At 38.2% G+C, this 576,716-nt stretch overlaps 2 protein-coding genes and 6 long non-coding RNA genes across 29 annotated transcripts; 4 read left to right on the top strand and 4 right to left on the bottom strand.

Annotated features, from left to right (window-relative positions):
* Positions 1–31,121: 31,121 nt before the first annotated feature.
* LOC111941547 (uncharacterized) lies at positions 31,122–139,885 on the bottom strand. Of its 4 annotated transcripts, XM_086868760.1 has the most exons (5): positions 107,408–107,462; positions 106,936–107,011; positions 88,706–88,805; positions 71,266–71,305; positions 31,122–31,969 (listed from the first exon to the last, which is right to left on the bottom strand). In XM_086868760.1, exons 3-5 carry the CDS (start codon positions 88,771–88,773, stop codon positions 31,199–31,201), a joined length of 879 nt encoding a protein of 292 aa, XP_086724886.1. In that variant the 5' UTR covers positions 88,774–88,805; positions 106,936–107,011; positions 107,408–107,462; the 3' UTR covers positions 31,122–31,198. The 4 variants fall into 4 exon arrangements, 3 of the variants coding, with proteins under 3 accessions (XP_086724886.1, XP_086724885.1, XP_086724884.1); XM_086868759.1 differs by lacking the exons at positions 106,936–107,011; positions 107,408–107,462 and adding an exon at positions 139,796–139,885; XM_086868758.1 differs by lacking the exons at positions 106,936–107,011; positions 107,408–107,462 and adding an exon at positions 130,448–130,538.
* Positions 58,848–64,740, top strand: LOC111941549 (uncharacterized). Of its 2 annotated transcripts, none has more exons than XR_002870103.2 (4): positions 58,848–58,889; positions 59,006–59,077; positions 61,474–61,532; positions 62,998–64,740. It is a non-coding gene; the product is annotated as an uncharacterized LOC111941549 (long non-coding RNA). The 2 variants fall into 2 exon arrangements; XR_002870102.2 differs by having other exon boundaries at positions 58,886–58,929.
* LOC111941548 (uncharacterized) lies at positions 73,359–80,323 on the top strand. Its single transcript, XR_002870101.2, has 3 exons — positions 73,359–73,703; positions 74,166–74,302; positions 79,100–80,323. It is a non-coding gene; the product is annotated as an uncharacterized LOC111941548 (long non-coding RNA).
* Positions 139,886–166,512: 26,627 nt separating the features above from the next.
* MEF2C (myocyte enhancer factor 2C) lies at positions 166,513–294,216 on the bottom strand. Of its 14 annotated transcripts, none has more exons than XM_086868740.1 (11): positions 294,051–294,216; positions 293,571–293,669; positions 241,475–241,672; positions 228,939–229,142; positions 202,478–202,621; positions 195,710–195,896; positions 194,565–194,612; positions 181,503–181,675; positions 179,193–179,322; positions 178,134–178,269; positions 166,513–171,262 (listed from the first exon to the last, which is right to left on the bottom strand). In XM_086868740.1, the coding sequence occupies exons 3-11, from the start codon at positions 241,526–241,528 to the stop codon at positions 170,941–170,943; spliced, it is 1,398 nt and encodes a 465-aa protein (XP_086724866.1). In that variant the 5' UTR covers positions 241,529–241,672; positions 293,571–293,669; positions 294,051–294,216; the 3' UTR covers positions 166,513–170,940. The 14 variants fall into 14 exon arrangements, with proteins under 14 accessions (XP_086724866.1, XP_086724869.1, XP_023800476.1 ...); XM_086868743.1 differs by having other exon boundaries at positions 166,513–171,166; positions 294,051–294,201; XM_023944708.2 differs by lacking the exons at positions 293,571–293,669; positions 294,051–294,216 and adding exons at positions 180,261–180,284; positions 289,482–290,003 and having other exon boundaries at positions 166,513–171,166.
* LOC111941566 (uncharacterized) lies at positions 294,176–316,165 on the top strand. 5 transcript variants are annotated; one of them, XR_015280805.1, is made up of 7 exons: positions 294,577–294,755; positions 299,451–299,497; positions 301,993–302,087; positions 302,315–302,377; positions 303,371–303,422; positions 304,642–304,767; positions 311,267–314,637. It is a non-coding gene; the product is annotated as an uncharacterized LOC111941566 (long non-coding RNA). The 5 variants fall into 5 exon arrangements; XR_015280806.1 differs by lacking the exon at positions 294,577–294,755 and adding an exon at positions 296,038–298,547; XR_015280803.1 differs by lacking the exons at positions 294,577–294,755; positions 302,315–302,377 and adding an exon at positions 294,176–294,235 and having other exon boundaries at positions 311,267–316,165.
* Positions 316,166–329,156: 12,991 nt separating this feature from the next.
* LOC147648176 (uncharacterized) lies at positions 329,157–332,630 on the bottom strand. The gene is made up of 3 exons (XR_015280813.1): positions 332,317–332,630; positions 329,515–331,261; positions 329,157–329,398 (listed from the first exon to the last, which is right to left on the bottom strand). It is a non-coding gene; the product is annotated as an uncharacterized LOC147648176 (long non-coding RNA).
* A 50,251-nt stretch (positions 332,631–382,881) lies between these two features.
* Positions 382,882–398,803, top strand: LOC147648177 (uncharacterized). Its single transcript, XR_015280817.1, has 3 exons — positions 382,882–383,132; positions 383,529–383,696; positions 398,710–398,803. It is a non-coding gene; the product is annotated as an uncharacterized LOC147648177 (long non-coding RNA).
* An 11,332-nt stretch (positions 398,804–410,135) lies between these two features.
* Positions 410,136–429,121, bottom strand: LOC111941675 (uncharacterized). The gene is made up of 4 exons (XR_002870194.2): positions 428,936–429,121; positions 413,784–413,930; positions 412,505–412,566; positions 410,136–410,761 (listed from the first exon to the last, which is right to left on the bottom strand). It is a non-coding gene; the product is annotated as an uncharacterized LOC111941675 (long non-coding RNA).
* Between the last annotated feature and the right edge of the window lie 147,595 nt (positions 429,122–576,716).

The raw sequence follows: 576,716 nt of genomic DNA on the forward strand, positions 1-576,716 counted from the left end.
ATAAGACAAAGAATGTAAATCTCTGTGTATTAGCCAATAGTAACTTGCTTAGCCCATGGACCCTGTAGAACCCTATAAAAGGTGTGCTAAAGATAGAAATATACGGCATTCATGTTTACTTCGGTGAAGGGTGGTGAATAGCTGGAGGTCTCTCAATAATTTTCATCTGAAGTGAAAAATCAACGAAGTTTGGTATACAAAAATCAGTGAGTAACCTCCTCGCCTATTACAAAACAGGACCAGCTAACACCTGATCGGTTTTAAGTTTAATTCCATGGCAAAGTGACAACAGTTTTGACTTTCTAACACTGGTCTCTAAAATAACAGTTCCCATTCTTACACAGACTTATACTTACTTGCAAGCATTACTTTTACCAGGCTATGGAAAATAAGCATTTACTTCCCAGCAATTGTTAGAATGCTATTACAGGTTGTATCTTGATTTATATATTATATAAAGAGTAATTACATTCAGACAAAGCAATGATGATGATGATGATGATGATGATGATGATGATGATGATGATGATGATGATGATGGTGATAAGATAAAGAAGAAGATGTGTGGAAATAAATGCTTGCTCCTTTAATTTATATATTAGATGAGCTAAATTGAAGCTCTATTATTTTGAGGGATAATTTTGTTAACTCAAGATATGTAATTCTTTACAATTTATTCTATGTTTGAAGGTAAAGTATATTACAGTCAAGGGTTCTTCACAAGATCGATACATTAGCAGTACTGATACTATCACTTTATAGGTAACTAATTTAGAACACATCAGGTATGATATTTTTTAAAATGAGAAAAAGAGGGAACATTTAAAATTTGGTGGGTCTCATCAAGCCTTGTAGTACTTACCTTGTCTCTCTCTTGTCTGTTCTCAACAGACTCTACTCTGCTGCAGCACAGTAGACGTTAATGTTTAATACTTAAAGAGGTCTTAAATGTGTGGACAGACCTTTTAGTGGGACCTGTAGTGATAGGATGGGGAAATGGTTTTAAGCTATAAAAAGGTAAGTTTTGGACTGGACATAATGAAGACTTTTTTTTTTTTTATGAAGTGGGTGGTGAAGTCCTGACACAGATTGTCCAGAGAGCTGCTAGGTGCCCCATCCCTGAAAATATTCAAGGTCAGTTTGGGTAGGACTTTAAACAACCTGATCAACTTGAAGATGGTCCTGCTCATTTCTGAGGAGCTTTACTAGATGATCTTTAAAGGTCTCTTCCAAAACATTCTATGGTCTGCAGTCCCTGGGGCTTTCTCAGCTTTTCCCATCTCATGAGATCTTTAGGAAAGCATAGGATGGACAGGACAGAGTATGGACATGACACAAAAAACAGAGTAGTCAGAGGTTTCTCCCACCTGTTCTTTACTGTGTTGTCTTTGGTAATTCAGTGGGAGCATAAGAAACACAGCTGTATGTCACACCTTTACCCCTCTGAATTTTATTCCTTCCTGCAGCCATTCAGGACATGGCTTAGCCACCTGATGCCCCAGGGTATGAAACCCCTCTCAGCCCACAACATCTATATTCTGTGTAAAGTATTTCAGATTTGCTGGGCTGGGAAGGGAGTGGCTGCAGGTTGGGCAATAGGTGAGGAAGAAGGAAGAGACAGTGGTCTCAAAGGTCAGGTTAAACCTCAGTTGCTGTGACTCCTTCATATGAAACACCTAAAATGTGTGAGAGCAGGGAAGAGGTAGAGTACCACCAGGGCCTCTCCATATAATGTATAGGAAGACAATTCACATTGTTTGGCACCAGCTCTGGTGCACAGCTGAAGGTCAAGCTTTGCATGCTGCGACCCAAAAGCACTTTGGAGCCGTGGATTGATAGAATTGCTGCATCCCAGCGTATATCAGAGCAAGAAATGGTACCAGTTGTTTCAGTAAAGATAAAAAAGAGTTTGTAGACAATGGCAGGAACAGGCTCTTGAATGGAGTCTATAGGTCTTTGTTATCCTTTGTCCTTTGTCACAAGCCTTCTTCACATTTTGGCTCTGTAATATTCAGGAAGAGCAGTTTCTCCATCCCAGCTGTGATGGACAGACATAGTTGAAAGAAGCTACAAAAGCTATAAAATATTATAAAATAATCTAAATTTTTTAAGAAGAAAAGATCAAGGATTTTGTTCCACTGCTCTTAACCAATTTCTTGATATTAAATCACATAAAGTCACTGTTATTTTTTTGTATATGGTGTTTTATTCTAGATGTTGATGTTGATCTGTTTTGGCATCCTGCAAAATGTGCTTTGTTAATTCTATACTTCATCTCCCCTATAAAAAAAATGAAGTGAGATAATTATAGTTAAGAGCATTGTGTAGAAAAGACATAGATGTAGCTTCCTCCTATGTTCAAGTGTAGAGCAAAGCCACAGCTTTAAAAAGACATATCATGTGAGGTGTTTGACCAGAACATGTATAAATAATATTTTCATACATGCTTCACACATATGGGACATAAAGACACTTCACAGGTCTCAGTAACCTTCAAGTTGTGAGCCTGAGTGACAAATTTGTATACATTTCATATTTTACTAAATATTTTAAAATTTAAATTAGTTTAAAGACTAATGCAAATAACATCTTCATGTTATGTAACTATGAAGCCTTGTCTCAGAGGGAAATAGATCAAGGAAAACTCCACTGAACTTAGACCAAGTTCTAAGAATAGAAGTGTGCTTGTTTATATACACCAACATCATTAATTACTCCACTGAGTTTCTCCTAGGAGTAACATTGTGTCTCGTAGTCCCCAGGTGATGTACTGACTCTTCGGAAGTTAATCAGCAAGTTGGATGTATTCTGCAGGATTTATAATTCACTGTACTTTTAACTTACTATTGTAAAAAAGTGTGACTTGCTCTAGTATTTGGAATACACTCAGAAAACATAGATAAAACAATCAGAGTTTTAAAGTTTGCTTCTTGGTGAAAATATGCATATTAATTAAGCTGATTAAGAACACATTGAATCTCATAAGAAGGCCAGGTCAACTTAATTTTTTACATGAGAATATAGTAAATAAGTTACACAGTCAGACAACATCAATATTACTTGATCAATATGTTCTGCATCTGCACCGGGAATGTCAGGAACCTGCTCACTTTCAAATTAGATTGGTGAAAAATTATCTAAAACAGTTTAAGCTGCCTATTTTTAGGCACTTAAATCAAAACACTTTGTCCCATCACTTTCAAGTAATATAGTTAATAAACTATAATTAACTAAATTATCAAATTAACTAAAAACTTCTATATCCTAATTGTCTTAGTCATATCCTTACCTGTTTGCACCAGATGGTTCTGTAAAACCATCAGACCAATTAAAAACAACAAAACACTTTAAAATTTTTCTTGTATCTATCCCTACAAAATGTAATCTTAGTGTAACAAAAATGTGTGTTGAAAAAAAAGCCAAAAATTACTTATGAATTTAAAAATTTATTTTCTTGAAACTCTGTGTATTGCATAATCAAAATGAGAATATGAACAGAACAGAAATTCTGGGGAAAACTGTAAGAAAAAAAAAAATTAAAATTCCATTTGATTTACATTTAAGAGTTTGAAAAAGGAAAAATAGCATTCTGAACTTAAATACAGATCCTTTTAGTTCTTATGAAACTTTTTGAAAGACTGAAACCTAGTTTTTTGTGGTTTTTTTGCTTTGCTTAGGTTTCACTTCTTTAGTATGAAATTTACATAGATATCCTGCATTTTTGAAAATGGATCACTAGCTCTGTCTAGCAGATTGTTACATCATTCCACAAAAAATAATAAGCTGAAAAATCACCAGTTGACATTTTTCCTTGTTAACATCAGATTATATAATTGCTCTAGATCTGCAACCGCATATTACAACTATTAAGCCAAGTTTTAAAATTCTTTGTTATTTTCTTGCCATGTAGATGTTATAGATGTACCTACAACAATTAGCTAAATTAACTTCTAGACACAGGTAAAAAAATGTGCTCTGTTCTCTTGCCTTTTGAATACATAACATCAGCTGAGACATTTATCTAATGGAATGTTATCAAACAAAATCTTATGCACCATTTAGCACATTTTGTTTATTAACTGTATTTTTCAGTGAGTAACAAATGCTCACACTGAACCTTGTCATTAGGGTGTATATATATAAATCTTTCTTAAATTGTCCTAACATTGTTGGTAAGTGTGAGAAATTCCAATATTTACTATTTCCATGCTTTATTATGGCTCTAATCACTATCAGGAACGTAAGTACTGGCTTCCTCGATCCTTCTGGTAAAAAGAAACAACATTGATAGCAATAGACAGATACATGAAGTCAATGTGTGGCTCAGAGGTAGGTATAATGGGAAAAATTTGGGGTTTTTTTACCATGAGAGGATCTACTCAACTGACATCTGACAGGATGCACCTGTCTCAGAGGGGAAAAAGATCTCTAGCACAGGAGGTAGTGAGGCTCATTGACAGAGCTTTTAACTAGATTTGCAGAAGGAAAGGGACAAAACCACACTCACCAGTGAAGAGCAATGGAATGCTGTGCCAAAATTTGAGAAAATGAGCACTAATGGGATCCCTCAGTCAGCTCCAGGAGGTGTTGGCTACAATGTACCACACCTGAAATGTTTGTACACTAATGCAGAGCATGAGAAACACACAAGAGGAGCTCAAGGCTTTCTCTGTATCCCAGAGATCTGACATCACTGGCATGAGTGAAACCTGTTGGAATGAGTCCTGTGGCTGGAGTGCCGTGTTGGGCAGTTCCAGCTCTGCAGGAGGGACAGGCAGGGCAGAAGAGTCTGGGGGGTGGCACTGTATGAAATAGAAGGGTGAGCACATATGGAGCTCACAGTTGGCAGCACAGTTGAGAACCTCTGGGTTAGGACCAAGGAGCAAATCCATACTGTGGATGTCCCTGTCAGAGTCTACTATAGACATCCTAGCCAGGATTGTGATGCAAATGAATTATCCTTTGTGGAAGTAAGGGACACTTCCAAGTCAACTGCCCTTGTCCTTATGGAGAACTTCAACTTGACAGAAATTACCTGAGAGCATCACACAAGTGGTACAAACCAGGACAGAAGATTCCTAACACAGCTGGATGACAATTTTATGGAACAGATCCTAAGGGAGACAATTTGGAAAGATGCCCTCCTTGATATGCTGAACATCAAAGGATCTTGTGAACAAAGTGAAGATTGGCAGCTGTCTTGGCCACAGCAACCATGAAGTGCTCACGTTTAAAATCTCTGTTGACAGGAAGAAAAGTGCCAGTAAAACTTCAACCCTGGACATGAGGGAAGCAGGCTTCAGGCTCCTGAGGAACCCAGTAAGTACCCTGGGAAATGTTTTTGCAGCGCTGCACATTTTTTAAACATCGCCTCTTAAGGGCAGAGCAGCAGGAAATTCCAAAGTATCAGAAGTCAAGCAGAGGAGGCAGAAGACCAATTTGGCTGAACAGGAATCTTCTTTTGCAGATAGGCAAAACCAGAATGTCTATGCACAGTGGAAGCAAAGTTAGGTTGTCACTGAAAGCCACTCAACAAACTCTCCAATCAATTAGGTTAGAAAGCCGATACTTCTTTATTAGCAGTGGCATAGGCACGCAGAATTCTCCTAACAGCATGATGCTCAGTAACCTAAATGACCAGGCTATGTTCCTGAAACTAATACATATTTTTCAAACTTCCAGAATACATGCATATATGTTATTTTTTTCTAAGGACTTGTTTGGGTATAGTTCCAGATATTCTGATGTATCTTTTCTCCTTGAGAGTATTTCAAATATATTGTCAAGTCATAATGTACTTCCCTTATCATTCTTTGCTCTGACACACAATTCTTGTTCTCAAAACTAAGATGTCAGCTAGTGTATATTAAACACGGATAGAGTTAAACAAAGAAGAATTAGCTACAACAAGACTTAATAGTCACAGATGTAGGGAGTTAACACAAAGCCAGATTAATCTCTTGCATTTGTACTAAGTACTCTATGGTACAGAACTAAGAATTAACCGTGAATGTAGGGACTATACAGTATCATGCTAAAGTTTAAAGGGTTTTCCAACATCTTCCCTCACTGCTGTATAGACTTCTTACAGAAATATAAACTTTTCAGTAACAAGGTGGAATGGGAAGAATACAGAAATGCTGCTGCCACTGTATGGAGAAAATGAGTGTAGTCAATGCCAAATTGAACTTAGACAGTAGTGTGGGGAACAATAAACAGAGTTTTTTTCAAATATGTCAGTTACAGAAGGCAGTGCAAAAATAACATCAGTCCATTGCAAGATGAGGATAGTCACCTCACTAACAGGAACAACACAGAGGCGTTTAATGCATTCTTTGCCTCTGTTGTGGTTTTAAACCAGTAACTAAAAAAAAATTACTTATTTCTTGCTGTGAGATATGGATTAGAACAAGAGCAAAACAGGCATAAAACTTAAAAGGAATAAAGAAAGTTTATTAACAAACTACAATAATAAGAACACCAGAATAAACTTCCAGAAAAACCCTTCTTATCTCCCACTACCCACCATTCCCTTGTTCACATGACGACAGAGACAAAAACTTTGGAACTTTGATGGTTAAAACAGCCCCAATTCCTGCTACAGTCTTATCACCAGTTTTTGTAGAGAAACAAAAGTCTCTTTCTGTTAATTTATGGAGTTTCTCACAAGAAAACTGCATCTGTTATAGTTTTCTATTGCCCTGATGTCAGCTGCCCAGAACTGCTGTTATCAGAGCTCACTCCTCCCATTTCACATCACTCTGAGGTGTGTGTGGGCCATGAGTCTAGGGATGGCATTTTAAGGATGAGTTATTCAAAGGCAAAAGTCTTCTTCCTCTGTCTCTGTGAGCTTCACTAGAAAACAGTTTTCTCATTGCCCCCCAAGGCTTCAAATTTTTGCTTCACTGTTTCCAGCACTTCACTATATCACAATCACTCTACTTTTTACTCAAAATTTATACTTTGAACACTCTATTCCTCCCTATATACTATCATGAATTAAAGGAGTTCTTTCAGGACTTTATTGTCCATCTCCATAGCTTTAACAGAAAAATATTTCATCTTAATTAAAGCATCTTCTTATTCTGTACCTTTTCTGAAGCTTCTTTTCTTTCCTGTCACTGGTAGTTTATAAAGTCTCTTTTCATGTTGATCACTCACTTTTTCTCCCTCTGGATAAAAAAATTAATCTGCAAGTCTCATCTGGGTAATGAAAGAGTTAAAATCTTGCCCGAGCTTTTGTAGGTAGTTCTGTGATCTCTGCCGGAACAGGAGCTGGAGCTGTCTTCGATAGAAGATTCCTCATGGCTGTTCTGGAAAGCGTAGTCACGGCTTTAGCCCACCACAGGTTCAGAGCCTCTTTCTTTCTTCACTCGGCAATCTCTAGTAAATTTAGTCACAGCAAAACCTGCAGCCAAGCCAGAGATCAGCTTGGCCCGGCCAGAGCCCGGGGCAAGCCCCGCAGGCCCCATCTCCCAGCCGGGAGCCGCTGGGCCCAGCCCAGCCCCCGCCCGGGCTGCATGGCCTGGGCATGGAACGGGAGGCCTGGAGCTCTGTCACCTTTCACAGCCAGGAAACAAAGAGCCCAAGAGTGCTCTGACTTTACATCTTAAGGTAGGGTTCACAAGTTGATCTCCCTTTTCAATGGTTAAAACTGCTGTCAATTCTCAGTAATGACCAATAATTGGTCAGGAGAAGAGACTCCTTTCAGTCCCCAGCAACTTCAACTTCCTTAGCTCTCACAACCACCTTAAAGGTAAAGTCACCCCATGACAGCATCTGTGTTCAACATTGTTGATGAACCAAGGGGGTCTCAGTGCCCTGAGCTGGAGTATCATGAATTTTAACAAGGAAAAGTGCCAGATTCTGCACCTGGGATGGGGCAACCCTGCATGTATGGACAGTCTGGGGAATGAGATGCTGGAAAGCAGCTCCATGGAAAGGGACCTGGGGGTCCTGGTCAGTGACAAGCTGAACAGGAGCCAGCAGTGCCCTGGCAGCCAGGAGGGCCAAGCGTGTCCTGGGGGACATCAGGGCCAGCATCTCCAGCTGGGCAAGGGAGGGGATTGTCCTGCTCTGCTCTGCTCTGGGGCAGCCTCAGCTTGAGTGAGAGGGGCAGTTTTGGGTGCTACAGTATAAGATGTTAAGCCATTAGGGAGCATCCAAAGGATGCATCCATGAGGATGATGAAGGGTCTGGAGGGCAAGACAAATGAAGAGCTTGTCAGACTGAAGGGAGACCTCCTTGGGACCTTCAGCATCCTCATAAGAGGAAATGGAGTGGCCAGTACTGATCTCTGCAACCTCTTGACCCATGACAGGACTCAAGAAAATGGCATGAAGCTGAGTCATGAAAGTTTAGATTGGATATTACGAGAAGGTTTTTCACCCAGTGGGTGGTTGGGCACTGGAGCAGAATCCCCAGGGAAGTGGTCACATCACCAAGCCTGATAGATTCAGGAAGTGTTTGGACAATGCTCTCAGGCCCGTGGTGTGATTCTTGGGGTGTCCTATGCAGGCCCAGGAAGTGAACTTGATGATCCTTCAAACTCAGCATATTCTATGATTCTATCATTTTTATCTATGAAACACCCTGGTGGCTGGCATCCTGTGAGGAAACAAGCAGTTAAAAATATTTTGATGAGAACTGTAGGCCATGCCTACACTTTTTCTATATTTATTATTTTCTAAACTTGGTTCACATCACTAATCAAAAAATGAAGGTTTATTACCCACTTGTTTATTTTTGTTGCTCACACTACCCTACCTCACTTTTAGACAATACAAAGAAAATTTACAATAGTTTATGTCAGATCAACTGACCTTTCCCTATTCCTGTACTTGTATAGTAATTCCTAAAACTGCTATATGTTTATGTGTCTCTATTGAAAATAAGGATATCTTCTTAATTTTTTTCTTAAAATACATTTAATTTTTAAAAATTGTTTTTGAAACATCACTTTTAAATTTTAGTTGGTAACTTTTTCACTTCTTCCTAATTTACTGCCTACTTTCTGATGGGTTTCTTGCCTGCGTTTCAATCTATTCTTAAAGAAGTATTTACAAACTATCATTTGCTATCATTGTGCAAGCACACTAGAGATACCTGATTTCAGAATACATAAATACAGCTGAAAGAATCACCAAATCTTGCAGGAGTTGTTGCTAAACCATTAAGTATTTTTAGAAAAACATTACAGGAAATATATCTGTAGCTGCACAAAAGAATTCTGTTTACTATGTCAATTTATTCATGACATAACAGATTTTAAAATAAGCCAGCTCAGCTGTAGGAAAGAAACAATTCTCCAAAATGCTAACCATGGAGTCGCAGAATAGTTTGGGTTGAAACAAGCCTGAGAGATCACCTGGTTCCACCCCTGCTGCCATGGGCAAGGACATCATCCACAGGACCATGTCACTCAAAGCACCCTCAAACCTGGCCTCGAACATTTCCAGATGTTCCATGCATTGGGACTGCACAATATACCAAATAACAAAATATAACCATGTCTATTAAAGTGAAAACAAAACTAGGAAAGCAGATGTCAACATAGCCACTTCTTGGGAACCTGCTAGTTTACTAGTTAACTAGTTCTCTAGTTAACAAATTCTGTCTGGTTCAGATGTCTTATCCACAACTTGAAAAGTAATCCTATAATCTTTTTTAACTAGAATCTCAAACCCACTGCATCCAAAAGACACATTTTTTAAGATTAGATGAAAAAATATCTGGAAGCAAACCCTCCAAGGGTTGATGATCCCCATGGCCAAACTATTTCTGGCCATTCCTGAATGTTTTAAATAATTTCCATATGCAGTGCTAGGAAATCCAAAATTATATGTGTGCTCAGAGGATTATTTTTTACATGCATTTTACACAGTCTGAACAAATTCCAGTAGGGGATCTTACTAAAGTGTTGAGTGAGACAAATTGTTATCTACATCCCTCACAGGCTGTAATATTCTTTAGCTGCCTCTAAGTGGCAATAAGTAAAGTATTCTTCCATCTGAAAGGGAAACCTCTCTAAAACCATAAAATTTGCATAAATCCCTGAGTCTCTTCCATCTGGCTAAGTTCTGATCAATCAGCATAAAGGAGGGAAAAATCCTGACAGGATTGTCAGGTTGCCCCTAAACCAAGTCAGGTTGGATCACCAGAAATGAATGACCAATGAAATTACTTGTGTGGGAAATTTGTGCTGTTGTATAAATATTTATATGCTGAATGACCAACACTGTCCAAAGGGGACTAATCCCACTGTTCACTCTTTGTCTTGTGGCGACAACAGAGCTCTCTGCTTTCACCAGGTCTTAATTTTTTTACATTTTTAAGGAGTTTTCTCTGACATTTCTGAACAATAGCATCTCAGAATTATTTGAAGGTACCAGACAAGTAATTGTTTGCGAAGTCTAACCTGAAAAAAGAGAAGGATATTGCAAAGAGAAGTCTGTACATTAGATAGATGGCAATTTGGCACCAATATCAAAGATGGAATCCTGAAAAATAGTTTTTCTAATAACAAAGATGTCACATTGTTAAGTTAGCCTGAAAAAGCTGTCCAGTCTTCTACTTCTTTTTGAGCTGAAAATGCAAAGCATTGTCACTTAGATGGGTGCCATTATCACAAGGCTCCTTCTGATCTCACAGACTGAGTAAATGCTAACCCATAGAGCAATAAGCCCCTAACCAAATTCACAGCTTCAAACAGCAGTAAGCAATCTCTTGTCATCCTAAAGCATGATGTTCAAAAATCACGCAACAGAAGATGAAAACCTGTTTTCTAGCTAAAGCAACTGCTGCTTTGTTTATTCAAGAGATGGTCAATGACTGTGTGCTCAGTATGGGATAGTAAATGAGAAAAAACCACATTGTCATTATCAACTTCAAAAAAACCCTATTTCTTGTAGTTTTTTTGAAAGTCAAATATTCGTTGCAGTTCAATTGGCATTTTCTGTACAATTTTCAGAGCTGTCACACCCTGATTGTCATTTTTTAACACATAGTTATGGGCTGCTGTGAGGAGACAATTTAGTTTTGATTCTGTCTGAACACTGACTGTCCAAGGCCTGTGAGGGAGGAGATGCACATGTGCCACTGCAGGAGGCATCAGGAGAAGGTGGAGGAAAGCCTTTTCTCTGGGGAGCCTTTGCCCAGCAGCCAGTTCATGTCTCAGCAGGGTCAGGCAGGCGGCAGCAGACACTGAACCCTCCGGAGGGGCTCTCCAGCCAGATGGAAAAAGGTCTGCACCCATGGGCTGCGGTGGAAGGTTGGACTGGGCCAGCGCTCTCCTGTCCACAGGCAGGCCTTGGGAGGAGCCAGGGCATAGAAAAGCAACTGAGTCACAGCTCTGGGCCTTTTTGGTCTGCCTCTAGCCAGCTGTCTGCTTCTCGCCCTGGCCCTAGCCTGTTTTTGTCCTTTTTGCCCCAGCTCCAGACAGCTTTATGGCCTTTTTCCCCCCTCGGCCCTCTCTGTCCCTCACGTCCTCGCCCCGCTCCCGCCAGGGCCTCGGCCGGACCCCGACTGACCCCGAGCCCCGCCTGCGGCCCGCGTCCTGCCCTGCCCCTCGCCCGTCCCAGCCGCCGCCTGGGCCGCCTCCCCGCCTGACGCCCTGAGCGCTCCATTCCTGCCTTGCCGGCCGCCTCCGGCCCCGCCTGGCCGAGCCGGCCGGCCGTCGGGACGGCAGCGCGGCGCCGTGCGGTGTTGGGGCCCGCCGGGCGAGCGCCGCTCCGGGCCCGTGTCCGGCTGCCCGCGGCCCGGGACCGCTGCCCGTGGAGCCTCTCCGAGAGCTGCGCGGGCTCCGCGGCGGGAGCAGCGCTCACCGCGACACTCGGACCGCGACCGCACTGCCCGGCTGCTGGTGGTAGCGCCCGCTCCTTCCCGCTGCCCGCCCGCCCTCGTTCTCTCTCCCCTGTTCTCCTTTTCCACTTCTCTTCCTCCCGCTCTGTCTTTTCTAGCCCTTTTTAGTAGAGGGCTTTCCTTTTTTTTTCTTGTTTCGTTTTTTGTTATCAATAAATGGTTCTCAAATACAAGATTAGTCTCAGTTGACTCAGTTTTCAAAGTAATTCCTCACAGTTCCCCCCACATTTAAATTGGTGGCAGGTGTAGGATAGTCTTGAACAAAAACCTTGCATATGTTTTAATAATTAGTTTGTACTTCGGAGAGAGATTTCATTAGGGCATTAAAAAAAAAAAAAAAAAAAAAAAAAGAAGAGGGTGTGAGCCTCCCCTGAAACCTAGAGCCCGCAACTGATGTGTCCTCCCAGAAGGTGTTTTTTCACTCTGGCAATTAGGAAGGCATTATCGTGTGGCCCGTTGTGAGGGGCATTTCACCCTTTTATGTGTAACTGCTGTGGTATTTCAAGGTGTGTCCTCTCAGAAAGTGTTTTCCTCGGGACAGTTTGGGACTTTTATCGTGCAGCACTTTCTGAGAAGCATTCCCTCCCGCCCCCCACCCCTTCTGTAACTGTGTGCAGCTGCGTTTGTGATTTTAAGTGTGTTCCCTCAGGAAGCATATGGGGTATTTTTTGGGATTTTTATGGTGGTGGCCCATCCTGGGAAGCATAATGCCCCATCTCTGCAGCCAGTAGCCTTGTTGTTGTGTGTCCTCCTGGGGAGTGCTATTCAGGGAGCCTGGAAGTTTTCATGGTATGACCCTCTTCAGGAAGCGTTTTGCCCCTTCTCTCACAGTGTGTGCTTTTTTAAAAAACAAAACCCAAAAAAACATTTTGTGCGCTTTAGGGGAGTGTTTAGTTTGGCCACTCAGAAGTTATAAGGTGTGACCTTTCCTGAAAGTTGCCTGAGGAAACAGTAGCAATAAATGTAAATGCTGTAACAGGAGAGGCGGGCAGAGACCCATCCGCCCCCTTACTGGATTTCTCAGAAGGTTTCAGGGCAAGACCCTCTCTGTGTCTGGATTATAGTGGGCTAGGGACCAGTGGGACAGCGTCCAAAATTTTTTAGATCACGTCTTGGCTTTGCGGGCACAAGCAAAACCCAGGCCTGGAAGGGGAAAGCAGCCGTGTGGCATTGGGGGCGGTTCTGACAGCCGCTGTATAGGAGAGCGCTGCCCGGCGTTGCCAGGAGACGACAGCGCCTGCATCACTAAAAATGCTAGTGCAAATCCGGATAGTGGACGTGCAGGGATATTTGGAGGAGAAGGAAATGCAGAACAACAGCTTGTGGCAGGTTTTGGGTGACGTTTTAGCAAGGGACGCCGCCGGTCCATGCACTGCTGGTCCACGCACCCTCGGTCTGGGCGCTGCTAGTCCCAGAGCCTCCGGTCCCGCAGCTGCCCATCCCACGGCTGCCGGTCCCGGAGCCACCGCAGCTCGCCCAAATGATGTGGTGGCCAGAGCTGTCACTGCCTCAGAACCTAAGAGAGCCCGCAGCAGCGGTCTGAGCTGATGCCACGATCTGTGCTCTCCTCTTAATAAAAACGGAATACAGATATGAAAACAGTCAGAATCAGTCCCCCCTCCTAATAACTACAGAGCTGCCTTTCATAGCTCTGGGGCTGGCTAAACTGAAGAGGGAATTTGCCTGCCACCCTGGCAAAGCTGAAACTGAGTCTTTTCCTTAAGCAGGGAAGACCAAATCCTGCTTAGTGAGAAGGATGCAGAAGTTTACTGGTCCAGGTGTTTTACTCACCGCTGGAGGCTGCCGGGCGCTGTGGTCTTTGACTTGGAGGGCTGCATATTAGGCTGGTGGTCTAGATCCCTTGGAGGAAAGTGATCCCCTCACTACAGAAAGGACCGATTACTGGTGACTGCCCATAAGGCAGCCTGTCTACAAATGATGTACAGTTGGAAACTACTTCCTTTCCAAGAATCCCCTATCTTGCTCTCAGTAGATGCTGAGAGAATGACTTCTCTAATTTGGGGGCTTTCTGACTCACTAAAGCTGGTAGCAATTCGGTTGCAGGGAATGTTACAGGTTTTGGCCTCCTTAAAGTGAGTAACGGTTTCTCTGACCTCCTTGCCTGCAGGGGATACCCTGGCCCAGGAGGGCAAGGTGTGAGCCTGGGGAGATGTTGCCCAGGAATGAATCAATTTTGGTCAAAAATATGGTCCTGTAAAAACAACAGTAATTCTAGCTAACTAGAGACTTGTGTGGTGAGACATACCTGGCATAGCCTCAGACTATCCAGGATTCCTCCCCACTCCAGTCTAAGTGGAAGAGAGCAGTCACGGCCATGACAAGCTATATGGGCACAAGGTTGGTGGAAAGGAATCCCAAAAAGAGTGATGGATGGTCTCCCCACAGACAATGGAACAATGGAAAAGGTGGTGCCATATGAGCGCCCAGTGGTGTGGGCAACTTTCCTGTTCTTGGAAAGCACTTGGCACACAGGAATGTTCAAGGAAGTAAAGAATTATAACAATTAGTGCTATCTTTTCTCTTTACAGTAACTCTTGAATATGAGAGAAGTCACAGGATGAGAGCAGTTACACCTGTAAGAATTATCAGTGCAAGTAAAATGAATGAATGAGTAAAATGAATGGCCAGACAAGACACCCAAAAAGACCAGGTATAGGGAAGTGTAAAAAGAGCCTTAGCACACTCCCCTCTAATCAATCTATGTGGGAGAGGAGGTCTGCTAAAGCAGGTAGACTAAAATCCCCTTCTCCTTCTGCTGGATGGGGGAACAGAGGCTGGTTTAGAAAATGTAGAATCCAGTAAGACATCTCAGGGTGGACTAGGGAACTGTACTACTCAAAGTATGGTATGAGACCACTTTGGTGGTGTAAATGTGTCTGCTTAGTTAAGATGTTGGTTTAGCAGAAGAAGCTTGATTTCACATGCTGATTTGATCCAGAATAAGGACTTTAATAAGTTTAGGAGACAATGGCAAAATCATGAAGTTCTAAAGCAGAAGAAAACTTGGGAACTTTGAGTGTGAAATTCACTAAGATATCTTGATGCTTACTGGTTTTCAAATAGTGAAATATCACCATGAGTGCCTGCATTATCAGTCCATGGATGTTTGTGATCTGTGTTTCAAACATAAGTAAAAGGTATATCTTTTTGCCATTGTAAATTAAGGTCCCAGACAACTATTTATTGATGAAACTGAAAAACAATAATTTAAATTAAAAAAAAAATACTGGAGGGAAAGAATATTTTGTACTCCTCTTTTCCTTGATACTTGCAGTTTATGAAATTATTGCTTGTGTAATTTCTGTACCACCTCTTAAGTGTGATTAAATGAAAATCAGAAAAAAGCAAATATAGGTGTTCAGAAAAAAAGTGAAAAACATGTACATTTTTCTCTCCAAAAATTTAAGAACAAAAAAAAAAGAGGCATTGTTGAGTATGAAGGTGTTGAATAACATCGATTGTTGTTGTTGTTGTTATTTTTGTGTTCTGAGGATTGAACAGCATGCTGGACTGCAGTGTGAAGCCAAAATCTCTTCCTTTTACAAATTAATGGGATTAAAGTCACCTACGGTATCACTAAAGATCAACTAAAGTCCAGCAGACTTCCACAATGACCCTATACTTCAACATGACAGTAACCAGCATGAGATTCCTGAGAGGAGATATAGTGTGGATCTGTATGTTGTGTGGTTCTCATGTCATATGTAAGAAATACAAATTGTTTAGACCCTTTTTATTGCTCTCTCTCTCTTTCTCCCTCCCCCTCTCTTTCCTTTTCCATTTTTCTTTCTCCTGCTCTGTCATTTTTAGCCCTCTTGAGTAAGGTAACTCCTTTTTTTCTTGTTTTGTTTTTCTTTATCAATAAACAGTTCTCAGAAACAATGTTTGTCTCAGTTGACTTATAAGCATTCCTGACCATATATTTTTAAAAGAACTTGCAGTTCCCCACAATGGAACATGACAGCTGATCTCAGCTAAGGTTTACAAATTTTTTCAGGAAATCACCTCTAATTTTAGTGAATCAACCGACAGATTCAAGTAGCACGCTTCACATTAAACCAGAAAACTTTATCCTGTGAACAGTATAGGTAACGTGTTAATCTTGTGTGGGGAGATAGGATAGAATAGAGTTACAGGCTGTGGGACACACCTGCAGAATGCCATGGCAGCACAGAGAGGCTTGTCTCTGCCTGGCCTTGGGCGGAGGAGATGCCATGTGACAGATACCCCACAGAGAGGAGCCTGCTGGAAGCTGCCAGACACCTGAGCAGCACCTGGTCACCCCATGGAAGGACATTAGGAAAGGGTGTTGCTGACACCTGTGATAGGTGAAAATTACCATATAAGGAAATACTGTGTCTTAACTGTATAAAACCAGATTGTTTCTTTGAATAAAGGATTCAGATTCTCTGCTGGTCTGAGTCCACGCCTCAGTCATTCACAGTCTTGTACTTTGAGTTTTAACCTAACTTCTAGTGTTTCTGGAAAATACAATATACTTGGAGGTCATCTGATGTATTAAATCAAAATCTTTCTTCACTTGTATCTATGAATACTGAGAAACCTATGGTAGAATTTGGCCATGTTATTTATCAAGATGCTAGAGGGAGATAAATTTACTTCTGAACCCTGTTGCTATCTAGGAAACTCCTCCTTTATTGTATAGATTTTCTTGCACAGAATTATTTTTATTTAACTTTTCAAAGTCCATTTCTAAGCCTTTAAAGTGAACAACCTCTCTCAAGGCAATGGTAATGCAATCAGGAGTAACGGTAAGAAAATGAATGGCTTATAAAGAATTGAATTTTCATTTCATGTCTAAATTCCACCACATACACATAATTTGCCTCTCAATCATATCAGTCTAACATATCAACACCACAGCTAACAAATACACTGAGGAAATGCATGGATTTATGAACATAAATAGGCAACTACCGCACTAATCCACTGGATCATATAACATCTGTAATCAAAGCATTTGGCAAGAGAACAAAAAAATATAAAAGAACCTGTAACACATTCAAGAAAAAACCAAAAATTATAGCATTTGAGACAGATATTTTTAACAATTTAATCTTGACATTGATGTACTGCAAAGCTTTATCTTTCCTTGCATGCTCACAAGAAGCATTATTTACAATCAATGGAGGAAACTAACAAAAGTATTGAAATAGCACAAGTATACTAGTATAAACAACTATCATATGGACTTATAAACTCTATTTTATATTGTGAAAAGCTTCTGCTGTTTAATACGATTTAGCTTCTTGTTGCAGGCAGCAACCTCAGGATCTCTAAAGAAGAGAAGCCGCAGGATTCTGGGGACCAGTATGAAACACCAACCGAGACAGGCTCCCATTCATGAAACCATTTATTCAGCATGGGAACAAACTCAGGTCCAGAACAGCCCCGAACAGAGGCAGAGCAGGGGTTTTTTGAGAGACAGAATTTTTGAGGGTTTCCACCTTTGAGGGTGGAGTTCAGGGTCAGGGACCACTAGAAACACAGCAAGGGAGAACCCCCCAGGGACTCAAACCCAATCAGAACACCTGGGCTGCCCTTCACAAGGGGTTTGGGGTGGGACAATGTAACTCTGTTGCCCCTGAGGCAAAGTGCCACAGTTTCTTACTTCTAATCTTATATTGCAGGAATATGAAAAGACCTGACCCTGCCCTGGCTTTTTGCAGTGCTGTCACAGATACACAAACATGGTCCATCACTTCCACCAATAAATAAACCAGATTCTCAAAGACTGCATGGCAGGATTTACTAGCTCTGTGGCATTGTTAGCTGCATAGATCTTTAAATAAGCAAATGCTTTTTAGCTTTAGAATAATATTCAGGGCTGCATTGGGCATGCACATGTGTTATCACAGAATCACACAATAGTCAGGGATAGAATGGACATATCTTCCATCAGAAAAATCAAAGGTACTATGCTGCAAAACTTCTCTCTCACCACTTTTTAAACCAGTTTATCTTTTCATCTTCTTTTTCAGAGAGCATATGTAAATTACACAAGGGATCATTCTCTAATGTCATAAGGAACTTGATAAGGCCTGCTAAATGCTTCAACAAATGAGTAACACCATTACATACATGAGAAATAAAATGGAATTTGTCCTTTTACTAGAAAAGAGGTTATTTTAATGTGACACCTCCGTGTTTGGTGATATTGTCAAAGTCATTACTGAAACAATGTCCTCTCTCAACACAGAGACTACAAAGATGAAATTCAATCTGAATTAGCAGCACACCTGTCAACAACTACAAAATTCTTGATTCTAAAAAATCAGCATATTATATTGACAAAGAGATGTAGATTAAAAGCTCTAAGCTTCTGTTTCAAGACGTGAAAGCACAGGTTATTAGGAAAGCTCTATTTAGCACTTTTTCTTTTCCCTGCTCAGTGACTTCATTACCAATGTTCAAAACCTACACTGAATTCACCAGATATCTTTGACTGGAGAAGTCATAAACTGCTGTACCTGTTCTTTTATTTTTGGAGCTCAAAGGTGTTTGGTTTCAGTAAGGGCTAGAGAGTATCTCAAGGATCTGGCCCATAGTACTTTACCATCAAGCACAGGAATATTCTTGCTGAGTTCAGGACTGTCCATCACCTCCACCAAGGATGGGAACCAAGTATCTAGCAAGCACACTTCTTCTCAGTATATGAAATCTGATTTCCACAAGTATTTTTCCATTGACACTCAACTGTTACAGCATTTACTGGAAGCAAGTAGCAATAGGACATGAGCCCACTGCAAGTAGATTGCTGTGGTTAGCAGCTGTTTCTGGTTCTGGGTGTTTGTTTTTATTGCTTGCTCTTTGCTACTTAAGAGATGGCATCTCAAGTCCCATGTCTTGTGTGTGACAGCCATATGAGCTCCTAGTGGCTTGCACAACTTTCCTGGTTTTGGAAAGCACTTAGCACACTGGAATTCTCAAGGAAGTAAATGAAAAATAACATATTTTACATGTATATGTATATGTATATGTATATGTATATGTATATGTATATGTATATGTATAGGTATAGGTATAGGTATAGGTATAGGTATAATATAACATATACAACATATAACAAGTAGTGCTATCTTTTCTCTTACTAGTAACTCTTGAATACAACAGAAGTCACACAGCAGTTACACCTGTAAGGATTACTAGTGTAAGTAAAAGCTATGGGATCATGCTCAGCTGTTGCAGGCTGTGGGTCTGAAAAATACAAATATCTTGGGTTGCTAATCCTTGTGTTTTAACATTTGAAGCTCCATTTAAGGGAGAAGCAAAGGAAAAATAACTTAAAAAAATTGGTGACAGCAGCCAGAGAGTACTTGCAGAAAAAACAGCAGCAAATACGGTCTGCTAATTTTTTCCCAAATTAAGTCTGAAATCATTAAGTTTTTCTGAAAGGGAAAGAAAAGAGCATAAGAAAAATGGTTCTAGGAGAGAACAAAGCATAAAGATGTACCACAAAAATCAACCTTTTTTAGGTAATAGAATACTGCTTTTCAGGCCTAAACACAGGTAAGATTTCCATCCTTTGCAAAATAACACTTCAGCTGGTGAGCAGGCAACACTCCTTCTCTCCCAGACAGCATGTATGGTCTGCAAAGCCATGCTTCAAACTATGAACCCAGTGCCGAGAGAGTTAATTTAAATTTGATAACAAATGGCTCTGCTTTTGGAATGAATGTAGCCTGGCAACTTCAACTAAGAACCCTTCATAGGGCCTCAATTATGTATGCAGCCTCTTTGAGAAATAGTTTCACATGTCTGACCCAAGGCCTGCGATGCTGTTGCCATGAAATAAAACTGTACGTAGGCAATGGTTTATTTCTGTACAACCTCCTTGTTCCTCTACTCCCCCACCCCAGGTGCACACATAAAAAGACCACATAAAATTGTTTATTCTGAACTGCTGTTTTGCATTTCTTTCATTATCTCATCCACTACCGTCTGAATACAAATTTAACACATCTTAATTTTGTATCAACATTTAACCTGCATGCTCAGGTTTTTGTTTTTTTTATTTAGAGATTTCCAGCCAATCTGCCTGCCTGCGCTGATCAAAACTGCCATGTAAAACCAGAGAGGCAAACAATGGTTTAAACACCCACACCATTTCACTTTATTTTTTTTTTACTCTCCTCCAAAATGGCTGCTTTGTCTGTGTGCATACACCAATAGCAAATGTCCCTCTATTATTGTACAACCAATTTGATGTGCCAAGTATTCATATGCTAATGGGGGTACAGTTTCTCACTTTTTCACAGATAAATTGCAAGGATTGCTACAGACACTGAAACACAAGAATAAGCAGCTTTTACTTCAGATGTGATAAATTACTTTCCATTCAAATAACATGTAACACATGCTACTTACTGATCATTATCATTTCTGTTCATTGCAAGTTAGCCTTCTGTTTTTCTCTCAGAATGATTAGAAAATATTTAGCAGATATAGCTAAAGTTGATAAAAATAATTTAATTTCCTTTTTTTGCTTTGAACCTTCATGATACAAAGATAATTTTTCTTCAGTGTTCACCAGTAATGAAAGTTTTGTAATGGGCATAATCATTGTTCCCTATGAAGAACATGTAATTTTTTTAAGTGCAATAGATGAGATTTGGAAACGACTATTTTCCTTTATGTCTTAACAAAATATGCTATAGTATGCATGCCCAGAATTCATTATGCTATAATTTCTAAGGTCCCCTGCCTCTCTGGTACCACTGTCTGCCCACAGCAGCCAGGGAGACAGAGGAGTTAGATTAGATTGCCAAAGAAGATCCAAAAACGAGCTCTTTCCTTTGCTGAGATGGCAGTTACAGCTTTATTTCTTGGGACCCTACAGAGTGAGGTAGCAGGAGGGAAAGAGGAAGAGGTATAGATAAGCCTCTCTTTTTGAAGGCAGGGGAAAGGGTGGGTTACACTTAACCAATAATGGGAACTGGGGAGAAAAAGATAAGGGAAAGAAGCTTACAAGTCTGCATTTTCGGGGGTACATTTTTTGGGTCATACCATTTTTCCTAACTGCATTACAACATCATTACTTAGTAATAATCCTGCCAAAGGATTCCCTACACATAGCACAAAGCATGGAGAAAGAAAAATAAGAAGAAAGAAAGAAGAAATATGAATGAATATGAAGAAAGAAAATAATACCCAACATCTTTTTGTTCTGTTGAAAGATCAATATTTCTTCAGAACCCCCAAAAATCAGGAGTTAAGAGTTATAATTTGTGTTTTATACCTGGAGTAAAACAGGACTGTTAGAGGTTGTATTTCATAAATACGGGAAAAGTATTTGGCATGGAAAAAACCAAACATGTTTGTTAAGCAAAGGCTATTATTTAAAAGCATAAAACCAGGTTTGCATTTTTACTGATTAAATATGTGTGGGTTTATGTAACATAGTGAAGGATTACATCTGCATCCTTGATTTGGACATGAAAACACATTTATATAATTATGTTGTTCCACAGTCAATCCATAAATGTAAGGAAATCCTGAGTTAAACCCATGAGTCCAGATGAATATCCTTAATTTAATTAGCCACTGGCAGATACATGTGCTGTCCCACTCAAGTCCATTTTAAGTCAGGGCACCCTGCCCCAGCCCAGAGACAAGAGTAAGGTCAGCTGCAAATAAATGACATGCCTAGGAACTTTGTATGTTGGGAAGTAGAGGGTAAAATATCAATTCCAGCTAGATGTTCACAACATCAGGTCACTAAATACATACAATAAGAAATTAGGCAGTGAAGAAGATAAGATCCTCTTATGTGCCGTCAGATCATATATACCATGTCAACCCGCATATTTATGGAATAATTTTAATCAAGTACTAACTCTACATTGGATCATCTCTTTGAAATACAAAACAGAGTGAAATCCTACCAATACATAACAACCAACTGTTTGCTGGGAGTTTGTGCAGTAAAACTTGATTTAAAAAATACATGAACTTTCTTGTTTTAAACATGCCTCATTAAGATTGTGCTGATTTTGGAGATCAGGTACTTCATAAGAGAAGTTATGGAGAGGAGTTGGTCAATGTAATAACTGAAGAGGGACATTTCATCTCATACTTCAGGCAAAAATATTAAATTGACAATCACAAAAACTGCAAAAGTTACAAAGGAAATGAGGATGAAAGCCTTTGCTGATCAGTTGACATGTGAGTCACTCCTTTTCTGCTTCATAGCAAAGCAAGCATCATTCTCACAAAAGATCAGTGCCTAGGTAAAATCCCCGAAAGTAAATGTGTATTTTTGGAGAGATGTGCCCATGCACCTTTAGCCTTCCAGAAGTACAGACTCTGAGAGTAAGCCCTCCTGTTCTGCCCACATCTGTACCTTTTATAAATGCTCTGGTGCTGCTTCAGGTGTTATCCAAAAAGAGCAGTTTTTCTGCAACTTCCCTTTACAAAGCAATTGTGCTGATGTACCAGGATGTCAGACTGAAAAACTAATTAACCAGACCACCCATAATTTTCTCTGAGAAATTTTACAGGTGTCTGAAACCCCAATGGTCAGTGCACAAAGAAATGTCAGAATGTTAGGACTCCTCAGAGGAAGAGGGAGAAAACTGAAGAGAAAACGACATTTGCAGTTTTGGTGTCCGACCATGTTCCACAGTAGCAGCCACAGAGCTGATCTAAAACTGCCTTCAGAGGGAAACTGATGACTCATTTTTTCACCCCACACTCTTGCAGTTGAGTATATAGCTGCTTGTTCACGGGCCTGGTTCTGCAAACACTTCTGCACTTGCTTGATTTTGAGCAGGCAAGTAATTTTATTGGGGTAACTAATTCTGGGAGCAACAAGATTGCCAGCATCTCATGACTAGTATGAGAAGAAGAATCAAAATCTTAATGCCTTAAAGGCTGGTGAAAAGCAGTTTTCACCATAGTATTATCTTCTCAGAAGTCTTTCACATTCTAGTTCATTTTTTGTGTAGCTGATTTTGCAGTTATAGTGGGCAGGAGAGGATGAGGGATACAGTCATGAGTTTCTATTTTTAGAATAGTTACAGAATGAGCAGAAAAATTGCAACTCAGTTCTTCTAAAATGAGAAAAAAATTGAATGTTAAAACTGTAGTTCTAAGCATGGTGGGGAATGTCTTGGGGTTCCTTCCATCCCTGTTGGGAAGGGACAACAACTGCAGTAGGGATAACAAGAATGTAGACCTTCTCCTGCAACACAGAGAAGATGCTCCAGGGAAACTGAGGAGTAAAACAGGGATTTACACCAATGTGATTCAATGTCCACTCCACATCTTTGGGGTAATTCCTCCCTACAAAAGCCTCATTGAAGATATTTTCTGCATCCCAGCCTTGAAGCTGCAGCGGAGGTACACTCAAATTCATAGTAATTGTAATAATAAGAGGTTAATGTCCTCACAGTTCTTTTCAGGATACATGGAATTAAAGTTAGAAATGTATATGATATGTTTAAGAAATAATACATTGTGGATACTAGGTAGCTAAAAGGTGACAGCCAGGTCAAAGAAAAGGTGTACACAAGATTACATCTAGTGTAATTTTGAGAGATTTTCATCTCAAATCCTACAAGCCTTACTACAGACACTTTATAAGCAGCCTTTTTTTTTTTTTTTTTTCAAGAGAAAATGTCATAGTCAATTAAGTTATTGACTAGGAAAAGGAAGTGATGGACTCATATCTGCCCATCTGGAGGATGCACAAAGGCCCCACCTGCAAGTGTAGGTGCCAAGATTCCATGGAAATGGTGTATTTAAGAGAAGAGAAACAGAAGGGGCTCAAGTTCTGGTGAGGTCCTCTTCCAGGTTCTATGGGAGAAGCACCACACCATAAGATCTCAGGGAATCATACCTGAAAAAACTGCCTGCTAAACACACCCAGTCCTGAAGCAGAAGCCATGGAGGACCTTGAAAGAATACATAGATAATTTCTGCAGCTCAAAATTTTTTCTCTCTTCCCCATAGAATACTCTACTTTCCCAGGCTGTGTCTCTCCCTCAAATTTCATAAAATTCAAAAAGTATATTACTACCTCAATGGCAACTGCAACAGAGATGACAAGAATGTTTACTTTTATTGACTCATAAATTCCCAAAGCTTACATCTGGGTCCACTGTGACCTTCCAAGCATCACAAGCCACTACATTTCAGCTGCTCTCTCCTGTGCTGAGCTCAAGGGCCCTGCTCTTTGACTAAACTCTTAGTCGTGTTTAGCTGAAACTCATCTTCCAAAAGGCACCTGGTCTTCATCTCAGAGATGGAGATCCTACAGCCTGCCTTGGTAATTTGTCTGATTGATCAGCCTCCCTGGAAACAAATGGTGTCTAATTTCTCTTTTCAATCTGTTTGACTTCAGTTTGCAGCCACTGGTCCACCCCATGCTTTTCTCTGCTGGATCAAAGAGCCCTTCAGCACCCAGCTTGTTTCATGCAAGGACATAGTTACACACTAGTTGAATCCCTGCTCACCTTGTCATCTGATAAACTCAACAGATAGATTCTTTAAGCATTTCACTTTAAAGCATTATTTTTGCCATAAAAATATTTTTTAGAGCTCTATTCCAGTTCTGACTTACCCACTTCTTCTTTATAAGTACCCCACAACTAAACTATATTGACAAGGTTTGACCCTCTATGATGTTACAGCTGCAAGGATAGCACCTTGTCACAGAAATGCTGGAGTTCAGTGTGACACTGAGATCTTTTGCTCAGTTACTACTGTCTAGGGTCCAGTCCCATATTTTGCAAGCAATGCAAGTTTCATCAGTACTAAACATCAGAACTGATCCCTCTTACTAAGTGAAGCAGAGTTCTTTATTTGATTCCTCATCAGTGTTTACTATGTTACCAGCAATTTTTGAGCTGAATTTAGTTGATGAAAACGTTGACAAGCACACTTCTTCTTCCCTTCAGGTTCTACCAGAAAATCGTTATTTCCATATTCCTTTTTTACCACCCACTGATCATTTATGCACTGGGGGCTGTTAGCGGAAGTGAGAACTGTTTAATTGTAGTATTTTTTTCTCATAAGTTAGGTCTGCTTGAAAAAATTAATGTCCCTAATCACCCATGAGCTATTTTTTAATTCCATATCAACTGGTTTCCAAAGCAAATATTTTCCTCACTGTCTCAAGTTACTTGAGTAGAACCCTTTGCTATGTCTGAATATTGGCCCAGCAATATTCTCAGAGTCTTGTGGCATTTCCTTGATTTAGAAAAGTTAATTCAAAGTAAACACCAATGGCAGAGTACTCTTACCTGCTACGTCATTTATGACTCCAAGGTTAAAGTTATTCAGGCCTTATGACAGATGCTGTTTAATGTCTATTAATTGATTGGAAAGTACCCATTAACCTCATTAAAGGATATTCTTATGTAAGAAAAATATCCTTACTGTTTCCAAATGGAGAACAGAAATTATTTTGGTTGCTTCTGGGATACCTGTCTACGAATAGTCTTACCACAATTCTTTGCTAATAGAATTCTAGTTTTTGTACCATGTACTTCATTCCCAGAGTACTTTAAAAAAAAAAATTATCAATCTATGTAAGTCTTTTAAAAATCCTTTTATTTGTTTATTCATGTCGAGAAATCACACATCTCTTTTTGATATCTTAATCTTTACACAAAAATTCTCTTTCATATTTATTGCAATTAATTTTGTTTGCTAACATACTTTAACATATCTTTAATTTTTTTGTATGATGTAAACACTTCTCTGCTTAGTGTCCAAAGAATAGTGTTTCCTGCTCTTTTTGTGTAATCAGAATTTTCTGTCTTACAGATTCTGTGTAAATATAGGCCACTTAACTTCCATTCACACCTTTAATTCTAAACATTACTCTCCAACATATCCTTGCATTTTTGTCTACCCATAATTCTTTCAATTTGAAAACATGATGTATATGTTGTATTTGTACTTGAACTTTTCCTCCTTTTATTTACACTGAATGCAATCAAGTTAAAATCACAGATTCTTTGGTAGCAATCAATTGTAATGGTTATGCCTTTCTTCTGTCCCTAACACTGAGATCTGAGGTAGGGCTGTTTATCATTAGATGCTTAACCTTTGAAGACAGGGAATGATTATTTTTATTTTTTAGCAGAACTGTTGGTATGCTGCTGAGGCACTTATTTTTGTGGTCCGTGACATGTTGTAAAGGTACTTATGTATTTTTCAAAGTTGGGTTTTCTATTTGTCACTTTTCCAAGTTATCATCCTAGTTACAAAGGAAAGGAGCAGATTTTAGCATGGTGTGACCAGGTTTTTTATTCTGGGCACTGTTGGGCACATGGTTTCAGCAGGAAAAGCTGGTGTGTTGGAACCTCAAGACCGATGTCTTGCTTGGCTTCTTCCAGTGGAGGGACTGTCACTGCTGACCTGCCAAACCAGTCCCTCTGCCACCTGCTGGAAAGGCTACACCATCACCATTCAGATCACCTAGCTTTGTTTGTCCCTGCTTTCCACTGGTTTTGGGCTGGCCAGGGAAATATTAGCTGTGGCTGCTCCACCAGCCGTGTTGCCTCTGTCTGGAGACCATGGGGTGCAATCTATGGGAAGTGTTCACCAACCTGGGGTTTTTTTCCTCAGTGGTAAATATCCCTTTTGGGTAAAACCACCTTCTTGCTGTTACTACTGAGATTGTTACCATGTGTGTCTTATCCTATTGCCTTCTGCTTTTAGTAAATTGTTATTCTAAGCCCACAGCCTCTTCCTAGTTGTCTCTCCCTTACAAGAATGGGCAGGGAGAGAGAGTGGCTTATCTGGATCTTGGTTTCCAGTTGGTGTTAAAAGAAGAAAAGTTAAAAATGGATTTTTAAACTCAGGCTGAAACTTTTAATTTTATTAAGATGTAGGCATTAAGAGTAATGCTTACATTAAAAGCAATAACTAGTGATAGGAATGCCCTGGATAATGTTTTTTTTTTCTGGAACTGGTCAGGAATCAGCACTAATTGTTAGATAACAATTCAGTAAAGTGGAACATGCAAGAAAATATTTTAAAATAATTGAATTTTAGTTAAAACTTCAAATGGCTATTACATAATGAAATGGAATTCCATAAATTCTAATTTTCCAATTTATTATGTAAGATGGAATTAACAGCTGCCATTTTTCTTTACTTTTTTTTTCTGCCCGTAACTTCATGTTATCTATTCAAATGCAATTTCACACTGTCCATAACTTCGAACTTTCAGTTCCATGTTTTCAAATTCCTACTGCATTGCAATTAGCCCCTTATTGAAAATATGCAAATGTGCAATTTATTTGCAAATACAATAACTATTCTCTATTCTAAATCTTTTCATCTCTTAACATTTATTCTGGAGTGACTTTATGATGCTTGTATCCCCAGACCTCTGTTGTGTTTATGCTGGATATCGAGTTCTGCACATTTAAGATGGTTCCAAGAGCGAAGTGGGGAAGGAAGAAGCTGCAATTTATTTTCAGAAACAGCACTCACTCCTCTGCCTTCTGCTCCTGGGCTGTGCTGTCTGCAGCACGGGCAGACAGTGCGACAGAGCTCTCCTTTGCTGTTAGTTGGTTTTTAGCCAGCTGAGGCAGAAAATATCCCCAGACTGTGGCTTTTCTTTTTCTTGGGTCTGTTCAAACCTCCTCTGGACTGAAAACCCAGACAAACCCCAGGAGCTCACACCTGTGGCCCACCAGGGGCTGGGATGTGCCATATTCCAGCACCTGAGGGACTGATAAGAGACTGAGTGGGCCGAGCTACACCCCACGACAAGGACTTTCTGGATTTGCCATCTCTTCAAACAGAGAGAGGTTTTATTGTTTAATATTATTTATTTTTTTATCCATGTGAATACTTTGCTTGTTAAATAAACAGGTTTTTTTCTACTTTTTCTCCAAGGATTCTTTTCCTGAGCCAGCTGGGGGAGGGGACACGTGAATCTGCTTTCTAGAGGGACCCTTTGAAAGCTTCCTCCCAGATTTGCCCTAAACTAGGACAACATTCAAAGAAACATCTGTTGGCTGTTGTGACTGCCTTTTAAAAGGAATAGTTTAATATGTTGTATTGAACCAGTGACTATGAGACGTTCTGAGTCATCTTTGAGAGCTATTTATCTCCTATAATTTACTAATGCATATGAAAACCAAGCAAAGTGATCTGTGTGTAGCAACACTCTGTCCTCAGCAACAATACCTTCGTTAAAACTATGATTTCAATTAAATTCAATTCACTTACTACCACCCAAAAACCCCTAGGAGAAGAACATGAAGAAGAAAGAAGAAGAACATGAGACAACACCCTAAATCCTCCATCTTGTCTCCTGTTCTCTAAACTACTTTTTCACCCAGTGATTTAAAAAACCTTCTAATCTACACACTTACACTTTTAGCTTTTTCTATCTAACTTTAACATTTGTTCTCATGTATCAGCATGAAAACACGCTCATGAATTTCATGCTATATGAAATTCAGTGTTTCTTTGAATCCTAGAACTAAGTATTAGAAACAAGGGCACACACTCTGTATCTCAGACTCCAACAACGAAATAAATTGAGAGCAGTGTGTACCAAGAGACAGGTAAGAGACAAAGACTGCAGCCTTTAGGCCTTTATTCTTCTTCTTTCAAAAAGGTGCAGGTTCTGTGTGTTAATTACAAAACATGACAAACTTACCTTGGAAGTAAAAGTTTCCATTCATTGCTAAATACAAAAAAGGAAAAATACAAGGAAGAGATAATGGCATTGGATGGCCTTAGAGATTCTTTCAGCTGAATACAGGTTTTATAGACCCTATACCTCATAAAGCAATAATCAAAGTTTTCAGCTGAATTCAGATATAGTAATGACATGTGTGACAAGAAAAAATAAATGAAAGACAAGATGTTAAAATGGGAAATGAGAAATACTGAACCTCTGGGTGTCCCCAGGAAAAATAATTCACCTTGAAATGTGACCACTGTTAACATCTCCCCCACTGGCCTGTAGCATCTAAAGATGCTACCTGAATGATGTTAAGCTCTGTTAGATTACTTAGATCACCTTTAATTTTGTAGAGTGAAGGTCCTTGACATACTTTGAAATTAAAAAAAACCAAAAAATCCCAGTGCATAACATTCCTGAAAGCCAGACTTGAAAGGAGCAAACTCATGATACTAAACTTTTAATATTGTTTTTTCCTGTGATAAACTGTCTTTCTCGGTTTTACAAAATAATGTAAGGCCATCTGTGTACTGTTTATAAATTACTGGCAAAATTATTAACTCAGTCTTTCCCAGTGAAAATATAAACAATCTAAAGTAATATACCTTCATTTCTTCTAAAGAGTATTTACACTGTTTGGCTTTAGACAATTAGTTTGGATGCTTTTAATCAATCCTAGAGATATTGAACACTTTGCATTGACTTTGCAAAGTCATCAAAATTCTTTGCAAAGTCATCATCATTCTTTGCAAAGAATCGAAATACTGTCGAGTGTGTTGATTTAAGGTTGAACCTCATGCTGTATGAAGCCTTTTCTCCAGAATCTACCAGCAGGGTACCCTAAGATCTCTGTCTCTCTTTTTTTTTTTTTTTTTTTTTTTAATTTTGTAGATTTAAATTAAAAATTCAGATGACCACAACAACCATGACACATAGTACCTACTTGAGATACAGACCTCAATGAGAATCTGGAGCCTGATGCTGAGGGGTGGGTGGACTTAGTTTGCCACAGTGATTAGGTGGATTTGGGACCCATTCCAAACATCCCTCACAAGCCACAGTGGGTTTTTTTTGTACTCTAGTCATCTCAAGTTTGGTGCCACTGGAAAGGCTTGCGGTATGCAGCTGCTGTAACCCACCAGGAAGATGTTGGGAACTGTTTGACAAGACTCAAAATAATTAGAGTTTCATTTTCTGTTTGCTGTTGCCTCGGAATGAGGCGTAGCGACCCGGTTTGTAAGAGACACAATGGCTAAACTTACAGGCTTGTTGGGCTAATCACATGCGAACACCAATGCGGTGGACGGTGAAGAGCGTTTATTTCCGGTGCGCAGGTATTTATATAACTGAGATATGATGACGTAAGCACCGTGACATCATGGGTTATGGAACTTTGGAGAAAGAGGGGCCCTATCTTCCCGTACAACGCAAGATCTTCCGATTGGCATTCCCTATCTGACTGCATCATCTCCCCCCTTCTCCATGAACAGAACTTTACAACTGAACAACTTATGTAATTAATAACAAACCGTGAACTTGTTAGTAATGAACGTGAAACGAAACCGCGGTGTGTTAGTATGAACTATCATGCAAACTCAGGTTAACTGTCTTTGTTCTAAGTATAAAATGTCTATCTTATTTAAATGGGGATAACTTATTAAGCAGACAAGGACCAAAAATAAGTACGAACACAACAACAATAACTGGTCCTGCTAACATGGAAACAAGGGTAATAATCCATGGGGATTGGTTGAACACTGAACTAAACCAGTTCTGCTGAGAGTGTTGCTGGCTACGCTCTTCAAGTCTTTGTTGTAGCTCTGCCATGGACTGCTTGATTTGCCCTGAATAATTGGCATAGAAGCAACACTTCTCGTCTAAGGCAGCACACAGACCTCCTTGGTGCATGAGTAAGATGTCCAGTTCTTGTCTGTTCTGCAGCACTACCTCTGCAAGGGAGTTGAGGGATCACTCCAAGTTGGAGATGGATTCTTGGATTCTGTGCAGGTCTTCATCTACCGTTGTCTGCAGTTGGGCTAGACCTTGGTTCTGAGTCACTAGTGCTGTGACACCTGTCGCTGCGCCTGTTGCTCCTAGACCTAACAGTACTGCAAGACTGATGGCGGTGATTAGTTCTCGTTTGTGGCGTGGGAAACCTCTCTCCTGGTGGTAGGGTAATTCGTTTCCAGGGAAGTAAAGGATCCTAAGGATAATAACCACTTGGACACAGAAATCGTTAGTTTCATCAAAGTGTTTGATGGAAATACATGGGGTGATACCTGTGGAGCTATAGGTCCAGATTCCCGAGGCTGCTGGAATTACCCAGGACTCAGTCTTATCTAGAGTCACAGGAGTGCCACAAATCTCTTCATGGCATTGTATTACCTGTCTGTTGCCTATGCAAACGCCTTTGCCCGAAACTTGCTCTAGTGTGATTCCCTTGCGAGGGGTGTTCCACAAGCATCGCTTGGGGTCATTCGCTCTGGAGTAGCTGAACATGGCATTAAGGGCTACCCCTTCGTAAAAGGGCGGGTAGGCATCATAGCAAAGCCAACCAGAACGGGTAAAGTCTGGCTTTGTTGCATTTAGCAATAGAAATGCGGCATTTAGCATGCGATGAAAGAGGGCATGAGACGTCAGTTAGAGCGCACCATGAAGTGCTGATGTGGCTCTAGTGAGGCTAGGCGTGGGATTGCTGTTTATGTGATTGTATTGTTGGGCTACAGCTCTGTTGGGTCCGAGAACGGTGTGGTGTGGTGGTGAAGCTCTGATAATTTGAACGATCGTGTTTGGATCTGTATCCCAACTATGAAGGAATACTGACCACATTCGTCCTAGTGACCAGTTGGTGTCCTGAGGTTGCAGGACTGTTACATTCAGGTGGGAACAGCTTCCTTTAGCAGTGATCATACCGCTCTTTCCAAACATGGGCCGCCTGCAGCCTTTGGGCCAAAAACCCACATCTAGGAAACTATCTCTCCTAGTTGGTGTCCACTGGTTATTCGTGACGATGGTTTCACAACCCCAATACCCACAAAACCCATACCCAGGATAGGTGCAGTAGCTTTTACCGGGGTTGACACTAGGACACCAGTATGTTCCCCAATTAATGTGGGCAAGAGGTTTTCCCTGACTAGGGTCAATTCCTATTCCATTGGTGTTAAATATATCACTAATGTGAATGATGAAGCTAGGGGCATTAGGCTCAATTTGGGCAATTACTCTACCGTCCAAGGGATTGCGAAGTGTCCAGGTGCATGGCCGGTAAGGATGCACATCCAGTTCTCCCTGTCCAATGCGAGGCAGGCTTAGAAACAGGAAAACACAAAGGCACAGATGTTGTTGCGAAACTGCTGATGTCCATGTCGAGGACGAGAAGTGAGGTCGATGTGGAGGATTATAGTGGTAGACCTGTTAAAAGAAACTCTGAGGTTTCATCATTTAAGTTATACAGCACAGGCTTTATTGATTTCAATGGACACCACTTAATAATATTATCTTTCTCCACTGCTGCATACCCTCGACCTGTCAGGACCAATTTCCACCCTGATTCCCAATCCCAATCCTGTTCTCCCAACTGAGCTATTTTGGCTGCCTTCCATCAGACCAGTCTGTCCTGCAGCCCAGCTACGACGTCCTGCACAACTCCAGCGCGATTCGCGCAGAAGAAGCACTCTTTCTTTAGGGTGGCACAGAGGTGTTTCCGTCGCATGAGCCGAAGGCTGAGATTTCGCTTCACCCTGCAAAACAACTTCGGAGAGAGAGGAGAACGACCCCTCTAGAAGGGACGTGGATCTCCCAACAAAGTCAGCGGAGGAGCCAAAGCCTTGGGTGTAAATACAAGGGCTTAGTTTACTGTGGTTGTAAACCCGCACTGTGGGCTCGTCATTTGACTGCCTGCTCTGACCGGTGTCTGGGCCAGTGCCGGAAACGTAGTTTCTGGGCTACGGTGCCTTTTTGTTGGGCTCCGCCCTCTCCCTTTCTCAGGGACAGCTCTCTCCCCTCCCTTTCTCCGCCTTCCTTCCAGTGGGTTCTTTTCCTTACGAGGAGATACTCTAGGGCACGATCCCTGATTGGACCGTGAGCTCTCCTCCCCTTCACCCTCGGCGCCATCCTCTTGCTTCCCATTAGGCTCCCAATCGCGTATGCCCGTGCGCGTTAGACACCCTTTGCTCCACCCCTTGCTCCTCTCCCCGGCGCCATTTCACGGCGTGTATGGCGGAGGCCTTTCCCCGACATCTCCAGGGCCCGCAGTGTCGGGCGTGCCCCGTGACGCCGCGGCATCGGTACGCCCCAGCGGCAAAGTGTGCTCCGCGGCCAAACCCATGTTAGGATCGGGCAGGCGGGATGGCGACTCGGGTCGCCTGTCATCATTAGATTGCTCATTAGAATTGTTAAGAATAATATGTTACAGTTGCTGTTTGTAAACCCCTTACTTACCTTGTACCCCTGTCCCAGGTTTACTTACCTTGTACCCCTGTCGCAAATTGCTGTACCCCATATTTTTTTATTCCTTGTTCAGCCAGGCCCTGCCCCCTCTCCCAAGTTGCTGTACCCCGTGTTTCTTGTTCTGTGTTCAGCCAGGCACTGCCCCCACTGCTCCTAGACTCCCACATGGCAACATTGCATCCCTGCCCCGGGTTGCTGTACCGTCCTGAGGAGGAAGATGACATACTGACTTTTATGCAAACAAGCGAGACCAGAGACTTACGGGATGCACCCAGACTGGAAAAAACCCCGAAACAACGAGCCACGCAAAAGGGAAGGAATAAAACCAGCACCATCTAACAAGGAAGACCCAGAGGAGTCCCCTGACTTCTTTCCAGAGGCCGACATAACCTCAAGGAGACTCGACTGGGATGACAGCCTAGACTACGAGCCCTGAAGATCGAGTCTTCCCGGGGACTCCCGTGAGGAAGGAAGGCCCAGCTCTGCCCTAGTGACAGAGCTGCACGGCTCCTCCTCTTCTGCGGTGTCCAGTGGGAGCAGTGGCGGTGTGCGCGACCCCTCGGGCCCCCACCCCAGAGCTGTCCTGCGTAATAAAGGCCTTTTTAAAAGGAGCTGGTCTCCTGGCCCGTTTATCACAGAATCAGTGGGGCAATCAGCAAAAGCAGTCTGCATGGCAGTTCCAACCCCCACCCGCAGTGTAACCTTTAAACAGCTTTGAGCTGCCTTCCAAGTTTTCTGCTCGTGAAGTGCTTTTCGCAGCGCTTCCATAACTCTCGCCCAGCTTTTAAGGTACTGGACTTAAAACACAACACGTCATTCGTGAGCGCCTTGGTACACCTAGCCCAGCAATCTGGGTGTAATATATCTACGGGATCATCGACAGCGCTCAGTTCTAACAATCTGACAATCACGCGTTCAAAGTCCCCTGATTTACAATCGATACCCCACTGCTTGTGCAGTTGCAAAACTACTTTGCCGATCGACTGCATGTCGGCGGTACGGGAGCGTCCTCCCTGCTGAAGTCGGTCCTGCCGCTCCAGCCGTCCCTCAGAGTCCGGCGAGACTCCCGAACTCCGGCCACTCGAACCCGTGTATCGGGGAGCGGTCCCGGGTTTCGGCACCACTATGTTGCCTCGGAATGAGGCGTAGCGACCCGGTTTGTAAGAGACACAATGGCTAAACTTACAGGCCTGTCAGGCTAATCACACGCGAACACCAATGCGGTGGATGGTGAAGAGCGTTTATTTCCGGTGCGCAGGTATTTATATAACTGAGATATGATGACGTAAGCACCATGACATTATGGGTTATGGAACTTTGGAGAAAGAGGGGCCCTATCTTCCCGTACAACGCGAGGTCTTCTGATTGGCGTTCCCTATCTGACTGCATCAGTTTGCACTTGCAAAGCAGCTGCTGGAAGAATGGTAACACACCTTAGCTAAGATTGAGACTGGCTATCAGCACTTGCTTGGCAAGTACTCTTACTATAAATAAAATAATTTAGGTTGCTTTTCAACTAATTACTAGACTCTTGTTATTGAAGACGAGCTAATAAAAACGTGTAAGCAGCATGCGCATATGGGAAGTTTAATATTCCTTTTTTAAATTACTGTAGATGAAACTATATTTTTGCATGTGCCTAATTTAGCTCAGTGGCTATTCTTATAATGTGCTTTACTGTGTTTCTTTGACTTTTTTTTTTTTTCTAAAAAGAAAAATAGCCTTCCTGCTTGATGATTTACAATTTTATCTTCTTTTGTTTATAAGCTGCCGTTGGAGTACACGTGTCCTAGGAGGGGACTGCTACAGATCATCCTCAAATAAATGAAACTTGGGACTGTGCAAGGTATATCTTGCAACAGCAAGTATACCTGCCAGGTCACTCCTCAGCTAAGTCCTCATTTATTTGTATTTACTCAATAAAAGTAACATTTTTGCACAAGATGTCTCAATGTTTGCTGTATATATTATGAAAAGCTTCTGCCAAACACATCTGTTCTGTCACATTATCAAGTCGCTTTCCTCTCAGCCAAAAATGCTGATATTTTCAACTCAAATATGACATAGCTGAGGGTGTCCTCCTGGGAGGAAGTAGACACTGCAATAAGCAATTAATACTGTTGACACAAAAAGGCCATAATTAAGCAACAAAGTCAGAATTCCATTAAAATTATTGCAGAACCTCACTTCTTTTTAGTGGTGTTGTGACATTTCTGTTATTGTATTCATATCTGAATTTTATTACTCCTATATGTGGATCCATTTCTTTGTTCTTGCTCATGGCTGGCAAAGGTGAATATTTTGAAATACTCATTTTTCTCATTGAAGACAAGTGGAGTCTTAAGCAGACTGCAGTATGATGCAAATTTCATGAGCCAAGTTGTCCCCTCAAGGTGGTTTGAATCTAGCCTAATCTAAGCTAAAGCATCCCACATAGCTTCACTTGTTCTCTACTGGCAGAAAGCCTCCATGCTTACAAGCAGAATCAATGCAAAATAAACTTCAAAAAATCATGGTTAGTATAATGGTAAACATAATGGTTAGTTCAATATAATCTCTGAGCACAGCACCGTAACTCAAGATATTAAAATACTTATGAAGTGGAGGACATTGTTCATCTGTCTATAATTTTCTGACCCAAATTGTTCCCAGACACTAGAGTATTGTAGAGGGAGGGGAAGGAAAGAAAGAAGGAAAATAATGTCATTTTGCTCTATTTATCTTGATCTACTCTTATTATTCTTATATATACAGAGTGTATATTTTTCCAGCTATAGAATATCAATTCCTCTGCAAATTCTGAATGGGAAATAATTTCCCATGTTTGTTTAGTTCCCAAGTAAGGACATTCAGTGCAATACATCTGGAGCTGAGATCAAAATATTCAGGACCTGTGGAGGGACTGTGCGGGTGTGGAGGAGCCCGCGGAGCCCGAGATCCTGGCTCTCCCCTGGAGACAAGATACTTCTATGTAAGAGAGAGAAAATGTCTCTTTGAGTTAGTTATGTTAAACTGTTGTGCCCCATTGGTGCTCCCCCCTGCCATCCCACCCCGATACAGGTACCTCGGGCTCCCCCCGCCCCTCTACACCCCTATTAATATCCCGGGTTTTCCCGTGTTCGAGAGAATAGCTGTTGCTGGCTCCCTTCGCCAAAGCTCTGCCTGAATAAAGGATTGTTCTTGGCGGAACGCTGGAGCAGCTTTCTCGTCCCTGCTTCCCGTGTCACCTGCCCGCTGCTGCTGAGCCGAGCTGGAATCACTCGCCTGCTCGAAGCTGCTCACACGCGCTTCGGCCCAGCCCTTTGCAGGGCTGCTTCTAGAAAAGTCACGGTGCTCCAGCCCCTCCGTCTCCATGGCAACTGGCGCCTGATCATGGGGCATTCAGAGGAGCCCTGAAGAAGCGTCCGCTTGCAGGTGCGAGGTGCACCGCCGTTCGAGGCAGCATCTCTCGAGGAAGCTTCCTTGCGTTTTAGCAAGAGGCGATCCAAGAGGCTGCGACCGGGACCCTCACTGACCATCTGGGGCAAGGAGAAAAGCCCCTGAGGACCGGCCGCCCAGGTGACCACCCACCCAGCAGCTTTTTGTTCACCCGCTGGTATCTGCTGATGAGGAGAAATTGTAAGTCGATCCCGTGAAGGTTTTTTCCGGGCTTTTTTCTTTTTCTTTACTCTTTTACTGCTGGGCGGGGAGTGAAAAAGGATGGGAAATCAGTCCACTGATCGAGGCTGACCCCACCTGAGAGGGACTTTTACATCCAAGTTGTGGGCACCCTAAAAGCAGGAAATTTTAAGTTTTCTAAAGGGGATTTAAAGAGATTTATTCATTGGGTTTTTAAACATTTTAAGATTAATTTGGATTCTGCTAAATCGGGAATTTTTTTGGATAATGTGGGAAGAAAGTTATATACAGTTCAAGCTAAGGGAGATTTTTCTGTTGCAAATTTTTTTCCTGTGTTTCAAAATATAATTTTCTCATTGGAAAAAGAGGGAAAAAAAGAAGAGGGAGTTTTGGGTCTCCAGTTGAACCCCCCAACCCTGTCAACCTCTCCAAGTGTCCCTAAACCCTCTTCCCAATCTGAGAGCCAGTCAGCGGTTGGACATTGCCCCCAGGCAGAGGGTTGCTGCCGTCTCCCTGACATCCCCCCACTGTCTCTCTACCCTTACAAGGGCGGCACTGGCCATGCAACGTGGCCAGCCCCATCATTTTGTCCCACTCACACTCTGATTTTCCCACCCTCGAAGCCCAGAACGACCACTTTCCCACCTTTACCCCTTCTCTTCCCGCTGCATCTTGTTCCTCCTCCCCTCCCACTGCGTCGCTGGGTGTAACCGCTTTGGGCCCCACCCCATCCATCGGGAAACCCCTCCCCGTCGCGGTCCCTGGTCCCGCCCCTTTGTGCTGGGGCCCCGCCCCTGGCAGCGCTCCCGCTCCAGGGTCCCAGTACCCCAGGACCATGAATCACAAAAGGGCCAACCCTAAGCACCTGAGTTGGCCTTGTGCTATCACCAAGTGCCCCCCATCTCCACTAGGAGATGAGAGCAGTGAATCTTCTTATTCAGATTCTGAGTATGAAGACCACTGGGCTGAGGTGCAGAGGGAAGCTACACGAGTGGGGAACTCAGCTCAGTCCCGGAAAATACTTGCCTTTCCAGTAATAATGAGGAGAGACAGGACAGGGGCACAAGTGGCCGCATGGGAATCCCTCCTCTATAGGAGGGAACTTTGTAAAGCTGCCGAGGAACATGGCAGGGGTTCACATTTTTTTAAACACTTGCTAGAAGCCTCCTTCTCTGCCCATGTCATGGTCCCGGTCCCGCATGACATCAAAAATATTATGAACTGCCTTCTCTCCCCAGCAGAATACATGTTATGGGAGAGGAAGTGGAAAAAACATTTAAAGCAATTGGCAGATGTTTATGCTAAAGATGCTAACAGACCTAATTTTACTTTAGAGCAATTAGCAGGAGAAGGAGATTTCCAAAAGCCCCAAGATCAGACCCGGGATCTGCCTGAAGCAGCTTTACAGGATATAGCTAATGCTGCCAAAATATATCTTTTTACCACCCCTGATGATAAAGTGCCAACACAGTGCTTCACCAATATTAAGCAAGGGGCAACTGAGTCTTTTATTAAGTATATTGATAAATTAAAAGTGGCCATTGAAAAGCAGATAGAGAGCCCTCAGGGGCAGAAAGAATTATTACTAAAAATAGCAATGGTCAATGCTAATCTGGAGTGCAAAGCAGTTTTGCGAGCCCTCCCACTTGACCCCGACCCAACCATAGATCAGATGGTTGAAGCCTGCACCAAACACTCCTCTGTGAGGATACAGTGAGAATACAGTGGCACTTGCAGTGGCTAAAGGAGTGGCAGAGGGAATATCTGGAGCTTATGCTGCAGACCCCAATACAAATCACTGTTTTAACTGCGGCGAGCCTGGACATTTCTTCAAAGACTGTCCAGAGAGACATTCTATACAACAGCCAGCCCACCAACGGTTACCCAGACCAAATTGGCATTCGGGAAACTTCAAGCAGAGCACGGAATGGCCCTGCACTCCGACATCAAATCAAATGCCACACCGCTCCACCCCTCCTGCCAAACCCACCATCCTGCCTCCACGGGGATCCTGATATCAAACCCAGCAGGTAGAGCGCTTCAGATGGGAACCTGGCGTCACTTGGTAACTAGACTCTCTTTACATATGAAGGGTGACTGTATTTACAAAATCCCCACAGGGAAACATGGACCACCAGGCGGTCCCTCCAATACTTAATACTTGGGGATCCAACCAACTCTCCAGGACAAATTCATACTATTCCTGAGGTTCAGACTATATACTCTGGAGATGAAATTTCCATCTCCCTGACCTGCATAGACCCTCCTTATTATTTAAAGGAACAGACTCCTGTGGCACAGGCCTTTTTACTTCCTGGTGACTGCCCAGATCAGGTTCCCCTCAACCCCAACCCTATGTGGACTCAGGTTGTGGGCTCCAGCAAACCCATCATGGACTGCAGCCTGTTTTGTTATGGGGAAAGGATTCAGTGCCCAGGAATGCTAGACACTGGAGCACATGCTACCATCATCGTCCACTCTGAGTGGCCAGACAATTGGGAATTACAACCTGTAACAAGCATGATTTCAGGAATTGAAGGGATGACAGTTTCTATGAGGAGCAAACGGAATATTGTCATCGAAGGACCTAAGGGAAAAATGGCAACCATCAGGCCATTTGTGGTGAGAGCACCAATCACCCTCTGGGGAAGGGACCTCCTGTCCCAATGCGGGGCTTCTCTGCAGATTCCCAGCAGGGATTTTTAGTGGGGGTCACTGAGAAGTGCACCACGCCTACTATTCCCCAACTCACCTGGAAACAGCACCATCCAGTGTGGGTTGATCAGTGGCTCCTATCTGAGACCAAACTGCGCACACTGGAAGCCCTCGTGGAAGACAGCTTGCCAAGGGCCACATCATTGAGTCCAACAGCCCTTGGAACTCCCCTGTCTTTGTTCTACACAAACCAGGCAAGGACAGGTGGAGACTCCTTCATGACCTCCGGAAGATCAACGATGTCATTGAAGACATGGGATCCCTTCCGCCTGGTATGCCCTCCCCTTCTATGTTCCCTCGGGACTAGAAGCTGGCTGTCATTGACATCAAGAACTGTTTTTTCCACATACCCCTCCATCCTCGGGACGCCCCCAGATTTGCATTCTCAGTTCCCTCCCCAAACATGGATGCTAGCTTTAGAGCAGGCTGCAGGCCCATGGCCTCTCAGTCCTGCCTGAGAAGCTAGCCTGGGAAATTCATAGGAGGATTTCAAAACAATCCTCAGAGACAGAAAACAACTGCCAGGTGCTGTTTGTCTGTCCTCTTGTTTTCCTTGCAGGAGGGAGTCAGGGGGGTGGTAAGCCCCCCTGACCAATGATGGTGATGTAGCACTTTGATAACCAATAAGAGTTTCCTTTCTGTACTTTCCACGTACCAGTCTATAAAACAGGCCTGAAGCAATAAACCAGAGAATTCTCGTGTTGTGACTCCCTTGAGAGTCTATGTCGTTCTTTATCGCCGTTCCCAATCAGAACGACACAAACAGACACCTTTTTTTTAAAGGTGCTTTTAAAGCACCTTTAAAAAGATACCATTGGCTAGTCCTTCCCCAAGGGATGAAAAATTCTCCTACCATCTGCCAATGGTACGTGGCCCACATTCTGTCACCTGTGTGGACCCTGTTCCCAGATGCCATCATCCTCCACTACATGGATGACATCCTGGTTTGTGCTGCTGACGATGACTATCTGCACTGGACTTCACAAAAAACTATCCAGACAATTGAGGACACTGGATTTGAGATACACGAAGACAAGATCCAGCACACCTGCCCTTGGACCTACCTGGGGCTCCAGATCCGTGAGCGGACCATTGTGTCCTGGCAGCTGATCATCAGAGACGACTCCAAGACCCTGAGGGACCTACATCAGCTCTGCGGGTCCATCAACTGGATACGTCCTCTGCTTGGGGTAACGATGGAAGTCCTTGCACCCCTCTTCAACCTGCTCTGTGGCAGCGAGGACCTCGATTCACCGCGCTCCCTCATGCCGGAGGCCCAGGAATCCATCACCAAGGTCCAGGAGGCCCTGTCTTTGCAGCAAGCCCACCGCTATGAGCCCAGCCTGCCCTTCCAACTGGTTATCCTGGGTAAGGCCCCACACTTGCACATGCTCATTTTTCAATGGGACATGGCACTGAAGGATCCACTCCTTATCATCAAGTGGATCTTTACACATAACCAGCCCACTAAGACTATTACCACTCCATCATGGAAATCATGGCTGAACTCATTAAAAGAGCTAGAGTCCGTCTCTGCACTCTTGCGGGTTGTGAGTTCACATGCATCTTCCTCCCATTGGCAACTGGAAGTTTGGAGCCTTTGCTTCAAACCAATGAGAACCTTCAGTTTGCTCTCGATAGCTATTTAGGCCAAATTTCTGCACATCCACCTGGCCACAGACTTTTCAAAACATTTAATTTGGTCCCCAAATCATTTCAGAGCAAAACACCGCCAAGGCTCTGACAATTTTCACAGATGGCTCAGGGAAATCCCACAAGTAAGTCATGACTTGGAAGTACCCCAGGACACAGAAATGGGAGTCTGATGTCCATGTGGCTGAGGGAATCACCACAGATTGCTGAATTAGCAGCCATCATCAGAGCTTTTGAGAAATTCCAAGAACCTTTCAATCTGGTGACTGATTCGGCTTATGTGGCTGGAATAGCTATGAGAGCAGAACATGCATTTCTGAAAGAGGTCTCTAACCCAAATTTATACAAATTGCTTTCTGAATTAGTATATCTTATCTCCCACAGAAAGCAGCCTTACTATGTCATGCATGTGAGGGCGCACACTGACCTCCCAGGTGCTATTGCTGAAGGAAACAGGAGGGCAGATGCCTTAGCCATGCCTGCTGGAGCAGCCAATGTCCCTGACATTTTTGCGCAAGCGAAATTGGCCCACCAGTTCTCCCACCAGAACGAGCCTGCACTGATGAGAATGTTCAGACTACCCAGAGATCAGGCTAGAGCAATAGTTGCCACTTGTCCTAATTGTCAATCTTTCCAAATACTGGTTGTTAACTCTGGGGTTAACCCCCGAGGAGTTAACAGCTGCCAGATATGGCAAACCGATGTCACTCACATCCCGTCCTTTGGGAGAGTCAAATACGTACATGTCTCCGTAGACACCTTCTCTGGTGCAGTGTTTGCCTCAGCCCACGCAGGAGAAAATGCCAAGCACACCATCCGACATTTTCTCCTTGCTTTTGCTACCCTGGGAGTCCCAGAACAAATTAAAACAGACAGTGGACCTGCTTACACCTCTCACAGATTAAGAGACTTTTTCAATGAGTGGGGGGTGAAACACACCACGGGCATTCCTCATTCCCCCACAGGGCAATCAATGGTAGAGAGAACCCACCAAAACCTGAAAAGAGTCCTTGATCACCAGCGGGGAGGAACAGAAATCATTCCCCCCATTGAGAGGCTTTGTAAGGCTCTATATGTCATGAAATTTCTAAATTGCTCGCCTACAGAGCCTGACCCCCCTGTAATACAGCACTTCTCTAATTCAACTCATGCCAAAATCATGGAGAAGCTGCCAGTGCTAATCAAGGATCCTGAATCACAACGGACATCAGGACCCTTCCCACTGATTACCCGGGGGAGAGGGTATGCGTGTGTGTCCACACCATCAGGACCTAAGTGGCTCCCAGGGAAAAATGAAAAGTCTTATTTAGGCCCTACAAACCGTGCACCAGATTCAGAACTTTCAAAGTCTCCTGAGACCCACACAGGTCCTGAAAAACAGCAGTCCACTGCAGCCTGGAAACGGAGATGTCATCGGAATCCACCGAACCAACCTGCCACCAGAACAACAACCAGACAGAGGCCAAACCGTCCTGCTACCAGGGCTGCAACAAGACGACTGCCAACATCACGCCTGACACCGTGACATTGCACAAATTATCTTAACTCCCTCCCCCTCCCTTTTCCCTCTCTCCCTTCCCCTTCTTGCCATCATTGCCTAGCCCAAATTGCCAGTTTACACCAAAATGCACCTCTGTGCTGCTGCTAGTGTCGGGTCATGTGTCCCCAATACACAGAATAACCCTGCTTATAATTGTTTTTTTTTTAAAGAGGGGGGAGACAGGTGAGGAAAGGGAAGAAGAAAATAATGCCCCCCTCCAAAAATCAGAGCTAATCTTTTATGTCCTATTATAGAAAATGGAGAGCAAAACCATCCTTGGGTTCCTGATGTTCCTGATTATCTGGATGCTCCTGAAAACATCAGCTGTGGAGGCCTGGCTGATAGCACAGCCCCAGGAGAACATATGGATCACTCTTGCAAAGACTCTCCAACAAGAACACGTGCTTGTCCATGGACAGCGCCACCAAGCCTCTGTAATCCTGCCTGGTAGGGGTTTCTTTAAAGCCCCACGAATACCCTTTCACAGAGAATGAACCCAACCTGGTAGACATTTGGGATGAGTGGACAAAGATCTTGCCCCATGCACCAGAGGAACCACAGGAACTGAAGATTTTGGGATTCTCCAAAGCTACCTATGGCATAAATTTTAATTATCACCCAGTAGGCAATGCATGGCCTGCCTCAAAATACCACAGGGCAATTAAATCAAGGAAAAATGTGACTCCCAACAGTAAAATTTACAATCAGTCCAAATGGTGCAATTACACCAGCAGCACATGATCCGCCTCCTCTCACTATCCCAGAGTGCTGCCCCGGGGAGTGTTGTTGATCTGTGGGGACAGAGTGTGGGCAGGAATCCCCTCCTGACTCCAGGGAGGTCACACACTTGCACACTTGGACGGCTTACCATCCTCACTCCAAATTCACCTCTAATGCATGATTGGCTGAAAAAGAATGAATTGGCCCGCCAAAAGAAAGATCTCACCCAATTAGATGAAAATCACGATAGCCAAATTAAAGATTGCTCCTACACAAAGAGGGTGGTGATGTTGGCATTTTTGCCGTGGGCAGCTGCTGCTAAAGCCCTCAGTGAGACTTCTCACCTGGAGTGTTGGTAAGCAGGCCAACCGGACCTCCTCAGTCCTGAGTGACCTCCTGACAGATGAAGAGACTGTTAGGCATGCCACGCTACAAAACCAAGCTGCCATAGATTTTTTGCTCCTGGCCCATGGACACGACTGTGAGGAGTTTGACGGACTGTGCTGCTTTAACCTCTCCAGCCCCAGTGAAGGCATCCACGTCTGCATCCAGAGACTCCAACATGCAGTCCAAGAACTCCAGACTGAAAATGAGCCCCAGTGGCTTGAGAACCTTTTTGGGAGCTGGGGACTCAAGAGGTTGCCTCCCTCCTCAAAAATATTTTTTGGGTTTTCCTTATTGTTATTATCTTCCTAAGTATGTTTTCATGTTTTAAGAAGCTATTAGCTAACTCTCTAGGAGATGCCTTTTTAATAAGAAGGGGGAGTTGTGGGTGTGGAGGAGCCCACAGAGCCCGAGATCCTGGCTCTCCCCTGGAGACGTGTATCACTCCCAGGGATCTTTGAGTTAGTTATGTTAAACTGTTGTGCCCCATTGGTGCTCCCCCCTGCCATCCCACCCCAATACAGGTATCTCAGGCTCCCCCCGCCCCTTTCCACCCCTATAAATATCCCTGGTTTTCCCCTGTTCGGGGGATTAGCTGTTGCTGGCTCCCTTCACCGAAGCTCTGCCTGAATAAAGGTTTGTGCTTAGCGGAACGCTGGACCAGCTTTCTCGTCCCTGCTTCCCGTGTCACCTGCCCGCTGCTGCTGAGCCGAGCTGGAATCACTCGCCTGCCCGAAGCTGCTCACACGCGCTTCGGCCCAGCCCTTTTCAGGGCTCCTTCTCTAGAGAAGTCGCGGCGCTCCAGCCCCTCCGTCGCCGCAGCAGGACCAGAAACGTAGATGGAGAAAATCCCTTCTAGCAATAGGTCCATGACTTGTTCCATCCCCACTATGTAGAGTGTTCAGCCTCTGAGAACAGACAATAGTACGTACTGTGCTATGGCATCACACTGGATACTTGCAGAAGAAAAATAAAGATATGTACATATGATATTAAGTTAATATGGAAAACTATGTTGCCATCTCTGCTCTTTTATATATCTATGTCCAAAGAAATATAATGCATCACAACTCTAAGAGAAGACCTGTCCCTGAAAGAACTGTGTTTGTCCAGAAAAATCCTCCTGGTCCTTGGGATTTTGTGGGGATGCACTACTCCTCTTAGGTGGTATTGGAAAAAGGAATTAAAAATATTTTATACATTTGTGGGGCAAATAAATAACTTTCCTTTCAAGAAGGTTCATAATTATTCCAGACTTTGTATTTTATACTTCACTTTATTCTCTGGTCAAAATACTCCTCATCTTGCTGGATTAAATTTCAGAGATTTGTTTACTTACCTGTGTAGTGATACAACTTTGCCCCATTGGCTCAATGGGAATGGGAACACACTGATTCCTGAAGTGAGAGAATGTAGGAGAACAGATGATGGGACATAGCGAATGGGGCTGCAGCTGAGCCTCATCCCTAATGGGGTGCAGCTCTGTAAGACAGGTGACCATCATTAAAGGAAAAGGAGCAGGGAATGCTGATTTTGAATCACAAAAAAGCAAAAAGACACAGAGGTGTTCTGCATGTGAGAAACAGGGTATGAAAGGTTGTACTGGGGAGTAGTAAGGTGCTAGTTCTTGAAACCATTCTTGGTGTGTCCATCATGAAGAGGAAAGCTGTAGATGTGCTGGAGATGGATTCCCCAGACTTTTGGACTGCATCTGGTGTGAAATGTCCCTGATTGTTTTCTTCAGCATGGCCAATTGATGTTAACTGTTTCCAGTAACCTGACACTACTGAATGTGCAATTACCCAATGGGAGTAGGACTTTTCCCCTGGTCTGTACATGGCCAGGGAGTGGAAGGTGGTATCTGTGCAGCTCTTGATCTGTGGTTTAGTTGAAGATTACAATGTGTAATGTATCCATATAGATAATATTCATATAGATTTCAGCTAAGAGTCTGGTTTTTGATGTGTTCGACTTGAATGATTTGGCTGGCTTTGGACAATATTTCAGTCACTATAGAAAGAAGTGCAATTCTGGAAACCAATTGATTGTACAAAAATAAAAACTTTGGAAATGATCAGAAAAGACGACCTTGTTTTTATCTAAAAAAACCCCTGGGTTTCTAGTCTTTAGGGCTGCAAGGAAAAGCTGAATAATGTGACCTAGATACAGTCTAATTACTTGAACTCTAGATAGAAAACAAATTAAATTACATTTTTAATTCTAAATTAATCTTTAAAATAAGATCTGGTAACAAGGAATTAATAGGGAACCAATGCCTGAATTTCAAAATATCTACTAGCATTATTGACATATTTTCTCCATTCCACAATTTCCCAGAGACTACAAGGGGATTTGAAGAATCTGCTGTAGACTTTCAATAAAAACTTCTCCAGTCAGTGGAGAAAGATGACCCAGTTTTAAGTGTGTCCTTGCTTTGAAGCATCTCCCACATGCAGGGTGAAACCAAAAATAATAAAGGCCACATAACAAGCAAACAAAAAAAGGCAGCAAACAAAACCCATCTAAATAAACAAAAAAACCCCCTAAAGTTATCACTCCGAAAGGAGTGGGAAAACCTCACATTTCAAACTGGGTTTACTTGTTTTAAAGCACATTTATGTGATATTTTTGTCATGGATGAACGAGCAGATAGATTTTTATAGCCTCCAGGGAGAGGATGGTATTGACTCTTAAGAATTAAATGTGAAGGACTGGACCTCCTTTGCCTGATGGGCTGGCCTGACCCACAGGGTTTCAGGAGGCTTGCCAAGGTTGTTCTGTAGGTGAGGAGAAGTAGCCAGGACCGAACCATGACACAAAATCTCATCTAGTTTTCTCGATCAATGGAGAAAAACTGAACTTCATCACCCTGTGAGAGTCCCAGATCAAATAAGAGCATGTAGCCATGATGTAGGTCATTAGAGAATTGAAATTGCTCTACAGAGAAGGTACGGAGGACTGTGATTTTTGTCTCCTCAGTATCAATGCTGATGAACCTCAAGTAGTAGAGCCTTCATCACAGAGGCAGTGGACATCCGGCTTTTCAGGACATGGGGACCAGCAAAGCAAGCAGAGGAGGCTGCCATTTGCTGCTCCAGCAGCCTCCTACATATTTCTCCTGTAGTTAGAGTGGGCTGATCACATCCACGTTGTTCTCAGAGATCTTCAGGAGATTTTCAGAAACTTCACAGATACAGACAATCTTGGGTAGGCAACCAGAAACTTCGCAGGCTTTCATGTCCGGAAGCAACTCAGCCTTCTAGGAAATTAATATCTCCTGCCCCCAGACAGCATTCTGCCTGTGTATTGCATAAGGATGAATGCTTTTATAAATGGTTTTCTCTGCTGCTTGTAGATTTGAACTGAAGGTTGAGATTGACTGTGTAGGTCAAAAGAGTCTGACCATTCATTCTGCTGCACAATCTCTAGAGCTCATGCAAACAGAATAGCACAGACTTAAAGCTGACAAGAAAAGAAAATAAAGCAAAAACCCTAAATGTGTTGGTTGTGGAAAAAAAACATGGTGTTTATGATGCCCTAGACAGGTTTGCTAAAGATCAGTTTGGAAACTTGATGAAATCAAGTGAAAATATTTTTGTTGGTTCTAGTGGGATTTGGATCATTACCAAACAGTTTAAGGCAGCTAGAAGAGGAGATGAACTAATACATGTATATTATACATGCATAACAAATATAACTGACTAACATTTATAATAGCAGGTGTGAACAGAAGCCCATCTCATTGGTGTTCCATGCTGGTCCCCAGAACCCTGCGGCTTCTCTGGATGTGATCCTGAGGTTGCGGACTGCAACATATGGTGAGAGAATGTGTGCATCCAATAAGGCACCAGAAGAACAGCAGGACCCGGCTCCATGGACACTCCCTAAGTCCCTGGCTGATGGCTTGAGAGCCACTGAGACCCCTGCCTTAGAAATGCGGACTCAAGAATACCTGGCAGGAGGACCAAGTTGAGAGTGCCTTAGGGGCATGGGGGAAAAGGGCTTATGGAGGTGTGGGAGCCGAGAGACCAGATGCTGGGACAAACATCTAACATCACCCAACGAGACGTATTATGGACGGTTTTGTTTTTTTTATATGCATGGGAAGGACCTTTATGGATGATATTGACATTATGGACAATTATGGCTCTTCCTGTGGACTGTTTTTTGGCTTCTGTGAAGTCCCTCATTTTTTTTGGTGTATACCTCTCTGTATCTTCCCCTCTCTTATGTTCCTAAGGGCAGGACAAAGTGTGAAAAATGCCAAGATGGCTCGGGGCTGTTACCAACTCCCTGTCACCCCTGTGTCTCTCTGCCATCCCATCCCCTGTTTTCCTGAAGGCAGGCAAGGGACAGAGAACATCCAGAATGATGCAGGTCTGCTGCTGTCTGCCCGCTGTCCCGTGTCATCCTTCCTCCCTTGTCTTTCCATATTCCCTGTTCCCTGTCCGGGAAAGTCCGTCCCAGGCCCCTCCTCCCCTTCCTAAGATGGCACTGGCCACATGGCCTGGGATCCCTTTTTCCGGTCTTGCTCCTTCTTTTCCAGTCCCAAACCTTCCCTTCCCCCAGTAACTCCTGCTTCGCTCCCAGCCCTTTGTTCGGCTGCTCCACCCCTGGGGGCTGCCCCTTTTCCATGGTGGGCAATGCCCCCTCCGGGGAAATCAAAACTGTAACCTGAGCTCCGAAGGCCGGCGCTTGGCCAAGAACATCTAAAGTGCAACGCCCATATCTTCAGGACCAGAGCCAAAGCTGAACACTTAAGAACTCTGCCCCTCGTAAGAGGAGATCAAAACACTGCACCTTTCCTAAAAGAAAATGCAGACCTGGAAGAGACTGAACAATAAAAAAAACCCATTATGTTTGTATTAAGTACCATCACTGTTTAATTTGCCCGGCTGTAGTCCGAGATTTAAGTGTTTTTTTTTCAATTTTGTTTTTGTTTGCTTAATGTGTTTCATTGTTGAGTTCCTAGTGTCCCACAAAGCAAAGTGGGTGCTTTGTGGAGGAGGTGAGATTTTATGGTGTCATTTTTGGAAACATTATAAGCTCCTAATTAAAATTTGAAGAAAAAAAAAGAAAAAAGAAAAAAAAAAAGGAGCAGGTGTTGTGAAGTGACTCAGGGAGGCCAAGAGCTAGTTTCAGATAAGCATTGTTAAAGGAGAGGCATGGCTGTAAGCCATGTGTGTGAATTCTGACCCCCTGTGTTGGGGAATGGGTATGTGAGCCCTGGATCGAGTTGTCCCACCCCAAACCCCTTGTGAGGAGCAGCCCAGGTGTTCTGATTGGGTTTGAGTCCCTGGGGGGTTCTTCCTTTCTGTGTTTCTAGTGGTCCCTGACCCTGAACTCCACCCTCAAAGGTGGAGACCCTCAAGACTTCTGTCCCTCGAAAACCCCTGCTCTGCCTCTGTTCGGGGCTCTCTGTTCTGGAGCTGAGTTGATCCCATGCTGCATAAATGGTTTCATGAACAGAAGCCCGTCTCGTTGGTGTTCTATGCTGGTCCCCAGGACCCTGTGGCTTCCCTGGACATGATCCTGAGGTTGTTGACTACAACACAAGTGACTATATTTTGCTTGGAAAAATATGGAAGAAAAACATCTTGATTAAAGTTTTTATGATGCTCTCTAACAGAAAGGAATAAAAGCAAAAACACCAACAAAACAACCATTGTACCTTGAGAGCAGCATGTGAACACAAGTGTTTCTAAACAGTTAGTATTATTTACTTTCAGATTTTGTCCTATAAAACAACAAATAACTACTTTAACTCCATGTTGACTAACTTAGTGCCATAAAGGTAATTTATACACACATAAGCTCATGTAAACAATGTTTAGGTCTTTTTAAAATTCTGCTTGTTGACTACGGCAATACCGTACAAAGTAATGGAGGGTAAAAGGATATATAAGGGCTTAGGACTGAACTGACTGGTTGTACTGGTTTTGCATGGCCAGGTAGCAGAGAAGACTACAAGGATAGTTTCTGTAAGAACTTGTTGGAAGGTTCCCATGTCTAATGGAGCCAATGCCAGACAGCTCTAGGATAGACCCACTGCTGGCCAAGGCCAAGCCTATCAGAAATGGTGGTAATGCCTCTGTGATAACATATTTTAAGAAAGGGGAAAAAATATTGTGCAGTCATAAATATGCTCAGATAAGAGCAGAGTGAGAATATGTGAGAGGAAAAACTCTGGAGACACCAAGGTCAGTGAAGAAGGAGGAGGAGCTTCAGGCACTGGAACTGGGATTCTGTCCATTGTGCAGTCCATGATGAAGCAGCTATGCCCCTGCAGCCCGTGAAGGTTTATGGGGCTGCAGAGAGATCCAGCCACAGCCTGTGGAGGAGCCAAATAATGGAGCAGGTGAGCCTGAGAGGAGGCTGTGAGCCTCTAGGAGGCCTGTGCTGGAGCAGATTCTTGGCAGGGACCTGCAGATCTGTGGAGAGAGGATCCCACTCTTGGAGCAGGTTTCCTGGTAGGACTTGTGATCACATGGGGAATCCAGGCTGGGGCAGGCTGTGCCTGCAGGACTACACACTGTGGAAAGGGACTCACACTGGAGCAGTTCATAAGGAACTGTAGCCCATGGGAAAGGCTCACACTGGAGAAGTTCGTGCAGATCTCCTATGGGAAGAACCCCATGCTGGTAGCAGGGAAATGACTCCTCTCCCTGACCAGTGGCAGGAACAGCGTAACTCCCCACTTCCTGTCCCCCTGTGCTGCTGGAGGGGAGGAAGTGAGCCCAGGAAAGAGGAAAGGATTGGAGGGAAGGTGGTTTTAAGTTTTGTTTTACTTCTATTTCCTGTTCCAATTTTGATTGGTAATAAATTCAGTTAATATCCCCAAGTCATGACCATGACAATAATCTGTGTGTGACTCTGTCCCTGTCCTTAGCTCAAGTCATGAACACATTTTTGTATTTCCTCTCTCCTGTCCACTTGCAAAGGGGAGTGGTAAAGTGGCTTTGGTGAGTCTCTGGCATCCAGCCAGGGTCAGCCAACCACACCAATGCAATTACACCCTCACAGAACAAAATCCCCATTTGTGAACTCTACCCTGCATGGGATTTCAGAAGGTCCAACTTTCAATGAAAGATAGTAAACCTGAAACTAGCTCCAGTTTTAGCGTAATTCCTCTGTGGGTAGTTAGATATCTCAAACACATGCACTCAGATTACTTCCTCCTTTCATAATTCAAGAGCATGCCTTTCCTCTGACTTTGCTTTATCTGTGATTTAAAACACAGAATATCAAATATTTTAGTTAAGCACCCGGTTGCTTTCTTTGATGCCTTAAGTTTTAGCTTTCATATTTTTCAGATCCTGCGCTGCCTAGGTGTGTAGTTCTGAGCTTCATAATAAGTGTTAGTGAGCTCTCTTCACAGAGTAGGTAGACAAAACAATTCCTTTTCCAGCTTGACACCAAGGACAATTGTTACAAGTTTCAGGCCCAGAAGCATAAGCAATGTTAGACTGGAGAGAACAAGGATGGGACTTCATCATCTGAAGCTGTAATTGGACAATGAACCTCAATATGCAGATAGACCTAAACTTACAAGAATGTGTGACCAGTCATCCATTTTGTGACTGTTTTGGGTCCATCTTGGGTGTAGCCCTGGCCAGGCTCTTGTCCTGCCCAAAGTGTGCCCTTTAAGGCCTTTCAATAAATACCTACTTTATTCTTAACTCTGCCTAGCCTCTGTTCTAGGTCAGCCTCTCAAGGCATCATCTTAACAACAATGTATTGTAGCTAATTCTCAACACAGACATGGTCCGATCACCTTCCCCCTCTCCCTTTATAAAAATCTAAAGAACAGTAATCATTTGGAAAAATAAAGAACTACACACAAGCTGAGGAGAAAGAGAGGAAGCAACAACAAAAAAGAAATAAGTTTTATGTAATTAACAAAGTTTACCTCCTGAAAGTCTTTTAACTAGCTAAAGAGGAATCTTTCCACCTAAATACCTTTATTTACACTTTTATTTTTGTATTTTTATATTGTTATTGTTATATTTTTATTTATTTACAATTTTCATTTTGAAAAAAATAGTAATTCTTTTCCAGTAAAACAGAAAATTGTACTCAATCTCAATAATCTGAAAATGTTTCTGACCAAAAAGTTAAGAAAATAAGTTACTTTTTCATGTGCATGAGCATTCATAACACCTCTAAAATAAAGTTCATATGAACTATGACAAGAAGAAAATATAAACACTTTATAAGATAATAAAAAGATTAACCCATTTGGATGAATTTCAATTAAAAGCTGTTTGAAGAGAAAGGGAAACTGTGGTTTCTGTATATTTTGCATAACAGAGAAATGCTATTATATCAAGAAAAAGTTGCAATTTGTACGGAATAAACAATTTATTTTTAAAAGTTTAGTAATTCAGCAAAAATATACAAAGCTTTAAATTTTGCAACTAAAAATTTCACCCAAAAGAAATTATGTTAAAAGAGGTACAGAGACTCCATTGTATATCCTGGCATGTATAGATTACCTTCCAACAAATTGAGTTGTATACTGTGTAGGTGATACCTCAATTGCTTTCTTTTTGTTTCAAGAACTACTTGGAGGATGGAAAAATAAAGGTTAAAAATACCCTGTTCTACACAGCTCAAAGAGTTACTGCAAATTAAACATTATTTAAAGAAATTATCAAAAGCATGAGAAAGATTTCAAGATTTTTTTGGTTTTGACTTTGATATATTTTCATAAGGAAATTTGAACTCATGGAGGAAATACCAAAATAGGCAATTTTATGAGATTTAAGAGTAGCATCTGTTACAATTTTAATGCATTCACTGGTGTAAGTTTACCAGGATTTCTGATGAAAGGTTGTCTTTCCAAAGCTTCTTTCTTCAGAAATACTACTGGTTTTATAGCATGTCTTGAACATAATATATTATAGCATTTTTGTAGATTATAGCATTATTAACTATATATTGAAGGTTTGATTTCTTTTTGATAGTTTGTTAGTGATACTACATTTTTATATTATTCCCAGTATTTCACAGTTTTTTTTTTCCTGGAGCTGCCTAAATACAAGCAACTCAAATCCCTGGATCAGAGCAAACTTTTTCATGCTAAAAAGCTAAGATGCTCAGGCATGAATTCAAGATACATGTTTCAATTAAAAAGTAGAAAATGCACACAAAATGAGCACAGAAGCTGCAGGAAATATTTCACTTTTGTCAAATTCCATCACAGTTTAGCTTGCTGCATGTTTTGCATCCATGAACTAGCACTCAACAAATTCAAACAAGTTTTGCTCGTGATCCTTAAAATCCTTATAATCTGTTTTCTGGAGACTTTTTTTGTCTCCCTATCATGCCTTTATGTATATTTCTGGTTCATTGGGCCAAATGGTAGTGGTCAGTCACATGGAAGCTGTTGCACAGTAGTTCCCTAATTCCCCTCGCTGTTTGAGCTATGTTGGCTCAAAAAAGAGTGCACCTTAGCTTTTCAGAAAAAGAGAAATTGAAGTCCACCTGATTTTTTTAATAAAACTGGACATGCCCCAACTTTTCATTTTAGACCATCTTAAAAAGGCACTTCCACTGTAATTTCTACAAGAAGAGATGAAAATAGTATTTTTCTCTGATGTCACATTTACTCCTATTCTTGTGCTGTTTTCCATGAGAGCATGCTGCAATTTTGCTATTGATACCAGATAACAGAAAAAATAATTTTTCATCTATTATAGGTCAATTAGCATGCTGACAGTTCTAAGTAAGCAAACAAAAAATTACATAACTGTGAGAAAATACGTTTTCATGGATCTCTGTTCCCTAAATTAAATTTCCCCTTGAGGCAAAGCTATCCTCATCCATTTGGCTGCTGGATTTTTTTGTTGCACAGACAGCCTGTACAACATCCTGAGCATTTACATACTCCTTATTTTCCTCAGTAATATGTTTATTTATATTTTGTATTTGACATGACATAAGATTCTATAATTATTTTTCCAGGTGAGATTCCTTGTGATGTTTCATGGCCAGATCACTGAAGCCTTGTGAGTGAAGGACTGCCCCTCTCTAACCTGGCCTCTGAAGGAATACTGTCATCCTCAGCAGGCTGGATAAATACAACAATTTTTTTCACTTACTTTTTGCTTTAGGTTTCACAATTTCTTTTTCTCTTCTCAAAGAGATGTCCAACAGCCCACCATCTTCTGTTCTTCCTCCTCCTCCTGGAGCAAAGAAGCCTTAATTCCCAGGCTATTCCTGAACTGGATCTATAGATTTTAACAGAGGTACTTCTTGTCCTCAGCACCTGCTAGAGTAGACTGATGTAGGAAACCTGAGACTCATATAGAAAAGCTGAGTTACATGTGCATCTTTGTTCTGGTAGGATGCTCAAAGTATGAGGTCATGTTCTTATCCAATGCATTTACGGCAATATGAACATAACCGAGAAAAGGTATTACTCAAAGAGTCATGTCCCACAATTCTGACTGCAGTGATTTTTTCAGGCACCCATGAAAAACCCTTCACTCATTCTCCTCTGCTACAGTTGAACAGTGGAGGGGGAGAGAAAAGACAAAAGGTTCATGGGGTGAGATAAGGATTAGGAGAAAACACTCTTAACAGCAAAACAGGATCAAAACCTAAAAGGTATGAAGAAAACTTAGTAAAAGAATTACAAGAGGATAATGAGAACTAAAATACAGTTTTAAAACAGCTTTGCACCCCCCATCCCCCCTCCAGCCCTTCTTTCCCTCCTACAACAGTGCAGGGAGACAAAATATGGGGTTTCTTGTCAGTTTGTGACTTCTAAAAATCTTTCTTCGCTTAGGGAGAGGAGTCTCTTCTGTTATATTGTGGGGTCCTTCCCATGAGAGACAGTTCTTAGTGAACTTCTCCGAGGTGGTTCCAATTTCCAGGAGTAGCAGTCCTGCCCAACCTGCTGTAACGTGAGTCCTCCCACGGGCAAAGCAGCCTTCTCGAGCTACATGGCGTGGGTCAGTTTAGCTCACGGTGTGTCGTTTTTAAGGATGACTTGTTCTGGGTTGGAAGCAAGGGTTCTCTTTCTCTATCTTCTCTCTCTCTCTCTTCGAGTTTCCCACTAGATTGCAGCTTTCCAGCATCCACGCACTCCGGCTGAACACCTTTTTTCACAGGCTGCAAGTGGACCTCTGCCTCCCCCCACGCACGTCATGAATTACAGGGAACCAGTTTGTTCTATTCTAGTCCTCATCATGGCTTGTAGAAGAATTTCAGCTCCCGGAGCACCTCCTGCCCCTCCCTCCTTTCAGCGGCTTTGGTGTCGCCTTGTTCTCCTCATGTGTCCTCGCCTTTTCCTTCTCTCTGACTCCGGAGAGAATTGGTGTCCGCATGTTTGTCCGTTCTCGAGTTCTGTCCACGAGAGGTTCTCAGAGGGTTTAGCAGCACTGCAAGGTTGGTCCCGGCCGGGCTCCACGTCGGGGAATGGCTCATCGTGCCCCTGGCTGCCGCCCGCCTGGTCCCCGCAGCTCCGGCTGCATCCAGCGGCTCTCTTGGTGCCGGGCACCGGGACAGAGGAGCCGCCGCTGCCGCCGCTGCCCCTGTGCCCTCAGCATGGCCAGGCAAAGGCGGCCAGGCAAGCACCACCCGTGCGGGCCACGCTGAGATGGGCCCGGCCGCAAGGGCCTGGCCGCGCCGGGAAGGGCCTCGGTGGCCTCCTTGACAGCCCTGAGAGGAGAGGAAAAAAGGGACTTCCATGTGGTTTTTTCTTTCTTAAATAATGTCATCACAGAGGCAGCAGCAACTACTTCAATTGGCTTGGCAGCGTGTCTTCTTTCAGAGCCAGCCTGCAATTGGCTTTGTCAGGCATGGAGGAAGCTTCCAGCAACTTCCCACGGGAAAAAAACACTTCCATGGCTGGTTTCTTCCTTCCTCACCAGAAAATCAACTATGCAAAAGCAACACAGTGTGCTGCACCACTATTTGTTATTTCTTATTGTAGGAGTGGTTGGTTAGGAAGGAATCATGACCAGACAAGTAAGGCAGGGCGAAGTATATATTTCCTTGGTCTTTACCCAATGCAGGGATCCCATGGGACAGATAGAGGTCATTGAGATCATCTTCAGGCTGATCTAAGTCATACCAAAACTATTAGTCTCCAGACAGTTTGTAGCTGAGGCTGTGGCAGGCTGCCTCATATTTTATTCTAAATTTGCAATCACTGCAGTTGTGGAGATCACACCCAATTGTTTTGTTTGAAGAAAAGCTGGAATAGGAAGTGCCATTCAAAAGTGTGGCTTTGAAAGAATCACTGTGCAGGTAGTAAAACAGCACTACCCCAATGAATTAGGAAAAAAGACTGGAGACCTAAAGTCTACTCCAGGACAGGGAGAGACAGACCATTAGGATTTGGATGTCTTCCTCTTCAGTTTTTCCTGAGTAAACAGAGGAGTTTGTCCCAGAGAGAGCTGAGGTGATTAGATGTTGAATTACTTTGTACCAAGAATTGGCCTGGAGAGCAGTACAAGAGGGTGTTACAAAGAGCTGAGAGTCCTCCAGAAGCTCCATTTATCTTGTGCAATGACTGCTGCCCCTCTTCTCCACTGAAAGCATATCGTGAGCCTGAAGATGGCAACAGGATAGGAGCAAATGTTTTAGTAGAGCAAAGATTTTACCAAAGAAGACAAGAGCATAGCAACAGGGAAGAACATGACTGGGCATGTTGGAAAAGGAGAGGAGAATCCCCAGTGGTAGGGGCATTATAACTATGCGCTCTTTAAGCTCCCTTCCAATTCAATTCATTCTATGATTCCATGATTCTAAACTTGATGAATCCTCAAGTGGAGTCAACAACAGAAAGACATGAAGCTGCAGAAAAGGCAAAAAAGACTGTAAAATCAGCACTTGAACAGGGAACAGAAGCACAGTTATTCTACAGATATAACAAACATAACATTTGAAAAGACATGCAGAAGAGGGAAATTACTTGGCCTTCGTAATTCCACGGCAAAAACAACATGAAACTTCAGAGGCAGTAGAAACTTCAGAGACTTCAGAGGCAGTAGATTGTGTTTGTGACCTCACAGAAGGCAAAAACCAACGATGAAATGATCAAGAGTTTACAGTATAAAAGACCCTATAACTGTAGACTATAATCCGAAAAAATGTTACACAAAAGTAAACAGCAGATGCACTGCGGAATTGATAGATACTGTCAAACTCTAAGTCTTGGGAAGGGCCGAAATGAGGGGCAGAGATCAACAGAGGAGAGAGATTTGGTGCAGAAGATCACAGAGAAGGATCAGTTCCAAGCAGAGGTGAGGCTGAGAGCATGTCACTGGAGTAAGGTATGAGAACCAGTGAACTATTTCAGGAGAAATGATAATATAAGGAGTAGGAAATAAGAGGCAGCAAAATGGAAATGGTAGCTGACTTGATGATTAAAACTAACAAAAGAAATATTGGAGGACTCAAAGCGGGTGAGAGAAGTTAGAATCAAAGAGGAGGCACAATAAAAGATGTGTAGTGACATTATCCACAATGGAATACAATCAAAACAATTAAAAATAAATTTTTACAAAATTATATTTTCTGATGGCTTCTGCAACAAATATTTTAATCCAAGTCACTCTTTTACATTAATTGAAGATCACAGCAACTTAGTCTTGATTGACAGATACATATCTGAGACAGACAGGTTGTCAGAGCTACTTAGAACGCAGAGATGCTTGAGGTGAGAGTGGAGAATGGCTGGCTGAAGAACTGAGCACATTGGCCTGGAACTCTAAATTTTTTTAAAAAGCTGCCGAACAGTTTACCCTTGTTAAAAGGACATAATTAAAAATATATGTTTTATTTTGAAATGCTAAATGTATGCTAATTTTTAACATAGCCTTTAAAATTAGCCTTATTCTAGGATTGTTACCCTATGCTAAACTCAGATCAAGTATCAGATGCAGAATAATAGAGAAGTCTAGGTTGGAAGGGACATTTAGAAATCATCTGATCCAACCTCTTAGTCTTTAAATTAGGTTATCCAGGGCCTTATCAAACTAAGACACTGTCGTGGTTTTAAACCAGTAACTAAAAAAACTACTTATTTCTTGTTGTGAGATATGGATTAGAACAAGAGCAAAACAGGCTTAAAACTTAAAAGGAATAAAGACAGTTTATTAACAAACTACAAGAATAAGAACACTAGAATAAACTTTCAGAAAACCCCCTTATCTTCCACATCTTAACTATTTCTCTGTACACATGACAACATACAGACAAAAACTTTAGGACTTTGGTGGTTAAAAACAGTCTTAATTCTTGCTACAGTCTTTCATCAGTCTTTGCAGAGAAACAGAAGTCTCTTTCTGTTAGCTTACGGAGTTTCTCACGAGAAAACTATTTTTCATCATAGTTTTCTATTTCTCTAATGCCAGCTGCCCAGAAATCTGTCATTAGATCTTCTCCTCCCATTTCACATCTCCGAGGTGTGTATGGGTCACAGAGTTTAGGAATTTTATTTTTAAGGATAAGTTATTCAAAGGCAGAAGTCTTCTTCATTTGTCTCTGTGAGTCTTCCTGGAAAACAGTTTTCTCTTTGCCCCCCAAAGCTTCAAAATCTTCACTCAACTCAATTCCAACAACTCACAGTATCACAAGCACTCTCTCTCTCTTCTGCTCAAAAGTTACACTTTGAATATCTCATTCCTCCTAATACTCTTATCATGAATTAAAGGAGTCTTTTTATACTATTATTGTCCATCTCCATAGCTTTAACAGAAAGATATTTCAGCTGTAAAGCATCTCCTTATTCTCTCTTTCTTATTTAAACTTAACTCTTTTCTTCACTGTTTTTGGTGGTTCTATGATGTCTCCTCTATGTTGATTGTCTCTCTCTCTGTCTTTCTGAGAAAAGGAGTAATCTGTATGTTTATCCAGGTAGTAAAAGAACTAAAAGCTTTAAGAAAACTGCAAGAGTTCATGGTGTTAAGTTTCAGTCTAGCAGTAAAAACTGAAAACCAAGCTCGGCTGGCCAGCGCTGCTTCTCTTCCCCCTCCCCACCTCCACCCCACGGCCTTGTAGGCCTGGAGAGGGGGGAGGAGGCCGAGACAGAGCCTGCTACCTTGTCAGAAGCCGGAAACCAAAGAGAGCAAGAGAATTCTGTCTGTACTTCTTAAGGGGGTGTTTACAAGTTGAATTCACTTTTTAATGGTCAGATCTGCTGTCAATTTTTGGAAATGACTGATAATTGGTCAGGAGGAAAAACTCCCATCAGCCACCAGCAGCTTCAACTTCCTCTCCCTCCAAGCTGTCTTAAAGGTAAAGCTACCCCATGACAGACATGAATATTTTCAACAAGGTAGATTCTACCACTTCCCTGAGCAAATTATTCCAATATTTTAGAGTGCTCTTAGTGATGTTTTTCCTCTTTCCAGGCAGCAGTGTGTACCCTTTCCCTCTTGTCCTGTCACCATGCATCACTGTGAAGCAAGAACAGTTTCTCCTCCGTAAGTACCTTTTTTAGATAAAAGATTCTTTGATCCTCTTAACTTCATCGTCCCCTGGCACAGCAAACACAATTCCTTCAACCTTTCACCATATGCCAAGTTCCCCAGCACTGTAATCATCTTGTTCCCTCAAAACTGGATCCATTCCAATTTTCCAGTGCCTCTCAAATTTTTTTAAAATCATTTTGAATGTGAAAATGTGAACAGATTGTCTCCTGTGAGTTGATGAAGGAAGGATGCCTTTATATCCTAATCCTAGTAATCATTTTTGATATCTCCAGTAGCCATCTGCTTTATCTTCCTTCTTACCATCAGCTGTGAAAATTCACCACTTCTCCATGTCCTTTCTGAATCTTTTCTCCTCTGCGAGCACAATGCACCCAGGTTTCCTGGCACTGAGGTCCCCTCAGTGTTTACTTGCATCATCATACCCCATTCTTTACTCAGCTTTGTTTCACATGATGATATTCAGCCAAGAGGAAGCATATGCTGGGGGTAATGAACAACATGATAGCTTCCTTATTTCCTAAGGGTACAAAGTGCTTCTTTTCTTTGCAGAGAACTGTTTGCTTTAAGAGTTTGAGAAATAAATTCTATTACACTTGGAAGAAGATTCCTTTCTCAGAAGGTTGTTTATTGGATAAACATACAAATGTTGGTGATCCATGAGAATCAGAAAGTAAAAGGTTAAAGGTGAAAGTAAGAGAAGACAGGAATAGTGGAATTCTAGGCAGAAAGCACCATCTGCCTTCATAGCAACTAAGGAATTGTCAGCAAGGATCCAAAAATACAGTTCAAGAAATATGATATCATGGGACACTTGCGTCTATGATATTAACCACTATCTACTGCTTGTACTGAAGACTAAAGAATATGAAGAAACCAGGGCAAAAATAATAAAAAAAAATAGAAGAAATGGAAGATGGGGTCTTATTCTAGCCTTCAGCAAGACTTTGTAAAGTTTCATTATTGTCAGAGCTGAGATTTAGTAGTAAAAAGCTGTGCACTGGGTACTTGAGTGAAAGCAGGTACTTTGAATGGAAGTAGGTTTTCTTTGCAGCTTTTGGGCATCTTTGTTTAAGAGAGGCTGTTGTTGCTGCAATTAAACACAAAATGTAATGCCAATGTGTTTACAGGGCTATTTCCCAAGACAACTGAATGCATTTGTTCCCCATATTTTAAAACAGATATGAAATCTAGGTTCAATCAACACCATGTTGTCAGCCCACAGAGGAAACAAGAAGTAATCTGAACTGGATAATAAAACAGATTAACTTGGAAACGTGGAACTGTGTATACCTGGAATGAGTAAAAAATGTAATTTTCTCATTCCAGGTATACACAGTTACAGGAATAACTGAACAATATAGGAAGAACTGAACAATACAGAGTTTCTTCTTCCTTAAAAATATGTGGTCTTACAGGAAGAGTTACAGCACTTTAGTGTCAGAGATCTTCAATGCACAGACACAGTGACACGGTTTGGCAGTTCTTAAGCCAAAGAGGGACTTACAGACGGACCTGTGATGTCCTAGAACTTGACAGAAGAGAGTTTTCAAGGAGTGTAGAAAAAGGCAGTCAGGGTGACTGCCCAGGGAACAAGAATGAGTTTTTTTTTCCTCTAGATTCTAGGAAAAAAACAGCAATGAGAGAAGAATCATGCAAGAGACCTGGTTCTATGGCAGAAGAATTCCCAGAACTTCTTTATTCTATGGACTGCCAGCTTTGTGATGAACCTACACGACATATCTGTATTAAAATTGTGCCAAAGCAAAAAAATGTAATAAGGTTGAAGGTGGAGATGCGAAAGGAATATATTTAGTGTGAAAAAGAAAGAAAATAACCACTTTTTACCTCCCAAAACCAAGAAGTAGTAGATTCTGCCCCCTATTCCTAATAGTAATTAACAGCAGGTTTTCCATTTAAGTCTTAAATTACCATGCAGTATTATATGCCACATAAACAGTATATACATATATATATGCCACAATAAACAGTACAAACAAAGCTTAGATACACAATGGAGAGTTCACCAACTACACAAGATTTTACATTTTTTGCAGCAGTTTCAGAGTTTCAATAAAATGGAATAAACAACATGGGATCAAAGGGGACACTGGATCAATTTGCAACTACAACTGAGAAACCTGGGATCCATAAACCAGTGAATGGATCTCCCTCATCCATATGCAGGCTTAGATTTCCACTGTTCTGGGAATATTTCCAATGACAGTCCTTAAATAACAGCAATGCAAGTGTTATTCAATAGAGGTCACTAATAGCTACAAGAATTTGCATTATTTTTAAGTCTTTCAATTAAATGTCGAGTGATTTCAGTTAAAAGTCAAAAGTGGAATTGCTAGGAGACAATAATGAAGGTTCTTTCTTTAAAGCAGTGTATCTTTTGGTTGAGAGAAAAGAATGTCACATACTGATAGAAAGAGAAGAATCTCAGGTGAGTAATGCAACCTTTTTCATTGAGCAATAATACTTGACAAAAATTCTGTGAGTCTGATTCAAGTTTTGGGTCATATGTATTAAATCATCCATAATTCTGCAAAGTTACTCCAGGGTAAAAAAATCTCTTACATACAAAGAAGGAGCAAACATGCTTACAAAGGGCAGAAACATAAAGAAATTGAGTAGAAATCCAATCTCCTGAGAGATTTTGATATGCAATGTTATTTCATAAGTAATTGTAAGAAAATTCTGATGAAAATCTGCCATGCCATTAATCTCACTAGAAAACTTCATTCCTGAAACAAACCAAATAACAATTTTCTGTGAATAAAAAGCAATTGAAAATGTTCACAGATATTTTGTATTCTTTCAAAATAATTTATTGTGAAATATTTGACATTTTAATTTCTTCTGGACAATAAACACACCAAATTAACAGACAGCTTGATCATAATGTTATCTTAAAATGCATGTAAAAGAAGATTGGTGATGAATGTATTTACTTCTTCATCTCACATGCTGTATGAAATAATTTCAGCAAACTCTGCTTACTGTTAGATATTATGTTACTTCCAAGGTCAATTTTCATCCACATTATATCTAATATGCAAAGGGTAAGGAATATTTTCCTGGATTGGACAGATCAAATAATCAGTTAATGAGTGGAACACCAATAAAGAGTCTAATGGGGTGTGTGGTACATACATGGAATTATAGGATTTGTAAGTTCCTCCAGAGCATCAGCAAACCTGACATTCTTCATAAATTTCAACTTTTTTGTTCTGGCACAACCTTCCTTTCTCTTTAAAGTGTTTACCCTAATAAAAACCTAAAATTGTATCCTGCTGTTCTGCCCTATGCTTAATCTAATGTAAATCGAGTGTTAGTCCCTCCAAGTTTAGTTTTACCACAGTAAAAATGTTGAAAGGAACACTGAAACTTCCCTAAAAATATTTTTTTTCTCCATCAACATGGCAAGGACCTTTTTGGAAAAAAGATAAATTCACATCACTGATGTGAATCATCATCAGTCAATCATCAGTGATCAGTTTTATATTAAACATTAATCTAAAAATAATGCATTTCTAGGTATTTCTAAATAAATATGATAAAATATATCTATTCAAAGTTTTATCTTTGAAATTATTCTGCAAGGAAAAGTGAATTAATTCCAGTTTCAACTAAAATTTTCTTATAGGAATGGAAATTGATACAATAAATTGAGGGAGCTTATTGTTGTTGCTCTCCAGTCTTTGACTCACACAACTAAAACTGTTTCTTTGAGCTCATCTCTTAGTGCTTGTGCTTAATAATCTTTCAGAAAGTTAAGGCTTCCTTTTCAGTTTTGTGTGTCAATTTAATATGCACTAGCTTAACTAAGAAAATTTTCAAAATGTATTTTAGAGGGACAAACAAAGCAAAATCATGAATTACTGAAAATATTTTCTTTCTCCACCCAGTAGAAAGAAGAGTCTCAGGCTCAGTGAAAGATGAAAGAAAAATGCACATGAATCAATTATGAAAAAGAGAAAGTTTCTTTGAATGAGGAAAAGCTGATTGGAATTAAGATAGGCTTTGTTCATATCTGCAAGTTACGTGGAGAGTACTTTTCAGTGGAACAGAAAAGGGGGATTTGGGAGTGTTTGGCTGCTTAATGCTATAGTGCTTCAGAGCCCATGTGAAAATTTGCTGCTAGCTATTAATCATCTTTGTGTCTCTGCAAAGAAGCTGTTACAATGATGACTATATATCATTACATTCCCACTGTAAGTAACAAATCAGAGTGCTGGGAAAGTTGGATAAGAGCGGCTGGCAAACTTTTAAGCTGTGGAATCTATTTAAATAAATTTACATCACATTTTGCAATTTTCACTGGTATGGGAATCATACTTTAACATGAAACAATATGCTATGTTCATGGGTCCTGGTCTTTTATTCTGTCTCTGAGCCTACTTTCCAGGTCAGCTTTTGCCAGTGCTGACAGCACGCTTTTCTCATAGCCTCTCCTTCTCATAGCCTTTAGTTGCTTTCAAGTTCAATTTAGCACAATGAAGTTGTTATGCATGACAGTTTGGAGAGCAGAATAGGTGGTGGCTGAGCCTGCTGTGTCACTACAGAGTGGGCTCATTCTCTGCAAGCCAGCTCAGTTACTGAAGCCTTGCTGGTGGGACACTGCAGTGGACTTCCAGATGTTCCCATCCTGACAAAAACAATTAGCTTCAAACTGCAAGAAGCCAGAGGGTCACCCTTTCTTTCAGTGAGACTGCACCATTTAATATGCTGCAGCAGATTTCAAATTCATGTTGATTTATCCTGTTCTACTCTTCTTTTATGGTCTTTATTTATAGATGTGTAAAGCAACTGGGAAAGTTTGAGTCTCATATGGTTCAGGAGTTGTATTAGAAATCTAAACCATTGTTTTATGTTTATTTTACAAAGTGCTAGACTTGAAACGTGTCAGACTTAATTCCGTTAGGCTGAGCTGCCTAAAACAGAGCCCTGAGGTTCCTCAAACAGAACCTGTAAGTGTCTCTTCTGCTAACCATCAGCAACAAGCCAAAAATAAACAACCCCAAAACGCTCAAGATGCCAGCACAGATGTCTGTTACAAGAATATTGAAAAGAACTGAAGACCATTTACAAATGGAAAATTATGCAACTATTAAAATTAAGTTCATTTTGAGCCTACATTGAGGTGATGCAAGCTGCCTGTTCTTCGCAAGCACAGCTGGTTGTGTTCATTGCTAAGAACCTTGTAGACCACTGAATTCAATGGTACAATACAGCTGCTACTTTACAGGATAAATATTATTTTATTTTGGCATTAACTTCACTATTGACACAATGATAGGTTTCTTCTTCTTCTTTACCAGGCTCTGGTAGCACTGCTATGACAAAACAAGACAATTGCATACTACTTGACTTCACACTGCTAAGAGCTAGCACCTGTTTTTTAGATTCCCGAGTAAAAAAGACTCTGTTGTCTTGATTATATATATTGGTATTTACTGGATAAACCCATCAAATAATTCTCATTCTAGATTAAAACTTACAGGGAAAAGTGTTTAGAATAATAAGATGCTTCTACCCTCTTTGTCTATTGCTTCCCTTTCCTCTCCCCTCCTATTTTCTTCCTTATTTTTCTGTTTTAAATCAATAAAGGAAAAAATAAATAAAAATAAAGGAAAAAAATATTATCAAAATTCCTCTTTTGTAACCTGCATGGTTTTGTGTTTTTAAAAGGTAAAATTAAATTATGCCATGAAGTCTTTTATGTCTTAAAATTATTTCTATTTATTAAAGAACCAGATAATATATTTAAAATACCTAGTTTTGAACAACATAAAATGCATTTATTACAGATTAAAAAAAAAAATTACAAAATCTGGACTGATTGCAGTTTGAGTTTCAGATGTCTATTTTTTCCCTACTGTTTATTAACCTTCCTTCAACACTGCATGAGTACAACTTTGTGTAATTAGCAGGCTACAACAAAAATTAAAATAATCAATACTACATTTATGTCTAGATATCAATTTATTGGTCAAAAAATGATGATGGAATAAGAATATTTGACTTCTGATATAATTTATTCAAATGTGTCAAGACAACCTTAGCTATTCCTAACTATTGGATACAGAATTTTTTCCCTATACTCATTCATAAAAAGGCCAGATGTAATTTTTGCAATATTGCCACAGCTAAACATTTCCTTATTCCATGAGTGATCTCATGTGAAGAACTTGTGATACATTACTTATGTAGGTGTTTACTTCTTAAGTAGAGGAGTATAATGAGTTGCGTAAGTGAGGAGGCAAGTTAATCTACTGAAGAAAAGGTTGCCTGAACCAGCCTTTAAAATCACAAGAAAAATCCTTGCTTGATGAAGTTTAGCCCAGAAATATGGCTTTGTTGTACTTCTTCAATCACCAGTGATATAGGTCTCAGTGATTTTATCAGTAGAAGATTTAGGTCTACAAAATGGAAAAAAGCCACTGAAAAAAAAAGTTTCACAGGACAAAATAGAATACAAAAAGAAAAGAAAATAGGAAGAACCAGAAGAGCAACACAGCCTTGAAGCCCATTTAGTCTAATTACATGACCACAATAAATGAGTGTCTTAAGCAAAAATGTATGTTGCTGTGTCAAAAAACTAAGACCCTAATTTTAGGTCTATGAAAATAAAGTATTTAAATTCTCTAAGTCACTTTTGTAATAACTTTGTTGTGTCATCATGGCCTCAGTGGAAAAGACAAATTTTGCATGAAAGTTCAAATCTCTTATGCGGCTGACATGTTAAGAAATGTTCAAAAATTTGAAAGCTTCCCTTTTCTTTTATCCTCTCAGTTGAGTTAACAAAAGATTTTATATCTCCTATAAAGCTGTTTAGGTGTTTCAGGAAAAGTTTTACTCCTAATTATCCTGTTTTTATAAAAATTTACTCTTGCAAAACTTACCTATGCCAATGGAATGGCTGGCTTCACAACACATCCAAACCAGGCAAAATCAGGCTCAGGAGTCTTGAGAGTTTTGGTATTTACTAGCGTGGCCTTGTAAATCATCCAGAATTACAGACACCAATTTTACAGTAATATCTATACTTACTCTAGTTGAGTATTGTTGCAATGATGTAATATATTTGTGTTGGCATGCACACACGAAGTGGAGGAAAATTTTTTTTGCAACAAACCTTGCTGCACTGATGCTCTTTGCTGTTGTGCTGTTATTTCATAGTTGTTTAGCATTGCTTTCTCTTTTCTTATTTTCCCAAGAAACATAGTATAAAGAGTAGTGACAGCAGATTTATCCCAGTCCAAGACCATTGCTGCCCAAGCATTTCTTGGAGTAGAGTCACTATGTTGGCTAAATCTTCTGCAAGCAAAGCACAACATAGTGGTGTTTCCATCTTCATGGGACTCAGAGGGGTGCTCTTTGTAATGAAATTGATATTTTAATTTTCTGTTTTCTATTGCAGAGTGAGTTTGGGAGTAATGAAGCATGAAATATCACTTTGGCAATGTATTGGTGTCCTCACAACAATATATGATTTATGCCTGGACCTTTAAGGGCACAGGCTGCATTGAAACCCATAAAGTTGGAAACTACCCAGAAAACACACATGATTCAGATTAAACCAAATATCTGGTAAGGCTGAGGTGAAGAAGTTGATTAACTCATTCTGGAATAATGAGAACTCAGCCAATGCCTAAATTCAGACATTGAGTTTCTTACAACCTGCAGGACATCACTGGCTTCATCTATACACCAAAATACATTGGCTTAGAAACAACTGGAAGAAGGATGAAAATATTAATTTAAACCTGTTTAGCTGCATCGGTGTAGTGTGATGTGAAATCAAGGGCTTATGCACTTGTCAACACAGGGAAACAAACTTGGGAGCCTTTGGATGCATGACCACGATTGACTGCAGTTACTCTTACTGCCTGTGACATACAAGGGAAAGATCACATAAACTAAGTGGAATTAAATAACCTCAGTTTTATTTATAAGCATTGCAAAAGAATCATCCACTACTAGATACTGTATCTCTAAGGAATAGGTGGTTTATCTTTCAGTTGTATGTTCTTTGACAAGTTAAAGCTGGATGTCTGTCTGACCCATAACATTTATGTGAGTTAGGCCTCTGGTTATCATGTTTGTCCTATGATGGCTGTGACAGAGACAAAAAGCCTGTCAGCCAGAGCCAGGTCTTTCTGGCCATCCCTCATCTTGCCATCTCTCCTGACACTTTGCCAAGTGTCTGATCTGGTAATTTTAAAGATTGCTAACTGATGTAGTGACAACTGGGATTGTAGTTTGCACTGGAGATCCAGATTAAATGATTGAGACCTAGATAAAATCTGGTTGATAAAGTGTAATGCCAATTGGAGTAGATGGAACTCTCAGCAGAGTAAGGCAGTGGTGTCTCACCTGGAGACAGCCATTTCCCTCCAGGGCTCCTTTACATCATCACCAGATCATCTGTTGTTACCTACATTACCATGCATGTGGTTTCATGGTCTGGATACAGTTCTTCATTGTTGCCAACAAGGCCTAATGAATCCTTTTACCAGCTAGTTACCTGGGGTGTAACTAAAGACTGTTGTCAGCTGCTGCCTATTCATTGATTTTTGTCAAACTACTTTGGAGGTCTTGGGCTGGTTCCCGATGGACAGGTGTCCATAGAAGGGAATGACAGCAACTTTTGACACTTACTGGCACCCATGTCAACTGCCTCAGCTGCTTTCAGCCTCTTGATGTGGTCCCTACCCATCAGATGAGGCACGCTGGTGGTGAATTTGCTCTGCTGCTGCCTCTCCTGCAGGAGCACTGTGACAAGAGGCTCAGACAGAAAAAAAAATACGTAAGGAAAGGAAAGAGTTTTGTATGGTAAACCCTGCACTTTTGAGCAGAGCATTTAGCAACCAATACCTTTTGATATATAACTAATACAATGGCAAAAATTTATAGTAGTCTTGAGGTCTGGCTATACACACTTCAAAGTCTTGATCAAGCATCAAGACAAATATCAAAATAAATATATTTATATCAAAATAAATATATTTATATTTATATATAAATATAACCATATTAATATATAAAGGATATATAAATATATCCTTTCTTCTGACCTCATTGTTAAAAGAGCAATAAAGTAAGTTTTAAAGGTTCTTGTAGCACACAACACTAGAAACTGGTCATTTTATACTTTCTATTCTATGTGCTCTTTTCCCAAAAACCAAAGTGTTCAATTTATACAGCTGTGCTAAGAGGTAAAGCTTTTTTTTTTTTAATAAGCAATCATCAGCAATTTCTGCACGGCTAGTGTAGGAAAGCACTTAATAAAGACACACATTTGCTGTTTTCTGTATAAACACGCTTTAATATCATGACTCTAATAAGCACCACAACTTCAGTTGTCTTCCAAAATTTGGCAGGCTTCAATAGACTTAGAAGTGTTATTTTCTTTAGGATCAATGAAGCTCAACGAGCCCAAAAATAAAGCTTATCACAGTCTCTTTGCTTCTATTCTATTCTATTCTTTGCTCTATTCACTGCAGACTCTATTTCTCAGCAATTGTATCTCAAAACAGGTAAATATCTGCATTTTTCTTTTTCCTTTGTACATCTTTTATGTTTTGTGCTGTTTTTCATCTGCAGATGCTTATATTTAAACTGGTGTGGCAAATGTCAGGGTTCTTCAGGATCTTTCATTGGACACAAATGACCTGGCATTGAGATTAAGATAAAATAGTCTCAGTTAAAGAACAAAGCTTTAAAAAGACATGTCAAAATGGGTGGACCAAACAAACAAATCTGCATTGTTAGGAGCAGAGTTGGGCAAGCCACAGTCCCAATGGCTCATCTAATGAATAAGCTGGAGGCTGTATCAGCAGTCCGGAACAAACACCCGCAGGAGTGCAATGGGTGCAGTTAATTGTCTTTTTTGCAATTTGTCTTTGATTGGCTCTTTGCAGCACCTGTAAAGTACCCTTGAATGTGTCAGTGGAGGGAAGGCATTGAGACCATGAAGCCATGGCAGCTAAATGTCAGTATGTCAGTAACAACCTTGCACATCAACCAGTCCCACCATCCCAGTGACTTCAGCTGCAGTGTGGACATGCAGGGACGGACAGATAGATGGACAGACCTTCAGCACCTCTTGTCAATTCCCAGGCTCCAGGCTCCCTGTGTTGAAATGACAATTTCATCATGATGAGAGACTCTGCTTATAAGAGGTGTGGAACGCTCACTTACTAGCATTGTTGCTAATTATATTTGCAGCATCCTAATCAGACCCTTATCAGCATTTTCACAGCAGGAAACAGAGCAAAAATAAAAACCAGTTGCTGCTGACCAAATATCACCATCTATGGATGAAGGAGGCACTAGAAGCTGTGCACTAGATGCTTGTACAAGAAGCAAGGGTTTTTCTTGAGTGTTGTACCCAAATCACACTTTGGAGACCACTCTTTTACTAACGAAAACAGCATACGATTGGTTAAAACACTGTGAGAAAGGAACAATTGGCATCTGGCATGCCATATTTTCTAATGGAAAGCAATAGAATTTTCCCAAAAATCAGCCTTGTGGATTACATGCTAGTAGCATGCCCTTCTTAAGACACACACAGGACACAGTAGAGACCTGCAAATCTCTCTGTTGCAAAGCACTTTGGTATAGACCAGCAACATCAACATCACCAGCTATAAGCAAAGAGACATCCTCTGTGGAGTATATTGCTTGGCCATCTGTTGCCGCCGGTTTGTCTACCTTTGTTAAGTTCGAATTAGTTTGTCCCAGTTGCTCCCCTGTTATCCAGAGTGGTCTGTTCCCAGTTATCCATCACTGTAAACCCATCCCTTATTTCCAGAGAATTCCCCATCCATCACCCTCATCCTGCCCTCAACCCCCGTCTGTCTATGTAAACCCAACCCTTTATTCTAGCTCTTTCCCTGCCTGTTATCCCTTCCTCGAAGCCCCATTGATTGTCTAGCTGCCGTCCCTCCCCCGTGTCTCTACCATTGGCTCTGAACATTGTAATCCTCTCCTACGACCACTCCTCTGATGTATCCCCATTGGTTAGTGCTTTCACTGTCCCTTGCCTTTAAAACCCGACGCACAGAGGTGCTGAGGGTCTCGGCTCAGACCTCTTCCCTGCAGTCCCAGTCCTTTCCCTCGTCATCACTCCCTTGCCCTCGTAATAAAACTCGTTCCTGGGAAATTGGAAGAGACTGAGTCCTCTCTCTCCTTTCACCGCGACCTACAACCATTGGGATTCACAGAGCCTGACTGTGTGGAGCTCTGGAGGTTCTGTGGTGGGACGCATCGTGCCCGCATGGTTCCCCACTCTTGGCGTTGCCATCGGCCAGAGTCCAGGACTAGCCAAAGCGTGGAAGGCCGTGAGGAACAGGCAGTGTCAGCCATCCCCGCTTTGCCTCTCTTCCTGAAGGGGTGTCAGAACAAACGTCCATACTGAGGAAGGCAGAGTCCTCCCATGGCTCCTCATTCCCATCTCAGTTGTGCTGATATGACAAATTATTTTTTGGGTCAGTTAATATACGAACAGTGCTTTTCTGATTGTGCAATTAGTTGGTTGATAAACTATTATCAGGAGTAAATGTTCATGGCATAGAACTAAGACACTTCCTCTTTCTCAAGCATCTGTCCCATCACATCAAGTCCACTGACCAGTCTCACAGCATGTTTGTAACTTGCCCATTTAGGATGAATTGAAAACCAAGTCTGGTTTGGGCTAACAATGCTGTCCCATGGATGTCCCATGGTCTCATCCTTTACATATGGCAGGCAGGAACAGGGGCTAGTCTTTGAATATAAATGAACACAATTCAAGATGAACCACATGTCATGAACAATTTTTGGCTCAGACCACATCTTCCATAAACTAGGAACTAGTGGGGGATTTTTTTTTGTCTGCTATGTGAAATAATCCAATCTCCTTTGTACCTCTGGGCATGAGGGGAAAGGAAAAAAGAGCGAAACTGTACTACCAAAAAAATTCAGACTTATTTGAAAAAGGCAGCTGTTCAGCAAGGGTATATTTTTTTCCTTAGTTTCCATGGATTATCTTTTTTTTTTTTTTTTTTTTTTTTTTTTTTTTTTTTTTTTATTGAAGCATCAAAGAAAAAAAAAATCTCTGGTTAGTTTATTGGTTTTTTTTTCCCTGGAAACAACTTTTGCATTAAAAATGGAAAAAACTGACTTACTCGATAAGCATTGCTGGTCTTCATTCTCAGTAGTGGACTCCTGAAAAATGGAATAACAGTTTTATTTTAAAAAATGCTTATAGAGTTTGAAAAATAATACTTTACAGTAAATCATAAAGAGAGCCTATAAGAAATCTGGAGAGGAATGGTTTACAAGAGCATGTACTCACAGGACAAGGGGCAATGCCTTCAAAAAGCAACAGTAGTTTTAGACTGATACTAGGAGGGATATTTTTCCTGTGAAGGTGGTGAGACCCTGGAACAGGTTGTCGAGAGAAGCTGTGGATGACCCATTCCTGAGCAGTGTTTAGAACCATGTGGTCCAGTTGAAGGTGTCCATGTGTCCATTGTGGACCATGGCAGGGAGATTGTGACTAGATGATCTTTCAGGTCTATACCAACCCAAACCATTCTATGATTCTCCGGATATGTAATATTTGTGATTTGACAGAAAGGTTTCCTTTCTGGGAAGATAAATACATTAAAATCTGATTTTCCTTTCCTGATCATAAGCAACACAAACTATCTGCTGTTTGACTAAATCTACAACAGTGCCATTGTTATGAAAAAGACAATTTATTAAACAAGGATATTGAAAACACCCTCATCCTCAATTGAAGACTAAACTTCAAGAAAAAGAATTCACAGATATTTCAGAATAAACCACTTGTGGGAAAATGTCAAGCTGTGATCAGGACAAATGTTTAGTCATAATGAAATCAAAGTGTAATGAGCCATTGCATTTCTAAGAGTGTGAATCAGTGCTTTTCCCTGTTACATAAACACCAAAAAAGTATGATGGCAGTGAGCAGAATTAGAAGAATTCCCCCTACCAGGCATATAAGCAGCTCCCATAACATGGAAACAGGGACGGTTTGAAAGGGGAAATGACACAAGCCTTCACAGCACACTTTCCTTGAGGCTGCCCAACAAATTTTGTGTGGAATTGCTTGTTTATTTGTATTAGTTTCTGTCCTCAGCTTCTGTGCTGCTTTCCAAAGGGCCCTGTGTGCTCCTCACCATGACAGCAGGGAAGCCTTTGCCAGTGTGACTTTTAAGTCACTTGTGCTGCTGTTCATCCAGAGGGTTCTGGAGTCACAGCACTTTTTAACTGTTGCTGGTTTAAAAGATGTGCTGGATCCATAGCGCTGATCACATTCCCTCTGTATACGTGTCGTGGTTTTAAACCAATAACTCATTGGTTTAACTCAAAATTACTCATTTCTTGCTGTGAGATATGGATTAGAACAAGAGCAAAACAGCCATAAAACTTAAAAGAAAAAAGAAAGTTTATTGACAAAATACAATAATAAGAACACCAGAATAAACTTCCAGAAAAAACCTTTTCATCCCCTATCTACCTACTATTCCCTTGTTCACATGACAACAGAGACAAAAACTTTGGAACTTTGATGGTTAAAACAGTCCCAATTTTTGCTACAGTCTTTTCACCAGTCTTTATAGAGAAACAGAAGTTTCTTCCTGTTAATTTATGGAGTTTCTCACAAGAAAACTATTTTTGTTATAGTTTTCTATTGCTCTAATGTTAGCTTCCCAGAGCTGCTATTATTAGAGTTCACTCCTCCCATTTTCACATCACTCTGAGGTGTGTATGGGCCATGAGTTTAGAGATAGCATTTTTACGGATAAGTTATTCAAAGGCAAAAAAAGTCTTCTTCATCTGTTTCTGTGAGCTTCACCAGAAAACAGTTTTCTCATTGCCTCTCAGGGCTTCAAATCTCCCAGCACTTCACTATACCATAATTACTCTACTTTTTACTCAAATTTACACTTTGAACACTTTATTCCTCTCTAGATACTGTATTATGAATTAAAGGAGTTCTTTTCAGGACTTCATTGTCCAGCTCCATAGTTTCAACAGAAAGATATTTCAGCTTAATTAAAGCATCTTCTTAATTCTCTACCTTTCTTGAAGCTTCTTTTCTTTCCTGTCACTGGTAGTTTATAAAGTCTCTTTTCATGTTGATCTCTCTCTCTCTCTGGATAAAAAGATTAATCCGCAAGTCTCATCTGGGTAATGAAAGAGTTAAAATCTTGCCCAGGCTTTTGTAGATGGTTCGGAGATCTCTGCCGAACAGGAGCTGGAGCCGTCTGCGACAGAAGGTTCGTCATAGCTGCTCTAGAGAGTGTGGCTGTCTCTGCTTGCTGCAGGTCTTGAGGTTCTCTCTTTCTTCACTGGGCAGTTTCTAGTGAATTAGTTACAGCAAAACCTGCAGCCGAGCCAGAGATCGGCTCGGCCCGGGCCCGAGGAAAACCTTCCCCAGGCCCCCCCATCTCCCGGCCTGGAGACGGGGCAGGCCCGGCCCCATCCCCGCCCGGCCGCATGGCCTGGGCAGGGACGGGAGGCCTGGAGCTCTGCCACCCTTCACAGCCAGGAAACAAAGAGAACCCAGAGAGCTCTGCTTTTACATTTTAAGGTAGGGTTCACAAGTTGATCCCACTTTTCAATGGCCTAAACTGCTGTCAATTCCCAGCAATGACCGATAATTGGTCAGGAGAAAAGACTCCAAGCACTTCCCAGCAACTCCAGCTCCCTTAAAGGTAAAGTAACTCCATGACAATATGCCAGTTTTCTTCCTTACAGAAGAAAATGGAGAGCTCAGTTGCATTCTCAAAGCTCTTCTCCCTTTTATGTAAGATTCTTTATGAACACCATACCATAGCTTTTTACTTTTGCCTAGTAATAATGCAGGTGCAGTTTCAGCACAAAAATAAAACCTGCGAATTGTTTCATAATCTAGTGAGAAATAAATTATTTCACTTGGCCTTAGCTAGTAACAGAAAATCTGGGAGATGATAATAAATCTTGCTCGTGCCTCACTAAATATGGGCAAGAGTAGTCCTCAACTCCCATGTGCAATCATTTTGCACCTTTTTAGCAGGTACAGTCTGAGCCAAGCACAGGCATCAACAACATCTTGAAGATCTCCACCTGGCACAGAGATGCAGGGATTGAAGGGTAATTTACTACTGGAAGAGGCCACCTTTGGATTATTAATATTCTGAGGAGTAAGAGGTGAGGACAAAAAACAAAAGAAAAACAATGACGTTATTAAAACACAATAATGTGAACACTTAGGAATGTAGATAACTTTCTTCATATAAATAGTCCCACAGAAGTCAACAAAGCTTTGTGTGCTTCACTGTTAGCAATTCTGGGAACTTTTTGCTCTTTTTATTATGAATCATTAAGGTTTATGTGTTCACTGTAGAAATACATTACTGAAAAATTTATATTTATTTATATTGACACAATATACAGCTATGGTATGAATTTCATGAATGCCAGAGACTAAAATACGTTTTACAAATATACTGATATTCATCATGAACTAATATCTTGCAAACTACTTGTGTGTCTCTCACATTCATATTTTTTGTGTCTGGGCTTATCCCTGCAGGCAATTATTTACTTCACTAACTTTCCCACATAAGGCTTCTCATGGGAGTCTAGACGAAGGCCTATCCTTCACCAAAAGGATAGCTGTTTGAGCTCTTCCCTAAGGAAGAAGTTCCACTTCAAGGACTTTCACATGATACTTATAACTAATAATAAACTCCTTCATTAAAATGCACAGGCTATCTAAAGGAAGGGTGTCCTAAGCTCTCCTGATAAAGAGCTTTCTTTGGGTCTCTTATACCCAAAAGAACAGTCACATACATCTGTGATGCTTCTCTGGATAGAAGAGTGCCTTCCAATTAGGCTTCAAAATCCTAGAGACTTGCAGCACCCCACCCAGTGCCTTACTGCGTCCTGCTGAAGTGGAGCCAGGCTGTGAACAAGTGAGCAAGGGGCTGCTGTGAAGTGAATTCCAGGGACACTATTCCAGAACAATAGTGTCTGTGGAGGCAGGTCAGCCTGGCACTGCTGCATGACTAAGGAAAACCAGAAGATGACCATACAAAAGAGGAGTCAGATTGCTGGAGGGTGGTTGACAAATAAGGATGTGGGAGAGAATGCAATGGGAGGAAAAGGAAAGGAAACAAATTGAGGAAACAGAAGGCAAGGAATTAAGATAACACCTCTGAAGGTGAAGACTGACAAAAAAAAAACAAACCCAGCAATGGTGAGCTAAAAGACAGTAATAGGAAATAGTAAATTACACCTTGGAAAATGAATAGAGACCTAAAAGGACTTAACAAAAAGCTGAATGATACACACAAAGCTGTAGGGAAAGACAAGTCTGTATCATGGCCCAGTATTTAGCACTAAGTTTTTTGTAAGAAAGTTGAACAAGATAATTGAAGTCTGTGCTGGAAAACAGAAGGTCTAGAGGCAGACCACACAGCTACTAGATTTCTATACTGGTGCCAGATTTGAAAAGGTGATAGGAAGTTACTGTGGCCTCCAGTATTTCATGCCTTCCTCTTTAAATTTCCAAGCCAACCCTGACAGGGGTGACTTTTATTTTTAGCTCTTAAAGAGTAATTGTCTTGCCTGATGAAAACACTACAAAGCAGGTATTTCCAAAATATTCCTCACTGCAGAAAAACTGAATTTCTTCAGGGAACTGCAAAATATCTCTACTTTAGATAGCACTTAATACAATCCTTGCTCTTTAAAACACATACTTGGTGCTTTTTGAGTTTGCCAGTTCATTGTGCTTGAGCAGATGTGGATAGATACTACTAAGAGTAGTTTTACATTGTATATTAGGAAGGAATTCTTCTCTAGGAGCATGGTGAAGTGCTAGAAGAAGTTGCCAAGAGAAGTTGCGGATGTCCTGGGAAGGTTCAGGGTCTGACTGGATAGGGCTTGAACCAAGCTGGTCTTGTGGAAGGCATCCCTGCCTGTGTTAGGGGAAGTGGAACAAGAGGATGTTTAAGGTGCTTTCCAACGCAAGCCATTCTATGATCCTGTGATCAATCTGCCCAGAGTCTATCTTCCCTCCTTTATCTAGTACTTCACTTACTCTGTGCATTTGGACTGGTGATCTTCTCTGGACAATATCAGTATTGTTCTGTTCAGGGTTGTGAGAGACTGGAATGTTAATGGTTAATGACTCAAAATATTCAGTCATTTGCTGAGGCTAGATTTGCACTCACCACTCAGCTTAGGAGATGGCAGAGAGTTTTTTGTGTACTGGGGTTTGAGCCAGGTGAGGGAGAAGGTTGGCAAGAAGCAGACCATGCAGAGAAAGGATAGTGCTTTTTATTGTGCCAATACCCGTACAAAATTGGTTCAGTTGTAAAACTCTTCCCTTCCTTTCCCCTGCAGGAGTGAGGTTAATTCGTCCCTTCTGATGGGCATAACTGGCTCGACTACACTGATGAGAGGCAGCTGTCATCACTTAGAAAGGCTCCTAAATCATCAAAGACCCCCAAAGTTCCCCCCAGGCCCCCCTTTTGAGGCCTTCCACTGGAGGTCTGCACAAGGTTCACAGTGTTACAACAGAAACACAGCGCTGAAATAGACAGTGTAATACTCTTCCTCCTGCCCAGGGAAGCGACGTTCCACCTAAATCTAAATGCACATTAACCAACTGATCTTTGTGTTTCATGGGCTTTTCCCAGCCCCTGACGGATCAAGACTGTGACCATCACCCCTAAAAATTGACACCAAAATTGCAGCAGTCAAGGCTGGATCCATGGGTGGCGTTACCTTTCTGCTCTTGTCCTTTCTGTCACTTTCTTTCTTTTCCTTATGCATTTTCTTATGTGCTATTTTTATGCTTTTATATTGCTATATTGCTATAGATAATAATAACAAAAATTGCTACATACCTGCTTTCCACTGTAACCAATTTATTCTAAAATGAACTCACACACACACACACATATATATATATACACACAAATATATACATATGTATGTGTATGTGTATGTGTATGTGTATATGTATGTGTATATGTATATGTATATTTATTTTACGTCCCAATCATTCAGTGCCATCTCACTTATTCTGCCCCAAGGGATCTTTTAACAAGAACCGGGGTTACCTTCACCTTCTGGGGCAGGTGATAACAAGAGTCCACCCAGGACATCCTTATAGCCATTGTCTGGTCTTACCAGTTCCATGCTGTTACCTACATAAGGCTTTTAATGCAATGCCTAAATTTGTAGAATACAAATAGAATACTTCTACTGTTTAACAAAACTACAAAGAAACTTTAGTGTTTATATTTATTTCAGTTGGGTATGAATCTACTTAATCAGAAAGCATTTTCCCTCATGAGGCAGACCTTCCTCACAAAGAAGTCTCTGGCACGGAAAAAAAAAAATAAAAAAAATCTACGTCCTATGTATTTGTTGAATGATTTTCCGTATTCTAAGAAACCATTCTCAACACAAAAAATACTGTTCAAAAAAACTACCAGAAAGCAGGACAACAAAGTTCTATTCATTTTCTCCCCCACTCAGCAATGCAGTTAAACCATTTGTGTGCATATCTTGGAACTCTGAGAACACAGTTTAAGTTTATCCTTCTTGTGAGTCCACAGCAGATTAGTTTCAAGGTACTTAGTATCTTGCAGTGTTGCTCAGGTGATTTTGTTACAATTATCAATATTCCCTTCAAAGGCTAATTGTATAGTTTTCATTCACCTTAAGTGTCATTGACTAAGTAAGCAGCGCTGGTGAAAACTATTCACAGGTCTACTGCAGAATTAAGTAAAAAATGGCATATTCAAAACTCTATTAAAGGATTCATTGTAAATAACAAAGCAATATTTCATCTTAGCACTTTTTATTCTCCTTTATTCATTAAATTTCCTAGTAAAGGAGAAATGAGAATGCAAACTTTACAAATCATTGCTGGGTATGTTTTTCCTTAAGCTATGTAAGAATGAATCTGTTCTATATTATACTTGGCATTTTTATATTATACTTGATATATTCATTTTTTATAGCAATAGTGTAGTAATACATGAAAAGCTTGAAAATTTACTCACAGAAAGGAAAAATTTGATAATACTCCATGTATTTACATGCATATTTACATATTTACTATTCCTGCTAAAGCAGCTTTATTTATCTTTGAAGATTTTTCTACGAGTGTAAAACAAACTTTCCTTTGGGAGGTCTGTGAACCAAATAATAAATGTCAAGTCTAAATCCCATATGGAAATTAGTTGGGTTTTATCCTGGATAGTCTTCAGGATGCAAATGAGGATGGGAAGTGACAGTTCTGCTGTCACACTGACAGCCAATTCACAGGCACAGGCATACACTCTGTATCCTTTACCTCCCCCTCACCCCAAAACTCCGTCTCAGCTGCCTACTTTCACAGAAAACCACAAACCAAGGAAAACATATCAGTAATAGTGCCCCGTAAATTAACTTGACATTTGATGCAGGGGAAAAAAAATAAATTGTAAAAGCTTACAAAAACAGAAAACAAAAGCCACTCAAGACATACACTACATGTAGTGTGTATTTAAGAGCTCTGGAAGATGGTTATTCTCTTGCAAGCAACACACTCAGCCCTCCTTCTTCGTTAAGCCAACTTGGTCACTCTTTAAAGCCCCACCATCTACCACATAAAGAAAATCATACCCTGTATGTTCACAAAACAGCCTCCATGGAGCCAAATAACACCAAGGAACTGCTAGCTCTGGGCTCACCTTCACCTTATGTCCCTAAAACTGTAGTTTTTTAAAAATATGCTGTTGTTAAAAAAGATAAAGTGTAATTATTGGTATTAATTCACTTCTAATAAGCCATGCTATCTAAGATGTATGTCAGTATTTTATGATTTGCAAGCAGCCTGTGAAACATGTGAGGCCCTCCTGTATCTTGAAAATTAGATTAAAGTAAACATTTTGGTTTTCCCTGTACTTGAAGTTACAAATATTTTTTTTTCTTTTGTCAAAGAATACTTGAATTAAGAAGAAGCAATTGATGGACAATCACCTGCTTCTGAGACGCTGCTTGCAGCACCCACAGCAGTAGGATACAGAGAGACAGAGCCGACACAGACGTTCAGGAATGTTATTATGCTTTGTTGTGCCTACATGTCCCCACCTCTGTCCCTCTCCCCCCACACCTCTCCCTTCCTCCCTGCCTCCCATCTTACACACACACGCTCCCTTCTGCAGTATTGCATCTCACAACTGCTGGCCTTAGAGGAGTGTACTGCTAAAATGCATAATCTTACCATCCCTTCTTGCTATTCATGGATTTATTTACAAGTCCCCACGTTCTGCTTTTTTTTCCTGTTACTACAGTTTTTTCACTGGTAGGCCTATATGCTTGCATATAGGAATTTTGAATAAAAATCAATATATAACTGGCAAATATTCCATATTTCCATAATTTAGTTCTCTGCTTTTTTTGTGTTTTTTTTAATGCACCATTTTAGGAGATTTATGGACTTACAGATATATGAAAAATGTGTTGCTTGGCATTTTTACTTCTTTACTTTAAGACTTCAACTACTTAAGGTTCTGTTTGTGTAAAATAGCTTGAATAAAATGAATTTATGTACACATGTATATGTGTGTATGTAAATGCAATTGAAATTAAAATGTTCATAAATCCTTGTCAATTATGCTGATTAAGCCCCACTCTAATATGGGCAGTGATAAGTTTTTTTGTAAAAGAGTTCAAGTGTTAGAGAAAGAGTTACTAATTTTAATTTTTCATTTTGTAGAGAGTAAAGAAAAGATTTAACTAGTTGGAAGGAATCAGTTCCTACTTAGCTAATTTTCACTTCTTTAAGAAAGCCTTCCTTAGTACATTTTACAACTGCCAAATGAATACTTCCTTTCTGTGAAGAGAAGAATTTAATTAATTACTTATTTTCTAAATATTTACAGACCTGGGCTTTATTCTGCAAGTTCTTGAAAGTTGCAACACTTACCTGAGTGAACCTCTTAGTATCAATAAATTACTGATCCAAGAAGTTTCTTTTAAGTAAATTTGCTGCATCTGTCTCTAAAATTTAAATACAATTTTAATATTAATTCTATGTATTTTTCTCCTCCCTCTTTTTTTCCTTTGAGATCCACTTGTGCACAAATAATTGATATTGCTTTTCCAGAAGTCAATATAAATTACTTTTACTGAGCTACAACAATAAAAGAATTTCACAACATGTACATATGTAGTATTTACTTTTCCCATCCCATTATTATTTGAAGCAACAAGGTTTTCCTCATAAACTCTCCATATATAAAATTCTATTGCTCTTAATGTGGGCATGCATGTCACATTATTAAGTGAGAGTAATATCTTTCAAAGAGATAGTTAATTTGCAGTCAAATGCAGAACAGTTCGCATTACTATTACTGTGTCTGAAGCTTGAAGTTTATTCCTTCTAGGGCTTGAGGTTTTATTTTCTTCTGTAAATAACCATAGTGCTTTTACAAGACATTGCCTCAGCAATTTAGAGTGGAGGATATTTTTAGACTACATTCACTGGAAGAGGCAGTGAAGTAAGATATACATGTATTTGTAATTCATATTTATACTCTGCTTCTATTGTACTCGGAGCTTCCATCATGGCTGAAATTGGGAGCTGGCATTTAGGCAGTGCAGCACGGCTGTGAAAAGCCACTCTCACCAAAACACAGAGCAGGGGTTCTCTCTCTCTCCCTCCCATTACTGCTGCTAACTATTACTGTGCTGATTCTATTTTAAAAAATAAAGGTATATACCTGTGGGTCAGGGAGGCATGTCTGGACTGTCTGTTAAATAACACTATCAATCCTTCTGGCCCAGAACAGAGAGCTTTTCATTCTGCTCTTTCAAGACCCTCAGTCTACACATTCAACAATACGGCAGAAAAATAAACTGAAATGAGCTGGCACTAAACATTTAAATTCTCTGCTGCTAGGTGGTTGTGCTTATGGCCATGTTTTAGATTGTCCCCTTCCCCCCATGCTTTTGCTGATTTCACCTCATTTACATGACCTTATTATGCATATAGCCTTTGTTCTGATATAGAGTGCAGCATGGTGACAAAGCAAAACCTATATAGAGAGAAAACATTTTCTCTTCATTGGAGTTGTTCCAGCTATCCAGTATTAACATTTATCAATATAATTCCGTGTCACCTCAGATCTAAATTCTTACTAATAAAATACTTATAAATTTATTATTGCTTGAGAAAATACAAAGTCTAAGCTGTCTCTGAAAATCTTTCACTTCTATAAACTTTTCATTAATAATTGGGCAATAACTAAAATAGCTTTAAATAACAGTTTAGGCAAACATGCTAGTGGGAGGTAACAATTACCTGCTTATTTATGACAAGTGAGGTGTCTGTGATATGCCTAACTCTCTGTAGCTTGATAAAGTAATATTGTAAACTGCTGAATTTGACCAATATGGCTCAACATGGACAGCCAGGTTTCAGTTCCAAAGATTTCTGGTTACCTTGCCTCTGAAAATAAGGAGACTGGATCCCCTTATTATTATGTTCTGGTTGTTCTTATACTGTAACAAGTGTATTTTGTGTTATGGAAACTAAGTCTGGTTCATCCAGATTTCCACTGTATGATTTCATGGATCTGCCAGTGAGAGGGAAGGTTTCAGAATACAGTTTCTTGGTATCTGTCCAGAAGCAGGTGATAGACACCTTAAAGTTGTCTCCTTGAACGGGAAAAATATCTCCCATCAGAGATTCCCATAGGCTTCCATCAGAACATAGCTGGGCCCACCTTGGGGAAATCATGAATTCATTTAAAAAAGAAAAAGTCTTCTCCCTCAGTAAAGTTCTGGCATGTAAAAGAGAAGAAATAATCTAGATGAAGCTTGAACTTCATTTTGTGATTCTGTAATACTAAGTACCTTCCCTACTGGAATATTTCTACACGGGAGATTATTTCTAGAATCCCTTAGAAATAGTGGAATTATTAAAATACAATATCATTAAATTTCTCTCCAAACAGGATTTTATTAGTGCTCAATTGTTGCAATATCACCTCCCTATAGAAACCAAAAGGCAAAAAGGTGTTTTCTTTCTCAAAGAGGGGTGTTCTCACATTGTTCTTAGAGAGCATGATGCTGTCCTCATTACCTTAAGAGCATTTCCAGCAGAAAACTTGGTTGCACCTCATCAATATGATGCAACATAAATAAAATAGCTTAATAATACAAGAGAGAAAATATTACCTGTAAGAATTTCTCCATGCCTTTCTAGTAGCTGCCAAAATTACTCAATTCAGACAGCATTGTTCAGGACATATTTTTAAGCAAAATAGTGAGATAAGTAGTGCTTTTAATTGCTACAATTATTTTGTTCCAACTGTTTCCTGTGCCGAGTTGTCAGGTCATCTCTCATACATGGAAATAGCAGTTGTTGATGGTTTTTATGGCACTTTTTTTGTGGAGGGCTTTCTATAAAAACTGGCAGATATACTCTGGGAATATGCACGTGAGGACTCAGAGTTGTCAAAGCATCACTCAAACTACCAAACCCTCAGTGGGTTCTGCACACACATCCATACGAACGCTCTGTGTGCTGTCTTTCCTAAACCAAATCTTGTTCATCATGCAGTAGTTTCACAATAATTATAGATGATATTTTAAAAAATCTAGAAGCATTGTTGTGTCATGCATAATAATATGCTATCTTCTGTCTTGCTGTGTGTGTGGTTGGCACAGAAATCACCAGACTAGACAGGCAGCCTATGCAACATCCTCCTCTGCAGAAGACAGGAGTTGCCTCCTGTTGGCTGCCCACCATGAGCCCTCGCCAAGAGGTGACCATCTGCATGACCTGCATCAGTCACCCTGGTGTCTCCCTGAGGAGACATGGCATGAAGGTTAGCCTGTAAACCACTGGTTTTACAGAGCTTTAATGTGAGATGGCCAAAAATCTCTTCAACATCTCACTCTAGATACTTTTCCTATGTAGGAGAAATAAGATCAAAGGCAAGTGTTTAGGACAGATCTTGCAGGAGCGGGTTTCACTGAAAGAGATTCAAAGGTCAGCTCACACTCCATAGTGAAATATTTAACTTATACAGTCTTTTGCAATGGTGCTGTTTCACACAAATACACTGCCCAGTATGGCAAATCTGCAAGTATAGGAAGTTCAAATTCCTGGCAGCAGTGCCAACAGGGTGCTTTTCCTCCGTTAGATACTTAGGAAGCTGATGGAAATCAGCTGTGGAAGATTCCTGAAGAAAACATGTTTATGAGTCACCACATCCCAGCTGACAGTTTTGAAAATAAACTAGAGATGAGGAAAACAGACCTAAAAGTAACCTATTCATACCTTGCCTTTCCATACCCATTTCCAGGAGAAGCCCACAAGACAGGGAAAGGAGTTGCCTTCATAGGCATGAGGTTCTGAAGAGTTTCCTTGAAGACTGTCAGGTATAGGAATATATGGGCTTTCCATAGTAGCGAGAGGGGAATGTTGGAGGGAAGGTATTTTAAGATTTGTGGAGTTTTTTGTCATTATTGTACTCTGACTGGATTAGTAACAAATGAAACTAATTTCCCCAAGTCAAGTCTGTTTTGCTATGGTGAGGGCACAAAATATCTTTGCAAATTCTCTTCCATCATCTTTGATATACTTCCATCAAAGACATATTTGATATGTTTCGTTTTTTAATAAATAACTAATAGTTATCTAAAATAATTGTTTCTTAATCAATACCTTTATTTGGCTATGTAAGTAAGATAAGGATTTCTCTTGGCTAATAGTATTTTGAAATGAGACTTTTAACGCTCATGGCTGTGAATGATAATATCCACATCATGAATGTTTAGTAATAGTTTAAAATTTTCTGTTAGTGATTGTTTTCTCCAGAAAACTACTTTCTAAGACGATTCATACACAGAAGGGCAGAGACAACTACAGTGAATCACTCAAAGATATGAACAAACATTTTGTGACATCGATGGAAGGTATTCACCAGCCTCTAATGCAGAAGGCAAGCAACAGCTATAGGCATTCAAAGTAATCTCTGAAGCTTTCATCAGATTTCAAACAGGAAAATAAATCTATTTAGGGTTCATTTGGGCTTATTCATCAGGTAGATTGTGTACCTGGACTGACTGACCTGCTCTGAGGTAATATCTTAAGTTGCTGGAGATGGTAAGTGGAAGCATTGTTTCAGTTTCAGCTGTCAAAATCTGATTTTTCTTTATATATGTACAAACATTCATCCAGATCCACACATTTTCACATGTTGATATTGTTATCAAATACACACATTTTCTCTCTTATGGAAATTCAAAAAAATTTCTTCCTCTACTTTTTACATTTAAAAAAAAAATCTAGAAAAAAATTTTGTTTTCATACAAGTAGGTGCTAAGATTTTTCTAGATGTCTAGAGTAGATTTTTCAAGACACAAAATATTTCTGTTTCCCTCCTCTTCCCCTATGCTGATGCATAAGCTGCAGCCTAATATTGGCCTGGATTCAAACTGGGCCTTTAACACTTTTATGCTGATTTTTCAGAAGTCCAGATTGATGGTGGCTGAGCTGTAAACAAAAAATTGCGGCACCAAGATACTCAGTGGATTTGGAATTAATTCAAATTAAACATCCATCAATGATTTTCTCATAGCCTTAGCTTTGCACCATATCTTGAACTGGATATATAATCAAAGAAAAATTTTTAAGTGTTTAATAAAAAGATTTTACTCAGAGAATGAGCTAAAACTGAAAAGAGCATCAGTGAAAATTAGAACAAAATTTGCAATCTTCAGACAGAGCTCTTCAAGGGTATTCTTGTTGCCATATGCCTTTAAAAAGCACAATGTTCTGTCTCCTAATTTTATATTTTATTTACATGCATATATATATCATCTAAGGGAAAAAAAACCCCAAACTAAAGCATCATGAGCTTATAAAGTAGATTTATGGAAGGAAAATACACTCAGGTGTGATTTGGGAAACAAAAGGACTGTTTTACTTTCTTTCTGTTTTGGGGTGATTTTGTGATGGTACTGTATTCCCTAATCCTCTGCTTTATGCCCAGAAAAGATTGCTGTATCTCAAAGGTGGGTCTGGGGGAGTGGGAAGCCTCGGGCATATTGGCATGTTTGTTTTTTGTTTGTTTGTTTTTCTGGAGCCTCACTCCCGAAGTGTCCAGGGTGCCGTGCAATCTGGGTTATTTTTGTTTGGCCAGGTTGGCTTTTTTGTTAGCCCAGAAGCCTCTTTGTCTTTTCCTGTCCTTGGAGAGGCTACAGCAGCAATCTTTTTGTGTCTTTTTCAATGTGGACTGGATGGTTTGGTTTTTGTCTAAGATTAGAGAGGATTACTGGTGGGAGAGGGGTCAGTTGGGACTGGTGGGAAGGGCAAGGGGCTGTTTTGGCTCCGCACCTCAGGAAAAGCCCAGCTACCAAGAGACAGCACACCAAGCCCATCTGTTTCACCTGCTGTGAAGAGGGGATTGACACTGGAGTCAGCAGGTTCACCTCTGTTTGCCCAAACTGCTGCTTGAATCTCATATTTGTTTTTTGTTTGCTTTTTTCCTCTGAAAGCTTGTGCCATTTTTTTACCCACCACATGGCAAGCTGATGTTGTGTTTATATTTCCCTGGCATTTTGGGGGGTTTTGGGTTTCAATATCTAGCATTGATTTACCTTCTTCCTGTGCCATTTGGGCACTCTGTCAATTAATAGTTGTTTATTTGTTTTTTTTCACTTTCATTCACTAGTACTCATTTCCTATTGGCAAAACGGGATTGTTGGATTCCTTTTAGAGGAAGCACTCCATCCAGGGTGTTTTCTCCTAAACTTGTCTCTAAACTGAGATACTTTCCCACTGTGCTCAGAAGAAATCTGTTTGGTTTATAGTCCTCTATCTCAGTATGATTTTCCCTTCACAGGTAGCCAACAAATACCCACTTTGCAAATAAAATTCCCATAGGATTATGATTCTTGTAGAACCGCAGAGCTACTGAGCCCAGCAGTCCACCTACCGTAAATTCCACTGATGCATAGCTTGGAGGGAGAATATGTGTGATGTCTCCAAGCACAGCCCACGTACAGGAAAGTGTATGACCTCAGTTTTTGGTTACTCTGTTGGCTCAAATGGATGCAGCCTGTGCCACAGCTTCAAAGGTCATCCTCTGCTGATGTAATAACTGAGAAATGCACTACGTGACAGTATCACAATGGCTTCAAAGTAAGCTCTAATTCTTGCACTGCTAAACTTTCAAAAGCTCAAGTGCACGATTTTCTTCTAGTTGAACTTTAAGACAGAACAGCCAAAGTTTTCCCAGATTCAAATGCAAGAAGGGCTTGGCTTTTTATTTTTGCCATATATGCTCCATTGCCTGAGCCTTGTTTTCTGCAAAATGGTGACAAAACAACTGACATTCACACCCTGGAAGAGTGATAAAAGTATCAATTTTTGTGCTGATCAGTTAATTAAAACTGAACAGCATTTATGGTGTAAAACAGTAGGTAAAAAGGTGTTTGGTTTTGCTGCTGACTTGTATTTTTCCATTAGCTTTCATTGTGGTTACTGCAATCTTGCCCTTCTGAGCAGGAGAGCCCATTTTATCACATAGTTTAATAAAACAAGCAAACAAAAAGCTTCCTCCCACCCCAGAAAAAAAACCAAAACAAAACCAAAACAACTAAACAAGAAAACTCCAAACAAAAACCCCCAAGAAACCAAGAAAAAACCCCCAAAAATAAACCCTACCAAAAAAAACCCCAAGCCCCAACCCCCCCAAAAAATCAGCCCCAAAACCTCAAAGCATAAGATCATTAAGTGATGGGTCATAGTGATGGTTGTGACACAAGAGTGAAAGATACTGTTGACAGAGCTTTGCTCAGAACCCTTACTTTTCAGAAAAAGAAAAAAAAAAGTCAACTTTTTAAGCCAGTAAGGCTACTATTCTTACTACTTATTCAACTCTACAAACATGTCAAATTCACCACCAGACTTGGTCTATCTGGTAGAGCTAGAGGAGATGCCAAAATGAAGGAGCTACATAGATTAAGCTGGCCTGGATCCAGCTTAATCTAATTAATCTGAATTCCACCTAAATCCTTCTGCCTGTCCTTGTTATTGGCTGCCTCTAGTTCTTATCTCTACAGAGAAAGTCAGAACTATCCCACTTCACCAGGAATGGGCAGTTTCTAGATGAGGACACAGTCTTGCTCAGCTTGCAAAGAAATATTCAAGATTCATTAGGCCATAGAGGCAAAAAAGTAGAGCAGCTAATGCTGCTGCTGTACAAGTTTTATGATTTCTAAAAAGTAAACAAACCTGTTTCTATTATATAAGAAAACCTCTGTTTTTTTAGAATATGAAATATGAGCAGACACTGCATCAACTACATCCATCTTACTGATCCGAGTCTGCTGAGCTGAACATAAAATTTGTCCTATCCAAGCTCTTTTCTAGAAAGAATGCACCTTGATGCTGCTACCTAGCTTGGTAGTCTGGCTGCATCCTTAACAACTGGGATGAAACTACACTGGAATTTAGATGAAATCTCATCAAAGCTTTCCTGGAGAAATGGTTGCATAGAACTGCAATTTGCTTTCCTGTGTTCACCTTAAAACAGGTTCTTAAATTAAGAATACATTGAATTAAAGTATTTTCTGCTTTCCAATAATAAGATTTCTTTGGCTTAATTTTTATGGAATACTGTTTCCAACTTTTTCTAGATAAACTACATTTTCTATTGTCTTTAGCTGGTACTAGGGAAAACCAGCACCTGAGTTACATACATATAAAAAAAGACTGAGGTGAGCAACAACTGCAAAATCAGTTGTGATCTTATTAATGGTTTCACAGATTGCAGATACCACTAAACATTCTGAAGAGAGTAAGCATTTTGTTGAACTTCAAATTAAAAAATATTTCTTAAATTAGGTGTTACTGGTATTATAGAATAATGTACGTTTTAATAAAGACCTTCAACAAGATAAGCATTTAATTTACTTCTAGAATTATAATACCACTAGGGATTAGAGGAGGATACACATAAATACGGATATGAATACATACACAATTTTGTGCTTACTTCTCTTAAAGAGAACTGTACATATATATGTATTGTATCATATTTTAATTTACACAACAGGTGTGTAATTGAGAAAGGATTTAGGAAGTGCAGAAACTTTTGTCTTTAAGAGATTTTTAGATACCTACTGCCCATACTATCATTTTAAATTGTCTTATTTTCTCATAGTGGAATCTCTGATGTTTTAAAGGCTCTACAAATTAACCGAAAGTGACACCACTCCTGTATTTGCCATTATGCTGAGTACTGTTAGGTAAATAACTAGTTGGTTAACCTTCAAGAAGATGCTTCATTATGGCAGAAGGCTGGGATATAATTTTTAATAAAACATGCTCCTAGAAATTACCTATAAAAGCTTTTGTCTTTACCAACCAAATATCCCTCAGAAGAGACTGCTGTCCTCAGGTTTACCCATTCTGACTGTTTCGTTTGGCCCAGGCATGTGGAACCTTTTCTGCAGCTGACATTGTCAATGCACAGACAGTTGGACATACATCACTTCAGGTTTCTTGCCTTTCAACAGTATTACCTCAGTTTGGAAGAGGAGATCTCATGCTGGTCTAATTCCAAGAATAATTTCAAAGACAAATCAGCCATTCTCCTCAGGAAGATAGGTCACTAGCCATGCTCTGAAACACAAAATTATTAAGGACATTAGAAAAAAGTTTGCTATTTTACTCATTTTTTTATTTTACTCATTTACTCAGTTTACTCATTTTTTAAAAAAAATTAAATCAAATTTTAAATGACAAAACCTTCCTTCTTTGCTTCTATACTGATGCAGATGTGTGCTGCTCTACCAAGAGATGAATCACTCATTTTACAGGTAACATGACACACAAATACACAAAAATATTTCCAATATTTTGCTCTTTGAGATTCTTGTCTTAATAAATTCATTTTAGAGTAAAAGAGCAAATGAAATAAAAATATGCTGTCCCTAAGAAAATGAAAAGCACTTGAAACACCCTAGTTTTAACCCTGGTTCAAATAATATCTTGTACATGACCAATAATTAAACTCTATCTCTGTGTATACCTCTATTGATGCGAAAAGGGAACAAAAACATAATTTACTGTTTGCCAAGGTGACTGTGAGGACTTTTACTCAAAGCAGGTATACTGTTTTAAGGCATTACGTGATAGCTATTACTACGTGTGGAGGTTCATACAATAAATCTCTTTTAGAAAATATTTGCTAGATAAAAATACCAGCTTAGAGCATGAACAATACATAAAATAATTTCGTAGGGTGGGGGTTTAACTTAGTGGGGTTTTTTTTGTTCTTAGCTTGCTACCATTTTACCAGCTGAAGTTCCAAACTATTTGATTCTAACCAAAAAGACCAGATTAAACTCTTTTCCAGGTGCATAAACACAAGCAATCTGTACAGCACAGAAGCTGTCCCATTTTTTCTCAAATCCAGCTTGAGCTTGGCTTCCCTTTGTCATTTCCATGGCCCAGGAACAGGTGATAGGTTGCAGACTGTTTCAGACCAATATCTGTCTCATTGCTTCCTCACCAGAAAGCATTACATATGGGTCGATGGCTGACTCTGACTTTCTGGCAGCCAGGACAGTCACGCCACACAGTATTTAGATTTTTCGTGAGAGTGGAGCTAAAGATCTACAGAAGGCTTATCTGTCTTTAGTACAAGCCAAATACACCAGTAATCTTGCAAGCAGCCCCTGCAGAACTGGGAAAAAGAGATGGAGACTTTGATTAAGGAGTGTGGGAGCACAACTTCCAGCAGCAAGTCCATCTGATAGCACCAAAACTCCTTTCCAGATTCATCTGTGTGCATCCCACGCACATGAAGCAGAATTGAATCAAGACATACTCTAAAGCACATCAGATAAATAATAGAAGAAAACAGACTACTGAAATGTTGGCTGCATGCTGTTGCCAAGTGTTGGGCATTGGAAAACATACCTCAGAGATGCAATCATAAAAGGAAATTTAGGGTAAAGAAATATTATTTTAAGAGTGCACATTAACCTAGGTAATGTGAGAGAGCACATATTTTCCAGTGTTTGTTAGATAAAATTATCAGAACATTAATATTGCATATGAATGTTGCCTTAACATAATAATTGTGTGCTTTGTGTGTCTGGGTAAAAATACACTTCTGATACAAGGAGTGCTGAATTATTTTATGCCTGTGGTTAGCACAAGTTGTCATTCTGAAGCTGTAACAAAGTACAGACAGTCTAAAGAGAAGAGAGATGGAAAGACATAATTTATAACTTCAAGGCAGTGCCATTCATAACATCAAGATATTCAATGAAGCGATGTAAAATATCCTTTTTTTAAATTTCAAAGATAAGTAAAGATCATACAGACAAAGACATTCACTGTCTATATCCTCCAGATACTGTCATTCTCTGAAGTGAATTAATTTTAAAAGTATGCAATGGCATGAAATACAACAGCACATTTTTGTAGGAAACATTTCTCAGAAGTGCTTTGCTAATCATGTTAGAAACACACTAGTTGCTGGCTTTTTTTCTTTTCCTTAAAAAGTGAATCACATCCAAAGGCTGCGTTATGTAATTTGGAGTTGCTAATCCTTCACCCTCTTAATCTGACTTAGTGTTAAATGAAAGGTTCTTACCATTTAACTGTCTTTCAGGTAGTGTCAGGCTGCAATGCAAGATGTGTTTGCAGAACAGCCTAAAGAATAATGTATTATTGTACATCTCTGGTGTAGCTGTTTCATAAAGTCACCTCCCCCATCTGAGCTCATTGGAATGACGGATGCATGTAGAGTTAGGCATGTGCATCTAGCCCTGAGCCAGCAAGTGCTAGCACAGTGGCAGGGGAGTGATTCTGTGTAGAAGCCCTTGGATACAGCATGGGAACACAGGAACCTGCCACTGTTGGAAACAAGGTGTTTACAGGACAGGGACCTTTGAAAGAAATTAAAACATAAAGCAGTTCTACTCTGCTTTCACAGCAAACCATTAAACAAACGCATAAAAAAACCCTGTTTATTCAATTTTACTTCATTTCCTAGTACTGTAATTTGAAATAGTATCAAAAGACCTTACGTTGGGGGAAAGAAGAGATTAATTTAACAGAATTATCTCTAACTCACTTTTTGAAAAAAATGGTATGCCGGATAAGTCACTAATAATAGTATTCTCTTACTTTGTTGTGTTTATCCTCAGATAATTTCTTCATTATTTCTCCTTGTCATTCTACAAGGAGCACTTTCTGACTTCAGTCCTCACAAACATGCTCCAGTATCCTGCTCCTGAAAATAAGTTACTATCACGTTGGAGTAACTGCTTCTTCAGCCTGAGTTGCAATAGGGTAACACTTGAGTACGTGAAGCAATTTTCTGTGCGAATGACAGACCTTCCAGGAGGAATTTAACAACCAAGAACTCCTCAATACTGCAATATCTGCATTTAATGTCATGCATGTGAGTCATCTAAATAGACTATGGGGGATTCTTGAATGCATAAACATTTGCAAAATGGAGAGTGACATGCTTTTGATGCACAAGAAAGAATAAAATTTGATTTTGTTTCAATGTTATTGCTGTTGTGGGTTTCTTCCCTTTATTCTTCTTTCACTAATTCACATGATTGGACTCCTAGCCTTAGTTCAATGAATTAAGCCATACAGCCAAGACAACAGGGGGAATTTTGGTTCATTCCCCATGCCAAAAATAAAAAGGTGGGGTAGAGGAGGTGGCAGGGGCAGAGGAAGAGAGAGAGAAGGAAATTTGGTCTATGCAGTAGATCAACAGATACATATGGTTAAGTGTTAAATCTACCCTTTTATATGTTTGTATATGCAAGTGTAATGTTTATATATATATATATATATATATATATATATATATATATATATATATATAAATATACACACACACACACACATATATATATATACACACACATACATATACACATATATATACATATATATATATATACATTAATTTGGTATATGTTGGTTTCCAAAACACTGCAGTTTCTCTCTCATGAAAAAGACACAAAAAAAGACTTATTTTATTTACTGACAGCATTTAAGGTATTTCTAAATTTTTATACCATGCATATGTGATGCTCCTGCTATGAACTGAGTGATGAAAGTTAAGTTTCTAGTGATTTTTCCATAGAGTATGAGAATCAATTTCTTGTTAAATTCTTGTTACAACTTCAAACTTCTGAAAGCAGAGATTGGTCATTATTTTTCCACATATTGTCAGGCTTTACAAACTAAGTATTTATAAAACTCCTTGACTAAATATGAGAACAATTTTTAGAACTTGATTAAGGTCGCACAGAAAGGCTTTCTTTCATTAACAAGTTTTGCTGCAAGTGCCACATTACAGATCCTGGTGAGACAGAAATTATAAACAAGCTAGAGCTGCATTTATTGGAAAAGCTAGCTTGTAATTTTTAAGACTGATTAAAAAATAAATAAATTTCATATTTTCCAGTCCAAAGGAAACAATTTTCCTATTTCAGTGGAGGTACTAAACATGCTCTCTTCATGCTGCTTAACAATAGTCATTCCATTACCAGCAGGTTCAGGAGAGTTACATGACTCATATCTCCATCCCCTGGGCAACTCCGGCAATTTCATTAAGTTATCAATGCTGACTCTCATTTAAAATATATTTGTTCTTCCTCACAGATTCTGTGTCAAAACATCCCTCTTTTTCATTCCAACTTTTCAAAACATATTTTCAAGATGACACTGCAAATACTCTTGCAAGCAATCCCCGCAAGCAGCTATGCCATTTTCTGCAGCTTCATTTGTGTGCTTACTCTGAAAACACAAGAAGAAAAAGCACCTGAAAATAAACTCCTAGTAAGATGACTGATCTTACTCTTTTTTTTGCTATAATCTCTACTGTAATATAAACAGCAAAATGACACTAAGCATAGATAATCGCTACAAGGAAAAAACCAAAAACCCCAAGCATTAAAATATTAATACTTGAAAATCTGGTTTCTACAAGCTCTGTGTTTTTCTATTTATTTCAGCAGCAAAAATAAGTGCTTATCATTTCTGGAAAAATGGATGACATTGGACAAGAAATCTGTAGCAAGATTTTCTATGAAATTTGGCAGGGTGAAAAAACCCAGACCCAAGCTCTGCTATCTTTGCTTTCCCACAGAACATCATTAAATCCCAGGCTTGAGAAGTACTGCATCTCTTCTGTGAAGAATGAAAGATAGCAAAATTCTGATCAATTGTGTGTTTACTACTGCATGATATCAGTAGCAAAATATTGCAGAATTGCAAATAACAGTAAAATTAAAGACTCTATGGGAAAAGTTTCTAATACACTCAGAAGATCCTGTAGAAGCACAGATTGCACCAAGGAAATCAGAATAAAAAGCTGTAAGTGCTGGGCTGTGAAAAGCACTGTGAGATGAAAAGGCTGTGAAAAGTGACACAAGGATGGGCACTCATCTGCAGCCAAGCAGAGTTCTTGTGTTTCACAAAGTCAGTAAAGCTGGGCCATGTCAGTGACTAAGGAAGGAGATAGGTTATACCTGAGGTGCTTTTTAGGCATCAGCAGTGGGCATGCTTCTGCTTGAGTGGGCACTAAATTAAACATTCAGGTGAGCAGTTAGTTGCACAGCTTTGCCAGAAGGTGTTCAGAGCAAATGTCTTTGTTCAGAACAAAAATCCAGATCCTAGCATTCAGTTAAAGAACTCCAGATGCATTAATGGATTGTATGAAAGCCACCATCATGTGAGAACGCACACAATATTCAGAGTTTTTCCTATTTGTCTGGTACTTCATGAATTCTAAACTTAAAATTAAAATTTTAATTTAATGGAAATGCATTCTAAGTCAAATTTTCCCAGCACAGGGCCCTCTGCAAATGTAGCCATGGATTTTGCAGGGATAAAACTTCACCTTCTCAATTAAGAATTTGTAGAAATACCATAAGGAAACTAAGAATGACAGCAAGAAAGTTTCTTGGTTGCATATGCAAGGATATCATTGTACCTAAAAATATGTTCATAGAAAGAAGATTTGTTATAAATTTACTGTAGCTCTAAAAGAAAGATAAGTAATAAAGTCATTAAGTTGCATGATTTTACCAAGGTCACTTTCAAGTAATCATGATTTTGTTGGAGACTGATTTATGAGTGGGCAGTTTTTGCAAAAATGTCAAATAACAAGATTTTAAAAATTATCAAATATTTTAAAGAATAGTTTGGATTCATTGCAAATAAATTACAGAGTTGTGTATTCTTTCACATTTATTTCATAGGTTATAGTCAAATCAGAATTCTGTTGTACAAATAACAACTGCAGAACAAAAAGGAACAGAGGACTCATCTTAATTTTTGAATTATTTCTAAATTTGCATGAAGCCCAAGTTACATTTAATGTTGGAGTATGAAGCCTATTGAAAATTCCAGATTTTTTTCTCTATTGGAATTTCAGGATCCAGCTACTACTACTATTACTACTACTACTGCTACTGAGCTTTTACTACTAAGAATGCATAATTTTTCTTTTACTTTATCTTTGTTAGACATTAAAATTTCCTGAAACATTTCAATTTTTAAGCATTAATTTTTTAAATTTTTTATTAAAAATTTTAACTTTTTAAGCATTTTTAACCTTCTTAAACTTTTTTAAACCCATTTTTTAGCTTTCTTAGGTATTGAACATCCAAAGGAAACATTTAATTTTAACCCCAAGAGAGTTTACTTTTACTACAATCTCATCACAAGTTTGACAACAGAATCAAATGAGAGCAGTGGTGTAAACCTCATGGCAAAAATTTAAATAACTTAAGTTATTTAACAGAAGCAACTTTACCTTATGGTTGATTATTTCAATATTTATAACTTGCAAAATAAATATACTAACAAACATTCAACATTATCACACACACCTTGTTTTAATTTTGATGCCAAGACCGGGAATTCCCCTGGGGTCCTGCTAAGAAGAAGGTGGGTATTTCTTAATTCAGTTTGCTGAGGATGTGAATGGAGAGGAGGAGACAAAAAGACACAGACAAGGAAGGCGGCCAGGGCACCACGGGTAACATCATTAGTAAAAAAGAGAGGGCAGAAGAAGGTCAAATGTCTAGGTCAAATAAGGTAGGGCAATGTTATCAGGAAGTCTTAATACAAAGGCAAAAAAGCCTTGAATTCAACCACAAGGTGATGAATTTGAGAGACATGCAAAACTTCACAGGGCATGCCTAGCATGTCACAGAACTGTGTTTGGAGGCTAACTTTTCACCATTGTACATTAGAAATTACTGCAGAATTAGGTCCCAAGTGTTTGGGAATGTGTCTGGAAAAAAGATACAGTCTGTTTATTTATTTTACAATCTGTTGTCAGATTGTTTTCATTAAACAGAAGTATCTGAATGAAATGAAGAAAAATCAAATGTAAAATGAACAGAGTTAATTATATTATATTATATACTGTTGAAAAGTTTCCCTGCAGCAGTAGTGGGCTCCTACTCTTCTCAAAAGAAAGCACTTTAAGGAACAGAACAGGAATAGAAAAGCATTAGATAAACCATTAGATCTTCACCATGCTTTCTTTCTGTGGAACTGAACAGAACCAAGGCAATAGAGCAGCAATCATAAACACTATTCTAGGAAAAAAACCTTATTCCATCAATGTTTGTGTGACCTGTGAAAATGCGGGTACATAAGTCTTTGCTGCCTTGACAGAAATGGAAGTACCAAAATGCTAATGTTGGTGCTTTCACAGACATGTGAAATTAATGCAGATGTCCTAGCACAGAACAAACTATACATCTGTTTTGAAAACTCTTCTTTTCATTAAATAACAGACATGAAATTTCATTAAATAATATAGGTAACATAACAAGAAAGCAAGGCAATGCCATGTGCTATACATGACAAGTATTGAATTAGACTATAAAGCATTTGCATGAAAGTACAGTCAAATGCCAGAGAATTATCCACTGCTCTAACTTTATCTGAGCATAGTACTGTTTTACTGCTAAGAAGAAGCCCAAATAAAACCTTATCTATTCATTATTGAATTTTTTTTTCAACTTGAGTACTTTCTAACAAGAAACTGTCTAATTCTGACAATTCTTCACAGAATACTATGAAAAATATTTTTAAAATATTATTGTGCTAAAATAAACCAAATTAAAATAGTCAGTCCTGTGATACAACGTGAAGCAACAAAGAAGTCTTGGTATGAAGTCCAGCAACTAAATTAATGTCATCCCTGAATCTGTAGGTTTGCAACCAGAATCCTGAAACAGAAAAGTAAAAAGTGCAAAAAAGCAACACTGCTTGTGATGCATTTCATCACTGTCACTGTTCTGATCTATGAAAAGAAGGTTGCACTCTTCCTTCCACCTTCCTGCAGTATTGTAGGAGCAAAGAAGTGGTTGCACAGAACTATTATCATCCTGTTCTTTAGTGTTAGGTTTTTATTTTGATAAGACTCTACCTGAGAATTTTGTAAGAAAAGTCAAGTAAAATTCATTTGGCCCCATGCCTGCTCTTAAGGTGACAAGGGTACAAGAAGAGAAGGGTTATGAACAATACTGAAAAGATTGGCTAAAGATTGGAAACAGTGCAAGAGCCTTATCGTTGTTACGGCCAGAAACCCTCACAATGGCACAGTATATGTGCTATTTATCCTGCTCTGCCCTTTTGTAACGCTGCTTACAGATGTATTTCAAAAAATAACATGAAGAAATTTTCAGGAGTCTTCCTTGAGAATGGGTGCAGCTGCCTTCCCAGTGTAACACTGCTCTTTGTATGTATCTGAAAATCTGTATTTAATGGGACGAGTTTAGGTCTTTTCCATAGCCACTGCATTCCATTTTCAACTCCTTCCCTTAATTAGACGTTTGCAGATAACATTTCAGCCCAACAGATAACCCACTTGATCAACTGTATCTGATTTTGCATGCATTATTTTCCCCCTCACTGATCATATGTTCTAATACTACATAGTGCAGTAGGAATTGGAGATACAGCCACTTAAAACAAAGGTCCAGATCACATGTTTGTTTCTAACAAAGTGATTTTCTTATTGCTGTTATCTTCACTGAAGATAGTATTCATGATCCTGGTACAGCTCTATAATAATAGTCTCTGTATTGCAAAATAATTACAGAAACATACTGTCAGGCTTTTTCTGCATTCCTTTATTGCAGGAATCTGATATTTTGATTTCAAAATATATAACTAAGTCTATAAGATGCATTTTTTTAAGAAGAAATGCCTAATCCCTTTGCATATAGCAAAACTAAAGGCCAAAAACTGGGCCAGAGGAGCTGAAAGATGGTAAATTATATATTATCGTTTGTCCCTCTCTATCTCTTACCATGTGAGTTAAAATGCTTCAGAGGAACATCTTGCCTTAGAGAAAAATTATATAGCAACCTAGAAGGTTTTTGGCTGATACTGAGGCTGATATTTGGCCTTTGTGGATAAACACATTTCAGAAAATCTTCCTGAGCCTTTTGACACTGACCAAACACTGTTTCTCAACATTCTAAACAAAATGGAATTAGGTATTTTGGTCAAGAAAGGTATGAATGTAGATATTATGTACTTTTTTTAGTTTTAAATTTTAAGGACTTTTAATTTCACTTTTTTTTTTTTCCCCCCTCTATTCTGTGAAAGGGGAAAAAAGTAGAAAATTAAATATTTTTGCATCTCAACAAACCATTGTTGTGACACCAAGCCTGAGCAGTATCTTAGGACTGCTAGAAAAGTTTAGTTTAGTTCATCTAATGACTGTGTCTTCTGGTCATGGACACTTCATATTTGACTGTGTCTTGTCTCAGGGGTCTGAAATCCCCAACAGATACTTTCATTCATTTTAATTTTATTTTTATTTAGCACATAATGCAGATAACCCAAATTAAAACAAAACAAAACAATTTTTAATGAATGGGAAACATATAGTAATAAGAACAATGCTTCCTGGGTCTTAAAATATCACCAGTTTATTCTGAGACTTGACTTCATAATTTAAGTCTAATTAAGAAAGAGAAATAAACGACGTCCTAAAACCAGCGCTGAGATGGCAATACTGTCTTATTTTTGTGTGTATTTGTACATAAACTTTGTACATAACATAACATTAAATTTGTACATAACTTGATTAAGAAAACTTAAATATATATTTCTTTTTACTGAGATTGGACTGAACAGAGGGGAAATCATTTATCTTTAAAATTTATTATGGATTTATTATTTATCTTTAAAATCTCCATATTATGTAGTTTCAGTATGCATATGCACACATCAAGGTGATCTTCAGATGTTTTAGACTATGCAGGGTTGTAAATTCACCTTGCCTTTTACTGCTTTCATGATGGTTAAGCAGACATAAAATGCACTCCGATTCTGGTCTTGTGATCCTGGTCACAGTGGGTAAAAAGTCTTTAAATAATGATTCCAGCAATATGCAGGTTCTCCCGTTCACATAAAAAATAAAGAACAGGATTTCTCGTTTACTCCAATTTGTTTTTCAAGGTACTAAACCAATTTGGAATAGTTGGCTGGTGTGACAGACAACCTTATAACCTCCCAGCACAAGCAATCCAGACACAGAGTTACTTCACTGGCTTAAGAAAAAGATCACCCACCACACTTGAATGATAAGGGTAAGAAAGTCAAAGGGTGTATGGAAGAAAGAGGCAGAACCTTCTCTGAGACTCGGGAAGAGGGAAAAATACACATTGGAAGACATTCAAATAGAAAGCTATATGAAAATCAGACAGAAAAGAAACCAGAATAGTAAAAGAAAATGCATGCAAAAGACTTTCAGGAGTCTTCCTCTATCTCAAAAAAGAGAGTGGATAAAATTTTGCAGAAAAGGACTACAAATGCAGAGCTTACATCAGATTTTACAGAAGAAGGGGCTTTATGTTTTTACAGTAATCTTACAGATAAAAAGAAAGCTTCATTTTTAAATTCCAGTGGAGTATTTGATCTAATAAATAGCTATATCAAATAAATAATACCTTGGAAATACCTTAAGGAAGCTTTGTTTCAGTCATATTTTCTGAGATTTAGCACACTGTAGGACTAATCTGATAAAGTGATTGATGTTCTATAGAATTATCAAATTCAAGATATCTTCCGTTTCTAGATCCGAAGGACCACCTTGGTTTATGTTCTATATAAGAATACAATTTCTCTAAGGATTTTGGTTTTTGTTGGCCTTTTTTTTTACAAAACCTTTACTCACAAGCCTAATGAATTTGTAATCACTGTTGTGCCACATGCAATTTCCACTAATTATTTGGGAATTAGGTATCCAGTAGAAAAAAGAATTTGAATTGATATCCTGGGTCAGATTGACCTGACTCTCCAGCTAGCCAGCATTATCTAAATTGGAGAAAAATAATTTACAAATAGAAATGGTCCAGGATCAAGTTACCAGTCCAGAGGAAAGGTTTTGTTATTTTATTTGTTCCCTGTTTATCTGCATGCAGTTGACTTCTCATATGACATTACTGTGGCTACTTGAGTTGTCATAAAATACCTAATTTTCTGCTGGAGTGTCATCCTGGTTATTGCTTTTGGCATTGACTTCTACACATCAATTATGTAGCTTAACTTAAGAAACACCATTTCCTCTTGTCTGGTTTAAGATGTTCCTTTCAGATTTTGATAATTATCACATTTATTAAATGCAGCCTGCCTTGCTTTCTGTGGCAGGAGTTATGTAACACCTGTGAGTTCTGCACTTTTCCAACTATACACAGGTACTTGAACAAGGTTACTTAAAGGAGCAGTTAAAACCCCACTGCTAGAGAACTTAATGTAATGCTTTAATTTTAATTGAAATTAATGTAATTAATGCTTTAGAGTTTGTGTGCCAGCAGGTCACTTTAGGACCTTAATGAATAGGCAGAATTGACAGGTTTTACATGTCAGGGAGTATAATAATGGAACTACAAATACTGTGTTGAAATACTGAATTACGAGAATGAGTTACAGTTTATTCCAAAACAATTAGGATCTATGTGTAAAATTTTAATGTCAGAAAAAATACAAAAGTATCTCAAACTTTAATTGAGAGTGATTAAATTAAAGAATTTGCTGGGTTTTTTTATAAGTAAATAGTAAAAAATCAATGCAAAATGTATTTTCATAGCTGACAACACTTAAACATAGCTTAGTCACTATTCAAGAAACTTCTTAGGGTGGCCATATGCATTTCAGCAAACACCAGTAATTTTAGACCCCAGTGTATTGATATTCAACAAATGTACTGTGTTTTCCTCAATTTCTTTTGTTGAGGATTATTCTTTCCAAAACCTGAAATCCTAATAACTGTGCTTGAAATCTCAGCTGAGAATCTGAGGTCTGAGCTTTGAGCTCTGAATCTCAGCTACATTTACATTGTCATTCTGTATCCCTGGTTCATTGCTAACTGGGTTGGTTTCCACTTTTATCCAGAGCATACTCTGGGTGCTTCCCTTATGTTTGCAATTGTAGACTCACTGTAAGCTTCAAGCCCATGCCAGTGACACTCTCCCCTGTGCAAGATTTTTGGTTATCTCAAAATTTATAATACAGTTATATTTGGGGATTTTAAATCTCCTTCTCATTTTTTTCTGGATTTCTTTATCTATCAAAATATTTTCCCTCCTGCTTTCAAAGTGGTCACTTCTATACTTTCCAGGACTGTTGGTGGGTTTGTTTGCTTAGTCCTTTTTTCCCTGTAAAATGTTATGCTCAGTTTAAAAAATTGGCTCCTTTTAGCATAGCAACAGAAAGATTTTCAATCAACCTATCTGAAACAAATTAAGTCTAAGAGGAAATAGAACATTCCTAAGCCACTGTGTCCCTCCTGATCTTGCCTTCCATTCTCTGTATATTTTTTGTCATGGAAACACTCATGGCTTTGTTCTCTGACCCGATTTTGTTCAATGGCATATACTATATGTACATTATTATTTTTTACCTAAGGGCATAACCATACTAAGTGGAAAAACATCATGTCAAATCACTGATCTTATTGATGCATTAGTTAAAGTTTGTTCAATATTGTGAGTAGATTATGTGGTAAGTGTGCCAAGTATATTACTTGGCCATTACTATAACTCTAAAAAAAATACTTTGATTTCTTCTGGAGGTAGTGAATACCTTTACAAAGTCAGTGTGATTCCCTCACTTTATTTTGAGGGACTCAGAAAGATACATCCTCTGTTTTTAGGCTTTCATAAGTTACGACATGAGTGTCACAGCCTCTGCACATTTAGGGCCACACCTGTCAAAGGCAGAACCAATTTTAGCAAAGGATGCTAGCAAATGTACTACAGGAGTGAGTGTGTAGAAGACCTCAGTGAGAAGAAATGGACTGTCATTCCTAACCTGGGAAAAAAGCTAGTACTTTTATTCCACTCCACAGATTCAATATCTCCTCAGATTCAAAGCAGATTATTTTAAAGTGTTTGCATTTACATATGAATTACAAACCACTAACTTACAGGAATATGTAAATTAGATAGGCATATAATATGGGACATAAAAGCCAAAATTTTTATCTTTAAGAGAAAACTTAGATGCCCAAACATGTAACCTTTACAAGCATTAAAAAAAAATAAAATCTAAAGTGATATACCCTATAGGATTTTACTTACACTGCTGTAAATCTAAAGTAACTCCTCTGACCTTAATAGTTTTACTCAAGATATCTGTACCCTTGTACAGATGTGATTAGAATTTGGCATTTTAACTTCAATTAAACTCCATGCACACATAATATCATACCATGAAAGTCAGGATGGCTGGAGCAGGCCCTCTGCTCCTCCAAAATGAAGCATTTTGACTAGGAAAATGTTTAGACAGTGATTTTTAGAGGAATGTTTAGGCCTATAATTGGGCTTAATTAAGTCAGTAGCTGTCTTAGTTTTTCACGAGCAGTGTCCCTGGGAAGAATACTGAATTTAGAGCAACTCTGGATATACAGTTCTCAGAGTCAGTTTACTTAAGAAAAAGTACCTTTAAAACATATGCTAAAGTACAGAACAAGAATAGGGGCAATGCCTTGTCTTGGAGGCTTTTTTTCTGGCTGAAGAAACAGAAAAATATTAGTTTTTCAATTATGGCATAAAGAAGACCCAACAGCCAAAATATCACCCTTAACTTTTATTTCTGCATATCATTTGGTATCAGTTCTTCTTTCATTTTCCAGCTTTGATATCACTACCACTCTATCAGTATCCTATTTTTACAAGACATGAGATTCTTTCTTCTGTAGGAATCTCACAGTGATCCCCACCAGGCAACTGATTTTTTAGCAGAAACTTCTATTAGAGTCAGTGGGAAATTCTAATTTAAAATCCATATCATAGCACATCATATCCAATCTGACTTAAAATAAGTGAAAAAGTCTTTGAGAAAGTCAAGAAATAAATGACATCTTAATTCAAATTTGGAAGCTTTGCATAAGCTCCTAAAAGTGAACATTGAAGCATATGCATTGTCTTTGGCTTTTGACTACTTTCCAAGTACACAGGGAAAAGCAATCAGGTTATGAGTGGATTGAGAAACAGACGGAAAACAAACTCATATCAATTAACTGTGTGGAGGTTTTCACCACATTATGTTCCACACATTTCATGCTTAGTGGAAAAAAAAAAAAAAAAAGTGTAATTATCAAGTATTACTTCTTGATTGTTATTTCTTTAGAGGCATAATTTACATTCTTAAAATGTTCCTATCTACTTTCAATTTCTAGCAACTGTTACACCACTGACACATTAACAATGTAATATTCACTGGCATTTATTTTCATATTGCATGATACAGTGTTTTTCTGTTAACTTTTAAAAAATGCTGCCTTCTTTGAAATACTATTTTGGTTTTCATTTAAAATTTCTACATAATTTCATTTAAAATTACTAAATTAATAATAATAATATAATAATTAAATATATATACTTATATATATACTTATCAGCATATATATATATATATGCTGATTTTGGTACATTGTAGCTTTTTATTTTTGAGATTAATTTCTAAATTGTAAAATCTGTTGATATTTGTGAAAGTTAAAAAAAATCACTTTTATGTAACAATGAACTTTTTATTTTCCACATATTGAATTAAATGTAGAAGTAATATTAGAATACCTAGACCACTGCTTTGAAAGATTAATTTGGAAATTAATATTTGGCACAAAGGACATCCAGAAGCAATAAATTTTTAAGCCTTTTTATTTACTCCTGAACTGGATAATCTATAATTTTAAATTACCTTTATGACAAACATTGAAAAAACTTCACGAAATATTGCACTTCAACCAGAAAAATAACTCCCCTTCTTACTTTAGAGATGTAGTCTTAGGTGAACATATTTCTGACAATATTTTTCACTTTAGTAAGTCACCTGATCAAGCAAGAAGGCAGGGTTCATTTTGTGGTTTTGGTGTTTGGTACCTGGGTTTGGAGAGGAGACATTTTTTGTAGGTTAATTTTCTTGCTTTTGCTTTTTTTTTGGAGATAGTTATTTTATTTTTTTTAATTTAGGTTCAAATTCAGAACTGGCTTTTTTTAGTGAGTTTAAATGGTCACATTTAATAGCCACGGCAATTTCAGACTTACAATCAAAAAATATAGGGACTCTGCTTTTTGTACCAAAGTGATGTGCTGGGAGAATCAAATATTATTAATAGAGATATGTAAACTTAAAAAAACTGTAACTAATGTAGAAATTTGGGTCTGCACTGCTATCTGTATAGACTAATAGTTGGGAATCTATAAATCCTGGATTGAGTTCAATTTTTACTCACATAAATTACCAGAAAATATTGCCAAGCTTGATGGTGACAGCTGTGACTAAAATCACTTTTTACAATAAAGAGAGACACAATCTTTCTTAGCTTTTCATTTGTATAGGCTGAGAATCTTCCAAATTTCTGAACAGGGGAATCATCAATAGGTTTGCTTAAATTGTTTATTGTCATAATAGAATCCTCCTTTTTATTACACAGCTATGTTTTATCTACACAAGTCACCAGTCTTGACTTAATTATATTGTCCAGACTGATAAAAGTGATGTTTGAAGTGGATACATAAGTTGAGAAACTGGAAAAAATGGGAAAATGCTGCTTTCTGATAGCAGATGGCTATCTGATTTACTTAGCTTTCTGATCAACTTAGGCAAGAATACACATAGAAATTCAATTTAAAGTCACAGGCCATGTATTACCTCTACAAGGATCATTTTTCTTGGATTTAGTATGTATTATATTACACCTAGTTTAAATTAGGTATGTATTAACTAGCATGTTAACTAGCATGCTCAATTATAATTTTAATTTATGTAATTTTCAACTCCTTTTTATTTTTTTATTTCATTTAAATCCATTTCTGTTTAATTTCTTTCTGAGAAATAAGGGTTTGTGTTTCAAGAACATAAATGCAACTGTAAAATTATCTAAGTCCTAGAATTTAATAATAAAAGTAATTTCCCCATTATTTATTATTTTTTAAATCTTTTAAAATCTATTGTAATGTATTCTCGTGTGCAAATCTTGCACCAGGTTTCCTTAAAAGTCTTGCAGTGCTGTTATTTTTCTTTATATACAAGTTTGTTAAGTGTACAGGCACCTTCAGCTGTGCAACTATGATGACACATCTAGAACTTGATTAGACAGGAGGGAAGGAATCTCACCTTCGATGCCATTAAACAATATTAGAATGCAGAGTGATATGTTTTAATAACAGTAAGACCAAATATTTTTGTTTATTTTTCTCGAATAAAACAAAAACACTTAAGCAAACACAAAAATTTTCAAAAGTAGGTTTTTTTCCCCTCTCCAGAAGTGTTCTAAAGCACTTCCATTCTTATGTTCTTCTCTTCTGACCTCATTCAACAAAAACACAGTGCTTGCCCCCAGAGAAAGGAAGGATCCTTCAGTAAAAGGCAGGATAGGACCACACAGAGCAAATATCCGGGGTATCTGTTCTGATATCCTGTGGCTCACCATTTAGGTTCTGTGCTTGACTGTTTTATCATCAATATTGCGAGAGTTTAGATATTCACACAGCATATTTCATAGTTAGGAGGAAGAAATGCCACTTCATTGCGCACTAGTAAACCACAACAATATTTACAAAGAGCAAATCAAATACAAATCTTCACATTTAATATATGTCCAGGACCACTTTTTTGACATACTGGATTTGTGAATAATAATAATAATCACAAATGCAAGGTGTAATTATTTGGTTATTTTCATATAGCATCTAGTAAATGAAAACTTAAAGAGTATGTCCTTCTGTCACCCTGAAAATTCAGCTTCTGAGCTTGCTGACATGGTTTTCTAAAGACTTTTCCAGGACAGTAACTGTAAACATAGATATGTGTTCATTCTTTCTGTTACATGTCTTGTGATGGACATCTCTCATGGGCAGTGCAGTGAGAAAGTGTTATCCTGACCATCCAATCCCTGACCATGGTCAGAAACCTAGAAATCCTGGGAGGAAAAATAAACTCTCTCTTCTTTTCACCACACCTCAAGCTGTGTCTGTGTGATCTATTACTCTCCAGCGGCAACATCCTTCTTACTAGGGCAACAGTATAGTCCAGTATATTAAAATAGTTTTTATCTCTGTGCAGTGTTTAGGATAAAGGGTTCAGCACCAAGAAAAGATAAGGAATTTTAAACTTGACTCAGTTGTAAAACAACCCCCACTGTGTGCCTGCATAAGGAATGCACCATCTAAGCTCTCCCAGACTGATGGGAGATTTGACCATCCAGTAAAAGAGCTGACTGATTGCCCACTGTGTAGTATCTGCTTATATGAATTTCTTCTAGTTGCCCCCTCAGAAGACTGAGATTCTTTTATGGGAGGTGGAAGTGTACCCAGCTCCACTGATGGCAGTCAACTAAAAAGCTCCCACTTATCTAATGTCCTGATCTACTCTCATTTTGTGGAGATTGGTATTAAAGCTCAGAAAGGAACAGTCAAGTTTCACCTGCAGGCTGTTCTGTCAGAAATCCCCCATGTCCTACACGACATTGCACTGATTGCTAGATTTGAGCCAGAAAATAAATTTCCTTGAGGGCACATTGAGTCGGTCTTGAGATTTGACCTTACGGTTCTTTTCCCTGCATTTCAGAAGGGAAATGATGGTCTTTCACCTGCTGAGTGTCTATTACAAGATAATGAACAGTCTCAGTTTCTATTAAAATTAAAATCAGCATATCACTGAAGGCACTCAGCTTTTTGCAGGATTGTATCTTTGCTTGGTCCTGAGGGGAGAAAAGTGGGGCAGGAATTACCCTGGCCAAACCTCAGCTGATCTACCTAACCTATGCACACCACATTTGGCTGGGGTCTTTTCCCTTCATCACAGAGCTTTATTTAAAATTTAGAGAGAAAAAGAAGGAGAGGGAAAGAGAAAGAAACAGAGAGAGAGAGAGAGAGAGAGGGAAAGAAGAAAAGAACTCATGTAGAAAAGTATAAAGCATTTATTTTTTACTTAATTCCAGAACTGGCTTACAAAGATGTAAAATTCTCAGTTGGGTCCATCAAGTTTGAACTAAAACACATCAAAAGGAGATTGGTATGATCAAATTATATGGTCAGACTTGGGAGAAAGGTAGTCTAATGCACCCCAAACTGATTCTTTCCTTATGAAAATTTCTTTCTGATTCTTGTTTTTGAAGATGAATTTCCTGGATAAACTCATCATGAGGATTATCCTGGCACAGGATTTTTATGAAGGTCTGCTGAATTCAGTGCTTGACCCCAGTGCAGGGAGATTCAGCACTTACTTTCTTTGTTATTCAGCTTACTGGTCCAGTTGTCACCTCATCCTGAAGTCCACTTTCAGTTGTGATCATGAGAAGACTAGAAGATAATCACAAAAGTTTATAGTCTGGAAACCATCATTGCCGGTCAGAAGTAAAAGATCATTTTCCCAATTGCCTGGAGGTCAGCCATGCTTTAGAATAAAAATTCAGATTAAGAGTTTTCCTTGTCTTCTTCAATAAATCTGCTGAAATACCCTGGAAATTAATTATTCTGTGTAGATCTATTTCATTTTTTTATATGTTTTTCTAAAACAAGGGATATCTAGGCTACTCAAGAGCAGATGGCTTTTCTAATAATTATTGCAGATAAATATTTGAATTTAATTTTAACTAAACTAATATCTAGAGGACAATACTTTCCTTTCTAAATGGACATTTATCTTATCATATAAAATGAACATTATCATATAATACTGTCATGGGGTGGCTTTACCTTTGAGGTGGTTTTGGGAGCTGAGGAAGTTGAAACTGCTGGTGGCTGATGGGAGTCTTTCCTCCTGACCAAGTATCAGTCATTTCTAAGAATTGACAGCAGTTTTGACCATTAAAAAGTGAAGTCAACTTGTAAACACCCCCTTAAGATGTACAGTCAAAGCTCTCTTGTCCTCTTTGTTTCCTGGCTGTGAAAGGTAACAGAGCTCCAGGCCTCCCGTTCCATGCCCAGGCCATGCGGCCCGGGCAGGGCCTGGGCTGGGCCCAGCGGCTCCCGGCTGGGAGATGGGGCCTGCGGGGCTTGCCCCGGGCTCTGGCCGGGCCAGGCCGGTCCCTGGCTCGGCTGCAGTTTTTGCTGTGACTGAATTCACCAGAGACTGCCGAGTAAAGAAAGGAAAAAAAGCTCTTGACCTGCGGCAGGCTGAGACAGTGACCACACTCTCCAGAGCAGCCATGAAGAATCTTCCATCGCAGACAACTCCAGCTGCTGCTCCAGCAGAGGTCACAGAACCATCTACAAAGCCTGGACAATTTTAACCTTTTCATTACCCAGATGAGACTTGCAGATTAATCCTTTTATCCAGAGAGAGAAAAAGAGAGTAATCAACATGTAAAGAGACTTTATAAACTATCAGAGACAGGAAAGAAAAGAAGCTTCAGAAAAGGTAGAGAATAAGGAGATGCTTTATAAGCTGAAATATTTTTTGTTAAAGCTATGGAGATGGACAATAAGGTCCTGAAAGAACTCCTTTAATTCATGACAGAGTATATAGGGAGGAATGGAGTGTTCAAAGTGTGGAGTTTGAGTAAAAAGTAGAGTAATTGTGATACAGTGAAGTGCTGGAACAGTGAAGCAGAGATTTGAAGCCTTGGGGGGCAATGAGAAAACTGTTTTCCAGTGAAGCTCACAGAGACAGATAAAGACTTTTGTCTTTGAATAACTCATCCTTAAAATGACATTGCTAAACTCACGGCCCATACACACCTCAGAGTGATGTAAAATGGGAGGAGTGAATCCTGATGATAAGAGTTCTGAGCAGCTGGCATCATAAAAATAGAAAGCTATAATAGAAATAGTTTTCTTGTGAGAAACTCCATAGATCAGCAGAAGGAGACTTCTATTTCTCTACAAAGACTGGTGAAAAGACTGTAGCAGGAATTGGGACTGTTTTAAACACCAAACTTCCAAAGTTTTTGTCTCTATGTAGTCACGTGTACAAGAGAATGTTAAGTAGTGAGAGGTAAAAGGTTTTCTGGAAGTTTATTCTGGTGTTCTTATTCTTGTAGCTTGTCAATAAACTTTCTTGATTCCTTTTTAAGTTCTAAGCCTGTTTTGCTCTTGCTCTAATCCATGTCTCACAGCACGACATAAGTAATTTTTAGTTACTGGTTTAAAACCACGACAAATACTTATTGATTTTATTCAGAAGATCTCCAGACTTCCCTGGAATGAATTTCAGGATAAGCTTCAGCAAATTTTAATAAGATATTTGATTGGCTGAGGCACTGACATACAAGTTAGTCTTCCATAAGCTTTTACATGTTTGAAACTTACTGAAGATGGTCTATTTAACTAGCAGTTGACTGCCAAAGCAAACCAGGGGTTCTGCTTTCTGGGAATACTTGAACTGAAGAACACCGACCCTAAGGCTTCTTAATTTTACACTAAGTTGGACAACTATTTCACCTCTACCAAAATATTAGAACTGCAAGTATAAATATTTAGATTTTGATAATCTTCTTAAATAATCTGTTAAAACTTTGCATCTAGCAGCTCACAATCCAAAAGTCAAAGACACCTTAAAATATCCCTTAGTTATTGAAATCAGCTGACTTCTCAAAATAAGCAAAAAAGTTTGTGTGTAATTGATTCAATTTATTTGCTTTCCAAGTTGCCCTGCTTTGAACTTCTTTACTTGTCTAATGTCATCATACTCTTAGCTGTCAAATTGCTATAGTGAAGAGAGAGTTGTCACCTGAATGTGCAGCTAACATGGAAAAAAAATGCAGTTGCCAGTACTCAAAATGTTAAAAAATCAAGATCCAAACTGGTTCCTAAGCAGTGCTGAAAATGCTCTTAGGCATATCTGTGCTTTGAGGCCACATTGAAATAGAAGACTCATTTTGGCAAAATAATATAGCAGATGTTCACTGGTTAAAGGATACTAAACACCTTATTTGTAAGTCATGCTGAATACTCCTTAATTATCCATGAATAAATAAACTCCAGGTTAGGTACCTGCAGTATGTGCCCACTGTTGACTCAAGATGATGGCAAATGATGAATTTCCCAGTGAAAAGATGGACATTTAGGTCTTTCATGGAGAATTTCAAATTAAAAAGAAAAATATTTTGGAAGAACAATAATTCCCTCAAGCTTTCTTAATATATAGAAGATGACTTTTAAAAAGATACATAATTTTGGAGAAGGAAGGTAATCTCTCAAGGTCTTCTGAAAGACAGTTACAGAGTTGAGAGATTATCCTGCTTAAAAAAATAATAAAAGCCTCCAAGTAGTGAGCTTCATAATCAAGTGTACCTTATTTTATTATTAATAATAATTTATGAAGAATTTGATATATGAAGTGCCTTCTCTCCCTCTATGAATATGTCTTATACATTAATGTAAACATATGAGGCTTCACATATAATTCCTCACATACATATATACACATGCTAAGCATTTTGTAAGGATGCTGTATTACTTTCAATATCTTTGCAAATAAAGATGGGAAAAGAGTTTTGTTTTAATCCTGATTTATAAGTTAAGATCTACAGATCACATTTTGATATTTTAGAATATTCCGTAATTTTATATTTTTTTATTACTACTTGAAATTTACAATCTATGGAATATTTTAATACTAATATTTTATACTCTACAAACTTTGTTGTAATAATCCATTTCTATCCAAATCCATGATATAAAGTTAAAATTTATCTGGAACTATAATCTAGATTATGAGAAATAAACTTCACAAATATGCTTTAGAATAAGTCTTCACAGCAAAATTATAATAAAACTTCTTGTAAATTGCTGTGCAGATACACTCAGTTGCTGTTTGAAGTTTATTCTTAGTTTTGCAATGCTTTACATTCTGACTGGCTTAAGAGCCTCTAATTGTATTCATCACTGCACATTTTTTCCTCTATATGTATGTAACCTATATATATCCTTTCCTGCTGTTTGGTAGAGTGAACCAACCAGAGAAATTGGACGTACATAATTTATATGGGGCTATTTTTTGACAATCTTACTTCCACAATCCCCTACCATATTTGTTTGGCTGGCCCTAGAAAACAAACTTTACAACCTTAATCCTCATTGAAATACTGCAAGAATGCATGAATTATTGTTATTTATTGTTATTGCTATTATTAAAAAAAAAAACAGGGCTGGAAAACCTGAGGGGAGAAAAAAACCCTCTTTGATTCTCTTCTCATTTTAAATCATGACAAATACAAATTAATTCTTTTAACCACCTCTGGGGGCAACTAAAGTCAATAGGTCAGACAATGTGCTGGTTTGTAAAGGCTGGTTTCTAACACTGATGCCCCCACTGCAGAAACATCTTCTCACTTAGTTTTCCTGAAGGACAGCAAGCCTTTCATCCCAAAGCTAGCAGCTATGTGTTTGCTGTCTTTGTTTACTTCTGACAGCAAAGTCATCCTCTATACTGGTATGGAGGAAAAGACAGCAAACACAGAATATCTGAGGAGGAAAACAAGAAATGGAATGTGGAAAAACAGCAAGAGACAGGTCCTGTGAAGATCCTTGCACTAACCCTTTGTGACATCTAGCACGCACCAAGATATAGCTGGCATCATGAAATGGCATGGCGGTATTTGAGCAAAAATGATGATAAGAAAACATGAGATAACCCACTGACTTTGCCATGCCTAGTTACTGTTGGAAACTATAAGAAAAAAAACATGTTAAAATTGATTCCCTTCCAATTCAGAAAATTCTCTTGATACTGTGATCCTGTGATTTAATGTGGACAGCTCCTTTTTTTCATTTTTATTTCCTTTTTTAAAATAATATAAATTATGTTGTTTTTGAAAGGCCTTTTTTTTCCTCTAATTTAGCAACCAGTGACACAAAGAAATTCTATACTGGAGTAAGCTCTCTCTTGGTATTTCAATCTATATTGTACATAAAATATCATCTCTATTGCATATAATTTATTTATTTTACATATATATGTGCATATGTATATGTGTGTATAAATAAAGACAGATACAAATATATAGATATATGTATAACTAGAAAAGGTACACAGCAGCGATGGTGCCAGCAGAATGTAGAGAACAACTCAGAGACCCCAAATCAGCCCTCATAGCCACTGTCAAAGTGCGTGAATTTGGTGGGCTGGACTATGTCCTTCATACTGAACAAGGTGGCTGGACCACCTTGATGGCATGTTCAGACTGAAAGCTAAGGTTGAGATCAGGACAGGTCCCTCTGAAAGTAACCTGGCTGGTATTCTGTCAGGGTCTACTCAAAGACAATAAATTATAAATTACTTGACACTCAGTAATTTTAACCTTCTGCAGACATTCATAAAGAGATCTTCACTTTGCAATAGTACCAGCATCATTCATTAACTTCAGTAGAAAGATGCAAGTGTCTTTAAAAGACAGTGCAAACCCTCTCATACATAAAAAATTTAAAATACATTGTATTTGTAAAGATGTTGCTATAGACCACAATATAATGACATACAGTATGTTATAACTGTACTTCACAGACTCACAGAAAGGAATAATTCACACACTGTGTTACCAGAAACTGAAAAAAAGGCAAAGGCAGTAGATATCTATCTATGTCAAATAATTGGGAGGAACGTGTCAATATCTAATATAATTAGACCTTGGGCATCTTCAGTACCTTTCAATTTCTGATTTTTTAAATTTGTATTTCAAGATAATATTAGTATTCCTATTATTCCAGTGATGGTGTCTGGGCAGCAAACACTATCACAAGAAGTCTCTATTATATATGCTCCTCAAAATCAGCATGCAGATTAACTACCCGTATTTATCTTTAGAAAACATTTTATTTGAAAATTTAGCCTTAGGCAAAAACATCCTGGAACCAAATAACTATCTAATAATAAAAATTTATAGATGAAAAAAATATCTAGGAGCTGATTTAGCCAATTCTCTCAAGAACTCAGGATTGTAACCTGCAATAAGTTCTTTGGAGTATTCTTCACTCTGGGTTTAAATGGATCAGGTTACAGAACCAACATTATTTCCTTTCCGTCTAACTCATCACACACCTTATGCTGTGTTTTGTGTTTTACTGGCCAGGTTCTGGTTAACACTAAAGAAAACTCTGGGTGGACCAGACAGAAAATGACCAACACAATGCAAGCCTTTGGTTGCTGGAATTATACCTTATCCAAGCAGCCACACATATTTCCCTTGATCATCAGTCAGCTTAGTCACTTCTTGTAAGCTTTTCCTCTGAAGCAATGCCTCTGTTCTGTTCCATTAATAGTTTTCCCCTTTTTTTTTTTCTCTGCATCTGCTTGGTTTAACTTATTATATGTCTTTTTTAACAGCAAGTTATGTTCTAGGTAGTCTAATATTCCTATGCCAAAATCCTGTTCCCAACAGGATGCTATAAAATATAGTGCATATGAGGCAATGCTGCCATTTCTTCTTTGTCTGTTTTTTTATCACATTTTATGCTTGTAACTTGTCCTCTCCACCTTTCGGCCTCTTTCTATTACTCAGCATATCTATCTATTGAATATTTATTTGTGTTTCAGATATTTTTTTCACTCACATATTCATTGCATTTTTTTTTTACATGTTAAATCTTTTGTCTATGCTTCCAGAAAATATTGCTAACCTGTCTTGATTATACTTATTCTTTTACTTTTCCCACAAGTCTTTATAGCATCTCCAAATATAGTAACATGTGTTGTTTCTTTTTGCTCTCCAAGTTATTAATAAATAAATACATTCAGATTTAAATTCAGTATTTATAGACCTAGATAATAAATTTTCTTAAAATTACTTAGGTGTCTGCAATTATTTAAGCTTTTTTGGAGGGGAAGGGGAATATAATTAATTTTTTCTTCATTATTAGAGCATTAAAATTACATGTTCTTTACCTTATTTTTGGGTGAACTCATCATTTTGCAGCTGAGAATCCAAATATCCTGTGGTCTTTAACACTATATCGAAACTAGTGGCAATTTAGACACAGGCTTTGGCTCCCTCCTTCCCTGAGGAGGCTAAGCTACAGGGATGAAAACATATTAAAACCAGATCAAAATCCAGTTTAAAACTGAAAATAGAGAAGACTATCCATTTGTGAGAAATACCAATTTTATGTATGATAGCATGAACCTAAGACTGTTTCAGCAGCTCCTAATTGTAGGAGATGCTGAATTTAAAGACTCCATAAGACAATAAAGACTGCCTGTAAAGCAGGGACCTTACAGGATTGGACTCAATGACTGGGGGTGAGTGCACCATATTTTTTATTTGATAGGCCTTTATTTGATAGCCTACATTCCTACAGATACTGCAGTATACACTGCTTGTGAAACACTCATAGAAATATACGCAAGCTTAGTTTTTTGTAGGTGAAAGTGGATTAGCATTTTAAATTTCACTGAGGAATTAAACCTTTACATTATATACAGTATCTTATGTTTATTGTGTGTACAGCCAGGGATGTTTCTGGATTTTGTAGGTTATTAGCAAGACATGATCAAATGGCTGACGCTCATTTCTATGAACTGGCATATCTCTTCAATGATACTCTATTCATTTTGCAGATGTTGAGAGACATAAGCAAAACAAGTAAATATTTCTGAGAAAAAAATAGTAAATATTTCTAAGCAAAACGCTTCAAAATAGCATTCTTTCAAAGTGACAGAAATATTAAAAAAAAATGTACCTCATTTATGCTCAAAATGGAGACTTTCACTGAGAGAATGTCCATGTTTCAGCATTGTGTATCAGCAGCTTTTAGGAGCTGTACCTTTCAGATGCAGCACTTACAAGTCACTACTTGTCATTAAGTGTAGCTGTATGTTCAAGAGGTTTGTAATAATAGCCTTTGATTAACCTGCAGACTGTTAGAGGGTTTCTGTTATCCTTCCAGGTTCTTAATTATTGGTTGTATCCATTCTTTAATGCCGCACTTAAGGTTAAATTAAGTAATTAAAATATACCTACAAGAGAAATAAAGTCTTTACATGTTTTAATTTGATTTCTGAATTTCAAGGTTTTTAAAATAATAACAGATGTTTTGATTTCCTTTTGCTGGCATACTGGAATGTGAAATACACCTAAAAAAACCAGTAGATTTTTATGGGAATAATCAGTAAGCATGATGCATGTAAATGAGCTGTTTTCTATGCATGGCTGGCAAAAGTGCTAATTAAATAGTTGGTATTCAAGGCTATGCTCCGTTCATTGTTTAGTGACATACAAATCCAGTGATGTGTGCCAGCAGACATTTTAAGTTGGATGTTTTCTCCTCTGTGTTCTTTGCCATGAAATGGTGGCACCATGATGAGAACACTAGTGTAAGCAAAACACTGAAATATGCTTCAATAATGTTTTAACCGTGTAGTGTCACTAGTCTAGTTTTCTAATGAATTTTTAATTTCTTTCTTCATATGAGGACATTATGAGTTATCACTGATGCATATTAAATCATATACAGGAGTCATTTTCTCACTAAATTTACATAAAATGGCTAAATGCTAATGCACCAAATGGGGCTTACTATATCTGGTACAGTAAATATGCCTTTGCAGGTTTTCTGCTATCAATCTCCTGTATTTCATTACCAGCCAGATAAAGGTCTTTTCTGAAAAGGGAAAATAAAAACTATTATGTGTACACTGAGATCTGATGATGCCTGTGATGATTTCTACAGGGTGATTAGAACCAGTCATCAGACTGAAAATAAAGTTCTTTTGCAAGTATGACTAAATGGACAGCCTAGTGTTTCTAATAACCACCAGGCTGCTTATTGAAGCTTTCCACATTCAGCATTGAATAGTGACCTGAAAACAGACATTACCCATTGTTTTTGTTTTTCAATTACTGATGCATCTCTAACACTCCCTGTTAAATTTATAGCAGCTAAGATATATCCATCTCTTCAATGCTCTTTAGTATAAGTTAAAACTGCTGTTCTTTTCTTACTGCTACATTCACCTTTCACCCATATTAGAATACTATTTATTTTAAATCAATCAATTATATAAAAGCTAATATAATATAATGTAATGTAATGTAATGTAATGTAATGTAATATAATATAATATAATATAATATAATATAATATAATATAATATAATATAATATATATTCTATATATAGTATATCATATTATAGATATATAATAATTATACTAAATGTAATATATTAACATGTTATATTAATATATTATAAATATTCATCCTCTTCCCTTCTTGTCTTCCTACTGACAGAAATTCTATATATTAGCCAAAACACATTATAACTGATAGCAAGTTCACAGCTATGAACCATAGCTATGGCACCATAGTTGCAATATTATTAACTCAAAACAAACTCCTTACATTTAATGAAGGTAGCTTGTTTCCTTCTCTCTTTTTTATTTTTGATATCTGGAACATTTTTTGACCTGGTGCAAAAAAGGTGCTCTTTAAAAATAAATATATGCTTTTCCCTACACTTATTTTGAATTAGTCTTGATAAATAATTAAGTAATTCATAATATATTATTTAGATGCAATGGTTTTATGAATTTCAGTGGTATTTCAACTACAATTATAGTAATTTATTTATTGGTAAAAAATTTACATAATCGTGCTCCAAAATCGAGTGGGCTGGGAGAGATATCAGAAGGACATCCAGGAATGTGCATAATTGACTCTGGGCATTTGATTAACTTAATAGTATAGTGCTGTGCAAGATGTTATAACATATCACATAGCTGTGTATGATGAATCATTTAAAAAAGATGAAAGCAATCACTTTTCTCAGTTTTATTTTAAGCAAAAGACAATATTTGAACACAGACTAAGAATTAAATTATTCCATAGGAAATAAAGTATTATTCCTACAAGACTGGAAGACTACTTAAATTTAAATATCATTTACAATATCATCCCAGACTCTCTCTCTTTCAGCTATTGTGGAAATATTGATTTAATTACAGTATCATTAAATGGTTACTTGATTTTGTGTCGTTTAGTCTATCCCATTAATCACCAGTGGTAAAGGACAATGCAGGGAAGAAATTGAAGTTTTCAGTACTGTCAATACTCACAGACTGGGGACAGAGGTGACTCGCTCCTGGTAACTGTGTTACTGTGGATCTGTATTATGGAATTGTGTTAACCATGGATATTCCCTCAGCACATGAAGGCGCAGAATCAGAGAAGCACTAAACTAAGCTGGAAAAGAGCTTTTGGAGACAAATGAGGTAGAGTGTATAATGAGCATCATGTACAAATGAGGTAGAGGATACAATGGAACATAGTGAACTCATTTCACAGTGGTGCAAATGCTGACACAGATCACAGGTTTCCAGACTCAAAGTTATGAGTTTGCATATGCCAATTGTGCCCATGTAAATAAAAGAGGATCTACATAGCTGTTAGATGAGCCCAGCCATGTGAGAATTATGGGAATTTAGAGGAAGACATAAAATTAATATTCATAAATTTCCTGACAATACATTTATGTTTACTGGTAAAATACTGGTAACTCATGAAATCCTGGTTACTCAGCTGAAGAGGAATATCCCAAATGTATGCTTACACCAATTACAGCCATAGAGAAGTGGTCTATTTTGAAAAATAATTTCTAAAGTGAAAAAAAAGTGAAGAATTATCTCTGGCTCTGTTTCAGCCTGTACCACCACTGGCCTGTACCTTCCTACACACCTGGAGTGTATTCTGAGATGCTATAGCAGCAATTGCTTTCTGTAACAGAAAATAGCTGAAGACAGTAATTCATATACATACATATATCTATAGATATAGAAAAGCAAGTTAATTTTACCTATTCTGATCTACCACAACTGCTGCTGAATTAGATGAGAGGAACTGCATATGTGTGATACCATCCTTGCTGTGCAGGTTTTCTGTTACTGACTCCAGCCTTCTCATACAAGGTTGTGGTATGTTACATTCCAACTACACTATACCAGTACTGTTATTCTGATAATTATGTTATTTTATTATGCCCCAAAATTTTGTTTCTTAATGATAGTATTCTACATGGCAATGATACTGGAGTATTTTTTATGTTAATGTCCCTTTCAGCCAACTGGCATTATTAACAGACACATATTTTTAAGAACTGTAGTTAAATAACTATTGCATGCCCCTTTTCAATGGCACAGGGTTTATTCTGAAGGAAATATGGTACCATTCAGACTATATACGTTCTTTTTCAAAAGGTGAAGTGCTGCTCCTATTTGAGTCAAAGATAGACCTACCAAGTTTTGGCCCAAAGGACAGAATATTAATTTTTCCCAACAAACTATTCTAAGACTCTGCTGAAAGAAGACAAACTGCTGACTGTCTCTCACATGCATTTACTTACAAAGTCAGTTTTGATCTGGCCTCTACTTTCCCCATGCTGAGGTACAAACTGGAGGTCAAAAGGCTGAGCAGAAGGTGATTCCTTATCACAACTTCCTGTGCAGTGGCAGCTTCCTTCCTTTCTTTATTACCTTGGTGTGCTTATCTTGCTCCTTCTGCAACCTTGCTCACCCACCCCACAGTACCATTGAAATCATAGCAGACATTAAGCAAAGAAGATCTGCTTACACTACACACACTAGATCACATTACACTTCAGCACTGATATTTAAATCATGGGTGTTTAGGAGGAGTGAACACTGTGGTGTGGATCTTGGGCAGTTCCGGGAGCTGGACTCCAATGATCCCTGTGGGTCCCTTCCAATTTAGGACACTCTATGATTCTGTGCTTCAGATTTCAGTAAAAGCTGAAGGAACTGAGAAATATGGCAACAAAGCTTTTACACCTGGAGGGAAAAGCTCCGTTTTCCTGAAGTCAGTGCATCCCATGATTTTTCCTACATTAAAGATAAGTGCTTACCATTCTAGCACAAACCACTTTTAAAATGTACTTTTATGGTGTAGGCCAGGCACAGAGATTTCAGAGGGAGGTGGTTATGGATTTTTAAATGAACAGCAAAGCACCTTGGGTGTGAAATGACAGCAGGGCCCTCCAAAGAGCCTTTTAGTGGCGTTTGCAGAGCGGTCGCTGCGAATTGACACTGCAGGGCAGCCACCACTGCGGGCGGGTTGAGCTGCACCTGACAGTGCTGCGGAGCCAAGATGGTATCATTAGCCCCGCGCAGCATGATTTCTTAATCCTTTCTGCAACTTACAACAAGTTTAAATATCCATGCATGATGTCGTTAAGTGGCTTTAGTAACTGCTTAAGACGTGGGCTTTTTTTTTTTCCCCTTTTATTTTATTTTTTTTTTCCCGAATTGGACTCTCGCTGGTCGGAGGAGCACACCGGCGCTGCGGATCAGTGGCGACAATAACCCAGTTCCTCGGACACGCGGGGAAGGGGGCGCTGGCTGCCGGCAGAGGCGGCTCCTCGGCGGGCAGCGCTAATTAGAGGTTACCGCTTGAGATAATTAACAGCGGTAATGCAGCCTCGCGGCCGGAGGGAGGGCACGGGCGATGAGGCGGGGGTGGCTACCGGCTGGCTACTAGCGGAAAGAGGAGAGGCACGGGCTCACGCACCGCCGCATCCCGCCGCATCCCAATGCGCGCCGCCACCGCTCTTCTGGGAAACTCCAAAGGGAGCGGGAGCGCCGCAGCGGGAGCGGAGCCCGGCGGCTGGACCGCAGCATCCCCTGGGCTGGGCTGGGGCTGCGGGCCCTGGGGATGCTCTTCGGCGGCGTCGCTGCCTGTCCGTGGCGCTGGCCTGCGATTGGAACCAGCAGGATCGGCTTGGGGAGCCGTGGAGGGACAGGCGGCCTGGCAGGGAACCCGCGGGCAGAGCGCAGCCTCCTCCTTTGCCAGGGGAATTTCCGCCCCCTCTCCTCTCCCTTCCCCACCCCCGCAAGCGTGGATTAGCGTTAGCTGTACGAAATTAGGGGGGGAAAAGGTTTTTGAGCATTAAGTTTAAAGACGCAGACTGAACACCACATTCCCTTCCCACTGCATTACAGTGCATGCATCCCCAAAATCAGGCTGTGCAGCTCGGAGTCAGTCCTGATCTCTGCAAAGTGGATGGCACAAGCTCATCCCTGTCAGGCTCTGACCCTGAGCTTTACACCACAAACCACGGATGTACATGTATACATACACAAATGTATAATTGTATGTTTATACACAAGTGAGAGTCTCAGGAAGAGCAAAACAAGTTACTATTGACAAGCAACAGGGAGTCAAAGGGCTCCTGTCTCCTCCTTTCCCACAGGCAGAAGGGGCGATAAGAAATGCCCTAGTATTTACCTCATGCACCTGCTGTTTAAACAGGAAATCTAATCGTCAAAGTCTGACATTTTCTTTCTTCTAAATTACAATAATGGAGGACATAAGGGATAATAAATGTGCTCACTCCAGGGTGAGAAATCTCTGGAAGTGGTGTATGCTTTAAAAATTTAAATGGCCTTTTTAAATCACATCTCTATGGGACAGCTGTGCACATATACTCCTCCTTCTAGGAAAAAAAATAAATCAGAAAACAATTTTTAATTCACATGGGAAGGAAGGGATCTTAACTAACAGGCACTGTGTCATTGGCTTCTCTACAAAATGAAATATTTCACAACACCAATTTTAATTGAAAGAAAAATAATGAATCTACCCTATGCTACTGCATATTAGTGGGAACTTCAGGTAAGAGGAGGTGTGCACATAAATATGGCCGTTTGTACAAACAGCTCTTCTTTGGTAGGTGAGAGGATCTCCCTCCTCTAACAGCTGCCACGTTTTGAACAGTAGGCAGAGGACTGGTGAAGGACTGGCTTCTCTTTAAACCTCCCCATCACCTGCCTGTGCTGCCCTGCTTCAGCTCCAGATCCAGATGGCCCCAGCTGCCCCTCATTCACGAGTGGCTGCATAAGAAAGTCACAAAAGAATTTATCTAGCACCAAAGCCTGCCCTGTTAGCCCACCAGTCCTCTGCCTGCCCCATGCACCAGCATTCCCAGTGTCCAGCACTGCAGCTGGACAGGCTGCAGGTGAAACAGCTGGGAAATGCAGCAAGTGGAGCTGCTGAAGGGATGTGTTTCTAAGCACAAGGGTAGTTGCTCATCATTTCAAGTTTTTATGCCAGGAACTATACCGTTCTTTATGAAGCAAGGGCAGAACCATGGTCACTTAGGGTTAAAACACAGGCATTCTAACAAAGCACACACAACCATCTCTTCACCATGCCTTCGACCTGTTTCAGAGTCTGCACTGGGCATGAGTCCTAAGCAGAGGACTGACCTGAACAGTGCTCATGACATAAACCATTATAACGTGAGGGTAAAAAAGCAGTAGTTAAAAATTGAGAGAAATTAAATCTGCCCTTCTGGTACCTGTGTCGACACTGAGATGCCCTGGTGGATTTCCTCCAGCACCTGAGGAAATACATTTCCCAATGCTTTGCCTGTGTCGTTTCTGCTAAACATTACAGAAGAAATCGTCTGCTAGACTCAGAAAAGGTTATCTGTGTACTGTACTATCTACTAATATTTTATCAGTCCCAAGCTGGAGGGTTAAAATCGTTCCAAAGTACAAGTTAGTTTGCACAATTTATTCTTTACAATTTCATAAGAAGCAGTTTGGTTGCTTGAAATTTTCAGGAAATTATTATCTAACTCTATGTGCTGAACTAATTTTAAGAAAATTTAAGTGCTTAAATAACTTGTAAATGAACTCATTTTTTTCCTCTGCCTTTTTATTTCGGTTGTATTTCATGCATTGTAGGCACTAGCAATGATATTAGTTCTAGTGTGGGAAAATATTATAATTGAGATCTGGTAAGTTATTTGCAGACTTCAAGTTTTTCTTTACACTGTGCTGACATTTAGTACAGCCACGCTGAGGAAAACAATGCTGCCATTCATAGCTCTAGACGTAGATTTCAATCGACTTAAGCGGGCATAATGAAACTTGGTCATTCACCAGTTGCCCAGATTGTGTTCTCAAATTTTCTCTCGGCAAAAGTATAATGACTCAGTATTGCATGGTTGCATAGACAAGGGCTCAGAACAAGAGACACTAGTTTTGTATGACGGTGTGAGAAAGTCGTGAAGGGATCTTTTCTTCCAGATGGTGTTAAATTCAGCTGCCTTTTTAACATTGGCCTTGCACAGCAATCTGCTGTTCTCTTTTCACAAAGAATAAACCCCAGTCCCTGCTAGTTAACATGCATACTCACACAACCTGCAACTACCTTCCAACTGTTTTACAATGCACTGGCATGCTAAATAAACTTGATCTGGTCTCCTCCAGTGCAAAAACTGGCTTGGAGTGAACTGCCCACTGATAGTTCAACATTCTGGGTTTGGGTTCGGTTTCACTTCCCGCTGCATAGAGCTTTTCCTTTGTTTGATATAGTGACTTTATTTTCCACACAAGCTTTGAGGGAACAACACCTAAGAGGTTCCTAGGGAAGGATTACCTTTCCTGGTTACTTGCTGCATGAGCCTGTTAAAACATAAAATTGAGGGCCTGCTACCACATTTCCACATATCTTTCCCCAAGTCAGAAGTTTACTGTGTAGGAGAAAAGGTGCAGAGAAATGGGGTCTTAGCCCGTGGAGAAGTGAAGGATTAAGAGCAGTAATAGTAATAATAGCAATAATAGCCAATCATATTTTATTGATTGATAATCACGTGACATTATTAAGGTACAAAACAATTTCAGATGACAATGGCAAGCACGCTATTATAATGCTGCTATTTTTCTCTGATGTTTTCCTGCGCAAATTTACACCGAAGACCAAAACACAAGCAACAGCTTAAGCAAATTGACCCCATTCATGGCTAAGTAAACAAGGGGTTTCCCCAGAAAACAGCTTATCGCCTTAATTGAAGCTCATTGAGAAAGGAGACGGCGCACTTTGTCATGTAGATGTTAATTGTAGCAGACAATGGCTCTAGGTAAACACGAGCAGTTGAACGAGAGGCGGGCGCCCTGCAGTGAAAGCCTGGCGGCTGAAACACGGTTCCGATGTAAACAAACACAGCTCCCCTCGCCGGGCGCTGCAGCAGTAAAACTCTGAGCACGTGTAGAGCGCCCAAAACTGAGGTTTAACCTTAAAAGAACCTGGCCGGGGTCCACAGCCGGCACTGTCGGCAACCGGAGCGGCGGGACCCTCCGGCCGAAGCTAGGGCTATTTTAACAGCTACGGAGAGGATGGGGTAACTTTTGAGGCAAAATTCTTTGGTTTAGCGACACAGTGCGCCTGCTGCTTCCAGAACACGCTGGCTGGCTCCTTGTTCCAGCCTTCTCACAGTGCAGTGTATGGCGTGAAGGTGAATATTCCCAAAACAACTTTTTTCATAAGCAGTTCAACAACAAAGTGAAAATACAGAATAAAATTAAGTAATTATAACAAGCGGCACTCGAAGGTTTTGCCCCACCAGCGGATGGAGACTGCTGAGCCCCATTCCCTTATCACTGATCTTATTTTAATCTGCCTTGGGGAACGTTCGGTCACTAACTCAGTATCACATTCCAGGGTGCCTCTGGACAGACGCTTAGGTCAAGTCCAAAAGGAAATATATTACCCCGAGCAATGAATCCCCTTCAATTTCACTGCGAGAGCCGCCTAAGCAAGCCGCCATAATTATAAGGACAATATTAGTTAAAAACACAGGACTGTTTGCGTCCCGACACCCTGCCCTGCCCTGCCCTTCCCTTCCTCCGTGGGGACCGACACCGGCGTCCCCCCGCGACCTCCACGGGCGAAGGGCGCAAGTTCCACCCGGGCGCAAGTTCCACCCTTGTCCCGTGCTCCGCAGCCCCGTCCCTCCGCCGGCATTCCTGGGATGGCAGCGGGTGGGCAGTGCTCTGGCGGGTGCCGGCGGTGAGCTTGCCCCGGCCCCCGCAGGGCTGTCTGTCACCCAGCGCCGGGACACGGCGCTGCCGTCTGCCCCGAGCGTGGGAATGGGAGCGCCCAGCCGTTCACATCTCCGGCTAGTCCTTTAGTGGAATCAATTAGGCAGGACAGACACTCCGCTCCTCCACCTCCTCCCCTCCCCCCTTCCTCCCCCCTTCCTCCCCGTGTTTTTGTCAGGTCTATATACGTCCTAATTATTTCGGTATGGGACGCCAGAGCTGTTTCCACGATAGACCTGATCATCCTTAAACAAAAAGACAGGAGGCGAACACGTGGGTTTTGGAGTAAACGTCACTTTCATTTCCAATGCTAGGTGCAGAGCAAGGCATAGAACATTTTTTTCACACTTTGACGGGGGGAGGCGATCTCGTCTCCATCATGTCTTTCTGCTTCAGTAGCTCCCTCAAGGAAACAGAGAAGCATCTATGCTCGCGTTTTGAATAGAGGAGTAAAAAATCGGCCATTAGGGTTTTTTTTCTCCATCTCTGTGCAGCTCCACCGAGTTCTAAGTAGATATAAATTATTAAGCTTGTCTGCACTTCGGTGTAAACTTTTTCTGAAAGCCTGCTTTCATATGATTTGAAATTAACCTCGATGCTTTGTTTCGGATGCACACAGAGAAGGTTTGGGGTTGGTTTGTTGCTTCTTTCGGTTGTGTTTGTTTTGTTTTGTTTTTTTTTTGACCCCTCAGTTCCGTAGTCAGCTCTGTACCCAAATACAGCAGGACGGTCTTGCGAGGCGTTCTCCTCTGCCTGTCTGTGCAGGAAGCTGCGAGCAGCAGGCTCAGCGTATTCTGCAGTCTCTATAACCTCTTCATCGTCACCAACTACCATCTTTATTTTTAAGGCCATTTCATTGCAATGAATCACTTTGCAAAATGAAACTTCGCAATAGATTTCCAACAGGAAAAAAAAAAAAATTATATATATCCTCTTAGTCCGGTTTAACGTTGACTGTTCTGGGTTTCTCTTTATTTATTTATTCAACAACAGAAGTTGCACATATATTGTTTACCATCAGCAACATGTTCTCTCTGCAGCGGGTAAATCCATCCTGTGCCATGCGACAGCTTCATATTTTGGAATAAGTATGGCATTTAATTTCCTCCAGTCTCACCTTCAGCTGTAAAAATGTTAGATTCAATAAGCATTCCTGACCCTTCCCGATTTTTACTGTGTCTCGCAGCAGTCTTTCATTTTCACACGCTTGTACGATGATCTTGAAGGAGTTTTTACTTTCGGTTATCTAGCTTTATGAAGACCAAAACACTCATACAGCTAGATAACCAAAGATAACAACTCGCTTCCCTCTAAGCTTTATTTTATTTTATTTTTTTTTTTATTTTTTTTCCCCCCGTCCTTCCTACAGTCCAGATTCTTTCTGGCAAACATGTTGTTTCCTCCAAAAGCACTAGTGCTGCTTTAAAATGTCATCCTTTTATGTCAGTATATCTGTATGTATGTGCAGCTAATAACTTCCAAAAGCGATCCCTTGCCTTCAAAGTTAATTCCGAACTTTTTGTTTCAGCCAGTAATTTCCGGCAGGGATAGCCAACAATTCGTCTGTTAATACCAGAAAATAAAACCAGCTATTAAGTTGCGTCAAGCTGCGTTAAGAGAGAGGAGCATCCATCCTTTTACAGGCCCCTATTTGCATTGTAAATCACTTCGTTTTCACGAAACACTCCTTAGCCTCTACAAAGATGAAAAGCCTTCGGCAATTTCCAGCGCAGTGTAAGGAGGAAGAAGAACGTGGGGAAAATCCATTCTACTAGGAAGTAACAAGATGATTCGAGGATGCGGCTCCCGATCCCCTTAGATTATGCACGGCATAGATCTCTTTGCCAAATGGTGGCGGCTTGATTGCAAATATCTTGCCTGCGTGTGTGTTTTAGAGGGGGGAGGTTCTCGAGCTGGGGAGAAGACGGCGGTCTTGCCGGCTGCTGCAGCCCCCGGTCTGAAAGAAGGAGAAAAGGGCCATCATTGGAGGGCTTTCAGTGCCAAAATGCGCGCCAGCCCGGCAAGCTCAGAAGTCCTGGACCGCGAGAGACCAAGGTAATGATGATGTCATAAGAAACCTCGAGTACACATGGCTATTGATATGCATGAGCCACCAGCGGCCGGCGCCGGGACCGGGTCTGGTCTCTCCTCCAGCATCGCCGCCTCCGCCGCCCTGGTGCGGGGATCCGCCCGCCGCCGCCGCCTTCCTCCTCCTCCTCTGCAGCGCACACCGCCCGGACATCCAGAGGCCGGCGGGGAGGACGCTGTCCCCGGGGACGGGAAGCAGCCCTTCCGAGCCCAGGGAGCTCTGCTGCCCCCCTCTCAGGGCAGCCCCCGCTGGTGAGGAGAGATACCGCGGCGGGAAGCGCGGCCTTGCCTTGGGAGCCGGGAGGGGGGCTGTGCTGAGCAATGAGTCCATGTGGAATTACACTGACAATTTGCCCCGTCGTTGTGTGTCTATCAGGGTGTTTTTTTTCGGTCGGTTAGTTGCTTTGCGGGGAGAGGGCGGGTGGGTTTATGTATTTTTACGCGGCGGCTCTGTCGGGCTCCGCGCCTATCGTGAGTCACAGGTATTTACAGCAGGACGGTCTTGCGAGGCGTTCTCCTCTGCCTGTCTGTGCAGGAAGCTGCGAGCAGCAGGCTCAGCGTATTCTGCAGTCTCTATAACCTCTCTCCGCCCTTCTTCCCACCCCCACTCCCTCCCGTCCTGTGTGTGTCTCTGTGTCTGCGTTAGAATGCAACACAGGTGAACATTGCAGCAATATTTACTAAGAGCATGCATCATCTGATGTAACGCCTTAAGAAAAACGCTGATTTATTTTTATTTTTATTTTTATTTTTATTTTTATTTTTATTTTTATTTTTATTTTTATTTTTATTTTTATTTACCTCTTACTAAGAGAGGGAACTGCATGCTGGTGTTGTTACTCATGGAACCGACGGAGGAAAGTCTTGATGCGTTATGTAGAGTTATAGGATTTAAGTCTCTTAGCTCCTCCCCCCCCCGCCCCCACCCACTAAAAGAACACTGTACTTTGAATTATTTAACAATACCATCTGTATAGAATTTTCTTAGGTGCAAACGTTAAAGATCTCTCGAGTGTATGCGATAAAACCAACCTTCTTACTGTGATCTACCATGTTTACAGTTGAAATTAATAAATGCACTTCAACAGCTATTGTGTATTGTGTTCAGTATAAGATACACACCAAAAAAATCATCTCAGACAGACTATGGACTGCTCAGGACTCCTAAAGGAATAACAGGCTAAAAATCATGCTGCTACTCTTCTAAGCTGCAAAATAGAACACATGTCCAATTACAATCACAGTCCATAGGCCACACTGCATTTAAGTACATTTGTTTGTAAATGAACCTCCACTCACATACATTGCTGTTATTTAGGTGGATTTTTTTTTTTAAATTCAAAGGGTTAAACTGAAGTTGTTGATGTTCTGTGTTGGCTACAGAGCTTGATTGTTTGATAAATATTATGTCCCCTTGTGTGCACAGGGGAGCCGTAGGTACATGTGTCAGTCTAGGTGCATGTCTCTGTGCTTGTGCTAAAATATATTTGCAGGTGCATGTGGTTACACTGTAAAACAACAACTGTATCAACAAGCCCATTTTTATTGCGATTACAGAAGCATGAAAATGGGGAAACGGTCCCATTTTTCAGACATGGCACAAAATTAATACTGCCACCAAGAAGCAACACACAGACATTGCTAATCTGCTACCTGCTAAATCTGAATCCAGCAGGGATATAACTAATTTGCTTGTGTTTTCAGATTCTAAGACTTTGAAGCTAAGCACTTCTGTTTTAAACAGTCCTGGTATGGACTGCTTTTTTTGCCCCTGGTGCTTTTTACCTGGGATACATAAGACCTAATTGTGCCAGTGCTCTTTGTGGAAAATTTAGAACCTTGCAGAAAATGGTTAGAATTTTTATAATGCTGCATTATGATTTACTGAGGTTCCTCATTATCTCTTGGTCTATTCAGGCACAACAGGGGCAACTGAATCTGATGTCTGATGCAATCAGAGGCACATGAACACTTTGATTATTATATAAAGTTTTAATGAGTTTATATGACTTTTTCTGAGTTGGCAGATAGGTGAAAGATATTTTTTTATGGCAATAGCTAGGGGCAGTATTGTTGGTGAGCAAGCCTATGTTGCACAGGACAGGCTTGTGAGCTTATGCATTAAATTCTTTCAGTCAGAGGCATGAAATTACAGGTGATGCTCGTGTATGTGTGTGTGTGCATCTGTGCTTATTCACAAGTGCATAAGTACGTATGTGTATATATAATCCATATTAACACAGAAGCACACCTACATGTTAAATGCATGCATGTCACCAGCTGTCACAGCACCAGATTTAAATGCATGGTACATTATTGCATATTGGCCTTTTTTCAAAGACACAAAACACATCTCTAAAACACAGAGCTCTCTTACAGCCACCTTGCTTATGCACTAACTTGGGAAGGAACTGCAATACACCTGACGTATTTTGTTGATTAATCACTGTAGCCTAAGCACATCAAAAGAGGCAATGTGATGGTTATGACCTATCTGTTCATTAGACTTGTTACCAATTGCATTTTCTAGCTCTCAGACATCAAGGGCCTCATCATTATCATGAGTTGTTTAAGTATTTGCTTATTCTGAACACACAAATACATGCAGCAGTTGTAAAGCACTTTTCTAAAACTGCGGTGTTGCCTAGCATGTCGAAAGATTAAGCAATCCACAGTTGTGAAAATTCTGTCCAAAACATCACTTGGATTGCCAAAAGCAGCTGTTAACACTGCCCACTCTCCTTCAGTTTACATAATTTTATGAGATTTAACTTATTCCAAAGTGTCTGTAGAAATACCTACCTATTGGAAGTTATGGAATACAAACGCTGACATTTTCCACCTAGCTCCCTAGTAAATTCCTGCTAATGGCCTGTGGATTGCCATGTTTGTATTCTAATCTTTTTATAGGACTCCAGATGGCTGTGGCGTAAAGAAGAAATATCCTGTATGGATTTCTTAAGAGCAAACCGTCTCTATTGACTTTAAAGAGGAATGCTTATGATTCTCTAATTAGTAATTAATTATTAATGATATTAATTATAATTATTAATTTTATTAATCAAGGTAATATTTATATGTATTTTAATTTTATAATTAATTATATTAATTAATTATATTATATTAAAATAATTATTAATTATATTAATTATAATTAATTATTAATCAGACTCCCACCCTATCTCCAGCAGCCTCACCTTCTTCGGGAGGACATACAGGAACCCCACTTTAGTTGCTGTGACGTATGTAAGAGGGGTGTAGTGTTACATAAAACCCCTTTTTGCACAAAATTATGTAGAAAATTCATGTAGAGGTAAACATTATGGCATGCCAGTACAGTCCAAGCATTTTTTCCCTGCAGAGCAGCATCCCTTTTCTCACATCCAGGTAAGTCACTTGACTGTCTCGCCTTCTAGTGAAGGTGCTTCATCATTTCTTTTCTGACCGCAATTCCATTTTACAGGCAACTGAAGGTTATACTTCGCTTACATTAAATACAGAGTATGGAAACGGATATCTAGTACAAATTTAAATTCAGAAATAGGAAAAGACAGAGTGTCAAGAATTCAAAGTCACAGAAAAATAAATCAAACCCGCAGTCAGTGATTACACGTGGAAACCGTGTGCATTAAAGGACATCTATTCTGCCGGTAATGTTTATAATACTGTCTTTTATTAAACAAACAAACAAACAAAAATTACCATTTCTTGTCGCAATTGTTACTACCTGTGGTCTGTCTGCGTTGTTTAAACCTGAAAAATAGCCCTACAAAAAGCAAAGGATCATAATTTAAATGCCTTCTTCCAGAAATATATGCGAGTGGAAAAATCTATGTGATTACAAGGCAATGAATATTTTTAAGGTAATGAATACTTTTGGGATTATTAGATAAATCACCAAAACACTCGTCCCTAGATTAAAGGTGGCAAAAAACTAGCCACATTTCCTGCAGATGATTTAAGATGACACAAAACAGATATGAGTGATATATTCCTGGATCTACAGGGTTAAAGACTGTAATCAATACTTACAGGAAATAGTATAAATAATATAATACATATACATTTTAACTGCATCATTATTTCTCGAGAATTACACTTGAAAATAAAAGGCTAAAAGTATTATTTGGGGCTGCTGAACAGAAGGGACAAAAACTACAGAGGCAGATCTGGGATTTGTATATTATAAGCTGCCACTAATAAAGGTTGGAGGCTCCACCTAGCCTTCAGTTCAAAATATGCAAAACATATTATGCCAGCCTTTCCCCGCCAGATTTTCCACATGTTCCTGACTGATGATGTCCTGAAACCGGAATTACCAGGAAAGCATAGTCTCTATTTACAGCTCTGCGAGTTTATCCAGGGCCACGGGGGGAGATAAATACAACGTAAGTTTCTGGTTTTCATTGCATTATATCCATCACAACAGCCTCAGCTAAAACATTATCATTGTCATTATTATTATTTCCCAGGCAGCCTTGTGCCTGCACACCTTCCGAGAGCAGCCAGGCACTGCAAGAAAACTCCCTGAGAAGCCACAGCTCAGCATCCGCTGGCAGTCTGCTACATAATTAACATTTTCCGCAAATAAACACAGCCGTACGACCAACAGGTTTAGCATCGGACGCACAAAACCGGCGTACGCCGCTGTGTCCAGCCATAAACCCTGCCTTCTTCACCCAGTGTCCCTCGCCTGGAGCGAGAGAAGGCAGCCGGATCTATGCTGGGAGACCCTCTCCCGCCTCCCGGGGAGAGCCGGCCTCATCGCGGGCTCACGGGGACCCGGGAAACCTCCGTCTCCCCGGGCTTCAGCATCCCAGATTTTGCAGGGAGCTCAGGACAAACACACACATACAGAAACACTGCAGTACTTACATATCTTCGCCTTTATCAGAGAAAGATTTTACCCCCCATACTGGGGGTGAGTTGAGCCTCCGGTGACAAAACAAAGATTCCCACGGCCAAGCCCCCACGGAGCAGAAAAAGTTCTTTCAGGTCTCGACAAATACACGTGTTTCCCCTCGCCATCCCTATTTAAAAGTGCCCCTTAGCTCCATGGTGGTGTTCTTGCTCCAACGACTCTAAAATATTTTAAAATCTTCCATTCATGTAAACGGGAAAGACATGAAGAAAGCTGACTTCGGTCTGCCATTATTTTTTTTGTTTGTTTGTTTTTCCACACTGATTCCTATGCCCCAGAGTAGAAAGTGAACTCTTGTATGTGAGGTTCTGCAAGTTTTTTGGGGGGTTGGCCAAGGTCTAGTCCAGCCCTCTCTGCTGAGGAGGACGTGCTCTGAAATTCAACCAATTTCCCCAGCGCTTTTGTTGCTGATGAACTGAAGCCCTATTGTTCATCCATTGCCACGGTCTTTTTCAGTTCCTACTATAAGTTATGTCTTGCAGAGATAATGAATTTGCACCAAAACGTCTCATAGTCCCACCCTGACAGAGCGAATTAGAAATATCTAGTGTACAGGAGGGCAATGGCTATTTTTTTTTTTTTTTCCCTAGAGATCAAGGGAAGCTCGCATTTCTTTGGAAACTTAAAAAAAAGAAAAAAAAAAAAAAAAGTAAAAAAAAGTGAAGCAAAAGGTCGAGTTTCCTAAGATGTTTTCCTCCTTAACTTCTGAAGAACTGTTTCATCTGAATCTTCTTTCTAGGGGGCACTGATAATTTGTGCAACTTTTGTCCAAACCAAGCAGCCGGTCAACAGCAGTTAAAAAGAAAAACAAAACCAAAACCAAGAAACATCAGGAAAAATAACGGTGTTAACCAAAAACACTCTTCCCATTCCGGCTGTCAGGCGAACTTGTAGCGTGACCTCTCGTCCGTGGGAGGAGGGTGTCCTGAAGCGCTGCCGGTTCCTTCTGTCCCTTCTGATCCATCTCTCCGAGTTTGGAAACAGCGCGGGAACGCGGGTAAATCCCCGGCGAGGTTTTAGGGCGCGGGGGCGGCGGGAAGAAGTTTGGGCTGTAGCGCCGGGACGGGAGGTGTGCACTGAGGGAGGGAGAGGTGGAGGAGGGATGGAGGGAGGTGTGCGGGGCGAGGGGACGGCAGGACGGCTCGTCCCCCTGTCTGGGGGGCGTGTGGGGTGCGGCTGAGGGGGGCCGATGTGGCGCTGGCCCCTCACTCGGGTCGGCGACACACGGCACTCCGTGGGGACAGCTGTCAAGGAGGGGAGGGGGCTGCCAGAGGGGGGGAGGCGGGCGGGGGGAGGGCCGACGCTGAAAAATTACTAAATATATGCATACACATATATATACCCTACAGATGCCCCGGCACATGTGTGCATATGTATGCATCCATCCATATATATTTATATAGATTTGGTAACAGGCGTCTGTCGAGCCCGGAGCTCAGCTCCTGGGAGAGGGAAGGCTCTCTGCCATTCCCAGCCCCAGACTTCCGCGGAATGTTTCCGCGGGGAGAGCCCCGCAGCAGCTTGGAGCAGACGGGCATTCCCTGCCGGCACAGCCCTCGGAGACCCGGCGGACAAAAAGAGCTCTGTGAGGATCTAAACGCCAGCCCCGAGAGAACCGAGGGAATTCAGCACGAGTGCCCGGCTGTGCAAAAAAAAAAAAAAAAAAATTGATTTATGAGGCTCGGCACCGCTCCCCCGGTCAGAAATGCACTCACGTTTCCGCTTCCTGGAGAGGGAAGTTTAGTTGAGATGCTTGAAGGGAGAAGCCGTGCGTGAGTATGCGGTGTGCAGCCCTAGGAACAGCTGTGCCAATGTTCACAGAGGTGCTCTGGAACGGCTTATAGAAGGCTGACAAAAGTGTAAATAATGTCAGCGGAAAAGGAGAGAAGCTCTGGTCCTAACAGAGACTACCTCTCGTTTCTGAGCCTCCGGCCGCATCTCACCGTGCTGCCTTGCCGTCTGAAGTTCCCCAGGAACTGAAAGTTCTCCCAAACATCACGACACACGGCAGAGTCTGCAGAAGGAGTGGGGGAAGGGAAAGAGGAGGATTTAACTCTGTAACCTACTCCCCGCCAGCTCGGTGTCTGCAGCGCGCCGAATCCCCGCTCACACCGCGTCTCCTCCCGGTGGAGGGAGAAGGCATCACTTGAGAGCCGTGAGAGCGGCTTGGACTTGCAGATCAGACCGCCGGCCCGAGATGAGGGTCACCCCACTCCTCCGGCCGCCAGCCTACCTTGGCCTCATTTGCTCTCCCCGCGCCCCGCGCCGGGGATGCGCTACAGAGCTGTGCCCGGATGAATGCTGCGCCCTCTGCCGTGCCACTTTTTGGGTGGAGAGGGGGCGATTTTCTTATTGTCTTTTAAAATTGCTTGGGACTTTCTGTTTTCCGCTCGTCTCCTGATGAAAGGGAGCAGAAAATAACGTCCAAATACCCTCACTACTGCATATATATACATACACATATATACAGATATATAACAAAAAATGGAAATAAAAAAGATTTAAAAGGCTGGACGGACTCGGCTATGCTGCAGTGAGGTCGGCTTCCTTTTGGGGCCAAGTGCTGGGCTGGGCAGCGCTGCTCTTGCTGCCAGAGCTTATTCCATGGGGCAGAGCGCGGTGGGGAGCCTGCGCGCCCGCGGAACAGCACGGAGCATCCCCGCGGCCGCGCCCTCGCCCCGAGTCCCCCCAGCCCCGCTTCACGTTCACGGCTTAGCCGAGAGGTCGCGTCTGCTGACGTCAGCTGAAGGCATTCTGCACGTCCGTCTACACTCACACACATTAAGGAAAGTAGGGCACAAAAAGAAGAAGAAGAAAGGAATATGAAAATCCCCCTGCTCGGAGAAGAGACCGCGGATTCCGGGATCGATGGTCCCTATTTGCGGAAGATCCTAATTAGGGGAGGCTCCCCTTTTCTTCCAAATATCATCATAATCGTCAACAAAAAAACATCCCCGAAATAAGCGAAGAGCCCGTTTTGGCGCGGGCGGCCGAGGTGTGTGAGCCGGGATCCACCGTCGCGCCATTCTCTTCTGCTCCTCCTGCTCCTGCTGGCTCCAGCGTGTGTTACTTTTAATACTGATGCATATGTAAGGTATATTTGCACTGTTTTAATTTACTGAAAGTCTCAGCCTATCACTTTTCCTTTACTTCCTCCCTTCTAGCTCTTTAAATATACTTGCCCTTTCCCTCCCCTCCGTCTTCGTATTCTTCCGTGTTTTGGTGAGACTCTGCAGTGTAAATGTCTTTATATCCAGTTTTCTCCATGCTTCTGTTCCGTGTAAGATTATAGATTGTGTAAAGCGCCGGTTTTACAAATCAAGGTGCACGAGATGTTTATTGGACATTAAAAAACGCAGGAGGGTGTAATTACCCTGCTCAGTTATCACACTGCTAACTGGAGACTGGAAGTTTGATTGTCTAATTAACTTCATATTAAGAAAACCAAATTTTAGAAATCACCAACACGCCCTTCCCATTCTGCCCCATTTTAAGGTATAAGACAATATAGATAAGGGGTGTAATGGGGCCTTTTTATATGGACTTAAAAGATTTTATTGCTGTTTTGCGACCTCTAATTGCACTTGTGTCTGCCTTTATTTCAGGAATCGTTTATTTCAAAATCTTTCCTTAAAATATGCAGAGCCATGTACGGAAAGGTTTCCTCGAGGAAGACATTTTGTAGTTTCTGTCTTAGGTGCTGCATTATTAAACGTGTGACAAACAGTTTTTTAACATGTGCATATTTGAATACAGTGCCTAATTCTTAATAAAAAAGGGCTTAGATTTTTTTTTTTTTAAATACTGCTTGTAGTCTCACACCTGCTTTATCCGAAAATTCATAGGCCTTGAATTATGTGACAAACACTATTAGCAACTTTCAGTTTACCTTAACGGGTAATGAGAAGAAAGAAGAGTAGTTTAAATAGTAAAACCAGAAGAGTGCTCTGTTTTTAAAGCCCAGGAATGTTGTTAATAAACGAACAACGCTAGTCCAAAAAAAACCAAACCAAAAACCCAAAACGCCCTTTCATTTTTTTTTTTTTCTCTTTCAAAAGCTCAAGTGCATGAGTGGATAATTACACTATGAATGACTTACCTGAATGGACGTATTGGGCAAAAGTTTGCCCTCCCCAAAGACAGTTAAGCATGTATTTTTTTTTTTTAAATAAAGAGTGGAGTGTCTCTTATTCTGTGCCCGTTTCACCATAAGTATACTTTTATTCTTTGTCTTTTCTTACGTTATTTCGAACGCTACTTCTGGCTTCAGTTTTGCAAGCCCTACTCTGATATATCACCCAGTAAAAAATAGCCACGTGCCTACACGTAAAACGTGTACAAAAATAACACTCTCCCAAAACGGCAATCGACGCGGCCATCCATCAGATTGGCTCTTACCTAACCACGTACAGCAGCAATCCACTAAGGAAGCACCATTTCTACGCATTTTTACCAATAGCTAGTGCCGGGGACTCCCTGCCGCGGGCTCTGCCCGTCCCCCGCCCACGCCTTCTTTTAATGAGCACACGAGGGACTGTCGCTCCCTTGCGGAGCCGCCTTAGCGTGTGCGGAGAGGCAGCCAAAAGTCAGCCTGGCTCTATCCGTCTGTCCGTCTGTCCGTCCGTCCCCGCGGTGCATCCCGCATCGTCCCCCGCACCCCGCGGTGGCTGCGCGGGCCCCGGCGGGCCAGGGGTACCCGGAGCACCCCCGGCGGGATGCGGCGGGTCCGCCTGGCAGCATCCCTCCCCCTCCTCCTTCCTCCCTCTCCTCCTCCTCCCCGCCCCGCGCTACTGCACGGCGACCCCACGAAGCACAGCCGTCCCTTTTGTACAAACCCTGGGGCTGGAGCGGGGGCAGCGCACACCTCCCCCTCCCCGCCTGCTCCTCTGCCGCGGCCACGGGCAGCAGCCGAGAGCTTCGTCTCCCCCCAGACCGCAGACAGCTGACACTCGAGCACAACGGGTGGAACAGGAACAGTAAACACAGCCCCCGCCCCGCCCCAGCCGCCCCGCAGGCTCATTCCCCACTCTCTGCCCAATATCGGATTTACTGCTGAAAACAGGGGTGCCTGTGTTCCGCTGCGCATCCGCGCGGATCATCCAAGGTGATCCAAATGCCACCGTAGTTGGCGATTTCTTGGATTCTCGTCCAAGGATAGATAAATAAATGAATACAAAACGGCGCTAATAATGCTCAGACTTGAGGCGGCTGCTGCAGCGGCTACGGAGATGAGACGGCGTGTTGTCTTGTAAATAATAAATGCCTGAAATAAATCCGTTTCTCCATATTCTCATTCATTTTCCACCATCATCCCTTTTATTCCTCCCCACCAACGCTTTTGACACTTATTCTTCTCTAAACACAATACTCAGCATATTACACTTAAATTTTCTTCCACTTCTCTTCATCCCTGTCTTGTTGTACTCTATGTAAATAATCCGAGCTGCATATTGTTCTTTCTACACATAAGCATAATTTTTTAGAAAAGTGGAGGTGCAGGTACTGTAGGTATAGTAGAAGGTCTTTTATCCCAAATTTGTTTTTTCTTTTTCTTTTCTCTTTCTGTTTTGTTCTTACATATTTTTTGTTTCTCCTGCAAGACTGAAAAATTAAAATGAAAAAATATAGAATGTCAAACAGATAATATTTGGTGAAATAATTGAAGTTTGGCACGACATTTTTTTTTCTTTTCCCGTAAGAGAAAAAAACCCAGAATTTAGAGTTTTCTCCTCTGCATACACGAAAAGAAAAAAAAAAAAAAATCTAATTTTTTACACACAAGCTTCCAATGCGTGTATACCCTCACGGTGTATCTCCTCTGGAAATAATAATAAAAAGCCCATGCCCGTTTTTTTGCGATTAAGAACATATCTCCTTATCAGGGGTACAAAGGCAGAAATCAAGAAGAGCAGCAGAAGAGGGGGCGGAAATTGTGTTTCTTTCATTCGGAATTCATATGATCAGTAAATGCTGAGGTTTCCAGAGGCTGAAGCACAGCAAACTCTCTGTTAGTTGTGTTTTGGCTGGCATGCAGAACGCCAGCTTCAGCTCTAGCCCGGGATGACCGGGCAGAGCAGCTGACCCCGTGCAAGGCATGGTTTTGGCTTCCAGCACGGGCTGAAGAAGAATGAGCCAGGTTTCCTTGATGCCGTTTCTGCTCTTTTATTATAGTTACGTAGTTATCCAGTTAATGCCTAGGTGTAAAATAAGTCATCGGAAAGACAAGGCTTGAAACGCACGGTTATTTCGTTGTTTCCCGTGAATCCGGTCCCTAGCAGCAGAGTGAATGGGTTAATTTTTGGTAGTTTTTCTTGATTGTTTTTTTGTTTGTTTTTGTTGCTGCTGTTGTTGTTTTGTGTCTTCGCCGTCCCACCATTCCCACCCACCCCGTTCCATGGCCTTTTCATGTTTTGATTTGATTTTAAATTCAGTCTGCAGGCGCGAAGCTCATGTTTACCTCCCTCTCCCCGCCCCTTTTGCAACTCCTGGGCAGGCCGGACTCCAGTTGTGAGAGGGGAGAAGCAGGCGGGAAGGAGGAGCAGGGAGGACATCCAGCTCCGTGGGGTCGGCCCAGCGCCCGCGGCTGCCCGGCCCGGCTGCCCCGAGCCCCGCACCCCTCATCCGGCGGGGGACCAGCGCCATCTCCCGGAGCCCGCCCGGTCTCGGTGCACGACCCGCACCGAGCCTCCTTCCAGAGCTCTCCTAATGACACCCCTGGCCGCCGCGTACGGACTCCGCTCCAAAAAAATTTAAAAAGTAATAATTAAAAAAATAAATTAAAAAAAAGAAAAGTAGAGAGAGATACCTAGTGGGAAGAAGGATGCTCTGCAGGTTGAGCATCCCTAGGGTGACAGGCATCACTCTCGGCTTTCTGCCCCGTCTCTACTCCTCCACCATCCTCCCCACAGGGGGTGGGGTGCAGTAATTGTCGCCTCCTTCCCCTCCCCACACCGTGCTTCGCATGTTGTTTTCCGGGATCAAAATACGGTGTCTGTCTGTGTCTTCTCTAGTCTGAAGAGGAGTCAGGCTTACGAAACGCGGGGGGCGGAGCGAGGGGACTGCAATATCTCAGGGAACGACAATATTTTGGTATTCCTCCCTGCAGTATTGAATTTGTACCGGTGTTGCATGGGAAGATCTTCTTCTCGGAAGCTCTTGTCAGCGACCGTAGGAAGCTTTTATCTTCCCCCGATTCTCCCTTCCTCTTTTATGAAAGTAACGAAAACGAAAGTTTTATGTCACAGAAATGCAATTTTTATGCAATTTTTACCACGAATGGAGTGAAGAGCTCTAAACGCAGTAGGCTGTCAGGAAGAAGATGCACTTCCGAGAAGTTAGAGGTTGTGTTTAATTGGATAACCACCCCTCCTTTTTCAGATTTTCTTTTTTTTTCTTTTTTCTTTTTTTTTTTTTTCGGTCTTTTTTCGATTTTGGTAGTTCATTAGCCGAACTTTCTGCAAGACGATGCCTTTCTATAATTGCCTTCCTATTTCTTCTCTTAGGAATCTGTAGTTTTCTCATATCTCAACAGTCTGTGATAGAAGACATAAACGTCTGTGATAGAAAACTTACCCGTCTGTCTCTCACAGGACGTTTCTTCTGCACTTCCAGGAAATGACTTCAGAAAGAAATATAAGGACAGGATATGTTGTGTGTGTTGAGGTTTTGGTGGTTTGTTTTTTTTTTTTAATATTATTTTAATTTTATTTTTTTCCCAGTGGGCGCTCTGGGCTCCTGTACTTAAAATATTTAAATTTAAAAGTAGCTTTGCCGCTAAAGGCAGTTGTAAAATGACGCTTGACATGCCTTCCCCTCGCGTGTTTTATCTGCCGTGCCAACAGGTGCCAGTGATGCACACGGAGGGAAATATACAAAACTCGGCTACATCTCCCAGGTAGTAAAACCCGAGTGTAAATTTCTCCGCTCGTCAATAGGATAAAAATTTTCAGTTGTTTTTCTCAGCATAGGTATCTCAGGCAAAGGACTGAGCATGTTATCTGAGCGCCGCTTTCACTCGCACGGCGGAGAAATAAGGATTAGAAGGAGCGACAGAACCGACGGGCTGCAGAGGTTCTAGGGAAGACGTGGTGGCGGCCTTTGTCCACTTGTCCTTCAGGAAAGGGTGCTGTTCTTCTGTTCTGGTAACACCCGGAACCGCGATGACTATTTTGACACCAGAACGACGGTTCTCGCTCATTTTTGCCCTGTACAACATATCGCTGTCCTCGTCCCACTCCCTCACTGGCGGCACCGCGTCTCCCCACTGCACCGCACCGCGCCGAGGGACGGACGGACAGACGGACAGTGCTGCTGACGCCGGTCCCAGCGCTGCCGGAACCCCCCAGCCGGAACACCAGCATGCTCGTCAAAACCTCGCAGATGGGATGCTTACACGCCTGTTGACAAGGAGGAGGGCTGAGCGGGCAGCCCGTCCCAGCCGCGGGACATCCAGCAGGGCAGACACGCAGATACCCGTGCCCTGACAGCACACAGAACTCCTGTTCCCCATCTTTTCAGTAGCAACAGGGCAATCTAGAAACAGAGGCAGGGCGATGCCAGACCGCTGCTCCTCGGTTGCCGTGCTGTGGGACCTGGGGAGGTCTGGCCACCAGGGCAACACAGTTTTAAAGCGGGATGGAGGGCTGTCACCGTACCTCCCTCGACTCCTACAGGACATCAGAGCCCCCTTTTCACACCCCTGTGCGGGAGAAGACAGAACCGAACCTTGTCCCCTGGCGCAGGCTGTGGCCCATCCTCTCCCAGGACAGACCGTCAGATCGCAGGCGATGACCGGAATGCGCTCACCACCTCGTTCCGACAGCATTGATGCCGATTCCATGCCGGGGGGACACTAGACTGACTGTCCCCGCTCCCTGACCCCCCCGTGCCTGTGCCGTGCGATGCTCAGGGCACACACAGCGCGCTGTGGATCCACCACGGCCCCTCGCTCGTGTGTGTTTAACGGGGCCCACGGGTGAGCCCAAATCAGCAGATCAGCTTTGAAATCCCATAGCTTCCCTTCACGTGAAGCTTCACTTCATTTGTCACTGACGGCAAGAAAGCAGGATGTGAAGGAGAAAAGGGGTGTGTAGGAGGGAATCCCTTCGCCGGGAAGGGATGCCTTCCTGGATCGCCCCCCTCTTTCCGTTCGGCCCGGACCCCAATTTTTTCGGTCCCCCGTTATTTCGGAGGGCAGAGACATGAGAGGGGACGGGGAACGGGAGGGTTTCACACTTTTCCCGCCTGGCAGCTCCGAGCTCCCCCCACCTCTCTCAGCGGGGGCTCCCCATTCCGGCACTCACCGCCTCTGCCTCCGCTCCGCAGCCGCCCGCCGAGCACCATCGTGAGCAGGGCCGTCAGGAGGGGCTTCTCCAGCCCGGTCCCGCTCGGACGGGCGGGAAGAAAGGAAGAGGCAAGGCGGGGAAGGAGGGGCAGGGCTCTGTTGGAGAGAGGAGGGCGGCCACGGAGGCTGCCCCACGCTGGACTGCGGCGTGGCTCACTCCTCCCCTTTGCCCCCGTATTTCCCACCCACTTCCCCCCTCCCCACCCCGAGCCTCCCCCATGCCTTACAGCCGTCGGGAAAACCCCGTCTTTCGAGGGGGCTTTCCTTCAGAACCCCCACCAGGCAGGGCGAGGAGTCGGGGCTTAGCCTGTGGGCTCCAGGGGTACTCGAGATTGGGGCCAGGAGAGGGAGAGGGCAGTCGGGGGCTGCTTACGTCCCACGCCGACAGTGGGGCTGCCGGGGCTCGGGTGCTCGCCTGGGGTGGGCACGGCGCTCCCCTCGCCACGCCTCGCCCCCCGCGCAGCCCCTAGTTATTTACAGTACTGTTCCTGCTGATACAGATGGTAAATTTAAAAGGCCTCTGCAAACGGAGGCCGGCGGCAGGGCTGGAGGGGACAGAGGGCACGGGGAAGAGGATTTTCAGGGACGGTGTGCTGGCGGCCAGCCCTCAGCAGGGCGGTGGGCCCGGGTAGGAGGCTGCTTGCTGCTCGGCGCTGCTGAGGAGCCGGCGGCTCCCGGCGCAATGAGCCGCGCACGGCACACGGGTGTCCGAGGGTCTGGGGTCAGGTATCTCCGACCCCAAGGGTATCTCGGACCCTCCTAAACTTTCACTGCTGCAGATATACCGACGGCCTTTGCAATTCCTGGGCTGGACCTTTATCCGGCCGTATTCTCTCAAAGCTTTACCGAGAAATGTTGGCGTCGGTACCGGGAGGGTGCCCACGGTTGGGACTGCGACATCCGTCACGACTTATGCGCAATTTTCCCGCCAGGATGGTATCATTCTAAGGCTTCTTCCCTCTGTAATGCACATGACGACACAAATGATTTGCCATACAGCTATTTGGTGCAAAGTACATCAACCAGACTGTGGTTTCTGTGGGGTTGTGCAAGTTTTGTTAAACAGAGTGAAAATAAGCCAAGAGTGATATTGGTCAACACATTTCTGGATTGTTTATACCTCCTGTTTATACCTTATGTTTATACCTCATATATATTATACTCCAAAGCACAAAAAAAGTACTGAGTTGTTAATGACACCGAGTTAAACTAGTAAGATTTATAATATATTTAAAACCAGATTTTACTAATATGAAAATAACTATGTCATAAAAAGAAAAAAAAAGGTATTTTAAGTATCATATAAAATGTTCAAAATTGTCTTTAGTTTCTACCGATTATAATTTTATATAAAGTTATTAATATAACTTAAATAGCTAAGGCAGACCACGTTGGAATTCCTATTATTTACATTACCCAAATAAAATCTTTCTAATAATGCTATTCTTTCCAATGAATGCAGAAACATTTTCGTTTTAATTTACTTCTTTTCAAAACAAAGACTAAAACGTATTATGGCTGACTTCATTTCACAATGAGAAAAGTTATCCTTGCTTTAATGTGCCACTACTTGAAGCAGATAAAAACGAAGAAAGACGCTCCTGATTTTGCGTGGGGATTTTTTTTTTTTTTTTTTTTTTTTTTTTTTTGGTAGGAATTCATGAAAATTGCTTTCGTCTTCAGAAATCAGCTAAGCTCTTTCTCGATAGATCAGCTCCAGGCATCAGCTGCTACTGAACTCCCAAGAATTCAAGGGGAATAAAAAGTGGATTGTTAGACAGGAAATCATCAAATTGTGTCTAAAGCCATTGAAATCGGTGGACTGGATTTTTAAACGGTGAGATTTTGGCCCAGTTGTTTAAGTTACAAGAGTGTGTCACTGCTTGTTTTAAAATGTAGCTCTCAAATTTATCTCTTGTTAACTTACCTATAAATATATGTCAGGCAAAGGCAAGGTATTCAGCTTTTTTCAAAGGAATTTAAAGGGATGGGAAATCTGCTGAAGTTAATCTAGTTTATTTCCAAATTCATTAGCGTTCTAGCCATGCAGCTGTACGGAACATAATTATCAGAGAAATAGACTTGCTAAGAGCCCGAAGACATACAACAGAAGATTAAGCACTTAAAATCCTTCTTAATTATTCTCGTCAAGGGAAATGCTTAGTTCTGTTTCCGTCTTTCCTCTAATGGCTTTCTATCCCCAAAATTCTACCCGTGAATAACACACCTGCATTTCTAACCAAAAGAGTAGAACATTCTGAAAACTGTCAGGGCAACGAGAATCGGAATCGGGATGCTCGGTCTGTGGTACTTCCTGGAGTTCGACTTTAAGCAGGTCACACTCGTGCTCCTCTACCCCAGACAAAATCGCTTCAAATGCAGCGTTAGTATTAAATGTAATATTTTTCCTTCAGTTATTTGAACAGCTAAAGGTAGTCTCCAGTCCTGCAGCTGCTACTCAGCCAAAATTTCCCTTACAGGGTGGGGTCACTTTTTCTGGTGGAGAATTGAGAATTTCTCAAAAACGAGGATAGAAAGCTTTCAGTGTTCATTGGAAAAGGCGTCCTTCCCCCTTTTCAAACTCAGAGCAGAATTTTATTATAAAAATGTGCCTAAGTAATAAAACGAGACGTTCTGAACGTGTTTTGGCTTGGCACGTTTTACTTGAAGTGTTTAAAGTAGGATAAGATCTCTCTCCCACTGCAGTCCAACCCAAGCCATCCTACGGTCCTGTGATTCCGTGATTCTACGATCGGGAATCCCCGCCGGGGGGGGGACACAGCTTCCCCATTTTTGTGTGAGTAGTGGGGAAGGAGAGGTGAGCCTGCCCGAACTCAAAAACGAGGTGGGAGTTTCCCTGCTGGGAAGGAACCAATAAGCTCATCCCAATCAGCTATGTGATGAACATAAGGCAGTTTTCCCTGAGCTCCACTGACTCATTTCAGCTGGATCATTACTCCTATTAAAGGAAAACGAGGAGTGACATGAATTGCCTCAGTTACTTTTTTTTTTTTTTTTAATGTATGTTTTCCAGACACGATTAAAGGGAATAATTTTCCCAAAGAACGGTAGAAACAACAGGATGAATTTTCTTCTCCAACCTCCACCCACCTTCAGTTTTTTTTTTAACCCGTATATGAGCAAGTACACTCACTAAAGACCAAGGGGTTGGAGATTATCTTTAAGAAGTGGTTCAACCCATAGTGATCGTGGACCTGGGACCCGTGATCCACCTGCTGGTGGGAATCATCTGCTTGTGGGAGCAAACCTGAAACCATCACGTAGGTGTCCCACCGCACCACAAACCTCTGCGTCTGGGTACTGAGCGTAGGTGTGGTGACAAGGGAGGACTTTGGCCACCAGACTCAGAGCGGCTTTGAGGAAGATTTTCCAGGCACAGTCCCTGACAGGTGAGGAAACACCCTTGTCCTGCGAGGACAGCTTCTGCCCAGACACAAGCTGCGCGCTGTTTCCTTTCTCCTGCTTCCAGAAAAAACAACCTTTTCCTCGTGGAAAGGTTGTCCGAAGCTGGGACGGGAAGGGGAGCAGAAGGCAGGGACACACCTCCCAGAGCAGGGAAAACTCTCTTAGCTGCGGTTTGCCAGGATGCAGCTCCATCCAGAGCAGACTTTGGTGCAGGATGATAGAGACCCCACCTGCTTCCTAGCAGGCCCACCACAGCCAGCGAGCTCCAGCAAGGAAGAACTCCAGCAAGGAAGAACTCCAGCGTTAGGGAAAACCCTTACAAAAACCATATTTCTCCACCCCCATCCCCTCCGGCTGGGTTAATATAGTGTTTTCATCACGATAATTGATTCTGCTTGCTTTTCAAGCCGTCCTGAGCTGATCGATGCCTGCACCTTACCTGTCTAGTGCGGGGGGAGGTACAACAACCTTCTCCCAGGCAACCAACCTCCAAATGGCATATTACACTATACCTGGTGCTATTACCATTATAAATATAATCATTAATAGTCATCATTAGCATTGTCACTAAAAGACGGGTGGAAGAAACCAACCTGCGCAGGTAGAGCGGCGCACTCTCCTCGAAACGGGCGGACAGACGGTAAGACGGACAGGGACGGAGCGAGTGACAGACACCTCCCAGCTCGGTGACAGCCACCGCTCGCCGCCGGTGGGTGCGCGGGGCAGTGCCGGGCCCGGGGCGGTAACAGCGGCGATCCCTCGGGAGCGGGCATCCCTGGGAGCGGGCATCCCTCGGGAGCGGGCATCCCTCGGGAGCGGCGATCCCTCGGGAGCGGGCATCCCCGGGAGCGGGCATCCCCGGGAGCGGGCATCCCCGGGAGAGGGCATCCCTCGGGAGCGGGCATCCCTCGGGAGCGGGCATCCCCGGGAGAGGGCATCCCCGGGAGAGGGCATCCCTGGGAGCGGGCATCCCTCGGGAGCGGGCATCCCCGGGAGAGGGCATCCCTCGGGAGCGGGCATCCCCGGGAGAGGGCATCCCTCGGGAGCGGGCATCCCTCGGGAGAGGGCATCCCTCGGGAGCGGGCATCCCCGGGAGCGGGCGGGGGGATCGGCGGATGCGCTGCGGCGCTGCCGCTCCCTGGCGGCGGCAGGCGGGAGCGCCTCACCCGGCACGCGCCCATCCCGCATCCCCCATCCTTATCCTCGGGTATCCCATATCACCGTCCCCTCTGTCTCGGGCGTGGGGCGGGAAACACGGCAACATCAGAACCGGCAGGAAAAACAGCAATGGGAACGATGAGGGAGAGGGAGCAAGTTCAGCCTCGCCACCGTCCATGTCAGCGCTTTGCAAGGAAACAATAAAATGAAAATCAGAATAAGTCTGAAAATAAAGGAGGCTTTCTTCTTGTAAAGAGGCACATGAAACTTCGGAAAATCACTAGGAAATGAGGCGGTGTGTCTGTGGAGGGTCACTCTGGATCAGCCAGGGCCCAAAGCAAAACATAGAGCAAAAAGGTGAAAATTTGGAAAGGGTAGGGGGAGAATGGTAGGTAAGGGTGGAGAAAATTTGAAGAAAACACGATGGAATGAGACAAAGGAGGGGGTGCTGAGAATGGGTGTGGAGACAGGAGGGCTGCTGAAACAGACATGACACAAAAAGATGAGACCTGAAAACACCTGCAGCATGTAAAAGAATGGTTGTGATTTTTAGTTCGTTTATTTGTTTCCCTTTTTTATTATTTTTTTTTTTGTAGTATATATGTTCAGTGGATTTTCCATTGTGTTTGTTGTTTTTGTTTTCATTTTAATTTTTTAAATTTATCTATTTGTGTATTGAAATTTTATTTTAATAATTTCATTTTGTTCTCTGATAGGGGCATGAAGTGGTTCTGTCAGCTGGGGCAGATGCTTTCTGGTCCTCCCTACCCCGAGCTGCACATCCCCGTGGAGGTTTTGCTGGTGTCTAGAGAAAGAGATGAGGTTAGTAGGATTGAGTCTGTATAAGGGAAAACTTCCTTTGGGAAGCACAACTTGAGGGAAAAGTTCTCACCAGCCCTCCCTTTATTCTCTGCTCACCAGTTCTCAGAAAGCACAAGGAGAATTAACCCTCAAAGGGAAATTCACGTTTATTAATGAACATTATCTTTCTTGTGCCTAACAGACAGAGTGCTCAGTGACAGAGTTTTGCTGCTACTGAGAATAAAATGAAAACTTTGGGAGATTGGCAGAAATCTGCTGTTTAAGGTACCAGCTGACCATTTCTAAACTGTTTTCACTGGGGCTATGATGAAGAATCCGGGTCTTATTTTTGCTGGGAGACCCTGCTTTTCAGACTGCCCTTTGCTTTGCTTGTGATTACTCATACTGAATGTGAAATAATTAGGTTTTCTTCCTTAAAATATTATGGGGTTTTATTTTGAATAAATTTTCAGACGACCCTATAAACACGAAACACATTTTATCTGGTGTTCAGCAACCAGTATTCAAAAGGCAAATGCAATGACAATAGATCTCTAATTACTTGTAGATAAAATAACCTTTCACTTGTCTAAGAATTGCTGTAATTAAGATTATTTTCTGGACCAAGCTTCTATGTGCTCCCAGAGATGCATACAACAGTCCTCCTCTGTGACTTTATATTTGATAATCGTTACATACAATGGTTAGATGCTCAATTCCTTCTCCTCAACTCTACCTAAATGCCTATCATATAATTCTGGCAAACAGAAAAGAGACAGTTAATAAAATAGAATTCAAAATCTGTTCTCCCTTGGACACTTTTGAGAGAACAAGATCAAAATGGATGGAAGTAACATGCACATTTTTTCCCTGTTGTGTCCAGAGAAATAGAAGTAAATGTTAGGTGTTAGATATCAAAAGACATTATTAAGGCAGGAGCTTCCTCTCCTCCCTCCATTCTTAGATCTAGTTTTTAGGATCCCCATATATTTCCATATATTTATAATTTCCTTACAAAACAGACTCTAGACTCTGCTGCAGACATTCACTTTCTCAGCTGGAATCACTGCAGCATATAACACCACAGTTGTTTTTGTAAGCATTAGTCACATACCAAATAAATTGATATATTGATATATTACATGTCTCAATAATATTGATATATTACAGGCATAAATATGAAATACCAAAATTAAATTCATACTTCTTTTTCTTTCCATTCACTTCATTACACATCCTTTGGACTATATGTCTTTTAAAATGTTGAGCAATTCTGAGATTACACAATTTTTAAAAATAATGTAGAACTCAAATGTATTCAGGTTTGCTGTCCTGTACTGATGTCATGTTACAATTCCAGTGGCATTTTGTCACCCTGAAAACTTCACTTTCTGACTTGGAGGTATCTCATGAAATCAACTCTTCTCTTAATGTCGTGAAGGTTCTTGACCTGGGGCATAGGAAATTAGAAGACATCCAGTAAATTTTTCCAAAAGCAAAAGAGGAGCACCATACCTAGTAATAGAATGCACAACACTGGACTGGAATTGAGAAGCACAGACGGACCATAAATGTAATGATTTCAATGTTAATACATGCATTTTGCAAACATTTACGAGATTAAAAAAAATATTAAGCACATCCTTAAAAATTCAGTTATTTTGTGATTTTGTGAAGTGGATGAAAGCAGCAGTTTATTCCTGTGTTTATCTCAGTGAGAGAGTGAGGGCACTCAGTTCAGTCAGACTCAGAACACCTTATTTCAGAAGTGAAGAGATGAATACTTTTGTTGATGGAATTAGCTTAGGTGGAAGAAGGAACTATTTTAAACACGAGTAAAATTATGGTATTTTTTCTATTCCCTGATCCTTGATACAGTTCATATTGCCAAATATTTGGTAGGCCAGAAAGCAGTAAGTATTCCCTCCTTGTAGTTTAACTGAGAATTTCAATAAATGTTACATTTTTGGTTGCATTGGATAGAATAATATCTATCATTTTCCAGAAGAAAATAATACAAACAAGTGTTTGCCTTTTAGAAAATATAATAATGTATTTTTTTCTTTCAAAACCCATTTTTGACAACAAAAAAATCCTTCTAATTTCCTAAAAGTGGCTACTTGTCTGCCTTACTTGCCCCAAAACACAAATCACCTTTTAAAACTGGAAGAATGTGATTAAAAAAGCAACAGTGAGAAAAACACAAGTCTACTTGCATTCTGTGCTCTCAAATGGGAAAGAGCAGACAGTCAAACAGTTGTGATATTATTAGGAATTGCCCCCAAAAAAGTAATTGAAATGCTGCAGTAAAGACAGCACTTCTGGAAGAGAGTGCTGAGTTAAACAAGTCATTTTGTTACTTATCTAGTGAAAGAACAAATGAAGAAAACTTACCCTTTGTACAGATATTTTCACAGTAATACACATTTCCTGCTACACATACTGTCCCTATGGCCTGACCTCACTGTTTTAAAATGAGACTAGCATGAAGGATGGAGCTGTTCAGGCATTCTTGAAGAGTCCTTAATTTCTGCTTTGAATAGTTTCATTCTCGGCCACAGGAATTTTTATTTCTTGGCAACAGGACAGTGTTCATCCCTTCACTCATGAAATTTAACACTGTTACATGATGTGTCCATGTGTGTCATTTGGAGGGACAGAATGGCAGGGCTTGGTTTGTCCCTGACATTTTTGGGGATTTTGGCAATGATGGTAATTACAAGGAAGGGTGGTTCAGAGACTCCACAGACTGAGCTGTGGGACTTGATTCCCTTCAGCAACAGAAATAAACTATTCAGTCAAGTATGTATCTTCCCTAATACCTCACCATTACCACTCCATCTGTGACATGTGAGATCTCGGTTTGCTTGCAAACCCTCTCTACTGTGCTGCCAAAAGGGGGATGCAGTGTATGGCAACCCTTCTTTCCCTCCAGTGTGCGTTTGCCTTGTCCACTCTTTTCGTGGCACTATTGGTTGGGTTTTTGTATAAAAACTGTTGAAATTTCCCTGTGAAACTTTTCTTCCCTCAGTTTATTGTGCTGGTGACAAAAGCAGCTTCTCAATACTTCCCACCATATTGTAGCCATGCAATAGCAACAGCAGCAACCCTTCCTGCTCAATTGTCCAAACATTGATTCTCACATTTTCTACTGCTAGGTAAATATATCACATGTTCAGCATGTGGGATTTCTTTCCTGCTGCCCACAGCTTGTCTGGATGGCAGTGGTTATGCAGCTTTTGTGTCTCAAAAAGATGACAAGCATCTGTCCTTTGATCACCCTTCTGTCCTCTTACATGAAGTACTGGGTTTCTTTGACGAGCTGGTCACTGTCTCCCTCTTCGCTTTCACCAATCCCAACTAATTAAGTCTACATTCATCTTGTCTGCTCTGCTTTTGGGATCGTCTTTATTGTCTATTGTGTCAACAAAGATGCACCAAAAAATCTCACTCATGATACATTTTGAAATGAGTAGTTTTAGGGCAGCATCATATTCTGTGTGACCAAAAATTGATGCTTTTTTTTGGAAAGCTATTCAAATTTACACATAGGTTTTTCGTATCTTTTCAGTCTCAGAAAGAGGATGGCATTGGCTGCAAATGGGAGGAAGGTGGATATTACAAAACTGTGTGATTTTCCTGTGATAATTTTTAAAATTATATTAGCTGCATTATTGATGCTAGTCAGGACCATTTGTCAGCAAGGTCTTAAGGACTTGTAGATGAAAATTACTTTACATTTCTTAAAAGGCATATATTACTGCCAGTAACAACCCCTTTTCTACTCAACAGAAGTACCAAGAGCAGTCATGAATCACTCATCATAAAGTTTCTGTCTCTATGTATAGTCCTAATTTTTTGTTATGACATCAAGTTACACAGGAAAAATTAAATAATTGATTATTAATCTGACACAGCACAGCACAGTGAAGGACTGCAGCATTGTCAGCACAAGGGGTACCAAGTAACAGTTTTATGGAAAATTAGTTTATTAAAAAAAAAAAAAAAAGATTTTTTTAATAAGATATCTGGGTTGACTGACAGGAGTAACAGTGTAGTTCTGCACAGGGCAGTTTAATTTAGCAGTGCCTGACAGTCTGACTGAAGACTATCAGATTATCAATACAACATGTGTTGTAACTACTTAGGAACTGGTCAACCAGTTGACCTCAAAAATTGGTGTCAGTGGAAAAACTCTCAAATGAAGTGTTTTCCTGACAGGAGTCTTATAGCTCAGTTGATGGCTCTGTCCTTTCCAATATTTTATTAACTATTTAAAACTAAACAAAACACCCTACAACTGGCAACTGCAGATTGTTCGTACAAGAGAGAAATAACGTTAGTTATATGGAAGTCACAGAGTGTATTCTGTATTTGACTTGTGTCAGTCAAAGCATTTTCTAGCACATGCAAGTCAAATGTGAAGTCATGCTTTATGGGTCAGTGATTGCCACCAGCCACCAGCAGAGTGGAACTTCTTTTGAAAAACAATAATCTTGTTGAGCATCTACATCTGGCTACTTCCCATCTTGAGGCTATCAGAAAAAAATCCCCAAACCATAACTCCTTGTTCTCAAAAGGTGATGTGCAAAAAGATTATTCTGCATTTCTGTACAGCTCAGGAACAGTATGTCATATGAGGACATTCCTTCATGAAGATGTTCACACATTCTCAAATCCATTTTCAAAAATAGAAGCTGAAAAATTGGAGACCACATCATTTGTTTGAATGCTGGGGAAAACAAAAGTCTAAAACCAGTGCATATTAAACAACAACAACAACAAAAACAACAACAACAAGAAGTCTTGGCTATATAACAAGAGTAGTTTTGCCAGCTGTAGAGCACTGAAGGGGTCTTCTGTGAGGGAAGTATTTGTGTTTGTCAAAAGCAGGCACAAATCTTTGATGGACAGAGCTTGTCACAAGTACAAGGGAAGTGAAGCACTTAAACCTTGTTATCCTGCCTCAAAGGTGTTTTTTGGCACATGAGTGGGGTCAGTGCAGGGTGACATGAAAATCTACTTCTCACAAGGCACAAAAAGTCAGCTGAGATGATCTCAGATTTTATCTGTTTTTCTAATCTGAAGGAGATCACTTAAACCATCTTACTTTAAAAAAACTGAGGTTATTCCCTGTAGGTACTCAATAATCACTGGAGGGAGACAAAGTCCTCTCTGAGAGCATTTAAGGACTGTTTTCAGATTGAGCATTTTTTGTTACAGCTGAACAGCATGTCCAGAAAGAGAACTGTTTCCTGATACTGTTAACAAGGCAGGGGTAACACAGTGCTGATTTGTGTACACTGCTGCTCAGCAGCTGGAGCCACCTAAAAAGTGTTTATGCAGGCAGGGAATGGGACAGAATATCCCAAAAGTGCTGTCCCAAGTGTCTCAGGAAGCAGTCTCCAGGAAAAGGATAGACCAGGAGCAGGTGGTATTTCAGGTGCAGTGTCTGCACAGACACAAAGATGGTGTAATTAAAATTAATTAAATAATTAATAAAAGACTAAGCTTTGCTCTGAAACAGACCTCATTATACAACATCAGTTTCTGAGTCAGGAGTGTCAGACAACCAGACTGTGAAGATTCAGTTTCATGTGTTTCTGTTGCTTGGGAGAAGTGGTTTTCTGCTGCAGACAATAGGAGACAAAGGGGAACAAAAGCTGATAGCACAGTCAGAATCTAACTTCTCTTCATGAAAAATGAGGAAGTAAAACTCTGTTCATGAAGAAGCAAAAATTCCAGCTGCCAAACCATGTGCACCTTTATACAGCTAAGAAAATCAACACATGGATACATTCACTGACAAAAATTCCTATGTTTCCATGTTACAGGCAGTCCACAGTCTGGGACAAGTGCCTTGGGTTGCCTGATGACTGCTCCAGTGCCAGCAACAGGACCTGGTGGAAGTACTGTCCATGGCTACATTTGATAAGCCACATAGTAAATAAGTGACCTGGCAAGACCAGCTCCCATCCTGCTCTATCTGAAGATGTTAAAAGTTGGTGGTAGTAGAAAAGAGTCCCTCCTTTGGGCTTCCACTAGACCTTCTCCCTCAAGATCTCTTGTCAATATATGCTACCACTTTCTGAAATTGGACATATTTGAATAGAAGAGTATTGTCATCTTTTTTTAAACCTTCACTCTCTTTTCTTCATCTTTATTGACATCTCTCTGGGTGACATGGGCTTCCCAACTCAGACTCATTTTTCAGTGTCACCTCTATCTATATTTTTTTTGTAGAAACTTGTCAGATCATGTCACCTCTCTCTGCATATCAGAGGACAGAGTAAAAAAGCCACTGCAGCACCTGTAATCCAAAATAGTTTTGGGCTGTGTCCTAGTTTAGCCCAGAGTAAATACAGGCAGAAATATGCTCCCAGGTTTGGCTTACAGAGATGGCAATTCAGGTTGTTAGCTGATTGTTCTATTTCATGACCTAAAGTAATACAATCAGGTGGACATCCTGAACATCCCCAAAACATCTCTGAATAAGGCTTTTCTCTGTAGCCAGCTTGCTTTGGTATAGATTGTCTGGTGACTTATCTTAAAAACATGCTCACAAACACTGAGGCAGTAAAAGAATAGAGAATGATGACAAACTTTCACCTGCTACTGACTTTGCACAAAGGTGGGTTTTTTATTAGGCTCATAAAGGTTTAAGTTCCATTATTGTGTATCATAAATTATACCTTTAACTATAACACAATTATATACTTAAGCAAAACTTCACACTTAATTTGTCTTATTTTATCTTAGTAAATTATGGAAAATATTCATCATGTAGTGTTTAACTGCAAACCCACATATAATTAAGAGTGATTATCAGAGTTTCTTCAAATATAGATATAGATTTATATATATCTCTCTATATATATATTTGAATATAGATTCAAATTATTCAAAGATAATGTCATCTCATAAAAAACATCAAAACAGCAGTTTACATCTCTGCATTCAGAGATTTGAGGTCAGAAAGAACCATTTGTATGACACAGTCAGATGTCTTTGCTTCCAAGATGTAGAACGAAGATAACATGAGCTACATTTTTACCAAACCCTTGTGAGCTGAGACCAGCAAAGCCACACTAGCAGTTTCTATAGCTGCTCTATCTGATGGGAGCTGCTGCCGCATGTCTGTCAAAACACAGTTGTTAACACAGCCACAGAGCTATTAACACAGTTATTAACACAGAGGGAAGACTGCTTGGTTGATCGCACAAACAACGGATTTGTGTCATGAGACCTGTCCTTGTATTCCCAATTTTGATAAGTATCTGCTCCTGTAGAATGAGAGGGGCTCCTGCTGCTCACGTGGAGCTGGGAATGGGAGCGCTGAGGGGTGCAAGTTTAAGTTCCCACCAAGAGGAGGATGCAAAAATCACTTTTATCATGTTTGCCAGTTTTTACTTTGTGAAACCCATGCACCAGGAGCAGGGATTAGCAGAGAAAAGGACAGATCCTGTGTTCAGAGCACAGCTTGGACTAGTGGGAGTCTGTGCAGCAAGACTGGCAGATGCATGAGGGAGATGCCTGGGTGCTGCTGGGCAAAGCACGTTTTGTCTGCCCACAGCAGTGTTCAGGCAGCTCCTGATGTCACTGATAAACTGCGGGGAAGTGCCTTTGAACATAAAGGTCCTACTCCAAAGTCCATTGAAGGCAACTAGGGCCCTTCCAACACCTTCTATGAACTTCATCTTGAAACATACACTGCAGATATGCCTGGTCAGTTCAATCAAACTGGTTATAAAGCTGTGCAGGGGTGTCTTGATGAAATGCTTATATCAGGCTTGAGTTTCACCTTTCTTTGTGAAACTGGATTGTCAGTTACACAAGTGGTGCCAGGTCATCAGTCTCTGGGCACCTCCACAGACATAGAAAAAATTCCACCATCAGACAGCTTATTCTATCTCAGCATGCAAGCAAGGGTAAGCCTTTCATCCTCCCTCACCAAGAACATTGTATGTCCCCATTTGTCTTTTGTTTAGAGATTTGCAGTTGAAAAGGTCTTGAATCAATCAGAAGTATCTTTGAGGAGAAAACGGAGAAGTAGAAGGAACAGCTTGCCCATCAGGATTTCCAGAATTTGTATTCCTTTAAATTTAAATGGTAATTAAATGGTAATTTAATGGAAAGATTTCCTAGAAAACTTTCTAGGTATCTAACATATAGTTAATACCAAGTCCTCTGATCTGAAAATATCTTACTCTAATTTACAAAAGGTTTGTTGCATATCCTACATCACTTCAGGAAGAATTTTTGCTCTCCAAAGAAACATTAATGAACAGATATATTTTGCAACATGCCCAGAAGAGCAACAGGCCCAACTCAGACACATTACACAATAGAGATTAGGTGTATTGGTGCAACCTTAGCTTCAGAGTGACACCTATGAGCTGTGGCCTGGCACAGCTTTGAAGACTCACAGTCTTTTAACAAACTTTTAACAAACTTTTAAAACTGTTTCTGTCTTCTTGTTCATCTACTTACTAACTCTGTAATTCACATTATCATTTTAGGTTCCTAGTATTCATAAAGAGTTACTCTGGAATTATCAGAATGCTACCTGTGACTCCATTGCCTGAGTACTTGAATGAGTAAAGTGAGTTGCTTTTACTTCTTTGGGCAATGTGAGGACAGCGTGAGATTTTTCCACATATTGTAGCCACAGAAAAGAGTTTTACACTGTAAATTAAGCCAAATCCTGCTTTAACTGTACTCTGGTATGAAACAGCATTAATCTCATTGGAATTAAGTTACCCAGAAATGAGGCTGAGCCAAGGTGCTGCTGTGCAAGGGCTGTGTGTCCATCTCTGGCTATTTGCATTTATTGGCTAAACCCAGTATAGTGAGAAAAGGGGTGGGACCACTTACTGATAGAGAGCATGGCTGGACCTGTTTTCCAGAAACCAGGAACTCTAGGGAGGCAGTGGTGAAGCAAGAGGTTTCTTTAAAGAAACTTGATGTGGTCCAATAAGTAGAAGAGGCTTTTAAAATGTTGTTAACAATAACAATAACAATAACAATAACAATAACAATAACAATAACAATAACAATAACAATAACAATAACAATAACAATAACAATAACAATAACAATAATAAATGATGAGTAGAGGAACAGTCTGGGGTCACTGACTGTCAAAGAGCAAGATCAGAGGAAATCCAAATGCCTGAGAGTTGGAAACTAAGGTCTTCCTGAAGCCTAATGTCCTGTGACTCCAAAAAGCCGGGTAGAGAAACTGTATAGGAGAGACAGATACTTCTCCTTGCTAACAAAACTATAATCCAGTAAAACCCTTTTTAATCCAGTAGGCTGGGGAAATCTGTTGCCATTCAGAAAGTAGGAAGAGGTCTTGCTGGTGCCTGTCTCTTCCACAGCTATTGGATGGGAGTACTTAAAGGAAGACTGATGTTAACATTAGCTGAAGAGCCTTCCCAGCTCAGCAGCATAGCCTCACTCCAGCTGCCAGCATGGCTATAGGAGTGACTCAGAAACTGCAGCTGGTCTGCTTGGCTTAATGGGAAGAAATAAGTGCAAGTGGGCAGCTAAGACTCACAGCTACAAAACCTTTCAGAATGTTAGCATTCAGGAACACACATAATCACAGAATGATTATATGAAGGTGCTTTATTGAAGAGCTCTGGGTGTCAGGGGTACACATACCCAAATCTGACCCAATTTGGTTTTGAGTTGAACATGTTTTTATACTCTATCGTTATACAACTTACATATTAAATATTAAACTTACATTGTTCCATTGTAAGCGTTGTTTTTACCCAAGCATGGACTTCTCTGATCCCCCCTAGCCCCCTAACATTGTTCCTCATGTTCTTTAAACAATGATTATATCTAATCACATCTAACAATTGTATCATTTATCATATACTGACTACACAGGTGCAGTTTGACCTGATCTTTAGCAAGCACAGCGCCTAACATTTCTCAGGGCCTGCTTTTCCCAGGGCTTTCCAAACCTAACTTTCTTTCTAAGTCTCCGAATTTTCTATGATTTTAGAACATTTTACTATCAAGAACAAGAAACTATATTGGATAAAAATGATTTGAAGGGTTATAGTGCCTACTGAAAAATTACCCCTAGATTAAGGTATTTTAAATAATTACCCCTAGATTAAGGTTAAGTCTTAAAAGATCTAACTCTTTTATACAGCCTTATCTTTCTATGTTTGGTAAACAGAACAAATATGATGTAAACTGCCTCTTTATAGGGTAAATGCATTTTATTGTGTTCTTTCTTCCAGCTTCTGTCTTGGGGGAAGTCATTTTTCAGTCAGTAAATTACTGCCACAGTAAGCCAGCACCTGAGTCTTGATATCCTCAAAGAGGTGTATGATGAAGGCCTTGACTGAGCTGAGCTTTCAGGTGGCACTGTCTGAATTTATCTTACTATGAGCATTCCTTTTAGAGCTATCACTCAAGCAAGATTTTCTTAAAAAGTTTGTTCCTAAACACAAGAAATTTTTAATAGGATAATTTAATATCCTATATTTAAGATAATTTAAATTTTAATAATTTAAAAGGATACCAGGAAGAGACAGTAAATGAGAACAGGTGAGCTCCCTCTTCCCTCTGTACTTTCTAACATTCCTGTATCAATTGATGTTATTTTACACTGGACAATCTTCACACAATTCTCCTCAGCCTCTTAGGAAGTATTCCTCCCCTCTTTCTTTTCAATATTTTCTGGGCGGGTGATTCCTTGTGGGTAGATTATCAGTACCCCATCCCTGCTAAGACTGGAGTTATACATCACTCCAGAAACTGCCCTTTTTATCACAGGAGAGGCTTTGTTTCCCTGCTTTTCCAGGATTTTGGCTGTCTAAAATAAGAGCCATAGTAAAGCAAACTGCTGGTTTCTTACAGTCCTTCAAAGAAAGTGTACAGTAAACCACAAGCAAATAACACCTCAGTGCTACACAAGGTGTATGTGATGCAGCAGCAGAAGGGAGAACCCAGTTGAAGAAAGAATCTTACTATTTATTAAATTAAATTATTAAATTGTTAAATGATTAAATTATTATCATAATTCAGAAAACAATCTTGAAAATCCTTAGCATTATAAGCATTATAATTTTTATCGATATGTATAATAAATATATATGTGTATATATATATATATAAAATTAATAATTTCCATGTTTCTTCCTTCAATACCTTCGTTCAGGTGTTACTCAACCTGAGTGTAAACAACAACATATCCAAATGCCAACATGTAGACTGACCATGAATTCTCAGCTAAAATTCTCCACGTAAAACTATATCTATCTATAGAAACATATGACTTATTCTCTTTATAATAGCATTCTTCCCTAAGTTCTGATAAGTTATATAGAAATATTACCAGGAAAAAGTAGGAAGGAGCAAACTGGCATCTTGTATAACTGGCACAACTGGCATTAAAAAAAAAAAAGGAAAATTGGGATATCACTTTCCATGAGGAAGTATTCTGAAAAATTAAATCCATACAAAAATGCTTTTACTTTAAATCTTGTCTCTTTTCTGTCCTCTATCTTAAAATGTGTTAGAAGGCAGTAAGCATGTCCTGAGGTCCGGTATAAAAAACATGTTTCAGAACCAAGGCTCAGCGCCAGGTTCTGCTCTTGGGTCACAGCAACCCCCTGCAGCATTATAGGCTGGGTAAAGAGTGACTGGAAAGCTTTCACTTTGGTGAAACCCATGAGATTTCTCTTTTCCTGGTGGGAAACGACATGGAGGTGTGTCCTGGTTTAGGGCAAATTTGGGAGAGAACCTCCAGTGGGGCTCCCCCAGGGAAGCAAACCCACGTGGCCCTTTTCTCCCACCCCCCAACCGGTTTGGGAAGAGATTTCTCTGAGAGAAGTGGAAAAAACCTGTTTATTTCACAGGCACAGCACTACCCACCCCAAAAATGAATTATATCAAATTACAAAACCTCTCGCCCTTCAGAAGAGATGACGAACTTCAGAGGGTCTCTTTCCTGGGGGTGTTGGCTCTGTTATCAGTCCCTCTGGCGCTGGAAAATGCCGCTGCCCAGCCTGGGCTCCCGGTAGTCCAGGGGTGCAAGCTCCCGGTGCTCCCCCGAGTCCCCAGCCCAGAGCAGGTTCGATTTGTTTCAGAAAAAGGGAAAGAAAACAGTCCAGGAAGACCTCTCTGCTCCGGCTAGCTGGAAAGCCAAGGCGATCTGTGTCTTGTTGTCTGTCTGTGCTGTAGTCAAAACTCCCGATGCGGGGGGAGCAAGTGCAGTCTGATAACAGACTTGGTGCTTCTTTTCCACTCACTTTTACTCTCAGATGGAATTTTAAGAGTACAGAACCTGTGTCTGAGTTAGGTGGATGAATGGGGATACAATTTAACATCATAATCAACCCAGGACAAGATACTAGCTGACAGTGGCTGAACAGGAGCCAGCATGGGCCCAGGCTGCCAGGACAGCCAGTGGCATCTTGGCCTGGGTCAGCGTGGCCAGCAAAACAAGGAGAGATTATTCCCCTGTACTGGGCACTGGTGAGGCCACACCTTGAGTGCTGCATTCAGTTTTGGACATCTCACGACCCAAAAGATATTGAGGCGCTGCAGTAGGCCCAGAGAAGGTCCATGGAATTGGGGAAGGGTCTTGAGCCCAAGTCTGATGAGAAGCAGCTGAGGGAGCTGTGGAGGCCTCAGCCTGGAGAAAAGGAGGCTCAGATGGAACCTTGTCACTCTCTAGAGGTGCCTTAAAATAGGTTTTAGCCAGGTGGGTTTTGGTCTCTTCTCACAGAAACCAGTGGCAGAACAAGAGGCCTCAAGTTGTGCCAGAGGAGGTTTTGACAGGATATTAGGAAAATGTTTCTCACCAAAAGGGTTGTCAAGCCCTGGAAGAGGCTGCTGCCAAGATCCAGGTTCTTATAAATGCCCCTGCCCCACTTAAAGTGTAAACAAGACCATATGCCAGTGACAATAGTATGGCTTTTATTTGATAGTAAATATGAAAGAGAGAGAGAGAAAGAAGAAAAGAAATAGGAAATAGGTGGGGGGGGGAGAGAAAGAGAGTGACAGGGACAGAATAAGGAAAATATCACCACTCTGTGGATCCCAGTGATGTTCCATTGATCCTCTCCTTGCTGGTGAAGGTCCCCCCAAAAGCACAGTGGGGTTAAAATACGCTCAGGCCAGGTAGGAAACCCCAGGCACCCCCCTGGGGGACGGGGGCAGTTTGCCACTGTCTCTTTCCGCAGACTCCACGCTTGCTGCATCTCCTGCAGCCCCGTGGTGCGAGGCCTCAGGAAGGGCTCTGGGGGTACCTGTGGGGCCTTTGATGGATCAAGGCACCCACTCAGCTGCCCCTCACGTGAACATCCCGTGGATGTGGCACTCCCAGGCTTGGGGGTTCCACGGCCGGTGTGGGTGAGGGAGGATGGGTTCTGCCCCCGAGCAGAGGTTACAACACACCCAAAATTCCTCTCCGTTCCTCGCTTGGGGGCAATCTGTGCAAACCTGCTCCCAGCAAAGGGGTCTGTGGTCTAGGGCCTCCCCCACCCCGAGGCAAGCCAGAGGTGATTCTTAGCAGGGCTGCTGGGTTTGGCTCACATCCTTTCCTTGTTTACTTGTTTGTTTCAGGTGACTGAAGGTTTTCCCTTTATTGAATCTCAGCAGTTTGACTTGCAGTCCAAAGTCACAGTCAGGTGTCTTCAGAGAGGTTTCTTTGGTTGCAGCTTCTCTACAAAGGTTTGTTACAATGAGCAAAACTTTATGTCAGTGTTTGAGGCATGAACTACTTCAGTCTCTGGCTGCTGCCTAAGGCAGCAGTGGAGTCACCAACCCTGGAGGGACTTAAAATAGGTGTGGATATGGCACACAGGGACATGGACTTGGTAATATTGGGGTAAGGGCTGGACTTTATGGCCTTAGAGGGCTGTTCCAGCCTAAATGATTTTATGATTTCCACCAGAGCAGTATAGAAGTATATATATTCTACAGTATAGAAGAATGGGGCTGGAAGAAGGAAGAGATTTTCCTCCTTTTCTTCCGTCAGGAAAGCAGAAAGAGGGACAGCTGAAGGTTTGTTACGGCATTGCCTTCACTGACTGTACCATTTACTGGGGCACCTATTTTTCTCTAGATTTCCTGTGACTACTTTTTCCTAAAACAGCGGAGTTGTTTCAAAAGCTACTGTTTGTCTCACAGATTCCTGAAGCAGAAATAATTTTGTTTTCTCTGAGCCATACTGACATAAGATGGGTTTTGTCTGTATTTTTCAGTGTCCTGAAAAATTCTTAAAATAAAAAGAATTTAAGAGAGGAAATATTAGATATTTAATACAATAAATCAGGAATTCAATTGCAATATGCATCTGGCATTTAATAGATGTGAGGCTCAGAAAGGCCAGCAGTAGAAAGAAGTTTCTGTGAAAGTATCAGGAAGTATCTGTTGCATGTTGGAAGAAGAAAAGGTGCTCAAACTGTACCAAAACATATTACACTCAAAGTATATCCATGTATCTTCCTGAAGATGTAGAGTGATTCAGCCCAAACACTTGATTGGAGAAATTACCTGTGTTTTCAGGAAGTAGGTTGTATAATTCCTGTGCTACATTCAGAAGTTTGCTGATCAGTCATTTTTGTTCTGGAAACCTGAAAATCTTAAGCCACTCTTCTTCCTCTGTCTAGAAAAGGTTCTTTAACCTTTTAAAACCCCTTTTAAAAGGGGTTAGAAGTCATTGCTGTGGTAACTTTCACTGCTTTATCTGCAGGTTGATCTTCAGTTCTGCCAACTCCTAACCAATTGATATTTACACTTCTGAGGGACACCCACAAAGACATGAGAAAAGTTCAGTCAGTATTAATTTTACCACTATTTAAAGGTAACTTCTCTTTTTGACCACTCAAATTTAAGACAGCTGAAATTTCAAACAGAATTCAGAAAGAGGGCACTGGAATGATGTTCGCAAGCTACTTTCTGTTCTTGTATGCTTTTCATTTGTTCAGTTGTCTCCTTCTATCTGTCTTCTACCTTGGGACAAAGTGTGTTTTTCTGCAAGAATGGAACAATTTGATAGACTGAATTGTTCAATTAATATTCAAGGGCTATAAATAGCAAAGAAGTCATTGCAGGAGGCTGTGTTTGGCTCAGCTTCTGCCTCTGCATGCTGAGGTAATACAGGAGAGATTTAAAAATTGTTATATTTATGCTGCATCTGTCATGATCATTTCTCATGGGCTGTTACAGTGCCCTCACTAAATGATTTCCTAGTTAGACTGTTACTAAACTTGACTAGCTCACTGTCTCAGAGATACAAAAACATTTTAGGAAACTCTGAAAATATCCCAGTCTACATGCAGAGATATTAGAGGCAGGAGAAAACATCATCCAACAACCTTTGTTTTTGATCTGTGGATATAATATATCTGTGGAATTTTGCTCAGGAGTTTCTGCACTTAGTGCTCTAATTCTGATTAAACCACAGCATATCCTTGTTAAGGTCGTCAGCCTAGATGCTATAAAGGAAGTCTGCACAGGATGGCTAATCTAGAGTATACATTTGCAGACTGGTCTGATGGGCTACTTTCAAAAGCTATCTTAAGCTCTGACATGAGCACACAGAGAGTATTTCCTGATAATATAATTTTGTGAAATTTTCTGTGTAACTGTGTACTCTGACAGTAAACAAAGATTTCATTATTTACTGACTGTCTATATGTGTTCTCTTAATTAAAGTTTTATGACTAATATTGGCATATTAACACATGAAAGCAGTTTTTTTCATGGTGGGAGCAGTCTTGTTGCATTAGCTGGCACTTTGCAGACAACTACAAATCCATCTTTTGAGCAAAGTTCTGGTATGTGCTTGAACAGTAGGTATGTGAAATTACAGACCAATGTTTGCATCCATTTCATCCATCATCACTTTGTTTTCACTTCCCATCTCTATACTTACACACAGATATTTTCTCATTCCTGCATGTGCATGTTAATTCTATCAATCATGCATCCTTAAGTGTACTCTTGTGTCTATAATTTATGCATTTATTCATTTTCCCTTGGCTGTTGTGGAATAAATAGTTGCATCTTTACACTTAAGTCAACTGGGTGTACTGCACAATATTGTAAAAGCACAGAATCACAGATTCATTTAGGTTTGAAAAGACCTCCAAGATCATTGAATCCAACCTTTGTCTGATCACCACCTTGTCAACTAAACCATAGCAGAAAGTTCAGTCGTTTCTTGAACACCTTTAGGGACTGTGATTTCACCACTCCCTGGCCAGCCTGTTCCAATGTTTAATAATCCTTTTCATGAGTAAATTCTTCCTGATGTCCAACCCCAATCTCTGACACAGCTTGAAGCAATTTCCTCTTGTCCTGTCACTGGTTGCCGGGAGAAGAGACCAAACCCCGCCTTGCTACAAGCTCCTTTCAGGGAGCTGTAGAGAGTAACAAGGTTACTCCTGAGTCTTTTTTCTCCCGGCTAAACAACCTCAGCTCCCTCCAGCATCAGGTGACTTCATTGAAGTGAAGGGTCCAGAACTGGGTGCAGCACTCAAGGTGTGGCCTCCCCAGTGCTGAGTCCAGGGGAACAGTCACGTCCTGCTGGCCACAGTGCTGCTGACACAAGCTAGGATGTCTTTGGCCTTCTTGGCCTCCTAGGTACAACATATTCTGTCCTGCTTGCTGTTGACCACCACCCCCAGGTCCTTTTCCATCAGGCAGCTTCCCAGTCTCTTTGCCAAGATATAGCACTGCATGGGTTGTTGTAGCCTGAGCGCAGGACTTGTCACTTGGCCTTGTTGAATCTCATTTCCAGATGCATCTGCAGAGCTTTCCTACCCTCCAGAAGACCAACACACCCACCCAAATTTAATATTGTACTTTCTGAGGGTGGACTCAGTCCCTTTGTCCAGATAATATTGAACAGGACTGGCCCCTGCTCCTGGGGGGGACACAACTGATGACCAACAGCCAGCTGCATGCAGCACCATTCATCACCACGCTCTGGGCCCGGCCATCCAGCCAATTCCCAGAAAAGAGTGCTCCTGTCCAAGCCATGGGCTGCCAGCTTCTCCAGGAGTATGCAATCACAGACAGTTCAAAGACTTTGCTATGTCCACACAGACAACATCCGTAACTTTCCTTTTGTCTGCCAGGTAAGTGACCTGGTAATAAAAGGAGACCAGGTTGGTCAAGCAGGACCTTCGTTTCCTAAATCCCTGATGCTGATCCCCTGGCTGTCTTGCAGCTGCCAAGTGCTTGTACTCAGGTGGTCTGCTCCATAGCCCTGCTGGACACAGAGGTCAGGCTGACAGGTGGTAGTTCCTCAGATCTTTCCAGCTCTTCTTGGAGATGTACATCACACTGGCCAACCTGTCACCTGGATCTCCCCAGTTAACCAGGACAGATGATAAATGATGGAGGGTGTCTTGACAAGGCTTTTCTACCAGCTCCTTCTGTACCCTTGGACAAATCCCATCTGGTCCCATAGACTTATGAATGTCTATATTGCTCAGCAAGTCAATGACTATTTTCCCTTGGATTACAGGGGGACTGTTGTGCTCCCTGTCTGTCCCCCCTCCCTCCCCCCCATCAGGAGCCTGGTTTCACTAGGAATAACCAGTCTTACTCCTAAAGTTGGAAGCAAGGTACACATTAAGCACCTCAGCCTTTATCTTTACCTGTCCTTGCTGACACGGTCCCCTCTGTGTTCAATAAAGCACAGAGATTTTCTTTGTCTCTCCTTTTGTTTCAGATGTATTATAAAAAACATTTTTTAAACATCTTTCACACCAGTGATCGACCAGACTGAATTCCAATTGAACTTTTTGCTTTCTAATTTTCTCTCTACGTGACCTAACAACATCTTGTATTCTTCTTGAGTTGCCTGCCCCTTCTTCCAAAGGTCATAAATTCTCATTTTTTTTCCCCAGAGTTCCTCCAAAAGCAAACCCATGCTATGTGACAGATTTAGCTCTTGGCTGATTATGTGTACTGAATGCTTCATTTATACTGTATTAATTTCCAGCACTGTAAAATCAATATTCATAACCTGAAAAAAACAGGGTATGCAGAGAAAATTAGGATAGTTATATTATGTGATGTCTAGAAACAAGGACTGCCATATGGGATCAGAACAAAAATCCACTTAGCCTATTATCTTTTCCCTGACGGTAATCTGTAGGGGATTTTCAGGGGGAAGAACGTACAAAAATAAAAAGCACACATGAATTGCTCCCTAGAATGCTTCTCATTTTCCAAAAATAAGCCATGGAAAATCTTTCTTTACTCTAGCTGGATACTGTAAGTGTATCATCATGCTTAACAAGACAAATGCAACTATACCCTTTTAACTTATCTAAACCATTATTAATTATTGTTAATTCTATTTTTATTGTTAATAATAAACCATTAATAAACCATCCTTACCGAGGATATTTGCTTTCACAATCCTTCATGGCCAAAAATCCCACTGCTTAATTACAGATAAGATGCTCATCATATGCCCTTGTGAACATACTGTCAGATGGTTTCTTTGTATATATCCTGTAGTTCCAATGCTTTTGAGAGAGAGTACATAATATTTTCCTGCAGATCTGCTACCTCCGTATTATTCATATAAGGATATACTCTCTCATTCATGTATTTTCCAGGTTGAAAATTCATATTTTATGTAGTTTCCCCTTTCAAGAAAATTTGTCTCCTGCCTATCTTATTCTGTATTCAGAACAGGCAGAGTAATATGTATTAGATCAAGCTTTCTCACTGTAAAAATGTAACTGTAAAGGATGTCATAATGATATTTTCTAGCTCTCACTTCCCTAAAAAATACTACCATGTGTGAAATGCTGCAAAAAAAAGTGACTTGGGCCTCACAGAATGCTGCATTTTCACTGTGAGACTGAAAACAATCCTGAGCAACTCTACAGAAAATAATTATCTATGAAATGTTCTGTAAAAACAAAATCATGACTTACACCAATTATGTTTATCATGCAAAATCACTGCCTTTGAGTTTTATCACTGCTACATTTTCCTATACAGTTAAGTCTTTTATTACATTATTTTTTATCTTTGGTCAGAGACGTAAAACCTGCACAGCCAATGGTGACCAATTCCTGCTTCCAGCAGGAGGCAACATTTTGTAACCTAAAAGAACTTATGGATCATTGTCCAGATAAATACAGAGAGATACTTGCAGCTGAAATCTATGGGCAGAATATGAATGAACCACAGACAGAAGTACAAAGAAGAGGATAGAGAGGACAACATTTAGAACAACACAATTTTCACCTTTCAGAAACAATGAAATCAGTTCAAATTCAGCATTCACACAGGTATTCTCATGTTAGCCTTCAAATGTCTTTAGCAATCAAGGGGATGCAGAATGGAACCAAAGCACTTTACAGTATCTGCTGGAAGAGGAGAAAGAAATACCAGCAGTAGAAAGACTACTGTTAACCAAAACATCTGCTCACAACAGAGTTATCTTGGACATGTCTACATGGACTGCAGAGAATGCAGAATAGATTTACCTTTTTCAGGTGCTCTGAATAATGAGTGCAAAACATTAAGTACAATACATGAATATAAAAAATGTAGCCCTATGACTAAGCAGTCTGAATTTCCCAAAATCAGGGACTCCAGAAAACTGGAGTTTCATGTATCAGTTTAGATGGAACAGGTAAGACCTTGCTGCATTGGTAAATTTCCACCAAATTAAGGATGAACAGGCTATGTCTCTTGATAGAACAACCTATTTTTGCTGCTTATAGGCTCAATGACCTGATTGTTTAAAAATCATTTATCCTTACTGTTCCTTGGATTCTCTCACTCCCAGTATTTTACCTCTGGAAATGTAGGCATTGTGTTTGAGAAAATGTTAGGTATGAATGAGTAGCATTGCTGGTTGCTGGCCTTAATGTGACATATGCACCATCTCAGCATAATTTCCCAGTTCTACGAAGATATTATGTTGATTTTTGCTAAAGAAAAGAAAGCAATTTTTGGGGAAAGCAAATACTCTGAATAGAAAAGATATGTGACTTAGTTATTACCTCAGACTGTACACCTCACAATTGCTTTTTAGGATGACATATGTGAACCTAAAGTGAAAAAGCTTATTTAAAGAATTGTTAAGCCTCCCACTCCCACCGCAAACATAATTTAAAAAATTGTTTATAATTTATAAACATAGAATTTAAAGCAAAGTAATCAGTACGATCATGCTTGTATTTTTTCCAGAGAAAGAAATATCAGGAAACGTATATAACAAACTCTATTTTCTAAGTAATTTCTTTTCCAATGCAGGTATATCATTATCAGTATTAATCACATAGATGACTGCAAGATGGAGGACTCCTAGATAAATCTTCTAAGACTTCTGCATTTTCAGAAATATTTTGTTCATCCTCATCAGTGATGACAAAAAGCTATTTACATGTACAAAATATATTCTGTAGTGAAATCATGACATTTAATCTTAGTTTTAGCATCTCATTGCTAGGCTGCATCCAACACAACAATACTAGCAATATTTCCCTGAAAAGAAATTGTCATGAAAAGGAGCAGAATAACACAGCTCTTTTCTTTCATAAACCTGTTTATAAACCAGGCTTTCTAAAGATATTTTTGAAACTGTCACATTCACCAAGCACCTTAACTTCTTAATAGGTTGTCTGCTTCCAGTGTAAAACCACATCTTTTTGAAATAAAGCGATTCTTTTATTCTCAAACTCTAAAACCATAAATATTACTTGGAAACCCCCCCTGTAATTCCCAATAAACAAACAAACAAATGACCAAACATTCTGAGAAAAAAGTATAGCAAGGTGAATAGATTCATTCTGACACAGTCCTTATGCAGTTTTGTTAGATAGTATAGACAGAGCATAGGTCCAATGATACATGATTTTACACAGGATGTGCATTTTTTGTAGGGTTACCCATGGGTTATTCCCATGGGTATAATTCACAGGACACGTATATATGGGAGTTTAGATTCCCTGCAACTAAGCACCCGAGAGCCCAGCATTATTTCACCTAGCTCCTCTGCTAGGGACAGATTCAGATTCATTCCAAATGACACTGACTCCAGAGCAGTGATGGAGTTTCCCTGACTTGACTGAGAGACATGTATCTCTTTCCTGGTGGGTGAAGTGTGCCAGAAAATACTGCTTAGCTTTCAAAGCAAGCACAAATAATCTGTAAGGGACCTTTAGGCAGCTGCTGGTAGTTAAAGTGCTGATTCTTTCACGTGTTACATTGTGAAACAGTGAAAACTGAACACTATTTAAATTAATAAAAAAATGCACAACAGACACCATATCACTAAGAAAGCCAGTAACTTTACTGATTTGTCTGCAAAATACAAATTATACCTTATTTCCAGCAGGAGAATCTTTTGAAATTTTCCCATTTTTGTTCACTACAGACAGCTGAATTAAGTCCCTTGAGATACACAGATGTGGTTTAACTTAGTTATAACATCTTGTCATCTAGTGGCGACAAAGTCCAGCTTATGCCGCTGTGAGCCTCTACTTTAATATTTGTTGCAAATGCTTGTATGCTCCCATTTACAAGCTATTTTGTTATCACCATTGTTTTATGGAAGCAAATCCCCATGAAAGAGAAGAAAAAAAGAAAAAAAGGATACAACAAACCATCTGAAGCAATCCAAGTGTAATGCCTGCTGTAACCCAGGTCTGATATTAAATACACAAAAGACTTTAATACTGCATTTTTAATTTTTATTTTTTTTTTTAAAAATTACTTTCTTAACTGACCTTTTTTTTGAATCAAACTGAGGTATGGATCAGTCTGAGGTATGAGAAGGGAAGGTAGAAATGCAACATGTGATTATGAAAATAATCAAATGGATACTTTTGATGCAGAAAGTCTGTGGCTCAAAGCTTGGATTGCTCCACATCTTTGGTTAAAATATATTAACAAAAGCCTTTTATTACATCTAAAGTCTGAAGCATTCTAACAGACACCAATGTTCCATCAGTCCTTCAAGAGACCTGTAGTGGCAGGAAATTAATGCCATATAACTGACGACATCACAGCAGATGGCACAAACAGGGACAGATGAAGTATGCCATGTTTAGGCAACAGCCTTTATTGAGGTTTCAAGTGGCTTTTAAAAAATTACAAAGCATTTACCTTCAAGGTGAAGGAAGAAGGAAAACAAAACAGCTGTTAGACTACAGGTAAAAGTCGGTATATAGGATTGCAAATACAATACAAAGGGGTTGACGTCCTTGAAAACAGCCTATGAGTTCTATTCTTATGCTAGCTTTACCTGAAAAAGATCTGAGGACAACAGCTAATTTTTACATTAATCATTAAAAACTGCTAAATTCCTCTTCTGGGAAAAATATAAGCCATTTTGTTATAGAACACAACTTTTGAGAGACACTGAAATGACCAAAGCTTTACTGTGAATGGCTCAATGCATACAATATATATGTTGTGCAGATAGGGTATATCATATAATTGTCACCAGCAATTAAACACTAACTGACAACACCTTTTAATAGAGATTAGCTTAGCTATAACAATACTTGCAGGTGTCTAGAATGCCACTTCGGGTGTTTGAACTTACAATTAAGAATGTTGCCTAAAACATCATATAGCATGGGTTAAGGTAAAGTAAATGTTAATACTCTTTCAGGGCTCTGCCCCAAACTCCTTAAATACAAAGGAATCACACAATAAACCCAAATTAGCTTTTGCAAATACAATAAATGGTAAGATACAGATAAAGGAACAAGAAAGGTAGACAGTTATAGTTTACAGAAAGTGACTTCACAATCAAAGTTGTGCTTCTTATCATTAGATCAGTTTGCAAATATGCATTATCCCCCACAATTTTGCCAGTATAAGTTAGTTGCCCTCTGCAGCAGGAACAAGAGGGCTGACTGGCATTTAGTTTCATGTGATTCTGTTCTACTCATGTTTATACAAAAAAATCACTGTCAGAATTAATATAAATTGCCCAGGCAATAGTTTTCATGCTACTTTCTGCTTAAGTTACTTGCAGTAATATATTACACTGCATCTTCATTAAGTGATATCTTTCATTTTTTTTCATGTGTTGCTGAGGCAAATCGCAAGGTAAACTATTAATATGGCTATTCTTAATATATCAATAGACCAAATCCCCTTCCCCACTGAGAAGTTTCTGCTATGATACCAATAAAATCGTATTTTTTCTTGAAATGACAAGGTATATTTGTGATACGTTTGCATATTTTTGACACACTAAAGTTTAAAATTCTCAGAAGAGAATATGAGTACAGGTTAATCTGAGGGTGAAGAAAGCGGTTTGAAACACAGGTTTTTTTGTGTTTTAAAATTAATTATGGGCCCCATTTTACCCTTTTTTCTAAAAAAAGTTTTTAAAATTAATCAATTTTTTTTTTAAAAAAACATGCGTATCTTTGTTTACCCTGCAGTTTGCTACATGAGATAAGATGGATGCATTAGTAGCACAGTATTCTGCTTAAAAAGTTTCCAGATTATGTACTAGTCCCTGCACGGCTGAAAGCGCCTGTAAGGCAGGCTTCTGTAAAGTCATGGCAAGTGAAGAGCCTGTGTCCTAAAACACACTGTAGTCTGATCACCATCCTCTACTACAGAGAGGTACACTCCATCATTGAGCAGTGCACAGCAACTGCACGTGTAGGTGGAGAAAAGACTGGATTTCACTTCAAAGTACTTTGTGTTGATGTTTCACTGTTGCAGCTATATTCTTCATCATAATGTCAATGTATGTAGTTGAGACCTAGAAGGACTCTTGAAAAAAGAAGAAATATTACAGTTTTACTATGGCACTAACATTTTGCTTAAACACTTTTTCCCTCCAACAGAAAGATTAAACTGAAACACTTGAATATACCATTTTTTTCCTAACATACAAGAGGGACGAAGAGGGACTTGAAGAAAATGACACATTCCCTCTGGTCAAGCTATCTTAGTCAAAGGAACAATATGAGGCTGGAGAAAATGTGGATGCCGTGTGCTGAAGCAAGTCCTGCTCTGGTGTAAACACACAGGGAGCGTTGCTCAACAACGTGCCCACTGTGAGATGATGTGACTGCAGAGGTCCATGAGAACCAAGGACCAGATGACCAATTTTGGCCGTGTAAAATCAACTGATTTTGAACTGCCCTTTAACTGATGACCTCCTTAAGAGTTTTATGTTTGTGAGAGAGGGGAGGAATCTATACAGCAGGCAGCTGTGTGCCAGTACCTCCCTTTGCCTCCAGCTGCTGCTTCGGCACATATTTACCTGCACTCACATAGCTGACAGCCGTTAGAGCTGCACATTCAATTCTGACAGGCAGAATACCAGCTTCATTCTTGAGAAAGGGCCAAGTTATGCCACTTTGTCATTTAACCCATGGAAAACTACAAGATACGCAGGACATTAAGTAATAGAAGGGCCCTTAACTTGTTACAATGCACAAAACAGCATGAAAGAACTAATCAGTATATACAATGGATGGCAGTTCACCCAACTGATTGTAAAATGCTGTATTAAAATGATTTAAGTTGTTACACCATGGGTAAAATCTTATTGTTTACAGATCAGTCTTTCAATAGCTGACTTTGATCTGTAAAATGTATACCCAGTAAAAGAAAACTGAAAGAAAATAGTTAAATGTGCAACTGCACAAATATAATTCCCCACTATCAAGAGAACAAAAACTTTTGCTATTACCATCATTATTATATATATTAGAAAGCTATACACAAGCATGTTAATTTCACAGATTTTTTTTTTTAAAAGATTCTTAATATTTTATATAATTAGAAATACACATTTCAAAAACAAAACTTCTGCAAAGAGAAAACAGTTATCTTGGTTAGCAAAGCATGGAGTTCCTCAAGGCTTAGGGTAGTGCTTTCTATACAAAATGTCCTTTTTGTTTGTTTCTTCAGGACTGCTTAAAAGATTAGCAAAGCTATCAAGGAAAAAAGAACACATTTTGGCTTAAGGAAACTACAAAAGCCACAAATGCTTTGCAAACTCTGTCTTACTTTTTAATATGAAAATAAGCAAAATGTAATGTACATATTTTTATACTTTTTTATTTAATAAGTGATGCAGACCCAGAATTTTTAAAATTAAATATGTCAGCCCTCGAACTCAACATTTCTATAAGTATGGTCCTCTTGAAATGGTTTGATCCTTTTTAACTGAGTGCCATACTCTAACAAAATGCCTGCATGTTTGTGAGCATTTTCAGTATGTTGGGTGACCCAGTCTCTTTCTAGCATCAATTCATGGCCACCCAACTGCTGGGTCTGTCAAAAAGTCTGTACATTTTCTATGTGTTGCATAACAGCTGCTTTCTCTCTCAGTAAAGATCTGCCATTTCTGGCAAATGTTTTCATTTTTTCTATTTACATGTAAATAACGTTGAACCTGCAACATGACACTATCTATTGTAACATACATTTTGCAAAGGAGCACAACAGTGAAAAGAAGTTAGCCTTAAAATCTATTTTGTACAAGTGTTCTGTTGTACAACTCAAGTGCTAAGCTTATCTCAGCATTTCTGTTTATCCTTATACTGCATCACTGAGGCAAGTTAAAAGTACTTTTACAAAACAGAGTACCTGACTTTTTTTTCACACACGGCACATATAATGCATATCGACCCTTCCCCCCTCCCCCCTCCCGTTAAGGTATAGCACACACACACTGCAAGAAAAAAAAATCCCAACTAATAGGTAATAATATTATCATGTTGCCCATCCTTCAGAGAGCCGCATGCGCTTGACAGAGGGGCTTTCCCTTTCGTCCGGCGAAGGTCTGGTGAGTCCAATGGGGGAGTGGAATTCGTTCCGGTGATCTTCTCGGTCACTTCCATCGTAGGAACTGCTACAGCTGCTCAAACTGTCAACAGGAGATCTCCCCGCCTCATGGCGCGTGTGCTGTTGGTATCTCGATGGTGTGGTGGTACGGTCTCTAGGAGGAGAAACAGGTTCTGACTTGATGTTGAGGCTTTGAGTAGAAGGCAGGGAGAGATTTGTACTCTGAGATAAATGAGTGCTAGTGCAAGCTCTGTAGGAGGAAAGGAAACCCAGTTACAGACGGAGGAGGCATGGAGCCCCCAGATATGCACAAACACTCACACAAAACACCAGTGTAAAGGCTCGTGCAGGATCAGCGCATGCAGAGATCATGGGAACTGTTGTCTGAGCAGAATTCATGAATTCCAGGGAATGTCAGCACCACAACAGGTGTGGTCAGCCTTAGGGGGACAAGCTCTCAGTTTGGAGAGAGGTCTCGCTTTCAGTCTCTCTCTCTCCTTTTTTTTAAATCAAATGTCATCAGAAATTTGGGAAGGTGAGCCTTTGCATTGTCGCAGTCACCTGCAGGTTTCTGTATAACTAATACTTGTGTGTGTGTATGCATCAGCTGAGACGGGAAGCATAGACTTTCTGCTGGGTTTAATCCAATTAATTTGAATGCACCCAACTATTTTTATTGTAGTTTTTTTTGACATGTGACTTCAGATGCAAAACAGAAACAAAAAAATCTGGTCTGGTAATTTTTATACTTTTCAGAATAGAGTTGATACTACTGGTCCTAACATTGACATCAACAAAATAGCACAGTCAGGCTATGATTTTAGGGTTTAAATCTGTGAATCCGTAATTCAATCCAGAATGCATTTGGATAAACTATGAAAGGGAGCCTGAGGTATAGAAGAAGATGAGAGAGGACTCCACTGTTTGCCCATAGGAAAGCCAAGCTCAAAGGATGCTACTAGCAGACAGACTGCTATGCTGAAACTTATTCAAAGGTAAGCTATGTAAGTATTCTAAGCTTTTTTATTTTTTTTCTCCCTTTTTTTCTGCATTTTTTTGGTAGGTAGTGGCAGAGGCAAGATGAAAAAGGCAGGGAGGAGAGTGAATACTGAGAACACACTTTATGGGAGAAATGAGATTACTTTCATCTGCACAACATTTTGTACGAAAGCACCACCTCCTGGCAAAACCTGACTTTTCGTTATTAAAATAGAATTCTCAACATGCAGTTCCCCTTATGTTCCATTTCAGGGACCATTTGCTAAGCTGAAGTTAGTGTCTTGCACTAGAAATAGAATTTCAAGGTTTCTATTCATAAATATTTATTTTTACAGGGGTAGGAATGCAGTAGGGGCACCAGAGCAATTTGACTTCACAAAATGTTAAACCTAAAAGGATATGCAGGCATTTTTAATGCAAGAAGTCATAATATTTGGATTTGAAAGGAATTTCTAAGAATGTAGAAGGCACAGGTAAGTTTAGGTGTAGACTTTTACTGAAATACTCTACTTCCTCTAGTGTCTCACCAATTGAGAGCTAAGTATTACTTAAACAACATTTACTACTACTTTGATGAGATTTTTTTTCTTCTGACAGATTTAAAATAAAAATACATCGCTTCAGTATTGAGTGATATCATCTGCTTTTATCAGGAATTGCTGTTAATAATGAATGGATCTTGTTAGAAAACAAAGAAAACAGGATATTCTACCTCAAATTTTTTCATCAACCCTTCATTCCTATACAGACGAATTTGTCAAATCTACAATGAGCACTTTCCTAAGTTACGGTGTTCATGAGTAATAGCCTTCACAGTAAAAAATGTAACCTTTTTCTTTTTTTTTTTAAGAAGGTATTTTCTTTGTATTGCTTCTGTAGGTATTAAATTAACACATATAAGAAATTGTAAGTATAAAGCTTTGCCATTCCAGTTTAGTGAAATATTCCACTCTTCCTGAAAACATTTTAAAAACAGTCCAAAGAGAATCAAATATACATTTCTGCCTTTTTTTTTTTTTTTCCAGTGACTTAATTTTTCTGTTTCTTAGGAGATCCTAGGACTTCACCAGGGTAAGCAGTTTGTCAGTTTAGTAAAAGATTTCATATGATTTTATGTGCCAAGTTTATTACTAAACCTGAAAGTTCTGTAATAAAGGATGGTGGAGCCTGGAGATTTGATTTAGAAGTACTTGATTTGAACAAATGACACGCCACTTTGTGAAGCTGGGGATAATTAAAAAAGATAAAAATAGACAAAAATAACCATATTCAGTCGAATTTGTTCACATGGAACATACTGGCATTTCCTGTGTGACAGCACCCAAAGGAGCAAATCTAGAGGGATAAACTGAGTTTCAATGATACACAGCTGGCATTTCTTTACTGTAATATTGCCTTTTTAATAGTCCCTCAGAAGTGACTATGGGAATGCATCTCTATAGACTTTTCTACAGATATATTGTGAATCAGCAGCAGTATACATAATCACCTGGCACAAAAATTAGTGGCAGTTTCATAACATTTCATAAATGTTTCAAGTTGATTTGAATTTTGACCCCACCCTCCATTTTTTTTCTTTTTTGTACATTTAAAAAATGATAAGAAATCATTTTGGCAGCTCAGTACTGAATTTTTGAGGTTTAAAACAATATTAAAGCAGTATAAATAAATGGTAGCACTCATTTTGATTATTTTTTTTTCTTTCTAAATATAGCCTTTTGCTGATGAAAGTATTTCTGAAATTCAATATATTTTTATTTGGTTATAATTTGCAATATTTCATTAACATTTTCTGAAACATTTTTATGAGAAGCCCATCCAAGCTAAAATGGTCATCTGCATGGGAAACATACAGTTATGCATACATGTGAATGGTGAAATAATAGGTACTTACATGCAGCATTTAAATCTGTATTCTAAACAGAGGATTAACCTCTATTTAGAATGAAAGGTGCACCCATAAGAAATGAAAATTCTGTCTTGTGCAAAGTGATTTAATTTCCTATATGGGTATGTGTGGGTATAGAAACAGCTATTTACACTTACTATGCACTTCATTATTTATGCCATATTGTAAACATGTGAAGCCTTCACTAGATTCCTTGGTAAACAAACAGGTTTTGGGTATGGAAAAACTACTGAGAAACTAAAGAAAATGATTCAAAAGTTTGTCCAGTTTTGTGCACTCAACAGGTGCTGGGCACTTCACTTATGCAGACATCATTACCTTGTTACACATATTATATGAAAATATTTCATATTATGTGCACGATGAAGAAAATGAATGTTTTAACTTGGCACATCTGTCCCTGCTGAGGCCAGTGTAGTTAAAATTTGATTATTCAGATTATGATGGCCACATGGAGAAATGCTGGTTCCTATCTAGTTTCTGTGGGGAACATTTACACAGCTCTGTTCTATGAAAAGTGGGGAGCAAGACAGGGTGCCATGAGCTTGGGGTGATGGCAGCTCGGTGTGCATCTCCTTCTATCCAAATCTCCCAATGGTACTGAAGCTCTGGTAGAAGTGGTAGAAGTGCAGGTCTGAGGAAGTGATGAGTGAGGACATGAACATGGACCTGAATGTAGGTTTTTGTAGAGTGAGAAAGTGGTCTATTAAAGGAAGGGAGCCTCATGTACCTTTACTTTTACACCCACTCTCACTTCTCTAAATCTGTTTACATCCTCACTTCATGTAATTTTCCCCCATAAATACATGTAAAGGACCATTGAAAATTCGTGGCTGAATTTATTTATGTAACTTTAGTTATGTGCTAATTTGTATCTAGGGGGAGACATTTTTGACTTACTAGCAATTCAACTTCTGCTCTCCTCTCTATTTTTTTTGGGTAAAAGCTAAGTAGTTTTTAGTTGGTTTTGTTTATTTTTTACGATTTTTCTGATCAATATAAAAGCAGAATTAGAATTTCTGTGTCAAGACTTTTTTTTAGCTCTCACATGTTAAAGTTTACACTTTTTAAACTGGAATTAAAAAAAATTCGCATGAAATAGAGTGACTAGAACATCTTATTTATAATATTGGCATAATAAAAAAGGCTCAGTCTGAAATACATAAGGTTTTTATTCAAAGCAATAAAATTAATTTAATGTGATGTAATAATTTTCAAATTTTTCAGTAAAAATAGTTTAATGGAGAATATTTTCTTATGTCTAGCTATAGCTATTATCTAATCAAAATTAATTGTGCCTAAGTAGTAATCTTGCTATATAAGGGTCACAGAACAAGTCAACACTATGAATTTGGACTTTTTATTCATGTGGGTAGAAGTTTGGAGAAACTATAAATAATTATCTATACTGAAGCACATTCAGATTAAATATTGCTTCTCTCCATGCACTCATATATTAGGAAAGCAAAATCTTGACCCATGGATGTTACTTTTAGATGAAAAGATTGTCTCTTAGGCTAGGAAATGTGGGTGCAAGAGAGCATATTCCATACTATGGATTTGTGCATAAAAATGCTTGATAATTTATTACAAAGTTTGGAAAGGACTTCCCTTCTGGTTATCAGCAGTTAACTTCTGGTAATCTCTTTGGTACATGTTAAGTAAGCAGTAAGAGACACTGATTCAGGCCGAATCCCAAAGCTTTGGGATGGACTGATTTTCAGTACACTTTGTGTATGTGTTTTTTCCAGGTGTAGATGCAGTTAAAAGATTTTGAAGATGCTATTCTGGTTTCTAACCCAAAATGTTGAAAAGTCTGGCTTGTTTCAATGTCCCAGTCATATCTAAACTGGCTCTCTACATTGTTGTGCTGTTCACCAGGCTTGTCAGAAGGCCAGAAGCTGTGCATACAGGGAAAGTTAACTGCTCCCATGCCCTCAGGTATTTGCCCTCTAGTCCACCAGCACTAGTGTGGCTCCTAATTACACAGTCAACTTGAAGAAATAAGAGCTTGGTTGCAGAGATCTCCAATTACCTCCAAGATGGTTCTGACAGCGCTACTGAAATTGCTGAGGATTTATCTAGAGCAAGATACTGCATCTAACCCTATCTTATTCTACTACTAACCACATTCTTGTCATGCATTAAGGAGGCAGAGCTGATTTTTACCTTTAGTGAAAAAATTTTGGTAAAAAGCAAAACCTGAAGGAGAGCTGGAATACCTCTTCCATTAACTGTTTTCTCACAGGTTTTTATAGCCTACTGCTAACAACAAGCATCTCACAGCTGCCAAATCTTTTCAGTATACTGCCTCACTAAGCAGAGAGATTTATGTTGTCAAAACCTTTCTAGATGTGTTTTCTCAACTATATGAGGATGGCTGTAATTTTGTTTCATTTTTAAAATATTTTTGAAAATTCTAAGTCAGGTTAACATGGACTGAATGTGTTCTACAGAATTTCAAGTTTTTCAAATAATCCAAATGTTAAAACAGCTGCTCTTGCATGTAGTACTCAGTGAGCAAAATAAAGGCTTATGATTTTTTGCAGTGACAGAAGACTTCTCCAGAACTGTCTGTGAAGCAGCTTTCATAGCTGAATTCACTTACAAATCACTGAAAGAATAATAATAGTAATAATAATAATAAGAGTAGCAACCCAGAATGTATTCCACAGCCACAGCCATTACACTTTGACATTCTGCGATGCAAATCAGAAACAGATCACAATGTGTGACATATCTGAAAAGGCATTTAGTTAGTTTAGGAGTTAATTTATACTTCTTTTTGATAACCAAATAACCTTATTACATTCCTTGGTATGGTACCAGTTGTTTATACAGCGATACCTAACATATGAGCTTTCAATTTATTTGAGAATTTATGACTTGTACAGCAAGTCTAAATGCTGTCCTAGGAATAGTGCAAACCCAAAAAGAAAAGTGAAAGATAGTAACTCTACTTTTTTTCTAGTATCAGTATTTCACTTGTATATTTTTATGACATTTGTAACTATATATACTTATTTATACAGGAAATGAGGTTTAAAAAATGTGAAAATTTTCCATTTTCAAAGGAAATGCTTCCTTTGAAACATTTGTATAGCTTTCCTTAAAACCTCAAGTTATCAGCATGGTAAAGACACTAAAATAAGTTACGAAAAATGGTCAGATAAAGTGGAAGGCGAATTTTGACATTTAAGCCATGTTTAGAGTATTAAATCATTCCACCCTATGGCAACAATCTTGAAAAAAAAGTATATGTGGAAGATCTCTTTCTGAAAAAAAAGTTTTCCTTTAAAATGTATATGAATTAAATTTTTTCCTCATAAATACACTTCTGCTGTTTTTAGCTTCTATTTTTATAGTAGAAGATAATCTTTATAACCTTTTAAAATTCCAATGTGTCTAAAACCATACATTAGTCTACTGTGTCACACTAGTTCATGCCAAGGGTCTTACTTAATAGAAATTGCAGATATCATAATATTTGGAAATCATTCACCTGTTCACTTAAATGAGCAGAGAGGTTATTTATTCAGATGATTTCTCTGTGTGAATTTTCACACTTCCAGAGGTCCTAAGATGATTGAGCGCTGTATTTCTCCAAAACTTGAATAAATATTGCAAAATTAGCCGCCACTAGAGGGCAGGAATACCTGTGCTCCTCAGCACAGGCACATCTCAATGAGTTTTATGAGCTGACAGTCCTTTGGCTTAATCATGGTATTTTCTCACAGAAATCATCTCCAAATAAATGAAACTTGAATTTCAGAGTTGAGAAGAAGGAAGTTTGTGATTATTATATAAGGTTAAGGCTTAATCTCAGGTCAATTAATTATGTCTCACTTTATTAAAATATCTAAAAAAAATCTAGTTTACTGTAAATGTTTGTGCAATAGTAACTGGAAATTAAAAGCATAAATAGTAAATATAGCATCAGTACAATACAGGTGTTTGGTTTTAGTAGTGAAATAAAATGCTATCTAAAGAAATAAAAGACAAAAACATAAACAGTACACTACTGAGAAAATGTCACGAACACAGACTATCTCATTGCATCTCCTTAACAAACTTTCTATGAATTACATTGTTCCAGTTTTGAAAAATCTAGTTTTTACATTTAGTTTTAGTTATTTTGACATATTTCACATTTGGAATTACTGAGGAGACTGAAGTCACCGGAGGACAGTAAAATAAAGAAAACACTGCTTACCCCAATTGACTGAGGGCAGATGGTGGCATGTTATGTAGGTGTTGCTGTTGCCAGCCAGTAACAGAACCAAGATGAAGAGCACTGGCTGTATTAAAACCAGAGAGAGATGATATATCTGCACTACTCAGAGAATATTCTAGATTTGAAAACAGAAAGACAATAATTAACAGAGAATTAAAGAGGAAGCAATTAAACAACAACTAGCATAGTAATTTTCATGTCACTTTGTAAGCCTTTTAATTTTAATTACACCAATCACATTAAGTTGCAGCAGAAGTAAATCTTCCTCTTCCCTTAACTCATTAACTTGGGAGCAAATAATGTACTAATAATTATTCTGGAATCTAGCGGGGCTTTACCGGGTTTGGCAGATCTAAAGTGTTCTTAGCCTGTAAATTCCACGTAACTACAAATGGACCGTCAGAAAGACTTGAAAAATATAACATTTTGGTCACAGTCTTCCTTGCAGAACCCAGCAGGTAGTCTGCTTCTGAGCAATCTATGTGTTCTCTAAGCACACTGGACATATGTGTCACTTTGTGCATGCTGTACAGCACCAATACACAGCAGGAACTGCAAAGATGCTTTGAGGCTTCATTTCTGCACCCTCCCAGACAGGGAGGTGTGGTAGCCAACAGAGCTACTGAACTCTTTTGTGGAGATAGTGAAGCTGCTTTTTCCCATTACCCTCACTGCTTTAGAACGGTGCACTCATCTGCATAAAATTATATCCAAGGAAGACTAAGAACTGTTGACTAAGTTTCCTTTTTTTCTTTATTTTTTTAATTTGTTTTTTTTGTTGTTGTTGTTGTTTTTAATTAAAGCCAATGAAATAAAGCTACCAAATCAGTTTTTCTTCAAGCAAATCAGCTAATTTTAAAATAGAAACATTTGAAATTAGTGACAGGTATAGAATAAACAAATGTAGCACAAAGGCATAACAGCTATGAATTTTTCAGTTTCTCCCAGGGAACATTAGCTAATGCATTAATACTGAGATAGGCACTTGTCAGCACCTTGCTCCTTTCCCCATCCTTTGCATCCTGCACCCATACTTACCAGTACCATATGTTGTTGAGATGGCTGATGGGTATCCTCCCATCCCTTGCCCTGGTAGAGTAGGAGTTGCTACGGAAACCACTGGAGTAGCCAATGACTGAGCAGACTGGGAGTTATTTATCCTTTGATTCTTTTAAAGTAAGTAAAATAAACATATTATTGACCAGTTTTAAGTCAGCTGAGTGTATTTGCTTTCTGGGAATGTTTTGCTCATGAGAAATACAGGCTGTTACAAATTTCTAGAAATTAATCATTTAACATGTGGCTTTGATGAACTCTGCCAACCCTATCATTTACAAGCTTTCAAGAGACCAGTTGTCACCATAGTAACCTATTACATCAGTATCTCCTAGGTAACTGAACTAGTAAGACTGCTTTTACTGTGGGTAGAACAGATCATGTGAAAAACTAATGAAATATATAAACTCTATTCCCATTGTTTTCCTTTTCACTCGTATAAAAAAACCCCAAAACTACCACAAAAGCAATAAAACCCACAGAGCAAAACAAAGCAAAACAAAAAGGCAAATGAAAAAACCCTGAACCCAGCTCTGCTGGATTTTGAAAGTGAGGTGCACCCCCCAGACTACTGAACTTTTACCAGGAGACGGAGCTCTGACTACTTCATTTTTGTGCAATAAAAAAGCCCTTCAAGGCTGTTAGATTGCACAGCAGTTACACACTTATCTTTAACTCCAGGGCACTAGGTGTTGCACTGTAAAAATTACACTAGAGAACTCTAATCATTTGAGTGGCAGGAAAAAATGTTTATAGAGCCACCAAAAAAGGTATCATAAGACTGCACCATCTTCAACAACATAAGTTTATATGCTCTCCGTGCATCACCAAAAAGAAAGCTTAATTCTAACATGCATAATTTGAATATGTGCAACAATTGTATCTGGCCTTCTATAGGTATATTTAAAATATTGCAATGAGCTTTTTTGTTCACAACATGGATATTATTGTAGTATTTTCCATTTCATTTCAACCAACATTTTACCTACATCATAAAAAAGAATTGATTTTCTTTTCTTTGTTATTAACGTGAATATCATTACCACTTACCAGAAGCAGGTCAACATCCTCAGACTGATTGCATAGGAAAGGAGCATTAAAAATTAGTGAATATAAATATTTACCAGGATGCAGCTTTTAGCTTAGGGAATATTTTTTATATCATAGGGGCAGTAAATTAAACACCTTCTGAGCATATCTTGGAAAAAAATGTACCTTGTAGATCTACTTGTCCTCATTCTAATGGAGTATTTGACTCAATTGCAGGAACAACCTATCCAATTTTCAGCACAAGTCTTTCTCCAAGAATTAATTTTTTCTTCCACAGTCTCACTGTTTGCAGACTGTCTTGCTGCACCTGACCACTCACAGAGTCTCGTGGAAAATACAATTTTACAGGGGCTTGGAATAAATACTTAGATGCAGACAGCTTGTCACTGTCTTAATCAACTTTGAGTATTGCTCTGTAGAACTACTTGTTACTTTTTCACCTACGAGGTAGCAACACATTTATGGGCAGTTTTAGTTTGATGATTAATTTATTTTGCATCAAGCTGAAGAAGCCAACTTGGAAGTTGTTTTAATAATGTTTGTTACAAAATGGAAAACTGCATCACTTACAATCTTTTTAAATTGAATTCACTTTTAATGTTAAATCAGTCAAAACAGCTTTACTTGGAAACACTAACAAACTTTTGGAAAGAAACTACAAGATGTGGACATGATACCTTCCCAATTCAGTCTTCTAAAATAGTATATAGACTAAATTTCACTAGTCTGGGGCAGGAGATACAGAAATTTCATACTCCTTTTTTTCTTGCTCTATTTACTACCTCTTATCATTACAAAATTTGGACCTCACAGTGATAGGGCTCAAATTAATTTATTACTGTTAATATGCCATCTGCTAAGAGTCTGTGTGGCTAAATATTTAAGAAAAACATAATAGGTTAGAAATACTCAGGATTAAATTCAGCCTTTATAAGAACCCCAGAGAAAACTTTTGGCTACTGGGAAAGAGACTGCAGAAGGTTAGACTGTGCACAGTTAGGACACAGTTTCTATTTTGCAACTCAACAAACAAAAGGTAGGAAGTAAATAAGACTTGAAAAAAGCAATCAAGGAGGCTCAGCCTACATCTTCAGCTTGATGTCAAGCCCTAGTCAGAAAAAACACACAATCAAGAATTTAGTTTCCTGAGCCAGACTTGAAATTCCTAAATAATTCTTATCTGAAGGAGATAAAAAGAATAAAATAAAAATAAGAATAAAAAGATCTTTGAAAATGCATTACCACTGATGGCATGGTACTCTTGCTGCCAGGTGGAATAAGCACACGGAGGTCTGGTTTACGGTTGTTTATTCCCAAATTCATTGGAGGTGGAGATTTTGCTTGCATATTCTTGTTCAAGTTGCCAGGTGAGACCAGCAGACCTGGTGAGTTGCGAGGGTTGCCATATCCATTTCCTGTTAAGGTGAAAAAGGAGGGGAAAAAAAACAAAAAGAAAGAAGTTTGATGAAGTCCACTCTATCTTTTGAGCCCTTCTAAAATTGTGTGATCAAAAACTCATGGTAGCTATCTGTGTCATGTATTTTTATAGGAAAACACAACGTGTACCATATTTGTAACAACTGGTTTTCAAATGCTTCTCTCATGGCTGCTGACATCTTGGTGATGTGCTGAAATTGACTAGGTGATACAATTTTGTTTACAGCACTGTGATATATAGCACAATACACTGTGCCTCGGTAGAGACAGCTGTCTGACATTTGTCTTACAAGAATCAGGAAAATCAGATAATTTAAGAGCATAAAAAGTCAAAAAAAGCTATTTAATATTTTCTTGACATCTACAGAACATTGTGCATTTCCTAACTCAGCCCTTCGCAGGTCATAATTTTGTTTTGCTTTTAAAAAAACGCTAAGTATATCAAGGCTGTAATTTCCACAAAAGGCAAGGGGAGGACCAGAAGGATTCATAAATTCTTTTGGCTCTTTCTCACTACACTTCTTGGACCTGGTTCTGTAAACACTACAGTCAATGGGAGCCAGATCATAACCTTATTTGGAAAATACCACCGTATCTTTCATCTTCATCTCTCTTCTGCTGGTCACAGGAACAATTCTGACAAGCAAATGCTTCCTTTATAATTTTTAGGAAAGGCTGGTCTTCTCTTACTGCATTGCATTGACATCTATGTGTCCATAAGGTTACTGATCTACCATTCCACTATTTCGTTTACCTGACTTCACCTCTTACCCACATAAAATCCAGAGAAAAATGACTTTTTAGTGCAACCTTGAAATTCCATCCACACAATCTCAAGAGAGGTACAGAAACTGCCCAGTCATAGAGAGGGAATAGCATGAAAATTAATATGGAAAGAGAAAACCTTCATGGGGAAATACCAAAGAAACAAAGGCTAGGGAAGGCTTTTGCTTCTGGGCTTTTGTTCACAAGCTGCAACAGACAGCCTCAAATTTGTGTAAGATAAACTAGCCAGTGTGGCAGAGCCCTCTGGGTCAGAAACCCTTGATCTTCAAATTTCCTTTGTAGACCTGAAGTCAGTGAAGACCGCAGTATCTCGCCCCCCCGCAATGTGAAATGGAGTTTATAGCCCCAAAGAACATAAATGGATTATGGAACTAAATTTGATTATGTCTATGAGGTGGACATAAAAATGGCAGTACATTAGAGTGATTTGCACCTCTGGTTATGATAATGAAGTGTGTCCAAGCATGACTAAGATTTTCAAGTTTTTAATCCTCAAGTGCATTAGCTACTTGTATTCATCAAAACAGCAAATCCATGGAAATAAAATCTGTCAAAGGCTATTAAATATAAAAACACCACTTCAAGCTTTAGAAGACCCTGAACTCTGAACACTAGGATTATGGCACAGGAAAATTATCAAGATCTGCTTGAATTCTGAATTTGCCAGGTATCTTCAGTAACTGCTCTGGCTTGGCTTGCTTTTTCTCATGAGTTTTAATATCATGATCTCCAAAGCCTTTGCAATATGTTGAAAATTTAGGAGCACTCAGATCACTTCTAAAAATTCCATATTAAAAATGGCTTTGGAGATTTTGCACTAAAATATTTTTCATAGTTAATCTTGTTGTTTTTTTCCTAAGTAACATCATACAGTTAGGAAAACAAAATGAGTTACTGAAATGTGTCTTAGATTTACCAAGCAAATTCAGAAGAGGGCTGTCAGAATTTTTCCACTTTGTACCAGAAGGCTTTTTTCTCAAAACAAACAATTGTTCTCAACATAGATGAGCTACCTATTATGCTCTAATCAGTGCTATGTGTTACTACAGGTGGTGAAATTAGAAGGGGCATTTTGAATATACAACAGTACTTTCTACCAGAAACCACACTGCATTTTAAGTAAAGTTCATCTTTTGCAAACTGCATACAGAATTTCTAGTTGTGATTTTTGGAGAATAAATCACCTTACAAGAAATAACTCCCATTTCCTACATAAGATTCCTACATAAGATAATTAATATTATATACTATTAAACATCAGGGGAAAGAGTGCTTGTGTATGAAGCTTTATTCTTCAAAAACCTTTATCTGACCTTTATTGATGTAAAAAATAGTTTGATCTATTTTTTGAATATTGAATAGTGATGGCACTTATATTTTAAAAACATCAAATTCTTTTTAAGAACTACTGCAATCTTTTCTTTGCCAGCAGATTTCTGCTGTTCATGGCATATTATGCATGCTAGCATTTTGGAGCCATATAATAACAGTTCCTCTTTCCAGTCACCAAACTGTTATACTTTTGGTATAATGAGTATTCAGGAATGTAAGACTGTGGACCTTAAACTAGTAATACAGAAACCCATCATTTGGAAATCAGTGATGCATGTGGTTTGAAGTTAAGAGAGCCTGCATGTAAACCACCTCTTTAAACTGTATCCTTTTAACTCAAGAGAGCTGTGGCCTGCTCGGAGGCAGCTGTCCCACCTTCAGATAAATCCACCAAAGAGAACAGCCTCATTTACAGTCAGAGGCAAAACAAATGTATAAGAGTTATAATGTACAAATTACATCTTCCTTCATGCTATACTTTAAAATTACACTCTGCCAGGACAATTATCAATTTAGATGTGACCGTATGCAGAACATCTCATTCTGCTATCCACCTGAAAGCACAAAAATTACATGTTGTATATGAATGGATTTCCTGATTATAGATCATAAGAAAATGAAAACCAGATGGATTTTGGAGAAAGTTGGCTTTACATTTTTATTTGGTTAAAAGCCATCTTTTTTTATGGAATAGAACATTTTTAAACATTAAAAATGTATTCTGTGAGGCATAATGAAAATAATGAAAATAAAAACAGTGGATGCACAAATTTTAAAGGGTGTATGTCAGAATTTGTAAATTTACAGCATTTTTAATTCAACATGTTTTCAGAAAAAAAAAAAAATCCATGTATTGTTTGTCATACTGACTTGTGAGAGAAAAAATATTTTATGCAGAAAAGAGGTTGTTTCTAGACAGAGTTAGTGGAGCAGCAGTGTCATGAGATGCACTGCCAGACTTTGCATTTGGACTAATAGCAGAATGTAAAGACAAACGCTTTTCTGAGCGCAGAATACTCCTCCTGGGCATGCTCTCACATTTTGCATTGCACAAGTGCCATTGACTGTAGAATGAATTCCATCCAAGCAAAAACTGCATGATTAATTCCTGTAACATAATTTTTCAAAACACTTGGAAAAGTTACTTCTATGCACTGATAGTTATTCTATCAGGAAGAACTATTTTTTAAAAATCCATTTAATAATGAAAAACTACATGAAAAATTACACGAAAATTCATGTAATACCATCTTAAACATCTTAATCTTAAATTTTAATATCTTAAGGACACCAGAAGGGCACAAGCTTAATTAGGACAGGACAATGAGCAAAGTTTACTTTTCTCCTTTCATCCCCCATTAGTAACACCTGTACCTTTAAGGGTGTTTTGGTCATTGGCATTACAGGGGTTGTAAAGTGGCTGCAATTAGTAATATTCTGAGTCAGGATAATAAATCTATGCTGAGTATTTAAGCCAGGAAACTTTCCACATATTAAGGTAACACGAAGGAGAAAAGCATAATTTTTTTCCTTATGTCTCAACATACTTGAATATAATTTTAACAATTCAAAGTCTTGAAAAACTGGAAAATGTTAGGATTTTTATTTCTTGAGATTTTGAAACTGTCATGTTCCAAAGTGGTTTTTTTTTTTTTTTTTTTTTTCTCTTTTGTGATTTCAAGGATATATAGTGAATGAAAAATCCTCTATGGTAATTCGAAGAATGTGGAAGAATGAAGAACAAGATACACAATTTGTATGTCCTTTATTTGAGCTCTTATTTGTTCTAGTATTTTTCACTCATCAAATGGATTGAGAATGTACAAGATCCTTAGGAACCTGGGTTAATTTTAATACAAAATGAACTTTTAAATTTTTGAAGGAGTTTTAATAAATACTAATGCTCTTTGCAGGTTTCCAATAAGTGCATGCTTTTACTTGTCATATTTCTTCCAAAGTGCATATGTACATTGGATTTCATGAAGGATTTCTATTTCTTATTTTTCTTATTCTTATTTCTATTAAATGCATATCTCATATATATATGACATTTTGACTTATCACCAAGCTCCTCAAAAAGAATTTTAAATATAGAATTAATATATATAAACATGAGAGCAAAATATTCCACACATTATTGTCACTTCAAAATATATGCATGTATATGAAAGAATCAAAAGAAATTTTGCTAAATTTGCACCCAGTTTTTCACTGTTCACTCAGTTTATTTTCCTATTTTCTGGAGTAATAATATTTGTTCTTAATAGTAATTAAAAGGTAATGAAAAGTTTCCTTTTCTCTCTTACATCTTATTTTTTTTCTTTCTTTTTTTGCATACACGGTGAAACAGGCTATGGCTTATTACCCAAAATAAAAAGATACCAACAACAAAGAACTAATGCTAGGAAGCTGTACCGTTGTTCACCTAAACATAATTTTAAAAAGATAACTGAGAGTTCTTACTCATATGTCACATGTTTGTTGCATTTCACAGCACACAGCTGTTACTAACTCCAAATGGGAGAAGGAAACCAATCAGCTGCTACCTTCATCCAGAAAAAAGGGAGATCTTCACTTTATGATAGCTGCTCATTGCCACTACACTCAACTAAAGGACCTTCTTTACTGAATTTACTGATGGAGCCAACTCATACAGGTGGTATTAAAAAAACCTAATGACTGCGTGGAAGAATTCTCAAACATCCTGTGAAAGTATCAACTACTTTTTCGGGGGTTGGGGGCGGGGGCTGAATAAGCATGACAGTTCCGAGAACATACAGACTTTTGGAAGAATGGGAGGAGAATGAGAAGAAAACTACCTCAACAACTCTGTTAGTTTTAAAACTAACCACTTAGAAATAAATATATGGTAGAGATTTCTATATCATCAGAAGCCAAATCCCCCTCTCTCTCTAGCTCACCCATTCTTGCTGTGCAGGTTCTATAATGTCACTGGGAATTTGCTCTTTAAGTCTAAAGAGATGAAAAGGGCTCTGATCGCACTACTGTTGTCCTGTGTGTAGGATGAAGGACCTTGAGAGCAGAAAACTGACCTGTGCATCGCACCTCATGCAAATACTTCACTGCTGAGCCAAGGGCATAGCAATCTAACCTGATCACCAACACTGCGGTTATGTTTCACTGCTATAATAAGAGCTGTATTTAAATGTTTCTAAATTAGTACTTCCAGTAACTATTCTCCCACTTTAGGAGTTCACATCTTAATAAAATAAATGTAAAGGTGGCACCTGATTGTCTGAATTAGCCTGTGGCTACCCACACAAGCAACTGTGAGAAATCCTTCAAAACAATTCTCATTGTAATCAGCCTTCCCGAGTGGCAGGCAGATATTCACATGGACTCTCTCCTTGCAACCCCTGGAAACAGAGGTATACCTCATAGACAGTGAGGGTCTGTGGTAAGTTATACACTGAGAGAAGGTGGAATGTGCTTTCATCTTCAAGGGTGATCATCCTTACTCCTCTTTTATTTTTTTTTTAATTTAAAATTTTTTTTTTAACTCAGCAGAGAAACAGAGCAGTGGATGATCCAAGTAAAGGTCCTGTTTGTGTTTTTTCTGTCTTCATTACAATTACTATTGCCGGTATGCTTATAATATAATGTCTGATCATAGCTTCAGCTAATCAAAACAGTGACTAAGTCAAAACCATTGAGAAAAATCACTTAATTATACAGTGGTCTTCAGTTTAATGTTTTATGAATATTACATGTCTGTAGTTTAAACATGTGGGCACTGCACTATGAGCAACAGGAATATAGTCTTGTGTCACAATTTTGTAAGGTCCAAACAAAATGTCAGGGACCAAAGAGTCACGGCTCTTACCATGATAAAAGAGGTCTCCTGCCCCTACCATTGATGGTGTACCTACAACCAAGAGGAGCTGGCACAGTGCAATGTCTGTGACCCTGCACAGTGCTCCCTCCTCTTTCTCGCTTGACATTTGCAAATGTTAAGTCCACTAGGAATGCACTGGTCTTCCACACTAAGGTGTAGTCTAATAGGAGAGGTCAGTGCCAAGTGATGAGGTGGTTGTGTGAAACTTAGCTAGCATCACAGCTTTTCCAAAAAGTCTTGCTGGCATGGCCCTGAGCTCTTATGTGAACAATTCATATGTTGCCTTCCCCTGAGATCTGAGATAACTGCTTACCCTAAATATGTTTTTAGGTCTTAATTGTGCTCTTATAAGTATGCTAGTTGAAAAGATGCTCCTGTTTATGTAAAAAATAAGTTGTTTTGTTTTGTTTTTTAAAATGTGGGTTGTTTCAGCATTGTAGTGACTGAGAAAAAGGAAGCAACACGAGGATGTGACTTATGTCAAAGAGAAAATTACATTGCTGAAAAATACACTACTTTGTGAAGATATAAAGGAGAAAAATACATGCCTGGGAAGAAGAGAGAATTTATCTCTTTTGACTGCCAGAAAGAGACTTTTGACAAATCATGGCACAGAATCACAGAATGGTTTGGGTTGGAAAAATCTTTAAAGATACGCAGATCCAACCCCCCTGCAGGGGGCAAACACCTTTTGCTAGAACTTACTCAAAACACCATCCAAGGTAGCATTGAGCACATGCAGGAATGGGGCACCCACAGCTTCTTTGGGCAGCCTGCACCAGAGTTTTACAGTCCTCAGTCAATAATTCCTTCTGAATACCTAATCTAAATCTGCACTGCTTCAGTTTGAAGCCATGACCCCTTTGTGAATTATCTGGTTTTAACAAATTGTTTGTTGATGACAAATGATTTCCTTTTTGGGTTGTTTTAAATCATTTTGAGGAAATTTATTTTCAATGAAAAATATTTCAAGACGTGTAGTTCTGATTATAAACAGGATGCCTTATTTTGAAAAGATAATTAATCCATCCCTATCTCCCTCGGCTTCTATTACTGGGAGACTGCTCCGACTGATAACACAGGAAAAACCACCTTGTAAGAGATTTAGAAAACAAATGGAACTGTTGGATTCAATATCTTAATTGGTTGAATCACATTAAAAGTTAAAGTGCATTTCCATGTGGGGCTGCAGTCACAGCTGCAGGAGGTTAAAAGCATTTCTTGTTTTCTTTCTCACAGTGAAGTCATCGCTGCAGTCCATGTCCAAGAGGCATCAGCTATCCCTTTCAGGACTCAGGACAGGCATGAAATCCAGACATTTTCTTATTTGCAATGCCTTTTTCTATTTTCTTTTTTCTTTTATATATTTTTTTTCATAATACAAGAATATGTATTGGAGTGCAACAGAAGACAGTGTGTGTCTTAGTGAGCAAGAAAACAGACAGAAAAAACAGTGAAATCCCTGTCTCATTTAAAGAAAGCATAAAATTCCCCTAGCCTTCACTAGGAAAGGGATTTTATCTAAAGAACCTGAATTCGTCTTGAGGAATATTTGAAACTTCTTGGAATAAAGGAAGTCAATCATGCCTGTCTTTAAGATCTCATTTACAAAGAACCAGTTTGTATGACTCACTTAATTGTTCATTTCATGTGAACTTTTCTTTTCAAACCTTTCAAGCTGTCTTCTTATAAATATAAATATTGAGACATTGTTATTAGAGAGATGAAGATACAGAGAATAACTAAATAAATTACTAAGTCAACACTTACAAAACTGATGGAAACCTAATAAAGGCAATTTTTTTTCAGATTTTCATTGATGTCTACTGATAATGGGCTTGCATGGATCTCTTCTTTGGGAAGAGGTCACATGAGTTAGCTGAAGACAGACACATCCAGCATTTGCATATAACACCCATCACAAGATTAAAATAATTTATTTATATGAACAGAAGTATCTAGCCTTTCAGACATATTCTCAAAGTTTCATTTATGTGACTTTCACATGTTATTTCTTACATGGAATTAGAGTTGGAAAGGCCTATGATAACTGCCTACATAGATATGAAATTCAGCTGATAGACTATTTCCTTCATACTATGTATTAGTCTGCAAAAAAAGTTTTAGTGTTCTCCCTGCTTTGACAAAATTTCTTACCTGTAAGTATTTCCCTCAAGACAATGAAGAAAAAAAGTATGTATCTCTCTCCCTCTCTCTCTCTCACTCTCTCCATCCATCCATCCATCCATCCATCCATCCATCCATCCATCCATCCATCCATCTGTCTCTATGTATATAGATATATATTCTTTTTATAGGGAGAAAATCTTGGAGGAGGAACACTTTAAGGCATAAAGGCATACAAGTGGAAAAGGAAAACCAGAGTGGTTACATTTTTCATTTCTTATCCCCCTCCATGGTTTTAAGTCAACCCGTCAATTTATCAATTCTTATTGTTTGGATGTGGCACTACTGCATCACAAACTCTGTTATGAATGACTGTGAGTCCTTTCTTATGTACTGTGAGATTCCTAGCACAGGAACTATTGTTGACTTCTGTACCACATTTTGCCAAGGCTATGGATCAGAAGTCTGTGGGTTATTACACTTGTCAAGTAATAAAGGACAGACAAACTTACCATGGTCTCCCAACTGGCAAACCCAGTTAATGTCTTACTAACAGGCTGCCCATAAACTGAGGTTTAAGGTAAGCTCATTTGTTTATTTAAGATATTCCACACTTGTAGTCCAAGAATTACCTTCTTCGCTTGACTATTCCAAGATTTCAGGGTAGAGTGATGAATATTTATGTAATGTTTTAATTTCTTTTTTTTTTAAAAAAGGCTTTGTTTATTTATATTCATAGTTTCAAAAGTCTATAATGCAGCTAAATCCTTGCTTATTTTTGGTACTGCTGGTCAGCTTAATTGGGTAGATTGTGCATCTTTTTACTAAACCACTCTTTGAGGATATGCCATCCAGATTGCCTCTTCCCTGAGGGAATATAAATTAAAAATTGCTACTATTACATATATTCCCATGTGGCTTGAAACACTAGTAGAATATATAATACATTCACCCTCAGTCAGTGCACCACCCAGAAAAGGAAAAAGAGATTGAAAGCACTAGAAAATGATACTGGCTGGCCCTCCAAGACCTCAGCCTTTAGAAGATGAGAAGACAATTGTTGGCCTGTGGCTAATTTCCAGAAGGAAATTACTTGATGCTGATTTATAGGTAAATACAGGATTTGGTTAATAAAAAACATGGGATCAATTTTTCAAAATGCAATGATGATCTATTCAGTTTCTAGTGCTTTTTAATAACAGGTTTAAAGGTAGTTTGAAAATATTAGATTGAAAGACAGAAAGCACTTATTTCCTCTGACAGCATTTGTAGGGTCCCAAGAACTTTTGAATAACTTTCTCCTTTAGTTTAATATTAATGTCAAGATGGGGCAGTACAGAAGTTGAATAGAGAAACAAACAAATTACAGAAATAAAGAGTTGAAGCAAATATATATTTTATTATACCCATAATAGATTTAAAACTTGAGATGGAAATTTTCCTTCGATTTTATTACTTATAGTTGTTTTAAGTCTGTTGATTTAAATGGACTCATTCCATTCAAAGGAAAACTTTATTACAAAATACAAAATGTCTTTCTCTGAAAGCCATACAAAAGGAAAAAAAGAACTTAGTCTAAAAGCAGAACTCACTTTGAAAATCAAAAGTTCAAAATACAGATGCAAAGAAAGACATCTCTCAATACTGTTCTATTTTAAAACTTTAAAAATATTTTATAAATTTTAGTTTTCTACCAAACTTTCAACATAAAAAATAAGCCATTGAATAAAAATTGAGTTCAGATAATTGACTTCATTATTTATGAGTAGAACTTCAGACATTATTTATTTCTGTTCAAGTTACCTTTAAGTGGTTTTGTTAAAGACTAAAAGTCTTTAAAATTAAAAGAACTTCAGATAGTCTATTATGTAAATAGGTAAATATATAATTTAGCCCTTATATTATTTATGGAGTAAACTAAAATAGATTTAGAGCATACCTATTAGGGTCCAAAAAGTTATTGTTCTGTCTTTCAATCAAAAGTGTCTGTTGTGATAGAATAGTGCCAACAACATTGCTGTATTTATAATTCAGCAATGATACTAAACGTGAAGTTCACTCCAATTTTGTAGGCAATTGCTACTATCACATGATGGAACCTACTCAATCAGTGTTTGGCTGAGAACAGATTTACTCTTACAAACCTGAGACATACATGGTAATTAGTTGTGTAATACAATAAAGAAGTTTCTAAGTTTCTAGTTTCTTTCCTAAGTTCTGTCTTAGGTTGACTCCCAAGGTAAATTGTGGATGATTCTAGGGTTATTACTTGAAATAATGCAAACCAATGAAATAACATATTTCTTAAAATACTGTCTTAAATAATCTTTTCCCATTTCTGATATTGCAGTGATAATGCAATTTTTTTGGATGTAATTTATTGAAGTAGTGAAGAAAGTGAGATCTGGTGCTAGTAACAAAAAGTGGTCTCATTTTATAATGGCAGAAATTAAACTGTTTAGACTCTTCTTCTAGGAGTATGTTATTTTGAATATATGCTTTTTTTTTTTGACATTGTGTAAAAATGCAAATTCAGAAGGTTCTAATTTGCCAGAAATATGAACCCAAACATGACCATGCTACCAGCTTCTCAGAAGCCAAACAGAAGAAAAACCAGAGTTTTTTGTTTCTTGTGAAAAATGATGAACAAAGAGAACTTTTAATGTTTATTCTTCTGCACCCTAAAAAAAGATGACTGTCCAAAATAGCGTCATTGTGGAATGATGCAACAAAGGCAGAGGATTCAACCTTATAGTGACCTTTCCATCTTCCTTCAGCCCTTTATCTAATTCTTCCTACTCTTCTGCTTTGAAGGAATTTAGAAAACACTTCTTTAATGATGTTTAAAGCTTTTATTGTCCAATAAAGAACAAAGACTATTCCTGTAATTAAATATTTATGATGCATTCTTTGCAATGCCCCTCATATATATGCCCCTCAAATCAATTGCTTACTCTAAAGTTACATTGCTTGGGAGCTTTATGCAAATCCTTAATTTTTGATTAAGGATAATCAAACCATTGTCTTCCTATGCTTATATATGTTTTTAATATATTTCCAAAAAAACCCCATATTTAGAAAGTATAAATTTTCAGCTGGTGTAGTGATATACAGATTTTATTATGTGCAAGGATTATTATGAGAAACGCATATGAAGATTAATTTTAATCTTAGTATGCTCCTGTTTTAAAAGAAAACACTGCCTCCTTTACTAATTGCTTTTCAGGGTCTATTTAAAGGAACGGGAAATCAGTAACGAGGTGATATTTCTAAAAGAGCCAGGAGAGGGAGCCCCTTAATAGGGCGATCAATTCCTATGCCAGTCCCTCTGCCTCTGTTCCTGAAGTTCTGCTGAAGCTTAAAAGTAAGATGAAATGCGAACACTGCAGAATGAATCTTTCTTTAGCTCTGTTTCACAGGCTAACAGGAGACAATGAACAAAACTATAATTTTCTGTCACGCTTTCTTTTTTTTCTTTTTTTCTTGGTGTTTTTTTTTTTGTTTTTTTTTTTTTTTGAGAACAAAGGAGACATAGTGAAGTTTCCATGGTCTGCCTTCCCTACTCTAAAATTAATACGAAACGACTCCTCAAAGCTTCAGTATGTGTTTAAAGTGCCTTTCTGGTGCAGTGCTGTGCAGCTCTAACTGTACTATGAATGCATCACACAAACATCTGTGATTCATCTATGTGTGAAGATAAAAGGGGAGTGGAGGTCCCTAATTCGGGCTGAGAACAGACAAGGGAGAAAAAACCCAAAGCATTATATCCAACATTTCTTTATAAGTAATTTTAACAGACAATATTGGAATTGTAATTTATATCAGCCTTGATTTATAGTGCACAAAATGGATCGTCCAACTATTTTTCCATACAATTCTCTCTGAGAGCAATTACCCAACAAAATATCTTGCTTTACCACTCAGTTGTTTTCTGTGAACATACATGCTTCCTTCTCAAACTGCAAAAGTAATTTTGCCATTGTCTTTTGTAATCCATATTTGTCATAATGCAACATTGCTGATATTGCTAACAAATCACTGAGTTTACTGGGCAAAGGGTAGTACTCTGACAACATTGCTTTGATAACACAGTACAGTTCTTACTAGTTCTAAGGGAGCAGGACTAAATGGCTCATCTTTTTCTCTGCCTTAGTATTTTGAAAATCCTTTACCTTTTGTGTAAGCAGTTAAGCAAATACTTATAACAAAGCTTAAGTTAATTAATCACTGATCATTTAAGTAAATGCTAACAGATTTGCTGACTAGCAATGGTCTTAGAGCAGGGGTTTGAAATACAATTTACACTCAGTACATTGAAGTACAATGAGCAATTCACTATTGAAATCTTTATTCAAGCTTAAATTCACAAAATGAAACCCCAATTCCACTCAAGTCAATGGCAAACCTTCCCAAGATGCTAAAAGGATCAGACACTTCTGACACTGATTCCACTAAGTTTTTCTAGAACAAGGAAAAGCAGTGTACCCAAAAGTTTTTATGGAAAGGTTAACGTGAAGGAAACCAGACATTTGTTTCTGTGGAATTTGTTGAGGTGCAAAATTTTTTGATGCTGCTGCAAAACAAGTCCCCTTCTACTAATAAGAGAAACAAAAATATCAGTGAACTCTCCACAACCTGAGGGAATTAAAAAAATGTTAATCAATTTTTACTATCCCCCATCTAAAAGGGAACTATTTTGGAACTCAGCTTTTGAAGTAAGTCCTTTACTCACTTGGAAAAATAAATATAAATTTTGTTCTCTTTACCTGCACTGGTGCCTGCACCGGTTGTGAGGTCCCCACCCATCAGGCCACCTAGGGGGTTGAAATGAGATGTTGTAAATGAGCACAATAAATTACAACACTCAGACATTCAAAATATTTCCTCTACCTTCAATCAGCCTACTGTAGTACCCATTTCTTTCCTCTGACTTCCACAGGCAGTTGAATGAGACCCATAATTATAAAATCATGATGTTTAATGTTACCAGTATGAGACACTTGCCTTTCAAAGACAAACGAAGTATGGAGTACCCATAATTTCCTTATTTTAGTTTCATACTTCCACAGCATATGAAAAATTATGTTTGGAAGTTATGTATAGTAGTCCTTCATTTGAAAACTATCCTTAGTTGAAAAGCAAAGAATTGGGAGGAAGAGGTTGGAGATCCCTGGAGAAGAATGTAACTCAGAATATTTATATATGTATATGTATATACATACACACACATATACATAGTTTTTAACTTCCTCAGCCTTTCACAGACATTCACACAAAGGATTTTTAAAACATCTCTTTGCACTTGGAGACCTCAAATGATTCTTTGAACCTGTTAAACTTAAGGATCTTCATGTTGCTGGAGCCAGACAGATTGAAAGAACCTAATCCCCACTTATCCTATTCAGAGATGAGCTTTCATCTTCACCAGAACAAAGCACAAGCCCTTGCTATGTAAAGCACTGAAGTACAGAGCTCAACTAACATTAACCCATCAAGGAACTTGTGAATGAATCAATAAAAAGAAATTCTGCATTTAGCCTATGGACTGATTATTTAAGCAATGAGTGTTCTAATTTACTTGCTTCAAATCATTTGCATTTGGCCACATTTTCTCCTCTGCTTTATGGTATAGTGAGTACTTGCATGAATTAAGTAGATAAGCTGCCTTTTTATGAAAGAGCATGTTGTCTACCCTTCTGTTCTTTACTGACTTCACTGATTTCCATCAATCTTAATCAATAGTCAGGTATTTTTTTGGGTTCTTTTCCTCGTCTCTTTTGGAATTTTGGAAAATTTTGGAAAACCTCTTATGACTATTAAAAATAGAGTTTTTGTTGCTTGGAGTACAGTTTAAAGTGACAACACATGCAAGGAGTCGACTGTAGAAGGGATGGGATTGAACAGAGCCTACCTGTGTTACCTGCACTTGGAGGCCGATGTGTCACACCAGGAGACATGCTATTCCTTTGCAAAGAAGGATGAGCCAGTGGTAAAAGGTTGGGGTTTCCCAGTGAGCTGACTGGGTTACTGTATACCAAACTGTTGTGGTTGGACACTGGGATAGAAACTGGCATCTCAAAGTTTGGTGGTGGAACAGCCTGTACAATCAAAAAAGGAAAACAAATATGATAACAGTACGAAAGTAAAACAGCCTTCAAGCTCAGTTACTCTATATTTAGTTCAAATATTTTGTACTTGGTGGTTATTATACTTGTGCTTACTCCTTTCCCCTAAGACTCAAAAGAAGAGTTTCAAAATAATTACTAAGGCTTTTAAATATAATTTTTCAAATCACAATTCTATGTTCATTTAATGCAGCTCGCACATTTATTTTGTAAGAACTGGAAAGATTTTTTCCTTCTTTTCTACTTTTTTCTTGTTTAAAACAAACCTCTGCCCAATGTAGCACAATTTTCTATTTCTTTCATTTTGTGAAGTCATAATATTTTGCTTGTCGTACCTTAATCTAGTGCCATAGATTACTGCAAGATCAAGGTTACATGACAATGGTGACTTCATTACATGGAAAAAAAATGGAAGGTACAATACAAAAGGGAAGGCTTTCATTTCAGCTTGTGTTGCTTTAGCAATCAGAATTATCCCAAGTTACATAAAAGACAACATCACAGTGATGTACTTAGTTTCTATCTTAGCTTGGAATGGCTTAAAAAAAAAAAAGTTCTCCTCAGAGACAGCTAAAAAATACAAGAAATTTAGATACACACTAGTCTTTGTGGGTTTTTTTTGGGGGGGCGGGGAGAAGTGGTGTTTAGTGATGCCTTTTCAACATCCTGTTTTCATACCCAAAGGCAAAATCTTCTCCTGAGCCACTTCCCTTTGCAAGAATGCTTTTAAAAAAAACCCAAAAACCCCAAATAATGTACCACACTAACAGAGGTTGTGAGGAGATGCACATCTCATTATGTTCTTAGAAAGCTCAGTTCAGGTTTTTTTGGTTGCTTGTGAGTTTGTTGGTTGTGGTTTCTTGGGTAGCAGTTGCTTGAATTTCTATAAAAGTTATGACTATGTTAGAAATCCGTATTTAATTTATTGGTTTTTAAAATTATTAATTTCTTGCCTTTTTGATCAGAAAAACCTTTTCAGAATTACCTGACAACATTTTAAGTATTCAGTATGTGAATACAGACCAAGCACCCCTCAATCTGCAATTTAGAAATCTTACAAACTTTAAGAGTTTAAACACATAAAAAAAAAAAGAAATCTTTAAAGTAGCTTGGTAACATATTCTGAGGGAGGAAATCAAAGGTTTTAATTTTGTTGTTGGCAGCTGATAGTACTGGTGTATCTTCAAGGACCTAGGACAAATACACGGGGAGCTGGATGTATCTATTTCTTGCCAGGCAACTGGGGCACCCTGACCTTGTGCCACCTATGTCTCTTCTCTGGCTGGAGCTGTTGGCTGTGCCCTTTGTATTACAGAACTATCCATCAAATTACAGCTATCTCTTAAAGTTGTTGTTCTTTTCTTTCTTGGTCCTTTCTAGGGACAGAGAAAAATTTACTTCAAATATAGAGGAATTATTTTGCCTAACCACTGAAACACAGAGCAAGGTTTTCAGGGTATGATGTTAAGGATACTTTACACTAAATGCCTTTGAATTATTTTGAAGTGTTAATTTAGCTCTGATAAATTCCTCTCTGTAGCCTGTGGCCTCCTTTTTGTGAGAGATGGCCATAGCAACAGTAATTGAGTAGATGGACCTGCTGGCATTGCTCACCAGCCTGGGGGCACACAGGAATTTGCTTCTCTTTCCTGAGAAGCTGACGTACACTCCAATGGAAGTATTTTCCATAGAGCTGATTGATTTAAGCAGAAGTAGGAAAGGAAGGTGAGATCTTTTGGGAATCCACAAATTCTATATCTAATCTACAGATTTAAGAATCTACATGTAATCTACATGTAATCTGCAACCTCATGACTCAGGTCTAGGTTCCTTGGAAATAGGGTCACGTAGCATAATCTGAAACATTTTATCATCTTGAAGGTATATTCTGAGCTAATTCTTTTACTGGCCCCAGAAGGACCCAAAACATTCCTAAATCCCATGTTAGTCAGAAGCACGACTGTGGAGCTCAAAGCTGGCTGCTGCTGCTGCTAATTCCTACTTTTTCAAAAGGTTTTAGCCAGTGAATTCACAGGAGGATGTGAATAGCTCTCCATGTTTCAGTCCCAATTACAGCCTGATGTGAGACATGAATAAGCCAACATGGTGTTCCTGGTTATTGCAACATCCAGAGCTGTGATGAAGTTCTCTCCACCTGATGGCTTTGAGCCCATGGTCCTGCCTGCTAGGGTGCCAGCCCATGTTGCATTATCTATCACCCACAGGAGAGCACTTTGCATAAGGTTTTCTTCACCCTGTGTCACAAGACCTATGACTTCTGCCCTCTGAGTCTGGGTAGAGACTACTCTTTCCCCTGTTTTCTTAATATATTCTCCTAATCTAAATTTCTGTTATCTAGACTAAAACACCAGCAAAAGTGCAAAACTGAAAGTCTTGCCAGAATTCTAAAAGCTTGTTTGCTTTAACCACTATGCCCCATCTTTCATGTACAAACCAAACTGTTTAAGATTTTTCTTTTTCTACATTTGTATAGCAAGAAAGAGCTCCAATCTTGGTTGCTCTTTGGGTTGCCAGTTTCCCTGTTGCTTTTATTTTGTCATTTAAAAAATAAATTTTTAAAGTAGGTGAATTATTTGTTTAATTTCTGTACTAACATCATCTTACCTACTATCTGGATCTACTTACATCTGTTTACAGAGCACTTCATAGGTAATTTTGTCAGGGCAAAGTCAGTTTACCCTCTGCTTTTTAGCACAATATACTGTATCTGAAATAAAGTAGTTTTTATTTCTTCTGCTCCAGTCAAAAGTAGAGAGAGAAGTTTGACTGGATAAATATCAGGATTAAACACTACATCTCTAGCTACAGTTTTCTCTGTTTATCTAACTTCATTAGAGTGTTACATGTTCCTCACCAAGAACTGCAATGTCCTGCAGATTCCATAGTCATTCCTAGGTCATGTTGATTCCATTTCAGCTTGATGGACATTAAAGTTTCTGATGCACTTGTGTAGTATCTATATTAGTAGGAACTGAGGCCATCTAAGGCCACAGAGTATACCATACTGTACCATCAAGCTTTCTCAACCTCAAAAAAATCCTGGCCTGGACTAACAACCAAACAAAATTAAGAAAGAAAAATTCTGGGAAGAATGTTATTTGGCATTAAAAGGTGTCAAAAGCCTGCCAAGAACTGTTCAAAGAATTCACCTCAGAGATAAGCACCCAGTGTTAACTCTATGTTCAATTTGTTTTTTGCTTTTTTGTGGATTCTAAAATAGACAAAGCCTTACTGTCATGTGTATAAAGTTTGCCACATTTTTCCTTTTTTTTCCCCTCCTTTTTTTTTTCTCTTTGGACACTACTGCCAAAGAGGGCGGATGGCTCACCAGAGATGGTACTGTCAGTGTACAGCACACAGTGTTAGATCCTCACTCTACAGGCTGTGGTACGTGATGCCAAACGAAGTGTTGGACACTCACCCCCCCTTGGAACTTAATGGACCAAACATTCTGTGTTAAATATTGGTTTTATCCCTCCCATGTTCAGTCAGGCCTTCATTTATTTAGAGACAGAGATTCTTATAGCTTCCTTCTAGTGGGCTATTTCTGTCTCCTCTGCTTTCACCACTCTTATGAAATTTACAAATAAATGTCTAATTATTATCAGATGATTTAGAACAATATGAATACTTATCCCCAGAAAATTATCTGAGGAAACATTATTGGGCTTAGCTGCTAGGAGAAAAAGCCAATGTGGTTTTCATTTGGCAGCAACTTTTTTATGTTACAAGACCAGGCAGAGGCAAGGCATTGTTTTATATATTCTGTAAGTAGTGAATTTCAGCCTTGACTTGGTGGCTTTATGATTAATTTTGCTTTCTTCTTCCCAATTTTCTTGGCTACCTTTGATGATCACAAGTAAATGAATATATCTCCCCTGACTTAGTTATTCTGATTTGTCCAGTTAAGGTTATTACTATATACAATACGTAATATATATATATATATATATATAACCAGATAGTTACAATACATAATATTTATATATAAAACCAGATAGTTACAAATTTCCATTATGTACTAGTTGTGATCTCTATCTTGCCCATTACATCTTGGCTTATGCCAAGAGAAGGAGTTCCTGTTGCATTAGCAGAGAATATCTACTGTTTCTTCCTATTGTAGTAAGCAGCTTGATGGAGGATACTGAGTTCTGCATGTGAGGTATTCAGAGAATGGCCATTCTGTCTTACATGAAAAAATGCTAACATTTTGCTATTCTGTATCTCTGAAGCATCTCTGAAATAACTGCACAAAAAAGATTAATACACTGCACCTCACAGCATCCTGAAAGGTAGGAAGTTGTATGCTAAATCACCAGTTAATTGCTGAAGTAGGACTATATTTGGCATCAAAAAGTAATATTTAATGAAAGCAACTGGAGAGAAATTCCATTAATTTTGGGAAAACAAAACTCATACACCTTGCTCAGATTAACTGTCTGGTTTCCAAATCTTACGCATTTCCTGAGTTTACAGAAAAGACAATTTTCTCAAATGCTTATGGAGGTAAAGAAAGAGATAGAACTCTCCACTACAGCAATGAATTTTTTTTTTGCAAGGTTTTTTTATTTTTTAATGTCTTAAGATTTCAGATGATTATAACAATCTGTTTTGTTAGGGAATAAAGAAGGTAGCATGAGATAAACAGAGGTTCTGAAGGATCATCTCAAATAGATTTTTAAGGCAGAAAAGTAACTTGGTGAAAATTATGTCAGTTTGATTTGAAAAAGCCGAAAGTCATCCTTGAAAGAGAAATGGCATGAAAGAATAATAATTGGTGAGCTTTTGATGTGAAAAAGGGTTAAACATTCTGGCTTATAAGTCTCCTTAAATTCTGCAGTCATCGTTTGTCAAACTGAGTTGCATCCTGAGAAACCAGATTCATGGTGACAGCTTTAGAGCTTTTTTTCTTCTGAGAAAAAATGCTTTCCAAAAGAAGCAAGGAAAAAAGGGAGGTAAAAAATTCTGGATATATCTGTATTCCTCCTTGATATTCTACATACATGTTGGACACCCTTAACCAGTCATTTTAAATATTACTTTCTCAAATTTGGTGCCTTGCTGGTCTTCAGGAAAGCATTACTTAGACTCCTTATAATTTTCCAAAGTACTTTTGGCCTGATGTAAGAAATTCTTCAAATTTTGATTACCTTGAGTGAAAAATACTTCTGCTGAGAATTAATGGAAAGAACACTTAGAGTACTTGAGACAGAATCTGAGCCTCCTTAAGAAAAATCATCATCTTAGGTGTCAGATTTTGTGCGCACAATTGACTAACACTACAGAAAACCTGGCGTATTCTGGGTATCGAGACAACTTTTTTGGTAGATAACCATGCATCCTCTGTATGGTAATGACAAATGAACACATATAAATCATCTCTTGTCTTTTAGAAATAAGCAGTTACCACTGCAAATTCAAATGCTTCTTTGGATCTTAGCAAATACTTGGTTTCCTACTTTGTTTTCCACAGACACTTGGAAAACCAACCAAATATAACCTCCAAACCTCCATATTGTTTTTGTTGTCTTTATAAATGTAATATCAAATATAATGACAAAGTATTCATCTTTTGTATGTCTTGTGCAAACCAAATAGCACATGCAAGTTATTTCTCTTAGATATCTGGCAAGGCATATGACTGATTGTTAGAAATTTTGACTTGGTTAAAACAAAATTTAGCTCATGTTAAAGCATTAAAGTAATGCTGATGAGGTCAAAGCAAATCCTCTGACAAAGCTGTAAAATCACCCCAACACACAAACATGTCTGAATCCTGCCATTAGGCTCTCATGCAGTTTTTTTCTCTGCAGTGGGCAAGTAGCTGTAACCCTTCAGTGCTGCAACTGAGTTTAGCAGAGACAATGGAGAATTGAAGTTATACACACTAAGCATGCTAATTATTATATATAAAGGAATTTCAGTTCTATAACACTTTTTCTATATTGCCACAGAAATATCACAGAAAGTTTTCTGTGGATTTGTTAGCCTGTCCACAAAGAAAGATTTCCACTGTTATTTTTGAAGTATAATATGGGCAAGTGGTGTGTGGTAAAACACTTCTGTAAATCAAGTGAATATAGTTCATATATGTATATTTCACTTCCTTATGTAGGTTTCACCCATAATAGGCTTTGTCTGTGTGTCAGAGTTAGAGACTTGAAAGAAAAATATGTTGTGTGAAATTTTCTGACCACAGTGTTTTGTTACATATTTGGCTATTAAAGCCACTTTCTAGCTAAATTTATTTCCTTAAGAAGCCAGAACTGAAAGGGTTATGGTTTGTTACTGCAGCAGTTATCAGCAGACAGCCATCTAACCTTTGGTACTTACAGGTATTTTATGGCTCTTGATCATATTATCAAATTCTTCATTAATTTTTTTGTATTTTTCTTCAGTGCGTGGGGTGAGAGCATAAGAGGAGTCAGGATCAGGGCTTTCACAACCTTTGTTTTCTTTCTTGTGCAATGCCTGCCAGGTTCAGAGAAATATCAGAAAGTAAAAAAAATTGAAAAGGAGTTCAGGGTACTTACACATAATCTTTGCCTGCTGATCATTAGATCAATATCTTCATTAAGTTTTCTGTACTTGTCCTCAGACTCAGGGCTGTGACCTACTGAATCATCTGCATCAGGGTCTGGACTGTCACAGCCATTAAGTCCTTTCTTTCTCAATGTCTGAAATAGATAATTTGTAAAGTTCAATCCTTGACACGGGCTGCAAGAAAGACTCAGCAGTGTTAAAGAAACACAAACAGCTTGTCATAGAAAAGTTTTACATTATGCTTTAAGGAACGAAAGTGACTAATGATCCACCACACTGATGCTGTAGATTTCCAATTATGAGTGCCAAGTGAGGACCATGCAAGACTTCTTTCTTCTGAAGCTGGAGCCAATCAAAAAAGAATGGATCTGGAAACTAATAAAGTACCTATGCTAGTATTTCCCCTGCCCCATGATTCCCATATCCCACAACATTAGGGGTTTAAGCTAAATACAGAATGCAATTTATTTTTACATAAACCAAACGTAACATATTTATCTGTACTGTTTACAGTGGAGTTCACTGATGCTTTTATTTTCTTTTAAGGAAGATGCAGGAGGAGCAAATGAAAAAAGAATTTAACCTGCAACAAATTTAGAAGTTCATTTCTTCAGAAAGGAAGAATAATTACTCAAACTGAATTAAAGGAATTACTTTAGCAATGTTCCTAAGCCTATGCTTTTGACAGGACAAGAGGGAGGATAGAGTTGATAATATGGCCATGAAATGACCATTAAGACCTTCTAGACATAGTGTTTACATTTTACTGACTACCCTTACAGTGCTACAAATGCCCAGGGCTGAAGCTTAATGCACAGGAAAAAGCACTGCTAAAACAGATGCTTAGTGAAAATGGAAGTATTTCAGGTTCAGCTACTCAAATACTCACCACCATGATTATCATCACTAAGACAGCAGAGTTGAAAAATCTTAAAAACAGAATGAAATCAGTAGCTTGCAATTGAGAATAGTTGTCTGGCTCCAAAAAGGTTTTAATTGATCTACCCTCACAGAACACCAAAGAACAGCCATAGGCTATATTAAGGTAAAGGGATAGGGGAAGAAAGTCTGGACTCCTCAAGAACAAGCAGTAGTACATAAAGCAAAAAAACCCTGACAATTTCTCATATCTAGCTTTAAGAATGTCTCACTCAAAAACTCATCAAAGTCCACTTGGCTGTCTACAAACTTTTAAAGTCAGCTTGCAGTTCATTCTGTGTTGAAACCTGGCTAAGCAATCTCAATTACAATGAAAATATCACACATTTTGTGTGTTAATAAGTGACTAGTGTGTGGTCTGTCAGTGTGTGATACTCTGGTTTCTTTTTGCCTTCTCAGAATGGTTGCATATTAGTTTTTTGTTCCTTCAGGAATAGTACATTTCATAATTATTTTCTTTATGATGATGTTCAGCCTACTACTGTTGCTATTCTTAAGTATTATAATGTCATATCTTGTTCTCATACTATGGAAAAACCCCTGAACATTTCATTTTCATCAGCTAAGCAAAGTGATGGTGATATGAACTATGAGACCTGAGCCTTCCAATCTCACATTGTAGACCTCTGAAACAGTTTATTTTCAAGCTTCATATCTATACAAACTTCAAGTCAGTTCCATGAGCTACTTCTGAAACACCAACAGAAGTATAATCCATTGGAATAGAAGCTTGAGGTGCTAAAACAACCTAAATGATTCCCTAGAACTTTTTCCACTCCCTCTTCTTGCTCTTTTATCTTTTAAATTTAATGTATTCAGTTAGCAGAACAGACATAACTGTCTGATATCTACTGCTAGTAGCTTGAAACAAGACAGTTAGAAAGAGGGTTTTGCAATCAGCTGCTGTTTAATAGGTTTAATAGACACAACAAGATCTAATAAAAGCAAAATGTCTCATCGCAATCTTAACTTTCTTCTCTTCGTATGAGGACAAAACAGTTGCCCTCTGAATAAGTACATAAAATATTCTATTTCAAGATTAGATCAAGTTGTCCAGACATGAAACCAAGATCAGCACACCTGGGACCATTTCCTGAGCTCATATGATTCACTGATGGAGTCCTGTTGATCCCTATGGTGTCCCTGAGGACTGATGTAGATGTGAGCTGGACTAAATGGCTTCCTCAACTTCAGGTCTTGAGATGACAGACAAAAAGAAATATGAAAAGAGAAGAACAGGAGGAATGCTTTGTAGCCTCTTTGAACCTTTTCCCCTCCTATCATTCACAAATCCTTGTCGGCTGCATTCACAAGACTCTGTGTGAAACAGATGCATCTTGCCCTCAGCATACTCACAAAATAAAGAATTTTGCAAATGATGAAGTAAACAATAAATAAATTAAATTAAAAATAAATAAACTAAAGTTCTGCAAATGATTACTTAGCACTCAGGTGAAAAGTTTGGTAGAGGTTCAGGGGTGCACTGCACCTTACAGATGCTCTGAAGAGGAAAGGCAGGGTGAACCAACATATGTCTTGCAACAGTCTCCAAACAGACTGAATTAATAGAAGTGCTTTTACTAGCTATTTATTTTTTACATTATTTTCATATCTTTAGAAACCAGGTTTCTTGCCACACCAGGCAGAGAAAAAGCAATCTCTATTTTCACCAGGAAAGCCAAGGACTAAATTTAATAAATTGTGTCAATATTCTACCCAAAATTGATTTTAGTCCTAAAAAAGAGGGGCAAACCTTTCCCTTGCAAAAAAACATCAGTCTAGTGTTTATGGCTGGTACCATGTCTGATGGTGCAAATCGAGCCCAGTAGTGCAGAACACTTGCTCCCTACCCACCACACCTCAAAAAATCAATCAATCAATCAATCAATCAATCAAACAAACAAACAATCAAACAAACAGACACAAGCCCCCAACCCCCACCTACAAAACACCACACAAATCCCAAACGAAAACAAGAATGTGTTTCCATTAGATGGGTTAAGGCTAGGCAACAGGAATTTCCATGTATATGCTGGACTCAGAGGCGCAGCTCCTGTCTTTGTGAGAGCTGGAGCTAATGCCTGGCTCCCTGTGAATTTTGGGGTAAAGTGCAATATGCAGAGAAGATCTGTGGCAAAGTCTCTGGGGATTTCTCTTAGTACCCATCCTTTTGCTGACCCTTTGCTGCTTCTGTCTCTGATGACTCAGGCTGCAATGCTGCCTTCAGCTGGGATTCTTTTTGGGAGTAATTTCTGGTTCTCCTTTTTTGCACAAGAACATATAATTTTCATGAAACTTGTTGGAATTTCACTGTCTTTGAGACCCCTCCCTTTGTGTTAGATTTGCTTGGCACTGAACAAAAAATGAAGTAGTAAGGGAAAAGATAGAAGAACAGATTGATAGATTACACAGGGACAGGAACTCACATGTTCACATCATAGTCCTCTGGAGAGGAGAGAAGGCTGGAAGTGACATACTTAAGCTCTGCATTAAGGTAATGAGTTGTATCAGGGACAGAAATAATGACCCTGAACTTCTTAGTATTATCTCTGGTTCCTCAACATGCAGGCTATACTTTTCCCTATCTTACTACCTTGTTTGTTATTTCACTCCCCTTCACGTCATTAACTAAAACATTAAACCTCTCAATATTTTTCCTTCATTTTTTCCATTACTGGTGTGCTTCAACACAACACAAGTTTGTACAGCACAAGTAGAAGTGGCACGGACCAATATCAAACTGATTAACCCTTTTCCCAACCTTTTTTAACAAGCTTTCTGGACTTTGTGTCAGGTTTTCTTCTTCTCTATTTTGTGTCACCTCTTGAAAGCAGAGGCTGGTTCTGGAGTCTTTGACCCAGTCTTGGTGATTTAGTGATTCAGAAACAATTTTTCTTATGATATTGAGTTGTCATGGACTCTTGCAAACCCTGGAAAATAGCCAGACCTATCACATCCTCCTGGAGATTAGCTGTTTTCCAAAGATGTAATGACTATTCAGGGAATTTTTAAAAGGATAAAATAACACAGTTGTATAGTGCATTGCATTCTAGAGAACCCTAAGCCAGATTTCAGTTATTTTTAAAGAAAATAAGCCATTTTTGAACAACGGAAGCTCCACTTCTTCCAAGCAATTAAACAAGTAATTATATTGGACTCCAATAACCTAAAATCAGCCAAGGCATATGAAAAACAAAATGGTTAAAGGAAAGCAACCTTTGGCTGAAATCTGCTGTGCCAGCAATTAGTCTAAATCCTACCCTATAAATCTCAGAGAAGTGTTAACTTAGTGACACGCTGACTGCTGTAAAATGAAGTATAAACAACTATTTGCTTTCATTTAATGCAAAACTTATCAGCACTATGAGAGCTCAAAAGAAGATATGGCAGTAACACTCAGGTCTGATTTTATCAAGGCAATGAAAATCATTGTAATTCCGAAGGCTTTTGAGGAAGAAAAGCCTTTCATTTTCCTAATCTAAGTCTCTGTTTCTGCAGTTTTATCCTCCAGTTTTTTTTAGGGTTTTTTTTTTTTTTTTTTTTTTTTTTGGTTTTTTTTTAGCATTTCTTTAACAGAATTAGTGGAGAAAGTTAGAAATTATTTTATTTTTTTCCATCTCTCATTTAGTTTGTCCATTTTCTTTTTGATAGGTTTTTACTGCTGTGGAACTGCTCCTCATAGCACTCCAGGGCTTGGAAGTGCTCACAGTATAGGTGCCAAATTAAAAAGACTAGGTCAGTTGATGAGGTTCCCAAAAGATTCAGACCATCCCAATATGCTCCTTTTTGATATCCTCTGCAACAAAGCCCTAACAAGGTTAGGTTAATCACTATCTTCATTTGTGTAATGAAAAGTGTGATCTCACTGGGTCTTCATCTGTAATCAAAATTTACAGTATGGGAAAATTCAGAATTAAATGTCTACTACTAAAAATACCAATATTTTTTATGCTGCCTAGAAGCCACCTCAATGATCTTTAACTGGCAGAGCCACTAGTGACAGTTAACAGAGTTGTAATTTAGTAAACTGTATTTCGATGTCAGAAAAAAAATCCTTCAAGTGCCCTCCTTTTTCATTATCACTTTCTTCCCTGTGTCTGGATGGACTAAATCTTTTAGCTACAAATTAAAAATGTTTTTGTCTCATTTTACTAGAGCTACATATTTATGTGGTAAGGCAGACAATAGTCAATTTCAAAGGAATTATATGCTACTGTGATAAACTATTTTATCATTTATCGTCATTCTGTGATTCCAAAAAACCTAGCCAAATTTACGGAGGTCCTCCAAAAGAGCAGAAAATATTTAGACATGGTTCTGATTCATTTAAGCATCAGTTTTCTCTCTGTGCAACAGAAAAATTAAAGTTAGAAAGTATTGAATGAAGAAAACCTCTACTCTCTTCTCTTCTTGGTTATTTAATGATGACATTTTATGATGAAATTGCATGATACAATGTATGGTGCAATCAAGTAATGAAAGGTTCTACTGAAATGAAAACCACAGAGGAAGAGATAGGTTGCTATGGGAACCATCCATCTGAATTTCCTAACTTATATGTAACTAAAGTCTCAAATTTGATGTTTCATTAACATAAAGTTCTTAAATTTTTACATTTAATAATGGACATATCGCTGGTATGCTGGTACTAATGTGCTTTAATTGTATATTTAGGAGAAAGACATAAAACATTATTACACTCACATTATCTAACAAACTCCATACACACAAAATGTATAGCAGTAACAAAGAAAAATGGAACATTTCTTACCTCTTTTTCAAAAATCATAAAATGCTTTTGTGGTTTGTACTCCTTTTGAAACAAACTACAGAGCTTATATAAAGCTGAACTTTTATAACCCCATGCTAATCTTTTCGATACTACTTTATCTTTACAGAAGTTTCAAAGAAAAAAATTCCATTGTCTGGTACTATACGTCTGTCTTCTTCAAATGAATACACATAAATGTGCTTTTCACAACATTACACCAAACTCTCTGCTTGGATTTGCCTTTCATTTTCACATGCCAAGTGATTATTCTCACCACCTTCAAGTACCTTCTCTAATCACACCTCTTGTGAAATCAAACAGCACCAACACCCTTTGCCAGTAACACCTGCCTCTCTCTGCTTACAAATGATAGAACAGCGGATTTGACAGTGCACAGCGCCTGTGCACTGCAAGCTCATCAGGGCATGAGATCTCTACTCTACTGAGTTCATTCTATCCTCTTCCACTCACACTCTTGTTGCATGCCAAGGCATCTCTACAATATTTTGTGTCAGAACAAACAGAATGTTTTTTCAAAAGGGCATTGAGATACTGGGATTTTTGCTTCTTTGTTACCTGTAGCCCTGCTACCTAATTTGTGTATGGGGGAGCTTTGGAAGGCGGCCCCAGAGTCTCTAGCATCCTCTGCTACCTCTCTGCTGTGCCTCTTCTGCATCTGTATGAGAGAATGCACCTTGCTGTGCTGCTCTTCCTATATGTCCCCTCTGGAGAGATGATGAGGCTGGAGATGGGAAGATTCCAGAGGTTTATGTGGGCGCTAAAAGAGAGAATGCAAAATCTCTTTCTTTAATGGTCAGTCTTGCCCACTTGCCAGGGCTTTTCTGTTTAGTACTGACTTAAATTATACTGGAGAGCTTTGGCTTTTTAAGTATAAGACGCATACATCAGATTCAGAGGTCTCAGAGCAGCTAAACTAAACCAAATATCTTTTGTGATTTTCTCTGGAAAGAGAAACGAAAGCAAATCACATGATGATTCCAGCATTAAAGCTTTATATTAAAATTTCTGCTAATGCATGGGCAGTTGATCTGTTGAGTTGGTGAAGAGGATACTGAGGGGAGACCTCTACAAGTTCCTCATGAGGGAAGAGAAGGGTCAGGCACTATGGTTCCCAGTTACAGGACTGAAGTTGGGACAGGGGAGGTTTAGTTTGGATATTAGAAAAAAAGCTCTTCACCCACAGGGTGGTTGGACACTGGAGCAGACTCCTCAGGCAAGTAGTCACAGCACCAAGCCTGACAGAGTTCAAGAAGTGCTTAAACAATATTCTTGGGTGCATGGTGTGACTCTTGGGTCTGTGATGTGCAGTGCCAGCAGTTGGACTTGATGACCCTTGTGGATCCCTTCCAACTCAGCTTATTCTGTGATTCCGTGTAAACTTACACCCCCCTATATTCACAGTTATTTCATGGGACATGCGAAACAGTTCTGTCCGTCACTTGTAAACTGTTTTTAAAAGAAGAATTTAGATCTGAATAATTCCTGAGGTTCTAATTAAGGATATTTTCTCATCTTCTGGGCTTATTCCCATCCATCGTCATGGTGCAAAAGATCTGAAAACCCACAAATCCCCCTGGGCAGCTGACGTAAGATTCCTACACCAACCCTCAATGCAGGGGATCACATTTCCTAGGCTCTGAAAGAGGAGATGGCAGGGTTGAGATCAGCACCTGCTGATCCCAGCCACCCAGGAATCCATGGGGGGAGAGGAGCATCAAGTGACCGATGGTGCTGGCTGGCATGATGTGGCTGCAGCCAGCAGGGAGCGGATCCCCAGAAATGTCATGCATCCCTGCCATCTGCACCTGTCGGGGCCAGCACCTGCTGCCTCAGGGCCATAAATGGCTGTTCTTAGGACTGCTGTGCTGACTGGGGACACTCTGCTCCTGCTGCTTGGGCTTTTTTTGTCTTTTCTTCACTCATGCTACTTTTGCAGTTATCAGTTCTCATGTGGTCACAGCTACAGGAGTGCAGTGTTGGTGCCTTGCAGATATACACACGTAAATATGTGTATGTAAATCTACATCTATATATATCTATATCTACATTTATATAGATATATATGTATATATATACACACAAATATGCATGCATACCCTCTACTAAATCACATCTCATCACCATTTTTATTCAAATCTAAACGGATTTTTTAGAAGTGTTCACACTTTCATGACCAGCTTCCATTTGCTATGATGCAGAATAATACTACTTTAATATTGTTGGCGTGCTGCAATTAGTGGAGTTAAAAAAATGTTTCTTCAGATAAGACTGGCATTTTCTAAATAATGACTTCACATGTGAGATTAATTGGAGGTGTTAAGATTAGTGACATAAATGTAACGCTGACCTAATTGTGATTACAGCTTCTGATTAAATCCTCTCTACAAGTATCTGAGGTTTAAAAAAAAAAAAAAAGGCTTCAAATGAACAGAATTCTTCATTAATAATAATAAAAATTTACTATAAAATGCACCCTTTACATGCAAGGACTGTATTAAAATTAAACTTCTGTGCAGATATTTTTTCAATCTGTATTTGAAAAGAAACTCAAATTTTGCTCTGTTGTATTAAAACTCCTGACAACAGTCAGAGACTGGCAGTCAGTGTGTTATGCATAAAATTATCAGATTGTCTACCTTAGAACAGAGATATTTTCATTTTAGTGATGGTTTGTGATGGAATAGTCACCAGTGCCTTTTGAGAACTCCAACAATTCTAACTCCTTACTAAGGGCTCAAAGGCCCAGGCATTACTTTTGAGTTATGGAAACATGGAAGATGTAGATAAAGATGAAAATTCATGAGGTTTCTCCTGTATTTACCATCATTCTTTTTGCTTGCTGTCCTCCTATAAATGTTTGCTTTCTGCATATTGAAGGCTAGCACCACAGCGTAGTAGCAAACATCATATTTTGCATCCTCTATATTTTTACAGAAAATAGACTCCCACTATTTTTGGGAACAGACTTTTTGCAAAACAACTAACTCCATGAAGACAAAGCTTCTATATTTTGGTTATTTCCACTAGTTCATTGTCAAGAGCACCATTCCATAGCCAGATCTGGAAGCTGAGGGGTGCAAAGACAGCTAAAGACAGAGTAGTTGCATTCCCTGACTCTCCTTTTCCCCCTGGCCACAGCAAAATATCAGTCCACTATATGCCTGCCTGATTTTTCAAACCCATTGAAATTTCTAAGTTTTTAAATGGCCAAGTTTCCTCTAAACTTTATTGAGCATCTTTGAAAGAGAGCAAGATATTGGTGAGTCATAGCACATTTGATTTGTATGAGGTTTTCCTGTTAATCACAGAAAGTGTAAGATTGGAAAAATAAACTTTACGGTAGTGCAGAAGAATAATTTCAGTTTCTTTAGGGAATATGAGGTCCCTTAAAAATAAACACTGTAATCATCAACAGGTTGTTATTTCACTCTTTCTTTTTATGTTCATCTGTCTGTAATCCTCCTCTGGCTCCAGCTCTTCCAGATGGAGCAGCATCCTCAACATTTTCATTTGTGTCTAATTTAGTCAGACATATACACAAATACAAGGCTGAAGTCAGATCTCACTTACACTAGTGTAAATTTGTAGGTGGATTTGGAACAGCTGTAAACATACCAGTCAAGATATTCTAGATGTACAGTGGTGTTACCAAATCTGTTACATCATTGTTGCTAGCTCTTGAAATACAGAGTATTTGAAATATGCAGGGCTTAATATAAATAACTGCCAGAAAAAAAATAGCTATTTCAAAAGAAGCTGGTGTTTTCCCATTATATAAATGGGAACCTTTAATGCTAAATGTGATCAAAATATTTTAAAAGTGAAATATAGAACTTGAGAAATATGCAATACAGAAGAAGACATATATTTTACAGAACCTTTCAGTCACAAAAAAATATTATGAGAAGGAATTCCAGCTGATAGGAATTATTCTTTGCATATAATTTGAGCATTATTTATGTTTTAAAAGATCCATAAGAGATTCTGAAGTTATATCTTTAGGGACTGCTTCCTACATTATTAAAATGCAACATCCTGGGAAGAATATAGTGCCAACCTGTATATCTTTGCTAGTCCTGAAAACTTCCAGAGGAGAAATGATGGGTTCCTCAGACAAATAAAAGTGTAGCATATGATGTAAATTACTTTGGATGCAACTCTTTTTAGACTATGAAGTAAACACCTTCATGGGGCCAGGGAACCTCTCATTACCAGAACATTTTGCTTTTCTATTTCATCTGAAACAGAACGCTTCCAGCAGCACTGAACTCTGCAGTACTGACTCAGCAGTGAAAATGCCACCCAGTGAGAAAATAACACCACTTCCTTCAGCACCTGGGTTTTCTTTGGAGGTCTCCCATAAAAATCTTGAATGAATCAACATTCTGAACAGGTTTGTTTTTCCTCTCAGAAGCTGATAATTTGTTTTATAGCAGATCAAATGACAGGGTATTACAAAAGAAAAAGTGTACCAGTATGACAATGAGCAAATGTTGCTGAACAGCAGTTCCTTCTATAGGAAACAGAACATTTCCTTTTATTTTCATAGTACTATAATTGCTTATCCATTGGTAAAAATGCCCAAAGCAATATATTTTTCAAAAAATTAATTACAATAGAGGCCAGATCCCTGAAACTCTAGCCTCCAGCTTCTTTGCAGCATGGAAGCCTTAAGCAGCACAAAGCAAAAACTATCCATGGAATGTTCTGCTGACAGAGCTGTCATCAAGGAGAAAGAGAAGGAAGGCTCTTCCCTAAGTCTAGAGAAAATGAGTTACAGTATTTGACAATCCAAATTGGCCCATGATCTTATCTACGGAAACAGATAACTCAAATGATGCAGAATTTATTAAATTTTATTATTTTTAAAATATATATTAATATAAACATAAATGATAAAATAATTTATATTTAAGATGGCTTTTTTCCTGTATGTATGTTCTGTTATTTACCAGAAACATTTGTGCAAACTATCTATCTTTAAACAGTTGCTAAAATCTCTAGACTATGACATGCATTTGTCAGCTTACCAGAGTGTCATCTGCTAGAAACAAAGAACTGGATTTTGTTTTCCTATGGAAAATCCTACAGGAGTGGTAAGATGCAGACAGAAACTTTACAAGCTGAAATTTGCACATAAATCAACTAAACACTAGCCAAAAAAAGGAGTGAGAAAGTGCAGTCAGGACTATGGAGATGCTTGATGAAACTCCAGAACTGGATGATTATCTTCAAAAGCTGGTCCTTCAAAACAATTGTTTCCTTCAAGAATAACTTCTTTAAAACTCATACTGATCCTATCAATCTGCTCTTCCCTTGAGATGAGTAAGAACTTCTCTCAAAAGGAGAGTATCAGAAATTACAAAATTAGCAAAATGTTGTCAGATTCTGAAAAGCTTTTTGATAATTTCCAGTCAAGTCAAGGAAATTTCTATTATGGCAAACTGTGCTATCATGGAGGCAGATGACCCTTTACATAAGATTACCCAAAGGTTAAGCTGTCACTGAATAGTCCAAGAAGATGCAGTTTAACTCCCGCTGCTCTTACTGACTTCCTACACTGGCTTTGTTAATTCACTTTTCTATAGTTCTCCCTCTATAAACAAGTGAATGACCACCACCATAATTGGGGTGCTATAAGAAGGAAAACCCAAGCAAGAGGTAATGTACTCAGTCAGAAGAATGAATTTGGTGTAGAGAAACAGACTGACCCTAACATACACCTGCAAAACCTGGGTTTACGTGCTGCCCTCTGAAGCTGTTAAATTAACATGGTGGTCAGCTTGGTGTTCTGCTTGGGAAAGAAGAAAGCATTAGAAGCAGAGCAGCTTCTAGCTATTATCACTGTTTGAGAAAACAGGAAAGTCAGAGGCAGACTCAAGATCAGAAATTTTGGCCAGGACACAATTTACAGAGGTACTAGAAAAATCATGGTGGAAAGGTAAGGAAAGAAGGAAAGGAAAGGAAAGGAAAGGAAAGGAAAGGAAAGGAAAGGAAAGGAAAGGAAAGGAAAGGAAAGGAAAGGAAAGGAAAGGAAAGGAAAGGAAAGGAAAGGAAAGGAAAGGAAAGGAAAGGAAAGGAAAGGAAAGGAAAGGAAAGGAAAGGAAAGGAAAGGAAAGGAAAGGAAAGGAAAGGAAAGGAAAGGAAAGGAAAGGAAAGGAAAGGAAAGGAAAGGAAAGGAAAGGAAAGGAAAGGAAAGGAAAGGAAAGGAAAGGAAAGGAAAGGAAAGGAAAGGAAAGGAAAGGAAAGGAAAGGAAAGGAAATTTTTAATTCAGAATCTAAATGCTTTGTTTGAAAAATCTGTTTTCTTCTGGAAGCACCTAAATTTTTTTAAATGTTAGGGTTTTCTGCTGTAAAACTGGATTTCTTTTTTTTTTTGGAACAAAATTATAGGTTTGCAAGATGTATTGGTATATTGGCCTGGCAAAGTCTTACTGTCTGAGATCTTAAAATCTTTAATAATATGGTATTTACAGAGAGAGATCTGTGAGCTACAGAAGACGTCTCCATGTGGGTCCCCTAATTCCACAGGAGAGAGGAACAAATAGAACAAGATTTTGGCCTGCTTAATTTTTCTGAGACTTGTTAGAAACAGGCATGAAGGAGACCGTGAATACGGGTATAACAGATACTGTGTCACTTGGTGGAGACTCAGGTGTGGTCTCTTGACCAGTTTTGATCACTTGTTATTGCAGCATAAACACTGTACAGGGCTGCCTGTTCTGCCCTGCCATCAGAACCTTCTCCCCCCATGCCAGAGCCATGGAGCTGGACCAGTCAAGCGCATGCATTCCCTTCTTTTATTCCTGCCACTCATTTGGTCATGAAGATCAGTAGGAAGAAGACTTCAGAATGCTGAGGTTTAGTCAGCTATTTTACACCATTATGCTTCACGAAGAAGGAGGAATTAAGAACATTTCTCCCATGAAAAAGACTGTACATGAGTAGGTGGATTTGTCATACTCATTAATGGGGAAGGAATGAAAAAGTTAATCTGTGGAGCAAATAAAAGAATTTTCTATAACTGTTTGGGTCCAGTGTCTCATGTCAAGTCCAAGCCCAGAAACATCTCTCTCATTCAGGATACAGTTGTGAATCTCTCATGAATATTACTATCAGGTGGGTTTAGTCCAACTAGATAAAATGCATATTATATCAATAGTAGTCATTTCACAACTGTTCATATCATATCATATCATATCATATCATATCATATCATATCATATCATATCATACATTATGTCATATATTTACATATATGTAGTTATCTAAAGGGGTCCTAACTGTTAAAGGGTTCTTCTAATGCAGCCAATTAGGAAGAATCCCCAACTCCTCCTGCCCCCAGCTTGAAAGCTGTATATTAAGATTCCTCCAGGATAGTGAAATGACAGCAGTTCTCTCTAAGGACCCTTTGGAACAGAAGCAATTTTTAAAGTGTCAGGGTAGGAAAATGGTCAGTAAAGAGTGTTCCTTCATGCTTTGAGCTTATACTGAAACCATAAAGAGCAGTCCACAGCCTACTGCAATTGCCTTGTTGCAAAGAAGGGCATTGTGACAGAAAAAGGCTATGGAATAGATCCAGTAAATGGTTTAGGGACACAGAAAGCTTAATTTGGCAGTACCTAGTGTTTAGGCACCTGATCTTCACAGTGGAATTCACAGTGTGTTAGGATCTGAGGCACTGGAAGAGTTTGGTTCTACAGAACGGGATCCAAACCTAGCAGTTTGCGGTGGAATTGTGCATGACCCAAAACAAGCAAATGAGTTTTCAGAAATCCTATCCCTCATCAAAAGCATCAGGTGCTTACCCAGGCCTACAGAAATGCTTTCGCCCACATTCCTACTGGGTATTCAAGTATTGACTGGAACATACCTCTCCAACAGGCAACTTTTTAAAGACTTGAGGAAGACTCACCCGTCTCTTTTAAGAAAACTTTTCTGCTCCTGATTTTTTTTTTTTTTTCTGTATAACAGCTAGTAGTGAGAAACATGCTAACTGGAAACACAGGTTCTGTTTCTTCTTTGATCTGAATAGGCTCAAAGCTATTGCTCCCCATATTCCTAGAAGTGATAGGATTTACTTAGCTTCCTATGCTCTAGAGAGTTCTAGACAAACATATAGTTAAATATATATATAATTCTAGATAGCTTATATATATATATAGTATATATAATTTTGCCTTTGGGCATTAACAAACACATGATTTGTTAAGTCAGAGAAACAGAACTTGACAGGAGACAGAGTTCTGTGACTTGTAGCACCTTTTTGTTTGAGAAAAACCTGTTGAAATTCTTAGGGTCTTAAACTGGGACTGGGAAAGGCTCTCAACTTTGACCCACGTTCGGTCAATACTTATTAAGCAGAGTACAGGCCCCTAGTAATCTTCAAGGTAATATTACAGATCCTTCATAATGTTCATGAGCCTCCAGACAAGGTTTTTGGACAAATGACTGTTGCCATATTTTAAGGCAATTTTAGACACTTCTGTGAAATTTTTTCAGATATAGGATGCAAAGTACTGAGCATAATTATGAGCCTTTATTCGTGAGGTAAACAATATATGTGGGTCATGAAAATTTATGTCTAGGGTGTTGAGCTTCTTTCAGACAGGTTACAGAAATGTAGCTCAGATGCTAAGTCCCATACTGGTACCTGCTGGAAGAAATCCATAAAGCTTCCATTTTACTGATATATGTTTATACACGTTAGAAGCATGTAATAACTAATCCTTGGATTACAAAAATGAAAGGGAAATTATATATTTTTTTGCTTTTCGTGTTACAGCCATGGTTATATTGTAGGAAGCTGAATATGCTATGACATTCCATTAGGTATTGCTTCTTTGTCAAGATTTTGATCTCTTTTGAACCGATCTCTAGCAGTTGTGTGTTTAAAAGACTTTTATTGACTCTCATATAATTCACTTTCTTTGAACAGCTTGTGTGCTATAACACTTGATAAAAGAATAAACCTTTACTTGAACAACCCAAAGTAAAACCATGCTAATTTATATAATTCTGCACTATAATGGTCTACAGATCACACAGGATGATATAAATAAATGAATTTGAGACTTTTTTAATGCAAGCATATCCAATGTATCACAGATTTTTACTTTTGACATCCCTATCACACAAATAATTAACTAATTGTTTAGAATGTATGTGCTGCAACTTCTTTTAGCAGTTTTTACTTCTCCATTAATAGTAGAAATATTCATGGAAAAACTAAGTAAGGGAAACACAACTACCTAAAATTTTGGATTCAGAGGTTGCTGCATAAAGAAAATGTTGATTGAAGCTGTTTTAATGGAACTTCTCTAATGCAATGAAAAATGGTTATTTAAGATTTAACAACATTTAACAACTCTAGACTATGGACATTGATTCAGACCTGACTACAGACCTGTGATAATTAAAAATGTAGAACAACAAAGCATATGTATTTGGGGGTTTTATAGCCCCTCAAATTTGGTAACTTACATTAATTTCACTTGTCTTATATAAAAATACAGGCCTCTCTGAATTCAGGGCAAATGAGGTCTAATCAATATGAAGTACATAATACATAGAGGATGGATACAAATTTTGTAGTACACAAATAATGAATTTATACCTTCTTACTGTAACAAGGAAATAAAGTCACCAGAATTTGAAGTTTAACAGAACTTTTGCCAGAGCTATGAAAACTGTGCAAAGGCATCTCACAAAGATAGTGTTATCTGTGTGTAGTCTAGGAAGGAGAGCTATGCAGCCACTTCACTTCATGCAAATCATATGGGTAAGGTGTTCCAGCCTGAGCAGAAAATTTGTTAGCTGCCTAGAAGGAGAGTAAAGTGGGCAAAAAGCCAGGATTAGACTGACTTTTCATCCCTATCCTCTTTGGTGATGAAGCTCCTCTTGCACAGTGCCTTTGTTTCTCAGGGAATTTACAACTCTGTGGCAGGGAGTTTACTTCTGAGCATAGATACATAAATGTGGCTCATGTTTTGAACTATTGAGTCCCAGCTCTGTCACCCTTACTGACCCTGGCACTGCTTCAGAAAAAGCCATGATTCTGCAGAGATTTGCAGGAACATTCAATTTTCTTCTTGTGAGAAGTTTCAGTGCCTGAAAAGCGACTTCCATAAATCTTCGATAAATAGGTCTTATTTTCAGAAATAGGACCTATTCTAGTATTTCTTACCACAAAAGGAGGCAGAATGCATAGAAAGTTTTGTCTGTGTTAGAAGCTGTAACAGGGCAGATATGAGTTTGTTCAGAACGCTCCCATTGACATCTCTAGGCTTGAAACAGAGACCTAATAAAACCTGAATAGTGGGCTTTGCATAGCAGAATTTTTTGGCTTTTTTGGCTTTTTTGATACCATAGGGCTCTTTTAACCTGATGAGTGGTAGCTTAGGACCCACATGTGGAAACATTTGTGTATCAAAATACCCCCTGCTCATGTGTAAGCATATGAAGAACAGTGCATCACGTAACTAATTTTGCTAGAAACTCAGCGTTGCATAATCTTTAACATTGATTTAAGAAAGAACAGTCAAGAGCTAATGGGAACCCAATGTAAAAAAAAGTCTTGGGGGGGAAAAGAGGGCAAAGTCAGTAATTCTCATTAAAGATAATTGTGAGGCAAGAGAATATGTAGAATTTTTACACTAGTCATTATCACTTCAGAACTTCATACTGTGTATGAATCCGGGTAAATAACCACATTTTGCATTGGCCTTACAAATCAGGGATATTTTAATGATGAAAATTAAAAATGGGCTTGCTCACAAAAGCCTTTGTGTCTGGAACACAGCTATAAGTAGCTCACTATCTAGGTTGAAAATGGTAATGCAGGGTAGTGTGTCCTATTTTTCTGTGCTTGAAGTGAAGACACAATAGTAGAATTCAGCCTTGGTAGTTAGTAATACACCACACAGACACAATAACACCCTGTGTACTGCATAAAGGAATCACTTGTGGCCTGCCTGCATTACAAAGAGCAGAGGGGGCCAACATGCAAGAAGACAAAATGCTTTACAAGGGGGAAGGAGACCAGAAGAGTTGATGTACCCAAATACAAGGACCTTGATTCTTTTTGGAGTGATTTAAGTCTCTTTCCATCAATTATCATCCTTTGTCTCCAGAGTCTTATCACAAGCAGCATTACAGGAACTGAACAAAACAATACTCAGGCTCAAATAACCCTGTGAACTGCACTGATGTCTCCACACCCTATTACTGTGTTTGACCAGGTTGCTCACATAAAAAAAAAAAACAACCAAAAACCAAAAAAGCAAAAAACTCCATACAGAACAACACATATTCTTGCTTTAAATAACATGCTCAACCCTTCCTGGTGTTTCTTCTGCTCTGTAGTACTACTGATATCTCACACTGCAATACTACAATGGATACGAAAAACTGCAGTACAGAAGACTGACTTTCCCTAATTTGACAACTGTTCAAATGAAAAATTCCTGCCTTGCAAGTTCTCAACAGGTATTTTTTTGAGTAAAATAGATCCTTTTCTACTCCAGTCTATCACATTCTCTTGGTGAAATTTGAGTTTCAGAACAATTACAAATTAAAAAATATATATATCTGCAGAAATGTTCTGCAGCTAAGATTTGATTTTTCAGTGAAATAATGTCTACCAATTTATTTTTACTGCTCTGAATCAGAATAATAAATTTTTCTTTCTTACTGATATGTAGTTTTGAGGGCACATGAAATCATCATTGAAAAACATCTATTTTTTTTTTCATTCATTCACACTAGATATTTAACATTTCATGGTAATTCTTGACAGAACACTGCAATCATTGCTTATCTTAAAATAAATTAAAAAACATGTGGAAAGTAAAAAAAAAAAAAATGGACCTTAGGAAAGTCAGCTATTTTTGACAGTAAGTTAGTTTCTGCGAAACAAAGCCTTGTCTTTCAGAAAGTGTTTACGATCCATGAGGCAAAAAAAGTATATCCTTGGGCTAAAATGTTTATTGGCACCTAGGAGTCTGAAGAGAGCAAGTCAGGCCTGCGGTTTTTTGAGGGCACTTTATCATCGCCTGCATTCTCAAAGGGATCGGTGAATGAATAGAGCTGGATTACTCAGCTTTCTATTCCACGCCTATTCCTCTCCATTTTCCTTGGCAAGACTGAGTGCCAAGCTATTTTTAGTGAGACAGTGTTCTATTTTAAGGCAAATATCAGTTAAGAAACATTGTTAGGAAAAAATTTAAAAAAAGAAAAACACAAGGAGGAGGGAACGAGGTTTCCCATCTCATGTTGTGAAGCAAGCCCTTCAACCTGTAACTTCAGGCATTTCAGCTGCTTCCAATCTTGGAAAAATTAAGAAAATTCAGAGTTCAGGGATTTAAAAATAAACCTACCCTCTGGCAAACAGACCAAAATACAACAAGCTGTTACTATGTGAAACAGTGATTACAAAAGCAAAGAACATTCCCCAATGACTAGATTGGGACAAAACTTTGGAACTATTAAGGTCTGAGAATGTTACACAGACATGTGAGATCTTTCCAGCTCCTTAGCCAGATGTATCATATTTTGGAGAAAGAAAGAGTGATCTGTGAAATAGACCTTGCTCTAAGAAATACAGCTTTAAGATTCCACTTTGACAAAAAAGGGAGAACTAAAAATTTGAAACAATATTCCATACTTATTTTTAACTTTCATAATTTCAGCATTTTTGCAACAATCCATGCAAAAAATTTGCTACGTTATTAAAGTATTTTAAAAACTATTGCAAAACAATGAAAGAACAAATAAAAAATAAAATGACACCGTCCTCAAAAAGGCTAAAACAGGAGGTCCAGATCACCCCCTAAACACACCCAAAAGAGGATTCTGATGTACCATGTGCTTCAGAATAATTAATTTTGGATCAGTTTTATTTTTTTCTGTCCTATTTCTCTTCCACACATGGAAAAGTAGCGCTTAGGTGAGTGGCTTTGCTTTCATTTGAGATATGTTAGGACTACAAGCTGTGTTTCCTTGCCGAAATAAATCATATTGGAAAACCTTTTTTTTTTTCTTTTGAGATAAAGCAAAATGAAAAAAAACCTCATTGTGCAACTTTCTCTTAGCTACATTTTTTCACATACTGAATTAATTTGATATATAAGAAATCCTCTACTTTTCTTCTTCTAGATTGCATAGCAACTAAAGTCTCTGACTTATCAAATGCAGAGTAACAAGGAGATGCAGAATTATCAAGGAGAGCTTGAAAATAGCCTGGGAAGATAAAGAGTCAAAAATCTCATGAGGATAAGTGGGAGGAAGGGAATAAATTGCTACCTAATGAGTGCAGTAGAAGGACTGCTTTGGACACTCTCACTGACTAACAGCAGCTCCACTGAGGGACTACTTTGGATAGAATAGAATTGCCATACACAGTTTTCCATCTTTGAAGTTTTTCTTGTGGTCTTGTAATAGCCACTATTTGCATGAATCCCAAATTGATGGAAAAATAAGATAATTCTGGTTAGAATGTCAGCTTTTGTTTAGAAAGGATGTATTTCTAAAACAATTACTTTAAAAAATGAAATCAAGATTAATAAAATGGACAGACTTGTAGTACTTTTGAAACCAATATATTTTTCCCTCTGAGATTTTTTTTTTTAACCATTCATGGTTAGAAAAAACACAGAAAAAACTCATGAGGACATTAATTTGCAAACACCTTTTTCAAAGGCTCAGTACTCAGTTGGCAAGCAAAGACCAAAGGAAAAATGCTGAAGATCTTGAATTCAGTCCTATGGATTTGTCATACATGATGTTTGCAATAATGGTTTGGCTTGTATTTTCTAAAAATTAAAAAAGACAAAGGCATTTAAAAAGCCTAAATAGTCATCCAAAGAAAATTTTTTGGCCAGTTGACTCTTTCCAACTATCTGTCTTGTGAAACTGGTAATGCTAGCTGTTTTTTGAGCCACAGATCTTCAACCAATTTACAAAGGAAATCAATAATGCTATCCCTATGCCACAGATCATGAAACTGAAGCATTAAGAGGAAACAAGACTTATCCAAGGTCACAAAACAGTATTTGGCAAAGCTATTAATAAAATCCAAGTCTCATGAGTCCTAGTCCAGGGCAGTATCCAATACACTGTACTGTCTTTAGATCACCCTGAATAACCTTTCTTACATACAGGCTTACTTTCCATACTGTCCCAGATCTTCAGCCCACGGTAGCTGAAAGAAATCCCCTGATTTCAGCAGCTCAAGAGCTGACTTGATATGTATTTCACAGCTTGTTTATATGCAATATTATGTTATGATGACAAGAGAGGAAAATACACGTATCACATTAAACAAGCTACAACAGTTTCCTTACTTTTCCTAAAAAGAGAACATTTAAAGAGTTGTATGGGCTTATTTACTACAAATATACAGATAAGAGTCTTAATTGATATGAAGAGGCTTTCAGAATCTAATTAACCTCCTAGCTAGTCATTAGCTCTGTGACCTTTAGAAATAATTGACAGAAGAAAATTTCTTTTCTCTTTATCTCATTCAAAACTTCCATATCAAGTGACTAATCCTAATGTGCTATAGGACCCACAGCACATCTATAAGGACTGATGGGACAATGTGTGGTAAGTCCATGAACAAAACAGGACTGTGGCATTCCTCTGTGGCACAAATACTGCTTGTATTTGATGATATGGTACCTGAGTGCCATTCTCAATTTCAACCTTCTACTGTGCTAAAGCTGTACTAAGTTTTAACTCTCATGTCCCTCAAGAAGATTTAAAAGTATGCAAGTTAACACATTGTGGCTGGTCATACTAAAAACAACTGGATTTTCCATTCAAACTAGCTTTTCTACAAGTCCATGGAAGAATGTACTACTATCACTAATTGTATGTTTTCATTAGACACATTTTTTTCACAGTAACAGTGGGTTTTTTAACCAGCAAAAAAAGCACACAATAAGAAAATTCTTAATTCCTATAGGGCTTGGTATTAGTTTGTTCCTGGCTATCTTAATATTAAGCTCTGTGAAGATTTCTCCATGTGTTGTAAAACACAAAGGATGAGCAGCCAGCAGGACAAATTTCACATGTTCAGAACCTCACTTCTTCCTCTTAGGGAAATTGCAGCTGCAAATGGTCCACATTTCTTTTGCTATGTTCAGACTGTTCTCCCTCACCAAATACAGAAGTCCACTAGAAAAGGGAAAATACTCTGTAAACTTAAAAAAACCCCAACAGTTGCTAGAGAATGAACATTAGTGTTACCCTATACAAAACAAGTTAAAAGGACAATGCTAGATGCTCATTATCCATGAAAAAGAATCTATAGTGTAAAAATGATTTTAAAATTTGACATATTATTGCAAATTAGAACTACTTTATTTTTTTGGGTCTTTTTGTTTTTCCCTGGGAAACCTGCAACTCCATCACAATGTCCTTAAAATAATTTACCCCCTAGAATACTTCAGATTAATTCTTGATTAAGTCTTCACTATCACTAAATGCAAGAGTTCACCCAATTCAAGTTACCCAAACTTACCTAATTTCCATGAAAAAGAGAAGGCAAAAGAGGATGGAGGACCAACAAGTATAATGGAAGATCAGTCCCTAATAGAGTAAGACAATGTATAGATGAGAAGCCAGATGAGGTTAAGGTTTTACTGAAGCAGAAATATATGACAGTATACTGCAGAAGCTGATATCTTCCTACATGTAAAAGTCCATGTTGAGGACCATGAAATCCTTCTAACACTTGATTAAAAAATGAGAGAGAGAGAGAGAGAGAGAGAGAGAGAAATAAAGGAGAAGTTGAAGACATGTACCAGAAAAAGATAGATCAAAAAACAGGTAATAGATATTTCATAAAAGACATTGAGCTCATGGGAGGATTTTTTGTAAGGTAATGGAGACCTGCAAAGATCAGGCAGATGTGTGTGCATGCATACAAATTAGCAGTTTTATGCAGTGAACTTTGCAAAATTAAGATACTTTGTCGGTGATTAGCATTCATGACATAGAACCTCAGTTAACAAAGAGAAAGATGAATAGAGTCTGTGTTTTGCTTTTTTCTCTACTAGTGATTAGTGGTATGGTAAAAGGGAACTGAGGAGATGGATGAATGCCTGAAAGCAGAAGATATGTTTAATGGGATGAATTTGAAAGGGCTGACCTAGTAGGAGAACTTGAACTAAAGGTAGTGACCACTGAATCAGGATGAAGAGAAGTCAGCTGGAGAAAGAGTGACAATAATAGCAGCAGGGTCAAAGAAATTGATGGATTGGGGGGTTTAAAAAGAGCTGAAAGATAAAGTAGTGAGTGATTTGTGGAGCAATGATTTAAGTGCACACAGAGCAAGGCTCAGCGTATTAAACTCAGTATACCAGAAACTGAATCAAAACCAGGAGTTAGTGAAAATTCACTAGAAGTCTTCTAAAGCTGAGACAGTAGCTGATGCTTTGACATGAAAGAAATGAGAAGGAAAAAGGGACAGTGAGAGAGAAAACAGGCAGGAAGTTTCACCTTAAATCAGCAAAGGCTTGATGGCTTAGCTGAAGAATCACAGCAGATTTCTGTCGCATGGTTAGACTTTTAATTATATTTGCAGCAAAACATTTTCCCATATTCCTGCTCTGAAATCTGTACCCTTAAATCTAAGGCTGAAGTCCTTCCTGAGCTCCTAAGTAGTGAGCTTACAGTGTTTCAGAACAGGATTCTTATTAATCACAGCAGTGTGATAGGTAGTAAGATATCACTAAAATAAGTTGTGTTACATCCACTTCTGTTTTATAGAAACAAGGAAAGGATCTGGCCTCATTTCTCATAAATCCAAAGGATGCATAATGCATTTAATTGACTGTTGTAAAATGCTGACATTTTTTCTTCCCCATTTCCTTATTGTAAAAAGTAAGTTATTGTCTAGTCTTATACAATTATGCTGAATATATTGTTGTTGGAATTTACATACACACTTGGAGGCTAGCATAAAGATGAAACGTTATATTTCTCCTCAGTGTTGAATGAACTCACCAGAGTTTCTCCTGTGAGAAACTTTCTCCAGCCACTAATGCTCACTTTTTAACCGAAGGAAAATTGAATGAATGACTGTAGTATGAGTGGCTTGGTGAGGACATAATGGCTTCAGATTTAAGAATCCAGTTAATGCTAAACAAAAATTTCAGAATGTACTTTATTTGTTTGGTCGGTTTTGTTTCATTGGCTATTTTTTGTTTGGTTTTTTGTTTCCCAGACTTAATGCATATCTCCATGAGATTTTGTTAAGACTCACAATAATTGTCACTGTTGCTTGAAACTGATAAATGTGAGTGTAGAATGCATATATTTTCTCCTTCATGAGTACATATTGCCTTTATTTACCCATGTATGTTTTAAGTATATTTACTGGATCCTAACTGAGACACATTCACCTGGTAGACAATTTTTGTGACCTGAAAAACTCTCAAATATCATATTAATCAAATGTGATGAAGAAACTGGAAACATCATCTCAGTCATATTTATTACATGTAAATACAATTTCTACATATGTAAAGAAGGTAAGAGCCATTTGTTTAAATCATTAAACCAGAAAAGTTCAAATAAAAGCTCAAAGAAGAACAGTAACTGGCCATTACAATTCTCTACTAGCATTCTATTGATTATAGTATTATTAATAACTATTAACATTTTATCAAGATAGATTTGTTGATATCATATACCTCTAAGTTGTGTGGAACCAATTTTCCATTAAAAAACAGTGTGATGTTTGTTAAATATATGACCTTGTTTTCTTCAGATATTTATAATTAAAAGTTATGTCCACTAGACTCACTTTTTCAGAAATGCTAAATATAATTAAACCTGCAATTACAATGAAAACATTTGCTTAATAAAATTAATTCTGGCTTCAGCCAGAAAGAAACTTTTCTACATGAAAAGTTATATAATTTTTCTATTTGAATAGCAGTGGTTTAACTTAAAAGTAATTAACTTCATACTAGAGAGCTGCTCTTTTAATTTTCTTTGAATATGGATAGTTTAAAGAAGTTACACTACATTTGAAGGACTGATAACACAGTTCTACCACAACTCAAAAGTAACTAAATAGTTAATATTGTGCTGAATGTGAACAGAAATTGGGTTCTAAATTAAAGATCTTTATATGGTTGACAGCTATGTTTCGAATTTTCATAGGTCATCCAAAAAAAGTTTTCTTTCTCGAATACTGTGCAGAAATCCATGAGCACAGCTATGCCCTTTTCTTCTGCTGAAATATAGTTATTGAATAGGCATTTAGGTGAAAGTGCTCAGATTTAATAATACTGTCTTATTCTCAGCTTCTGTTGATTGCTCTGGAAGAACAAGATTAAAAAATTTTAATTGTGAAATCTAGCTGTCTGAGAGGGAAAAGAAGACGGATGTCTTACAAGGAAAATATGTGTAATGCAGTCAGTTTAACTGATCAATTAAAATATTTAAATGTGTGGCAGATTTATCTCCTGTACCTAGAAATGTACCTAAACTACATTAAGAGTCAAGCCATTTGTCAGATTGCATATTTTCATTGGCTTTATCCTCTGCTGTACTTGTAACTTTGATTTTCCATTAAAGGCATGACAATATGGAATTCTTGTTCAAAATCTACATGCTGGAGATGGACTCCTTGGATTCTGGAACTGTACCTGTACTGATATGTTTTAAGTTATTTTATGTTACAGGAAGAACATAGAAAAATGTAACAGAAAATCAAACTCAAAGCTGATAGAACATTCACTTCACTTGGCATTTTATGTCTGTTCAATTTACTTAACATTTATTTCAGTTACCTGCTTTAATTTTGTTCCTTTTAGAAAAGTGGAAAGAGTTGCACATAAACTTTGGGTATAGCCAGAAAATTAAATACCTGCATGCAAAACTGCTGATCAGCCTATCCAAATTGGCCCACTGTTTATGCAGAAAGGGATTTTTCTGGTGCAGTGAGTTCTTTTACTGAAATTTCAACATTATTTGAAATTTTAAGTTTTTGTTCGAGTTCCTTGGAAAACCATAGTCCTCTTAATCACAAAGTATTAATTCATTGTAAAGAAAGTAATAAATCCCTTTCTGGATTTCCACCTATTTCCACACAAAAGCCTGCAGGAAGAAGTAAAGATATCACAGGAAACTCTTTTGCTAAGAATATTCTGGCTTTTTGCCACTAAAGGAGGACAGGACTTATTTGGGCACAGAATTTGAACTCTTTTGGACAGGACATGGCTTCCCAGATCTAGGTGGCAGGAAAGGCTTCATGTCTATACAAAAGATTTGAAGTAAGGGAGGAAAAGAGATGATGGAGAGGAGGAAGAAATTATGCACTTTCCTCCTAGTCTTAACTAATTTTATTTTTTTCTGCCGTCAGAACCTCACGCTCTTCTAATGAGGGGGAGAATATGGGGGAAATAAGGAGGGAAGCAAAACAGTAATTTCCTTGATACTGACACAAGGATAGAAGAAGGATAGGGAAGCAATATATATTCCAAGGTGCAATCTTTGCCCATCTAAGGTGGTGTGACTACAGCTCTTTGTAACAAATTTAACAATCTTAATTATACAGAATTTTTTATCCTTTTAAATATTTTATATAGAAATATCTCGCTATCTTACATTGCTAGTCTCGAAAAAATGACTAACCCTGGTGAAGATTTCAAAAATAGCAAAGTCTCACTTCAGACAACAACCAGGTGATTCAAAAATCTATAATTAACTTTAAAAGATCTGGAGTAAACCAAGTATATACACCAACATATTCAGGAGTAAATTTTCACTGGCCATTAAGATAGGTCATCATCCTTATACTGTATTTTAATTGATACCATTAGATCAGTCATGGGCCTAAAACCAGAAGTTGTATAGGTCACATAGCCTATTTTTTTAGAAATCTAAGATATGAGTGTTTTGCTAATTACAACAAAGTCATTGAAGGCTTTATGTATTTTGCATAGCTTGAATCCAAATGTGATTGCAAAGTAAACTAACTTTTCTGCAAACATTAGAAGCTTAAATTTTAAAATCTTAAATTTAAATTAATAATTTTCAGTAATTGTAAATAAAAATTGCTCCTTATAATTCTAAAAAAAAATGAAACATTGTTTCTAGCATTCTGGCACTACTGCTTTGATACTGTCACTATTATGGTAATAATCTGTGTGACTAGCTGATATATTTTTACTGTGCAGATTGTAAATGAACTTTCATTGCATTTTATTAGACATCCTTTGCAAATAATCAAAAAGCTAAAAAAATCAGTCAAATTGCAAGAAGAAATGGTTCAAAATCTTCCACATCTTATGCAATGTATTCTTAATTCGTTCTGAACAAATAATGTCATAACTTTTGGATTGTAGAGACAAAGCATGCAATGTTTTCTGGAGAGCCTTTCCCTGGAAGAGACAAGGAGACAAGCAGGAAATTCAGCTGGTAGGTAGTGGTTGAGGCATGGAGAGGATTAATGGGACAAAGTGACAAAGCAGCACAGAAACCAGGACAACAAGGAGCCAGAAATCCCTTTGCAGAAGTTTCTGCAAGACTCAGAAGAATAAAACTGCTCACAAAAGACATGGATTTCCTGCACCTTTGGCTTCATCACCTCCAATCCTCAAGCCAACACACTACTGTCCTGTTCTGCTCTCCTGCTGCTATGTCACTTGAAGGTGTAATCTACTTGGAGCACCTCCACCTCAGAGCAAAACACAAAGTCTTACCTCAACAATATCTGAATTCGTTCGGCTCTCATGTGGCTCATTATACTCGGTATATTTCAGCAACACCTTGTCCATATCAGTGCTGGCATACTGGAACAGTTTGTTGGTGCTGTTGAAGATTATTAGAGCAATCTCACAGTCACACAGAACACTAAGCTCATAAGCCTTCTTCATTAACCCAAATTTCCTCTTTGTAAAAGTCACCTGGGGAAAAAAAAATAAAAGCATAAAAGGTCCATCAGAAATCCACAAGTTTCTCTCTGTAGCCTTTCTCCTTTTTTTCTGAACTATAATGTGTGACTGCTTTGTATTTAAATTGAACATACTCAGAAAACACATAAATAAGCATAAATACAGTTCCAAAACAGAATATATATATATGTTTGTTGTATGTATTACACAAGGGAGAAATACCTAATTATCACTATGTGAAACTTGAGGTACAGGTAAGGACCATGGGTTATCTTCATTCAGTGGTGCTATGAAGTGTTGATACTGCAACTTTAACTTCTAAATTCAGATATCCTTTAGATGGCATGCATCTTTCCCATCAACATTTACAAAATGCACTTCAGATTAGCAGCTGTAAATACTTTGAACAACTGCAGTCAATTCTGGTGTTTTTTGTTTTTTTTAATTCTGATAGTAATTGACTTTGAATTCAACTCAACTCAATTAAACTCCTGCGAGCTTTGAAACAAAGAAATTATTTCATAAGCATTTAAGTAGCGCAAAAAAGATACATTGCTCATATAAACACACTCATGATAGTTTTGAAGAAGTAACTAGTGTTAAGAATCACGCTGGTGGGAAATGAGAATAATAAAGCATGATGAAGAAAATAACTGGTCAGCAGCCTTTGAAAAAAACACACAAATTTCATATTATATTTCATTTCAAGCCATATGCTTAGGAATACAAACTGGCATTTTTTAGTCCAAAGTGCTTTAAGTCATATTATACAGGAAAGAAATAGGGATGTGCTGGCAAGTTCTCAGTAGGCCAGCTAATGCCCCTACATAATGCAAAATTTAGGAAGTATGTAAATTATAATTATTCCCTCCAAAACCATAATTTTCCACAGGGACTGTTTTGAAAATGAAAGACCTGCACTTCAAACAATTTTTTCGTCTGCTTTTCTGCACTAGCTTACAAGTTCCAAATGTGACTTCAGATAAGAAGCTAGTAAGAGCTGTTTAAACTAATTGTATGGTTGAATTTTTCTCCTCTGTTTCTTCATATGTGTGATTTCTGTTAAATAACTTTCATTGACAGGAATTTTTAAGACAAAAATGATTTTGCTAAGCCTATAATTAATCACATTTAACACATGGTCAAGGTACTCAATATGTCCAGGACAGGCACACAATCAAGTTTATTGGTCTACCTGATTCTACACTTGTTGCTACCAGACCTTACGTATATACACCACCCATAAGCAGTGGCACCTCTGTACATTAATGCTGAGGCAAGAAGATTTGTCTGTCTGTGATTCATATGGCTGCGTTTTAACTTGTCACACTTCTAATGCAAACTAATGCTAAGTGCAACCCCAGACTACCTTAAAATCCCAACATGTCAGGCCAAGGAAAACGTGACTTATTAAGTATTGCTAATCCCTATTTGTTAGATTCCCTCAGAAAGTTGAGGCATTGTGCCCATACTGTGAATACTTGTTCACCAAATGCATACTGAATGTTATTCTTTTCATTTAAATTTCAATTATTTTAACCTCTGTCAACATACTGTTAAGATGGATTGCCATTAAATACAAGTATTCAAGCATTTTAAGAAAACACTACAGCACTGATGTCAAGTGCGCATAACTGAAAGTTAGTTTTTTCTAAATTTTTTTAACATAGCTTTTGATATTTGGAATGAATAATGAGATAGGTAATAAAACCACCCAAATTCTAAATAATAAAAATAATAAATATTGAATGTTTAAAAATTCTAAATAATAATAAAAATAAAAGTGTCTTCAAAGTACTCCTTTAATGCTTTCTCTGATTAAAAAATGCAATGAAATTGTTGAAAGACACATATATGTTTATATAAATATAAAAGCTTGTTTTGGAAATTAATGAGACAGAAATAAAATGTACTAATTCAACATGCTTTTCTGTATCTAACATGCTTTCATAGAGATGTGGGTGATCACATGATCACAGTGCTGTGGGTGGAGTATCTCTGCCTTTAGCATACTTTTCACTATTAAAGTCACTCCAGTATAAAAATATCCTTAAAGCCACTGCTTGTGTTTACTATTAGTAAAACTCTTTAATATTTTGAAAAACTACTCAGCTGTGCTGCACAGCAGATACTTAATTCATAACAGTTATCAACAGAATGATACTGGTTAGAGTTACTTTTTATGGACAGTGAAAAAGCCCCACCAGAAAACCAGAACAATAAATAGTCTAAATTTTCTCTTTCTTTAATATATAATCTTAATTGTTCTGAATCTGATTTACTTTCTTGATCTTTCTAATATTTTCTAAATCCACCAGATAATTGTTTCTGTAACTGATAATTAATGAATTAAAGGCAATTGTATCTACTACAGTTTCACTACTTGTGATTTGGATATGAATTATATGTCATTCATGGTGGTTTATCTTTACACATACATAATCCATATACATAGCTGTAAATTTATTACACTTTTATAACAGTTTATAATAGAGACATTTTCAAATATATAGTGAAATGTTATATCAGTAATTTCAGAAAAAAATATGAATACTCTTCAAGCCATTTAAGAAAAAAAAATTACCTTTTTTCTTACATTCTTCTATGCAGCTAAATACAAAAGATGAATATGCCACATGCTAAAATACTTTTGTGAGCATTATAAGTAAACAATGTTTATTATTAAACTTTATTTGTTCAATGTGTTCACGATTTGCTATGAATGTTAACCATTCTTGTGCACACAAAAAAAAAATTAAAATTAAAAACCACCTAGTAAGTATTCTCTAAGTAGCAGTCTAGTATTAAAAAAGTTTTCTTAAGTGATAAAAAATTAATAAATAATTTAAAACTTCTCTTTTGTCTAGATGGAAGGCAGTGTGGAACCTACACTCAAAAACCTCTGATTGCACTTGAACTGAGTGCTGAAAACAAACAAGACAGTCACATCATGAACACAAACTGTAGCTACATCACCAAAAAATTCATGTGTTCACATACTCTTATAATTAATAATGATTTGTGTTCAAAGTACTCAGTCTTGGTAGTGTCATATAACAACTGACAATGTCATTTTGTCATTTGTCATAAACAACATTAGTGACACTGGAGGAAAACACACACACAGTGAGAAAATTCATCAACATATTTCAAATAAGACATCCCCCAAAAATGCATACACTTTGATATCTCTGCAACATTTAATTTGTTTCAGCAGCAAGAATCAAATCACTGCATGTTATTTCCTGACAGAATTAGTCAACATGTGCTTAATAATCCTCACTATCTTAATCACTGTGAATTTGAAGGTTTTTCAGTTAATGAACCTACTCCTCTTTAGGAGAAGGATAAGCAATTTAGGTGATCCTTTTGGGATAGAACACTTTATAATGACAGGATGGAAATTATGAAAAATTAAAGTGGAGTGGAAAGTGGAACAGATAGGAGGCCAATAGTCAATGGTCTTTAAAATCTTTTTAAGCATGTGTATATAGGACATGAGATTTTCAACAATGATACAATTTCCAAATACTTGTATGAGATGCTTTAATGCATTGTTTTATATATATTGCAAGAAGAGTAGGGTGTGGAGATCACCAAATTTCTGAATCCTACCAAAAAAACCAACTAATTCTATTTCTTTGTATTAACTCAAAACCCACTAGTCTTTTTTATTTGTCTTAGAACTATAGTTATCCTACTTATTTCATTTTTATTTTTTTATTTTAAATGTAATTGTCCTCTTAATAGGGATGGTGGTACCAAGAAGGTAGGCTACTAAAGCCTGAAGCATTTTTGTATATAAATAAGCATTAATGATGATGACTTTGTATGGTGTGAGCTAATCAAGATATTACTTGATTATAAAATACTTTCAGTGAAGTAGTCGACTTTCAATTTCCTTGATATAGATCAAGGTGAGCTTTTTATGTATTCTGGATGAAGTTCTAACTACAGGTGAAGCATTTGCTAAAAGAAAGGAACTGAAAAAAGAGAATTGTTATAAGGGTGTTAAGGGTGTTATAACTCTGGCTCTTCAGTTCCATGGAAACAGCTGTCAAATGGCCTAGTATGTATCTGCAAGTGAAGCTATAAACAGTCTGAATTCAAGCATGCATGTCACACACTGATGTGCTCAATTTAGAGGGCAATTTGGTGCAGAGAAGAATTTCTTGTTTAATCACTATTAAGTTAAACTTACTTAAGCTATATAAATTAGAAGGTACTGTCACTTGGTTGTAATTACAAATCCTTTCATCTGCCAAAATTTTAATTTAGCTGCGTGGGTTTGTAAATGGGGATGCTAGCCACTGGAAATGGTCTTTAAGTAAATATGTAATGACAATTTTATGCTCCTTATATATCAGTGAAGAAACACAAATGTCAAATAGCCTAATTTAATGAAAACAGTCTTCGGGATACATTATCTATCTTTTTTGCCATGTGATCACTGTGTCTTTCTTTTGCTGGGAGTTGGTTTGGGATTAGTTTAGTTCAGTTTAGTTTAGGTTTTAATTTCAGAAAATAATTTTTCTGAAATCTCACAAACTATGAGGGGCTGAACCATAACATCACTCCATATTTGTCACTAAGAGTCACAGCATATGTGCTAACAGTTTATGTTTTCAAAGTAGAAGTCCTGTGATGTTTCAAGTGATTCATTCCAGCCAGTGTCAGAATATCAGTGCTCCCCTTACTTTCTATTCTGACTATACAGATATACAGCTGCTGACATAGGAAAATGAGAGAAATGGAATTTTCACAACATGCTTCCCAAATACATTTTCTGCCATTAAATAGGTGAAGAAGAGGGATCACTGATGCACAGAAATATCTCACAATGGCACCACATTGTAAAAAAGAAATGTTGTCTGTCCTTATTTCATCTGGAATGTCTAAATTTCTGACACAGGGACTAGAGCAAGTACAGTAGATATGATGTGTGTGATAAATAGGAGGTTCTATGTGAGCGGTCTACCCCACTTCAAACATAAGGCCAAGGTGGGGCTCTTCACTCAAGCGTCACTGCCAGGCACCTAAGCCTATCCTATTGAAACATCAAATAACTGCTGGAGAGGTAAAATAACCTCTTTTCCCTTTTTCCTCTTATTTTCCTCTTATTTTTGTTTAGAACTGTTTGTCATATGAAGAGACCTGTTTGAAACAATCTTTACAATAACTCAAATGGGACTGGCAAACAGCACCAGTGCAGAATTTGATTTAGACAAATCTGCCCTTATGCAACAGTTTGGCATACCACATTAAATGAAAGACTTTCAGCAGACCGCTTCCATGTTCTTATAACCCTGCAGCACAACTTAGAGGGATGAGACAGCATTGCTTTATGCTGGTAAATGAGCTATTGTCCCAGAAAGCCTCAAGCATATTTGGCTATGACTTGCTGAATAGTCCAGATAAAGAGGAGTTCTAAGAGGATAGTCTAAAATTATTGCCATAACAAATAAAATGTTCATGATTAACCCATATAAAAAAGAAGGTTTTGTCTGTTACACCATATTTTTAGAATCTTTGTGCATAAATAACAGATCAAATACTCAAAGTAGTGATACTACTCAGTCTGCCCAAATCCAAATAATGAGGGTCAGTCTTGTAAGCTTTTCCTTTGTAAAAAACCAGAAAGGACAGATAAAATTGAAAGATATAATAATTAAAGATGATACAGCAACCTCAGAAATTAGGAGGTCAGCCAGTAACAATGTATTTCCCATTTTAACTTATAAATTAAGATTTACCAGAGAGGAATGAAAAAATAATAAAGGCTGATCTCTGATGCTTCACTTCCTTTTGTTGAATCAGAGAGATATGATTAAGTCCTTTATAGACAGACCTACAGATATGTACAAATTTTAGGCAAAAAAGAAAATCTCAAAAACACATTAGCTAATACAATATACACGAAAACTGACTTTTTTTTTTTTTTTTCCCCTTTTGGTGTGCTATCACCATTTCTGGCAGGTACAAACATATGTTTATAGTAAAAAACATGTTTATAACTTCTCTGCTGCTAAAATGTTCACAAGGTAAAGGTCAAAGAATATTTCATTCCCTGCTGAGCAAATGGTCAGGAAGCACATTTGTCTGCATTTCCTGTCATAACAGGAAAAGTGTAACTTCTTCCTCTCCACAATGGCTTCAGTTCTGCTTCCCACCTCCAGCTCGTTCTCCCCCAGGGCTTTCTAAACCATTCCTTGCAAGACAGCAAGACTGTGCCTGTGTCTGCACTATTTTTCAGCTCTGCTGTGTTGGCAGATGTCTCATTCACTACTGCATTCTCTTTACTTAGGCTTCTTGCTCACACTTCAAATTAAAAGTAATTTGACCTAAATATTTACCTTATGATAATTCACTCTAAATTATGCTCAGAGCATCAATTTGTAATATGAGCACATTTAACCTTAAAATATTGCATTCTAGAAATTCATGGTTCATTTCAGCAGCTCTGTTAAAGTTTTACATCTCAGGGAGTCTGCAATAACATGAAAAATGTTGCCAGAGTTGAACAGATCAGCACAAATTAGGAGTCTCGAAAACTTGGGGGGAAAACCTTTTCTTGCAGAAACCTAACTTTACCTCTGAAAAAACAAGATCAATGTCTAATTTTGATGCTATATTTCAAGTATATATCTGTGTGCATATTAATATAAGCAATTAATAAAAATATGTAGAAGATAAAACATGATGTTTAAGACAAAGGTTAATTGAACAAAAAATTACGCTTAAGTGCTTAGTCAAAGAGTTACATTTTCATGTGAAAACATTTCCCTGGGGGAAGGTTGGGAAATCTCATGTCTTGGATAGAATGAAGATGCTCCATGAAGGAATAATGAAAATATAAGTAAATAGGTGGATTTTTAAATTTTTTTTTATTTTTTATATCTATGCTGTTCTCAACTTAGCATTAATATTCAAGGTTTTCTACTCTTTCCACAGGGAAACTTCTGATTCAGACAATAGACTCTTACTCTTTTCTTTTAAGTAGAGCTGAAACATGGTCAAAAATAGATACATGAGGCTGAAATTCATTTTGAAACTAGCAGCATTAGGTATCAAAGTCAGTAGAACAAATCTAGGTCTTCCTGCACATGGTCATTTCCTTTCAGGATATTCTTCCCCTGCCCCATAACCTCACTTCAATATCTGCTTTGATTTGTTCTCTATTGAGATGATAATTCAGTAATTCTGTTTATAGCTTTACAGATATTCTGAAATTAGAGAATGGTAAAAAATCTGGGCATGAGAAAGTTGAACAGCAAATGTTGGTATTGTTAATATATATAACAATATATATATTGTTATATTGTTAAACCTACAGATTTACATAGATGTGATGCTTTAAAAAGGGTGTCTTAATGTTAAACACCTTAATATTGAAGTGTACACTTACTATGGTATTTAATAATAGTTAAGACCCTGGCAGCTCATTACAAATTGAAAGAAATTATCACTGTGCAGAATCATTAGCTATGATAAACTCAATTGTAATTGTGACTCTTCAGAAGCAGGAAAAAATGCAAAACTAATGAGCAAGAAAATCATAGGGACAAAAAATGGTGCATCACCCTGTAAGGCTTCATATTTCCTAATACTAATTAGAAAAAAAAAAGGGGATTAAATGCAAGAGAGTGTTCCAGACCTGACACTAGAAAATCACTGGGTCAATACACCCTCATTCCTGGGTCAATGTACCTCTGGATTTAGCTCACAGACCATGGATTTAATGAGATATTTTGTGAGATACCTTGTATAACAGTAAGAAAATATCATTTATGTCATTACATCTATTAATTTTAGACCTGGACAGCCCTGTCTGGATAGCTGCAAAAAATTTCAGATGGTTCCCATCTAAAGCAGACCGCAAAAGGCTATCTTTAAAACTAACAAAACATTTCATACTTAAAAAAAAACCCAGAAAAAATACAAGGACTTTTCTAGAGAGAAATACAATTTTTTCTTCATGTGTTGACCATAGCAAAGGTAGCTGAAGTATTCATTTCAATTAAGAAAACACAGGAAAATAACGTTCATATATTTTTTCCAAGTGACCTCCTTTTGATCTTTTTCTTTTTGAAACCAACCTACAAGTGTTACCAGAATTCTTCTCCAATCTGCTCACATGAAATGTCTGCAGAAAGAATTTGTAGCAGTCAGGCATTTCTAGCATCAGATGTCAATGCTAACATTTTTGGCTATTAATTCTGCTGATGGTGCAACTAATGCCTTGTAAAAAGTCACAGTCTTTTTCAGTGGCCTGTTGAGAGGACTAGCACAACCTCACAACCTTGTTGAGCCTGAACAATATTACCAGGGATTCAATCCACATTTATGAAGACTATATTATCCAAGAACTATCACTAGAATGAAAAGAAAATATTTGGTCACATTGTCTGTTTATAACAGGATTCATTTGAGAGTTTTCATTTGCATTTAATACTGTGGTGGCAACCAAGCTATACAAAATAAACATGTAATCTAGGCCTGGCATTTATTCAGCCTCCTTCTACATGTGTCAAAAAACAGTAAGAGGGAATTTTTCAGATAGTTTTCTCTGAAACTTTTCCAACCAAAGAAAATTTCTGATCATTCTTAGAATCAAACATTCTTGCCATGTTTGTCACCACAAGGTATCAATGAGGACTAATAAAATGCAGCCAACTTGCAGCCTACAACAAACAATATTAAATTTATGACTCTTCTCAGTTAAAATCCTGAATTCTGCACTCACTAAAGTCAATGTGAGAACTCTTAAGCAGGCCAGGGTAAAAAGACTGGACCTCTAATGACTGACTTGCAGTAGTCTTCCTTTAGTTTATGCCCAAGAGTCAAAGCTGAAAATAGTTTTTGGAAAAGTGCAGATTGTACCCTCAAATTGCACATTTCTGTGAGATTTGCAGCCAGAAATATGATTCTGGATAGTTTGAACTTACATTTATTACCAGTGTGGTCACTAAAATACACAAATACAACCAACTAGACTTGCTCAGAAGAAATTCTCTTGAAGGGAGATCAACACTATTTTTGTCCTTCCCAATCCACTCATACAAGCACTTTGAAGAGCAAAGGAGTCTCATACTATAGCAAGAGTGGAATATGTAGTATAGTGTGGAAGAAAATAGCTCCTTCACAGAGACAACAAGTACACCATTCAATGGCTGACAGAGGAGGCTGGAAAAGTGAGTGGAAAAGCAAGGACAAGAATTTTGCTCCCCAGGCCTTGTAGCAGCTTGAAACTCTTTGCAGATATTCGGCTTTCCAAATAGATTCACCTTTGCACTGGGAGAGAAGACAGAGTAATAAAACTACTGCTCTAGCTCCTCATTTGATATGTGTTCCATGTATTTTTACCAGCATGTGCAGAGGATTTAAGTGCTGGAGAACAGCTGAGGATGCACCATCCAGTATATCATATCTAACATACCTGGTATTGTGAAACCACACTTTGCCTGAATGTAAGCAACAATAAGGCAGTTTCTAGCCAAACAACTTGCTGCCATTCTTGGAAACATTTTTTGGTGAGGTAGAAAGAAAATATCTCAATCTGCAAATGGAGCTAGAGACAGCCTTTGTGGAACTGTGCTTGAGCTGGTATCTTAGTTTCACCAATCAAAAACATTTAACAGTTTTTTTCTGGTGCAACCTTTTAATCTTTTTTTGTATATATTTATGCAACCAAATAAGATGACAAGATAGGAATATAAACAAGTTGATATTTTAAGGTTACTGGAAGTGTGCAAGTTAGGAAACAAATGATCTGATGTTGCTATGCTAAAGCAGCATTATGTAATCATATTTTAAGAACTGGTGAAGTTTGTGAAAGAGAACATCTCATATAAATGGCTGAAAAAACAATCAGCTATTATTAAAAATCCAGTTGTATTTAATCACATATATATTACTGCAATTAAAAAGCCTAATCCCACAGTCCAAGGAAATGATTAAAATCTTTTCATTTGCCTCATTGAGCTTTAAATCAGGGCACTAAATGCAAGGTAAAGTCAGTAAAAATACTTTAAAAAATTTCATTAATACATGAGTAGAAATAAGAAGCAGAATCAAGCCGGTTTTACAATATGGAAACTAAAATAATGCAAGTCTATACCTCCAGCCTCAGAGTGGCTAAGCTACATTAGCAAATATTGAATTGGGATTGTTCATCCTGAAAAAGAGAAGGCTGGGACTTAACTACAGCCTTCCAGCACCCAAAGGGAGTCTACAGGAAAGATGGAGAAGGACATTTTACAAGAGTATGGAGTGACAGGACATGGGGGAATGTATTCAAGCTGACAGGGAGTAGGTTTCGATTAGATATCAGCAAAAAATTCTTTACTGTGGGAGTGGTGAAGCACAGGTACAGGTTGACCAGAGGAGCTGCAGCTGCCCCAGTCAGCTAGCCGTGTTTGAGGTTTTGAGGCTTTGAGCAACCTGGTCTTTTGGAAGGAGTCTCTGCCTATGGCAGTGGAGCTGGAACGAGGTTCCCTCCTTCCAACCTAAATCATTCTCTGATTCTGTGAATCTAAGAAATGCCTAGTGAGACAAACACTTCTTGAACTAACACTACAGTTGTTAGTATTCTAGTGTTATGGTTTTGTTAATAATTATTAGTTCTGAAAACTGGTTCTGGAATTCTTGAAATTTCTGTGAATGATTTGAAGACTAGCTGTCTTCTGTTTTAAAAGTATATTCAACCACTTTAAAGACAGTCTTCTTACCAAAGTGGGGCTAAAATCTCTGTAAATACTGCATTTAAGCAAGCAAGTTGAGATTAGGCTGTTGTATGATCTGATGTTATGAATGGCTAAATTTTGTTGTATTGTTTACAAAATAATTCATGTTCTTTTCAAAAACAAACCATTGTAGCACAGGAAAGTTTCAAAAAACTACTGACTTAATATTTAATAATTAATTACATTCAACATTTCAAATCCAATTTCAACTCTAAGCTATAAGACAATTAAAATAAATATGATGACATTTCTGTATTTTTAGAATTATTGCTTTTTAACTTGTCTCACAAGAACAGGCAACCTTTAGGAAAAACACAACTAAATACTAGTAAAACTACTAACACTACAAAATTTAAAGGTTCTTGGAAAGCATATTTAAGGACTATAATTTGTTGTTATGCTTAAACTGAGTTTTTTTATGGTTTTATAAAATCTTCCATCACTAAGAGCCTCTTAAAAAATCCCTGAATATATGAAGAAATTTATAGATCTATTAATAGAAACTCAGTATCAAGTTCTTAAAAATCAGATACTGAAAATTGTTCCTAAATTGCAGCCAGGTGTATGAAGAACATTAATCACAGTATTAAATAATTATATGGAGAGGTTCTTAAAACTGTGGATCTTGAGTTTCAACAAAACATCCACATCCATTCATTTACATCAAATGTAAACAGCAGCAATTTTCATTGATATCATTTGAAGATATCAGTTATTGAATTTTATTTTTGTGTTAAGAGGGGAGCAAATTCTGTAATTTATGACCATGTTTTAACCAGCAGAGATAGTGTTGATAATATGTGACAGCTCCTTAGCCATTTTATTTAAATAAAATAAATAAATTTATTTATTTTTATTTAAAAATTACTATATCTTTCCTGTTGGATCTATTTAGTCTTAGCTAAATAGTGATGGTCACTTGGTTTTATAATTACAACATGCTAGAATGATTTTATGTGAGTTTTAGATTGTATTAGGCTACTCAAATTCTTCTTAAAATTCAGACAGCAAAAGAAGAGACCTTTTTAATGATTTTTCTGTCTTTTTTACATGACAGAGGTAAAAATAAAGACACTGCAAAGGTGAAGGAGCACAAATAATTGGGATGTCTGAATTTAAATGAAAGTGCTCATATTATTGTAACTCATATTATAACAGTTTACAAAATATAGTACTAAAAGCTCGTGTCCTGTAGCTACTCCCAGATGTGCTTAACAATATACATTCCAGATTGAAGCCAAAGCAAGTGTGGAGTCGAGCACACACAGCCATCTTTGTAGAATTCTTTGTAAAATTTGTAGTCTTTGTAGAATCAAGTCCTCAAGTTCCTCAGCTTTCTAACCGTACATGTTACTGAACTTGAAAACACTGTATATGAGGTTTCAGGTTGTTTACAAAAGTATTTTTCCTTTGATAGTCTAACACACATTTTGTATACATATACATATATATTGGTATATACATATATACTGGTATATGCATAGGTGCACAAACTTATCAACTTTTTAATCACTTTTAATAATTAAATCACTTTTAATGACTTAATAATAAGTCATCTTATAATATGATACAATGCTCAAGTCAGGTATTTTTGCAACTCACCTGTCTGTTACGTTCATCCATAATCCTTGTAATCTGAATCTTTTTTCTCCCCATAGTCCCCGTTTTCTTTTCTCTCCTTCTTCCTTAAAATTATGTATTTTTCCTTTCTCTTTTATTCCTCTTTCCTGTTTCCTCAAAACAAACCTCCTTCTTCAGCACTTGCACTACTCAGTTCACAGTCCTCTGCATCCGTTCCTGCTAAATACAGAAAGGAAATCAAATGTTATTATGAAACTGATAACCAGATGAAAGTTATTATATGGGCCTGGCTAAGCATCCTCATTATAATTTAGTGTACAACTAAATTATAATGAAAATTTAATGCATCTATAAAACAAGTAATGCATAGAGAAAAATATTGTATTCAAAGGCTTATATTTTTATGAAAGAAAACACCAAACACAAATATATCAAGAAATAAAAAGACTGAAGTACACATTGTGAAAATTTTAATGGAGTTAAGTTTCTCTAATGTTACATATCACTCACAGCTCTAATATGAAAAATTACCTAAATCAGAGAGTTAATGAACTGTTCTGTATCTATGTATGCTAAGCAGGCCAGCTAATTTATTTCTGAAGGGAAAACAATTTTGTGTTTTGGCAGCAGAGGTGATAATTTCCCCCATTGTGCAACTAAGATGAACATTTATTAAAGTGTTATTTGTTATATAATAGTTGCCAGCTACTTTAAATCCAAAGTTCTTAACATTATTCTTTAAGAATATAAATTAGTAAAAGTATTACTGAAGATACTTGAAGGAAACACTAGTTTTTAAGCACTTCTCCCTCATTTTATTTAAGGGCAAATTGTAAATTGTTCTGCAAAGGATTTATAACTTGCAAACATAAGTTTTTTTATAAAAACAGAACAATGGAGGTAGATGACAATTTAAGAATGTTCTGAAAAATATTTTCACAATATTTAGTAATGCATGAGCTTTACAATACTGTAAACAGAGCTAAGGAGATATTTACAGAGCATATAAAAATACACAATACAGAAAACATATTTCATAAAATGTTATAACCAACATAATTAATTTCTATCATATCCAAAATATTTTTGACAATAAGGAAGCCCATGGAAATAAAAAAAAATACAAAAATTAATTAATATAGTATAAGGTAAAAGACAAAAGTTTCCCATTTATAATCTTGATTTATCATATTTATATATTTATATATTTTTTAATAGAATAGCACAAAGGTTTTTGAAACACAGAATAGGAAAAAGAAATTCAAACAATTATGAATTTGTATGTTCTTTTAAAGTTTTTATATTTGTTCCATACTGTAGTAAAGATATTGTCCTGGAAGTAAAAAAATTTGTAAATTTAAAATGGAGGCCAACATTTCCTCATTTATTCTAAACTTATAGTATCTCAATCGACCTGATAAATTCTCACAATATATTACATAACACTAAGCTGATATTCTGGTCATTTAATCCTTTATTTGGCTCTGATTCAAAGCTACTGAGGCAGAAAAGCTAGATCTCACTCTTTCTGATCGTCAATTCTCTTTTGATTTTCTTAGCATACATTAAACTTAAATCTGCTCAAGTGTTTTATCATGCTAAAAAAAAATTAACGAGTAAGCAGTCTGAGTTTTCTAGCTTGCCACTATGATGTAATTAATCTGTCGGGCAAAACAAATGCTCAGGTATAGTACTTACTATATTTCTATACATTATTATCTTTTTATATTATTTTCTGGGCATATTTGTATATCATTACTATAGTGGAGAACACAGAACATGGAACAATTAATACTGTAAATATAACAAAATATAGACTGCAAAAATTCTTTCCTGCTTTTTATCTTTGAAAACAATAGCTTCTAACTGCTTAAAAAGATACAAAGTTTGTTGGCCATATTTGCAACAACAAAAAGTTAAAAGAAGGTCAAAACTTTGAAATTAATTTATTTTGTAAATGTATTTTTAAAAGCATTTTTCCAAACAAAGTTAGGAGACAGTCTTATCTGATTTTCAGTGTTGACAAACAAACCCAGTCTATTTTTAGAAATGGTTTTACATTTCCTTGGATTGGGTTTGTTTCCTGTTTTTCCTATAGTCTTACCTCCAACACAAAGCACAAATTAGAATGGTATTTCCCATGCACATGCAGGACTCAAAAGAGTCTAACAGGCTTTATCTGTAGAAGCAAACCCATACTCTAATCCACAGCAAATGCACGTGGAACAACTTCCTTTCCTTCCATTCAGCTGAGGCCAGTGGTACTATTGGATTACAGCACTGTATGCCTAAGCTTCTGCTCACTGCAGGGTGGAAGGTCAGGGTGGGCAGATTAGAGCAGCTGTGCCTGGTTAGTGAAGATGAGCTGCTCTGCAGATGAAGATGCTGATGCTGTGTGAGTTCAGAAAAAAAAATCACTTAATACTGAGAAAACTCTGCTAGGAAGGATAGGAATCAAAGTGGAAGAGCAGTATGTTGAATCACTCCCACACACTTATCAGTTCCACATTTAAGACCAGTCTTAAAACAACAGCTTTTACAGACAGTTTAAAGTCGGAATCTTAAAATTCCTGTGATCTACACAAAATTATCTTAAAGTAATTCATGCGAGACTTGATCACGAGAATTTTCTGTAAAACATATAATTAGGTCATCTGTATGAAACATATAATTTGCAAAGAAACATAAATTTGCTTCCATGGGCAGTGAGTTAAGTTTTCTTGCATGGATTAAAAAAAACCAGTCTTTCTTCCTATATGTTCTAGTTTGCATTTTGCTTACTAGACCAATTTTAAATACAAGTTTTTCAATTTTTTTAGCAAATTTATTTCCGTTGAAAAAACCCCCCAATTTCTACTATTCTTAGTAGTACTCAAAACAAATTGGTATGCCTGTGGTATTTCCCTGTATTCTTCTTAATACTTATTCCCTATATATTCTCTTACTCTTTTATACAGACACACAGACACACACACAAATATATATACACATACACACACACCTATCAACACTAAGTCCTTCAAGAGTTATTCTTACTATGTGTTAGCTCATAGCTCTATATATTTCATTAGTGCATATATGAAAAAGATAGCTGGAGTGATTCCCAATCAATGAAATTCAGACAAGTAAATCAAGTCATCTCATGCAAGGGCTATAACCTTTAAAGCCTGGTAATTTCCAAGTCAAACAGAATGTAAAGAACTCTGGAGACCAAAAAATCCCCATGACTGCTAAGGACTTCACCAGCACTCTCAATACCTTTTGAAAGTTTTTGTAGAACCAAGGATTGCAGTATTAAGTATTTAAAGTTCCTCTTAACTGGGAAATTGTTATTTCACTAACACTAAAAAAGCCGATTGATTAGAAAAGTTGAATGTACTACAAAAGTCAAATACGTCTGCAGGCTTCAATTACCCAAGAGAATCTTAAAAGGAGCTTTGTTGAAGAAGCTCCACCTAAAAGAAAACTTCCAGCTTAATAATATAGTCACGTGGAAACAAATTGCATTTAAAGAAATATGGAGTTAAAAGCTATTTTGTTATAATTTTCTGCATTTTTTTTTACAAAGCCAAGTAGTAAAAAAACCAACAAACAACCAAAACCAAAACAAACCAGACTGCTTAAAAAAAGAGGAACTTAATATTTGGCGGTCTTCTGCTCACTATATGATTTGGCAGAGTCAGTGGTAGCTGACAGAAGAGTGATCTGAGCCTCGAGAAGGGAAAAGAACTTAAGGAGAAATGCAGCAAATCACTTGACAGCTCCTGTCTCTCTTTTAAACACTGACACACAGATATATGCACACACATACACAGCCGCTATCCCTTCTCTGCAGCACAGAAGAATCTTGACAGAATGGCAGGAAGCACGCACAGAGCAGTCAGGGAAGGATATTATGTCAGCAACCACGAACAATAAAAGGTGTAAAGGTGCTTCCTTCCCTAAACTGTTCCAGAAGTACAAAATGGGAACCAAAACTGTCCACTTCCTTCTCTGAGCAGAACTGTCTGAATCTGCTCTGCTGCAACACCCAGACAGAGAATCCTTTGAGCAGTTACACCAGGAGAAATAAGGAGTATCAAAACACTACAGTAAAAATATTTAATTTATAAACAAGAACGCAGCCAGAGAAAAACCAAGTTAAAATGTGTTAGTTTATAGCATTTTCACGGTTGCTTTAAAAAAGTAAAAAACTTGTCATAAAGACGTCCCTGTTCCATTAAGCAGCTTACATATTGAATGGATTAATTAGGTTAAAACTGAAGAACAAAACAATTTTTTTTTCATTATGCTGATATAAGGATGTAAAGAAAAAAGCACTGTTCCCTTTTTCCTACCATTCTTATCTTGATATATAAAGAAACGAAATTTTTTTATGCAAAACTGTTCTCTCAAACAAGTTTTGAATCTGTCTAAAAATGGGAATGTACTGAGTAAGAATGCATCATCTACTTTTCTGATGAAACATTAGTTGCAAAAACATAACCATGAACACTGACAGTGAGGGGCACATATTTAGATAAAATGGTCACTCTGTTTCTGTAAAATCCTGACTGACTACGTTCCACACATTGACAGAGCTACACAGTGAAGAAACAGCTGGGCATACTACATCAAGTAGTATCATCAAGTTGAAGACATCACTCATTTTGGGTCTGTCACCTTGAGCTGGATATAGTTTAAAGAAATGCAGAGAAGGATGAAAATAATTATCCATCACATTATCTGACTGAGATCAGTTGACATTAAAGATAGAAGTGGTTTTTTACATTTACCTGGTGGTACGGTTGCATGGTCATAACAAAGGACGCAGTTTGGGCCTTATCAGAAGGTTATGATAAAATTATATATGTCATCACCATGGCAATATACCGGTAAAGCAGCAATGGTATGATCTACAGTATGTTTCTCCAGGCAGAAAGCCATGCAAAAATGAATCTGAGTCATCTTAAGCTTTCAAACATCTGTCGACAACATTCTGATTTAGAAATTAAACATAACCTACACTTATGTGTTTTGATCTTATGGGCATGCTGCCATATGAAAAGGTTGGAAGAGAGTTAATTTTAATCTACTAAATTTAACTCTCAATAGATCATGCATTCGGCTACAGGAAATATAAAACAAACATTTAAGCCATAATGGATATATTATAATAGATAAAGTACTAGAGACAGCTAGAGTGACAGTACATCAAATCAAAAAAACTGCACATAAAGAAAATATTTTTAATCTGTAACTACCAAGGCTTATTATCTTTTCAGTTATCTAACTTGGCTGCTGATTTATGGCATGAGCTTAATTCATAATGGAGGATAATTCCAGGGAAATGAAGTTCTGAACAAAGGCAGGAGTAAAATATTCTTGAAGTTTCAAACTACAAAATAATTCTCAAGATGTAAATTGTTACTTCGAATTTTAAGATAAAACTTAAATTATTTGATTTGAATTAATATTTCCTTAATTTTTCTACTGATTTTGAAAGTGTCTGCTGGACTCATAAGAGCATTTCAACTTATACTCCATTTATTAGTTTGTTTATGTATAAAGGATAGTAGAAGGCGTTTATTTTAAATCTGAACTTCCAGAGCTGTACCTTATTTGCTTGCTTATTTGTTTGTTTGCTTACATTTAAACATATGCCTAGTATAATGACAATGTAGCAATGAATTGCAGAAAATTCCTCTCTTGCAGCTAAGTTAATGGTTTCATCAATACTGTTCTATTCCTTGGAACAACCATGAGAATATTTTTAAATGTGATTTATTTTTTTTATTTTTTATTTGGAATGATACACTTCTGAAGACTCTTTGTAAGAATGCTTCAGACAGTTGTGGTCTATGTAGTTTACAACTCAAATACAGTACCAAATTATCTCACAGAGCAAGAACCTGTGCATCATGGGTGGAAGACTTCCTTGTTTCGCAAAGTTCCCCTGAAAAGATTTTTGGGGCAAACTAAGCATCATTGACAAAATAGCAGAGAAGATGATACTTCATAACGCTGGTCCTATTTCACTGTGCCACAGACCCTGTTTTTCAAGAGACTAATGCCGTCTGTAGCCACCTCTCTATCCAAGCCAATCCATGTCTGTATGAAAGGGAAGGAGTGACTTTAGTTTATCCTCCACAATATGTGCTGACAGACATCCATCCAGCACAGTGGTGGAAGATTTTATGAATATTACGTATTTGCTATAGCAAACCTGGTCATGCTGGTAATGACAGGAGATCAAAATACTTCCATGTGGTCATGGAATTTGCCACAGATGATGAGATCATTCCTTGTAGCAGTGCACCACAAGAAGCAACCACCAGATGAAAACTGATTGCTTGAACACCAGTAAGATATGCCTGCTATGCTTGAGGAAGAAAGGAAGAGCTGGCTAATTGACAACATTTCTGAAGATTGCTAAAATGGAGTATTTAAATTGTAAAGCAATTAATGCAGACACTAATGCAAATTTTAAGGAGAACAATTAAGTGAAATGTTAGTATAAAATCTATGCCTGTGAAGATTCAATTTTAAAACTATTATTGGGTGGTATTTCCATATATACCCATCACCCAAAAGAAAAAAAAAATAGAGTAAATAGTTTGAAGAAAATGTTTGTATGTTTATGATTAGGTTCATGATGTACCCTTAGCAGCTGGACAGACATAATGGGAGTCTGACCAATATATATGGAATAAGATCTAAGATCTATAAGGCACTTCAGACTGCCTCAAGCATAACAGTTTATTCAATTGGACACACTAATTGGTCTGAAATGGAAACAGTGGCTAGGAATGGGAACCTCACTTAAAATGGAGTAGGGAAATTGAACCACTGCAAATTCACCTAGGAGCCTTGTCAGTTTTGAGCTAGTAACTTGATCGGATTGCATTATATTTACTAGATGCATAAAAATATCATGAAAGGTGTTTTACCAATTCAGTCGGTCATTTACTGAACTAAAAAAAGAGGAAGCACTTCAGTGGTCAACAAGTGAAGAGGGTAGGATTTAGCACCTTGTGAGTTGAAAAGGTCTTGGAGCTACTGTGATTTGTGTCTCTTTGTATTGAAAGACATATTACACACCAAGTAAAATACTAGTGCTACATTTTGGGAGCAGTCTTCAACACAAAGGACTTCGGAGAGTGTTGGCTTTTTACAGGAAAATGTAAGATCTCTAGTGTTGTTATTGCATCACCTTAAAGTAGTCTCTGACTGTGGTTAGATCTAGATGTACAGATTTGTTACTAATGTTTTCATATGAGGAAGTCTGTGGAACTTAAATCCCCCAAACAGCTTTTCAGAATCAGGGGATTATTCCAGGTATTATTGGAAAAAACAGTATAATGCAACATAAAATCATAGTCTGAACTGGGTTACAAGTGCTTAGTAATGCCAGTTTCAGTGAAAGACAATTTTGGATTTCCTCTACTGAAGAAAATATGGATTAATTCTAAAAATGGATTATTTCCTAATCCTTTTTGATTACTTTCTGCTTATAATTTGCTGAAAGCTAGGGAGCTAGGTACATGCAACTAGACAGTGTTTGTCTAAACTGTGGTCAGTGATGAGTCTAGAAGCAATAGGTGGAATGGATATAGGATTCAATTAAATTTTGGATAAAATGGATGGACTTGTCAAGACCTACACAGGTCTCATCTCCTTTGTCTTCATCCAACAAGCTCCAGAGAAATTTTATACACCCTGATCCAGGATCCTTTTCTCATTCGAAGAATCCTCTGGAACCCAACAAAGGAGTTCTTTTTCTTACTGTAATCATGCGTATCTATAGTTTAACAACATAGCTGAGTTGTGCTATTCCAGGTTTGTGTTGCACTACCACTTCATCTCTGTGAGGAGGAACAAAGACTTGGATTGCAGAAACCTCATAACCAAATTTTCAAAAGGAATGTCTTACACATTTACAAATGAATAATTCTAGGAAGTTTTCAGAGAAAAGAGAAAACTTTTGGAAACAGTATTTTTGTGGCATAAATAAGTGGAGAAAACCATAATAAGAATCCAAAGTGTCTTTAAAATACCAAGCAAATAAATGACTGAGCACTGTAGTTGGTTCAAAGACTAAGCTGAAGATTAGGAAGGATCATCTAAGGAGGTTGAATAGGGGAAAAACTGAGGATGAAATTGCCATAAAACTGGGAACATGAATGTAGAAATTAAGAGAAAAAACCCCGAGATATAAATAAGTTCTTCATTATGAGAAAAACTTCTACCAGGAAACAGACTCTATGGAAATATTGTCAAGGGGTTAATGAAAGGAATCCTTCCCAACATAATTAAAATGAAACAAATTGCCAAGGTAAAGCTTGAATGAAAGTAAAACTATTACAGGTTTATGATGGGAAATATCTTGATGGGAAAACTGTATAAATATGTTGGGGTGGCATAAAATTCTTTTCTGGATTCGAAGTGTGACTTTATGATGTTACCATTTTAAGAGTAATTTGAGTAATGTCTGGAAGGTGAAAGACAGAAGTTATAGGATTATGCTGGTAAGCATAACTTCAGTGATCTTACAGTCCTGAAAATTTTTTTTAAAAAAAATCATAGTAAAGATCCCTATTTGGTATTATTTTGTAGAGGTTTGTAACTTGTGATGATAAGAAGAAGCTCAATATATAGAGACATTGGGAAAGAGCTCAGGTGATGGGATAGGGAACTCAAACATTAATATCTGATAATGGACCTCAGTTCTTGACCTTGCTGCATTTAGAGATATAATAAATCTTTGTAAATAAACAGAACTAAGGAAATATTTGAATTACTTATCAGTTTCCCTAACCTAATTGCAACAACCTATATAATACCATGAATTTGGCTAGCTACCCAAGCCAAAAATGGACAATGACTCTAAAGCATATCCCTTTATATGGTTCAGCTTCCTACCAGAGAAATTAAGTAATTAAACATAAAGAGTTTTCACAGATGTCCTAAGTCACAGAAATTCCATTAAATCTGTACAAACCTTTGGAATCCCATGGAATCTCTGTATGCCAGACTCTCAAGCTATTTGATAGCATTTTGCTGTATGATAACACCTACTCAGGCTTGAAAATTTTGATTGTAATATCTTAGATATTTTTAAATTTGTTTCTTGCTATTAGATCTTGTGTGATGCAATCAGCCACCCAAGTCCATCACTGATGCTCCAAAGATGGAAGGAGTCTCAGACAGACATGGCTTTAAATTTAGAGAATATTACTGGTTTCTGTATTACTGGTTTATATTTCTGCTCCTTTCAACTCATACCAGCATGATAACAGATCCACCACTAATATTGAAAAAAATAAGTCAGGTAAATTTTGTACAGAGTTAGTACCTAATGTAGACTAACAATTTTGGAAAAAATCAATTGGCTTTATGTTGCATAATTCTTGGCTCCTCAGTATACCTCAAACTGATCCTTTATTTCCAGCTATAGAAGATGGAAAATATTATCTCTGTCTAGAAATAATTTGTCTGTGGTGTTAGACCATTTTAGCTTCAATTATACTATCACAGAAACAAAAAGTTGGTTTTCTTATAGCTTAAACCTTAACACATAACTCATGTTTAAGTATTTTTATTAGTTTTTTAATGCAACTTAAGGTCAGTATACCCTTCATGTGGTAATTTCTCCCTTAAAGAGGTATGATTAGACACAGAGATGTTCTGCTCTTCTTTTTTGTATACTCAATTCAAGAAACACATTTTTTTGCTTTAATTCCTGACCTTTCCAGAAATGTCAGGAATGAAATATAGTTCTTCTGAAATGTAGACTGCACAACATTGTGGAGAGCTGCTAAGCTGATAACAGTTCATTCTTTTTGTATGAATGGTAATATGATAAATATGGGTATAAAAACTATGACACTCCCTGAATGCAACTGCTTGCCCAGAGACAGCTGCAGGCTTAAAATGAGGAGAAGGAAGAAGAAGGGGAGAAAAAAAAGCAAGGGAAATATATCAATCTTCCCAATGACCATGACAATTCAAACGTCTTCCAATCCCACTCAGATATATTTTTTTTTTTTCCCAAGGACAAAAGGAGATGAAATGTATGTCAGGTACCTAATAAGGCTAATAATAAAAAAGAAACCCCACACCTACATTTCACTGCAGAGAAGTGGGAAACTATCTCTGTGCAATATGTGTCCTTTCTAATGGCAAAGCTCATAAACTAGGACAGTTTCTTGCTGTTAAACATACAAAACACAGACAATTTACATAGAAACATGCAAATTCAGAATGGATTTGCTCTGAAAGAGGGGAAGAAAAGTAGAGTACAGCAATGAAACACAATTACAAAGAATTTAGAGTCCACTTGATAGGAAATAAACCTTGTACATATATTGCCTTGTGCCTCATGTCTGCAATTCAGCATGTCCAGGATGAAGCATCTATTGGAGAGATGGAAGGTTCTACTGAGAAATAAAGTATGTGGCCATATCTGTTAGTGTTAGTCTGCCATAAATCACTGGCTAAAGCTATATGCTTTCTACCTCCAGCCTGCGTCTTGACAAGAGGGATCTCTCTATGCTAGAAGATACAAACTAGATTCTCACTGGTTTGGAACTACGAAAATGCATAAACAGATGAAGCTGCTTATAAAAAAGGAAAGAGAACAAGGAATTTGCTGTGTAAAAAAGGTAAAAAGATGCCTCATGGGAGAAAAAAAGTTGTCAGAAATAACTGGCTTAAAATGTCTATTGAGTTGTCTGTGTTGCTCTGGCTTACTGGAATATTTTACAAATCTTATTTTTGTCCTTAGTGGTTAAAAACCAGACAGACAATATATAGATTTCTGTTAACAATATTCACATGAAAATAGAGAAAGAGAGAAATTTAAGATATACAACACACTGGGGAGTTATGCTGAGATATGATAAAGAGCTAAGAGAGCTGCAGCTTTGTATCTGCATTAGTTGCAAAGACATAAATAGCCTGGTCTAATATAGTGTGCTGCTCAGCCATATCATAGTTCATATTTAGTTTTTGAAAACTGTGCTAGGCAACTAATTTGTACTTTCCACATGAGGATTTCGTCTTCTAATTTTTCACAGAATTGGAGTCTAACAGCTCTAAATGCAAGACTCTTAAAAGCAAAATTTTTACTGAAAGGATGGTGTTTACCAGAAGTACATCTGCTTCTCTGTATAACTACAAAAGCCACAAGTGAGCATCACACCTTGCTTACAGAACCTCAGCTTTAACCGTTCCATTAGCACATGCAGTGGGATTTCTTTCTTTCTTGTATACAACGTACTGCATTTGACAATAGCCAATGCAAAAAGTCAACATCCTTGACAAATCTCAGTAAACAGGCATAAAATATTCTTAATTTGCAGAAGGAAAGTGGAATTTGCTTGATAGTCTCCATTCTATCTTCAATGAGCATTTTGTTTGTCTAATAGGATCACTGCCTGCATTGCTCATCTTACAGTTATCCTAAAAGCGTGCTGAAAAAGCAAAAACTTAATCAATACAAAGATACATTAGCTAAATCTTATTGTGACCATGAATGTACGTTACATTTCCTCTGAAATGGCACTTTTTGAGCTCTATTGATATGTAATATGATTTCTGATAAAATATATCCTTAGAAAGAGGCAGCTGTGGCAAAAGTATCAGGCAGCATAATTCAAAGGATTCAAGGTTGGGATGCAAACATGTCTGAGATCTGCTCCCTTTTCTGTCAAAAATATTTCATGTCACTTTCATTTTTTACTCAGTTTCTCTGCTGGAAATCTGGGGTAAGGAATCAGAGGATTTGCACTTGCAAATGTTCTGAGAACTAAGTACAGTGAATATTATGCAATAGAGAAATTCTGATGGCTATAATTCTCATCTGGAATAATCAACGAGTATGTAAACAAACAAAGAAGATAATTTAGAGTATTTAAAACCATATAAAAGCAATGTTAAGGGTAAATATTATGATCATAAAAATATTCATACCTATAGTTAAAACCACTAATTTCAGAAAGTTATAGTTACCTTGTATACCTAACACATTTATATATGCCTGTTGCTGTAGTCGTATCTTCCTTTATGCTAATGTGTATCTTCTTGAAATAAAGATATTTGATGGTACTGTCATATAAGGTCCATTATGGTACACAGCAGATACATCAATTTCCTCTTTCCTTCTCTCTCTTACAGCATCCTAATCAACCTAATTAAAGCTTAGTTCATTTGAAATCTCAGATGACAATTTGCTTAACTCTATCCCACTGTGGTCTTTTTATAAAGAGAATTAAATTTGATCTTCTGACAGCAATTATTAAATGATCCCAACTGGCCCCAATTAAGACACACGGCTCACAGGCCTCAAAATCCAATAAAGTACCAATCCCTGTCTTTCACATGTATATCTCCCTTTATCTTGTTTTATTTTCTTAAAGCCAACTAAGCTCATATTAGCAAGTAGAACTGAATGTCGTTTGTAGATTTTTTTCAAGACACTTCACTTTCACTGACATTCTGAAATAGGAACAAAACATTCAAAGTCTTAATTTTCAAACCTCTCTCTAATTCAATTCATCTATCTTTAATGATCTTCACTCTGCTGCATATGACCTACATATGCTCACTTGTAAAATACTGCTACACAAAAAGCGGTGACTAGAGAAACATATTAAACATCTGTGGTCTGAGTTTTGCACTGCTTAAAGTTCTCCTTATAGTAATACATCTCTTCTGTAAGCATTTTCACTTGGTTGCCACCTCTCCACTGCCAAAATTCAAAGAAATATGGTGTTCATGTAAATTCTGAGGTTAACCTTTTTTACTTTTAATTTCTGATCTAATTTTTCCACACATATTCAGTGATAATCTGTGAAGAAATATTTCCATGATTTCACATAAAGGCAGGTAGCCCTAGGATTTGGAACTCATTGATTGTGTGGTACTCCAGGGAAACAGCTGAATTAAAACCACTCTCATGAGACTGAAGTAGCTTCCATACACATCTGGCTCTTGTTCTAAACTTTAACACCTGCTTTGAAATTTAACCCCCATCTTTTCTCTGAAGAACAAATGGGACAGATTTATCTAATGCCATTTGGTTCAGGTCAAAGCTAAGCTGTGTAGTGTTCTGCTAAATTAATTGCAGTGTAATTGATCTTGTTTGACACAGTTTTATGATCAGGCTGCTCTCTCACTATTAAAATACATAAGATTTCATATTTCTGCACATTCACCCTAAGAACAGCTTTGAATACAAATATTAAAATACAGCACCCTTTTTTTGTCTCAGTATTTCCTATGAATCACTGTATAAAATACAACAAGGTGTCCAAATATCATCAAAAGATTAAGTACAAAAAAAAAAAAATGCAGCAACTTCCATTGGGGTTACTTTTTTTTTTCCTGAATTTCCTTAATTTACATACTGAATATATGTAGTCATGATTTTCCTAAATATAAAAAAGACACTAACTTTCAGTGCAAAATTTTCTTTACTAACAGGAAGATGTGCAAGTTTATGTAAAACAAAATTGGACATGTTTCCTGTTGAGCTGGGAAATACACTTTTTTTTGGTAAAAATTAAAAAAATTAAAGTGAGGCCAACCACTTCACAAGTAAAAATTTTTTTCTCTTTTTTTAAACTTGCAAATATTACATTCAAGAATTAAAAAAACAAGCTAACTTCAAAAAGCAGGCAGCATTTTTGCTTCTGGAAATGCTATACGACACCATTAAATGAATGTCATAAAGCTGAGAATTTCCAATACGGCATTGAAATTTCTGAATATTAAAAAATATTTCAGTGTATTATTAATTGTTTCTCATTGTATTCTACTAATCCCATATACGATATTAGTTTTAGCTCTTTTGCTAAAACCAGTGAACCTTGTAACAGATTTAGTGCAAAGAGCTGAAAATATCCTGTGGAAAAAACAGTACAGAGATCAAATCAACTCAAATCCTGCCATTACTCAGCACGGCAGTGACGTGCAGATGTTTGTAGTGGTTAAAGAAGCCAGTGGGGGCTGGAAACTCTACATATTCAACTCCAACATGATTGCAATTGAACCTCATCAAAGTAAGAGCTCATAATTTGTCACAGAAAACAGCCAATTAACATATGTTAGAAAAAAGCTCCCATAAAGATAATATATGATTAACGATCCAATGCAGCTGTCATAAATCAAGTCTGAACTTTAAAAAGAAGTATTAGCCTGGGTTTCTGAATGTTTACATTGACTGTATTTTTAAAAAGCTACAAAGAAGCAGCCCCTAGTAATAGTGCGTCCTCCAGGTTTGTTTTGAGAGATCCGGCATTCTTTGCAGTTCTGGCTGTTCTGCTATAAATAGTTAAGACCTTTGTCAAAACACAATGACTATTTTGTTTTAGTGCTGTTTTAAAATGCAGACCTTCACTGTGAGCAAGGTGGCCTTCATTGATGTACTTTGCTGTCAACACAATCCCCTGAAAACACAGCTTCTCCTTATTGCTACCAAAAATGCATTGTAAAGATGTGCATTGTAGCCTCAGGGCCAGGACTGTGATCCTGGCTACTCAAATGCATGGCCCTGAGTGAAACCCCAGCCAGTCCTGTTATTTCATATTTCCACTGCTGAAAATTAAATCTGAATGCTGCCTGCAACCATAATTTTTATAAAGAAAATGATTTTAAATAGTTTACACATATATATGCATGGAAAGCGAAACCTGTTGCTTTATTAAGACAGAGCACTGACGGTGATGCCTAATCTGAACAGCTATCTTTACTCCTCATATTTTGCACCAGCAATATTTTAATTCTTGAAACACTGCATAAATAAGCTGCTGGTTTTTTTACAAAGTATTATTCATTTTTCTTCCTGCTATTATTTAGGATCCCATGTGGCAATGAGTAAACTCTGAAGTAACTTGAATAGTATGTTTTTTGTATGTGTGTGCATATATGAGAGTGTGTGTCCTTGTCTTGACATGGTGTTGTAAAAGGAAGTACTTCCTCTTTTCTGTTCGAAAGAGATCCAAAAAACCCAGGGTTTTGAAACTCAATTGTCTGACTGGACATTAGTCAATGTATTTTTAAAAATGCTTAACTCCTGTTCAGTCATGCATGGTTAAAACTGGACAAATTTTAATTGGCGCTAACAAAGAATAATATTTTGGCAATAGTAGAAGTGAAGTGAAATGTGATGGTTTTTAAGGACCTTTTCTCACCTTTTGAGTCTTTCAGGGATTCAGAAATGCTGTTTCCATTAATCTTACAGGCTGGAGTTTCTGTCATCAGCACAAAGTTAATTCTCTTAAACCAGAATTTATTAGATTGTTACAAAAGCATCTGGTGACTACAAAGCTATGGATTCGCAACCCTTGAACTGGCAAAGACTTTTGAATATGCTAAAACTTATCTTGCTGAGAGTTCAAAAGGAAAACCTAAGTGTTAGAAGTTACTTGTGTGAGCAAGATTGTCTCAAAAAGATCAAAAGCACAAATCAAAATATCAAAAGATATTTCTGAGACATTTACATACAGCAAAAATTGATAGTATTGACATTCGTCATGTCACATTATGTAAAAAATATAATCATTATGAATCACCATGTCTTTTAACAAAACATTGTGAATAATATTCGGGCTATGCTGCTTTTTTTTTTTTTCCTCAGGAGTGTGTTCATTGATTCCCAAGCAATCAGTAACATTTTTGATTAAGATCTCAGAAACAACTGAAAATCCCAAGGCTTCTCTACTACTGAAAATTCATGGCTTTTACTGTCCCCAACTAATAACAGTAAACTATACAGCCTCAAGCAAAAGAGATTAATTTCAATTTTGCAATGAACAGAAAAAAAGGCTGGACAAAATACATTCCATATCTACTAAACAGACAGATTATGTCTATCTGTTATTAATAGATGTTATGTCTGTAACTCACTTCTGGCCCTAGAGAGAATTCGAGGTGAGCAATAATATTCAAAGGGCAAAACAAGCAGTACTTTGCAAATGATACAGTAAACTAGAGTCAGATGATAACTGTATATTTATTTTTATACTTTTTTAAAATAAAACCACATTTTGGATAAGACAGATCCAAGGTTAGCGTGTCTTCCTGATGATAATCTGCTTTAAAATATTCTGCTAACAGTAGGAGCAGAATAATTGAAACAAGTTCATGTATGGAAATATTGTGTCAGAGATTGTAAACCTAAATTTCAACCTAGGCTGCAAACTTAAATTTCCTCTCTTTGTAGGTAATATGAAGATAATTTTGCAACTAGGTCATGGATAAATGACCAGTAAGTATCCGTGCACTGCTATTAAAATACGTATTTTCCAAGAAAATGTATCAAATTGTGGTTTATTTATCACAATATATCCAGGTAAAAAATCTCCAGCATTCTCTTTTTTACATCAGATATAACAAATGATGCATCATGAAATACTGTAAGTACATTCTTCCTGTTCTCAACCCATGTTGTGCTGCAAAAATGAAAACTATCTGGGTCACTAATGGCTTCTACTAAATGGAGATGTCAACAACATGCTAAAACCTAATTCAAGATGTTTTTACAATTATTTCAAAATTCAGAATGCTTGCAAACAGAGTTCATGAAAATAATTCCCATTTCCTGATTGCTTCTGTGCATATGAAATTCTGTTGGAATTTTATTGATTTTTACAAGCTGAGGCTTTGGAAAAAAAATTGAGAAATTTTGTCTTAAATGCCCAAGACCACTTCAATATCAAAGCTGCAGACTCTAAATGGCCTTAACCCACATATCTCTATGGCATTATCCCATTTAAATAAAAGAAAAATATGCTATTGCTTCTTAGTCTCTCCACTAAGTCCACTGGTTGGCTCTGGAGAGGAGAAATGTGTTGCCACGATGTGGAAGGCTCTAAGTCCTCACATCACAGCAGTGTTGTACAGTAATGAAGCATCTCAAAAATTAAGCACAAAACATTCATCATAGTCATCATCATCATCATCCTTTTACTCTCCACGTGCCATGTTAATACAAAGGAGTCAAAGGCTCCAATTTTGCAATTTTGCATGAAAAAATAATAAAATACTTTGAATGTATACAAGCATAGTACAAGGTCAATAGGACCTTCAACAATTACAGCTTTTGCTGTTAAATTTCCTAAATAACTGAGAATTTTGAGATCAAATTACTGGGATACTTTGGCTACTATCATGTTATTTTAATCATCAACATTTTCCCACACCAGCTCATGGATTTACTTTTCAACCCCAGCACCCTGGGACAACAACCAGCTGATCTATTTACAGTGTAAGAAGCTTGGTTGCCATTTTTTTCTTTTTCTGGGTTATAAGTTTAGTGTGGTTTTGGGGCTGTATTTTCAGGTTAAAGTCTTCGCTTTTGTATTTTTTTTGTTTGTTGTCTGTTAACCTTTGATGTTAGATTCCCTGATAATTTGATTCAGCTCACAGACCAGTTTTTTCAGAGGAGAACCATGCATTAGTAAGTCTGTAGCTCCTGCAGAAACGTCTTGCAGGGATAAATAGAGCTTGCAGCAAATCTGCATGAGGTTGTTTCTGGAAATTGTTCTGCTGCATGATTCTGTAGTAATAACCACTGATAAGATATATGCAAGAATTTATGGTATGAATTCAGGTGTGTACAGATTGGTAGTTGTCATTCTTATTGTACAGTATCTTGTCTGCTAAAAAAGCATGGAAACATGACAATGTGCATTCTTTTGCAAATTTAGCTAAGCCACTGCATCACCCATTTTCTTTCATCAGTCAAAAATACACTGATCATGATGTATAGTGTCATGTCCATGGTAGGCTGGTTTTATATGGATCTAAAGCTCACTCTGCTCAGCTGGGCTTATCTGATAAAAAAGCCGAAGAGCAGCATGAAGAGAGTCTGACTACCTGGAACACTATAAGGACACAGTTTCCAAATTAAGCAGTCTTTGCACCTGCCATGGACAAAGCATGTTCTGTATCAAGACAGATATGCATACAGGAGAGTAGTAATTGCTTGTTTCCTAAACCCTAAGTCAGAACCATGCTATGCTGCCTTGTAAGAGGGTGGGACTACACGTTCATCTTTTAAGACTTGTCAGCCTCAATCAAAGGGGTGTCAAATACTCTTGAGCTGTATGGTGTATGTACACCTGATTAATGTAAAAGTCACTTCCCCAAGGTCTTAGAGTCAAACCAGCATGTGCTGTGATCCTGCTGATTCTCACAAACTAATCAGGGTCGATCAGGGTCAGATTTATATTTTTCAAATTCCTTAGGACAGGGACAGTATCTTCCCATAGTACAAAAAGTAACAGGGTAAATAATAGGCCTCAAGTCATAAGACTCCAAACCTATACAGGTAATAAAGATATTTCCACCAATGATGTTTTAAAGGCACTATGCTAACAGAAAAGAATGTGTTACTAATGAATTAAAACCAAGATCCTGATCACTAGGAATGTTAATGATACCAAATTATTTCCATAGTGATTTTCATATTGATGCCTTGAGAAGGCTGACTTAGAACAGAGGCTAGACAAGAGTTAAGAATAAAGTAGGTATTTATTGAAAGGCCTTAAAGAGCACACTTTGGGCAGGACAAGAGCCTGGCCAGGGCTACACCCAAGATGGACCGAAAATGGTCACAAAATGCATGACTGGTCACAAGGTCTCACATTCTTATAAGTTTTGGTCCATTTGCATAGTGGGGTTAATTGTCCAATTATGGACAGCTTCAGGTTATGAAGTCCTCTCCTTGTTTTCTCTCTTCAGTCCAACACTGTTTATGCTTTTGGGCCTGAAACTTGCAATGATTGTCCTTGGTGTCCAGCTGGAAGAGGAATTGTTTTGTCTACCTACTCTGTGAAGAGAGCTCACTGGCACTTAATATGAAGCTCAGAACTACACACCTAGCAGCACAGGGTCTGAAAAATATAAAAACTAAAACTTAAGGCATCAATATACCTAACATCCTGGCCAAATTCCATACAGGATCATCGTTCTGCCATACAAATTGTAATGCAGCTGAAGAAGGCATCCATTGCTTTTTGGTTTAGATAGATTTCATAATATTTTGTCCTGTTTTAAGTGTTAGCATTTCATCATGGTTAGCTCTGCTTTCAGAGTCAGGTGAACTAATGGTGTTCCTTGCTCATATTCTGCTTACAGTAAGTTGTGTAGAGGTCCATTTCATATGCGATTATAGAGAGCTTTTCTATTAATAGGAATTTCAACTTATTTAAAGTGAGCAAAGCCTTTCTCTTTTAGTTTGCTAAAAAAGAAACAAGGAAAAAAGATGCTTATAAGAACTTACCTTCAAATTAATGAAGATTAATGAAGACGTGAAGCTTTTGCATCCCACTCCCGTGAAAATGAAATTAATATCTACATCCTGATAGAACTGGTTACAGCATGGTGTTTTTGGAAATACCAATTTATGGATAACTGTATCAATGCCATGAAAGAAAACAATGGATTAAACCTAAAGGAATGATAATACTTCACTCTTGAGCATTTTCTGAATAAACCTAGAATTGTCATTCCAAGGCTGAGTCTCTGTCCAGTTTTTTCAAATAACAACACTGACTTTGAGTAGATTGTTTAACATTTGATACTGGCAGCACTTCTTATGCCTGTAATTTATAGTCTGTAATTAATCAAATTAGTCTTCCATTTTTCAAGGTACAGGTGGCAGAATTCACTCATGCAAAATAATTCATCATCATATTTTGGATTCTGGTTTGCTGTCAGATCTATATGAGAATGTAGTGATATATTTGCTCATATTTTTATGTAGTTTTCTCCCCAAATTTTGACCATCTTTCAAATGAAATGTGTGAAACTTTATACTTGAGAGGGTAAAAATAATTTTGGAATACAGTAAGATCTAAAATTACATGGAAACAGGGTGTATTTTGAGCCTGGTCTCACTGAAAGAAAAGTAAGTTGTGAAAAATATGGTACAACATACTCCGTACATTAAGATTGTTAGTAAGAAATTACATGTATTTTAGTCAATATCTGTCATGAGATTGATTTTTTGCAAGTATTATAAACTTGAATCCTTTGTTAAATTCACAATGAATATTAACATAAAATGTCACAATAGTTTTGACTACTACTGGACTTTTTATATTTTGCTTCAGAAAGCAGGTGCAGTGTCACTGCTGAGAGGATTACATGTCATGCACATTACGAAAGCAAGATGTGTGAAGGGAAAATATGTCCATATAATATACCATTATAACTATATAAATTGTCTCTCATCTCGACACTTCTGTACACCTGTTGGAGTGTGCTGTGACTTCTTTTAATTCTTCCCTACTCATGGAATAATGTTCGGTAATAACTTATTTAGTTCTACATCCTGTTTCTCTTCTGTCAGCTAGAAAATAATGAAAAAATTCTTAGTTTGCATTTTAGGAGTGACTGTGTAGTCTCTGTAACTGAAAATCTGATAATACTGTAGTATAACATTTTGCTCTTGTTATCCTCAGTATGTAAGATTTTTAAAGATGAACACAGCCCTTCAGAGAATACATTCTGCAACTGGAGTTCATTTTTAATCTCTTGCTACTTATCAGTTATTTGATCTGAGATTATGAAGCAGGTTGATACCTTGATTGTATTGCAGCTTAAAGTCTCTGTTCTGTCTTTTTGCCTCCATGCACATGTATTTTATTTTCCTTTTGTGGTCCTTAAAAGATAAATACATTAGCTACATAAAATGAATGAAAGAAAAAGGGAAGACACTTTGAAAATGTGTAATAATGTTCCAAATTTTGAATATATTTTAAGTAAAACTTTTTTTTGTTCCTGTTTTAAGTGTTAACATTTCACCACGGTTAGCTCTGCTTTTACAGTCAGGTGAACTAATGGTGTTCCTTGCTCATCTTTTGCTTAAATGAACATTATTTAAATGAACATTATATGCAATGTCCTGAAAAGATGAAGCTTCCATTAGAATCAAACACACAGAACTTTAAGGAATCAAACAGCTCTAATTTATTCAGTAATTTGACTTTTCTGGTGTCTTCCATCTTAGTATCTGAACTCATGGCAATGCTCTGGCACCCCTTCTATTATCCTACCTTCGCTGTTTGTAGTAGTGCATTTCCTTTGATAAAGGGGAAAAGTTCATTATTTTAGTTCATCTTAAATAAACTAAAAATATGACCCTGATGCCACACTGTCAATTATAATACAATATTCCAGCTTTAGACCACTAAGCAACACAATCTGAAAATGTCAAAATTAATGGAGAAAAAGACTTCAGAAGTAACCTTCATTTATGCACTTCATCAAGTACTACAATGAAGACTGAGATCAAATGAGAAACAGAGAATTTAAAGTCCTGGGCAGATGCTAGTCCAAATACATTTGTTCAAGATAAGAAGAAAAATAACACATATATTAGTTTATTAAAGGAATAGCATTTTTTTTGTGTCTAATACATTAGAGAAATTCTTAAAATTCATCCTCTCATAAAGATTATTTGTGCAATGCTGCCAAGGTCAGAGTCAGCTTGGGTTATCAGCCACAGACTGGTAAGTGCCAGACAAACAAGATAAGCTGTCTTTTTCTCCTTTCTGTACTGCCTGAGAGCCTGTTTCTAACTGCATGCTGAAAAACAGGTAATAAGTAACAGTTTCCTTCAATCTTGAGATTCATTTTGCATTCTGACACACTTCTTTCTTAGTTGTATAAATTCATACCTATAGAGGGAAAAAACTCACAGAAAAGTGACCTAACTATGCAAACAAGAGGGAAAAATAATATAAAATGTTGTAATTCTTTAAGTATAGTTTGAGTTATCACAGTGTGATTCTTCTCCTAGAACAAAGTTGCAACCAGCACAGAAACACATGATCTATTAGTGAATGTAGTAATTTTACACTTTTGATTTTCAGCAGTGTTTTGAGGAGCACTAAAACAAGATAATGTAATATTTAGCAATGATCTGTAGAATGTGCTGCATAGCTTTCCCAGTAATTGATCAATATTCTAACTGTGAGCATCAGGTATAACATGACTAAGAACAAGTAGCATGTTAATACTGGTTATTCAATCCCTGAACTGTAACAGAGCTATTTCTGTACTTTGAATAAAAATAGATTAACACATCCCTTTTACCATTTTGTATCTAGGGAGAATAAATCATAAGCAAAAGAATGCATGGTATTCCACAATGCCACAATAAAATTTGCTCATAGGAACCAATGCTATTAAAAACACCACATTCTGTTGAGATTGTGGTTAAAGGCTTACCCTGAAGACTATCTAGTAATGAGGATTTGTAGATTCCCAGCTTAATAATATGTAATACTTTAAGATTGTTTCAAGAATTGTTCGGGCTAGTTCCTTGGCATTGACACTGCATGTAATCCATTGGAAGACTACCAATGGATTTTATCTTACGAGATTAAAAAAAAAGTTTAAGAAGTCATCAATTTGCTAATCTTACAGAGTAAGGAGTTTGCACTGAAGTAAAATTTAGGAAGATCTAAATGCAATGAAATTAACTTCAGGTATGCATGTCAACTTCCTCCACTTCCTTTTTTTTTTTCTGAAAATAGTTAATTTGTAAAATTTGATGTAAGAAGAAGAAACCACCCACGAACAGCTATTTTTTCCCACTTCAGACTAGCTTTCATTTTGTAATAATCCAGGCTAGAAAACATTCTGAATTATGATAATTTAAATTGGATTATTTAAATAACTTGCACCCAAGAGATAGTGTAAAATTCAAAGGCTTTAAAATCATTTAAGAAGTTAAACAGTTAGGTGAAGTCTTAGTGGGGCAGCATTTTACATGATGAAAATAATTGTGACATTGGTACAACATCCAAAAGTAGTAAACCTGAACAAAAGTAGTACTTTCAGTACTACTACAGCTTGTAACCCCAAACCTAGAAGCATGAATGTCTATGCCTAATTTGAAGCACTTGAATAGTTTTCTGAGGGCTGCACAACTCTTCTTGTACCTGAGATTAATTACATATGTAATGGTTAATATGAATAAAATCACAAATGCTGTTACTGTATCCAGATGAGTCAAGCAAGCCAATGAGAATCTGAAATCAATGAGTGCGTGAGGGATAAAAAACCAAATCTTTCATGCAGTTAATAAACCTCTGATGGATCAAGTGCATCTTGAGAGGATTTGGTACATCTAAATACTGTATTCAGGTGGAAGGAGTTACTATCAGTTCATGGAACAGTATTTAGAGCAACTTGGTAAAAAGTGTCCCAACACATTCTACAACTCAATTCAGGTAGGTTATAAATTATTAGACTGGAATTTGAGACATGGAACAAAAGAAAATAGATTATGTCTTGTACAAAGTACTTCATGAATGCCCACAAGTGCAGATCACATTTGACCTCACTAAAGCCATTAACATTTGGCATCTAGCCTTATTACTTTATCATGAATGAGGAGAATTAAACAACATACTAACACAGCTCACCATAATTACAAGAACAATAATTGAAGTAATAAGATGGACAGCAAGACAAGCAGATTCCTTTGAAGAGCTTTGCACAGCTGAAGCCTAGTGACTTCAATGCATAATGCAATTCATAATAGGAAGAAGAAAGGGATAATTCCTTGTAAAGGAGAGGAATAAAGATTAAAATACAAGTTTTAGAAATATATTAAATGTAAAAACAGCCTGTGTATTATTTAGTAAGAAATTATGTTGACATACTGTTTAAGTTAATATAAAGAAGTTCATGCTCTTGACATGAAACATGAAATGCTATTAAGAAGTCACTATCCATAACTACATTGGTAGTATGCTTAGGTAGAAATAAAATTTGAAGGGAAATAAGGAAAAAAGAAAATCTGATAGAACAACTCCAAGAATTACTGAGAGGAAATGGAATAAATATAATACTAATTGAAATAACACTGAGCAATAAGAAACAGATTTTTAAAAAAATAGCCAAGAATGTATCTTTAATTTTAATGTTTTCTGATAAGGATATATAGTTCAAGACAGGTTTCCTGGGGGAGTTCCTTACCTGAAGGCCTATCACAGCAAAGGACATAACTTTCCAACCTAAGATGTGATGCTGAGATTCCTAAAATGTGCTGTGGGGGTGGTGATATCTGTCAAGATGATATTTGTGGAGGAGTTTTTGAAAATAGTCAGGATCTGAACCATTAAGGATTTCAAAACTAAGACAGCAAACTTTAAAATCAAGCAGCTACTTCATAGCAAATAAAGTAAATGAGTACAAGGCAGAGGATTGTTCTTGCTCAAGACAGGATGGGAGTGTGTCACTGCATTCTGAACAGGCTGCAAGTGACAGAGCTGAGCTGCTGGAAGCCTTTCTAGGAGGGAATTACAATAATCCTCTCCATCAAAAGGGCATGTACTGCTGCTGCTATTAGGTCATCACAGGATAAATAAGGGCACTGTCTGCATCAAGCACAACACTGAAAAGACATTTTTCAATCTCATTCACTGTAGAAATCTCAAGAGAGGAGAGGGGGATGAAATGGATAAGAAATTTTTCCTACAATTTCCTACTGCTCTCAAATCCCCAAATCAGACTGTAGTGATGTGTAAAAAGAGATAGAAATCTCCTAAAGAAAACAAGTACATGATGGTAAGACTTGTGCTTTAGCTGTGGCCAAAGCAGAGATAGCTGACAATACTGCTTGTGTGAAAAGAAGAGCTACATTTGTGGAATCCCTTGTGCGAGTCACCCAGCTCCTTATCAAACTGGGACAAAGTCTTTGATATTTAACATTCCTGCAATACCACCATGAGCACTCACTTCATGACATGATTTTGGGGTCTGCCAAACTAACCTTGAATGTTGGCATTTTATCATTACTCTGACAGCCTGAACCACAAAATTGTTGGCTTCTTCCAGAATCCCTGAATACTTAAGGTTGGAAAGGGCCTCAGGAGATCATTTACTTCAACTCCCCCATGCAAGCAAGAGAATTAGCATTTGGAATATAAAGTACTTGATTTCCTCATGCTTGGACAAACTAAGATTTTCTTGCGTTTACACATGTTGAATTGACCTATCAACTGAAAAATATGTTGTAAGTAACAGCACACAAAACCTTGTGTTAGTAAATCACAAAAAACTTAAATATGCATATAAATTAAAATGTCAGGGAGTTCGGATCATCAAACTTAATTAAGATAAAAAAAAAATGATTACATGCATTTTTAAAACATTTTTGTAGAAGTTACATTTTGAAAGCATATCAGACTATTCACATTATCCATGAATTATTATAAAAGAATTAAAAATTAAGCACTTATCAGCCCCCAAAGAACAGTAAATGAGTTTCTTAAAAGAGAAAGCTTATGTGAGATGCACAGTTTATGAAACTTCTAGTAGCATGATTATTGAAAGTAACAGCTTGTACTCCTGTAGCCTGACTGAATTTGAAGGAAAGTTCATAATGGAGTGGGGGAATTAGCTGATGAACTTCTGTCAACTATAGCAATAGCCTTCATGAATAATTCAATATCTGCCCCATCCCCTCTATGTATCAACAGACTAACAGCTGCAGCTCTCAAATGACAAGTGTTATTTTTTCAGAAACTTCTGAAAATAGTACACTGATTATAAAATAATGTATATAATAAAATTTTCTTTCCCCCCTTTTATCTTATGACCTATAGACGCTGGTGAAGCTTTACAACAAAAGTAGAAATTTTCAAATGGAATATTTGGAGTTACACAGCAGGTCTACAGAAACAGATGGGAAAAGAATTCAGGTCTTCTACTAAAAATTTGGTCCTTTATCTTAACACAGCCACATAATATACTCAGATTACTGTGTCCCTGAAACATCATTTAGAACAGCTTTGTGCATGTACAAGCTACAAAATTACGCTTTCATAACAGGTATGTTATTCTTTCTCATGGCTTCATGCCGTCAGGAAGAAACTTTCTGAGGTTTTAAAATCTTGAGTTTTCTGTAATGTGCTGTGTGAAAATTTCACACTTAAAGATGCCAGAAAATAGAACATGTTTGGTGAATATTGGAAAAGAGTTTCTCTTGTGCTAGCAAGGCTTTGATAAATGGAAGATGCAGCTTAAGGAGATAGTAACACAAGTTTCCTTGTGCAACTAAGCCTGTACCACTAGTCTAGTTTTAAGAAGAGAAGTGGCTTTCATTGAATTTCTTCTTGCATTTCAATTTAGAATAAAAACCGTACAAATCTGCTTATATATATTTTTTATTAAGCAAGACAGGCAATGAAACCAAAACCAGACAACTCTACTCACTCAGAAAAAGACCTTCCACAGTCACCAGGCCTTACTGCTTAAAGGAAGAGATTTCTCAGATAAATTTGTATAAACAGGTTGACTATTTTTCAGTGTTATTATGTAACAGTGGGTATTTAGGGAAGGTAAATATTAGCTTAATATAATGCTGAAATAGCTACAGTTTCTTGGCTTTCTGAGAAGCTACTGTGTGCAGAAGTTCTGACTGAAAGCTGTAGTGCAAAAAAATACTTTCAGTCATAAAAACTTGCTGGTTTAGCTCTTTTTTATTTTTTCAAAAAATAAAATTATTATTACTATGATTATTATCATCACTAATAATAATATTTATTAATATTAATATTAAAATTAATAATATCAATAATAATAACATTCTTATTCTTATTCTTATTCTTATTCTTATTCTTAATAATAATAATAATAATAATAATAATAATAATAATAATAATAATAATAATAATAATAATGATAATAGTATAATTCTTCTGTCCATAGCCCAACTTTTGCTTACAGGAAGTGTGCTCTGTGCTCAAGAGAAGAGAAACTCTGCCTTGCATGCCTATATAGTTAAATGTCGTGGTTTTAAACCAGTAACTAAAAAACTACTTACTACATGATAAAAATTAAGGAAATATTGGAGATTTGAAAGTGCTCCTATTGACAAGATGTTCCTTAGACATGTTCCTTAGACATCTGTTTTACCTTCCTATAATGGTTTCTTCTCTCATCTCCAGAAATTCCCTGGCTCTTCTTGTTCAACAAAATGTCAGGATCTTTCTTGAATTGCCCAGTGGCTCTGGTACAGGCCTGACTCTAACTGGGTTGCAAATTATTCAACTGAGCATTTGAATAAGAGCTTTCTCAGCTTGAATTTTTTTCAGAATCAGAGTTCTATGTCTTACTGCTGCCTTGTCATAGGAATATAAAGAAAGTAGATACAATGGATTGCAAATTCTATTTCTGGTAATTGCTATTTCTAACAACATACTGAAGAGAGGTTTCATTCTATCACATCAAATGTATATTTTCTGCACAATATAATTTACATCATCAGAAAGGTATATTATACGTTATGTTTTCACCTACTTACATTTCATATTTTCACACTTAAGTTTTCAAACGAACTAAAGTGGAAATTTAAGACCTTCAAAAAGACAAAGATATATGTCCATTCTTATTTTTTTAGATAACATAAATTAAAAACTGGAAGAGTTATGGAGACAGTGTATTTGAAACCTTAATGACACTGCCAATTAAAAAAAAAAATTAAAATGGTATTAATAGCTTTGTCAATTAAGCTCAATATAAGAAAATTTGTGTTACTATCAAAGATCTGCATTGCCCTCAGCCATATTAACACTGTCAACATGCTTAAATTTTCTGAAAAATGCAAAAAAGTACATTCAAAATTACAGTTTTTCTTCAAAATAATAAATTTATAATTAAAGTACTGTCTCTATTTTTGCCTGTGACAAGTTGTAACAAAAAGAGGGGCCATAACTGAATAGACCAAATAATTGATTTTAGTACATTTTTTATGTTGAATATTGTGATGGGATTCAAAATTAGTCATTTGTAAGGTATCTCTTGCTGTGCATAGATTCACACTACTTCTGAGATATATATGCAGGTGTAGGATGACTCTACACCACAGCAATTCTGTGCGCTGTGGAAGAGTCAGTGGTCAGCTCTGTCTCCATCCAGACAGTCCCCTTCTCTCTTAGACTGGGGATAAATATAATTTTTTCTTGAGTAATGTGTTTGTCCTGCATCTGGAGGCAAACAGATTAAAAAAAGGATATGTGTATTTTTATAAAGAAAAAAATTCCCCATACAAACAGTGCTTTCACCAGGGGCAGTACTAGCTCAAGCTATCATTACTGGTGAAGAACTGTGCTCTATGAATAATACATTTTTGAGGCCAGCTCACATCACAAAAATAGGTTGTTTCTGCTCATGAAAAATCCACATCTAGCCTGATACAGGGAAAAAATCTGCTTCAGTCAACTAGAGAGGGTGATTCTCCCATTGGAAACATGCTACTGGCAAGTATTTTCATGGGAAAAAGCCCCAACAATTCTAATTCCTTAAAAGCAAGAAATTGTAATCTTATAATATTAATTATATCTTAATTTTCCAGTGTATAATCATATATACAACTGATACTTTTAACAATATCTTCAAGTTATTTATGTTACTGTTGAAGTGTGAGATGGAAATATATACAGGATTTACTGACTTATTCTATATATTGGTTTATCTGAAGATACACAGGTATCTGCATACTCTCACTTAAGTATCAATTTTTATTCCTGAAACATTACTGGGAGACAAAAAATAGTAGTCCTATTCAGTAATGATGAAAATAAATAGAATACAAAACTAAGTACTCTATTTTATGTGAATTAAAATCTGCAGCACCTGTGAAAAAGCAGCTCTCTCCTATTGCTTTTCTGCCAATCATTTGATCAGTTCTCTTATGATTTTTGTAGATTTGTTTCTTTCTTTGTTTTTTCATGGGAAGTCGTGACCTATGTAAAATGAAAAAAAATCACCTGAGACACCCTCTTTACTTCGTATCTTCTGACTTCTTAAGTATCTACGGCTGAGGTCAATACTGGTGTCTGAAACAGAATCTGAAACTGCTTAGCATTCAGAATAGAGTTCTATATAGTAAGTCTTCAGCTTTGGAATTTATCATATAACTTGTCCAGTCAGGATGTGTATAAATTTCATTTTTTTAACCATATCAGATTCCAAGTAGGATCATAAGATACCAGGCAAATGATTTTGAGATTCTGGTGTTTAGCATTTAGATCTAAAAGCAATATATTACTATGCTAAGCTGAAGTTCATTTTATAGATTTATTTTTGGTTTTGGTTTTCTTTCTTATAATTTTTTTGGAAGAAATTTTGTTTTTTGTTTTTGTTTTTAACAAAGGAAGCATAATGAATATGCTTAAATTTAAAACAGAATGGTTTTAAAAAAATCAAGGTTCACAAGTGATATAATGAGAAAACGTTACATTCTATCGTCTTTCATTTGATATTTGCCATCTCTCCTGACACTTGGGAGAAGTATCAATTCTCAATATCAGGATATAAATTCTAGTCTCTTTGAAATGTATTAAATTATCCCTTTCACTTCTGGCTGCCCAAACAACTAATAGGTGTGTTGTAATTTTTATCTTGATAGGGTAATAGCTAAGTCGTAACAATATTTCTGGATTTCAACTGAGCCTAGCTATCACAGCATAGAGATTGTAAAAGAAATCATATGAGGACCCTATTTTCTCTGTCTGGTTTTCACATTATATGTAATAACTGATACGCTAATGCTATTTGTCTACTAGAAATGCCCACATTAACAAATCCCATCCCGAAGTACTTTTAGGACTAATTAAAAAGTTGAAATTATTTCCAGAAACCTTGAAGGTCTAGCTTGTAATAGACCTCCCCAAAATACAAAAATACTCCCCTCAAAAAACATACAAACAAATTAAAAATATTATAATGAAAAACAGGGGTTACAGTCACCTTTTAATTCAACCTGTCTGTAAAAATCAAGAGAAATTATCTTTGGTATTCTTACATTTATTTTTTGGTACCGGAATGTGCCAACATATATAAAAGCACATACAAAGAACCCATTAAAAATATTGTGTTTCTAACCCATAATACAGAGGGGTTTAAGTATAGAACAATGGAAGAAAGACTTTCATTTTATATACTAACTGTATGTATATGGAGAAAGAACACCACGTGTTTATGGACGGATCATTTTTATGAGGTCTAACTGTGAAGAGACATTTTTACAGTTTTATTTACAATTTAAGGCATACTCAGCAGCATACAATCACAGCTCAAAAACCATATATTTTTTTATAAAAAGCACATACACACATATATATATGTATACATATGTATAAATATATATACATGATCATAAGAAACAATTACACAGAAAAACCACAAGCCTAGTAAACATGTCAGCCTACCACTGTGTTGTATTTCCAGATAGCCTTTTTAACATAATAATCTACCAATGATACAAAATCTGAACTGTGTGAGGGACAATAATGTAAATTCAGAGTTGTGAGTATAAGAGAAATGTGAGGCATTTCTCAAAATAAAATACATCCTAAAAATACAGATCAATTTTTTAAAAATATACTTAATTTATGTTAATGTATATATACAGCTATTTCAAAGCCAGCCTAAACACTAGGCTCATTAAATTAGTTTTCAGTTTGGGGAATTAATAGAGATTCTAGCTGTTGAAGATTTTTTTTCTCTTAGCTGTAGAATAAAAAAGTAAAAGAAGCCAGAGCCATCAACCCGTCCTAGCAAAGTACAATTCAAAGAGAAAATTTGGATCAAAATAAAAGAATTATAGGGCAATAAATATCAGCTCATAAAAAAAAAAGTCTGCTTTTTAATAAACAGATAGAGTGCCCATACCTATTTAATACTGTTTTTTTAAGGGCTTAGGCTGTAAATTGCTGTTGTTGTCCTTGCTTTCATTGGGATAGAGGTAGAAAGCAGTAAAAAAAGAACACAAAATTTGAGCTGTTGATAATTTTTTTCCTTGGCGAAGGCAATGAGAACACCCCATCACCTAATAAACAGTATTTTTCTAGTTAGATAGCTTCCATAAAGTTAAATTACTTACACAAAGTCTTCCTATTGAACACTGAGAAGAAGGGCAAGACATTCATAATAGCAAAAAAAAAATTTCATTTCTTTCCATCTACGTTTTTTATTATCCTGTTTGTTCATGCTATTAAGGCCAGAGCTGGGGCTGCTCATTAATGCCTGTTTGCAAAGCATCATTCACAATAGGCCCTAATCTGTGTTAGGACCTCTTACCACAATATCACAATAAGTGATAATATTAAGGTTTAGAGCTTTTTTTCTGTAGGCAATGAAGTAAAAGATTTCATTTCTGATTTGTTTCTGCTCAGCCTATTACTGACTAGAACTTTACATGAGAAGGAACACATTATCCCCTTGTACAAAATCCTTTTGTATAATTCACATATATTCAGGGTACTTAAGAGTGCTTGTCTTTGGATGATTAGGATTATTTATAAATTGGAAAATTTGTAGTTATACTATAAAATTTAAAAGAAACACTGTAATATTTTTTAAAATAGTTGCAAGTACTACATTTATTCCAGTATGGCCAGAATTACTGCCATCACTTGAAACTGAGGTCTGTCAATATTCTGTGGTGATTTCTATATATATTATTGGCAAATTTTAATTTTACAGAAGAAGAAATTAAAAAAGAAAGCTGTCAAACAAACGTGCTGCTTAAAATAAGTACACTGTTTAACCCAATGCAAAGTAGCCTGGATAAAACCTTCTGATTGAACAATACATAAAAAAAAAAAAAAAAAATTAATTTCTTCTCAGTTACTTAGAAAAGAGAATCCTGTATGAGTGACTACAGCAGCATATTCAGCCACATTTTTTTCATAAACTGAGCCCTGTCAATGACAGCAAAACAGATTGTATGCATCTGCTGGGAATGAGCCAGATGACAGTGGAAGAAGCACACATGGATACCTTGGCACAACTACTAAAGAAGTAGAAGAAAAACGGACAGAAAGAAGCAAAAAGTTTTAAACTTTAATTTAAATGGATTTCTAGCAAAAGTGAAGTTATCTCAGAGTCTGCTGTGTTGCTTTAGACTGTAACTCTCTAAAAGCCACTACGTATTTATAGTCTACATTGCCTTGTTTACTCCCTGTGGTACTCATATGGACCCTGCTACTGCAGTGCCTGGTCACACAGACATTGCCTCAGAGAAATACCATCTTATTCTATAGACAGGGGATTGTCATGGGTTTAAAGCAGTAGCTTTACAATAGATTTTGCTTTGCTTGTGCATCCAATCTATCGCAGGAAGTGATGCACAAGCAAAGCAAAATCCTCATAGTCATCTAAAAGAGGTTCTGGAAGAGTTAATTCCTCACTGCCCAAATCCAAGCTGCCATCACAGATGCTAGAATATCCTTCCTCTGCTTAGCGATGCTCTCAGACAGAAGTAGCATTATACCTAAAATCAATAGTAAACAAATAATCCTCTAGTACTCTAGCATAACAGGACTACAGCGTCTGACAAGCTGAATTAGCATAAATGTTGATTGAGTCAGTTTTGCTATTGCTGCTTCCATCTCCTCAAGTTTCACTTGAATATATGGATTGAGAACCCAAGATGGCTCTAAAAAGAATCATGAGTTACACCTGTCAGTATAGAACTGCCACTACAAATCGTGGTAACTATATATTATCACATAAAAGGAGAACCTGATCTTCAGTAATAGCAAAAAATCACTCTCCAGATATTGACTCATCATGGCAACAGAACTAATGCTAATTCTCAGGAAAGAATTCTGAAATTATGATGAGTCTGTAAAATATTTTATTTCAGCTGTAAAGTAATTTACATTGTTTCCCTTTTGGTTAATTGAAGATACACCAAATACTTGAAGGTAGACGAAATAAGCTACCTTCCTTCCTTCCTTCCTTCCTTCCTTCCTTCCTTCCTTCCTTCCTTCCTTCCTTCCTTCCTTCCTTCCTTCCTTCCTTCCTTCCTTCCTTCCTTCCTTCCTTCCTTCCTTCCTTCCTTCCTTCCTTCCTTCCTTCCTTCCTTCCTTCCTTCCGCCACTTCCTTCCGCCACTTCCTTCCGCCACTTCCTTCCGCCACTTCCTTCCGCCACTTCCTTCCTTCCGCCACTTCCTTCCTTCCGCCACTTCCTTCCTTCCGCCACTTCCTTCCTTCCTTCCGCCACTTCCTTCCTTCCTTCCGCCACTTCCTTCCGCCACTTCCTTCCGCCACTTCCTTCCTTCCTTCCGCCACTTCCTTCCTTCCTTCCGCCACTTCCTTCCTTCCTTCCTTCCGCCACTTCCTTCCTTCCTTCCTTCCGCCACTTCCTTCCTTCCTTCCTTCCGCCACTTCCTTCCTTCCTTCCTTCCGCCACTTCCTTCCTTCCTTCCTTCCTTCCTTCCTTCCTTCCTTCCGCCACTTCCTTCCTTCCTTCCTTCCTTCCTTCCTTCCTTCCTTCCTTCCTTCCTTCCTTCCTTCCTTCCTTCCTTCCTTCCTTCCTTCCTTCCTTCCTTCCTTCCTTCCTTCCTTCCTTCCTTCCTTCCTTCCTTCCTTCCTTCCTTCCTTCCTTCCTTCCTTCCTTCCTTCCTTCCTTCCTTCCTTCCTTCCGCCACTTCCTTCCTTCCTTCCTTCCTTCCTTCCGCCACTTCCTTCCTTCCTTCCTTCCTTCCGCCACTTCCTTCCTTCCTTCCTTCCTTCCTTCCTTCCGCCACTTCCTTCCGCCACTTCCTTCCTTCCTTCCGCCACTTCCTTCCGCCACTTCCTTCCTTCCTTCCGCCACTTCCTTCCTTCCTTCCTTCCTTCCGCCACTTCCTTCCTTCCTTCCTTCCTTCCGCCACTTCCTTCCTTCCTTCCTTCCGCCACTTCCTTCCTTCCTTCCTTCCTTCCTTCCTTCCTTCCTTCCTTCCTTCCTTCCTTCCTTCCTTCCTTCCTTCCTTCCTTCCTTCCTTCCTTCCTTCCTTCCTTCCTTCCTTCCTTCCTTCCTTCCTTCCTTCCTTCCTTCCTTCCTTCCTTCCTTCCTTCCTTCCGCCACTTCCTTCCTTCCTTCCGCCACTTCCTTCCTTCCTTCCTTCCGCCACTTCCTTCCTTCCTTCCGCCACTTCCTTCCTTCCGCCACTTCCTTCCGCCACTTCCTTCCCACCCTTCCCACCCTTCCCACCCTTCCCACCCTTCTTTCCTTCCCACCCTTCCTTCCCACCCTTCCTTCCCACCCTTCCTTCCCACCCTTCCTTCCTTCCTTCCTTCCTTCCTTCCTTCCTTCCTTCCTTCCTTCCTTCCTTCCTTCCTTCCTTCCTTCCTTCCTTCCTTCCTTCCTTCCTTCCTTCCTTCCTTCCTTCCTTCCTTCCTTCCTTCCTTCCTTCCTTCCTTCCTTCCGCCACTTCCTTCCGCCACTTCCTTCCGCCACTTCCTTCCGCCACTTCCTTCCTTCCTTCCTTCCTTCCTTCCTTCCTTCCTTCCTTCCTTCCTTCCTTCCTTCCTTCCTTCCTTCCTTCCTTCCTTCCTTCCTTCCTTCCTTCCTTCCTTCCTTCCTTCCTTCCTTCCTTCCTTCCTTCCTTCCTTCCTTCCTTCCTTCCTTCCGCCACTTCCTTCCTTCCTTCCTTCCTTCCTTCCGCCACTTCCTTCCTTCCGCCACTTCCTTCCTTCCTTCCGCCACTTCCTTCCTTCCTTCCTTCCTTCCTTCCTTCCTTCCTTCCTTCCTTCCTTCCTTCCTTCCTTCCTTCCTTCCTTCCTTCCTTCCTTCCTTCCTTCCTTCCTTCCTTCCTTCCTTCCTTCCTTCCTTCCTTCCTTCCTTCCTTCCTTCCTTCCTTCCTTCCTTCCGCCACTTCCTTCCTTCCGCCACTTCCTTCCGCCACTTCCTTCCGCCACTTCCTTCCTTCCTTCCGCCACTTCCTTCCTTCCTTCCGCCACTTCCTTCCTTCCTTCCGCCACTTCCTTCCTTCCTTCCTTCCTTCCTTCCTTCCTTCCTTCCTTCCTTCCTTCCTTCCTTCCTTCCTTCCTTCCTTCCTTCCTTCCTTCCTTCCTTCCTTCCTTCCTTCCTTCCTTCCTTCCTTCCTTCCTTCCTTCCTTCCGCCACTTCCTTCCGCCACTTCCTTCCGCCACTTCCTTCCGCCACTTCCTTCCGCCACTTCCTTCCTTCCTTCCGCCACTTCCTTCCGCCACTTCCTTCCGCCACTTCCTTCCTTCCGCCACTTCCTTCCTTCCGCCACTTCCTTCCTTCCGCCACTTCCTTCCGCCACTTCCTTCCTTCCGCCACTTCCTTCCTTCCTTCCTTCCGCCCCTTCCTTCCTTCCTTCCTTCCGCCCCTTCCTTCCTTCCTTCCTTCCTTCCTTCCTTCCTTCCTTCCTTCCTTCCTTCCTTCCTTCCTTCCTTCCTTCCTTCCTTCCTTCCTTCCTTCCTTCCTTCCTTCCTTCCTTCCTTCCTTCCTTCCTTCCGCCACTTCCTTCCGCCACTTCCTTCCTTCCGCCACTTCCTTCCTTCCTTCCGCCACTTCCTTCCTTCCTTCCGCCACTTCCTTCCTTCCTTCCGCCACTTCCTTCCTTCCTTCCGCCACTTCCTTCCTTCCTTCCTTCCTTCCTTCCTTCCTTCCTTCCTTCCTTCCTTCCTTCCTTCCTTCCTTCCTTCCTTCCTTCCTTCCTTCCTTCCTTCCTTCCTTCCTTCCTTCCTTCCTTCCTTCCTTCCTTCCTTCCTTCCTTCCTTCCTTCCTTCCTTCCTTCCTTCCTCCCTTCCTCCCTTCCTCCCTTCCTTCCGCCCTTCCTTCCGCCCTTCCTTCCTTCCGCCCTTCCTTCCGCCCTTCCTTCCTTCCTTCCTTCCTTCCTTCCTTCCTTCCTTCCTTCCTTCCTTCCTTCCTTCCTTCCTTCCTTCCTTCCTTCCTTCCTTCCTTCCTTCCTTCCTTCCTTCCTTCCTTCCTTCCTTCCTTCCTTCCTTCCTTCCTTCCGCCCTTCCTTCCTTCCTTCCTTCCGCCCTTCCTTCCTTCCTTCCTTCCGCCCTTCCTTCCTTCCTTCCTTCCGCCCTTCCTTCCGCCCTTCCTTCCTTCCTTCCGCCCTTCCTTCCTTCCGCCCTTCCTTCCGCCCTTCCTTCCTTCCGCCCTTCGATCCGCCCTTCCTTCCTCCTGCCCTTCCTCCCGCCCTTCCTCCCGCCCTTCCGCCCTTCCTTCCGCCACTTCCGCCCGCCCTTCCGCCACTCCCTCCCTCCCTCCCTCCCTCCCTCCCTCCCTCCCTCCCTCCCTCCCTCCCTCCCTCCCTCCCTCCCTCCCTCCCTCCCTCCCTCCCTCCCTCCCTCCCTCCCTCCCTCCCTCCCTCCCTCCCTCCCTCCCTCCCTCCCTCCCTTTTTTAAGAAAATGGTGTTCCAGTAACAAGGACATACAAATATTTCTGAATTTTGCTCAGATGTTTTACACACTGTTTTGTCTTATACATCAGGAACAAAACTGGACTGCCAGCTGAGTAAAGATTCATACCACACCTAATGGTCTGAGCACCTCAAGCAATCTGGAGCACCTGGAAGTCTCATGAGACCAGCAGTCTCAGCCTGTATATATTCCATCTACAATGATTCTTTGGTACTCTGAAAGTACTTCAGAATCACATTAGAAAAATGGAATGATTTGGACCTTAAAAAACCCATACAGATCTTTACATCTAGCAAACAGAAGCTGAGGTATACTCTCCTAATCTGAGAACAGCTCTAGAAATCATAAAATGTACCTCCACATTCCATCTCATTTCAGGATATATGAATGTCAAGCACACATGTACACCTTTTAATACCTAAGAGGGACTTAGAAAACTGCTTAAGTCTGCTTCTTGCCTAAAGAAGTGGTAGATCTTTATACATTCTTCCCAAGGTGGTCTGGAAGAGAAGATATGAAGATCTTCTTTTGAAATGTTCTATTCAAATGGTACCTTTGTTTCTAATGAGTCTGGAAAAAGAGTCAGAGTGGAACTGAGAAAAAGAGGTGGATGTTAATTAACAGCATGAATTCTGTATATAAAGCAGTTTTTAGTAGGTCATCAAGTCAGTGAAGTTGTGATAGAATGCATGAGCAAAGGACATAATGTCAAATATTTATTTACATCTTAAATACTCTTAAATATAGTATTATATTTGGCTGTAAGTTCATATTTCATATTTCTGAGATCAGAAATTATAGTAAAAGAAAAGGAAAAGCAGCATGTTTTTATTATTTATCAGCAGCTACAAGCTCTTGGATAAATACTAGTCAAGACAGAATATAAGCACAACTTTTTAAGGATGGTTGCTACTCTTCTTCATTAATTCAAGTATAATAATGTGGTCAGGAGATCAACTTTTGACTCACACCCACATATTCAACAGGCACATTAACTGTACAAGAAACTGGCTGAAGAGTCATGCATGCCAGGCCACAAGGTCTTTCCTAAAGGACCACCCAAACTCTGTGTGTGAAGATGAGAGAGAACACACAAAAAAATGGTAATTTTTTAACTACTTTTTCTCAAATAGATTTATTAAACACTCTTAGGTAGACTGAAAGATTTATCATACCCTGGAGCTGTGCTTCCTGTCTTGGCCAACCCATAATCAATTTATTACTCACAGCATGCTCAGTGTCCTCATATTCAAGCACCTCTTCAGGTTTCTAATTCCTATCCTATATTTCAGAGCTTCATTAGGCGTGGTATGTATCTGCTTAAAAGCAAACTCAAATGAAAGAATGAGGTCACTAAAAATTGTGAAAAACTGTCACAGGTATTTACAATCTAGTTTTATGTGTTTAGATGAATGCACTTATAAAGATAAAAATCAAAATAATTTTTTTTATACATTGCATTCTACAAAGTAAAATCAAACTTTTTGTACAATGCAATAGCAAAGATGGCACAGAACTGGTTGTTTAAAGTAATTTAAATAGTTTCACGGATTAGAAACATAGAAAAGCTTGCAATTTTTGTAAGAGAGATAAAAGAGAGTAAGAGATTAACTCAATAGGTAAGGAACTATGGCATTCCAAGTGAAACATGACTCAATTATAGTCCTTCATGCAGTGACTATTTTATTACCTATACAAAAATGTAATGGCCTCACATTTGGAAACTGAGAGTAATTTTCTCCCAGAATATTCTATAACCAGTGGAAGACAGAATTTGCCATTAACTGCTCTAGGAAGTCTTTCCAATCAGGTTTCTCAATTATTGAATTTTTGCCATAAAAATTAAACCAGTATACACAAAGAATTTGTGGACTTAATCTGGGGATATGGATTCCAGTAGACAACAGGACACAGCAAAGTAAAACTTAAATTCCCCTTTTTAGATGTTGCCCTAAGTAATTTCTAATTTTTTGAGTACATACCAGCACAAATTTAAGATCTAAGTAAAGCTGATAATTTCATTCCACTCAGGCATTTCGTAACAGACTTGCACCAAAAAAAAAAATAAAATTAGAAGCTCCATTTAAAATTCACCTTTGGGGGTTCTGAGCCCCTTTTCTTATACTGCATGTATTAGACTGTTTTTCAGCTTCTGCCCTTCACTTGTAATTCTTTTACCCTGCATCTGTTGCCTCAAAGTTCATGTGTCTCTTGGGAGATGATTACTGAATTATATGTTAAGGATAAACATACATTTTTAAAATCCTCCCAATATTTTTAGGTTTTTAGAATTAATATTGAAGGATTCTCTTCCCTAGCCTCCTTGGAAATTGAAAACGATGGGTTGCACTTGGTGCTGGCAATTATAACATTCAAGAAACTCGTTCAAAATTTGGAGAACACTTAGAATGTGCCGTATGTTCACTTTTCGGTAGAAAGCCTGTATTTTAGTTTAGATATCTCGTTTAGATCATGATATATTCAAAGTGGTCTTTGCGAACAGATGTAATAGTGGGTATTTATTAACTATTCTGCATATAAGAATAGGATGTAGACTAACACATGAAAATAGACCGCTGATGATTCTCTTTCACAAATAATCCTCATCAGAATCACAAAAAACTATATATTGTTAGATTCCTTGTGATTTTAAAGAGGCCTTTTTGATATATCCACATTGTATTTTGAATTTATCAAACATGGGAGCTGTGTTTTTAGAATGGTATTTAATTCATAGTGCAATCTTCTGATCCATTAGTGGAATAACTTCCTCTTTCTGATCACATCTGGAAAACAGATAAAGTAAAGCAAAAGGAGCGAACAAATACTTTCTTACCGACTATTCTCAGAATTTTTATCAGAAATCTGTAGAAGTGTTATTCAGTGTCCTGTTGAAGTAGTCAAAGAAGAGATGGTTTCATGACAGGTTTACTTGTAACCATGAACATAAAAATGTCCTCGAACAGAGTGCTACTGTTTTACAGTGGTGGCTTTTAGAGACTTGTAATGTCTGAAAGCAGCTCAAGAAAATCACCATTTGTCCAGATACCAGACAAGTACTGCTCCTAAAAACAGAGGAGAATGTCTTTCTTTTTTTGTCATGCCTCTTTGTTGCAAGAGATACTACTTCTTACTGTAATTTATTAACCAAAAAAAGTTAAATAAAAAACACACCCTGCCTCCACTGAGAAATCCTTGCACCCTCAGCTATGTGTATTACTACATGGTTAGAAACCATGGGGAAATAACCCTACTGGCATTAAAAATGTGATACAAAAGTAATAATTTTTCTATTGCTTGCTTTTTATCCACCATAATGATTTGCATTATGCCTAACACCCCTGTATCACCCCCTATGAAATTTTCGAAAACATTAAATTCCAGAAAAGATAGAAAGCACTAAGGATATTTTCTAGACGAATATTTTGCAGGTCACCGCTGAATGTAATACTAAGCCTGTGACACTACCTACTGAAAGCATAACTGAACTAAATCCAAGGTTCTTGATGAGGATTTAACTACCGTGAAATGTACTGAAAACAGATTTTCATTTTGCTTTGTCAATAACAATCCTTGGAAAACCAAGAAAAATATTATCCAACTTGTATGCCAATATTACAGGAAATGTAGAAGAACGTTCTTCTCTTTCTATCCCATGCATAATCTTTTTTACGGCAATACCAACAATAAAATAGAAACACCATATCCTATAGTTTTCCCTGGGAAGATATGCAGATTTCTACCTACCAAGGATACAGCTATAATTATGGGAAGTTTGCTTCAATTAAATAGTTTGGAAATAATTTAATCATGCTTTAAAAATAAACTGGAAAACTGTTTTCCACTAGATGCATATTTTGAATGTAAATTTATATTATTTCCAATTGTTGACTACACAGCATATAGCTAAGAGTACTAGCCCAGGTTATAGTTTTTCAAATGTGTATATTCAAGAACATGAATGAAATTTGTTTTAGTTTTAAATGACCATACCAGTTCATAGGCTAATACCAACATTTATGATCATAATTTCTAAAATTTGCTTATGGGTATTTTGGACGATGTTAGACATTTTGTATGCCACTGCATGGATGCATTTTCTGCCTCAGTATTCTGAAATAAAAAATGTGTCATGAAGAAGTTTAGTAAGTATGCAAATTCACTCATTTGATAGATTGCACTGGGGTCGTAACATGGATTTTTTTCTCATTCTTCTGCTATATTGATTTGTGTCTCCATCTTATAAACAAGATGAAGGGAAAACCAACGATTTCTCCAAGATTCTGTTGGCAAAATAGGTTCTCATCAAATACTGCTCCAAACACCATTTCTTACAGCTATACAACATATTTCAATCAACAATCATTAAGATCACTGCCCCATGTCTGCAACAATAAAAGATTATTCACACTAAGATTAATTACATACACTTCAACAGAAATTTTTAATGAAAAAATCCTGCAGGATTAAGGTTTTATGTTTGACTAACATGTATTGTCCACTCTTCTCCATTGTATCCTATACTACCAAATAGACCATATCCACATTCTTCTTAACCTCCTTAAAAGCCTTCCTCCTCTGTTGCTGTTCTCCCACTTATCATACTCAGTATAAGCAGAAACACATTCAGGACACAGATGGACAAACATAAAGCAGCCCTGAGGCTAAGTCTAGAGAACATACTGTCTCCTGCTGGTTTCACAGAATATCCCCAGACTATTAACATTTTTATAGTAGTTGCCTAGGCATTCCCATGGGATATGGCGATCAAAAGGGAGTTGGCAGTAAAATTCTGAGGCTAAAATGCCAGCTGAAGGGGACACATTATAGGGCCAGCATTATAGGATGGTCACAGAACCTCAGCGTCCTGTTGTTTGTCTACAATGCCCTTTCCTCCTTTAAGGACAGCTTTTCCACCCAGCTCCGATGAAATGATTTAAAACAATATTCATCGAGAAGTCCAAATTGTATTTTTAAATGAAAAGTGCTGCAGTCAAGTTTCCTTCAGGGTGAATATGTTCTGAAACATTAAATAATTTCTCTGAAAATCCAGATAAACCATTCTTAACCAATGGTTAAAAAAATACACTATTATTTCAACTATAATGTCATAGAATTTTATTTTTTTTCACTAGAGGGAAGAATTTTATTCAAAATCACATAAATAGCACATGCTTCTGTGTTAGTTTCTTGTATTACTAAAATTAATGTTCCACGTGGATGGTGTTCTGCACTTTGTGGACTCGGGCTGATGTGTTTTATAAACAATTTCACAAGACTCCCACCCTTGCCCTTTGTACATACTTTGCTAACAGCTATTGATTGACAACTTAAAAGTAAATAGTGAAACTTAACGGAGCACGGTTTCCACAAGTGGCATGTATCCTATATCTATAAAAGCAAACATAAATAATGTTGTTTCTACTTCAGTTCACTTACACCTTGAGAAACAAGAGATGGTAATATTTAAGGTGAATTTCTGCACCAGTATTTGCTTAATAATGTTTATGATAAACTTATTTTAATCAGTTATACAACTGAAGAAGTAAGAGTAAGATAAGACTTGTTAGATTTGAATCTAAGTTTCATATCAGCTTTATAACCTGGGAAAAGGAGGCAGAGAAGCTTTATGCCATCTGTTCAATTCTGTCCTTAATCTGTGGGCTGCCTTATGGTTAGCTTAAATGAAGGAAGCAGATACTGACTGACTTCCAGGACCAACTGTACTGGCCAAGATCTCTGGAGCTCTCTTCACTCAAACTCTTGCTGGCTTCCAATATCGGGGAAGGTGCCAGAAGGCAGAAATAAGTACATCTACCCTGCTGGAGCAGGTGACTACTAAAACACCTGCTCAGGGGATTACAAATGGGGCATAGTCTATCAGACTTCACTGGTGTGATTACTGAATCCATATTGTGCCAGTGTATTCCGTACTAAAATAATTCTCTGATAATTTGTCCAGAACTTGTTCTAAGTCAGATAACACAAGTGTAGGCTTTCCTAGGACATATCTCTGCAATCTAAATGTATTTAGTTGTTTAAAAAAGAAACAAACAAAAAGTAAAAAAGGCTGGGTGGGGTTCTATTTGGCAGTATTTCAGAGTATCAATCCTACACTTGAAATGACACAAAAAATTCTTTTTTGCTATGCTTCCTTCTATTTTTCTTCCACATTTTCTTTCTCTTCACAATGCAAGTTGCAATGTAACTATATCAGAAAATTCTATCAATTGCATGTTAGCTTCCTGGCAGAATAACAGGTGTCGTTTGCATATTTGAAACGCTTTCAAGATGCAAGGAAATTTAAAGGATAGGCTACTATGTGATGTTTCTTGGGTTAAATAAAAAACTGATCTCAAAAAATTCTCTTTGCCCTTTAAAACTACTAGGAGAAAAATGTTGTATTAATGGGGCTGATGGCAAAACACAATCCTAAAATATGCATTTTTAAAATGTTCTAAAATCAAGTACTAATTCCCATGACCGAGATTTGCATATACAGATTTAACTCTCTGCATTCAGTCAGAATTTTTCTGTACATAGGCCCCTTAATTTATCACATGTATATTGAGAAGAAAACACAAATTTTCATTATTCATATTAACTCTTAAACTTTGATTTTTAATTGCAAACTGACTTTATTTCTCTTTAAACTTCTTGAATAGATTAAGTGCCAAGGAATTTAACGGTTTTTCTTGAAAGTCTTAGAATAACAGGCTTTATTTACAGTTCAGTTTTTACTAAATTGATCTCATATTTTACATAAAATTGTAGCACTAATTGTATAAGGTATTCTCAGTATTGGCTGCTTCTTTATCATTATAAGTGCATACCTGACAGATCCAATACACAGCTGAGCCCATAGGTTTTGTTTTGTCACATTGATGTTAGACAACTTCTTGAAAATTAAACTCTTCCATAAAATAAAAGGTAAAAAATTCTACTGTTGTATGACAGAAAGAAATGCCGTTTTTTAGGCATTCAGAAGTTATATGATCAGACTGCACTTGTAAGAAAGGGACACACTCTTTACCACTTTAAACTCCATCTCAACATTTTATGTACATGAACTCTTTTTCAGAAGTGCTGATCATCTATACATTTGACTAAAAGAGTAAGATCCACATTTTAAGAATTTGGAAACTGTCTTAATACAGTTTTCTTTGTCATACAACAGTAAAATAATCAGGAGCAGCTACAAAATGTTTTAACTATTCTTTGAGGACTGTAGTGGTCTGAAAAACAGACCAGTGTTTTTCATCTTATTTGGCTGTGAGGCCCCTTAGGGTATATCAAACAGTTCTATAACTGCATTTATTGCCTATTTTGAGGGCTTACTTTTCAAAGCATCCTGCTAGCAAATTTTTTAAAATTCCTGTTGGAGCCTAATGATACATTGTTGAGAAATCTGTATAATGCACATAAGAAACAAAAGGAGAAAAAAAAAATGTACTCTATATAACTCAAACTTTTCAAAACACAGCTGGCAAAGCTATGTGAAAGAAAATAGAAATGCACCTTCAGTATCCACTAAAATGAGACATCTGAATTTATGTGAGTTTCCTGTCTGATTAAAATAACACATACAAAATTAAATACATAAATATTATGTACCACATAAGATGAAGAAAATGAAAGAACAATGTTTACATTTATGGTTGACTCATTAGTGTTTTATTATGTGAAACACTAGGAGGCATCAGTTGGGTAAAAAAAGGAGTTTTTTTGAAATAGTGTATGAAATTATCATATAAGTTATCAGCTTTCTACTTTCAGACATAAATGTTAAAGGCTGTATGTTATAACTAAATTATGCAAATAGGAAAAACTCTCTTGCCACTGATAAATTACATATTTAATAATATAGGGACAACTCCTAATTTCTTTGCTATTTTCAAATCAGACTACACACCTGCTACACAAATAATAGTTTTACAACGCATTACATTTTAAAACAGAATGAAGTAATATTGTTTAGTTGTATAATTTTTGATAAATCTTCAAAGCCCTGACACATTTTGGGCACTCTCCTCTTAATATGTAAACTCTTAATATGGTTAAGTGCAGTGAATTTAGAATAGTTCTAGGCATTTTTTAGAGTCTAGGCACTTCTAACATCTTTTAATTGTGATTACAGGATAATATCTAGACAAATATATTTTTAAAAAGATACCAGAACAATAATCTACCACATTTAAATTTTATTTCCTCAAAGTGATGTATTAAAAAGTTTTTTATAAAATTTGTGTAACAATGCTACAAGTGGCTTGACTTTCACTATAAAGTCATAGAAATCCAGTAAAGTCAAAACAGAGTTTTTTCCTTTCTTCAAATTGCATTTAATAATGACTAGGCAACAGAATAATAGTTGTCCCATACAAAAATTTCTTAAAACTGAAGTGTGTCTTGCTATGCTGCAGCAATCAGCTTTTATCGCTGCCCGATCAAAATGACATGTGAACTCCTAATCCTTCTTTTGTAAGGCACATAAGACTTTGTTGTCACTGTTGGTTTTGTGAATCTCCCCTATAAGCTGGTCTGATTTCCTAAAGATGACAGACCTCAATGAACAGACAACCTCTACTGCACTGCAGTCAATGAGACAGTGACATTAAAGTGAAGGACTGAAGACACCAGCTTTTAATCACCTGTCCACATGTATCATTGATCATCAGTTCTAAGAAAATTACCTTAAAGCTGGTCAAAGGACTCAAGTAATCACTTCTAAAAATAGTTTGTAAAAATCAGTTTTTCAATTTTTCACTTGCACCATCAGTGTTTGCTGACCAAAGTTCTTCTGAATACATTTGCTTCTGAACCAGGTACAAAATTGTATTTTCATGCTTTTCAAATATCAGAATTCTAACTCTGCTGTTAAGCTTGACATTTTCTAGCTTTCAGAATGAAATATAAAATTTTAAAATATTTTGTACCTAAGTCATTACAGAGCCTAAATGAATCCTTATAGAAAAATCTCTCTGCTCATATGAAATAGCAAAATTAAAAAAATTAAAATGCATAACAGATATAAGTGTTTTGGTTATTATTCAGGATGCTGAAGCAAGGACTATAAACTCTTTGAAATTCCATAACAGCTTATGTAGATTCATCTTCATCATCAGTGTTTTCAAAAAAACCCTGATACATCTTGATTTTTGGAAAAATTATCATACAATTTAGAATAATTATATCAAACACGTAAAAATGGACGCTAATGTATCAAACACCAAACATTTTTTTTCTTTCAAGAACCTTAGTGACTTCTTCCCTAATGAAATGCAGAAATAACTTCAAGGCTGTCTCTAAAGCTGAACTAAACTATTTTGGTGGACAATAAAGTAACCTTTTGCAGAGAAAAGTAAAATGAAAAGAAATTAAGTTGGTAAAAGTATTCTATTCACAACTGCTGCTTAGTTCCTAGATTTCTATATAATTAATTACTTTAATCTACTGAATAATGAGTTACCAAAATATTTCTTAAGCAAACTTTTGTGAAAAGCTTCAGGAAGATTCATTTCTCACTATAGGTGTTTTTTTAAAGAAGAACCATTTAGGAAAGGTATCTCTGGTTTTGAATATACATGTTGCAGGTAAATCAAATGTTTAAAAAGAGGAAAAAAAATCCTAGATCCCATACTTGAAGAAAATTCACAGTAAGAAAGTATTCAAATAATTTTCTTATTATGGTCCAAAACTAGAAGCTCAGGAACATAACTGTGAAAGACTCAATCTCCCACACTATTCATCATTTAGTACCAATTTTAATAAGGCTCTTAAACTCAAATTTCCTTTTTTTCTTGGTCAAATAATCTTAGGAGGATGCAGACAGTATCTGATCCCTGCATTCTTTTATAGGACGTTGAATTCTTTACATCTCTGTCATATGAAAGCTTTGGGACAAGCAAGAGGTTTAGTCTCTGGGTCCTGAGCCTCTGAATGGTTATCCCTGTGACTTGCTCATTTTCACACAGGTAGTCTCAGCATTGCCAGCGGGACTAGTTGTGTAAGAACTCCTTGCATGAAAGAACCTTCTTCCCATGTTCAGATCCCAGAACTATCTTCTCATACTATGTAGAGCATATTAGTATAAATATATATAATATAAATATATATGAGCAACAAGTTTTGCAAATAAAGTATATGTACAACCAGGAATATAGACACCTGGAGTTAAGGGCCATTTTCTTAAGTTGTTCTTCAAGAAATCTTTCTATTACTTCCAAAAAGGACTTAAGTGTGGGCAGATATTTTAGTGTAGGCTCATTATGAATTATGTACTCATTAATACAGAAAGAATAATGTAATGGATATTTTATGAAAACTAATAAAGTAAGAAAGTTTTGCGGGTTTGGACTTAAAGCAAGGTACTCGGAATCCTGTAATAAATACAGTTCATAAAATAACATATCCCCAGAGAAACCATATGACTTATCATTTGAACTGAAAATTAATATATAAGCAATACAGAGGTGCTGGAGTACTGATTCACAGGTGGTAATATTTCCATGCCCTGCCAAGCCTCTAGGGATTAATTATTATACTCCATATAAACATCTTTATTCTTCAAACACAATAGGCAGGAAAGTGCCAATGAAACAAATCTAGTCTTCTAAATAAGAAGTTGCTTCTAAAATAGTTTATCATTCATCTTATACTTATTTTAAAGTAAAGATATGAAACTAGGACATTTGCCATTAAGGTGATTGTCAGATATATGCAAGAAAAATGTTGTGTCAAGGCTATTATTTTCTAATCACCAGCAAAGTACTGGTAAAGTGCCTTCCTCTGTTTAATTCTCTTAAACCTTTATTCTTAAATCGTGCATTACAGTATTTATTTAAGAATGTAGTTATTTGTAGTTATTTTATTAAATAACAATCATTACAATAAGGAAAATAGAACTCTTCTATAAAAGACAGTGCTTAGATACCCACAATGATTTGTTAAGTTTTGTATTGCATTGTGTTGCATTGCTTATTATTAGTAGTAGCATTAGTATTAGTATTATTATTAGCTTGTTTTTATACTTGTTCTGTTTTTCAGGCTGCCAGAAGGTCACACTAAGTTTTATGGGAAATAGTAAGTATTATAATTACATAATGCAACAATAATCTTATAAGTCTTTCTTTTACATTAAACTTTATCTTAGCCTATAAGTGATTGTACTGCAATTACACCAGCTACCTCTGTAATCCTGATTAGCTCTACTCCTTTGTGTTAAAAAATTTAAAGATTACTCGAAGTATTGTGTAAAGACCAAAGCATACTGTTCCAAAAGCAGTTTGCAGACCATTATTTAAGTTCCCACATAAATACAAGGGGTCTTTCCGTCTCAAATGTAAGTAATCGGATGAAAGATGCACAAAGCTGAACACTTGCATGCATGCACTACCTAAACTCAAGACAGAAGAGCCTGTGATACAACAAAGTTTAAGAGCATTTAACTGAAATGAGATTGTTTCCTTAGTCTGAAAAATCAAAGTGCCAGCACTGCAAGGTCATTGCTTTTAAATCAACTAAGAAGCATCTAAATCAAATAAGCTTCCAGTACTTCATAATATCAAGCACATAAATTATGTAAACTAACTTCATCAAAGTTTAAACACTTATGACAGTAATAGAGACAAGTCCGCAGTAATTTACTAGACAAAGATTTAACTGTTACTTGTTTAACAAGTTACTTTTAAGCAGCTGCACAGTCACACACTAAAACTCTGAAAGCAACCTCGATCCCAGTTCACATAAAATGACTGATACACTCTTCAAACGCGATAGGAAATATATCTAGGGTTTTTGTACCATGCCCACTATATCTTATTCCGACGCTGAATTTCACATGTACTTACATTGTAAACAGTTTGCTGTTTGGCTGATCAGACTAGTCCTTCAGATATTTTCCTTTCATAGGAAAAAGAAAAAATCCCTTTACTTCTTCCAGTCTTAAATATTCACCACCTGGTTCAACATGCAGCCGCCTTGAATCACACACACAACCTTCAAAGTCAATCCAATAAGCAGCCAGAAGATGCCTGGGGTGTGTGTGTGTGTGGTGCGCGTGTGTGCAGCGTGGAGGAGGAGAAAGTAGCTGAGCTGCTGGTCGGATTAAAAGTAACCGGACTCGTCCTGAGATCGTCCAGGAAGGAAGTGACAGCAGGCGAATGGGAAAAGGCGAATAGCTCACAGCCTTTGTAACATCGCGGAGGGGAAGGGGGAGGCGAGAAAGGGATTCAAACTACACGCCTGATGAGGTGTCCTTTTCTGCTTCTCTCTCTTCCTCCCTTTTCTTCTCTTTCTCCGTGTCTCTATTTCTCTACCTCTCCCACAATCCCAAACGAATGACTCTCTCCTCCCGAGCTGGAGAAATAATCAGTTTCACTCTTGCAAAAAGGGGGCGGGGTCAGATCCCGAAAGCGTTTTAATAAAACAAACATAGAGCAGCAGCAGCAGCGGCGGCAGCAGCTCCTTGCCCCTCTAGTCTAAACTAGATTGATAAATTGCTCCACTACACTACTTTAATTATGTATATGGTATGCAGAATAAATCACCGAGCATCAGCACCTCAATCAAGCACTTTTTAAATGGTAATTGCATCTTGGGTGAATCAATCTTTCCATTCCTGACATTTTGCTAATTTTAGTTTTACGGTGGGGGTAATGGCATATGCCACACGCAAACCTAATGACATCCTTTATTATACAAAGCGAAGACAAGGCGGCGAGCCGGTGCGTGTTTTCCCCCTCCTGGCGAAGTAACACAGCCTGCGGAGGGAAGGCAGGAGGGGTGCGGACCTGGGAGGCGCGCAGCGCCCGCGGCAGCGCATCTGCGCCGGTCAGCAGGGCCGGTCAGGGCCCGCTGCGGGGCACTGATCGAGCTGGCCCGCTCCCGGGGACCTGCGGAGCCCAGGCTTCGGAACGTCCCCGCGTGTTGCATCCCCGGCAGCCGGAGTGGCTTCGCCTCCGGCGGGGAGGGGCGGGCGCCGAGAGGGGGCAGCCGGCCCACGGCCGCCGGCGCAGTCCAGAGGGCGCCGACTCCTGCGCCGCCTCCGGAGCGCGGTAGGGCTGCGGTCCTGCGGCACTTGCCCCCGCCCCCCCCGAGACCTCCTGCCCTGCCCCTCGCACCTCGGCTGGGCTCCCCCTCCCGAGCCCTGCTCCTGCTGAACAAACCAACTTTCCCAACTCTTCCCGCTCCGCGTCCCGCCACACGGGGAGCGGCTCCGGCGCAGCGCCGCTTTCCCCGCGGCGAGCCGCGGCCGGATCCCGGCCCGCTCGCCTTCTCGAGCAGGTCCCGGCCACGGGCGGCTGCCAGAGACGGTGCCGTGTCAGACTTACCCGCAGAAATGCGGCATTGAGAGCACGCTGTGTGTGGACAGGGCTTTATTTTTTTAATAGGTTCAGTTGCTTTTACAGGTGGACTGAAAGGACTGCACTGTGAGTTTGAATCCAGATTAAGCACATGCAGTGATTTGTGAATAAACCTGGATCTTGCACGTACTTCTTTAATTTGTATGCTGATACCCAACTTTTATGATCCTTTGGGAGGAGCAGGGGAGTTTGTAAAGACACAGAGTATTATTTTTATGATAGATTAAGGTACTGGAAATAGGAACAGCACACGTGATAAAACCAAACGACTGAATTCAAACACAGCGATAAATATATTTTTGGGTTATTTTAATACAAGTCCTTGGTCTCACAGTCTTTTCCCCTAGAAACATCTCATTGGGCCACTGACCTACTTCCAAAGTATTTGACAGTGAATAAATACCTTTTCAGTTCCACTGTACTCTTTAAAACATGGATGCTCAAAGCAGTCAGAGGAAAACAAAGCTCAGGTAGTTCTAACAAGCACCCTGCAATTGCTCACAATGCAAATCCCTAGAGAATACTTCGGGTCTCATCCATGTCCTGCTCTATCTGGGTGAGAGGGCACGAGTCTGCATGCGGTGACATGCTACAAACGTACCCACACCTATAAGGACAGTAACACTGAGGTGCCCAGAGCCACCAGGCAATCAGATACAAGCCAAGCACATTCTACACAGTGGTGAGAGGCGCATATGCACGGCAGTGACAGCAGAGCCTGAAAAACATTGGGAAATAAATACTTTCTCAGCCTCAGGTCTGCCGTGAAGCACAGCAGGAAAGAAATACAGAACACTTACACACTTGCTATGCCTCTAGCACAGACGATTTTGGTCTCCCAGTGTGGCACCCAACTATCCAGTAATATTTGTATATTCTTAGTGGCAAAAATAGAAAATTATGTTAAGACTTGGCACTTTTCTGCTCTAATTGAAAATGACTGGCATCTGCTTTATTTTGTGCAGGATGCATAAGTTTTCTGGTGTCTGGTTAGTTGGTAATAACACAGCCCTTCAGGTGAGACAGAACGTGAGCACTTCATATTTTGAAAGTAATTATTACAGTAAGAAAATATTTCAGAAAAGTATACAGCAGTTTAGAAATTCAACTACACCTCCATGTGGGCACTTGTGGTCTAATCTTTTTATAGTTGTGACCTTCACATACTGGAACACCTTAAAGCAATGCCAAGTTTTTGTCATGAGCACAATTCATCAAATACATGTAAAGGGCATCTTGATTTTTAAAACAGGATTCAGATGCTAGATGGACAAACATATAAGGGGCAGGATCAGGATTTGTCACTTGTTCCAGTGGTAGACAAGGCACGAATTTATGCAGAATAATTTGGAGTGTTTAGGGGCTTTTGTTTTCCTCTCTTTGGATTTATTTAATTTAAAAATAGGAAATAATTTCAAACAGTAAAAACCTTTGTTGTAACATTTGCACATGTACTGAATTTCCACAGATTTCCACTCTTTTCAAATTTCTGGCACAAGACTCAAATCTATGCTTTTCTGCTGTCTACGTGTAGATCTACTGACAATTTTTTTCTCCCAATCTACCACCTGAGGCATGTAGTGTCTTAAACTATTAGACATCAGTCAAAATATAATAATTATAAAATCAGATCTCCAAAGGTTTATTAAAGAGTATATCCAAGTACCTCTTTCCATTACAAGTGTGATTACCTCAAGGTAACATTTCCTTTGAAGATGATTATCAAAGTCCAGTTTTGTTCTTTTGTGGATGCAGTACATATTTTTCCCTTGGGAGAAATGAGATTGCCAGCTTACATCCTTTAATGGTGTTTAAACTGAAAAGCAGTGAGGTTACTATGAAATGATCCACCTCCTTTGCTTCTTAACCCTGGGCTAGCTTGGTTTCTATTTTCTGTTTAAAGTTCTGCTCAAACCCATTCCACTCTACACCTCGCTTTCTTCCACCACCTCCCTATTTGTAAGAGCAACACAGTATAATTCTTCTTCCCATGTCTGGCTGCTTTTAAACTTGGCCCACGCTGGGTGCAGCTCTTGAAGAGTGCTTTACGAAATTATTTTAAAGTGAGCTGGGGCGGTTGCCACAGCAACCCACCCTGAGAGAAATTGAGGCTATAGATTAATCTACCCCACCAAGATTATTCAACAGTACTGTATTTGTTCTTTATTCATTCAGAATATTCCCTCAAACCATATGCTTTTATAATGAACAAAAAGATATAAACTCAGATAATTTCAAAGATAGCATGGTATGTATTCCATGAGCACAAATTAATTGCTTTGTAAATGAGATGACATGTACATGATTCTTTGTAAAATTGTTTAATTGCAAAAAAATATATCTGCAAGGTACCCACAACTGACATATTAACTTTAAATAAAATGGCATGCCATTACTAAAATGGTGTTATCACCACACATATCATGCAATGATTACAGAAAGCCTTTGTCACAGGTGTACCTGTAAGTATATAACACAGTAGAGTTTTGCTCTCCAAGTTTTGCTTTAAACAAAAATCTAAAAGTAATAAATAGTACTTGGTGATATTAAAAGTAAAAAATATTAAACACTCACCACATACTCCCTCTTTATTGTCAAAATCATCCGCCTCCAATGCTTTACTTAATCTTTCCCATGGTAGTTACTTCACAGTTTACAATTCTTGTTCGGCACCTTGGATGTTTAAAAGCACAAAAGTAGCATATTATTCAAATGCAAGCCTTCAATATATTTTAGGAGATTAATGAAGTAATTTCTATAAAAAGAATATGAATCTTTACTGATGTGCACTTAGGTCTACCTTACTTGTAAGTAGCTTGATGTTTTCAGAAGCTGTTATAAACTCCATCTAAATCCTACCTTAGGGATGCTACACTACCAGTAAAATTACAAAACTATTGATCGCAGGCTGTACTTATCCTCCAGTCGGTATTTATGCTTTGACATGCATTTTGGAAAAGGCAGTCATCTCGTTGTTTAATAAATGCCTGTTTAAAAGGCCAGGGTGGATTGTATAGTGGCAAAGCTCGGCATATTAATTTTTTTTCCTCCTACCAAGGGTAGGTATGTGTGGTACCAACACCAGACACGCATGTCCTTGGGTGTGCTTTGAGGAAGGCAGCCCCGGAGGTCCCGGGCCCCGCCGTGTTCCCGCTCCCGTTCCGGCGGGAAGGCGCTGTGGCGGAGCGGGGCCCGGCTGAAGCCGGCCCGGCGCCCACACGGCCGAGCGGGTGGTCCCGGTGAGGGCGGGCGGCGGCAGCGGTGGCTGTTCTGCCGCAGCTATGGCTGTGTGGGACTGGCCGGGACCAGCACAGGGCCGGGAAGTCCTGACCAACTCCCGACTCTGGGGTGGATGGGAGCAGAGCCCTGACCCGCGCCCTCGGCAGAACTGCCCTCATGCAGTCTCTGCACCGGTCTCATCGGGCCCCTCCGGAGCTTGTCCAGAGCCTTTGCCCGGCGCTTCGACCTTTGAAACTGGTGGTGTAGCTACTGTGTGAGGCCGAAGCGCGGCTGTGCAGTGCCAGCGGAACCCGGGGTGCCAAGCCCGCCTGCTCAGGGCCGGGCCGGAGCAGGGGCTGGTGCCCGCCGGCCGCGGGACGGGCGGGGCGGGGTGGGAGCCAAGGCCTCGGCGCTTCGGAGAGGGCTGGAGCGGCCCAACACGTAGGGCCAGGCTCGGGAAGCTCCAGCAGCGCATGGCAGTCCTGGGAATGGACAGATCAGTGTCCAGTAGGCTGGTGTTAAAGCCGTGGAGTGAGTGAGGTTAGATGGGGGGCTTGGAGTTCGACTAATACTGGGCATTTTCTGTTAGTTTCCAGCCTTCTGGAAAGATGTTTCTTCCCCCTCTCCCCCTACACCGCCTTTTTTTTTTTTTTTTTCCTAAATGTAGAGGGTTTTTTGTGCTCCCTTGCTGATATTTTCAAGGGCCTTTGCAAGGAAGAGATTGATTTTAGAGGGAAAAAGGCTGCCAAATGCGTTAAGTCAACAATGAAAAAGGGGTTTGTTTGTTTTGCTAAACTGATCCTGTTCTAGTAATCTGAAGTATTTCATTGTCACTAAAGGCAGTTTCTGAAACAGTAGTTTGCAAGTTGCTGTTGTCCTTTAAATATCTCATAAACAGCTGCGCAAAGGTTTTTTTTTATCCAAGACGTTTTTTAATTCTAAATTTTTAAAAAACTGTTTTCAGAGTAGAGATAGGAGATAACTTCTTCACAGACAAATACATTTTCTTTCAAAGATTAGACATTACTAAATTTGTCGTAAGAAGTGTAAAAATAGAATTTATCACTTTGTGAATGACAACGCAGATTGATATTAGAATTAAATCTGTGTCTAGTGATAACCACTCTTACCATACATGCATTTTAGGAATAAGTAATTCTTAAGGTATGTATATTTTAAAAATTTTTCTTCCAAATGAGACTGATATGCCATCTGAAGGAATAGCTATAGAAATCCTGAATCTCCTGCTTGGTGTGGAACATGGAGGCTGTGGAGCTTATATGGTGCATCCAAAGTCCCCTGAAGTCTGTTGAAATCCAGTGTACTCTGACAGGCTGAGATGAGATACTAAAATGGAAGCTCAGCCCTGTGACACTGGCCACCAAGATCTAGCTTTTGCCTCAATATTAATTTTTGGGTATGCTCTAACTCCAGTTCCTGTAACTGCCACTATCTCTCTGAAAATCATTCAAATGTACTTATGGTACAACAATGTTCCACCAGATGTATAGAGTTTATGTATACACATACGCATTTTAGGGGTAAAACTCTTGCAGCCCATGATCTTACTAAGTGTAAAGAGAGGAAGAATTTAACTTACTAACCTCTTCCTTGTTAAGGTTTATGGACTCCAAAAATGTGAGTCTAGGCTTGCCTGAAAGAAATGTATCAAGGGTTTTGAAGTTTTTCAGTACTAGTAAGAAATTGGCAAGCAAAACTTTAGTCTCAGACAAATCTCAATAGCTAGTTTCAATTCTACATCCTTTCCTCAGTCTCTTCTGACATAAAGTTAATTAGGTAAAATTTCAAGCAAAATGGGCTTTTTTTTCCTTTTTTTTTTTTTTTTTTTTTATGCAAAAAATACAAAAATAGATCAAATATGAGCTTAAAGTGGAAATTTGGAATCAATTCCCTGTCTGAATAGGGTTTAAGTACAGGAATGTATTTGAAGAATAATTTTGGAAATGCTGTCATTTTAATGAACTGGTGTTCATCAGTCTCATAATTCTGCATCTTCATATGCAGAAGCATCAGATTTTTTTTTTTTTAAATCAAAGCATTTGGTGGAAGTGTAATTTATTTTATGGTTTAATAAATCTGTGATTAAAGTCTATCGAGATTTTTTAAACAACCTTTGCCCAAGAAATACAGTATCTTTACTATTCAACTCCCTTGCTAAGCTATCTCTCACAGCTTCTAGAATTGATGCAGAGTAGGATTACTTTGTATTTCATTGTTAATTTATTCAGCTTCAGAAGTCTTAAACCTCTGTACCGTTAGCTGGGTATTTCTAAAGAAGTTCCTCCTATGGCAGTTCCTTCTACTTATCTCTAAGAGGAAAGGCTTCCATAAATTGTTCCAGAATTGCATTTCAGTAAGGAACACACTTTTTATTCCTTCCACCACATCTATTTGTCTATGTGATTGCCTGCCATTGAATATGGAGAATCTCCCTGTGATTTACTTTCATTTTGGGAAAATCTGTGAGGGAACTAGGAAAGAATTTTTTTAGGCTACACATTCCTTCTCTTTTCCAGAAATGGAATCTCCTGACTAAGGTATTGTGATATTTTCAGATATTTTGACAAAAAATACACAACTCAAAACAAAAAATATGATTGCACCCCCTTGCTAATTGTGTGACACTCAAGCTTTTGTCTATCTTTTACTGAGTGATGATGTGATACAGAAGCAGACAGCCATAAATGGCCAGAAAAGGCTTAATTAAGTATTCTGCAGCTGCTACAAATTATATCAGCATCTGCATCTGTGTAGACAATGAAATTCATGGTAATTTTGAGGGCCAAGCAAAGTGGAGGTTTGTTTTGGATGGACCTCTAGCCACAATTCAAATAAAATTCAGAATCAAACATGTTCTAAGGAGAAAAAAAAGGTTCATCTCCTGTTGCTGAAGACCACTATGGTTTCCCATTCTGGCTTTAGGTGTGTAGTCAAATGTTGCACATGAAAGACATCTCTTAGAGTATTCAATTTTTTTTTCCCCCCTAAAAAATAATTTGCAGGGGTTTTCCAGATTAGACTTTGAGCTATATTTTAGATAAGCAACCAGATTTTTGTCATTTCTCTGACAAAATTTGTCTCTATTTCAGATTTCATACCACTTTCTGGAATGAAAATTGGAGTAAACGATGCACAAATTTTAGTGGTCAATGATCTGACCTGTTCTAACAGAGATACTTACACCATAAATTGAATAGAGAATACAATAGTGATAGATTAGTATATGGAATGAGGGTATGAAGGTATTACTCTCAAGCTTTTTTATACAGATATGCTTGCATGCAGATACCAGGAACTAACAGGTTATTCTGTGGACATTTTGACAAAATGCACAGGTTTTGGGTGTTTTCAAACTTTTCAGTACTAAATTAATGTTTTTGTTTTGTCTTGCAACATCTCGAAACACAGGTGTTGATCTATAAATATGTCTTCTAAGTGCTGCTGTAATAACATCTCTGTTGTAAAAACAAAAATTACCACAAATATTTTACTGGATGATTTAGAGAGGCCTTTTGAAAGTCAACAGCTCTTCTTGGAAAGTGAAGAACTTGTAATTTCTGTGACCATAAATGTAATTGCACAATAGTTGTGTCAGCTTCTAGATGTGATGGTGCTACTTATATTAATCTGTTTAAACCTTCCATGAGCATCCTGTGTGAGGTTTTAACTTTTCTCATTAAAGTACTTTAAAAAGTTGATATTATTGATGTTAAAAGGAAACCAAGCCTCAGGTCATGTTTAGATATATATATTTTGGTCTGGATGTATTTAATCTGAAATTTCTGTTAATGCCATATGATCTAGTCAGATCTTCTTTGTACAGCTCCTGTATGATGCACAGATTTAAGTTCCCATTTCTGGTCTGTTATGTTCTTGCAAGTCTGCACCAATCAGACTAGCAAGATCTGATTTCAGCAATGATTTTTTACAGATAGCTACCCTAACATGGCTAAAGGAGAAGAAATCTGAGAACTTAGTTGAAGTTCCTTCAATTAGAAATTATTATTCTTGTAAAGCAACTAAAAAACATACAGAGACAACTTCAGAATTTTCTTTTTTTGTTAAAAAAATCAGTTAATTTCATTCAAATATATGCTGAAACTTCTTGAATTGACCTAATATATTGTTAGCCTTTTTAGTTTTAAACTCTCAATAGCAAATAAACATGTTATGGTGACTCTCGTATTTGTCTTTATATTTTAATTCTACAGCAGCTAGAAGTTCTGAGCTGTAAAACTTCTTTATCTCTGGATGTGACTGAATTTTTTTCTTTGCTGCTGCTCAGCTAAAGGGGCAAGAGCTGGGGAATAGGTACATGTTTGGAAGGGGTTTAGAAAGTTTAGCTCCTAAGTAAGACTGAAGGGTCTTTTTGTAGTTTACATATTCATCTAGGGGAAGATAAGACAATAGGAATATGGGCAGAAATAACTCAAGAGGATTGTGGCTAGTGGGGATAGAGGGGTTAAAAATTTTTGGATTAAATTGAGATTCAGTGAGGAGTTCCCACATCCTTTTTGCAGATTAAACCTAGCAGTTTGGAAGCTATTTAAATAAATGGTTTCTCCCAGGTACAAAGGAACCAAGTTCTTCTTTATCCTAAGTGGAAGACAGTTGCCTTCTATTAATGTGGAGGAAAACAAACCTAAATCTCATTTCAGTGAGACTGAGGTGGAGTATTAAATGACTAATGAATTGATATAGTGCAAGTACACATAATTAAATGGACAGATGTATTTTTGCAAGGGTAGGAACAATCTTCTGATATACAAGTAGATTGTTTCACAGTCTCTTGTATTTTTTTCAGTGTTAATATACTCTTATAATTATTGCACACAATAATGATTTGTTATTACCCAACATTCTTTCTACAATAATTTTAAATTCAGGAGATGGATTGATACTAGGGAAAGGGTAATTTGCATACAGTCATATAGAAATCTAAAAAATAAAGGGCAAGAATTATTGCTGCAGGTATCTACAGCAAAAACTATAGGAAGCACCAATTTTGTATACTTCTGTATTGTTACTGTTATAATAATGAAAGTAGAGAGAAATGGAAATTATTGGGGGAAAGCTTGTTTGTTAAAAAAGAAGACAAAAAGAATACAAAATGTAGGGACTCATAAACAGAAAGGTTTGTTTTGCAGGACTAATCCTTATCACGTTGGTATCATAGTGTTCAGCTTTCAATTTTTTGCCCTTATGTTTGCACAGGATACAGAGCATCAGTTACATTAACATTAGATTGCACTTCATGTGCTGTAAGTACAACTTTTAAGTATATGTGTAGAAATAATAATGCTATTTAGCTATTTTTATGAACAGAGCTGTAATTGCTGTTTCATTTCATTAATTCCATTATTTTATTTTATTTTAATTATTTTTTCCTGTGCAGTTATTTTACATGCTTCCAGTAAACTTGTGTATGTTAACTTAAATCTAGATGTTTATTCTTTATAAGCTGTATTTATTGAACTTGATTTAGAATCTGGTGCCTTTAGAGTTAGTCATAGAAAATATTGTGCTTTTGTCTTTATTGAAGATTTCTCAAGTGGTGCTTTCAGAGCTTGTCTCATAAAGCTAAGTTGTTTTCAAAGGAAGAAACCCATATCTGACTGTGTAATAAATTGTCAGTAGTTTAATTAGAGAAGACAACTCCCATTAACAAACAGTTTGTGTACTTGCACATTGTGACGAGGGGTGTACTTTGAGACCTGTCCTTGTTACTTAGTTTATGGTGAATGTAGAGTGCAATATTATTTTTGAAATGGGATAGGAGGGTGGAGCTCCAAGCAGTCATTGAGAGTGGTGCTTGAGAGCGCCTTCACCTGGGAATGAGCTGCAGTGGGGTGCAGGGGTGGAAGCAGCTGCAAAGCCATCCATTTGCAGCCACCAGGACTGCTCAGGGGCACGGAGCCCTCAGGCAAGGCTTCAAGTGGCTCCCTGCATTGCAAACAGACCTACAAAGAGGTCCTCCACTACTCCTAATGGTAGTCTGATCCTTTGATTACAATGGTCACTATCTCAGACCAATAACCAATTAATTTCTGAACAAAAACATTAATTAATGAAATTCCAAGAAGGAATTGTCTTTTTTAGGAAAAGATTTTTCCCAGTGTAGCATAGGGAAAATAATTATAAATTTAAAGTATATATATATATTTAATAGATATAATATATACTAATATATTATATATTATTATATATATCAATATTTAAAATAATACTTATGAAATAATTATTAAAGTAATAGTATTAAAAACATATTTAACAATTATATCTTATATAAATAAATATATAGCATATATGTATAACATATATTTATACATTCACACACTTTATATGCACAGGTATATGTATACATGTATATATATACATCAATGCACATACATTTTATAAGAGAAATATAAAATGAAAATGTTTCATGTTTAAGGAACTCTTGTGTGAAGCTGTAATGGCTATTAATTATAATTAAATGGCTATTAATTATTATTAAATGGCTATTAATTCTATTCCCCCACTGATTTTTTTATCATCCCATCTTCTTACCTAACTTTTATATGCAACTTTATTGTCTTCAGTGGAAACTGTCCAGTTTTTTGCCAGTGTAAGTGAAAGTAGGTTTTAAAATACCATGTAACAGTATATAAAAATAAATTAAATTAACTTTTGAAGAACACAATCTGGGATGTGAATCTCCTAAATTGAGATTTTTGCCAAAACTTTGTGGTCAAATCCCACTTTTCATTTACATGCACTATGGAAAAACTAATATAGATATCCTCCTTTCACTAAAACTTGGATTTACTGGAAAATATGATTGAAAGCCACTGTAGCTTTAAAAAATAAAAAAAGATAGTTGTAGAATAAATTGCCATAGTTTACAAAACTGATCACAGAGCTCTTAGTTAATAGTGAATATTTGTTACAAAAATAAAAGAATGTAGCAGGCATTTTAGAGGTGATTCTCTTTCTAACTGAAATAGTTATGAAGTTTCAATGCATTAAATTAGGTTTTCCTATTTCTTAATATCTCAATATTTCATTAATAACAGAAATATTTCAGACTTTCTAATGTGCTGAAATCTGCTGATGACAGTAATAAGTTACCAGAAAGACTAATTAAGGGCACTCATTTAAATGTAATGGTCTAAATTAACTAGTGAGTAATCTCTACCTTTTGAAACATTAAACAATCTTTTTCTAGAAAAGAAAAGCATCTTAACTTTCACAAAATACTTTTTTTTGCCCACAGTGCAGTGAAATACAGACTAACTTACCTGGAATTCCATTAAATTATTGAGGAGTTTGTCACATGATTACAGTTTCTAAGCCTTTAAGATCAGTAAAATGCTGATGAACTTAGAGTGTACTGAACTAAAGACTCTAAACTACAGGCTGTATGTTTTTTCTTGCTTAGTGTGGCATGTACAATATCTAGCTAGCTCCAGGAATTGCCACTACTATTTACTGACTTCTTATTTGACAGTGCTTTGTTTGAATAACTGTTCAGGGGATTTGGTTTCCATACATGTTATCTATGAAACAGCAGAGTTTTACGGGCATTGCTCATTTTAAAGGCAGCTATAGTTTTAAGGGTTTTGTTTGTTCTGTATTCCATACTTGATCAGAAAATGTATCTTTCATATTTAGAAGTTTATGCTTTGATTAGTGATGTTTAATCCTATTTGCCTTTTATTCTCACATACAGTAGGATATCTTTGCAGCAAATAAAATTGTGATTATTTTCATATAGCACATTCCAGAAACAGAAATAACCTCTTCTCCATTTTCCTGTCTCTGAAAATGAAGAAAATGGATGACAGCTATGCCTGATCTACCTCTGCTGCGGTAGGACTTCCCTGTAAATTGATATGGGTCCCACACCAAGCAGCCTAGCAGAACCAAAATCAAAGATCAGGGGGTTTAAAAGGTCATTATTATTCAGATACTATTATTAAGACTAATCTTAGACTACAAATTGCTGACATATAATTTATTTTGATTTGTGGGGGAGACCTACTACAGAAATAGTCCAACAGTATATTAACATATGATTCCTTTTTCTCCCCCATTAGTGTCTTCTATGCTGCGCTGTGACTTGTGACTATGGAATCTGTTTACTGAAAATGATTCATATGGTTAAGTTTTCTGTCTGTTTACTCACTTAAATAAATGTTTTCAATTTAACACAACAATTTGTAATGAATACTGTGAAACACAGTTAAAAGAATGAGTTCTTGAAATAGAAATAATAATAAAAACACTTTTCTCCTCACAAAAATATTTATTTTAACATGTGGTCACATTTTCATGCATTTTCACATTAATTGAAATCTTATTGTTCTAGAAAAAAAAAAAAATCTTTTTTCCCCATCATCTAGTTTCCCAGTTCTTATGCAAATTTAAGAATGCACACACAGGTATAATTTGTGGTTTTAAAACAAGGGAATGGGTAAATCCGTGATATCTTAGAAAAGCACCATGTCAAGCAATGCTCTCATGAAGCCTTTATAATTTAAATTTCACTTTAGTATAAGGCAATGGCTTTGTGTGGCAAACCTTTGATTGTCTTGTAAAATGCTCTAAACAGTGTTAATTTCACTCACTTATTACAAAAGAAACTTAGTTGATGTTCAGAAGGAATTTCTAAGCCTCAGAATGGCTGCTGAAGCTCCGAATACTGAGCAGTCTACAGACAGAAAATCCTTTTGATTTATTTGGAAATTACCAGGATAACTCATTTATTTTAAAGGAGGCAGATGGAGAGAGCACACAGTACACCCTCAGCCAGCACTGTTTAGCTTCTGCTGTTGCTGCATGTAATCCTCTATGTTCTTTTCATTCAGAATCATAGAAACAATTTGAAAGAAAGTGAGTAGAAGCATCCAGTCAGTTTACAGAAACTTTTCTTGGCAACAGAAGCTAAAATCAAGCACTGTATCAAGTTAAATGCAAAGCACTCTACAAAGATTATCTGCTTTCTCTTGAAGAAAGCTTTGTGAGAGTAACCATGAGCCTGGAGCTGAATCACCCAGCGCTGTGGCAAGCAGAACATTCCAAAGACATAAGAATAATTATTTAATTTTTTTTTCCTATTAAAACTTACCAGTGCCCTTCTTCTGCTTCTCCAGGAAGTTGTACCCGTCAGCACCTGCTGAGGGCTTCGTTGATCAAAAAAATCAGGTAAAAAAATTCCTGTAGAATAAAGCCAGACCAGCTGGCTTTGAAGAGAAGCCCCCCAGTTTGGGTTGTGTTTGCCTCACTCACCCTCAGCTCTGCAGACCCAAGCTTTTTCTCCTTTGGATGTTGACCTGTAGGCTGCATGATGTGCGTGCACAAGTGTCTGGCAGGCCAAGGTGCACCTGCTTCTGTCACTCCCAAGTAAATTTAGCTGTAAAGGGTATCACTGACAAGCAGACCTTTGTCAGTGCTGGCAAGCGAACAGAGCATTGCCAACCCCCTTCAAAAGTACTTTGCAAGTTCAAATGGAAAATATCTACTCAATCATCTTACCCAGTATCCAGGAATCAGTTCTTCAAGAGGAAGGAAGGCCAAGAGGCTCATGTATGGCAAAAAAGTTTCCTCCTTTAAATAGATGTTAAAATTACATTATTCCAAGAGGAATCTATGAACAAGATGAGGCTGTGTTCTCTTAATTGTAGCTGGAAGAAAACTTTTTAAAAATAGGAACACAGCACACAGAAATTTCAATTCAGGTTATCAAATTGTGCTAACTGTTAAAGTTGAGTATCTTTGATAACTCATTGTGCTTTTTTCCCAAATATTATAGTATTAGAAAACTAAAGCATACCATGTAGAAGGTATTAATTTCATCCCCAAAATTAAAAAGCATGAAGAATTGAGAGTCTGAATTTCAAAATCACATGTTTGTAGCACTTATGCTGTCATAGTCTAGGAACCAGCCACTTTTAAAATGGGACCTAAAGTAAATGGAGGCTCTTTTGAAGGAGGTGATTAAAACTTGGTATGATTGTCCTTATTTATATTTATAATTTATTTGTAATTTATATCTGCCCCTTGCTTTTATTTTTCTCTTTTTTTCTTCCTGGAGATAACTTCTGGTCCTTGAAAGAAAGGTGTAATTTGCACCAGTGTACTTTCTCACAGAGTTAAAAGTTACCAGCATAGGTGCTGGGATTGGTAGTAGCATACCTAGATACTCCATTTTCCCCTCAAAAACTAGGCCATAAACTCAAGTGTCTTTAAAGAAAAAATTTCAGTAGTGTCTACTTTGCTCTAATATGCTATTCAGAAGGAGCAAAGTGTTCCTTTCTAACAAATGAGTTGAAAATTGTGGATCAGGAGCTCTTTGTAAGATAAACAAGGTTCCTATTTATTTATTTGTATAAACAACCACTCACTAAGCTGTATGTCTCTGCAGGGGCACCCTTTCAGATAGGAACATGGACCTTATTGGCATCATCTTGTATCCATGGAAACATTTTAAGTACCTCTCTCTCAATATGTACTTCGCTTATTCAGGGTTCAAGAGCTGAGTACCAAATAAGTAAGTGTTTTTATTATTTTCTATGTGGAAACTTGTTTCTTGGGGTTCGTATCTGCTGTAATAAAGATCTTGTACTTTCATCATGTTTGATAAATCAAGTATTTCATTTCAAGCCTCCTATCCACTCTATTCTTAGATTAAAATTAATGTTCTAAAAGTCCTAATGAATGGAAATTCTGAAATTTCTTGTTGTCCTCTACTGTTTGAAAAACAATGATCGTAGTTCACATTACCATCAAACTTAATCACTGTTCTCATTGCCTTAAACAAGTCTAGTTTTCTGTATTTCTGAAAAAGGAATAGGAAAAATTAATAATAATTCAGACTATTTTTTTTTTTTGTAACAGCCATACCCACCCATGTCACTGTGTAGTAGGTCACAGAAGTTGAGAGCTTAACAATGTCTTGAAAATGAACCAAAAGAATGAAAATAAAGGAGCTTATTCTGGGTTTTTACACAGAAATTACTGGAAAGCAAAATAATAATTTTTCTTTTAAGATGTGTCTGCTACACTAGCTAGTTAAAATATCAAAGCATAGAGCTAAAAGAAGGGATTTTGTGTCTCTATATTTCTATGCAGAAAAAGAAACAATGGCATGAACTACATTTATTTTCGAAATTATCTTTCTGAAGAAGATCCTTTGCAGATCACATATAGTTATTTCAATATTATCTTGGCTTAAATTCAAAACTCTCTTGTAATTCTACCTATTAATTAGTACAACTGATGCATGCTTTTAATCTACTTTGATTTAAAATATATGAAAAAGAGTTATTGCTATCCATTAGTTACATTCTCTATGTATTTTTAAAGAATCCTGCCTTAATTTTGTTTATAAAGATCATTTTCTTCACCTGAGCCAGGCTCAGGTGAAGAAAATACCTTAAAATAAATAAAATACCTTGTTAATTATAACTGCTATCAGAAAAACATATTTCTGTCTGCAAAGATCCAGTACTTCTCACTGAAATGTTACTGGTTTAGAGATTTTGCTTGCTAAGTATATATCCCTGCATATTATTTTCATTTACCACCCTTGCTGTTTTTATTTGCTGTATTGTGTCCACAGCACAGTCCCTGATGAGTGCAGATGGCATAAATGATTTCCCCACTGATTAGGCTGGAACAGTATTTGTGTGGAAATTCTGTAAAACTTTGTTATGTGATAAAAATTGTTACCTTTAAACATGCCAGATTCTCTTTATCAGGTTTATACTTTTATTTAAGGATATCTGTTTACAAATGTGTAATCATTTTATTTAAGAAGTATGATTATAGGTAGGCAAACTGAAGCTGTCTGACCCCCTGTGAAAGTGTCAGTGAGTAATCTGCCTGTGGGCTGGCCTGTTTGCTCTGCAGATTGCCACATGAGACCTAAGATTGTGATTGCTCTCAGGAACTTTTACTCTGAGCCAAATAAGCATATCAGAGAGGTGAAACTTTCAGCCTCCAGAGAAGGAAGCAGCACACATGGCAATTTTTTCGTTTCCCTTTCATTGTGTCCCTGACCTTGTTATAAGGTCAAGGTTACTGGGGTACTAAGTGGGGAAGTACAAAGAGAGCCAAATCTCGACTCAGCCCTCTGTGTTCAGCCTGAGGTTGGTAAGGAAGCTCTGACCTTGTTTATTATCCTGAAAAAAAAAAAATTGACTACACACTTGAAGGATTGCTCAGGTGCATTGCAAAATACAGTGGAAAGTGGGCTTGACTCTGCTGTTTTGAAATGATGGAACCAAGATTTGCCCTGTTGACTCCATGTAACTGGCAAAAATCCAATTCTTCCTAGCCACAGACCTTGGGGAGAGAAAAGAATTTGGAAAATTGGTAGTGGTATCTCTTGGGCACATAAATCTTCATCTAAGTAATATGTTCTCAGCTTTATGAGTTTTAGCTTTTTAATCCAAGATGTCTTTTTTTATTTTTTTTTTTTTTTATTTTTCCCTAGCATTTGTTAAAGAATCACTTCCAAAATGCTAGAAAGTCAGCCTGAGCATATTGCAGATAAAATCTGTCTCCCTTCTCCATCACACAAAATAGAGATTCAACATTTGGCCTATATTCAGTTTTTCAGGTGCTAAAAAGCTATGACAAAACTGCACAGATCGTATGATAATGGGCATATTATACAACTCCAGATCATCATATGCCTAACTTATTATTACTATTTTAGTTTTCCACAGATCACTTTTCTAGCACCATCAACTTAGACATACTTCAGAAAAATAAAGGCTCATTGAATGGTTTTTGATTTTATAGATAAAATACAAATAAGTAGGAAAAAAAAAAAACAGGAAAAAAAAAATAAGAATATGGCAAACAAGTAGATAGCATCATTGTAAAAAGAAAAGTGATCTATGTGAAGACTCTTATGGATTATCAGCAGAGCAAAATGTAGACAAGGGATTCTCCAAGGAATAAAATAACCTCCTCTTATTTTTGAGCTATCATAGCAAATACAGGTCTTAAATTCTGATATTTCCATGCCTGAAGCATACCCAAATGAAAAGGACTGAGAAAGAAACCCGACTGACTGAAAAGCAGCTATGTTTGAGGAGCTTGTATACAACAAAATTGGCTCAAATTTGGGATAGAAAAGGGGTGGGAGTCTACTTCCACTGATAGGTCCATAGGTTTTCCAGGAGGGAATTACACGGTCACAGTAGCAAGGTGATGGAGTGTGAAATTGCCCATTCACAAATTTACTCAAATAGGTGCAATACAACAGTAAATATACATGGGCAAATTTGCATGTGGCCTCCCCTTTACCACTGTGCAAACTCTGAAAGGAAAAAGGCTGTAAATATACATTTGGCAAGTGAGAGAGAGAGCAATGCTATGTAGGTTTTCCTGATACAGAGTAGGAGCTGAGATTTTTCCCCAGAGAAAAAGTAAATTGGAAGGTATATAGAAAATATAGGTATGGTAGGGAAAGGGTGAGTTTAGCTGCAGCATTCTGAACAACTTTGAGAAAAGGATGTAGAGTAGGGTTAAGATAGATAAGATGAGGTATCTGTCCATTTAAGTGTTTCTTAGCAATGGTGGTAAGCCACATTTCACAGAACTGAAGAATTTTATTTAGGAAAGAAGTTGCACAGTAAGATGTTGGAAATAGGTAGGTCCATAACTTATGAAAGAGCATGGAGTAAATGCAATGAGGTAGAGAAGGAATCAGAGGGAAGAGACAGTGTTTGAGTAGCAGTAACTCTGTTTGTGGCCATTTGTAGGCAGAGGCAGATGCATGCTGTGCAGCAAAACCAGTCAGATTTGGCATAAATGTAGCTGAAAGCAGGAAAAAAGATAATCCTAGAATCACAGCATACCAAATTGGAAGGGACCTCAAGCATCATTTAGCCCAGCCATTTTTGAAAAAAAACATGTCTACAAGAGTGGGAGAAGAAGAAAACTTTGGAACATGCTTCTCTACTATCCCAATTTTATTCCTTAAAGTGAAAACAACTTTTCAAAAAAGAAAATTAAAAGCACCATAGGGAAAGGATAGTGAGTGAGAGAAGAATGTGACCTTGCAGTAAATTAATGATTCTTCTGAAATGCTGAGACAACTGTATACACACCTGTAAAAGCACCTCAAATGCTCCTATTTGTAGAACTTGTTTAACAAATGCAAAAGAAAAGATGGGGAGAAGTTATTAATGCAGCCAGAAGTACTTTCTGACACATGCAGGAATAGTGGGTAGCCAGTGTGTCTGTGTAATTCAATAGCTATAGGGGCAGTAAGGGAGGAGATGACACTGCAGGGCCCAAGTTTGGCTTCTCATGCAGAGCAATTTCTGTGCAGCTCTGTGAAGGCTGTAGCACTGCCTCAGTTTCATGATGTTTATGTAGGAGTTGCAAACTAGGTGCACACCTATTAGGTGACAGGTTGGTGCCATAAGAAGGCTCCTTCCAGGAACTACAAATACCTAAGTCACAACAAACTTGTCTTACTAGATTTTCTCACAGTTAAAATAATAAAAATGAATAATAATTTTGAGATAGGTGTGAATGCATCTATATCACTGGACTCAAAGCAACGTGAGCAGCTGCAGTCTGGAGGAACTTGACTGTGTATATGCCATTATTTTAATTGTGCTCCAGGATACCTTCAACAGGAAAAAGCATGAGAACTTCCCCAGCAATGTTTACCGTAGAACAGTTAACATTGATTTTAGGTTACTTTAAAGTAATAACTTAATAGTGACCTTTTCTGCCAGAGTGTGTTTTTTTACAGACTGATCTGCTATTTTGTATAACTCTTTTACATAGTAATTGCCAGTATAGTTGCCCAAGAATTCAAACGTAAATATGATATGGAGTGATTCACAGACAGTATCTAAAAGCAAACTGAAACCCTCAAAATGTTATGAGCTTTCAGAACGAAAACATTTTAGTGCAAATCAGCAATATGGTGTATTGTCAAACTAATTATTTGAAAAGGAATATTTATTATAAACATTGGAAAGGATCAGTGAAATAAGGGGTCTCACTAAACATTCCCAGTTTCATGTGAATATGATTCAACTCCTCTTCCTGCAAGTAATCTTCCATATTTTGCTGTTGTTTCCCAAACTCATGAAGGCTCCAGTTTTATAAATACATTCTGTTCAATAGATAAGAGATTTATTTTGCATTTGTTCTGGTGACTACAAAAGATGCTTATTAATAAATGAGTAAGTGGGCCTCCTTTTTTTAGTGCTTTCATTCTATATGGACAATTGATTTGAAAGCTACAATTTGTGGTGGTTCTGGTACCACAGACATACACAAATTGCATTGAGATTTTCATTATTTATGAGTTGTCAAATTTCAACCATTCAAGTTTAAACTTATCATTTTGGGGTGTGTGCCTTGCTCTGGATTTTCTGTGATGTTTTAGCATTAATTTGAAATGAACAGGAGTGGTATTCTAGATTGTCTGTTAAAGGAACACATAAAATTGTTTCACTGGGGATTGCTAACACCTACAGATTTTTCAAATAATGGAATAAGTTCAAGGATAGTCTTGGTAACGTACCTGCTGCCTGCTCAAATAGAAAGTCTGCCAAGAAGAAATTTGCCAGGAAAATACCAGGTTTCGTGCGCTTGTCTGAGACTTCAGTCAGAAAACTGGCACCAAAGAGGGGAAGTGATTAAAAGCTGTTGTCATGCCTATATGCATAGACCCAACTTGCTTAGAGCTGCATGGCAGCTAATTCTGATATTTGTGGTATTTTAAGCACTCAAGTTATCACAGAATCTGAGCATTACTAAGGTCTGTATGTTTTACATTGTGTATGGATTGATAGATTGATGTGCTGGCTGCTGGCTGCTCCCTACCTGTTTGGTCACAGTTTGTAGTACAAAAAGGAGGAATACAGGGGTCTTTTTCACTCTTTATACATTTTCCTGCTCCTTGGAATAATACAGAGAACTAATCTCACCTTGGCTTTCTCTCATTGACCCACCTTCCCAGTTGTTAGTATGACAGCAAACATTGTCCAGTGCTGCACAGCAGTAGGCAGAAAAATGTCTAGTAGAATTCAGACATTCTGAAAAATTGAGTTTTACAATTGCCACTTGTATGTACAAAAATATAATTCTAATCCCCTGTTGTTTCCTGGCATTAATGTACTATAGTCATTGAGGCTGAAGTAACACTGAAGCCCCTATGAGCACTGATTTGAAAAATTATCCAAAATCAGATTATAATAAACAACAGTGTTAGGAATTTTGATTAATGTCTAAATAAGTGTTAAATAAATGTTGCTTTGGAAAAACCCTGATCAAATGTATCAATGATAAGTTGTGAAGTAGTAATAATTGCTGATATGACATTAGATAACATAGATAACATAGATAACGCGGTTACTTGATATCACTGTCTCAAACATGTATACCACAAGGATTATGTGTATTGAGTGATTATGATAGTTATTAACTGCAGTTGAAATACATTGGATAAGATGCATAAGTGGAAACAGGTGTTTGCTATTATCATTTTACTTGGTCCTTCAGTGACTTTATTTTGGGTGAATATTGCTTGGCTATTAATGCTTCCAGCTTTCTGATGAGCTGCTCTGTTCTGATGAGTTAGATTTTAAGGGAATGGTTCAGATGAAGACTGTAATTCGTCCAGAGAGTCTGCACAGCATAATCAGTCAGGTCCAGGGATCACCCTGAGAGCACAGTCAGGAATAGCAGGAGGTGGGCCAGGGACAGGGCTGAGATGAGGCTGCACCATGGCTCATTAACCCATTCAGGGAAAAGTGCAAAATGGCACTGGTAAAAAAGCAGGAGTCTGTTTATCCAGGAAACAGCTGCTCAGAGCAAAGCCTAATAGTCCATTCAGAGATTTCTACACCTAAAACTTAGCTGTGATTGATTAAAGCCCACTGAACTAAAGGGCTGAACTAAAGGTTAGCTACTGGGTCTGGGAACATGAGTGGAGGGTAAGTTTATCAGGGTAATATAGCCTGTCAAGATGGTCAGGGCCTTGATGGCTTCCTCCTTTGTCTTTGCAGACACAGTATTCACCAAATGCATCTGTGCCTAACTCACCTTCTTCACGATGGTCCTAAGGAGTGATGTGTTTTGGAAGAATTCAGGTTGAGATTACAAGAGGAAATGATAAACCTGTCCTCATCTTGCACATGTGTTCATAGAAATACAGCATAGATCACACATGCAGATGCTGAGGAGTTTGGATTTTTTTTGTTTGAGGGAAGAGGGACACGTAATTGGTGAGTCCTCAGTTTTTCCTATTTTCAGGCATGGCTACAACCCCCCAACAACAAACTGGGAGAAAATACAATGTGTCTTGATGACACAGCTGCTGCATAGTTCCATTGAACTACAAATAGTTTTTTTCAGCACAATGAAGATGTTAGCTTAATGAAGAACTGGGACACACAAAGATGACAGCCTGCATCAGCCACTTCAGCATCTCCCAATACATAAGTCTAAGCAAAAGTGTTGATTCCAGGGGAAATTTATTTTGGTTGTAACTTAAAAGAAGCAACAGTTGAATGACAAAAAGGAAGAAAAAATTGGTTGAGTGTACTTTGGATGTCATCAAAAGTCTTTGCAAAGAGGGAGCCACATCCCAGGAGACAGCACCAAAGAAGTGACTCTTTACATGAGAAACTTCTATACCTGCAGATGATCTTCACATACATGATATAATTCTATTGTCACAGAGATTCATGTTTTTCATGACCTGGGTACAATGCTGCTTGGCTGGCATCCTTCTCACCAACAAAGGCATGAGTAAACTGTATCCTTTTTTCAATTAACATCTGGAAGATTTCATTTTCTACCAAGTCCTATTTTAGTTTTAAAAATGGTAATGTTCATCCTGCAGCCATCTGCAGCAGTGGGTGGATTCTCTGGCAAATTTAATTGCCACAGAATCGTACAAGCCCCTGACTATTACCAAATGATGTGTGATAAACAACCACTTATTTTACTGAAGAATTATCTTCAATTAGTACTTAAATGCACTGAAAGGTAGCCTTTTGAATAGCATAGGTCATGGAACAGCAATTGCTATTGAAGTATCTGGCTTGCTTCATTGTTTATTTAACTTAACAACAGACTACCTGCAGTTTCACCAGTTAGAATATTTTTATGCTCAAAATGTTTTTATTATAGCAAAATTTTTTATCGTATCTCTTCAATGGGATACTTCCTCATTCTGCATTTGCTCTGGCTCTCTGTAGTTGAGGCTTTGTGCAGAGAGGGTGCTTCAGGAATCTGGGAAACTGTTAACTCAGCAACTTCTTTCCTGTTGTGCCAGTATGCTGTACCCACAATGTGAGAATCTTGTGAAGTTCATTTTCAGGATGATTTGCTGGTGTTTCAGGTAGAATTGTGATGAGAAAGAGATGTATTCTCTGACTTGGCTTGAACAAAAAAGCATGCAGATATGAAACAGAGTTCAAACGTCTCCTGAAGAGCAGACAAAGTGCTAGTGGTATTCTTTATGTAGCACAAAAGTGCATCCATCAGTGAAGGTAAGAAGCTGGCAAGTAATATGAACATTTCCCATTCATGAAGACACAGATCAGTCAGTAACAGATACCATATCAATCCTTGGTAGCCTACATCACCAAAATATTTCTGAGGGGTTCAGAGCACAACATGTCTCTGAGAAGAGTAGGTAATACGTAATAAATCAAAAGGAAAAGCAGGGTCTCCTTCTGCTTCCTTTAGAGTCTTTCATTGATGCTCTGGGATGGTATGGGAAGCAGAAGAGAAAGAAGGATGAAATGTAGGTAAATTGTAAATACCTTATGGGAAGGCAATTGGTTTAATCTCTATAGCGCAAGATTCCATCTCCAAGGGAGAGACACAAACACTTAATGGTGTGCATCAGTTATAACATTTCCTGCTGGTCAAAGGATGTGCTTGTCTGTGGGTGCGGAAGAGCCTGCCGAGCCTGATATCCTGGCTCTCTCCTGGAGGCAAGACATCTTCACTCAGAGAGAGACAATGTATCGCTCGAGGGATCTTTGAGTTAGTTATGTTAAACTCTTGTGCCCCATTGGTGTTCCCCCCTGCTGTCCCACACATCCAAGTACCTCGGGCTCCCCCCACCCCTCTCCTCTCCTATAAATATCCCTGGTTTTCCCCTGTTTGGCGGATTAGCTGTTGCTGCCTCCCTTCGCCAAAGCTCTGTCTGAATAAAGGTTTGTGCTTAGCAGAACGCTGGACCAGCTTTCTCGTCCCTGCTTCCCGTGTCACCTGCCCGCTGCTGCTGAGCCGAGCTGGAATCACTCGCCTGCCCGAAGCTGCTCACACGCGCTTCGGCCCAGCCCTTTGCAGGGCTGCCTCTCTAGAGAAGTCGTGGTGCTCTGGGCTTTCCGTCGCCGCAGCATTTGTCCTGTTCTATTTTGCACTGGTGTGGCATAACCTCAAATCCTGAGCAGTTTTGGGATAAAGCCATTAGAGAGTGTCCAAAGCAGGGCCACAAGGATGATGATGCAGGGTCTGGAGGGGAGGCTGTATGAGTCACTTGGTCTATTCAACCGGGAGAAGAAAAGACAGAGGGAAGACCTCACTGCAGTCTGCAACTTTCTCGTGAGGGAAAGAAGGGAAGCAGGTACAGATACCTACACTCTTGTGACCAGTGGCAGGATTTGAGTAAATGATATGAAGCTGAGTTGGAGGAGGTCTAGGTTTAACATCAGGGAAAAGTTTTTCACCCAGAGTTGGAACAGGGTCCCCAGAGAAGTGGTGACAGCACCAAGCCTGAGTTGAAGAAGTGCTCAGACAATGCTCTTAGACTGATGATGTGATTCTTGCAGAGTCCTGTGCAGGGTCAGAATTCAAATTCCATGATCCTTACAGGTCCCTTCTCTGATTCTCTAGTTCTCTGATTCTCTGATTCTCAACAGCTTTTGTTAAAGAACCAAGAGTTTGAGAAACTGTGGACCCATTGAGCGGAAAAGAACACACTTCTGATGGTTCTTGCCTGGCATCTTTGGAGCACTGAAATCACTGGTTATAATTTCTTTCTTCTGAGACAAGTGAACAAATCATCTCAAGCAGCAGCAAATAGTCATGTCACTAGGATGTCTACAGACACAAATCTAGTGGCGGAGGATGAATCCTTGTACAGATCATGAGAAGAAAGGGAGGTCGTGGTTCCATTGGTCTGGATGCCAGTTTCCAGCTTGACCATAGGGAAATTTTTTCTTGTAAGTTCGTTATTTGTTCAGGCTGTGCATGCAAGTGTAAAAGAAGGATCCAATTTATTTAATCTAACATTTTTTTTTTAATCTTATAAGAGTTCCATGAGATTGACACTATCCTGCAGTAGTGTCACAGTCTGCAGTCATTTAATGCCTCTTCTTCTGAGGCCAGGATTCCATACCCAGCTGCATTTAGTAGGTCAGTGCAGTAATTTTAAATGTCTTTCTTTCAGATTTTTGCCATCTTCAATTATACCTTTCCACCCTACTATTTGTGTAATTTTCTTCTGTCTGAAGGCTCTTTACTGTTGTTCTCTATTGCACAGCATGACAAATTACCCATCAAACCATATCTTTTCAGCCCAGAAATGCACAGTAACAGAGTCAAGGCATTATCACATGTTGTGTATTTTATTTCCTCACAGTTCATTCAAGGGTGTCACTTTATTTCCCTGCTTCATTTTGTCATCGTGAAGATTAACTATTTTAGTGTTCCTAAACTTTAGGAAGAGTTAGAAACACATCTAAAGCTTAGAGCAACACATATACAATTCTGTACCACTTAATGTTTCCCCTGCATGGCAAAACCAATACAATGATTTTGAGTCCTTGCAGAAGCCATAATTAGCTTTCATCCTTATCATATAGCTGAATAACCTGGTCTATGGGCAAGAGTATTGTTTATCTTGGTTGGTCAGACCACCAACCAAACTAACTTTGAGTCACCACTTTGACAGTGTGCACTGTGAAACTCTCTGGGTCTGATGCATACTGTGCCCACAATCCATCCTCTGCTACCTCCTTTCTCTTTAACTCAAGATAAATACCAGTAATTGTAACATTTGAGCCGAGATATCTCCCAGGCATTGCAAGGATCTGTTAGAGAAATGAATTGGAACAGCTAAGAGTGTCAGCAACTAGCACATATATAAAAGACTCCTTTAGAAATTATGATTAAGATGATGCAGGGAAATTTTGTGTTGGTAGCATCATCCAGAACCTTCTAAAGAGGGACTGTTTGGTAATCCATGGACTCATAGATTCCACAGCATTAGTACTAAGTCTGAATAGATCTGCAGGAACAAACACAGAGTTGTCCTCATAACCTATCTTAGATAGGAGACAAGATCTTGAGCAACATGCCCTGTTCCTCTGTGCAAGGTATTTTATGGGCCATTGGGAAGAATGATTGATTGAAAGAGAGAAAAAACCCCACTTTTGTAAGGCAAACTAGAAGAATTAGGACTTTGGGTAAACAGAAAGACCACTGTGGGATGAAATTTGGCTGGAAATAACTTCATACACTTTCATGTAAGTATTTTTCTGATTGACAAAATACTATTTAATGCCATTTATTCTGTTGTTTATTTAAGTAATACTTACTCCTAGAAAAGCATAAAACTAGAATACAATAAGATGAAGGTGTCATAGTGCCAAGAATCCTAAGACCCATTTGCAGAATTATGTTAATGGTCCAGTAACTTAAAGAGTGGCAGATGCTGAGAGACTGGTCTTGAGCACTGCTAGAATAGCCAGAATTCCCAATGGCTAATATAGGCACAGATATAGGCACCACTCCCAAGCCTAAATTAGTCTAATCCTAAATAATGTTTCTCCCCCACCCTCTGCAGCATTTTACTATGCACTTTGCATTATTTACCTATTCTGTGCCTATTCTGAGTCTTACATGTTGGGATTTTTAAAATTCCAGGTTATCAGCAGCAAAAATAATGTAATTATTTTTTTCAAGCATATCTTTACAAGTTCAGTGGCAAGATTAGTATAGAAATAAAAAGACATTAAGAATTTAGAATAAGCCTCACTTTTGAACTGCAGACAAGATATTTTACTTTGTTTTGCCACTTCTTGTGAAAAATCTTGAAATTGGTTTAAGTGGAACTGGAATATCTGGATATTGGAGTTAATTTATCTTCTAATGTCTTCTATTCCATTTGCTTTAGAATTTCAGGTAGAAATTGATAACAGAAAATCCAGCTCCAGTATGTTTTTCCATGTATCTCTTTTATAGAAATTTGTTCCGGCAGCTGATAAACAGAATTATACAAGCTTTGTCACTGAAATCACATTGTAAAAGGTTCCAAAAAACTTGACAATGTTGACAGTTGTTTTCAGCAAATGGCTGCTTTACTGTAGCACTGTCAATGTTGATGTCCTTGTGTACATGTAAAAGAGCAATGTGATTAAGGCAAGCTTGTCCATGCTAGATATGAGCCAAGTTTTCAATCTCCTCATGGCACTGAAAGATTGCTCAGCTGTTGCAGACAAGGCAAGAATAGCTGGCAGATTTCTGCCATTAAAATAAAAAAAATTCTTGTCTTTGGGCATGCGTCTATAGGAATGTGTAACATCTGCTACTGACCTGAAGTTCTAGATAAGAACAGCTCATATTTGTAACTCAAGTTCATATTCCTTGGTTTAGATGGTGCACTTCCAAGGATATTGCTAAAGTATTTTTGTAATAAGATATTTGTCTAGACAGCAGTCTGAAGAATGATACACTTCTGTTAATTGTTACAGTAGTGAAATGCCATTATTCCTCTAGTATCATTTGCATGGCAACTTGTATCCACCTTAGGTTGAATTTAAATAATCTATATTGTATTATATTCTGAGAATATTTAATATTTATACATGAAAATCAATGTCTGTGCTCTATCTAGAGCATCAGTCTTCTTTTCTGCACCTTTTTTCACTATCAACTAGATGAAAAGAGTTGAAAACTCAGTTCTTTAGCCTTTGTCAAGGAAAATGGGCCTGATTTAACACAGTCATCCTATTGACCCTGAATTCTTTATGTAAGATATCAAAGCCATGTGACTCAGAAGATTTGTTGCCATGCCAGGGTGTGGAAATGGTAGGAAGAAGTCAATTTCAGCAACATAATCTCATAAAAAACCCAGGGGGATTTTCTCATATAAGTTAATGTAGACATTCTTAGTCTAAACATACTCAGATTTCCACTTTATCTATTAAAAACTGTTTAAAAAAATCTGTATTTCTGACAATATCTTAAGGGAGAGAAAGGCATAGATTTCAGATTGAATCAGGGTGACCAGTTCAAGTTTTTCCATATCAGTGTGATGCTCTGCACATCATGGGCTATCTAGGTAACTATGGCTCAAGGAGGTAATTTCAAAAAAAGCTGTGAACTGAAGCTATCTATAATATTTTCCTTTCCTGGCAGGCTTGTACAGTGAAAGAATGTGGTACTTAAGGGCAGCATTGGATAGTGTAGCATCTAATTACAAAACTATCTTTCCTCTTCTTACAATCCAGTGACATATTCGCTGTTCTCCAATCAAATTAAAAAAAAAAAAAAAAAAAAAAAAAAAAAAAAGTCTTGGACAAAAGTCTTCTTCAATAAACAAGCCAAATTCAAGCCCAGAAAATGGTCTATTCTCTATACAGAACAAAGCTGAACTCTGATAGAAACAGAAGTTTATGACAACTTATTTGAAGGGTGTGACATAATACATGCAGCAAAGGGAGGATGGAGATAATTTAGAGATTCACCCCTCATCCTATTCTAATATTTCCCTGTAATTTAAGACTTAATGCTATAATGTAAACATCTTTATGAAAAAAAAAATCTTGTTATGGTAAATCATGGACAGTTCACCTAAAATTATTGTGTTTCAAATAAAAGTAGGAGCAACTATAACAAGAAGGGCACTGCTTTTAACAGAAACCAGTATAAGTCTCGCATTTTGCATTGTTAGGTTAAAAGGATATGGTGCAGTAAAAGCCACATTGCAGGAAGATGCATAAATTTTTACACACCCTGTGAAATTCAGGATGACAATACATTTCTTTTCTCCTACAGTTTTGGATAAATATTTGTACCCCAATACTCTGAGCTCAGAGAGCAGCAGTTTTACTCGTATTTCATTCTCAGGCTCTGTGGTTGAAGGGCTGTAATTATCAGCTAGTAAATCTCTTTCTTAGCAGTTATTATTTAAGGTCAATTAGAATGAAGAACTTTTCAATCTGGACTTATTACTAAAGGAAATCTTTCATGCAGAAATGATGAAATGGGAGAGCTTCTCCCTGTACCCCATAGGCTCTCTGCTTTTTGTGTTCCTTCACTACAGCTGCAGTCATTACCAGTCTGACTCCACTTTGAAAAACTAAAGCCACATTCTTCAGAACAGTTGCTTGGTGTTGGTCAGATTTCTCTGCAGACTTTTTTTTTTCCATTTGGAGACACAGAGGCTGACACATAGTTTCCATGGACTTTGCATGTCTTCTGTCTCCAGAATTGTCTCCTGAATCCCAAATATTTCTCAAGTGGCTAGCAAAAGACTATCCAGAAAATTTTCAGCCTGGTGGGACAGGCATTGAGTAGAAAGCCAGATGGCTGTGAAAACAGATTGTAAAGTAATTATTTCATTTTATGTTAACTTGTTGTCTTTTAATATGTTTGTGCTTTCATTGTTACAGATAGGGCATTCACTAGAACTGAAGAGACTGTAAAATACCACTAACTCTAGTAGCAATTGCTGCCTTTGTTGCTCAGACTTTAAATGATATCACACAATGATTCATGTAAAAAAAGCAATAATGCAGCTTGAAAAAAGTAAAATATGAGCAATAAACTAAACCAAAAGGGCTTGTTGGCTTTCCCAAAACAACATTTTTTCACTCCTGACCTAGGTTTACTTTATTCCTTCCTTGTTTTAGCATCCTTTACATTATATACTAAAAAAAATGCATTGAAAGGTCAAACTTTAACTCCAAAATTACTGCCTTTTATATCCTTTATTTTCCTTTAAGACATCTAAAGAAAAGTAAAAATAATACTGAATAATTTGAAAAGTTAATAAAATTTTCTTTATGAGAAGTCTAAGTAAATTTAATTAAAATAACCTTTAAACATGTTATTTCCTTTCAACTAAATATTTTAAAGAACTGAAGTTTTATACAAATATTTTTTTATTTTTCCCTTTCCATTCCTAAAATGACAAAGGGAAAAAAAAACCTGCTTCAAGCGACAGGACATGAAACCTTCACGAGTCACTGTCCCCTTTCCAGAAAAACGAATGAGTTTTGGCTCACAAGCTTGTTTTGTTCTCCTTCAAAACACTGTGCCTAGATACCACTGGGAAGATGAGGGCTGAAGATTGACATACAGCAACTGTAAATACAAACATACAAGTTGATAAATAAGGCCCTGATTCTGTAAGCAGGCCTGCCCAGACATAGATCCCCTTCAGACCTCTGCTCAACCACAGTCAGTCTGCATTTTTATTTTTCTCTTAATTTTCAGTATTATCATGGGCTTTAGTTTTCTCTGTACTCAAGGCTGACTGGTTAGAAGACATAACATTGATAACACTTGATAAAGAAGAAACTGTGTGCAAGGAAGAAAAGGAAATAGCTGTTTTCTGGCCATAGCAGAAGTGAAAGACAAGACATTCAAGAATTTCTTACCACAACTGATAAGGGAAATTTCCCTTTGATTTTCTTCTCTCTGTGCACTGGATAAACTATCTTTCCTAGACTTTGGGACAAATCTTTTAACATATGTTGGATGAACCCTGAATTACGGAGCAAGGAAGGAAAGTCACTAGAGATACCTGCACAAGGCTTGCTTAGATGTTCCTCCTCTGCAGTTCATTTTCTTTGATGGAAGCCATAGGAAGAGTGGAAAAGGAGCTAAACTACTGTTGAAATTTTTGAGCCCTGTTAATGGGATTCTTTTCGCCAGGGAAATGTGGAGTCTAATCTCATAATTTAAGTTCCTTTTCCTTCAGTGCTGCTCATACTTTAATGCTTAATCATAAATATTGAAAGTGCATCACACATTTTGAGCTACAGTTTAGGGTTTTCTTCACACACAGTAAATAATTGAATTTAGTCAACTGTGTGCCCCTTCTTCCAATTCTGCAAACAAACACAGGCACAGCTAATGCAGAGTTAAATACAAACTAAATTTCTGAGCATCTTACCAATTACATATGTAAAACAACCAACTCCTGAACATTTATCAGATATATGATGATTTATTGAGTATAAATTTGTAAACCTATTCCCAGAAAATATTTTTTCTACTGAGTAGTATTTGCCCAAGAAAAACAAGGCCACAATATGCACCTCCTGTGGACCAGGAGAAATCTCTTTCTATATGTCTCTGAACAGTATAGACCAAATAATGATTAATTAAAAAAATTATTGGGAAAGAAGGAGCTTTTAAGACTTAGCAGATTTTTACTGGATTTGCCAATGTGGAAAAAAAGGAGAATCTGAGGATTTATTTGCACAATGAAAAAAATGCTTTGCACATATTCAAGGAAGATTTAAGACACTGATAAAATAGATTCAGATAAAGTGTGAAAAATAAAAGTATTATGTGACCACTAAATCAAGGCCTTACAGACATATCAGATGCTCCTTTACTCTTGTATGGATTTTGAGATTCTTGGACTCCTCATCTTTCCCAAAGTGGTCAGGGAAATACAGTAAATTTCCAGTCTAAAAGGTAGATTCTTTGGTAGGCTATAAGAAAATGTTCTTTACAGAACACTTGGAATTTGTTTTTATGTACTGGTAGTGAAAATAGCAAAGCAACTGCTAAAAGAAATTCCTTTGTGTTTTTAAGAGGAAGATACATGAACATGAGTTACATTTTCACAAATTCTTTAGAAGCTTGGAAGTATCTTGTTTTATGTAGAGTTTCAATATTTTCTTTGGCTTATTTGATTAATTTAAATCTTGAAATAACACAGTTGTTAGCCATGTTTGAAAATCATGTACTTTGGAAAACAGTGTCTCAGTCCTTGGGGAATAAATCTCTCGTTCACTTCAAGAACTGTGGGTGTAACCAAATGAAAATATAAAATGTAAGTTTTGAAGAGAAAACATGAGAGGTTTGTGTGTGTATGGTTTTTTTGTTTTATCTGTCTTTGTTTAGATACAGAATTAATTTTTAATTAATTAATTGAACTTCTACTGCCTCAAAAATCTAATCCTACTTAAAGTAGGAACTTCTTCATAACACTGTCTTTGGAAGATTTATTCGTCAAGTACCTTCATTTCTGTATTCTGATTTATAAAGCCATTCCAGATCTGTTACACAGCCTAATACAAAAGGTAGGCTTTGCTGGTTCCAGGACCTCTAAAAATCTTGATGGTACCCTAAAAAACTAATATCCCTTTGTTGTGATCAGGGAGAGCACTAGAGCAGAAGCTTCACTTAAATCTACAATATTTGTCCCGGGAGGTGGTGGAAACATAACCGTGCTATAGATTCTGAGGGAAAAACACATGTTTGGGGGTATGGGGTGCTTCCAGCCTTGCTAGGATGTTTGGGAGAGGGTGTTTGGGGAAGAGCTGAAGACCACATGGTGCAATCCGATTTGTGCTGTGATGAAGGCATAGCTGTGGCAACTCCAGGCTCCATATTGGAATATCCAAGTACATCAGGTTACATATGAATTTGGGAAAGAAGTTTGCACATATGACAATTTTTCTGGCTGATGTGAAAGGAGGAGAGAAGGCTACCCTGTTGCCCAGCTGCTGCCTCTTTGGTACAGCTGATTCCAGAACAGTGATGGCACAGATGCTGTAACTTGTCTATCCCTGGGGGCTAGTATTGGTGAAAAGAGTGCTGTGTGCCTCAGAATCCCATCCACCACCCCAGCGCCTTGGTCTGTTTTTCAGATAATTCATTTAGTCATTGCTGTATGTTTTTTTAGGAAAAAAAACCACCTCAGGCCTAGGAATGGTGCTAATATTAGCAAAGACACTGTCTTGGCTCCAGTGCATGGTTTCAAGGGTGCAAATTCAGAATTCTGCCAGTCAGAATTCAGCCCATTTTAAGATCAGAGACACAACTTAGCTGACTTCCAGGTGATGGAAGATTAAGGAAAATGAAGTTTTGAGCATCTTGACCTTTGCTGAATGTCTCCTTTCTACATCTGATATTGCCCCCTCTGCAGGCAACAAAACTGATGGGGTCAGTAATTAAAAACACTTGTTTTGCTTATATGTACTTCCTTGGTCTATGTAAATTGTTTTTTACCAGCAAAGTGCCCTACATACCCCTGAAGTAACAGCAAAAACACAGAGTGTTTTATGTGTTAGTAGCTAATTACTGAGTGGGCAGTAAGTACCAGAAGGATTATAGGTGGAAGCATAAACTTTAATCACCCACCTCAGACCTCAGAAAGGGGTAATATTAAATATTTTTTACTCTCTTTCCTTTTCCCCCAAGTGTGGCAAGTTGGAACTGAAATTTTCTAAGCCTCCAAGAATTTCTTTGCCCTTTTACACAGTTTTATTAATTTTGCATCTGGGCACTAATGATGTGTCTTTTCCTGAATGCTGCTGTTATGTCTCATCATTGTCGCCTGTATGTAGAGCTTCACATGGAGGAGTGTGTCTAATGTGCCCAGTTTTGGTAGGGAAACTTATTACCTGATATTGAAGACATGCCTTAGAAAGAACAGAAATACTAATTGAAATAGAAATGATCTTTTATTTCAATTGTCTGAAAAATCATTGATTTTTTTCCCTTAATGATTAATCCCATAATGATTTTTTTCTGTGTTAAAAATGGCATGCTACAAATTTGTCTTTGTTAGCAATTCAAGACCTTGTGCCCTCACTTAAGGTTTCAAATCTTCAGGCGACTGACAAAACTATGGAGAATCAGGTTAGGAGTTGATTGGGGTAAGATAAAGAATTACACGTTATGCTGAACCTACTTTCTACTCACTAATTTCTAATATAGGTAAAAAACCCTTTCAGAACATCTTCATTTATAATAAACCTGTTTTTTTCTTTCCCTGTGATTCTTCATTAGGAGGATGTAATGCTTCCAGTGCCTTAGTTCCTGATGTAAAAATCACTAAAGCAAATGGAAGTATATCCATGCATTTCACCAGGTGGCGGTTTGAAAGAATCCTGTACAAACAGCATAATTTATGGCTCTCCAGCACAAATACCCTTTAATTTTAATGGAAGATTTTCTGGTCCATAGTAAGGTGTTTTTATTAATGTGTAGCTTAATGCATTTTGTTAATGAGAATACAATTCAGCTCTGTTAAATCTAAATAGTGTAATAAGTAAAAAGGATTTTGTAGCAAGAGCAAAACTTATTACATGGAAATGTAATATTTTAATTTAATAAGTTTTCTGATAGAAAGCTAGGGTTGAGTCAACCATTTGAAAGTACTTAGTTTACTCAGTTACAGCCTTTTTGTTCTCAAAGGATCAAGCACAATTTGAAAAACCAAGAACTAAAACCTAATGGTTCAGTTCTTCAAACACATGTGCCAGCAAAAGTAATTCCAGTGGATAAGGAGTACTGCTGTCATCCCTTATATTACTGAGGAAAATAAGAGAGTTCAGGGCTGACCTTTGTCATTTAGTTTGCTCTTGCAGTATGAAAATTAATTTAATGTGTCTTATTTTATTGTAGAAATAAGATAGGACATTCTTCACCTGGCACAAAAAGAGTGGCAAGATTCCTTGTTCTTTCTGATCTTTGCTTGTGTAAAAATAGGAATTTGAAATCAAGCCATGCACTCTGTTGTTGGTTGCTTTAAGGTCACCACATATATGCTTTTAAATGAAAACTTTTAAAAGAGAAATTTATAATTATGGACAGCAATATTCTTATTTAATTACATCCCAGTGTAGTCTTTGCAACTCTAAGAACTGAGAATTTCACTGTATTTAAAATGTGTACATTGGGGTGCTTCTGAGTAATTCCTTGCTATTAGACCGAGCCAGCTTGGAATTTCATGTACTTGAATAGATTAACTGTTTTGCTTGTGTTAATAGGTACCCTGCTATCCTGGACTGCTTTGTGAGTGGGTAGAGACAGGTGCCTTTGGAAATGCCAATTGATTGCTAACCATAACAAGTCAGATTTATGTGTGAGTGGAGAAGGTAGCAGTATCTATGTACAGTGAAATGGATCTACTGACATGCCTAAACAGACCATAGAACTAGAAAGGATGCTGGTTTTGAGGCCATTGACAAGGTTTCTGGCAGGGTTGTGGGGAACAGATGCAGGAACGCTTGAGATGGTCGGCTACATCTACAAGTAAACCACCTCTTCAGGAATGCTGCCTTGGGAGACCACATATTGCAATGAGATCACTTTTTTTATGAGTATTGAATTGTCTGTCATCCTTTTGCTTTCTACAGAAAAGAAAGGTGCATGCGAAGTCTAGAAGAGGGGAGTTTTGTCGTTCTAATTGGGAACGGCGGGAAAGAACGACACAGACTCTCATGGGAGTCACAACACGAGAATTCTCTAGTTTATTACTTCAGGCCTGTTTTATAGACTGATACGTGGAAAAGTACAGAAAGGAAACTCTTATTGGTTAGCAAAGTGCTACATCACCATCATTGGTCAGTGGGGCTCACCACCCCCTTGACTTTCTCCTGCAAGGAAAACAAGAGGACAGACAAACAGCACCTGGCAGTTGTTTTTTGTCTCTGAGGATTGTTTTGAAATCCTCCTATGAATTTCTCAGGCTAGCTTCTCAGGCAGGACTGATAGGCCATGGGGCCTGCAGCTTGCTCCAAAGCTAGCATCCATAGAGTTTTGATTCAAAGTCTCAATATAACATCCTTCTTCTGTGTTATTACACATACTATGTCTCAATGGATAAAATCCAATTGTTATGGGGATAAAACCCAATGGTGATTTTTTTGTCTTTCCACTTGGAGAGAAAGCACATACTGGTATCTTGTATAATTTAAGCACCAACATAGTTAAAGTTTGGGTGAGTTATTTGCTTTCCAGAAAAAGACATCAAAACAAAATGCATTAATTTTTAATTAACTCTTACATGGGAAACAGTATTGGTGGAATTATTGTTGTGAGGAACACCCCTGTCTTGGAGTTACTATGATATTTAGCAGACTTAAAAACAGACTCCCCTGTTAGCTGAATCAGCTGACTTCTGCCAAACCCAGCAGGTCTGGTCAGAAATACTTGCAGTCCTCCCAGGTTGGGAAAGGCTGCTTGAGACCCTGTGAGATTCCTGGCAGCATACAGCACATTCCTGTGTTTACAGGTCCTACATGCAGCTCTTGTTTCTGTGGCTATGACCTGTTCCTGAGAATGAAGCTACTATGTAAACATGAAGGACTTCAAACTCATAGTGTGCTGCTTTCCAGAGCAAGTGGTCATTCGTTCCAATTTCCCATGACCACATTAGTCCTTGGGTTTGCTGCTCAGAAAAATATATCAATTTTCAGCAATAGTGCTAGACAAGGAAGAGGGGTTGCACAGGAAATACAGGCTGCATTAGTACGTATTATTAAATGTGCCAAAAGGATAATATTACATTATCCCTAGTTTCAGCAGTTAAAATGTTCTCCTTATTAAAATAAAAAATGTTTAATCATTCAAAGTACTGTAGCCAAAATCCAACTTAGGAAATACCTTATTTAGCTATTAGCAAGATGATATGACTTTTAAACTCCATCTGTGACACAAATTTCTCCACTGGTGCCATTCAAAATCATATTTTTTTCATTGCACTTACAGATCTACCCAGAAAGAGAAGGGAAAATAGTATCAGAGTGTGATTTACATTACGCTGGATTTTACTGCACTTTGGCATTGCAAAGAAATCTTTGAAATAGTTGAAAACTACATAAGGAATTAGTCAGTTTCTAATTCACAGAAGAAAATATTCTGAGATAAGTGAGGTAACCAAAACATTGTGGCTTAAAGAACATTCTGAGCAATTGCTATTTCAGCTGTCTCAATCCACAAGATCCTATTAGAACAGACCAGTAGTAAAGAACATTCACAGCCTTTTTTTACCTGAAAATATTAACTCTCACTCAGGTGGATGATGCACAGAATTAATGAATTAGTACAGATTTTGTTTGCAGGATCAGAGTTTGGCATCTAGTAGTGTGCAGCAATAAAAGAGAGACTGATTTGACATCTTTAATTCAAGTGAAAATACAAGAGGGCTAGTCTGAAGTTAGTGATGTGTCTTTGGATTTAGATCACTGTTGCTAAAAATAGAAAGTGACAGTCTATTTTTAGATAATCCAGAGCTATTATAGGTTGGAACCTTGCAACTGTGTTACCTGCTGCCTTCATAAAAAACCTCAAGCATAGTTGAAAATATATGATTAATTTCAATACAGTTTGGAATAATCCTTTACATGCAAATGTGCCATGGACTTCAGGAGACTGTTTCCTGTCATACTTTAATTGCTGATGGATGAAGGTCTCTTTATCTCTGCAGAACCTTTAAGCCCTGTTTATACCACAGAATTTTTTTTTTTCAGACAACGCTTGAAAAGCACATTAAATAATATTTAACAGAGCTAATTTCTAAACTGATGTGAGATGTGTTGATATTGCTGACTATGTCTTGGCTTCCTCAAAAGACAACAAAACCATTCTGCGCCCAGAACAAAGAAGACCAGAAGTGTTAGCAACAAAACTCACGGAAATTTCTTCTTTTCTTTTCAATAGCTGTACAGCAAGAAGAAAGAAGCAAGTGGTGGTAAGGGAAGGAAGTACTCCTGTTCATGGGGAATCCCACCTGCATGAATCCATTTGAGTGTACTCAGGCAGAAACAGTGGGCAGGGCAACTAAGCTTCCCAGGCCTAGCAATTAAGTATAAAAAGCTGTCTTTATCCAAAGAGATCATCTGTATTCTGGAAATTTCCACCATGTTTCTTTCTGAAGTCCTACATTTTTTAAAGTTCAGAGCAGCAGGATCAGTAATTGTTATGGGATAGCAGTGGCTGTAAAGTCATCCATGCTGAAAAACTAGGGCAATTTATTGAATCAACAGGAGTGATCCATGTCACTATCAATTTGTTTGAACTCTGTGTATTGGGGTTTTTGGTTTTCAGAGGGGGAAAGTTGTTGTTGGTTTGGTTTTTTTTCTGATTTGTTTGAATTTTCTGTTGTCTGTCAGAAATCAGCTGCTGTTGGTGAAAATTTGACATGAATAGCATTGTCTGTGGGTAGCACAGGCAACATTTGGTCTTACCTTCGTGCCATTGAGGAGACTTGAGCTTTTAGGACATTGGTGCTTTTCTCTGGGGCAGGCAGAGGGGGAGAGAAGGATTAAAGTGAGAAAATTAAAACGAAATAATAAAAGGAAGCTGGAAACCAGTGAAATGTTATTAAATTTGCAGCACTGCAACCCCCAGTTTTTCAGAAATAGCAAACTAGATCCTTAAACGTGACATTGGCTTCAGAATAAAAATATAGGAATGCCCAGATTTAAAAGAGAGAGAGCCCTTATAATATGAGAGAAACCTTATAATATGCTAGTCAAAGCTGGAAATGTCTGTATCATTCCATGCATTCATTATTTTTGTAATTTGTCTTCTGTTTTTTTCACCTGTTAGTACTCATGGTTTTTTTCAATAGTTATAAAGAGCTGAGCCTAAAAGATGCTGGATCTAATTCTCTGAGGTTCACTTTTATATAACGCTTCTAATATCCAGTGAATGGTCATAAAACTCCAAGTGCTGTCAATACTGATTAGATTAAATTTATTATATCAACTTAGTTAAAATAATTCATTACATTGAGTATTTTGTTTTCTTTGATTAGTGTTGCACATAACTGAAAGGAAAAATTTTTATCCTCATTGTGATTCACAGTCAAAGTCATAATTAGCAACCCTTGTATTATTTGAGCATTGAAAAGAGAAGGATATTGAGTCTGTAAATAATCCTACCTTTTACAGATTAAATAAAGAGTCCAGCAAAAAAGGTATTGCCCAGAGCAGAATAAAATTGAACGGTTCAGCATGCATAGAAACTCTTTTGTTTCTATTTTTTATCTATTAAAAATTTAATTTTTGAAATGTTTTATGCTAATACTTGTCTTTATATCTTGAAGTAATTTATTAAAACCACCTAAACTGTCATATGCTGAGGAACAACTTCAAAATCTGAGAAGCTCAAGACTTCAAATCTGGCAATCAAATACCCGAGGTAAGAGAGACTTAACAATACACATGCCAAACCTGAGGTAAAGGTGTTTTAGAAGACATAGGTTTATAATGTGGGCTTTTAAACGATATTTTCAAACATGTTTTTGTACTTCATAAATCTTGAAAAGGGAAATAAATGGGAAAAGAAATAAATGTAAGTCAATTGTATGCTTTTTTGTAAATTAACACTCTTCCAGTAGTAGGTTTGCCTGATGAAGTAGATTTTTCTCCTTACAATGCACATATGGCTAAGGCACCTCCTACCAAATATGTTGGTTAAAAAACTGCAATTTTTCTTGTGTTATTAATAGATAATAATGTTTGCTCTAATTATTCATCATACTTGGGCATCTCAATCACAGAGGAATTAGTTGATAGGCATGAGAAGAGTTATCCTCTGTTGCAGTAGGCAAGAGAAGGTGACAGTGGATCAGAGGGGCTTGGCCCACCCTTTAGAGGTATGGCCACACCAGAAAAAGATGGAAAAAGATTCTGCTCTGATTGTGCCAGTCTGTTTTAGAAAACAAGTCTGCTTGCTACAATGTGAATCCTCTGAGAAAATCCCCATGTTCCCTACCACACTGGATCCTATCAACAGGCCTAGTCATGTACACCCACCTTCTCTATTCCCTTTCTAGTCTGCCACTGCATAGTTAGAGATACCCATCACCTGAACATCAAATAATTCTTGTATGGTTAAGAAAGAAGCAAAGCAAGACACCAGTTGAGGCACACTCCGTACCCAATTATATTAACAAGTACCAACATCTTTATTTGTGTGTTGAGTTAATACAGCATCCATAATGTCACAAAAGGAGAAAAGTTACCTACTTTTGGCTAATCTCTTCCATGGTGTGGCGGTCAAGCTTCTGGCAGTTTAGGGGCGTAAAATCAGCAGCTGGACCTCAGCATGGTCTTGGTTTTGCCTTCGTGTTTGCACTGGTGATCCTTGTGGTGACTCTGAATGTCCTGTCTTTCCTTGTTTCTGGAGAAACACTGGCAGAATAGGTATTACAGATGTGAAATAGTGAGTAGAGAAAGAAGATGAAACCATTAACAGAGACATTGATTTTTGTTTGTTTGGATAGAAATGTACCCAAAAGCTAACTTACTTCAGATTTCCTGGGCAATTCCCTCAGCCTGTGGTTGGGAAGAAGGAAGAAGTATGGTACTCCAGCTCTTACAGGTTTGGAGGAGCAAACACTCCCTTATGTCTCCTGAAGGCACAAGGCATGGGCTGAATCCCTCCATCTTGGTCCTAGCACTGCTGCCAGGGCATGAAGGGGTTGGCCCATGCAGACCCCAACCCAGGATATGAAAAACCCATGCTGGCCTGCTCGAATGGCTAAAAGCGATGAGCACCAAATATATCCAAGGACTCGAAGACAATTCAAACTTCCAGCTGTTGCTCTATCCCTTTTAATAATTTGATAGTGTATCATTTGGACAGCATTGCCCTAAAGAAATGTAGCACTTTGGACTGTTTTTAACAGTCAGGTCTCCTAAGAACTGCTGATTTTCTAGGCCCACTGCTTCAAGCTACTGTGAAAAACAAAACCTTCTTTTTCTCCTTTATCTTGGCTTGGGATATGACCAAAAAAAGCCCCAAACAACAAAAGACATACTCCTAGTAATTGTTACCTACAATTGGAGCTGGTGCCAGGAATTAAAAGCATGATTTCTTTAAGTTATGAGATTCTTCACATAGCCTAATACCACAGCACTGACCCTACTGGGTCTTTTCTAAACAAATTAAAAAAAAAAAAAAAAGGAAAAAGAAGGGAAGGAACCCAAAGTTCCAAAGTTTTAAGCATCAAATTACTAAAAAAACAGAAATGGTATTTTCTGTCTTAGATGTTTAAGAAAGTTTCATGAAAGAGATGAATATTAAGCCAAACATTTGGTTGGCTGTGCTGCAGCAGGCTGCAAGAATGTAAACTTTTTTCAATGACTTCAGCTCCAAATTTAAAAGCTAGGATTTTTAGCAGTGAGCAAGAGACTATATTTGGCAAAAAAATTCTGCTGGCTTTACTTAGTCACCCAGCACATTCAAAACAATACTCCTTTATCAAAAAACAATAGTCTGGTTTATTCACAGCATGTGTAGAACTTGGACCTTCCACCAAATTCCACTTTCTTCTCTTGCAATATGTCTGTTGCTGTCTAATGTGCTCAACAGTGCCTGCACTTCATTTTCAGCAAATTAAATTTATGCCTCACAGGAATTGTGGTTTGGTTGTGGCACTGCTCCTAGGTATGGGTGGGGTTTGTTTTTTCAAGCAGCTCTTGTTTAGCCACATGGGTACGTGCTGTCACACCACATAACAAAATCTTCTCTATAATAACTGGTTTAAGTAGCCATCCACCTCACGAAAGTGAATCCCATTTAATTTACTTTGTGTTTACCATGCTCCCTTTCAAACTGTACTGCTGGCACACATGGGTATTTATACTACTTTTGTTTTAAACTATTTATTTAGAGTTGAGACTTCAGTAACACTTGTTGTAAGATTTATAGTGCTTATTTAAAACCAAGGTTCTAAAAAAGTAATATTTCAAGGAGAAGGAAGCACACAATGAACTTGTAGGCTTGGGAGTCCATTCTCTCCCTGGATATGATGAGAACCTCTGTACATTGCTGAAGAAGGAGCCCTGCCTGTGAGGAAGAATGTATATGTCTGTGTTTATGTGATTATGCTTGATCAAAACCCATCATCATCTGCAGTCTTCCTGCAAAAATCCAAGGGGCTGATCAGGGAAAGCAGGCTTGGAATCTTGGATCACTGTACTCCTGTGGCAGAGGCAGATCTGATGGGATACTCTGTGGTCCATGGGTAAGCTCAGATCTTGTGCTGAACTCTGAGGAAAATAAAAACAACAAAATGAGATGCACAAAATAAAAGAGGACTCTTACTCAGACACTGAAATTATATGATCCAAAAGTGGCTTTCAAAAAACTAGCAGGAGAAAAAAGTCTTCCACTTTCTAGTAAAAGCTTTCAGGCTTGCTGTAGGGCAGGAGGACACATTATTTTGTCAATAAGTAAACAATCTTCATATAGATAGATATTATGCTCTCAAGTGCCCATTTTCTATGGCTAGGAGAATGAACAGCAACACGTATGGAGTGCACAGATTTCTTTTTGTTTACAGGAAAAAAGCTATATTTTATGAAGCTAAAACTTGGCCTAAAAATTTTGGTCTGTGTTTTTGTATAAACCTATGGTTTTTTTGTTATCTTTTTACCCTTTCAAAAGCAGTATTTCAGAATTATGATTTAGAAAGCCACTGGTATATATATCTCAGAAATACTTAAACAATGTGGAAAAATAATGAAGGAAAAGTATTGTTAAGGATTTGTTTTTTTCAATCTTTTTGAAAGTTACAAAGACCATAAAATTGCTTGGCAAACTCATAAGCCTCTCTCTTGAGACCACAAAACTCGATTTTTTACAACAAACTTGTGAAATAACAGAGAAATGGGTGAAATGACATAACCACATTTAGACTTTCAGTTAATCAGCAGTAGATTGATCTAGCTCTCTTGATTCTCTATCCTGCGCTGTGGCTTCTAGGGTTCTAACCTTTTAAAAGCTTATATTCTTAATGATATTTACTAGAATCAATTCTGCATAAATTGGGTTGGTTTTAATGCAAGACCAGTTTAAACCTTGACAAAAAGCTGTCAGGAGAAAGCCAACGTATTTTCTCTCTTCTCTGATACCAAAGAAAAAGTATTGTCTTAGTTTAGGGCAAATTAGGGAGGAAAACTCCAAATGGGGATTTCCTCAGGGAAATGCCCCCTCCCCACCCCTGGTCCGGGAAAGAGGAAAAAAACAGGAAAAAAAGTTCCTTGGAGAGAAGTGGAAAAAGCTGTTTATTGAACAGAAATTGAGTAATATTAAATAATAAAACCTCTCGCTGTTCGATGGGATGGTAAGTCTAGGAAGAAAAGTCCTTTCCATGTGGTGCAGCTCGGCTCGCCTCAGGTTTTTATCAGTCCCTCCAGCGCTGGAAAATGCCGAGGCCCAGGCCCCGGTGGGCCACAGGCGTGAGCTCCCGGGGTTTGGCTGGGTGTTCAGTCCAGAGCAGGTTTGCACAGATCCAAGAGGGAAGAAAAAAAGGAAAAAAACAAAGGTCCAGGGAACTCTTCTGCCTCAGCTAACTAAAACTAACTAAAAGCCAGAGAGAAGCTCTGTCCCGCTGTCTGTCCATGCTGCAGACACCACAGTCCAGGAGCGGGGTGTGTGGGAGTGATGTTTTCCTTAACACACTGCGTGCTTCTTCTTCCCCCTCTCTTGCTCTCAAAGCCTCTCAAAGTCTTAAAAGTGCAGAACTTAATATATAACATAAACCAGACGACTGGGGATACCAGTATCATAAAGTCACCCCAGGACAGGTATTTAAAGAAAGAAAAAAAAGTAAAAATAAGATTATAAAAAGTAATAGCAAGTACAATACATCCCAACACACAAACACACACACACACACACACACACACACACACATATATTTACATACATATAAATAAGTGCTAACCTTAAAACCTCATGGTTCACCCCTCCGTGGTCTCCCCATTCAAATAACTGTCCTTGATATCTTTTCTTTATTCAAAGCAGCAGAAACTGGACACAAAACTTTACAGCTTGTTAAAGCTGTCTTTTCAAAAGGTTCAGTATTTGAGGCTAATGAGTAGGAAGAGAAAATGAGCTTGGAAAATACAGTATAATCTTTATAGCACGGGCTCTAGGGCAGGTTGATCACACAGACAGTGTCAGTGTTTCTGCATCTTGCAAAACATGTAACATGATACAGTTTTACCCAGGCTGGAAGCATGCAGAGGACTGAAGCAGGGCCTCCATGATCTGACCTATGTGCACCCCCAAAAACTGCATCTCTGCATCAGGGTAGGAGGAGGGGAGAACAGGTGAATTTTTTTCATGAAGAGTATAATTACATAATTACAAATGGCAATTTCTTACTGAAAAGTTAGTGAAGGCAAAACAGCATGAAATAATTCATTACTCATAACAGGGTTAAAATAGTCATGTTGGTAATATACTCAATTGATAATCTTCCATATAGGACCTTTTCTTTACTTCTTTTCTAGGTCTCTGCAGAGGAGGAACATACTATTATCCAAAACAACAATTAGATACCTTTTAGGAGTTTTTTACAGGACATTCCTGTCTTGACCCATTTGGATGCTACAAAGCAATGCAGTTGATTTTTGTTTTCAAGTAACTTTAGAAATACATAAGCCTCTGCAGAGGAAAAACCTTTATTTATAAAGAGATCTTCTTCTAAATGTAAAATTACTGTTAGATATATTGCAAAGATGGAAAGAAACAGAGTGTCATTTGAATGGTAGCTTTTTTCCTTCAAATTATCTTTTCAGTTTAGTTATTAAGAGTAGTTACATTAGTATCAATTTCCTTGTGCTGCCTGTGAAGCTGTGGATTTATGAAACATCATTAGAGTGAAATCTTACTGCCAGAGCTGTGAGTAGAGTTTCACGTAGCTACAGACAAGTGCAGGTGGTCAGTGCTAAAAAAGTGTCACTGTCAAACATTTTACCTCATTTATAAGTGGTACAAGAAAGCCATTGCAGCAACAAATCACTCAGCCCTTGTGGCCACGAAGTGGGGAGGGCACCGCTAAGCAGGAAATTAATTGTGAGCTGGCAGGCAATTTGTTTTGAACAGTGTGAAAAAGGGTGATTTTTCCCTTTCTCTAATCTTATTTTTGTTTGTAAGTTTGGTTTTTATGTTTGCTTGTTTGTTTAGTAAGAACTGTTTGAACAACAGTGTTACTATAAACTGATTCATAACAACAGTTCAGGGATTTCTGTAAAGGTGTATGTGCTTATTGGTGTTGTTTTCAGTTATTTTCCATTCAGTCTTCTTCAGACGGTAAACTGCATATGTGAAATAACAGCTGTGCTTGTGACAGACCCATATTCCTCATGATGGTTTCAGTGGTGACTGAAGAGGAATTTTAGTTGGGCTGTCCTGTAGAAACGGGCTAGAGATGGCTTGTGCTCAAAATGATAAGAAGAATTTTTCATGTTTGCTTGGACTGTACTGTCTGACACAGTGCACAATTTAGGATACTGGCATCTAAAGAGACCTGGACTTTTTTCAAGAGAAAACTAATACAGTTAAAAGGTCTTTCTAGAGAGTAAAGTTAAACATTCAAGTAGAGCTGTTTACAAAGAAATATTTTCTAGTAGAGTCTAAATGATTTGGTTCTCAGAATGACAAAAAAAATCCCCAGAGAAGACTACCAAAGTCAAGCTGAAACAAAACCCAGAATCTTACTTTGAATTTTAATTTTTGAGAATATTTTAAGATTTTTTTCCTAAATTTAATGTTTATTTAAAAGCTAATAAAGTCAGATAAGAGAATTAGAATATACCATAATATAATAATAAAAAAACAATTTCTATGTAGACTTTCAATTGCTAAATTATTTTATGTCAAAAGCTAGAGAATGAATGCTTCTAAATATAGTGCATTGGAATTTTCTTATCAGTTAATTTTTTAGAAGCTCTACACTTAAGAGCACCATAGTAACAGCTCTGCAATCTGATATTTCATTACACTTAATCCTCTGAGAGCTTCACTGAAAACATTTCCTCTGGGATCAGAGAGAGTAGAAATCAATTCTGATAATATCAGAACAAATTTAAAGATCAAAACTCCCTGGAAAGTATGTAATGAATAAATAAAGAAATCTTTATTCCTTGTCTAGTCTTTTTCACTTCTTTTCTACTTTGTTGTGCTCTAAACAAATATTTTTGTCTTGCAAATGTTAATATCTTGAAAGATTTTATAAATATGTGGCTGAAATCATTCACTCTGAATTATGTATTTAAGCTACTACTATTTGCAAAGTAGACTGTGAGAAGGTCAAAGTAACTGATGCCATTGAGATATTGAAGGCATCTTTGGCAATCACTTGTGGTTTGGGCATATGGGTCCAGTGTACATCAAGTCTCTATTGAGGGCTGAATCTGCATATCATTTATTCCACCCCCCCAAAATAAGCCCAACATTTATGATGATGAGAAGAGCACTCTAAGCACAAGTCCAGCTATAGTTCCTGTCCTGTGGTTTACTGAGGAAGAATTCTGTTTTACATGGTTGATGTCACCTCACCCTGCAACTGCCTGCTCCAGCACCAGCAAAGTCCATCCAAGCATTTTTGTTTAATATATTGCAGTCTTTAAAAAAGGGTTAGGTTGCCCTAATTATATGGTTAAGAAACCTATCATATGTCACAGACCACCTTGGCATTCCTGAAGGAGGACCAACAGAAATGTCACACTTTGTCATCAGCTGAAGCTGTCCTTTAAGAGTACAACCAGCACTGGTGGTAGATTAAATAGCCTGAATTCTCATGTGGCCTTTTCTTTCAGAAAATAGTTCACATTTCTGAAAACACTGCTGCATCTGAGTGCAGTCATGCTAGAAGAAAAAACATAATCAAATATTTTATAAAAATTAAAGACGTAAAATCAGTGCTGTGTAAAATTAAAACATGGATTCACCATCTTTTGTATCATTAGGATGCATCCTTCCACCCTGCCATGTACACTTAGTCCAGAAGGATGGCCAGAAAGGGCCAGTCAATTTCAAAGTTGTCTGGGGAACGCTCAGTAATATGTCTCAGCCTGTCAAAACACTCTACTCTTTGACAAAGCAGATAGTATCTTTTTTGAAACTTACCTAGTTCTGGCATAAAGCAATGAGAATGTATGTGGGGTGAGTGCACATGGAGTACATGAAAGGTAGGAAGGAGCAGCAGAATGGTGCTTTTGGGCAGCAGAAAGGAAGTAAAAAAGAAAATATTTAGAAAAGGCAAGTTGCTCTGACCACTCCAAGGGGTGTAGTTAATCTGAGAGATGATAAAATCTTTAAAATTATTAACGAGATTTCAGAATGGCCTTATGTAAAAGATAGAACCTACCAAAAGACCTTAAAGGGGAATTATAAATGTCACAGAAAGTCTAATTTTAATGTTATTTTGTCTTGATTGGTTCAGAGATGATCTGCATTTTAAACCTTGTTGTAGCTTATATGTGCCTTATAATCTCCTAAATGGAAAGTGGCTGTTAGTCTCTAATATTTTTCTACTGTTCTTGAAGATATAAGGTGCATGTGGTGAGATAATGCCATAATTAAGCAAAATTCACAATGTCTAACCAGCAGTCCAAGATCAGAATGGCCTCTAAATATACAATAATAGTTTCCAATCCATTCCATTAAGTATGACATTTCAGGACATCCTTTTGCTGTCCTTCTTACCTGAACATCTCAAAACATTCAAGTTGTATAGTTAAGGAATGAATGAACATTCACAACTGTGAATACACTGCAGTAAATATTGTCAAGAAAATTTATGGAAATGACAAAAAAGAAATAATAGCAAGATTTGGAACCATCCAAAATCACAGTTCTTCTTGTTTAATTCCATTTTTAGACCTTGACACAAGTAAGGCTCTCATGTGAGCTCAGAGTGACAGTTAAACAATATTTTTTCACTTCTTCAGCACATACAAATAAGTACCCTGTGCAATTTTCCCAAACTGTACACAAGGAACTAGTATTTTCTGGGCAGTAAATTCTTGCCAGGGGTGGGACAATTTTAGCACTTTCACCTGAAAAATCACCAGTCCAGCAGACAGAATATGTTTGAGTCATTTGAGTCTTCTATACGAGAAGGAAAAAATGAAAAATGTCCAGCCATTTTCTTGGTTTTAAGTATTAGCAGCAAAGAAAAAGGAAATTTGCCACTTTAACAACCCATCCCACAATTTTAAAAGACTTTAAAAGAGTGCACAGCCTTGGTAATGTTGATACTCCCAGACTAGAGTAGAAAGCTGAGTGCTACTCCATCATGACGTAAAAATGAGTCAACAGTGGGTTATGAGTCAACAGTGGGGTATGACCCATCACAAACAGCTTTTGGTGATGCCATGCAGAAGTACAAGCAGGAGAGGATTGAGTGAGGACAGCATGTTTCACCTGAGGCTGAAGCATCTCTAATGAAACACTTGCTCTTTATATTTAGGGGAGTTCTTCTGAGGCTGAACACTGTAGAGTGGTGTGGCCCAAAGCCATGACATTGTTTTAGACTCTTCATACCATTGTGGACAGGTTATATTCTCATCTTCAGGCAGGATTTTTGCTGGGTTATAAAGTCAGTTGTGAGCCAGATCTTACCTCCAAGAACAGTGGAAAGTGTGTCATTTACTGCTTCTTGCTTGTGGGCTTGGCACACAGAAGAACACACCGACGTGTGGTTGTGTAGGATCACCATGCCCTTTTGGAAGAGGCAGAAGACTGCAGTGTTATGGGGTGAGACAGAATGGCTGAAGAGTACGTGTCTCTCCAAAGAACAAGGCTGTCCAAAATGGCTTCTAAATAAAGGTGTTGAGCTGTGACAATACTAAACATACTAAATATAGAAAGTAAACCTCCATAAACAAAGAAAAAAATTATGCCTGTCATGGATTAGAGATGAAGCTTCAGATACTGCATTTCTATATTTTTGTTGCATTCCTCCATGATCTTGGTTATACTGTACCACAACGATTAGCTTAATGTCTCCATTTAGCCCTCCAATGTGGTGTGGATAGTTCAACTCTGATGCACAGTCCATTTTCACTGGTGTTTCAGCTACATTTCATCATGCTGGGAGAAATGAGTCTTTGAATAACTCTGAGGACAGCTGTAAAGAGGATAGACATGTTTCCTCATTGTTTTGTCAACATGTGTGATGGTGTTCCTCTTTCAAGCACTGTCAATCCAATTTATAGAAGACTTGGAGTAAGTATTTAAGAGGTTTGCTGTGTTCTTGTTCAAAGGTTACTTCCTGACTCTGGACTGCCAGGGACGTATGAACCTGAATGGTGACTAATGCTTCTATGCATAGACACAGTCAAGTAACTTAGGAAAGAAAAACCCTTCCATAATTTTCCTTTTCACACATGCTGAAAGAAAAGGAGACAGATTTACCTCTCACTCTACACTTATATTTTTCTGGTATCAATACAGGGGACCCCCAGGGAGAAATTTTAGAGGTGACCTTCAATAGCACGTATCATGGGCTTGAGAGGACACGCATAACCTATAGACCTTCCTGTGGTTAAAAAATTGCTGTTCCTGGATACCTGGCTATTGCATAACTAGACTATTTTAAGCCCTGAGTACATTGCAAGTTCCCATAACAAATCTACTGCAACAGGACTGTAAATATTACTATGAACCTTTTCACTGATCACCATTGTTTTGTACATGAAAAAATATGGGCTGCTAGTATACATTATTCAAACTCCTTGCAGTCCTTAGTTAATCCAGTTAGAGTGACTTGGGTATTGCATGTGTCTGCTGGCCCCCGGCAGACCTCCTGGCAGGTGATGTGGCTCTGTTTTCCCTTAAGAATTCCACAGAAACATGTGCTGTGTAATGCAATCCTTCACTGTTTCCTTTCTGAGCCTACAAATTACCATTGTGAAGAGAAAAAAAGTTGATATTAATATAGTCTAAGGCTACTTAGTTTACTAGTTAGTGGTTAATTTATTTACTATCCAGGTTAAAACGGAGAAATACTATTTCAATGGAAATAAGTTCTGGTCTGATAAATGGAGGTAGTTGCCCATTCCCAACTTGCATGAATAAGCTCATAAACGTCTCTCTTAAAATGACAGAAATTTCAGGAGTTCTGGCATGTATACAAAACCATTGACACAGCGAAGGTTAGCCTTAGGGTGAGACTTGAACCTAGGAGGAATGGAAATCTTTAACCATTGCTTAGGTCATGGAAAAAGATCAAGCTTTCAGCTCTCGGATATCTGTCCCTGTGTGCACAACAACTGCATACCTCCTAAGCCTATGTTCCCTCCCCCTGCCCCAAGCTGCAGCAGTGCAGGCAGTTCCCAGCCCTTGATTCCTGATATGCCAACATATGTTGGCAGAGCTTCACTTTGAACAAATTTAAATTTCTCTTGGGAGCAGGTTTCACTGGTCTGGGAAAGTAACAGACTGTTCTCTGCTTCCCTCTTCTACATCTGAGTATATATCCGTCCTGTATCCTGTACGTTAGTTCTGACACATACATATATATATGTGTGTATTTATATGAGGTGAAGCCAAATTTCATAGCCATTCTTTGTTCAAATGCCCATACAAATATAGTGTCATATCTAATCCCAATCTTTGGAACAGGAATGATAAAAAAAAGAAATTAAAAGTAGCAAAAAATTTCAATAATGTGGATATTTGTTTTCAAATCTTTGGGAAATCCAGCAGTGTGTTAGGGTTTTACTTTTTCTAGGTGTGCAAAAATCTGCTTCCTTATTTGCATGAATAGGAAGTAACACGGGTACAATAGCTACAAGAACACTATACGATGTGACATTGTTCCTGGTCAGGACTCACTTCCAGTTGATCCTGTCCTTATCCCAAAACACACTATACAAGGAAGAGTACATGAAGCCTACACATTTACAGGAATGCCCTCCTCTCAGCTGTTGGGGTTCTGTCATGGTCAATCTCCTTAGGCCTTCCATCTCTTTAAAGAGTATTAAGGAAGTATTTCATTAAAATGCTGCTATTTCTTTGTGGCAATTTCCTTTCAAAATGAATTTGAGAATAGTAGGATTGGATTTTACTGGTTTTGGAGACTCTGCCTAAAGGAAATGCATCCCTAATAAGTGTTTCTATATACTTAGGTGTCACTTTAAGATCAAGTTGGTAACACAATAATGATATAGTTTGATAGGTAACTGGAAAAGGGAAGCTGGATTAGAGCACAACACTATGTAGAAAATACCTCTGCGTACTGTGGCAGTGTTGCATACTGTGATGCAAAGTTCATTCATGCCATACAGTTATGGAAGAGAGTAGGACACAAAAGAGAAGACTACAATGAGGAAAAACTGCAGTATCCCTTGCTTCTGGAAAATTTACAGGTGCCTCAAATGAAGGGTTCCATTATGGTAATGGAGTAAGTTTCTGAAAAATGTAGATTAAGTGGCTTCACAACTCTGGGTACTTAAAATAAGGCATGAGCAGAAGCTTCCTGCCAGTTTCAAAGGTTGTGTGTCCAGTCACAGACCAGCCAGTGTTTAAAAAGCAAATGATGAGAGAAGAAATGGAAGAGTGCTTTGAACACTTGAGCAGAACTCCAAGCTGTGACAAGTAGCTCCCATGCCCTACTGACATTTTGTGTAGACTGTGCAAGATTTATTTGTGCAATCCCTGCTATTTCCTCTTGTACTTTGAGGACATGAAGGAAGGTGCAGGAAAGGGAAAGCACTGCCAGATAAAATCTTAAAGGATTGGATGTGGGAGAGGATCTTGACTCTATATGCCACTTGGCCTCAATTCTGCACAGCCATCAGATGAACTTGTCATCCAATGTGTGCACTCAGAGCTCAGATTGAGTACAATGTTTGCACTTGAGCACTGTACAGACCATGGTGGACAGCTTTTGTTTTGTTTTAATTTTTCCAGTTTTGTTTTGACTCTGTTAATTTTTTTCTTTAATTTTAATCATAGAAGTAAATTAATTTCTCTGGTATTTTGTTAGACCTAGAATATCAGGAAACAGTGCCCACTTAGATCCTGATGAGCAACTACCAACCATATGTATCCCCAAAAGGATATACCCATTCTTCTTGCTTTACCTTTTTTGTGAGGGTCTCTAAAATGTTGACATTTGCAAAGTTAACACTGTTAAAAAGCAAGAGGTATATTATCAACCTTACAGCTCTTTTTGTAATCAGATTACAATTTCCTGATCCAAATCCTTTATTGCGAATAGCTTTACTGATTTCAGCGGTTCTGAGTTTGTCACAACTATTCAAGCTTCACAAGCATATTTGAATCTGACCCATTATGACCCCACCTTTTCAGTAGATCAGCCTATAGAGAAGCTTTGTACTTTTAGTTTTACCGAACACTTCTAGCATCCCTGGATATATTGGGAAAAAAATGTTTGGGCATTTTTTGTTATAGCATCCTTTCTTCCCCAGGAGAAATCGGATGCTGAATATATTTCCCACTCTGTTCTTTATATAAAACAGGGTTTATATCTTCTCTCAGGAATAACAAAACAAAAATGAAAAGGCTCCTCACAATTGTTGATGAGATAAATTTTCCAGGGTTTGATCCCTTGGCTAAGGTCTGTGGTTTGGCTTTCTCTCTTACTGTTGTGCGTGTGCGCCTTGTTTTCTTTGATTTCACAGAACTATTGAAGTTTATCCATTAGCTTTTTTTTCAGTTACAAGTTTCTGTTCCTTTACAAGTTACTTTATCAATTTGATTATTAAGTGCCCTCTTTTCTGCATGTATTGGCTACCTCATTTCCTCAGCATCAGACTCTATGCGATGTACCTCTGCCATTTTACCCATGTTTCCTCTCTCTCTCCTAACTTCCATTTTTTAACCCTGTAACATTCCTTGTTGTTAATGTTGCTTTTTGGAAAGTTGTACTCCTTTAAGTGAAACTGTCTTTTCTTTAATTTCCCCCACCCTTATATTTTTTTTTAATCTTTCACTCTTATTATAATTATTGTGATTTACTTCTGTGTTCCCATAACAAATAGCAGCAATTGATTTCATTAGACATTTTGGAATCCATGTCAAAACAAAAATTGCATTCTCAAATAGCTACTGGTTTAGAAGACACTTCCTAATTTTTTAAATGAGAATGGAAGCAGCAACAATACCTCTCAGGGTACTTTCTTCAGTGAAATGAAGCAAATATTTTCAGTTAAAGGTTTTTGTCATAGAAGAAGAAATTTTGGACCAAAAGAGAGAATTTGCTGTTTTGACAGTAGGTAAGTTATGACACAACTTCTCAGAGTTATATTGAAAACCTCTGTGGAAATAGTAATATATTTGTATAGAGTCCTTGTGACTTTTTGAGAGAACCTATGGTTTCCTCTGAATTAATCTATTAATTTCTCATTGATTGAATGGGAGGAGTTCTGGGTGCTCAGCATAGAACCTGAAAATACTTTTCAATTAAAGGACCTGTAAGATTTAAAGAAACCTGTAAGAGTTCATACTTGTGCTGCTGGCTTGTGAACTGGAGCTGCTTTGTGAATATTGGAACTTCTTGATTCCCAGCCCGACTAGTTGTAAAGTGGGCATGGAACATAGAGCCAAGGACACCAATCTCATCAGCCTTCCTCATTTAAGCTGTTCCTACTCATTGTTACTTATCTCCTAGGGGACAGTAAAAAAAAAAATCTCAGCTAGTAACAACTGTGTCTATCATGGAAGTGCAAGTAATTTAGTGGTGAGCTGCTTTTGCAGATCAGAACCTGGATTTTTAGGACTAATTAATTTCATGCTCTCCAAAGAGCATTAGAAATGTTACTTAGTCTGGTTCTATAAGAAATTTTGTCAAAAATACTGGATTAAATAGAGTCTAGTGGAAATGGTTAAACATATTTACTTTAATTAATGAAAATTAAAAGGAACATCTTAAACTCTAATTTGGTGTTCTGCCAATTTAAGCAAAGATGAATGAGACATATTAAAAATGAACACAGTTCTTATTTTTGTGGGTTATACAGGCCCCTTTCTCACTACATACATTAGTTAGCAAAGTCTCCTTTCAGCACTGGAAATTTCATTATCACTTCTAACTCAGGTTTTGTAGCACATTAAAGTTTCCAACACTTAATGACTATGGTTTCTTTCTTTGCAGGTTCACCTTGTGTGAAAGAGCATGGAAGAGGAAAGAAATGACAGTAAGGCTGAATTATGAACTCCCAAAAGCTGAGGACAGAAACTGCTTGTATTGTGAAAGCTGAATTCACTTCTCTTGATTAGTGCTGGGCAACAGTGATCACATGCATGGGTTTGCTGGAACAGTTGTAGCTCATGTATTAATTGTTCCACTTTTCCAGTGCAATACTTTAAGAGTAACACAGTCAGCACTGTAAAAATCTGTCAGTTTGAAAACTAGTGTCAGAAGTTCCTCACTTTCCACTCTAGTATAGAGATCCCCCAGACTGCTTTACCAATAGTGAACTTCCTTCTCAGTTCTGACCTGTGCACTCATGGCACTTGGTGCCATCACCATGTCCCCACGCTGTCCCTGCTACTGTTACCCTTATATCTGGTGGTTACTGAAGCCAATATACCTCAGTAACTTTTTAGGTACTTACCTGAACACCTTAGTATCTCTGTGAGGGTCACTCAACTGTGGGACAACTGCAATTGTATCTCACAGGGACGTCACAGCTCTTAATTACACCATCTCCAGAGTGCTCGAAAGTTCTCTGACAAAAGTGATTTTATTATGCAAATTTCTGCAGCAAAATAAACTAATCTAGATAGCAGAGGTCAGACCTGTCTGCCTACATTAACCTAAAGCCTGTGCTTTTCCTCTTTTCTGCACCATTAGCCAAACAGATAGGGTTTGTTTTTCCTTTGATCCCATGGATTCGACAGTGAAAGATTATTCTCAATTTGTTATCCTGAGCCTTCCCACTTTCCTGGTGATGCATGGCGACCCATGCTATGAAGAAGATCTGTAACTGTGGACAGATGCCTTTTTGAGGAATGTCCAGATACTGCAGGAGAAGTGGGAGAGGACTACACAGAAACCACTGACTCCCCAGAACAGCAGCTGGGACCTGGAAGTAGACAGTGAGAAATAACTGTGTGAAGAGCAAGGATTTTTCAAAAGCTATGCATTAGAATTTCCACAAGGTGCTCTAAAGAGTCATTCTTATTTTCTCAAAGGTAAATATTACAGGCTATTTTGAATAGCAATAAGACACTCTCTTTAATGGTGCTATCTCTGTGTAACATGAATTCTGTTTCTGTGCTATTTTCATATCAGTCTGTGCTATTTGGAATGACAATATTTCTATGCTCAGTCTTCAAAAAATTGGAAAACTGCTGCAAATGGGTTTTGTCAATGAAGAATAGGACTCACTCAGGATCCAGCAATGGGTTGCATGTACATTAGAGGTACCAAATACATATACAAGACTGAGGGTAAAAACAGACTCAGTAAGTGTCAAAATCAGTCAGCCCTGTTATTCTCCACATCTCAAAGCTCTTAACATACTTTGCAGTGAAATAAAACCAAACTGTGTCTGACTAGAAGATGCAAAATCAAAGTGAATTGAAAGAAAGTGAGACAGGAGACCCATTTCCTCAAAGTAGTCCCAGCTTGAATATTAGAAGGGAATGTTCCAGGATTTTTTTTTAAGGCCTTTTTAAAACTTCTGGGGCTGGATACCAGCCAGCCTCCCTTGGTTGTCTACCCCACTTCACAATGTCCTCATGGGGAACAAGTTTCAAACTATATCCAGCCCAAACCTTTATTACCATCTCTTGTCCTCTACTGTATGGTACTATAGACTATGCACTATTTTGAAGGACTTTTCTCCATCTCCTAGATGAGCCCCTGGTGCAGTTTGGTGACATCTGAAAATTTCATGGAAGAGTGCTCCAGCGTCTCTTCCAGGACACTGATGGACACATGGTTGGTAAACAGGACAGGTCCCATATATTTGGACTAGCAGTCACCATTGATACTGCCTGTGATATTAATACATCATGTTACTTGCTTTAAAGAGCAGAAACAAACTCTAAGACCTTGGATAAACTGGAAGACTAGAAATCTCACAGAGAAGATAACAGCAATGTTGATGAGATGTGAAGTGATTCTTCTCAGGAAACAGTCAATTCGCTGAGATTCATTATGCAAACTTAATGAATCTTTAACATTTACAGCTCCTGAAATTTATTGTTTCAGACAGGTATTGATCACTAGTGTATATATGACTAAAAATAACTAAAAACTTAAAGGACATCATACTCCTTGGAGTCCTCCAAACTCCTTTAGCAAATCTATGAATAGAGAAATTAGGGTTGTTAGAAGCTAATCATCAAACTTCTGCTTAATCCTACTTTGATAATGTTGTTGACATCTTAAGGACAATGTCAGCAGAGTGCTCTGTGAGACAGGCTTCTCCAGAAACACTGTCAACCACAAACGGTACCAAGTTCCTGCACTGGAGCTCATGGATGCTAGTGTTTGAAGGCTTTCAGAGCAAGACACAAGTGTCATGGGGTGGCTTTACCTTTAAGATAGCTTTGGGAGCTAAAGAAGTTGAAACTGCTGGTGGCTGATGGGAGTCTTTCCTCCTGACCAATTATCGGATATTTCTAAGAATTGACAGCAGTTTTGATCATTGAAAAGTGAGATAAACTTGTGAACCCTAGCTTAAGATGTAAAGTCAGAGCACTTTTGGTCTCTTTGTTTCCTGGCTGTGAAAGGTAACAGAGCTCCAGGCCTCCCGTTCCATGCCCAGGCCATGCGGCCCGGGCCGGGGCTGGGCTGGGCCCAGCGGCTCCCGGCCGGGAGATGGGGCCTGCGGGGCTTGCCCCGGGCTCTGGCCGGGCCAGGCCGGTCCCTGGCTCGGCTGCAGTTTTTGCTGTGACTGAATTCACCAGAGACTGCCGAGTAAAGAAAGGAAAAAAAAAGCTCTTGACCTGCGGCGGGCTGAGACAGTGACCACACTCTCCAGAGCAGCCGTGAAAAATCTTCCATCGCAGACAGCTCCAGCTCCTGCTCAGGCAGAGATCTCCGAACCATCTACAAAAGCCTGGGCAAGATTTTAACCTTTTCATTACCCAGATGAGACTTGCAGATTAATCTTTTTTTTAATCCAGAGAAAGAAAAAGACAGTAATCAACATGTAAAGAGACTTTATAAACTATCAGAAACAGTAAAGAAAAGAAGCTTCAGAAAAGGTAGAGAATAAGGAGATGCTTTATAAGCTGAAATATTTTTCTGTTAAAGCTATGGAGATGGACAATAAGGTCTTGAAAAACTCCTTTAATTCATGACAGAGTATATAGGGAGGAATAGAGTGTTCAAAGTGTAGATTTTGAGTAAAAAGTAGAGTAATTGTGATACAGTGAAGTGCTAGAACAGAGTGAAGTGAAAATTTGAAGCCTTGGGGGGCAATGAGAAAACTGTTTTCCAGTGGAGCTCACAAAGACAGATGAAGAAGACTTTTGCCTTTGAATAACTCATCCTTAAAATGACACCCCTAGACTCATGGCCCATACACACCTCAGAGTGATGTGAAATGGGAGGAGTAAACTCTGATGACAGATTTCAAGACAGCAGGCATCAGGAAAATAAGAAAACTATAACAGAAATAGTTTTCTTGTGAGAAACACCATAGATTAACAAAAGGAGACTTCTGTTTCTCTACAAAGACTGATGAAAAGACTCTAGCAGGAATTGGGACTGTTTTAAATACCAAAGTTCCAAAGTTTTTATCTCTATGTTGTCATGTAAATAAAAGAATGGTAGGTAGTAGGAGATAAAAAGGGTTTTCTGGAAGTTTATTCTGGTGTTCTTATTCTTGTAGTTTGTTAATAAACTTTCTTTATTCCTTTTAAGTTTTAAGCCTGTTTTGCTTTTGTTCTAATCCATATCTCACAGCAAGAATAAGTAATTTTTTAGTTACTGGTTTAAAACAATGACAACAAGGAAGTGTATTTAGCTCAGCATTGACTGTGCTTTCTCTTGTTTTGCTGTGCTAAACTCAACCTCCCCACCACCTCACCATACCAGGCTGCTTACATAGGCACATATTGGTGTAGTACACAGTTTGTGTAGTACAGTGGTTGTCCAAGCAAGAGCAGTCTTTTTTTGCTCTTGCCTGAACTTTTTGAACCGGCTAAAGGCTGGGCATGCTGTATAAATCACAAGATCATGTCAGCAAGTTCTAGGTTAATGATTTCCTTTAAGCAAAGTAATATCTAATAATATATATAATAAAACAAAACAAATGTTTTGTTTTCCACTACTTTCAAATGTGCACAAAGTAAAAAAAACCTTATTCCTGTTCAAAGTTTTGTACATCATTACACTTATTTTGGAGGAATATTTTGGAAACTTTCCTATTAAACTCTTAAAGGTCACTCCTAAAACAAGGTACTCAAACATACCCATGGGGATAACATAGTCCGTGTCATCCTACGAGCGTGTAGCACCAATTTAATTCTATCATGTCTCTGTGCAGGTGTAGTAAACCCACTCCTAGAGGATTGCATTCCCCCTTATCACTGTGTGCCTCTGCACTTCTGTTCTAGCTGTCAGACATCCAGAAACTCCAGTATCCGGACATTGTTGGAAAAATATGAATGTTTCTTAGCTTTTGGGAAAGAGAATAAAATTAGAGGTAAGAAAACCTGGATGATATAATACAACAAACACAGATTGACTCTAATTGTTGTTGACAAATATTGAACCTATATATCCACTTTTTGAATATATTCAGATACATGTGTGGTAACTCAGTAACTTCTAAAGGCTGCAGTTAAATTCTGCATTATAGAAAAAACAGCCTTCATATCTAGTCTTTGGGATTTTTTGGTATTTTTAGAAAACTATGCAATTGATGGACATCCAAGAGGATAGTCACAAACCTGAAAATACATGCCTAAATATTTCTATCAGGTAACCTATTTATATCAGGTTACCTACTATCAATATTATGTGTTGTAATAAATTACATTCAATTATTATCATTAAAATTATATATTAAAGAGGTGACTGGCTCTACTTAAAGCATACAGCTTTTCAGTGGTCCCACAGAATAAAGCAACTAAAGACTCTGTTTTGTGAGAACTGCGATGACCCATCCTGCCTGCAGGAAAACACGCTTCCACTCTCCATGTGGAAGAAATACTTGAGTGACTTTGCAAAAAACAAACATTTAAATACAGCTTCTCAGAAAGTTAGTATCGCTGTGACTGTGCAACTTGGAGGCTTTGTGTTTTCTCTGTCCTAGTGAGGCTACTCTTTTTATTTTTCTGGTAGGCCAATTTATGCTGACACTTCAAAGGTTAAACCCCTTCCCCTTCCCCTTCCCCTTCCCCTTCCCCTTCCCCTTCCCCTTCCCCTTCCCCTTCCCCTTCCCCTTCCCCTTCCCCTTCCCCTTCCCCTTCCCCTTCCCCTTCCCCTTCCCCTTCCCCTTCCCCTTCCCCTTCCCCTCTTAATTTGCTCTCCCATCACTGCATGCTGCACATGTGAGGCAGAGCTGACTTTTAACTGCAGAGATAATCACAGTAGGAGGTCAGTGGAAATGAAACAAATCCTAAAAATTGCAAGGGTAGTGAGGCACCCACAAAACTACTAAGTGGATCGAAAACTATATGGGTGGCCAGTTTCATCCCAGACAGTCCACCAACAGCCTGACCACAGGTCAGACCTTCTCCAAGTTGCTCATACTGTCCTCTGACATTCAACAAGAAGCCATGTATTTCTGCCCAAGGAATTTCCTCCACAGGGATTGCCTTTAAAGAGGGAGGGAAAAGTCAGTCTCCTGAAGAAAATGCACATGTATGCCACCTAAAGAAAAATTTATTAAAAAAAAAGAGAGGTAAATCAAACTTTTGTTGTTGATTATACAAACATGGGGAAAGAGGAATTGGACTAAAACCTCATTTCACATCAGCATGATTTTTCCTTGACTTGAGGAGAAAAAGAAAATAAAAGAAAAAATTTTCAGAACTTTGTTTTTTCCTATGTGATTTCCTTCACATGGGGTTCTGCTAATTCGCTCCCTGTCTATTCAGCTGCCATTCAGCTATTACTTTTTTAGGCTTGCTTCCTGCAATTGAACAGCTGTTTATTGTTCTTCATTCTGTATTGCTGGTGTAAGACAGAGGATTCAGGTACTTTTGGCAATCAGTAACATATATTATATTTGTTTTTAATGCACTTACTCACAAAGTTAGAGAATTATTTGATTCAAAATAATGGTTAATGAGAAAAAGAGCACCTCAGCACTAAAGTGTTTGCAGTTTGAGACAACAGAAAATGTACACGACAATTCAATAAAAAAAATAGCATAAGTTGTTTGATTCAATCAATTTAGACTCCAAGGACAATTTAGGCTCTGAAGACTTAAACAGGAAACTAAAGGGCAGCTGCTTAGGGTCAGATGGGAGATGAATTTGTCCATGTGTAAACAAACATGGAAAAGCTTGGAGGTCTTCATGGCAAAGTTTGGGTTCAACACCTCTTTTAGGTTTTAAGCTATTGCCTGACTTCAGGATGTGATTAAAAGTGAATTCCAGTAAAAAATCCAAAAAGTTAAAGCTAAATATATCTGGTTGCTTTCCCTTTGATTTCAGCTTTCCTACCTACCTATGCTTCTGTTTGTTAAATGGAAATGTCTGGGTCTGTAACAGGAAAAAGTGTGATTTCCACTTGTTGATCTGCTTTCTTTTTAACAGACTTTTGACTATAAGACACTCATAGGAACTTGATCAATGTACAGCTTTAAGGAACTAGCACAAAAGAATAAAAAAGTGCTAATAATGAAGATAGTGAATTGTGTGTGTCCATGGTGTTCAGGTAGATTCTTTAGGATGAGCTATCTGGAGGGACACCAAGTAGAAAAGTGCTGAAGAAATTACAAGGACTTGTTCCAGTAGCTCTGCCTTAAGTTCTGCAGAGCAGATAAGGGGCATGAGATCTCAAATTTTTTGTTATTAGCTTTCACAAATTGCGCAGGAAAAATCTTTGATTTACATATGCCTGTATTTTCCAAACAGCTAAGCTATGTGTTACGCTCCTGCAAAATATCTTTTCTATTTACTGACTAGAACAAGGCAGGCATTATCTTTTTGCCACAGTGCAATGTGAAATTCTATATAATCCCCACGTTATGACTCCTGTTCCCTCTCATTTAATCTACAACACTGGGAATTTGTTATACAACAAGCAACACACTCTAAGAATTGTCACATTTTGTAATTCCTTTTTGTGTTTGGAGTGTCACACTCATTGTGGCTCCAGTTCAAGCCAACTGCAGCCTGAAAAATAAAATATAAGCTAAAAATATCATAAAAATGGAAATTTTTATCCTTAATCTTGTGTAAGGTTTTTACATTCTGCAGTGAAGCTATCTGAACTATGACTGAAAACTGAGGAGTTTTGCAGTAATTTGTAGTTCTTCTCATCCCTCCTGGCTATATCTATGAGTCCTGTTCATGAAAGGATCTTTGCAAGGGGACCTTGTTCCACCCAGGGATCTACCAAAAAGCCTGCAGAAGCTTTCATGACAGGATGGCTCTGTATTGAAGGAAAGGATGGGGGGGTTAGTGGCACCAAGGAGGATGAGGACAAGAATGTCTCAATAGATAAAGGGGACTGTTTAAAATATTGGCAATCTAGGTTGTAGTTTCTCTACTGCTGGTGGTTTCTGGGGAAGTCCTGGGCATATCTCTGTGGTGAAGGTGGTTGACTATGTAATGGAGAGAACAGCCCTGTGGAGAATGACAGCAAGGATATTTGCAAAAAAAGGAAGGAAGGATGTGGGATAAGACTGTCCCATACCAGATAACACGGTTTCCAGGGAGGGTCGACATGACCAATGCTCTGCTTCTATGCAGATCCTTCAGGAAAACTAGACAGCTCCTGGATTTGCCTTTACAGGCATGAACTCCATGAACTTCTGGGAAGCCAAGACCTGGCAGAACATACTTTGTAAATAATAACCCATACCTGTGTGCCAGTGGCATGTATGTGAAGTAGAAGAATCACCTCTCCCTCTGCTTTCAATTATGAAGATTCTGTAATTTACACAGGCTGTATGTCAGGGCTGAATAGAGGCATAGAAAATTTGCAAATATGCATTAATAAATAATCATGCTGCCAAAATAATTTGTATTTGTAACACATCAAATGCTCTTAAGCATTGATGTGGGTGAATCTGAAAGACAGAAGTAGGCTTTTTTATGCTAATACACTATAAAATGTCTTAGCAAAACAAGCAAGTCCCTCTGCAGTGGGTGTTTATTTTCCTTGATATGATTTAAAAGATTCTCATGTGACATCTTTTGTGTTGTATTTATAAAATGATCTCTGTGAGAATAGCACTATTATAATACATTACAATCTGAAGTTGCTTGAATAGCAGAAAGCCTCTAATACAGTGCTTCACAATGGAGCATTTAAGCAGTTTAGAGAGTAGCTTTCATGTACAGTACTTTAAAGGGCTGCTACAAGCCATGTTTACTGTGCTTTTGGAAAAGCAGGGTAATACTGTGGGGACAAGTCTTTACCCGTGAGCTTCCTGTCACTGAACGATCATGTTGCATTTCCAGCAAATCCAGGTGGGAACATTTTCAAGGAAATTTTGAATACTTCTCCTTTTGCCCAGAAACAGCTTAGCTATTTTTAGGGATATTTTCCATTGGCCTGAAGCACATTTCAGTTGCTGTAGCTTGTTGGAGAGTGGCATATTGTATGTTATGTTGAATTGAGAAAATGACTATGTTGCATCGTGTCTGCATTTGGCACTGAAGGATGCTGAGATGCTCATATTTCCTCATACTTGTGCCAATTTGTATGCAACACAGATACGCCATAAATAAAATGTACGGTATTGGATCCATCCTGCCCTCATTTAACCTTGTGACACCTTGATAGCATTTGACTTCTCTGTGTCAGACTGGAATCAGTCCCAGTGTATCCCAGTCAAAGGGTTTGTGGTACTTAAAAATAAGTTGTTGTGCAAAGACTTGCTATAGTGATGTATACTTTTTTAATTAAAGATATGAGGAAAGTACCTGACAATCCTCATGGGGTTCAGACTATCAGGAGAAACAGGTTGTCCAGTGGGGAGATACAGTTCCAAGTTGTCATGGTTTGACACTGGCCAAAGGCATTTGTTAAAGCTTGTTGGTATGTTTTTGTTTCCCCCTATTGATTGTATTGGTTTGGCCCCAGTTGTTAGTTATGTAAACCCCTCCTATTTTTCTTGAATGTTCCCTGACAGCCACCTTAGCCCTGCCCCTACTCCCTGTCCATCATTGTAAACCCCAGCCCTTCTTCCAGACCCTTCTATGTCAATCATTTGTTCCTCGAGGCCCCACTGGTTAGTGTATCTTGCTCCCTCCCTCTGTGAATCCCTATTGGTCCTGAATTTGTGATCCCCTCCCCTTACTCCTCCTCTCAAGATTCCCCATTGGTCTACAGTTTGTACCCTCCCCTGGAGATTGGGCCGTACTTAACTCCTTGCGCAGTAGTGCTGGAGGATCTCTCGGAACTGACTGCTCCCACCATGGATCCCTGTTTTTTTCCCCAACCTGTTAAAACCATTGTTGGGAACATCAATTCAAGAGAGACTCCTCTACTTTCTTGCCTTTGCCCCTGATGCCGTGCACCACAGTGCTTGGGGTGGCTCAAGACTCTGGAGGTTTCACTGAGGGAAAAGCCAGCTCCTCAGTGATTCCCCACTCCTGGTGTTCACCTGCACTGGAGTGCAAAGACCACCATAGAGCCAGCCGGAGCTCTAGTGCAGTGCTGCGTCAAAACCCCAAGCACCCAGTCTTTGACTCACTCTCTTCTGCTATAGTTGGCCAGAGGAGAGAGGAAAAAAATTGACAGAGGACTCATGAGTTGAGATAAGGATTGGGGGAAAAACACTCCAAGGTCAAAATAGGTTCAAATTTAAAGGAACAATGTCAGAGTCAGAGGAGGATAAAGAGAAGTATTACAAGCCTTTAAAACACCTTCTTCCCCTGCAGCTCCTCTCTCTTTCCCATTGAGGGTGCAGGGAGACCGGACGTGGCGGTTTTGGTCAGTTCATCACTCGAGATCTTCTGTTTACTCAGGAAGAGGAGTTTTTCCTATGCTATGCCGCGGAGTCCCTCCCATGGGCAAGCAGTCTTCCCAAAGCTGTTGTGCCATGGCTGACTTGTCCATGGGGTGCAGTCTTCTAAGGATAGGCTGCTCTAGTTTAGAAGTAAGGGCTTTTTCTCTCAATTTCTCGAAGAAGATGCTCTCTTTCTATCTGGGCCCCCACACTAGGTCACAGCTTTCTCCAGCCCACTCTGGCACAAGCACTTTTCCCATGGGCTGAGAGTGGATCTCTGCATTCTTCATGGACTTCCTGCATTAGAGGGGCCAGTTTGTTTCACCATAGTCCTCACCACAGCCTGCAGAGGAATCTCAGCTCTGATGCTTGGAGCCTTCCTCCCCCTCCTCCTCCACTGGCCTTGGTGCCACCATGCTGTCTTCCTCACATGTCCTTACTCCATTAGCTGATTATTTTAAGATCCCTCAGTGCTGAGAGGTCGATCTCCTCTAAGTTCCATGGGTTGTTCACCATGTTTTTGTTGCCAGCCAGGCGGCTCCATCTCCATGGGCTGTGGTGGCCGCTGCGGTGCTGGTGCTGTTCAATACCTCTCTTCATGCAGGGCACTTGGAAGGGGAAGCCACTGCTGCCCCTGCCCTTCTGCCTGTGGCTTGGCTGGCTAGTGGTGGCCAGGCAGGCAAGGCTTTCAGTGGGCTGCACTGACACGGTGGCAGCCACGGCAGCGCATCACCGTGGGCTGTTCTGGGATGGCCCCAGAAGTGGTGCCTCTCCTCCCCTCAGATACAAATTGCCCCTGTGCTGTTTGAATTTTCTTCTTACATATATCACCGAGGCATTACCAGCCTGTCTAATTGGACAAGCAGCATGTCCATCTTCAGAGCCATCAGAGATTGGTGCTGTTGGACACAGTGGAGATTCTAGAACTTTCTCACAGGAGCTACCCCTGTGTCCCTCCCCCACCACTATCGAAACATCAGGCTGTGCCGAACCAAGACACAAGTTTGGGAGGTGCCTTTACCCTGAAGAGCACCACAACTGTGTGGGGATATCTGCACCCATTTCCCTTCATTCCCATCACATACTGCTGGGATGTGATCAGATTCGGTTTCTTCTATTCATTGTGAGACTAGATGGGCAGATCAGACGCATGGCTAGGGCAGCATGGGTTCCAGGGAATCAGCTGCAAAATTTCTTTTTGCTGTTTTCCTCTTCAAATCTTGTATAACATTTGGGGAGAAGAATAGGGCTTGTAGGCACACTGTTTTAATCTATATATAATTCTAATATAATCTATAATCTATGGTACAATTAGTGTAGCAGTAAGTCAGTTCTATATCACTGACTGGAATGTGGACAAACAAACAATTTTCTTTGGAGACACAGAAATTTCAGTGATTTTCCAGATCTGGTGTGTGAGGAAGAGGACTCTGAGCTTAGTAGTCATCTGTCTTGCACTGCTTGATGCAAACCACCAGGCTGAATTTGCACAGGAATTACTTTACTACTAACCCTCAAGAATGACAGTGACAGAGTAACAGGGGCCTCACAAGCTAATTCTGCTAGAAACGGGAGAGTGTAGTTTTTAAATCTGCAATTATTTCCAACCTTTTTGTATGTACATCTTTATTCCCTGATAAAATGCCACATCTCTTACGTAAAGATCTGAGCAATAACCAAGAAAATATTTTCTTATCCAAATCAGAAAGATCAGTGACAGTCTGCTTGATGAGCTGAATGGCGCATTGAAGTCCCGTCTGATTTATTAATTTTAAGATAATTGTTTTCTTTAGCCCTTGACTATTAGTTGAGGATGCACTTTGGATTAGTACATTAATTCACTGAAACAGCAAATCAAAGATTTTCAAAAGTTCTTCTAAACTATTTTTCATGTGAATGAGTTAATTTAGAGTGTTGAAAGATGACATCTTAAATGTCTCTTAGAAACATTTCTAAAATGACAAATTGAGGCCCTGTCCACAGAAAGTTCGACAAATTCAGGATAGGATTTGAGTCATGATGAAATATCAGTGAATTGATACTTAATCCTGTAGTTTCAGCTGGTGGTGAATCAAGTAGCACTTCATTAGGGGTCATCCTTTCCACCATGGAGTGAAGCTGCAATAAGTATTTTGTGTCCTCACACAGTTCCCATCACTGCCTGATGTGTAATCTGATGCTGTGTACATATCTTAAAATAATGAAGACACAAACCATGTTTTTATTTCCTGTCTGTTCAAATGCAGACTGTAACATACAGCATTATCACTGCTCATAACTATGACACTTAATTACATTTCATGGGTTAAATTTGGGATTTGAATGTCACTCAAGTAGTTAGTACGTACTTTATGATGTAGATTTAATCCAGAAAACCTGAAGAAAACAGATAATTTAATTTTCTAATCAGTTTACCAGGTACAGGCTGTGAGGCATGGAAATATTTTGAGTGCTTTCTGTGTTTTTTAATGAAGTGTTACTACAATGAGAGGTGGATGTTGCAGCCCAGCTGTTGCCATACGTAGCAGTGGCTGCTGTGCTCTGCACAGAGCATCATGTGCCAGCTCCCAGTGAAGCTCCAGGACTCCAGCCTGTAGTAGGCTTGTTTGTTTTAATGACATTACTGAGTCTCTCTTTGTCAAATTTAGCCAGATACATTTGGGCTGTTGCAAAGTGGTGATAGCCGGTTGGACTCCATAGTTTCCTATGGATAGGGATGTAAAATACCTTGAATATGGTATTATTACTGTTCTTGCCAGTGCACACTAAGTATGCTGGCAAATGGCTCTTTGCAGTGGGATTCTGTACTATGCAAGTGATCTGTAGCAACCAACCCTAGGGTGAGATGGCTGCACAATTGCAGAGATACTATTTTCTCCTTATAAGGATTTCAAAACTAGTTTTTATTTTCCAGAGCCGAATATCCTCAGCAGTATGTTCACATTGGAGTCGGTCATCAACTTTACTGAAGGCACAGTGATACTCAGAACTTCAAGCAGTTCTGGTTTAGTGCTTTCAGAATGTCCCTGTATACACAAAAAATGAAAAGTTCACTTTATACAGCAGGAAACTGAGGCAAAAATGATAAAGCAACTTGATTAAGTATTCAAAAACAGAAATTTTCAGGTTTGTTAGTCCTAGGCATTCAGTATCTTAGGTTGTATCTTTAAAACTGATTTCATAGGTTCTGGCTATCACCAGAATTTAATTTCTGAGTCCTTAGTATATGGTATATATATTTGGCATATTCAATTTTTGAACATCGTTAAGTAATTTACTGATTACTCTTTATGGTATCCTCAGAGCATTCAAAGCAGGTGAGAGCAGTTTGTAGATAGTATTTAATATATTTAAATTCATGGCCTTCTGATGCTATAAGAAGACTTTTTGGTGTTGTATACTAGATCCCTGTAAAGCTCAGGGTTAAAACTGTAAAACATGTCATCTAAAGCACAGCAATGAATAGAAACAGGTTGTCCTAAGAGGCATCTGGATTCACACGACACAGATAAAAGAATAGCCACCAACATCAGACTTTTTCTGATATTACAGAAATTGGTTATGTCCACATCTGCTCAGTGAGTTTAAGGGAAGGTTGGTTGCTTCACTCTGGGCAGTGTGTGAGAGAAATTACATTCTCAGGAGGGGCAGTAACAAACTCTTACTTGCAAACTTTAGAACATTCATAAAGAATAAGGTACTCAGCAAATTTTAAAATGTAGCCATTTTGGTTAGAAATGCAACAATATGAAAGCAAAAAAAATAACATTTAAGAAAATGTATAAGCAGAGAAGAAAGGAAAATAGAAAGGGTAAGAGTAGAAAGATACCACCACCTGTGGACCCAGCGACAAGATGTTGGTCAAAGTGGTGGTCACAGTCTTGATCTGTCCAGGATAGAGGTAGTGCCTGAAATACAAATTTTAATGGATAGTATACGCTCGGGTTCTGTGGGAATGCCCAGACATTCTCTGGGACAGGCAGTTCACTCTCTGATTGAACACTGTGGATCATGACACACTCTGTGGTCTTTCCATGATCCCGTCTAACACATGACAACTGCTTCTTGTGTCAGTCTAGTTGAGCCAGTTTTTCTCCCTCAGAAGGGATGAATACCCTCTGGCCTACCTAGAATGCCCCAATATGTCCTCCAGAGGGAAATTCTCCCACCTGAAAAGCATTATCCCGTCTCTCAGGATCTGCATGTCAGCCTCTCCCCTTACCTGGCTCAAAACCCAGCTTGCAGCTTTGGGTGGGTGGGCACCCCCTTTGCTCCTGCATGGTTGCTTTGTGCATGCTCAGCAAAGCACCCACTGCTTTTGATAATTCCTGCCTGTTTTGAGTCATTAACCATTAACATTCCAGTCTCTCACAAGGAGGAAGACAGTAAAAGACACATTCTCAGGGTTTATATTGCACAGTGTGATAATAAACAATCTTTCTGAAAGGGGGGAAAAAATGAAAACAAAACAAAAAAAAGAAGTGACTACTTCTGGCTCTGTAGCATTTACTGTCTTAAAAAACAAATTGTGGTTATGCTGATGTGAGTATACGGTAGTGGTAAACTCATAGAGCACAGTCAGCAGGGAGATATTCCTCAAAAGCTCAAATGCAGAAGTGGCATGTGGTTCTATGTGCATTTTCTAGATAAATAGTAAAATTAAATATGAATTATTGCAGGAAGTTTGTGGTTTTTCAGTCTCAAGAAGTATAATTTCTCTTATGTTCATGTATCGTAAAGGCTTTAGGATCCAGACTGCTAGTTTTGAGGGTGCTATCTTTGAATCACCAGCAGCTACAGGAATATTTGAGGAAGCCTTGGCCACTTCTTTCTGCAACCTGTCTACAGATACTGATTTCCCATCGCTAGTGGAGAGCTGGACCATGCCTCTGCTCAGAGCCAGGCATAGGCTGGCCTGTCTTGTAGTATGAAGTTGTAATGTTGATATGAAACATAGGAGCCCTATGTTGTTTGATTTCATTTTTCTTTATCGTTTCAACTTCTTCCCATAACACACAAGAGTAATTTATAATGTCTTTCAGGCACTCCAATATTTCTTATACACTCACAAGAATTTCTTGACTGGTCTCACTGGTCTTCAGTTTTCAATCCAGCAATTCAATGTATCAGGTGATCTCATCATGACTGTCATGCTGCCCCATATTACTGCTTAAGTACAACCCTCCTAAAATTGCTGCACCACCACTGGGGTTGAATGAACACAACATAAGAAATGCAATGTGACAGTTTCAAAGGAAATGACACAGGTTTAATTAGTCCCTCTGTGTGTGCCTCATTGATTTCTAGAGAAGTTTTTGTTCTGGTGGAAGCAGATGTAGATGGTAGTGTCAGAGCTAGGATTGTTTCACATTTTTATTGATAACTCCAAAAAGACTGAAACAGTAGGGCTTTAGAGGATCAGACAGAAAACTGAGAGATTGGCTAGTTCAGAATTACTTTTTTTTTTCATTTTTCTAATGCATAATGTGTAGTAACTCAGAGAAGCAGAGTGAAGCTGCAACATCACCAGATTGGGCTGAAAAGTCAAAACTGTGTTAGGTCTCCATTGGACGGCTTACTGAGTTGTATGAAGAATTTATATGATCTCATTCAGTCATCACCTGAACATGTCGAACATCTACAGCATCCAAACCAAAGTATGATACTGTTTTTCACTGTTGAAACTGACATAATGTGAAAGAACCCCAAGATCTGCAGAAAAAAAGTGAAAGTGTCCGTAATCCAAGGTTGGTATTCGGAAAGCACGAGAAGCTAGTTTTTTGCAGCTGCTGCAGCAGACTGGAGGGGAGAGCTGAATGAAGTAATGCAGTTCAGTAACACTCCCAAGAAGGAGCAAATGAACCTAACAGCTAGTCACTCATGAAATGAGATTCCTTATATATCAGTCTTGTTAGCTCAGGCATAGGTTAACAAACAGGCAATAAACATAAAAAGATAGTATAATTAATTATGTTGTTTTCCCTGTGATTTTGAAATATATAAAGAAGGACAGCCTGGAATTGCATGTCCATGATACCTGAGATATTTCTGCTTGTGAAAAGAATACATTTCTCACCAAGAGTTGGGAGTCATGATCTCTTGGTTCTGTCCATAGAGAAACGCTGGCATCCTTACTAGCAGTGACTTAATGCCTGGCTCTCACACTTAAATACTGTGTCAGAGTAGAATGGCTTCCATACAGAAAGTGATTGCTGGTGGCTGGCACAAGAAATGACCTCCTGAAATTTTCAAGTGCCAGTTAGTTTGAGCTCTTCTTTCAAAAGCAGACCAAGTTTTGATACATGTCCTTTACAAAATTCACATTCATTTTCTGCACTGGGCTTGCTTTGCTGACTTATCTCTTTTTAGCTGCAGAATAAGACATAATGATCCTTTTACATTCAGTCTTTCATTCCACTGACCAGGAGCTGCTGCTGAAAAGTTTGAGGGTAAAACTGAGTGGCAGGATGCATCATTCTTGTAAATTCCACAGTTCATGTCTGAAAGCCAGAGCTGCTTACTTTTCTCCTCATTGTGACTGCTCAGGCAGATAGCTGTTTCATCCTGGCTGTTTACTGTGCAAGACACTGTCCAAAAAGCATTAGCTGAAAACAGTAATTTACAGTTAACAAGGAATGCACAACTCTCTCTGCATTTACTGTCTAAAATTTGGGTGAAATCAGCAGTGAGTGATTGCCAAGTTTGAGCTTTGCATATTCTTGATGCATGTGCATAAATGAATATAATTCCTTTTTTCTTTTTTCGTTTTTTTTTTCTTTTTTGGCAGATGGCCACTGTGTACAAGTCTGAGAGAAATGATTCACATCAAAAGCTTTCCTTGGAATCCATGTTATGCAGCAGGCTAGCCCATGACAGTGAAGTACAGTGAAAGTTTACACACAGAGACTTCATGTGTGTGATACGTGTCTTGTATTTTCATCCTGTTCTTAACAGATCACCCTTTGATCTGCTCATTACTCTCATTCATGCTGAAAGGTTTCAGCTTTTCTATACAGAAGCCGGTAGAATGAGAGGTTTTATTGCCTCAGCATGTTACATTTACAGACTTTCACAAAGAGAATGAAGGAAACAGACCAGATGCTCAGTCAGATATGACAGCTTCAGTATCTCTGTGTTTCCAATAGAACTCTCTTCAGAGGGCAAATAGTCAAACCCCATGCACTATTACCCACTTCATGGCTTTTCCCATCTCACAGTCTAGTTTTCTTGGTCATTGTAGAATGTTGCAAAATGTATTTTCTCTAAGATCAGCAAGTCACATGTGTGCCACATGTCTGATGATAGTGCTAGGGAAGAAACCATAGCTGGCAATTCATAATGATCCCAGAATCAATTGTTTTGCTTGGTGGCAAAGATTTTTCAGGCTACTTTTTAAAAATATACTGAATATATACTTTTGCCTCCAAATCATTATGTGTATTTCCAGTTTTAGGAGGAGTCCTTATTGTGCAGATGTTATAGAAGTTGCAGTTAGTCCGAGGATTATTTTAGTCCTTCAGAAAATGATAAGAAATAGAAAATTTCATGTCAAAATTTGGAAAAATATATTTTCTTTTTCATTCTATAGTTTACCAGTGATCCTGCTATAATACAACTGTTTACTTCTTCACTCTTTTCTTGATTACAGATATATTTAGTTAACTAGTCTCTGATGAAGGCTCTGAAAACTGTACAATTTTATAGGGAAATCAGTATACCTAATGAAAAATTTTCTGCTAACTCCATTTATGTACCTGGGCTTGATATTTAAAGTTCTAGTTAGCTAATAAGTTGCGATGATTTGTTTTGTTTTTTTTGTTAGAATACCTTTATTTTCTCTTTTCCTAAGAAGACAAGTCTTCCTTTCCTGTAGGAATTGTCTGAAAATTATGACAAATGCTTTGCAGTTACATCATCAAGCCATTCATCAAAAGCATTTACATTTGCTTACTTTGATAGGGCTTGACTACAAGTTTGTATCACATTTTCATTCCAGCAAGCTCCAGAAAAGAAATCATTGACAAAGCAGTTTTGTAAATGTTTCTTTTTTGACATTCACTAACTTAATATATAGAGTTGGAAATCTCTTAGGGCAAGACACTGATCTTATGAAAAATTGATCTGCCAAATCTCTGCAGAGTAGAGGAAACACCAGGAAAATCTAAACTGTTGGAAGTAATTTACTCATCTAAAAGTATTTGAAAATTGTGAATGGAAAGGATCAATAGTAATATGCAGGAAAACAGAACAAAATAAACTTCTGTCTGTTTGAGTAACACCTATCCAATGGTAGATTTTCTTAAGTGAAATGAAATGGCATGAGTCCAAACAAACTGTGAAAGGATTAAAGTGTTTCTCGATATGGGAGTGCAATATTTTTCGTGCAGGCTGTTTTTCTTGAACTGATCAGAATTTAATTTCTACACTGACATTCAGGGCCTGATTCCAAACATCTTCCTGCCAGTGAAAAATATTTATTAGCTTCAGACTCACAGAACACGTTAAAGGAGAGAACACTATTGTTGAAAAATATTTTGTGACTGGGTCCATTCATTCATTCTGTATAGTTGATACCTCTTGCTTGAACTAAATTCTCATCAGTAGTGCTTCAAATCCACCCTTGGTCAAGCTGTCTGTAAATTATACCTCTCCTGGACATTTGGGATCAGGAAATGCCCTGGGCTTTCTTATGTACTCGATGCTGGCCAGATCATGTTCTTGTCTCACAGCTGATAGGGACAAACATTTCCCTACCCTTCATGTAAGTTGTGTTCATGCAGGGTTTCATTATGGCATCCTTCTCCTTGTGCTGGGAAACTTATATAGAATAAAGCATCTGTGTTGCACAGTTATCTGTGAAACTGGGTAAATAATTAATGTCTGACTGATACAGAACTAGGGAAAAACTCAAGAAAAAGTCAAAACAAAAATTAGATTTTCTCTTTTTTTTTAAGTGAAATTTTAATTTGTTGGCTACCCTCATGAACAGTTTGCTTTAATGTTAAATATTTTAACATGTAGTAATTTTCCTTAGACCTTTTTTGAATTCACAATGGAATATATCCCAATTTAAGAATGACAGAATGAAACATGCTGGACTTCTCACAAATAGTACCTCTAGGTCAAGAAGATGCTGAAATAAATTTTTTTGAAACCCTACCTCTCATTTTTGACAGGAAATCCTGAACTTTTTTGCATTTAATTTTTTTTCCATTACTTTGATTATAAATATTTTTTCTTGTTCCATTGCCATAAAGTCAATGTTGAACTGGATCAAATGAAAGAATGAACACAGGCTTGTGATAAGTTTAAAAATCATATTTTCTCCCTACCTTCCTTCAAATGGCTGCGAAGTACAATTAAATATAAAGCTTTTGTGAAGTAAAAATTTATTTTAGTTCCTGATGAGGCAAAGAGTTCACCACTAAGGCAGGACGATCGTGATGTCAGCAGCAGTTCTTGTCAAAGTTACAGAACAGCACTGCTATTTTTGGGCTCCCATTCAGAAGTATGAATGATTGATTTCATTCCACATTGCTCTTCATTTTCATAAATTACTATAAAAATTATATATTAAAAGAATGAGGTCTTTAAATTTAGAGGGAAGGGGAAGATGCAGTCTGTTTGAAAATCTAGATTCAGATAGTCTCTCAAGATCTGAATTTTTATGGACTGCTGCTCCCAGAGGCTGTTTTACTGGCTGACCCATGTTCACCTCATTTGTTGCACCAGTCATCTGTGTGCAGATTGATGCAGCTGTTCATTATTGCCTTGACTAGATTAATTATCTCTGATTATGTTAGAACTTTAAATATGTATTCTGCCAATACTGTATAACAGAGGAAGTTAGGATTGTTACTGTTTGAAAACAATCTTGCAGCCTTTTGGCAGATACTAATGTTTTTAAGATAAGACTTAATGAAGAAAAATTGTATTTTTTTTTTAATTTAAAGAACATTTTTCCCTTCAATGAAGTATAATGATGGAAAATGTGTTTAAAATACAATTTAGTCTTGCAAAACTCCTTATAAATAGGAAACAGCTGATAGAAAGGTGACATTTCAGAAGCTTAGGAGCCTGAATACCTAAACTTTTCTCCCAGAACTCTGTATTTTGTACTGTCGATATGACAGGTGATGAGGTGTCCCTCACCACACTCAGGTCACAGGACTGCAGGTCAAAGATGTGTCTCTGTGAAGGAAACTGTCATTTGAACAGTTTCTTTGTAGAGTTGCTAACGTGAATTTATACAACTTAAGAAAAATGTGTTAGATGATGAGGTGTCCAGTGGACTCTGGTGGCCAAAAGAGCTTCTGCCTTTCTCATCTTCATCTTGTACCGTGTAAAAAACAGGTGCTCCAAATCTGAAGATTTCCACAAAGACAGACCTCATGGCATAAATGACTTTCCATCTGGTTGGGGACCAAAAACCTGTACTTTGGAAGTGTGTTTCCCTCTTTCTATTAAATGGTATGAAAAAACTGTCTTTATCTGGCTGGTTCTGCATGTATGGGACTTTATTTCCACCTTCTGTAGGTCTTTCTGATGTAGTTCTGCAAATGTTCTCATTGGTCAACAATGGCACCAGAATACCCTTGCTCAATTTGCTAGACTGCAGTCTTTGAGCAAGAAAGAAGCTGGCTATCAGGAGAGATTTTAAATAAAAGCTTTCCTCCAATTTTGAACCCTTCTCTTTAAAAATTAGTCAACCCACTCACTCCTAGGTCTGACCCCAGACTTCATACTGTTTAATTTTTTATCTCTTCCACCATCCAGTAGGAATGTTGGGCAGTGGCATTGCACATTTGCACTTACAGACCTCAAAGATCTTCTTGGAAGAAGTAGGGGAAAAAGAATCAGAGAAGCAGCCAAAAAACTGGTCTTGCATGTCCTGATCATCAGGACTTTCCAGCTGAAGTGAACTATGAGGTACCTCAGATTTCCTTCAAGTGCTGCAACAATGTCCACAAGGTGTTGATGTCTTTTTCAGGAAATGCAGTTTCCTTTGAGGTAGTCCACCTTCTCCTGTTCCCTGTGAGTGGAGAAGAATGCCTCTACTCACCAAGCTGATGGATTGATTATGCTGCTATCTTTTGCATTGCCTCCAAAGGTCCAAATAGGACAAAGTTGCTGCTTTCAGCCCTGCTATGAATAGGTTACCCTAATGCAGACTGGAATTACCTTCTCCCTTACCTTCAGGGGAACAGTGCCTGAAGAAACAATGCTGTAGAAGGTCATATATTCAGAGCTCCTATTTGCCAAAAAGAAAGGCTCGGGTCTGGTTCTGCATGGTTGGCCACAGGCAGCCTCATAGGTGTGGACTCAGTGACATTGGTACATCTGCACATCTTAGCAACCAATGTGTGTAGCACAAATTCCTCTACTTCTGAATTCCAAAGGTAAAACATGAAGCTAAGTTAATTCTTGTCATAAACCATCCTGAGTGACACAAGCACTACTCCCACTGGCTAGGTGGAGGTGACCACTTTGATCATGAGAACAGAAGTTTGCCTCTTCTGCAGGACAGTGCTGAAATATCTGGGTAATATTACCTACAAAGCATTTTCCTACCATGTACTTTATTGACTGTATTAACCAGAAGCATTTTAAGGAGTTTACTAGAGACTAGGCTATGAAGCTTGAAAATCAAGGTGACAATTGCAAAGGGTCATTGACTGAAGAGAAAACAAATCTCATGACAAAGAACTTGAATCCTGCATATTTAAATATTCACAGCACCTACAAGATTTGCTGCTACTGTGTGAAATACAGCTTCATTTGCCAGTGAGTCAGGCTTATAAAAATGGTAATTGTGAAGTGCAGTTGCTAACTGTATCAAGAGAGAAGGGATTTTATATGTAATGGAGATTCTTTTTAATGATAAATTTTCTAGCTCCTGGCTACCATGTATGAGCTCTATTAACTGCCAATAAATTGTTCATTGTTAAATCTAGTTCACTCTTCTTAATTAGGCCAAGAGTTTTTTTTCTATTTAAATCTTTTTCTTGCTTTAATTTGGAAATGTATTTGAAATCCTAATGATCCTAACAGCTGCACCAGACATTACTGTAGAGTCATTTAAGGACTGATGTTCCACAACAGAACTCTTGAAAGATCTGAAAACCTATGTGTTACACAAATCAGGGTTTTAAACACAGTTAATAGAAGTGCCTGGTTATAGCTGCGGCAAAATTCTGAGCACACTCTTGTTAGAGGCTTAAAAAAACTCAACAGTTTTTTTAACACCCTAACCTTGTTGGGTCTAGAAAAGATGCATGCAGTTACAAAAAAAAAAATAAAAAAAAAAAAATTAAGCCTATGAGCTAACTGCTCCTTAGAGAGTTCCTGGTGACCACTGCACTGGAGCAAAATGTTGGGTATTTTAGAGAAAGAGAGAGATATTAATAGAAAGGCTGACGTTACCTCTCTGGAAACTTCTTCATGGACCTTTCCTAGAGGTGAAATAGATTCCACCTAAAGTAAAATGCTAATGTTAGATTTTCATTAACTTTCAATTGTCAGCTCATCATTACACAGAGTGACAACCTTAAGTACTAGCTTAGTCCAGCATTTTTCCATGGTGTTTCACCAGCACAATGGTATTAATAGCCATTCTAAACAAGGATCTAAATAAGGCATTGTCTAGAAAAAATAATTAAGATTTGGAGGTGTTTGCTCCCCATTGCTGGAGACATACTTTTCCCTTCTACCTTCAGTCATCCATGTGAAATAATAGGATTACTGCACCTGCCTTTTATATATGCTTTACCACCCACTTTGAATTGCTAACTGGCTCTCTGGATACCCTTTAAGGTTTGAACTTAATCAGTCAGCAATTTTCATACTTCTGCAAGATGTGAATCTCTCCTTAGGGCAGACAGAGTGCTGGACTTGAGTGGCAGGAGTTGTGACTGCAGGGAATCCCAGTTGTCAGAGCTGGAGCTAAGTCAAACTCATACGACTTTTCCCATAGGATACAGTTAGCAAATCTTCCTGGCAGAGGCTAGAGGCAAGAAGAGACCAGATGTGCTAGGGATAAAATGTGTTTATGTACACTGCAATACAGCCCTCCTCTATCTGCTGAGCAATTAGGAGCATTTCAGACAACTGTACTCCTGCCTCACACTCCTCATTGTGAGTGTCCTTTTCTGCAATTTAACCTACTTTGTCACACTTCACATTTCTGGATGTTTCAGCATGTACTTTCCAGAGAGAGAATGAGCAGTGGGGGGGAAAAAAAAAAAAGGACTGTAGATAGGAAATATTATTAAAAAGATCTGCTCCATGGTAACAAATTTCTGTAGCTGAACAAATGTTTATTTTGATCTGAATAGGTTTTGAAAATTCCCTACAGATACATCAAAGAACTCAGTTTTAACCATTTGTTTTGATATCAGTATTTTATGTCAATTTGTACAAACATACCTCTTTCAATAAAAAGTATATTTTTGAAAAAGAAAGAGTAATTATTCTGCTTCAGTTTTAGGGGGCAACAAGGTGGAATGTATGAATTCAGGTGGATCAAAATAAGTATTTTCTCCAACAAGCTTCTTACTATAAAGTTTTATTTGGAGTCAAATATCTCAATGTATTTTTATCTGATCTGGTAGATATTTGTAGAAAATAATTACTCGGATATAATGAAATGATTTCAAATAATTTCTTGTAAATGTATTTATCATACAGTTAGAAGACATTCACTGTATTTGAGCATGAGAATCATTTATACTTGCTTTTCTCCTTTGCTCCCCTCAGAGCTCTTTCACACTTCTTCCCAGAATATCACATTCAAAACCTTGCTTTTGAGTGGTCAATTTAAATCAGATAGCAGCAGAAGTTGTCTTTTTCCTTCATTCCTTGCAAAAGCCAGGTGCCCTCCAGCTCTTATTACTTCTCAGCAATGCTTTGTCTCAGTGGGTTACAGTATTACAGCAGACTCAATAATCTATAACTGACCTTCTCATTTCAGAAATATTCTCAGATATATTAGATGGGATATCTACTATAGAATATTAGGCATATTGGAAAAGAGCCTACAAATCAGAGACCAATTGGCTTGGGAGACAAATGTAGTTTCATTCACTTCTTACCTCCACTTTCTCTTAGCATTTGCATTGTATTTACATTTCTAGTTTATTAGTATGCACAATATATTTCAATTTAATAATCAAAATAGAACACTGGATAGTCAGTGATTGTTTAATTGACATTTAAGTTCAGAACTAAATATCAGCACAAAACCACAAGGAAATCAGTGTATCAACAGGGCAAATCTAGCTGTGAATCTAGCTGTGAATGGATTTATTGTTTCTCCTACCACCCTCCAAGTTTTGATAAGGAGTAATGACTTGCATGCTGTCAATTAAGACTACAGTAAAGGTATTTTTATTTTTTTTTATTCAGACCTTTTATAGCCAAAAATATAAAGGCTATAAAGGCAAGCATGGACATGAAAATCTGAATTTTGAGTTGTCATTGTGCTCCCTCTTTCAGGCAGTCATACATACGGTTGAACATGGGGTTAAGGGGAAATTTCTGTGGTCCAATGGAAACTTTTGCCAACTCAGGTTAAAAAAGTAGTTTCAGTGCGTTTTTGGACTCTGATCTTTCAGTGTGGTACACAATTTCAAGTCCTTTCCAATCCAATAACTCCTTAGGACATTCAGTTTTAGTCAGAATACTTCAGATTAGTTCCTTGAATTGTAACGGAATTGTGTTTACGTAATTGTAACGTAATTTTTTTTCTGTTTCCTTCCTTCCTGAAACAATGGATTGCTCTTCCAAAATATTTGTCATAGAGCTCATAAATAATTAAACTTCAACTTTTCAAGAATAGAGTTGTGAGAGAAGGCTAAAGTTTTAGATTTCCTTGTCATGAAACATGCTGTCAGCCTCTCATCCTTTAAGTTAAATGTATCTAAGTATTAGATGTATCTAATTAAGTGTATCTAAGGATTAATCTCAGGACCTCCATGAATAATTAGTGCACAATAATAACTGACAAAGAAATCAGACTGAAGCTATGCCTTGCTGTAATTAAATACTGCTGCATTAAATGGGTTCTGACCATTCCCCACCCCACCCCCCAAGCATTTTTAAGCAGGAAAAATCCCCAAGAAACAGCCTGAGGGACAGGCTTTCTCCCTTATTGCTCTTTGGTCTGGAGAGGGGGCTACAGGTGAAATTCCACATTTCAAGTAGAAGAAGTAATCTACCATTCCATCCTGCTAATTCCCTGTCTGTGCCTAGCATCTTCCTCTGAACAGCAAGACACTCTCTGCTTATTGAAATGAGAAAAATAATGAAAAAAGAGAGCACTGAGCCTAGAAACTAGCATCTAGCAGGGTCTGCAAATTCGTTTGTGAAAGCTGAGGCAGAAATCTGAGATAATAATGTTTGGCTTTTGCCTTCCCAGCAGAGCCTACAAGCTCACATCCCACTGTCTGAACTAGAGCTTTCCTTGGGAAGGGTTTTTTACTCCACCAACATTTCTTGTCAAATTGCAGCGACAGGATTCAGTGTTACAGAGGCCCTGGATTCACACACTGGACGTCAGTGCTTGAGCAGATAGACACGAAGAAGCCTATGAGTATTTATGTGGGCATCTTACAAGTCTACTTCATCATCTCTGCCTTCTGTGGGGGTGAAATGTGGTATTGGAGCACAGACCTACAGAACAAAAACTACTCTCATCCAACAAACCATGACAAATTGACTGTGATTTGGCTGAATCTGTGTCTGGAATTAAGGTGTTGGAGGCATGCAGTTGGTCCTCTGTGAAGGCAGATTTTTGGAAAAGGTATGCTTAGAAAGAGAAGAATGAAAAGTTTTGTTCTAGCTCCTATGAAAAAAAACAAGACACACAGTCATAGAGGGGGGTGTGGAAAAAAAGCAATTTAAAAGTTATTTTTCACACTAGCTCTGCCTAGCTCTGTATAATGTCTTGCCCATAAAATCTCAGCAAGTGTGGAAACAATTGACAGGTCTGCACTATAGAGCTGCAAATGCAGGAGAGCAGATGCTTGTTAACTCCTGTCAGTCTGGAGGGGAAGGGATAAAAGGAAATACGGAGAAAAATAAAAATATGACTAGCCTGTAGAATCCCTGGGACCACCATTTCCCCTCACCCAACACTTACCCTTTTCTCCAGATTGAACTGTGAAAAGACCTGGAGCTATTATAGAGCTACAAAGAAATAAGGAACTGGTACCAGATGGGACCTCTTGTCTCCATCTCTCTCCAGCCCAAACAATCTGCTGCAGAATTTAGAAGAGAAGGGTGGAGAATCTAATAGTGTCTCAGAGTCGGAAAGATGGCTCTGGCTCGAGCACTGCCAGCCTGTTCTGGAGGAGGATTATTATTATTCTGTGTGCCAAAGGATATGGCTATTTTTCTCTCTCACTCACTCTTTGCAACAAACATTTGGCTACTATTAGCCAGCTGGCAAATGTAAATGAAACATCACGTATCACTTTAGTAGGGAGAGTGCCATCCATGTTTTGCCAGTCGTGCAGCGGTCTGACTGCCAGTGCACAGCTCAGCATGTGCCTTGCACCTCGTCCTTTATCTGGAAGCATGGTTGGGAGTGGCAGGGAAATTTGTTAGGCAGAGAGAAAATCTGTGGCACAGTTACAAGATGTCATACAGGAGAATCAGGCCAAAATCTATCTAGTAAAAGATGGTGGACTGGCTATATGTGCCTAAAAATTCATTCCACATTGCTTATTTGTAGCAAACTTCCTTCTCTACAGTTAGGCAGAATAAAATGCAGACACTGTGTGTCGAGAGGATGGTGTTTGCACCTGATGTGGAAATAGACCTCTGGGAGCTGGTGTAAACAAGCGTATATGAAAGAATTCCCTCCTCCCAGTTACACCCATGCAGTTTCAGCCAGCAAAGCTGCCTGGGTGTAACAGGGAGAAGGATCTGGCATCATGCCATTGTTATCCTCCTCCTGCTCTCCAACTCGATGTTCTTACTGCCTCTCTTTTAATTTCTGTTTTCTGATTTTTTATTTTCATTTTTTCACTGTTGGGTCAAGGATTGTCATGTCAAAGATTGGTGAATAAATATTTTTCCTTTACATTGAACCTTTTCTTAATTACCAAATAAGGTAACACCATACAATAGGTGACACATTTATTTCATTGTCAGGCAATACCCTAATGATCTGTTTTTGACTATATGGTAACCCGGCAAGGCAGGTATTTCAATACTCATAATTGTCTCCTAGCAGAGTTAACATTCAGAATTTGACTATTTCCTTCTGGAACAAACAGTGCCATGTGGTATTATAAACATTTTCCCAAAGCTTTTACAGCAAAACTAAGTAGCTATTTACTTTAAATATGCCAATTAAGCATTACTAATGTACAGTATATTTCTAGGGTAGGAATGATTGATAGCAGCATACAGTGAAATGTTCTAAAACTGCAGTTGGAAAACTGGAGCTTGAAAATACAAGTGTACAAAATCAAAAAAAAATAAACTTACCTACTGACAGTACTATTTGCACATTTCAAAACAGCTCTTAAAAATTGTTCTTTTATTGTTTTTAAAGTATTTTTTTTTTTTTTACTAGGTTGGGTGTTTTGCTTGGGTTTTTGTTGTTTGGGGGTTTGTTTATTATTTTAATTTTTTTGGGGGGTGGTGGTTTTGTGTGTGTGTGTTTTGTTTGTTTTTTGACAAAGCAGTAGCCAATGCAAACTTAACTTTTTAAGGCTAGAATGTAACTTAGTATGTAGTCCTGAAAGATCTTATTGAAAATGATGGAGGACAGGGGCTTGATGGAAAACAAGAATTTACATTGTGCAAAAATGTCAGTGTTTCCAGGGGTGTGGTTTTTTAATATCTTTTTTTTTTTTTCTTTTTTTTTTTTTTTTTTTTTATGAACTCAAACATTGTCAATGAGAGAGGAGAACGAATGAAAATACTCAGATCCAGAATTGCTCAATAAACCCAAGAAACCACCATAATGATATTTGCCGGAGTTAATTTATTTTTGTTAGTTTCAGATTTGACAGATTAATGATGTTGTTTATTATTTCTTTGACCCTGGTGGGGAAAATGGTCTATTTTCCTTATTTTTTAGCATAGCTACTACAGAAACAATAAAAATGAACAGAAGGGTATTACCTGGCCTGCTAATGGTGATATTATGTCATTCCAGGTGCAGTGGAAGCTTTTGGGCTAGATTCTGTCTTAAGATGCAGCTTACATTTCTGAACAAAGTCTCGTTTCAGTTCTCTTAATCTAGGAGGAATCCAGCATGTGAGCTGTTTGCCAAGAATCACAACAATTCTTTTCCAAGCTGGGATAATCTGCAAGTCCCCAGAATTTTGACTAATTGCAATTGTGAAAATGCATAACTATTTTTGTTTTTCTTCTCAGAAAACGATTACTCACGAAATTGCTGACCATTTGCAGAGGAGATGTATCTTAAAAGCAAGTAATAACTAATCCTCTTGCCAAATTAGATAGATTATTGAAAATATAACTTGGTATAATTTAATGTACTACTCTTTCAATCAGAACCCATAAATGTGCTTGGTGCCCTTCATTTCTGGGGCTGGGTGAAAATCAAGGGGTCCATTTCTGCTGAATTTAATAAGCTTTGTATCATGATGCAAAAAGCTTCAGAAATAACAGACAGTGGAAGTCCAATCAAATTAAATAATTGACTTAGCTGGGTGCCCATTTTACCTGATATATTTATACTGAGCAATTTGACAGCAGTGAAGTATGTGCAGTTGAGCCATACACTGTCATTTCTCACTGAGAATTCTCAGGGACTTTGTGAGATGGTGTTAATAAGCACATTTCAGTTTCAAAGGCATCACCTGCATTATTCTTTTGGATTCCAACAGGTGCAGCAAATAGACTCTTGTTTGTGATGGAAAGGTCTTGACTCAATAAATTGTTACTGGAAAGATACCTTACTTGTAGAAAGACCCTCTTATCAAAGAGGGTCTTTCCTCTTATCAAAGTCCAGTAACCATATTTCAAGGAAGAATATAAAGATTTGAACCCAGTAGATAGCTTTCAAGGCACACATTTGTAATTTTCACATTCAGGATATTCTTTGTTGTTTTTAGAGTATATATTTAAATATTTCCTGATGTTCTCTTATACTAAATTCCATATCAGTTAACAAAGGAAAATCACACCAAAGCCTCAACTCTGTACATTATTTATTTTCCAGTAATATTTAAGGTTTTGAGCAGGCAAGAGATATTTTCTAGCTGAAAACATCATGGTCAAAAAATTTGACATTTGCGAAAAGTGGTCTTCCAATGAGCATAATCCATTAGTTATCACCTGTGACAGCAGGAGCCAAATATTGTCAAGCCATCTTTCACCCAGAATTGTTTCCAGTGGCAAAGAATAACCAGGAACATGTAACTTTCAAGGAACATGGGGTCTTTTGCTTGTTAAAAAGTTTGAATTTCAGGAAAATCACATTATCTGTTTTAGTGGAGAGTGCAAACGAGCATACAATACTCACGAAGTCTCTTGTCTGGAATTCCAGTGGTCCACTGCAGTTAGCAGCCCAGCACTTCTGTGGTACACTGGTCACTCTCCCCTTCATTTCCTTCCTTCTTATTTTGTCAATTTTTATGTCACTTAATTAAAAATGTTTTGTTGTTATAAACTTGTGAGTTAAAAATGCTTCCTGACCTTAGAGCACAGAAGCAGCCACTTTGGCAGTGAGTGGATATTGAGTTTGGACTGATTTGACTATTTCAGTGCCTGTGCATCAAATCAGTTCTGTGCAATGATTTGATTTAAAAAAAGAAAAAAATGTTTTGTTTTGTTTTGTTTTTTTTTCATTAATTCAGACAATCATTTAGAATATGTCAAGACAAACAAATGAATCTTCTCTATTGAGATACTCTAGAATAATTCTGTTAGAGAGTAGCCCTACCAGGAAAAAGTGGAGGAAACAGGCAGTCTCTGAGACTATACTTGCAGGTAGAATGGATCACATTGTAGAAAAAAAGACCCCTGAGAGTTCCCACCTCCCAGACATTATTTTATACCTTTTTGAAATGAGTAGTTAATTGGATTAATACAATATTTGGCGTCTGAAATTTTTTATGCTTTCACAAAGCATTTGTCATTTTTTTTCCTATATGGTGCTATAAGTAACCATTGTTAAAAAACAACTTTAAATGTTGTTAAATAACAAACTGAAACAGATCAGCCCAAAAATCACATTTTCTTTTAATTTTGAATGATCATGTAATTTTAAAAGTAATTTTTAAAAAAAAACAGATACCTAAAAAAAAACCCTAAAACCAAAAACAAACCCCCCCAAAAATCAACCAACCAAAAAAACCTAAGGCAAACACCTCTTCCCCCTGTCCACTCCCCCCCAGTCCTGTATGCCTTCATTTCATTGGTGCTTCTGCGTGGGGCATTGAAGACACTCAAAGCCCCAGCAGGTGGTAAGGGTTGAGGAAGGTGCAGAAGAGTTCTGTTAAAGCTCCTGTTGGAGAACCTTAGCCCTTGTCGTAGGCTGGGTGGAGAGGAAAGCTCTTTTGGCATCCCATATCAGAGTGGGGAATATGAAGCTTGTACCAGACTGTCCTGAGCATGTTAGAGAAGCAGGGAGGCAAAGCAGTGGCATGAAAGGGAATGGATTGTTTCTTAAGAAGAGAGAGAGAGAGAGAGAGAGAGAGAGAGAGAGATGTTTCTCTCTTTATCACTTTTTCTCTCTGTAGAATTCCCCAAATTCCACACTAGATTCAATCAGGGGTTCAACAGTTCCAAGAAACTAAAATGACATTACACATCTTATTTTTCTGTCAGCTGAGCTCAAGATATTTGCTCTCTTAGGGAAGGAATTGCTCACCTTTAATTGCCTCAAGTTGTGAATCTGAAAACTGGAGCCCTTCAGCTGATTAGTAAGTGTAGAAAAATTTTACTCTGTTTCATAAATGTGCTTGCAGAGAGCAAACGTCAGGCAGAGGTACTGCACCAAGAGCACATGTTTTCAGATTTTCACCTGAATGGGGTATCCTTCACCCAGTCTGAAAGTGTTTTAATTGGTCTGTCAGTGACTTAGTTGAATACCAAAACGTGTCTGGATGGCAACATAAAAGAGAACAAGAATGAGGTGGGGACTTGACATCACACACCAAGATTGCACTTCTCATTAATGTTGCTAGAGAGAGACAAATTTGTCTTGCTGGACAAAAGGTGGTGGGTAGTAGAGAAAATAATTCCATATATGGAAATTTCTAGTGAACAGAGTGATTGACAATTATGAGAAGGAAAAATAAATACTGCCTTGGGTTTCAGATCTCTTGCTTGGGTCATATTGCTCAGAGTTCAAATAGCTGGTTTTTGAGAACTGTGTTTGGTTTTCACCCTTGGAAAGCAAAGAAGAAAATTTCAATGATAAACAATGATATAAACTAGTAGTAGGAATTATGAAATTCATAGGGGGAAGGCCCAAACCTTTGTCTACTTTAATTAATGCTATGAAAAGTCTCTGATAACCTAAATACTAAAGAGCGTGAACAACTATTGCTAGATCATTGCTATTCTAACATATTTACAAAAACATGCTGTTTAAAACCTATAAAAAAGTCTATATATAAAAAAATCCAATATTTTTAATGCCAGACTTACTGTGTCAGTGGCATATCATCCCAGATTCTGATATGAAAGTAATGGGGATTTGGTGCACTGAGATATCATGTCTTGGTCAACAGAAGCAGTTAAACAAAGTTTGACTTTGATAACTTAGCTCCTATTGGAAACAGATAGAGGAAAGCTAAACCAAAACACCAAACCAAGCAACCCCAAAACAATGTTCTTCAGGTTGAAATGGAGCTTACTGGCAAAATACAATTCATTATCCAGTAGCAGTCAGAGCAGTGATCACTGCAGGGGCCTGAAATCTTAAATGAATTCTGAATCTCTATGAAGCAGACATCAGTAGGAATGAATTGTCTGACTGCCTTTACTATGGACATGTATGAATTCAGTGAAAAGGCAAGATTTAGCTCAGAAACCTGTCCATGTGGTTTTGCTGTTTGCCTTCATCCTTTGTGCAGAGAGATAGTGGCTGTTTTGAGCTATGGCATTCATTTTGCTGATAAAAGCTTGCAGTCATGAATTTTTCTAAAGAGAGGTGTAGTAGCTCTGTGCAAAAATTAAAAGAAGGAAATTATCACTAGGTTTGTTAGCATGCTTAATACAAATTCAGGAAAATGTGAAGTTCCACTTATTAAGTACTAGCTCTGTCAGCTATGTGTCACTGTAAATATTCTCTCTGTTTTTCAGAGCTCTATTCCTCATCCACAATCTTTCAATCCTAAAGTGAACAGATTGACCTCTTCTGTAAATTGCAACCCAATCCCAAGATACATAGAAAATGCCCTTCCTCTACTATTTAAGAGAATCCAGTCTGGTCTCTGGTAGCTGAAATGTCCCTCTTATGTTCTATGATTGGCATGTTTGGAGGTGAGTACTTACCTAGTTATGGTGCTGATGAGGCTTTCTGCTTTGGGGCTATTTAAAATTTTGTGGATTGAGACACGATCTTCAAGAAAGACCCAGTAAGTTCTGAGTGCCCACTCCATTGTCTTGACAAGTTCTGTGGACATGGTAGTGTACGTCTTATATTTGACACAAACTCTTTTCATGGACATTAAAGCAAGGAGAATGAAATTCAACCCCCTCTGCTGCACTGGAGAAGTTAATTTCATTAATTGAAATGTTGCAGCTATGGATCTGAAAAGAGAGCAGCTTTCAAACAAGAGGAATTCATTCAGGGAGGCCAGAGATGATTTAAGACAAAAGCAGCTGTTTGTCATACAGATGAGCTTTATCTCACTAAACGATATCAGGTAGGGTATCAGAACTTGTTTTGACAAAACAAACATGCAAGCATCTGTGCAAAACGTGAGTGAACCTTTTCCACGTGATGAAGCAGTCTAAGGCTATGCACATTTTTTAGGGTGAACCTTGTGAACTCTTAGCTTAGAAACAAAGTTTTTTTTAATGTCACACAAATATCAATGGTTGCATACATTAAAGTCATAAAATTTCTTACCTTCACCATCAGCTTGATGATAGTTTACACTTACATGGTCATGGTTTAGACTCTCAAAGATGAGCTTATATGGTCTCAGTGGGTGATTTTTAGTTCAGAAAGTACAATTGTGGTCCAAATCATCAGGCAGAAGATGTTTCAGTAGTTTAATCAAGGTAGATAGACACTTCTTGTTTACTTTTCTTGAAAAATTTAGGTTTCCTAATTGCCACATTCCTCCATTTCTGTGTATTGGTGAAAGAAAAACAAAGAATACTCTGCCACTTGGTGTGTTAGTCAGAGTGATCAAAATCAGAGGAGGTATTTAAAACTCATCCTTCCAAATACTGCTGCTTTGAATAAAATACTATTAAAAAAGTTGGTAGGACTTTTGATTAGCACACCCGCAGTCGTATAAAAATTGACACTAGTTCATGAAAAGCAATTGTAAGGTTTACACGATGGAGCTGGATACACTGTGAACTCAAAGGATAGTATGATGGAATGGAAATATGATGGTTCTCTTAAGCCATATCTCATCAGAAGATTGTGTGGTGTAGCAAAACTGTGAGATCTCACATCCCATCTAGTCACTGCTGATGAGCACAGGTAACTTTCTGAGGCTGCAGATATCTAGTTAGGATGGAGTGATGAGACACCTAATAAATACTTTTCACAATCAAAGCACTGATCACCAGTTCTCACGTTCCGTCATTTCTTAAAATTATTTCTATCCTTCATTGTTTGCAGTGAGAAAAATACAGGTAGAAAGGATTATGTTAGATTTTCTGTGAGGGAGAGTTGCAATTTAAGCCAATAGATTCAAAGGACAAGTGTGTTTTACTGATTTTTGAATTATTATTTCCTATGAGTACCATATATGTTGACCATATGCGTTTTGGGTTTTACCTGCATCTCTTCTCATCCATATATCATTGGTTTCAACACAGGATATAGCATGACTGGCAGACAATCTGGAACCAATCTGTTTATCTTTAAAATGTTGCTGAAAAGTTTTAGAAGTTGCAAGGTCCTGAACTGGAAAGAAAATCTTGGAAGTAACAACAAAGTATTGGAAAGACAGACAATAACTTCAGAGTTTTCTATCAAGATCCTGTTGTGCAAAAACAGGATCTTGATAGGTACAAAAACATGTATGCCATCTCTCAGAAAACTATTTCAGTGGAATAGTCTTCCTCATTTATTAATGCAACCAGGAATCAACCACGCAGTTTTTAATTAGCATTGTAATTTCCAAGATGTGAAAGATGGTTGCTTTATAGACTTCATATGCAGCTCAGAAGGGGCTCCAAATGCAGCTGCATTTGTTTATAATATACTGCTATTTTTTTTAAGAGGGTATATCTGAGATACAGTACGTACTTGAAGACCTTGTGCTGCATAGCTACAAAAATTTTATCAAAAGCCATGAATTCAATGTACTGCAATTTTGTTCTCTAATGCTTTTCTCAGCATTAGAAATCACAGGCTGTAGATGGTTTGCAAATAACCACTCCAGGAGAAATCTCCCACGTGTATATTAATAAGAATAATATAAATATTCCATAATAGATGAATGCTCATCGAGGGGCAAGTATAGGGCAAATCCTCTGTATTTTTTTGTTTTGTGTTACAGTCATATCTGATATTCAACTACAATGTTTTGCATTCCTTTGTCTCTGATACTAAAGGATCACACAAATTCTTTACCAACATCAGTGGAGAAATCTCAAAATATCTTTGAAACTAGGAGCTTTCTTATATCCATATTATCCTACTGTTCTGAGAATTATAAAGTTCTGCTTGGAAAAGTACGTGGTTTTCATCTTTTGCATATTTCATTGTTAACAAGAAGACAAAATCTTGCTGCCTTTCATCAACAACAGCAAGATTATGGATTAGCATCAGCAACAGGATCCCTTTCAGCATCATCATCATCATTGTAATACTCATAGAGGACATGGAATCATAGAACAGCTCAAGCTGGAAGGGACCCATAATGATCACTGAGTCAATGTCAGATTATATTTACATTACTAAGATAATACTACTCTGATTTTGGCAGTTGCAGAGTGCTTATTGATTTCCAGAGGAAAGAGAGCATAACTGAGGGCTGAATTAGGTGATGGGCTCCCAAATCTATGAAATTCTTCTTCCCAGCTCATAGATACTGCACTTGTTAGATGCTGAACACACGCAAAAAAAGGAACACAGATTTTAGTGCCTACTTTGAAGAGTTTAAAAATAATCTCTCTCAAAATTTTGTTTTCTCCCATGTTTAGGAACATTCAATCTTTTCCTTCTACAACTTACAAAGGTTGATAGGCTCAAGCTTATTAAAATAATTGCCAAAGGAAGGTGTTGTAAGATGCAGATTTCCCTGGTTTTTTTTTCCCATTGAGACATGCTGACATTTTATTGATGAACAGAATAAGAAAAGGTTTTATATTTGGTTCATATTTCCTAATTGTCATTATTCAGAGTCTCTTAAAGTACTTGCATAATCTAAAGTGGTGGCTGCTGGTGGACTCAGGGGAGGTTTTCAGGATTACTTCTGTGAATACTTTTAAGTTCTCCAAGCTCAGAATAAGTTTAGCACTCAAGGTCTAATTAATGTCCAAGATCTTGCTGTGGCTAGCAAAGTGCAGGCAGCATTTCTGTCTAGATCTCCTGACTGCCTCTTTTGTATTCACTCTAAACATATGGCTCAATCACATTCAATGTGAAGTGCTGACTATTTTCTTCTCCCCTGGAAGTTGAAAGGAAATTGTTTGAAGTGCCCAGCAGCTCTGAGGATGAAGCCCAACAAAAAATGCTACTGTTTGGAGATTGAATTGTGGTAAGTCCTTCTTTTGTACCATGAGTTTATTACTATATACAATCACATTTACCCACAATTCCTGCTGAAACATGTTTTGAACAGCAAGACTCCACATTTTATTTGTTCAATCTGGTAGTAGTTTAGAGATACTTGGTTTTGTTTAGGTTTTGCTCATCACCATGGGCATGGCCTTACTTTCACAAGGAGAGTAAAGATGATGCAAGGACACCATGCATCATAAATCAATTGAATCAGCTAAGACTCTTGTTTCTTGTGAATCTATCCCTAAGCAAGTGGACTGAAATTTAAAAAAAATATATATCCAGTTTTTATTTTCCACTAAGAGTTTTATTATTTAAATTTCTTCCACTGTTAGTATAATATTTTTAGGTTATTTCCTGTCCACTAGCAATAGTGACCACTGCATCTCCTGCTTCATCAGGGAATCTAAATACAATCCTTTCTCTGAGCCCAGGGTAATTCCCCCTTTTTAAAGCTGAAATCCTTCCTGAATGCTGGCCCAACACCATCTGAAAATAGGGGATATTTTTTTCATTTATTTATCCACTTTCCCTTGAAAGACAAGGAGAAAAATGTTATCTATTAAAAAAAAAAAAAAAAAAAAGAATGAATTAATAATATAAGAAGTTAAACTATCTTTTTCTTCTAAAAGCAAACTTACCAAAACTTCCATGGAAGGGTGTAAAACCTGCACTGTTTGCCCAAGAGAACTTTCTAATTACTTAGGTAAGCATGGAAGGTAGTCTGGGTAAATACATATCCAGGTTAGGCTAAATATTGAGGTGTTTTAGAAGAATATTTATTGAGTTGAATATATTTATGTATGCACACACATGCATATTGGTACCCAAAGATTATATGTTTTGGTATACTACCTCAGAGCCATAGCAGCTCCTTGGTGAAAAAGTTGGCAGCTGAGGAATCCAATTTAAAAATCCAATTGAGAAAATGATAAGAACAACAAAAACCAAAAAAAACACCCCAAGACCCCCTCATAAATTTGATGGAATTTCAACATTATCAAGTCATTCATTTGGATAATGCCAATTAAGAAATAAATTGGTGTTATTTAAATAGCTGTTTCCTCTGTGATGAGTTTATTATATAAACATTGCCTTAAAATCCAGAGGACACATGAATTCCTGGCAAAATCTTACTTATCATATACTTTCTTGGGTGAAAAATTTTAAGAAAAGAAACTTGGAAAAAAAGATTTACTGAATTACTTTCATGTAGAAAAAACTAAATTAGTTTAAAAAAGTGAAATTAATCCTGCGGGTTAATCTTTAAAATTTTCTTGTGGACACTGGAAACTTACTATATGTTATCATTCATCCTGTTTAAAATACCTCTATTGGCAGACAAACCTCAGGGATCTTTTCAGGAAGATATTTTAATTTATGAACTGTAAAACAGAATGATTAAAGAACACTGAAGAAATACTAAAAATATATTCTCACAAGTGCCATAAATTGGAAAACTTCTAAAGGAGTATTAAAAATCAAATTCAAATATAGATGTAAAAAAACCCAGTACATATAGGACAGAAAGATAGATATTAAGCTATCGTTGATTACAGGCAAAAATGTCTTTCAGTTTTGAATTTCCTTAGTATCTGTAGGCAGTTCTATTAAATGAAGGTGTTACTGACAGCAGTTTTTACTTAAACTAAGTAAATAAAAATGTGGAGAAAACAATGCCATTGTCACTTCAGACAGCTATGTATATAAGTGCAACTGGAGAGACAAGTGAGAAAGATATTGCATTTTTGGTGCTTAGAAGCAGAGAGCTGGTAATAGTTTTTAATTATGATTTGTTGTTTCGTTCATCCCAGTAATATTCTTATTTCATGGCTAGGCTCCCTGTTTCCATGTAAGCTTTCTCTGGGAGCACAAACTGCTGAGTCCACATCTAGAGACATAAATGTGACAATTTAAATAAGGTTAATTTAAAAAAAAAATAAATTGCATTTTCGTTGGGGCTTGCCATAGCAGATAAAAAGCCACTCTGCAGCTGCCTGGTTGAAAACCCTCTAGCTGAGCACTGATAAAATTTATCACAGGGACACACATGGAAACGAGCAGCTTCACAAAGCAGCCTGTGGTGAAATGTGCAACAGCTAAATATCTAAAGGGATGATAGAGCTTGACAATGAAATGGTGGCAAAAAGGGCTAAAAAGATATTAGGAAAGGTTTCTCAAGGGTTTATTTTCTGAGATACTTCATACACAGAGCCAGAGCAGAGAGTGGGGTGCCACGTTACCTGAGCCCTCCTCCCAAAGAGCTTTCCTTCCTGCTGTTCTTGCAGCACACCTTGAGCAGGAGTGGCAATGCAAGAGCAAGCTGAAACAATCGATGCTGACAGAACAAAACAGTCTGATGCTGAATTCTTGTCACTTAAATTTTCAGCTTTTTCTTCCTGCTGCAATTACTTATTTTTGTAGTGGTTCGGAAGTTGAAAAGAAGGGAGATTTTTAAAAGTACATCTGACTCAAGTCAGAGTAGTCAGCAAAGCTCCTGATCCTGTAAGGTCATCAGGTGTTTCAATGAATTCAGAGAAGCTCTAGAATAAGCAAAATGCAATGCAGCTTTGTTCATTAAAGGAATATATATGTGTAAGGGTTCTCTTTCTATCTGCAGTCACTCTTGTGCTGTTTGTGGCTTGAGAGGGTAAACTTGACATGCAGATACCTGAGTCCATGTGGGTATTTTATGCTCAGTTGTCCAAGGGTCTGAAAGCTGTAAAAAAAAAAGAGGAAAAAAACCCCCAAAATCAAAGTGAAACATCCTTTCTTTTAAAGAAAATCTGGATTAAAGGAGCTGTTGAGAACAATGAAGAGCTGGAGGGCTAAGCAATAGCATAAGGGTTTGTGAGAAATCAGGCATGGAATGGGGGTAATTGGTGACTAACAGGGTTTGCTCATATGTATCTGACACTCCTGAAAGTCTGCTGATTCACTCTGTGAAGGACAGGTTCTGATTTCTCCCTTGCTGACATTTACAAGCAACATAAATAAAAATGGTAGTATTTTACACCTGTGTTGCACATGTGTGAATGGCTGCAGGAAGAATAACACAGCTGCAAATCAGGTCCAGAGAGTTTAAATGAGAAGAAGCAGAAGGTTCATAAAAGAGCATAAGCTAAAGCCTCTTGCCAATGTGGACAAAGAAAAGAGAGAGCATAAGAGAGGAAAAGGTCAAAGGAAGTATGAGAGAGAGAGAGAGAGAGAGAGAGAGAGAGAGAGAGGGAAAAAATGGAACTAAGCTCAGAACAAAGAAAAGGACAGGAAAAAAGTTGAGTTTTTATTGTTGCTGTTTTTTGTTATTGGTTTGGGTTTGTTTTTTGTTTGTTGTTGGCTTTTTTTTTTTTTTTTTAATTAAACTATCCAAAAGCAAAAAGCAGGGACTAGTAACAAGGAAAAGGACAAGAACATGAGAATCAGATAAGAATATTCTTCTTCCTTGACAAGCAAATCCTAATGCCCACACCAACCCATGCTCTAACAAAGGCTACAAGAGATTGAAAAAAAAAGGAATTTTTTTTTCAAAAAAAGGCACTTTTCAGGTGTATTATTGCAAGGAAGTTGTATGAACAGACCAGACAAAGTGAATCCCAGAGTAAAAAAAATCACACTGAGAACCAAGTCTCAGATTTTTCTCCATGATAGTCTTGCATGAACCAAACATTTTTCTGAAATCCTTGTCCTTTTGGTGCCTTTCCCGACGGTGCAGCTGTCCTTGCATTATGTGAGGCATTTGTTCAGCATCCTGCGAGCTGGCAGCGAGGAGCCAGGCTCTGTCCGGAGCAAGGGGGGAGGCACAAGACTGGAAGCGCTGATTAACAATGTGGGGCTGGCATGTCATAATTAGCAGTGGGGGGACAGCAGCCTGCATGACAGTTCTGCATGGCATGCTGTCCTTTTCTCTCCAGTGCAGTCCCCATCTCACTTCTAATGTGCAAAAGGAGAGATTATTCACCAGGGTGGTAGGCATATCAAGAACATCATGATGTCATTAATCTTCTGTCAAGTCAGCAAGGGCGGGTTATGTGGATGCAAGTATTTTGCAAGGCTTTAGATAAAATTTAAAGAGAGAAAGAAGGAGAAAGAGAGGATGCTTTCCTGGAGTTACCATTGCTACAATACCAACAATGTTAACACTGTAGTGATTTAATGGTAAAAGTACCTTAAAAATCCCTTTTAATTTTTTTTTTTTTTTTAACTTCTGTACAGAAAATGGAACAAAAAATGAGATTCATAGACTGCAATATATATTTTCTAATAAATTTTCTAGTCCTATCTATGAAAGACATAGTTGATCAAATGAAGTGTCTGTACTGGTTGTACTGTACTGTACACCTAGCTGTTCCTACAGGCGTAAATGTCTGAAATGAAGGGAAAGAAAGTGATACTGGGTACAATATGAAGGCTTTTCAGAAAGAATGTTTGATAGATAGTCTTACTAGTTACAAGTAGCAAAGATATAACTGACTTACGTAGGTTATCCTTAAATATCCATACAATGTTTTCTGCTTGGGCCTCATATATTTTATGTCTTTTGTCCTGTCTCAGCTGAGATACCAGGACACAGAAGAAAACAGGAATACTCATCTCTGACAGAGATTTCTGCCTTGGAAACCAAGTTGATGTCTTTACTGTCTACACAAACTCTCATGAAATGGCTCAAGCAGAGCTGAAAACACAGTTTTGAGGTGTTGTGGCCTGGATGTCTGAAAAGGTGTAAGTCAAGACAATTACATTAATACAACATGTTTGTCTTCCCCAATCCTGTAAAATTCCTTTTTTAGCTATGTAAAGTTAAGCTTTAAAAGCTTTAAAACAAGCTTTAAAATGGGATTATTTCAGTAATAATTAATAATTATCACTTGCTCTGGGAAATTAAAACAAACATTTAAAAAGAGGAAGAAGCTCTTTATGACTTCTTCGTATCATCAAAAAATCCTGTCTGTCTGAAGCTGGTCTGTGATCAGGAGCAGTAGAAATAACTTCAATAAAATTAGGTAGTCAAATTGGCATGATAAATCAAAAAATTATGTGATGTGTGTTTTATATATTTCTGCCATTTATTAGAAAGATAATCTGCATATCTTACTCAAAACATTAATACGATTTGAGAGCTAGAGCATAGCTGATGTTTCTTTCATTTTTCCCGACAACAGTCAGTTGCTTTTACACAATCTGCTTATATTATTACTTTACCAAGACACAGCAAAATTTTATAGTTTTCAAAGGTCACACAGTGATAGTTGATTTTATTTCAATGCTAGAGACTTTTATTAAATTAATTAAACTAGGCACTTTTTTCTCCCACCTTTTTTCAGGGTCACATTTTTGTCCTACCTGGAGTAGGTGTAGAAAAGAAGACAAAGATTTGAATCGTAAGGTCACTTTCGTACGCAAGAATCAAGGAAATTTTAGATAAAACACCCTTAAGTGATTGAGGGGAGTACTATACTAAGTGGGACTGGGAAAAGAAAAAGAACTTTTCATTTCCCTGTTGGTTTTTTAACTCAGTTAAAGCTGAATTGAGTTTAGACTTTAGCTGCAATTTCAGACTATCAGGAAGTTCAATACACTTCAAAGAAAGGAATATAACTGAAAAATGGGAAGACATTTGCGTGAGGAAGGAAACCAACATGTTTACTTCCCTCAGCAGATTTTGTAAGTCTCTTGTAAGCGTCTGGTAAATTATTTGGAACTTGAATGCTTCCTAGAGGGCAGCTTCAGCCTTGCCTGCCCAGTGAAACAATTGGATGCACCCTGATTTGTGTCTGTGTGCCCCCAGTATATGCCTTGGGCCATGCTCCTGAACCTCAGGTTTGGGATGGCAGGAGGGCTGAGGGCTCAATCCCTGATTCTCTGGGTGACTGGATTTACTGCTGGAAAAGTACTTCCTGGACCAATATTTACGGTTAGGTCATGCAACCACCTTAGGAGATGGGTAAAAATGTCTGTCTGGAAAGCAGCTGAGTTTTCAGACTCCTCCACTCCTACTGAAAGGGTTTGCAGAATCCCCTAATGGTTGAGAATACGCCTTTGATTACAAGCACACACTCACTCATTGCATTTCTTTCTCGTGCCAATAATGTCCTTCTGTAGCAGTTGTTGATTACTACTTATATATTTATAGACTGCAGTCATACCCCTCCTCAAGTTTTGCAAACTAAAAGAAGCCAGACCTTTTCATTCCCTCTCAGGAGCCAGGCTCCTGGTTTCTCTGTCTGCCCTAGCAGGCTGCCCCTGTCCATGAGTCAGCCCTGGTAAAGGTTTCATCAGGCTGGTCACAGCTGTGAATGTTATTTCAAATGTATTTTCATGGGTGCTTTACATGCTGGAGAACATACTTCTGAATTTTTACAGGAATATGTCACCTAGCAGGGGTTTTTTTTTGTCTTGTTTTGTTTTTTTTTCTTTTGTTGTTTTGTTGGGTTTTTTTTGCAGCAACATTGCAAACTCGTAATCTTATAGTGTATAATTAGTATAACAAAGCATTTCTCCTTCTCCTTACTTCCAACTGACGAATTACAGCTGATAGCAGAAATTCCTGCTTTTAGTCTTCAAGTTCATGCTGTTGCACTTTGTACTATTAAATCTCATCCCAGTTCTTTATCTTCACTCTTCAAGCTCATCCAGTTTTTTCTCTGAATAATGCATCACAAAAGTGCTGGCGTACTGCACTACTTACTGTTAGAACAGGCAGACCATGTGTTTTTCTCACAACAGGTTACAAGCTGAACTTCATCTGCCTGTCTCATAGCTCTGCAGCCTGGTAATATTCTTCTTTGGACCATACTCTGTGAGCAGAATACTTCTGGGAACTGTACTACATTACTTTCTCTGAGGACCTCCTTTATATTTGCAGTTTTTGGTAGTTTGAGAACCAAAGATATCAGAGTGAGGGAGTGACTAGCAAATAAAGGACAATCATTTTCAGGTGTGAAGCCATCCTGGGGATTTTTTTTTAAAGCCTCCTACTTTCCTACATGGATGTCAATATCATGAAATCCAGATGTTGCTGGCTTCTGTTCAACACAGCTCTTATCTGAAACGGAAGTCAGACTGAAAAGAGAGTGGAACAGGACTCTGGAAACCAAAAACTGGGTCAGGGGATGATCCAGCAGCTATACCAAGTTTCCGTATTAGCAGGGGTCATGCTTCTTTCCTTAAGATTAACCCATTCCATCTTCCTTACACGTGTGCAGAGGGACATGTCCTTGGCTGAATGAAGTCCTGGATGCTTTGGTCCTAAAGGAGCTGAGGCAGCTTGTTTCACTGCAGGACCTGAAGACCAGAACAAATGTTCTCTTACCTTCTTCAGATCCTGGAGTGAATTAAAAACACATATGTGAAGATAGGTTGGGCTTTAGGATTCTTCTCACAGTCTTACTATGGTGGCAAGTTAAGGTCATTTGACTGATTTAGAACTGTATTTATCAGACTGTATTCATGTTACACTACTAGGATTTCTTTTAGGAATAACCACAAGACTGAATTTACTGCATCTATAGTTTCTGGCGTGTGGGTAGCTATCACAACAGCCGTCTTCCTTTCGAATCACTCTATGTACTTTATGTTTCAATCAATTTTAACGTTGTTCCTTGGTCTCTGACTGAAACACCACGTTATGCATATAGATCTATCCGCATGGATTTTTAGCAGAGGGTGTCTGACAAAGAGGAGGGCTTGAACAAATTTCAATAACTGGTTGTTCTGAAAATACATGCTCTAACCTTCCACAAAATGATCTCAAATTAATTTTTTCTTGAACTGGAGCTGCATTTGTTCCAGGTCCCTTGCTTCATTATTTGTATATTTTATTTCATATTTTCATGTTATAAACTCCACATTTCTAAATGTTGTGCCATGGAATAGTTTGGAAAATGCATTGTGTTCTCAGGCAGGATTTTGTACTGTTTAATGCTCTCTATCTTCTGTGCTTTCTTCCACTATAAAATTAGTTGCTATACAGGAGCTGTGCCCTGGCTTCTGCAAGAATTTACCATTAACAGGGTAAGGCATGTAATAAATAATCCTTCAGTATATGCAATAACTAACTTTTAAGACTACCATTAAATCCTTTTAAAGCAGAGTGATTAGGTTCCCATTTTGCACGTTTCTTCAGATTTTGATTTGAGCCGAAATGTTTCTTTAGGCTATTCTGCAGCTGTGCTCACTTTCCTGATAGTGATACTGTTAGTCATTCAAATCCGTCTTGTGCTATTGTAACCTGCTGTTAGCCCATTAGTTGCAATCTGTGGGAGGAGAAGAAGACAAATTGTGTCACTATTTCTTATCAAGGGACCACACAGTTGTTTGCCACTTTGACTCTGTGATGGATAGTTATCTTGAAAAGTGACAGGTGTGAGACTGGAAATTTAGAAGGAAACAATGCAGGAGCTCAGTAGCATTTTGTTATTGACACTTGGTAGATAACAACAGAGTGTTAATCAATCTCTTGTGTTGTTTTTAATGCCCTATTCTTTTTGTCTTCAAGATGCAGTTTTTCTCATCAGACTGACATGGCAGGAAAAAGGTTCAAGTAGATAGCAGACATTTTTCCTTTACAGAGTAATGGACACAAAATGTCAGATTCCATGACAAATATTTGTTTCTTTTGGCAACTTCTTAAAAACTTTTAGAAAATGAGTCAGGGGTTGGAAAAAACAGAGTTTAAATATCTGAAATTACTTACAACTAGGCATCCTGTCTTAGAAACAGTCTTTTTTCAACTTTATTGTCAGCAGGCTTTTTTATCACTATATTTCAACAATTTAACTTGCTATTGGCCATCTCTTATTACTTCCTTCCTAGATATAAGCTAAAGAGATGAAAAAAAGATTAATGCCCTGAAAGTTAAATGACTTAGATTTGTTCAAAGCCACATGGTTTAAGGAAATACAGATACAGGACAGTTTCTCCCAGTATTTCTGACTAGATTTGGTTATTTTATGGCCTTCAAAAAACTGAATAATAGTACAAAATTCACAGTTTTCAAAAAGGTTAGAAGTGGTTTGTAATATTTCTGGGAAGCACAGAAAAAAATGACAGGAGATTATGTGTGAGCTGAAATTCATGTTGCATAAGGATATCTGGTAAGAGCTAGAGTTTAGTTCAGACACATCAATGAACATGAGAGTCCTGCTGTACTAGCATGAAATGAGAGGCTTGGGTAGAAAGAGTTCACAGCCGAATTAACCAAGATGGGAAATGAGGAGGATGTTATTGTTACTTACTTAAATGCGTAAAATTATATAAACAATGGTGACTGTGTTGGGGCCTCCGGGAAGTTTGAAGGATCAACGTCTAAGAAGATCAATCTCTAAGACCATAAGCTCTCATCTGATCTACATTGGTAATTAATTTTGGATGTATCTGTTTGATTTATTTCTTTGTCTTGTCCTGTTATCTTGTATAAACCAAGACTTTTATGTGAATGTTCTTGATGGTGAAGGGAAAATTCTAAGCCTTCCAGTGGTTCTACAATAAAGGACCTGCTTGCTTATACTCCATGCTTAATTTTGACAGTGTAATAATCTGATGTATATTTGTTTGGCGAACTAAATAATGTGATTTTTGACACAAAACAAAACAGAAAATGTGTAGTAATTCATTTTAGTAAGCCTGAGGGTTGGCTGTCCTGCTCACAGATTGTTCTAAAACATGAAGAAACATCCAGCAAAGCCTGCACGCATGGATGCCCCCGCAGCTGTCCTGACATGATGTCAGATGGGGTCAAGAGCTTTATGGTAAGCAGGATGTTCTCTGCTGCTCTTCAACTCCTACATTGTGGCACAGCAGGTTGTTGAGTTGGTGTAAAGGAACAGTTGTTCCCTAATTCAGGTTTTCAAGGTCTAGCTGGAAGGAACAGATTCTGGATACATTTTACCCTCACCTGCTTGTTTCTCCTCAAAAATTTACATCTGTTTTGTCATGTACGTTCTGCATGGCTGTGCTCTGCAAGGGGAGTTGTGATGTACACCATGCCAGGTTCTGTCTGACAGACACTTGCACAAACTCCTTTCATCTCCGCTGTGGGAAATGCTAAGGATGGGAAGTGGTACACCACTGCAATTCTACAAGGTCTCTTCCAACTTTCCACATCAGCTTGCTTTCATCACTTTCCCCTTGCCTTCTGATCTGGAGTAGCTGTCAATGAAATCTCAGAGAGGTCTCATTGGATGTGAAGCTCCTGTCAGGCAAAGCTTGAGGAGTATTTATCATGTGATCTTCATTTATGAGCTTTGAGAAAATTGCTGCTATCCATCCAAATCACATTCGGGTTCTGTGAGAGAAGCAGTAATCAACAACAGTACTGTAGGAAATAAGGAATTCTTATGAACAAGCATTAGCTAGCAACTCCTTATACAACACTTGCCCTTTAGCAGTACCAGCTGACCACCCAGTTTGGCACAGTAAATACCAGTGACATCTGTTCCCATGTCACTGAGCAGAAAGGTAGTTTGGGTACTTTATAGCTGCCACATGTCTGACATTGTTGTTTCATAACCTTGTGCTCCTGCTCTTGCACCCCATGCCCTTAAACCTTGGCTTTTGAATGCTTGTCTGCCTTCCACCTCCATAACAGCTGAAAGGCACAAATGCCCAAGAGTAGCTGGGATTTTGAAGAAAAAACAGCAATAAAATAACATACCTCTGAGATGAAGGAGATACATAGGTTTCTGAATGCTTGGGTGGCAAGTTTTAGTCATCCATGATAGACAGAATTTGATATTTTACCTAGTGTTGGTCAAATAGAAGAAGTATATCAGGAAAATATTTAAGATGCTCCTGTCACTAGGACCAGTGATCTACATTGACATCCAGTGTAATTGGAAACTTTCTGTGAAATGCTGCAACACTGCAGCCCAGCTACTTGAAAGTATTTGAAAACTGTTAAAATCCAGCTATTTTTTCAGACAGAACAGACAAAAAAAATCTTTTCACTGAGTGTGCCATTGTTCAAAACAGAGCAAAGATTGCATTAAAGCAGAAATTATCAGGCTGCAGTGTACATATTAATCATTATATCTGAAATACTTCCAAGTGATACTCAGAAACTGCTTTGGGTTGTCTTTGTGCCACATATTCACAGCCTGTGGCAAACAAAGGAAAGCCTGAGGACTCCAGCATTAATATGGCTTCCTTGTGCAAAGGGAATTAAATACTTAAATATCATTAAAGACCTACACTTTACTATCCTACTTTTAAAATAGGGATTATTTTATAACATTTCTGCTGGTTACTATTATACAAATATCTAGGAAAAAGGAGTGTTTGATAGTGTGCTATGTTCAGTACATATTATGGTGGGCCTTGATTTTGACTAGGTCTTGATAGAAACTCTAATGAAAACAAACAATAATAATAGCTTAAGAATATCAAACAGAAAAGGAGAACAGAATGGCTTTTATGCTTAGAAAAAGATTGGATCAATTGATCTAGATTCCAGAAAGCAGTAGATGAGAAGACAAGTGTAACTTGTTATTGTTAGAAAGTAGAAATCTGTTAGCCTTTGATTTACTTGTAATACTGTTTAGCACACTGTTAAGTACAAAAAGAGTCAGGAGAACATAATATATCAGTGCAGTTGCTAATATTCTTTGGGAAAAGCGAGTAAAGAACAAAAAGAATAGGCATGAGAGAATTTTTATCTAATACAATCCTTTGCTCAGTCTTGAGCAATGCTCTATCTAACAAAATTCTTTTTTCCCTCGTTAAGCAGAACAGGGTTCAGATGAAATGAAATAATTTGCAGATGAATTGCGAGTATGTCCTGTCACGCATGCCCTCCTAACAGCATGTCTCTCTGGCCTGTTGAAACACTTATATCATATGGAGAGACCTGAAAACTTTGAACATTTTGGTCCACTGCCAAGAAAAACTATTTATCAATGGCACATACTGTGCAGATATATACCACCAGAACAGATTTTTAACTAGGAACGAACATTAGGACAAGACCCTTTCCCTTCCCCTAGTGCATTAAGACAGACTGGGATATACTGTGCTCTCTTCTCCAGGACCTTCATGAAGAAGCCTCAAATCTATCTTAGTAATGCAGCTCTGTTAAACACAGTATCAGGGTGCTTAAAAGATTCAAAGCCATTAATCTCACAAGCCTTCAGAGAAGCAGTGCCGTGCTGTTCTCACATTTTATGGATGGAGAAGTAAGGTGCAGGAAGTTTATGTGGATGGTATGTAGGTGGCTGTAGGTGGTAGTATGTCCTTGCAAGCTTGGAAGGGCAGGTGTGGAATGGTTGGCTGAACTACATTGAATTCTTTCTCCATAAAATGCAGCCCATGTGTTTAAGAAGAAATACCAGCTCTGCTGCAGGGTAGCTGTTGACTCAGAACCAGCCCATAAGCATCTCAGCACATTCACAGTAGGCACATGTTCCTCAAAGGAATTTCTGGACTACTAACTCATCAAATTAGGCATGAGTTTTGAGAATGCACTTTTTCTCCATTGCACCTGTATAGAATAGTGTGTCATGAGAAAGACTTTATTTCCTTTGGCAGTCAAACTGACACCATCAAAGAAGCTCAGGGAGAGGGAGCTCAAAGATGCCATTAAGAATTTCAGGCAGGTCTTTCTTGAGCTGGAGGGGGTTGTTATTGTTACCTGTTGGTATGCTCCAGTGGTCAGCCAGATCAAAAGCTCTGCTTAGCAGCCAATTAATATATTAATATCAAGGAAAATAGAAACAAAAAAAAACCCAAAACAAACAAACAAACAAACCCAAAAAGAAACACTATTAAATTTTTGATAAAGAAAAAGCAAGTGGCTGCAATATAGTCTGCAAGTGCCACGCAGGAGGGCTGGGATAATTTACTATAAGATTAAATTACAGTTCTTGTACTTTTGCGGAGGTTTAAGTCTTCAACTTTAATATTTCTTTGCTGCATTAGCTTCATTTGCATTTATCATTGGCTTTTACAATGGAATTTTCAGAGGACTTGACATTTTGAAGTCCTAATTTAGCGCTTGGTCCTACTGCCTTTGAAGTCAACAAGAAGATTGCCACTATATTCAGTGAGAAGTTGGATCAGGCTTTATAATCACTACATTGTCTCATAATCTCACAGCTGGTAAAAAACATTTAGAAGTGTGGTATAAAAACTGTGATACTGCTGGGATGAGTTCAGTGAGAAGCAGAATCCCTTCACATTTAACATAAGTTTAACAATTTAAACAGATTTTAGAATTAGTTGCTCTCTTTACTCAGTAGTATCAGATGACTCTTCCCAAAATTTACTGAGAAGGGTCTCTATATTTGCTCTCTGATCCGCCTGAATCCTTTGATATGCTTTTGTTTCTTTAACTTCGAATCAAAGAATGAAATTTCCCTCTCTCTGTCACCACAGGAGAAAATGTTCTGCAAAATGGTCGCTTTTCCAGTGCTTTGCTAAAATGGCTGCTGCTAGGATTAGGTCTAGAAATCATGGCAATTGCAAATGCTAGCCCTTTTCCCATTACATTTCACAGTCTGTATATGATCATCTGCACTGTGTTCTCGCTGTGCAGATGCTCAGATTGCTGAGATGAACAAATTGAGGGCAGATCCTTTCAAAATGAATTGAGGCTTCACAATTGTTTTGTGAATGACTATTTATTATGATTATAAACTAGAGGGTGAATGTTTCTGCTGAGATTGAGGCGTCCCCAACACTCAGTTGAGGTTGGTGTTTTGGCTGATCTGACAACACAGGTTAGGTTGACCTAAACAGGAGGTATGTTACTCACATGCAATCATGTTTCTCTGTGTCCTTCAAGTAAACTTGCAAGTATCAGCCCAAAGGGGTCTAAAAGATGATTAAGGACAAAACATAAAGGCAGTGGTCTCAGAAGTGTCTAGGTGACCAAAAGCACCGACCTAGTTCCCTAATGATATAGTAATGATCTTCACCTTATTATTTTTTTTGCTTTTTTCCTTCTTTTTATTTTTTATTTTTCTGCTGTCCCATATAATAGATTATATCCCATGCTGATGCTAAATACTGCCTGTATGTGTATGATCTTTGTTACCTCTATTGACTTCTCTTCCACACTCAAATTTGTAAAGCTTCAGTACCCATACATATTCTAACAAAAATCCACAAGGAGGAAGACAGAATAATCCTCCCTATCATGCTACAGTAGTAATCTAGTTTAATGAGATCTTGGAGCATAGGTTAAACCAGAGAACTATTTCTGCCTTACTGATGTGGTTTACATGAGGCACAGAGCCTGAGGAGAGAATGATTTCCTTGTAATGCATACATCCATCCATTACTTTGTATACTGAACAAATCAATTGACTTGTTTATGACATGCCTTATGTTTGGGGAATCCAAAATTCTGATTCACTTCAAGTCCTTTCAATTATAGTATATTCATTGCAAATGGATGCTTTAATGTTCAACTTGAGAGTTTTATAAGCTATGCAAATATTTTATTTGTGTATTATTCTGGTGCTCACAGCCAAACCTTGATATCAAATTTTTCAGAGGGATATTTTATCTTACAGAAACCTAAGAAAATTCATATTCCCAAAACTTATTTTTCATTTGCAGATTTTACATGATAGTCTACCTTAATTTTTATGCTTTAAAAGTTTTCTCTAGTAAGGAAATGAAGGCATAATACCAGTCTCTGATGCTTAAAAATACATACATAAATCTTTGGTCAATTTGACTAAAGTAAGGAGTGTAATTAGACAGTGTTTTATGTTGGGACTTTTTTTGATGTTGTAGGCTAGCTGTGGAAAGGCTGCCCATTCTACCATAAAGCCCTTCTACTTGTATATTGCATTTTGAAGAATCTCCTGAAATTTTCAAGGAGAGGCCAATTGAAGGAAATGAATTGAAGGAACAAAACTGAGCGATGCTGAGCCAAGTATGGGTGCACTGCTAGATATCAGACTTATGTTTTCTCTACAATATTCCCAGAGAGAAACTCTAAAAATCAAATTAAGCACAAAAATATTAATGCCAGACTAATAGCAGTTGTGAAGAAAGATTCATCAGATGTTGGTAGAAAAAAGGTTATTTCTAAACATCAACCCCTGAAAAGAAATCAACCCCCAGCCCACAAAAAAAACAAACCTCTCAGACCCACAGGCATTTGAGACACCAATAGTTATTGAAACATCCAGTCCTCACCAGGATAAAGATATTGTCAAATATAAATCCTCTAATGTGCACATTCTAAAAAGCTCTGAACCCTTTTTTTGGAATGTTTTCCTGAGGCCTGGTGTGTCTTCCTTATTCTCAGGGCTGAGCTGTCATTTCTTGTAATCCATGCAAAGGTCCCTTGGATATAGATCCTCAGTAGCCTATGGTAGCCCTTATCTTTTTATTTGCCCCATATTTCTGCTTTCCATCGCTCTTCTTCCTGTCTCAATCAGTCATGCAAGAGGTCTCTCAACACAATTTTTCCATATCTTAGTTTGCTACGGAACTGTGAGCTATTACCTATCCCCACTACCTCATCAGCTTATTACTTTTCTTATCACTTAGATGCCTGTGTTTCTGATGATGGCTGAAGAGGGGGAGCTGTGATGAACCTCCCAGCCCTGCTGTTCCACAGAGAGCACTGAGTTCTTTATGACTCCTTCTTTGCTAAGCAATTAACCACCAAAGCCACAGACAATTTTTCTGATCCATGAACGGTACTGAATTCAGCAATGTTTTTTAGTGACAGATTCTACACCAGCAGATCATATCACAGAACAGAACTGTAGAGTCATCAAGGTTGGAGAAGTCCTCCAAGATCATCAAGTGCAAAATTTAACCAAATAGCACCATATCCACTAAACTGTATCACAATTTATCATGTCTACTAGCCTTCATGTCCAGGGATGGTGAAACCACTGCTTCCTTGGGGAGCATGTTCCAATGCTCACCCACTATTTCAGCAAAGAAATTTATCCTAATATCCAACCTGAACATCCCCTGGAGCAACTTGCCTCTTGTCCTGTTGGTAGTTGTCTGGAGGAAGGGGCTGACCCCCACCTGTCCACAATCTCTTTTCAGGTAGCTGTAGAAAGCAAACAGGTGCCCCTTAGCCTTCCTTTCTCCAGCTGAAACAGTCCCAGCTCCCTCAGTTGCTCCTCATCAGACCTGTGCTCCAGATACTTCCCCAGCTTTCTCTGGGCAACTATTCCTCTTTCGACAGAGGTTGAATGCAGAACAGAACAAATTTCTTTTCCTTTAGTATATCTTACTTCTCTGAATAAAAATGTGCCATAAAAAATAATATGTAGCTTGTTGTTTTCTTCATTTCTTTGTCTTTTAAGTGCCCCTGATTTCCACTTTTTGCTTTCTTTATGAATTGTACACTCGCATGCACACACACAGACCCTAACTGGTATCTGAAAGCTGTACTTCCTCTTCCTGGATAACCTAAGTTTTGCATCTCAGGCATTAGTACTTAGGTACATGCCGAAATGCTCTCCTGAGTCCAAGCCTGAGTATTTAACAATGTGAAGTAAAATGGATGGACGTTTTAATGTTTCCTCTTGTATGCAAAGTATTTTATCTCTGTATATTAGGAACATATTTTTGGGATCATTTTGAAATAATGCTTTCTTGTTTAACCCCAAAGCAGAAACACGCATCTTGAATCGCCCAGTGTGCTTTTCACTGTGAGATGCAGGAGTGGACATTAGCTGTACAATTTTGAAATAGTTTGTATGATTGTGGGTGCTTGATTTGCAAGGTTACACCCACAGCTCATCAAGCCATGGCCAACAGCAAGGACACTTTCCAGAAGAGCATGGGTGAGGCATTGATCCTTCCTCATGAGTGCTGTTTTTCCTGATTTATAGAGAAGAATGGCATTTCTCACAGACACTCATCAGAAGGCCATCAAGCTCAGAATTTTCTGACAATTTTTCTTGTTCTCTGTAGTTCTACAGGAATAACCTCACACACTGTTGCTGGAAATCAGCCAGTAGAGTTATTTTGAAGTTTGTTTTATGGTCTGGCTAAATTTCTAACAAAAAAATGCACCATTAAAGAAAGGAACCTGCTAAGTCATAGGTCAGCTCTTCAGGGGGCTAAAACAAAACTGTATGCAATAAAAATAGATTGCATGCATTTCCATGCTAAACAGCATGAAAGAAACAACAGCATTTACAGTACATTAAAAGGAAAATGCCTTCTCCCACCCATAATAAAAAGTATGAGTTCAGGGTCACTTCCTAATAGGTGTTATTTTCTCTGTTTTAATAAAGTATTTTAACACCTGTGTTCCACACCAGAGAGTATTGTCATTTTTTCCACTGATTGGCTTAATGAATTGCTGAAGTGGGGGGCACGAGCGCTCCTCAAATTCTGCTACTTCATGCCAAGCACAACTAACCCGCAGAAGGAGGGAGCCAGAGAAAGCAGCAACTGCCCCTAATTACAAACAGACGTCTTCCAGTCCAGAGAAGAATGGGGAGGTTTTAAGGATGGAAAAAGGTCAGGAAGCCCATCTAGGTCAGCCAGTCTCCAGCTTTGAATTGGCACTTGTACTACCCTCACCCACCCCCAAAGCCTCACACACAGACTATTTTTGTTCTCCAAATAGTTGCCCAATGTGTGCTGAAAACTATTTATACTCTTTGGGATTGCCTCTGTCCTTAGTGCTTTTCACCATACAGACTGGTTATCCTTGCTGAGTTAGACACCAAACCTCCTGTGAATGGGGAGCTCTTTCACTCTTATACAAATCAGCAAAAAGCTCTGAAAAAATGAAACTCTCATTGCAGGAGAATTATGTGCTTCCATGGATCTTTTTATTCTGATTTCTGAAGTATTTTCTTCATCATATATCATTGCACACTTCTCTCTGGATGAGGAACAAAGTAGGAAACCTGATGTAAAGCAGAGATGAGTGACTCCAGTCACCCACCTTCGTGGGCAGATCTGACAAGCTGGAGTGTCCTGGGTTGCCTATGAGTGATTTCCTCAAAGCCAGCCCACTTTGTATCCATACTGACTTTTACACTGAATCTTGGATCTAGATGGGCTGGGAACATGAAACTAACAAAATGGAGGCATGAATTTCTTAGGGATTTGTCCAAAGACAACCAGAAGACCTGTGGCCACGTGGAACACACCACAAGCTTATTTTATAAAGCCTCTTCCAGTTTCACTCTTTGTTGCTCTAGGAAGCTGAAACTGCATATGGTCCCTGTGATTTGGGGTTTGGCAGCAAATGCATTGCACAGGATGATGATGATGTATATTCATATACATTGTATATATTCAATATATTGTGTATATTTCTAAGCATTTTCTTAGAACTAGAAGATTATTTTGCTCAGGCAAATTGAAAGTCCTCTATAAGGAAAAAAGGGATGCCTGTGGTCTCTATCAAATGTTTTAGCAAACTGCATGGTAAATGAATTTTTTTCTTAGCATATTTCCTGTGACAGAAATTTGAAACTTCTTTCTTAGATAGAATTTGAAACTTCACTGTGTCAGTATGACTGAAGGCCAGAAGATCAAACAATAATTATCCATAGCGCTGAAAAGGCAGAAAAAAAATGATCTCTGACATTTTCAGACCATGCTTCACAGACAAATTTGCTAAACTTACTTAGGATCTAAACTCTAATATTCTTCTGTGTAGTTGTAATTTGCATGAGCCTTTGTTCTGTGTGATGAGGATGGTGGTCAAAAAGAATCATTAGTGTAACCACAACTTATTAGTCATAGATGACTGAGTTTGTTGCAGGAATTACTTGGAAACACTCCTCAACCTACATCACACCAAGGGTCAGACTGTTTGACTGTAATGGCCTATTCTGGTTTTAAAATTAACTAATCAGTCCTCTGACAGTACTTAGACAATATAGATTACAGCAGCCAAATTACCAAAGGCTAGCATAGCACTCACAGCAGAACCAGAACTAGTTTTACCCTTAAACAGTATGAAAATCAAGATTATCTGTCTATCTATCTATCTATCTATCTATCTATCTATCTATCTATCTATCTATCTAGTAAGCAGAACAGAATATTTGTAGTTAGTTTCACTCTAAAAATTCTCTCTCCCTTTACTAAAAATTCTCTTCCCTTAACTCTGGAAGGAAGACAAAGGTATTTTAAGCATCAAAGAGACTAATTAATAGGGATGCCAGCATATTCACTTATAGATTGTATTGTCAGGAGTTGTTTTGTGGGCTAGGATACTAAACATAGTAGGAACTAGCAAAAAAAAAAAAAAAGAACACGTTAAAAATGCAAATCTGTTAAATGTTGAATCTATTAATCTATAACACACTTTCTTCTGAATCATACTTACTTAGACATTCAGCTCATAAATTATTTATTGGTTGTGGTCAAATGATTGTTGGCACTTTCATAATTATCTTTTGTGTGGAAGGTTGCATAGTTTACAGAGACATTTTGATAGCAACTGAAGATCTATGAGTTCCTTTAATATTACAGAGAGGAAATGGCAGCTAATTGTAGAGTTATATATTGCTCTCAAAAAGTGGCAAAGCTAAAAGGTTTGCATGTAATTTTTCTTTTAAAAAAGTACTTATTTACTACAAAGTCCTAGTAACTTACATAGGTCCTTTGTGCTGGGCATTCAGGAATATAAAAGAAAGAAAAATAAGAAGCTTGCAAAAGTAATTTTTGTAGCATTACAGACCTTTTTGAAGTTTTTCAATGAAAAGGAGGCCATACATTTGTCATGCTCTGTAATATTATCAATTATTTGGCCTGGACTCTAAATGTAAAATATTTTCTGCAGAAAGACTACAACTGTGCAGTCTTTAACATCTGTAAGTGGGCCCCTTTTCCTTGGAGTCTGTCCCTGAGGATTGAATAGACTTGGCATAAAGTGCAAACAGGTAAGTGCTAATGGGCACCAGAGATAAAGAGATGGTGGATACTTACAAAACTGCTGTAATTTACTGTCTTATAAACATACATGAATTGTTTCTTTTCCACTGCTAATTGACATTTTAGGTGAATAGGTGGATATAAAAACAGATGATGCTTTTAAATTCTTATTTCTAGTTGTGACTATATAAAAAGCATAAACTTTAGAGACTTAATTTCTTGTTTTCTTTCAAGTGAATGCTGGAACTTTGATTTAGTCCAATATGACAAATGTTGAGATCTTCAATGTATGTCTTTATCTCCCTTTTATTCTGAAAGGAGGAAAAATTAAAAAACAAAGAGATGATTTATTGAAATTTACTAGCAACATGGAAGGAAGCTGATTAATTTCATACTCTAAATAATAACAATCAGACTAAGAAAGACTCTTTCTTTCTTATAGAGACCTCATAGCATATAAATAAATCATAATTGAAAAGGAGAAATGAGAGAAAAGGAGATAGAAATGGTAAATAAAAATATAAAAAGTTAAAATCACCGTACACAGATAATGAACAGGGAACAGTAAACTTTCATTAAAAATAGTTCTCAATTCTTCCATAAATCTTCATACTGCTGCAAGCCAAAGAGGAAGGACAGAACCTGACAACCACTTGGGGAGTTTCCCAAGCCTGAACTGCAGCCTGATTCTGAATTTGGCTAGTTCACAGAATTCAGTGGGAATAAGACCTTAGTTCTGCTGCCTTTTGAAATAATACTTCCAGATGCCAAGGAGTTCTCAAAGAAAGTGACCTTGTAGCCAATATGCAAGCATAAAATATAAAATAGAACAGAAATATGAATTAGGTATATGAATTCCTATATGTATAGAGGAAATATGCTTTTCCACTTCAGATTTTATGGAGAATTTCCTAACTGCATCAGAGCTGATTCATAACATGATGTGCCATGATAAGTGAGACACAGGTACCTCTTACAAAAAGGCACCTCACTTGCTGCCAGACTATAATTTGATGAGTTAGAAGTCTAAGAGGCAAACTCTTCTCATAGCTGGATGGTGTAGTTTTTTAAAACTTTGTTTAATAAGATTATATAAAGTTCTTGGTTAAAGAGCTTGACTTCTCTGTAAAAGTTCAAGATCCATATATATATATGTAATTTCTTGGAAAAAATTCAACACACTTTGAAAATACACTTAGTACCAAAATATGTGTGCCATGTGTCCTTTTATGTGTAATAGATTTAATGAACTTTACACCGAATTGTGCAATTAATTTGGATACATTTCCTGGGAAGAAATAAGTTTTTGTATGTATGGGAATAGATTCCAAGTATTCCAATGAATGTGCCAGTTCAGTCAGACCTTTGTAATTAATTAGGAAGGTTCCCTCTTCTTTTCTTCATGAGAAGAAAAGTTGTTTTATAAATGTGAGCTCTCTAAACAGTTTGGAATGGTAAAACTACTCCTCAGAGCCTGTGTGAGTATTGTGGTGCATCCAGCAATGGATTTTCTGTCTAAAGGGAATTTAATTGGACAGAAGTTTTCTTTGCTACCACTTGCTCTTAAGAGCATAATGACTCATGCATCTGGCTTAACCAGTTTTGTAAATCTTCATGGATGGAGTGGAACACTTATTGCACAAAATCCCAGATTCACAGAAGAGGCTGGGTTGGAAGGCATTCAAAATGAACATTGAGTCCAACTCCTGGCCCTGCACAACACCGTTGCCAAGAGTCATACCATGTGCATGAGAGCATTGTCCAAATTCTGCTTGAACTCTGTCAGGTTTGGGACTGTGACCACTGCCTTGGAGGGCTTGCTTCAGTGCCCAAATGTCCTCTGGATGAAGAACCTGTTTCTAATATCCAGTCTAATCTTCCTCTAACACAACTTCAGGCCGTTCCCTTGGGTCCTGTCACTGGTTGCCACAGAGAAAAGATCAGTGTCTGCCCCTCCTCTTCCCCTCACAAGGAAGTTCCAGATTGTGATGACATCTCAGTCTCATCTTCTTCAGGCTGAACAGACCAAGTGACCTCAGCTGCTCCTCATACAGTTTCCCCTCAAGGCTCTTCACCATCCTTGTCCTCCTTTGGATGTTGTCTAATAGCTTAATGCCTTTCTTATATTGCAGTGCCCAAAACTGCACACAATACTCAAGGTGAGGTACCGAAGCTGTGCAGAACAATATTCTTCACATCAGTATCCCTTATGTTTGGATATACCTGTTAACTAAGAGTGTTTAAAGAACTTGAGAAAGACTTTTGTCTTCTCTTTTCTCCAACTGAAAATGTCATGAATTGAGTGAATAGAATCCAACAGTGCTCCATTCCTGAAAGCTTTTTTCTAAAGGGAATCCTACTGTCATCTGAAAAAAAGGTATCTTGGTGGGAACATGGAGAGAGCACAGCTGGAAAAATGGTATGGTATCAGCTGAATTCTGCTTAAGAGCTGATTTTCACCAGTGACTGAACAGGATATTCTCATTGAAGCACCTAGGCCAAAGAGAAGGAAAATTATTTCCTATGAAAAAAACCCCCAACAACCTATAATTCAAAATTTCCTTTTATTAGATCATGTTGCAGAAAATAAAGCTTCATAATAAGGAGGAATACTGGGAGATATTAAGTACAATAGAATAAATGTGGAGGCTGTTTGGATATAGAGAAATTAAGGAAGGAAGTGTTACAGTCTTAGAATAGTCAGCAAATACTCTATTCTATGGATTGTTTGAGAAAACAATCATAATGACCATGTGCACCATTCAGTTAAAGCCACTGGAACTTTAAAAATTAAACAAAAAAAAAATATTATTTTAGAGTTTACCAGATTTTTTTTATTTTGAGGAAAGAGGTGGCTCATCTTCTAGAATGGAATAAAAATTTTCAAATGTGCAAAACTTTAACATGGGAAAAAAAAAAAAATCTGTGCCCATAAGTACTTTCAAAACATTTTTCATGTTTGTCCAAATATCTTGGAATGAAACCTAGAAGTGTTGCTCAGCTTCATTCTACACTGCTGTGCAAATGTTACCACCCGTTTTTACTTGGCATTTTCCCAACAAAAGACACATACTCCTCTGAACACATTTGACTGAAATGGAGAGGAAGCTGTAGTTCAAAGCTAATTACATCTTGCTCGATCTTCTTTTCTCAGTTATTCATTTCTGCTAACACATGCTACTGCTTAGCAGTCCTCACTGTTCTCGGCCTTCGGCAGAACCATCCACATCTCTTCCTGCCGCTAGCTCACACCATAAAAATACACACAAGCAGAAAACAGCAGTTAACAACTTTAAGCTTTCTTTACTGCACAAATCAATCAGTAATGGCTGGCATGACTGGCAACATAAAATATGTTTTTCATTCCAGCCTTTGAAATGAAAACTCTTTTCTTCAGAAACTTCCAGCTTTAGGGGACTAGATTAGAGAGGCCAAATTGATTAAAGAGTTTGTTAAAGACTAGTTCAGATGCAATGTATGCTTCCTCCAGACTGGTCCAGATTGGTTTAGGTGGTTGATCTGGCAGTCAGAATACCGTAGCTCTGGAAGAAAACCATGTGTTTGTGGGTGGTTGCATTTTTCTGTTGTAGTTTGAAAGTTGTATTGACTTACATTTCCAGTAAACTACACCAGCTTCTGAGTTTGGAATGACATGGTGCCATTACATGTAATCCAGTTACTACCCACATCACAGTCTCCATGTGGCAGAGGTACAGAATACTAAGGATAATGTGTCCCAGTTACTAAGCAGAGTGGGATCCGGACAGAGAAGGCAGATTCACTGAATACCTTCTTTGCATTGTGTTCATTGACAAGACTAGCCCTCAGGGTTCTCTCATCTCAAAGACCAGGATAAAAGAGTGTCTGAAGGAAGTATTGGTGCATTGGTCAAGCAGGATTTGGCTTGAGAACATCCAGACAAACATGAAATCCACAAGTCCATGGTCCCTGATGGATGCATCCACAAGTGCTGATAGAGCTGATGGACACCTTAACCAGGCCAGTCATGATCTTCTTTGAAAGCTCATGGTGGTCAGGAGAGGTACCTGAGGACTGGAAGACAACATATATATATATATATATATGTATATGTATTTATATTTATATTTACTTATATATATATATATATATTGAAGACTATACCAGTCTTCAAAAAAGACAGAAAGAAGGGCCCAAGGGACTGCTGGCAGTCAGACACTGGAGCAGTTCATTTGAGAGGCCATCTTTGTCCACATGGATGACAAGAAGTGATCAGGAGCAGTCAGCAAGGATTCACCAATGATAAATCTTGCTTGACCAACCTGAGTGCCTTTTACAATGAGAAAACCACATGTATGGATGAAAGGAGAGCACTGGATATTGTCTGCCCTGACTTTTGTAAGGCTTTCAACACTCTGGCTCAGAATATCCTCATAGGCAAACTCAGGAAGTGTGGATTGGATGAGTGGACAGTGAAGTGAATTGCAGGACCCAGAAGGTTGTGGTACAAGGTCTAGTTGGAGTTCTTATAAATGGGGTTCCCCAGTGTTCAGGGCCATCAAGGTCACTATTTAACTTATTTGTCTGTGGCTTGGAGAAAGGGGCAGATGCCTCCTCAGAAAGTTAACTGGTGACACAAAGCTGAGAGGACAGGCTGATACCCCAGAGTTGTGCAGCCCTTTGGAAGGATCTTGAGGGGTTGGAGAGATGGGTAGAGAGGAACAGTCTGAAGTTCAACACAGAAAAATGTGCAGAGTCCTGCCCTTGGGGAAGAATAACCCCATGCATCAACATGGGCTGGAGGCTGACCTGCAGGGAAGCAGAAGGACCTAGGGTTCCTGGTGGACAACTAGATGTCTGTAAGCCAGCAGTGTGCCCTTGTGGCCAAGAAGGACAAAGGAATGCTGGGTGTATCAGGAGCAGCATTGCCAGCAGGCTGAGGGGGAGGATCCTGCCCCTCTGTTAACCCTGGTGAGGCCCCATTGCAGTACTGGGAGCAGTCCTGGACCCCTCAGCACAAGAGAGACAGGGAGTTCCTCCAGCAGGTCCAGGGAGGAGGCTGTGAGCATGACTGGGGGACAGAAGCATTGCTCCTGCAAGGAAAGGCTGAGGGAGGTGAACCAGGTCAGTCTCAAGAAGAAGCAACTGAGAGAGGGATTCATCAAAGTCTGTAAGTTTCTGAAGGGAAGATGTCAAGAGGATGGAGCCAGGCTTTGCTCAGTGGTTCCTAGCAATAGGACAAGAGACAATAGGCAGAAACTGATGCACAGGAAGTTTTACCTGAATATGAGGAAGAACTTCTTTACTGTACAGGTGACCACATGCTGGAACAGGTTGCCCAGAGAGGGTGTGAATCTCCTCAGTCTCCCTCAGAAATATCTGGACACAAGTCTGTGGCATGTGCTCTAAAATGTTTGAGCAGGGAGGTTGGACCAGAAGAATCTCTGTGGTCCCATCCAACCTGGCCCATTCTGTGATTCTGCAATTCAGTGATTCAGTGACTGTGACTTTTCATTGGTCTGTAATGTCTCCAGTGATCATCAGTGGTTTGTATTTAAGGCATCAGCTGTATTAAAACTACCTACAACAGAGTGTGCAATACGGGCATATGTCAACACGTGTGCATTTTACCAGTGTACATTTCATGTGTGCTTTCAGCTTTCTTTGGTATGCCTGGCTGCTGTTCACTGAGCAGGCACTATCTGATATATCATATAGACTATGCCAGGTTAGTCACTCAATTTGAATACGTGGATGTTTGTGAGTGATCTTTTTTCTTCATAATTAACTAAGCTGAAGACTCTCAGTCACTGTGCAGCAGACCTCCAAGCCCTTCTGTAACGTGCTGTATTGCCATGGCTTCGAGTTACATATCCAAGCCACTCTGGATGTCACACTTACAGATTCACAGTATTTTTTCAGATTTTAGTTTCTCCCCTTGTTTGTAAAACCTAAACACTTATGGAATCACAAGTAAATAAATACTCCTTAAACATTATGTTGTAATATGTGTGGGGCAAAACCAGCTGATATTTGAATAGCACATCAAAGATGTACACTTAAAGGCTTATGTTATTCATCAAATGAGTATTTGATGAAGATAGTAAAAGGAGGAAAGCTGACTGTGGAATTAGAAGGCTGTAAATTTTTATAAATATACCTACCCCAGTCTTTTTCCCTGTTTTAATGGGTTTGGGGTCAAGTCCTTGGTTAAGTAAGAGACAATCGTGATGAATTTTAGTAAAGGTGTGCTCATCTGCATATCAGGTGAATTGCAAGAAAATTATTTCATTCTTACAATGATTTTTTTCCATAAATCTCCATTTTCTTCTAATTCCTTTGGTCCATTGAGATACTACTTTAATTATTCTGCCCTTGGCCATTACTGATCCATTAAACAGTGCCTAACCAGCCTTAAAGATGATGCAAGCTTGTGACTTAAGTAGGATATACTACAGCCTAATTCAAAAGTCAATGCTACTAAAGATTTCAGTTACCTTCAATGAAGATCGAATGGGACTTTTGACAGGAAATAAAAACTGACTTGAAAATCCTCACTGTGATGTTCACATTGTGCTATGCCTTCTAGGCTAAGCAATCAAATCACAGATTGTAAGATCCCTGTGGGGTCAAGGGACTCTTTGCAGTAGCCAGTCCTCAGCCTTAAAATTCTTCTTAAATTTGGAGGAAAAGGTGCATTGTGAGACTCTCTGAACCCACCAAGAGCAGCTGTGGGCAGCAAAATGGGCTTGGAGAACAAATGCCTTGAAATCAATGCACCTACAACACCCTTTACCACATTCCTCACTGAGTCTGTTTCATAAGGACTTACATTTTTGCAGCACAATATTTTAAGCTACTAGTTTCTTGCACTGAACAGCAATCCACCTTTTGACCATGCACATTTATTCTTCATGGACCAAATCTGCCTTCCCTTCACATCCTCTTATGAAAACAACAAACTGAAAACAGTGTGCTCTAAAATACTGATGGTCCAGCAGCCTCAGTAGATTTTAATATTAAATAGTTCACAAAATAAATATTTTCTCTTGTTTAGTTACTTGCCACTTTAATTTGAACTCTGACCTTGAATGCAGCTTTCTGGCTTCTTTACTGATGCCTGTATTTCAGGAAAAGTTCTGAGTATTTGAAACTAGAGAGCTGATTTATGTGTGGTAACTCTAGTTTTTGTATCGCTTACATTTTCAGCTCCTTCTCAGAGCCCCATGAATGGCTTTTATAGGGTTGATCTGGTAAACATACTGAGAGTGCTGAGTATTCAAAGTGCCTTTATTGGAAGTGCATACATGCAACTTTTATTGGCTTAAAGGATCCTTTTACCTTCCTGTGTCCCAAAGGCAGTTGGACTCCCAGCTTTCTCTGTGCTAGTTAGAAAAGGTATTTTTCACTCTAGAGGAATAAAAAGAGAGAGAAAGCTGTAAGCAGTGAATGCTGGGAAATGAGCATATTTCCATTTGTGAGTACATGTAGCTGAAGCCTTTTAACTGAACTGACCCACAAAAAGGAAAGGATGAAAAGATACTTTTATTGAAGATAATAGCTCAGTCCTTCAAAAGTCAATGGCCAGTACAGTTTATAGCATTTCTATGTTAGTATAAGGATTCAGTTATGGAGTGTGCATTTGGGTATCTGTGTAGGCTCCTGCTGTTCATTTCCCCATCAGCAACCACCCAGTTTCAGCCTGAGTCCTCTTCCAACTGGAGATGCACTCATACCCTTTCCAATGTATAGATATACAAAAGTATCACCACAAGAACAAAAAAAATAAAAAAAATAAAAAAAATCACCAAAAATCACGGCAACATCCCTAAGCTTGTGCTTGAATTAATGCCAGTGTAGCCGTGGAGACATGGAACTCTTAAAATTTTCCTTCTGAAGATTTACCCATCAATTCAGGCAAGCTTTGAAGCTGACCTTCATGTTGCCACCCAGTACACCCTGAGCCTGAATTTACCTGCACAATCTGCACAACCTGCTGGTGTGGTTAGGTATACAATGTTAAGATATTCCACCTCTTAAACAGAGGAGAAAGGATGAGATCCCTTCCTCAGTGAAGCAGTCATGGGTACTTTGTTGCTGGTTTTATCTTCTGAGAATTGTAAATCTGGAATCCTCTTAGTGTGGCATAGAAATATTTTCAATGACAAGCCCTCTGTTCCTGCTTTCCCTATAAACAATTGAAGCTGATGTTTGGAAAAATTGTATTTTCTGTATTCATATTTCTCATCAAAGGGAGAAGAGTCATGTAAGTGCTGAAAGCATAACCTGGGTCTCTGGTCTGCAAGCTGTCATCTTCAACTCAAGTAAGAAGTTCCCAGGCCTTATCACTCTATGGAAGAAGACTTCTTGTGTCAAGAAGGTCTTGATCTATGATAGCAAATGGCATTTCTTGACTGTGCTGGCTGTCCTCAATCTTATGTGTGTGAGAACTAAAGTCCTGTTTGAAGTAACACCCCTCCAAAGATGTTGGGATGCTAGATTGCCTTCAGCAAAGATATTCCCAAACAGTGCTGTAGTTTCCTTGAAATATAAAGATAGAGCTAAAGAAGGTATAATTTAAAACCAATTATGGCTTCTTTTATGTGAGAGAAAAATAATTTCTTGTCTTCCTAGATGTGTCAGAAAATGATTTTGTGCATTGGTAGCAAAAAAATGAAGGAAAAGCCACATAGTTTGGGAATAAAGACAAACCTCAGAATAAACTTCTAGAAAAATAATTTGGAACATCCTGACTCATGTTATCTGAGTTAGATCACCTTGATCTGAGATCCTGAAGCATAGTACCACTTTCTTTCTGTCCCAATGTAACCTGAACAAGCTTGTGATCAATAGAAGTCCCAGGATGTGATGCTGTTCTCTCTGCATGCCCCAAATTAGCATAATTTCTTCAATCCCAGATTTCACACGGTGATTACTCTTGATAACAAAATGGATGTAATGGATTGACATCCTCATTTTTGCTCTCATATATCTCTCTACTAACCATGATAAACAGCAGGGAGATTTTAAATATTAAGCACTCTTTAGTAACTAGAATATTAAATTATCCTAATCATACTCTTTGCATGTGATTATTTTCCTTAATTCCTCTTCCCCCCCCCCCACCCAAGTCTACTAATTTCCAGATTAAAAATGATTCTGTTCCAGACCTGAATTATTTAAGTATTTTCTGCAGCATTTGACGGCTTTTTTCTTTTTTCTTAAAATTTAATGTTAATGTAATTTTCACATATAGTTATTTTAAAAATGTTATGTTTTGAATGTCTTGTGTCTCTCAACTACATTGTATTGCTGGTTAGTACCAGCAATATCAGTGGTAGTACAGTGACTGCCTCAGACAGTGAGGTCAACTTCAGATAAACAGAAATAACAAAAAAAGCTGTAGTTGGCTTCAGACAAACTCCGTGACTTTGCTTCCTAGATAAAGTTCTAGATAAAGCATAAGATGAAAGAAAATTCTCTCCTCACTTATTCTTTCAGTCCTTTGTCAAGATTGTTAACTCCTCTAGTATTGTGAAGCAATATATTGTTTTAAAACAAAAACCGCCCTCAAAATACTTTCCTCTTGTTATTTACTTCTATTAAGACATATGGACTTCCACTGAATTCCTTTGTGTATCTGAAACTTTCCATTGCCTTTAGCAGGTGGTGCAGGTACTATTTTAGCAGTAAGAAAAGGTAGCTGATTCACTGATGCAGGATTTGTGTTGATGCAGATCTCCTCCGGTGTTGCTTGGAGTGCACAGGCAGGTTTTTGGATACCAGGAATAAATTTCAGATCCTCAGTAAGTACTTCCTAGGATTTGACATGGGAGTCTGCTGCATTTTTTTAAACCCCAGACCAACAAAAGAGCCAACCAAACAACCAATGTGCACGTAACCAGCAATTCAGAATAGCAGATGGCAGGATGGGAAAAGCCTGTTTCCCTCTTTGTGGTTAACACTTGGAGCAGTCTAGGCTTCATTGCTTCTTGCTGCCTGCATAATGGTGGCCTTTGGGAGAACATCTAAATAAACTGTCTGTCTCTTGTCTATTTTTATCAGTAATTATTGTGATGTTTTCACAAGAAACATAGTACTCAGTGTCCAGTAAACACCAAAATTTAATCTTGTAAACGTATTTTATTAAAGAATTCACAATACAAGACATATTTCACAATCACCAATTCTTTCTGCTAATGGTTTAATGTAATATCCTTCACTAATTATCTCTTTAATGTGGCAGATGAATGGCAAGTGATTAGATGCATATCTATAACTCCTTGAAATACATTGGTCAGTTGAAATCAGCAGGTAAATCTCATGGCATGGCTCATCTTCCTTACTGGATAAAGCCATTTTGCAAACAACTTTGATGCCCAGATTGCACAATCATATTCACCTGATTTTACACATATTTTTTTCTGGAATAAATGTGACTATCATATAGCATACATTCAAAAGAGGAAAACCCCACGTTAAAAGGATAGTTGCTACCTTGACTTGTCCTTGAGCAAAGTATACTTCTGGATGGGCTTTTCCAAAGACCATCAAATCACTTGAATTCACCTAGTTAACTTCACTGTTTGGAATATCATTGCTCCATGCTATAGATCAAGGTACAGTCATATTCATTTGAATAGCTTTTTTGGATACCACTTCTACCACAAATGTGGCACATCTACTAAGCTCTGTTAGAAAACAGGGTAAAATGATGCTATCAGAAAAATATTATATTTTTTTTATATTTTTTATTATATTATTTTTTATATTTCTAACCCAATCTGGTAAGACCATGCACTGCTCTTTTTTCATTAGTGCAATTTACGATCCATTCGTAAACATTGAAGTTGCTTATTGCACAGATAACAATAATGTTAGTCTCCTTCATTTCTTTACAGCTAAATTAAAATTCTGATTTTAAAGTCTCATGCTATAGTAACTGATTTAGAATAAGGTTTCCATTTATGAAAAATTTAAACATGATGTTTAGTTTAATGTAGAGTTAAATAATGTTTTTACTGCATTACTATATATGGAAAAAACTTACATTACATCTGACTATAATTTCTTCTGCCAGTTTTTTTTTTCCCTTACATTTCCTGTCAGTACTGTGTCTAATATATATATGAAATAGATAGATACACAGAAGGTTGAATCAATAGACAAAGGGATTATGGTGAATCACTTTTGGACTTCAGTTTTTCTGGAGGAAAAGGGGATTTCTGCAAATTCAAGATTAATATATCAAAGATAACAGTCTTTGGAGAATTCTTTTGGGGGAAAAGGTGGTAAATACAATGTATAATATATTTGATGTAACATAAGCAAAAGATTATCTATACAATGCAGGAGATGCAGGAAAAAAAATCCTATGAAATATCAATTTGCTGGAAAATAAAACCAGAAAAAAACAGAAAAGAAAATTAAAAGAGAGGACTTTTGCAGGACTTAGAGTATTCCTTAGGATTTTAATGAACTGTTCAGAGTTTTAGAGAACAAGGTGTTGCAGAGGTATACTCAACTGGGAGCAAGATAGGCTGAGATTACTCTTCACCATGATAAAGTAGGAGTGAGACAATTGCAGTGGAATTACCCAAAGACAGCTACCTAATTGCTAAACTGGCAATTATTTTAGTTTCTTATGTTTCAGGAGATCCTTATGTAATAGCAAATACCAATAAAAAGCTATTTTTCATAAAAGTGATTTAAATTTTTCAAGCAATAAGAAACATAGTTGAAAATAAAGATTCCTTTAGGAACACTAATAAGCAGCCTCATTTTATTTCTGTTTTGTTTGTTCATTTTTCTTTTCTTTTGCCTTGTTCTTTTAAATTTTGTCTTTAAACCAGATCACAGGCTAGTCTTTGCTAGGAATAAAAGGTGTATCCAAATTCCCCAAAGTAAAATGTTGATTAAATCTTCCTGATGATTAGTGGCTTTGTTGTCCCCCATCATCTGTGCTGTAAATTCCACAAGCCCTAGGGATAGCAAATAATAGGCTTTCTTTAGCAACCCATCCAAATCAACAGTACAAAATGTCAATTAAATCCCCAGTTCCCTATTTTGCTTAGACTACCAGAACATATCTGGATTTCCTAGCACATGACAAAAAGCATCAGTCTTTCCTGGGTATGCAAGAAAAGGACCAAAGAACACCCTAGAAATATATACTGTCACTAAATTGTCTCATGTTATTTGACCACAAAACAACATGAATTAAAATGACAGAATAGCTACTAAAACACATGACGAAAAATAACACAAATTCTGCAGTACTCTGCATTTTATATGCATGAAAATATAACACTATATTGGAGAAGATGTTTTTTGTTTTTGGTTTTTTTTTAAATTTACTTCCTCCTGTCATCGAAGTAGAAAGTTAGATGAAAAAGAATAGTTTGCTTTTAAGGAAAAAAAAATAATCACCATTTTTACTTAAAAAAGCCAATGAACTCAGCAGCTTAGCATGTCCTTTGTGAATCAGAGGAGAAAGTCATCCTGTTGTAGCTGTTTAAACTCAAGGGTCAGATGACTGATAGAGTGCATTGTCTGGAGACTTTCACAGTTCAAGTTAATGCTATCAAACCCTTTAATTACACCAATATACAGCTGATAAGAGGCCCTAATGGCCCTTTCATATCAGTATGGTAACAAGGATGTGCACCATATATGGGAGCAAGATTGATACCTATATGACTTTGTTCTGATAACTTGACTTCCTGTCAAGTGATGCAATGCAGAAGCTTCTTCCAGCTTCTCACCTCTTTTCCTTTAGCATTTCACACTGCTAAGAAAAGTTCCAGATAGCTAGCAGTGTCTATAAACGTAAAAATATAACAGAGATCTACATGGAATTAACAGAAAAATGTGGCTTACTGAAGCATGATTTTCAGCAAAATATTAACCCTTAATCCTCTGTCAGCATACCTGCTGGATTGTCAAACCTTTTGTTTCATTTTCTCCAATTTGCTACTAACTTCAGTACAGAAACTAATATTTCTAGTAATTTCATCAGAACCGAGGTGTGAGCGCAGTACTGTAGCACTCAGCAATACAGATTTGCTGTTTACTCTGGTCATGCAACTTCTTGATGAAGGGAATTGTTCCTACATGTGCCCATACCTATACCTATACTTATACATATTATACATATACCTTTACTTTTGTCATTTATCTATTGTTTAGATTCATTTTCTTATCTTGAAACAGTCGTGTGAAGAATAAGTGTTGGACTACAGTATGAGCATAAAGTTTACATAAATACATTGCCTATTTAGCAGTTATGGGATGCAAACTGGTGAGCAGGAGTGCTCACTGCACCTCACTGGGAATATTCTTGTTGGAGACAAACTGTATTGTCCACTGGAGCAGGGAGTTTCACTCACAAACAGAACAAACTGTGGGTTTTGAGAAACGGAGATGTGTTATGAAGCAGAGTGATGCAGAGTCCTCAGGCAAGTGCAAAGGAGACCTGCTTTATTGCAAAAAAAAAGTCCTTTTTAAGCAGTTAGGCCTTTATCAGTTACATGGTTTTAAATCATAACAAACACAATTCAAACAACCATTATAAACCACCATGTGGACACGTAATGGTTGTACAACTTCTTTTTCTACCTCTAACTCAGCTGAGTCACTTTCCCATAGTCCCTTTCTACTTAGCCAAAGGAGCTAATCATGGCCTGAGCCATGATTTTACAAGGGTAACAAGGCCCTTATTTTACCTGTATGCAACAGAGATGCTTCTTTGAATGCCATATATGCCATTCTTGACATGTATGTGCTTCTGGAAGAGAAGAAAATCAATTCTATAGGAAACAGTAGTGACACTTCCCACTGCACCCCACTCACAAAATCGTAGTGAACACAGCATGTTCTGCACCTTCTGACTTCAGTCCATGAAAGCACATTCAGTGTCTGGTTTCAATGAAGCTGCTTTTTTTTTACTTTAATGACCAATACCACTGTATTGTGTATTGAATATATGTGTGTTGAAGAGCTCCTCTGGCTGGGGTCTTTGCATAGTGAAAATGCAGGTCTGGCACACTAAGTTTTTGTCATTGTGAGAAATGCAACAATTTAGAGGAAATATCCCTGTACAGATATGTGAAATGGAAAATCTCATCTCCTGCTGAATGACTGTAAGGCTTCTGACTGTTTGGGGAAGTAGCATGCAAAGTTGCTGGCATGCACATATAAAGTGAATTATTACTGTATTAAAAACTACTTTCTCTTAAACATTTGTTTCTCATCTGGCATCAAATAGAGTTTAATTGCAAGTTGTTTTATGCCGTTTTCAAAAAGATGCACAGGAGGTTCCTAAACTTCCCGTGTATACACATCTCATTATATCTCAGTAGGGTTCATGTTTGTACCACCTGCTCACTACTGGGAACACTTACCCTAATGTCTCTGCAACAAATTTTAGCACTGGGGTCCTTCTGACAGTGCAGTTGCAGTCTTCATTGCAATCTTTTTTTTGTGGGCAGTTTCCAAGAGGTTATGTTAAGAGAAAAAATACGTGAATTTCAATATTTTCTTTAATTTGAGAATATACAGACCGATTGTTTTGCTATTTTTACCTAATGAGAAAGAGCAGTAAAGTTCTCAGGTCAAAATCTGAATTATGGGTGGTTACCAGCTGTTTACAAAACTGAACAGCAGGAGCAAAACACCAGATTATTTATATGGCTAAAATATTGGCCTTCATGGACTGGCTGCCTCCTTCATGAGGATTTTCTAGCACTAATAGAGGTGTATAGGCTTTGTATTTTTAGGGCAGTTTTGTATACTGTACATGTTAATAATTCCAGGGTTTATATATGTTTAGCTCATTTACAATGTATTGCCAGGATTACTTGTTAGCCTGTAGGTCAAAACAGTGAGTTAAATCCCACATCAGGATTTGGGCTCAGACCCAAACTAATATTGCAGTGTAATGCTAGGAGAGCTGCATTGCTAGAAGAGATGCGGCTTGGGTAAGGTGTTGAATCAAGGTATCACCTGCATGGCTCTGATGATCAACCAAGTGAGAGTGAAGGACTTCCACGCTCTTTGCAGAAGGACAGTGAGATGTTTTTCTGGATCCATGGACACTTGAGCATCAGATTGTCACAACTTCCTGAAACGTCAGTTCTGTTTCATACTCATCTGGGAGAAAAAAATACAGTGTTATAGTGCAGCCAAAGACGATATTGTAGTTTACAGGCATGTGTTGAGGGTGAACATGATACTTTCTCCAAATTCCAGTTTCTCACATCTGGGAGCCTGTCTGGATTTTTACTTCCTTTCTTCCCAAAGCTGGAGATGTAGCAGCTGTATAGACAGGCTGAATCCAAGCCCTATTTTTGAATGTGTTTGTATGGAGCATATAGACTCTTTGCCTACTCTCCAGCTGAGTGTCCAGTGCAGAGTCTAACGAACTCTGGACTTGTTTCCATTTGTCTTCTCACCTCAGCTAGATCATCCAGGCCATATCTGTGCTTTACCTTTGCAGCATGTAATGCTGCTGCTACTGCTCTGGCAGTAGCAGAGATTTGGCTTTTGGTGAGCATATCTGTGTGCAGTTATCCCTTTGGCAAATTTTCTTGAGGAAGACAGATATTTGTAAAGCTATTTGGAAGACACAGCAGATATTTGTATCTCAGATATTTATATCTGGGAGAAAGGCTCTTCTCCGACGCAGATACTTCCTCCTTGCCAAACTCCAAACACTTGTTTCTGAAAGAGGTGTTAAAACTTCTCAAACTTTTCAGGAAAGCTCTGAAGTCTCTTTCATAATGGGAAGAATTAAAAAACCAAAGTGTAGGAACTGGGACTGGCTGCCCCAAAAGTGAAACCATTACTCACCTGCTCATCCCAGACAGAATATTCCTCTGTCTTCAAATAAAACTTCCACGGAAAATCTTAAAAATTCCTGTGGAAGGTGAATGAAACCTATTCATACAGCTTGAAGAAACCAAAACAAAAACTGGGCTAACACTACATTTTATTTATATTGAAGGAGATGCAATTCTTTGAGTTGCTTTTTAGATACCTCAATGTTTTTTTTTATAAGAATCATGTTTTTGAGGCAAGATTGCATGGTGGAAAACTGTCTTGTAGACCACTTGCCATCTGCTGGGATTGCCATGGCAGCTGGGGAGTTGCTTGCACTAAATCAGGAGTATTTGTGCAGTTTTGATGAGTTCTCAGTAAGTTGCAGCCACTCAAAAACTGTTTCCAATCCAGCTTGCTCTATACGGCCACCAACAGCTTCATGAGCTAATCTACAAACTATTGCTGTATCCAGAAAGCACCACAAAACGTTTTCTAGCAATTTCTTCTGCTGATCTCATCTCTTCTGCAATTTTTCTGGATCATCCTATCTTTAACATAAATTGTACAGTCCCACAAAGAGATAATGTATCAGATCACTGCTATTAGAGAAAAAAAAAATGTTGCCAAGGTTCCCTGCAATTTGTTTTTTCCTTCTGAGTGTCACATTATCTGTAGCCCTTATTACTTTCACCAGACTTATCTGCATGGGCCATGCATTTGTTTTTTTCTCTCCCTCCCACCTACTTGATACTGAAGCTGTTACCTGTCACCCTTCCTCAAGTGAGGAGTAAGAGGCTGTTGCTCTGTGATCAGCTGGCAGGGGTCAGAGGAGGAATGCAACAGTCCTCTGGGTAGGAGCTACTTGAGTCATCCCACCTCAGAGGTGCTGTTTGAATTAAAGTTCTATATTTGCCATCATGTGTAAAAATTCTTGGTGGCATAAGAGAAACATATTGTTAATTAATTGCAGTCTGAAACACATGTCAATCAAATGTGTTTGCGGCTAGTAATCTTCATGCTAATCACTTTCTCAAACAACACCCCAGTCCATCTGAATTATGTCTAAATTAATCTAAGCAAATCTGTACATCTTCCTTTAACATAAAGTAGTAATAGTGTGTGTTCGTTTGTACACAGACAGATAGACTGTCTTAGACAACTAAAGAATCACTTGAGATTTTTCTCTGACTAAATCAAAATTTTCAGTTTTGAAAAATTGTTAATAACTTCTCTATCATTTTTATATATATATGTTTAAATCTTATATATGTTTGTACATGTCTGGAAGATAAAATATACAGAACTAACTTTAGATGGTATGATCATTACAGTACTCTTCATCTGGAAGGCTAGGCTACTGGAGAGCTTTCAGAATAGTGAAATTTATTGTTCTGTGATCTCTGACGTGTTTCAGCATTTTACTGGACTCTCAAAAGGGATCATCTGGCTTTAATGAGTCATCCACTCCTAACTGTTTGGATCCAAGATGATCTGTGAATGAACCACTGACCAAAGTGCAAGATCTTAACTAGATTTTATTAATGCCAAAACAACTTACATATAGGACTTAGCCCTGAAACAATTGATAACTAGGGCACCAGCTTGTTGATATGCTGAGAAACATTGATAGTTAAATGACCTGGACATCAGCCCAAACAGTAAGCAAATAAATGTAGTACTTCCAGAAGAAAAGCTACACATTTTTCTGTAGAGGTGATCCATACCCTGTGCTTTGCCTGTGATCCATCTCTGGTGCATCCTTTCAGAGCCTACCTTTCATTGAAATTGTCTCCTATGAAGGAGAGTTCCTAGAATGCTATTGAAAAGTGACCTCTGCCTCTATGAAAAGCAAAACTAATCAAATCAGATCCCTTTAAAAATAATGAATACAGGCAAAGAGAACACAGCAATTTTGGCAGAGCTCTCTAGTTTTTCAATCATAATTGTGATCAAGACCTGTCAACATAGGCTGTGGTCTTGTTCTTTTGCTCTAGAAAGGCTTGTGTGTTTACAAATTAACCTCTGAAGAAACCACACTCAGCATTCACCTGAAGTTAATTCTTCACTTGAAGATCTAGTTTATCTAAACTAGAAAGACAAACTGTATTTGATTTCAGGATCAATATGGCAGAAATCCCAGAGCTATCCACCCATATGGTAACAGCATATGTGTTCATTGAGCTACACTCCCTTATTCCAACTCCACTAGGAAAAAACTGTCTTTTCCCCATTTGCTCTCTCCAGGATTAAGCCAAAGTCTATGAAAGTCTTTAGAAATATTTGCACTGATTTCAGAAAGCTCTGGATGGTGCCTTCCAGCTTCCAGTCCCTCCTGTCATCATTGCTATAATGACCAGCCAAAGCTTAATATTCCTCCCACTGATGTCTTCAGGAGATGGCTATTCCAGCTTGTCCAGACAGCAGAAGTGGATTTCTAGAGCTTTTTTTTCAACTTACAGACCTTCTTTCTCGTGATAACAAATACTAGAAGTGGGTTAATTTGTCTGAAAATTGATGTGCAATTTTGTCTTTCCAGCATGCTTTGCATGATTTAAACAGAGGAAGACTCTCTGTTCTTTCAGATGAAGGACACACATTGTCTGGGATGCCAGCAGTTGTGCACTGTATCACAGTGCTGGTACCACAGCTTTGGTCTCCCCCCATGCCTATATGCAGCAAGAGCATTGTTATGGAACAGGTTAGGCCCTGTAAAGTAAGAGCTCTAAACCCCTTCCCTCCCTCATCCAAATTTGCTAACACTGTGTAAAGATGGGTAAAACACAGGTTTTGTTCATAATGTAGAGGAAAGTGTTTCTGCACCTGGAGGAAAACTTTTAAAGAGCACTCACTCCTGATCTTTTAGACCTAAATTACAATCAAACATCAAGAGCTTCTCCAAGATCACAGCAACCTCGATGGTCTGTACAGGCCTGTGCTTAGTGCAGTCTTCCTTTGCCCACATGGAGAAGAATCTTTCATCTTCCTTTTATATACAGGCTATATGTAGATATGTTTTGATAAGTTAGTAGATGGAGCTTTTCACTAAGCAATGCACTCAAAATTTATGAATGCTCTTAATTTTTCTGTTTAAACAGGCGATTCCAGTGAGTCGTCCTCCAAAGTACTTTCCAAAGATGTAATACTTAGTCCCAACACAAAAGTAAAACAAGAAATTTCATCTTTTTCTACAAATTTCTTCCTGACTTAACAGCGATGCCTGTAAAAGTTTTCTCTTTTCCCAGAAAAAAATGTCCAAAATTTTCAGTTTACCTTTGCAGAGACACCTTGCTATATCAATAATTTGAATTGCAACTGCAAGGCAAGTGATGGCTAGCTATGCAGTTGCTGAGGCAGCTCACAAAACTATACTGTAATAAGAGGAAATATCCCCTATAGCATTTACAGAAATTTTATTAGGATGGTTGAATGCTATGGAGTGGAAAAAGAATATCTGGAGGAAAAGGAACAGAATCTGAGAATTTGATGAAAACCAATTTTTTTTTATGGTATGTGTTCTAAAGATGCCATACCTGGGTTTTGAATCCATCTTTCTCTCACTCACGTTTTTTTTTTTTTCTTTTTTTTTTTCTTTTTTAAGTAAAAACCATAATATTTCACGTTTGGAATAATTCCTGAGTTTTGGGAACAAATTATTAAAACTGAGCATATGGAGGTCTTAAAGTAGAACCTTATGGGAAGGGCGAGAAAAAAACCCAGTTGATCAAGGCTGTTCTGTAGCATCATAAACTAAAATAAAATATTGCAAAATCCTGATTAAATAAGATTTTTGTTCCTCTAGGGATCTTTTCTGTCCTCAATTTTCAAGTTTATTTCATGAAATAAGTGAAGATTACATAGGAATTGCATTATTCCACCTTTATGCTGCTTGCAGCTCTTTATGTGTTTTTTTCTATCTTACTTTAGAATATGGAAGATTTATCTTTCTTTTTTTTTTTGTGATATTCTGAGAAGTCTGCAATGATAGTTATAGATAAATTTATTTTACATTTATTACCTTCTCAGAAGACTTAAGATAGGGTGTTAAATTTTAATAGTCAAATATCTCTCTCTCCCTGTGTGAACCTTACATTTGCCCATAAGAGACAAAGGCTAGGCTTTGAGTCCAGGTCCTCAAAATATTTGGGCACACTCAGCTCCCAGTGTGCTCTGGGGGTAAGTGCACTACAAATGCTTCCTCTAAGAATATGCTCCAGATTTTTTTTCTTGCAAGGTATGAACATGCTCTGATCAAATGCTGTGTGATGGTATTGATATTGCTTAAGCACAGGCAAAAGCACAATAGCCTCTAAGGTCTGAATAAGCACCTTACTCTCCCTGAGTTTTTTCAGCCTGAGTTTCCTATGTAAATGTTGATTGCTTTCATTACAGGCTCTTCTACTCCAAGCCAGCATCTTGAAATCAAGCATTAAGCTCTTAACACAGCTTGTTCAGTCTCTGTATGTTAATAGGATCATGTATGATTTACCAAGCATGAGCTGTGGTTGCAGTGAAAAAGGTTTCTTAAGGAAAAAAAGGGAAAGGTGAGGTAAATGGGAAAAGAGTTAACAAACTTAGGCCTTTAAAGTCTCATCTTTCCTCCACATGCAGATTCTTAGATGATGCAATATGTATTGCATTTAAACCTTTGAGCACTCACTCCATCAGTGATTCTGATTTATAATGGAAAGCTTTGTCCTGAACTGCAATTATCAGCCTACTGTGGTAAAATGATCCTGTAAGAGATCACTTTTGTGGTGATGAGTGACAGGTCCCAAGGGAATTGCCTGAAATTGTGTCAAGGGAGGTTTCCATTGGATATTAAAAAAAAGGTTTTTCACCCAGAGGGAACAGATTCCCCAGGGAAATGCTCAAAACACCAAGACTGAAAGAGGTCAAGTGTTTAGACACTGCTCTGAGGCATATATTGTGATTCTTGGTGTGTCCAGTGCAGGTCCAGGAGGGGGACTCAATGATCTTTGTGGGTCCTGACCACTGAGCTTATCACCATGATTCTGTGATTGATTGGATCTAGAGAAAATTAGATAAACAGAATACCCAGAAGTGTCTAGAAAAGCTCTATATCCTGTTAGAGACTCCTGAATTCTTTGTTCACTCTGATTTCCATGTGAAGTCCATCTCCACTTAAGATGACAGGGACAGGTGGAAAAGGCATCCTTCCAACATGTGCTTTCAAAAAACATTTGTTTTATTCCATCAGTGACAGTTTCAACAGCATTTTAGTCATGTATTTCCTATTTCTTTAACAGAAAAAGTTCATATGAAAGAAAGAAACTGTCAGATCAGTGTGTCAGTACTTGATTATTCACCTATGCTCATTTAGGTAACTGAGTCAAGCCTTCACAGCGTTTTTAAGGGTTTGGTTGTCAGTTACACAACCACCAGCTTGCAAGCCTTAGATAAATTTACGTTATGAATTTGTAATCCTGTGAAAAATCAGATGTGCACATACGTTTGTGTTGTAGGGTATAAATGCAGTTTCTTCCCCTCCCCAACAGCTCTTTGTGCCATCTTTCCAATTTTAATTGATATCACGGAAATCAAAGAAAGACCACAGTGAATCAGCAGTGTTGACAATGTGCCAGGGTGTTTAGAAAATAGGCATAGCTAGGGAAGAAGAACATGTCAAAATACATTTGGAACATATTGGAATATGTTATGAAATAAAATGTGTTTACCTTTTTGAATGACGGTATTGGGTAGTGCTGGCGACGCTTAGGAGGAGGAGGGAGTGGGTGACAGAGCCCTAGAATGGACCACATTCCTGGTTTTTTATGCAAGATACGAATACTCAGAGAAGGAATACGACACAATATGACAAATCACTTCTCTAATTCATTGGACTTGTCAAACAAATTAACTTCTCTGGTGGTAGCGGTAGTGGGAACATTAGTATGATCAAAATGCTGGTGGCTGCCTAAGTTCTGCTATCACATAGTTTAACCAGGCTTAGACAAGTTTAGACATCTGAGTGCTAAAAATACTGGAAGATAGTAACATCTGCTATGAAGCAAAACATGTGATGATCCTACCACTGGTAGCAGTGAACTAAGACATTTAGTGTGGTGAGCAAAAAGACATCTTAGGCACATACTTACACACGAGTGTAATGTAAATGTGTAAATGTAATGTAAAGTTGAATGAGAGGCAAAGGAGCTCCCCCACTCCCCCACTCCCTCACTGTCCCACTCCCTGCCACCAGCACGCCCCTCCATAAAAACCCGACAGACAAACAAAGGAAAAAAAATACTGAAACACTTCCCACAGGAATGCCATTACAATTTTTTTTCTGTACTAATAAGGTGTCACTAAAAGCACCTGAGACATTACAGCAATAAAGAATTTTGCTTGATTTTAGGAATACTCCTTTGACACAAACCACTTGTCATCTTTTCTTCCCACCTACATCAATTTTTGATATTTACCATCAGGGAAAGAGAATAAGGGAAAGATAAAAGTCTTTGTTTCAGGCTGTCATTAAATAACCCTCAATGTCAGCCATTTTATAACCCAGTTAGCCTTTTCCTACACTGAATAAGCATTAAAAACCTCTGTTAAACTTTGTGATATTTTCTTCCATTTTCCTGTGGCTTCATTCGTTTGCATAATTTGTCCACACTGAATCTGGTTTTAAGAGCTCTTAACCTTTTAATAAACTTTTGTCTTGTTATTGTCTTATCTCCCTAATTCATCGTCTGTCATTTTTTGTAAGCTGATCCACTATTTGCAGAGAGTAGCACACTGGAAAACACACTCTGGTTGAAAATAGATATGCTAAATAAAACCCATTATTTCTGTAAACACTGATACATAATATTACTTATCTCTCTCTGTGTCTCTGCTATATTACCCCCACTGCAATTTTTTTATCCTTATTCTATATATATGGATAACAGAAATTATTATATTTTAAAATATTTTGACATTTACACCAGTTTAATCTATTTTTCACATGATTTGCTCATGCATCTTGATCCATAGATTTCTGTAATAAGTCATTGTGGGATTTGGCAAGACATAGAGCTCAGTCATAAAGGTATGCCCATTTCTGAGCTTCAAAAAGGTACAGAGCTGCTAAATACTGCTTTATTGCACACCACTATGACCTCAAAAGTCATACTTGGATGTCAGCAGCTTCTCTCATCCGAGTTGGGAACACAGAAGGTGAATCTCATTCTTGCAGTATCTGACATAAAATATACCAACTGTTGTTTTTCTGAGAACAAAAATTGAGCAAACGCCTTCTTGCAGACTTAAATACAAATTTCTTTGTGAGCAATGAAAGCAAAAGATATTGCTTTGATCTGAGGAACAGATGAAGACAGGGATGAAAATGGGGCTCTGATACAGGCAATGGAGAAATAGAGGACTGAACCTATTTTCAACACTGGAGGAAGGGAAGTACCACAAAATTTAATACTGCCCTTTCTAGAGTCCTAGGTTTATTTAATTGAATTTATTTCATCAAATTTAAATTTGGGCACAAGCAACTAGAATTTGGGACTAAGTGGGGTAGTAGGGGAATGTCCTGGTCTCCACAGCCAGCCCTCTCTGTCTCTGACAAACCACTCAGGGCATTGAAATACTGGAGTACAAATAACCAAAATAAGTAATGGTATAATTATTTTACACAAATTAAAAATGTTGCTTTCCCCCTTAGAGCAACCTGAAAATAGGACGATTCATTGGTTAAATTTTAATGGAACAATCAAAGAGCAGTTAATTCCCCAGCATGGGGTACCCTCAGTGGGCAATTACAGGGTTAGGAATGCTTTGTCTCTGCTTTGACCTGATTGGTGTAAAGTCCCTTGATGGTTTGTAATGTTTGTTAAATTGGCAACAGTCTGTACTTGGATAAACCTTTTTAGCCAAAAATAATAGACAGTTTGGTTGCCAGTTTTAATGCTCATATGTTGTAATCAGCAGGGTTATTTTTTTTCCTTTTTATATCAGTGTTTTGGAGGTTAATCTCTGTTATCATCATCTTAAACTTGCTCTTATTCTTATCAGTTATATTTAGTGGCAGATTGCAAGCTTTACTTATTATCTTGTTAAATCAGTAGGTGAAAGCCTTTCAAGGCATTTCTTTTTAAACATCTTTTATTAATGTTAATATGCCAGATGGGACAAATTAAAATGGTTCTGTTCTTCATGCTGCCACTACCCACAATTTTACTGCATTGTTTGCTGTTTAAGGAAGCATATGAAAATGATAGGTACAGAACTTCTATAATAAAAGTTCAGAAAATGGTAGTATAACCTCTCTGGAAAAATGTTTTGGGTTTTTTTGAGTTGAATTCATACATTAAAAAATATGTAAATTCTGTGTATGCAGCTGGTTTGATCTTATTATAGCTGAGTTCAAGGCTGTCTTGATCAGAATAGAGTGGCAATATACCTTTTCTTTACTCATATTGGGGATCAAAAGACAACTTCAATACCTTTATCATCACCTGTCATGGGTGCTATTGCCCTTGTCATCTCTGTGGCATTATGTATGGGTGCCAGCAGTCCCACAGATCACACAGACAATGAAGCTTTCCATGGTCCCCTGGGCTAGGTCCCTAAGAAAGACAGCTGTAAAAATGCCTTTGGAAGTCACCAGTGTGTTATTGAAAGCGCCTTCCCGGGTAACCCCACATAATTTTGTTGATTGGTAAGGCACTCCGGGGACAAAATTCTTTGTTTTGTGTGGGTTTGCTTAGTACACAACCACTGATGGAGAACATAAATAATAGTGCTTTTACTAACAGCAACAATTAAACAATAAAAACAAAATCAAGTAATTAATAGGCAGATGTCTCCTTTTATTTCCAGTCCTGCTGCAATGTCTTTATGGGACAAATGGGTCCCTTTGCTGATTTAAGTGAGATTTGACTTTTATAACCAGTGATCTTTTATCCCAACAGCAGAATGGCAGTCTGTATATTTGTGCTTTTCCCCATAATGATTTGTTGTATTGTTTTTATGAGACAATGTCCAGGAGCCCAGTGGGGCTTCCTGAGTTTGCATGGAGCGCCCAAGAATTACTTTACACACTCCAGAGGTGACATCTGCCATTAAACAAAAAATCTGGCCCAGGTATGTCAAATCTGTAGGTTACTGTTGTTTGGGAATTCCCTGTCAATAGTGAGTTCATTATATTTCCTGCACTTCATCAAACTTCACTTAGAGACTGCTAAGTTGAGAAGACAACATGTTAAATGAATGTAGTCAAAGTCTGTAGAGAAAAGAGTTTTGTCTATGAAGGAATAGTGGAGAGTGTCTAGGGAATAGCCTTTCATCTACTTTTACCATAAATCTAATATTAAAACCAACTCAGTTTCTTTATGTATCAGTACCAACTAGAGTGATTTTAGTTTTCTCTCACCACTGTTACTTCAGGCTACATACTGAATCTGATGTGCATGAAAATCACTTAGAATGAATATAATAGAAAATTAAAGCAGTGCTGAAATATACTTAGCTATTAGAATTCAAGTAGGAAATGTTAGGATCCACCCATTTAAAATGTATCCACATATTATAAATTGCTGTAAACAATTTGTATTTTTGTAAAAAAAACATAGTATTGTTTAACTTGTGTTGTGGCAATTCCAAGGCTGTTTTTCCCTGTAAGCCAAAGATCCCTCTTTGTAAGCCACAGTAGGAAAAAAAACCCCTCAAAACTGCTATACTTGTTATCACTAGAGATAAATAATGTACATATAAATGCCTATGCCTATATTATATATAAATATATATATGTGTGTGTGTGTGTGTGTGCTTATGTGCATGTGTGCACATGTAATTATATATATTGTGTCTAGTTATGCACATCCTCTTCCTTTTGTATGGTAAGGATTTTGACTAAACATAGGGTGCAAATCAAGGTTGAAGGAAACCACAAATATAGCAGGATGACTGGAGTTTTAAATAGGAGAGATGGCAATTGTGCAAGATTCTGTGCAGGATTTGTGTTTGCCACATACCTCAGAACTGCAGATGGAAGCATGAAAAGCAGACTAGAAGAGTCTCCAATCCTAAAAAGGCCTGCCATAATTTCCTAGGCTCCATTGACCACAGGACATTGTGCCTTTCCCTGTCTGGCATGTTCTTAATGGAGGAAAGGGTGCAAAAAGGGAAATAGCATCCGTCCCAGGGATCATTTCAGATTCTGTACCATTAATGAATAAGTGAACACTGTAGTAGAACTGCTCTGAATGAAACAAAAATATATTTCTTTAGCATTTCCCCCCAAAACTTTTTCTCAAAATGTTTTAATTAATTAAGGAAAAGGTTTCTTTCTTAATATCTTTCTACATTTTTTTCATTCCATATTAATTTGTTTCCACTAGAAACAGGAGGAGAACTGGTAAAGTATCACAATTTTTTTTTAATTTTTTTTTTTTTTTACAGTGGATGAGCCTGCAAAGGTTTACGAATACTAACAATTACACCTCAATTCTTGTCAGACTCCACCAGATCTGATTAATAGCAAAGTATTTATCTGATAAAGTGGAATTTATAGAACTTGTGAAATTTACTTTCCAGAGCCAGGTAAACAGTTCTAAATTTAACTTCAGTTCATGTTCAGCTGCAGAAAGCTCTGGACATGTTGCCATAAACTTCAAAAAATAAGATAAAATGTAACACTTTTTATTATTTATTATTATTGTGATTGTTATCATAAACATGTAATATATAGTCACTTAACTAACATAATTTAATTTAATTTGCCTGTTTCATCATTAGAGACCCCAAAATGATCTTGAAAGATGAGCTATCACTTTGTTTCTGCACATAATATTTAGATTCCATGTAAAATATGAAAATGTTTCAGATGGAGCACAGACTTAAGGTATAGAGTGTTTGCACAAATACTTCAGGTACAAGAGTGTTTGTAAATTAAATACACATTACATGTGACACTGAAAATAGACCAGAATGCATAGGAATTTCAGTCAGAGAAGACTACAAAGACCATCTAATCTGCCTAGAGGTGATGGTGTTTTACCTCATAATCCATTCCCAAAATATACAAGAAAGATGGTGAATATCTTTCAAAATATATTTTGACTCAGAAACATCATATGACAGTGAGCATTTCATTTGTCGTACCTATTATTAAATAACTGGAAAAGAAAATGCATCTTCTGCTCTGAACAGATTTTGGTGACAGGCGTCTTGTCATGTCTTCCCTAGATTGAAAAGCCCTTCCTGACATTTTTTTGTATGGACTTTGCTCCTTAACCTTCTGTTTGCTAAGATGGGTAGACTGAGCTCCCTCAACCTTTCCTCATGAGGCACGTTTATGTATGTTCATTTCTAAATGACAGCAGCACAGAAATGAATGTTTCTTCTAGGAATCCTCCCACCGAGGCAGACACATCTCAAAATTCAGCGCCTTGGCGGCTTGACTGCTATGACAGTACAGATGACTTAGTTTTTTGCTGGCTGAGAAGATCTATCTTAATTAAGATAAAAATAGTAAATTGTCTAAATATTGAGCACATGTAGAAGAATATATAAGTCATTGACTAATACATGCTTTTGAAAGCCTAGATTAATGTTTAAAATGTTTCTTTAATTAAAATCAGCACAAAATCTTGAACTTATAAATAATATTATTAGGAAGGGTCTTTGTTTTATTTTCTTTCCCCTCACGACATTTCTTCTTTTTTTTTTTTTTTTTTTTTTTCCATTGTGGTTGTCGTTTTCTCATTATGGGTGAGCTTTTTTTGGCAAGTTTTCTGACAAATACAATTATATAATTATATGATACCCAGCACGGGGCTTGATAAGACAGTGCTTGAGAGGACAGGGAGGGATGCTGTACAAGGTTGACATGAAGACATCTCTGCAAACACTTGGGGACAGAGTTTGCCTCTGGGAAGTGTTACTCACAGAGGTTTGTATATTACCACAGGCCACAGTATGAGGAACTCTGTTATCTTCTGGCTTTAACAGCCTTGGGCTGTGCCTTTTCCTCTCTTCACCTTATGTTTCACCAATATTAAAGGCAGAGAGGTTTTCAAGTGGTGCATGATTCAACCAAACTCAAACCCTTGAGTCTGGGCTTCGTAGTGCTGCTATAAGATGAATGATAATTAAACAGGAAATCAGTGGGAGGAGTAAGAATAGCTAATGCCTTAACCAGTGAGAGAAGCTTGGGAGGTGGATGGAGGTGGATGGAGTGATGGGAAGAGTTATTATTATGAGCATTCAGCCTTTCTCATCATTTTCACATGTCCACTAAAAATATATCAAACAAATGGCTTCTAACTGTAGTTGGAAGTGTGTGTGAGGTACAGGCTTGCACTTTTTAGGAGTATATCACTTCTAAGATTGTGAAACTGTTAGCTGTTCAGCAAGTTGTTTCCCTTATGTATAAAGCCCACAGATGCACAAAGGAGGTGAATAGAATCCTACCTAATTTTTTTTGCATGGCAACTCACCAAAAACATATGGGGAATCAGAATAGTCTTCTTTCTTCTCTTCTATATTCATGGAAGGTAAACCAAAGCATTGCCCTTAGTGTTTGTGATGATGCAGTCATTCGGCAAGCAACAGGCTGTCTGAAGCTGTGTGCATTTTTTTCCAGTTTCAGTTCACACAATTGTGAGTTTCGTTTTGAGTTTCATATGAACTAAGAAACTCAAAGCAAAACTCAGCTGGAACATTTCTTTCTCGGTTTATGCTGGAATGTATGCAAAACCAGAGAAAGACATAATTTTTCACTCAAAATTAACTTGTTCCAGGTTTGAAATAAATTTAGCTTAGATTTAGCACCTATAGAACTTTTCAGTCAACCAAATTTGCCTTTTTTTTTTTTAACTTGGGACACTCTATTGATGGCTAGTTAATATCCATATAAGATTAAAATTGACGCATATAGAATTATTCTAATATGGCTGCTAAGCATAACAGTAAATGTGTGAGAAAATTTTCTTCTGTATGGAGAAGAAAAAACCCCAGATGTGAAAAAAACCCACTAAATGTGTTTGCACCAGCTTGTTTTGTTCACTTTGAGGAACTGGGATTTTTCTGTTGTTTGGAACTCTACTCCACAATGCACATCCTTAATCCATATGCAAAAATTCCAGAAGGAACCCCTAATTTCATTGTCTTATTTTGCATAAATGAGTTTTGAGACATGAATGTGGCATGAATCACTGTTGAGCTGCCAGCTTTCAAAATCTACTGAGCAGAAATCAAACAAAGATTTTATGTGCCACTGCTCCTTTGGTAAATTTGAAAAGAAGCTGAAACTGGTATTCAGGGTCTTGGTTAGGAAACAATTTTCCTCAGAACTATTGTTTTTTTACCTTTGCCACTACTTTGTAGAAAAAAAAAAAGCCTTTAAATATATGGATTTTCTACTTTCATCTGAATCTTGATGCTCTTAGTGGAATCTCATTTCATACAAATACGAATTTCAGGAGAATCAAATTTCAAGCCATTATGCATAGAAATGAAACAGGGAGATTACCCAGGGAATAAAACCAGCATATAATATATGTAGTATACCTTCAATTGTGATGTACCACTGGTAGAAAAGATTTGAATATAGAGATTGATGCATTTATGGCTTCCAGGATACCTTTTTCTATATTTTCTTATGCCTCAATTTAGTAAGATTTTTATTTACAAAAGATCTTAAAGAAACACTTTTTATATCTTCATCTCAGCTTGCTCTGAGGTACAATAATAAATAAAATTTATAGAACAACCAGTTTTAATAAAATAAGATACAAAGAGAAAACAACCAAACATTTTCTTCCTTGACTATGTTCTTCAGAAAAAAACCAAAGATTACTTATTTCTATCTGCATTTCAGTGGTTTTATGAGTTTAGCAACTCTGGGCAATGTTAGGCACAGATTGCAACCCATGGAGCAACACTAGATTTCTAGAGGAAAATGGAATTTCATCAGGGTGTGATGAAGGATCACATATTAAAGACTCATTCTGAGTTTCATGATATCTTGCAATGAAAGCTTAAAGCTCAGGTGGTAGCATCTAGATGTGTTTGGGTGTGCTAGCAGCCTGAAGTTCTCTTCAGAGAGCGGCCTACTGCCTAGTCACTGTGTTCTCCAGCATTCACAGCTTCAGCAGCATCCAGTACCTCAGACACCCCTTGCACAGTGGCAAAAACGCTGGGACTGTACAATATAGTTAAGGAGAAAAACGAGACAAAGGCAAAAAATTCAATGCCTCCCCCAGAATAAACCAACAGAAAAACCTCCAAACTGACAATCCAAACAACCCCCAAAACTCCAAACTGACAATCCCAACAAACCAAGCCAAAGTAAAAGAAAAAAGTCAGAGTATACCAACACGAATGAAGGTGTTGTGACTGTGCTGCTAGTGAAGAAAGCTGATTTCAGGACCCAGCAATCCACGCTGGCAAAGACTTGAAGACTGTGGAAGCAGTGCTTTCAATATCTGTCAGAAAGTGCACTCTCCTAGCACTATATTGCCAATAATTGGAGCAGATTGGCAGAACGAGCCGAGCAAAATCAGGCAGATCCTCTGGGTGCACAAGCATATGTGTATCAGAATGACAGGCTCCAATAAACCCTAAATAATCAATATCCACTAATTCTTAATTATCTCATTCTGCTGATGTAGTATGAGAGATATATCAAGAAACCGCCTTCCACATGCATTCATTAGGAATTCAGATTTAGTAGCTGGTGGTGATGTTAGGATAATTAGCAGCAAAAAAAAAAATGGAAGAAATGTTGGTTGCTATAGCAACCTGTTCATCATGATCTACAGCATAAACACCCAGATTAATTTACAAGATGCCAGGTAGATATACGCTTGGCTGACTGGGGTACACACAGACACCACCTTATTTGCTTTTATTAAGGCTTAATCATCAACATTAGAGCTTTCAAAGTATGTGTGCTATCACTGTCAATCATAGAGGAGCTAGATGCTTTTAGGGCCAAATCCACCAGCACAGTCTCTTTGCACATCTCTCTGTTCTGCAGGGAAGGAGGAGGAAGAATAATATTCCTCCACACACCCTATGAAGCTACCACAGGGTCCCTGGAGCTGAGATCACTGCTATGTGTGGTAAAAGTCATATTCTCCCTCTGTAGAGACTCAGACCCATTTCCTTGAGTCTTAATGACAATTTTCCCTAGAGAGCCCTTGGTGAAAGAGCCCTGCCCATGAAGCAGCCTTTGTTGCTGTACAGTGACACAGGATGTACAAGTGAGGATGGCTGTCTTGATGGGCTTATATACTTCATGTAATCCGAGACTCCAGAAAGCTGCCACCCTATTGGAGAAGTACATTGTATTTGGTAAAACTGCAACGTAGACATTTGAAGCACTGGAGGTGATGGGACAAGGAGCTAACATCATGTCATGATGAAGTGTGCAAAAAACCCAGAGGAAACATGAAGGGAGAAGAATCAGTGCACACTGGTAACTAAAGCAGAGCTGTCCCTCCAAAGTGGAGTTTAATAATGATTTATAATAAATAATAGAAAAGTTTATAGGCATACTGTAAATAGACAAAAACAAACTGCTGGAGTCTCTCTGTCACTACTTTTCTCCTGCTAGTGAGGAAAACCTTCACATCCCAACCTCTTGTTACCTCTTTACAGAAAAATCTTCGGCTTTCGTGCTGCAATAAGTTTTGCGTAGATTTCCCCAGAACTGGCATCTTTTGGCTACTTTGGGTTGCATGTTGCCTCAACAGCCTTGCCTCCCAAATTTTGTGTTTCTGCTGTGGATCCAGACCAGGATCTCATGGCACTGCCTTCCCTGGGGCCCTGCAGCTGTTTGTGCAGCTTTGTGGAGAGACGCTGTGCAACTGGTTCAGCTGTGTGGCTGTGAGGCTGCCCGGAGCCGCAGCATCACACATAGAGCCTCAGAGGTTTCAGGCAGGATAACTTAATGGAGTTAGCACTGCTAGAGGAGTCAAAACTCTTCTTATTGACCCCTTTAGTCCTCCCTTTCACTAGTCCATCCACAGGAGTTAAGTACAGTCATTCCTTTTAGGATTTTTTTTCTGACACACTCCTAGAAAATACCAGCTCCATTCAACTAAGGGCATCAGAGAATGTTTTCAACGAGCCAGGAAAGATATGGAAAATGTGAAAGGAAGGAGACCCAGGTAGGAGTGAAGAATAAAATTCATGGGTAGTAGAATAGGTAGGTAAATATCATCCAACTAAAAAGAAAAAAAAGATAGGTTTTATGTTTCTGAGTCATCTTTATCTTACAAGGCACATGTTTCACTCTCTACTGGCCCCAAAGCTGCTAACACCTACACTGAAATTTGACCATGTTGAAATGAAGAAAAGTTTTGCCTTTTACTTTCGCCAACAGCAAATTTTAAAGATTTAGTAACAACAGTAAAATTTTAAAGATTTAAAGAGAAAAGGCACCATGGGACAAGAAAAACCAACCAACCAAAAGCCAGGAAACAACTACACAAAGCATATCCAATCTTCTGTGACCACTTTCCTTTCTGAGAGCCATCATAGCAATGTAGGACCTCCAAGCAACATATTGCATATGCCCACCTGAGCTGCTGAATAAAATGCCATGTATAGAAAAACCACCTTTGTAGAAAAATGTAAAAATGTCCATCTGTTCAGCACAAGCAGTTTGATGTATTATACTGGCCACAGTCTACTTTAGCTGTCCATATATTGTGTAATATTGACTTGGTCTATTTTTTTCCTGGCTATTCTGAAATAAATAAATCAAGACTTAACATATGTGCTAAAACTGCACTGGTTTATTTATAATGAGAAATACAGGCCATCAAACTACCCATGTGAGTTTAAAAAAATTCACCAGAGAGTCAAAGTCTTTCTTTCTAGCAACATAATTTTGGTTTTGGCTTAACACAATGATCAGTTCAAAAAGAATATGCTTTGCATTTAAAGTAAACAATGGCTGTTATACAAAGACTTTTAATTTTTCTTTTCCTGCCCTTTGCAATTTTATTTCCTTATTCCAAAGCTCTACTCATGACATTATGCCCACTCCAGAAACAGAATCTGCTTTTCTAATTCAGTTTTTTTGAAAACCAGCCAGTTCCAGTCATTCCATTTCAAGTCTTTGCCTCTAAAGTTTTCCAAACCTTTTACTATTTTAAATGGATTTTTAAATTGGATTTTTAAAATGGGGAATTATTAAAAAAAAGAATAACTAAAACGTGATGTGTTCTGGTTTGGAAAATTAAAATAAAATGGATGCAGCTCACAGAAAGTCAAGGAAGGCTTCTCAAACCCTGGTTCTAAACTGAGTCAGGTTCATATTACAAAAGTGAATTTGATACTTCCTTTTTAATTAATAGTAGAACCTAGTCCACAAGACAGACTTGTCCCCTTAACTGGTAAACATGTTGCTTGGTTCTTTATTTAGCATTTCATAAACACTGGGCCAATTTCATCTTTGGGGTAGCTTTATTGAAACCAATGAATAAAACCAAATATCTAATTAACTGTAAAACTTTGGCAAGTATGCAAGTATTTGGCAAGAAAATATATATTCATGAAACAGTGCTGTGCATATAATGAATTACAGAATTATGTGCTAAACCTCCTTTATTATGCCAATAAAACTTTTAAAAATAATTTAGCTCTAAAAAAGTTTCATTTTTTGGGTAAGATGGGATAAAAATGTATTTGTGACATCTGGTCAAAGGGACCTGCCTCATTATGGCTTGCACATCTGTATGAGGAAAACAATTGCTAAGTCCTCTGGCAGAATATTTTTGTGCAATGGGATCAATTTCTCTGCAAACCAATTTGAATCCAACCCCTATAAAAGTCAGTAAAAAGATTTCTTTTCTCATAGCATAGATGACGACAAAGAGAGTAAACCTCTACCACAACAATTATTAGAAATACTGCTACACATAACTAAAGAGTGGTAATAGAATATCTGTACATAATGAATGCAAAGATATATTTTAAAAGCAACGTATATAATGAAGATGGTTTGGCTAGACTATGTTATATCACTACTGTCTTTCCTAAAACAAAATTCTTTCTTCAGTATGTCTACTTCAACTTTTTAAAGCAGACTTCACAGTCTGCTGCCCTGAACTGTGCATACTGTGCATGAGAAACAGCAAACTGAGCAATGGGGAAGGTCTTGCAAAGCTGCAAGACCCCACACCCTACAAAAAGTGCAATTGTTATTGACAACAGATAAAATGTGGACAAAAATACTTGCCTTTCCTGAGATATGACCTGTTGAACAGCAGACTTCCTTAAAAAACTAAATGCAATACTACATACTGTAATGGATACCCCTTCACATTTATGTGTACTAATACACCTTCTGTGTTCAGAAAGACTACATATTCTGTGGTTATTTGTTTTAAAGGACTAGTGAAAAGAAAACATACATTCAAAAATATTAGAAGAGGTTTTCCTCCTTTAAATATTTGACATAAATATTTGCAGTATTTATTCCCCACATCACTCTGTTAAAAATGATTTTTGGTAATTATGTAGGAACACATTCATAGTACATTGCCTTGTATTAATTTTATGTCATATTGTGGTCTTTATTGTGGGCTATATTCAATTATTTTAAAATATTTTTCCTGTGCTTAGATATTATCTCATACGTGCTCAAAAGACTGACTCACTTGCAGATGAAATGGTAAAATCCATGCACTGGAAATAAGTTAGGCTCCAAAGAGTCTTTCCAGTGGACTCCTCAGGTCTATCAAAGAAAGCCTTCTTGTACAACAGACAGATATTTTTTTTCAGTTGCGACAAAGGAATACTTTGGGGTATAGAAAATCTCTATTGCTGATCGATATGTGGGATTTGCATCTGTTCTGCCATAGAGTAAAGAGTCATTCCAAGGGATTGCTATTGACAAACACCTGATTTTTTGCAGTTCTTCAGTAGGGAACAGACTGAAAATGTCTGCTTTTCTGTAGCCTGTAGTACATGTACAGAGGATGTATGTGCAGAGGATCCAAAACAGTGAAGTGGGTTTTGTGTTTGTTTCTTGAGAATGCTCTTCTGTCCCCTGCTAATCCCCTGTAGCTGCTGCAAGGCAGGGAGATTGGAGTCGTCTCCAGCAGGGAACAGAGATCTGTGCATCTCCTCGTCTTCTAGGATGGGAACTGTGCTTCTTCATCAAGCACAAGTAGCATGGGGTTAAGGGGCCTCAGTGGGTGCACGGATTGCACAGGCATCTCTTCAACACCCAGCCATTGGACAAGTCATCATCCAATGTGGAGCTGTGGGTGACATGAGATTGTTGTACCAAAGATGCCAAGGTCATATGCTTTTATCATCCCTTGTGAGTAATGTCGCTGGGCTGCACCTCTGAAAACCTGCATAGAAGTCATAGATTAGAGGGTAAGTTACTGTGATGTCATTTTAGTGCTGTTTTCATCTTCCCAGGCATGCCATAAAGCAGTTGGGTTTTTTGTTTGACTGTCTCATAGGACATACTAATTTAAGCTAGCTAGATATTTTTTCTTAATGTAATTTAAATTCCAAAGTAGCGCAAAAGTTAATAGTAATATTTTTGCATTAGTAACTTCCTTAGCATATAGATTCCAATGCTGAGTGTACATATTTCAGCTATGGTATCTTTAAAATATGTTGCCAAAACGTAACTGATAATGAGTTAAGCATCACAAACTACATTGATGATGCACAATTAAAAAAAAAAAAATATATATAAAAAAACCCCTATCCTTAATAGAGGTAAAACAATTAGAAATTATATGTTTGATCCTGTAGATCCTAAAAAATAGGTCCTTTTATTAAGTCTGCTGAGGAGACATGCATCCTGTATTTCAGTATTGTCTCACAAAGTTAAAAATAATTTGCTGAGCTGAATTTCTCGCTGTCCCTTGGGCTGAACTCAGTCTGTGCTGTGGGTTTCAGGTGAGGGGCTCTGCCTGGTCCTGCCACTGAAAAACTCTGTAGCAGCTACTTTGCTGTTAGCAAGGTGGAATTTGAATGGTGAGTGCTGTTTGGGATGGATGAGAGCAGAATTGTAGCAGTCTACAAATTATGTATCATTTTGAGACATACAGTGTTTCTTAGTGGTGCTTTGAGCAGCAGAATCTACAGCTCATTGTTTCCTCACCTTCCTTTGTTGATACACCCATAACCAAATTTGCTTTTTTTTCAGTTGAATTGGGCAAGTATGAACCTCCCAGTCGAGCTTTTAAAATTCAGTTTAAATGATGCATTTTGTGTATGACAAGCGATTAAGCACTAGAGTCTAGTTCTGAGTTCTTTGTATTTTTGTCTAAATGCTAATAATTGAGTTATTTGACTGCAAAGAGACAGTTTCTTACTCAACCATACCTCAATTTTTCTTCTTCCTGGCTGAAATCTCAATTTCAACTTTACAATATTTGAAGTTTTAGCTAATGGCATACAATACCTAGAGACTGTGTCTCATGGAGTAATTCGGAAAATAATAAGAGAGAAATAAAATAGAATGTTATCTAGGGCAGATAATGTGCATTTCATCAACATGGAATGTATCTAGCAAGTTGCAGGTCTGCACAAAAAAGTAAAAGACTGATAATAATAATTCAATAATGAAATAAACTTTAAACACACATATCTATATTTTGAGTTGATAGAGAAAGAGAGAAACATCCTTCCACAGTTTGTAATTGTGATATTTCATACACTCAGTCACTCAGTCCCTCTTTTTAACAATCCCGGGCTTTGATCATGGTGGTTCTGTAGCCCTCTCCTCAATAGGTGACCCATGGTGCTACATTTTTTAATGAAAGACAAAAACAAATGTTCTAAGGCTAAAAGCAATTTTTCAAAATGATACATGAGAGGCATGCACAAATCTTATTCAGAGACAAGAATTTATACAGTACCACCCATGCACCACTTTGAAATGAAGCTAACTTAAGTGCCTTGCTTTTCCTTCTTTATTTTATTTGACATTTTCCTACTGCTCACTTTAAAGTTAATGTATGAAAAATGAAGGAGCAAAAGGTTTTCTTTTTTATAATATTCATTCATGTCAGATTAGCTACAACTGAGCATTCATATCCCAAGCTGATTTTTTACTTAATGGATCCATGTTAAAGGCTTGTAGACAAACGTAGAGGCAACAGAAAATTTAACAAATTCACCCATACCACCATTAGCTATTACAATGCCATGGGCTAAGCCAGACTTCTGAGTAATTTGAACTTTGACAAGCAGTATATCCTAGAGATCCAAGGATATGGGAGACCAAAGACCTTTCTTACCTTACTGAAGGTTTATTTAGGCGAAAAATGTCTCTAGTATTTGTAGAATTGCATTTTATATGTGGAGGTGGCCAGCACACCACATTTTAATGCATTGTAACATTGCATGTGACATTGTAATGCCACATTTTACTTGTTGCAGCCAATGGGCTGAAATTAAACATAATCTTTCTCCCTATATTTTGTCTATCAGAAAAATCAGAAATGTAAAGAATCCAACTGCCTTGAGCACATCTCTGCCCGTCTGCATTAAAACATAGTTCATCTGTTGTCTGCTAAAAACTACCCATAGGAAACGAGTCTTGTCAAGACCTAGAGAGGAACCTTCTTGCTGCTGTCATTGGGAGGAAAAAAAATGAGGGAATAATGGGCTGGATTTTTAGCATATCCAAAGTTAGATTCCTGTATTTTCTTGTGGAGTCACTGGGAACAGTAGTAGATACATGTAATAGAGCACTTAATCCATCATTTTTCATGAGTAATGGATGCATAAAATAGACAGAAAGAAAGAGAAGAAAGAAAGAAAGAAAGAGAAGAAAGAAAGAAAGAAAGAGAAGAGAAGAAAGAGAAGAAAGAGAAGAAAGAGAAGAAAGAAAGAAAGAAAGAAAGAAAGAAAGAAAGAAAGAAAGAAAGAAAGAAAGAAAGAAAGAAAGAAAGAAAGAAAGAAAGAAAGAAAGAAAGAAAGAAAGAAAGAAAGAAAGAAAGAAAGAAAGAAAGAAAGAAAGAAAGAAAGAAAGAAAGAAAGAAAGAAAGAAAGAAAGAAAGAAAGAAAGAAAGAAAGAAAGAAAGAAAGAAAGAAAGAAAGAAAGAAAGAAAGGAAGAAAGGAAGAAAGGAAGGAAGGAAGGAAGGAAGGAAGGAAGGAAGGAAGGAAGAAAGGAAGAAAGGAAGAAAGGAAGAAAGGAAGAAAGGAAGAAAGGAAGAAAGGAAGAAAGAAAGAAAGAAAGAAAGAAAGAAAGAAAGAAAGAAAGAAAGAAAGAAAGAAAGAAAGAAAGAAAGAAAGAAAGAAAGAAAGAAAGAAAGAAAGAAAGAAAGAAAGAAAGAAAGAAAGAAAGAAAGAAAGAAAGAAAGAAAGAAAGAAAGAAAGAAAGAAAGAAAGAAAGAAAGAGAAAGAAAGAAAGAAAGAAAGAAAGAAAGAAAGAAAGAAAGAAAGAAAGAAAGAAAGAAAGAAAGAAAGACTAAACCCACAAAACCCAACCACATCAGAAAAGTCAGCACAAATAAAGAGAAGCCATTAGAGAATCAAAGCCTATTTGAAATTTTTATCTGAACCTTACAGTGTTTTCCCTCCAATGTCTGCAAAAAACCAGAAATAAAGGGCTCTTACCAGCCTGTGAAATATATTTTTATTAACATATAATTTTTATTAACATACGGTATGATGAATGTCAAATTTGAACAATCACCAATAAAGTGTATGTCTGATACTACTGGCAAAGTGAATAAATATTTTTTATTTTTACTTTTTTTTTTTAAAGTAGATATGTAGATATCAAGACATAAAAAAAAGAGTATGAAGAAAGGGAAGGGTAAAAAAAGAGGACGGTATTTTTGAAGCCTGTAAAACCAAACTGAACAAAATAACTGAAAGCACTCTTGTCAAGCACAGAAGCAGTATTTCTTAAAAGGAAAAAGTGTAAAATTCAGTGAGTCAGAAACTTTGTCATGGGATTTAGGTTTTGCATATATCTCATTATTTTGTATGTAAAACAGTCCTGTAAAACACCGTGAAATACCCACAACTTCACCTAACCTAATCAAATCCTGATTTATCATACTGGTCATCTTTCAGAACCTTAAATGTGTCATAGACTGAGTATTGACAGAAAGTCCAAAGGCAAATGGATTTTCTCTTTTGTACTTTTTGCAGGCTGGACTTATATTATGCAATCACTGAGCACTTGCCCCACACCCACCAATAGCCTTTGAAAATATTAAAAGTATTAAAAATGGGAAAACTGAGTTGCTCATAAATTCTTTTTGTTTCTTTTCTTTTTAAAGAAAACTAAAGATAAATTTCCAGTAAAAAATAAAATCCTTGCTGCCCTCAGTGTAAGTTTCACTTTGACACAGAGCAGGGGGCTTATTAACTGGGATGGATAATATCTAATAATTGCTTAATTTTCCATCTGATATTGACACCCTTACTGGTTGAACATCATAAAAAAATGAGAACTGCCCTAAGGATTATAGCCTAAGAAGAGGAAATCATGCTTTGCCTCTTCTACAACTCTCAGTAATTTCAGGAAAATTTCCTATGAGTATTGCTGAGGCCGTAATCATCCTGCATAGCACCCACACCCTGGTTTAAACAAAGACAAATAAGGAAAAAAAACCCCAAGCACATCACGGATGAAAAAAATCTCACAAAAATCCACTTTTCACCAAAATAACAATACATAAAATAATAATTGAAGTGGAATAAAGATGAAAATTGGAGGAAATACAATTTTTCTGCGATGATTTCCTGTTAGCTTTTGAAGATCCTAAAATGGCTGCAGATAGCAAACCGGAGTGGAGGAGAGGTACAGTTGTGCCAAACTGGAAACACATTTTGAGCAGAATAGAAACCAAGGTAATAAGGGTCCTGGCGAAGCTGTCAGATGAATTGCACAAAATTTCATCATCTCAGGCATAACTAGAGGTTGTAATTCAGTCAGAAATGCTGGATATGGAAGCAGACAGAATATTGTTAGAAAAGGAGTCTCCGAATCTTTCATATTTTTTTTTAAATTTATTTTTTTAATATTTATTTATGTATGTGTTTATTTAGTGTTTGTAGATATTCTCAGCATGCAATGAGGAAGCTCATAGGACTACTGAAAACTTGAAAGGATTTATTATACAAAAGAAAAGTCCATGAAGGAGAGTTGTACCTTTCAGAAGCTTAGAGATGGGATATTAGTGCAAACCCAGATGGATGCTGGTCCGTAACCAGCATCGTACACACAGCCATAGTACATAAAATGTGCATAAAATCACAGTATCACAGGAAGGCAAACTCTCTGCCTGAAAATGCATTTCAGGCACTAAAATAGTGTCAGCCAGGGTAACAGTGTAAAGGTAAGGCAATGAATAGATCAACAATCACAACGTTAAGCGATTTTTTTAGTGAGCCTATACATCGGTTACTTCAGCTACGGTCCAGTTAATATTCATTCAACAAACAATTGATTTTAGGAAATGCTCATGTGCAGAGGTAGAAATGTGATCTAAAGCCATACAGAGACAGAGAAAAGCTGTGATGTGCCTGGTGCTGGTACGGTATCTTGGTTACAGGTGCGTAAGCTTATCTATTTAAAAGAGTCAGGTGGGTAAATTATGCTGAATCTCCTCCACTTTTTCCTTACAAATCATCTGATTTCCCTTTAAAATCTAATTATCCTTGTTAATTACTTTTGAATCCAGAGATTGTGTCAAAGTCATTGAACTTAATACTTTTTAATTTGTTCACGTGGGTATTATCGCTTAGGTCTGAAGCAGCAGGAGCACCCCCCTTGCTTCCCAGGAAGCTCTGCTTAACTGGTTTACAGCCTTGCAGTTTCCAGGATGGAGGGGAAAGTGAGAAACTCTGCAAATCCCACATAAAGGTCTGCCCACAGTAGCAGATCCTGGCCTTCATGGGTGCTCCAAAGACTCTTGATACGCTCCAGCAGCAAGGGCAGCTCCCAGCTGGTGCAACTCATCCTGCTGTATTTAGAGTTTCCCTGACATGTTTTCTTTAGCATCCAAAAGAGAGCTGGGCAGAAAAATAGATAGGATCAGTCATCATGTTGGTGAACAGTCAGTATACCCCTTGGAGGAGCAACGTCAAAACTGGAACTGGTGTCATACCACCCCTTTGAGTGAGTGTGTTTTGCTGCTTTTCCTATTTACCTACTTCAGACTTCTTACAAATTGGATGATGGAAGAGGCCATGTGGAGAAGGCTAGACTGATGCAATCCCAGCTCTCAGGAGTGGCATGCAGACAGCAAGGCTGCCCTGGAGGTAAATATAGGAGGCCCAAACTCTGGCTGTGTCTGTTTGCTTCCCTGTTTGGATGGATGGGGGGCACGGAGTGCACAACCTCTGCTTTCACTCTGCTCATTGAGGGGTCAGCTCTGACAGCCTGGCTCGTGTTTGATTGCACCTTGCTGCACAAGGAACCACCACCATGCAGAAACAACACAGAGGTTGTAACCTGGTGGTGCAGAAAAGTAACAAGAGAAATACATGTTTTATGAAAATCACTGTGTTACAAAGATAAGGTTTGAAAGGGGAATGCATTGCTCCCAAAGGCTGTCTGGATTTTCTCTTTATAGCTGGTACTCTAAGTCACTCTTTTCTGTATTCTCGGTCAAAAATTACTAAATTTTACTAAATATGTGTTCTGAAATTTGGTTTCTTACCATGCATTTATAATAGTATTTCTTTTTACTAAATATTGCCCTATTAAAACAGACCAAACAAACTATTACAATAGATTTATGCTTAATTGCCTGAGACTATTTCACAGCACAGATTTACAAAACTGACAGAGTATTGAAGTCAGTGATTAGCAAGAAAGCAAAGCTGCTCTGAGGTTCAGAGCCTCAGAGGCTTGCAGGTGAGGAAAATGAGGATGATTGTGGTCTGATAAAGCAGACACATCTTCCTTCATCTTGCTCAGAGCCAGGTACCGTTTTGGGGTTGTCTTCCCTCTCCCTTGGCTCCTGCCTGACCACCCCAATTATTCAGGATCATGACACCTGGAGAAAGGAAGCAAGAACACTGAGAATGACTTTTTTCCACACCCTTGAATGTCTCTCAGGACCACATGGATATTTCCTAGCTGAAAGAGGCTATATGTGGTAGGTAGAAAAGACACCTGACTAGATTATTTTCTTCTTTCTGTTTTGTTCCCCTCCGAAGGGTTGTGACCATGCTTTTCCTGGAGCTATGCCAATAACATCCTAAATCATCCCTTACTCTCTTTTCCCATAAGACACATACATTTTTTTAAACAGCTTACGTGAAGTATGCCAGTCAATATGTGGGGAAAGAACCTAATTTTTCATTTGAGAAAAGGACCCAATCAAAAAGAAAATATGCAAACAGCTAATTCCCATTTGATTTCAACAGGATTTAGTATATAAGTGGAGTTAGACTCCTCAGTATCTGTCTCTGGGAATAAGTGACTTCACAGATACCCACCAGAACAACAAAAAAAAAGAGCCCCAGTCAAGTGTTTGCAAAAATCGCTAGCCTTTAAAAAGAAGAATGAGGAATTATTATAATAATGTAATACACAAAGATAGGCCAAACTGAATGCATAGGAACCTGAAAGGGTTTCAATAATAGAGAAATTCTTAAGGCCATAAAGAGGGGCATAAAAGCAAATACACAGAAATAAGAACTTGCCTACTCCCACTTTCCAAAATATAATTTCATGCCACCAAATCCTTCAGGAAAGGAAAAAAAAACAAAAAACAAAACAAAACCATTCTAAAATTAGGTGGTTAATTTGAAACTAATTCTGTTACTCTCAGAAACAAGATATTTTCCTCTGCAAGTTCCTTCCTTAAGAAGGGTTATTAATGAGTGCAGGTACTATTGTATAGAAGAGGAAGAGGATCTGGATTGTGTGTCAGAGGCAGTAGAATTGTCGTGGTGAATCCCCTCCCATTAGAGACAAGTAAGAATTTTACCATGGATTCCAGTGGGAGCAAGGTCTTCAAGTGCAGCAAGAGGAATCCCTTGAAAGCAGAGAAGAAAGGCACAAAGGTTTTTTAATGTCAAGGTTGGAAGATCCTTCTAGCCAAAGGCTCTCAGAGTTTTTATTTGATGCCACTTTTGAACTGCAGGCAGCTGTTCTGGTCAGCTGGGGCCAACATGCTTGCCATCCTTGGGTTCATTCAGAGGTAGCCCCAAGATATTTCTTGCATGAGATTCTTCAATTGTAGAAATTCATCCCAGAGGAGAGCCACTGGAATGTCTCAGTCATTGCCCTCAGTTCCTGCCTCTGGTCTCATTTATTTGGGCTAGCCTATTTTATTCCTTCCTTACTATTTCCTGTTAAACTTTCTGCCTTGTCCATTTTTCTTACAACTTAGTGCCAAGGCAATCTGGGTAGCAGTTACTTATTTTTCCCTCTATTCACTAGTTTTCTTAGTTTTTCTGGTAAGTTGAGTTGGGGCAGGTCTATTCTTTACTTCTGATTCAATATATATACTGACAGAGCACAGACATGCTGCAGCAAACTACTTATAATAACTTCAGTGCATGAATATTAGTGTCACTAGCACGGATCACCAAAAGATAAATTAAGATCTGATGTAAAGTTTTACATAAAGTCAGTTTTGTCTTTCAGGTTCAAAATGTTTTTTCACCTTTTTTTCCCCCACTTGCCTTCATTCTTGTGTCTCAGAATGATTCCAAATTGCCATCAGAATGGCAGAGAATGATTTTACAATATAGATAATATTGCAAAAAAAATTAAATAAATTATTTACGCAAAATTTTCAGCTTGTGATTGGAAAAGCAACCAACAGATTGCTCAGGGAAGTTACCTTTCTTAAATTTAAATGGAATACATGAATAGGGTTTGTACTCCAGAATTTACACCCCAAAACTAAAAAAATGTCAAACTGTATCAAGCAAAATACATACATTTTGGGCACTCTCTCTTTATTTATACTGATAAGTTAACAAAGTGAAGAGACTTATTTACCATGTTGCTCTTTTACATTACTGTGCAGTGTTTTTACTGCATTTCTAGGCTAAAATGATAGCCATGTCATAATGTGATGGAACAAGTATGGCAGCTATTTTCCAGCCAAGTTTGACTGTCACAATTGTCCCTATAAATGTCCCAAAGCATACATTTTTTAATGAATTGAACAAATATAACATAATATAATTTTAGATAATGAATTTATTTAAGCAGATCTTACAAAGTAATTTCATCTTTTAAGTAGGCACATTATGTATAGGTCAACAAAAAAGCTGCTGTCAAACTTTGTGAACCTTATTCTTTGTCTGTTAGACTCCATTCATCCTGAGAACAGAACACTAAGTATTTCTGCGTGCTGAGACGCTTGAGGATTTGGTTCCTAAGGAAAATGAACAAAAGAAAGGCAAAATATCTGGTACATTCTTCTACTGAGTTAACTCAGGACTGGCTTTCCATGTTTAGGACTAGATTTAGCTTTTCAATGAAGTCAGAGATTTCTCAAGAGTGCCCAAATTAAGTCTTAGTGTTACCAAGATTAGAAAAATCATTTCAGGAGTTGTAGGCAAAAAACACAAACATCCTTCTTAGAAGAGGCTCTGCCTTTTCATGACTGGCTGGAGTGCTCCAGGCAAGGGAGGGGGTTGTCCTTCTCTGCTCTGCACTGGAGTGGCCTCATCTCAAGTGCTGGGGGCAGTTTTGGGCATCACAGTATAAAGAAACCCCATTCCACTATTAGAGAGTGTCCAAAGAGAAATAAATTCAGTAAGGGAAAAAAGAGAAGTTCGGTCAGCCTTAGACTTGGAGGGTAAAAGTTTGTTCAATTGTTGAACATCTTGACACAACATCATGACACAGCTATTGCACTGCCATCACAGCTGCTGCCACAAACCAGTGAATGCTTTACATGGCAGGTTTCAGTACTGTGTTCTGCACTGAGAACCAAGAGCTGAAATTGCTGAGGCACAGAGGAAAATAGCTGTTTTTTGTTAGGAAAACAGACTAATATTTACACAAAGCTCCTAAAGTTGGAAGGTTATTTAGCACATGAATTTTAGTGATGGGATAGAATACAAGGAGAAGTGATTCTTAAAATTATACATGCAGGGAGGAGGTATGGCTTGAAAGTGATTAGCTGGTAGAAGATTAATCACAACCATTATAAGGAGATTTAATAATTCATGCTGGAGATTAAATGTAATATTTGCGCAGAGGAAGGCACTGAAGCTATAGCGTGATTAACTTTCTTGATATGTTTCAAAAGCCTTTTGAGGAGTTGAGTTGTTTCTGCTAGATCCATAAGTCTTTGGAAATCTCCCAGAAACAGGATTGGGTTCCTAGTTTGAAGCTTATCTTTCACTAACTAATCATCTCATAAACCTTACAAAATCTCAGCAAATACGATTTTGTTTTGGGATGTTTGGATGATTAGACAGTGTTTTTGGTAGGATTTTTTTCAAAAGAAATATTATTATTGGCCTATTACATAAGCAGAAAAATGTGATATTAGGTGTTTATTTAAGTTGTTATCAAAAGTTTGGTAAAATGAAAAAACTCCTTTATGCCAGTATAACATTAAGAAAGCAGGCATTCCTTATTCAGCCAGATGCATGTGGTAGTAGCCCTTCCCAAATCTGTGTATGCTAAATACAGGGAAGTTTCTGTTTATGTGCTGTATTCTACATGCATGCTCATTGATTGTCCCAGACTAAACATACATGTGGTAATCATTTCCCCAAAACCATGAACATTTTCCCTCCCCTTCACATGTGGGTTCTTCTGTCCTGGCAGTGTCTCTGCTGTTCCCTAATGGTTGTAGACCCCAGCTGACCATACTGGAGTTGGCAGGACACTGGGGCTCCTGAACTTCCAGATCTGCTCTGCTTACTCAGTGAGTGTTGTGCAGTTCCACAGGACTCGGGTTTTGGAGAGCAAGCATTATGTTATCTCACCAGGTGTACACAGTTCATCATCTGTTAACATTCCCCTCTCTGAGGCCTGTGAAGCTTGTCTTTTTTGCAAGCCTTCATAAGCCTGACTTTGATTTTTTTTTTTTTTTGCTATCATATGAGTTCTTAAGGCAAGCATCATAATTACAATTATTATTGTGATCATAAGTATACTTTGCAGAAGTGAGGTCAGCCAACCAGTTAGAGAAAATCCAAATTCTTTCAATGTTTTATTTAACTAGTTATTTTCTAATCCTGTCCTTAGTTGTTTGCTAGATGCAGCAAAGAGATTTTTATCCTATCTGATTATCCAATTTATTAGTCACATTTGGAATGTGCACACAACCTGTATTGCTGTTTAAATTCAAGTAATGACATACTCCATGTTCATATAACAGTTATAAGTTGAAAGTTAATCTATTTTATAAAGTTGCACATGTGCTCCCAAATTTTTGTCAAATTGTTGACTGAGGTTCCCCATGGAACTGGATTTTCTGCAAAGGTTGGTGTTGGCAAACAAGCTGTTATAGAAATTACATTTCATAAGCTGCCAAAAACTCGCAGTAACCTTGAGACTACATTCCCCTTCTCAGAAATGAAGACTATTTATTTCTATTATTATAAATATCCAGTTATCATTTTCATTTAGAACCAATAATATTATCCTTCCAGAAATTATATCCTATACCTAAACAAATAGGGTTCACATATATGTACAAAACCTCCATAGTGTTAGTCTTGCTTCTGCTGTCTTTAATTGTTGCTGCTTTTGCCCATATGTGGTTCCTTCCACCCTGAGTGCAATGTAAGTTACCAGGGGGACTTGATATGGTTCCTTTCACTTCTCCTGGATTGGTCTAAAACCCCAGGTTCTGAAGCAAAACATATCTTCTCTTTGGAAAGGATGTACATGTGAGTGTAGTCTCAACCACTTGCTGATAAAAATGTACCTTTTAAAACTTAAAAGAGTTGATTTTATCACTATTATATTAATTTCAGCAAATTCTTGAGGCTTCCCTTGCCTTGTTGGTCTGACAGAAAGTTTTTGGCCATCCAGAATAAGTATCAAAATATCAAAATATATCAGTCCTCATTCAGCCTGGGCAAAATCAGTTTGCCAATAATCACCTGGTGAATTCCTCTGTTTTACTAACCCTGGAGGCAGACCTCTTCTTTCCTTGAGATTATTTGGAGAAACAAATTTCTTATTTTTCAGTAAGAAAAATATTAATTTTTTCAACTGATCTATTAATTTCTGTCATCTTCATGCTTACTGCATTCCTTTGCAGACTAATTACTCTACTGTCTACTTCTTAATGTGTTTACTGATTTTTCAGTTCAGCTATCTTATACATTACTTTGGAGGGACAATGACTTGCCCACACGACTTACCAATTACCTGTTGGGATTTTCCATTGTTTTCAGTGGTGGGGCTGACTGCCTGTCCTGACTTGGTTTTTGTTCTAGAACATTCAACTATTTGTTAGGTATTAGTAGAAAGGTACATTTTTCAGCAAACTCTTTAGCTGTTTGGTCAGCTAATTGATACCCTGTATTAACTGGGGAGACCTCAAACTGAAGGGCCTTATAGGGCCACCACAAACACTTTCAGTTTTTTTACTGTCCTTAGTAGTTGATTTCTTCTTTGTGCTTAATAGAACTTTGTGCTGAAAAAAAATTTGCCTTGTCTTTCATATGGCTCCATGGGCAGGTATTATTCCAAAAACATACTTTAAAATCAGTTCATATATATATATACACCTTTTTTCTTTCAGTGACTTCTAGGTAAGGTCATTAATTCCATTAATTCTGCTTTTGGTGCTGATGTATTAAAAAGTGAATCCTGTGCTTCTATTACCTGGGCTGAGGTTCCCACTGCATACCTAGCCCAGTTCTGGGTCCTGGATGGGATGGCTCTTGAGATCTGGTCTGCCAGAACACACTTGTTGAACATTTACAAAGCAGCCACGGCACAAAGGTCTCTGAGCTTCTTCTGAAGCCTGGAAAAAACATGTCTCAGATTTAAAGTAGTGGCTACCTTGCACTCAGCATTGTCCTGCTCCAACCGAGCAACCTGATATTTCAGCATCCTGCTGGCAATGTCCAATATCCTTCTTTTTATCCCACACCATCTATTACCATGAGGGGTACATATCAGTTTTGTCTTTCTCTGCAGCTACCAGGTCATCCTTCACTTGCCTTGACCAATTGTTTGCTCCCATGACCCCAAACACTGGCCAGTACTCCTAGTACCAGGTGAATTATTTCATGTGCAAAGAGCTCAGAAGGTTTGGTGTGAGAGTCTCAGTGCAGGGGTTGTCATTAAGTTTGTTCAATGACTTTTTGGGCCCTCTGACTCTTAGGACACCACACCAAATATTTTCAGTGGAGAACCATACAAGGGTTTTTCCAGTACCCCATACTTGTTGTGATATGAGATGTTGATTTAAATGTTCCTCCTCTCTGTTTTTCCTCATTAAGAGGTTTTCTAAGAGACAACAGAAATGGTGGGGAAAGGCCTAGGGATGACTAAACCCCTTTGCAGAATACCATGCTGCGGTGATTTTAAATACCAGCTTGCCTTTGTTATTTTTAAGTAAGAGTTTTCCCTCAGTTTGCCACCCTGAGCTGATTTTAAATAACAGCTTGCCTGTACACCTCAAAAAGTTTTCAGGAGACAGTTTTGGAGCATGGCATCCAAAACTAGACATGTACATACACAAAAGAGTATGTGTGTGATAGAGTGTGTGATAACTGTCCAGGCTTTTGTGCATTTCCTACTTAATTTTCTGTAAGCAAGAAATTAGCTTATGTTCTGCTGAAAATAAATAACATTCCTTCCCACAAATAGATGGTTTCTACCCCTTGTATTAGCATACAGCAGATCTTTTTGAAAGGGTTGTTTACTTGTTATGACAAATGGAGACAGAAGTAATATCCAGCAACCACTGAGCTTTTTGGAGCTGATATAAACATAACTATTGAGATGTGCATTTTACTGGAAAAGCATAGAGAGGAATATTACAAGTCTTAGAAACAAAAGTTCTAATTAAAGTGTACCTAAAATATTCAGCACAAAAGATATGGAAGGTGTTACCTCCTAGCACCTTTTTTTATTAAGCCCAGATAAAGGTACAACAGCTTCTACACTATGTTAATTTGGGATGCTGGTTAGCAGCTGTTATAACCTGTAATGAAGATAGAATTGTTCTTTCTCCTGTGGTTTTGATTTATAAAGCAAAAGGTGTCATTTAGAGGGCAGGTGCCATAACATATGTACACCTTTTTGTCCAAGAGGCACCAGTAAAATTTTTCAATGTGTGCATCACTTTTCAGCAGGTGATCTTAGGAGGACATGGAGGGCACAATCCTGAAAACTGTGGAACCTTCCTGTATACCTCAACTGTCTCCAGATGCCCCTAAATGTCCCCCATGCCTAATCCAGTTAATACCATGTGAAATCCTTTAGGGGGCCACACCTGGCATCCATCCTTTGTTGGTTCCCCCATGGTTTGGAGCATATTCCTTTTGTTCACCTTTCTATGCCACGGGAGAAGATACAGCATCTTGGATTTTTTATTTTTTTTTAATTTTTTTTTCCAGCATTCATACCTATAGATCTCTACATGCCCTGGGATGGCTTATTCTGATTTTGACAATGACAATGTATATTTCTAATTTAAGGCAAAGTTTTTGCTAAGAGAAAAGCTATTATTATAGTAAGGTTTCTCCCCAGACAGAAAGAATAGGCTAACAAACACCATGTTCCTTTAGCTTCCAGTTTTGCTTTTTTCTTTTTCTTCACTCAGACTATTTAGCTACTTTATTTCATTTCCTTTTTTAATCCCACAAATTTAGCTTATGCTTTCTTATTGCAAAATTAAAAAAAAAAAAAACCAAACCAAAACATATGTATATATATATTTTGTACTGAGCATGGGATGCAACAGTGCTGAGTTAAGATTTTATTTTAAAAAAGAAAAAGAAAGTCAATAACTTGGGGGGAAAACCAAAAAACAACAGGGAAAAAGAAGTGAATCATGTCCTGAGCTGGCTGAGCTTCTGGGAAACAAAGAAAGAAAACTGCCAGAATTTCTAGTGTTTTAGAGAGGAGCTCAAATGGCTGCATCCTGAGTTTTCTCTGGAGGCTGGAATTATTCTTGTAAGAAGGGCTGTGATCTTGAAAATCCTGATCCCAAAATGGACAAGAGAAGTGCAACTTGAGATAGGTGAGAGGAGGATGATCTCAGGACAGGCTTTTTTTTTTTTTAGTTGTGCCTCAAACCTGTCTTAAACAACCTGTTTTATTTTATTGTGATAATTATTTTGCATACTTCCAAAACCTCACAGGCTTGGTTGTTTTTAAAGAGTGATGCTAGGAGAGGGATTGTGGCTTCAGGCAAGCAGAAAAAAGCAGCAGCAGGTGCCTTGTAGCTAGTTTTTCTTTCTCTCAGGAAAGGTTGGGCTACATGTGCTCAGCTTCTGTTTCAAACCTGACAGAAGGAAATCAGAAGATTTTTTTTCATCTTGTTAAAATGCAGTCAGCCAATGGTTTCCCTTTCCAAAATATTACTAGATATTATTACAGAATGTTCAGGCTTTACATTCCTGACAAACAGGAAATATATGCCACACTAATAGGATGTCAATCAGAAAGATAGCATCAATTTAGTGGTTTCAAAATCATCCTCACCACCTGCTGAGCCTTTGATCATCCTAAACAATTAATTTAAGAGATACATGATTAAGAAATAAATACTTCCCAGTGAACCTGCAAGCTACAGTACATATTAGCAAGCTCTGATCTTGTTCTCAGTGAAAACAAATCACTTATGTACAAAGAGGAATAGAAGAAAGGTGCAAATAGAGTCCGCTGATCAACAGAGGCACCTTAATAACTGTGCATTAAAATATATCACTGTTTTTAAACTACTGTGGTAGGTCAGTATGCTTTAGTTTATACATTTGTTTTTACTTGAACTGGTAGTGGAATTTTGCAACTATATTAATTAAAAGTGGGTCTCTGCTGTGTGGAACATTTTGGGAATGTTGACCTTAAAATTCTGAATTGAAATGAAATTCTAGAATTTGACATTCCCATAGGAAATGACAGTTCTTCTTTCAGAAAACTTCAGAACATGCTACCTCTGCATTGTCTGAACTCCTTGTTGTCCCTTTATATCTGTGTAAATGCATTTTCTTCTTTTCTAACTTTCCTTCTAACTAGTTGGACTGGACTCATGTCTACGTCTGAAGACTATTCCTCAAAAGCAGTGAGGGAGGAGACATTGTTTTGAACAAGGTTTAAAAAAAAAAAAAAAAGAAATAAACCCCCATAAACAACCCCAAACCATAAAATAACCCCCAAAACCTTTATAAAAGTTCATGTAGTAGTTCCTAAAGCTGGAATATGAATGGGGAGCCTGTTCCCTGGGGCAGGAAAGTGGTAAGAGCTGTGGGGACCAAGGACCCAGAGGGCAGTCAAGCCTCTGTTGCAGAAATGGCTGAAGGCAGAAGGCTGCTGAACGCTTGCAGGAGGAAAGTTGTTGGGTGGTCCTCAGGGCTGTGGGTACCAAGCATCAGCTCCGGGCAGGGCACAGGCTGTGGGGGCACTGCACCCCCTTCCCGCTCTCTGCAAAGCTGCATGTCACTTTTCCAAATAGAGGCTGCAGAAGCAGAGCTGAGCTTTCCCTGAAATGAATCCACAAAGCAGCAGGATGAATCTCTGACTATTGCTTTGGGTAACAACTCAAAAGCTTCGCTACTTGCCGAAGCCCATCCGGACCTCTGGAGTGAGAGTGAATAGAGACTTTCAGTCCTTTAGAAAGATCTCTGTTATTTTCTTTTTTCTGTCTGATTTGAAAACGCTGCAAGTGAAGAGTGTACTAGGCAGTTCTGAAAGCCTTAATCTGCACCAGCCCACACTGCAAGGGAACAGAGAAGAGTGCAACCAGTATTTCAAAACAAAAGAGGTCTGAACAGTCCTTATTTTATAAGTCTTCATCTTAAAAGAGCGGCTCTCAAAGCATCCTACTACACAATACACTTAAGGTTGCAACACCAGTACCCAGACTCTCTCTCTTATTCAAATCAATTAAACAGGACATATCTACTCAAGTGTACTTGAAGATCTGAAACTTTTTTATCTTTGCACAGCAACTTAACAGGGATTCTGTATCAGCACTGAACTCAGTCCTCAAGCCTAGTGCTGGGAGCTAATGAGGCAACTTTCAGCTCTTACTGAAACTAATGGGTGCTTTAATGTTCAGCAGTTTGCAGAATTGGGTTCTGAAAAGGAGGGAACACATAGTTCATCGGATGGCTGTTTCTGTAATGCCAGATCACAGGAAATATTTCATTCAGGCTCTTTATAATTCATACTTAATCATAATAGCAATCTTTTGCCTGGTTTTTATACATGTTGGACCAGTCTGCTTGTTAAAATATATGTAAGCTTTGTAGATCAGAGGTTGGTGGTGCGAGGCCGTTTAAAACATGTGTTAGGAGACTGGGGCCATAAACACAATGTTTTGCATGCTGCTCCTTCAGTACCTGCTCACAAATAAATGTTATCATGCAGCTGGAATGCTGTAAATATAGAAAGGCAGAAGAACACCTTGGTGTGATGTGGGTCTCCAAGTAGATTCATTGATGGATTTGGGGTTATTATGAACCATCTCTCTCTAGACGCAGCATGATTTCTTTTTCCTTCCCATGTGCTCTATGCTTTGTCCTTTCTCACCTTGTTGGATATTAAAAGTGCATTAACACTTTTTTCTAAAAAAAATGAAGAAAATTTTCCCGCTTTTGAATAAAATCTGTAACATTTTTTTCCCTGCATCTCTTTCAGAGAGATTATAAACAGTTTCAATAACTATTTAAGCAGTACATATCCAGGTTCCTAAAGACAGTTGGAGAAATTAGGGTTTAAAAGAAAAAAAATTATTGTTTTCTCTGTATCTACAATCTCAGCAGATCTCCTTGCTTCTGGTGCTTTGGGGAGTCTTTTTTTTTACTTTTTTTTTTTTTTTTTTCACTCTGATGTCCATTTCACTCACTAGCTAAAGAAAAATTTATCTCATGTCTAAACATCCATATGTAAACTTTTCTGTTTGCTGCTTGCATAGACACAGTATTCCATTTAGTGGAAGAGCTACACATATTTAGAGAGATCAAAATCTGTTGTCACAGAAGTTTGTGAAAACTGTTGAAAGACTCAAAAATTCTCTTAGCATGATTTGTTGTCAAGAAAGGTAGATTCCTGTGGGTAATGCAAAACACTTGGGACATAACACTCCCATACATCTAATGCTGCAATATGCTTTCACCAAGACTTAAACTTTCTGCTAAAAGGCTTTTAGCATAAATTACAAGTGATTAATTAAGTGTATGGCTAATAAAACATTGCTGAAAATCTAAAGGTGACTTTTAAATAACACTCTTTGTAAACTTTAGCTAGACAGTTTCAACCACCACTTATTTTTTCATGCTTTTATTTGATAACTAGAACCCAGTGGAGCAGCATATGAGCATACAGCAACTGAAATAGTTTGTCTTCAATATCTAGTAGACCTGTGCATGCCTGGAGTCCTCAAGAAAAGCCACAAGACCGCACAAACTGGCAACTGTGGGTTTTTCTGCTCTCTGTTGATTCTATTTCTGGAAAAAAAAAAAGAAAAAAAGAACCAGTATGTGAATCATGTGACTGCTGAACTGAGCAAATACCCACCAGCAGATAAAGCTGCTGCTCTGAGACCTTTTGTAGCCTAGTTTTGGTTACTACTTCAAAACCTATTTTCTATCTGTTTTTGAACCTTTTGCTTTAATTTTTTTTTTTTTTTTTGCTTTGAGGCTAGAGAGTGGAAACCAGCCAACCAAGATTCCTAAAAACGTTTTGGAAATTGTAAATATGTTCTCTAGAATTGATAACTGAATTTGCCTTTCTGTGACTTTATTTAAATCTAAAGAGAATTTTTTGTCTCTGAGTGCTGCAGAGCATTCACATTTCTCTAAGCACAGTTGTGTTGAACAAAAGAGAGTGCTCTGCAGTTGCAGACATACTGACAAAGGGGCAGAATTTTGAGACTGATTTTCACTGGACCTTTGATTAATTTTAAGGTAATTTATGCACAATTTATTCCAATTACAGGTTTTAAATTGCACAGTGCTTCACTCAGGTTTGAAAATGTTTATTAGCAAGTGGTTATTTTCACTCAGAAATGAAATTCTGTTCATGTTATCTGCTCTGTTGATATATCACAGCTGATTCAGAATCACAGAACCACAGAATGTTTGGGGTTGGAAGGGAACTCTGTGCAGTCCAGCCCCCCTCCTCAACCAGATTCACCATAGCAGGTTGCACAAGATCTGGTTTTTAATATCTCCAGAAAAGCCTCCACAACCCCTCTGGCAACCTGTTCCGGTGCTCAGTCACACTCAAAGCAAAGGTTTTAATCATATTCAGATGGAATTCCAATTTTCAGTTAAAAAAAGTTCTTCAATCAATCAATCAAATAAATAAATAAATAAATAAATAAACAATAAAGTGTTCCCAACAAGAATTTCATTGCAATACATCTCTTACTTCAACATTTCCAGCTTTGGCTAAAGACATTTGTGTATGTGCCACAACTCCCTGATTATTCAAGAACCTTTCTTAAGTCCATTGTCTTCCACCTAACGTCTTCTTTTTTTTAGTTTATCCTTCTTGCCTTTTTGGAAATTTCAAATTTGGTCTTTTGGCACATGAGTCTTCAGCATTCTTTTCTTATATTTCTTCCCTTTATGTAGCTTTAACTGCTGATGTGTTCTTTCCAATGAAAATGGTTTTGCTCTAATTTTTTTCAGAAACTTGAACCAGTAGTTCCATGCTTAATTTCCCTTTCCTCCTTCCATCTACTTGTGCCAAATAACTTCCTGCCAGGATTCCTGCAAGATCCAGTAATTAGCCTCTGCAAGGCCTCTCATGAAGTCTTCTGACAATGCCACCAAGCTAAGCTCTGCTCTCCTTCAAACCACCAGCAGCTTTCAGCACCATTTGATCTTCCTTAGGTGTCATGGCTGCTGCTTCTCACTGACTCAAAAAACAACATTGGCAGAGCTTTTTCTCCATCTCATTGGCTGTCAGTATCACCACTGTGCCAGCACTGCCCTTCTTCCACCATGTCATCACTCAGTGAGGTCTGTGCTATCGGAGGAAATCAGCTCCACCGTGTCCACTGGATTCTCCTAATAAGCCTTACTCTTCCTTTCCATTTAAACTACATTCCAGCAGATTGCTGTATATTTCAATCTCACTCACTGGAGTTATGAAGTACTTTGAAAAATGCATCACCATGATGAAAACTTAGTGAGCATGCAATTCTTATTTATGCAAAACTGATAGTGGAACTGATAGATGCTTTATCTAAAGTAGATATAAAAAATCCTTATAAATTGACATGATTTTTAAAAATTATTACAGTTCCTCAAAATCCTCTATCTTATACCTCTAATTTTGCTCTAGGGTGGTTCCTGGTTCCAAGCAGATAATAAATCAAAGGGCAAAATCCACCTGTGCGCAATCATAGGAAGAGAAAAAATAAGAAGACAAAGACAATTTACATAGGCTTCAACCCCCCCGATTCTCTGCTACTCAGTTAAAAGAAAAAATATTTTTACCTCTAAAACTTCTCTCTCACATGTACTGTCCTTAAGGCTGTCACTCAGCAGAAGGAAACACATATGTCTCAAGAGTACTTTTGTGCTTTTCACAATTTTATCAAGGAAAATATGTTGCACGTTCTCCTGAATTTCCCAGATTTTCAAATGCAGTTTATTCTAGTTTCTTACAAACTTTCAAAGTTCCCTGTTTTTCCAGCTACGATATAATCACTTTCATAAATGAAAGGACAGAGGGAAGGAAAAAAAAAAAGGAGAAATTGTTGATTGATAGAATAACAGGATTAAAGATGGATGGAAGAAATGTGTGACTTTTGAGGGTATATATTGGTGTGTGTTTCTGTACTCTAGAAATGTATAAAAATAGAAGAGACACCTACAATTCCCCTGCTTTGCAATTTCTTTAGCAATGACAAAAGGAGAAGAGCATTTCTGCACATTTAAATAAATTCTTATGTTCTTCTAGCTAGCTGATCATGTCTATTATCAGAGAAGCTAGAATGAGCTCAAAATCAAATGAAAAAGCTGTCAATCTTTATTCTGCTACCCAGATCATCTCCAAAAATGGGTATTTTTTAAGAAATACACATTCTACCACAAAACCTCAGTTTGCACATGCAAATATGCAGTCAAATATTTAATTGCCACAGAACCCACTTGATGTTTCTCTAACTCTGACATTACAGTTGCTGCTGGGAAGTCATGTATTTGAAGTTTATCACAAACAAATATTATTATTTTGCTAGCTTTTCTAGGAGAAACTAATTAGAACGACTGAGAGAAACAGCCATATATGCAGCAGCTGAGCAGTGCAGTCCAAGGTGGTATGGTGGAAACTAATGCTGAAACTGTAAGCAAATAACCTCTTATGATAGACTCAGAGTGTTAACTCTGATAAGACAGGGAATGTGGGAAGAGCTGGGTCCCAGTCAAGGCAGGCTTGTGCTCCCTGGAAAGAAGAAAACCAAGATATTCCTTCCACAAAGGAGGGTGCCAAGAGGTCTCTTCCTTTCCTTCCTGCAGAAAATGAGATAATTTTGATTATCCTTTAGGCTTGTCAGGAAATGAGTTTGCTGGTCTGGAGGATGTTTGCTGGTCTTTCCTCTCTTTTCCATAATGAGAGTCATTGTGGAGTAAGAATAAACTCTGAATTTTGCAGGATGATGGTGTCTAGAACAATGCAACTCTGCAGCTCATAACTTCAAAACACTTTAAATTAATTTTAAAATATGAAATGAAAATGGAAAAAGAGAGAAAAAGAGGCTAAATGTCTGTATTTCTAGTAGATGAACAGAATTAAGAATAAGATTTATTTTTGTGACTAATATGTAAATAAGAAAATAGAAGGTGAGTTTACAAAAAATCTGGGATGAGCTGCCTGAAATCCAGCCTCATCTTCAAAGGGTATTTTGTATATACAGTATACTACATGATGCATTTACCTTGAAGGTACTGAATCCAGTTTAGCCATTGTTGATTTAGTTTTTCACAGGACTTGCAGGAGCCAGTTCAATCCTGTGAGCAGGACTCAATAATCTGATCTGTGTAATTGCCAGAACCATGTGTGTGAACCAGCCATCTACATGTACATTTTCAGTGGGACTGAAGTTCAACAACGTTAACTTTACTATGCCATGATAATGCAGAAAGATGTCACTCTATTTGCAAATCCATTAGATCCTATTTGGCTGTACTTCTTAGGTCTCAGGAATTTGGCTATGAAGTTATGCTACTTGGGGAAGAATCACATCACCTATTCCTCCTAGCCAAGGAGCTGATCCAAGTGCTTCCCTTGTAAACTGGTTATATCTGTCATTTAAATTAGGGAGTGAGCCCAGCATCTCAGCACGGCACGTTGGGAAATCATTGCTTAGACTGTAATCACATTCTAGGATGAAGAAAAAATCTTAAAACAATACAGAGATGGAAGTTGTTTTCAATCTGCTTTAGGAAAAAAAAATGGAATCTGGATCCCACTTTGGCTCCTGTGCTACAGCAGAACTATGTAGCAAGCCTCGGGCTTCTCTCCTGCTTCAGCTATTTGGCTGATGTGATTTGTAAACTTAGGCACAATCAGTAAGATGATGACTGCTGAGTCTTATTTTAGATGGACAGTTTTCTTGTTCAACATGTTTTTAAATGAAAACAATTTTTAATCCGTTCTTTAAAAATAGTAGTGCAGAGTATTGGCATCTGTTGTGTATAATGAGAATATATTTGTCAAGCATGCAAACTAACAAATGCTTTCAAATATTTGAATGTCCACAGATTACTCCAAAAAATCATAGACCTTTGCAGTTATGTATTGAGAATTTGGTGGCAAGGGGTTTGCATTGCCATATTGTAATGGGGTTAAATAATTTCCACCAGTACAATGCTGTCAAATTTCCAGCAGTACAATATCTTATCAAAGCTCTTCCAGAGGAAAGAAAGTAGGTTATTTCGGTGCTTCAAAAGAGGATTTGAACTGCACTGAAACCTCAAAATGCTTCACTGTCCTGTCTAAGAACCTGGAAAAACCTGGTGCTGAACTTTGAGCTCTGGCCACTACTCTGTAAAGCATTAAAAAGCTTAGATCATTTTAATAACGATATCTAAGAGCCTGATCACCATAATGCTGCATCAAAGTGGTTGGATTACCTCAGCACAGTATCAAAGTGTTTATCAAAAGCTTGGGCTTGAGCACACCAGCCGCACAACAGCTGCTATATTTTAAACAACCCCTGACTACAAGTTCATTTCCAGCTTCTCTTTCCCTCAATATTTGTGAGAATTTTGTTGTGGTATACAAAAAACATCCCAAACGTATAACAAGGTGAATATTACACCAATACCATGCTCTAGCAGTCACAGGAGTTAAAAAAATGCTTTTCAGATGTGACGCATTTCAAAAAGTATAAAGTTAAGATAAGAAGCAGAAAGACTATGTGATCTTATTCTCCTTCACTCCCCCACCTCCACATCTCTGCCTTTCTATTGCCAGACTTTTATGCCTACAAAGACTCAAAGTAACAGAAGCAGGACAGGACAGTAGAAATATTTGTCAGAGATGTAATATTTGGAGGAATTCAGTGCCTATTAAGAGCACCATATTTTTTTAGTGAGCTTCTACAGGTTGATAAATAACAAAGACAGTAGCACAACAGGGGCAGTCTGTTAGCAATGTCCAGACACAAAGATATTCAACCAGCAGCAGAGAGGGAAACCAACAGCTGGCATAAGCCATCACGCTATGTCTTGATCTTCACCAGAGACAGGTGGTCAAAGCTACTCCACACCCTTCTCTCTATACAATGTGTTGGAGCTGGACATACAAGTATCTGGGCTTGGAATGCAGCTTTAATACGTAGTTTTGCAGACCTTTCCATCTTATTTTTGGAAATGCCAATTCCCATGCTGCTGGAGCCTCTCTGGCTTGCAGTGAGATGCTAAGATGTTAGGGAGAGGATGCTCTCCACCTCCTGTGGGAGGGTGTCTTCTAGCAGCTGGCCAAAGAGCAATGTGGGTATCTTGCAGTTTGCTCACTATATCAGCCTCAAAGGAGTGCAGGGACTGCAGCTGCTGCCAGAGGGTAGACAGCATAGGATTGTGCTGGGAGACAAATACGGTCTGGGTGGATAGGGTGAGTGGGAGCCTTAGGATTCCTCCTCCTTACAGCTCTATTTGTGTCTGTCACTGTCCTGCCCTCCTGCGGGTCACATTAACCTTCCCCAGTCACTATGCACATACGTCTGTGTATGTCATAAAAAAATCACCATCCACAAGTCTTGTGGGCACACATCCAACCTCTGCTTACCAGCTCTGCATACATGGACTTTGCACTTCCACTCTGGTACCATCAAGTTTTAAAGCTGAAATACCCACACTGGAAAGAATCACTGGGGTGATGGGAGAAATGCAGGCTTGTGTTTTTAATAACCCAGCCCCAAAAGCTGCTATAAATGCATGTGTCAAAGGCATGGGGACTCACTTTCCCAGTGAATAGGGATCAACTCTTCTCCAAAGGCCATAAAAAGAGAGGCTGTCCTGGACACACTACCCAGAACTGGTTCTGTGCAGGCGAGCATGGTGTATCACTTAACAGGAATCACTGCCAATAACAAATGAGGATCAACAGATTTTTGAAACTATAATTGTGGTTATTGGGCAACATTTTCTACCCCATAGCTCAAAATTTGTCATTTATTGACTTTGGTAAGGCTGAGTAACCCACCAAGATGAGAAAAAACCTTTTTTTCTCAGAGCTGTGTGCGGTGCTTCACACTTGAGCAGTACATGGCAGCCTGGTGCCTGAAAGATTTTATCAAACTGTTTTTCATCTTAATGTAGAGCAAAATGCTGAGGTGAAAGTAGTGAGTAGACATTTTAATACTAACACTAGTGGGATTAGGCTTTGTTCAAAAATTATTTAATAAAGGTCAGTGTAACAGGATATGAGCACTGGAAATATTACGGTGGAGGGGTCAGAAAAGTACTCTGCTTTCTCCACTTGGCTTTGGTAGATTTGTCTTTACTGGTGTTTGACAAAGAAGTAAGCATAATAATGTAAGAGAATAATATATTCAAACCCATAAAGTTTAATTCATAGGTTTTAAGAGTCAGGTTTTGGATAAAAGCTTCAGCTGCTTTAGTAAAATCTAGTTAATGGGAATTTGTTCTTTTGTCAATGCTTCCAACCAAATTAAGTTTTTACTGAAACGTCTGTCTACTTATGGTTGTCCTAAAGCATTTAATTTTTTAAGATAAAAATCTGGTGCTCGAAACAGATTGGGCTAATACTTGTCTAAGTATTCAGAGATACATAGATGGATAGATTATGTAGAGAATTATTTTTAGACAGACACAGAAACCCTTTTAGAGATGTCAAGAGCTCATTACTGGCTTTCCATTTTCATAGATGAAGGGAGAGGCACAACAGTTGCTTGTAGTTAAGATGAACAGTAAAATCACAAAAATAGTTTAGGTATCCTAAATTATCTAATCTAGATCACTTGTCAGACCACATAAAATATTAGCAGAAATAACTTCTATCTATTTTTATGTGTTGCTGAAATGATGGATTATCGGTCATTACAATTTATTTTAGTATGAAAAAATATTGGAATGGCCATATAGAAGTGAGATTCTGGTGTCAGAAACAGAGCATCTATTCAGGCCTTATGGGATTGACATTTAAAATTCTGCCTACTAGTTTTGGTACTTGTGAAAGGAGCTCCTCCATGCCTCAGTGAAAGTATCTGTGCAGGTGAGCCCACGGAGGTAAACATGACTACCCTTAATCAGCAGAAATATCAGGGTCAGGTTCCTGGAGGAAGACATTTCTTGGTAGCCGAGTTGCATATGGAGAACATCTAATTGAGAGCTTGCTGGACTTGGGTCGACTTGACCCAACTCCTCCTGAAGATATACAGCTGGGTTAGTGTTGTGTTCTGCCAGAAGTGGTTGGTCACAGTTGGTCACACTAGTGACTGAGCTTCCATAACAATCTGGATCCTTTACAGAAGTGTGTGTAGCTCTTTCTGTAGATATACCAAATGTCAAGTCATGTGCACATCAGGAAGTAATCTTTTTCCTGAGATTTCCCAATGACTCTCAGTGGTCAACCATATTTGGAAGGCATGAATCCTCAAATACGGAAAACAAAACTCAACAGGAGACAAAACCATTAACTGATTAGACAAAATCAAATCTTACACGCTTTGTAACACAATTATCTCATTAATACTAGTTCTGTAAAGAAAAATATGCGCATTGGGAAAAAAAGTATCTCCAGATTAAGGAGTACCTAAATATTTTGTGTGACTACCCGTTGACATACTAAATGCTTATAGAATGCAATGCAACACATTGATTCTGCTCCAATTGTGACAAGGAAAATGGGGAAAATGGTTCTCTCCTCTCTCTTCTTCCACCTCTCTCAAAGAGCCACCATCTGCACTTCCACTGAAACCAAAACCTCTTCTAGTCTTATAGAATATGGTGCTTACGGTCCTTGAAGCAGAGAAAATACTTAGCAAAAATTAGCCAAGACCTTCAAACTGATTGTACTTTAATGCAGACCTCAAGCTGTAAAATGTTAGTTTATGATTGTGAGGAAAAAGGCACAACTTTGGGGGTTCGAATAAACTAGGGTGTTTATTAAGGGAAGAAACAAAGGGGAGGAAGGGATAATGGGTGAGGGAGAAATAAAAGAAAAGAGATTAAAAAAAGTCCTGGGTTTAAGGACGGAGGAATCCTCTGGCCGAACCAGCGCTTTCGGTCCCAAAGCAAGAACTCAGCGGCACTGCAGTGAGTGCAGCTAATCTGCACTCAAATTTATATAAAAAGGTCTCTAAAAGAGATGTAGACCGAAGTCTGCAGTGTTGGGTCCTCAGCTGCAGCTAATCCACAGTTAGAGGGCAGTTCTTCAAACTTCACAGGTCCTTTTATAATCTCTGCCCCCTCAGCTTGTTGCTGGCAGTCCCACCCCTATAGTTGTTGTTAATTGGTGCTGGTAACATCTTCTCCTCCAGCAGTTTGCTGTCCTTGGGGTAACTGAGGTTTTGGAGGGAAAGTTCCTCATTAGTATGCACTGTTGCCGTGGTGTCAAGTTATAAGTCTTCTGGGGCAGGTTAAAAATTCTTTGTAAAATGCTGCTGGTGAGGGGATTTGCTTTGAAAACCTCAAAACAAACTTAAAAGGGATTATTAAACTTACAAACAATGCATCAATAGCAACAAACAAGTGAGTAAGGGACTACAAAAATAGGGATAATGCTTATGACAATTAAACATTCAATTGGAACACACAAAAAACACAACCAGTACAATTCTACAATGAACAGCTTCAACAACAACAAACAATTCCACATGCAAAAGCCAATCTAAGGTTTTATAGATGACATGATTAATTCCACTAGGCATTTTCCAATACCACGACACTGTTCCAGGAGCCAAGACTGGCTTCACTTTATTGGGAATGTCCAGAGGAAACATCTGTGAAGATTAATTCTCAAGACCGTTGGAGCCTGCTGCAGATAGGGCACTTGTTTAATACTGCTTCTGGTTAAGGAGACAGATGATAGCTTTCCCTTTCTGCTGACAACAATAGGAATGAGGGCTGTAACAAAGTGATTTTAGCCAGGGACATGGTTTAGTTTGCTAATTTTTTAGGGCCTACTGAGATGGAGGTAATGCAAGAATGGTGGGACAGAGTCTTGTGCTATTCAGTCTCTTGGAATATATATTGAAAAAACCCAAAGATAGACCTGTTGCTGTTGTTTTGGCTAAAAGAGCCTTTTCTTGCTTTAGGTTGAATTCTGAATTCTTTTAAACTGGGAAAATATGAAGTGTCTGCATGAAAGCAAAATAAAGAACAAACATGAAAAATGCAGCTGACTTTAGAAGCAGGCCCAGTCCGTTAAGAGGAACCAAAATTATAAAGAGTAGTTCAAGAAATTAAAACAGGAAAGTAGGAATCGCTGCTCCTGACCACTTCACACAGAAGTAAACCAAGAGTGCCAGATGTCACCAAGAGTACTGTGTTGCTTAAAATGAATTAACAGTTCATGCTTTGCACCAGGGACTCAGCCTAAATGCATGTTTTAGCCACCCATCAATGGAAAGCAGTTCAGATAAAATTAATCCTTACTGAACAGTGGCAGTGTTTGGGAGGTACCCTTTTGGAGGGTCCATGGCAGAACAGGAGTTTTATCTGCAGTTTTTGGTTCTGTACAAAGAAGTTTAAGAACACAGTGTATCCAGGGCCTCCCTCAAAATATAGAAAAACACTAGATTACTTAAGTAATTGAAAATATTTGTTGAAAAATATAAGAGAACTAAGGGTACTTACCATGTTTGATTGTCTCCTACTTTTTCTAATAGAACCCAAATACATAAATTATCTTTATAAACAGGGGACTTAAGTGCAACACTTCCATAATTCATGACTTTAAAAGGAAAAGGAAGTAATTTTTCAAGACTATAAAAAATATATACTAAAGCGTTTATATAGCAATAGAAGATCTTTAGATATAAGAGGAAAAGGGAGACAGGATTAGCTAACAATAATATTTTGATTAATGAAACAGTAACTGGGAAAATGAATTTTCTTCCCCTCCCACTCTCCATATTGAGTTTACAGCCTATGTAATTTTTCCACGCATTTCCTTTCTTCCTAATACAGATGTTACCTGACTCACTTTAGAAATGAGTTGGTGAAGGGCTAAAAAGCTTGGGACGCTGAAACATCTCACATCCAATCTTTTAAATATTACTTAAATATTATTTTTATATGTAACATATATTTAATTCTAATTTAATGAATACACTTTAAAATGAGTAGAATTTTCTGTGTGGTTTGTATATTCAAGGATTAAAGCTGCGCTACACTGAGAGTTGATTTTCTTAATATTCCTTCTTGACTGTTAACTGATGGATCAGTGTATAAATAACTCTTTCTTTTCCCCAGTGGTTATCTAGAGGAGCTTACAGTGCCCTGCAGATTGCTGTTCCTACAATTTGATCAGTCCTGTTTTAGGAGACAAAGTTTAGTGAATAAAAAAAACCCAAGGAATATTCCTAGGATGCACCTTTTACACTCATTTACCTGGGTGAAATGATAGCAAAATGAAACAAAAATTCTACAAAATGAGAATAATCACACTTTGAATGTAATTTCTATGACTCTGAATGAAATTTTCTGATGTGAAATGCATTGTGGAAACATATCCTTAACAATCCAGTGTTAAAATTGTTGTGATATTATAATTTTATGGGATCTAATCTCCTAGTCATACACTGTTTGTACAATACCTAAATTTGTATTAATTTACAATACCTGTACAATACTTAAATTTGTATTAATACTCTGCCTGACAGTGTATATGCGTTAAAGTCCTTGAACTTAAATTAATGAAAAAGTTAGAGCATGGGATGTCAATAATTTATAATAAATATCACACTTTTCCCAGTGTTGCTACTTTTAATTGCATTTTCTTGCAGGTAGTTGAGGAACAGCTTTTAGATAGAGTCCTGTAGAGCCTTAGTGCAACAATCTGCATCCTCCCTAAAACCACAAACTCTGTAGGCACCAGAAAACAGGTCTGGGCAGAACACTATGGTTACTAAGCCACAGAAATTGAATGACTTGAAAGCCATTCACCACTCTTTGGGTAGATGTGCAATGGGACCAAAACACCCTTTGGAAAATTCATCTAAATATTTCCAGAGCAGGACAAGAGTGGCATGTGCTCTGGGAGAAAAACATCAGTCACTCTGCTGGTGATCCTTTTTTTGCTGTTTCTACCTGGCCCACTGAGTTGCCTTTCAATGGCCAGTGAAACTGCTCCAGCACAGCATGAGCAGCACATTTCCCCCTCCTACCACAAATTTACTATAATTTGAAAGTTCAGCAGCCCTCGTGAAAGATATGGTTTGGAAACCTTGGAGGCCAAGAAAATAATTGAATCTATGTCTCCCATATGTTGAGTGAAGGTGTGAATCACAGAGTTATTGTGTGATGTCACCTCCTCTGTTATTTGTATTTCTCAAGCAATTAGTCACTCTTCTGTTGTGGTTTTTCACTTGGTTTTGGTTTCGGCTAGGGTTTGTTTGTTTGTTTGTTTGTTTGTTGGGATTTTTCTATCATTATATCTCTTCTGGAAAAGTTTTTGGATGGTAACAGAAGGAACAATTAACAGTTAACTCTGATAAAAGCTCCTAAGTCCCAAGATAGAATACTTTGAGGATATTCCCCTGTTCTTTCCCTTCTTGCCTACCTTTAATCTCTCCTATCACTTTTCAGCCTTTTCTACCTGTCTGATGTCCCAGACAAGGAGCTATTGCCTTACTCAGACAGGAGGATTCTGGTGCAGGTGCTTAAGAATTAGTCAAAAGCCTTAAACCAAAGTTTATCTCTGCAATGTGTACAGTGTCTTTGGATGGTGATTTTGATTCCCTAGAAGCTTTGGGGGGAGCAAATATTTATTAATTTTATAATTTATTAAAAGCATATTTATTAATTTTATACCATACATTCCCAACTGGGCTTGCAGTGAATGAGCTGCTCCACACCAGATTAGAAGGAACCCTGAGAAGAGGTATATCACAAAGGCATCTGAATTATGCTGTTTCAGCTTCAGGTGACAGATTCTTGCTGGGGGCAGCTAGAGATGAGCCAAATATTCATTTATGGATGGGAACACTGTTGGCTGTGAGGGTCCTAGTCTCTTCCCTTGCCAAAATATTTTTGGGTTTTCTGGTTAAATGATATCTCTATATTTGAATAGCTACATTGGGTGTTTTGTAGAAAGTTTTGTTCTCTGATACCTTTTTTACTGCAAAACTTAACAATATTCTACCTGAAAACAAAATAGAAGCTATTGACATCTGCTTGCTTTGCTTTCAAACATGTAAATTTTTTGAGTTAAACATTGAGTCATATCTTCTGAACAAAACCACAGGAACTCTTCAACAAGTTTTTATCTGTTTTCTTTTGACATTGATAGCTGAGCTGAGAGTGCCTGAAAAACTTCAAATTATGCAACATGGGTAAATTCAAGAGGTTGTACTTGTCTAGAGTGTTTATAAATAAACACACCTAAACAAGTATTGCAACTTATTAGTATTTTTAGTGGCTTTAATTGTTATTCCCTTCACTGAAGAGCTTAGAAATATTTTTTAATTTCTTGGTTTACTATGGGTTTGAAAAGAAGATTTTATTTTCCAGGTTGCAGTGTTGTGAAGATTTTCATGGCTGACCTAGAAGGAAAGAGCTGCATTTGTAATGAAAGTAACAACACACTTGAACCAAAAAAGTCCAAGCACTCTTTTTCTGAATATAGAAATGTTGTAATTTGCATGCTGTAGATTTCCAAATGAAAGCTTAAGGCACTTAGAAACTGAAGAAGATTAATCAGATATTTAGCCAGATTTGAGAAAGACCTATCAGACTCTAAGTCCTAAGTCTGCTTTTCTGTCTAAATGGACGCTTAATGGAATTAATACATTTAGAGAAAATATTCCAAATTATCTGAATCTGGAGATGACTTTTTAGTATGTATTTTGAAGAGAGCAAATTATTTAACTAGTATTTTTAATATTAATGTCTTCAGGATAGCTATCTTGGTCCACATTCCTTTCTCCCACAAGGACCATAAATTTCAAGAAAATTAGTTTAGAAAATCTTCAATAAACTTTAATGAAATTTTGAGGCCAGCCTAGTCTTAGGAAAAAAAAAATACACTGGCAACTGGTAAGTCTGTATTTTGCTCCCAGTCGTTCTACAAATCTGCTGGGCTGCTTGGATAACTTATCAATCACTTTCTTTACTTGCCCTTTGAAAGGTTTTTTCCTTTTCAGTGTTAAACCAGGCATTCCAGAATATTTTATATTCTATGAGTCCTAAAAAAATGGGTTTAAATTTTACTTGACCTGCCATGTACTGCTTTAGTACAATTAATATTAATAACTATTGATAATGGTTAATTTGGATTTTGAACAATAGCATATTTTCAATAAATAAATGATAATAAAATATAAAATAAATAAACAAATGGGGATTTACACATTTTCCCATCCTTATATGCTTGGGAACAAGAGATACAGATTTTTCCATCTTAACCGTATTTTGTGTGAAAAGATCTATGTCCATGTGTCTCAGTTTAGAGACAATTTTAGGAGAAAACACTTTGGAAGGAGTGTTTCCTCTAAGAAAAAGGGCAGAAATCCTTTTTCTGCCAATGAGAAAATTGGTACAAGGGAGTAAAGGTGAAGTAAAACTTTTTTATTGACAAACAAAGTGCTTGTACGGCATGGGAAAAAAAATGAATACACAGGATACATGGGATAAAATGAATAAATACTTTCAGAACCTTTACCCACACACCCCCCATAGCAGAAGTAAAAAACCCAGGATGCCAGGGGGAGAATAAATGTGCTGTCCATGTGGCAAAAGGGGGCACAAAATAGCAACTGGCTTTTATCTTAGGGAAGGGAAAAAAAAAGTTCATGCTGCAGCTTGAGCAAAACAGATAAAAACCTTTTGAACTTCTGGTGTTGCTCTCCTCCTTAGCAGGAGGAGTGGATGGATTTTTGTGTCTTTTCTCTCATTGCTTCAGCTTTTCCTGAGGTCTCACGCTGGCCAGAGTGGCTCCTGGAGCTCCTGCATGTCTCAGTGATTGTCTGATCTCCGACCAAAACTGAGCCAGATACCTCAAGGTAAAAAGCCACAAAAGGTGCCAGAAGGCTGATGCTATGGCCTCTCCAGGCCAGGGAAAGGGAAAAAAAAGAGAAACTTCTTAAGCTAACAAAAGCCCAAGCCAGCTAAGCGACACGGTAATGTCCAGTCTGCACTGCACCCAGAAGCTTGGAGCAAGGCTTCAAACAAAGCCCATGCAAGAGTCCCCAAGGTTCCTGCCCCTCCCCTGGACCCACCCTAAAGTTACAGCAGTGATTTCTGGGCATAGAGAAGACAAATAGGGAAAGGAACATCATCATAAAATCACCTTGAGACACCAAGTTTGAAAATCTGACATCAAGAGCTCATCTTGTCTTCCTAAATATATGTTTATATCCAATGGGTTTTTGCTGCGCTATAAAATCTTGGACATTAATCTGAACGTGTAGAATATCTCTGATGATTTGTGGGAGTTGTGAGAATCAGTTATGACCAGTATTTCTGTTTTCTGACTGTTCTTTACAAATACATTTTAGATCAAGATTGAAAGATAAAAATCACCAGGCTACTGATTATCTAAGTATGTTTGCATCTTCATCTTTTATCCAAGAGAAAGATTGACATCAAAAAGTTGTAAGGAGTAGATGTCTAACTTTCAAAACCCTTTACTGAATTAGAGGTAGGAAATGTTTGACTCACTGTGAAATATGATTTATAAATTGGGTAATATTTCTTTCATGAATAGCAATCATTAAAAGCTTCGAAGACGGACTTATTCAAGGGAGAATTTATGACATGACAAACCAGAGTGAAGCACCAGATGAATGTTGAAAGCATGAGATACAGCAGAAGTATAAAACATGAGATTTTTCATAAATAGGAAGAGATATCTTTTACAATAAAATATTATTTTATTTGTCCACCAGATAATCTAAAAGCACTTCAGAGTATTTTTCTGGATACATTTTTTTCCTTTTTTTTGTTCCTCTAGAATCTAGGAAATGTTATACACAGCAGCCGTGGATAAACAACAGGATACCACATACCTTTGTAGCAATAAATTTGGTAGTATCTTGAAATCATTAATCCTAGCCTTAAGTATATGCCAATCTAAGGTTTTATAGATGACATGATTAATTCCACTAGGCATTTTCCAATACCACGACACTGTTCCAGGAGCCATGGAACAATGTGCAACAGAAACAAGAAAGTGGCAATTAGAATATTTTTCTGTTGATGTAATTGATTTTGAACCTCTGTCCATACTTCTTAAATATGGAGGCATGAACCCAAGATGTTTTCCCCTTGGTGTTTTGAAGGTGTCACTCTACAGCAAGATAAATGCTTAAACTTGCAAAATAAGGAAGGAGAAGGAAGGAAATTTGAAAATTCTAATATTACAGTAATTGAATATTATGATATGATTTCAGGTAATTATGATGAAAATGGGTAAAGAAGCTCAAAGTCTTCACAAAATGTTTTTCAAGTTACAGCAAGAAACAGTTTTTGGATGATCACTATATTTTCTAACCAACTTATACTGGAGATATGGATTTAAAAACTGCTAAGTACAACATTTGACTATTTTTCTTTGCACAGCTGACACAGTTTCTCCATGAGGTACATGGAATTAAGCTGGAACACCTTGCTTCAGAAACAGATACACACTGCACCCAATCTTGATACAGTTCTGCTCCCATCCTTTTGAAAATTATCAGTAGCCCACAGGGTAAAAAAAAAATCTCCTTCTCTTGTCAACCTTTCCCCCTGTTTTCTCTTTGCTTCAACAATTTACTGTAGATTTTGTTATACTGGAAAGTATGATTTCAATGCAATTTTTAATGTGAGCCCTTTGGAAGGGTGGCCAAAATCTCAGGTCATCTAGTGGATAGTTACAAAGCTTAATATAGGCATGGGAAATTAAACTCTCAGCAGCTTTCTGCATTGTCCTTTACACAAGATGAATGTAAAATGATGTGATCCAATAACAAGTGAAGGACTGATCCCAGTGGCTGGAGTAGAGTGATGGCTTTCCTTTCCATAACGTGTGCAAGAAACTTAAAAACTTTGTCAGCAGTGATTTACAGGCATAGTTGGTGCTTACAGAAATGAAAGAATTTTGAGTAAATCTGTGGACATTGCATTTACCACAGCAGCCAATTTCCTCACGTGCATGTTATAGACCAACAGATTAAGATTTTTATTGCACATCTATAAACCCACCAGTGGAATAGGATCATCAGACAATAGGAGAGCACTCAAATATAACCTTCGGAAAGCCACAGAAGGGATATTCTTGTTTCGGGGACACTGTTCTTCCATTTTCCAAACATAATTTTGATAAAGGATTCAAGGAGTGCAAAAATGTCATCTCTAATGACATGGCCATAAGTTTCCTACCTTCCAAAAGCAATAGTACCTGCAGAGAATCCTAATTTCCTCTTAGGTCTGCTTTGCTTTCCTGATTGTAATAAAAATATACAATTCAAATGGGAAGGTGGTTTTTGTTTGGTTTTGAAATTTTTTTTTTCACTGTTCATTTACCATATTTTTTAATCTTTTGTGGATTAACACTAAGTCTAGCATGCAAAAGTATATTTTCACAGGATGTAATCTGCTTAAACACTAAGTAGTTTTGGCCTATGGCAGGGGTTGAAACATAGTGCAGCCTTCCTCAGGGTCTCACACTGGGCTTGAGCTCATAGGAAAAAAAATTAACCAGAAGAAAAACAATCCTGTAAGACTGGCTGCCTTATTTTATTATTAAATATCACACACATAGACCCCAACTCATCTGAGAACTTTATAGATATGTAAGACTGCTTATGAGAGCTACACATTCAAGCAATTTATGCTGAGAATTAAAATACAAGTTTCACACAAACTACTTCAAATGGCACTTCTTTCTATAAATCATGATTATAATCTCATTCTGGGCTGTAATGGATAATGCTCATGATGCAACTGTTACCAACTTAATTTGGAGATAAACCAAGTGAGCATCTGACCCTATGTTTCTGGCACAGGTATGCCATCACCTACATTATAAAAATATTCATTGTTATTGAAAGCCTTCACTGGAATATTAGCAGTTTAATTAGTAGAGTTTCAGGCCTGATATGGACAACTTTGCCTTCTTCACTAACTTCTTGTGGCAGAGGCAAGCATGTTAAGCCTGGAGCTGCTCATCTGTAAGACACAGAGAGCAGGAGAGACCCCATTTCCTTCAGCTTGGGCAGACCCACCATGGATCAGCACAGCCCCCGCGACCTCGCTCTTCTCTTGCGCAGCATTACCCAACAGCACCAGGATGGGCCCGCAGTCCCAAACAGCCACACTGAAAGGATCCTTCAGTAACCAACTATACAGCAGTGACGAACACACACCTGTCACTGCAATCCTCCTGCAGTGCTACAGGCTCAGCTGGAGACCACAAAGTGCAAAGCCCTGCTTTAGTGAGATATGCCAGATGTAAAATTTAGGCTCCCCTGGCTGCCTGTGGTTCCTGTTCTAGCTGCTGAATAAACGGTTCTGTCTTCAAAAGATCTGCTTGGCCTGCTGATTTCAAACTTCTTCCCAGCAGCAGTTAAGAGTGGACCCCTAGACAAGATCCAAGATGGTTGCTGTGTGCATGAAAAAAGGCCTTTTGAGGCAGCAGAAACTGTCTTGGGAAAGCACAGCCTGAAAGCATGCAGGCCGCCCATCCCTGGCAGTAAATAATTAGGGCCTGATCCTTCAAGACCCAAGTGAGCAATTCCAAAGATGCTGCCCTGGCACTGTGGTATCACTGCCTTCAAAGTTTTGTTTAAAACAAAAGGCAGAAATCACTTGTCCTCCAGCCCTACTAATTTACTAGGCTCTTTTTAATAGAACTATCAGAGGACTTGGTTTTTTTTTTCATTTTCCATAAGCGCTGTAAATTCCAGACCTTCTCCAACACCTTCCTATTCTCCAATCTTTTGCAGATCCAACTCCCTCTCTAAATTTCTACCTTGGGAAAACTGCATGGCTGTGGTAGATATGCATGCAGGATTTCAGTAGCATTAATGTGACTAAAGGCTTCTTAAAAAAAAAAATAACTGATATGCAATTTTCCCTAGTGTGCATTAATATAACTCTCCTTTAATGGGATGAATCTTCAGTTAGTTATGTTAACACAGAGTAGAGTGCAAGAGGAATAGGAATTAAATTCCTTTCTGTTTTTATTGAAAATTTTTCCTAAATACGTTGTGTTAAATTTTGCGCTTTTAACAGCAAGGTGAAACATACAGAAAATAAATGCAAAATAGTAGGAAATTTTAAAAAATCTAACAACTTCAGCTAAAAAGTACCCCACAGTGAAAAAAAAAAGAAAGACTGTTTTGCCTCTGCATTAGCCAGAGGTCACAGACAATGGAATATCACAGAATGTCTGGAATATCAACATGAATCTTCCATTTATCTGAAAAAAAGAAAACCCTAACTGTCTGTATGTGTCTATGAAATATCTTCCATCTTTTTGTGGCAATTTCATCTGTTCCCTTCATGGCATCTTTGAATATTGGAATGAATTCCCCCCAAAAAAATTTAAATTTAAGTCGATTCTAAACCAAATGTTTACCATGACTGGCTTTGGGACAGCACCCCAGCAAACCTCACGTCTGAATATTTGGTGAAACTGACCTCTGAAGAACTATTTTACAGCCTACTTACAGGCCAAGGGTGTCAAAGCATAAATTAACATCAATGCACACATTATGACCACTACCTGCTTCTAAAGCTGTCATCAAACCACTAACCTGTTTCAATTTCTAGTGCTGTATTTATTTTTATTTCATGGTGTTTTTATTTATGGACTGCTACAAATATCATAGCTCTGACATTAATTAAAAAAAAATAAATTACTCTAGGAATGATTTTTGCCCCCCAAAGTTTCTGAATTATCTCTTGTAGATATAGGGGTACCTATAGTCTCTGCTCAACTTTAGGCCTAAAGAGGACCATGAATCAAAGCATGGTCTGACAAACATGTATGCAGTTCAGGAGGTCACTAGTAAGCGGCTGTGATTGCCTCCTCTGATCACGGGAGTGTTGGACTAATGCTGGCATGAAAATTGTGAAAGAGGGAAAGAGTCACTTCTTTTAAGGCCTAGGGACACTAAACATTTCTGAATATACAGCTGTTTTAGTCTGGTACTGAGGTACTTTCTCCAGTAAAAGAATGAGGTCAGACTGTGGAAAGAAAGTTGAAGTGGCTTTAGAGGTTTATTCCCACCATCTTGCTGTAGCTCTCCTTTCTAAACACTGGAAAGATTTTTTGGCAGCACTTGTTTCTGGACCCCAATCCTTCTTGGAACACAGATTCCTTTCTCATAAATGTATCTTTCTACCCAATGTGGTGGATAGAAGATTATGATCCACCTATACAGAGTGGAAATTTAAGCAGGCAGAAAATCACAGAATACTGTGAATTGGAAGGGGCAAGGATGGTTGAGTCCAGCTCTTAAGTGAATGGTCCATACAAGGACCAAACCAGCATCCCTGGTATTACTGCAACACGGTCTAACCAGCCAAGGTATCTCATGCTCAAATGATAAACATATTGAAAACAGAGGGGAAACAAAGAAAACAGTCTGGCCACTAGCTTTCTTTTCCAGATTTCATGTTTTTTACTTAGTCTCATCATAGAATCATAGAATCACTGAATCATAGAATGGCTTGTGTCACAAGGGATGTAAAAGATCATAGTTTCAAATCCTGTATCATGGACAGGGATGCCACCCACTAGATCAGGTTGCTGAGAGTCCCAGATTTTAACTCATTTCAATAGGATTTATGTTTAATTAATATGCATCCTGAACCATGAAGATAGTACTTGTGGATCACAATCTGACTGGCTTAGTGATTTCTTTTGGCACCTTTGTTACAAAAGTAGAAGGAAGAGCAACTTTTGCCTGCTTCCTGTTACTGAGGTACATCACCTCCAGGAATAGAGGCCTTAAAATGTAAAACAAAAAATAAAGTTAATAACAGTAGCTGAAAAATATGAAAACAGGATCACTGATCCATCAATGTGATGGTATTTTACCATCACAAGAGAGTAGTAGAGAAATGAAAATATATCAATGAATATGGTAGATGTTTAAGAATCATGGGCCAAGTAGTGAACTGAAATCTGATGGAAAATATTAGGCAACATTTCTTATGTGAACCACTGTCAGCTCCTCCAAGAATCAGTTTAACCTATCATATTTATTCTTTTTTCTTAGGAAGACTTCAGGTGGCAATATGCCCTCAGAGTCAGGATGCTGGAGCTCTGTTGGACCAAAAGTATAATGAATTCCATAGTTCAGGGTACTCCACTGAAAATTCCTCTCCTTGGTTCTACCAAATAGGTAACAAAGACTAGACATCCCCTACCAAAAGCACTACTGTTTGGTGGGATGTGTAGAGAGTATTTTTGGAAGGGTGGCCAAAATCTCAGGTCATCTAGTGGATAGACAATTGAGTGGAATGCTCCTCTTAAGATATTTTTCTGGTAGATTCTCAGTATTGCTATCAGTCTAATTTTTATATGTGTACCCTTTTAGGTGCTGTATTTCCATCTTTCTCCCTCCACAGAAGCAAAAAAGCAAACGAATTTCCTGACTGTTGCATTTCAGCTTGTCACTATTTCCTGTGGAAAGTCAGGCCCTGAAGCAAGGACATGAAGAGTAGGTCAGAGGTATTTTTCCTGGGGAGTGCTCATGGAGTAAGTGAAAGTTGGAAACACCAAGAGCTGTTGGGAAGCCATCATGTTTCTGAGCTTGAGTTGCTACGGCTGGGGAAGCCAAAATTCAACCTGCCTAGTGTGAAGTTAGTTTCAAGAGCATGTCTTGAATTTTTTAAAATATATTCAATTCTATTTCATTGTAAATCTCAAAATTTAGAGAAAATCCAGATACATAAAATTACTGAAACTTGGTCAAACTCCAGTAGTGTGGTGGACAATGAAGCTGATAGTTGCAGAGACATTTTGTCTAATCTTTCATCTCAGACATGAATTGAACTACTTAAAGAATTTATTCTTTATCCTAATTTATATTTCTGTGAGTCAAAGTTTGTGTGAGAGACCCAAAACCCACTGAATATTAGGTAAAATCTTGCTCCTTTACTGCAATAGAGAAATCAAAGGGATTCTGAGAAGCTGCTTAGATGACATTTCTGCAGATCACTTTCTCATAATGATTATTAAGGGATTGTTCCAATTATAACATTTTTCTTATCACCCAGGTTTTAATGATTACAGCTTTTGTTAAAGTGCTGAGACTATGGCACAATATGTGAGGAGATAAGAAATCCAAAATAGTTTTCAGAATTCTCGGTCTTCTTCATGAGGAATAAAAGCATTAAATATATTGAAATTTGAGATGGATTATATTTATTTATTTGCAAGTGAGGAATCCATTTGGGAACTCTCTACTGATGGACTCTTCAAACTCTTGTATCTTTTTCTCACTGGAGCTGATTACATTAGGAGGAATAATAATGGACAAATGTGTGTTCTAAATGCAATGCAATATAGCATAAACAAGCCAAGTATGGCTAAACAGTCAGGCTGTGTATCATTTTGCAGTGTAGTTGATGGAGAAACACTGATAATAGCATGTAATCTGAGGCAGGATCATTTTTTCAGAGATTATGGATTACTGGGATCCTTCACTCTATGTATTGCACCATGGTACCTAAACCTGTACCATGTACCTAAACCGGTACCTAAACAGTGGTTTAATATATTTCTTTCCATGGGATTATAAGATGGAGGAATATCCTCCTTTTATGGATCAGAGAATTATTTAGGTTAGAAAAGACCTCTGCAATATTTGAGTCCAACCTTTGATTGATTACCACTCTGTCAATAGGCACAAAGTGATATGAGCAGTCTTTTATGAACAGGGATGGTGGTTCAACCATCTCCCTGGACTGCCCATTCCAATGATTAACAATCCTTTCAGTGAAGAAATTCTTCTTGATATCCAACCTTAACCTCCAGTGGCACAACTTGAGGCTGTATCCTCTCATCCAGTCACTGGTTGTGAAGGAGAATAGCCCAATCCCATTTGTCTCTCCTCCCAGGCAGCTGTAGAGAGTGATAAGGACTCCACTGAGCCTCATTTTTTCTCCAGGCTAAACATGTCCAGTTCCCTCATCTGCTTCTGATATGACTTTTTCTCTACACTCTTCCTCAGCTTTTTTGACCTTTTCTGGAGAGGCCCCAGCACTACAAGGTCTTTCTTGAAGTGAGAGGCCCAGAACTAGGCATGGTGCAGGCTCAGAAATTCTGAATACAGAATGTATATAAATATAATAAATATAAATGTAAAGGTAAATGTAAATGCAAATAATCTATATGTATATATTGTTTAGTATATATAATGAGGGTTTATAGGCCAAATTCAGTAAAAAGATCTATTCTGATGCTATGTAAATTTGGAGGTGCCTAAAGAATTAGAGTGGTTTCCCTTTTTATGTGGTTCAGTCTTTAAATGTCAGGAAGAACTTTTCTTCTGAAAAGCTGCACTTAAAGTTTCAACTTATTCCTCTAAGTGCTCCAACTTGTGTCCTTTCATTATTAGTCTTCATGATGGAGCACCTAAATCAACATCCTTACATCAACAACATTATTTCAAACACATTAAACTACAGATATACTCAAAGAATATGCTGAGTTGGAAGAAACCCAAAAGGATCATAAACTCCTGCACAGCTCCTGCACAGGACACCCAGGAGCCACACCACAGGCGTGAGAGCATTGTTCATATGCTTCTTGAACTCTTTCAGGCTTGGTGCTGTGACCACTTCCCTGGGGAATCTGTTCCAATGTCCAGCCTTGGTCTAAAACTTTTGTTTGTAAAACTTGTGGTCAAAAACTTCTGCCCGACATCCAACTGCAACTACCCCAACTTAATGTCACGCCATTTTCTTGAGTCCTGTCACTTGTCACCACAGAGAGGAGATCAGGGTCTGCCTCTCTTCCCCTCACAAGAAAGCTGAAGTCTACAAAGAGGTCTCCCCTCCATCTCTTCCAGACTGAACAGACCCAGTGATCTCAGCTGCTCCTTGTAGGGCTTCCCCTCCAGGCCCTTCATCATCCTTGTGCACTCTCTCTAATAGTTTGATATATATATTTTTTTACTGCTGTGCCCAATGCTGCCCCCAGCACTCGAGCTGAAGCTGCCCCAGAGCAGAGCAGATCAGGACAATCCCCTCCCTTGCCCAGCTGGAGATGCTGGCCCTGATGCCCCCCAGGACACGCTTGGCCCTCCTGGCTGCCAGGGCACTGCTGGCTCATGTTAAACTTTCTGTCAACCAAGTTTCCTGGGTCCCTTTCCATAACGTTGCTCTCCAGCATCTCATTCCCCACTCTGTCCATCCATACATCCAGGTTTCTACCATTCCTGGTGCAGCACTTTCCCTTGTTGAACTTCATATGGTTGTTGATTTCCCAGTCCTCTGAATTGTCAATACTTTGTGTGACAAATTTAGTCACAGACTGTGATCAAATGTTTTAGAAACCATGCAGAAACTTTATCCGATGAAATGGAAACAAGAATGCCCCTTACCAAGGCAGTTTCATTCATTCACCTAAACAATCTGAATCATTTCATCATGGCAAACAAATCCTAGTTTTGCATATTTTCAGCCTAGTTAGACTTTTTAACTTGTGAATTTCTGTCAGCATACACTGCACAAATGCAGGATAAAGCATGATAAAATGTAACATGATGATGATAATATAATCTTTCCCTACCAAAAAAGATTTAAATCTCTAATTTTGGATGAGCTACTATGTATTTCTATGACTAATATTGACAATGATAACGATAATGATAAAGCCATAATAAATGGAATGGTCCTACTAATCTTTTGAATTTTTTCTAGATAATTAAGAAATTCTGTCTAAATCTCTGCTCATTCTAATAAATACAAATATTTCTTTAGAATCATTCTGTGAAATACTCTAACTAGGAAGCCAATGTGAATTTGGGTCATGTTGAACTCATTAATGTCATGAAATAGTATGGAGAGACACTGATGTTAGGCAGAACTGTCTAGAAATTTGGTGTCACCACTTGCAAAAACTGCTATTTCTTTTTGAAATATCATTTATTATAAATCACACTGAAACAATTTTTATTAAATTGAGCAATGAAACAAAGTGACTTAAATAAAATAACTTTCCTTCTGCTGCTCAGTAAATGTCAATATTCTTATCTGTTTCAGTAGTGCTAAAAGTGGACACCCATCTCACAGGATCTGGGGCCTACAAGCCAAATTGTTCAAGCGGACTAAGAATAAAATGTCAGAGACTGAAATTATGCATACCTTAAACATTGTTATGAAGGAGTTTTGCCCATTACAGCAAAACCTGTATAAAGATGCTACCACCACAGGAGCCCACCCCTCCTGAAGATGCCCACCTGGAACTTTGGACTGTGAGTGAAGCCACCTAGGTAAGATAAAGGGGACACGGCTGTTCAATCATCTCAGGTCTAGGGAGAAACAAACAAGGCGGAGGGAAAGGAAGGCATCCACAAGAAAGCCAAACACAGAAGAGAATCACCCCTGGCAGTGTTTGGGGTGGGGAGACCAAAGCCCACAGGGGCCAGGTTTATACAGACTCCCCCCAGCCAAGGTGCAGGAGGAGGTTTCAGGTGCGTGGTATAACCTCTGATCAGAGGCACTGAACACCCATCCTCCCTTACACAAACCGGCCCAGCTGTGAAACCCCAGCCCTGGGAACCCCCATCCATGGGATATTCACACGGGAGGCAGCTGAGGGGGTGTCATAATCCATCCAAGCCCCCCAAAGTGCTCGCCAGACTCATCCCTGAGGCCTCGCAGCACAGCAGTGCCTGAGAGGCAAAGTGATGCCCAGAGGCAGAGTCCGCTGCAGGGCACTGTGTCAAACTGCACCCCCAGCCCTCCAGGGGAGGTGCCTGCGCATTCCCACCTGGCCTGAGACTACATTAATCCATTAGATTCTATGCTTTTGGGGTGCCCTCACCACCAAGACCAGCTGTAGAGGATCATTGGATTGATGAATGGGTGATACTTCCTTGAGTCTGTCTCTGTCACTCTCTTTCTGTCCCCCCACCTCTTTTCCTTCTCTTTCTTCTCACTTTCTCTCCCTCTCTCTCTCATATTTACTATTAAATAAAACCAATACTATTGACATTGGCATATGGTCTCATTTGCACCTTAATTCAGGCAGAGACATTTCTAATGACTTTAAAAATCAGACAATAACACAAGTTGATGATCAAATTTTATGAGAGTTACCCATGATGGCTTTCTGAGAACACTGAATACTTGTACTAAGAAAAGTCATCAAACATATCTCAGGATGAAAACACACAAAGCTGCTGATGATAGGGAATTTTTCAGTTGTGTGAGCAGGAGTTTAATGAAAATACTAAATGGGTTAAGGTAAAGTTTACTTCAATGATTTTAGTAGCATAGTATAACACTAATAAAACGTGGCTTTGTCAGAAAGTAGCTAACTCTGTTAATCCTCCTTTGTAAATGGAGGTTGCAGGATGATTTCACAAGATCAAAAAAATATGATTTAGGACCAAGAGTTGAATGATGGTTCTTCTCCAATCATCCTGAAATGCAGAGGTTCCTCTTTGATCTGTACCATTAGGCATCTGGAGAAAGTCAAAAAGTCAGCTGAAAGTGATCATCTGTAACTTCTTCCAGATCTTGTATCAATTTCCTTATACCTAGAAGCAGGTATTGGCAGGTGTTTCCTTTTCTTCAGGTAAGCCTAGACCTTCAAATTCTCCATGATGAAGGTTTTGGGATTTTTTTTTCCTTTTCACAGACTCTAAAATCTACCAACAAACTTGTAGATTTTGTATATTTCTAAAGAGCGTTTTTTCCTGAATATGGTAGTGACCACAAAATGCAATCAACTAAGTAACTCTTTTATTATTATTTTTTAACCTGATTTTGCTTATTTAATTTAATTGATTATCTGCTCCTCCAATGTAGGAAAAGAGAAAAAGAAAAAGAGAAAATAAAATAAGCTAAAAGTCTGAATCAACACTTAAAATCTAATCTCTGTAAATTTTCATTCCAAATGAGCAAATTTTCATTCTGATTTATTCAAACAAAGATTCACAAGACCCAAGGTATCTAAACAAAACAAATCAAAAAAACAACCAACCAAACAAACCCAAAATGCTCTAATGCTGTGAGAGTGAAGAAAACAAAATTAACAAGATGTTAAATATACATGGCCAGAACTGATGTAAATTGAAAAGGGGAAGTCATGACAGTCAACCTTGCTCTTATGTCTGCCATTGTTTCCCTCCTAAATGATGCCTGGCACTACTGGAGGACAGATTGTCTTCTTCAGGGCTCAGAAGCTAGGGACTCCCCTCTTCATAAATCCATTTGCTAGCTGAGTAATGGCATGACTATACTGAACATGTTACAGAAAAGTATGCAAGTGTGGCATTTCAGGTGCTTTCAGAGTGTGTATTATTTTATTCTGGCCAAGATTCTTTCCTGAATTGCTGTGCATAATAAACTGCTTTTTAAAGAAGATTTTCAGTTAAATAACACAGAGTAAGATGAAGCTTATGAAAGCATTTGGAAGAGGATTAGAATGACATGAAAAGGTTTGAGGCAAATCAGTACTGACATTTTCTAGACAGCACTTGTTGTATAGTGAAGCACTCTTGGAACATGCACAACTTGATATGCATTTCTAATCAATAAGTAAAATAAATTCAGAGATTAGAAATATATATTGATGTGGTGATTGTCCTAAATTCTACATACCTTTGACATTACATCTTCATTTTAAGTGTAACTCAGTGTATTTAAAGCTATGAGCAGGGTGAAAACTTTTTATAGATACACATTGCACAGTGGGTTTCTTCTAAATTTGCTGCTATTTTTCTGACGTTAATTACATCTTATGTTTTACATGTTCTGACTATATATGGACAAGAGTGTTAAACTGCTCTCTTCTATTATTTTATTACTGCTCATTTTATTATTTTAGTATTTTTCCAGGTACCCAGATTCAATGAAACTTAAGCAAAGAAGTTCACTCTAGAACAAAGTCCAGCAGAAGAAGGTTTTGGTTTTGTCAAACAAAAGACCACTAAGTCTTTCCCTACACAACTTTCACAAGTGTGAAGGTCTTTCAAGTATTGTAGATATGATGACTATGGGAGATTAACTGGTTGAGCACTACTCCCTGAAAGGTCTCTTAAAAGTTTCTTGTGAATCTGTATTTCACCATAAAAGTGTATGATCCAAGGAGTTAGGATGGAAGAGGCAGGAGTTACGCTACACAGAGGAAAAGCTTTTTGAAAGAGAAGTTTAGATTGGAAGGTTTATGGTGCTTCAGATGTCCTCAATTCCATTCTTACACCAAGATAAAATTAAGAAAAAGCTAATGATTACAACAAAATGAATGTGACTCCAAGACTGCACCAGTGAAGAGCAAACAGTAAAAAGGAAGAATTTTCTAATGTTTAGTCTGCCACAGACAAATAATTACACTGAAGTACCCAGCCAAGACCAGAACAGAGTTCTGGAGCTAAGAAGGATTGTTGTTTCTACCTGCATTGTGCTGAGGTGTTCTCAGACATCTGAAAACATTTCTTACCACTGAGTAGAGTCCCAAAGAGCACACACAGTTTTAGACAATCATTTCCTCATCTGGAATGATTTTCTGATTTCATTACTCAAGAAACATTAAAATGCTTAATATTTCTTTTTTTCCTGTCTATTCAATGAATATTCATTGTGGGAAATAATTTATTTACAAATTTATTCAAAAATCACAGACTTAATGGCCTATCTCTTTTAGGGCTGTTCTAAAGAACCTGACATTCTTTAGAAGTCACGATAGGCCAGCTGCAAAAGGGTGAGTTAAATAAGATTAAGGACTCTGAACATCCAGCCTAGTGAAAGACACTGCCCATATTTTGTAGTTGCAGCAATTGTTATACTATGCAGAATTGCTTAAAGGACTGTAACAAAAATGTGGAAGCGTGAAAAAAACCCCAACCACTATTCTTAAGCACATTGTGTTACACACATGAGAATGGGTTGAAGGTCATATGACAGCTTGCCTTCTGGCATTTCTTAGCTCTGCCTTACCAACATCTATGCATACCTCCAGACAAGTTTTAATGCCATGTTTTTATATATATACATGTATTGTTACGCATACACAAGTGTGTGTAAGTCTGCTCTCTGAAGCAATGTGCAGTAGTATCAGAACTCTTGTGGTTCGTATAGGTATGGACAGAGACTCTCACCATAAGAAAATCAGAGGTAGTTTGATACTCAACTGAGGAACAATCTCACGTGATCCACAGTGGTTAGAGGATCCAGATCATATAGCTATTGAGTGGCTTCTCATTGACTGATGCACCTCCTGAGAAATAATTTGGATTTTAGGGTGTTTATATAGAGTTTTGGGGAGCATATTTCCTAATGTCTCCCCATAAAACTAATGCATTTGCCTGAGAATATGACTTTATAGTCCTTAAGTTACAAAACAAAGGAGTGTGAGTTATAAATGTCAAAACTATTTGCAAGAGGCCTAAATCATTTCTTCATGCATAATGGTGGTACTTCAAATTTGTTTCCTTGTAAGCTGCAGGAACAGGCAGTTAAAGACAGACCCTCTTTAAGAAACACATGACAGCTTTCCACAGGGTTCAACTGCACACAGACTGCTTGGAAACCTATTTGTATATTCCATAAATCACTTTATTACTGGTGCCCACTCTATACTGTACAAGACACAGCTGTGTTCTATGTGTAAATACTCCCAAATCTGATATGACATGGTTTAAAGTGGTGAATTTACTATTTAATGTCCTTAAAGGCCACCTTAAAGCTAGCCCGCTTTACTGAAGCATTTCAATTAACACTGCTTACCACAATTTGCAGTAATTACAGTTTGTTTGTTCAGTGAGATGGTCCTTAATTGCAGACACCACTGAAAGAACAATCCAGCAAAAAAAAAGAAAGTTTCTGTAATCATTCTTTGTAAGATAGAGTAAAGAAAGTGGTGGGGAGGAAATTAGTTTAGGTAACTTTGGAACATTTTCAGAACAGCTGACATAAAGGAGCCCTGATCTTCTATCTTCCTGGTATAAGCCAGATGTAATCCCAAAATCAATAGTTACACAGGTATAAAACTAACGTACATGAGAATAGAAGAGTCACTGTTTTCAAATTAGGAGACCATTAACCAGCTTTGCTACAGGATGTGTTGCACAGCTCTACTTATACTGCAGTGAAAAAGCCTAAACTCAGTGTCAGTCACAAAAAAAGTTAGCCATGGTTTTTCAGAGACTGTTTTTTCAGCAAAGTAATTCTCTGTGACCAAATTAAATGAGATGCTTCAAGACTCGGGTTAGATGGAAGTATTGGAAATCCTCAGCCACTGCAAAATTTCACCCATTTTGCACCCATGGCTGGGTGACTGCTGAGGCATGAGCAGACTACATATGAACGTTTCCTTTTCTCACAGTAAAAATTTTGTGGAGGCCCCGAGTCATCTGTTCAGTATATGGCAGAAAATGCTACTTAGAGCTTAATTTGAAAAGAGTAAACCACATTCAAGTTTTCAAAAAATTACTTGAGGCATTATCATGTTACTTCAGTTTGAGAGCAATGGGAGTCCAGGAAAGTGGAAAAATCTAAAATGGAAAATGGAAATTCACAAGCCAAGAAGTCTGCAGGCTCAGGTGGTTTGTGAAATTGGTGCTTTATATGAAGCAAGCGGACAACATGACTTTCAGTAGAAAGTCATCCCTTACTAGTAGAGGTATTCCCTGCTGCACTTTACAGCTGGAAGACCAGGATGTCTATCCTACCTCATCACTTAGATGGGACCAGACAGACAGACTAAATTGTATCCTACTTGCCTCACTTTAAAACACTTCAAGAGCTTTATTACCTGATGTAAAATACGAGTATGATATACTTCATCAAGACCATCATGTCTTCTTGTGGGAATTTTAGAAATACTTTGTCGCTGATCAGAATATTTCATGCAGCAAAATTCACTAAACCCAATATGACACTATCAGTAACAAGTATTCTTATGCAGCTGCAAAATATCCATGTGACAGCAGAACACTTGAGCCCTTGGATAAATATTTGTGTCTCTGTCAGAAATGGCTCTGGAGAACAGCAACACACATTTTTAATTCTTTTTTCCTATCTATTGAATTGCTTGTATGCAATTTTCAGCAATCAGTGAAAAACTAGGCTGAGGTAGAAATAAAGAAAAAAAAGAAAAAAAGGTTGGTATTGTTATGTAGGTGGTTTTGATTAGAGTTGGCAGCCATTTTAAATGAGATGCATCTTCCAGAAGAAAAGACAGTTTAACAACTCAGGGAAGATATCTGAGAATAAGACCTTTGACTTATGATGGGCAAATCTGCTGAAAAATATAAGTGCTTATTACATGCATTTTAAAGCCTTTGAAGATCTCCCTCAATTTCCCTCCTCCTCTAAGAGGCAGTTATGGGCATTTTTAGGTAGAGGTTTTTTTTGTTCTTCATACACCACAGCATCCCTGATTACAGCTGATTATTTATGCCAAAGCGCATAGAACAATGAAAAGTCTACTGAGATTGTTTAAGAGGCCCAAAAATTTGCCCCATGTATACCAACTGGGAAGGGAGCCTTTCCAGACTGCTTCTCAACTTCCTGCTCTGAGGACTTCTTGGAACCTGGCCCACTCTCTGTGCTCTTCCTGCTACATTAAAAGCAACCCAAATATTTGAAAATATTTCTGTCCTAAAAAGCAATGTGTCAGAATGTCCCTGGATTCTTATTCAAATGACCCAATTTACTCTGCTGGCTTCTAAACATTTTGGAAAATTAATCTCTTTCCCACAGTGATATCACCAGTTATAGGCTGACTCTTCAAGTCATTATTTTAAAGCACTGATTATGTGCCTTACACTACATGCATAAAACAAAGGATCAGGTTTGTCTCTGGTGTGAGTGGTGTCAATCCTGGTCTCCAACACTGGCAGAAACCTCATTTTGCCTGCAGTCTGGGCAACCTTGAGCACACACTGACTGTACCAGTACCTAAGTGGAATAGCTGCCGTAGCACAGTGTGGAGCCTGAGAAAATACATCCTGCCTTCTCACACAAGGCTTATGAACTTGGGCTGCATGCCTGCTCTCTGCAGCCACATGGCTCCTGCTTTGAGGCCAGTTTGCATCTAGCTCAGAGCACAGGAAGAACAAACTTGAGCCTGCTTGCAAAATGCCTCATGGATGTTGTATCTGTCAATTCAGCAAGGGACAAGCAGAGCATTGCAGTAGTCCCCTTGAAGTCTGCAGGAGATCTGATCTGGAGAACAATAAATTAAAAAAAAAAAAAATTAAAAAGAAAGGAAAAATGCAAGTATCCTGGGGAACTTTTTATTTTGGTGGATATTACACAGTTGTTAACCCTTCTATTATCTGATTTTTTTACTACTCACCTTCCATTTCTTTATTCCACATTTGTGAGTACAAATTGCAGTCCTATCAAATGCCAAATTGTTGCAAATCAAACAGTTCTGACACTTACACCCACATACACCTGTTTCCTGACCAACAAATACATGACATATAACTTACACCATTGCTAACTTATGACTGAATTTGGCAGTGTTTTTATTAATTTATTAAATTTTTTATATACCCTAGGGTCAATATATACACATATTCTCACTGGCTCTAGTCTTGCTCCTTTTAAGGCTTCTGCACTGAAATATTATATGTCTGGATTTGCAGAATCCCCAGGTATGACAGGACAGATGCTGCTGGTGCAGTTTAACAATGGGAGACACAGGATTTATGGTTCAATGCATACAGCACAAGACTGGAGAATAACATCGGTGTTTTCATACATCTATTTGCAGGTGGACACTTATTCTGGCCAATTCAGACATGTTCAAACAAAAGTTGGCAGGGCTAAACAGTGGGAATGGGATTTTGCAACAATGTGAGTGAGAGTGAAAAAACACAGCACAAAGACTGCAGTCCATTTCCTGGACTGGGCCTGAAACAGGGCAGAGTATGGGGCAAAAGTTTTTAAAAATAGAAGTTGCAGTGAAAAGATGGGAAAAGACCTGGACTTCAGCAAAGCCTCTGACACTGTCTCCCATAGCACACTCCTGGAAAAGCTGCAGCCCATGGCTTGGACAGGAGCACTCTGTGCTGGGTTAGGAACTGGCTGGATGCTGGGCCCAGAGAGTGGTGGTGAGTGGGGCTGCATCCAGCTGGGGGTCAGTCACCAGTGGGGTCTACCAGGGATCAGTGTTGGGCCCTGTCCTGTTTAATATCTTTATTGATGATTTGTTTAAGGTGATTGAGTCCACCATTGGCATTTGCCAAGATGACACCAAGATGGGAGAATGTGTTGATCTATTGGAGCATAGGAGGGCTCTGCAGAGAGTCCTGGACAGGCTGGGTAGATGGGCTGGGTCCAACAAGATGAAGTTCAGTAAGTCCAAGTGCCAAGTCCTGCATTTTGGCCACAACAACCCCCTGCAGTGCCACAGGCTGGGGATGGTGTGGCTGGACAGTGCCCAGGCAGAAAGGGACCTGGGGGTGCTGGTGACAGCAGCTGGACATGAGCCAGCCCTGTGCCCTGGTGGCCAAGAAGGCCACTGGCATCCTGGCCTGTGTCAGGAATGGTGTGGCCAGCAGGAGCAGGGAGGTCATTCTCCCCCTGTACTCAGCACTGGTGAGGCCACACCTGGAGAGCTGTGTCCAGTTCTGGGCCCTCAGCTTGGGAAGGACATTGAGATGCTTCAGTGCGTCCAGAGCAGGCAACGAGGCTGGTGAGGGGTTTGGAACACAAACCCTGTGAGGAACAACTGAGGGAGTTGGGGTTGTTTAACTTGTAATAATGAAGGCTCAGAGGAGACCTTTTCTCTCTGTACATCTACCTGAAAGAAGAATGTAGCCAGATGGGCGTCTGTTCTCCCAGGCAACAACTGACACAACAAGAGGACACAGTCTTAAGCTGCACCAGAGGAAATTTAGTTTGGACATTAGGAAAAAAATTCTTTGCTGAAAGAGTGATTGGGCACTGGAATTGTCTGTCTAGAGAGGTAGTGGAGTCACTATCCCTGGAGAGATTTAAAAAAAGACTGAACGTTGCACTCAGAGCTATGGTTTAGTTGGTGAGATGGTGTGAGGTCATAGGTAGGACTTGAAGATCGAAAGGTCTTTTCAAATCTAGTTAATTCTGTGGTTCTCTAATTCTGTGATAAATCTAAAAATGTCAAATCCAAACCTGAAAATCTAAAATCAAACAAAGTAGTTTGTCTTTTGTAGTGTATAAATAGAAAACAACCTTACTGTTTTATTTCTTTCTTCTGTGTGTTATCATACTTACAATTTTCCATTCACATGAGCATAATGTTTCTGGAATGTATCAGTGCAATCTATTTAAAACAATTTTCCAATCAAGCTATATCCTAGAGATGGAAGTTAAATCTATATTTAAAGAAAATAATTTAATATTCATCAGTGCATAAAATATAGTAGTTCCTGAAACATATTTTAAACTCAATTGATCAGCTTCACCATTAAATCCTTGTCAAACAACCATAAAAATGGATATTTAATTGTAATTATTTTTCCATAACTCCATGTGAAATTTGTATATAGCAATATGCATATTTTAATACAAAAATATAATAAATATTTATTTGTGGGGGCATAAACCTAATGCAGGACATCAATGATGATATTCAGTGATGGCTTCTACTGTTTCATCTGTGGTATTTCTGAAAAATATTTAATTGCTTCTTACATCTCTCCTGAGTTGAGAGAAGTTGTCATGGCCAGTGATTGAGGTTCATCTAATCTGTGAAATGTCATGTTTCAGACATGGCTTCTTTCTTCCAGGTGTGTTTATCACAGCTCATTCTTGATCCATTCTGAAGTAGGAGGGATAGATTTGTGTAAATCAGCTTCACACCTTAATGATCCTTCACAAAGTTGTAATGCTCCTCAATTTGTTTGCATCCACTTCTGGTCCACTCTTTTCTGGGCCTAAACCTCAAAATTGTGTCTTTAGGACTGATGCCAGCTAAAGCTACAAAAAATGGCTTCAGCCTAGAAAGACTTCACAGGTTTCCCTTTATAGTCACTGATTTTTCCTGGGGCACTAAGAGCCCAACACAATCCTCCTTGAGAAACCTTCTCTGTCTTTCCTGATTGGAGAGAAATGGGTCTCCTTCAAGCTAAAGTTATCCTTTGTGAGTAATCCTTTGAAAATGCCAATGGCAATCAGGAAAATGAAAGGACTACCTTGAGCAGTTATGCTTGCTAGCACTTCCAGGAAAGGAGTATTGAAAATAGAAAGCAGCTTTACTCTTTTTCATACAAGAAACTCTGAAGAAAATAGTGACTCAACTCTTCAGCCCTTGACAAGAGATTAGTGGTGGACTAAAATTAAATAAGTAAAAAATAAATATAAAGATTGGACAGGCAAAAAAAAAAAATTATAATTCTGTAAAAATAATAACTTGGTTCATAAAAAAGATGTTAGGCTATAGTGACTGCATAGGCTCATGTGATGAACAATCTTATGTATGGTTATAATAGAGCTGAGCACTATCATCTTATTATATCATGTTCTGACTTGATAAAAAAGAAACACAAATGTGTTGGCATGGCCCTGAGCTAGGAAGAAGCTAGTCTGTGCTTAGGCACAAACTAAATTTTGTCACACATGAGCACTCTGTGAATGTGTTAGACCAGATCTCCCTCAAGAAGACTGTCACTGAAGGTGCACTTTTGAAATTCAGGAGTTTCCTTGCTCTTCCTGCACCTGAGCAATAAGGTAGTGGAAGGTGATGAGAATAAAGGCAATAAGAGTGGAAGTCATTCGCAGATCTGTGAATGTCATGAAATACATTTGTGACCAGACGCTTAGGCTGGGATTGTCTGCTTGTACTTCATGTTAAGTGCCTAAAGACTCTTCTTGCCCAGGATGTAGGATGAAGGCAACAAACAACAGAATTCAGAAAACAGTGCATGAAACAGACATGGAACCCCTTGATATTGCATATTTAGAGGGTGTTAAATTAATTAGAAAGAGTTTGCAAATTACGTCTCCTACTTCTGGTTTTCCTCTTACAAATTCAGTTGGGTTTGGTTCAATTATACTTGGCATGACAAACTTTACAAGCGTAAATGTGTAAATGCTTTCCAGTGTGTAAAAACACATGGAACCTTTGGACATCTTTAAGGAAGAGGTTTCTATTGAGGATAGGACTATGTGGTTTGTTTGGAGTTTGGTGCTTACAGAATATTAATATTGTTTTGCTCCAGGTCAAACATTCAGCCTTACTTCCACACTGGAAATAAATTTAGCCCTGACATTCTACATTAATTCTCTTCTATCCTGTCATTTGTTCCATCCTAATCTAAGTCCTATCCTATTATAAAAAAAAAGAAAGAGACAGAATTATTTCAAATTCTTGGCTATTCCTGGTCTCTCTGGCTACAAGTTTGTCACGTGTCAGAGATCAAGCAAAAATATCAGGAGTGCCAACATGCCAAGCAAGTTTTCTAGAGAAGGAATACAGTAAAACTCACTATTTTCCAAATAATAAGATTTTCTACCCTAAATTTTTGTAACTAGTATTTTTATACAGTCTTTATATTTACTCTGATACTTCTGTTTTGTAAAAGGATATTTTCTCCTGTATTGTTGTTTAAAACTTAAGTGTCTCTCTTTTTTTTAACATTTTGGTATAGTGTGTTTGTTCACTTATCCCAGTTACTCTAATACCATGATTTTCAGTAAGCATTTCACTTTGACTCATTTAGAAGAACAGAACCAAAGAGCTTTTTTGCAAAATAAATTTTGATTCTGAGTCCTTTCCATGTCAGAATAGAAAAAAACCAAAACATAGTCCTGCTGTTGTGGAATTGAATTTCAGAGAACGCAGAATGGATCAGGGAGAGAAAGCTTCCTTGCAGCTGGAAAATATAGTTCATGATTGTAACCTGCCTTCAGTCTCAGATTTTACAGAATTTACAGATTTAATGCCATGCTGTAATGAAGTGAGAAGAAACAGCAGCTAAGATCCACACATAACAGACTAAAATTAAAAAAAAAAAAAGAGGAAAAATATTTCTGAGTAGATATCAAAACAAATTCATCACACCTATGCAAATATCAGTAGATGTTTTTGTTGTTAGGCTATAACACATGATATTGTTGTGCAAATTTAGGATTCTTTATTTATTTATTCATTTGAGGCAACAAGAGGAGAATGACGAAGAATTATTTGGGGAAAAGTGGTGGTGTTGTTTATCCTGTAGAACAGGAAGAAGACAATAATATTCTTTGAACTAATATGCAGTGTTAAATCAGAGCATATCAGATGATCTTCTAGAATTTAATTCTTAGTGAAATAATTATATCATCCTTTTTCCCAAACAGGCAACCTAGACAGAAGTTGATTAAACTGCTCTCTCGTCAGACAATGAATCAGTGGCACAGCAGGAATACAGCTCTGTAGTCTTGAGATCCATGTACATACTCTAGTAATTGGATCAAACTATAGGAAAAACACTCAGAAAATGAAACTGAAATAAGTTTAACTCCTTGCATGTATGCCAGCTATATAAATTTTGAGTGCACTTCTTAAAATTAACATTTTAATTGTATTAGTTGCAACATTTTTATTTTTCCCTTACGCTTTCTCAATGTCTCTGCTTTGCTCACAGCACACTAGACAAAAACATCTTTAGGCAAAGCAAAATTAGAACAACCCTATAAACCATTTAATCCAGTCAAAATATGGAGCAAACAACAGAAAACACTGTAAGATTTGTACTAGCCCCTTCCTATTTTTCTGTCTGGAATTGTGTTACCCAGGCAGCCTTGCAGCAGTTCTCGTTCACTTTTTCTGCACCTCAAAACTGTTGCTAGGGTTCCCGTCTCACCCATTATGTCCCTGCAATCCACAGACATTTCTCAGACCGTACAGAAAGAATATCCATCTGAACTAGAAAAACCCCAAAACCACAAATTAGGTCTTCTTTGGAGTACCATTACCAATTTTGTTCTTTCTTTCTTTCCCCTCTTTTTTTTCCCTTTTATTTTTTTCAGAGAAGAAAATGCTATTGCCAACAAAAGCATTTCCCTCACTTCCACAACTGCCACACAATCTGGCAGTCCTCTCATTCTCATGTTTCATATTAGGATTCTTTTGAATCTGAAGTGATGGAAAACCACCTTTACACAAGAGCTTTGACACTCCATGAAATTGAATCCCAGGAGCAGGACATTCATTCACTGCATAAAACCAGTCTTTATGGGGTATGCTGCTGAATCCTCTGCCTTCAAATGACCTTACAGATCACTATGACTTCAACATCTCTGGAAGGGTTGTCCAAAACCATGACATTCTGAAGGAAAGATAGCAGTTTGAAAAGCAGTGTCTTCCATCTCCTGCTCTCCTCTTCTTCTCCTCCGCCTCTTCCAGCTCTACAATGAAAATGTTTTCCTTTTAGAAATAGAGAGGAAGCTGTGGAAAACCTCCACACGTTTTTTACCACTGTGTCTAGACACAGACCAAATTGAATATAATAGATAATCATTTAGGAGTTGACACAGATGTAGCAATTGGGTGGCCTTAGAAGCCTGTGTGTTTGCACTATCACTTAGGAAAAGCCTTGTAAATTATGCTGACTACCTACAATCAATTCTTTGCTTAAGGATGATAAAGTACAAATTCAATACATACCTGAACAAGTACAGGGCAATAAAAGTAGAAGAAAAGTAATTGATCCCCATTCAGGAGGCACTTCACAAATTACAAGTTACTTGGCCCTGGGAAAGGCAGTTTGATGGCCTATCCTTTGTCCTAATTGCATGGATCCTTAAAAAAATCCAAAAGGTGGGGGCTGTTATTACAAAACAAGGCCAAGGACGAAATCTTCAAAGGCAAGTAACCCAGTGCTGAGCACTTAAAAACCTTTACTGAATGGATCTTGCCACTTGGTGGAGATTGTAATCTCCAAATTAAAAGCCCAGGATGAAGAGTTCTGTTTTGGTGTTGGTTTCTGTTTGCTTTTGATTTTGTTTTGGTTTTTGTTTGGTTTGGGTTTGGTGTTTTTGTAGGTTTTTTGGGGTTTTTTTTCTGTTCATAGTGGCAGCAAGAGCAGAAGGTCATAGTGTTGTTGCTGAGCAGTGGGTTTAGGATGTGGAAGATCTCATTTCACTTTCCTGCACTGTCTAAACCAGAACTTCCCTTCCAACGTCACTAAACCCTCCCTTGCCACCAACATGTTTTTATGAACAGTGGGAAACTACTAAGAAGTTAGAGGCAGTCTCTCATCCTCTGATTGTTAATAATGTGGAGTTCAGGCTAAGAGATAAAATTTGAGAGTAAAAAAATACAAGACTTTCAGAAAAGAGAGAGATGCAGAAAACATGAACAGAGAACTCCTTGCCATTATGCCTGAACACACAGGGAAATTCACTTGTTCTGATGGGACAGACAAAAAAGTGGGAGTTGATTGCTTTGAAGGCAAGGACATCCTGCAGAGACCTCAGCAGATTAATCGAATGGGCAATCACCAACCATATGAAGTTCTACAAGGGAAAATGGTGGATTCTGCACCTGGGATAGGGCAGCCCTGGGTATATGGACAGACTGGGGAATGAGAAGCTGCAGAGCAGTGCTGTGGGAAAGGGACCTGGGGGTCCTGGTCAGTGGCAAGTTGAACAGGAGCCAGCAGTGCCCTGGCAGCCAGGAGGGCCAAGCGTGTCCTGGGGGGCATCAGGGCCAGCATCTCCAGCCAGGCAAGGGAGGGGATTGTCCTGCTCTGCTCTGCTCTGCTCTGCTCTGCTCTGCTCTGCTCTGCTCTGCGGCAGTCTCACCTTGAGTGTGAGGGGCAGTTTTGGGTGCTACAATATAAGAAAGATATTAAGCTATTAGAGAGTGTCCATGAGGATGATGAAGGCCCTGGAGGGGGAAGCCATATGAGGGCTGAGGTCATTTGGTCTGTTCAGCCTGGAGAAGAGGAGACTGAGGGGAGACCTCATCACAGTCTTCATCTTCCTCAGGAGGGAAGAAGAGGGGCAGGCACTGATCTCTCTCTGTGGTGCCCAGGGACAGGACTCGAGTAAATGGCCTCAAGTCGAGTCAGGGGTGGTTCCAGTTGGATATTGGGAAAAAGTTCTTCATCCAGAGGGTGATTGGACACTGGAAGAGATTCCACAGGGAAGTGCTCACAGCACCAAGCCTGAAAGAGTTCAAGAAGTGTTTGGACAATGCTCCTGGGCTCATGTGATTCTTGGGGACGGTGCTGCACAGGGCCAAGAGTTGGACTCAATGGTCCTTGTGGGTCTCTTCCAACCCAGCTTACTCCGTGATTCTGTGTGTTACTTCAGATGCTCCAAAAACTGCTAAGTACAATCTCTTAGTATTTTGAATTTGGAAGAAAATTGGAAAATTGCTCATCTTTGGGGTACCCAATATAGGGAAGACATAGACCTGAAGGCTGGAGCACCTCTCTTATGGAGACAGGAGTTGTTCAGTCTGAGGAAGAGAAAGCTACAAGGAAACCTTGGAGCCTTTTCCATATCAATAGCATGGTAATTATGTGAAAAATACAATTGTCCTGCTTTTGTCAAATGACTTCTTGACATAGAAGACAATGTTTAAGCTTCTTCTGACATTACAAAAGTGCTCCATGAAACTCAGACAGTGGTAGGCTTTGCAGCAATGGTATGCTCTGTGTTTCATTGCAGACACATTGCTTCAGTCTGTAAAATTCACTGATGCCCCAAAAGGGGTACACTGCATTAAAGACCAGAGTGAAAACTGTATTGGGTAACTGATCAATAGTTTCTCAGACTAAATGTAGAAAACTCCTTCCTTCAAGGTGTAAAATAATGGCTAACAATGGTCATCAGAAAAATATTCACTCCCATTGTCTCTGAATTTCATGTTGTCAGACTGGTGTACTGAGGAAGGCTTTTCCTTCCTTTAGCCATTGCCACAGGTAGGACATGACAGGTTCATAGCCTGATTTTAAGGCAAATGCTGTACTTTTTGTTTTGGAAAACCTTTGTCTCGTAGCAGAGTATAAAATCTCTTGTTCCAGTCAACAAAATCTAATAAGGAATGGATTTGACCTCTTTGTTTGACATCATATTTCAGGGATCTGTATCCCACTCCAACATAAAAAACCATTAAATTCACATTTTTTGATGCAATGTGACCAACAATAACAATTCCCTTTGTTATTTACTCTTTGCATGTAGTTCTGTGTATCTGCGCAGACAACCGTTGTTCATTTGTATCTTTGAGAATAAATTAAAAAAAATTCTAGAGCAGCTTTGTATTCTGAATGTCATGAACAACAAGGAACTTTCACAAGTAAGACCTGCTAAAATGAAATCAGAAAATTGCCATAGATGCATAAATATAAAAGCATGATTTAAAATTATTTTAAGATGTAAACTACTTAACCATCGCCAAATCTGGTTCTTTTTTTTTCCTATCAATGAGGTAATCTTTCATTTTGCCAATAACAGCAAACAAATACCAAAAAACAAATCCTTGATCAGTTTGAACTCAGTGACCTTGGCCTAAACAATAATATAGATTAATTTAGCTCAAGAGAAAGGAACTGACTAGGCAGTTCTAAAATGACACATCTTTCATCCTTTTGCAAAGACAAGCTAGGACATCTGCTAGCCATCACCACTTTACAAAAGACACCACCGATTGAAACTGGCTGATTCATTGACCACCAAAATGCCATTGATATTTTGCCACTGTGCCCACCACCAGTTCCACAGACATACCAATCCCAAGTAGTCCTTGCATGAAGCCAGAGTTCTGGATTGTCTCAGACGTAGTTAGGCTGTGGAGATAGCTGATGGATGAGAGATTTTTTGTGTCCACAGAGTAAAGGTACACCCCGACTCCTGAGCTTTCAGCCTCTCAATATGCTCCTGTGACTCCCACCATGATAGGAGGGTGTTGGCTCTACCTTCACTCACTCCAAGCAGTCTTTTTCCAGTCAAACAGTTTGCTTCCAGAAGAAGCTGTTTACTGACTTCTTGAATTGTCTCGTTTTCAAAAAAAACAGGGGATTTTTTCACTTGAAAGATGCTAGCAAGTGAGTCACACTACATGCATGTGCACACCTATCTGACAGCTTCCTACTATGAAATGACTAGTGTGGAGAAAGTAGGGGGAGTAGAGGATGTTGTTGAACTTCAGTCCTATTCTGACAAAAGACAATGTGCAAATTCAAGCAGTGGTGTTACATGGTGCCAAATTGGAACTAAATGTCATTTCAATTAAGGTGAATATGCTAAAAGGGAAAGTGCCTGTTCGTCAGGCAGGGCTGGTGTAGAGAAGTTGGGTTATGGGTCTCCAGTGCTCCTAAAACCTGCACAGAAGTACTTCCTTTCTGCACAAATGTGGTATGCTTACACTGGAAAATAGCAAATTTTCTGAGGCATTTTCACAGATGATTAATCACTGTTGTTCACAGGGGCACCTCCAACTGTATATCATATTGTTTTCCTTTTCTTAATGTTTATCAAAAGCAGAAATGTCTGATACCAAACTCTAAAAGTTTGGACTCTTTCAGGCTCTTGATACCGTCTGCTTTGTATAAAATGAAAAGTGAATTTTAAAAGTAGAATGAAATAAAGGCTTTGTTAACACTACCTTGATTCTGTATGCTTCCTATTCATGCAGAGACAAAAGGAAGTGGTTGCTTTAGGAAGTATTTTTCTGGTTTTGCACCATGTTCATCCATTCTGTGCTCTACCAGATGTGCTATGTTTCATTTCCAACCAGGCTCCCATCTGTCCAGAAGGCTGGAGTTCGCAGGATCTCATTACTGTGGGAATGGACTGCTACTTATTCTGCTCATTTTGAGTAAAAGGCAGGAAAGTGTGAAAATGGAAAATTAAGTTGAAATTTAAAGAAAAAAAAAAAAGCAAGCAAAAAACCAAAACAAACCAAAATCTCAAAAAACCAAAAAATAAGCCCCCCTCAAAAAACCCAAACAAAAAAACCCTACAATCTCTCCCAAAGATTTAAAAAGTGAATGTAGAGGATTGTGTGCGATATTATAGGGAGACCTCGAACAATATATGAAATTAGGTGTTTGGTCTGAATTCAATGAAAGATAATGAAGGGTTTTGATATGATAATCCCACTTAAATGGTTATAGAGTGGGGGGTGTATGTGTGTGTGATCTGTGAGGGGAGGAGGGTGTTACAATATGCTAGCCAGCCAGCTCTGTTCTCAGTAAAGTGTCAGATCGGCTGTTTCTCTAAAGATAAATTTTTCACGTTCCAAATATTCTGAGAGAAAATAAATTATACTAATAGCAAGATGTGTGGTGATTTGCACATTATCCAAGCCATTGAGTTATTCCTGACTGTCCCTATTCTAGTTCTTGATTTGTAGGCCAGCTATGCTCTGCAGCTGGAGCAAATTATATCAACAGAAGTGCTGATGTGACCACAAGTTGACAAAAGGACATGATTTCTAGTAGCAGAAAAGCAACTAGATTTTATGAAATTGTATCTAATAATGTTGTTTAACTCATGGATCTTGCATCTGACGTCTACTTTTTATCCAGTCCTTTCAGCAGCCCTTTGTTAGCAGTCACTCAGAAGAGGAAATAAAATGTAGCCATTGAAATAAAAATTGCTCTACGCTTTTTAATAGCTCAGCTGCAAGCTCTATTGTTTTCTTTAATGGATTGTATAACTGAAGTCTTTCCTCATGACTATACTCATTTGGCTTCCGTGTTTCCAAAGTAAACTACAGTATCTTGGAGTTCCAAAGCAAAGGATTGAGAGGGAGCAATGAAAGGATGAAAGGGTTTTTATATGCACAGATTGCAAACTGCTGGAAATAATGTGGCTCAGGAGTCAGAAAAGAGACTGAGAGTCAAGAATTTCTGTACTATTTCCATTTCTGACATTGACTCTCTCTGTGCCTTTGGTTGTTAAACTCAGTCCTTCCAGTTCTTGATTTCCCAGCCTGAAAGGTGGTTTAACAATATCCACCCAATCCAAAGACAAGTAGTGAGTACTTTGAGAGTGGTGTCAGGTCAAAGAGAAGTGAACTATTCCTCCATTAAATTACTACATCATATAGGAAAAGTTCTCTCATCAGCTAGTGCTTGTCCAAATATGCCAACAGTATCACACAATTAAAGAAACATGATGCAAAAGTAAAATAATGGTAAAGAAACCTTTGTATTACTGTTCTCTAGCTACTTAATCATAGGTAGAGGGGACTTAAATTGCTCTTGGAGTTCTATCACTGCCTCATTGTGTAACATTTTTCGCTCCTATTTTTTTCCTATGATGATTTCCAAGGAGACTGACTTTGGGAACTTGAACAGACCCTGGCACCACGGGTTTAGCTCTAAACAAGGCAGAAATCTGATAGAATTATAAAGAATAAGGTGCAAGGGTTAAAATGTGATAAAACCCATGATTTTCTGCAGTTGCATTAGCAATAATCTCTGTATAAAAATTTGCAGAGCTCTTATAAGACGAAAGGATCCTATAAAACGCCTAAGAATTAAATCACTGTGTTACTAGCAAAAAATGCAATTCATTTTGAGAGAGAACTAAGAGTGGTAAAGATTCATCCAAGATCTGTAGAGACATTTTCTGCCAAGTAACCCAAAGCAGCTTAAAAATTAACTGACAGGTTATATGAACATTGGTGGTGAAGAAGTAATAAAACCAGAGAGAATCAATCATCACTTTCAGTATCATCTGACTTGTCTTCCCATATCTTAAACCTGAAAGAGTCTTGTGTTATCTCTGTAGCCTTTTGAGCCTGTTTTTCAGAGTGTGACTTGCATATATCCTTTAAAGAACCTGGGAAAAGTTTTCTTTTTGCCATTGTCCCAGATGTACTTGTGCCTTGTAGGCATGTTCAGCAAAATGAAAAAAAAAAGGCCTTATTAAATCATCAAGTGCTAAGAATTCTTTCAGCTGTGGAAGACACGCAATGTACATTGCAGCTGAAGCAAATCATACAGTATAACCTGTTAAGGATGTAATTGAGATACATGTAATCATTAACCTTGGAACAGACTGGGAATCTGTTAATGAATCAAATCAATACCCTCTCAACTGATCCATAATAATTTGAAAGAAATGAAAAATTTAACAGTTGCTGTATTTGAGATTGTCATGGGCTGCAATTAACCAGCCTCCGGGAGATTATGTTACCTAGTTACCAGAGGGTAAGTGTAATTTCTGTAGATCTTTTGGAAAGATTGTTATAATGACAGGTGCCAGACAATAAAATGGGTCAGAAAGAGACTTTAGGCACTGACTGTAGCTAGGTCAGCTTTCTGTCTCCCCAAGAAGCACTTCTCCTGACATTTTGCACTCTCAGTTAGAGCTGCTGACTGATGAAGATATTTCAATAGCCTCTCTGCTGAATGTACCGGTTATGAAAACTACTGAAATATTATCCTTATTTTAAATACTGTTATCTATGTAGAGCTCATGGGTTTGTGCTTTTTTCAAGGTGTAAATGAAAGCTAGAATATATGCTTAAAGCTGTGCAGCTTTTGCAAAGAAAGTGAATTTCTTTGAAATATCCACTGACCAAAGGAATAAATACAAATGAAAAATAAGATTCAAAAATACACAGGGAATATGTGCCTAGGTGGCAAAAGTTAACGAGCCTATTTTCTAACACTAAATAGGGTAGAAGGAGGAAAAAAAACCTGTTGTTTGCCTCTACAGCATGTACTCAGTGATACCCGAGCACAGTAGGATAGTTAGTTAGCTACCACATGCAAAGCAGAAAGCAGATGGTATGGTTAGTATAGATCACAGGAACGTGAGTATCTGTGAGTGTGCATGTCTTTGTATGTTCGTGTGTAAATCAGCAAGGAGTTTGACATTGACATACTCCATCAAGTCTAGTTTATAAGGAACAAGTAGTGCAACATTCTGTGCATCTGGCAACTTAACTAGCTCTGTCAATCTGTGGATACTGCTGACATCGTACTATTAGCATCACTTCCATCTGTTTTGTTTATATAGGGCTTGATTTACTTTCACCGTGTGAATCGATAGTGGGTAGAAATGTCCAAAAGTCTCTGGTTCCAATTAAACTTGCAGTGTATTGTGTTTCACAGTATTATGAAAAAGGGGAACGTGGTTGCAAAGATTATTACCTGTTTCTTCAGTGGGAAATATCAGTGTACATTGTGGAGTATAGAAGAATGTTAGTAGATCTTAAAAAGCTATTTCTCTGTGACATATTTAGCCCTTGTCCATTTTCCTGTCCTCAGAGATAAGGAAATTATTTTTGAGACGGGAGTCTGTTCTGTTGATTCATAGTCAGGTTAGTCATCCCTGTGTAGAATGCTTTTCCTCTTTGGTATCTCCTTGGTATCACTTGATGCCTTAAATTAAACCATGTTAATGATCTCTCTGACAGATATTGCTGCCCAGAGCCATAGTAACAAAATTTTCATCTCCTTTTCCCTGTCTTCTCCATTATTATAAGTGCAAACAATTAATAGGAGTGTTCTAGTTTAGGTAAAACTTCTAATTTACCCTAGTGCTCTGCACTCAACACTGACTTCAATTACTTCTAAATGAGTAAGGGGTATCAAACATTGTTTAGTTTTTGTAAATGGTGACAGAACATGAAAATTTGTTATACAGCTGAAATCATAAGGCATATTAGATGAGTATGTTATATTAATCAACCTGGAATTTAAGCAGATTGGATAACCTTCAATACATATAATGGAATCCTCTCTGGCCCTGCATAGTCAAGTCTACACTTTCATATATAAAGAAACAGCCACAATTCTGTTTTGAAGAAGTAATTAATTGCTTATTTGGAGGGCAAACTGACATCTGCCAAAAACACCTGTTTTAAATGATACGAGACTTTCCCTTAAACAACGTCCTGTACAATCCTATCTTCAAAATTGTAGAATGTACTCTATTAGAAATTTAGCCATGCAACAACTGTTTACTGGAAACCCATCCAAGATAGATTTCAAAGCAGCTGTTATGAAAATACAATGTTTCCCCACGGTATTTGGTACAACCACTAGCTCTTGTTCTCACAGGGGACTTTAACTACCAGATGTCTGCTGACAATACAATACTACAGAGATAAAACAGGTCAGGAGGTTCCCATAATATGTGGAAGATAAACTACTGACATAACAGGTGTGTGACCCAAGTAGGGAAGATGATAGTAGGTGATTGTGGACAGAGAAGGGCTTAAGGGTAATGTGGAGGTCCAAGGCTATCTTGGGCACAGAAATGTATTAAAAGTGGATTGTTTTCAGTCTCAGATAAGTAGGCAGAGACTTCAGAAGAACTGCAATCTGGAACTTCTGGAGGGCCAGCAGAGTACCTCAGGAAGAAGTCCTGCTGGAGGGTAGGAATACTCTGCTGAGGGATCAGTGAGGCCAGTGGTATGAGATCCCACAAGGCTAAGCGATGGTTCCTGCCCTTGGCTCACAGCAATCCCTGCAGTGCTACAGGCTGGGTCAGTGGCTGGAAAGCTGCTCAGCAGAAAATACCTGCTCAGCATTGGCTGAACATGAGCCAGTGTGGGCCCAGGGGACAAAGTAGGCCAATGACATCCTGGCCTGGGTCAGCTATAGTGTGCACTAGGGCAGTGACTGTCCCCCTGTACTCATGACTGGTGAGGCCAGCTTCCGAGTTCTGGGTTCAGTTTTGGGCTCTCACAGCAAGAAAGATGCTGACATGATGAGGTGCTGCAGTGAGTCCAGGGAAGGGAAATGGAGCTGGGGAAGGGTGTGGAGTACAGGTCTGATGAGGAGCAACTGCAGGAATTAGAGTGGTTTAGTCTGGAGAAAAGAAGGTTCAGTGGTGACCTCCTCACTCTCTCCAACTGCTTAAAAGGAAGCTGTAGGCAGGTGAGGGTTGGTCTGTTCTGCCAAGTAACAAGGGCCAGGACAAGAGAAAATTACCTCAAGTTGTGATAGGTGTGGTTTAGGTTGGATATTATGAAAAAATCCTTAACCAAAGGTGTTATTGAGCATAGGAACAATCTGGCCAGGGCAGTAGAAGAGCCACCTTCCCTGGAATGATTTAAAAGTCATGATGTGGTGTTTAGGAATATGGTTTTATGGTGGACTTGACAGTGCTGGGTTAATGGCTGGACTCAGTTGTCTTTGAGGACTTTCCAAAACTAAGTATTTCTATGGTAACAGGGAGTGGTTTGGTAATAGTTCCAAATATTCAGGCTGTATTTTCTGCATCTTCCAGGTTTAGTAAATGCAAGTTAGCTGTGCAGGCATATTCTGCAATGCAGAGTAGAAAAAATATAAGGGTTATTTAGAAAAACCAGAACACTGTCTATTCTGACAAAATGGGACTGCATTTGCTGCCTTTTTCCCAAACTGGAAATGAAACTCAAGATAATTTTAGTAAGGAGGTAATATAAAAGGTGATCTTTATTTGGAGGCTTCCAGGAGCAGTTATAAAAAGATGTCCACAAAAACCCACCCCTCACAGGGTGAGTACATTTTCATAGGTGTTAGGACATTAGCATAATCAATAAAAAGCACCAATTAGGAGGACAAGTGGTGATGCAATTTCTCTCCTAGGTCAAGCCCCTTGTCTGGAGCCCCTCCTTCAGCTGTTGTACAAAATTGTACGTTGTCCATGAGAATGAATCTCAAAGAGCTGTTCCCAGACTTGGTTCCCAGGAGGAAACAAGATAATACAGAACCTTGTACCTCCTGGGACTTGGAGCTCTGGAATTTGTTTTTGTTTTGTCTTTCCACTTAAGGGAAGGCCATGGAAAAGTACTGGGAAAACTAGGCACTAATACAATCAACTGCAGAGCTACAAATATATGTGTGAAGAATACATATACAAGAACATATACATATACAAGAAACATATACAAGAAAACAAGGCAAAACCTAAATGGCATCACCTTGAGTCCCAACTATTTTCCGAATCTCCAGAGTTACTCAGGAAAATTAAGGATTTCCAACCTCAATAAACCCTCTTGTTCACTGGTTTAGTGAACTTAACAGAGTAACCTGCTGTCAGTATATTCTGCTGTGTTTTCTTCCAAAGACAAACTATTATGTCATTCAGTTAGTTAGTTCAACTAAATGTGTAAAGGACATCTCTTTAACCCAGTAGTTGATACTTAGGACATTCTTGATGCTCTGCTATCATAGTTCAACCAAATCACCTGCAGGCAAAGATCATAGCTTTCCCTTTCTGTCCTTGTAGGAAGGAAACAGAAACACCTCCTTTTTTCCTATGCCAAGAAGTTTCTAAGTCTTCAAACCATAGATACAGCTCTTCCAGAAGAATAGCATTGTATTTGTTGCTAATAAGTCAGAGCGAGCTATCCTTCTTTGTCCAGAGTTTAAAAATGTCACAGTGAAAACTATTGCAGTGGAAAAAAAAGAAGAAAATCCACCCTAAGCCAAAGGTAGCCAATAGATCTGCTGAAGGCAGATAGTTCATACCCTGATGGTCAGCCTGAGGTGAGTGGCTATGTCACGGCTATGATAAATTTGAGATCTGATACTCAAGTGCAATATACTGACCTAAACTGGGAATGACAGGCAAAGTACAGGAATCCTGAATTGCATATGTTTAGATATTTAAACAAGATTTTGATTTTTAAAGCACTTTAAAAAAATTCTACGTTTGAAGGCACCCAGACCTCCTACTGTCTCAATTTCAGGCAGTGAATTTTGGCGTGACAAGACTAGGACATTTTCTTCTGGTTGTCAGGTATCACTCCAGGCAAGATCCAGATTTCCTTGGGTTTCTTCATTTAGTCATTATTTCACTTCAGCTATTTACAGAAACCTTTCAGCAGGAAAGACAGCCTCTGCTCTGACTGTCAGAGAATAGCACAGTTATTTTATGCTCTCTCCATCACACCACCATTGATTGTACTGTGGTGGAGAGAGAAAGCACGTATCAATGGTCTTTACTTCTTAAGCTTGTTATTGATACCTTAAGGATTGGAGGCAAAAGCTATCTTCTGCTATTTGAGAATGAATCCTGCACCCTATCTAGTCATCAAGAGAATACAGAAGGGAAAACGTGCAGTATATACAATTCATAGGTCTTCTCTCCATTGGAATTAATCCTTTTCCTCTTCCCTTTCCCTAAAACATGTAATTGCAAAACAAGAGTCATACTGCAACATCCAGGAGCTTTATTTTCAAATGTATATATGCAGGGTGCTCAGAATCAGGGTAGGATTTTTTAAGTATCTTTCTATATATATTTTCTGTGCAACTGATGTGGTCTGATGTGGTGTATAAGCTTTTGAAAACATGGGTAGCTGGTTGCATTTTTTTTCCTTATCTCCAATATGATACCTGAAGAGTGTATATAAAGTATGGGTTTCAATATGAATGAGGAGAAGGGAGCTCAGACTCCTGTACAGTGCAAGCAAGATACAGCACGTAGGCAGCACCAAGACATCCATCCTGGTAGCTGGATTCAGTCTGTGCAACGAAACACCAGGCACTTAACACGTGTTAGGTTGAGTTTAAGTCAGTCATCCTGGGATGAAGGTCTTGGGCTGGGACTTTATCTCTCAACATTCTGTTCATTGTTTTCTGTGCCTGGAAATATATAGCAATCCTGATGCACTCTTTTCCACTGGATGACCTGAACCTACTCAATAAAAATCTTCATGTGTGGCATATGATGGGACTCTGTTATTTTTTGAATGAATCACCATAACCACTTTAGAGTTGTATTTTTTCCAAAGACCAAAATTATCATCAGGTAATTCACTAAAACTCAGCTGAAATAAAATTTTCACTGAACTTATTAAGAAATAAAGGGGGATATAAGTCCCTGAAAAGGAGATAATATTTTAGTTGGGACACATGGGACTCCAGACACTTTATGTTTATGGAAACATGAGTAAGTTTTTCCTCTGAAATTCTGTTTTCCATATTTAAGAAGCAAAAAAATACTACATTCTGCATCTCTGAGTAGTAAATGACTAGAAAATTGTTTGAGGCCCATAGGTAAAAGGCAGCATAGAATCTCAGCAAAATATTCTTATTGTTCCATTGTTTTATAATGTATTATAGGACTATAGACATTATAGACAAAATAAGCACTCATAACTTGAAGCTAGCACAATTATCTATCATAACTTAATAGTGAGCATATGGCAAAAGAGGAAAGTAAAACCGTTTTTTTGAAAACAAAGATCTGCAGATGCACAGAATAAAAGTTATTTGTAAAAGAAATGTGGGTCCCTGCAGTTTCTAAAGCACAAACCCCAGGATTCTATTTAGTCATGTGCTGTTATTTGTTCCTACTACATTAACCTGCTTTTGCTCCTGTGTCAGGGTATGCCATTGCTATTGACTCTTCTGCACAGACATTTAGCGTACAGAAATTGTGCAGAGGAGACATTTGGCAAATATTTGTATTTGGTCCTAAAAATGAAGTAAAAATAAGCCAGATACCCCCTACAATAAGCAACTACAGAAAAAAAGAGTGCAGCTCAGGATCAAGATCTCCAGAGTGAATATCCTATTTACTACATTACAAACTACATCCAGTAGTGGTGCATCACTGGCCAGTGGTGGCTCAGTGGCGCATCATCATGACAAGGAGTGCAACATGTCTTTCCAAAAATTAAAAGCTCACCATGAATAATGTGTGACATGATGATCATGGTTGTCCTTAAGGAAAAAGCAGATGAGATCCTTCATGACACGATTCTGGCCTCCAAGGTTAAGGGGGTTGTCCCACTCTACTTTCTCCTACTACTACATATTGAAAGAAAGTGGCAGGAGCCCTACAGTTAGTTCTGTGAGTTCTTGCTGTGTTTGGAAAGTCCTAGTATGTTTCAGCCCTTAGAGGGATACATTTTGCTTGTAGTACAGGCGTGATATAGGAAGGCAGCTACTTACACCTGAAAGATGGGAAGGACACCTACTAAGAAAGACTTAATTACGGGGAGGAGGATAAGATGGTATCTCCGTGGACTTTGGAATGGAGTTTTCAGAGCTCACACTGGGGAAAACAAAATTGCAGCCAATGTTCTAACCTCTGAACCTGGTGTTCATCGATGAGCGAGAAGAATGTTGCACTACCTAAGTAGTCTGAGCCTCGAAATCTATGGGACCTGATGACATTCAGCCTTTCTAGTGAGTTGTAGTCGAGTTAGGAAGGAATCTAATTTAGCTGTCAATGAGTATTTATGTAATATAAGCTGCTCACGTTTAATCACATGAGTGAGTTTGTGAGTATCGTATTGAGCAAAACAATGGCAATTTTGATTATTTCTAATGTACCTGATACGACAACTTTACTAGTTACCTCTTATTCTCTTGATTCATTTAATGAAAGTGCATCTTAATTTGGAGCTGATTCTCACTTTTCTGTCAAAAGTTAAATCGAGTAAATTGCCACAAACATAGATCTCATCCACTGGCATAATAACCAAGGTACTTTTTTATTCTTAGCATCTACAATTTAAAGTACTATTTTCCCTTTTAATAAATTCTGTGGATTTTTAATGAGGTTTAGATTCTGAAAAGGCACTCTAGAGATAGCCCTGCAAAATATACTATGACATCATAAAATTTTCATATTGAATTAAAATTTCTTGACTTCAAAGTTTGGTTAAAACATTAAATGCCTATAATAGTTAGGTGAGGTTCCATTGGATTTTCTGATGAGCTTCTAAGCTTCTTGACAGTTTCTTGATCTACTTTGATTAAAGGTCTAAGGTATGATTGACACTGAGATCTGGCTGGATGTTCCTGATGGCCTCTCTATCAAAACCTCTCTTATCTCAGAGTGTCTCTGACGTTCTTGATATTCCATATTACAAAACTTACAAAGAATCAGAGAAGATAGCTGGTTAGAAGTGTGATGACTCTCCAGAGAATTACTGGCCACTTAGCAAAGACCATGGTTTCTTCAGAGGGACTGTGCTCTGTCAGCCCAGATGGTAAATGCCTGAAATCTTTGACTACAGGCAAGCCAAGCGAACAAACAGCTCCCTCTGTTCTATATCACTGAGCTGACAGTCCCACCCTTTGTTTCAGAACAAGACTTCAACTTACGAGCAATGTGTGTGTCATATGAATGTGAGTTACTTCTCATCTACACCCACTCATACTTCCTTCCTAATAGCAAGTTGTTCCAAAATATCTTGTCAGCAGCCCCTTTCCTGCTGCTTCAAGGGAAACAAAAAATTCAAATCCCTTGTCCATTGGTTCATTTTACCCAGTGAACTAAACTGGGTAAAAAGTGTGTTTTGCCCTTACAAGGCTAGATCTTCCTGTTTGTGAATAAAACAATCATCAGCACAATGTATTGTGACTTCATTCAGTGGCAGCAGCTGCAGAAGCAGTCAAGAATAGAGTTTTGGACAATCAGAGAAGGGCTGCACAAATATTTGGCTTTTGAGGTTTAGGAAGGGGAATTTTATTTTTTTTTCTGGGAATGTTTTTATTTTGGCATGATTTAATTTCAGTTCAGTTTTCTGCATCAAATTAAATAAAAAAAATAGAACAAATATTTTGTCTAGGTTGAACAAAACACATAATTTGGCCAATAGGCTGCATCATCTATTTTGAAATTTAAAGTCACTTAAAATGTAATTTAGCTACTTTTATGGAAATTCAAAGCAAAAACTGAGTATATTTAATTTTGAAAATATACAGGTGCCCCCAGATTCTGGATTTTCTTTGTTTCATTCTATGAAATAAAAAATTGCTTGTGCTTCAATACTACACCAGTACTTCTCATACCACTGCATGATGCTATGTGATATTACATAATGTGAACATTGAAACAAAACAATGTCACTCGTTTTTAACTTGCATAATTATACTATTCAAATAATGCATGCTATAACTAACTCCATATTATTTTCCTCTGCTTGCTTTGGCCTTCTAGTATTCCAAGCATCTTTCTTTCTAATTCCTACTACCACTTCTAATTTAAATAATCCCAATATTCCTGTATCATCAAGTTAAACAACATATTCTGCCAAATAACATTGTTTTTATTGGTTGCATAACTCCAGTATACCTGCCTTGCCTGCCTAGACTATAAAGTCCCACTAATTAGACATACATACGTGTTTAATCCTATGATTAATCTTATGGCTTTGGTGGGACTCAAATGCCTACATTCCTCAGTTCTTGTCTGTCAGGTTTTTGAATAAGGACAATCTGAACTCCTTTAAGAATTCATGCAGAATAATTGGCTTCACTGGTCAAATGTAGAAAACATATACTGAAATCTCATACTCGAAAAAGTTAGCTAATTAAGCCTTTCTTATAATCAGTAACATTGCACTGTCATTCTTATTCAGAAAACCTTGCCATCATATTGCTTATGCCTGAAAAAACCAAGCTTTGTATCGTTCAAATAATGAAGTGAAACTGATATGCCAGGGAGAAAATATTTGTCATATTTATACCTTTTTCACACTCTTACACATTTTGCATACTGACCCTTTTCTGAATTTTTGCCATCCTGCATTAAAATCTTTAAAATATCTATATTTATGGGATAAAAAATAGCTCAATCAGTGAGCAGAAAATATTCTACTTTTAAAATTAAACTATCATGTAACTGAGCTTTTGCATTCTGGATATTTATTCAAAGTCTATTACAACTAACATGGTGAACACGCACAGGTAAAAAATTCAAGAAAATTAATTTTCTTCAAATTAGGTTTCTAATAATGTAAAAAATGTCTATAAATCCACATTGAATAAAAGACCACAGCGTGGTCATATTCAGATATCCATGACTCTCTCATGACCAGTGCAATACAGCATCTGAGCTTCTGAGACAGAGGGTCTCATTTTTGGTTGCACTACAGTTTCTCTCCTGGTGAAACTCTGAGTTTTTAGCAGGCTGAGAAGCATCTACTCTGATTGACTTTTTCCTCAGATGTATTCTTCACATAATTGTAATCAGGAGAAACCAATTTGTGTTGTTCCTACTGAAGTAGAGTATTTGCAGCATTGTAATTAAGAAGGCTTCATTGCTAATACACTGGGCATTTGTCTTTTCTGCAGATTTAATGACATTTTGCAGTATGATTGAGTTCGAGAAGATTGTGGAACACTTCTCCAAAAAACTTTTAATACTTTTCTTCATTAATATAAGGGATTGGACATGCATCTTCCTGTGGTAAAATGTCATGTCAGCTCTCTAATACAACACATTTCTTAAACCACACCATTTCAATAGGTTTTTACATTCTTTGTGTTAAAGGCAAGATGCCTCATTTTCCCATGTCACCTACTTTCAAAGCACAAACATAGTTTTCTCAGCTAAATGTAAAAGTCCCAGTTCTACAAATATCACTGACATTTTGAAAACTCCTTGCATTGTAATTAATTATATTAAAGAGTAGAAAATTCTGGCAAGTATGAAATCAGTGGAAGGAGGGGATGGTGAACAATGTGAACAATGAAGCCATTCATCTTGAACTTACTTTGTATATTATTTTTATATAATAATTTATATTTCTAAAAAGATGGCTCCAATTACTAAGAAATAATATTTGTTTTTAAAAACATCACCTCTGAATCTTTTTGCAACATTTTTAATGGTTTTCCAATAGCATTTTAAACAGGAAGCGTTGCTTGCCTGAAAACGGATTTATTTCAACATGTTGTCAGTTTCATCCCTCCCTCTCTAAAATGGTTAATTGAATCATGTTGCAAATGCCCTTTGCTGAGCAATGTCATTACATAAACAGGAGGAACTTTAGGTGTCCTTACATTGAAAGGGGTTCCAGAGGTAGCTGGATTCTGCAGCTCTTGGTTGTACTGAAAAATACTGCTAAGAGATTTAGCTTGCTGGCAGGATCCCATACCAAAGGGTGACAAAAGTGTCAATCAGATAACTCAGATCCTGCTTAGAACTCTCAATTTCTTCACACTCTGCAGGGACATGTATGCATACAGTTGCAGTAAATCTTTCTGTGTACACTTTCCTTCACCAAAATGGTGTCCCCAGAGAAGCAGACCCATCTGAACCCAGGCTATTCAGGCATATTGACTGCTTGGTATTTGTCACTCCCACACAACTGCATCATTTCTTGGTGCTAAACTCATTTGTGAAGATGGAGGTATGGTGGGAGATGACACCCACTAGTAGCAGCAAGTGGTAAAATCGAAAGAGCTTTCATTTACTCATTTTGCAGTGTGATGTATTGGGGTTATGTTAAATTATTGATTGTCTCTTCTGTTTTTAGAGTTGTGTTTTTTCTCTTCTGCTTCAGTGTAGCTCCTTAGCCCCGCTCCAGATGATCTTTGCTCCTATGACAAGCAAGTCATAGCAAAAAAAGGCAGTTGGCATGAGTGCTGATTTCCTCCCACCTCCCTCAGCCTGGAGTTAAGCTCACTATGGTCACCAAGGGAGTTCCAAGGAAAAGTTTTTGAGCAAAGATCAGCAGGTCTTTTGTGGCACTGGCTCATATTGTCATGTTTCCTTCCGGAGTTACATGCGGTCCTCAATTAAGCAGGATGAATGGTGCATCCCTCCTTGCAAAAATGAGACCCAGAATTTAGTGCACCTGTTGTTTGGTTTCACCTTTCAAAGCTATATACAAAGCAAAGAAAGCCAAAGGAAAAGTATGTAGGCAATCTGATATTTTTGTACTATAATTTACTTTTTTTAAATGATATAGTTGTTACTTTACTGATGCGTTCTTGTCCAGAGTACCATGGGTGTTTACTACTGATTGCTTGAGTTTAGCAATAATTGAAGACAATTATTGTATTTGCAATAAGCAGATCAGGGATTGAAGAAATGAGGGATATTACATAGGGCTGGATTGAAGAAGAAATTATTTTGAAGATTGATACGGCCATCAGTACAGAGGGAAGTAGTAAGAAAAAGTCACTACTTTATGAAAGGACGTGCTTTCATAACAGCACTGGTTATGAATTCACTATAGATCCTAATTCTGCAATCATCTGATGTGAATCACTTCTGTGTTGTGTTCCCAAAACTCTTTGTCAAAGGACCTCCTGCAGCTCAAGGCTATAACACCCAAAGATCATTTTCCTTATGGTTCACTATAGTGTGGGAATTTCTCGTGTGCTGGTTTTGGAGGCAAGGAATTCTTGTCAAAGAAGGAATTCTGGTCAAAGCTTTGACTCAATGATCTTAGAGGTCTTTTCCGACTTTATTGATTCTGTGATTCTGTAACTCCTGAAGCACTGAGTGCCTTAAAGAAGACAATGCACAAAAGGCAGTAAAAATGATCTTATCATCCCATTCTTGAAATCACAATTTAGATTCACAAACCTCCTACTCATCTTTGGGCAACTCACAGGGAATATAATCCTTTCTGTATGTCAGTAAAATATGGGCATATTCACAGCTACCGAATTCATAATACTGTTCAGCAACTGAAGATCCAACTCATGCCTCAACAAGAAATCTATTTGGATTTTTTCTGGTTATCTTTCATGGTCCTATCCAATTAAAAGGTAGATAAACAATCTCATTTTCCCAGGGTGTCAGTGGTAAGAACATTCACCTATATGAACTGGAGAGAAAAATAATAAAAATTTTTAAAAAAGGATAGAATTGTTAATTCTCTGGACATATTTTTCAAGAAAAGTCTGGGTCTACCATGCATTTTGAAAAGAAGGATCAGAACCAGCAATTTAATGAAAGACCACCAGCTACTCATATTTTAAAAAGAACTACTCTATCCTTCCAAAGTTTTTGTACTTGACATGCTCATTTTGAAAGGACTTGTTCCTAGATACCCGTCCTTCCAAAAGCATCTGATTCACTGTGGTAGTTTCCACATTTCCTCTGGACCAACTTCATTTTACAAGCTGGTCCTTGCCCAAGGTTATGGAAGCTGGCTGTGACAGAGGTGAGAAATGAATGCAGCTCTTTCAAGTAGAGTCCACCTTGAGCATCATCACTGTCTCTTCCTGCCTGGGTTGGAGCTGTGGTCACTCTGATTCCTCCAGGATAAGCCTCATGATGATTTTGTCTTGGACTTTTTAGCGTAAAGAAATCTCTTTTAAAAAGGCAGGGCTTTACGTATAGGCAGGGATTTCGAAATTTCACCTGGAAAATGACCCAGAAACACATTTTCCCTGGATTTTAATGATGCCAGTGCTGTTACTCTTCAAATTGTCGTTTCCAGAAACAAAAAACCCAAACATTTCGAAAGACAAGAAAAAAAATTCATTCACAGTCACTTCTGTTTTGGACAAACACTGATGATCAAGTACATGTGTATTATACAACATGGGGGTTAACATAATAAAACAGTAGTTATGACTTTGAGAGATCTAAAAAACAAAGGCAAAAATGGAAAAACATGTTTCAGGTTATCCTTACCTGTATGACTGTGGATGTGTCTTGAATCAGTTTTACAACAGCACTAACAAAAGATCAGATTCCAACCTCTAAAACACTCAGGTTCTTAAGAAAAGAGATTAATGTATTTATAAGATTAATTCCTCGCAAAAATATGTTAGTTTCATTATAATTAATATATATTTCAGTTTAATAATATTTTAAAAATATTACTTATTTAAATGTTTTCAAGCTTTTTCATTTGATTGTTCACTTGTTCCCCATGTTTGCAAACTGGCAAAAAAAAAGTAAAAATTTTGAGTCAGTGCTTAAACAGAATAAAGAGCTAACCTTTGAGCACTTCTGTCAAATGCTAGAAATTCAGTTAAAGGCAGCAAAACTGACATGCCACTCTTCATACTGACAAATGAAGGCTTTGAAAAAGAAAAGGAGAAGGCCATTTTCCAAGCTTTATGACCTCTCTCTCTTCTTTTTTTTTTTCAATTTTTTTTTAATTTTTTTTTTTTTTTCACATGAAAATATGAGAAGTCATATCTTTCTAGCCTATATGGGCATCCATTCCATTTATGATCTTGGCCATGAGAAGGTGCTGGGGAAGTGTTTGCAGGCAAGAATGCTCACTCGTTTGCCGGGGGAATGAGAATGGTTGAGCTTATATTTGATCTTTCAGAGTCCATCAAACTTCATATTTTTCAGTTGTCATGCCACATCACACCAATATGTTAGAGTAAGTTGTCTGGGCACTTTTACCCTGCAATTGCAGTGCCTCTGCACTCCCCCTCCCAGTCACTGGAAAAGACTTTCTAGAGGTACCATAAGCAGGATTTTTTTCGGACTGTTATTTGTGATGCTATTTATAGAACAAATTGTTACAAAAATAGCTTTGGAGCTGAAACACACTTTCTTCTCTAGGGTAGGAGATGACCTATCCCTCCCTGCATTGTTCCTTATGATGATTCCCAAACTATTTCTATGTTGTGCAGTTCCTGGGTACCACTCCATGTCTTACTGTGACAAACACAAAATTGTGTATTTTACCCTCAATTATAATCTCTGGGGCTTTTCTCACAATAGTTGTCTGCTCTTAATAGAGGCAGGACAGCTATATGAAAGAGGAAATAGGATATTTGCCACCCTAATTTGTGACTTTCCCTATTTATTTCTGTACCAAATTAAAAAAAAATCCTAACTTCTTTCTACAGTCAAAGGCTCTTTATGAAATCCATTTCTGAATGGGTATAAAATTGCTATGAAAGAAGGAATTAGATGTGAAAAATGTTTGCCTCAAGAAATAGACCCGAATAACTGTCCTGCTGGGGAAGTTCATGAAGGGACAAAGCAAGTCCTTCACTTTTTGGTAACTGCACTTATATGTCCCTTACTGAGTGACCATCTGAAACAAAACATGGCACATTGTGCTGTACTCAATGCTTGAGACCACAGAGAGGAAAAGCAACCTCTTCTTCCCAATATTTTTACATGGCATCTGAAAACTAGCAAAACAATTAATAGCAAAACAATTAATAGCATTTTCAGTAGAGACTGTGCTAAATCCAGAACATAATTTCTTCTGATGAATAGAGATCACAAACTACAGCTTTAGATCGTAGTGGTTTATTTACATCTTAACTAGCACTTAGGAATAAATCTGAGGGACCCTTCAATGATCAGAGATAGTACATTAAATTAGTCTGAGCTATGATATGATTAGTTGTATTTTTTTATTACTTTCTTACACAAAGAGAGTCATATAATTGTATGAAACTTCTCAAAGATCACCCAGCCTGCCTCCCATTTGAAAGAGAAATATTGCTAACAAGATCAGGTCAGTGGTGGATTTGCCTGGCTGAGTTTTGGAAACCTCTGAAGATAAGGATTCCTAAGCCTCTCTTGATCACAGCTAAGCTGCACTTACCTCCTGGTGAAGAAGTTTTCCTAATGTCCACTAGGAAGCCTCTGACTCACCACCTGTGGCCATTGCATATAGCCTTGGAATACCTAGAAGAGTTTGGTTATGCTGTCCTTGGTACAGCTCTTCACATATTCACCTGCTGTTTCTATACTGTCCATTTGCCTCTTCTTTCCCAGACCAAGCAAACCCAGACTCCCTAGCTTTTCCTCACGCATGATGACTCCTTTGTTGTTCTTGCACTGGCCACTACAGTTTCTCCATAGCCTTCTTGAGCCTGGGACACAAAACCAGAGAGAGGACTCTGCAGTCAGCCTGCTGACCACACTTCTCTTAAGGTTCCTCAGTGTGAAATTAGTACTATTCATGATGAGGGTTCTGTCCGCTCACCTTTGGTTTGGCATCACTGCAATCCTCAAGTTCCCTTCAGCTTATGAGAGGAAGCAGGATTTGTCACTTTGTAGGATGCACAGAAATAAAACCCAAAAATTAAATAACCCAGTGATATCTTCCATAAGAGTTAATGTTTATCTGACTCTCACTTTAGCTCACTGATTTCCCTTCCTCTGTGTTGTGCTCTAAAACTTTTTCTTTGTTTTGGGTGTGTTTGTTTTTTTTTTCATCCAGCAGCAATAGTGCTGTTGATCTTCATTTCTGGTATGCTGTGAGGACAAAGATTAAAGGAAGGACTAAGTCCATTCTAAATAAATTAAGAGTCAGGTATACAGAAGAATGTCAGGTTCTCTTCAAGCCTGAAATAAAAGTTACATGTAGAATATAGATGTTCCTGGTATTTTTTCATTCCTCTCTTTTTGTTCCACTTCACAACAACAAAATTTAGTAAACATAGAAAATGGGGTTCATTATACTGTGCAATACCTGTTGTGAATTCTAGAAGAAAGGTTTTCTATACTTATGGTTCTACCAAAAAATGTGGCTAAAAAAAGAAATAGTTCCCTCTCATCAGGAAGTGAATCTGCCAAGTGTTATTGTTATAGGAAATCTAAGTCGCATTGGATTACCACCTGGCATCATCAAAGCTAAACTACTGTCAACTTTAAAAGGAAAAAAAAAATTAAAATTATCATGGGTTTATGAAATATGTTCCTAATCAGCTTCAATTCAATCCTCTCATAATATAGTGAAAAGAGAAAGTTCAGTAACTTTATTTATTGTCACTCAAAAGAAGTTAAAAATTAAGAAAATCAGAAAAGATAGAGATCAGTGAAGGGAAATAACAATGAGGTGAAAGGATGGAGTTAACTTTTTTTTCAACTGATAAAGCAAAGTGTTAATGTAATTTTGGGGGGTGCTTAGGGACCAGTTTTTAAATTTACAGCAAATTGCACCATTAGATGAAGTTTTGCAAGATGACTAAGCAATTTGGAAAAATCTAAGATTCACTAAACATAAAAGATCAATTCTGCATTTTTAAAACTCTTCTGATGGTAATAAGCAATTTGGTGGAATTTGAGCTTTTTAACAAATAATATACATAAAATAGCTGTCCAACCTGCTGGGAAATCCTAATGCCAGAAATTCCAATGCAAATATTTGAAATAACTTCTGATATAAATTTATAAGTGTGTGTGTGCAAACACACCAAACTTTGTTATAAAAATTAAATCACTAATATTGAAAGCAATTCCTCAAAACCAGTCATAAGTTTTAAAGTGTCCACCAAACCATATACGTGCAGTCTTCAATTCATTCCTCCAGTTTCACCAAGATGTCTGTATTTGGCTAGAGCTTAGGAGCAGTGTCTGCATTTTCTAGATGCTCAACATGCCTTTTGTTTATGGGGACCATGTCTTGGCAGATGGAGAGATTGCCTCAATTATTTGGAGGATTTAACACAGGGAGTCTGGTGTGGGTGTCTCCATGAGCTGTGAGAAGTAGTGCAGCTTGGAAATGTGGACAAAATTGTTTCAGAATTTTCAGAATCTCACCATCTTACAGACTAAATCTACAACTGAAATTTACAGGACTCAGTTAGGTGCAAGCATGAGTGACCAGGCAACATCCTGGCCAGCTAATCATGACTCCCAATTTGACTTTGAGAACAGCATCACATCGTGTCCAGCCTAGTATTCCATACAACACTACTACTGAATGTGAAGTGTCCTAATCACAGACTGCTGTTGCCATCTCAGCAAGACAGCATAATGGTTGAGAATCCTTGAATCTCCAGTGCAACACCAAGAGCTGACCCATGAAGCATCAGGACCAGAGAATGCAAGATGGCAAAGCACATCTTGTCTTGGGATCAGGGATGTGGTCCAAATTTAAAATCTATTTTTTGTAATTTCTACTCCTATACATGTTTTGAGTTGTTTGACTTGTTGCGTAATGTATCCTGACTCAAAAAAAAAAAAACCAACCAAACAAAAAAGACACCAAAAAAAAGTTAAAAAAAAGAAATGTAAATTAATAAAGTAGTCAAGTTAGTTCCCTCAAACTAAATCAAAAGATATATTCTGTCACTGATGATGGTAAGGCAATTTTTTTTCTCTACTAGGACCCTCCATCTCTCTCAGAAGGCTCCAATTATAATTAAAAATACAATGGTCTAATGTTAAGTTAGGTTAAGAGTATTTGCCACCATTTCTATTTCTGGGGGTTTTTTAGGTCATCAAGGGGAATGTAATGGTATTGACTTTGTTCAAAAAAGAATCAACAACAGTATTTACAGTGCTATTAAGGCACACTGAAAAGTCAATAGTCCTATATCTTCAATAATGATCTTATTTTGTCAATAATGGTGGCCTTGATGTGTATTAGTTTAGCTGCTGAAAAAAATCAGTGGAGACAAAGTGTTCACTGTAGGTGGGTTCTGTTGACCTTAAGTGGTATGTGTAGGTTCCCAGTCTCTATTTCTAACTTTATATTATTCTGGGACCAGTGTTGTGTATAACCCTAAATTGTTATACATTTGTAGCAATTTTATATTAGAAAATATAGGCTCACACAAAAATTATGATCTTAACTGAGTCCATGCCTCACACAATTTAAAATTTCTCTGGTCTTCTCTTGCTGATAGAGTGCTCCCACTGTTAAGAGCAAAAGCCCCACTGATGTTGCAAAGAACAAGATAGAAGACATTTTGCTTCATGGGCAAGCATGTGGAGAAACAGTTGATTTTTAGGGCCCTGACAAGAGAATTAACATAGAGAGAAAGCAGGGAAATTTTGACTGATATGCTCTGCAGCAAGTGTCTGCCTTACATGCTGGTGAAAAAGGAGCAGTTGGATGCTACTCAGGTAATAATTTTATTCCTTTGTAGATCAGTGCTTCCTTTCTCAGTGGAGTCTGTTAAAGTGTGACATACTGGAGACAAGGAAAACACTGGCAAGCATAAAACACCTTGCCTTTAAGTACAGACCATTTTTCCTTCAGGTGATTATTCTGACGAAATCTGAGTGCCTTATTTTCTACAAGCTTTTATATATGAATCCATAACACCTCTAAATTTGCCAAAGGGCAAGCTCTATATCCAAGGTATATTTGCCAGAGAGCTCAGAACTCCTTCAGGGTTACTCATCCCAAAAAATGTCATGATGAGCCAAATGGAATCATGTTCACTAACCAATCTTCATTTTCTTTAAATTTCTAGTTATTTGCTACAGACAACACTTCCTTTGTAAATGGAATGTGTTCTAAAGTCAGTCCTGTGAGCTAAGGCTCTCAGATTCTGTCTCTCTTCTGTTGTTGGTCTAGTGCTGTATGGACTTATACAGAATACTTGAGGAAATTTTATAAGCTCTGATGCAATGCATTTGGCAGAAACTACCATCTCTGTTATGATAATAAATTTTAGAAATGTCAACCCCTACATTTCTTCTCTACTTTTTCCCAAAAAACTATTTATTTAGGTACCTATGTAATAGCATATTTCAATGCTTGTTTTCAGATTTCCCACACTGAAATATGTTACCTTACGTAGCTGGAGTTTTTCTATATCAGTAGCTTGTCCAGGAAAATATTACCAAAGGAAATTTTTCAATTTACAATATTAAGCAGAGGTCTTCTTACTGCATTGGGGCAAACTAATGTTATGATGGAAGCTGGCCTTGCTGCTTATGGCTTCACATTTTTATCTGGTCAGATTGGACAGGAATTTTAATCTTATCCTTGAGACACCTCTGAGTAAAAGCCTACTAAACATTATAACACTAAAGGGGTAGTGTTGGTGAGTATTCTTTCAAGCACAACCCCAGAGAGAAGACTGTCTTTCAAGGCAATTCTAATTCTATGGTATGAGTTAAACATCAGCATAATTTTACATGAGTCAAAGTGTATCTGGAACAACCAAAAGTGGCATTTTTGGCTCCTGCCTGCACACTCTCATTTACTGAGTGGGAGAAGAGCATTTTCCAGGCAATCCCATGAGACTCTTGTTTTCTACTTTTGCATGGTTTTTGTTGCCTGGGAAGGTGAGGGAGGAGTCTGCAGCCTGTAAAACAGCTAGCACGGGCCTGTGAGTTAATATACATACCCCTAAAAAGTCACTGACAATGTAATTTTGAAATTATATCATTTGAGCCCTGTTTACATGCTTGTGCTTTACCAAATGGTCCTCTGTGAATCAGAGGAGCCTGTCTTTCCTTGCTTAGCATACCCCAATGGAATGCTGTTCACCAATTTTAGCAATACACTTTTTAATTTTGTTTTTTGCATCAGACTGGATACGATCAAATACCCTCCAGCTCACAAGTGCTTTTCTAGCTGCTTGCTGTGTTTTCCTGCTGGGGCCACAGCCTGGTGCACATTCTCAGACTTGCTGATGAGTCACCCGACACAAGAGGACACTGGGACGGAGCCCAAGCCTGCCACTGGCCTGTGCAGCTGAAAACCAATACTAGTTGCTATTTAGATCAACAGCACAAATGCCAGTGTATCTGTAACATTTTAAAGGATGGTTCAGAAAGATAGAAGTAACAAGAAAATATTTCCTTTCCCCAGTTCTAATGCTAGATTCACAGTGTTTACAAACAGCTGTTGCAACAGTCCCAAGCTCCAAAGAAATATGTGACACATCTGAGAATCTGACAAAGTATTTGAGTGCATCCTTTTTATGGCTTGGCATAACAGGAGACATGGTTCTCCTGGTATTTGTTGCTGTGGCAGCTGTGTGCATGGCAGAGGCAGCAGCTCTGCAGTTATTTGCTCCTTTATTTGCTGCAGCAAGTAGAACGTGTGATCCCACAGACAGGGGAATTCAGAAGGCAGAGAAGAGGGAGAAAAGCCCACTGCAAAAAAATATTTATACAAATAACTTATAAATAAAGGGGTCCAGCATGGGTTCACAGAGCAACTTGGGTGTTAAAGGTAACAACAAGTTACTTGAAAAGAAGGGTTGCACAGCCTCATTTATTACTTCAGGGAGGTTTTAGGAAAACAGCATTCCCACATGACTCCTACACTGCATTTCTACCTCAGTATGGCTCTTCCTACACCCACTTTCCATCTCACTCTGACATCCTGCAGGGAGAACGGGCTTTTGTAATCCCTTCTGGGGCTGAAGGCAAAGCAAAGACTTCAGATCTCTTCCCTAGAGAAGTAGAAACCCTACAGTGTTCGGAGCAGAAGTCACAGAAGCATCATACTACACAAATGATGCAGAATGAACACTAAACTACATGCAGTAGTTTCATTAAGAAAACACTTCAAGTCAAGTGAACTGTGGCCAGGCATGATTTTCAGTGCACAGAAAATGTTAGAAGAGGAAGTGGCTGTACACGAGAAAATACTAGACCTTACCTGCTCCCAGCAGCAACTGCTAAGATCATTGTGTTATAAATTGTTGTTCCTAAAGGACACATACCAATGGCAATGTCCTTGTACAGGTAGTTCTAATGTCTATTGAATTTTACATTTTGTTCAGGGCTCTAAAGATACCATCTTCAGGTTACATTCTTTATATAACATAAATGGCTTATGTTTGCCCTACTAGCAAAACCCTGCAGCTTTTAAAATGCTTGGAAAAAGAAATGCCTGGCATTTTTTACATAAGTAAGGTTTAGAGAAAATAGATGTCAGGACCCAGGGATATTTTCACTTTTATCCTGTTAAACTTTACAAGTTTTAACTGTGCTTCTGAATTCTTCAGAGAAGCTTTGAAATTCACAAGTTCATACAATTCACAGAGCATCTGTTGTGAAAAATAAAGAGATTGTGACTTCCAATTTAAATAACTAAGAATTTCACTATTAAAAATAAAAACCTTCTTATTTAAAATAAAGCCCAGAATAGTCATCATGGCAGCAGCATAAAAAAATATCTAACTTAGAAATTTCAGAATAAGATGGGAATTGTTATGAATTGGAGGACTCTTTGTAGTCCACTGGTATTACCTCTATGTATACCTGCACTGTAAAATTAAGAACTAAGTACCTAGATGCTGTTAACACCATTTAGGAACTCTGCACCAAGACCTGGATCCCTTAAGTACCAAAATACATATTAAAGTACCCTTTAAAGTTGCTTAATTTGGATAAAAGTAAAACAACTAAAGGCTTTTCATGAGCTGTGCCTCAGCAACCTTTTGGGATTCTGAAAATCTTCTGATTGTAAAGCCTTTAACTGGGAAGCAGAAGGAAATCTTTAATAGATGGAGAGCACAAAGGGAAAAGAGGATGTAAAGAGGGACTTTGTGGGGGAGGACAGAGGACCTGCTCTTGGCAGAGGAAATTTCTGAAGAGGATGCTGAGAAGACTGAAGATCTGGGTGACAGTCGGTGACTTGAGGATGTTTCAATTGCATTTGAGGGATGTTTAGCCCTTTGTGCACTGAAAATGAAGAAAAAATTTGCATGTATCAAATTCAGTGTGAATTTTACACAACCTTAATTCAATAGTCTAAGTTTCTAAAGCTTTCTTTTGTTAACAGCCTCGAGTTATTCTCCAGGCTTTATGAATGAAGCTCTGTGAGGACAGCTTCCCTTGATAGATTTCAAATGGGGACAAAAAGTTATGTATTTTTGACCTTGACTTCCCCCAGATCTTCCAGAGGGCAATGGCATAGTTGGGACACCATCATTGCAGTGTGTCACAGTTACAAAATGCCACACCAATATGGGCCTCAAAAATGCATGTCAGGTAGTGTGTTCTTATTTACATATGCAAAAACAAGCCCAAAATAAGATAATGGTCTTATTAGAGGAAACATACCCTGGGGTGAGTCAGTAAGCAGGAAATCCCTGTTACTGCACTATTCTTTGTCAGACAGATTATTTTTCCAGATTTCTTTGAGGCATGGAGAATTAGGCTTCTATCCTTCGCACTTTCATTCTGTTTTACATACTTTGGTAGCTGCTTTAACTATCCTCAGAGAACATCAGTTCAAAATGAGGTGATGGTATGCTCAAGAGTCACCTAAGCAAGGAAGGGACTGGTTTAATATCATGAAGGAAGTTTATATGAAAGTGTTTTAAAAACATGATTGGACTGAGGAAAGCACAACCCAAGAAGGATGGGGGAAAAAAAGCTTGTGGTCAGATTAAATGTGGGTCTCACTGCAGCCCAACTTTTTTTTTTTTTCTAACAGAACACTTGGAATATGTGGTGGTGGGGGGGAAAGTTTCCTATTATTTGAAGAAACAATTTGTATAATAAATGTTTGTAAATAGTCCATTATGCACTTCTGCATTGTGTATAAAATATGTACCTTAGCTACTATGTGAAGAGCAAATTAGGTGAAGAATTTTGTTCAAGGCTTCAGGGAAATGTTTGTATCTCTTTTGTATCTCTACCAAAGCTTCCTGTAGTCAACCTACAGTACTCTTTGCTACTGCAAAACTTTGCTGTAAACACAGGCCTCTATGTCTCTATAAATGTCTCATGGCAGAGTGCCTGCAGAAGAGCACTGTCCACTTCAGTTTATGTATTTCTTTTTCAGGTTTGAGAGATAAACCTTAGGTTGCCAGGGCCTGAACTTTTTTCTTCATTATTGCTCCCTATGTTGTCATGGTTATCATCTGACATCCTCTCTAAATGCTTTTACTATTTAACAACCCTTGTACTCTCCCTTTTCAACCTGAATAAACAGGCTGCTTGAAACTGGAGTGGGAGAAGGGGGAAGTGAGCATTTGTGTGCAGAGAATAATGTTCACAAGGGGCTGAAAAACATTTTGACCCACAAAAAGCCCTCTACAGACAAATAGACTGTGCACCGTGACCAAAATGTCGTTATTTTTAAGGTATCTGGCTTCTCTACCTGCCTCACATAATGGTCACTCTGAAAAGGATTTTGGAAGTTGGTTGACCACTAAATATGAACCTGATTTTTTGTATTATTTTTATTTTTTTTACATTGTGGTTAGGTTTTCCTTTTACTGAGAAGTTTGGGGGTTTTTTTTAAAAAAAAAAAAAAAAGAGAGAGGGAAAGAAAAAGAAATAACCCAAAGAAATGTGGAGAGATGGAAAGGACAATTTACACACACAGACAACCCACACAGGCACACCAAAGACTCAAAAAACAGGATAGCAGAGGATGCATAAATAGCCCCTGGAAACACAGGCTCCCTTTTCCTGAGGAAAACACTCCATCCCTTCAAGCAGCACCCCCGGACAGAGCGCTGCAGCTCTGCCATTACAAGGTGTGCTGATGTGATGGCTGTCTGCAGACTTGGCTCTGGCCCTGCTCAGGCTGGCTCCTCTCCCTGTTAGCTCAGCAATTTCCCAGTGGTCAGCCTGTCTTGCCATAATCACACGCTGACGCCACAAGAATGTTTCTTAGCTGTACACTGTACCTTGTAATGAATGCAGGCTGAAATACCCTAAACCACTTCAGTTCAGGAGCAGCCATGACCTCAGGCTTGACAGCTCAACACCATATTTATTTATATGGAGAACCTGATAAAAAGGACTCCAGCTGCATTGAGTACAGCATTTTCTCTCTTTTTTGCACTGTTAATATTATGATATCTGGAACACAAATAATTCTGCTCTTTCAGCAGGTTTAAACTGGAACCTTCTCTGGGTTACCAGTACCTCTGAGAAGGTCTCTGCAGCTGAGAAGAGATAAAGTGCAGAGAGAAAACATATTGTGAAAAGCACTTCACTTAGAGGTAGAGGAGAAAAGTCAACATTTCTTCTAGAGTTACACACTTGTCCTTCCAGCACTTGTCTTACTACACCTCCAATTAAGAGTGAGTTGTATGAAATTTAACATAAAGGATTGATCTCTGTCAGGCTTTGTTGTAACTCTGAAATAGAGGTGTCCCAAGCTTCAGAGCACCCCAAAATATAAATTAAGAATCACTTTCAATTTCATAAGATCCAGTTATTAAAATTATTAGACAGAAGCCTCTGTCCAAATTAAGGTGAAACAGGACCATATACCAAAGTCAAGAGTATAGATTTTATTCAACAGAAAAAGCAAATTTTACAAGTCTCCTTCAAACTCAGCAAGGCTTTTTTTTCCCTTTGCTTTCATGCCATTAGGTGCAAGGAATCACAATTTCAGGGTCTCCATGACATGCAATGACTTAATCTTACCACCCTTCTCCCAGACAAAGTATACAAAATCTAAGATATGATGTGCAGGATGACTGGGATTAAATTCAGGTATTTTTCTGCAGCTGTTTTCATATTTTGCATGCAGCTTACAGGAAGAAACTTTGAATCTAAATTTCAAAGTATTTATCTTTTTTTTTCTCTTTTTTTTTCCTCTCTTCCATCACAAAAGAGACATAATTCACAAGAGAAGGTTCATAAAAGCAGCTTACATTTTGATAATATTAGCTAAAGCATCTACAGTGTTAGTTAATGATTTGTAATTAATAATTAATTAATATTAATAATAATTAATTATAAAAAAAGGTTAAAAGCCTTTATAAGCCAGCATTCATGGTATGTTTTACATGTTTATTTTATCTAGCTTGGATGGAATATTCAAAATACATTAAGCTATTTTATTTGTCTTCACTTTGAAAACCAAAGATATTTTCTAAGTTATTTTAGCAGTCTTGAGAGGGACAGCATGTAGCACATCTCTTCAGTTTCCCACTTACATGGGTCCATATATCTTGCCTCAAAATGGTAGATCATTTTGCTTTCAGTAAGAAATTCTTGCCAAACTTCCTTCATTACACATCATGCAACTAATTGTTCTTTTATTTTTCCTTAGTGGGACCTGTGGGTTTTCTGCCAGTCTTTTTTGTTGTAGCTGCACCATGGACAACATTCTCCTCATGCAAAACTCATGAGATATCTGGACTACATTAAGCTGGGTAGACAAGTGGGACCTGACTTGTAACTTTGCAAGGAAGGTTCATAGCAGAGGAATTCTGCTTGAGGTATAGTTGGGTAAGGGAGGGTGAGTTCCTTTTAGGGAACATCCCTTGATGTGCCTTGGCATGACTCCAAAGCAGGAGGGTGAGACGCCTTCTAATGGGGTGGCATTGCCTGTGGTCTGAAGTTTTCCAGAGTTATTAGATTTTCTGTTGGGGCTTTTGGGGGTCTGACATGGGAGACAGCTGAAGCTGGGCCACCTCTTGCCTGGAATTCCACAGCCTGGTGGAGCAGGAAGGGGATGGTCCACTTTTTTTTCTTTCCACCAGTGCAGAGTTGCAGCAAATTTTTTGAGATGACTTTAGAGCTTCTTTGTTGTTGGAGGCAGGTGCTGGTGAAGAGCCATTCAGTCTGCCTTTGTTCATTCATTCAGCCTGCCTAGGTAAGTAGAAAGACTGTTTTGCAAAGCATAACTTAGGACAGCCTCATCATGTAGGCAGTAACCTTAACACTGACCGTCTCTGCCTGACTCTTTTGTGAAAGAGAGCTCATCTGTGTCTCACGAACGATCTGAGCTTTTTCTTTAAACTTTCTTATTTAGAGGCAGCACAGCAGAGTGAATGACATTTATGCAAAGTGATATTATTTCTCATATTTTTCCCTAAGCTTGAAAATTCTGGCATTGATTCCTTGCTCACTTCCCACTGCACTAAACTGGTACTTCTCAGATACTGACAGCCATGCACATAAGGTGAATGAAGATTGAGACAATTGTCAATCTATCTGGTAAAAGTGATGGTGTTTCAAAAGTTTTTTGTCAGACTCTATTCTGAAGCTTGTAAGAATTGCTATTACACTCAATTAAACATTTTCCTGACTGGCTGCTTTCACTTTGATTGCTTTCTATTCTGGGGAGGGGGGAAATAAAGTAAAAATAATTATAAAGTATATTTTTAAATGAACACAAGCAGCTTTATTTGCATGTGAAAATTTATATACTCAGGGGAGAAATAGGCTGAGGTTTGCATTGACAATCTATTTTGGCACAGATCTCGAAAAATCACATGGAAGAAGTTTGTATCTGTAAAAGAAAATTTTATAGACACACTAAAGAAATTGCGTTAACTATCCACTCGAGAGATGCGGAAAAAGCTCAGTGAAAACACAGGCTAACTGGAGCCTTTGCAGGACACTACAACTTCCCCAGCTGGAGGAACAGGAGCAGCACAAGGACATCATCAAGACCAGCAACACCAGACTTTTGAAATCCCGACTTTGGTCAACATTTCTAAAGTGGTGGGGTCTTGTTCAGCAATCTGGAACGGCTACAGCACTTCTAAAGAGCCTGCAACATGCTATGCAGATGGATCTGCATGAAGTTAATGCTGAATTGAATTAATTTGCATAGCATTAGTTCTCACAGACTAGTAAGTGTTTTTCCATTCCTTTGTACATTGTATTTCCAGCCAGACAATTTTTTCTTTTTTTTTTCTTTTTTTCTTTTTTTTCTTTTTAACTGCAACTTCTCTTTAACACAGCCATGGCCCCTTGTCTGACCATTGCTCTCTAATGAACATCAGTATTCACTATTTCTTTTGAGTCAGAACTCAGAATCAGAGCCCTTGACAAAATCTGGACTTTTCTATGTTATTTCTACTTCCTTTATCATGTACATCATACTGTATTGAGGATTGCATTATCCTTAATAAATATCCCCCTCAGCTTTAGGCTAACAATCTGTGAATGAGACAGCTAGAGAGCTGTGTGGATCTATTCCAGTGGAGAAGGAAGAGAAGGGGAAGAAGTGAGAAAAGACCAAGTGAAACTTTCTGCACAGCCTAGTAGAGAGCTACTTCCCCTCCTGCAAAACATTGGAGAAGACCCATAGCTGGATATGCTATGCTACACCATGAGGAATTAGATGTAAACAGATTAAAGAGAGACCAAAGGCTTTGAAATGTCTGAACTCTGAACTGTCAGGGTGCTCCTCATGTAAATGATGGACACGGGTGGATAGTTAGGGAAAAGAGACCCCTGGAATGAAAGCAGCTGGTGCCAAATGGAGATGTCAAGCTGGCAGGACTTGAGGTCAGAAATGCATTGAAGAGTGAGGATGTCAACCAGGTGTCAAAGAGAAAGACACCTCCTCAACAGCAGAGGGAAAGTTAGAAAGCTGCTCTAAAGTCTTGGAGATAATAGGAATATATTTTTTTAAAAACTTGCAAAGGAGCAGATGCTATTTTTCAAGGGAAATGGCTTTAATATTTTCAACAGTGACTCTGAAATGCTATGGCTTTCCTTATATTTGAGAAATAGTTATTTGTCCTGTGTGCAGCTACTGTGTTTGTTAGTAGGAGGAAGAGGTATACAATAAATACCCTGAGGTATATGCTGAAGGCTGTGAAATAGAGATGACTTAAAAGATCAGGAGGACTTTAGGATACCCTTTGAAACTGGGTGCTCCTCACCGAAGCTTGACCAAGACGTTCAGGATAACCTGTGTTAGGAGCAGCGTCTGGGGAGAGACCTACACCCTCTTTGTGCTTCCTGAGGAGATGCTGCAGTCAAGGCCCTGTAGCTGCTCATAAAGATGCAGGACAGGTCAGTGAGAAAGCCTGGCTAGCAAGGTCTGTTAGCAGAGCTGCAGAGAGTGTCTGACAGACGTTGGAGATGCAGGAGAAGACGACCATTCTCTACAAGAAAGGCAGGTATTTGAACACTGACATCCCACCACCCCTAACCACCTCCAGGAAAAAACTGAATTAGATGTGGGAAGTCAGTGAGAGAAAGTCAAATATTTTAAAAAAAGAGAGAAATAGAAGGTTATATCAAGTGCCAAAGGGAAGAAAAGACTAGGCCTTAAGCTAAGAAGGGGGGAAAGGCCAGGTCTGCATTCACAAGGAAGAGAAAGGAAAAAGGTTTGAGCACAAAATCAAAGGAAGGAAAAGGACAAGCTGAAAGCCTGGGGGGAAGAGAGGGCAAAAATAAAGTCAGAGAGAAGAAAGAAATACAGTATGTTAACAGAGAACCTGTTAAATAGGAAGCAGGATAATTCTCTCCAAAGTTAAAAAGCTGATCTCCTGGTTTCAATGTGTCCAAGTACTTCTGTAGTTAAAAATGGGAGCTGGGCCGCATAGAACATGCAGCATTTGTTTATCTTAGTAAACTTGAAAACTTGAAAGCAAAGTGGTCATTTGTGTCAATTCTGTTACATTACTGATAGCACAGGGCTTGTATCGAAGTAAATCTTAGCATGTCTTGGCTCTCAGAGCATGGACAGAAAGGGAAAGAAACCTGCTTGGACCACAGACAGCCATAGCGGGGAGTGAGGAGGTATGTTCCAAGAAAAGTGATGTTAGATTAGTGATAATGCGCTCAAAGTAAAACAACGATTTGTCATAGTGAGTAAAATAAAATACACAAGTCAGTGACAACTTAAATATTTACAGGTGACATAAGTAATGAAGATGAAGACATTGTCAGATCCAAAGATAAACACCGAACAGACATAAAATTACAAGAGTAAAAGTTCCTGAGAATAAAACCTAAGAATTCTAAAGTCTGAATTAATTTGCTGCAAAGCCAGGAATATGCAAGTACCGGTGATGCTGTTTGTGAGGAGACTATTTATACCTAAGAAAAGAATGCAATAATATTCCTAGATACATACTTTACACTGGTAGAAAATAGAAGGACACCTAGTTCACCTGGATGGTTCCTCAGAATTTGTCTTTTGAAATGGTTTGATGAAGATAAGATATCAATTTCATTTGTTCTCTGCTGTTGAACACAGTGGACAAGATGCAGCTTTAGAGAGCAACATACAGTAGCGTTGCAAGGAATGTGCCTTTATCTTCAAAGTAGCAGATTTATTGACTTTAATAAGCAGAAAATATCTACACGGACACTAGACAAACATAGACTCAACACAGACTGAGAAAAAGCTGATAATTGTATTAAACTGACTGCGTTTTTGTTACATGTGTTTGGGAAATTTCCAACAACAGAGTGCCAAAAGGCCTGGTTGTGAGTCTGACAAAAATCCCACAGAACAGAAAAAGATAAATATTATATGGGGATTTTTTTTTTCAGACACAAATTTTAGTGCTTTGCGTAAGTATAAGGGTATGTTTCTTTAACCTTGCTTGGGCAGTGCAAGCTTTACCTGTATGGGCAGTCCTGTTATTACTTGGACTGATGTCAATACAACTGGCACTGTACCTGGATACTTGAGAACATACCCCATCTACAGAGCTGGAGAAAATGCAGTAAGGTTGGCCTGTAGGAACACTGGCCATGGCTGCAAGGTGTTTCCTTTAGGGTTCTAGCTCTGTGTCTAAAAGCAGACTCGGTAGGATTAGCATGTTATAAAGATCTGTGAGGATAGATAATGAGGATTTCTGCTCACATTTCCAGTAAGTAATAAGAGTATAACAAGGTTTATGGAGTGGAATTTTAGAAGCTTTTGCTTTAGTGCATGACCAGATGGTGGTGAGAAGAGTGGTCGGGCTTCCGCAGTGGAAATTGTGACTGACTGGGTGATGAAATAAAAGCATTTGGGAAAGGAGAGTGGGAAGCACTGGACTGCGATAGCTCAGAGATGGAGGAGTAAGTCTGGGATAGAGTCTGCACCTCTACAGCAAATTTCAGGAAGCTGCTAAGTGTAGGAGCTCTATTTCACTGGTGGCACAGCTAGAAAGTACGCACTGCAGAAGGCACAATTCTAAATTGTGGGAAGTGAGGGAGGCATAAGGACACATGCAGATTAAAGGAAAAGCAAAACATCAAGAGGCTCATCATTAAATAAGCATCCTTCCTCCAATTCAGTAAGTGAGGTGGAAGTCACCTGAAAAAAAAGTCATGACATTAAGTCAGTTCCATGGCATGCCTATATATATCTGCAAGGGGATTGAATTCAATGTTCATAAGGTGCCTAAACTGTCCCAGTACCTTTTTTGATGATCATTCAGTATTTTAAAGATTGTGCTTTTTATGACACTTGAATGAATGCATGTGCATGCATGTGTAATTAAGTGTAAAGCAAGACCTCCCAGAGGTACAGAGAGATTTCTGACTACTGATCCCATGGCTCAGTTGATCTAGTTTAAACCCCAGGGCTGATACTGTCCCTGCAGAAATAAAAGGAAGTCCACACACATACTGGTACACCTGCACATACCATTGAGCTGGGGTGTCTCACTCACTGAGAGTGTGGTCTGTACACCAAGGACCCTTCACTTTAGGGGAAAAATCCTGGGTTTTTTCCCCAAGACGTTTCAGAGATATGAAGGTATGGTAGAAACAGAAGGAAGTTTAAAAACCAGACTCTCAAAGTAGAGGGTGACTCTAATCTAAATTCCTGGTTTTGATAGATGAAAGAAGCCAGATGGTGATTAAAGGGCAGTTAGTGTCAAGGTCCTCTATAATCATTATAATTTTGCATTTCCTGAGCTATTTTAGATTTTGTCATAATGTTAATGTTATTTAAAATACATAAATTTGCTTGTTTTAGAAAAGAGGCAAAATTACAAATTTAAGAAATATATCTAAAATTCTTGCAGCATTGAAGGGACTCAAGATCTGCTGCTCTGAGTCAGCCTCTGAGGTGATAAGGTCAGCAAAGCAGGCAGACTTTTACTGAGTCTTTTTGACTTTTGAGTTTTGACTTTATACCTCCTCTTCTCTTGTTTCATTCACATAAGTAGTGGATAGGACTTTTTCTCTGCCTTTATTTTTTGAACTAGCTGAGTGGAAAAGCACAAACACTTAAATGCCAGCTATTTGTTTTCCAGGGCTTGCTCTTTCTACACATTCTCTGTTTGGTACTTTAATGCATGCTAAAATGTTCAACAACTACTTGACATAAGCACATGCACCTACAATTTGAGCATCTCACATTGCTTGTTACCAAAAATAGGTTCTCAGGCTTTTGTTGGTTAGGCACTGGTAGCTTTTTCCTTCATGATGAGAGCTCTGAGCAATGATCACTGTCCTTTTTGTGTGTGATCATGCCTGATGCAGTGGTCTTGCCTTTTGCAGGTGTTGAGGGTGCGACAAAATGCTGCAGACTGCAATCTGCTGGTCTTACTCAGGCCAGGAAACAGGTCTGTGGGTGGAAAGTGGAAATGGTGGTCTTAGCAATATAAAGGAAGCCTCACCAGAAGGCTCTAACTGAAAGGAAGTGCACATGGAAATATGCCATCACCCACACCCAACTTCAGCAAAACCTCATGCAGCTGAAGGGGGTTTATGGGATCGCTGAAGCATAGCCACCCACAACGGTCATCAGCCTGTGTGGGGCTTTTTTAATAGTGCTCTGGGGATTTTTTCCCCCATTCTTTGCTTTTTTGACTTGTAGCCATAAGCTCTTACCTTCATGTATGTGTGTATATAAATGCATAAAGAGAGAGAGAGAAGATAGGAACTTCTTGTCCTTTATCCTGTCCTTGTTCTAAAATATGTCCCACAAAACAATTTCATCCACATGAAAACTGAATGAAAAGTTCCTAAAGATATCCCACAAGTGGGAGTCCTCTTAGGGTCAAACATCTAGGAGGAGGTGAGTCACAGTCATGGCTTGGCTAATACAGAAATCGTGGTCTTGGTCCCTCGAAACTGATCGTCTAACCGTGGCTGGCATCAGCAAAAACATAATCAAGATCAAGTGAGATTTCACTTTTACCATCTGGGCCCAAATCATCATTTGTTTTTGCTCTCTTTTTTGTAGTTTCTTTTTAAAAGCTTGGATATCTGGATACAACATTCAGAGGCTAAACTGCTCCAGCTGGATAATATACTTTCTGCTGTGATACTAGCCTGTTTCATTTGAAGAACACTGCCCAGGCTGTGTTTTCAGATAACTTTAATACCACCTTTGATGAATTTCAGTGCAGTAAGCCGAAAGCATGACTTGTTGACATTTCCTTGAAAAAGATGCATTTCACTCAATCTGTTTTGCCCCCTTCTTGTATGATTTTTTCTGTGTATTTGCATTCAGCGCAGCTTTATTTATATAAGGTCCAGCTAAAAATGGATTTTAAGTAATTTGCTAAGAAACAGTTCAGTTTGAATGAGCAAGTAAGTGAATGAATGGAATTCTTAAGTCCAACAGGTTGTTACCTTCAGTGGCTTGCTAAAAGAACCACGGACTCAAAACTCAGTTGCAAAGAAATGTATACAGCATGTTTCCATCCACCCAGAGACCAGGAAAGCTGCCATCTGACAGCAATGTCTAACATATGACAGCAACAGCTAACACCAACATGAGCCATCCTCTTCTTCCTATCCTTTCCAAGTCCCTCTGTCTGCTGCTGCACATGACCAGACATAACCCAGCTCCTCAGTGCTGGGCGTGCTGGTTCTAAAATCTTGCTCTGCTTGACATGCTATTCTATGCTACATGGTTTAGGCAATGAGGAAAGGCCAATACAGTTATCTGTTAGGAAATGGAAATGCATAATGTGGGACAGATGGCAATGGAAACCAAGATCTTTCCTTAGAGAGGAATGCAGAGGTGTGCAGTCACCTCAGACTTCACAAATTGTATCTGAAATCCTTAAGATAGGATGCAGTTCAATTCACTCATTGGAGTGCAAGAGCCAAAAGGCACCACCAAAGAAGATTCCTCTTCATTTATTTAAGGTCAAAACCATCCAGACCTCCCAACATGTCATGTCATTGAAGTTATCTTAAATGCATTTATTATTATGCAGTTATCTGAACATGAGCAAAGCGAGGGAATGCATCATTCGCGCTGAGTCCCCATTCTCCAATACAGCAGTCACTTTGCACCACAAAATGAAGCTGTGCTCTCAGGAATGCATGTGAGCCTGGCCCTCTGCCTTGCTGCTCACTTGATTCTCCTCCCACAGCCCACATGCATCCGTGCCAGGCACAACACTTACAATGGATCTGATGATGCAAACAGAATGGGCAGGTTGATAGTTTGCAGCTGGGGGGGGTGGGGAAAAAAATAAGAGGAGAGAGAAAGGTCTTCCAATTGCTTATGATTTTCAGTTTTTCAAGAGGTAAACAAAACCCCCAGAGGCACTACAGCCTTCAAAATTGCCATTTTTATCTGTGCTGCTCCACCAAGCAGCTTGGAGTGGTACCCACAGTACCCTGACGCAAAACCACAGGAGGGTGAGGTTCCTGCTTCTGCTGGGAGCAGAACAGGGAAGCTATTTATTTTGGGTGCATCTCTGTGCAGTGAGTCATGTTTCGACTGGAAAATTGGCCACAGCTTTCTTGCAGATCTTTGTTGCCAGCAAAGCTGGCATGCTACCCAATTCCTCCCAGCTCCCTTTCTGCACCCCCACCCCCTTCTTTAGCTTGGGCTGCCTGTATATTGTTAAAGCCCCCATTTAATAATAGTCATTGTGCCATGTTAACCTTGAGAGTAAGGGAGAAAGGACAGTGAAGGGCGTAGCTCTGTGCTATAATGAGCATTTGGTGCTATAGCAGGTGGGAAAGGCTTTGGGGATCTGGGCAGATTAGAAAGAGAGGGGGCTCTAGCAGATGTTGAAGCAGGATGATGTATTGCTGTTCACTCTGGGATTCAGACAATACCAGCACAAAAGTAGAACAGGGAAACGGGGAAAAAAAAATTGATCCCTTCTGATGCAAACTGGGCTGGAAACCAGACATACTTGAAAGCGAGCATTTAAAAAAGACAAATATGTTTCCAGGCCCAGCATCTTCTCCTCTCTGTTTCTGCCAGATTTCTCTTTTAAACACCATCTCAGGTTTGATTTATTTTACATTAACTTAAGCCTTGAAGCATTACATACAACTTTTCCTTCCGTTCCCCTCCTTTCAGGCAGAAACTGAAAATACATGCATCTGAACTTCTTCCTCTCTGACACACCTCACAGGCAGCCCAGGCAGGACAGTGGTCATGAATAAGGTCTCACCTACACACTGAAGGTCAGCCACTCTTAGAAATTCAAACCACTTTTTCTTCATTTTTTATTGCAACACTTCCAAAGTATTTTAATGGTGTCATTCCCAGACTTGTTATCCCACGTAACACAGTCAACTTCAAAACAACCGACACATCATTGCCTATTAGCCATACATATATATATATATATATATATATATTTGTCTGTGTGTGTATATACCTCAAAATTATGTCAAGAGGATTAAAAAGCAGATTTAAATGATTAAAATTTGTCCTACAGAGGGCTAACACCTCAAGAGGCAATGGTGCATCTGTTGTAATAAATAGTCTGCAAAAGATGAAAGGAAGTCAGGCTTGGTTTTGACCTTGATCTTCTGGAATGTAAATCAAAGTGAGATACTGGGTGCACAGCAAATTGAAAAGCAAATTTTTTTAAAACAGATACCTACATGTGAATACAGGACCTTAGTTTTGGAGTCCCGCTGGAGTTGAAAATCTAGGCCTTATTTCTGTTTCTATTTGCAAAAATGTTGCCAAGGAACTCACATCTTTCTGAAGTTTATTAGATAATTAAAATTGTGCTCTGTAAAATAATTTCAGATCAGCAGATCATCCACTTTTACATTTTTATATGTGAGAAATACACAAAATCTGGGTTACTTGTTCTTGAATGGCACAGATCTATACACTAACTGATGAATGCATCTGAAACTGCTGTTGTAAAGGAATTTATCTTCAGATTGTCCCAGAGAGAGATGTGGGTTGCTACAGCAATTTTTGAGAAACCAGGCCAAAGCTTTCCAGTTTTCTGAAAATTCTTAAGCCAACCCAGATTTCTGGTTTTGGAAAGCTGCCAAAAGCCCAAGCAACAAACCCCTTTCCTATAAGGAAAACAAAATGGAATAGCACAGCATATGCCTGTACAACCTATTATTATTACATGTATGCATGATTGCACTGGAGCAGCTGCCCAGAGAAGCTGTGGCTGCCCCATCCCTGGAGGCACTCAGGATCAGGCTGGATGGAGCTCTGAGCAAGCTGGTCCAGGGAAAGGTGTCCCTATGCATGGCACATGGTTGGAATAAAATGATCCTTAAGGCCCCTCCCAAACCATCCATTCTGTGACCCTAGGATTTTATGACCTAGGGACTGTCTGTCAAGACAGGGAAGTATTATGATTCTTAGAAGTACCACTTCAAAATTTAGATGGCCAAAAAATGGCATATAACAGGAATGCATAGAAATGAAAGCAAAGTGGAACAGTTGGTGATAATTCACAGCAGTCTCAAGCATCTGTGAATCCAATACTGAGCATGAGTTAGCAAGGACTTTTCTGATAGCCATCAGCCAAAGTCTTCCACCTCCTGCAGAAGCTGTCTTTGTACATTCTGTCAGAGATTTTGTTGATGGTCTGCTTATAGTTTCTGTCCCTGAGGCCTCACAGGTGGTGGCAGGGAATATTCTCTGCTCCCATACTCCTCTTGCCTGGGGAAAAAGGGATGTGATGTCACTCTTCAGTGGGAGCAGGGGGTGAATATATGTGTGAGGGTTTCTCCCTTGTTGTATATATAAGTTTAAATAAAATATATTTTGTGAGTTTACTCAGCAATAGCATTCTCTTGTCTGAATAAGTGGATTCCAACTAATTAAAAAAAACCAACCAGTTCAGAGAACCTCAGTATCACGTTCACATTGAGTGTCCTCATCACCCTCCCTACACTCTGGCAAGTCCTAATGCAGGGAAAAATCAAATCTTCTTCTGCCATTCATCTCCTTTTTGGTACAGACTCCCTTCACATCCACTTCTATTCTCTGATTTTATAGGTGGTGGGTTTTTTGTTCATGTCTGGGAAAAATAACCAAGCACGAAAATTAAGTAAATTAATAATGCTTAATAATGCTTTATTTGTAATCATGCTTTTATGAGCAATTGCATTACATGATGATCAACATCCAAAGGCACAGTCTCCATAAGAGTCTGTTTTTTCCCTGTGCCCCTGGCTTAAACGCACAAGCCCCAAAATAACATATGGAATACACATGGGGTACTTTGAAATAGCTAAGTATTTACAACAAATTTTAATTTGTGCCTTCTTTTAGCATCTTGAGGCCTCAAGTTTGGGCTGTGGGTTTTGCTAGTATACAGCAAAAGGATAAAAATCAGAGTAAATTGGAAATTATGTGGCTTCAGGAACATCACTGCATTTTGGTTTAGGCACCAAAATAGAAATCTACAATTTTGTGTTATCCTATATCCACTGACCACCAGCCTTAAGAGAGGTGCCTGTAGCCAAGTGCTTCCTTCCTTCTGGAGCAGATCACCCTTGTTGCTGGGCTCAGTAGATAGGACACAATGACACACAGGCACTCATGGAAATGGGTGAGCAAACAGAACTAGGAGCACTGAAAAAAATAAATTACAACAGGACAGTAATGGACTCCACTGCCATGGCAGACATATGTTACATGTACAGCTTCCTCTGGAGTCAGTGATCCTTGGGACATCAGTAGAAGAAATGATTTAAGAAAGTGAAAGGAAAAAGGTGACTAATGATGCTAAGTAATTACATCTGTGGACAGTGCTAAAATACAAAATAGAAATATTTGAAATGTGGTTTGATTTATTAGTATGCAGGATAAGTTTTGAGCAAAATAAATTAAAAAAAAAAAAAAATCTCCAAAATGAAAGGGAAATGTGTTTCACAGTGGAAAAAAAACCACAAAACAATCTAGAAGTGCTGACTGGGAATAACAACAAAAGCCAGATGGCATAAAATGGCATCTTTAGGGATTATGTGGCATAAGGAGCTGCGCACAAAAGCATGCTCTGAGTCCTTAAAAATCTAACACCACTTACTGGGCATGCTCAGTGCCCTTAGATAGCCGCATGAACTTACTTAATGTGCTCTGGCCTTAAAAGCTGGACAATCACCTCTGCCATTTAAGCTCTCTGCTAGAGAGCTCTTCTCTTAGTTATCCCCAGCCGTTCATCAGGCTTTGTCTGCTGTGCTGTTATATATCCTCAGCAATCCAGGATATTCTGCTTTATAAGAAACTTGAAAGAGGATCCTTTATCGCAGTTAATAACACCAGTCACCACCCCCCCACACCCTGCCATAGGCATAAGACTCCTCCTCCTCTCTTTCTAATTTATTTGAAATGGTAATGAAGCTTTAAGGAGCTCACTTAAGTTTCTTCTCGACAGATCTGCAATATCACTGAAATGTTTTCCCATCATATGAATATAAAGGGAGAGGAAACATATTTTCATCTACCCACCCAAAATTATGACCTGCTGGTTGTGAGATTGACTTGTTAGAGAAACGTCAACTTAATTAATTCATTACCTTAATACTGTAACCACTACTGAACTTCATATTTGACAAAACTTAAGTTCCCCGTGCATTTAATTCCAAGAAGGCCCTGCCTACTCCTTTTCATCTTTCCACCAACAAGGAAATACTCTAACTGCAATCAAAACTAAGTCTGGTATCATTTACATTACAATTGTTAAAAGTGCCACCAGTAGTTCAGACATCTAGACACCATATTCCATTTTTTTATGGAGATTTACAGAAATCTTCTTAACAGCAAAGAAGATTTTTCTCCATAGGCTATCAGCTTCTAAACTCAGCCTTTTCTCCTTTCTTTAGTGATGTATTTATGCATATAAAAAGAAATAAATGAATCAGCTTTTTCTAGTTACACAGTAATCTGATGCTTATTTGGATGAGATCTGTAATAGAAACACTGTCCTGTGAAAAACCTCTGCAATAAGCCTGTTGTATTTGCAGATCTTTTCTTTAAACATGAGACAAGATCTTGTAACTGTGAGTCTGTAATACTAATTTCAGGACTCAGACTTTATTTCTCACTCATGAACAAAAGACATGTAAATATGACGATCCGGGTCAATATACAGCTTTCTTCCGGATGGTTTGGCTCCTCCTGGACTGAAAACCACAATATTCAGGGATGGATCAGAAGTTCCCAGTATCATTGGAATTCTAGACATCCTGCTGAACCCACTTTTAATTAAAAGTTAAACTGTGCTGGCCTTATTTTGAAAAGCTTAGTTCACTGTGAAACATTACACTACTTTTTATTTTTAAATGGTGTGTGAATTTTGTTACTCATTAAATGTGCCAGATTGACAGTCCTCAACCCTCCTGTACCCACAGAATGGGTGGAACAGTAACATAATCTCCCAAATGTTGTCTGGCATTGATGGGAATAATTTCACTTGGCTTCTAATTTTGATAGAAATAGAGTTGCTCCACAGAGCAGGAAATGAACTTTCAAAAGATAAAGCCTCCCAAAATACTACTGAAAGATATTTATTTTATTGACTATGAGACAGGTAGGAAAAATATCTGGGAGTGAGGGAGGGAAAAATAAGCATTCCTATTCTCTACACAAATCTGAAAGGTGTGAAATCACTACATATCTGTCTGAGATTTCCAGTGTGAATTTTCTCAGTGTGAGAGAATACCTAATACAACAGTATATCCCATTTCTACTCATCTCCTATGGGTTTTGGAACACAGGGTACATTATTAATAAAAAAAGAACAGAGCTGTTCTCTGCTGTTATCTGTGAGTGGAAGATGACCCTGTAGAGCAATAGTAATATTGTTCCATTTGCAAACAACTCAGAACTCCCCTGTACTACCTCAGAGTGTCAAACAATTGACCTGGAAATCACCTCTGCTGGAAAATTAGCTGTGACTAAGTCCATTGCACCTCTTTCTTGAGGATCAGGAGCAACTGAAACATGAAAAATATTTAGAAGGGGATTTATGGACTCAGAGATGTCCTGATTAAGTAGAATGGAAAAAGACCAGGGAAATTGTGAGGCAGCTAGTAAAAATGCCAGTTAAGAAAAATGGATTTGAACCTAGGCAAAATGTGGTGCTAAGTAATGTCTTCACTTCAGAGAACCTGTCTGACACAGCAGATTTAGCAATAGCCACATATGCCACTATACACTGAGTCCTTTACCGCAAGGATGCCCATTTTAACATTTTGAGGACAAAATAGTTTTAGTGAATATCCATGAGAACACCATTACCCGAGGGAAATGACTTTAGTGCAAGCTAATGGAAACCACATTACATGAGTAAATTATTTTACTGCAAGCCTCTGAAACACCACATTACAATAGTCAAACAATCTCATTTCAAGTCCACTGAGACCACATTAATAAAGCCGTTATCAAAGCAAACCAATTTCAAATGAACTCAGTGGGGATATAGTTTTAAATGGCAACAAGATTTCAACGCATGTTGAGAAAGGCCCCTTGAAATGCTATTATGGTGTAATGTCAAACATGCAATCAAAGTTACAGGGGCCAGCCACAGGACTATTAAAAAGTGGTCACAGTTTTTTCCAAATTCTGCTAATTTGACTAACAATTTTTTATTAATTACTATTTGTGTTCTATTTATTGCTCCCTTTCCAATCTGTGACGTGAGTTTGTTAGAAAGCAACACATACAAAATGAATTTTAAAACATTTTAAGAAGACATTATGACAACCCAAAATCTATCCCAATATTTTGGGATAGAAAAGCTGCAGTAAGTCCTTATTCCATGTGCCAGAAGCAATAATCATCATGCACTGAGAAGAGCACAGGGCTCGTGACTGCAAAGTAGACTATGCACAGAAGGAGGAAAATAGAGAGCCTGAATGTTCCCTGTTGAAACTGGGAAAGCTGCATGCATATCGAACGAGATGACATTAATGAATTATACATACAGAGACACACCCTTTCACACATAGAAAGGTGATTCTTTCTTTTCTCCTTTGATTTTTTTCCTCCAATATCCTTTGTCAAAACTACTTCTAGAGAAAAATAATCTTTAGCCATCAAAAGTTGAAGAAAACATTTATTTGTGTGTTTTAGAGATGGTTCCAGACACTCATCTCTGATGGAGCAGTCTAAATGTCTGTGGGTTCTTTTGACTTTGTAGGTTGAACAGACATGAAGCTTAGACTGCAATATGCATTTCTGTGAGTCTACAGTCAACCTTAGCAGATATCAACTTAGCATCTCAGCTCTGCCTAGCTAAATTCAAACATTCCTGATGCAGAAGACAAAAAATTTAGGCGTGAGAAGAATTCTGGCTTAAATACTTGTGGATTTAAAACATCTACAGTTTTTGGTAGTGGGGTGAAATTTCTGCAACTTTAGAAACACATTCCAATTTAACTTCCACAGCCAAAGTCCTTTTTGTAGATATAGCTTCAATTTTTATGCCTGCTATACATAGAAATGCGTTACAAATGGTGAATAATTTCAATGTGAACCTTTACATACCTTCCTGAAGTATTAAAAATTTCAAAGCATACAATAATAATAAAAGTAGTGCTACCTCTGCTGGCAGAGGAAACCAAGAGTTCAGGTACTGTGTTGATACTGATGAATTAGTGAAGTGCTAACTATTGAAAAACTTTTTCTATTCAGACAAGAAAACAAATCATGATAACTAACATATCTTTGGTTGTCAAGATGTAGCTAAAGATCTTGAAAAAACTACAATAGAGAGTATTTTAATAGAGTAATCAGTTAAAAACACTGCATTCATAGATTGTAGCTGTGGGTCTTTGAACTGTTCACTAAGTTTGATTAGGAAGAAGAGGGAGAAGAATAAAAAGGATCCCTTGGATACTCCTGAGTGGCATATTAGTTAGAGCCAGCACAAGAATGAACCAGTCAGATGAAATAATAGGAGCAGATAGTGTATATCATGAAAATGACCCATTCTGATAATCCTACCTCAAAGTGCCATAGAATTTTAAAATTATAAGATTTGTTGAAGCCAATGTAAATTGTGTTCATCCTTAGAAATACACAAATATTTAAGTTTTTCCTAAACTTTTCCTGCTCTGCATTATGACTTAGGGATATTAGAAAGGTGAAAAATAATAGTTTTTCAAAATCATAATTTTCCTGCTGATTTGCCAGCTGTTTCTACAACCCACTCAAACATAATGACTGGTAAGTCTGAGTGCAATCCACACCAGTAAAGTTCTGGGTTTAGATTCTGCTGATCTCAAGCACAAATATCTCTTTAATAAACACATACTTTTCTATCAAGTATATCTAGTTTTGGGGTGAGGTTTTGGGTGGTTTTTTGGTTTTTTTTAGTATTTCCTAAGTAATCTTAAGTACACACTGTCCATTTACTTATACAAATTCAAATAGCTCTGACAGAGAATTGACACTTCTGCTTGCATTTCTCCTTTTTATGTTACTGTGACTATTGCTGATGAACAAAAAAATTAATTATTTCATTTAAAAGTGATATTAAGGTCTTAAGTTTGAGCGTGTATTTTCATAGCTTCTTTACTGGAGTACATCAAGCTGAGGTAAGGATTTCAAATGCAAATACAAAATAATAATCATAGCAAAAGGAAAACTCCCAGGAGTTGATTTCTCAAAACTATTTTGTCATGAAGAAAATATTAAATAAATACAGCTCACAGTCTTGTCAAACTCTAGATGTATCACAGGACAGGGTTCTAATGCTTTTACCATTTCCGTGAAAGTCTTAACCTTGCGTGTACGTATTTTCATTACTTCTAAAAGTTGAAAGAAACAAGAAATCAAGTCCAGTAACAACAGCAAGAACACAGCTATATTAAGTTCAGTGAGACATGAATACTTATGAGTTTATATTTAGAACTAGTTACATCTACCCACAGAAAATTCATCACTGTTGATTTGTTGCAGGAAGAAATTTCTCCAAAACAAAGTTGACTCACCATGTTTCTACAAAAAGAAAAAAAAAATCCCCTTACTAATACAAATGAAAGAGTGTGGATCTGCTTTTCAGAACCTCGTTCTCTTGTAGTCTGTAGTGCACGTATTTCAGTGTACTGGATGAAAGCAATCACACTGGTGGGTGTTACTTTTGAAAACTTCTGGTACGCATTGTCTTTCTTTTGTTTCTCATTGTTGCACAAAAACTGACTCAACAGCTTTGTGGCAGTATGCAAAAGTTGCAAGAGATGCTGCAACCTAAAAAATTATCAAAATGGTAGAACTTCAGCATTGAAAACCCTTCTGTCTGAATAGGACAAGAGAACTTTGAGTTAAAAGCATTAGGTGTAGGATTGTGTTATTAGTAAACACTCACACAAAGCCAGTAGTACAGAAGAATCAGTCTTGAAGCAGCCATCTGTGGAAAGCAGTTTGCTAAAGCACTAAGGTGATCCAGAAGCATTTGTAGGTCACTATTGGTAGCTGAGCTCTCTATTGGAAGGGAATATATACAAGCAACTTCTCTGGAATTAAGTATGTCTAAGCTGTCATTGAGCAGAATAGACACACAGATTAATTTGTGTTTGAAGCAGTCCCTAGGCCACTTTGAAGATATATGTTAGCCTTGAAGATTGCAAGATTGCAAAAGACTGCTTTAAGCACGGCTGGGGAAGCCCCTGAAGTACTTAGACCCTGCACACCCAGCCATATCTTTGGAGTTAGTTTAACTGGTTAACAGGCTCTGTAATCTGTGAGGTGGACAGAGGGTAGGTGGAAGTGATACCATCTACATTTATGGTCAGTCTTAATGCTGTTCCTGAGAGTGTCTCTGATGCATTCAAAGAAGGGGGAAAAAAAGGGGACAATTTGATAATATTGAGAAGATGGAGGAAAAGATTTTTATTAGTATTTATTAGTATTTAATGCTAATAAAGACATAACTGTTATTTTGGATCTCACCAAGGTCTTTATTACCATCAGTTGTAACTAGAAATTGGGATGTATTTACTTCTCTTTATTTCAGTCTCTGTACTGGTATCCCATTCTTAGGACTGATTTTGAAAGTCAAAAGATCTCTCCTCAAGGGAAGGAAATATTTTTAGCAGCTTTGATATATTTACATATGTCCAGGTGCTGTGGTCACTATGTGTGCCACATAACCTAGTTGGCTCATAAGCTGTGGGTCTGACAGTTGTCATGAGCTAAACAAACATAAATCAAAGCGTGGAATCAGCATAAGTGAATGGAGGTTTGTCAGGATAGGAACAACATGAAAAATTCCATCTTACCCAAGAACCAGTATTGAATCATTTATTTGGGCCTCATTTCAAAGTGGTTGAATAAAATGAAAGATAAATGAGGAAGAAAAAATAAGATTTTGAGAAAACCTGAGCATAACTGTAACATTTCATGGTAGTCTAAATCAGCAGTGGTGTCACTGGAAATTGTCTTTGCTAAGAATGTAGGCAAAGAATGCAGACATGTCTGTTCTTGCATGCAAAATTCCAATACCTGCAGCCCAGTGTACTTGATATATTTCTTGAAGTGTAAAAAAGTGTCAAATGATCCATAAAAGAAATCTAAGAATCAATTTTAATTCTAAAAGACAGAAGCAATTCAGTGTTCATGGTTTTGCCAAACTGGTCTGCACTGACAGACCAAACACATCTCACCTGTCGGAGTTATACAGGTAAAAATCAGTATGGCTGAGGCTTTAGAAGTTCATTATAGGGCTATTGGTTGCAAAGGGAACATGAATGGAAACTTAGAAGAGCATGTTCACCAGCTTCTCACTTTTTGGCATGTAGATTAAGTATATAAAACAGGTTTGTCAAGGTCAAGTTGTCTTGCAGTATACCATACCTGAATCCATTTGTTTACAAAGAGAGATAAAAATCAAAAATAAGTATATCAGAGAAGTGGTGCCAATCTGGTTCTGTTGGTGGGTTCATACCCACTCTTCATTTATTTGTTGCTCTATAAACATTTCATATGATACTTGTATTCTATGAATAAGATTAATGCAGTGTGCCTCCATTTGCTGTGATAGATGAAAAGATTTAATTTTCCAATTAACAAATTCTAGCCTTATGGTTTGGGTTTTTTTGTCCAATTTTTCCTTTTCCTTTTTTTTCCTGGTGAGTTACATACCTATAAAAGCTACCAAATCGAAAACATTTGGTGATATTTTACATATTTACTTTTTAAAATGTATTCCTAGAATAAATTGCTGTCTCAACTCTTGTTTTCACCGATATTTATTTGGGTGTATTTTTTCTTCCTGTGAGTTAAAAAGGTCTGCAAGGAGTGCTCACTTGAAAGAGTTTTCTCTGCTTTCAGAGAGATTGACATGCTTTCTTCTGAATGTCTCTTATTCTGCCCCGGGTTGTTGTTTCATGGACTGGAACCCCTTGTCTTTTTCCACTCATCTTAGGACCCACAGAGTGTGAAGAACTTCGAACTTGAAAGATTTTCCCAGGCAAAGAGGAGAGGTCCAACTGCCAAAAAAAAAAAAAAAAGAAAAGAAGAGTGATAGGGAGAAAAAAAGAACAACAAGAAAAAAATCAACTTTGTTTTAAAAAGGAGATCTTGCTAAAAGACATAAAAATCAGGTATTCTGGATCACTACATCACCTGTGCCGTTGGTGATATTCCCATCGTAAAGCACATCATGAATGTCTCTGAACTAAAAATTGAATTTTTCAGGATGGGCTCCAGAAAATTCCATCGGGTCTGATTTCCTGCTTTAATTGGAGTTTTAGAAACATCACATTTGAAAAGTCAAAAGAGCATGTATAAAGCTAATTTAATGTTTCAGCTGGAGTGTATTGTAAAATGACATGTTTAATGATGAGTGAGCAAAACTGACATAAAGTACATTAGATAATTTCTCAAATTTTCTGGAAAATAAACATTTAATATTTTTCAATTGTGAGGATAAAAATGATTTCTTTAGTTTCCTTAGTAGGGAAAAATAATGCTTTTTGAGAGACATTGGTTATTTTGAAGTAAAACAAAGAAATATATTTTCAGTAAATGGAAGGTATCAAATACCTCTGAGTTATGTAGGTGTACTCATCAGCTGCAGCACCTTCTGTCCAAATGTGGGCAACTTCAGGCAGAGTTATGATGTAATCTGAAGCTCTTTTGAAAATCACTCAAGCATTCAAGCCAGAGCATACAATTCAGGCAAACACAGAATCATCAAGGCTGGGAAAGCCCTATAAGATTTTTGAGTCCAAATATTAATGCAGCACTCCCACCATGTCCACTGCTAAATCATGCCCCAAGTGTATACACATTTTTTGAACACTTACAGGGATGGTGACTGCATCCTTCCCCCATTTCTTCTCTTTCTAGGGACTGTGATTTACTTCAGTACTTCATGCACCAAAATAGTATGAAAAAACAATGTTCAGATCTGTAAAAAATGTATTTGTTTTCTGATTTGGGGTCCTTATCTCAGCCTGACACTTTTAAGAGCAGTAGAATCATGAATTTCATTTTCCTAAGTAGATTCCCCATCACTCACATGTCTATTTTTTTGCTGCAGATTCCCAGAGAACAGTACATAACTTCTCAAGCTTTGTTTCAAACTTAAATGCGCAAATCTCCATCAGGGTTTGTAATGCCCTAGTCCTCCTGCTCTGGGATGAGGACAGGCAAAAAACACACTTAGTGTTTCCCTAAATGTGGTTCTTTATTCCGTAAAAAAGATTAAAAAAAAAATAATTGAAATTGAACCCTTCAACAAATAAATTTTACACATCAATTTCAGAGGAATGAAGATGCAGAGTAAATCTAAACCAAGATAATTTTACCTTTGCTGTGGCAAAAAATAAAAAGTGAAAAGAAAATTGTGTTTAATACTACTGATATAGAAAAGCATATTCCATATTTATAAATGGTACCCAAAGTCAGATTTAAATGAGAGCAAAATCTGAGTTGCATTTGACATCAAGGAACAAGGACTACCTTTTACTGTGTTCAGGTTATTGCAACTCCTTGCTTACTATGAATTTTATAAAACCCCATGTGCTACCAAGCTGCCTCAACACTGAATACAAGAAATATGATAAAACCCTTACATGTAATTACCTACCTAGTAAAATTTTTAAAACTAATTCCTTGTCTGAAATGGGTAGAAAATGTTGTAATCCGAAGCATGGATTGTCAGTATGCTTCATAGTTAAATATCTGAGTATTTAGATGTGTAACAAAAGGAACTTTACAGCTTTTTACCTGTATGACACAAGATTAAATTTAAATGCAAATGGGTTAAATACTGCAACAAAATGCACAAAGTCCACCACTGGAGTCTCCTCCCAGTCTGAACTTGTTGACAATTCATAGTCCCCGTTTTTTTCCCAGACATGCTCTGTTCATCTTAACCGCCACCATTTTTCCTTTAGTGACCACTCCACCACACCTACTTTTTTGGACAAAATTCTTGTTTCCTTTGTCTTATGATTTTACAAATCATAATCCATTTAAAGCAAAAATGCCTCCAGGTTTTGCCAAGACATTTGTCCCTTCATAATGTTTACTTAGCCTCTTTGGAAATAGATTACTGATGCTTTTTATTGTAGTCTAGGAATTTAAGCTTCTCTAAACCAAGACTAAATCTTTGTCTGGATGTTCAGGGCAAGGCACCATCCCACTTCAGCATCCTATTTCTCTCTGTGTCTGCATGCAAGTGGTTTGGGAAGCGACATGGCTGTTGCCATTTCTCCTTCACTAGCTATTCATTAGCGTAAGAACCCCCTGTGCTTCTGCTGAGCCTGCTCCTTTTGCTCCCTGATCAATTGAGGTCCTAAGGAACAAACCCCATCTTTAAAAATGTGCACACAGTAGTCCTCATCCAAACAAAATTTGGATTTTTTTTTCTTAAAGTGTGTTTATATTTGTGCCTGGAAAGGATAACTTCTTCTTAAACAATAGTCATTGTTTAATCATACCTGCTTAGAGGTTAGTTATCCGATCACTGAACTTTTCTATTATAAAAGAATATATATGTTCTGACACAAATATACAAGAGGAAAAAATTCTATTTTATATATGCTAAAATTTGGCATAAGAAGACATTGTAATAAATATTCTTGCCACTGAAGCATTTGATAAAGTATAAGCACTTCTTGTTCAACATTTAGGTGGGTTTTTTGTTTAGTTGTACATGTATTGGGTAACTGATCTGTAGCTGTTAGTATTATGATATTTTTGATTAACATGCATATGATTTGTGTGTTAGAGATTGCCTGGAATTTTGGCAGGACTCTTATTTTATTCTGGAAAATCAAATGCCATTCATAATATGTAAAAAAAGGATAAAAAAAAATTCAAATACATCTGATCACATCTGTACAGAAATTTACACTCATGTTTAAGCACATACTTAACTATACATTACACATTTCTTGTAGATAAGGACAAAAAACTGAACTATCACTCATGTATAACCTTAGAGCAAACAATTGGTGCCAACTGCTTTTGTTTCCACTTTCAGATGTACAATTGGAAACTCTCATATACACACAGATTCTCTCATGCTGGAGCTCAGAGTCCTGCTTCTTTTAGCCACAGACAAAATTGCCGGCTCAGATTAAAAAAAAAAAAAAAAAGGGCAAAAAAAGCAGCATGTTTTTCAAATAATTCATAATCTCCAAAAATACTGGATCCAGAGAAGATCTGCAAACGAGCATAGGATGAGGTTTGTGAGTTACACCCCAATAAAAATCTTACAAAGTGAGAATTCATCAGTATAGTCATAGATTGCTGCCCCTTCACTTCACACAGTCTATGTGCTTATGGATAACTGATCCTTCTGAAAATGTTTCCTACCTTGCCTGCTCCAGCAGGGATAAACAGCTCATTAAAGAACTAAGGTTCCTTCCTACAAGCCAATATTTTCAGAAATGGAACCTGTACAGAGACAGCTTGACAAGCATTGGAAGCTGTTTCCTCTTTTGATTGAGTACATTTTCTTCATTATATGAAGGAAGGAATTTGTTCTCAAGCATTTTTATGTGGTGCAGACATTGAGATACTCTGTCACAGATTTCAAGGTTTGGACAGATTGAAACCTTGTTTGAATTGTCTGGTAGAAAAAAGGCAGTTACAAGCACCCAGCTAAGGAAATGTGTAGCCCATCTGAAGAGTAGGAATTAAAGCCCTAATTACTTTTACAAAGATGTACCAGTGAGTCTCTGCTCAAGGAAGCATTTCAGGAAATACCTTGGGATCGTGACTCTAGTTTCCACTTCATCCCGGGAGCATTTTGCTGGGGGTATTGATCAGAGCAGGATCTGGGCAGGTGCAACTACAGACAAGGTGGGCGTGAGTAGTCACGAGGACCTGAAGGTAGGCTAGGACAGGACTTCAGTTAAGACTTCTGTGACTTCAGAAAGGATGTGTGTTGGTAAAAATGATGCATAAAATTGCTGAGTTCTTCAGGGAGGAAACTGGTGTGCTGCTTAGCAAGAGGTAAATGACTTTATCCTGGTACTACCATGAGGAGCTATGAATACTACATTTCTCTTTTTGACAATGTCTCCAAGTCTGTCTGTCACCCACTGGCTAACAAAACCTACTTCCCAGGCCCATTTCAGATTGCCTTGTCTCCAGTACTTTAGGATTAAGTGCGCATATCTGTGGACTCTGCAATATGAAATTCTATCATGTCTACTTCTAAGTGTTACAGCTATTAACGTAGGGCGTGTATGGAGTTAAATCAAAACTGCAAGAAGCATGAATTTTATGGTGTATTTTAAACTCCATGTTTGTGAATTGTTCTCTTCTGAGTGGGTGAATAGTGCTATAAAAAGATACATTATGTTTCAAGGTCTGTCTCAGCTTGGAAAAATATATATTTATTTACTGTATATAAACATTAAAAAAAAATGTCATGAAAATATGAAAAGCGGGTAATATTACTGCAAAAGATATTTCTCTAGAGTACAATATTGAACATTATTGAAATAAATTGTTCCTGGCCAACAAAAATGTGAAGCTTTGTTTTGTATAAAACTATTTTTTCTGTTATGACGTGTTAATATCAGTCCCACTTAGGATATCTGTGTTGGGCACAAGCTACCTTGTCTGAACTGCAGTGGCTGCTTACCTGGCCACTAGCACTCATGAGTTGAATTTAGATTGGCAAAGTTGTGTAAAAATATTTTTTAGTTTTGTTGAGTTACAGAAAAACATTTTTTGCTCTAGGCTATATATTAAACAAAAGTTGTTTTTGCAGTCCAGCAGAAGAAGCCTGGATATCTTTGACTACTACAGTGCACCTGCTGTCATATTTTCCATTTAGTGTTTTTTATTTTTGTAGTTTTCAAGATATGTTGAGTGTATGTTTTTGTCCCAACTTATATGAATGCATACCATAAAAAAATATGCAGTGGTATATAAATACTGTTCTGTGTACATGATAGAACAATTTAGTTGTTTTCCTCCTAACAGAAAAAATCCTTTAAAAATTTTAACCCTTGAGTACAATCCTAGCACTTTGCTAAGGTACAAATCTCAAAATTAAAAAGGAAAATTAAAATAAAACACAAAACAAAAAAAAAACCAAAAAAACCAAAACACACTAACTAGATTTTAAAATGGGAAATGTTAAATGTTTCATCATCATAGTTCATTAAAATTTATTCTTGCATTTTTTATGGGCAGGCTTGAAACTTTACCTGCACTGCGAAGAGAGAGTATCAGTTAAAACAGGTTTATCCCCCAAAACAAGCCAGTTCCATCCCAGTTCCCAGTTCCTACTCTTAAGTCTTGCAGAACATCCTCTCCTCTGTAAACCATATACCCTGACGAAATGCTCCTGGGCACAGAATCTCAATCTATGCTTCAAATGTGGGTTTGGTTTCCCAGACTGTTGCTGAGTTAGAAGGGGAAGGAAAATTTCAGGAAGCAATTTTTACACATTTTTCCTGTTTTGAAGGCCTGGAGGGTTTAAGCAAAAGGATAAGGATTTTCTTCTTCTTCTTGGCTTCAGTGGTAGATGCTGGTCCCCAACCATCTTAAATCTGCAAGTTTAAATAAATCTACACTATTCATCTGACCCCACAGTATGGCCCTTCACTAACATGGTAATTTGACAGAGTAGTTCAGAGAGACTTACCTGGCTCCTGATGGCATCATGAAAGGTTTGTATGGATGGGAATCCTGTTTTTTCCACTTCCAGTCTTATTTCCAGTCTGGTGTTTTTATCTCTGGAACAATCAATCTCAGTTAAACAAAAACAAACCAAACCAAACCAAAAAACCAAAACAAACAAATACCTAAAAATTTGATTTCAGCAAGCCTTTTGACATTGGTAAAATCACAGTCCCTGACGTATGAATAACTTTTTTCTATGTAGGTTCTGACAGCAGGAATAGATTTATTAATTTTTTTAATTAAACCAGTGGTTTAATTTAAAGTGCAATATTTTGCACAATTCTAATGAAAATGGTAAGTTTCCACTGTACAGATCATATTGTGTTACTTGAAAAATATGTCTTCTAAATTTTTCTTGACAGTCATAAATATTTCACATCCTCCTCCAAAGGGACTGGGAAATACATAAATCGCTGAGATTGTAACAAACAAAGTGGTGCACTGAACAGGACATTAAAGCAATGGTGGTTTTGGACATTTGGGATGCCAGAAATGGCTGTTTCTTACAACCACCCCTTGGCAAGCTGCTTAGAACTATCCATGAGGTATATGATGTATGTGATGGTATCTCATTGAGATACCTGCCTGGGCAAGAAAATGAGTGAAGGATCTGCTGTGCTCTGGATGTCAGCTGGGCTGAAGGGCTCACCCTGCATGCCTTGTCCTTGTCCTGGGCAGTGGGAGGACCACCATGCTCTTCTGACAAGCACCGTGTATGAGGCTCTAACATGTTTTAAAATAAGGAGCATACAAACAAGAACTGATTGTGATGATCAGGCTCCTATCTGTCCTTTCCATGTGATCTCTAGCCAGACAGGGCTGCCACTGTGGACAGCTTCTGCTGAGAAACAGGTCATGTAATTCTGTATTAATCTCCTCCAACAGTAAAACAGTGGAATTTAAATCAGAGGATTTGTGTTTATTTTATTAACATCAAAGTTCTTTTATTAATTCAATTTTTTTTTTTCTTTTAGTTTGTGTTGGAATCACACTTTGTAGTAAACATTTAGGAATGCAACTGATAACCAAACCACTAGCATAAAATTTATAAAATCAGTGTGATAAGCTCTGAATATTTTATTGCAAAATAGCCATAGGCTTTTGGAGAAGAGAACAGTAGTTCAAGATGTAAAACAAACAGTACCATAGTCACAACTGCTCACTTGAGAAAGTAAGATATAGAGAATCAAAAAGAAATGCAGCCAGGACCAAATCCTCTAGTCCTACAAAAATTACCATAAGGTATTATATAGACTGTGGAGCTGATGAACAATTCACAGAACATGTACAGTAACATTTATGGCAGAGAACTACTTATGTATGAAAAAAAATAAGAGGAAGAAGAAAGATATGGGTAGATATGAGAAAAGGCAATTTCTACAAATTAATGAATTTGAATTAAATGAATCTCAGAAGGCCAAGGGAATTAGCTATTAGTCATCTGAACTCTGACAGCTGGTTTTGAGTTGCAGAGAAAAGGGAAATGACAGAAAAATGGAATAAAAAAGGTATTGTTTCATCCATTCTTGAAGATAAAAGTCTAAAGGTAGCTGAATAATATTAAAAGGGAAAAAGGTCTTTCAGCAATTGCATGATGAAATAAACAACACAAACATACTTATAAACACTGATGATGACTGTCCTGAACATATTGCATACTTTATATGTCATGGGTAAATACTTTATTCACATTATTCACCCATTTTTTCCTCTATTAATATCAAAATGGGAAAAAAATCCGTATTAGAGACTGATATTAAGGATTCAGTTTTCTCTGACTAAATGTAAGATGTATCCCAAGTTAATAGGTATGGTCCAAAGTCTAGTATATTTCTGGATCCATCCTGACTCTTCCACAGCTGAATTTTCTAATATAAAATGGTGAAGGCAAGAATGGGAATTCTGTCATGACCACACAAAGAATCTTTGAGAGTTGTTTTCTTCATTTATACACAGAACAATTAAAGAGAACTATTTACAGGAAGAAAAACATTGAGAACAACAAGGACCAACCAAAACAAAATATTCTTCTACAGGGCAATTCTCCCAGTAGGTCTGAATGGGGCTTTATAATGACTATTTCACAAAATATGAAGTGGGATAAAAATACCAAACAAACAAGGAAAAAAACCCCAAGAAATTAATTCTGGGTTTGACATTTAGAGTACATTAGGAAGTTTATATAATTATGCGCTAGCAACCTCTCTATACACTATTTTATTAAAGCTTTGACAGCAGGTTTTGAATATGGATATTAAGTAAATATTCCTGAGTTACATGCATGTTGAAATTTTAATTTAAAAGAAGGAAGTACTAAATTATGTAAAGTTTATGTAGGGATCCCAGCAATACAATTATTTGAATTTTATCATTATTGGGGGAAAATCTTTGATTTTGTATTAAAAAGGAGATCACTTTGCTAGATATTTCTGGTATGAAAACAGAATCTGCAGATCTGCTTAAAACTTTATGAGTACCTTTATAAATATAGAATGAAATAAGACTTTCTGTTTCATAAACCAGAATGAAGATTATATAGAATTTTTGGAGCATCTAAATAGAATTACCAAGTAGTATGCAGCTGATATGGAGTTGCATATGAAACAGTGTTAAGGAGAAATAATCAAGGTATTTCCATGGTGTAATGATAAATATTATTGACCAGTTTTGTCTTTATATTCAGGTAATTTGTGTCTCATTCAAGTGGAATAAGAGTCCAAAATACTGCTCTTCAACGTTCATTATACTTGTAAAAATCAGTTAGCTCACATACACACAGCAATCTTTCAGCTGAAAACAGGCAGCGTGAAGTACTTTTCACATTTTCACTGTCTGAAATACACTGCTTTTTGTCAGTGTGGGAAAGGTCTGGCAAAATAGCTCCTATGTAAGAGTATCGTATGGTACTTTCATTAGCTCTGAACAACAATTAGGAAAAAAAATGGTTTAGGGCCAGGAATACACTAACAATATCTCTCCTATCTCATCTTGTACAAGAACCTCAGGCTGTGCTCTTTCCTGTGTAGTTTTAGTACTGCAGATAACTTTTGCAAACGGTGGTAATAATGATGGCAGCATGAGATGGTAATAACCTACATTTTTACTCTCAAGAGGGAATATTTTACTGTGATTCTATTCACTCTCAAAATTATAAACCTTTGATTATTGACAGGCTTTGCAGAAATAGCATTGCACTGTTATCCTAAACATAGTTTTGAGATAACTACTGCACAGAGCAGATGAGATCAAGTATATGCCTCAGACAACCTATTTTTATGCAATATTTTGTAGGTAAATAAGGGTAGCAGTTGTGAAAAGTGTTAGAAGTAGAGTCCTGGACAGTAAGAGTGTTTAATAATTAAGCAGATAAGAAGAAAATTGAAGCTAAAAACTGCCTATCAATGTGTGTCAATCTTAGTAAGGTTTGTCTTAAGAGACAAGAAAAATCAGGCCTTGAGGTCATGTGATTCATGGCACTAGCATTCTAAATTAATGTTGCTAACATTTTAGTGTTGATAAAGAAAGAAGATGAACAACCACTATGTACTTAGGGTTTAGACTCTTTTGCCTTTTGTGCAGGGCAAACATTTCTTGATTAAAATCTGAGTTCTCTCAGAAATTCACCAGTCCCAGTACCTAGAAGATTGTTGCTCTTGCTGTCAAAGAAATTATCTCCAACATGCAGTACACATGGAACGCAATTTCTGTGTCTTTAACATCCTCCTTCTGTTTAGTTTCCCAAGTGCAAACTTTTATCACAGTCTATAATGTCTGTGATATTCTTGTTGATGTTATATTGCCTATGGAGCCGATTCTGCAGAATGCTGTAATGATATTATGTCACTAACTGTGCATTTATTTCCAGAAGGACGTTCTAAATTAAAAAAACAAACACAAACAGCTTTGCCTCAATCTTTACTTTGCTTCGTTTTTGTGGGATAGTCTCTTTAGTTTGAGTAGAGAGAGATGAGGTAGGATTGGGTTACAGGCTGTGGGATGTGCCTGCAGAACACCAGGGCAGCACAGAGAAGCTTGTCTCTGACTGACCCTGGTGGCAGGAGATGTGACAAGGCAGATGTCCCACGGAGAGGATCACCCCATGGAAGGACAAGAAAGCGTGTTGGTGGCGTGGCAATGTGTGATGGGTCACTCAGTGAAAAACACCCTACAAGGAAATATTGTGTCCTTAAGGAGTGTTTAAAGCCAGCTTGTTTCTCTCAATAAACATCAGAGTCTGTGCCTCGGTTGCTACAAATGGTGCTCGGCATCTGGGATTTGATAGGCAGCTTGACAGTGGCTGCACCCGTGACAATGCTCAGCTGAACTCCAGGGTCACTGAAAGGAAGCCCAGGGCTGAAACAAAGCCTGTGGCACTGACTGACCTTTCTGCAGGGAGGATGGAAGGCAGCTAAGTACTGGGGAATGGTGTATCCCAGGAACTAAAGAACATCACAGAGATGTTGAAACAGATTTTGGAAAAACACGGCAGGAAAGTTGAATCTACAGATTTGAGCAGACTCTTGTAATGGGCTAAGGACAGAGTGATGCAGCTTTAGACAGTAGCAATGTACTTGGTGTTTTTGGACAAGGGATGCTTTAGGGGACACTTTGTGGGACTGAATTTGTGAGGGCTGGCAGAGCTTTTGTGCTCATGGTGGACTGTGTGTGAGGTGCTAATGGCGTATGTGGCACCTGGAGACCGGGAAGAAGAAGGACACCTGTGCCACCTTGACAGCCATGCTAGTCCCTTCTGTGCTGCCATCAAGCGAAACACAAGCCTCCAACCACGAGTCTGTCGGGGCTGTGGGGGAGCCAGAGCACGGCCCCTGGTCCCCTGATCCTGGGGGTGAGCCGGATCTTCCCCCCATCTGTATGGTTGGTGGGTGGAGGTGAGAAAACAAGCTGCTGCAGAGGGGGAAGTGGATTTAAAAGAGCTCGTGCCACCCTGTGCCATGTGGGATCAGCTGGAGCAGGGCTGTAGCAAGCAGTGGGGCAGCCTCAGCAGCACATTCCCTCTGCCTGCCCTCTGTGAGAGTAGCGGCCACAGCGGCGAGGACGTGCAGAGCCACGGTGTCAGAGTGGTGGTGGTGAGCACATGGCACTGCAGTGAGCACATGGCATGGCAGTGAGCACATGGCACAGCTTCCTGCAGTGAGCACATGGCACTGCACAGAGCACATGGCACTGCAGTGAGCACATGGCACTGCAGTGAGCACATGGCACTGCACAGAGCACATGGCACTGCAGTGAGCACATGGCACTGCAGTGAGCACATGGCATGGCAGTGAGCACATGGCACTGCACAGAGCACATGGCACAGCTTCCTGCAGTGAGCACATGGCACTGCACAGAGCACATGGCACTGCAGTGAGCACATGGCACTGCAGTGAGCACATGGCACTGCAGTGAGCACATGGCACTGCACAGAGCACATGGCACTGCAGTGAGCACATGGCACTGCACAGAGCACATGGCACAGCTTCCTGCAGTGAGCACATGGCACTGCAGTGAGCACATGGCACTGCACTGAGCACATGGCACTGCAGTGAGCACATGGCACTGCACAGAGCACATGGCACTGCAGTGAGCACATGGCATGGCAGTGAGCACATGGCACAGCTTCCTGCAGTGAGCACATGGCACTGCAGTGAGCACATGGCACTGCACTGAGCACATGGCACTGCACTGAGCACATGGCACGGCAGTGAGCACATGGCACAGCTTCCTGCAGTGAGCACATGGCACTGCAGTGAGCACATGGCACTGCACTGAGCACATGGCACTGCAGTGAGCACATGGCACTGCACAGAGCACATGGCACTGCACTGAGCACATGGCACTGCACAGAGCACATGGCACAGCTTCCTGCAGTGAGCACATGGCACTGCACTGAGCACATGGCACTGCACTGAGCACATGGCACTGCGCTGAGCACATGGCATGGCAGTGAGCACACGGCACAGCTTCCTGCAGTGAGCACATGGCACAGCAGTGAGCACATGGCACTGCACAGAGCACATGGCACAGCTTCCTGCAGTGAGCACATGGCACTGCACTGAGCACATGGCACTGCAGTGAGCACATGGCACTGCAGTGAGCACATGGCACTGCAGTGAGCACATGGCACTGCACAGAGCACATGGCACTGCAGTGAGCACATGGCACTGCACAGAGCACATGGCACTGCAGTGAGCACATGGCACTGCAGTGAGCACATGGCACTGCACTGAGCACATGGCACAGCACTGAGCACATGGCACTGCACTGAGCACATGGCACTGCAGTGAGCACATGGCACTGCAGTGAGCACATGGCACTGCAGTGAGCACATGGCACTGCACTGAGCACATGGCACTGCAGTGAGCACATGGCACTGCACAGAGCACATGGCACTGCAGTGAGCACATGGCACTGCAGTGAGCACATGGCATGGGAGTGAGCACATGGCACTGCACAGAGCACATGGCACTGCAGTGAGCACATGGCACTGCAGTGAGCACATGGCACTGCAGTGAGCACATGGCACTGCACAGAGCACATGGCACTGCAGTGAGCACATGGCACTGCAGTGAGCACATGGCACTGCAGTGAGCACATGGCATGGGAGTGAGCACATGGCACTGCAGTGAGCACATGGCACTGCAGTGAGCACATGGCACTGCACAGAGCACATGGCACTGCACAGAGCACATGGCACTGCAGTGAGCACATGGCACTGCACTGAGCACATGGCACTGCAGTGAGCACATGGCACTGCAGTGAGCACATGGCACTGCACAGAGCACATGGCACTGCAGTGAGCACATGGCACTGCAGTGAGCACATGGCACAGCAGGGGGATGGCAAGTGGTGGGCCAGCATCTCAGTGGGTCCAGAAGGAGGAATGTGGCTCTCTGCATGTGAGAAGTGAGGAGGCGAGCCTGGGAGCTGGGCAGCACCAACAAAGGCTACAATACTGTGGCCAGTCAGCAGTAGTGACAAAGGTGGCAGCGAGCAGGCATGGAGGTGAGTTTGGCAGCGGGCCGTCACTCAGCAGGTGTCGAGTGCAGACTGGTCGCTTGCTCATGGACTGGTACCATGCAAACCTTCCTGAAGGGGAAGCAGGTGGGCTGGGGGCCTTCTCCTCAGGAGAAACTGCAGCATTTGCACTGGCTTGTGCAGGGGCAGCTGCGAGTTGGACAAGTGTTTCTGCAGCTGCTCTGTGGAATTCTCATGTTTTTTTATTCAGATAGTGATTACTGCACAATCTTAGAAAAATCAATGATGTTTTTGTGCCTATGGGAGTCCTACAGCCAAGGCTACCATCTCCTGCAATGTTGCCACAGACATGGATCTTCACTGTTAAGACTGTTTTTCTAACATACCACCTTGTGACAGCTTCCATTGTTCTGATTGCTTTTTGTTATGGATGCTTCTGTAATTATCCTAATTTTTATGCTCCTCTTAAACTGAAACTACATAAAATCATTAACTATTTTCTGTATTTTCTGTATTACATATTTTCTGTTCCTGTCTGTAGGCAAAAATGTTCCCTTGAAATTTTAAGTTATTTCCCAATGTTCTGTCTGTTAAATCACTGTCTCTCCATTTATGGGAAGAAGAAGTGTATTGTTACCAGTTACTGGGTGTTTTGACCTGTCCCCCTGTTCATGGGAATATAAGCTCTTGTGAGGTTAACTGATATTAATAGAGGTTTGCTTGTAGAGTATTTTGGGGCAACAGTCCCAGTCAAGGCTTGGGCTCTGGTCAAGCCTTGGCCCTGGCTGTTTGAAGGTAGTATGCCACCACACCCCGATGTTTCTGCACTAAAAATGTAATCAAGTCACTCTGACTTGCTGATTTGATCTTATAAAAGATGAACGCCCTTTTGGGATAAACTTGGAAACCTTCTCTAGGAAAGGCTCTCCAGGTCCCAGGTGAAATGGGGCTCCCCAGCAATTGCAAGCTGTGGATGATGGTTAAGAATTTGGACAGTTGATGATTTTTGCTCAGTGTGTGGTTGTTCTTTTATTAGATTAATTGTTTAACTGTTGACAGTAAGAGAAGTGCATGTTTTGTTACACATTGTTACATTAATTTGTAAGGTTGAAATATGTTCATGTAACAATTTATACCTTTTCCATATGTATTTTTGCCTCTGCCTGTACAGGTGAACATGCAAAAGATGTCCAGTGTCATTTTATGTCTGATTTTGCAGTCCTTGAGTACTTTTCTTCATAGAGATGATAATGGGTTGGCCTATATATTCAAACAGATGGCCAAATTTTTTTCATTTGTGGGGGGTATGCCATGTCACAGGCATTACACATTTCTCTACAGGTCGAGTGGTTGTTGAATGGGCCCATTCTCAAGTTTATGTTGTTACAACAAAAAAGAAGGAGTGTTAAGATGGGATATACACCCCATGAAAGACTGCAGAAGGCCTTATATGTTCTCAATTTTTTGAATTGCATTCAGAATGACCTAACCGCTGTCCAGTGACATTTTAGTGAGTCACAGGCTCACTTAGAAAAAGCTCAAGCACTTGTTAGGAATCTTGAACGTATAAAATGGGAAGGACACTTTCCCTTGATAACCAGGGGGCAAGGATATGATTGTGTTTCCACAGATGGTCCATGATGGGTACCTGCAAGAGTGGTCTGGCCAGCCTTAGTTACTCTGCCTTCATCATCAGCTCATGGGGAAGCTGAGGGAACCAGATGAATGGAGCTTGTTTAGTTTGGGCAGTGGGCCAAAGATGTTCTAGGGCTGGGAGTGTTTTGTTTTGTGAGTCTTGTTTGTATAAAACAAAAAAAGGGGAATTGTAGTGAGAGAGAAGATACAGAGTTGAGCTACAGGCTGTGGGACACACCTGCAGAATGCCATGGCAGCACAGAGAGGCTTGTCTCTGCCTGGCCTTGGGCGGAGGAGATGCGATGTGGCAGATGCCCCACAGAGAGGAGCCTGCTGGAAGCTGCCAGACACCTGAGCAGCACCTGGTCACCCCATGGAAGGACATTAGGAAAGCCTGTTTGTTGCTGACATGGCACTGTGTGACAGGTCCCTTAGTGGAAAACAACATATAATGAATCATATGTCTTGAAGAAGTGTATAAACCCAGCTCATTTCTCTCAATAAACATCTCAGTTTATTTATCTCAGACCCTGCCGGTCTGCGTGTCAATCATTACAATTCCGCTCTGAGGACTGCAAGTGTAAAGGATCTTGATTTTTGTTCTTTAGCACCTGAGTTTGGGAGCATCCAGTCTTGAAACCAAACCCCTAGCATCATTAAAACTGCTCCTGGCTTTTATTTCTTATTTGTTATTTTTGTTATTTTAAGTTGCTTTGGCACTTTTCAAGCCAGCAATACAGTCCATTCTTCTCTGTTCAGCTTGAGATAAACCAGGATTCTAATTATCTCAATTATTTATTATCTAAATATCTAATTATTTCTATCTTCAAGAAAAATAATTTTAGAGATACCTAGTCGAACTTACAGGCTATGGCAACTTTCTTAGATTTTACAGATGCTTCTACAAAAATAAAACTTTACATTGCCAGGTTTCTTGTAGGTTTTTTTCCTTCATTCTTCCATCTTGTTTATTGCCGAAAGAGAATTTCTTGTTACTTGCCTCATCAGTGTAGAGAAAAGTCTAAACCCACAGTATTTATATAATTTATTCCATATTCAAAGTGCTTTAAAGTTATTGGCTAACTATTTCATAGAACATTTCTGTGAAGTGTAGCAGTCAGAGAGGAGTGATCTGATTATGGCTATGCTTGGTAAAGAAACTTGGTGGCTAGAAAATACCTGAAAATACAAAATGGTTATCCAGAACTCTACAGTCTCTGCATCACACTGTCTCTCTTACAAAGATAAAAAGAGAAAGTGAAAAATATTACTGAACTAATGAACATCAAGCTCATATCTGCTAAGGTAGACAAGGCTTCTAAAAATTACTGAGTGCAGTAATTCAAGTAACTCAATCCAGTGAGTCTTTTTACATTTAAGACATTATAGATAGTACCAGAATGCTGTGACACTTGAAACTCTACATTTACAAGTAGGCATCTGCTGAAACAAACTTTGTAGACTGACTTCAGAAAGCCTTTGCTTATATTTGATGGGGAACTTAGAGCAAAACTTTGGGTTCTAACCCAAGTAGCTTTTGTAAAGTTCCAGTTCTTTCAAAAAGGGTTGCCTTTGGAAGAGCTTATGGACATCCTCCTGGGCGAAACAGATCCTGCTGTGTCCAGCTTTGCTCTAGATGACATCACACTGTCATCTTTGGAGGTAAAAGATAATGGAAACCAGGATGTAGTTTTCAGACAGAGAGAGCATCATAAATACCCTGAAACATCCCCTTTCCCTGAGGAAAACCTAAGTGCAGCAGAAAAGAACATGCATTACTGACATGTTTTCTGGCTGCAATTCCTCAGATAGTATCTGCTACTTAGTATAACCCTTTGCACTCAAATCAGTCTCAGCAAGGACAGGGAGATCTACTTTGGAATCACAGCTATTATCTTTGGACAAATACTGCGTAATTTGTACGGCTTTCTTCCCTCTGTCATTTCCTCAGCAACGTGGATTGCATGTCTCCCATCAACAGTTTCAGAATAAAACCATTTTTAATCTGGCTGGGTTATTACTGAGAGAGAAGTGTCTCCTGGTGACCATGCCAAAATTATCCCAAACCCTCTTTCTTCTAACCTCATAATCTTATAGTGGAGTCACTGTCCATGTGGAGTCACTACCATCAAGCACCTTTTTTTCCCACTCTAAAATTTTTTTTAAACTTCATCACTTTAGAAAATAAGTTTTTTATCAGTTTTGAGATTTTAAAATTCAGATAAGCTTCCAAGTTAATCTCCAAACTGTTTCTAATCACCGGTATTATTAAAACATGTTTTATATTTAAGAGTGTCAGCTAATGTAATGTAATCTAGTTAATACAGAAAATTTTCCTTTAATACTACTTGCTGAAGAATGGAGAGGGGAAGCTGGCTTTCTGAGATGTAGAAACAAGAACCGTCAGATAAGATGAAAGAAAAAAAGAAAGAGAAAAAAATTACATCTTGACTTATGGAAGGACACACAGAAAGCATACTGTTAAAAGTGTATGTTTTCCTCTCTTTTTCTTAATGTACCTCATAAAAATAATATTTGTCAGTGACAAAAGTAGTTCTTTTGCCTGGTAGATATGCAATTCATGATATGCTAGGTTCATGTTTATGTTTATCTATTGTATTTCAAACTTTCCAGCCTAGCTTAGTTCCCAGAAGCAAGAAGAAAAAAAAAACGTTTACAGAATTTACATATTGTGCTTATGAATTAGGGTAGCTGTCTTAGAAATGCTCAAGAGAACTGGAAGACACATACACACATAATGCAGTAAGAATTTTAAGCTGATATATCTGTTCTCCATTTTTATAGAGACATATTCTGCTTTCAGTTAAGACCTCTTATTAGAGAATATTCAAATATGTGAAAGTGAAGATAAAGTCTGACAGACCTTCAACAGGTTGTGGTGCATTCATACAGTACTGTCTATATCACTTTCTAATTAGCAGTCCAAATGCAATGAACAGATTGTACAGTGTACTACATCAGCCTGGCTCCTACTTTTCCTATTTACTCAAATTCGTGTTTAAAGGACCCTCTTCCAAGTAGGGTTTTTCTCCTCTCTCTATTCTCCCCAAAACCCAGATCATCAAGTAAATACCATTTCATTCACTGGCAGCTTTACCAGATAGCTGAAAGGATGCTTCCTTCAGAAGTCTCCTGTTTAATGCATTTTTCTGTACTAGGGATGAGAAACCAAATTGCTGCTAGCTTTAGTCATTAACCAAAAGTTTTAAAAGCATTCAATTACACACCTAGTGAGAAATTTCTGACTTTATTATCTTGTCTTTTGAATGTGTGTTAGATGTACTTAAGCACTAAAATCCTAGTAGACAAAGGGCTTGCTTTATATGGATTTAACTTGAAATTCTTCTTTGTGTTGAAGTGAAAAAGATGGGAAAAACATTTAATTTATAGTCAAGATACTGAGAGTAAACTTTACTTGGTTCTGAATTAAATATTAAAACAAACAAAAAAGTGTCTGTGTTATTACAAATTTCTGATTTGCTTAAAAATGAATGGGTTGATGAGTCTGCTTTTGCATAGGCCAGAGGAAGGGCAAATATTCCTCAAAAGTATTAGTCAAACTATTTTTTTCTGGTGAGAAAAGGAGGATTAATTGTGTGATCCTTTGCTGTTATCCAGTAAAAATTTCTGTGGCATTAAACAGCCCATTTTTGCCCCAAAGATTTACAGTTTGATTTATGATATACTGGAACATTTGTAGTTGAGAATATTTTGAAAATCTCTTCAGAAGACTACTTTTATTATGGTTATGTCATTTACCTTTCTTTTTTAAGGTGATTTAACCTACTTAAATTTTGTAAGAATTTTAAAAGAAAAATCACATTAGATATGTTTAGGGTTAGAACAGCCAGATTGAGTAATTCCATTTGTCTCCCTAATCCTCAACAGATTTTCAGACTTGCCGCATCTCATTAGATCTGGAAATTGGCTGACTGGAGTTTGAAAATTAGATTATGACTTAAAGATATATCCCTTCATTACCTTCTATGGAACCACACTCCCCAAGAGTAACTCATGAAGGATTTATGAATTATAGGAGTCGTGGTCTGTGGGAGAATGGATTGTAAAGGTACAGAGATAGATAATGCTGCAGGCAGTCTGGCCCCTAATAAGGTGCAGCTGTGTAAGACAGGTGAACATCATTAAAGGAAAAGGAGCAGGGAATGCTGATTTGTATTGACCAATCACAAAAGAGTAAAAGGGCACACAAGTGTTATGCGTAAGGGAAAAGGGTATAAATGTTGTATTGGGGAATAATAAAGCGCTGATGCATGAAACCATTCATGGTATGTCATGACTCCTCTGACAGTGGTCCCTCTATATTTCTGGTATAAGGGTTGCTCTGTCTTCTTTAAGGTCCATCAGTTTCAGCAACAACTGCCTGTTCAGAAGTAGATACAGATGTCACCCATTCCTAGAGCCGAGGTTCATCTTCATTTAAAATTGCATCCCTTGAGCTTGCCAGTAACAGCATCAATAATGTGACTCTGCTTATCCCTAACTAATTATCTGCTAAACAGCCTTCTCAGTAGGATGGAACTTTGCAAACCCAGTTCCACAAAATTCCTTCCTGTGATAGCAATAGCTGGTCCATAAGCTGCACAGATAATTTGGTTTAACAGATTCCAGCTCAACCAGCCTAGCAGAGGACCTCAGCCAATCCCTTTGGAGCACGGTGCACCCAATGCATGCATCGTGAGCTGGGTGGATTTGAGATCCTTGACCAGTGATGTCTGTAAGTGTAGGAAATTTGAAAGCCCTGTGAAAGAGGCTGACCCACAATAAACTCAGACTGTTGCTGCATGAACCCAGTGTGTGCTTGTCGCTTCTCCTGTCTCCCACATCAACCTAACACCTTCCTAATAATTTTTCATATATACTGTGTCCCTTTGCCCTCATTGGGACAAAAATAATCAAAACACTCCTTTATTTTCTGTGAATGATGTAAATGTGTCAAAACACCTGTAAGAGAGCAATATCTTGCTCTGGTGTCACTAATTCGGTCAAATGTAAGAGTAAATCCTTAGTACATACTAGAAACAAGTATTTTTTTTCAAAACTGTGTTCTGATATTTTCTTAGTTAGGGTCTTTTAAATAAAAGCTGGATAAGGCAGTATTTCAGAACTTCATGTTATATATTAATGGAACACTTCTATGTTTGACCTCTTCTTTACCATGGTGCTTACTTTCCAAAGGATGTAGGAATTGTTTATGTGTTTCCAGGAAGGCATGAACTATGCTCAAGACAGCTGAGAATGATTATACGCATGGCCAACAACGACAAAAATATCATTAAAAAAATGCAGCTACCAATTGTCACCCTAGCAACTGATATTGTGTATTTCCATTCTGTGTATGCCCACATTTGATCTTTCCAGTGACATTCCATTGAGAAACAAAGGCCTATGTCATATTTCATTCTGAGAGTTGGCAAACATATTTCTGGGGCTTTGTACAGTCAGGTAGGTGGAAATGGGGAAAGACAGGTTTTGTGGTGGAATGGGACTCAAAATGGCATCAAATTAAAAGTGTCACCCTACCCTTCAAAAGCACATATAAAGTGCTTAGATTCAAAACTGAAGAAGCAGCACCCCATACTAGTGTTTAGAGACTACAGTGACAAATATATGGATCCCTATGGCTTAAATTAGGGTTTTGTACAACTGAGTCTAAAGAGGGATTTTGGAAAATAGTTCCAGTGGGATTCCAAAACCGACATCTTTTTGTTAAACGTGTACGAGTCTATTCACTTGTAATGGCAGGGGGGTTCTTTGTTAGCTGTTGTAATCAGGACACTAGTTGTACTGCACTGGTGAAACCCCTGCAAAATTTACTTCCAAAAGAGAGAAGATATTAAATCTATACACAAAGTAAGGATTATAAATTGGTCAATATTCTCATTTGGTAATATATGTAATTAATAATTTCTTAGTTCTGACAAAAACATTTAGAACTATGCATATCAGAAAGCAAAGCTACTGGAACAGCACTTAGTGACCTTTTACAAATCAGATGAAACCAAGTGCCATGTCTCTAAGGCAGGTAAGTCTAAAATCAGTGTGCAATTTTTTTAATATATTGAATGAACAAATTAAAATTATTGGGGGGGGGAAACTAATTCATTAATTGGGCAGTTCCATCAATTGACTTCTGCTATCCTCTTTGCAATCCTCCTTGCAAATAACCATTTCAAAAATGTTGTTTAGTCTGAATGTTTTTCACAGCTTAATACAGACATTATAAGATCTTCCTGCATGCTGTCATTACATTAAAAAGCAGGAATTAAATGTATTGCACCAGTTACAGGCATGTCCTTTCCTTCAGTCACAGTAAGCACACCTTCTTATTGATCATTCACCATGCTAATGTAAAGTCGAATGTAAATAGACAGTGCAAATCTGGTATTCTTCCGTAGAATTCAACTTCTCAAGCAAGTGCAGATGATGGAAAGGACCAGGAGGGTAACCTTGCTAAAAGAGGGTTCCAAGCTTTATAACAAAGCCTGAGTGTGGAGAAGCTATTACAGCTTCCTGGGGTGACAGAGTATTCTTGAAGGGACTGTGGGGAAGGACAAGTCCTGCCTGTCCTGCCTCTTGACAGAGGAAATAAATCACCCTGCACACTTGAGGATACCTTTCCAGGCTGCATGCTGGGAACTTCATTACACAAGCTGTGCCACATATTAGTATGCATATTGCCACTGATTGGACATAGCCTCGAATCCGTAGCCTATTTCTGTCATAGTCTTAGGGGGAAGGAATCTGTTTTCTGCTTAAACAGATACTGACTTTGAAAGGATAGGGGAAGAAAAAGACACTGAGCAGCCAAGAGTTCTCAGTGGAAAAAGATCCCCTTGACTAATGATATGTCTAATCTACACTAACCCTGCCTCATGGTGCATGAAATACAGTCATATTGTCATGGTTTTCGTATCCCCTTTGATCTTAATTCAATTGTTGTCAAAGTGAATACCTACTTGCAGCAATCCTGGCTTCATTAGGAAGATGGAAAGTGCTTCCTCCAAGACATCTTTCTAATTTGGCCTTTTTTTCATACTTCTATAAGTTTATAGAGTTTCTGCATGCCTATCAATAACTACAGTAAAATATTAAAATAAACTTGCTAACAAAGAGTTCATTAGCATTGTATGTGCTCCCAGCATATTATCCTAATACTAATATAACTTGAAGGTGTTGAGTAAAATTTTGCAATATACATGGGAGTGAGGCTGAGACAGGAATATATGACTGTGATTTACATGTTGAAGAGAGAGAAAGGCTGCCAACAAACCAACCAACAGAAGGACGTAAAGAGGCGTTTCCTTGTAATACCTGCCTGTTAAGTCATCAATTCACCTGCTGCAACAGACTAAGCTGAAAAATATGAGGAAGCTCTCAATTCCAGCTGCCTTTGTAACCCTTTTCGTAATGGTTACTCCCTTGCCAAAATCCAAGTGCCTCATGTAAGGCTGATAGATCTGTGTACCTCCCCATCTGATGTTCCTCCTCCCTTAGACACTAAGTACCAGCCAACACATCTGCTTGCCTATGTGCCCACCATCCCACACTTCTGCTTCCCAAATCAAATTAGAAATGTTTTTACTAATGGACAATTTTTACCTCCTATTAAGCATCCAACAATTTTGGTCCACTCCACTAATGAAAAGAACTTTAGATGGTTGTCACTTATCAATGGGCTGGAATCACAGTGTAGTGTGATCTCTGTAACGTCATCTGTAGAGCCACAAGGTAAAAATAATGAACTGAAGGCAAAAAATTAATGAAACAGGCATCCTGTGGACTAAACATAAGTATATTAGAGGTGAGATTTCACTAATCTGGGATACATTAAGAAAGGAATGGGAAAAAACCATAAATGGTAAATAAACCATGACATTTCTTTCACGATAAAATAGACCACACCTATTCTTCTATAATAAGGATGCTTCTACTGAAAAAGTCCTTATTACCTCAATACAAGTTGTTCCAGTGTGACAGGTGTTAAATACATGTATATAATGTATATGTATATGTATATGTATATGTATATGTATATGTATATGTATATGTATATGTATATGTATATGTATATGTATATAATGTGGATATGTAAGTGTATATATATGTATATGTGTACATATATTTATATCATGCATATGTACACATATTTTTGAAGATTTTTTTCTACCATAACTCATTTTCACAAAAAAAAGTTCCCATCTACAGCAAGTGCATGGATAAGTAGGATTCTGTTGTACACAAATCCAGAAGTAATATTTAACATATCTTGTGGCAGAGTAAGAATTTAAATAAAATCCTGTTAGTGTTTTCATTTACTGCACAGAAAAATAATCTTAAATTATTTTAAGTTTTGCGTGGGACTCCTGCAAATAAGGAAAATGGCACAGATATGTCAAATACAGGATAATTTTTCCTTCCTCCTAAAAAGGTTATAGTAATTGTGCCTAAGATGGCTTTGATGAAGCTTTTGGTAAATACCAGAGAAATCTGCAATGTAGTGGGAGGTTTTCAGGATGTTACCATGATATCCTAGTTCATGTTAGTAACCTCTACATTAAAATAGTCCAAGTCTGTCAATAGAAATAAAAATAATCAAATCTAGAAAAAATATTTATATTGGTAATGCAAGGTGACTCATAAATCATGCAGATTTGCAAGGGGATTGCTGCAATCTTGCCTGCTAAAGAAAGGTGGAGTTCTAAGTGTCATTAACTATATCATGTAAAAGCTTCCTCTTTACTAAGTCACCACAGACTAATAATAGCTAAAACTACATAAATTGATCCTCTACTTGAGAGGAAGAATTAATTAGGTTAGCCTTATCGCAGTTTGTTAAACAGAATGGTTTGTAGGCAGAAATTTTAAATTTCTTCTTCTTTCCTTAAATAAAGATATCCGTTCTAAGATAATTCTCTATTTCTAATGAGTATTGCATATTTTGAGCATCTGAGTATCTGGTGCTATTACAAAGTTCTGCTCAGACAAAGTGCTCATCATTTCACTGATGCCTATGGATAGTTTTCCTGTGTTATTCACTAGACTAAATTCTGCTGTATGCTCTTTCCTCATTAACATCAAAAGATGGATGTTGTAAGAAGCCTCCTCTCTGTCACACAATATTCCACTCAGTGCTGTCTGCCTCTCAAGAAGATAAACAGCCGTCCTCCTTTATAATTTGAATTTTTATAATGTGAATTAAGGAAAGAAGCTGAGCACAGGTAATTCCACCAGTTTATAAATGCGTGTTAAGCACTAAAAAAGGTGATTTCTGTTAACTTTCTCTGACAGACACAAAGTCAAAAGTCTTTAGATTTAAAAAGTGGCATTTTTTTCATTGATTTGTCATAATTCCCAGTCACTTGTATATCCACAGAACAGAGATTCAGTCTCACTTCTTTAGCCTGACAAATTTCTGAACTAGAGGTTCTGGATGAACATTTAATGATGCAGACTGATTAACTACAAAAATGTTTTAATTGTGCTTTCTTGTTGTAGATCTGTGAGTAGACACTAGCTCAGGCAGGTACAGTGTTCTGCATGCACCAATTCTTCAAATGTGATCCCTGTTCAAGCCTTTGAGTTCCACACTGCTACCTGCATGTTCACTGAAGCAGAACTGAAGTAATAATAAATTAAAAATTAAAAATAAGCTGTGGAAGAGAAGGACAAAGAGAAGAATGAAAGCTATAGACAAGCTGGAAATAAAATACAAATTACTAAAAGAAAAAATCCTGCTCTAAGAGCAATAAATCATGTTGTGCTATCAAAAAAAATTACTCAGTGTGGTTTAGAGTGTTGATTCTCATGACTCAGGCATGAAATTGTGACAGTTACACAGTTGATTCTGAACCCTGGATTACACAAGAGCTAATAACAATGCAAACTTTATGCAAGAATCCAACAACACAACTCATTTAAGAAAAATATCTTGTACTCCTTTAAATAAGTATTTGCAAATCAATTCCACATAGAGATGCAAACAGTGCTCTGTCAGTCTTTAATTAGAGATTAACATAAATTAATTCCTTCTAAATTCTTAAGAATATATTTTCTTCCTGAAATTTCTGAAAAAATATAATTTTTCTTTTCAGTGGCACTCACCACTATACACTCAAGCTTATTGTGCAACCTTTTTTTGTCATTGTAAAAAAGAACTAATGCTAAACTGTCCTCAGTTTCAAAGTGATTCTTGCATGAAGCATTGCAAGTGTAGTATAAATTAGAGCAAATTGCTTAATCTTAGATTTGGTGTATCACGACTCTCTCAGTGCTTTGGAGAAAAACTGCAGTCTGATTTTCTTCTTTTGTATCATGCCACACTTTGTAAGAGCAACTATTTTCTTCAGTTCTGGCATACCTTAATTAATACTAATTTGTTAAAGATGGAAATGTTTTCAGCTTTATGCTGCGATAACAAAGAAAGCAAAGTAAACAATCATGAAGAACTTTTTAATAACATGTGAGAAATAGGGGTGTAATATTCTATAAATGCCATTGCAGATAATATTTTGCAGATGGTAAACAAGATTTTGGATGTTTGTTTTACTGAAAAATAATAATGCTTTTACGTATCAGAAGCTAAATATACAAGTCAGATGAAATAAACATAGTTTTGGAAGTGTCCTTTCTACATAGAGGTTTGGATGGAAGTTTCAATTGAAAGGTAGTTTTGAAGGTCTGTCCTCCAATCCCCTATCAAGTAGTGGATCAGCTCAACTGTGAATTTCCCTAATTCAAAATTCCAAAGGAACAAAGATTCCTCAGGCTGAGGAACTGCCAGTACTGCCAGTACTGCACTCCTTCCCCATGAAGAAGTTCTTCCTGATGTCCAGAATGAATATTTCAGACTACAATTTGTGGTCATTTCAGCAAGTTAGTCTTGTACTACCTAGCTGAGTTGAAAATGTCCATGAAACAACATTTTTCATTAATAGTTTTCTGGAGCTATTAGACCATCCCTTTGCATCCTTTCCCCCACATTAAAAAGACCCAGCTCAGCATCCCACTGAGCCATCTTTCCAGAAACTGAGAGGCACTGCTCTGCTTTTAGGACAACCACTCCTCATTCTGTATGTTCTACAAACCTACTGAGGGTTCACTCTGCCATCAAGTGCTACTAACCATTCTTAAAAGGACCTCTTGAATACTCTCTTCTTTTTTCTGTCTGCTATCTGGATTTCAGTCCATTGCTACAATACAGTCTAGCAAATTTTTGATTCACCTAGGTATTTTTATCATTTTTCCTTTTACAAATGAATGCTTTGGGAGGTGTTGTACAGGTAGAGATCATCCTTTCTACCTTGTTCATGCAGTTACTTGATTGCAGAAGGCAATCAAATTGAATTAGCACAAATTATCTTTGGTAAATGCATGCTGACTATTCCCAATTACTTTTCTCGTATATCACATTCTTGTAAATGAATTTTAAGAGGACATACTTCCACTCACATGTCTGAGGTGAGGCTCTCTTCTTCTCCTCTATTTTCAGAGACAGAAGTTAACACTAATTTTGTCATTGAAAACTTCACCATGGTGAGTCCCAGCTGACCCTATAGATTTCAAAGAATGCAACTGGTGTAAGCAGCTCCTAAACATTTATTGTCCTCCTGCTGTCTTCCCCTTCCTTCTTAACTGTGCTGGTGTGTGTAAAGGTGGAGGACAAAGTGCTGACTGAAAAGGCAGTGCAAAAAAGGTAATAAAAGCTGAAAACTACCATGGGCCTGGAAAAGTGAAAGGAAGAACACAAGTTTTGGAGTTCTAAAAAACTTACAGCTTGTTTACTCTTTCTATTACATTTTGTTTGACTTTGTAATGACCAAGAGCAAATTTATAAATACTGCACTGGAAAATCTTGCAATGGTCTCTTTCTCAAATTTATACACACTGAGGATGAAGCATTCTATACATATGTTTCAAATTGTTTTACTCACCTATGAATGACAGCTCAGGAAATGAAGGCTGCTCAAAGAGCCCTTCCTTGCTTTTTCCAGTACTTTTAGACATATTGACTACCTTCTGTTTTTAACAGAATGCATTTGCTATCTCACAAGTACTAAGCACTCTATATTAACAAAAAATGGGAAGGGAATTAAATTAATGGATATTGTGTGACTGGTTTTTTTGTTAAAACAGGATTGATTTCATTATCTCAGCATGACACAAATGTATTGTCATTGCCTAAGACAGCTTTCACAATTTTGGCTAAAAGAGTAAAGAAAATCTTCTGTTGACAATTTTTCTATAACTAAATGGTGGCATGACTAAACCCCCACAAAATACCAGAAAATACCCTGATAAAATCCTCTGATAAATATTATTAAAGTATACCATCAAGATAGAATATTCCATTACAACATTACAGGAATATTTCCTTTACATATGTAAGATATAACAAAAGTAATTCTCTTTACAGTTTGAGTGCTGAGCTACATAAAGGAAAGATGCTAAATATTATCTTGATTGTGCTGAAAATCCATTTCACTACCTATGTAAGCATGCTAAAACCCATGGATAAAAGTTTTTGTCCATGAAAGAGAGAGACCTCTAAGACAATTAAAAAAAAAACCCAAAAAAAAGCAACAAAAAACCCCCACAATCCTTCTTCCCCCCTCATAAAACAAAAAACACCCCAACCACCTTAAGCCTATTCAAAAAACACCATAATGGAGTAAAATATTTACTCATTAGAATATGCTAGGCTTCAGAGTTGAAGCATGCACCAAATGCTTTCTTCTTCTAAACTGAAAAGAAAAAAAAAAAAAAAAAGAAATTTAAAAAATCTGAGATACATACCACACATTTACTTTTGATTGACCCATTAACAGTCCCATACCTTTACCTTGTTGGTGCAGTCCAAAGAAAACTCATTTCTCTTTATACAATGACTCTTGCAACACTCAGCCAGAGTTGTAGACTGGAATTTCTCCATGAGTAAATTGACATGGCTAGAGAAGTTGACCCACTTCACCACACCTGATGATCTGATTTCATCTGTGATTATCCCCATTGTTGGCACTTTCTATAGCCCTTCTTCCTCCTCACACACATCCAATGGTTACAATATTTGCCAATGTGGTACTTTTGTCCAGATTACTGTCCCTACTGGGATATAAAACTAGTTGACTCATTTATAGAAATTTCCATCCAAACCATGCGCTCCCCCCCGCCCCCCACCTTTTTTAAAAAAAAAATTACTTCAAAACAAAGAAAAAAATCTTCAAAAATTGTGGGCAGGATGGTTTTTACTCCCAAATCTGCCAAAAAATGACATGGACCAAGAGGAAATCAGGATTTTCTTGAAAGTGCAAGAAACCATGTTTCTGTCCCTTTGAGACAAGAAGTAGCACTTCAGACTGAAAGCTTTTAAATAATTATTGATTATTTGATTAATTTTAAGCATCTGTTTCAGTGACATAATATGCCATAAGAAAGTCATACCACGTCTCAGGATATTAATCCACCCAGGCATCAGAAACAATGACATAAGAAAATTTGTTACTTTGAGATAATAAGTTTAACTTCTGTTCATCTACTGTGCTCTTCCTAGAATAGTGCAGAAGGGCAAAAGAAAGGATCATGCCAACTAAATGTTTTTGCTACTGTGTGCAAGCTTCTTGGAGATGTACAAAAGTATCCATGCCTGAAAATCCCACACTTGATGTTGACTTAAAGAGTACTAGTTGGGTGGATTTCAATAACCACCCTATTTGGGCATGGTCTGTTTTACACTGAAATTGTTCTAGCTCAGGCCCATGACAGACCCCCCCCAAAAAAGTGTGACAAAACAGTGACAGTAAATATATGGTTGGTGCTGGTGCTGACGACTAAAGTTTTTGCTTTTTGTATATGTATAGCTTTATATATTTTAGTATATAGGTGGATAGTTTCTAACACTTTTTCACTTCAGTATAGTAGTTACACCTTCTCACATATTATGCTACCTTGGAATTCTGTTTAGTCCTGCTTTTTAGTCTAGCAAGGACACTTTGTTTTGCAACACACTATGTAGACATAATGAAATGTAGGGCTAAAAGATCAGGGGGGAATCCAAAGGGGAAGAACCTGGGGGAAATCACTTAACCAACTCCTCTGCTAATTGGACAATATTTTTTAGATATACTAACTAATTAACCTTACAAAAATTGTTCAAATCTGATTCCAAGTGTGCCCATAGCCATGGGGGTGCCTGGAAGCTTCCATTAAAGAACTGCTTTTTATATTATCTATCTTAATATTGTCTGGAAAGTGTTTTCTCTTTCTCAATTCATGCAACAGTGCCTTCCTGAGTTAAATTATTATTATTATTATTATTATTATTACTTGCAAAATGGCATGTCATGATTAATAAATAATTATTATTCAGAGCCTTGTGACAATATTTCTGATCATGGCAGGGTCTGTTAGTAAATATATGTATTTCATTTTTCACCTCAGCAATTAATACTGCTCCAATTCCTTCCTAAATAGAGTAATAGCCTATACAGATTTAATCATTTTCAGTTGCTGTGACTGATCCTATAATTAAGCAGGAGGTAACCAAGTTTTAAATGTGATTTAATAATTAAAGATTACTGTTATAAAAAATGACAGTGTCATCATATAGGTACAAAAAAATTTTATTTTTATAAAAAAGAGTACTGTCTGGAGTCTGGCTTTCAATAACAATTTTCATGTATGACTGCAAGGTGACACAAAACGGTCCTCCATTTTCTGCTTTCTTGATAGCTGGCTGTGAAAGACCTAGAAGATTAGGAAGAGTTTAAGGCTACCTTATCAATTGAAATTTATTTTTCAGAATTATTGGATGGTCTGATAAGCTATGGTATCTGTGGATTGCTTTGCATCCATATTCTCTTTTTCTAATACAATTGTCCTCATTATCAAAAACAAAGCACCAAAAGGCAGCTCTTTGGTTGACACATGCAGCCACTAGTGCATTTTTTTCTCAGAAATACAGAAAGCTTTAGTAAAGGCAGCTACAGTGAGCCAGACACTTAATTTCATTGTAAATTACCCTGATATAGGCTATCACCCTTCAAAGTTGCACAAAAATTACTTCCAGCTAAAGCAAATACATAAGCATTTTAGAGAGAGTTACTTCAACAGAAGTGATGTGTGACTTCAGAAAGAACACTACACTACCAGCAAGAGATGAACTAATCTGCTGATTCCTAAATTGCTGCAGGGATCCACTAAACCATTACCTAAGAAAATGCTGTAAGAATGGATAAATCAGTTGGTACTCAGTAATGTTTTCCTGCCTTAGGGCCTCTTTGGACGTCAGATAACTGGAAAATTCTCTTAAATAACACTGGATAGTTCCCTAAATCAGTTCTCTTTATAATGCTGTGCAAATTTAAGTCAGGTTAATATTAGCACTAGGGTTAAACTACCGTGGTAATTTAGAATAAAGCATGGAAGTACACACTTTTTACTGCAAGTGTAACACATACTTCAGTGTTCTTGTTTTGGAAAATCTATCAACAGGTACCCACTGATAATTTTTTGATGATAAGACTGAGTGTACCTTCACAATCAAAGTTAAGGACCTAATTTTTTCACTGTTCTTGTCAGGAATATTGGCCACACTTTACTATATCATATCAAAATTACCAGCAGTAATTCAGTATATATTACCTCAAACTTTCCATGCAAAGTGAAAAAATAAATCCATTGGCAATCACCAGGATAGTGATTGACATGAAAGTAACAATTACTGTATCAACATTTAACCAAAGAGTTTCATAGCAGAAGTGAACATCATTACAACAGTTTTTTTAAGGTGTCAGTTCCCCCACAGAAACATCCCTGTGTGCTGAATGTGAGCTTCATTCATCAGAGCTGAGCAGACTTTCAGCTTTCAAACTGTTGCTATGAACAGAGAACGGTGGCCCTAAAGCTCTTTGGCAATGGAAAAACAAAACTTCCACACGCTGCTTCCATATTCCTTAAGGATTTTCTTCAGTGTCTCCTTTTACAGCTGAATGTCTGTCCAATATTTTACAGCTAATGAATTGGAAATTCTAGCTGGGATGCTGCTCTCGAATTTATTAGCCAGTGGTGGATCATCAGTGTTGAGCTACAGAGGAAAGCTTTGAAGACCTGCAAGTTTTAGTGAAAGAGGTTCAGAAATCACTTGACCCAAAGATGGGATGGAAATTGGACCTCCACCAGATTGCATTCCCAGCACTCTGTCCATGATGCTCAGAGCAGGCTCTTTGAGGATCACACAGCATACTTGAGCCAGCACTCTGCTGGAGAGCTTTATACCGGCTAGAATACAAAGTACTTCCAGATTTAATTTTGGAGGGACATGCTAAAATCCAACTTGAGATTCTTCTTCTTAAAGAAAATAAATGTTACATGGGATAAACTCTTCTATGTAAAGCAGGAGGCTGAAGGGACACATCTGTCTATTGACACTGAAAGAATTTCTTCTTATTTCCATGTTCTTACTCCTATCCCTGAAATGGCTTGGTTTTTTTTTCCTGGTAATGTATAAAAAACATTCAAAAGTTGTACAGAGCTGTGTGAAGAGCAACTGCTTTGTGCTGAAGCATGCTGAAATCTGTTAACTTTCTGCAGTTATCTTTCTGCCACAGTACTGTGTAAAAGCACTAAAATGACCACTTAAAGAAAATAAGTGGATAAGAATATTGTTTACTTTAAACAGGTAAGAGCATTCCTCAAAATTTGGAGCAAGTACTTATTTCCTTAATTGTACTTAAAGTGGTCAACAACAGAATTACTTAATTTCACTGATTTTCTAGCAAATCATCCAAATGTGGACTTGACAAATGAAGGCATAAAAGATTAAACAAGGGATTTTATTTGATAAGATAGTTCCCTCAGTGATTTATAATCTGGCATTATAAAATATCCCTTGGAAATATTCTAAGAACAAGGACAGATAGAGTGTTTGGTGAAAATTTAAAATCCAGTGTGAAACAATCTATGTTGTCGATGACCAGATGAATTTTTTTCATTGCAGCCTGGAGGGAAAGGAGAGATTAAAAAAATAAAGAAAGGAAATATAATTTCCTGAGTGAAAGTCCCAGAGCATTAGTTAGCAAATATGACTTTGTCTCCAAAACACTCGGTCTGGAATCTCAGAGTCTTTGCAGCTCTTTTGCCAAGCTTTATGAGTTTGTCTGCAGGAAGCAGCATATAGATCCATACACTTTAGGACTTTTAAAAAGATGTAAAAATGTTCTTATAACTGGATGCCCAATTTGTAATTTGGCAATGATTTATTCTTGTCACACATCTTCTTGGATCATAAAATCCTCCAGGTCATTACTCTGAAAAGCATGGTGAAGTCCTTTGCCAAATGGATAATAACTTGGTCAACAGAAAGCACAAGGCAGTTAAGCATTTCTACAGCTTTAGAAACTGACAAGTTTAACCCTTGAATAATGCCTAAAATGGTAGGGCTGGCGTTATGGTTTTCCAAAAGTCCATGTTTCTCTATTATCCTTACTCTCTTATTCAATATTTACTGGTATCCATTCCAACTCTGGAAGTATTGCTGAAATTGTAGGTATGGGCCTGACCCAATTGGCTCAAAACTCCTCTTTTTTTTTTCATACATTTGGCATGTATTTATCTGGATTTATAATCTCACAGTTCACAGTCCCTGGCTGTGTCACCCAGTTTTCCTACCTCATTCTCATACGTAAGGGCAGGCCTGCAATGAGAAATAAATCTTTCAAAAACAAGTCTGCAAAAGTGCTTTGGAAATGAGATGCACGGTGTAGATGCTGAGTATGTTAGGACTAGCTTACATTTAGACAAAATCTTAGTTAAAGAAACCTGGAACATGCATGGAGAAGACTGCAAGATGAACTGGGGATTCTAAATAAAATTTTCAAGGAAATTAAAAAAATCTTTGCTCAATAATTAGTGTGACAGAATTCAGAGAACCCACAAAATAAATAGAAAATAAATGTTAAGATTTCTGCTATTAATTTGTATACTGTGTTTCATACAAACTTTTTTTTTGGGTATCACTGACCAGGTGAACCCACAGACATGCCCTAAAGGCATTTGCAGTCCCTATCCAGAGACAGAAACTTCACAGCCTCTTCCACCTGTTATCAGGAATTATTTCATATGTCCTCTAGACAGGTCATCAAAAACATGTCTAGAGGACATTTGAAATAATTCCTGATAAGACTCACGGAAAAAGATTCCAGATTCACTGACAGCCATTCCTCAAGGTTCCTGGAGAACTGCATCATGTGTTCAATAGCTTCAAGAAAGTAGCAGTAAATGGGTATTTTTCCCCAGGAAAACACTATTTTTACACACCAAAGTGGCTTGGGCAGCAACAGAGACCACAAATTTGTGCTGATAAGAAATGTACCTGGTATTTCCCAGCCACCACCATAGATACAGGCATTATTTCACATGGTAAGAAAATTATATTTGAGCAGGCTTAAGTCATATTCCTGAAAATTTCATTCTGTCAAAATATTACTAATACCAGAGGTTACACACTATAAAATTTCTGTGAGTTACAAAGTTATGTATGTTACAGCACATGCTGGTGGATGCAATAATTGCTCACAAAATTTGATACGAGTTTAGCATGTTCTAACATTGCCAGATTATCCTAAAAAAACAAAATGGTAGTATCACTGGCAGTAAACTGGAAAACACTTCCTGTAATTTTTAACCTATGCTTATTTTTGTCATCTTGCCTGTTTTTGACAGATTACTAAAGCGTTATAATAGTTTTTCCCACTATCTGTGAATCTGGGTGGTAACACTCATTGATGAAAGCCAGATTCTGCCTTCAAGCACAGGTGTGAGTGAGCAAAGACCAAGACACAAACATTTCCATCCAAAAGTAGACATTAGAGGTGGTGTAATTTTTATCTGTTATTCACACATCTTTCCTTAAAGGTTCTCCATTTCTCTGGGCCAAAGCTTTTGCTGACCTTTTGTTTCACATTAGGGCTTTATAGTATCAATTATTTCCCCCTCTCCTTCACACAGATACAGGGTGCTTTAGAGTCCAACCCCAAAGCAGTGTAGGGCAATGAAACTGATAATTTTCTGTGGGTAGTTATAAGAGATAAGGACTACAAGAGGCTACTTTGATACTTGTTTAAATTTAACAGAAACATTGGAAAGTTTTATAATTTTATTTTAAAAGTGGCCTTGTCAGTTAAATATGAAGTTAAATGTTATATCACTGTAGAACATACATTCTTGCATAGTATTAAGGCATCTCTCCCCATTTTATCCCCTTAGAAAGTATGGTTTTCTTTGTTTCTGTAACAGTCCTTCCTGAAGCTCTAAATGGCACATCATAGAGACGCTGTTTTCCTGTCATAAACAGTGTCTCCTTACCTGCAAAACAGCAGGGCAATAACTTGTTGGTTTGCACCTGGCAGCAGTGCCAGGATGTTGATGGAGGTGACCCTTCCCCCTGTTCAGCACTGTTGAGGTAAATCCAAGGTTCTGGGTTTGGTGCTGGACTCTCCAGTACCAGAAACACATGGATCTATTCAGAGCCATCGCAAAAATGTACAGGCTTTTCTCAGTGCTGTCTGCTGACAGGATTGAGAGGCAATGGCCACACACTGAAACACAAGAAATTTCACTTTAGCATAAGAAATCATTTTTTACTGTAAGAGTGGTAAAGCACTGGCATGGGTTGGGGATTCTGGAGTCTCTTCTCTTTGGAAACTTTAAACATTTATCTGGACATAGTCATGGGCAGCCAGCTCTGCTGAGTCCCACTGAAGCAAAGGCATTGGGCTGGATGACGTCCTTAGGTCCCTTCCAGTCTCAAAAATTATGTGTCCCTGTGGGATCAGCAGGACTCCAAAGCCCTGCCCAGACACCTCAGGCATCTCTCTTCATCAAAAAAGAAAAACAGCCCTCTGATGTAGAAACTGCCCGTATCAGTCTCCTCAGACCTTGTTGGTAACAGCTCATCTTATCAACCGCAGAGGACAGACATCCTGTTCATCTGCCATGCCAGCTTCAGCATTTCAGAGTCTTTCCTTGGGGTTAGGAGGGATTTGTTTTCAGAGAGGCTGAGAGGCTGAGGCACTCCACACCATTTTTTTCTGCTGCTTTTCTACTCATTAGACAACACAGCTATCCAAAATCCTGTCAGAAGCAGACTCTGCTAAGCACAGACTCTAAAACCTTGTGTCTTAATTTGCTGCAGAAATAAATTTAATTGGCCAATTCTACATCCTGTTAATGACCATCAACACCTTAACACCAACTGCTTAGGCTGGAAAAATCATGCTAAGAGACTTTTTTTTTATTAAGTGAAAAGCACAATATGAATGACATCCAAGGGAGAATACTCTTAATTTTATTTATTTGTACATTTTCAAACATAATTATTTTCTACTGCTGTGCATTGTGATGGGCATCCTTCTAAAACTGAACTGCTTTCTAATTGCTAGTTTCATGTACTCTGCTAAAACACATTATTTCCAAAACAAGAAAATCAGAGAGGTACTCAGCCTCAAATAACTTAGATAACTTAGAAAATTATTCTAGAACAAATCTAAGAGAACAAACATTCACATATTGCAGAAGATTTTCTCCTTTTTGCTCAAAAGTTTTCATGTTACAGAAGCTTCATCACTGCATATTTATACAAAATGCTCCAGTTTGGGGCTCAAACTCCCAGAAATTTCGCATTTCAACTGTACACACATAGAAAGGACTTTGAACCTGGGCCAAATCACCCAATTGCTTTGGGTTCTGAGAATGCATACTGCAAATTAAGAGCAATTAATTCAAACCAAAACCAGCATCCAGGCTAATTTTCATCCATAAATCCAGCACATGGAAAGATGTTTCTACATGCTTTTTTTTCAAAAGAGAAGCATGTTCGGAACAGTCATGACCTAAAAGTGTTAGAAATACAGACTTTCCTCACATTGAGAAAATTCCACTCTACTGTCTTTAGGTCACAGGATTATAAAATTTTAACAGCAAATATTTAAAATGGTCTGAATGGAAAGAAAAACAGAAACAACCCAACAGAAAACCAAACAAAACCAAAAGAAAACAAACAAACAATCCACCCCACAACAAAACCACCCCAAAAAACCTCAAAAAAACAATCAAAAAACCTGAAAAAAACCAACCAACCAACCAACCAACCAAAAAAGTTTTCCTGAAAGCATTCTCCCTCCTGACACAGAAGTGTTTTCTCCTGTGCTTCTTTTGCAAGTACATTGCACATGAAAGTCAAGCCTAAATTATTAAATACCTTGTAAGAAGAAAAAAATCAATCTCTATGTACTCCCACTGAAATAGTGTGTCCTTGGATAAGTTATTTGATATGTCCATGCTGCAAATATTTTTTTTCTATATGAGGCTAATACTACAAACCCAGACATTTTAA

This window comes from Cyanistes caeruleus, chromosome Z, assembly GCF_971803275.1.
Source record: "Cyanistes caeruleus chromosome Z, bCyaCae1.hap1.1, whole genome shotgun sequence".
NCBI lineage: Eukaryota > Metazoa > Chordata > Aves > Passeriformes > Paridae > Cyanistes > Cyanistes caeruleus.

Bases quoted from the DNA above. Each gene is read 5' to 3' on its own strand.
- LOC111941547 (XM_086868759.1), bottom strand. From the start codon at position 88,773: ATGGCTGATTTGTCTTTGAAATTATTCTTGGAATTAGACCAGCATGAG. The intron at 71,306-88,705 runs GTAATACTGTTG...TCCATTTTTCAG, and splicing joins ATCTCCTCTTCCAAACTGAG to GAGTCCACTACTGAGAATGA. The intron at 31,970-71,265 runs GTAAGTCAGTTT...TTCTTTTAACAG, and splicing joins AGACCAGCAATGCTTATCGA to GTCTACCACTATAATCCTCC.
- MEF2C (XM_086868747.1), bottom strand. From the start codon at position 241,528: ATGGGGAGAAAAAAGATTCAGATTACAAGGATTATGGATGAACGTAAC. The intron at 229,143-241,474 runs GTGAGTTGCAAA...TTTTTTCCCCAG, and splicing joins TGGATGAACGTAACAGACAG to GTGACTTTTACAAAGAGGAA. The intron at 179,323-181,502 runs GTAATGCATTTT...TTACTTTAAAAG, and splicing joins AGAGTACCATGCCATCAGTG to AATCAAAGGATAAATAACTC.